The sequence below is a fragment of the Colletotrichum lupini genome, chromosome 3, assembly GCF_023278565.1.
Source record: "Colletotrichum lupini chromosome 3, complete sequence".
Classification (NCBI taxonomy): Eukaryota; Fungi; Ascomycota; class Sordariomycetes; order Glomerellales; family Glomerellaceae; genus Colletotrichum; species Colletotrichum lupini.
This window is the reverse complement of record NC_064676.1, coordinates 6,137,426-6,640,752: the sequence shown is the minus strand read 5'-3', so window position 1 is coordinate 6,640,752 and position 503,327 is coordinate 6,137,426. Positions and strand designations below refer to the sequence as shown.

Sequence of the window (503,327 nt, the reverse complement as noted above, 5' to 3'; positions counted from 1 at the left end):
ATCTCGTAGGGGGTTAGCCCCTTAAGATAGAGCTTATATTAGTATTTAATAAATATAGAATTTACCTAAGAGCCTTACTTAATACGGGAGCTAATAGGTACGGATTTATAAATAACTACGTAACCCCTTTACTATAGTAGTTCTGCGCGGCCCTATTTTATAAATTACTACGCCTAATCCCTACCGCCGGGTTTAATAGAGAGCAATTAGATAATACTAGCGTAATATAGACCGCTAACCTATATATTAATTAACGGGTCCTTTTAAAGGCACCCCTCCTTTAGCTTAATACGGGCTACTACGACCTAATCCTAGGGCGGAAGTAGTTTAAATACTACGGGGTAAACCCTAATATTCGCTACTAACGGTTAATATAGCCTAAGGACCTACTACTATAAGAAACGCCCTCTACTATCGTTAGGGATATCGAGGACTTATATACCCCAGAAGTTATTAACGTATAATACTAAATCGACGCTAACCGCTAGTAGGACTTATTTAAAATAGATATAACCCGCTATAACTAAAAGCTTTAATAATAGCGGGCAAAGGGCACGCTAATTAGGATATTACTACGCCCGCTAAAGATAATAGCCCGTTAGACATAGCGGTTAAATAAGGCTAAAGATATAAGGAAGATAGAACGCGCCCTTAACGGCACTACTATCGCCCCTATAAAGAGGGTTAGATAGTAAAAACTATACTTAGTAGCGTTATAAATAGATATTACCTTTATTAGCGCTCCCGTATTTAAAAAGAACCTAAGGCAGAACGACGTCGAAATAGGCTCTATATTACTCTATAAGCTAAACCGTATTATAGAGGATAAGAAAGAAGAGGCAGACTCCTTATACGACGACGACTAAGTTACTTACGACTTTATAGCGACTAACTTACTAAAGTACTTACGGCCCTAGACCGACGTTTTTAATAAAGCGGCTAGCGATATACTTATACCTTATAGGCTATATAACTATAAAATCGAGCTCTTAGATAGTAATAAAGAGAAGCTAACTTACTACTCTCTATATAAGTAGTCGGTACCGGAGCTAGAGGCTATAAGAGCCTATTTACTAAAGTACTTATAAAAGGGATTTATTAAGCTAAGTAATACTCCTTTTGCGTCGCTAACGCTATTTATAAAAAAGTACGATAGTAGTTTGCGCTTCTACGTTAACTTCTATAAGCTAAATAAGGTTATAAAAAAAGACTACTACTTATTACTACTTATTAACGAGACCCTCGCGCGGCTAAGTAGGGTAAAAGTATTTACTAAACTAGATATTAAGTAGGCCTTCTACTATATTCGCCTCGACCTAGCCTCCGAGGACTTAACGACGTTTAGAACCCGCTATAGAGTATATAAGTATAAGGTAGTACCCTTCGGGCTTTATAACGGGCCTATTACGTACTAACGATATATAAATAAAATACTAATAGAGTACCTAAACGACTTCTATACGGCGTATATAAATAATATCCTAATCTTCTTAAACAACCCCCTCTAGTACTAAGAGCACGTTACTAAAGTGCTAGACTACCTATAAAAAGTAGGCTTATAAGCGGATATTAAGAAGTATAAATTTAGTATTACTTTTATAAAGTACCTAAGCTTCGTAGTTTTTATAAAAAGTATATAGCTTAATAAGGAAAAAGTCTTTATAATTAGAAACTAGAAGCTACCTATATTACTTAAGGGCATCTAGTCTTTCCTCGGGTTCTATAACTTTTATAAGAGATTTATAAGGGATTACGGCCGCCTAGCTAGGCCCCTTACGAAACTAATAAGTAAAGGAGTTCTTTTTAACTTTAGCGCCGACTACGAGACGGCTTTTAAGGCTATAAAGCTAGCGCTAACGTTAGTACTAATCCTTTATTATTTTAAGCTAGAGCTATTAACGCGGCTAGAAACTAACGCTTTTAACTTAGTATGCGCTAGAGCGCTACTATAATAATAAGAGGATAACGGGTTATAGTACTTAATAGCCTTTTACTTAAAGACGATAAGTAGCATAGAGCTTAATTACGCTATTTATAATAAAGAAATATTAATAATAGTACTATACCTAGAGGAATAGCGCGCGGAGCTTATAAACTACGAGTATAAGTTCGACGTTATTATAAACTATTAGCTACTATTATTCTTTATAACTAAGCGCCTACTTAACTTATAATAAGCCCGCTAGGCTAGTACGCTAATAGACTTTAACTTTTAGATCTATTACTACCTAGGGAAGGAGAACGTGCTAACTAACGCCCTATTATAAAAAATAGAGGATATCCGTACTTAGTAAGTACTAAAAGAGGCTAATAAGACCTAAGTCCTCTTATCGCTAGGACTACTATCCTCTAATATCGTAGCAGAGCTACGGACGCTATTAAGTACCGTAGTTAGTTAACTATAGCTTATAATTAGCTCGCTCTTACTAAAAAACGAGCTTTAGGGGTATTTATTAATAAAGAAGATTCTAAAGCTTAATAGAGACCTTATTATAGCGTCCCTTGTGCTAATATAAGCGCTAGCGGCCGAAGGGCGCGAGCGCTAGTTTATTTAAAACGACGGATTATTAATAATAAATAGGAAGCTCGTAGTGCCTAAAGAAAAGAACCTTTATATTATAATTATCCGCAAGGTCTATGAGTAAAAGCTCCTCGCCTACTTAGGGCGTAATAAGGTTATAAAAATAATTAAGTAGTAATATTACTAGCCGGGCCTAACGGCGGATACTTACTAATACGTACGGAACTACTATACCTATTACTAATTATAGAAGCCGCGCGACAAGCCCCCGGGGGAGCTAAGGCCACTTCTAGTACCCGACTACCCGTAGTAATACATTTCTACCGACTTTATAACTATCCCTACTAATTAGAAAAGATTTAATAATATTTAGGTAGTAGTAGACTGCCTAGGTAAGAGGGCAATATCCGTTCCTTACTATAAAACTACTATAGCGAAAGATATAAGCTAAATATTTTACGAACGGGTACTACTTATCTTCGGCCTACTAAAGACTATTATATTAAACCGAGGCCCCCAATTTATCTCCGACTTCTAGGGGGAACTCTATAAGATCTACGGGGTTAAGTTATAGCTATTAACGGCCGACTACCCCTAGATAGACGGCTAGATAGAAGTACTAAACTAGTATATCCTATAGCGGTTAAGATTACTAATTAACTAATACTAAAATAACTAGAGCGATATACTACTCGCGGTCGACTTTACTTATATTACCTAGCTTAGTAAGACTATAGGGCTATTACTATACGAAATAGAATTTAGTTATTAGCCACGGCTCTTTTTTAACTAGTCTAAACGAACCCGCTAATTCGATTTTATAAAAAAAAAGCTAAACCGTACCGACGCGTAGCGTATAGCCTAGGGGATATACGAGGCCTAAGAGACCGCTAGGGGTAATATAAAGGTTATTTAGGTATAATATAAGAGGTATACTAACCGCTACTAGCACCCGGACGACCTAAAGCTAAGAGACCGGGTCTTTATTAATACTTCGTACTAAAAGTCCGCTAATATAAATAAATTATAATAGCCGTAGGCCGGGCTATAGACTATCGTTAGTACTAAATAGGGGGGTATATAGATTATAAAACTACTAGCGGGTAGCTAGGTATACTTAGTTTTCTACCTAAATAAGCTAAAAAAGGCTATTAACGACTTATTACCTAGGTAGAACTAAGACCTACCGTTACTAATTATTAATAACGACGGCGAACTAGAGTACGAGGTCTTAGAGGTTATTAAATTACGCTTATATAGGGGAAAACTATAGTATTAAGCGGATTAGAAAGGGTACGATACGGATCCGACTTAGTACGACGTAAAGAGCTTTAGATATATACCGGCGGCGCTCTAGGCGTTCTATTACTAGTACCTAACTACTAAGGGCCCGCTATAGAACCTAGACGTATAAATAAAAGCCGCCGCAGCTAGCGATTTATTATTACTAAGGGAGGATAATAATATAATAGTAGTAATTACGGCTATAGATTCGCTAGAATAAGGGGTAATTTAGAGGTTTATTTTTTTAGTGCTACGGACAGCGCCCTCTAGTATAGAGGGGGGGGTAATATTACGGTAGTAAGTACTAGGGCCCTATAGGCCCTATAGCTTAGCCTTAGGCTACGAGGCTAAGCTCCTAGTAGTTATATAACGAGCTAGACCGCTGGGCCCAAAGGGCTAGCCTGCTAGCTTCTGCCCACTGTTCTATTTTTTCCCTCTTTACGTTAAGTCTTTAGTTAATTAGGTCAATATAGCAGCGTTCCAACTTACCTCGAGTTCCCTTTCGTAATAATTATAAGTTAGTTAGAAAATCTTTTTAAAAACTTAGGTTTTTTAGGAGTTCTATTATTCCTTAGCTAACTAGCTTTTTTAAGCGTATTATAAAGTAATTTTTACTTATTTAATTTAATAATAGCGAGGACTTCTTTTATATAGCTCTTTAGTATTCGTATTAGTAACTTATTAGCGTTTTAGTTTATAAGTACTTATTTTAATTTTTAATACGCTATAGGGTGCTATAAGTATACGTAATTATAAGGGTATATAACGTTACCCTTATTATTTATATCGTTAACTAAGTTAGAGCGTTTAGTAAAAGTAGAATAAGCCCCTTTTTAACTTAAAGGTCGTTTAGTATATACGTCCTAGGTTATTAAGCTAAATATATACGTAATCTTTTTAAGGGTCCTCGTATACGTTCTAAAGGCTATTAATTTACTAAAGGTCTTATATATACGTTAGCCCTATATAAGGTTAAGTTTAAACTTAGTTATAATTAAGAAGTTAAATATAGCGATCTCTTTACTAATTTTTAAAATATTATACGTTTTAGCTCGGAGGTAAGTAAACTATTACTTTTTATATTAATATTAGGGGTTAATTCCGGTCCTCGCTTTATTAAAAGCTTATTAATATTCCTTTTAAACCGTATTTTTTATTACTAGTTCGGGGGGCGTAAATTCTTATTTTAAATATTTAACGATTTACTATATATTAAACTTAGCGCCGTTCTTAGTAGCTTTTTAAAATACGTATTTATATAGTATAGCGTTAATTAATTTTATTAACTATTAAGTAAGGACTTTAATATACGTATTAATAATATTATGTTTATAAACTATAAGTTACTTATATTTAGTATTAAGCTCTTATTATTTCTAAATACTCTTAAGTATATAGATCCTTTTTATAGGTATAGTATAGGGATAGATTTATTTATATAAAGTAGGTAGTATAGCTAGGTTTATAAAAGGAAACCTAGTTTAGTTCTATAGGTTATTTTGTTTGTTTATTTATTTATGCTATTTTATGCCGTAGTGTCTTTAAATAAGGTAAAAGGCGACTATATTGCGTTAAATTATAAAACCGTATGCCGTGCCCCGTAGAGCCTATATAATACCCTCTTATAAAATAGTATAATATATAATCTAAGATTAACCCTTCTACTTATACATAGCCCCCCGTAATATCTTATAACCTAAAGTAAACATACTTAATAAAGTTCGAGTATTATGCTAATAATATAATAAACTAACTAAGTAATATTTTATATATTTATAAAAAAACCGTCGTCGTACTATAGTAAGTATTATTGCCCGAGGCAAAGAGTCTAGCTCCTTTAGTAAATAAAAAAAGAGTAGTATAATATAAAGTATAAAGTAATAAGGTAAGGGGGGGGAGGTATATAATATATATTATAATATAAAGTAATATATTATATTATATAATAAGGTAAAGTATTAATATAGTATAAATAAAGAGTAATATTATTATTAGCGCTATTATAACTAAATATAAGCTTTATAAGGCCGACGGGGTATATAGCTTATTACGTATCCTAGTTAAACGAGCCGTATTAACGTACTCGCCCTATAAGATTAATATCCGCTAAGGGAGCTAACGGCCGTATTGATAAACTTATTATAATAGGGGGGTTTGGCTTAAAAGGGTCTATTTTAAATAATTAATTAAAATACGAACTATATAATACGTCCTATTGCGTCAGTTTATTAATATAAAGGTTAAGGGGGGTACCCTAATACCTCTATTATAACTATACTATTTAATAATAAATACGGGTCTAGTATTATTATAACTAATTCCGCGCGCACTAACCTAATTCTAATAAATATTAGTTTATTTTAAGTAAATATTAGTAAAGAACTAGGAGTTTTATAATAGTATAATATAAGTAAACTAGTTTTTACTAAGTTAACGCTAAATAAAGTTAGCTTAGGCGAACTATAGCGTGCCCCTACGTAAGACTAAATAATAATAATAAATATAGTTAAGTACTTTCTTTTTTTTATATAAGTAGTAGAGGTTAGTATTGTCGTAGTTATATAAGTAGTAATATATAATATAGTCCCTATAGCTAGACCTAGCTAAAAAGAGCTAATAAAACTAGTATTATATAAATAACTTTAGCTCGGGGCTCGCCGCGCTATTAATAAATAAAGCGAGGGCCCTATAAGAGTTTAGTTAATAATCTTTTTATTAGCGCCGGAGTATAATTAGCTATCTTTTTTAGGTATAATACTTAATATAAGTAGTAGTTAGGGGGCGTATAAGTAAGTTAGGGGGACTTATAATAATACCCATTTTAACTAACCGGTTTACTATTTCGTTCTCTATAATACCTTTATAGCTAGGTATTTAATAAGAGGTAACGGGGACTTTAGCGTTCTTAATAAGCTCCTCAAACTCGAGAATAGCTTATTAAAAAAATAAGGGGGGGGCACTATTTAAATACTTAATAACGGCCTAGTTATCTAAGTAAACTATAATAGCTATAATAAACTTATTCTTAAGCTTTAGCGCCGCATAAAGACTTATAATAGCCTTTTTTATTTTAATATTAAAGACCTTAGCCCGGGGGAGGTAGTAGTACTTAAAATAAATTAGTTATAATCTTTAATAAATAGTATATTTAAAGCCTATAGTTTTTAGAGTTATTTATAACCTATTTATATAAGTTATAATATATATAATAAAAAGACATTCGTACTATTTATAATAGCTTTATATCTCTTTTATTTTAATTACTTCTTAAGTATTATTAAAGTTACTTATAATTAAAAAGTCGCGGGGTAATAAGGCTAGTTATAGGGGACGTTTAACTTAACTAGCTACTTAAATAAGCGTAGTTAAGTAAGAGGGGTTTTTATAGTTATATAGTAGCTTATAATTATAGATCTTTTAGGCTAGGGGATAAGAGTAGTTTAGTATAAAGAGCTTAATAATATAGTAGTCTCTAAGGGAGTTTAAGAGAAGCTTTATTAATAAAATGCTCGCTTTGCGTAGTAGCGCTATAATTAATATAATCCGCTATACTAAAAAAGAGCTTTTTAAAGTAATATTAATAGGGGTCTAGAGGGTCTTAATAACTAACTTTAGCCCGTATTAAACTTCTGGTTAGGTATATATTTTAGAGTTAACTTTAATTTTAAAAGTAAGTTAGGTCGGGCCGGGGTACTATAGCTTAGTACTATATAGGGCCTTAAAAATAATAATAATATAAATCGCTTTGTATATAATAGCTAAGGGCGTATTATTAAAAACTTTATTAAAGCTTTTAATATAGCTAGCTATAAACTTAGTTTTACTTCGGTAGTTAGTAATATAGTTATAAAAAAGTAGCTTCTTATTAAAAATAATACCTAGCTACTTTATAATACCCTTCTTATAAGGTCTAATTTTCTTATTACCGTAGTAAATAGGGGGGGGGGTAATATTTTTAGCCCTTAGTAAGGTCTACCTCGTAAAATAAAGGACTTTAGTCTTTTTAGGATTAAACCGAATAGTATTATCCCTACCCTAAGTAATAGTATTATTTAGAATCTACTATACTTAGGAAGTAACCTTAATAAGGTCCCTCCTAACGCTTAGTATTATATAGTTATTAATATAGCTAAATCTAAAGGACTCCGGGCTAATTTAATAGATCTACTTAGTATATAATAAAAAGAGGATAAGTAAGATCGGTAACCCTTATAGTAAACTATAAAAGAGGGGGGATATAAGAGTTTAATATTTTTTATAATAAACCGAGGCTTAGCGCAACTAGTTAAAATACTATACCTAGGTAATAATATTTTTAAACTAACTTTATACCTAGAGCCGATTATATAGCTAGTTATATAGTATTAAGTTAAAGGCTCTTTTAATATTTATTATAATAATAATAATAACTAGCTTCTTATTAAAAATAGCCTATATATTATAAGCTATTACCCTAGTTATATTCGTAGCCGATCGTTTAGGTAGTGCCCCGGCTATTTATAAATTAAGTACGCCTTAGGTAATAATAATATAAAATATCCTCTTAGTTATAAAGCGCTCTAGCCCCTTCCCTAGGGTCGCTAGGAATAAGATCGGGCGCTAGCCTTTATAAATACGTATATCCCGGTTAGGCTTTAGTATTATTATTACCTTAGCGTCTTATTAAGCCTTAGGGTAATATTTAAATATAAAATAGGCCTAGTAAAAGTAATGGACATAGTTATTAATATATAGCTAATAAGCCTATAGTATTAAAACTATAATATTATCCGTACTAAGAGTAATATTTCCTATACTAAGTATTATATCGTCTATTTCGTATTAATAAATAATAAGATTTTAAAATAATAGTTATTAAGAATATATTATAAAGTTAAGATATACGTCGTCTTTTATAATTATACGCTCTAAGAGCTTTTTTTAAAAGAGTATCGCTTTTTTAGTAAGTTTAGTAATTATATTCTTACTATTTTATAAAAGAGGGGATTAAACTTAAAGCCTAGGCCGGTTCTAACTTATAATTCGGTATATATCTAAATCCTTTTTAATAGAAGAGACTATTCTAACCTATATAGCGGCCTTAGCCCTCTATATAGTATTATTATATTACTAATTAGCTATAGCTATAATAAGAAATTCGGGGTCGGTTACGTATACTATTTTAAAACGTTTATTAGGCTTAGTATATAATTCGTCCTATTACTTTATCCCCCTACCCCTTATATGATACGGGGTAAAAAAAGAAGTATAAATATACTAAAATACGTTATTAAAGCTCTCTGCGGCTAGATCGAGGTCTTATATAATATTATATATAGTATATCATACCTAGGTTAGCTCCCTAACCCTCTTTATAAACTATAGTATATTCTCTAGTTTAATCCTCTGCTTTTTTCTTTTTTAACTAATACGTATTACCTAAGCTAGCGGGAAGGGGGATAGTTATAATAAGGGTATTATAATCCGATTTAGTATATATATAGCTAATAATCTAAATCCGGGCTAGGGGGACGTTAAAAATAGCTAGGTTAAGTACGTTACTTACTTTATAAATAGGGACCTTTACGGGGTTTAGTATAATAAGGTAGTAGCTATTTATTTAGTTAGTAAAGTAATTCCTAGGGGTATATAAGGGGGTCCCTAGCTATTAATTAGTATAATAAGAGTTTAGATCTCTTATAATAAGTAGCTTCTGCGGGGGGGTCTAATAGTTAAGTATTATTAATATATACTTTTTATTAAGGGTATAGTAAACGTTAAAAATATAATACTTTAAGATACGTACTCTAAATAAGTCCTAATAAGAGAGCTTTATAATATTAAACGCCGCTAAGTACGGGAGGGTTTAGTAAATATATATAAAGACCTAGGGTTTATTAATAGTTATAGCCCAGTTCTAAACTAACGAGTATAAGGTAAAACTAAAATAAGATTTAGTAATATTTTATAGTTTATTTATACTATATTATAACTCTTATAATAATAAGATATCCGCTTATTTAAATTCGGTAGTAATAAGGGCGTAATTATACTTATAGCCGTTCTTTTATATATTAGCTTATAATATTTTAATTCTAATACGTATTAAATACGCTAGCTATAGGTAGTTATAGAGCGCCTACGCGAGGTGCTCTTATATTTATTTTTACTTTTTTTCTTCGGGGTAAGCTCCTCGTATTCTAAGCTATCCTTAGGGGGGAGTTTAGAGCCCTATTTTTTAAAAAGAGGGTAGTTATTACTTTTTAAAATAGAATTTATAATACTATTTAACTCTATAATAATTAAGTAGGTTTATTCTTATTTACTTAAGTAATTTTTAGTATTATACGTAGCTATATTAATAACTATAGACCCCTAAATAATATCCTTAGTAAGTCTTTTTACTTTAATATTTATAATCTTATTTTAAAGCTAGGTGCTTAGGGACTTTATAAAGTCTAACTTAAGGGTAGGGCTTAGGGAGAGGTCGAGCTTTATAACTTACGTATAGAGTTCTCTACTTATTTTATATAAGAATTTCTTTTCTTAAGAAGTTTAATAAATAATAATACCGTTTCTTTTTTAGAAATATATAAAGTAGCTCGCATAGTTACTTATATATAGCCCTTAATAATTTACATACTAAGGGACGATCGTAATATAGTCGCCGTTATATCTTAGCTTTTTATAATAATAATAATATTAAGTTTTAATATAATCTTTAAAACTATACTAATCTAAGTAGACTTAGTATTACTTAAGAAGGGGTCGGTAAGTAAGTAGCTAGGCTATTACTAATTTAAAAATATTAAAAAGCCTTTTTACTAATTTTAAAAAAGATATAATATAAGTTATATAGGGGCCGTTTGTTAGGCTAGAGGTTTAGTAATAAAGGGGGGTTATCCCCGTTATTACTTTAACCTTATTTTAAATATATATATTAAAATCGAGGGGTTACTTATTAAAGCCGGGGATTCGAGTCTTAACGTTTTTAATAATATAAGTAAACTAAATCTTAAATCCCTTAATAATAATTATATTAAAAAGTTTAAGTAGCTAAGTATAGTAACTAAGTATAGCTTATTATACTCTTAGGGTCTTCGGAATAAGTACGTAACTAATTAAAACCCTAGTTACTAAGCTAATATCTTCGCCCTTAAGCGAGTAGTTTTTAATAACTTTTTTATAAATAAACCGTACCTCTACTTAGTAATAGGGATTCTTAAAGTTAAAGTAAATAAAAATATAAGTATTAGGGGAGAGAAGTATATTTCTAGCTCCTTTTTATAAGTCGCTAATTATATTTAAAGCTCGAGCTATAAGCCCCTAGGGCTAGTAACTAATAGGATGCTAAGTATAATAACTAAAGCTCTAAAAGAGTATTTTAATAAAAGAGAGGCCCGTTATAATTTTATAATCTAGCTTATATTAAAAAGTTTTAATAAGTAATAGCTAAGGTTTTTTAAAAAAGGCCTTAAGCTTAGTAATATAATAACTTATAATAATAGCGTATTTAGAGTTTTTTAATAACTAAAAGGACTCTTAAATAGCTATAAAAGTAATATCCCTTATAAAATAGAGGCTAAAAAGACGGGTCCTAATCTCGCTAATAGTTATAGTCCTATTAAAACGCGCTCTATAATTAAGGGGGGGTTAGGTTATTATTATTAATCTAAGCTAAGTCGTAGTAATAAACGCGTCTAACCTAGGTCTCGTAATTAAAACCTTCGTAATCTTAGGGGTTATAAATATTACCTTAGTAAAGTCCGGAATGCGGCGTTTTTTAGTTAGGGACCGAAGTAACGTAAATTAGATAATCGTAATAAAGCTTAAGAGGGTACTAAAAGTATTTAAAAAGGATAATAGCCGTAGCGGTATATAATAGCCGTTACTTAAGCTAGTTATAGTTAGTATAAGAAAAAGGGGGTTAAAATAGGCCTTATTAAGGAGGTTAGTATAGTAAAGTAGCCCGTACTAATAGTGCGTGCTAAGAAAAAGTATATAGGAGGAAGGTTATTCTATAGGTTATTCGTACTTAAAGAAGTTAAAAAGTTCGTATTAGGAGTTATATTTAGAAGCTATTAGTAGAGGATTTCCTAGTTTTTTAGTCGTTCTTAAACGCTTTATAACGGGCTTAGTAAGCTTATAGTTCTTTTTTATTATAAGTTATAACTAATTATTTAAATTCTAAGGGCGAAGTAAGCGCTATAAAGGGGTCGAGGAATACGTTAGAATTTAGAGCGTTTAGGTTAACGTACTTCTAGACCCCGACGCCCTTATTTATAGTATAAAATATATTAAACTATTTAATTTAACTATTATAGCTAGTTAATTTAGCTTAGGTTAAAGTAGGTATAAGTAAGTTAGTTATTTTAAAAACATCGTAGGAATTGTGTTAATAAGTACGTTATTATAGTATAGGGTCTTAATTAAGAGCTAGGCTTATAATTATTATAAGTTATAGTACGTAGTAATAGGTATACGGAGTATAGTAAAAGTAGCTTAATTATTAAAATAGAAATAGATAAAAGGAAAAGGTTTATATATACGATATCTGAGATAGATACGTGATTTAGCACGTGACGGGCACTTTGTGAGGTGCGATTACTATCCCTATTACGTGATACAAACTGACTCGGTAAGCCCGACTATTTGGCCGGTGCTGACGCGGAGGAGGACTCGGAGGCAGAAGTCTACTATCGGTTTCAATGACGGGCAGAATTGAACACGAGAACCTTTGTGAGTTAATATGTTCTTATCCTTGGGATGTTCTTCCTATACTACATGAGATACAGGGAATTCATAGGTATTAGTTCTCAAAGCTGAGATTACCTCTGTTCTACCTGAGCCAAGTTTTGGCCCTTGCAATTGTGGAACAGATCAGCTGAAGGCTCCAGTAGAATCATCACATCGCCATCTAACCAGCGTCATGGACGGAAGTCAATCGCCGATCAACTCAATAGCGCTCCGCTATGCGATCATTCGCCGTCACCAGACTACAAATCCGAGATTATGTTGAAGTGCGAGATTCTCGGTCTCAACTTGTTTATCGTGTGTTTTGAGTCAGTCTTAACGCAATTCTATTGGGTGAGAGACTAACCCATACTTCTGCCCAGAGTTCATCAATCTTAGCACTATTGGAAGGCTTCACCCAGGTCACGCCAGTAACTTGATAGCTTGCGATCATGACTCAAGCCATATCAAGCGCGTTGTGCGGGATGATATCGTGGAACGTCGAAAATGAGACGAACACCCCAGGCTGACTTGCGGACATGACTCTACCATCTTGAGGTCGACAGAGCTAGGCACGGATATATCATCGCACTTTCCCACTCGATGGTGCATTCATGGTTGTTAACACTGTTTCATCAAGGTTCCCAGTGAGTCAACATCATCTCATAGCAACTTCCAGGAATCAGAGCGAAAGTCTTTCCATGGATCCCAAGGACATTCTCGTGAGGCTCGAAGGGTATCGTGCCTTGCTGCAGATTACCTTGATGCCGTGTTTTGATTCGGCTTTGACACACAAGTCTGAACGTAAGGTTCTCCATGGCCTATGACTCTGGGAGGCTTGACCTCAAGACCTCTTCAAGTTGTGACAAGGATTTTGACAAGGAAGATGACGAGTCAAGTCTTCCAGGCGACGGCATAGTTTGAATGAAGATGATGGAGAAAAGAAATCAACAGCGATGGAGGAGTTCTGCGATGCAAGTTCACAAGCGCCGTGGTTTGACACAGGCAAGGTGAGTCCGGGATGACATTTGATATCAGCGTTCTCGATATTAGGGTCTGTATGGTCTTGACTCGTTAGACCCAAAAAACCCTTAGCCTATTTATTGATGTGATTTGGCTGTAGCTTGTGAGTATTCCAGTCCCTACGACACCCCAGAAGCTTTTGGCTCACGATGATCGGCTCTATGCTTGCCACAGGCTATGGCATAACAAAAGGAATCTGGTGCGGCGTCATCGTTGAGTCTATGTCAGGCGACTGTTTACGATAGAACCATTAGATCTTATGATGGCATTATCTCATTAGAAACTCGTCCCTGGGCTTGTGGATAGTGGTTCGCTGAATTTGAACTGACCGGAAAGGAGGGGCCAAACCAAGCCGGAGCACCAAAGAGACCATAAATGTGATAGACACCGCTCCTAGTATCTTGACTATGCTATGTTCTTAAGCAGACCACCAATGTTGATTATTTAAGCAACAACACCGGCTTATTTGTCCCTCCACATTAGCACGCATCATACATCAGCACGCCTTGTTTTAGCCGGTTTCATATTTGCATTGAATATTACGGTGTTACAAGTTGAAAACAAAATGTTATTTCTTAATTTGTATTATTAAGGCTACTTCTGATAACTCCTGCTCAGTCCGAAGCTGTGTCTGTGTAATCGATTTGGGCGTTGGTTGATATTGTTGGTGCATTCTGGTTTGGTGGAGGGCGCCGGCCTTCTCATTGTGGGCAGACTTGAAACCTCGCATCGTGGATAAGGGCGATCAGAAGAAAGCCCGTAATCGCGTTGAGTCGATGACTCGGAACTTGTTGGTGCATCCGCCGCGCTTCTGCGAATGCAGCTTTGCTTGGTAGTGGTTCGACATTTCATATGTGTATGCGATGAATCCTGGTACGCCGCGGTGGATACGGCCGAGAGTACGCGTACTGATACCAAAAGACTTTCGAATATAGAGACCTTGGTCTCCTGAAGCTCCCAAACACTTAGGATTCTCCCTGTGTGATCTCACGTCTCTCGTACTCGGCCCTGGAGAATTTCCTGTCTATCTCCAGAAATGATGCCTCATCCGGACATCCCCTTGGCCGACTTCCAACATCCAGCGTTCCATGATGCCCCATACCCACCATAATCCCAAGCAAATTTCAAGGGCAAAGAATGCTTCTGAGATGGTGACGCGGGAGTCCTTGATGCATGTGGACATTGCCAACAGCATGAAGAAGATAAAGCTGATGATAAATAGACACGCGATGCCCCCCACGCAGAAGCTATCAGTCATACCGTCTCCGACGTCGCTTGTGATTCGTATGCTGTCCGGTAGCCACAGCGCGGTTTGGATTTGTTGAAGGCATCGTACGAAGCTTGTCTTGTAAGGTAAAAACAAGTACCTGAGTAGTTTACGGAGGGCGACATCGAAGATGTAGTAGAAGCCTCCGTTGACCCATGAGTCGGACTCGACGCTTAACATGATATAATCATCCAATTCAGCCATCCAAGCGTCGTCGGCCATCTTGAAGGACTTCTGAGTTTATCGGGGGGATTCCTCTACGAGCTCGACGAATCCAGGAGTATGACGTGTGATTTTGGGTTAAGATCAAAGACCGGGCGGGAATTCAGAAGAATGGTAGTGATGATGTGGGTGACTGAAGGGTCTGGTGAATGGTGACCAAGAGGACGGAGAGTCACACTTATCTTCCAGGCGTGTCTCTTAGGTATACGATGCTGCAGATGCATCGGAGATAAGAAATGTTAACTTCAAAGTTTGCTCAAAGCACTCCGGAACTCGAACTTAGGTCGTCCACTGAATCACTCACCTTTACGGACACCTTTGTGGTATGCTCGGAAGAACGGCCATCCGGCTGTGGATGGGTACATACCTAATGTCGAGTGAATCCTGACATTGGACTTGCCGGCTGCGGAAAGACGTAAGCCGTGAACAGGCAGCAGAGATAAGGCCGACGGGGTTGGTCCTGCTAGGATTGTTCTCATCACGGCAAGACACGGGTTGAGACTCCCCGATGTACTCCTGCTAGGCACTCATGGCATTCACAGCTTCTGAACGTGGAATTCCGTTGTGGTTCATGAAGTAAGAACGTCCGATGACAAGCAGGCACTTGATGGCAAGAGAGATAGGAGCGGATGGCTGTGTGAGGTTGCCTGCCCAAGCAAGTGTCAATGTGGACAGCTTGTGGAATGCAGTGCCAGAATCATAGATCAGCATCGAAATCAAGAAGCGGAAGGGAAACCAAAGACCACCATTATCGCATCAAGATAGTGGCAAAGGACGGACTCTGACAGAAATGCTAAGAGGATCTGGATTCTACGACCAGAAGCACGAAGGTACTCACACTATCTACGGCAACCCTAAGCTGTGTGACAGGGGGCCCCTTCACCACTGTCATTGTATGTTGGCCGATACAGGAGACACGGGGGGTCGGGCGGATGCATGGGCGTGGAGCAAATCCATCATCGTTGTCAATCCCATCTCCCAGATGCAAAAGCAGTTCTTGGTATGCCCTGTGAGGGATCATGGAAGCCATGATGCTCACATGCAAGAAGTTAGTCAAAGCCACTGTGGAGAGATACGAAGGGGGAAATACCTACAAAAGTTGTGTCGGGCTGTCCAAACCCATTGGTATATGTAAGAACAGCCCTTGAACCCCCGGAGCCCAACAAGATAGGCCACATTCATCCTGGAGGTATTGTAATACCAGGAGCTGAGGAGACAAAAAGGAGAGTCCCAGGAGTCCTAGAACTCGGAAAGATAGGCCACAGCATCCTGGAGGTATTGTAATACCAGGAGCTCAAAAGAGAAAAGGTCCAAAAATTGTCGGGAAAGACGAGATCTGATGACAAAAATTAAGCCGATAAGACTTACATCACGCGCTCGATTTCACGTCGGGTGACTGAGAGCAGTGCGTCCACCAATGCGATTGCAAGCAGCGCGATGAGGAAGACTGGGAGGTATATCGCAAACCGGAGTGTGACCTGGTCTTCGAGCCCCGAACTCTCCAACTCGTGTCCACTGGCATCCCGAAGGAAGGCGATCCCGGCCCGCGTGAATCCGGCAATCCGGTGGAGGGCCTCGCCACGAAGGCGGGCTAAGAGGTAAAGAAAAGCGCTGTGAAGGTAAGGATGCATCTCGAACGCTGTTGAGTAACGATCGTAATGGATTGATGCGGATGAAGAAGAAGAAAAGAAGAGATGAATGGAAATGGACGGTTGTGGGATTAAATGGATTGGTCGGAGCATCTGGCGTGATGCATCAAAGGGAAGAGCCTTTCCTATGCTGCTGCCTTTTCGATGAAATGAACAATCGAGGACAGGCAACGGAGGATAATTGAGCATGTAACGGCAAACGTCCCCTGCCGAGTTGGGAACATCGTGCCTCCTCAATGAGACTTTTAGCATCACTACGAGCATCGCAATTGCCCAATCTTCAATATATTCGTCGGTACATGTTCTTTCTGCAAGCCTTGGCCGTTGGCAAACTTCCCTCGGTCATGAAGACTATGATCGTGGCTTCTTCATTGCCCATCGCCATAGTCAATGAAGCCGCCTGCCACACGATGCGCTGATAAGGGGCAGTCTACATCACTGGACAAGAAGAGAGGGAGGGCTCGGTCTCAGCCAATCCTCCCGTTGAGAACTTCCTGCGTTACTGGGCGAACCACGAGAGGTCATTCCTGTAGGAACCGCAGTGTGCACCTCCCAAAAGCACTTGGTCTTTCATCTCCTTCCCACATCATTTATCATTTGCACTTGACGAGGGGACTTCCCGCACTCCTTCCAAAGCTCGCGAAAGGTTGAACCTTGTCTTCCCCCAATCGCTTCGTGACAAACCCGTCGACCAGGCAGGAAAGAGACTGGCAGACGACATGTCCAAACTTGACCTTCGAAGAAGGAGGGGACTTAGTCCAGGTATTCATCACCATTCAGAAGCTGGAAATTCTCTGTCACATTTGCCTTGTGGTTTTTTTCCCGTCACCGTCAAGTACGTCGGCTAAATGTCTACTCAACCGAGTACATGTAACGATGAAACAGCAATCACCCTACTACAAGGTGGTCTGATACAGGGTGGGATCCTGTAATCATGGGGTTGCGGGGAGTGGCGAGGGGTAGATGCTTGGTTTTTCCTATTCTATGTCGAATGGGAAGCATTCCGCTCCTTTTTGGCGATTGATGGTTGACATGGTGTTATGACGCGGTCTTTTGACCATTCATCTTGTGCATATTGGATAGCTTCCACAGTAAATAACAGAACATATTCTGCATTTGACTCTTCCTTTGCATCATGCATTGTATCAGACATGAAAGAATTATTCCTGGTTGGCCTAGCGATCAATTCATTGCCTTAGAACTACGCCTCCTCAACACTTATGCTACTGCGACAGTGATTTGAAGACTGCTTAGATCCTCCCGGCAGTTTTTTCGAAGGATGCGTACCCCAGAGATCTCAGGAAATCCTACTTGATTCGCTCAGGCACGACATTAACAAGTTGAGATAAAGTTCTGACGCCGCCATGTACTAACGAACCTTGATTAGGAGGTGCCAAATGACACCCCGTTTACTCCGGGTCTGCCCTAAAGTCACACCAGCATGGACGGAAGGATAAATGAAAGGGAGAATCAACTATGCCAAGTTCGATGCTTTCCTCGCGATGATGTGGGCTAAGACTTCAAGTGTGATTGGTGATATGTACATGAATAATCTAAAGGATGCTGCAGAATCTCATCTTACAACCCACCACTTCATCCTCACTTGTTCAACATCTCAGAGTCACAATCTCTGTGGACTCGTAACTTTGACGAGAGTGCAAGAGCTACGAGGCCTAGTAAGGCCACTGGAAAGTGGTAGAAATGTTCACAGACCAAGGCGCACCAGCAGACAACGAGTCCACGCGACGAAGCATGAACTCGCTGTGTCTGAACGCCACGCTAGGGGCATATTGAGGAACCATGTGGCCACTAATCTTGGCAGTGGAATGAGTGAAGCCGCGCTCAGTGTGAACGGATCCTTGGACATTAGCACCGGCCCAGCTCGGAACGTTTTCGTCGACGTTGTTGACTGTAGGGATGAGGAGGTCCTCTGAGGGCTGCTTCTGGAATCCCTGCTGGCCGTTCCACTTGATGTACTGAATAGCGAGGGTGGTGACATTGGGCTTGATAACGTAGTCCGCCAGACCAGAGCCGACGTGAACGTTGTTCGTGCGCTCCACGAGGGTTTGGAACTTCTCCTCGTGCTCAGTGCCGTTGTAGTTGTCATTGTAGTCGACGAAGACGGGGTCCTGGCACTCGCTCCATGTAGGGTAGTCCACAGGAACGTGGATCGCCTTCCTAACTTCGGGTCTGTTGAAGTACAAGGTGGTATTGGGAGGGCTGTACATGATGGATGGGAAACCCAGAACATCCCAGAGAACAGGGCAGGTATCAAGGATGTGGTATCCGTTGAAGCAAGGGTTGATGATTGTCGAGATCGCGTCAAAATGGGCAATAATATCGCACTCCTCCTTGACATTCGCTGCTGGCCAAGGACGCGCAGGAGGCGGGTACGCCAAGTGCTTGTTGAAGTACTCATCCAACTGACAGTTCTTGGCGTCTTGCTCGATCTGCTTGTCGGCACCGCTGGGAAGCGCGAAGACGTTCTTCCAGTAGCGATAAAATGACGGGAAAGCGGCGTGGTCGAAGTTCATCGCGTCATCGTAAGGCATGACTGGGTCGTAGTAGACCGCGCCCTTGACGTCGAAGTAGCTGGTGTCGTTCTTGTCGAGCATGGCGGCGCCGACATAAGGCACGTAGATACCGGCGTAACTTTCGCCGGCAATGTAGATCTTCTTGCCTTGCAGGTCGAAAGTGTTGACAAAGTTCTTCCAGAAGCTGACAAACTGGTCTGCGGTCTCGGCGTTGTCTGTGGCAGTGACATTGCCGCTGCTGAATCCTGTGCCGATGGGGTACTCGACCCTTCCAAGAAAGTGTTATTACCGTTCTCTTGTGCTCAAGCAGTTCAGGATTTCTCACCAAATCACGTTGGCTAGCTTATGCCAGGACCAAGCATTGGCGACAGGCTTGATGGTGCCATACTGCCACAAGAACGGGCCGTTCTCTTGAAGAAAGCCTGTCATTGAACATTTAGCAAATCATCCTGAAAGAGTTACAGGATTGGGCTTCACTGACCTTCCATGGAGGAGCATCCCGGGCCACCATTGAACCAGATAATGACATCGTCCTTGCCAGCAGGGTTCTCGGTGGGGAAGAACCAAAAGAAGTTCTTCTGCTGCTCACTCTCGGGCTTCGAAGCATCGACCGGAATGAGACCGGCGTAACTCTCGCCGACATCGAAGTCAACGTCCGGGATTCCGGTTCCGTCAACGTAGAAAGCTATGGCTTTGGTGTCAGAGAAGTACCCAGATTGAATAGCACAGAACATATCATACCACTGGTCTTGTTGTTGAAGTACTGCAAGGTGCTGCTGCGACGCATAATCGCCCGTGGTGGAGCTTGCACCTGAGTATGACCAGGAGCGACGCGACGGAGCGGACTCCGGTGCGACTTTGGCGGTGCGTAGGCGGAGATCAGCGGCAAGCTGAGCGCAGCTGTCAGGCCGGCGATGAGACTTGATGTGCGCATCTTGAGGGTATGTCGTTGTCTTTGCCAAGATGTCAAGCTCCAGAGCCTCAAAGTGACCCTGCAGAGCCAAGAAGAGGCCAAGAGATGCGGAGGAACATGGCATCGCTATTTACATGTCGGTAGGTAGGAGTCCAGCGGGTATGGAGGCAAGTCAGGCGCCGGCCAATTGGGACGGACAAATGATACGAGATTTGATCATATTACGGTGGGTAGCGACTTGCCCCAAGGAGGCATGTCGATTGCTATGGCGCGTTCCCATACTATAATTCTCTATTGCTCATTTCTGATCTTCACAGAACGCGCCGTCTCCCGTTAGCTACTGCATGAGGGATGGTTTGATTCATGTACAAATCAGGCAGGTCAATGGGATAATCTGGGGCAACCAACTGGTAAGAAGACAAAGTGCCGACATAGCCGGTGTCGGAGTGGAGAAAATTGAGATTGATGTCACCGTCTTGGGTGAAATTAGCAAAAGCTTGTTTTGTTACCCCACGGCCAGCCACGGACGTTGGACGGCTGTTCCGGTCGATGCACTGTCACTGTCAACGGCCGACTTACTTATCAAGTCTAGCGTCCAAGCAAAAAGTTTCTATGTAGTCCGATTCCAAAACAAAACCATCAGCTCTTCTTCACAACCAACAGCCGTCAGATCAACGTGATGGTCACAAGTTCAGCATGATCGAACCACGTTTGGTCAATGACCTGTCCGACCCCAAGCCTCTTGAACCGTCTATCTGATCCATCTCCGAGGTCTGGCTCTATTTCTGACAGAAACATCACGTTGGAGCCGTCAGGCTTTTCGTTGAATTCGTTGTTCGAAATCTCAGCGAGGTAGAATGGCTCAGCCGGCCACTCGTTCAAGTCAAAGACCATCCAACCACCAGGCGTCATATCTCTTCCAGAAAACAACTTGGTATTCTGCGTCACGAATCCGCCGTACGTGATGGATCCTTTGGGATAGAATTCCATGAAGTAGTAGTCATCCCCAGATCGAGTAGATGGATCTCCTTCTCTTCGTGCCTCCCACTTCTTCAACCGGACCGAGAACCTCCATGCGGACGCGGAGCCACTTGTCTTGACGCGATTCAGTTCACGAATACAACTTTTCGCCGCACGAGCTGGTGCGAGGAAAGATATAGCTCCAATGGTAGATGTCCAGGACCAATGGGGTTGGTCTTGAAGAGCGAGCGGACGAGTCAACGTCACTTTCGCGAACCAAAGCAGCTGAGTAAGTACGCAATGTGTATGAAACGCTTCGTGGAGCAGAAAGTCATCATGAAATACCCCGGAGGTGTATTCTTCGGCAATTCCTTTGCCAACCTCTGTAGCCAAGCCCAAGATTGCGACCGGCTTGTCCGACTCGTATGTTAGGCTTCTTGCAGCGTAGGTGGACACAAGATCGCACCAGTCTGCATAGAAACCTAAGATCTCTTCGTGATCTACTAACGAGTCGCTTTTTGGTTTTGCTTCCTTAGCTTGCCGATATCGCCTGGCGCTTTCAAAGAGCCTCTGCTCATCCCCCGATGTCTCATTTTCACCATCCTCGCATTTGAGCAAGGTGCGACACGCCCAGACCATTCGTGCTTTTGTAAAATGAATAACACGAGGGGATAGCATCCATTCTTGAGTAATCCATGCCCGACTCCCGAGCGGGGTTTCGCTGACCGTGGTATCCAGCGCGTCAGGAAACAGAGTTGCCGACATGTATTCTCCTTGATCCGGGTCTCCGTAGGGAAGACGGACGACTGGTTGCAATGGAGGACGCGGAACAAAGCAACCCTCGGAGCCGTCTCTGGCACCGGACGCGGCGACAGTTATTTCGGCATCTTTATAAATGCGCCCCATCTGAACTGACTCCTTGCGCCAGTCATCAGCGTCATCCTGCACGATGCATAGACTATCAATCCAAAGGTAACGTAAGCCGAGAAACCGTACAATCTTGATGGCATCTTGAAAGGTCCTGGGTAGACTGGCGAACTTGATGACGTTACAATGCTGAGCTAGGTTGTGGGATGTAGTGGTCAGGATTCTTTGCTTTCCCCAGCAATGGCTTAGAGCGGCATAGAAGGCATGGACTCCGTTGGTAACCAGGAGTTTCGGCTCCCCTGATCCATCAGCCGGGCCAACGTCAAGGACCCTAGTGGGCAGTGGTGGCATAATGTTTGAGCCACTCTTTGCCAAGGAAGTCTCTGGCCCAGTAAATGCCTCGTTGCAATCCTTGTGATTGGTTTTGCAAGTGTCGTACCAACGCTCTACCAGCCCGAATGCCTCACTTGAGCCGGAGTCCGTCAATAGCCTCGTCCCGATGACGTCTTGGTTGCGGGCAGGTGCGCTATCTGTGATATGAACATCTTAGCTTATCTTGGCAACTATGGACTTGTTTGTCTGTTGGAGCTCTTACTATGATCCGAGAATAGACTCATCTTGACTAGATCATAATCGTACTCAATGTCTGGGATATGCACATTGATCCCGAACAACATTGGAGGCTGCACACCGTCTCCAGGGGCGTCCTCTGCCGTATCCAAACCATCGCCGACACCAAACAAGTACAGAGGTTCAGGCTTCGTGTTCGTGCGAAGTTGTTCGTCCGACTTGGGAGTCCTGCAATCCTGGTCCATAGCCAGGCGTATGAGCCTGCAAAAGTCGCATACCTTGGCCAAGTGAATGAGGTCGTGTGCGCTATCGATATGGCGATATCCATCAGGCTGAGCCAAGGCTTGCGGGGTAATACCCTTGCAAGCGGAGCAGAGAGCCGCCATCGTTGAATTTGTCAAGGCCAGCCGGAAATTGAACAAGTCTCGTTGATGGAATTTGCAATACTCGAAGAAAATGACTGAGCTCTAAACGCTGTGTCTTTGCCATTGTCGTGGGGGTGCGGTGCGAGTGCTTGCGCGATATTCTGCAACCTCTACATGTATTACAATATCTCCCAACCAGTTGGTGCCAATGTTCTATGCATGTCATCTAAGTCAGCCAAGCTGGAACACTGTTGGCTTAATATCGCCAAACACGCGTCGTAAAGTGGAGCCACGATGGGGTCAGTCCCCCAGCCTCCTCATGCTCGTTGTGTGTTGAGACTCACATCCGGGCTTTTCGGTCCAGCGATGTTTATCAAAATACTACATATGCCTCATCTATCTCGTTCCTTTCAGTCGAATAATAGGATCGTTACAAAGTTCCGCATGTCGGATTTGCATCTTGCCGGCTTCGTATGAAATGGATGAGTCCGGGTGAAGAACCCAGAACGATTGGCGACTCATGGGTTGACGCAAAGATTATCGGCGAGAAGATGCAATACATCCGAACGCTTGAAGAAAAGTCTTGAATACGGGCAGAGAACGGTTTGAGTAGATTGTTATAAAGGATTATTGCGACTCTGCTGCTGGTTTTGGTGACATTGGACTCTTCTGCCTTCTTGCTCAAGCCGTTGAAAGTGCGATTGAAGATTAAACAGTCCGCGACAGCGGAGTCAACACCAACAATAGCAAAGCAAGATTCATCCCTAGCATTGAGTCAGCCAGCGTTGCCGTAAGTACAGTCAAATCAACCCTAGGCCTAGAATTCATTTGATAGGTCTTAATAGGTACTTTAGATATTGGGTAGCTTGATCAGTTGGAATGGATAATTACTTAGAATTGCGTAATCAAGGATAACTTTGACATCTATACTTATCCGAGAATGCATGATTGTCAAAGAGAAAAGAATAATAAAATAAATTAAAAGGATGGTTGTCTTTGTTACGTGGCTTATTTTGACAAAAGCTATGTGGAGTTACACTTGATCAATCTACCTTAGGCAAGTCAATGGATTCAACCCCGGTATGAGCTCAAATCGAACCCCTTGGATCTTCATGGACACGTCTGATTTGGTTGGCTTCATTAAGTCGTGTTGATGAAAGAGCGGAGGCTGACGGGGTCCTGCGTCTCAAACTTTGTCATCTACCAATATTATCTCCATGTCATTTTGTCGGATTGGAAGTCTAATTCGACTACGAATCGCGGGCAGGGCAAAAGCCAATTGGAATCTCAACTAGACTCCGATTAACCCTCCAATCGACGGCTGGAACCTTCATTTTCCATACTACGCAAGATCAGTTAATAGATAGCAATTGACCCTTCGTCAACCGCAGAGCCCAACGGTTCGAACCCACTACCCTGGGAAAGGGATACCAACACATCTGGTGTCTCGTCGTAGATGAAGCTCTGAGTTTCTTAGAATTAGTGGTATTGTCTTCGGTTTCAGCAGAATCCTCGGTTTTCTTCACTTTCTCAAAGTTCCTTGCCATGCTTGGCAAGACCAACCACAAGTCAAGTGGCCGCATCACATCTGCTGGCGTTTCCGAAAACAGAGAGTGATCCGCGCCCTTGCAGCAGCTGAGAGCGAGATATATTCTCTAAAACGGTGAGAATTAAACTTGTAAAATTACGAATGACCATTCTAAGCCTGAGTGACTTCGCTCATTCTGGCAGTGAATCCGATAGGAGACTCGTGTCGAGTTATGATCAGGCGAGAGTGTCTGATATTGGCATATTCAGCCAGCCACAGGTCGAAACATCAACCCAGAGCTCTTTTATTCCCACTGAATCTGACGGCTGTCGAGGTGATATTCAGCGTGGCGTTTTAGTTACTTTTGTGCATTGCAGGGTCTAACTATTGCCCCATCCTGGGACATACCGAGCCCACCAGCGGGCTGCTCCCGTCCGGTTAGTACCCCGCACCTTACACCCACACCCGATCTCAGGAACCCCCCAATAGGTCAACTTCGCATCTAGCTGGACCAACAATGGAGCGACTATTGGTAGTAAGCCTACCTGCGTGCTTATGACTGACTGAATTTGCAGAAGATAATTGATATCACATCAATCTCCGACATTACTTCATGTCCCATGGCCAAGCCGCACTTTGGGCACCAGCCTGACGCTCCGTATGATGGCATCAATGTGGAACAGAAGTTGCAACCATGTCATCCAGAGAGGCAGTCAAAGCGTTCATCCTTGCCTCAATCTGTGCAAAGATGCTGGAGAAGCCTAGAGATCGAGAGACTTAGTCCACGACCTGATTCTGTCCACACACGCCAGTGTTCACCATTCGTCACTCCATGCGGAACTCCTTGATTGATGGTAGTCGTCTATCGACATGAGTCTTTGTGTCATGAAATATCGACAAAAGTGACTAAGGCCCACTACTCTTTCCACTGTTCATCTGAAAAGGTTTAAATATATCCATCAATCGTCTCCGTCTTCAGCCTCCGAAGACGATAATCGGCTTTCCGTACACATTAAGCGGTGTGGCTTGATTATCGACGTTGTGGACTCATGTATATCTAATGCTGTTGGAAAGAGCGATCAGCGGCAACCAGGAGAGGGGATGTATGTTTCCTCAAGGCCGGCATTTTCTTGAAGATCAGCTGTCAGAAGTGAGGAATTCCTTTGGGTACTTGCAACATGAACCCCTCCTTCGGCTAAGGTAGGTACCTATGTGTCGATATCTCGGAAAGTCCATGGCTTGTGATTGAAGTGCAGCTATCCGTAGTTACGCAAGGTATCTCGGCACGCTCGGGTTGGAGGTACACCAACCACACTCCTCAACAAAGTGTCGGGCTGGGAAAGGGGGCGGATTGCTCACTTTCATCGGCGGGATGGGTGTTCACTATCGTTTCACACCGCTACCATTGCCAGAGAGGCATTGAAACAATCTGATGGAATGCGCATTTGGCGCTCTCCACCTGAAAGGGAAAGTTGCGACCGACTAGTACCGCTGCAGCTGTCGGGCGTTATTTGGAGTTCTCCCATGCGGGAGATGGAACATATGGAAATGATTAGCTGGTTACACTTCGTGGTCGGTCAGACAAGTCTGTCCTATCATATCGCTGTTCGCTTTGAAATGCTCAATTTCGATTAGCACGTTCAAATCAACCATCACCAAGCGTTGTTCTCGAACGATGTTGCTTGTTTGCCTTCAACATACAGGTTCCTTGGAAGAACTCAAGTTGCCAGGCAGAGGCGCACGAGAATCTCCCGATGAGTGTTCTTCCTGCGCGTCCATCCCCTCATCCGTCTCTCCGTGCCTCTAAGAGAACAAAGCTAAGAAAAAGAAACCCGGAGGGAAAGGTAACACACAGTCACACCATTGCAGCATACCCACATTGCTGTGTTATAACACCATGATCTTGATATGAACCTTGAGATCTTAGGACTATGAAATGACTTAGCCTGTCTCTTTGTTTGTTTGTTTGTTTGTACTATTTTACGCCGTGATGTCCTTAAGTAAGGCGAAAGGCGATTATATTATATTAAAATTATAAGACCGTATGCCGTGCCCCGTAGAGCTTATATGATACCCTTTTATAAAATAATATAATATATATTTTAAGATTGACCCTTTTACTTAAGTATAGCCCCCTGTGATATCTTATAACCTAGGGTGGATATACCTAGTAAGGTTTAAGCATTATGTTAGTAATATAATAGATTAACTAAGTAGTGTTTTATATATTTGTGAGAAGACTATTATTATACTATAGTAGGTATTACTACCCGAGGTAGAGAGTCTAGCTCTTTTAGTAAGTAGAGGGAGAGTAGTATAGTATAAAATAGTAAGGTAAGGGGGGGAGGTATATAATATATATCGTATTATAAAGTAATATAATATATTATATAGTGAGGTAAAGTGTTAATATAACGTAAATAAAGAGTAATACTACTATTAATACTATTATACGTAGACATAAGCTTGATAGGGCCGATGGGGTATATAGCCTATTACGTATTCTAATCGAACGAGCTATATTAATATGCTCGCCCTATAAGATTAATATTCGCTAAGGGAGCTAATAGCTATATTAATAAACTTATTATAGTAAAGGGGTTTAGCTTAAAAAGGTTTACTTTAAATAGTTAGTTAGGATACGAACTATATAATACGTCTTATTACGTCGGTTTATTAATATAAGGGCCAAGGGGGGCACCCTAAGACCTTTATTATAACCGTATTATTTAATAATAAATACGGGTCTAGTATTATTATAACTAATTCCGCGCGCGCTAATCTAATTTTAATAAATATTAGTTTATTTTAGGTAGATATTAGTAAAGAACCGGGAGCTTTATAATAGTATAATATAAATAGACTAGTTTTTATTAAGTTAATACTAAACGAAGTTAGTTTAGGCAAACTATAGCGTGCCCCTATACGAAATTAAATAATAATAATAAATATAATTAAGTACTTTTTTTTTTATATATAAGTAGCAGAGGTTAGTATTATCGTAATTATATAAGTAATAGTATATAACATAGTCCTTATAGCTAGACTTAGCTAAGAAGAGCTAATAGAGCTAGCGTTACGTAAGCGATTTTAATTCAGAGCTCGCTACGCTATTAATAAGTAAAGCAAGGGCCCTATAAAAGTCTAGTTAATAATCCTTTTACTAGCCCCGAAGTATAATTAGCTATCTCTTTTAAGTATAACGTTTAATATAAGTAGTAATTAGGGGGTATATAAGTAAGTTAGGGGGACTTATAGTAATACCCTTTTTAGCTAATTAGTTTACTATTTCGTTCTTCATAATACCCTTATAACTAGGCATCTAGTAAGAGGTAACGGGGACCCTAGCGTTCTTAATAAGCTCTTTAAACTTAAAAATAGTATATTAGGAGGATAAGGGGGGGGGTACTATTTAAGTACTTAATATCGGCCTAGTTATTTAAATAAACCGTAATAGTTATAGTAGACTTATTCCTAAGCTTTAGTACTATACAAAGACTTATAGTAGCCCTTTTTATTTTAATATTAAAGACCTCGGCCTAGGGGAGGTAGTAGTACTTAAAATAAATTAGTTATAGTTTTTAATAAATAGTATACCCAAAGCCCGTAGCTTTTAAAGTTATTTATAACCTATTTATATAGGCTATAATATATATAGTAAGGAGAGATTTATATTATTTATAATAGCTTTATATTTTTTTATTTTAGTTACTTCTTAGGTACTATTAGAGTTATTTATAATTAAGAAGTTATGGGGTAATAAGGCTAGTTACGGGGGACGTTTAACTTAACTAGCTACTTAAATAAGCGTAGTTAAGTAAGAGGGGTTTTTATAATTACGTAGTAGCTTATAATTATAAATCCTCTAAGCTAGGGGATAAGAGTAGTTTAATATAAAAAGCTTAATAGTATAGTAGTTTCTAAAGGAGTTTAAAAAAAGCTTTATTAATAGAGTGCTTATTTTACGTAGTAGCGTTATAACTAGTATAGTTTATTATACTAAGAGGGAGCCCTTTAAAGTAATATTAATAAGGGTCTAGAGGGTCTTAATAACCGACTTTAGCCCGTATTAGACTTCTAGTTAGGTATATATCTTAGAGTTAACCCTAACTTTAAAAGTAAGTCGGGTCGGGCCGGGGTATTATAGCTTAGCGCTATATAGGGCCTTAAGGATAATAATAGTATAAATTGCCTTGTGTATAGTAACGGGGGGTATATTATTAAAGACTTTATTAAGACTTTTAATATAGCTAGCTATAAACCTAGTTTTACTTTAATAATTAGCGATATAGTTATAAAAAAGTAGTTTTTTATTAAAGGTAATGCCTAGTTATTTTATAATACCCTTTTTATAAGGTTTAATTTTTTTATTACCGTAGCAGATAGGGGGGGGGGGCGATATCTCTAGCCCTCGGCGAGGTCTACTTTATAAAATAAAGGACTTTAGTCTTCTTAGGATTAAATTAAATAGTATTATCCTTACCCTAAGTAATAGTATTATTTAAAATCTACTATGCCCGGGAGGTGGCCTTAGTAAGGTCCCTTTTAATACTTAGTATTATATAATTATTAGTATAGCCGAATTTAGAGGACTCTAGGCTAATTTAATAGATCTACTTAGTATATAATAAAAAGAGGATAGGTAAAATTAATAACCCCTATAGTAAACTATAAAAAAGGGGGGATATAAGAGTCTAGTATCCTTTATAGCGGACCGAGGCTTAGTACGATTAATTAAAGTACTATACCTAGGTAATAATATTCTTAAGCTAACCCTGTGCCTAGAGCTAATTATATAGCCGGTTATATAGTACTAAGTCAAAGGCTTTTTTAATATTTATTATAACGATAATAATAACTAGCTTCTTATTAAAAGTAGCTTATATATTATAGGCTATTACTCTAGCTATATCCGTAGCTAATTACTTAAGTAGTGCCCCGGCTACTTATAAGTTAAATATACCTCGGGTAATAGTAATATAGGATATCCTCTTGGCTATAAGGCGCTCTAGCCCCTTCCCTAGGGTAACTAAGAATAAGATTAGGTACTAAGTTAAAGCACCCACTTTTGGGCACCCCCCCCTTTTGGGCACCCCTAAAAATCCCTCCCAGCCACTATATTAAAACCCTACCTATTATTTCAATTTAATATAATAATTATAAAAATCGTCTAAATGCATTCCTTTTTGGCACACTTACTAATTAATAAGTAATAGTATCGTATATTAAAAATAAGCTCTAATAGGCACTTAATACTATTAGAAACGGTCTCTCTATTAAAAGGGCCTCGATTGAGTTCGGGGTTCCTAGGATAACACTTTAGGGTCGAAGGAGAGGCTACTAGACGAGGGCGAGGGCATTTACAGAGCTTTAGAGGCTTCTTTTATAGTAAGAAGATTAGCTAGCCTAGTAGATTCGTATATAATATTACCTAAGTATTATACTAACTTATAAATAAGTTAGGGAATTCGCTAAGCGAGTTCTGAGGTCCTAGGGGGATAATAAACTACTTAGCAAGAGATAGATTAACGCTTTTATTAAAAAGAACTTATTAATAAGGGTTTAGAGAAGTTATTTAATCGATTCGCGCCGTATTAATAGAGCTACTACTAATATAATTAAATAATAGTTTAGATTACTTAATATACTAGAGATTAGCGGTATTAAATAGGCTAATAGGTATAATATAAATAAGACTAGTATAATAGAGGGTAAGGGAGCTAATGGGCTAGTCTTAGGTATAGTAGAGGCCATAGTAGTATAAAAAAAAGAGCCTAGTTCGCGTACCTAGGTAACGATTATTAAGTATATCTTTATTAATAGTAGAGCTATTAAACCACTAGTTATTTATAAGGGAAAGTTAGTTTAATAGTAATAGTTCCCTCTTTAACTTACCGCTTATAATAGTTAGAAGTTCATAGTAATAAATAATAGCTAGACGACCGACGAGACTGCCCTTTACTAGCTAAAGGAAGTGTTCTTATTATAAACTAAGACCCCCCCTATTAGGGGGCTCAGTAAGCTAAACTAGCCTCGATTATTAGTACTAGATAGGCATAGGAGTTATACGACAATAGAATTTATATAGGAGTATTATAGAAATAACGTCTACTTATTATTCTTACTACTATACGCTTCTTATATCCTCAAGCTATTAAATATAGCTATCTTTAGGCCTATTAAGTTTATATATAAAAAGGAGCTTAGTAAGGAGGATATAGTAAATAGTTTTACTATTATTAGAAAGCGGTACTTCTTAAGCTATTACTAGCTTACTCGTTTAGCTAGTCTAACGTTGTTAAATATACGAAGTAGGTAAAAAGTAACTAGACTATAGCTACTTAACATAGCTAAGTTACTTCTTAACTTAATAGTCCTATTTATATAAGTTATATTATCTAAAAGGGGTATAAAAGCTAGGTAAACGACTAGTAATACTAGTAGACTACTTAACTAGGCATTAGTAACCTTTATTATTAACTAATTAACTCTTAAGAAGGCTAGCGAGCTCTGCGATTACTTAAAACTATTTATAGAGCTTAGTCTAGACGATAGTACTCGACGACTACTATTCCGAAAGGTAAAAAAAGCTTTTAGGGAGCAGGCCTACTAATTAGCTATATCTTAGTACTAAGTTCGAGTTCTTAAGGCCAGGATTAAGCGCATAAGGCCTAGGAAAAAAAAGACTATATATCTAGACCTAAATACTAAGTTCGCGGATATTTAGAACGTATAGAAAGCTTAGGAGGACTCTAACGACCGTCTAGTTAGTCCTAATCGACTCGTAGGGGTTGAATTACTTAGGGAGAATTTTGATTATATTATTGTAGTAGTGGAAGGTAGTTAATTAATTAATTATAGTTAGTGTTAATGTTTGGATGCCATGTTTTGTTAGGGTGCCTAAAAGGGGGGGGTGCCCAAAAGTGGGTGCTTTGACTTAGCCCTTATAAGTATGCATATCCTAGTTAAGCTTCGGTATTATTATTACTTCAGCGTTTCGCTAGGCCTTAGGGTAGTACCTAAGTACGAGATAAGCTTAGTAAAAGTAGTAGACGTAGTTATTAATATACGGCTAGTAAGCCCGTAATATTAAAACCGTAATATTATCTATACTAGGGGTAGTATTTTTTATACTAAGTACTATATCGTTTACTTTACGTTAGTAAATAGTAAAATCTTAAAATAATAGCTAACGAGGGCGTATTATAGGGTCGAGATATACGTCGTCCTTTATAGTTATATACTCTAAGAGCTTTTTCTAAAGGAGTATTACCTTTTTAATAAGTTCGGTAACTATATTCTTATCGTCTTATAGAGGAGGGGATTAGACCTAATGTCGGATTAGAAGTCTAATTCGACCGCGGCATATAGCCGACTGCGCAGGGGCTAATTAGGGGCCCTATTTACGATTATCATAGCCAGCCTAACCTACGGTTAGAACCTCCTTTTTATACCTACGCAGATATTTATATAATTTAATTAATCTCTTCGTTAATTACGGTTCGAACTAACTACCCTATAATAGGGATATTAATACTAATTAGTAATTAAATTCTATTATTATAAATTAGTAAGGTATTTTATTATATAGAAGAGACGACCTCTTAATATTATACGGGATAGGAGATTTATATTAATTAACCTTATAGAAATAAACGAAAAAGGAGGCGATTTTCGAATACCGCACGGAATTAAGCAATTATAGCCCTTTATTACTTACGAGAGGTCGACGTTTATTATATTAAACTACGTTAATTAACGGAACCGCTTAAGCGACTAGCCTTTTGCCGTCGCCCCGAGTAGCTTTTTTATTAAACGACTTTTTTATAACTAGCCCGCAATTAGAAATTAACTAAGTAATAGAAGGGATTACTAATAAGCGATAATTACCTAACTATAATTAAGCTACGAAAAAGACTACTTAAAAGATATAAAATAGGGTACTAAGAGGCCGTAAAAAATAAGATCTCTAAGGTATCTAACCCTACCGCGTACGAGTAATAAGTAAGTATTTTTAGTAATTTCCTTAAAATATACGATTTTATAAAAAAGAGGGCTTAACTTTATTAACCGTACTTAACGGCCTATACGGTTCTTAATAGCTTATATAGCTCTTTTACGAGCCGCCTAGCGTCTACTTTCGACTATTCTTATAGAATACTACCCTAGAGGAAGTAGGTCGAGGAAGGAAGCTATTTAGAGATTATAGAGAGCACGAGGTTTAGGAGGCTAGAAGTATACGGGATAGTAGAAATTAATAACCGGTAAAGATCCTAAGACTAATTACTATATCTTCTTATAGTAATATAAACGTCTATTATTATTATTATAAAAAGGAACTGCTAAAACTTACCCTTTTATACTAAACGAAAAGGAGGATCTTAGTAAGTATAATAGTTAGCGATTTAAAAGGGTAGTAGTAATCATTAGAAATAATAAAAACGAGAGTAGTAGCGAGACGGCAAGAGGAAGCGGGAATTTCCTAAACCCTAATAAATTTATTAAGTAGCAAAAGCACGGATTTATTACGACTAGTACGTAAATTAAATATATCCCTATTAAAATTAAATACGCTAGTAATTACTAATACGGGCATAAGCTAGAGCACGACCCTTAGTAAGTTAGGGTAAAGAAGGAGAGGACGAAACCCGATCTTAGATAAAATCCTAATCTTTTATAAGTAAATAAATATTAACTTAGATTATTAGGGGACGTAAATATATAAAATCGTAGATTAGCCTAACGGCAAGTAAATTAACGTAGTATTAATCTATTTAACTAAGGTTTATAAGAAAAAGGGGCTATAGGGGTAACCCCTATTTTACGAGATTATAAATAACCTTAGTTATTAGCTAGACAAATAGTTTGCGAGTATAAGCCTAAGAATTATAAAAGTAGTTAATAGATTCCTCTATAGGCGAGGGGTATTACTAGCGTAATTATAATTATAAGAGCTATATGAAATACTAGTAGCGATAATTATAGAGGAGGAATTCGTACTATAGAACTAGGTATAGGTCGATAGAGCGTATAATCGCTTTAATAAATTTAAAAAAAAGGTAAACGACCTAGATTTCCTTCTTATAAGTACTAACGGAAATCTATCGTTATAAAAGGATATACCGGGGTAAAATATAGTACTAGAAGTACGATAATTAATAATTCTATTTATTTCGATCTATAACTCGTTACTGCTACTAATACGAAATTCGGCGCCGATTAGCTAATAAAAAAGGAGGTAAATAACTTAAAGTTATTAATAGTACGCAGCGACGCAGGGTTCGTATATAAATACTAAAAATCTAATAGTAAATACGAGGTAATTTATAGACCTTAAAAAGATCTTCTTAAAAAAGAAATTATACTCTAAGGGGAAGAATAAGGTCTTATAAAAAACCCTAACGATATTTTACGATTACTATAAAAAAGTCGGAATTAGGGAATATTAGTACTATTCGGTAATTAATATCGTACTCATAAATAAAGCCTCTAATTATTATTACGAAGCGGTACGTAATTTTAATTAAAACGACTTTCTTAGTATAATTAACGTAATCCGAAGCCGCTTCGAGACTTATAATAAGAACCTAGAGCTACTATCTAAGCTACGAGCGATTTCTTTCGTATTTATAGCTAGGATAATAGAAGGTAAATCGTAAGTAGAGATCTTTAAAGAGCTTATTAATCGAATCGATAAGCTAATAAAAACCTAGCTAAATAAGGGGATAAACGAGCGGAAAGTCGGATATCTCTATACCGTAGTCTAGCGTATACTAAAAATAAAAATCACCCTATACTAGGTACTTAAAAACTACGAGACGCTCTGCTCGAGGCTAAGATTTAGTTTTAATATTAAAATAAGAATGCCGCGCTAAACCTACCTCTAGATATATAACGGCCCTTATTAATAATATTAGGTCGATCGAACGTATAATAAAAAAGGGAAAGAGGCTAGATACGATAATCGCTAATAAAGAGGCCTAGATTTGTTAAATAGGTAGAGATTTAACTTATGGGTAGGGTAATAAAAGAGGTAATATTATATTTATAAAAAAGATAGATATTAGTTAAGTAACTACTCCGAAAAAGAGCGTACTAAATCGTACGAATAGTATAAAAAGTTAAGGGTAGTAGATATTAAAACTAGCCCTCGTCGGTTTAACTAATTCCTTATTATATATAAGGGCAGATCTGGGGGTACGGAACTTAGTAACGGTAGCTAAAGTAGTAGCTTAAAGTATTTACCCCTTATAAGAGATTCGGAAAATAAAGAAGATCTTACCCCCTATACTAACGAATTAGATTATAACGAAATTAACGATATTAACTACTCTTTTTTTACCCCGTTAGCCTCTAGAGGATATACGAGGCTAAATAAATAGAGGGTAGCAGAAGCTCTTAATAAGTAGGCTTTTATTTATAAATAGTAAAAGAAGGTCCCTTAGATAACGGATACGGAGGCGGCTAAAAGGGCGAATTTAATAGGGCCGAAGCCTATTTTCTTAACGATTAAAGAGAAGACGCTATCTCTCTTAATATTTAAAAAAAAGGAATATAGTACTAAGTAAATCTAGGGGCAGCCAGAGGGGTCTTTTTTATACTACTTAGATCTCTTAAATACTAAGCTCGTATAGGTATTTTATATAAGTAAAAGGTACGGCCTAGACGATTTTTATAAAATTATCCTAGATACTAAGGTATTATAATAATTAACTAAAGGAAAAAGGTAATTCTAAGTATTATAAAAGATCGCGCTAGTAACGCTTAATACGTTAATAATAGGTATTATAAAAATCAGTTTTGGCCTAGGTAAAGAAATCGTCGCCCTAGGTATAATAAAAGTAGAGATATACTTCGGAACGATAATTTTCTATATTTTACTTATTAATACCTCATTTCTCCTATATCTAAAAGATATAGATCGACTGGGCATTATATTTAATAATACGAGGAATAGAATCTTTAGTAATAAGTATTTCGAGATAGTTAAACGACGATAGGGGCATGCGTTTATAAAGGTTATTAACGATACGAAGTTAATTAATTACCTAACAAAAAGTGAGCTTAGAAAACTATACTAAAGATTCGGGTACTCGTCGGTTACGAGGCTATATAACCTCTTAAAATAATTAAGTAATAATAATATTAAAATAGGGGCGCTAGAGTAGTTAATAAAAGTATATTACTAATACTAAATAAATACACAGAGCCTACGCAAATTTAAGTTCAAATTGCGTAATAAGCTTAACTTCAACTAAAAAATAGTTATTAATATCTTCTACTTAAATAGTCGGCTAGTACTATATATAATCGACGTAGCTATATCTTTCTAAGTAGGGCAATTCCTCTGGGATTTATAAGTAAAGATAGTATAGGTAGCCCTATAAAAAAGCTAAATTAATATATACTAGGGACCGCTAGACAGCATTAGAACCGACGCTAGTACTAGTTTTAAGTTAGTAAAATTTAGGGATAATACGACGGCCTATAGTATATAGCTAAAAGTCGTACTTATTAAAGCGCACTATAATATTAAAAAAGTAAAAAGGGCACACTAATAGTTAAAAAGGGCGTTTAGAATTATTAAAAAAGAAAATCCGGATTTTACTAACGACGAATACCTCTAAATACTACTTAAATACTATAACGATACTATAGGGCCTAACGGACTTATATTAACGCTATTAGTATTTAGAGTATATTTAAGAACGACCTTAGCCTCGCTACCGTCGCTAAGCATAAGCTAACGAGCTTAAGTAATTAAAAAAATAATACGGGTACTGCGCGAAGTAAGCGTAAAAAAATAAGTTAACGAGGTAATTACTACGCGCAATAGGCCTAATATAGGGAATAATCTAAATATATTACTAAATTCGGATATACGAGTATAGCGCGAAATTACTTAATAATAAACTAGGCTATATAAGTTAATTTTTATTAACGAGCGCTCTTATATAGTCGTAAGAGATCGTAACTAGCTACTCGAAGTATTAATTATAATAGTTAGACCGTACTATATAAATCCTAACGAGGTGATTTCCAACTTATAAAAAAGAAAAGAGCTAGGGGAAACTATATAACCCGTAGTAGAGGCATAAGAAATCATCCTTAACAAAATCGTTATAGTAGTACTAATAAATAACGAGGAAGAGGAAATTGCTAAAAGGGTACTAATATTACTAATAAGACGTTATAAAAGACTACGACGGTAAGCCCTAACGTAGTAATTTATTACTAATAACGAAGTAATTAACACCTTTTATATAGTGAAAGAAAAAGCCGATTTCGAGCTAGCGGTTAAACTATACAAGGAAGGCGTAATTATAATTACTAAAAAGCCGTATAAGGGATTAGATCTTATTAAAATAGACACTCTTTATAATCGAGGGGTCTATTAATTTATTTCATACGACCTAGAAAAATATATAAACCTCTATATATTTAAATTATAAATAGTTCGTAAGATTAAAAGAAAAGGAACACCCTAGCTATATAAGAAGTCTAGATACGTAATCTAGGGGTATAGTAACGTTAAAAAAGCGACGCTACTTATATAATCGCTTACTATATAGCGCTATAGCTAACGATTAATAATAATACTAATAGCATCGCTATAAAAAAAGGGATACGAGATTTAGAGCCGTAATATTACCTAGGCCTATATTTAATTAGATATAGGGCTTATAAAGAAAATCCTAGCCTATTTACCGAAAGAAATGGCTAGTAAGTACTTAGAAAGCACGATTATTAAAGTGCTTAAGCTACTATATAGGCTCGCAGAATCGGGCACTTATTAGTAAGCTACTTACTACGATTTTTATATTAATTAATTATTAATAGTTACCTCTACGTACGACCCGTGCTTACTAGTTATAGAGCACGAAAGTAATTAATTTAGGATCGTTAGAATATAGACTAACGATATATTAGGCCTATCCGATATTAATTTTATAAAAAAGGAGGATAAGGAGCTCTAAAAAGCGGGCTTCGTAATAAAACTAAAAGAGGTCCTTATAATAAACACCCCCTTAGTATTTAATAGCGGGATTCTTATAATTAAAGGGGAAACCGTTATTTTTTAGTAAAAGGGGTAGGGCGAGAAGATTAATCTTATTAATCCGAATATAACTAATATTAAGAAGCGGTATAAGGCTAAGCTCGTGCGAGGGGTATATATTATGAGTATTTATTAGCCCGAGGTAACGTTTAATTACGCTAGGGTAGCGCAGGTTATAAATCTAACTAAATAGGACGTTAAAATACTTAATAAGCGGCTTAAATAGTAGTAAACGAATCTCGATCGAGGTCTTATTTACTACTTAATTAACTTTATAATTAGTAAGCTCTACGTCTTTATTAATAGGTTATTTATAAATAATAACGACTTTATTTCGTAATTAGAGTATATTATTATCCTAGCTAACGAGAGTATAAGCGAGAGCGAATTTATTATATATAGTAATATAATTTACTATTTATTAACTAAAAGTAAGTAGGTAATAAGAAGTATACTAGTGTTAGAGGTCTACGGTATAGTTAACGGCGTTAACTTCTCCTACGCGATTTTAATAATACTAAAAAAGATTACTAATCGAATTAGCCTTTTACCCATTCTAACGGTTATTTATATAAATTCCTACTCGCTATACGAATACCTTATTAAATTAGGAACGACGAAGGAAAAGAGGCTTATAATTAATATTATAGCCCTTAGGTAATTATATAAAAGGCGCGAGATACTCGAGATCCGTTATATTAATAATAAAAATAACCTTATAGACGCTTTTATAAAAGTAGTACTAAATAAGGGATTAGAGCAATTTATAAGTAGTAGAAAAGTTATCGTACGAATAGAGGGATAAGTTATATAAAAAGAGTAAAAAAAAGGGGGAAAAAGAGACGACTTAGTAGATAGGCCCGAGGTCGAATTATACTTCTAACTATAGCGGTTAAATTAATAAAAAAAAGAGAAAGTTAGTATCGGATTAGAAGTTTAATTTAACCGCGGCATATAGCCGACTGCGCAGGAGCTAATTAGGGGCCCTATTTATAATTATCGTAGCTAGCCTAACTTATAGTTAGAACCTCCTTTTTATACCTACGTAAATATTTATATAGTTTAATTAATCTCTTCGTTAACTACGGTTCGAACTAACTACCCTATAATAAGGATACTAATACCTAAGGCCTAGGCCGGTTCTAACTTATAATTCGGTATATATTTAAATCCTTTTTAATAGAGGAGATTATTCTAGCCTATATAGCGGCCTTGGCCCTTTATATAGTACTATTACGCTACTAATTAGCTATAGCTATAGTAGGAGATTGGGGGTCGGCTACGTATATTACTTTGAAGTATTTATTAGCCTTAGTATACGATTCGTCCTACTACTTCGTTCTCCTACTTCTTATATAATATAGGGTAGAGGAGGAAGTATAAGTATATTAAAGTATATTATTAAGGCTCTTTATAACTAGATCGAGGTTTTATATAATGTTATATATAGTATATATTACTTAGGTTAGCTCTCTAACCCTCTTTACGAACTATAATATATTTTTTAGTTTAATCCTCTACTTCTTTTCTTTTAGTTAATGCGTATTACTTAAGCTAGTAAGAAGGGGGATAGTTATAATAAGGGTATTATAATCCGATTTAGTATATATATAATTAGTAATCTAAGTCCGGGCTAGGGGGACGTTAAAAATAGCTAAGTCGAGTACGTTACCCGCTTTATAAATAGGGACCCTTACGGGGCTTAGTATAGTAAGGTAGTAGCCGTTTATTTAGTTAATAAGGTAGTTCCCGGGGGTATATAAGGGGGTCCCCGGCTACTAGTTAGTATAACGAGAGTTTAGATCCCCTATAATAAGTAATTTTTATAGGGGGGTCTAGTAGTTAAGTATTATTAATATATACTTCTTATTAAGGGCGCAGTAGACGTTAAGGATATAATACCCTAAAATACGTATTTTAAATAAGTCTTAATAAGGGAGCTCTATAATATTAAACGCTACTAGGTATAGGAGGGTCCGGTAGACGTATATAAGGACCCGGGGTTTATTAATAGTCGTATCTTAGCTCTAAACTAGCAAGTATAAGGCAAAGCTAGGGTAAGATTTAGTAATATTCTATAGTTTATTTATATTATATTATAGCTTTTATAATAATAGGATATTTACCTATTTAAATTCGGTAGTAATAAGGGCGTAGTTATACTTACGGCCGTTTTTTTATATATTAGCTTATAGTATTTTAATTTTAACACGTATTAAATATACTAGCTATAAGTAATTATAGAGCGCTTACGCGAGGCGCTCTTATATTTATTGTTACGAAGGTAACTTTGTTTACCTTATTATTCGCCTTATTATCAATATTACGTAAGCAAACTATATACCATATTAATCTACGATTTCTGTAGATTATTATAGGTATTGATTATGTAAGCAATACTGCTTATATAAGCTTACGTGAGCAATGGAAAGTACTGGAAGGTAACTGAATAATCTGGAATTTACTCGAGGCGGAATTACGTACTACGATTACGCATTCACTTACGTATACGCTTATTAATTATATCATAATTAATAAGCGATGGAATATTCTAGTAGGGGGTTTTTATGCCTATATGTAGGCGTGTATTTGCCTACCTAGACCTTTCGTTAAGCAAGCAACTTCTCATATAGTAATTCAACTATATTACTCTCTTTACTCCAAAAACCTCTTTTATATACGCTTATATCCCCTATATTCATATATTCTTGCTTCTATATGAATATTCACTTTTTATATTCTTTATAAGAATATCCCGCATTACCTCGTTAAAGCTATACGTGCTAGATTTATTCTTATTCTTTTTTTTTAGAGTAGGCTCTTCTTATTCTAAGCTATTTTTAGGGGGGAGTTTAGAGCCTTATTTCTTAGAGGGGGGGTAGTTACTACTTTTTAAAATAGAATCTATAGTACTATTTAATTTTATAATAATTAGGTAGGTTTATTCTCATCCGCTTAGGTAGTTTTTAATATTATACGTAACTATACTAATAACTATAGACCCCCGAATAATATCCTTAGCAAGTCTCTTTACTTTAATACTTATAATCTTATCCCGGAGCTAGGTACTTAGGGACTTTATAGGGTCTAACCTAGGGGTAGGGCTTAGGGAGAGGTTAAGCTTCGTAGCTTATATATAAAGTTCTTTACTTACTTTGCGTAGGAGTTTCTTTTATTAAGAAGTCTAGCGGATAATAGTACTATTTTTTTTCTAAGGGCGTATAAAATAGCTCGTATAATCGTTTATATATAGCCCTTAGTAGTTTATATACTAAGGGATGATTATAATATAGTTATTATTATATCTTAGCTTTTTATAGTAGTAGTAGCGTTAAGTTTTAGTATAGTATTTAGAGCTATACTAATTTAAATAGACCTAGTATTACTTAGGAAGGGGTTAGTAAGTAAGTAGCTAGGCTATTACTAATTTAAAAATATTAAAGGGCTTTTTTATTAGTTTTAAGAAGGATATAATATAAGTTATACGGGGGCCGTTTATTAAGCTAGAGGTCTAGTAGCAGAGGGGGGTTATCCCTATTACTACTCTAACCTCGTCCTAGATATACGTATTAGAGTCGAGGGGTTACCTATTAAGGCTAGGGATCTAAGTCTTAACGCTTTTAATAATATAAGTAAACTAAATCTCGGATTTTTTAATAATAATTATATTAAAAAGTTTAAGTAGCTAAGTATAGTAACTAAGTATAGCCTATTATGCTCTTAGGGTCTTTGGGGTAAGTGCGTAACTAGTTAGAACTTTAGTTACTAGGCTAATATTTTTACCTTTAAGCGAGTAGTTTTTAATAACTTTTTTATAAATAAACCGTACCTCTACTTAGCGGCGGGGATTTTTAAAGTTAAGGTAAATAAAAATATAGGTATTAGGGGAGGGAAGTGCGTTTTTAGCTCCCTTTTATAAGTTATTTATTATGCTTAAAGCTCGAGCTATAAGCCCTTAGGGCTAGTAATTAATAAGATATTAAGTATAGTAACTAGAGCTCTAAGAGAGTGCTCTAGTAAAAGAGAGGCCCGTTATGATTTTATAATTTAGCTTATACTAAGAGGTTCTAGCGGGCGGTAGTTAAGGTTTTTTAAAAAGAGCCTCGAGCTTAGTAATATAATAGCTTATAATAGTAGCGTATTTAGAGTTTTTTAATAGCCAGAAGGACTTTTAAATAGTTACGAGAGTAATATCCCTTATAAAATAGAGGCTAAATAAATAAGTTTTAATCTCGTTAATAATCGTAGTTTTATTAAAACGCGCTCTATAGTTAGGGGGGGGTTAGGTTATTATTATTAGTCTAAGCTAAGTCGTAGTAGTAGATATATTTAGCCTAGGTCTTATAATTAGAACTTTTATAATCTTAGGGGTTATAAACGTTACTTTAATAAAGTCCGGAATATAGCATTTTTTAATTAGGGACCGAAGTAGTATAGATTAGATAATCGTAATAAAGCCCGAGAGGGTATTAAAAGTATTTAAAAAGGGTAGTAACCGTAGTAGCATATAGTAGCCGTTACCTAAACTAGTTATAGTTAGCATAGGAGAAAAAGGGGGGTAGAATAGGCCTTGTTAAGGAGGTTAATGTGGTAGAGTGGCCCGTACTAATAGTGCGTGCTAAGAAAAAGTATGTAGCCTGTCTCTTTATAGCACTAGCTTTTAAGTACTTGGTACTTAATGTGCGTGTCCACCTGTTCGTGCCCCTCGACTTTGTGTCTTCCTAAGAACTCATATCTCTACCAGTCTACTTCTCGCCTAGTGCCTCCAAGTCCTCGGACAGAAGCACTGGAGAACAAACACCGTGCCATGGCGGAGAGATTGGATCAAGGCCGGAAGTCAGCACTGCTGATAGGCATCGACAAGTACGACAGCGATGCGATGCCTGACCTTCACGGTTCCCTCTCTGATGTGGCTATCACCGAAAAGTTCCTCAATGCCGTTGCCGGCATCTCCAACGTTACCAAGCTTACCTCCCCGCCGGATCCATCCAATGACCTGCTCCCAACCTTCGACAACGTCACCTTAGCATTCCAGACCCTCGCTGACAACGCTCAGCCCGGCGACTTCATTTATATTCACTATTCGGGCCACGGCACTCGTCGGCCCACCGTCCTCAAGGACCTTAAGCACGACACCACTGTCCTTGACGAGTGCCTGGTACTCGCTCGTAGCGACCGATTGCTCGATTACCTCCGTGACGTCGAGGTCGCCTTTCTGCTCAAGCAGATAGCCGACAAAGGCGCGACTGTTACCTTCGTGCTTGACTGTTGCCACTCCGGTGGAGCCACACGGGGGGGTGACGGAGACATTGGGGTGCGGGGGGTTGAAGATATCCCGGAAGGGAGCTTCTTCAATTCTAATCGAAATCCCATTCAGTCTGTGGAGGATCTGAGAGATGCCTGGCGCCCGCTCTCAAACGACGTTGAGAACGCCGGTCGTGGCGGCAGTGTGGAAGAGCACTGGATGACGTCGTCCAAGGGGATCAACTTCTTCGCTGCGTGCCAGCCGGACCAGAAAGCGCAGGAGGTGTCGTTCAAAACGCCGTTGAAGAAGGGGCTGTTCACTGATTGCCTCAACCGTGTCTTCAACGCCCTCGGAGGGGCAGATTGCCTACCCCAGCTCAGCTGCGATGTCGTGTTCAACCTCGCTGCAGCGCAACTAGAGAACCACGAGCAAAAGAAAAGGGCGGAAGAGCAGCAACCGGTATTTGGCGGCAAGGGAGACTGCCATATTTTTGGCATTGAGAGTGTGGTGCAACCCGCTGTGGTCATTACTAACGTTGAGGAATTGTTCAGCGGCAACCTCAAGGTGAAGCTGACAGCTGGCGTGGCCCACGGCGTCATCGTGGATGATATCTTCCGCATCTATCCCAAAGACAGACAGCTTGACAGCCTTGCTGACTACACCGCACCGTTGGCTACCTGCATCGTGACTGCTGTGGAGTATTTCACCTGCACAGCGCACACCGAAGCTAAGGGTACTGACCTCAAACAGAAGGAGGAGGTTCAACTCGGCTGCCAGGCTGTTAGTCAGCGCAGTATTTTGAAGGATCACATCCTGCAGCCTAGAAAGGTTTTGGTATCGGCTGCAGATGACAGTGCTGTGTCAGTGGCCCAGAAAGTCCGAGATTGCATCAGCCGGAGCAGCTTTGTCGATCTCGAAGACGACGGCGATTCCTTCTTCAAAGTGCTGGTGCAAAACGATGGCGGTTTCATCATCTCTTTCACCCCAAACCAAGCTGAAGCCAATGTCAAAGACAAAGGGAAGCCCGAAGATGTGCTCTCCCACTTAGTTCACCTAAGCATCTTCTACAACATTTTCAACCTCGCAGAAGACAACGCCGCGCATCAAGAACAAGACCTGACGGTTAGTAAACTCGGCTATCTCGATCAGGGCGTCAAGCCCCCTCCTCCGCGGCAGTTCAAACTGGGTGAAACCTCTCCCCTCCTCAAGGACCTCAAACTGTTCCCGATAGACTCAATCGACATTGTCACAGGCCAAGTTCTAGTTATTGAGGTGAGAAATACTTCGCTCGACAACGTATACGTCGAGATCCTGGACCTGGAGCCGTCGTGGCGGGTGTTACGGGCGTACCCAATGCCGAAGAGGAAGCCGATCATGACGACGCGAGGCCAGGGGACGCTCTTCTTCATCAAGATGTCGCTATCGGAGAGGGTGGACGGCGCTGTCCAGCCCGACACGTTCGACCGATTTGTCGTGATGACCACAACAGAGGGCCGCCTTAATTTCCGTAGAGATGTCCTCCCGGCGCTGAAGCTTGTTAGGCAGGAAGGACCTGGAATTGATAGCAACAAGCCGCGCGTATTAGAACCTGCTGATAGGAATGGTGGGAGGTCTGGGGATAGAGTTAAAGAGCCGCTATGGTATATATAAAAACTAGATATACGGGTGGTCACGGAGGAGTGAGTCTATTAAACGTAGCGATAAATCAATTACATTCATAATTCAGCTACTGTTACTGAGAGTAAGAATAGTTTAACTATTAGGCCTCGCCGGTTAGGCCTCGTCGGTTAAGGGATAGCTTAGGGGGGCATAAAGAGGGGGACTAAGTAATAAAGGAGTAGCTTAGGTATATATAGAGCGTTAGTAATATACCTCGAGGGAAGGGTAGATTTTAGTAATTCCTCTTTTAGACCCTAATAGTAGTTAGCCTCTATAAGCTTCTTCCTTATATTATATACTTATTAATAGTCTAAAATCTCTACTTATAAAGGGGACTAGGCCGGAAGCTTAAAATACTAATAAGAACGAGACGTAGTAAGAGAGCGTAGTCGGCGCTACGATAATAAAAAGAAAACGACTCTTTTTTATTAGACCCCTTAGAGTCGCCTCTTCCTTAATAAACGATATAAAAATAAAGCGTAGTAAAACTATTAACGTAGCGGCGACGTAAAAGGACCGTATTACTAAGAGTATTAACGAATTTCGAATAAAATAACGAACCTCTTACTTTTACTTACTAATACTTAAACCGAACGATAAGCGATAAGTTAGTAGAACTATAAGAATAAGAACGATAATTAGAGAAAAAAATCCTTATTATAACGTATAAAGAGCGCTTATATAGAAGACGAGCAGATTTAGAACGCCTACGGAGCTCCTTAGATAGCCCGGCCCCCGTACTAAGGGCTACGGTCTTAGCTATAATAACCTCGGACGTTAGCTTCGATATAAATAAAAACGTAAACCCCCGGACTAAGGATAGTTCGATAAATAAAGCTATACTTAAAGTACTACTTAAGTAATAATAAAATAACGAGTTCGTACTACCTAAGCCCCTATTTACTAGCTCCTTTTTAACTTAAATAAGTACTATAAGTAGAACGTTTATATTTAAACCGCTATCCCTCTCTAACTTATTATATACTAATAAATTAGTACGGGATCTATAGAGCTTCCTCTTTAATTATTACTATCGCTTTAACCTATAGGCTTAATAAATAAGAATAGACCGTAATAAAATAGTATATACGGTTAGCTACCTAAGTAGTAGCGTAAAAACCTCTTAGATATACTATATTTTCGATTACTAAAGGACCCCCGGTTTTATAATAGACTAGGTTATATAGAAGGAACTAGAGACCTTTTTATAAAATAACTTATTTAATCCCGCTAGCCGAGGAATAGTAGTAAGTATATAACTAGATAGTACCTCGTAAAATTAAAAAGAGAAAGTCGACGAGTTCGTTAGCCGTATTAATAAGCTCGAGATAGAATTAGAATATATCTTAATAAAAAAATAGAGGATCTCTATATTAATAAGTAAGCTACGGCCCGAACTATGCCTCGTAATAGTATTATAAATAGAACTTCTGCGGACTTACTTATAGTTAATATTATTAATAAGACGTATTAAATAATCCTCGCTATTAGTAGGGAGCTTACGAACGTCCCCTAGGCGATATTCTAACTTAAACTCGAACGAGCTAGCGGGAAGATACTAGGGCGCTAATAAGTTAAATATATAAGGAATACGCCGTAACTCGCTTAATAAGGATACTACGTATTATAATTATAAAGAGACTAGCTATATTATAAAAGATTACCCGCGACTGCGGGAGTAGTATTAGTAGTACTATAATTATAATAAAACCGGGTACCTCGCTAATAGCTACCCGAGCGTTATATACCGTAGATATAATTAAAAGGGGTATAAGGCCGCTAGCTATTAATTAGACCTCGTTCTAGCTAAGTAGCGCGGACTAATAACGAGCTCGAATACTATCCTAATAAGAAAAGTAACTAGCGATTAATAAGGGTAGCGCTTAGATATCCCGACCTATATATACCTAAACTACGTATAAGAGAAGCTAAGCGCCCTTATCGATTTGGGAATAAAAAGGAACGTAGTTAGTATCGGGCTACTTAATAACTTTAACGCTAATCTACGAATTTACCTATTACTATAGCTAATAAACGTCGAGGGTAAATAGATAGAGACGCTAAGAAGCTACTACTTACGGCTTCGAATTACTAATAGCGACTACGTAACGGAGACATAGCTATATTACTTCGTAATAGCTAATATTACGGTACTTATACTTATCCTTAGTTTCCCTTAACTAGAGGATATCGACTTACTAATTAGTTAGAAATAAAAGAAGTAGCGGTATCTAATTTATAAACGATATATCCGCTTAGACGCCCTAAAAAAGGGGCTACTAAACGACTTAGTTTTAGTAATACTCGTGCATATTATAATTAACCTAGCTATAAATAGTAACGTAATACTAGCGAGCATAGCCGAGGACTAGAAGCTATGTTACTAGGATTTTAACGACTTATTTTTAAAAAAAAAGGCTATTTTATTACTAAATAGAGCACTATACGACTACTATATCGAGCTAAACGACGCGGCGCCTATTCCCTAAGGACCTATTTACTTACTATTAAACTATAAGCTCGAGATCTTATACGACTATTTAATAAAAACAGAGGCTAAGGGCTAAATACGCCCCTTTATAAGCCTAGTAAGAGCACCTATCCTCTTTATACTTAAAAAAGGAAGAGAGCTACGACTTTACGTTAACTATAGAGCGATTAATAAGATTATATAAAAAGATAGAACGCTATTACCGCTAATTAGAGAGATACTAAATAGACTATCTAATACCTCTATCTTTATAAAACTAGACCTTAAGAACGCGTACTACTGTATACGTATAGCTAAGGGTAATAAGTAAAAGACGGCTTTTCGTATTAAATACGGGTAGTTTAAATACCTAGTCGTACCTTTCGGGCTAACTAACGCGCCCGCGACTTTCTAGGCGCATATTAATAATGTTCTAAGCGGCCTAGTCAATACCGTCTATATTATATACCTAGATAATATACTAATATATAGTAACGACTACGTAGCGTATAAAGAGCACGTACGTAGCGTACTATAGAGACTACGGTAATAAAACCTATATCTAAATAGTAGTAAATACGAGTTCTATATATCGTATATAGGATTCCTAGGGTATATCGTATCTAATAAAGGTATAGAAATAAAACCCGCGCGCACCGAAGTTATAATAAATTAGCCACTTCTAAAGAGTATTAAAAATATATAGACGTTCCTTAGATTTACGGGGTTCTACCGTAAATTTATTAATAACTACGCTAAGATAACGGCACTTCTAATAAACTTACTAAAAAAGGCAAAACCGGGATAATTAGAGCTACTAATACTAACCGTAGAGTTATTTAAAAAGTTACTAGTAGTATTTACTAACGCGCTAATATTACGATATTTTAACCCTACCCTACCTATACGGTTATAAATAAACGCTTCGGCTCGAGCTATCGGCTTAGTAATTATGTAATTATTTAAGGGTAATTAGTACCTAATTATTTATAGGTTAAGGAAATTAATAAATATAGAGAGCCGCTACGGTATAAGAGACGCAGAGCTACTAGCTATCGTAAACGTACTAAGGAACTAGTAATACTACCTCGCTTATAACCGAGATTAGGTCGTAGTATTTATAAATTATTTTAACTTATAGTTCCTAAATATAAAAAAGAGACTAAACGGGAGATAGCTACGCTAGCTAGACGAACTCGTAGCGTTTAATATCGAGATTAGGTTTAAGCTAGGTATAAAGAACTTAGCGGATAGACTATTACGAAGACTTAATTATAGTAAAAGTAGTAATAATAGTAGAGTAAAGGAGCTATTATTAAAAATAAAAAAAGACCTTTATAACGCTAAAAATATATAGGAGCCCTTTAGAGTCGTAATAATAAAGTATACGAGGACGAGCTATAGGAGCGGCTCCTAAGTAAAAAGGATAGTAAGTATTTTAGAAACAGAACTAGTAATAATATGAAGAAGTAAGCAAAAGAGGTTAGGAGCTCTAGCTCGAGGGAACTCCGAGGAGTACCTCGAGAGGCGTAACGGGGCTACGAGCCTAGGGCGTTAGAGTTATAGCGTAGTACTTAGAGAGCTATTTAAGCTTATTACTAAAACTATAAATTATAAACTACTCGTTTTATAAAACTCTAACGCGATAAGAGTACTTAAAATAGTATTTAGTAAAGAGGGGTTATTAATAATAGGTCGACTACGGGCCGCTTAATAAGAGGACGCTTTTATAAAGGATAAGTAATAGACTAAGAAGAACCGACGGCCTTGCTTAGCTAAGAAAAAGTAATAATAAAGCTAGGTATATAACTCTAGAGGGCTACTATACTACGGCGGCCGCGCCTACGTACCGCTATATAAGGAGCTAAAAAGGGAGGTTATCGAAATATATTATAATACGCCTACGGCGGGATATTATAGTATAAAGCGGACGATAGTATTACTAAAACGCTACTATTACTAAGATAGAATAAGTAGGGATATAAAAAGTTATATTAATACTTATATAATATACTAGCGGACGAAGCCTCGTTACTATAAGCTATATAGTTTACTATGCCCCCTACTTACCCCTATTAAGCTATAGTAAGAAATATTATTAGACTTTATTATAGGCTTATTTATATTAACTATACTAATTAGGAGGCGCCCCTACGACGCGGTACTCGTCGTAGTAAACCGATTTACGAAGTATAACGTCTATATTATTACGAGGACGACCCTTATAGCTTAGGGATTCGCAGACCTCCTATTCGCAAAGATCTTTACTAAGTTTAGAATACCTAAAGGGATCGTCTTTAATAGGGGGTCGTTATTTATAAATAAGTTTTAGACTTATCTCTACTACTTTTTAATAATAAAGAGGCGTCTTAGTACCGCGTTCTACTTATAAACGGACGGTTAGATAGAATAGTAAAACTAATACTTAGAGTAGTACTTTTGCTATTTCTATACCTAAGACTAATTAGATTAGGTATAGCGTCTTTACCTAGCTAAGTTTATATATAATAATACCTAGCACTTAGTAATCCGTAAAGCGCTTACTAAGGCCCTACTCGGGTTCTTATTTACGTACCCTATATCGATCTTAACGGGGACTTAAGACGGTATATAGAATATCTCGGCTAAGGAGCGTGCGGCCCGACTACGAGCTAATTAAAAAGCTTTATAACCCCTTATATAAAAAGCACGCGAGACGGATAAGTAATAAGCTAATAAAGCTAGGATAGATATATTATATAAAATAGGCGACTAAGTACTATTATTAAAAAAGAATATTAAGAAGTAGCGTCCTAGCTAGAAGTTAGCTAATAAGTATCTAGGCCTATTTAAAGTTAAATTAATAGTTAGAACGGTAGGGGTTACTTACTAACTAAACGTGCTAACGTAGTATAAAATATATAATATGTTCTATATATCCTTACTTAAGCCGTATCGATACTACGAAGAAGCCCCTTAGAAGCCCTTATTTATCGGGGATATAGATAGGGAGCTACTTTACGAAGTAAAAGATATTATATAATATAGAGGGCTAAAGAGGAGGCGATAATACCTAATCTAGTAAAAGGGATATAGTAGCGACGAAAATACGTAAGAGCTAGCTAGGTATATCGAAAACGTAGCGTTAATTAGTATATATAAAGAACGAGTTTTAATAAAGCGGCGCGCCCTAGCTCCTAAGGAGCCTAATAACGTAGCGAACTAGCTACTAATAATAAAAAAAAGGGGCTATATAGCTATAATTAAGTAGCGTAAACGCGCTAATTACTAACCGTTTTTTTAATTCTTACGACGCGCGGAAGGACCGCCCTTATTTATAAAAGGACCGCCCTTATGCGCAAAAGGGCCGCCCTAGCTATTATCCTAGGGGTCGTTATAAAAAAAATAATCTCCTTATTATTAGCGAATTTATAAATAATTAGCTACGAATACGGAGCGCAGGCGGGGCGACTATATATTAGCTAGAATATTATTAGAGCGGCGCACTTCGTTATAGATAGTATAAAGTAGTGCGATTATAATATTATTATAGGACGAAGATATAGCGCGGGAGGAGCTTATAGCTATTTTATTATCGTCGCTATTAATAACGGGGGTCGAGCGGGCCTCTTTACTAGCGCGCTTAAGCGCCCTTTGCGTATTATTAATAATAATTCGGTAGGTTTACTAAAGCTATAAAGTAATATTAGCAACCTAAGTAATAATAATAATAGAGCGATAACAGAGCGATAAACTTCTAAATTATAAACGTCGCTATTAGAGGCGAGTATAGTATTCTAAAGGGTTCGTACTATAGATTCTACGGACTTAGGGACTTAAGACGCTATTAATATAATACTCGGGAGAAGTAATAGAGTAGTAATAGCGCTAAGCGCTTACTATATTTTTATAAAAATAGTTCTATACGGCATATTTAATATAACGCACGCTAAATCCTAAAAAAGTATTAGATAAAGGAGCGAACTAGGGGCTATAAATTACCGACCTAGCTAATTATAATACTCGGCTTTTAAATCGAGCGCCTTGTGCATAACGTAAGCGGGGTAGGGGAGCGGGCGTACCTAGCCGACCCCGATCTTTTTAGCGTTTACTTTTTTTTTTTTTTTAATAAAAGTTTATAACGGTTAATATAAATAGTATATAAGTAGCGATATATATACGAGGTTAGGGTAAGTAAAGGGGATATTAAGCTTTTTAAGTAGACCGCTACTACGGCCGCTACTAAGTATACTTATAGCACTAACGACCGTTCTGCTACTAATAATAGCGACGCTACGATTAGGGGCTATAATTATATTAAAACGAGTTAATAATAATTATAGAACGACTTTAAAAAAGACTTACTTAGGCGCGGGGAGTATACGAGAATAGGGATCTAAGAAATATTCGTTAGCTATAATATTTATATAACGAGGGAGTAGCGTAGACGCTAATAAAAGTAAGAGACTATATATAAAAAAGATAATTATAAATAAAAAAAAGAAAAAAGGAATTTAGAATTATAATAGCTTAGAAGGGGGTTAATATTAGCGAATAAAAGTGGGGCGACGACTACCTAGGTACCGGTAGTTATAAGGACGGCCTATAAGTAGGAGCGACCTAGGTATAGAATTATAGGGCTATTATCCGGAGTAAGGGGTCTATACTCGGGCCGACGGGCGTTATTTATACCTACCCTTGTACTATATATTTAAGGACCTCTTAGGTAAGGGATTAACGTAGTATATATAAACTATAAGCGGGCTTTAGGACGAAGCCTAAGGGAGGGAGCACCCTATTAAGCCTCGTTAGTTAAGCCTCGTTAGTTAAGGGATAGCTTAGGAGGGTATAAAGAGGGGGACTAAGTAATAAAGGAGCAGCTTAGGTATATATAGAGCGCTAGTAATATACCTCGAGGGAAGGGCAGATTTTAGTAATTCCTCTTTTAGACCCTAATAGCAGTTGGCCTCTGTGAGCTTCTTCTCTATGTCGTACACTTATTAACATTAACCTAGCTTCTTTAATTAAGTAGTAGATAATATCAATGGACTAGTCTTAACGAGGTAGAACCTTGATCTCGGAACACGTTACGATAACTACTTCTAGTATTAGCCCAAATTATTTCAGCAACGCTATTGGTTATATGCCCCCCTAGGCTGGCTCGAATGGTGTCAAGATAATATTAGTACCCTTAGAGGAACAGAACTTAGGCTAAGGCATAAGGCATTAGATAGAATTCCGTCTAGTTTGGGATGGTTCACCGAACAATAAGGACTGGCATGACTGTTGAGATGTTTGTTGCTTGTGGACCTGGTCACGAAGTCTTGGCTGCGTGAGCGGGCCGCTGCCACTAGCACTAGCTATCTGTACACCCGACGATCAGAGGGTGCGAGGCATCTAATACATATGCCTTATTCAAACGACGGTTTTTGGTGGCGTACACGCTATTGAGTCTTGCATATCAAATACGGATAGATACTTCAGTAATTCAGGTAGCCGAGTACCTCAGGTATATCTAAGCACTTACGTAGTTAGCCGCTCGACGTGCGTTCTCTTTGTAACCCCGCGGCAAGAAGTTTCCCTGAAGACTCCTGCAGGAGACCAGCTCGCCACAAAACGTGACGGCACCTTATAGTCTGCATTGAGTGATCTATGTCTTGCAAGAGACCCGAGCTGAGATGCAAGAGATATGTCATTTAAATGAGACAAATCATACAAGACAGATGGGACTTATGTCGAGATGGTCTACTCTTAGATCATCGAATGCGGGGTGATCTGCCGTGTGAGGTGGACCGTATGTATGCAGTGATCAAGGTGGAAGGGAACTTCGAGGGGTGACGAGCTATTGTCCCTTGCGGGGTTTGTTTGCTTGTTTGTTGTTGAACATAGGTTTCACCCGTGAAGGGAAAGGACGCCAACTTCGCCGATCAGAATCTCAACGTTGCTGGTAGTTTCCCAGGCTTGGCGCCTGTTCGATGGTTCCGATACTATTTCCGAATGCATACAGGATGCTATGATGTCGTCGCCCAGGCGAACTTGATATATCTCGCTCAGCCTCCAGCCGCTCAGCACAACTACGAGCACGAAGTCAAACCTGCTCGGAACTCGAATTATTGACCTATATACACAACTTCAACTAGTTTCTGCGAGTACCTGACTCCAAAGCAACTTCATCAGATATCATCCACCATGCCAGCTAACGGAACACAACCCGGCAACATCGACGAGAACCAGGCCAAACATGCTCTCGTCAGCTCGTGGTTTCTCGGCCCGCGGGCTGAGAACCTCGACGTCCTGGAGAAGCTCTTCAGTCAGGCACTCTTGCGACAGAAAAAGACCCGGAACGAACTCGCGGGCGACATTGACAAGGATATCTTCATCACAGAGGACATGAAGAAATTAGATATTTACCAGCAAAGCATTCATAGGCTCAGCAAGAACTCGGCAGACTTGTCGGGCAAGCTGGCGAAGCATTCTGTCCCGTTCTGGTCGCCTCGGTACAATGCTCATATGAACATGGATACCACGCTGGCGAGCATCATTGGGTGTAAGTCAGCGTTCACACAGTTGAAATGCAGTTCCTAACGCTTGTGGCTCTAAGACATGTCGACCATGATTTACAACCCCAACAATGTCGCAACCGAGGCAAGCCCATACACAACCGGAGTCGAGAGACAGGTCGGCGAGGAACTTTCTGAGATGCTGGGATATAATCGTCAGGACGAGAACCCCGCTCCCTGGGGCCACATCACCTGCGTAAGTAGCTCCGCTCATAGATCCCGCCACTCACGTTCATGTCAAGGGACATTCATCATTTCTAACACGTTCTTTATGTTACTAGGATGGATCTGTAGCCAATCTTGAGGCCATTTGGGCAAGTATGGGTCCTCTACATCTCTTTACGCAAGAAACATGATCTAATCATCCTCTCTCTCCCTCCATGTAGCGCGAAACCTCAAGTTCTACCCAATTTCCCTCAAGCTCGCCATCGAGAAAGGTCCCCTCAACTTCCTCAGCGTCGTCGAGCCGGCATTCGAGGTCGAAACTTGCAACGCCGGCTCGAAGAAGTTCATGGAACTCAGTAACAAGGAGCTCTTAAACCTAACGCCATCCACGGTGCTCTCAATCCCCACATTACTGGGTAAGAAGTACTCCATCAGCCCGGGCTTCCTTCAGGACGCACTGAGGCCGTACCTGGTCCAGACGACGGGCAAGGATGAGTTGGAGCGCAAGTTGGAAATTAACCGAGGAAAGTACATGATTTGTGCGACAAAGCATTACTCCTGGCCCAAGGGCGGAGGTGGGTTACTCTATCATTTATCAACGTAGATAAGGCATCCGTGTCGCTCACAAGCTCCCAAACAGCCATCTCGGGCATTGGATCCGAAAACTTCGTCGACATTAACGTCGATAACGAGGCTCGGATGAACCCGAAAGACCTTAGGGCCAAACTCGACGAGTGCATCAGTAACAACACTCCCATCTTCGGCGTCGTGGCCATCATGGGCTCCACAGAGCACGGCGCGTGCGACCCACTCGCTGAGATCATCAAGATCCGTGACGAGTACCAAAAGAAAGAAGGTGTGTCATTCGCCGTCCACTGTGATGCCGCATGGGGTGGCTATTTTGCCTCACTGCTGTGGGAACGTGGCGGCCGCGGTCCGGGCGACATCCCGTACGTGCCGGCGATGCCCCTGAATCCATACACCAAGACACAGCTGGAGGCTTTAAAGCACGCGGATAGCATAACGATCGATCCGCACAAGTGAGTCTTCTGCCTACTGGGTGTGCCTTGTATGTTTCCTTGCCTTTTCTGATATCCACTATCGCAGATCGGGATACATCAACTATCCCGCCGGCGGACTCTGCTACCGAGATGGGCGGATGCGATATCTCCTGACTTGGACGAGTCCCATTGTGTTCCACTCCGACGACGACAAGGGCAGTATGGGCGTCTACGGTGTTGAGGGAAGCAAGCCTGGCGCATCAGCTGTCGCTACCTGGCTTACCCACCAGTCGCTGGGACTTGATCAGGAAGGCTATGGCAGACTGCTCGGCGAGGCCATTTTCTCGTGCACAAAGGTCGGTTCAACCCTCAATTCCCTGCTTCTAGGTATCCTTCTATGGGCTAACGTCAGTTTTCTCCAACAGCTCTATTGCCACTGGGTCACAATGACGCCGAAGCCTCAGGATCGGCCCGCTGACTCACTTATCGTTGTGCCTCTCATTCGTCTTCCTTCGGAGAGAACACCAGGCATCGGTGTTGAGGTCCAGAAAGACTACATCCGAAAGAATATCCTCGGCCGTGATAACAAGACACTTTTTGAGGACAAAAAGGCCTGGGATCTGCTGTGTGAGCTGGGAGGCGATCTCATGATCAATGCCTTTGCGACCAACTTCACGATTGACAATGAGGTGAATCAGGATGTGGTGAGTCAACTTCCCCCCACTCAGACAGGGGTTCACCCTCCCATGTTGCGTGTAGACGCTGATGGACTGTGGTCAACTAGGGCGAAGCCAACTACCTCAACCAATGGATCTTCTCTAAGCTCTCCGTGTCATCCGAGAAGGACGTGGTCAAAGAACGCCCGCTCTTCCTCACATCCTCCGAGTTTGGCGAGAAGGCGTATGGCAAGTGCCTAGAGACCTTCAAACTTCGCCTGGGTCTCAAAACAACCGACAAAGAAGGGAACGTCAAGCCCTCGCGAGGTAGCTTACGCTTCCTGATCAACGTGACCATGAGCCCATGGCCCACAAGCCCCGACTTCATGAGCCGTATGGTCGAGGAGTTCCGCAAGATTGCTGAGCGCGGCGTGAATCGCGTCATCATCCGCAATAAGCGGACTCCCGACTTCCACGGTTTCGTTGTGCAGGGGTTAGAGAAGCTCTACTTCACCCACATCGCCATGTTCAACATGGCCAACCATCGCAAGCAGCTCATTATTACGGCTGACCTCCCCGCGAACGTGCAGGCGCGGTACAAAGAGGAGCGCAGCAAGAGCCCTGGCCAGTTTTACACCATCGCCAACATGGAGAAAGAGATGCTCGAGAACCTACTCGATGGTCTGCTGAATCCCGATACAGCATCCAAGCTCAAGTTCAGACTGGACAAGGGAATCCCCGCGGGTAATACGCCGCCGTTGGAGGAGGGCTTCGCGCTGAGCAATGTGCGGGTGGTGGTTGATGAGTCAATGGCGTTCGCTGCGCTAGATGACGAGTACCCAGCCAAGATGCCCTTCTACCTCTACGGCAGCAAGAGTGAGGTCCACTTGGACCATGTTCTTAAGACGGCACCGAACGCGCAAATCAGCGCTGACCTGGTCAAGACAAATCTGACTGAGCATCTGACTGACGAGCAGCTCAAGCAGGGTGTGGTCATCGTGCTGGATGATGTGTTTGAAGCCAGCTTGCAGCCTTTGTAAGTGCCTCTTTCCCCTTAACGCAGCATCCTTTTATGAGAACATGACTAACAATAGACCCTCCTTCAAACCACACAGGCCGACAACAGTACAGGAGTCAGACAAACAGAAGCATGTCCTGAATCTTGAAGCCCCAGGCTTCTCCCTGAAAAAGGGGTTAGACCACAAGGCGTCTGCGTACAAGACGTACGAGGAGGCGAAGAGTGGAAAGGGTCAGTCCATTGCTACGGGAACTATTAGCATTGGCGACGCCGTCTTCGCTGACTGGGATGATGTCAACATGGACCCTGCTGCTGAGAATGACCATCAACACTAAGGTGATTCTCACCGCCACATGATCGGTTTGTGGCCTCCTTGGAAACCAGGACAAAGGAACGATATATGCGCGATCCCAGTCGTACCTGTATCATTCATGGTGTGTGGGCTCGTAATCTAGTCGTAGATACGTAGATCTTAAGTGGTCATTCATACTAGGGGAGTTGTCGATCCATGCTTCCGTCGTCAATTGTAACAAATCGAGCGACCCTGCAATTGTAAGAGTCGCTGGCTATGGGGAAGTTGTGACAGTGACTGGGGGTCTTTACGTCTTGATGGGTGTATGCCTTTCGGCCTATCTATAGTGGCAATTTCGAAACTGTAGACTTCAGCTTCTCGTCAGCCTTGGTAAACTGACGACAACTTTTAATTGCCTGAGGGTAGCACGATCAAGGTTAGAGAATATAGGAGTATTACACTCACATTCCTCAAAGGATGACGTCGCTGAACCTCAATTCCTGCATCGTTGACTCATGAGGGATACATCCTAAACCACTCTCAAGAGCCTCGCCTTTACGCTCAGACATGCCTCGTGAAAGTAAAGCACCACATGCAGTCTCACACCAGACTGTCGCTCTAGCCGACAATCATCATATTTGTGTCAATCCGATACAGGAATCCGCTACACCGTGTTTTTCTTGGCTTGCTTTGCTCGCTTCCTCTCAAATCATATGTCGTGGGTTTGGCAGATTGTGGAGCTTTCGGATGCTACAGTGAGACAATGCCCAACAGAAAGACCTGGTTGGGTACCTATCTTGCCACCAGCTAGCAAAGCATGTGAGGCCGCCTCTCTCAGCTGAAAACGTAAGTATTGCTTGCCTGCTCATTCGCCTAGCAAGCCTGAGATCGACATCGCATCGTGGTCTCTACGGCATAATCCTTTCCTTACCACGCCGAAACCACCTCGGTAGTCCACATCGAACGTTGAAACCCCTCAAAGAAGACCAAATCCAACAAAAGGCCATACAGACCAACACTTACAACCAAAAATGGGTAACCCAAGCCTAGCCCAAAGCTACCGCAGTGCCATGCGCCGTCACCGCTTCGGCTACGCGCTCTATGAGCCAGCCCCCTTCTCCCGCTTGCGACCGGGTATGCTGGGCTACCTCGATGACGAGTACCAGCGGTGGCACCCCATCCTCGACCTAGCCGACGCCGAGGCCGTTAAGGCCGCCGGGCTCGCCCCGCTGGGACACCTGCAGCGCAGCCCGCCCGACCCGCGCCGGTACGGGCCGCTGAAGGCAGACAAAGTCACTGAGACAAGTGTGGACCTAGAAGCGGGCGTGGGCGGGGCGGCCGTGGGTCTTCCAGTCGAGGTTGCTGGTGTTTTCAAGTACAGCACCGCGGGCAGCTTTGGGGCTGTGTTGCTCTGCGGGGACGAGATCGTGTCCGAAGGGTTTGACTTTCGCGATCCGTTTCTTGCGTGGCTTCAGATCCATGCCAAGGTGCTGTTTGCCAAGTATCCTGATGCGAAGAAACATGGTCTCTGTGCCGTGACCTGGACTTACTCGTCGGCTGATGTTGGAATTACCACATGGGATAGCTCCAAGGGCAGCGCCACGGTTGGGTGTGATGTCGGCGCTGCTGACGTTGCCAAGGTCGGTCCGAAGGTGTCGTGGGTTAGGGGCGCATCGAGCAGCGGCTGGTCAACTTGGAAGGACCAAAAACGCGTTGTCTTTTTTGCTGGCGTCAAGATCAAGACTGGGTTCTTTGGGTCTCTGCGGGAAGAGTCAGAGAAGAATTGGCGTGGCGGTGACGAGGCTTTCATTGTCGATGATGATGAAAATGGCACTTACACGGTTTCGGTTGAGCAATTTGGAGATGATTGGCATCGCATTAGCAGAGCTGGGGAGGGAGGCCATATTGCCCCTCAGGATTCTGATGATGGAGAGAAATTATACCCATAGGCTATGAGGTTTTGAGTACGGTTCATTGGACAAAGGGGTTTGTTCAGACACCAAAGTGAACAAATGGAACCCAAAGCGAATTCATGGACGGTTCCTCATCATCTACTCCGTCTCCTTTTCTAGACCCAGAACTCTGCGCAGTGCGGCCCCCATCATTACCGTCACCATTACTATCAACATTCTCTCTTCCTGGTATGGCCATTCCTTCTCCCTCGTCATCTGGAATTACAGCATTAATAGCACTATTGCTAAAGCCGCGGGTAGTTGCGCCAACCTGAACATCTCGTAGCTCCCTCAATGCTAAGTGAAGTCCTCGATGGACCGCTGCATCTGTCTTCCCCTCATTTCTAATTGTCTCATAAAACTTCCGAGCTACGTTGACGCAAAAGGGATCAGACACGGTCCATAGGGTACCTACAACGTGACGGAAGCCCGCGAGCTGGCATGCGTAGCCGAGATGGATCCCTTCATCAACCAACCCGAGCACCTCATTGGCCCCTGTGGAACAAGCAGAGAGATAGGCAAGAAATGGTGGCTTCTCTTGCAGCTTCTCGTTGCGGAGGTCTTCCACCGTCAGCGGGCTCTTCTCCCAGTCGCGGAGTAGGAGGGCACTCTGGGAGGGATCCGATGAGTTCGACGTGCCGTGACCCGCAAAGTGAAAGATATCGCATGTGCCGAGCTGTTCCAAAACATTTGCTTTGTCTTGGACGGGACGAATGGGCGTCGCATTCAAAGCTGGACAGAGTTTCTCCAGCATGGCGACTTCGAGCTCTGCGTACCGCAGTGGGGATCTATATGGTGTGCTCTTCATTGAAACCAACAGCGCGTTGATTGGCCCGGAATCATTCTGCGAAATCTTCTGGCGACGGCCGGCAAGCAGAGACTTTAGCGATGAGCTGTATGACGACATGACACAATCGAGAGCTGTTTCTCCAGAGTGCTTGTTGTGGTATCCAGCGGCATGCAGTGGTAAACTGTTGAGGGGGCCGACCGGTATCCACCAAATGTGCGGCCATGAATCTTCATCCAGAGGGAGAGGGCGGTCGAAACCAAGTGCGTTGAGGACTGGATACACTGCCGAGGACCATAGCCACTCTAATACCGAAGATAGCGAGTCGGGACGGCCCTTCAGTCCCTTGGCGTACGCCTGTATATCGTCGAGGCTCAAAAGGGGAAGCTTCATCAGCTTGATGCGTTGCTTTTCAACGATAAAAGCATCGCACCGGAACGAAGAGACATTTACCACAACAGCAGTATCCGGGTCTGCGGCTTCCATGAGCTGCTCAACGGTAGGCGGCATCAAGAATCTCTCAAAACCTTTCTCGCTGCGGATCTTGGTTAGAAGATTTTCAAGGTCCATCTCTGCTCGGCGGCGAGCTTGTGAACCCGACTCCAACGAGCCAGTCGTTGATAGTGCGGAATGACCGGAATCTAACATGCTGCGAAGACGGGAAAGATCATCTGCCCATTCTGAGTGTTCCTCTCGAAGAAATGGCAGATCAGTTCGGAGATCAAGAACAAGACCAGATATCACGCCTCTCCCGAGCTCCAGCTGCTGCAGAGCATACGAGGCCTCCTTCCCTGCATTCAAAGCGGCGGCGGCAGCGTTGGCGCCAAGACCAGCGAATCGCTTCAGCATTTGTTGCTTGTTGACATTCTGCATATGTCGGGGGCTCAAAGCATGGAGAAGACTGAGAGCACGGTCAAGGTCCGATGAGACTTCCGTCCAGTATTAGAGTAGCAACGATGGATCCGAGGAATCGTGAGTCTCCAGCTGTTCCTTGGCAACGTCAGCAGCCCGAACCGCAGCATCAATTCGAATCGTGAGCGGTGCAGCTCGAGACTCCCATGCTCGCTGAAAGGCCTCTCTAGAATTCTGCAGATCCGTGACGTCGCCAGTATGGTCAAATCGAGCATGCAACGCGTCCCCCAAGCCGAATTCCAGGTACACTCTCTCAGGAAGACATTCTGGTAGACCACCATGAATAACTTCTCTAATGATATTAATGGCCTCGTCCAAGTCGGCAGCTTCGCCATAGTGATCGTGCTTTTCCTTCAGCAGATTTGAAAGAACGTTCGCCACTGCCGCGCGCATCCCCATGTCATCGCCGTCAACCACCTGAGCCGCTTCTCTACTGAGGTCGATTGCCTGTTGAATGTCCTGTGGATGCTTTGAACCCATGCTGAACCGTATACCCAGGAACTGGCTGAGTCCCCTGAGCCAATTGGTCCGTTCTGGATGATTTGCACGCACCAGGCGCAGAGCTTGTCGCCCGCAGTCAACGGCATCGTCGAGATCGCTGAGGACACCGGTATATTGCGCTCGCTCAACAAGCCTGTTCGCCAAGTTAAACAACTGGACGGGTCTCTCAGTATCATCATTGCTTATCAACTGCAGCACACTCTTCGTGTATGAAATGCTTGCACTGAGATCGTCAACATCCCCTTGTTGCTCGTAACGGATACCCAGCAAGGTTGCCAGGTAGCTTGTACCAACCACATAGTCTATCTGACTCTTTGGAATCAGTGGCACAGTGGCAGTGAGAACGTCAACTGCACGATCCAGATCTTCAATGTTCGCTGTTTGCTCGAACCGCCTCCCCAGAATTCGTGCTAGAGTGTTGGAACCGATTGCCACACCAGGCACGTCCCCCTGTGATTTTGCTGTCTTTACAGCGGCCTCAGCCGTATTAAGAGCTCGCTCGGCGTCGTTTAGGTTGTGTGTGAGCTCGAACAGCTTACCACGCGAGATAGCAAGCCGACGCAAAACCAGGGCAGTGTAACGCGAGTCCTTGGGTATCCTCTCCGCCGCATCTTCACCCACGCTGATGGCCCGATTGATGTCTTGCTTATTTCTCGTGTAGTCGTACCGGTTTTGTAACATTTGGTTGAGGTTGGCTAAAGCTAACATCCGCTGCTCCGTTTCTGGGCGCGTAGCTGGAACATCTTCTTCGGCAAGTTGCACAGCCCTGTTCAGGTCGTTTACGTTTCCGTCGGATCCCGTCATGGAGAATCGTTGATAATATGCGTGGGAGAGGTCGCCCAATAAAGTCGCACGGAACGCATGCTTTTCTGGCACGACCGATAAAACCTGTTCGCTCCACTCGATAATCAGATTGATGTCTTGAGGCGATCCCGTGGAAACACTAGTGAGCTGTTCCAAAGCTCTCGTTGCAGCATTGATGGCTTTTGCAAGTGCTTGCTTCACACCAAGATCATCTGGATGTTGGGAGAGCACCTCCGCAGGCTGGCGGATGGCTTCGACAATCTCCGTAATGTTCTCCATCAGTTTTTGGTGGGTCTAGTTGACGACCAGACAAATGCAACGGCAGAAGCAATTCAGGGGAAGTCGGTGTAGGTGTTGGACACGATAAGATCAGATTTAACTGTACATCGAAAGAGCGTCGCTATGTTTGTACCAACGTTCAATACTAAGATTGGCAGCTTCAGAGGTCAACATCAGAATGTTATAACCGTACAACCCATGCTTTCAGCCAAACAAGAGCGGGGGCTATGTGGCGTTGTCTTGAACGCCATGGCAGTGAGGGAGCGCTCCCCTTGCGGCTGACCTCTCGAATGGTATGTGGCGTTCTTGTTGTCACTTTTGTTCAATGCCGTGGCGGCAAGGATGCTGCAGCCCTTGCGGCTGAACTCCTAAACCGTACATGGCGTGGAAAGCCGCAGGCGTGCTCTCGGTACACACATCAGCAGAGCAAACGTGGGGTGGGTGTGATAGTGAAGAGTTGATGGTCCTGCTACGTGAGTGGTATGGAACGTGAAGAATGGATAGAAGCCCAAGATTTCGCTAGAAGATGTACTACCTTAGGTAAATGGAAGAGTGGTCTAGTGGCCCACACCACCTTCTATATCCATATTATTTACAGAGTGCTTAGATCTCAACGCTTCCAAATAACACGAGATACTAGAGAAAATCCTTCCAAATTGTGTTATAGGCTACTATGCATTTGGGATGTCTTCAGGTATCACTGATTCGATCCAAGCAGATTCTCAAGTCTTGACGCTGGATGCTGAAGGGAAAATATCCTTGAGAGCTATTTGTAAGCGCACTGAGTGAATGACTAGCTGGTCTTTGGATTGCTTCTTTCAGATTCTCAGAGAAAGGGGTTCGGCAAATAATCACTAATCTCTCCATATAACTCGCACGACGCTCTAAATGACAAGTGGTTTATAAGCAAGTAACAACGGGTATCCTTGCTACGAGGAACTCCAGCTTGTATTTAAAGCAACAGGCTGCTAAGAAAGACTAGTTCATCCCAAGTCTCTCATCAGTCGATCAGTTCCTCGAGTCCTTGTCTCAAGCTCTCTGCCAGTCTCTCAAAACTCATAATGCATTCTTTTATCTTCTCTGGCCTGGCTTTGGCTGCTACTTTAGTACGGCCCGCATACTGCATAGACCTTCCCGACTACACCGGATTAAAGACAGCTCAAAATGGCAGCGTCTTGACGGTGACCTTTCACAATCCTTCGTCTCCTATCAACTTGTGGAACCTGGATACCCAAAACGATTTGACCGATTTGGTGTCTCGCCTCCAGGTCAATAACGAAACCAAGGTCGTTATCTTCAACAGCGATGTTCCTAGGTTTTTCATGGCGCATCTAGATCTCTCCCTGCCTGAGTTGGCAGATCGTAAGTGCATCCCAAAACTCCGATTGAAGTTGCTCTGGGTTTCATGATATAATAACTGACATCTTGAAGCTGCATTTGGCAAAGAATTTGGTACTCTCATCTACAACGTCTCCCAGTTGCACCAAGTCACCATCGGGGCTGTGGAAGGCCGCGCCCGCGGTGCCGGCAACGAGTTCCTCGTTTCTCTCGACATGCGCTTCGCCACAAAGGGCGAGAGCCTCTTCGGCCAACCCGAAGTCGGAAGCGGCTTGTTCCCCGGCGGTGGCGGCAGCCAATTCCTCCCGGGTCTCATCGGCAGAGGCCGCGCCATGGAGTATGTCCTGAGCTCCAACGACATCACTGCAGAGGACGCCGCGAACATCGGATGGATCAACAAGGCATTCGACACCTCCGATGAAATGTACGGCTACATCGACGAGCTCGCCCAGCGCTTCAGCTGGTTCCCTCTGTCAGCTCTCAGCGGCGGCAAGAAGACGATCAACAGGGCTTCGGCGCCGTCGCTTGAGCAGGTCATTGAGGATACCAAGGACTTCTTCCAGCAACAATTTGATCCGGAGGCGCAGGATATCGCGAGGAGGTCGGCATTGCTTTCTCGCAATGTCTCAGCCGTGGACTTGGAGCTGAACTTGCCTGAGACGATTGCCCGTCTTTACGCCTAAGGGGGTAAATCAGTTTGCACGGCCTGTGTTGTGAAAAACTTTTGGGACTTTGCCTACCTCAGTGTTGTTGATATCTCAGTTGCGGAAATTTCTTCATGTACCTTAGTTAAACTTTGGAAGATTGGAGTATTGGTACGTAGCTTATCAAAGTAAGCCGCTGCTTCGTCTCCATTCCCATCACCTTGAAGTAGTCCGTAAAGTTTTGTCACCATCTCATTCTCAACATCATCCCGTGCTAAGTTTGAATAAGATAACCTTAATACCAAGCCTCCATGATTTTATCTGTCGTGATTTCATACGTTGGATACCGAACGTCAGCCCATGAGTATTTCTAGGTTGGGATTATCGTGACTTTGCAGAATCCCAATAGAATTGCGTATCGGAACATGTGTCGCCATATTCACAACTCAAAGAAACCGTGCTCTGAGGGTTTAGGGGACAACCATTGAATTATTTTGGCCAATGGGTGCGCAGATATCGATTGGCTTGAACAGAGCTTTGTCCTGCTGTAATACGCGCGACCAACTCGGGCCCTACGACTAATACCTCCGACTCAGCTGCAGTCAGCGTCAGCTGAAAATGATTAGTGAACGCGTCACGTTGGGCTGATAGAATCGGACCAATGCAAGTTCCGCTTCCGCATTCGTGTATCGCCGGCTACGGGGCGCATGCCAAACCAAGATAAGTCGCAATTTCGCAAATACTTTTCATGCATTTTGAGATAACAAATCTTGGTCGATTGTATTAATTTATGGACTGCTGATCAGATTGGTCAGCGAGTTTTCAACTCGGCGCCGGCTTTCCAAGCTCTTCGAAAACCACAAGGCCGCAGCCATGAACGATGCAGCAAAGACAAAGTCTCCGAGACAAGGCGGGATGTGAACCAATCAGCTGGTATTTGCCGCGGCTTTGAAAGTTGACCAATTAGTATATTATGACCCATTAGCTCTGCTAACCGTCGCTGTTACCTAGAGATTTGTAGCATCACGTTGGCTTCTCAGACACCCCTTTACCTCGTTATACCCATTCGAAGCATCATCGAATCAACATACCCAAGTTAGACAGTGCCATATAACAACGCGCCCATTCTTTCCATTCACTACTCCATAAACTCGCCCCCATTGGTAACTTTAGCTCACGCCACGACGCTACCATGACGTTTTCCCCGGAGAAGGACATACCGGACCTGGCCGGCAAGGTCATCATCGTTACAGGTGGAAGCAGCGGTCTCGGCAAAGAAAGCGTTATTCAGCTGGCGAAGCATAACCCCGCAGCAATCTACCTCACAGCTAGGACAGAAGCCCGTGGTAATGCCGCCATCAAGGAGGTGGAGCAAGCCGTGCCGGCAGCCAAGAACAAGATCAAGTACCTCGAGCTAGATTTAGGTTCCTTCGCCTCGATCAAGAAGTCCACCGACGCCTTCCTCACCTCAGCCGAGCGTCTCGACATCTTGATGAACAACGCTGGTCTGATGGCTACACCACCAGGCCTGACAACAGATGGATACGAAGTTCAGTTTGGATCAAATTACATGGGTCCGGCTCTGTTCACTAAATTGCTGCTTCCGATCCTCAAAAAAACTGCCGAACAGTCAGGATCCGACGTCCGCGTCGTCAACTTGAGCTCAGAGCTGTTCAAACAAGCGCCCTCGGAGGGGATTCTCCTCTCAAAATGCAAGACCCCACTCGACGACATCTCCAGTCTGGCTCGCTATGGGCAGTCCAAGCTCGCAGACTACTACCGCACCCGCACGCTGAGCCAACTTTACCCCTCCATCAAGTTCGTTGCAGTCCACCCTGGAGTCGTCAACACCGGTATCTTTGACGACTTCAGAAAGAGAAGGCCCTGGGTCGGCGGAGTGATTAGTGTACTTGGGTCGATCTTCCTGACCGACGTCCACGCGGGTGCGCGAGCTCAGCTTTGGGCCAGCACGGCTGCGAGTGCCAGTGTCAAGAGCGGCGGCTTTTACAATCCGAAGTTCAAGGAGTATAAGGAGGCGAACTTATACGACGATAAAGCGGCCAAGGAGTTGTGGGATTGGACTGAGAAGGAGCTTGAGGGCCATTGATCCCGTTCCTCTGGACTTCTGAGTACAGGTTCCTTTGGAATGCTGGCCGGGCGATGGATTGCTTGAGAGATGGAAAGCAACTCATGTCACGTTTCTATCTCATCAATTACTTTGAAGCGAAGGGTAATGTTGATGTAATCTAAGAAGGGTCACAATTAACTACAGATCGACACAGCCATGATAATCTTGCATTCGCTTCCAAACGTTTTTCCAGAAAATGATATATCAATCTAATGGTCCTCTCTTTCCATTCCCGTTAAGATTATATTTGTGGGATTTTAATGTGGCCTTGCTTGATATGACCAGTTATTGTACAAATCGTGAAAAACATCACGTTCAACTCCAATATGTGTTTAATGCTACCATTAACCATCAATAACCTCGTTTCCCATCATCGAGATCTTGACGCCACTTTCTTGACACTCTTGCGTCCAGGCCGAGTGTGCCTTAAGCATTTCAGCCACGCGATGCTCAACTGTGGCGCACCGAGGCGCTGTAGAGCTACTTGTAATACGTAGATGAGTGGCTGGAGCAACCATGCGCCGCATGTTTGTGGCTGTGCCAAACTTTGGGGAGAATTGTTTCTCGGTTTCGGCCTCGGATGGGATAGTGTCTTCATATGCCCAAGCTACTTGTAACTTGACCAACGTACATTTCCCAAGGTAAGTAGTTTGGTAAGTAGTCATGACTTCCCAAGAGCTGCAATGAAACCGTCAAACCAAAGGCAACTTGCGAGCTGGGAATAATGTGGCGTACGCAGCCCCTCTTCTACCGCGAAGTACTTAGCGCTTCATCACAGCTAATTAGCGTGAGACTCGCCCATTCTTTTGAGACGTCAAACGGGAAGAAAAAGGGTCTGATCTCTGCATTGCTTGAGCTTCCCTCCGCATTGCCAGTGGACAGACAGCTTCATCCTTTGACGTCATCGCGAGCCTCATCTGACAGTCTGACATCAAGCTCTCAACGAACCAGCTCCTTGTGCCCCTCACCTCATCATCCCTTCTATCAGGTACTTGTGTTGTGTCTCATCGCTCTGTGAGCCTGCGAAACCGAATGGTGGCGCTAAGCAATAAGCACTGCCCCCAATGGTCTACTCAGCCGCAGGCAGCCAGCAGATCTCCAAAGTGTCGAGGTTCAAGCTGACGGTAGGAGCTTTGATTCGCATGAGCTTTCACATGCGTCTTACTTAAAACCAGTCGTCATCCCTCGTCTCCGCTGCATGAAGCGTTGTGAAGATTATTTTTTCTATCAACTCCCATTGCGATCTCACAATTTACGACAGAAAACGGGATAAGAAAACCCAGTAAAACCCCCACGAGAAAACACACGAAATAAGCACGATGGCTGCCCCAGCAGTTCATAGCCTGCCCCAAGCCGGAAACTCGGTCGGCATCTTCCCGCAATTGACGGCGCGCCAGAGCGAGACCCTCGTGCTCAAGGAAAAGATCCTTTCCATCACCGGCGACAGCTTCGACATCAAGCTCGCCAATGGCCAACCGATCCTCCGTGTGCAGGGCAAGGCGCTGTCAATCTCGGGCCGCAAGGCTGTCTATGATATGTCGGGGAATCACCTATTTGATATCGTCAAGGAGCACTTGCACCTCCACACGACATTTGCGGCGCAGGATCCCAAGGGCAACAAGATTATGGAGGTGAAGAATAGCTTTGCTCGTGAGTTTGCTACCCCTACCTACCTCCCTGGTGCTAGTCATAGCGGACAAGAGTACCCAGCTAACCATGTGGGTTGCACCAGTCATCGGCTCAAAAGCTACCGCGACGTTCGTTTCACCACAGACAGGCAAGACGGAATCGCTCGAGATGAAGGGCAATTGGCTGTCGACACAGGCCGATATTGTTGACACGAATACCGGCCAGGTGCTGGGGCGAATTGACAGAAACATGCTCCGGGCGCGCGACTTCTTCGGTGGCAAGCAGACGTACGCGCTCACGGTGGCACCGGGGGTCGATATGGCGCTCATGTGTGCCCTGTGCATCTGTCTGGACGAGAAGAAGAATGACAATAAGGGTTAACGGAGAGGCGTGGAGAGTGAAGCACTTTTCTTGTGACCTTGATGATTAATGCGTTTCTTTATATTCATTGCGATTGATACCTAAGGTACCTAGTTGAACTGAGTCTTACATTTCGGAATCCCAAGGACCTATTTCCCATGATCGCCATCATTGCAGCAAGAACATGTTACAGCTTCGATAGACCCTGGAAACGCGGGCAACGGCAGAGAAAGGACTTTCTATTATGTTCTCGTTCCTGCAAGTCAGTCCGATCCTTGGCTCGTCGTCTCGTGCTGCATTCATAACATTCATATGATGTTCCGGACCTCTTTCATCGGCTCGGTTCGGTCCGGGAATCAATTGACAACGTTTCACCGCGATGAAGTGCCGATAAAAGTGCTTCACACAGCCGGCATGCTGCCCCGAACAGCCTTCCCCGCGCATTTCCCCACAAACAAACACCTGGGTCCGGGGAACTTGCATCTAGCGCGCCTGATCGGGGTGTTTGTTGGCGAGCAACCCTAACCACAAGTTTCCTCTGTGGATATCGCGAGGGATGTTAACATTAAATGGTGATCGAAATGACACTAATAAGCACACGAGATGAAGACAAGGACTGCTCTGCTCGGCTACCGATGGCCCGAGCAGTCATGCTTCCAGTTGCGAGGGTGACGCGACGTAATCTGCTCGGTGTGGATCGTGCGAATATTCCAGACTACAAGATGGCGGCCACAAGCCGAGGAAATCAGGGCCGGGATGTTCGTCTCCGATGACTCTTTCGTTGTGAGAGGAAACTTTGCTGCTTTGCCTCTTCAAACTGTCGTTTAGATCTTTCCTGCCCATAGCACTGGGTTCCAGAAGCAGGAATGGCAGTCTCACGTTTGTTGCTGGCGCTCGCAGCCGGTGTCGTTGGTGTTGTCGCCAATGCGTCAAGCCTCAACTCGACCACGAGGTAAGACACAAAAGCTACCTTCTCCCACGCAAGGAGCCCACCCCTAATTTCAAGATTTCAATCAGAAGCTTCACGGCCAAAGGCATCGCTACCGGCACGGCAGCACAGCTCCAAACCTCCCCTTTCGCCCCGTTCACCCTAAGCCCGGAAATCCCGCTGGCCACCTTGGATTACGGAGCCGAGAGAGCGGGTTATCCGATCTTTGAAGTCTCCGCCCTCAGCGCCCCGGCCCAGATCGAGGTGAAGTACACTGAGCACTTTGACGGGCTCGACCATCCGTTCGGCGACGTAGTACACCTTCTCCAATCAGCTCAGCAACAGCTTCCGCGTCGAGACGTTCAACATCACGTCTGTCGGCCGAGTCCAATCCCCGCTCATTCAAGGAGGGCAGAAATGGCAATCCATCAGACTTTTGACGAATGGCACTGTCACTTTCTCGAGCGTGGGCTTCGAGGCGACGATCGATACTATCGAGCCAGAGAAACTTCCGGGGCAGTTTGAGAGTGACGATGAAATTCTGAACGAGGTCTGGAAGCTCGGTGCTCGGGCAGCCACGGCGGCCTGCTTTGACAAGGGTACGCAAACGACAATCTGGGAGGTCACTGAAGAGAACGGGGTGTTTGCGCGTAGCACCAGACCCTCGGTGACATACAAGGGCACAACGTGGAGCAACTACACTCTTGAGTTTGATACCAAGATCGCGAGGGGAGGCAGCTGGTGGGTAACGGTACGTTCGGACTCACGTAAGGTCCGGGGGAAAGCCAATGCTGATGAGATACACAGGGAGGAGTCATCGCCGGCAATGGATACACCATGCTCCTCACCGGCGAGCTTCCCGAGTCGAGCACCTTCGCGAACGTCAACAAGACTCTGACACCGCCCAACACTATTTCACTGGCATACGGTCCTGACTTTGTGAATCAGACAACACTAACAAGCTACTTGCTCGACGTCTTCGAGGTCCCGTTCACAGTGAAGGAGAACGAGTGGTACCGCATCAAAGCCTCCATGGCTCCCACCGGCCACCTAGCAGTCTCTATCAACGATACCCAGATCCTCAACATCTCGCGCTCCGACTACCCGTGGGCTCTCAGCTCCGGCACAGTCTCCTACACCGGGTCGCCTGACTTCAGCGGCTCCTTCGGCTTCGGGGCGTACCAAGACCAGGCAGCTTACTTCAAGAACGTGCACGTCTACGACACCGCTAACGGCTCCACGCTCTACTCAAACACCCTCACCGGCAACGCGGAAGACATCCTCGCCGAATACGGGACTCAAGCTAACAGTGAAGCCGCCTGCCTTGACGGTCCGAAGCGCGACCGCCTCATCTGGCTCGGCGACTTTTACCACACGGCACGCATCATCGCCGTCAGCACGTCAAAGACGGAGCAGGCTAGGGGGACCCTGCAGCTGCTACTTGATTCCCAAATCGCAAACGGGCAGATGAACATCTCACCTAATCTGGGCTACAACCTCTCCTCCGTCGCCGATGCGTTAGCGCCGGCGGGGAGCTTCGGGCTGCAGGATTACCAGCTCCTAGGCCTCATGGCCTTCAACGACCACGTGCGTCTGACGAACGACCTCGAGTGGGCAAGATCCACGTGGCCGCGATGGCAGGGGGTGCTCGACTGGCTTCTGCCACAGATCAACTCCACGACAGGGCTGTTGACTTTCGATGGAGGGTTCGCGTTTACGGGGCCCGCTGACGGGGGATCCGCGATCGGATGCGAGGCCGTTCAGACTCTCAACGGTGCTGCTGAAGTGGCTGATGCTCTCAATGATACGGCATCTGCTACGCGATACCGGGACGCGGCGACATCGCTTGCGACTGCGATCAACGAGCGTCTCTGGAACGAGGAGGCGGGCGCGTACGGTCTTTCGCCGGCTGATCTGGACGGCATTTCTGTGGCTGCAACGGCGTTCTGCATCACTTCAGGCGTGGCGAATGCAAGACGCGCATCGCGGTCTCTTGACGCTGTATCACGCCTGAAGCTGGGCCCGGGATACAAGGATACCTCGGCAGTGAGTTCCAACGACTCAAGCGTCAACATTTCACCCAACACCAATGGATTCTTGCTGGAAGCGCTGTTCGTCGGCAACGAGACGCAGGCAGCGAAAGAGTTGATGGAGAGTCTCTGGGGCGCCATGCTACCCGGCGACACGACCGCAGCGCAGAACAAGAGCGCGGTCGGCGCGAGCTGGGAGTACGTCAACGCTGCGACGCAACAGCCCGGCCTGGGACTGTTCACGAGCCTGAGTCATCCGTGGGGCGGCGCCGCGACGTATGTGCTAACGGAGTGGGCTGCGGGGCTGCGGGCTGCTGCGGGTGTTGACGGGTTTGGGTACAGGAACTGGGTGGTTTCGCCTGCGAGTGGTGTCGAGATGGGGCTGAAGAGGGCGAGCGCCAAGGTTGTCACTGCGTTTGAAGGTGAGTTGAGTGTTGAGTGGAGGGTGCGCGATGGTGATATTGGTGTTACTATTCGGGCACCAGTCGGCACGCAGGGACAGTTTGTTTACGGGAATGAGAGCATTGTGTTGCATGGGAGGTCTGAGTATCAGTTTACTGTCGACGCGTCGCTGGATAATGGTATTGTTTAAACTAGCTCAGCCTACTATTACTTAGCGCAGAAGGGTGATGGGTCAAAGAGACAAATAGAGATTAAGTGCTAAGGGCTTCTGTTACCCGCTTGTCTTGAAGTATATACATGTAGTCGTGCATCTGGTTTAGTGACTAGCCTAAAGTCGTGACGTCGTAGATAGTCGTCGAGGTTTGGACGATCAGTCACAATGTGGTTTCTGGTCAGACGCGTCTGCGTCGTTTGGTCATAACCGAGACACAGTCAGCGCTTGGTCGTTCTTATTGTGGATTCTCGCTTCGCAGTCGCATCAACCAGCCTCCACTCAGGCGATGGGTCAATGAGACCAATTAGAGGTTGTATAGTGTAGCGGTTATCACTCCAGATTTTGATCATATTCAAACTTCTGGTAACCCCGGTTCGAACCCGGGTACGACCTGACATATCAACACATTTCAAGGTGTTTCCGTTCTCTTTTGCATTTTTGCACCATCTGATGCATAAGATCAGCTTCAGTATGAAGCACCTGCTTGGGTAACGACTAGCAAGCACATTTAATGTAAGATAAAGATAGGCGTATGCTCTGTGTCATTATCGGTGACAATCACTGATAAATTATGCCTCCATCGTGAGCCGAGGCAACGGACTCAAATGCACAACATCATTTAGCTGCAGCACCTGAGTATAGTCATATCCGTCAGTTGAAAACTCAATGCTGATCATGAACCAGCAATTGGTCATACACATTTAGGGATAAAGCGAATAGTTCATCGGAACACCTTCTCTCTTAACATTACTCACCAGTAATCTATCAAAACATCGCAAGAACACTGAGATGGAGGCAAGTTCCGGAGACTCGTAGCCTGGTATTCCCAACACACTGCCGGCTACTTTCGGCACCAAATTCCGGCATCGGAGCTGCCAAACAGAGACCGTGCCCCGCCATTCCCCCTCAAACTCCGAACTCGAACCGCTCCACCTCCGCACTTCCCGGTCACATGACGCCGTGATTGATCTCTCCGTGTGAAGCTTTCCCCTCCCTAATTGCAATAATGTCAATGTCCGTCGGAATTCTGAGAAGCAGCTTAGTCCCCGCAGTTCGGAGACCCTTTGTTACTACTAGACTCGTCTCTTCGCCGTTCAATCGCTACCGCACAATGGCTACCAAGGAGTTCCTCTGCATCCTTCCCGACAAGCCCGATGCGCTTGCCCGGCGCTTGGAGGTCAGACCGTACGTGACCTAGTCCTTAGAACAGGTCTCTTATAATAGGCTGAGTGTAGTTCCGGGCCGATTGCTGACTTGTCTCAGTACGCATCTCGAGAATGCCCAGGGCCACAAGAGCAACGGAAAGATTGCTGTCGGTGGTATGTATCCAAGCTTGACACGCCATCCCTCCTTCGGTGTTCGTCGCGATTCTCGTGCTCATGAATATGATAGGCGCCATGTTTGAGAAGGAACACCCCGTCGAGGGCCAAACCCCCGGTTTCAAGGGCAGCGTGATGATCTACACCGTCAAGGACGCCGAGGAAGCCTGGGAACTCATCAGAGGCGATGTCTATGCCAAGAACGACGTCTGGGACCTCGAGAAGGCTCAGGTCATTCCGGTAAGTTGACGTCCTGCTCTTAAATTTAACTACCCGCAAATAGTTGTGAAGCATCAACCTGACATAGAATGTTCAATCTAGTTCAAGTCGGCTATTCGCGAGTCTTTGTAAACTATCAATGTCTGAGTATGCTAGCAAATCTGTAGTTCACGATGTTGGATCCAACGTATTCGGCCACCTAAATACACAAAAAGCCAATATGGGTGCCTCCAACGCCGTTTCTGTCACCAGCACAGCAGGCGTCTTCCTAGGTCGGTTGGTCAGGTCGATTAGGCTTGGTGGTGGAGTGGCTCGAGGTCAGTAATCAACTACGCCCACAGCCTACTCGACGACAGGGTTAGCGAGAGTACCAGAGTTCTACCCCTAGCATGAGCACCAAGAGATGTAGCCCCAACGGGGACGATGTCTTTCGTTCATTATGCCGAGAGCAATCCTCGAGTAGCGTATGATTGGGACAGAGACGAGATCATGAAAATAGACCACCAAAGAGCCGTTTGTTGCCATTGTCCTACCCCATTTGTCATTCAACTTTTGATTACCGTAAGTACGTCATTATCTTCTGTCACCATCCCCATCAACAGATTGTATCAAGTCCTCCACATCCAACCTCTCCGCCAAATCCAGTAACGCCTGCGGAGAAAGACCGCCCATCCCGCTTGTATCAAAGATATCCCACCCAGCCTCCTCCATCTGGTCCAAGAATGACCCATGCTCGTGCCCGTGCCCATGATGATGTTGAGAATGGTGATGCGCCGCACTCGTCGGCGGCGGCGTCGGCGGCTCCTCGCCCACAGGCGTCAGCGCAGACATGATGTGCTCCAACTGACTCAGCTCCAGCTTTCTCAGCGGCGCCACGAGACTCCGCTTTGAAATCATCTTGTCTAGCACGCACTTGATATTCTCACACCATGAATCGTCGTGCAGGAGAGAAGGGCTGATGACCCGGATGAGGTAGAGGAGGAAGGCGGAGGAGAATGCGTCTTCAAGCTGGAAGGGCAGAAAGGCTTCGAGGAGGTCTTCGTCGCCGAGCACGCGGAGGGTTCGGAGGACGGTTTGCGCCGAGTCGACGCAGGATTGGAGGAGGGATGCGACTGGTGGTGTTAGGGAGACTGTTTGTGGGTGTCGCGCGTGGCTGTCGGAGTGTTCGATGTGCATGTGGAGGGCGCACATGACCAGTGGTCGAGTTGTCAGGACGACGCACTTCTGGGATTAACGATGGCATTGGAAGAGTGCGTAGAGGTAAGGTACTTACGTGGTGATATGATAGGATGAGTCGCAGTGCCATTCTAGAAGCGCGGCTGACTGAGCCTTGGAAGTGAGTGTCGAGGAGTGCGGTAAGATCTCGTGATAACCTGGCCAGGTCTCGTAGGATAGATTGGGTATTGGGGACTAGTGAGCCATCAAACTCTTTGCCCACACCGTAAATAGCTAGTAACATCATGTCAGTAACCAAGAACTTCGGTGTACGTTGTCCTACGGCTGATGGAACTCACTTGTAAGAATACGAGCCATGAGCCGCGATAGCCGTACATGAAGGGTCATATTCAGTGCATCGAGGGAGTTGTCCATCTGTGAAGGGAGTTTCACAGTGATGTCTTCGTCCCGAATTGAGGTTGGCGCTCCCATCAAGGCCGAGAACTCTCTGTCTAGAGTGTATACCACCCAGAAGACAATGTTGCACCGTCTCGAGTACTCAATCCCGACAACCTCTTCAGGCATGTGTCTGTAGATGCCCTCAACAATGCCGATTCGTAATGCTTGTCCGATCTAGCATGTCATTAGTACACGACTCCTCTCGCAACCCCTAGTAATGAGAAAGCCAGAGCAGAGAGGGATCCAGGGTCTTACATGTTGATACGCAGCCAACCTCATATCCAAACACTGAAAATACAACGCAGCCAGAGCAAGCGCCTGGATAGCCGGAATCGCATCCGGATTCAGTCCTGATAGATCTGGCAGCAACGACATGGCCCTCGCAGCATATTGTACCCCCGGCGGTGCCGTATGTGAAATACTATTCACAACAAATGCCTTGCCGAACGCCAGAACTAAGAGGTATTGTGCATACCACAGCCTCGCCGAGCTAGCCTTACCCGCGGGGTCCTCGTATAACTCATGGAGGTTCTTGAGAAAGGATGGCTCGTCAATTACGTAGAAGACGGCGCCAAGGTAGAACTTGACCGTGTTGAAGAGGAAGAGGGCGTAGTCAAGCGGCGGGAGGTTGGAGACATCGGGAGTCTCAGTGGCACCTAATGGCGTCCACTGCATCCTGAAGGCGCCCTCGTGAGGGAGATGCCATGGATCAGGGGCTGCTTCTGGTAGGCGTTTGCCCAGGAGGGCCAGAACTCGTCGGCAGAATGACCATGATGATGTTGGGCCCATGTACCCTGTGGAGGTGTGAGTATTGGCTCAACTCACTCAGTACTAGGAGAAACAGCATGTGGCTTACAGTATCGTTCCCCGACCTTTGCAAAGGTGTAATCGTTGTCCACCAGCGGGTTTTGCCTGAACCCTGGGCCAAAGTCGCCGTGATCCTCCTGATTCGAACGAGCATCTCCTACCTCAGTATCCGGCTCGGATGCCGGAGGGCCTATCGGTTGTGGGCTGTCTACGACGTTGGCCGCGTCAATAAGACTTCTCTCGTCTGTGTGCACAAACCTGGCAACAAGAGACAAGCACAACTCACCATGGCTCGGGGTCTCCAACTGTCCGGCATTATCTTCACCCTGAGAAAGAGAAGTGTGATGCGACGTCGCATACGCATCCGCATCCGCATACCGACTCTGCACGTCCTCGACGTCGTCTCCGCGGCTCAGTGCCCTCGTCGAGCGGTCTGAGCCTGAATGCTCACTGTTCCGGTTCTGAAGTTCTCGGAGGTAACTGGAAAGTGGAGTCAGTTGTTGTTTCTCATTCCGACAACTGCCTGCACTGCACGCGCACGGGTTCCGACAACTCACCTTTCCGGCACCGATATCCTCTTATCCTCAACAGCAAAGATGCATCTATGCTTCTTTCGATCGCAACGCGTGCAAGGCTGAGAGCCGGAGCACTTGACCTTCATTACCCGACATCTTTCGCAACTTTTTGTTGCAAGTCTTAGAGTCAGCCTTCACTCTCTCCGAACATCGGAACGCCCGGGCCCGGGCTCTCCCTCAGCCCTTTCGCACAAGAAACGCACGCTTTTTGGCATTTTTTGGTCACTTTGTATTGTCCCTGGCTTAATTGCGGCATGATGGACGGTTCTCGTGGGGCCAATTCGATAATTTCATGTCTCTTGCCCTCTCTCGTTTGCTGGAATTTGGGTAGTCTTCGCCGTAACTTTGGGGCCCTTTGATATGTCGGAGCAGGGTTCCGATAAGTTTTATATGTGCGCGGCTTGACCTCTTTATTGGCACTGGCAAATTCGGGGCATACAGTCCGCTAGTGCGAGACCGCAGGTTGGCTTATCAGCCAGGTGTTGGGGTCGATGACTCGCCGTAGATAGCCGACACAGGAGGGTCTTTGCGGTCCTTGCGCCATTGTTATCTTTGGGATGCTTGTTCTTCTACCCCACAGCGTCTACGGATGTTCGTCCGTTCATTGTCTCCGGAGGCACCGGAGTCGGTATGGATGACGGAGAACGTAGCGTCTGCTGAGCTGCGCACTCTATCGCGGGGAAGATCGGCACGTGTTTGTCGGACGTCAAGGGATATGGAGAATTTGCCAGAAATCCGGGGTAGAACGATCACGAGACCATTTCACTTCGAGGGGTGGGCTTGCAAGGGAGAAGAGGCTTTGATGAAGTCATCGACCCAGCCCAAGCAGGTGGTCCAAGCCACCAGGTGAAGGCCAAACCTATTGGTATTTGCATCCCAATACACGAACAGATGAACATCGCGCTCTCATCTGGAAGCAGATCCTTATTGTATGGTGTATGCATCGGTATGAATCAGCATCCCAATGGAATCTGCAGATAGGGCCGCCGAAAGAACGAATGATGAGCCCTGCCTTTATCAGCGTTGTCGGCATGCAGTGAGCAGAGGAATCAAACCCCAGGAGTCTTCGCCGAAATGCCACCTTGGCATCGTGAGATAACCGTTGCGTAAGATCTTCAATGGCAAACAGCTAGGTTGTGTTTGAGAAGGAGGCTTGGAAAGTCACCGGTTCTGCCACGGGGTGGCCGAGTTGCGTAATGTCGGATGAGGTCTCCGACATTCCCCAACAAACGCCAAGGTGGAGATCGGACTCGCGTTCCGACTGTCTGTGAACCAATAGCGTCATTGTGTCTTATCACACCTCCAAGACGGCTTCTTGCCAGCACGCCATGGCTAGGCGAACCGCCGACATGGAGAACGAGGTTGTCGGGGTTTGAAACAAAGTGAACTCCGCGCTGTAGCCAGAATCTCTGTAATTAGAATTCAAGCAGACTTTGAAGCAATTGTGGTGACAATGAGATTTCCCTTGCTCGGGCGATTGATTACTCCAAGGTAAGTTAGTATTAATAGCAACGCGTATGGACCAAATGCTAAGTAAGCCGCCGCCTAGTAGACGGCGACTCACCCCGTGCATGTTACCCAGCCAAGGGTGGACAGCCCGAATGTCTTCGAGCAAATCAGATGACTCCAAAGGAGCTATTGTAGAGCGCCTCGGAAATTTCGAAGAGATACAATCCAAGCGCCCGGACTTTGACCACTCGAACGCCTCAATTGAGGTTACAAAATCCCCCAATCCAACGTGGTCTTACGGCCAGGGAGTCCGCACCCGGAAAAGCAACTCCGCATCCCACAAGGAAATTGACCCATACGCATCAGATCGATCAATGATCAATAACTACCGCCTTCTCGTTTCTGGAATCGCACCAAGGCCGGTTGGATTTCTCAGCACCTTGTCAAAGGATGGCAAGAAGAACCTTGCGCCTTTTAGCTATTTCCAAGTCATTGACCATGACCCACCCATGTTTATAGTCGGTTTCTCATCGAGACCCGGTGCTGTCAAAGACTCGTATAGGAATCTCAAGGAGACGGGCGAATGTGTCATTAACACAGTGTCGGAAGATATGATTGAGGCTGTCAACGCTACCTCCATCGACGCTCCGCATGGAGTCTCTGAGTGGGTTATCTCAGGGCTGCACGAGGGAGAGACTACAACGGTGCAGCCATCAAGAGTTCTGGAGTCAGTGTTTTCGATAGAGGCAAAAGTGGTAGACATCAAAGGATTCAGTGACCACGCGAAAGATGGAAAGAGTGTCGCCGGAATGGTTTTGCTTGAGGCGACGCGGTTTTGGGTCATGGAGGATGCTGCTGATCCTGACTTCAGTCATATTGAGCTCGAGAAGTTACGTCCCGTGGGCCAGCTGGGAGGAAAGTCGTATGGACGCATCACGTCAACGTTTGAGGTGCCTCGCAGGAGATGGCAGGATGAAGAACCGAAAAGCGAATTTCTTCAGAAAATAGACAGATCCACCACCAAATAGATATTTCCATTATTTGATAAAGGCATACAGATATTGACGTTATGGCCAAGGTAGATGGCGCCGCTGGTCTACAGTCTCCGGGCATTCGGTGTCGCGTGCATCAATTACGACAAATCTTTGAATATTATCAACTATGATCATCTCTGCCTGCCTACGTGTACCCCTTCTACCTAGACGACATTGACAATCACTAGCCCCAATCTATGAATGTGGAAAATCCTTTAGCTTGGCTAGGCTTATGGCGTGTGAATGATCGGTGGCTTGGAAACCCTATACAGCGATTTTACCTACCTGATTGGACGTCAGTCGAAGAAGTCTTACGATGGTAGGGATTTGTTGGCCAATCAAGTGATTTGGGGCTGGCGGTGCTGTTACATTTGACGCTGACCAGAGCCTTGATGGGTGGTAAGATGAGGCTCTTAAAGCGCAATATGTCACAAAAAGCGGGCCCACTCTATGTGGGCAGCATTAACCACATCTATATCTCGTAACACACCCCCCAGACGCCTAGAGCCGTCATCCGTACAATGGGCGTCTGTACTGCGCCTCAGCCCTGCAGATGGCAGCCTTAGCCCCATAGGTAGCAGACTAGTTAGAAAAACCTCTGCCCATACGGAGACTCGAACGGCCGCCTCTCGCTTTTTGGGTGCACGACCTGTAGATAATGCGGCACTTAACCATTGTGGCAATAGCGGATAGGAGCTGGGCTCATAACTGTCACGAAAAGCGGGCCCACTCTATGTGGGCCGCATTAACCACATCCATATCTCGTGACACAATACCACTAATAAGTACAGCCAGCTCAACGCTCAACGCTGTCCAAACCTGACGCCCCTTTCCCTCTCACTATCTTTGTTCGTCAAACACCAGGATCTACCAAGATGACCTCTGAAGTTACCTCAACAACTTCTATCATCGCAGAAGATGCGTGGAAGTCCCTCGTCGAGCGCAGTATCAACGAATGGAATTCGCCAAGTGGAAACATGCATGACTTCGCGATGGGATTTCTGCAGAATTACACAAGCCTAGACGATTTTCTACGCAGTCCACGGGAACTCCCGCTCTTTTGGTTCTTTCAAAGGAGAGAAGCCTTTCTTTCGCAACAGACATTCACGAAATGGAACAGAGATCGGCTTGAGGACTATGTTCTTCTTCCTGCCCTCAACAACTTCGTCATGCGATCAGAGTGTTTCTTCGTCAGTCACTTTTGGACCACGAGCAACGACCCGGATCCTGATGGCTCTTGTCTGCGTCTTCATCAGAAAGAGCTCGGGGTTCAGAGTTGGTCGCACATCTGGGTCGATTGGACCTGTCTGCCTCAGTACCCCCGGACCGAGAGTGAAGAGGAATACTTCCTGCGAGGGCTGGAAACAATGCCTGGAATCATTCGCAATTGCGGTTTCTCGTGGTTCTATCCCGGGTTTGAGCCGCGCCTTTGGATCCTGTATGAAATTGCAGAGTATACCCTGACCTGTGATGGGGGTATCGAGGAGTTTGAGGATAATCAGGAGTTCGTGAAGCACATTCAAGAAATGCAGGAAACTAGCGTTCCATCGGTGTTGCGCAAGTACGGATACAGGTGTAGCGACGAGCGAGACAAAGACTACTTGACGTCGTGTTTGGAGATTCTCGTTTACTTGATACGGTTCGGCATAGACATGGGCGAGGTCAGAAGACTAATGTCTAACGTCTTGTGGTTTTCTTTCACTCCAGATATAATGTACCAGAGTCACCTTGGACTTGTGCAAATTTGGAGGTTCGAAGGGGCGCTGGAATTTCAAGGCCAACGTTACGAGTTTACACCATTCCCCAAATGGGTAAGTTGTTCCCTGGTATCATCAAGTTAATCATCATCACTAATGAGCTTCTCACAGGGAGAGGGCAAATACTCCGCCAATGCAAAGCGGTTGGGAGATATGGAACCTTCCAGCTAGGTTTGCACGTGTAATAGTAGAGAAATGGAAGACTGGTGAAATGGAGGCAAGGGTGCGTGGTTTGGAAATATGAAGACATCGAACGGCCGAAGGTATGGAATTGAGCATGTGAACTTCTTGTAGTTTCTCCGTTTTTTTGAGCGTCTATTGTTGGGATATCTCTAAATCAAGTCATGATGAATCGCTGAAAACAAAAAGTACAAGGTCATGTCGGTTCAACCAAAGACCCGGCGTCTCAGCTCGCTCTTCAATGAGCCAAGCATGTGAGCGCTCTCCGCGACAGCTCCCTTATTCTCGACCGCCCTTCTGTGCAGGTATCCCATGCACTCTGAAACCGAACCCCACGGGAGATACTTGAACGGCTTGGGGATAGCATCTCTCTTCAACCCAGAGTCTGCCACACAGGTATCGTAGTTGTCCAGCAACTCACAGCTCAATTCATCCGCCATACCAAACAGCTGACCGCACTCAAGCTCAGTCGTTGCTTGGCCGTCTAGGATTCTGCGGCGGTGGGTAGAGATCGCTGTCGCAGAGCTGGCGGCGTTGTGGGTAGCGAGAAAGAGCGCGCTAGCAGGGAACTGGCACTCCTTGGCGTCTTGAGGGAGTCTCTGGCTGATGAACATGTCGGCGATGTCGTCAAAGTTCTTATCGGTATCTTCCTTGGTGTCGTGGATCAGGGATCGGACTTCGTTCTCGATGTATGCGCCGCGGACCAACTTGACTCCCAAGCTCCAGCCCTCCTTCGCGGCCAGGGAAATGTGACGCTCGGAATTAGCCTTGGAGCCCTTGAGATAGCCCTGAATAGTGTTGTAGATCAAAGGCTTGCTCTGGCGATTGTGCTTCCTCATGAGGTCGATAGTCCACTCGTCCAATTGGGGTTGAAGGGCTTGTTGCTCGGCATCGATCCAAAGACGAGATCCTTGCTTGTTGGTTTCCTCGCAGAGTTCGTCCAAAGCCTTGCTCAAAACTTCCGGGATGGGTGCTTTCGCCTTCAATGCATCTACAGAGATGGGACCAGCGCCAGTAATCCTAATGTTGTTAGTGGAGAAAGACGTGGAGGTATTCCAGGGCAACTTACTTGACAGCCAGGAAATCGCCCGGCGCCATCATATGGAGAGTTTCGAGGTTTCCCTTCTTCCATTGGTCGACCATCTGGTAAACCTCTGGTGCGTACTCTCCAGCTTTCGCTTCCGCCGCGGCCGCTTTCTTATCCAGAACGATTTCCTTTGCGTAGTTGAGAATGACACCCTGGTATCCCATCCGCTTCACTTCAGAAACAGTCTTTGAAACCTGAGGAATGTTCTCTCCAGCACAGAAATGGTCGTAGATAGTCCATCTCAATAGTCGGTTCAGCAATGGGTTCTTATCGGGGTTGAAAAGTGCGAGTTTTGTGTTAGCGATAAAGTGCAGTAGAGGTAGTGCTGGCTTCATGAGAAGTGGCGTTGACATGAATTGTGTGAGGAATAGTGACCGGACCAGGGCCTTTGTTGAAAGTCTAGATAAGGGTGATTTCTTCGGGGTCGGCGTGAAAGTCCGCGGTGCTGTTGGAGATAAGGTCTGTGTCTTGGCCGACGTGGTGCTGACATATCTCGCCGCTCCCTTCAGTCGAAGGGATCTGCAGAAAGGCATCGGCGCCTGCCTGCACGCAACGAGTCTTGCGTTCATCGTGATAGTTAGATAGGTAGACTTCGATATTTGGCTAAGACGAGACTTGACACACGTAGAGATGGTGGGAGGGTGCCTGGGTACTTCTATTTATCGATCACGAACGGCTACGGCCGGCATAAACTCTGAATCGCGACCGAGCCATGGCATCGTGGGAGGTATGTCTCCGAGCTAGCCACCCCCCGCCATCGGCGTTCCGATGGTGTGTCTTTGCGCACGCCCCGGAGAAGACTAATGGTTTGCGTGTGGTATTTGCGGCTCTTCTCCATCACGGAGCACGGCGGAGCCGCCTTTGCACTGGACCCTCACTTGGCAGGTGGATAAGACAAGCCCGCCACCGACGCAAAATCAAGACATCATTGGGCCTCGATGAGATCGAAATCTAACAAAAGCCCGTTATCGGAATGCTTTGAGTTTAGATCCATGAGATAAGAATGACCAAGTGACCAAAGTCGGGTGCTTAGACAATGAGGGGCGACCCCGGATGTAGCAGGTGTCGGTGCGTACGTCCCGACATGTCGGATCCAAAAAGTCGGAAGGGCTTATCTCGTCGGAAGCTCGTCCCGACAACACACTAACACGCTTGATCTGCCGTAGATCATCGACTCTATTCCACACACAAGACCCCCATCCTTGGCAGCACATTTTCTGGTTCTCTTTGTGATACATCCTCTGCAATAGTTCGAGGAAACATAAATGGCATCTAAAGTTGTGGGGGTAAGCTCTCAAGTGCGTGGGCGTACGACGATGTGTCTATGCCCGTTTCCTTTAATGCGAAGGGCTTTGTCTCTTGCTTGTGCGCCATGTAATTGGCCAACTCATCATCTCCATGGTCTTATCAGAAGCAGAGTATCTCGTGGACCTGTGTCCAACATGTTGAAGACGGGTTTGACTCTATCTTTGTCAGAGGCGCACGTGCCGCGCCCATGTTGCCAACTCATGAACGACTGAGATATACTTCAAAAGTGGATTGGGCTTTAAGACCATTGAGTCACTGCAATTCAATTCACGGTTCCGCTAGAAACCTTTAATGTAGAAGGTTGTATGGAGTAGTTGACTACGAAGTGGATCGGTGCTTTTAAGGAATGTGTGCAATAAGTCGGAACACCCCCATTCGGCCACCCCCCCCATTCGGCTACCCCAAAAATCCCTCCTAGCCCCCCCAATTAAAATCCTACCCTTAATTTATAAACTACTATAATAATTATAATTATTATTTAAACGAATTTCTTTTTAATATATATATTCTTTATTATATTATAATATTATACACCGAAAATAAAGTTATTTAAGCGCTCGAGGTAATTAAAAATAGTACTTTAATTAAAAAAGCCTCGATTAAGTTTAATATTTTAAAAAATATACTTCTGAATTATTAACGAGGTTAATAAGCTAATATAATCGCTTTTATTAACTAATAAAGGCTTCCCCTTTAATAAAAAAATAAGCTAGTTAAATAGGTTCGTATTTAGTATATTCTAAGAGTTATATTAATTTATAAATAAGTTAAAGAATTTACTAAGTAAGTTTTATAAACCTAAGGGGATAATTATCTTTTTAAAAAAAGATAAATAGATACTTTTTTAAAATAGAACTTATTTATTAAGGTTTAGAAAAGTCGTTTTATAAATTTAAAATATATTAATAAAATATTTATTAAAATAATTAGGCCCTAGTTCCGATTATTTAATATTTTAAAAATTAAAAATATTAAATAGGTTAATAAATATAATATAAATAAGACTAATATTTTTAAAGGTAAGGGATTTAATAAGCTAGTTTTAAGTATAGCTAAGACTAACGTAATATAAAAAAAAGAGCTTAAATTGCGGTTTTAAATTTTTATTATTAAGTATATCTTTATTAATAATAAAGTTATTAAACTATTACTAATTTGTAAGGGAAAGTTAGTTTAATAATAGTAGTTCTTTTTTAATTTTAAAGATTCCGATAGTTAGGAGTTTATAATAATAAATAATAAGTAAACTATAAACTAAACTACTTTTATATAGTTAAGGGTAGTTTTTTTATTATAAACTAAGCTTTTTTTAATTAAGAGACTTAACTTATAACTTAAGCCTTAATTATTAATTTTAAATAGGTATAGGAGTTATATAACGATAGAATTTATATAAGAGTATTATATTAATAACGTCTACTTATTATTCTTATTACTATATACTTTTTATATCCTTTAGCTATTAAATATAGCTATTTTTAGTCTTATTAAAACTTATTATAAAAAGGAGCTTAATAAGAAGGATATAGTAAATAATTTTATTATTATGAAAAAGCGGTATTTTTTAGCTTATTATATTATTACTTATTTATTTAGTTTAATAAGAAATAATATATAAAATAGTTAGAGAATAACTAACTTATAGCTACTTAATATTACTATATTTTTTAATAATTTTATAGTATTATTTAGCTTAGCTATATTATTAAACGATATTACTAATACTAAGTAAATAATTACTATTACTATTAAAGTCGTTAATTAGACTTTTATAGTATTTACTATTAATTAGTTAATTTTTAAAAAAGCTAGTAATTTTTATAAATAATTAAAGCTATTTATAAAGCTTAGGCCTAATTATAATACTCAACGTTTACTTTTTTATAAAGTTAAAAAAGCTTTTAATAAGAAGTCCTTTTTATTAGCCTTATTTTAATAATAAGTTCGAGTTTTAAAAGTTAGAGTTAAGTACATAGCTCTTAAAAAAAAGAAGAGTATTTAAATAGACTTAAATACTAAGTTCGTTAATATTAAGGATATAAAGAGGGCTTAGGAAGACGTTAATAAGTATTTAATTAGTCTTAATTAAACTATAGAGGTCGAATTACTTAATAAGGGTAGTAATTATATTATAGTAGTAGTAGAAGGTAGTTAATTAATTAATTATAGTTAGTAATAATATACCTAGACCTACTTTTAATAGGGTAGCCGAATGGGGGGGGTGGCCGAATGGGGGTGTTCTGACTTATTAATATCCCTATTATAGGGTAGTTAGTTCGAACCGTAGTTAATAAAGAGATTAATTAAACTATATAAATATCTACGTAATAAGTATAAAAAGGAGGTTTTAATTATAAATTAGGCTAGCTATAATAATCGTAAATAGGGCCCCTAATTAGCCCCTACGTAGTTAGCTATATACCGCAGTCGAATTAAACTTCTAATCCGATACTAACTTTCTCTTTTTTTTATTAATTTAACTACTACGGTTAGAAATATAATTCGACCTCGGGCCCGTTTACTAAGTCGTTTCCTTTTCCCCCTTTTCTCTACTCTTTTTATATAACTTATCCCTCTATTTATATAATAACTTTTTTATTACTTATAAATTACTTTAATCCCTTATTTAATATTACTTTTATAAAAGCGTCTACGAAGTTATTTTTATTATTAATCTAACGGATCTTAAGTATCTCGCGCCTTTCGTATAACTACCTAAGGGCTATAATATTAATTATAAGCCTCTTTTCTTTTATTATTCCTAATTTAACGAGGTATTTATATAGTAAATAAGAATCGGTATAAATAACCGTTAGAATAAATAAAAAGCTAATTCGATCGGTAATCTTCCTTAGTATTATTAAAATCGTATAAAAGAGGTTAATGCCGTTAACTATACTATAAACCTCTAATACTAATATACTTCTCGTTACCTACTTATTTTTAATTAATAAGTAATAGATTATATTATTATATATAATAAATTCGCTCTTACTTATACTCTCATTAACTAAGATAATAATATACTTTAATTATAAAATAAGGTCGTTATTATTCGTAAATAACTTATTAATAAAGATATAGAGCTTACTAATTATAAAATCGATCGGGTAATAAATAAGACCTCGATCGAAATTCGTTTATTACTATTTAAGCTGCTTATTAAGTACCTTAACGTCTCGTTTAGTTAAATCTATAGCTTATACTACCTTAGCGTAATTAAAAATTACCTCGGGCTAATAAATACTTATAATATATACCCCTCGCGCGAGCTTAGCTTTATATTACTTTTTAATATTAGTTATATTTAAATTAATAAAGTTAATTTTCTTGCCCTACCCCTTTTATTAAAAAACGATAGTTTCCTCTTTTATAATAAGAATTTTAGTATTAAATATTAAGGGGGTATTCGTTATAAGGACCTCTTTTAGCTTCGTTATAAAGCCCGCTTTTTAAAGCTCTTTATTCTTTCTTTTTATAAAATTAATATTAAATAGGCTTAATATATTATCGGTTTATATTCCGACGATCCTAAATTAATTATTTTTATACTCTAAGATTAATAAGCACGGGTCGTACGTAAATATAACTATTAATAATTAATTAATATAAAAATCGTAATAAGTAGCTTATTAATAAGTACCCGATTTTACGAGCCTATATAGTAGCTTAAGCACTTTAATAATCGTACTTTCTAAGTACTTACTAGCTATTTCTTTCGGTAAATAGGCTAAGATTTTCTTTATAAGCCCTATAGCTAATTAAGTATAGGCCTAGGTAATATTACGGCTCTAAATCTTATATCCCTTCTTTTATAATAATACTATTAATACTATTATTAATTATTAGTTATAGCGCTATATAATAAGTAATTATATAAATAGCGTCGCCTTTTTAATATTACCGTACCCCTAAATTATATATTTAAACTTCTTATATAGCTAGGGTATTCTTTTCTTTTTAATCTTACGAACTATTCGTAATTTAAATATACAGAGGTTTATATATTTTTCTAAGTTATATAAGATAAATTAATAAACCCCTCGATCGCAAAGAGTATTTATTTTAATAACATTTAATCCCTTATACGGCTTTTTAATAATTATAATTATACCTTTTTTACGTAGTTTAACTACTAGCTCGAAATCGGCTTTCTCTTTTATTATAAAAAAAGTATTAATTACTTCGTCGCTAATAATAAATTACTACGTTAGGGCTTACTATTATAGTCTTCCGCAACGTCTTATGAATAATATTAATACCCTTTTAGTAATTTCCTCTTCCTCGTCGTTTATTAATATTATTACGACGATTTTATTAAAAATAATTTCCTATACCTTTATTGCGGGTTATATAGTTTCCCCTAGCTCTTCTTTTTTTTATAAGTTAGAAATTACTTTATTAGGATCTATATAGTACGGTCTAACTATTATAATTAATACTTCGAGCAGCTAGTTACGATCTCTTATAACTATATAAGAGCGCTCGTTAATAAAAATTAACTTATATAACCTAGCCTACTATTAAGTAATTTTATACTATACTCGTATATCCGAATTTAGTAGTATATTTAAATTACCCCCTATATTAGGCCTATTATGCATAATAATTACCTCGTTAACTTACTTTCTTACGCTTACTTTACGTAGTACCCGTATTACTTTTTTAATTACTTAGGCTCGTTAGCTTATATTTAGCGACGGTAACGAGGCTAAGGTCGTTTTTAAATATACTCTAAATATTAATAATATTAATATAAGTCCGTTAGGCCCTATAATATCATTATAGTATTTAAGTACTATCTAGAGGTATTTATCGTTAGTAAAATCTAGATTTTCCTCTTTAATAATTCTAAACGCCCTTTTTAATTACTAATATACCCTTTTTACTTTTTTAATACTATAGTGCGCTTTAATAGGTACGACTTTTAGTTATATACCGTAAGTTATTATATTATCCCTAAATTTTACTAACTTAAAGCTAGTACTAGCGTCGGTTTTAATACTATCTAGCGGTCCATAGTATATATCGATCTAGCTTTTTTATAAAGCTACCTATACTATTTTTACTTATAAATCCCAGAGGAATTGCCCTACTTAAAAAGATATAGCTACGTCGATTATATATAATACTAACTAACTATTTAAATAGAAAATATTAACGACGATTTCTTAATTAAAGTTAAGCTTATTACGCAATTTAAACTTAAATTTACGTAGGCTCTGCGCATTTATTTAGTATTAGTAATATACTTTTATTAATTACTCTAGCGCCCCTATTTCAATATTATTATTACCTAATTACTTTAAGAGGTTATATAGCCTTATAACTAATAAGTACCTAAATCTTTAGTATAATCTTCTAAGCTTACTTTTTGTTAGGTAATTAATTAACTTCGTATTATTAGTAAGCTTTATAAACGTATACCCCTATTATTATTTAACTATCTCGAAGTACTTATTACTAAAGATTCTATTCTTTATATTATTAAATATAATACCTAGTTAATCTATATCTTTTAAATATAAAAGAAATAGGGTATTAATAGGTAAAATATAAAAAGTTATCGTTCCGAAATACGTCTCTACTTTTACTATACTTAGAGCAACGATTTCCTTACCTAAGCTAAAACTAATCCTTATAATACTTATTATTAATATATTAAGCGTTATTAGTACGATCTTTTATAGTACTTAGAATTACCTTTTTCTTTTAGTTAACTATTATAATACCCTAGTATTTAGGATAATTTTATAAAAATTATCTAAGCCGTACTTTTCGCTCGTATAAAATACTTATACGAGCTTAGTATTTAAGGGATCTAAGTAATATAAAAAGGACCCCTTTGGCTACCCTTAGATTTACTTAGTATTATATTCTTTTTTTTTAAATATTAAAAGAAATAGCGTCTTCTCCTTAATTATTAAAAAAATAGGCTTCGGCCTTATTAAATTCGCCCTTTTAGCCGCCTCTATATTTATTATTTAAGGGACCTTCCTTTACTATTTATAAATAAAAGCCTACTTATTAAGAGCTTTTACTACCCTCTATTCGTTTAGCCTCGTATATCCTTTAGAAGCTAACGGGATAAAAAAAAAGTAATTAATATTATTAATTTCGTTATAATTTAATTCGTTAGTATAGGAGGTAAGATCTTTTTTATTTTCTAAATCTCTTATAGGGGGTATATATTTTAAGCCGTTATTTTAATTACTATCGCTAGGTTCTATACCCCCAGATCTACCCTTATATATAATAAGGAATTAGTTAAACCGATAAGGGCTAGTTTTATTATTTACTACCCTCGACTTTTTATATTATTTATATAATTTAGTACGCTCTTCTTTAGAGTAGTTACTTAACTAATATTTATCCTTTTTATAAATATAATATTACCTCTTTTATTACCCTATTTATAAGTTAAATCTCTACTTATTTAACGAATCCAAGCCTCCTTATTAATAATTATTATATCTAGCCTCTTTCTTTTTCTTATTATACGTTTAATTAACTTAATATTACTAATAAGGGCCGTCGTATATTTAGAAGTAAGTTTAATATAATATTCTCGCTTTAATATTAAAACTAAATCTTAGCCTCGAGTAGAGCGTCTCGTAGTCTTTAAGTACTTAGTATAGGGTTATTTTTACCTTTAGTATACGCTAAACTACGGTATAAAAATATCTAACTTTCCGCTCGTTTATCCCCTTATTTAGCTAAGTTTTTATTAGTTTATTAATTCGATTAATAAGCTCTTTAAAAGTCTTTACTCGCAATTTACTTTTTATTATCCTAGTTATAAATATATAAAAAATCGCTCGTAGCTTAAATAAGAGCTTTAGGTTTTTATTATAAGTTTTAAAACAGCTTTAAATTACGTTAATTATATTAAGAAAGTCGTTTTAATCGAGATTACGTACCGCTTTATAATAATAATTAGAGGCTTTACTTACGAGTACGATATTAATTACTAAATAGTACTAGTATTCCCTAATTCCGACTTTTTTTATAATAATCGTAAAATATCGTTAGGGTTTTTTATAAGACCTTATACTTCTCTTTAAAATATAATTTCTTTTTTAAGAAGATCTTTTTAAAGTTTATAAATTACTTCGTATTTATTACTAAATTTTTGGTATTTATATACGATCCCTACGTTGCTACGTATTATTAATAACTTTAGGTCGTTTACCTCTTTTTTTATTAACTAATTAGTACCGAATTTTATATTAATAATAGTAACGAGTTATAAATTAAAATAAGCGGAATTATTAATTATCGTACTTCTAATACTATATTTTACCCCGGTATATCTTTTTATAATAATAGATTTCCGTTAGTAATTATAGGGAGGAAATCTAAGTCGTTTACTCTTTTTTTAAATTTATTAAAGTGATTATACGCTCTATTAACCTATACTTAGTTTTATAGTACGAATTCCTCTTTTATAATTATTACTATTAGTATTTTATATAGCTCTTATAATTATAATTACGTTAATAATACCCCTCGCCCGTAAAAGAATTTATTAATTACTTTTATAATTTTTGAGCTTACGCTCGTAAATTATTCGTTTAGTTAATAACTAAGGTCGTTTATAATTTTATAAAATAGGGGTTACCCCTATAGCCCCTTTTTTTTATAAACCTTAGTTAAATAGATTAATACTACGTTAATTTACTTATTATTAAGCTAATTTATAATTCTATATATCTACGTCCCTTAATAATCTAGGTTAATATTTACCTATTTATAAGGGATTAGGATTCTATTTAGGATCGGGTTTCGTCCTCTTTTTTTTTATTTTAACTTACTAAGGGTCGTACTTTAGTTAATACTCGTATTAGTAATTATTAGCGTATTTAATTTTAATAAGGATATATTTAATCCGCGCGCTAATTATAATAAATCCGTACTTTTATTATTTAACGAATTTATTAAGGTCTAGGAAATTCTCGCTTCTTTTTATTATCTCGCTACTACTCTCGTTTTTACTATTTTTAATAATTATTATTACTTTTCTAAAACGCTAGCTATCGTACTTACTAAGATCCTCCTTTTTATTTAATATAAAAGGGTAAGTTTTAGTAGTTCTTTTTTATAATAATAGCGGTAAACGTTTATATTATTATAAAAAGATATAGTAATTAGTCTTAGGATCTTTATTAGTTACCGATTTTTGTTATTCCGTATACTTTTAGCTTTTTAAGCCTCGTACTCTTTATAATTTCTAAATAGCTTCTTTTTTCGACCTACTTTTTTTAAGGTAGTATTTTATAAAAATAGTTAAAAATAAACGCCGGGCGGCTCGTAAAAGAGCTATATAAGTTATTAAGAACTATATAGGCCGTTAAGTATAGTTAACGAAGTTAAGCCCTCCTTTTTATAAAATTATAAATTTTAAAAACTTACTAAAAATACTTACTTATTACTCATACGTAATAGGGTTAAATACTTTAAAAATCTTATTTTTTATAGCCTCTTAGTACCCTATTTTATATTTTTTAAGTAGTTTTTTTCGTAGCTTAATTATAGTTAAGTAATTATTACTTACTAGCGATCCTTTTTATTATTTAGTTAATTTTTTAAAATTAATAATTTCGTACCGGGAGCTAATATAAAAAGAAGCCTTTTAGTAGCCTTTTAAAGGATTTTTTTCTTTTCCTTTTAGATCCTCGTTTTTTTAGCCTTTTTTTAGGCTAATAATAACTTTAATAAGAGGTTATAAAACTATTTTAGGGTAGCTACTTTCTTTTTAAGTTAATTTTTAAAATCCGTAATATTCTTAACTTAATATTATTAAGACTTCTAAATCCCCTCCTCCTTTATTAAACCGTCCCTTATATTATATTCTTATATAATACCTAGGGGGTAGTTAAGGGAGTTATAAAGAGGTTATTTAAATCGCGGGCTTAAAGTCGTATTTATAAGATTCTTATAATAATAAACTTTTCTATATATTATAAATCTCTTAGTTTAATAACTCCTATAAAGTTACTTTTATTACTAAGTAAAAATATTTACGTTTAGAAATCCCCTTTTTTAATTACGCAGTGCTTTTTTATATTATATTATTAAACTCGTTCGTGATACTAATTAATTAAGCGAGTAGTTATTACGTAAGTATTTCTTTTTACTAATTTAACTAGTTAATTTCTAATTACGGGCCGGCTATAGAAAAGTCGTTTAATAAAAAAGCTACTTAGGGTAATAATAAAAGGCTAATCGCTTAAGTAGTTTTATTAATTAACGTAGTTTAACGTAATAAACGTCGACCTCTCGTAAGTAATAAAAAGCTATGATTACTTAATTCCGTACGGCATTCGAGAATCGCCTCCTTTTTTATCTATTTTTATAAAATTAATTAATACGAATCTCTTATTCTATATAATATTAAAAAGTCGTCTTTTCTATATAATAAGATACCTTACCGATTTATAATAATAGAATTTAACTATTAATTAGTATTAGTATCCCTATTATAAGGTAGTTAATTCCAACCGTAGTTAATAAAAAAATTAATTAAATTATATAAATATTTACGTAGTAAGTATAAAAAGGAGGTTCTAACCGTAAGTTAGGCTAGCTACGATAATCGTAAATAGGGCCCCTAATTAGCCCCTGCGCAGTCGGCTATATGCCGCGGTCGAATTAGACTTCCAATCTAACATAACTTAACTATATGAACCTTACTACCTTACACTACATTTTCCACCATTTTGAGAGTTCAACCTTAAGAAGCAATTGTGAGCCGTACTGCATTCAAGGCAGGGCAGGGCATAAGTCGCCTTTGGAAGTCGCCTCATCGGTAGCTAAGACTTGCAGTATTTTCTTGCCACTGTATTGAATGAGAACATCCTTTCAGTGCCTACCCTCATTGCTAATCACCCTCAGATCAAAGACAGGAAAGTCTCCACAACCCCGGCCTTGCTGCTTTTATGTAATACATAGGAGAACCAGCATCTATACATCATACAAGTTATCCAGGCCCCTACAGCTTTGAGTGAATGAACAAATTCAATCATCTCGTCAGATTGGACGACAGGTCTGTCAAACCTGTTTTCCTCGCTTGAAGCAGCCCATAGTTGCAAGAAACTCCAGATCTGCATAGCTATGCCAAGTCGACTTGAGTATCCTGAAACCCTTGAGTCCAGAACATCGATTGACAATCAACCAATAATTTCAATGGCCGCTTAAGCCCTCGGCGAAACGCAGCGACAGTCTTTGAAGCATTGATGAAAGATCATGTTGATACAGAGGAATGATTCGGCCTCGCCAAAAGATTCTCTTTAGTAAGCCTTGGCTTGTGACAAACCAAACATAATTGACGCTGTTACACGGAATTGGACTTTTCCTATCACGAGCATGCTTCACCCCATGCTTCATCTTGGATCGAGCGACCTTCGAATTGACATTCAAGTCTCCTTGATGTTCTCAACCTCCCAAACCGCACCCTTACACTGCGGCTCCCTGAACCGGCCTTCTTCGCCGGCTGAACAGTGGTACAAGAAGCCGTACCCGTTACAGTTGACCAAGACTGTCGAATCGACCTTTCCAGCGCGAAGTACAAGCTGACTTTGCTTGTGGACGACGGATGTGCCAGAGTCTCCGCAGAAGTAGACGTTGTTTGCGTTGAGGTTGCAGTTTGAGATTCGCTTGTACCCGTTGTATTTGCCGTTAAAGGTTCCTTCTCCGCAACTTGCGAGGGTTTGGCCCGAAAGCAGGGCTACGGCCATGATAGAGATGGCCGAGAATTGCATCGTAGCTGTCTTTGATTGAGTTTGAGGATTTTTTCCGTCTTAAAGTATGGAAATGGTAACGTATGAGGCGTAGGTTCCTTGTTCTTACTTAGGGAGTTGTGATATTGCTTGGCGTTTATAGTAGTATTTGACGTTGCTTCAAAGAACTAGCTAGTATTTATATATCAACTCTATACACCGTACAGCTTCTAGCACAAATTCAGTAGCCGTAGTTGGCGGAAGTTTCGGCTAGGTACACCTCCTGAGACGGTTCCGTGGGTTCAGAATGACCAGTATGAAGGTTCAATCAGAAATTAGTCTATGAACTAGACTGAACTCTCTATGATTACCTTACTATGGGGCTCTGGCGATGCTTTTGCTAGACGCTCTCCTCTACACATCACTGGAGATAGGTTTGCCGCCGAGTCAGGTAAGCAGCGCACTGAGCGGGCTTGAGTAGGAGTCCGAGATTGAAATTCGGGAGTAATGCGGTTTCCGAAAGAGTCTATATATAAACTAATAATAACCCCCCCTAGTTAAAGTAAGAGTCCCGTATATAATAATAAGTACTTAGATATTAATAGATCCCGGCTAAATTTAATTAATTAGACTTCGGTTTTTTTTTTTTGGGGTACTCGGGTTAGAAATATTTTAAAAATAAATTATAGCTAATTAGGGTACTATTACTTAATTCAAGTCCGCTCTATAATAAATAATTCTAATTTATACTTTTTTTTTACCTTAACTAAGTCGTATCCCTTTTTTAAAACTTCTACCCTTTATTATAACTTTTATTAGAAATTTTTATTATAAAACTTATTATTATACTTAAAATTTATTAATAATTAATTAAAAATATTTTCGAATTAATTTTATAATACCTTCTTATTATTATAATAATAATAGTTTTAAGTTTTATATTAATAATAAGAGGGGCTAGCCTAAGAATCTCTTTATATTTAAAACTAATAATATAAATTTTATCTTTATTATTATAATTAAATACGCAATTTATTTATTTATTTTTATAATAATAAGGTTAAGTAATTTTATTATTAAGAGAACTTTATTATTATTATTTAGAGGCTAATAGCTTTTATTTTAATAGCTATTATTAGTTATTTCTTGGTATACTTAAAAAGTATTTTAAAAAGGGTTATCGTATTAACTTTACGATTTTTTATAAGGGATCCCTTTTTATTATTATTAACCTCGAGGTTACTTATAAGTTATTTCTTATTTTATATTAATATTTTTAGCTTTATTAATAATATTTTATAAAGTATTACGCTAAAAAAATATTATTTATAAAGGGCTAAAATATATCCTTAAATACCCCCCAAAAGCCTAAGGCTATTATAAATAATAAGGCATTATTTACTATCCTTTTTAAAAAGAATAGTACTATAAATAGAAATGTTTTTAAAATATTTTTAGTTTATAAAACTAATTATTTTTAATAGGACGTTACTTAGATAAAAGTAAACGTTAAGCTCGGCCCCGAGGAGAGTTATAAGGTTTATAAATCGTAAGACGTTATTAGCTATAATAAGTATAATTTATTTTTTAATTAATACTCTTTTTAATTAGATTTTATAGCTTACCCTCTCCCTAATATATACGAGCTAATTTATTTAATATTTCGTAAGTATTATTATTTTAAACTCGCGCTAAATAAGGATATTTTTAATAAGTTATTTTATTAATATTTATATATTATTATATTTAATATTAATTATTTTTAAAAAATTTTAAAACCCCCAAGTAAATAGGCCGGAATAATAAAGTAGTTAAGGGTAAGCTAGTTTAGCTTACCCCCGTTAATAATTTTAATAATAATAAAACGGATTTTTAAATAAACCCCGCTACTTCTACTTAGATTTTTATTAAGAATATAAATAAATAAAAAGTATAATTAAGGGTTAAAGGATAATAAGGAATAATTAGTCTAAGGAAGTTTATAAATAAAAAGTTTATTAGAATAGAAGTATTTTATTTACTTTTTTAAAGTAGTACTATATAAATTAAGAATACTATAGTATTATAAATAAATATTCGTAATAAATATATAAATAGAGGTTAAGGCTATAAATACTAAGTAAATAATATATTAATCGTAAATATTTCTTAAATAGTTCCTAAAAATTTCATAAAGATTTCCTAAAAGTTTCTTAAAAATTTCCTAAAAGTTTCTTAAACATTTCCTAAAGATTTTTTAAAAATTTCTTAAAAATTTCCTAAACGTTTTTTAGAATTTTTTTAAAGGTTTTCTAAAGATTTCCTTAATATATATTAAATATTTCCTAAATATTTCCTTGATATATTTTAAATATTTCCTTAATATATCTTAAATATTTCTTAAATATTTCTATTTTTCAAATTTTCTAATATTTATAAATATAAATTAATTCATAAATAATAAAATAATACATTATTAACTTATTTTAATATATTATAAGCTTATTATATATTTATATATTTAATATAATTTACTATTTATAATTATAATATTAATATTTTATAATAATATATACTCTTATTATTATAATAAATAATATAAATAAGACTATATATATATATATAATATAATTACTTAACTAAGTACTAAAAGTAATATAAGTACTAAAGTTCTAATATTTTTTAATAAAATAACGGGCCTACTATACTCTTAAAAATAAGTATATTATATAGAAATACTGAAGAACTAGGTATTAATTATTAAACCTTTTATAAAGCTTAGTCTAAGCTTTTTTAAAAATATACTTAGTTTTAATAAAAATAATAAGTTTTTATACTATAAAGACCTTATAATATATATAAAGGGGGGGCTTATTAACAAATATATTAATATAAGCCTTATTCTTATTACTTAGTATAATTATTATTTATATTAATAATTAATATTTCTTATTATTAAACTTACTATTATTATTATTATAACTATAGTTCTTAACTTATTTCTACTTAGCCTTAAGTATAATATTAAAGTTAATATAATAAATATAAAATTATTACTAAATATTTAAGAACTACTTATTTAGTATAGCCTTTATTTATTTATTATAATTTATAATAATAATAATAAAATAACGGACTAAGTATTAGTTTATAAATTAATAAATACTAATTAGAAAAAACTAAAAACCTTCTAGTTTCTCGTTATTAATAAGGCTAAATACGGTATTATAAATAAATTTAAAACAAGTTTATTTAATAATTAAAAAAAAAAAGAGCTTAAAGTAATTAATATTATAAGTATTATTAAAGCTAATTACCTTAAGGAATCGCTTTTATATTTAAAAATAGTGAAAAAAAATCTAAATAAGGCTAATAAAATAGTTTAGCTTATTATTTACTTATTTTACTATATATAAAATATCTTACTTATTGAATAGCTTAATTAATACTATAATTAATAAATATTTAATTAGTTTTTCTTAATTTTTACAAGCTTTAGTATTATAATATCTTACTAAATAAATAAAGACTTTAAAAACTATTCTTAAATAATAATATATATATTATAAGCTCGAATTTTAATTTATTAGCTTATAGTTTTAATAATATTTTTAACTACTTTAATAAGCTTATAATATAAAAAGTGCGTAAAGGGTTTAAAGTTAAGGCTATAATTATACTAATTATACTAAGGGTCTAAATAATAATATAATAGCTATTTATCCTCTTTTTAAGTTTTAGTAATAACTTATTATTTATAACCGTATTTATAAAACTTATATTATTAAATACTAATATTTAATATAAACCTAGGCTTATTAAACTAATTATATTAAGAAATATATTAAATAATTTAGCCTCGAGCTTTATATTTATTCCGTTTTATAATACTAAATTTATTAACGTTTATATAATTATTAACTTAATTAAAAAAGATATTATAAGTTTATTTTAAATTATTAAAAATTAATAAGTTTAAAATTTAAGTTATAAAAAAAGAAGAGGATTAGTTATTTAGAGTATAATAAAAAGCTATAGTTTAAAAAGACGTTTTATTTTAAATAAAAAATAGTTATAAGAGTAAATAAAATAATAAGTCAACTTAGGGACCCTATATTTATTATTATTAATAAATATATTCTTATTATCGAAGTAGTACTGTTATTAAGTATTAATTAGTTTAATAACCTATTTAATAAGCTAAAAAGTATTATTAAACTATTTTATTATAAAATAAAAAAGTTATTAAAACTATTTATTAAAAAGAAAGGGGTTATATTTTAAAAAAAATCGTAAGAGAGTAGTTTACTAAGTTTTTTTTATTTTCTTAGAGAAATAATACGTAAAATATAATATAAGCTTTATATTAAAGTAATCGTTTATAAAAGGTCGTATATTTTATAATATACTAACTAAGAGCTTAATAATAAGGTCGTATTACTTTTTAAAATTATTAATTTTATAAAATTAGTTAATATTAAGGCGGCTATTTTAAAAAGGGAAATAATAATAAGAGAATTAATATATCAGTATTATAAATTAATATATTAGCGTCGCTCTTATACCGGCGTTACTGTTTTACTTTTTAATTAGTTTAAAAAAAATATTAATATAGTTAGATTTTACTAGATACTTATAAAATATTTTAAGCTTTTATTTTTTTACTCTCTTTATACTTAGGTTATATTATTAAGCCTCGAAATCTAATTTATAGTATTTATTTATAATAGTTTTTATAATTAGAGTTAGAGACGTTTTTTAAAGCTAATTTTAAAATAATACCCTTATTAAAAAACTTCTCCCTTTATAAAAACGATTATTAATTGATTATAGCCTCTTATTATTATCTAGTTAATTATTATTATCTCCCTTTTTAAAAAGTAGCTACTTTAATATTAACTAATTTTATAAAATTAGTAATTTTAAAAAATAATATAATTTTGTTACTAAGCTCTTAATTAATATATTATAAAATACGTAACTTTTTATAAATAATTATTTTAATATAGAGCTTATATTATATTTTATTTACTATTTCTTTAAAGAAATAATAAAAACTTAGTAAACTACTTTTTTATAATTCTTTTTAAAATATAACCCCTCTTCTTTTAATAAATAATTTTAATAACTTTTTTTATTTTATAATAGAGTAGTTTAGTAATACTCTTTAACTTATTAAATAGGTTATTAAGACTAATTAATAATCAATAATAATACTACTCCGATAATAAGAATATATTTATTAATAATAATAAATATAGGGTCCCTAAGTTAACTTATTACTTTATTTATTTTTATAACTATTTTTTATTTAAAGCGAAGCGTTTTTTTAAACTATAGCCTCTTATTATATTTTAAATAACCGATCCTCTTTTTTTTATATAATTAAATCTTAAACTTACCGATTCTTAATAATTTAAATTAAACTTATAATACTTTTTTAACCGAGTTAATAATTTTATAAAAGCTAATAAATTTAGTATTATAAAATGGAATAAGTATAAAGCTCGAGGCTAAATTATTTAATATACTTTTTAATATAATCGTTTTAATAAGCCTAGGCTTATATAAAACGCTAGTATTTAATAATATAAGTTTTATAAATACGGTTATAAATAATAAGTTATTGTTAAAGCTTAAGAAAAAAATAAGTAGCTATTATATTATTATTTACACTTTTAATATAATTAATATAATTATAACCCTAATTTTAAAACCTTTACGTACTTTTTATATTATAAGCTTATTAAAATAGTTAAGGATATTATTAAAATTATAAACTAACGAGTTAAGATTCGGGCTCGTAATATACGTATTATTATTTAAAAATAGTTCTTAAAGTTTTTATTTATTTAATAAGATATTTATATTACTAGGGCTTATATAAACTAAGAGAAATTAGCTAAATACTCGCTAATTATAGTATTAATTAAGCTATTTAATAAATAAGATATTTTATATATAATAAAATAAATAAATAACGAGCTAAACCGCTTTATTAACTTTATTTAAACCTTTTTTTATTATTTTTAAATATAAAAGCTATTCCCTAAGGTAATTAACTTTAATAATATTTATAGTATTAATTACTTTAAGCTCCCTCTTTTTTAAGTTACTGAGTAGACTTATTTTAAATTGATTTATAATACTACGTTTAACTTTATTAATAATAAAAAATTAAAAAGTTCTTAGTTTTTTTTAAAAAGTATTTACTAATTTATAAACTAATACTTAGTCCGTTATTTTATTATTATTATTATAAATTATAATAAATAAAGGCTATACTAAATAAGTAGTTCTTAAATATTTAATAATAATTTTATATTTATTATATTAAGTTTAATATTATACTTAAAACTAAGGAAAAATAAGTTAAGGACCGTAGTTATAATAATAATAATAATAGGTTTAATAACGAGGAATATTAGTTATTAATATAAATAGTAACTATACTAAATAATAAAAATAAGGCTTATATTAACATATTTATTAATAAGCCCCCCCTTTATATATATTATAAAGTCTTTATAATATAAAAACTTATTATTTTTATTAAAACTAAGTATATTTTTAAAAAAGCTTAGACTAAGCTTTATAAAAAGTTTAATAATTAATACTTAATCTTTTAGTACTTTTACGTAATATACTTATTTTTAAGAGTAAAATAAGCCCGTTATTCTATTTAAAAATATTAGAACTTTAGTATTTATATTATTTTTAATACTAAGTTAAATAATAATAATATTAAAAGTTATTTTTTAAATAGTCTTAGTTACTTATATTAACTTATTAACGTTATATAAAATAAAATTAATAATTAAGAGCTACGCTTTTACTAAGCTTATATAAAAAACGAGGTATTTATAAATTAAGAATATATAAGTACTTATTTTAAATACCGAAGTAAATTTTAAATAATACTTTTTTTAAAATATCTTATTTTAATTAAAATATAAGGCCGGTTTATAAAAAAAGTAATATTATTTAATAAGAAGCCATTTTTAAAACTCTTTAGATTTTATAATCTAAATTATATTATTTTAATTAAGCTAAGTATTATTATATTATTATAAGATCTATTTTAAAATATTAAATTTAGCTATTTTTAATAAATAAGAAGTATACCCTTAGTAGCGTTTTTAAAAAACGTCTTTTTTAAATTTATATTACTAAATCCTTAACTTTAAGATTACTATATCTTTTTATAATAAGCTAAAGAATATAGTATAGCTTATTTTATTATAACTAGCCTTATTTAAAAAAGGCTAATTAGCTAGTTAAGTTTATATTATTTATAATAATTAAAATATAAGTAATAAAAAGTTAAGCTACTTACTTAGGAATAAAAATAAGTCGATATTAATTAGGTTTATAAAAAAAATAAGTTAGCTAAATTAAAATTAAATATGAAGCTTATCTTAGTAATAAATAAAGAGCTAGTTTAGTATTTTTAATAAGGGAGGGATAATAGGGAATTATATAAGTAAACGGTTAATATAGCTTAGTATTTAGAAAAAATATAGTTAATAAAAAGTAGTTTATAATAATAATAAATTATTATAATTATATTAAAAGAGGTAGTTAGGTAGACGTTATTATAATTTACTTTTTATATATTTTAAGTATATAATAAGAAAAAGCCTTACTTATTTAAAATTTATAAAAGCTTATATTATTAACTAATTTAAGATTTATAAATTTTAAATAAGTAATATAGTAATTCTAAACGAGTACGTAGGTTATAGTATTATTCTTATTTTTAAAAATTTAAATTAGAACTTAGGTTAGAGAGGATAATAAAAATAGTTATATTAATATAGTTACTCTTATTATTTTTATAGGGAAGTACTATTTTTTAAAACTAATTAAAAAATAAAATAATAATACTAATATAAGAGCGATATTAGTATATGAATTTATAATATTAGTATATTAATTCTTAATAATAATTAGTTAGATAACAATAATAGGCCGTAATTAATTAATGATCGTTTTTATAAAAGGGGAAGCTTTTTAATAAAAGTATTATTTTAAAATTAGTTTTAAAAAACGTTTTTAATTCTAATTATAAAAACTATTATAACTAAATACTATAAGTTAAATTTCGAGGCTTAATAATATAACTTAAATATGAAAAAATAAAAAATAAAGGCTTAGGATACTTTATAAGTATTTAATAAAATCTAATTATATTAATAATTCTTTTTAAACTAATTAAAAAGTAAAATAGCGATACTAATATAAGAGCGACGCTAATATATTAATTTATAATACTAATATATTAATTCCTTTTAATATATTAATATAAATAATAAGATAATAATTACGTTTTTATAATAATTTAAATAAAATATTATTTATTAAGCTATTATATATATAGGGATCGTTAATTTTATAAAACTAAGTAATATTAATATAGCTTTTATTTAAAATAATAAATAATAATATATCATTATTATTAGAGCGTTAGTATTTTATAGAATAGTTTTGATTATTTAAGTTATTAAATTAAGCTTAGTAATATAAGCTTAGTACGTAAGCTATTAAAAAATCTATTTTATAGTATATAAACTAGTATAGTTTTAAAATAAAAGAGGATATAAAACGTATTAAATTAATAATAGTTTCGTAATAAAGCTCTTTTAAAATATAATTATATAAAAATCTTTTTAAAAAGAGATAAGTATTTCAAAAAAAAGTAATAAAACCTAAGTATATTAATAATAAATTTTTAGACTTATTAGAAATAAAAAATATTATATATCCCTAAAAGCTATATATCCGTATTAATTCGTTATGCGTCCTTATTAATTCTTATTATAAATATAAAGAAATATATAAAGAGTCTCCTAATACTTAATAAAAAGAAGTATATAATATAAAATTTAGCTACTTATATAAGCTAATATTAAGAGGTTTTATATATATTAAAATAAGAATAACTCGCTTTTTAAATAAGTAATAAAAAGTTAGGAGTTATTTTAATTAGTAGTTAAGTATAAAGCGTAATATACTTAGCTTTTTTTAATACGTAATATATAATATAGCCTTAATAGATTACTTTATTAAAAGAATAATTTCTCTTATTATTAATATTTTAAAAAACCTATAAAACATTCTTATTTATAATTTAATAAAATATTATAAATATTAATTTATATTTTATATTAATATTATAAAAGAAATATTTCAAATTACTTAAATAAAAATGAAGTTAAAAAAGAAATAAATATAAAAGTATTTTAAGAGCTTTTATTTTATTAGCTTATTTCTTATTCCTATTTTTATTAATTAAGCGCTATTTTTATTTTTATTACCTTATTTAAGCGATTTTATTTTATAATAAACTTATATTTTTTATAAGCCTAGTTTATTAAAAACTCGCGCTTTTTACGTTCTTATTTAAACTTAAACTCCTATTCTTTTCGTTTTTTATTTTCTTAGATTTTATTAACCCTTACTTATTATTTTTTAAATATAAAATAATTTATACTTATTTACGTTTATAATTAAGTAGCTTATTTTTATAAATTATTATAAAGTACTAGGGAACTTAGGGGGTTTTAATTTTTATTTAGTAAAAAAGGTATTTTAAAAAATAAAATACTTATTTTATATTAAGACTAAGTATTATTAAAATTATTATAATTATTAAAACTAAAGTTATTAAAATTCTTATTTTAAAAACTACTTTATTAATTAGTAACTAAATCTGTATAAGTTCTTTATTAAGTACGAGATAATTCTTTAGTATTAGTTTATAAACTCTTAGCCCGATTTCTTACTTTTTTGTTTAGTTTAATAGTTAATAAGTATTTATTAAAGCGTATTTTAAATATATTTTAACGTTATATTAGATATTAAAAATAGCTTATAATATTAATATTTTAATATAATGTTATAATATGCTTATAACGCGTTATAAAATCCCGCGATATTAGATTTTAATTTTAGTTATAAACATTATTAAAGTTAGCTAATATTTATAATAGTTAATTATTAATACGTAGTTATTAATTATAATAAGTAGAGGGAGATACTAACTAATTTTAATATATAAAACTAAGTAAAGGATTTCGACTATATTTATATTATTAAGTATTAAAAGCTAGTTTTTTAAAAAAACTTTGGTTATTTTATTATAGAACCCGGTTATAATATATAGTTCTCGTTTATACTTTACTTAGTTAATATACTACGGAAAGTTTTTTATAAAATAATAAGTTATTATTAATTAAGCGAGGTATTAACGAGAAATATTTTAGAAATACTTTAAAAACGTTTTTTTTTAAAATGTTTTTAAAATGTTTTTACTATAAGCTATATATAGTAAGATATAATATTTATAATAAATTATATTATATAGCTCGTTATAGTTAGGTACTATTTAATATTTTAAGAGAGATATTAATATATTATAAATAAAGTTTATATTATAAGAATAATTTTTACTTAGGAGTTCTTTAATACTTTTTTTAAAATATACGTAATATAAGCGTATATAGTTTTAGACTTACGTAAGCTATATTTATTAAGGGTTAAACTTTTTAATAAGGTATTTACCTAAGCCCTTAATTACTATATTTATTTAATTTAAAGTAACTTTAAGAAGGCTGGTTCTATAAACGTATTTTTATTAGACCTAAACTTAATACTTTTACTTTAGAATATTAAATATAGCTCGAAATATATAGTAATATATATTTATAGTTTTAGTATTTATATAGACTTATATAAGAGGTAGAGCTTTATAAGTAATATATTAGTAATTTTAGAATAAAGGTTAAGAAATATTTTAAAAACATTTTTAGTATTATAATATACTTTTTTTATTATTCTAGCTATACTAGCCCTAGATAATTTCTTACTAACTTGTACCCTTTATATATTTATAGTTTATATTAATTATAAACGATTTTATATTATTAAACTTTTATTATTCCGCTTGCTTTTAAAAAAAGTAAATAACTATATAATTAGTATTAGATTAGTACGTATACTAAATATATTATATACTTATTATTATTTTAAAATAGCTATTTTTTTATATTTCTAAAGAAATTTACGTATATTTACTTATTTACTTTTCTTTTTTTATAATATAAGAGCTAAGGTCTAACTTTTGTTAGGAAATAAAAGAATCTATTATTTATAGATAATATATTATAAAAAATCTATTTTTATAAGGTTTTAATAAATATTTATAATTATTCGCCCCTTATTCTTAGTTAGGAATTCTTAGAGTTAAGGAGATTAAAAAAAGGCGTTTAGACTTATACTTAGTTTATTAATTCTCTAGAGAATTTAAAAAATATTTTAAATAATAGCTTTTAGAGTTTTATTTAGTAATAGTAGAGGATAGTTATATTTATTATAAAATACTAAAATAATAAATAGTATTATTTTAATATTTTTTAGAATAAAGTATTAATATTTAATAGAATACTTTATTATTTTAAGTTTAGGTAGTAGTTTAAAATAAGTTTTATTTAGTTAGTAATAACTTAGCCTTATCCCTCAATAAAATATTTAATAAGCTTATTATAAATAAGACGTTTTTAATAATTCGATATAAATATATAGTATTCTTAACCCCTTTTTTTTATAAACTACGTATCCGTTTTATTTATAGCTATTTTAATATATTATATATAATATTCTTAATTTAATAAAATTAAATAAAAGTAGTGATTTATAAGTCTTTATAAAGGATACGAATTTTAGTATACTAAGATCTAATACTAAAAACTAATAAGCTCTTATTAAGTCTTTTATAAGTTATTTATATTATCTTGTTAAGTAATTTTATATATATATTATATTATATCTTTTTTAGTTTAAAAAAGTATATCGTATTTTATTTTTAATATATAAAGCTTTTTTTAAATCTAGCGTATACGGTATAAATAGTACTTTATTTAAAAAAAAACGATTAAAAATATTTTCGAAACGTTTTTAAAACGTTTCTAAAATGGTTTTTAAATAACCGGACTTACTTAATAATCTTTTTTATAATATTAAATATCTTAACTCTGTTTCGTAATATATTATACTTTTTAATAAGGTTTTTTAAAATAATTATATAATAAAAGTTATTATAGGGTATATATAAATAGGCTTTATTACCTTAGTAAGTATAATAATATTACGTTATAGGTATATTTCCTAAAATAATACTAATTATTAAAAAATTAATAATACTTCGTTAAGTATTATATTAAATTTATTATTTTTTAATAATTCTTAATATTAAGAAATAGAAAATTAAATATACTATATCCTATAGCCGCTCAATTTCTTTTATAAATAAGGCTTTAGTTAAGATAATAAGCGTAACTTTATTATTAATAATTAAAAAAAACTTAGGTATACCGGCCGTATATTAAAGCTATTATATTATAATAATACCTTAGTTATTTTAAGTTTTAGTACGGATATTTAAGCTATTAAAAATAATAATATAATTATTAGAATTATTATTTATAACTTAAGTATTATATTGATATTTAGTATAAAAGTAAAATTTATATAATACTTACTTATTTAATTAATTCTTTATAAATAGGAGCTTAATATTTATAAAGATTAGGATATAAAGTAAATACGCTATCATAATCTAAATTTTTTTAGATATTTTATAATAAATTAAATTCGTTTTATTAAAATAAAAGTATTAAGATAATATTATTATTATATATAATAAATAAGTTTTATAAGAATAATTCTATAGAGTTAGTTATAATAAGCGAATTTTAATATAATTAAGAGGAGATATAATTAAGAAATATTTTTAAAATAATTTAGTAAAGCGTAAAGTAGTATATTCCCTTATTATATAAAACTCGTAATATTTAAACTAGTAGTAAAGCGATTATATAGTGAAATATTTTTAGCCCTTAATTAGTTAGAAATTTGCTTAGGGATCTATTAATAACTAAGTACTTACTATTATACACGGGACTCTTACCTTAACTAGGGGGGGTTATTATTAGTTTATTAAATTACTCTTTCCGAAAGGCTTGAGTACTTTGGTTCAAGGAGCTTGAGTCATAAAGCGATCTATGCGTTGTTGGCAATTTCGCCTGTGAGAGATGAAAAGTCAAAATACCACTCATGCGACTCGATGCTTCCAATTGAACGAGAAAGTCGACTTTCAATGAGGAACTGTTATGGCCAGAATAGCAAACGCAAGTGAAATGATGTGAGAGAAAGATGAATTTTTTGGTTGAAGCAGTCCAAGTTGATACATCACATCAACTATACCAAACTTCACAAGTTCGCGATGCCGGGGAGAATCAAGGGCTCTTCTTAGGACCTCTGTGGAATGACTCGAGTCCCTAGCTGATTCATCTCTAACAAAGTTTCAAAACCTGGCGCCTTCCTTCAACTTGCACCTCACTCATGTTTGCGACCAAAGTTGGGTAAGAAGGACCAGGTGAACAACAAGAATGCCAGCGCCCCGAGCAGTATCGGCGATAAGACTTGCACACCGTGGCGCTGAGCCTGAGCTCCGATTACAAATGGCAGGATAGCAGCGCCACTACCTCCAAGACCGATGGCGAAACCGATAGCACTGACGTGTAAGTGCCTCGGTAGTAGCTTCGTGATGGCTATCATCATGGTGGGGAACAGGGGTCCGAGGAAGAACCCCTGGAGCGATACGGTGATTGCGGAGACAAAGAATTCGGGAATAAGCCAGAACAAAAGCTGCAAACAAACGGCAGCGCCGAGGTATAGCTATCAAGGTTTCGACGTGGTTAGTTGATTCAAAGTGACATAGTTACGCGAGATTTGAACATAACTTGGGTCGGGTTATCAAACGTACCATGACTGCGAGCTTCTCGCCCACTCGAGGGGTTACGAGACCTAAGGCAACTCGACCCAGAGCCAGCCCAGCCCAGAAACCAGTGGCTGTCATACCGCTGGCAAATTCTTCTCCGTGGCGAACCTGCAACATGAATGTGACGATCCAACCGCCAAGAGACACCTCCAGTCCGACATAGCCAAGGGCGAATATTGCGCATAGCCAAGTAACCCGGGCCGAAGGGAGTTTGAACAATGTCTCGTGGACAATTGACTCTCGCGGCTCTGGACCCTTGGGATTCTCTTCACAGTATGCACCCCCAGTAGCGGACCAAAAGGCAGAGGGAGTCAAAACGAGCTCCACCATAGCCAGACCAGCCTTGTTGCGGAATGATTTTGTTAGTAAAACATTGAAAGACGTTCGTTGTGGAAACTTGACTCTCACCATGAAGTAGTAAAACGTGTGCCATGGAAGCTGAGCCTTGCTGATAATTACAGTTGCCGTCATTGGACTGAGGACAGCGCCGACACCATAACAAGCATGCATCAGACTGATGACATGGCTAGAGTCCGCCAGACTCCCGACCCAAGAGTTCCAAGCAGCGTCACCGATGCCATTGCCCAAGCCAGCCAACATGTAAATAAAAACTAACGCTGGATACGGTGGATGTAGGGAGATGGCAATGTACGATGCTAGGTGACAGAAAGAGCAGATAATTGCGATGCCTCTTTGTCCAACACTCTCATGTAGACTGTTGTTCAAAATGGCTGAGAGCGTGTGACCTATGAAAGGCGCAAGGAAGATCAGAGACGTGAAGGAGTACGGTAAGTCGTAATATTTTCCCAGCTTCGCATCACGGTCTTGTCAGATGGTATCGGTAGAATAAGTCTTTCACATAGCTTACATGAGGAATAATTGCCTGGTCGCACATGAAGCCTACGTTAGTAACCATGATCACGACATTGTCCTGTTTATTGTACCAACTTACACCATATGAGGCATCATTTGCTCCCATGACCAATAAACTCCAAAAGACAGCCAAGGTTCGGATAACATTCGAACGTGAGCTTTTCCATGTCTGCAAGGCTACGATTGCATCATCGGGTGGGAAAGCCGATCCAGTGCGTTCATGATGGACGAATTCTGACGGATGGCTAGACACACCCGGATGCCCGGGGTGTGAATGGAGCGAGAATGTTTCGCCATTTGATGTGCCATGCTCTCTATTGGTAGGTAGGAGAGGAAGCTGCCGTAACTCGATGCGTTGAACGTGGGTAGTCGGCGCCATCTGGTAAAATGGAAGCTTTAAGCTTGGCCTGGAGGTCTTTGCCTCAACGTGATAAGTCGGAGCCCTTTAATGAAAATGGACATGAGGTTTTTTGCGAGTTGGGGAGACTACACTCAGGAATAGTGCAGGATTTCCAGTAGCATGAGAGCTGGTCTGTCGTTGTCAGCCTCTTCCAAGCAGGTGTGGCTGGAAATGAGTGGTCCCTTCTGTCGGAGTTCCCAGAGAAGAAATGCGGCTATCAGGCATACTACTTCATGACATGGGCCACACACTCAGTACATATACTCACACAAGCTCTTTCCGAAGTAGCAGCACTGTAATTGACCCCTTGTGACATTAGATAACGTAATTACATGTCTACACAAGCAAGAAATCAAACGATGAGTATTCGAAGAAGGATTTGTAATCTTCCCAAAACCCTACTCGGCCATGATCATTACGAGTGTTCAAGAGGATTTGGCAGTGGCTCCGGCCACCCTCTAGTCCTCAAACAGCTACGAATACTTCTTGGATACTCTGGCACGTGTCTCGCCGTGCTTCTTGACACAAATTCATAGTCAAGAACCAAGCTAGTAGGTGTACATGTGTCTTCTATGTGGATCAAATGCTGAGCTCGGGAAACTGCGGAGCGCTAAGCCTCAGAGGCCTGGACATGTAGTCAGGAACCCCTTCCCAAATTAGGAAGTACTCCCCGCCGGACAGGAATTTGACTGCCTGGGTAATACTTGTATAGACATGTGCTTCGGGTCATGTAGTAGGGACTCTTACAGTATGGAAGCACAACTTACAACTACTTTGTCTGCACTCTGCTATTTCCGTTTTAGTTCCAAGAGAACTGTTGTAATTGGTCGAGTTTCAATGATCGAAGCAATTTCAGCAACATCCTTCGACCATATTCTCATCAAGAGGATAGTATAAAATTGAACATTGCAGTTGAGTGTTTACGGCTAAGGACTAGATCTCATATTTCGTTGAGAATACCTACACATGCAAGGATTTCGACAAGTCATTTAAGACTTTGTCCTGCAAATGTGCGCCGTAGACAGGCGGTACGTCCAGCCCGCTAAGTGATGCCACATCTTCGTCGATATCCGGACTCGTTGACCGAACGAACTTGTTATTCGCATCAATTGGGATCTGAGGTGATGCAAAGAGTACGACAGGCAGCGATGCACGGTACTGAGCTTTATTAACAAAGTCAGGATTCTCGTGCGCCATCAGACACTTACCTTATTTGCAAAAGGACTATTGTCTGAATCCTGAACAGTGACCTCGATCGAAAGAAGGTGGGTCATGCTGATATCGTGGGATTTCATATCTGGAGAACATTGTATCGGCTCTGCAGGAAGAGGAAGGCTCTGCGTCGTCTTGTAAAAGCGTTGCTCCAAATTCTCATGGTTGTTCATTGGCGTGTCCCACTCGGCAACATCCCTATCGCCAACGAAGGTTGTTTGCTGGCTTTTACCAGCCTTCACCTTGTGTGACTCCAAAAGTTGGCATTTTGCTTGAGAGATCCTTGTCCCTGCTTTCAGCGGCGCAAAGCGCATTTCGAGAGGAATAGCTGTGCCCAGGGCAATGGCGCGATGGCCGATGGAGATCGAATATCGCAACTTTTCTCCCCATGTACCTTCGACCGTCACAGGGTCCATCAACTCGAATGCGGAACTTGAAAGCGTCCTATTTATTCGTATCGCTTTGTATGCCTGAGGCGTTGCAGAAGAGGTGTTGCTTCGAATCGTCGTTGCCGTCAGTTGGTAGGTGATGCTGCACCGACTACACCCTTGAAAAGTTTCTGGTGTATCACCGTGTATAGAAAGTTTGAATGGCCACTCATGAGTAGTGGTATTAGAGGAACATGGGGGGAGGTCTCTATGACCATGGTCGGTGAGGAAGGGAGGCCATTCGTACTCGAAGACGCGGACCGTGGTTGAGCCTTCGCTCGATTTTGATCCTATGTCATGGTCTCTAAAGACAAAATCATCAGCCTCATGTCGTGTACTAAGTCTGAATACGCTACCTACCTGCGACGCAAGAAGCCGTCTAAACGTAGCCGGACGCCGACTGCAGGCTGTGTTGAAGGTAGACAAAGACTAAGGACTCCTCGAAGAGCTTGCTCATTTGCTTCATCTGCTGTCCCTCTCAAGAACACGTAATCTCGATCCATCCTGATATCCAGGAAAGCCAATCAGCCAAATGACCTCGATATATGCGGAAGACGCAAACGACCTTGCTTACAGAATTTTGAGGGACGCATCTTGGCTTTCAACGCCCGTTAGCCGTGACAAAAATGAAAGCATGGAAACTGATGTCTAGCTTCCGTTTCGGACTGTTGTGATCATCAATAGAAATCAGAAATTTCGGCTCGATTTCTCTCCGATAAGAATCGAAGGAGCAAGATACGCAGCCAGCAAAGGTGCGTGTCGCCTCATGATGCTCTTCAGCAATATAGACCGTATCATGATGGCACTCCGGCAGCAAAGAGCGGAATTGATTTCCGTCGGAAATGAGGTTAATCCAACGTCCTCAGCCTCGAAACGCAGCGAGTAGGTACTCAGCCAGGCAATGCACCGAGGTATGCTTTTGCTTTCAGCGAGTACCTTGCATTTTGCTGTAAGGCAAAGCCAAGCGGGGGAGTTTTTTCAGTCAAGATCGAAAGAGGGTGTTTGGGCGGTGGCAGCACTGGATAATCCCTGCGCAGAACAAGGTACATGATTGCGGCCGATCCCCAAAGAGGTAATAGAACCCACCGGCAAGCTAGGGATATGACTTTGCTAAGGTCCCTTGGGCCACAAGCTTCACATGTTCTTTGGCTCTAAAGGCATCATGCCATGGCTGACATAAGGTCAACTGTTGAGACGGAATACATTTGCCGCCAGTTTCCATTGAGTAATCAGGTCATCAGCTGGCAGCAAGAACCTTTCAATGCTCCTAGGACAGGATCTAGGGCCGCATCACATCTGCGTCTTCGAAGTAACAAACAAGTGGAGTTAATGCGGAGGTAGCGGAGTTTTCCGCTCGCCGGGTCAGCACCCGATCAACCGGCCTTGCCCCGTTCGGATCCCCGAATCCGGTTGATCCTCGGGAAAGTCACGATGCTGACCTGCCTCAAGATTTTTGGTGTTTGTGTGACTCTAGACGGAAAATTGATTCCTTTGACAAATCATGCCGTATGACTAACCACTGGCTGGCTGGTCTGATATGCCGACACATCAAATACGGCGATCACATTCCTCATTGGCGTTGGGACTAGGTATCTCGGGAGCTCGGCTAACAATTTCTAGCTCTCACCTAGTGAGACAATCATGCTACGCTGTCGGGGTTAGCTGCATTTCGACGTCACATGCTGTGACAATCTTCCCCCTCAGCGTGGACCTGGGACTGGAATCTGCTGCCGGTGGGAATTCATCTCCCTTCACCTCTTTCCGTCGTGTCGTCGCTGTGTTGATGATACCTTCTATCGACTGCCAGCGTGCTTTCCTTGAAAGCGTAGCGCATCCTGACCGTACGCCGAAGCAGACAATACTTAAGTTGATTATCCGCTGCGTCTATTGTTGCCATGAACTATCTCGAGTGATACTTGACCCGGAGCTGTTATCGTCGCATCATTGATCCCAACGGCACCATCCCTTATTGGGCCACCCCGATCCTGCAGTCGTCCAACTAAGCTTTGTCCTCTCCCTAGCCACCAACACGTCTCGATAAGACGACGCCGGATCCCATGGCATCAACTTCACTTTTATCTGCGTCTATCATCACCAATATGGCAGCCCTTCCAGCGTACGGGAACTATCATCACGTTCAGCTGGCGGAGGTTTTTGACTGTGCCCTCGATCAGAGGCTGGGCCGTCACCTTGCACCCACGCCAGCCCATCTCACGCGCGTCGTCTACGTACCGAACCACAAAGACATCACTACTCACTTGCCTCTCTACGATTACAATGAAAATTACGACAAGGCTGTAAAGAAAGAGCCTATCGGCAGCAGCAAGTACAAACTTGGCCTGGCAATGATGAGGCGACCGTTGGGAGATGGAACCGATGCGCAAGTTCGTTATCTGGTCAACTTCCAGAAGGGACTAGAGGGCGTCGCTGCAACGGTGGAGAGGAGAGTGCCGAGCCATGATGGCAAGATCGTTAGCTTGTGAGTTTCTTTCAGCGTCATCCTACCCAGTGAGTAAGAAAATACGGTTATTAACATTTTCGCAAGGCATATACCTGCCGATGACAATGGAAACTTTCGCGTTACACCGCACAGCATGGAGCAAGACCTGCAGCTAGCAGTCACCAGCTCGTTCCCCGTCCCAGACACAAAGATGCACGCAGCCGCAAACCCCGTGCGACACCCATGGTTCACGATTTCTCAGACGTCGCGAGACGGGAGCATAACTGTTCCCTCGAATTTGGAGTGGCAAGCACGCCCAACAGAAGATGGGCCTTTGCGCTATACTCTGGTCGACACTGAAGCAGAGTTGAGCGGCGGTGAGCCCGCGATTCATGCCATCTACCACCACGTCGGTATCGGCTTCGCTCTGCCCAACGACTATAGCGAGGGTATCTTGCTACTTTCGGAGGATCTCAACGGAGAGGCGGAGGCGCTGGCGATTGCCACCTTGCTCGGTGTCCTTCGGCAGACAAGGTCGATCAACCAGCCTCCTCCCAGGCCGAGAAAGAAGTCTTTGGTGAAGCGAGTTCTGGGCAAAATTTGAGCCTTTTGGGGAACAGAACAGACTTCGTGTCTTTGAGAGATATGAACTTGCGTGATCGATTCTGGAAACTTACCGGTCTAGTGCGTATTGGGCGTGGAAATTGAGGAAGATGTTGAGCGGCAGATACCCAGGGAATTTGTATTTTTGCTTCAGTCTCTTATTTCTATAGCTACTGTCAATTGGAAAAGGAATGCATATCAGGTCATCCAGACTGAAAAGCTCCGTGGGGCTCGTCCCACCCATTGTGGAAATCGTTAGTGCCTATCTCGGTTTTCTCGCCATCTTTTGTCAGAGCCTGCGTCTTTTGAACGCGAATTCAAGACAGATATCGGTAAACTCAGCACAAGTTTCTATTTAGTTTGCATTGACTTGATCTCAATCTTTTGACACCGTTCGGCACTTATGTTGATAGAAACTTGATGTACGCCTGAAGTCTTTACGACACTACAAGCATCTTGATGTCACCAAGCCCCAGGAAGGTTAAGCATGCATGTATTTCTGCACTTCAGAAAACTTAAGTACGCAAGGCATCAAAAACGTGGTTGCGGGCGATAATTTTAGAATCGGTCCCTTAGATTCTGTACCGCTAAGCTCCGACGTACTTACACGTATCTTACAACAGCAGTGACCAAGTTGGAAGTATGCCTTGTCTTGGCATAGTCCGAACTTCAAGGTTCTTTGTAGGCGCATGACTAGTTAGGCCGGACTTCGGCCGTGGTCGGTGGATAGGCACCACATGATACATGTACCTAAGACGATTCTTTACTATCAATTCATCGGCAAGCCGGGCCTCTACAGCCGTGTTTCCAGTGAACTGGCATTATATACTATTTGGTCCAAGAGGCCTGTCAACGATTATGCTTGCGGTCATATAAGAACATACATGCATCACTGTTAGGTGATATTGTTCTTCATGTTCAAATGTCAATAGTAACATCCTTTTCAATCAGACTTTATCACCTCACTCCGTCCATCGAACACCCATAAGCACACTCTTGAGAGTCATGGACTTACACGCAGCATCATGAAGCCCGAAAACTGTTTTACTGAACCGATGCCAGTGCGTTTGATCACACTCAACATCCGCTACGCCATCAAAAAGACGCTTTTGCCAAATGAGCAGCCATGGGAAGTCCGGTGCCCGAAGTTGACGTCTCAACTAAGATTCCACACTGCCGGCCTCACAAATGCCTTCATCTGCATCCAAGAGGCGCAGAACCAACAACTCCACGACTTAGAAGCGGAATTGGGCCCACGATGGGCCAGCATCGGTTGTGGTCGTGCTGATGGGGTGTCCGATGGAGAATTTTCGCCCGTGTTCTACCGGATTGATCACTGGACTGCAGAGCGAAGTGAGACGTACTGGCTCAGTCCCACACCAAAGAAGCCTTCAAACGCATGGGGCGCAACCATCAATCGCATTGTCACGGTTGGTCTGTTCAAGCGCAAGACCTCCGACGCTAGGATCGTTGTGATGAGCACGCACCTCGATCACAAGAGCCAAGAAGCCAGGCGCGAGAGTGCCAAAATGCTTCTTAAGATTGCTGAAGAGTGGCTCAAGAATGCATCAGAAGGCTCTGGGAAGGATGTGCCGGTTTTCCTAGGCGGGGACTTCAACAGCGGGCCGAAGGACGAGCCGCATCAGATTTTGACAGCCCAGCCTGGAGGCATGAGAGATATCTCGGACTTGGTCCCGGCTTATCAGCACTACGGGAATAAGATCACCCACACGACCTTTGGGGAGGCGGAATCGACTACGATTGACTATCTTTTTGTATTGAACCATAAGCACATCCGCTTTTGCAATTTCGCCGTTCTCTCAAACCGCTTCGATGACGGTGTTTATTACTCGGATCATCGCCCTGTGGTAGCCGATATGGAAATTCTGCGCTCGAAGGGCCAGTAAAAGCTTTTTTCACATCTACGTGTACCTAATCAATAGAGTCTTCTGACCTTTTGCTCCGTATTGGATCTGCCTAAGTAACTCTTAATATTCTTCGTCGCATAATAAACGGATAAACTAAATGATGAATACCTAGGCTCGCATCTTTATTAAATAAAAAATGACTTTGCTGAACTGCCAATTCCCCGCTTGAGGCCCGCGGCCGCCGAGGGTGGATCCAAAAGGCTAAAGTCGAATCCTCCTTCGGATTACGTTACCTACTGGCAAGGCATGAGAGTCTGGACGGAACGCAACCCCCATTTGTGCTATCGTCGGCCAACGCTTCTCTATTGGGTGAGAATCTTGCGGAAGTCATTCCTCGCATACGCCCAGTGGCAGCGTCGAAACTATTACGTCGGAGCTGATTCGCTGGCTGTATGAGGAAATGAAATACTGTCACGAGATATGGATATAGTTAATGCTGCCCATATTAAGTGGGCCCGCTTTTTGTAATAGTTATGAGCCTAGCTCTTAGTTAAGACCCTATACTACGATAACGTACTTATTAATACGATTCTTATAATCTTTTTAAAATAACCGACTTACTTATACTTATTTTAGCTTAAGCTAAATTAACTAGTTATAATAATTAGATTAAATAGTTTAATATATTTTATATTATAAATAAGGGCGTCGAGGTTTAGAAATATATTAACTTAGACGCTCTAAATTCTAACGTATTCTTTAACCCCTCTATAGTACTTATTTCGCCCTTAAAATTTGGATAATTAGTTATAATTTATGATAAAAAAGAACTATAAGCTTATTAAGCCCGTTATAAGGCGTTTAAAAATAACTAAAAAAAACTAAGAAATCCTTTATTAATAATTTCTAAATATAACTCTTAGTACGAACTTTTTAACTTTTTTAAATATAAGTAACTTATAAAACTAAGCTAGGTTTCTTTTTATAAAACTAGTTATATTATTTATTTTATATAAATAAATTTATTTTTATATTATACTTATAAAGAGGATCTATATACTTAAGAGTATTTAAAAATAATAAGAGCTCGACGTTAAATATAAATAATTTATAGCTTATAAATATAATATTATTAATATATATATTAAAATCCTCGCTTAGTAATTAATGAAATTAGTTAATACTATATTATATAAATACGTATTTTAAAAAACTACTAAGAACGGCGCTAAGTTTAGTATATAATAAATTATTAAATATTTAAAGTAAGAATTTATACCCCCCGAACTAGTAATAAGGAATATAGTTTAAGAAGAGTATTAATAAGCCCTTAATGAAGCGAGGACCGGAATTAACCCTTAACGCTAATATAAAGAGTAATAATTTACTTATTTTTAAGTTAAAACGTATAATATTTTAAAAATTAGTAAAGAAATCGCTATACTCGATTTCTTAGTTATGGTTAAGTTTAAACTTAACTTTATATAGGGCTAACGTATATATAAAACCTTTAGTAAATTAATAGCTTTTAAAACGTATACGAGGACCCTCGAGGAGATTATATATATATTTAGCTTAGTAATTTAAGACGTATATACTAAATAACTTTTAGGTTAAAAAGGGGCTTATTTTATTTTTATTAAACGCTCTAACTTAGTTAACGACGTAAATAATAAAGGTAACGTTATATATTTTTATAATTACGTATACCTATAGCGCCCTATAGTATATTAAAAATTAAAATAAGTACTTATAAGTTAAAACGCTAATAAGTTACTAATACGAATACTAAGGAGCTATATAAAAGAAGTCCTCGTTATTATTAAATTAAGTAAGTAGAAATTACTCTACGGTAAGCTTAAGAAAGCTAGTTAGCTAAGGAACGATAGAACCCTTAAAAAACCTAGGTTTTTAAAAAGATCCTCTAATTAACTTATAATAAGCTTATTAATAAACTAGGACGAGGGCTACGTAGTTATTATATTTATAAAAAGTTAGGACTTAAAAATAAACGTAATTTTTAGTACCCCTATAAATAGCGCTTACCCCCTTTTTTAGAGTATAATAATAAATAGCTATAAAGTAATATATTTAGTTAATAATAAGAGCCTACTTAAACCTAAGAGTTACGTATTATTAAGTAATAAAAACTATATTAAATTAAGAATTATTATATTACTTATTATTATACGCAGTTTTTATATTATAAAGGGCGTCTTAAATAGACTTAAGAAAAAGGGAACTTACGATTTAAAGCTTTAGAACGTTATTTATATTAAGGGATTTTATATTAATATAATTTTAAAAACTTTACTAAATAGAAGCACACTTTAATATTATAATTTAGATTATACTTTATAATAAGGAACGCTTTATAAAAGTATTATTAAAAAGTAGCTTATTTGAAAAAATAATCTAGTCTTTTTCGAATATAAGCTCCTCTAATCCTATTTTTCTTTTATAAACCTTAAGTATATTTTATAAAGCTTAGTTAGTATTATATTATTAATTAGTTATAGAAAATTCTATTACTTATATTAACGTACCCATAAGAGGTCTAATAGCGCGCTCTTTTAATACTTTAAAATAGGTTATTTTAAACTTAATACTTTTTATTAATTACTATATAAAACTCGAAGTATACGTATTAAACCTCTATTATAAATTAAGTATAAAGTATATGTATTATTTAAAGCTAAAATAGTAGTTTTAAAAGGACTACTCTTAAAAAGAGCTTTATAGCTATAGTACCGTATATATTAAAATCTCTTTTATTTTAAACTATTTCTTAATAAATAATAATATATACTTATAGCTTTTAATAAATATAATAAGTAGCTTAGGGGGTTCTTTTTAAGGACTAAAATAAAAAAAGAAGTACTTTTTATGTTATAGAGCCTCGAAGTAGTAATTCGTTATTAAAAAGGGATTCTAATTTACTTTTTTAAAAATAATAATAAAACCGCTCTCTTAATTATAAACGTTAAATATATATATAAAACGTAGTATAATAAGCTAGGAATTAAAATAGAACTTCTACCTCTATATATAAAAGAACTTATAAATAATACTAAAAAAGTAAGTTAATTCGTAATTACTAAAGCTCGTAAGATGCGCCTTTTTACGAACCTCCCTACGAATTTATAAAATAAAATAATATTAATAATAATCTTTATTTATAATATTACCTTATAGGAAGTTAATAAAGGAGATTTACTTATTATAATAAAAATTAATTAATAAAAATAGTATTAATACTAATAATAAACGGGTTACTAAGTACGGAATTCTAAACTAGTTATTCTATATCTTAATAGCCTCTATATATATAGCTATTAAGTAAACCTTTTTTATAAAGATTATAAAAGGGGTATATATTAAAAGGAGTTTAAAATACTTCCCTACGGGTATATAAAATACTTAGTTAGATATATATTAAAAATATATAATTTATATAAAGTCTAAGTGCCCGTACTTAAGTAAGTATTTATTATAAAGAATATTAAGTTTAATAAAGAAGTCTTTTATAATCCTATATACGAGGAGTAAACTATTATAAGCGAGTAAATAAATCTAATAATTTAAAAAATATAAGAACTCTTTAATACTAACGATAAGTTAGTTCGAGTACTTAGAAAAGTAAATCTAGATTTTAGAAATACTAATACTTAAAATAACTCTATAATTAAGAATAGTATTATTATTAAATTTTTAATTATTGAAAACGCTAAGTAATTAATAAACGTACTCTAGGGTATAATAAATAAGGCTAAAGAGGCTGATATAATTTTATTATTATTATTAACTCCTAAAATAACCCCTTTGTACGAGCTTAGGGGTAGGGGTAAAAAAAGGAATATAATAACTAAGTTATAAACGGCTTTACGTAGTCTATAGTCCTTTTTATAAGTACTTATATATATTATAAAAGTTCTCGAGCTTTTAATTCTTAACGGCTCTTAATAAAACGCTAAAGTACGTAATAAACGAGGTACTAATTATAAGAAAGTAATTCTTAACGCTAAAGTTAACGTTAATAAAGAACCTTTATAATAAACCTCTATTATTATATAAAAATAAAGCTTATAAAAACTGCTTTATTAAGTACTAAGTAAAGCTCTATTAGGTCCTAGACGTTTAAACCGGGCCCGCAGACCTTTATAACGCTTTAATAATAATATTTTTACGACGCTTTTATATTTAAATATAAGAAATAGTAATTATTATAACCGTTTTTAAAACTACTTTTTCTTTATTTTTATACTTAATTAGTAAAAAGCTATAGAGGAAAGTAATATAGGATATATAATACTTTATTAAGTAATAAAAAAAGTAGTTTATAAAACCTATTTAGGGCGCTCTAGAGGAGTTTAGAAATTATAACTTATTAAAGTTAACTTCTAAAGCTTATTAAAAAAGTTTAGTAATATTAAATATCTCTTATTATAACTATAAAAACTACTTAGGGATATTATAAATATAAAAATAAAAAAGCTAAGGGATATTAGTATATAAGAAAAGATTAACTATAATTTTAAATAAGGGATCCTATTTTTATTAAAATAAGTATATATTTATAAGTACGACGTTAATAACGAGGTTAGTAAAATAAAAGTACGTATATATATAAGGGAGGATATATAACTATTTAATCCCTTATAAAATACGTACGCTTCGACGCTTATTATAAAGGCTTTTAGGCTTATAATAGTAATAATTACTTAATTCGACCTTAAAATAGACTAATATAATACTATTAACGTATTTTTTAATACGCCTCTTAAAAGTAATAAACTAATAATTATTAAACTCTTAAAGGGATATAAAGTTATTAATAAAATAAGTAAGCTCTAACGCGCTCTATATAGCCTTTAAAACTTACTAATTCTTTAGTTTTAAATTTTTATTTTTATATTTCGTAATATAAATATAATATATAGCTACGAGGAGATTTATATTTACTAAATTATAAATAAGAAAATAATATTAATATTTTACGTTAACGACTTTATTATTTTATATTATTAAAATAACCAAAAGGTAGCTTAGGGGATCGTCGACGGTATAAAAAAATATATTAATTTTAAAAAAAATAGACTAATTAATTACTTCTTTAGAGTACGGATTTTATAAAACCGTACTACTTATAAAGTTTATTTTATTTATAACGTATATATTGAGCGAGTTACTAAGCGCTTCGACTTTATAAATTTATTATATTTAGCTACCCCTCTTTTTTAAAAAGAGTTTAAACTAAACGAGGGTAAGTAATAAAAGAGGAAATAAAGAGTTATTAAGAAAAGGTTAGGAGTATACTTTATATAGTTATTATAATTAAACTAAACGTCGCTTTTATTTATTTATAATTATTACGGTTCTTAATTGACCTAAGCGCAACTTATATTAAAGTAATTAATTATTATATTTAATATCTTTATATAACGAAATATCTTACGCTCTATTATAATAATATACTAAGTACGTAATTATTATTTTTAACTAAAAATACTAGCTTCGTAAATAACGAAGTAATACGATAATTATTTTAGGGATATATAATATTCTTTTTTAGCGGCCTAATTTAATAGAAATTAGTACGCTAAGTAACGGTTATAACGTTAACTACCGAAGCTAAGCTTTTTTATTTTAAAAAAACTATAAAAGAGATTATAGCTTTAAAGCGCCTTTTTAGGGATATTACCCTTAACTTAGGAAAGGTATAGTTAGTTAATTACGATAATTAGTAAATAATTCGACTCGTTATAAAAGAAAGAAAAAGAATTGCTAGTTAACGTCGCTATGTTAATATATAAAATATATAGTTAAAATAAGAGTATACTAGAAATAGCTTCGAGGTTACTTATATATTAATAAAAGATATACTAGTAAATAGACTTACTAAAAACCTTTTACGAGCTAAGTTCGAATATTTCCGTATACTTCTTAACCTCTATAATATATAAAAAGCTATTATAAATAGCTAAAATAGTTAAAAATAATTAATTTAGGCCACGCCCAAAAAAACTCAATACCTAAAGGTAAATAACAAACGGAACCCAGAGTGTGGCCCGCTTTATTATAAAAAGCGGGCCCACTTAATATGGGTAGTATTAACTACATCTATATCTCGTGACATACCCCCTAGACGCCTAGAGCCATCATCCGTATAATGGGCGTCTGCACTGCGCCTCAGCCCCGAAGGTAGCAGACTAGTTAGAAAAACCCTGCCTATACGGAGACTCGAACGGTCGCCTCTCGCTTTTTAGGTATACGACCTGTAGATAATGCGGCACTTAACTATTATAGCAATAGCGGATAGGAGCTAGGCTTATAATTATTATAAAAAGCGGGCCCACTCAATGTGGGTAGCATTAACCATATCCATATCTCGTGATAAATACTATAGGGGGCAGCGAGAACGTGGACTATACGTATATCACTATATATAACGACACCTAGGTCCAATGGTTTCGCTAGGCGATTGGTTTAAACGTCAAATGCCTGCAGTAAGGTAGCAATGAGAGAATATATTCTAGCATACCTATGCACCTTAGCAGCAGATCGAAATTAGAAAGACCTAGTTACGGCATTTGTGATACGCAATAGCTTCTCTTGCTTGCCATTGAGAAGTCACAGCAACCAAAGCGGTATCCGCTCCAGGAGTGCGCGGAGACCGCTTGAGTTGTGAAATTGAACATAAACTCAATAAAGAAGACGTGTTTAAAGTGTCACTTGGAATGTTAACCAAGCATTTTCGATCATACACCGAATTATTCCATCTTTCGGCTATCACAATTATGCTGGTGATTCTATTTCCGTTAATCCTGGGACAAGTGGCTTTGCAAACTCTTGCAGCCATTGTTGGACAAGCAAGCAGTTTCAATGTCACGACTGAAGTGGCTCAGAAATATGGTCGTGGCGAAGCTTGCCAGGAAGCAATCCAGACTGGCAACGAGGGCGATCTAGAGATTTTTGGAACCAACTTCGACTTTGACTTTACAAAACCGCTGCCAACTTCACAGGCTCTAGGCCCGGTGATGTGCTCAAGATTCAACCTGTCATCCCTGCCAACATCACCGTGCCCGCCGGTGTTGCCGTCTACAAGATTCAATACACCAGCGCCGACATCGACGGCTCCCCTGTACCCGTCACTGGCTTCGTCGCATTCCCATTTGCTAGGACACAGCAGCCCTTTAACCTGATCGCCTACGCACATGGAACCAGCGGTGTCTTCCGTGGCTGTGCTCCTTCGACGTCACCCAGCTTGTACGATTACCAAAGCTGGTCACCGCTCCTTATTGCAGGATACGCGGTTGTTGCTACCGACTATGCTGGCCTGGGAAATAACTACACGGCTCACGAATACGTAGCTAGCGCACCCAATGCCAATGACACATATTGGTCCGTTGTAGCTGCTCGTACAGCCTTCCCCGACATTCTTTCGCACGATTGGGCTTCGATTGGACACTCTCAGGGCGGCGGCGCGGTGTGGAAGCTGTCAGAGCACAAGCTCGTCCAAGATTCAGCCAGTGGATATCTGGGAGGTGTTGCCGTGGCGCCTGTTACCAAGGTATACGACGCGCTGGTTGCCATCGAATCGCTTCGCAATCTTACGCAGACCGGAGGAGACGATCACGACTTTCTGGCTTTGGGCGTCATTCCACCTGCTGTACTTGGCATCAGGGCAACGTTTCCTGATTACGACGCCCCCATCATTTCGGCCAAACTGAAAAACAGAATCGAGCTCGCAAAGATCGCACAGCTATGCAACGCCGCTATCTTGAGTCTCACAGTTGACCTTCGCTTCGACGCTCTTTCCAATCGCACTGCCGCATCCGAGACGCGCCTTAAAGAGTTCCAAGAGTTGAACGCCCCAGCTCAAGGTGGCCGCGCCTCAAAGCCGCTGCTTTTGATTTTGGGTGAGGATGATACCATCGTCTCAGAGGAATCCATTACCGCCTCGTTCGATGAGACCTGCGCCTACGGAAACCCTGTTCATATGAGCATCTACCCCGGCTTAGACCACTCTGCTGTCTTGACGGCAGCAACACCTGAGTGGCTGGCGTTCTTCCAGGACCGATTTGCCGGGAAACCTATCGGAGAGGGTTGCTCGAATGAGACCAAGGTTCCTTTTGACCAAGAACATGCCCAGCGGCCCCTAGATGGCTACTGATATCCCCTCCTGAGGCAAGCCCATTGCAAGTCGTTTTACTTTCGGACATTTGGAGCCTATGCCATTCGTCTTCTTGGCTCTCCTAGATTTCTTGGTTGACATTGTCAAGGTGTACTCTCATCACATCTGCAAGCTTTCTCTGCGGGTGCTCTATTCAGAACTATAGCATTGGCTATATTGATGAAGCCGCAAATGTACATAATGTCGCCTTCAATAAAATAGTTACTAAACACCAAAAGAATAATATCTCTGGTGAGAAACTAAGCGACAAAACATAAGTACATTGCAGGTGCTCATGAAGGTCGAATAACCAATATAAATCCCTTCGTCACACGTGATTTCATCTGCTTATTCTGATTCTTATCTCCAGGGTCATCCTTCTCCTACCATTCTTCAAGTCTTAGCACATAGGACGAGCGGAGTCCACCTTCATCGGCGGCAAGAGTCCGAGTTCTCCCAACTCCTGGAACGTCTCAAAGAGACTCTCAGTCGTGTCAACGAATCCAGTCCACCCAAACCGTTTCGCCTTGTTCATACAAGGGCTTCCAGCCCGAAGGTACGCATACTCAGACATGGAGAAAGCCTCAGGGTCCGCGAATGGGTCATTCGTAATCTTGCCTCCAGACTCCTTCATGATCTCGCGCCAAGCCACAGCATTCTCCTCCTCCTTTGCCCAGTCGGCAAGAGTGAAACGCGTCTTGGAAGAGAAAGGAGGGCCGTAGCCGAGGGGCGCCTTCTTCCCCGACTTTCCAGATATCTTTGTCTCAAGGCCAGACTCGTCGTCCGGTGGGGGCACCACCTTCTCAACACCGAACCAGCGAGCCAGCTCAGGGAAGAAGCGCTCCCACACCAGCGGGCCTCCGTCCTGGGCGTTGAAGTTCTCGTTGGCGCAGTCTTTGTTCAGGGCTGCCCACTCGGTCAGGTAGCCAGTCATTCGTGCCGAGCCGTGGTAGGTCTCATACTGCCACGCCTCCCAGTCTCCTCCAAAAATGAGAGGCTCACCCTTGCGTGCTTGCACGGCAGCGTAGATGCCGAACAGGTAGAACATGTTCATTCCCGCCTGTGACGAGCTTCCGATGATAGCGCAGGGCATGATGATGTTCCATGCTGTGCCATACTTTTGGCAGAAGGCTCTGAGCAAGTCCTCCTGTGGGTAGTAGAAGTTGGGCTGCAGGTGTCTTGGCTGGGGGTCAGACTCGAGAAGGGGGGTGCGTCCGCGACCAATGTGCACACCATGGCTCTTGCCGCCGGTCTGGAGAATGAAACGAGTTGGCTTGATGTCCGCCAACTCCAACGCCTCGAGGAAGTTCTTGAGGAGGGCAACGTTGCTTTCCACAAGACCATCGACATCAGTCCAGAGCTTATGGATGTAGGAGTAGTAGAAGATGTGATCAGCTCGCACGCCAGCCTCTTTCATGCTCTTGGCAATCGAAGCAGGCTCGTCGAGAAAGTCACAAGTAACAATCTCGATTCTGGACCGAGCATCGGCAGACAAGAGGTTCATCATCTCTTCCGGGGGAGGACGGCGAGAGAGACAGAAGATGGTCTTCCACCGCTTAGGGCTATCCAAGAGAGCCCGCATCGTGTTGAAACCGGAGATACCATTGGCACCGGTAATGATGGCAGTGAGACCTTCAACGGACTCGTCAAAGGTTGGGAGATTTCTGTAGATGCCAATTTGGCGGAGGGCTGAGAACGAGGGGCTCATGATGAAGACTTGTTGGCTGGGATGTAAGTGATGATGATTGTCAATGAAGATGAGAAAAGAAGATGCTTTAAGAGTGTGCTCAGACAAGACATGAAGGCGAGTTCTCACTCATCTATAAGTAGCAAATCCTTTCCTCTCCCTATCTGTCTCTACTCAACTAAGATCGACTCTATCAGTCTCATCTTTGCCTATCTCTGGTCTGTTTCTCTTTCCCGTATCAGGCCCCAGCATTGACACGGTGCGTCATATTGTTCACCCACACAAGGGGTTCTCACATTTCTCGGCGGCTTTCCGTCATAGACTAGGGAATATGCACGCCGTCACAGTGCGAAAAACTTCCGGATCGGACCCGGCCTCATATAATCGGGCTTGAGGCGAAATTGACCGATGTGGGACCCCTTGGACGCGGCCATAAATGGTCCACAGATGTCCGTTTCGGGCCAGTTGGAGCGCGGCCAAAGTGCAATTTTGGCGCCGGGCCAAGCGTCGACGCCATTCACGGCCCTCACAGTGCTATAGGACAATTATGTGGGGCGGCCCCTTTTCCATCCAGTCTTTGCTTGTCTTTGAATGGGAATGTCTGACCGAGTTGCTTTTTCCCGCTGGGGGTTACGCGGATTGCTGACCTGGCCCGAAGTCCGTCTTGGGTTTCCGAGTCATCAAACGCATGTGGTGTAACAGTGGAAGGGTTTTCATCCAGATTCAGGTAGAGTGGTGGTAGTGAAGTCGTCTCATTTGGCAAAGTGTGGTTACATTCCGTGTGAGCCGCCTCTTATCTCATCCTTCCGTGTTGATCTCCCGAGTTACGAGTAGTCAATTGTGATAGCAGATGCGCCGATGTTGAACGGAGATAAAGATAGTCATTTGAGGAGGTGATACGATAGTCTACTACATACGAATTTACCATATCCTCCTTAGCCTTTCCCATTCGTTGACGCAGGAGCACTCAGTAATTACAAAGGGCCTTGCTGCCTCCGTTGCCTCGACAGACAGGGCACTTCTGGCCGTGGGCAATAGGCTGAGAGTGTAACTCAAACTTCAGCTCATTCGGTATTCGAGCATCTAGACTGGCCTGCGCCAGCTCCCATAATGCATCACGTAGTCTCAACCCCAGAGACCTGTGATGTGGTAAGTGTGGGTGTCCACAGCAAAGACATCCTGATTCACACAGATGCGCATCAAACAGAACACGCCATTGGATCCAAGACCCCAGTAGCCGACCAGGTCCTTAACAACTTCTTCATCGCTTACGTTAAAGGGGTGCTAAAGTGTTAGTATCCCTATTACAGGGTAGTTAGTTCGAACCGTAGTTAACGAAGAGATTAATTGAACTATATAAATATCTGCGTAGTAAGTATAAAAAGGAGGTTCTAACCGTAAGTTAGGCTAGCTATAATAATCGTAAATAGGGCCCCTAATTAGCCCCTGCGTAGTTAGTTATATACCGCGGTCGACTTAGACTTCTAATCTAATACTAACTTTCTCTTTTTTTTATTAATTTAACTACTATAGTTAGAGGTATAATTCGACCTCGGGCCCGTTTACTAAGTCGTCTCCTTTTCCCCCTTTTCTTTACTCTTTTTATATAACCTATCTTTTTATTCGTATAGTAGCTTTTTTATTACTTACGAATTACTCTAATCCCTTATTTAGTACTACTTTTATAAAAGCGTCTACGAGGTTATTTTTATTATTAATTTAATAGATCTTAAGTATCTCGCGCCTTTTATATAATTACTTAAGGGTTATAATATCGATTATAAGCCTCTTTTCCTTCGTCGTTCTTAATTTAACGAGGTATTCGTATAGCGAGTAAGAATCGGTATAAATAACCGTTAGAATAAATAAAAAGCTAATTCGATTAATAATCTTCTTTAGTATCATTAAAATCGCATAAGAGAGGTTAACGCCGTTAATTATATTATAAACCTCTAATACTAGTATACTTCTTATTACTTACTTATTTTTAGTTAACGAGTAGTAGATTATATTACCGTATATAGTAAATTTACTTTTATTTATACTCTCGTTAGCTAGGATAATAATATACCCTAATTACGAAGTAAGGTCGTTATTATTTATAAATAACCTATTAATAAAGACGTAGAGCTTACTAGTCGTAAGGTCGATTAGGTAAGTCGACCTACCCCCTTTTGGCCACCCCCCCCCCCTTTTAGCCACCCCCCTTTTGGCCACCCCCCCTTTTGGCCACCCCCCCTTTTGGCCACCCCATTTCTCCATCCCAGCCACCGCATTAAAACCCTACCCACGATTTTTAAACCACTATAATAATTATAAAAATCGTCTAAATACAATTCTTTTTTATATACTTATTTATCGATATATAATAGTCTCGTATACTAAAAATAAAGTTATTTAGGCTCTTAAGGCTATTAGAAGAGGTCTCTTAGTTAATCGGGCCTCGATTAAGTTCGGAGTTCTAAGGTTAACTCTTTATAACCGTAGGAGAGGCTACTAGACGAGGGTAATAGTATTCATAGAACTCTAGAGGCTTCCTCTATAGTAAGAAGACTAGCTAGCCTAGTGGGTTCGTATTTAGTATAATCTAGGCATTATACTAACTTACGAATAGCTTATAAAATTCGCTAAGCGAGTTCTAAGATCCTAGGGGGATATAAATCCTTTTAAAAAGAGATAAATAGACGCTTTTTTAAGGAGGAACTTATTAATTAAGGTCTAGAGAAGTCGTACTATCGATTCAAGGCGTCTAAATAGGGCTATTACTAATATAATTAAGTTATAGTTTAGATTAGTTAATATACTAAAGATTAGTAATATTAAATAGGCTAATAGGTATAATATAAATAAGACTAGTATCCTAGAGGGTAAGGGATTTAATAGCCTAGTTTTGGGCAAGGTAGAGACTATAGTAATATAAAAAAAAGAGCCTAGTTCGCGTGCTTAGGTATCTATAATCGAGTATATCTCTATTAATAGTTGAGTTATTAAACTACTAGTTATATATAAAGGAAAGTCGGTATAATAGTAGTGGTTTCTACTTAAACTTAACCCTTATGCTAGTTAGGAGTTTATAGTAATAAATAATAGCTAGATAACCGATAAGACTGCCCTTAAGTAGTTAAAAATAGTATTCTTATTATAGACTAAGACCCCCCCCCTTGGGGGGCTTAGTATACTTAATAAGCCTCGACTATTAGTTCTAAATAGCTATAGGAGTTATATAATAATAGAATTTATATAGGAATGCTATAGAAATAACGTCTACTTGTTATTCTTACTACTATATACTTCCTATGTCCTCTAGCCGTTAGATATAGCTATCTTTAGACTTATTAAGTCTAAGTATAGGAAAGAGCTTAGTAAGGAGGATATAGTAGATAATTCTACTATCGTTAGAAAGCGGTACTTCTTAAGCTACTATTAGAAAGCTCGTTTAGCTAGTCTAACGTTATTAAATATACGAAGTAAGTAGAAAGTAACTGGACTATGTCCCCCTAACATAGCCAGACCACTTACTAATCTAATAGTCCTACCTAACCTAGTTATACTAACTAAAAAGACCGCAGATACTAAGTAAGTAACTAGTAATACTAGAAAAGCTATTAACTAGGTATTAGCAGCGTTTATTATTAACTAGTTAACACCTAGGAAGGCTAGCGAGCTCTGCGATTAGTTAAAGTTATTTATAGAGCTTAGTCTAGATTATAATACTTAACGACTATTATTTAAAAAGGTAAAAAGGGTATTTAGTAAGCAGGCCTACTATCTAGTAGTATTTTAGTACTATATTCGAGTTCTAAAAACTAAAGTTAACCGATTAAGGCCGTGGAAAAAGAAGAGTATACTAATAGACCTAAACACTAGGTTTGCGAATATCTAGGATATATAGAGAGCTTAGGAGGACTCTAGCGACCGTCTAGTTAGTCCTAGTCGACTCGTAGGGGTCGAATTACCTAGGGAGAATAATAACTATATTATTATAGTAATAGAAGATAGTTAATTAATTAAGTATAGTTAGTAGCGATGTTTTGATACTATGTTTTGATGGGGTGGCTAAAAGGGGGGGGTGGCCAAAAGGGGGTGGGTCGACTTAGTAAACGAGACCTCGATTAAGATTTATTTACTATTACTTAAGCTACTTATTAAATACCTCGACGTCTTATTTAGTTAGATCTATAGCCTACGCTACCCTAGCGTAGTTAAATATTACCTTAGGTTAATAAATACTTATAATATATACCCCTCGCGCGAGCTTAGTTTTATACCGCTTCTTAACGTTAGTTACGTTCGGATTAACGAAGTTAATTTTCTTACCCTACCCCTTTTATTAAAAAACGACGGTTTCTCCTTCGATTATAAAAGTCCTGCCGTTAAATACTAAGGGGGTATTTATTATAAAGACCTTTTTTAGCTTTATTATAAAGCCCGCTTTTTAGAGCTCCTTATCCTCCTTTTTTATAAAGTTAATATTAAATAGGCTTAATATATCGTTAGTCTATATTCTAACGATCCTAAATTAGTTACCTTCGTGCTCTATAACTAGTAAGTACGGGTCGTACGTAGAGGTAATTATTAATAGTTAATTAATATAAAAATCGTAGTATATAGCCTACTAATAGGTACCCGATTCTGCGAGCCTATATAGTAGCTTAAGTACTTTAATAATCGTACTTTCTAAGTACTTACTAGCCATTTCTTTCGGTAAATAGGCTAGGATTTTCTTTATAAGCCCTATGGCCGATTAGGTATAGGCCTAGGTAATATTACGGCTCTAAATCTCGTATCCCTTTTTTCGTAGTAATATTATTAATACTATTATTAATCGTTAGTTATAGCGCTATATAATAAGTAATTATATAAGTAGCGTCGCCTTTTTAACGTCGCCGTACCCCTAAATTATATATCTAAACTTCTCGTATAGCTAGGGTATTCTTTTCCCTTTAACTTTATGAACTATTCGTAATTTAAATATGCAGAGGTTTATATATTTTTCTAAGTCGTATAGGATAAATCGATAGACCCCTCGATTGCGAAGAGTGTCTACTTCGATAAGATCTAATCCTTTATACGGCTTTTTAATAGTTATAATTACGCCTTCCTTACGTAGTTTAACCGCTAGCTTAAAATCGGCTTTCTTTTTTACTATATAAAAGGTATTAATTACCTCGTTATTATTAATAAATTACTATATTAGGGCTTACTATCGTAGTCTTCTATAACGTCTCGCTAGTAGTATTAGTACCCTTTTAGTAATTTTCTCTTCCTCGTTATTTATTAGTACTATTACGACGATTTCGTTAAAGATAATTTCTTATGCCTTTACCGCGGGTTATATAATTTCCCCTAGCTCTTTTTCTTTTTATAAGTTAGAAATTACCTCGTTAGGATTTATATAATATAGTTTAACTATTATAATTAATATTTTAAGTAACTAGTTACGATCTCTCGCGACTATATAAGAACGCTCGTTAACAGAAATTAACTTATATAGCCTAGCCTACTATTAAGTAATTTCGTACTATACTTATATATCCGAATTTAGTAATATATCTAGATTATCCCCTATATCGGGCCTATTATATATAATAATTACCTCGTTAACTTATTTTTTTACGCTTACCTCGCGCAGTGCCCGTATTACTTTTTTAACTACTTAGGCTCGTTAGCTTACGCTTAGTAATAGTAATAAGGCTAAGGTCGTTCTTAAATATACTCTAAATACTAATAACGTTAGTATAAGTCCGTTAGGCCCTATAGTATCGTTATAGTATTTAAGTACTATTTAGAAGTATTCGTCGTTAGTAGAATCCGGATTTTCTTTTTTAATAATTCTAAACGCCCTTTTTAACTACTAGTATGCCCTTTCTACTTTTCTAATACTATAGTACGCTTTAACGGGTATAACTTTTAGCTATATACCGTAAGCCGTTATATTATCCCTAAATTTTACTAACTTAAAGCTAGTACTAGCGTCGGTTCTAATACCGTCTAGCGGTCCTTAGTATATATCGATCTAGCTTTTTCGCAAAGCTACTTATACTATTTTTATTTATAGATCCCGGAGGAATTACCCTACTTAGAAAGATATAGCTACGTCGATTATATATAGTACTAGCCGACTGTTTAAATAGAAAATATCGATAACGATTTCTTAGTTAAAGTTAAGCTTATTATGTAATTTAAATTTAAATCTGCGTGGGCTCTGCGCATTTATCTAATATTAATAATATACTTTCGTTAACTATTCTAGCGTCCCTATTTCGATATTATTATTACCTAATTACTTTAAGAGGTTATATAGCCTCGTAACCGACGGGTACCCAAATCTCTAGTATAATCTTCTAAGCTCACTTTCCGTTAAGTAATTAATCGACTTTATATTATTAGTAAGCTTTATAAACGTATACCCCTATCGTTATTTAACTATCTCGAAGTACTTATTACTAAAGATTCTGTTCCTCGTATTATCGAATATAATGCCTAGTCGATTTATATTTTTTAAATATAAGAGAAATAGGGTATTAACGGGTAAAATATAAAAAGTTATTATTCCGAAGTGCATCTCTATTTTTATTATACCTAGGGCGACGATTTCCTCGCTTAGGCCGAAACTAATTTTTATAATACTCGTTATTAACGTATTAAGCGTTATTAGTACGATTTTCTATAGCGCTTAGAATTACTCTTTTCCTCTAGTTAACTATTATAATACTTTAGTATTTAGGATAATCCTATAAAAATCGTTTAAGCCGTACCTTTTGCTCGCGTAAAATACTTATATAAGCTTAGTATTCGAAGGATCTAAGTAGTATAAAAAGGGCCCCTTTAGTTACTCTTAGATTTACTTAGTACTATGTTCCTTTTTTTTAAATATCGAGAGAGATAGCGTCTTCTCCTTAATCGTTAAGAGAATGGGCTTTGGCCTTATTAAATTCGCCCTTTTAGCTACTTCTATATCCGTTATTTAAGGGACCTTTCTTTACTATCCGTAAATAAAAGCCTGCTTATTAAAAGCTTTTATTACCCTCTATTCGTTTAGCTTTATATATCCTCTAGAGGCTAATAGGGTAAAAAAAGAGTAGTTAATATCGTTAATTTTATTATAATCTAATTTATTAGTATAGGGGGTAAGATCTTCTTTATTTTCCGAATCTCTTATAGGGGGTATATACTTTAGGCCGCTACTTTAATTACCGTCGCTAGGTTCCGTACCTCTAGATCTACCCTTATATATAATAAGGAATTAGTTAAACTAACGAGGGCTAGTTTTACTATCTACTACCCTCGACTTTTTATACTATTCGTATAATTTAATACGCTCTTTTTTAAAGTAGTTACTTAACTAATATCTATCCTTTTTATAAATATAGTATTACCTTTTTTATTACCTTGCTCATAAGTTAAATCTTTACTTACTTAACGAATCTAGGCCTCTTTATTAACGATTACTATATTTAGCCTCTTTTCCTTTTTTATTATACGTTTAATCGACTTAATATTATTAATAAGGGCCGTCGTATACTTAGAGGTAAGTTTAGCGTAGTATTCTCGCTTTAATATTAAAACTAGATCTTAGCCTCGAGTAGAGCGTCTCGTAGTCTTCGGGTACTTAGTATAGGGTTATTTTTATTTTTAATATACGCTAGACTATAGTATAGAGATATTTAACTTTTTACTTATTTATCCCCTTATTTAGCTAGGTTTTTACTAGCTTATCGATTCGATCGATAAGCTTTTTAAAGATCTCTACTCGCAATTTACCCTCTATTATCCTAGCTATAAATATAAAAGAAATCGCTCGTAGCTTAAATAGGAGCTCTAGGTTCTTATTATAAGTCTTAAAGCGGCTTTAGATTATATTAATTATACTAAGAAAGTCGTTTTAATCGAGATTACGTACCGCTTCGTAATAATAATTAGAGGCTTTATTTACGAGTACGATATTAATTACTAAATAGTACTAGTATTCCCTAATTCCGACCTTTTCGTAGTAATCGTAAAATATCGTTAGGGTCTTTTATAAGACCTTATACTTCCCCCTAGAGTATAATTTCTCTTTCGGGAAGATCTCTTTAAAGTCTGTAAATTATCTCGTATTTACTACTAGATTTTTAGTATTTATATACGATCCCTACGTCGTTACGTATTATTAATAACTTTAGGTCGTTTACTTCTTTTTTTATTAGCTAATCGGCGCCGAATTTCGCGTTAGTAGTAGTAACGAGTCATAAATCGAAATAAGCAAAATTATTAATTATTATACTTCTAGTACTATATTTTACCCTAGTATATCCTTTTATAACGATAGATTTCTATTAGTAATTATAGGGAGGAAATCTAGGTTATTTACCGTTTTTTTAAATTCGTTAAAGCGATTATACGCTCTATTGACTTATACTTAGTTTTATAATACGAATTCCTCTTTTATAATTATTATTATTAGTATTTCGTATAGCTCTTGCGATTATAATTGCGCTAGTAATACCCCTCGCCCGTAGAGGAATTTATTAATTATTTTTATAATTCCTAGGCTTACGCTCGCAAACTATTTATCTAGCTAGTAGTTAAGGTCGTTTATAATTTCGTAAAATAGGGGTTACCCTTATAGCCCCTTTTTTTTATAGATCTTAGTTAAATAGATTAATACTATATTAATTTACTCGCCGTTAGGCTAATCTATAATTCTATATATTTACGTCCCTTAATAATCCGGGTTAATATTTACCTATTTATAAAGGATTAGGATTTTATTTAGGATTAGGTTTTATCCTCTTCTTCTTTACCCTAACTCGCTAAGGGTCGTGCTCTAGCTTATATTTATATTAATAGTCGCTAGCGTATTTAATTTTAATAGGGATATATCTAATCCGCGCGCTAGTTATAATAAATCCGTACTTTTACTACTTAATAAATTTATTAAGGTTTAAGAGATTCCCGCTTCCTCTCGCCGTCTTATTACTACTCTCGTTTTTACTATTTTTAATAATTACTATTACCTTTTTAAATCGCTAGTTATCGTACTTACTAAGATCCTCTTTTTTGTTTAGTATAAAAAAGTAGGTTTTAATAGTTCTTTTTAATAATAGTAACGGTAAACGTTTATATTACTATAAGAAAATATAGTAATTAGTCTCGGGATTTTTATTAATTACCGATTTCTATTATCCCGTATATTTCTAGCTTCCTAAGCCTCGTGCTCTCTATAATTTTTAAATAGCTTCTTTTCTTAACCTACCTCTTCTAAGGTAATATTCTATAAAAATAGTTAAAAATAAACGCCGGGCGGCTTATAGAAGAGCTATATAGGCTATTAAAAACTATATAGGCCGTTAAGTACGGTTAACGAAATTAAGCCCTCTTTTTTATAAAATCGTAGATTTTAAAGACTTATTAAAAATACCTACTTATTACTCGTACGCGGTGGGGTTAGATACCTTAGAGATCTTATTTTTTATAACCTCTTGGTACCCTATTTTATATTTTTTAAGTAGTCTTTTTCGTAGCTTAATTATAGTTAAGTAATTATCGCTTAGGTATTTCTTTTTATTAATTTAACTAGTTAATTTTTAATTACGGGCCGGCTATAGAAAAGTCGTTTAATAGAAAAGCTATTTAGGGCAATAGTAAAAGGCTAGTTACTTAAGCAGTTCCGTTAATTAACGTATTTTAACGTAGTAAACGTTAACTTCTCGTGGGTAGTAAAGGGCTACGATTACTTAATTCCGTGCGGTATTTAAGAATTGCCCCCTTTTTCGTTTATTTCTATAAGGTTAATTAATATAAATCTCCTATTCCGTACGGTATTAGGAAGTCGTCTTTTTTACGTAGCGAGATACCTTACTAATCTACGATAGTAGAATTTAATTACTAATTAGTATTAGTATCCCTATTATAGGGTAGTTAGTTCGAACTGTAGTTAACGAAGAGATTAATTAAACTATATAAATATTTGCGTAGTAGGTATAAAAAGGAGGTTCTAACCGTAGGTTAGGCTGGCTACGATAATCGTAAATAGGGCCCCTAATTGGCCCCTGCGCAGTCGGCTATATGCCGCGGTCAAATTGGACTTCCAATCCGACATGAAGATCCCACTTGTCCAATAGCTGCATGAGAATCTTGGCCTCCTTGCTCTGCATCCCGCCGGGTCGCAGCGCCTCCACTAACCTCTCCATACTGCCCTCCACAATGTTCTCACAGTTGGACAGGGACCCGTACACATCTCCTTCATGTTCTTCATGACACGCTTGGCATTGTTCCAACTGATCGCCCGGCTGAGGGCAGCTATCACCAAAGCATCCATCACATATGGGCACTCTTGAGCTGGAACATCTGGATCTGCAGAGAGTTCCCGAATCACATCTCCATTAAGCCCTTCCGGGGTATACAAGCGACCTGACATTCGTAATGGGTCGGCTGGAGGAAGTTGGGGTATGGAGATGACTGGGCATATTAAAACCAGGCGGCAAACCTCTTTCCAGAGAGTTTTGGGGCTGAAGGCGGTGAGCCGACGAATTCATCGTCAGCAGGGTTTGCCTTGAAATCAACAATCCCGTTCTCGTTCTTCTCCTTCTTCTTCTTAGACTTTGGCGCGTTCTTATCAGTGACTTTCTTTGTGATTGATGAAGATTTCCGACGCGTCTTGCGCTTGATATTGGCTTCCAACTCGTCGGAAAGTGTGCAACCGGAGTCTTTGTGCGTTATCTTGGACGATATAGAGCTGGGGGTTCCTGTCTGGGTAGCTGATCGCGTGCGTGTTGTTGTTGGGATTAACAGTGATGCCCTGTTTATGGGACTGGTGTTAAAACTTGTTCTGGTCTAGGCGGGTCTCAGGAGAAGGTATGATCGTGCGAGACAGACCCCTACGCGCATCTGCGTGATATGACTGGGAAACAGTTCCAAATTTGCTGACCTTCTCATGCTAGGTCAGGTCTCCAACATGTCTCATTCATAAGTACTCACGGACAATTTTACAAGTGTTGTTGTCCGACACAGAAGCCATCTCTCTTAATGACGGCATTCGTAGTCCCTGTCGATCTAAGCGCAAGCCCCCCTAACCGTCCGATCGATCCACGCCACTCAAAGGCTAGTAGGGGATTTGCGCTCCAAATCACTAAAACCTAGTACCGGTACATCGTTGCATGCCCCAAAGGCCACCATTGTTGGAGTCATTAAGACAGCCAAATGTGAAAATGCTCCTCATCGAGCTTAACCTGAAAACGTACTCTGATTCTCGAGTTTCTACGGTCCCGAGCAATGTCTAATTTGGCAACGACGAGGCAGCCACCAATGGCCCAAATCCCAATCGAAGAATGGCCAAAAACACTAAAACGCTTATCAAAATCAGAAAAGAAGGAAACCTAAACACGAACCTTGTCATATCCTGTTCCTCTCTGAAGCACCACCAACTTGTCTCGTCCACAAGTCCTTGTATCTGTTACCTTGCGCTAACAATTCTTCGTGCGTACCACTTTCAACCACTCTACCCTCGTGTATGACCACAATCTTGTCCGAGTTGACAACCGTTGAGAGTCTGTGCGCAATAACAAACGTCGTCCTGCCACTCTTCAAAGTCTCCAAAGCATGCTGGATATTCGCCTCAGTCATCGTATCAACCGCACTCGTCGCCTCGTCGAGAATCAGAATGGGCGGATCCTTTAAAAATACCCGCGCAATGGCAAGTCTCTGGATTTCACCGCCGGAAAGTTTGACCCCCTGCTCGCCAACCTTGCTCTCGTAGCCGTCGGCGAAACTCAGGATCCGATCGTGGATCGCAGCAGCCCGACATGCCTCGAAAACGTCTTCGTCTGTCGCAGACGGCCGTGCGTAACGCAAGTTTTCCATGACGGATGCGTTAAACAGCAAGGGGTCCTGCGGAACAACCCCAAGGGCTTCGCGAAGCGATGTGAGAGTGACGTCGCGAATGTCTTGGCCGTCAATGGTGATGCGACCGCTTGTGACGTCGTAAAATCGCAGCAGCAATTTCATGATTGATGACTTTCCAGCGCCCGTCTCTCCGACCAAAGCGATAGTCTTTCCTGGTGCTGCTGACACGTCCAGCTGTTCAATCGTCTGTCTCCTCGGATCGTAGGCAAAGCCGACATTCTCAAATGCGACGTGGCCTTTGACGGGCGTGAGGTTCTTGGCGTTCTCCCTTTCGACGATGGTTGACTTGGTTTGTAGTAGATTGAGAAGACGTTCGGCATCCACCAAGTCTGACATCAAGTACCGATAATTGTGTGAGAGGAATTTGAGAGGCCAGACTAGATACTCCCAGTATGTTAAGAGCAACACAAAATCTCCGGGGGAAGCTCGGCCGTTAGTGATCTCGTACAGTACCAGGCATGCTAGCACGAAAAATGTCACTGGCACGGTCGCCTCCAGGAGAGCCTGAATGAAAGCATCGCCGACCCCATATCTACGGCTAGCGGCGAGTTGCGAGTCCACAGCCTGGCCGAAGCGGCGCTTCTCGAAATTGAACATGTTGAAATACGTGACGGTCTGCCATCCTTGAACAGCCTGATGCATGATTCTCGCTTCCTCTCTTTCAGCTTTGCTTGACGCCCTGCGATTCGCGAGGTTCATGTTCGAAGTGACGATCTCCAAGGTTGTGAAAGCCACAGAAGCCACAAGCATAGCCAGAGAGACGTAGGCGTTGAATTTCCAGTACAGGAACCAGAGTGCGATGAACATGTCCGCAACTGTCGGCAGTATGTCAATGACGGCGGTCTCGAGCAGATTGCTAAGAGCTCCACCCTGCTCAATGGCCTTCATGACTTCTGCAGAGTCTCTCTCGGCGTGGAACTCCATGGGAAGGTTCATGACGTGACTGAAGGCGGCATTGGTGATCTGCCTGTATGAAAACTGCTTGATGGGAATTTTGGCGAGTGCTTCAATCAAACCCAGACCTGACTCGCCGCTGATGAGACTTAAAAGCAACCATATGGCCAGTGCACCGTATGGTGCTTCTTTCGCCAGGATTTTGTCGGTGACGATGCCGAGTTGACGGGGGATCAGGATGATCATTGCTCTTCCACCTGCCATGCACAGAAGGCAGAGAACAATCGAAAGTTGAACTTTTCTGTCGTTTCTGGGAATCAGAAGCGGGACAAAAATTTTGAAGTCTTTCAAATATCCCAGCCATCCGCCCGTCTCTTCTAGTCTCTTGGCTCGCCGACGCTTGATGCTGGCGCTATCGTCGTCGTCTGTATCTTCGTCTTCGGAGCCATCACTGGCGATCTCGGTATCGGTATCATCCCTGAAGCGTTCGGTTCCATAGTCTGCAGGCCCTTCTTGTGCATGCGACCCCAGGAAAGGCTGACTTTCTGCTGAGCAGGCTCCGCTGCTACCGCCCCGATTGGTAGTGCTGGCCAAAGCAACCAAAACTAAACCGGCAATGACAAAGATCCGAGCTCCTTGGCAAACAAGACAAACAACGTCGGGGGTAGAAAATGATCGTCCACGAACATTGAGAACCAGCAGAGGAATCTCGAGCAAGAATGTTGCAGTGCAGGCGCTGAGCAAAAGTCGTGGCACATTCCCATTCGAACAAAGCGCTATCCACGCGAAAGTTGACAGCAAGACGTGGATAATGTGAGCTTGCTCCTTATTGAAAGCGTCGGGCTGAAAAATTGCAGCGACTAGATCAGAGACGTATGTAATAACGACGATGAGTTTCGCAATTTTCTCGGGTTTTGATCGGCGATGTTTGTAATCTTTCGTTGATGTGTGTTTCCTCTTGGCTTGGCCTGACTGAACTGAAGCCGAAAGGCCGATGAGCACGGCGCTCAGGGCACAGCCGTAGTGCAGGGCCTGCGAGGCTTGTGAAGGGGAGATCATCATGAAGGAGTCGATGAAGATGGGAGTGAAACTCAAACTAAACGTTGGCAACTCACTCTCTGTCTTAAGTAGTTGATGAGAAACATTTTTTTGTAGTCTACTCTTTACTTAAGGTTTCCCGGGGATAACTACGGCAGACTGCAAGAGGCACTCCGCTAAAACCGTTCTTTCTAATAGACCTACGGCTACCGTAAATTTTAGGCATTAATAGCGCGACTTTCTTATACGTATAAATAAATATTATAATAAATCCCGTATATTATTATAAGGAATTGCTTACGACTATAAGTAGTAGTAGTCACGTAAGGGCGGTTATGCCGCCTAGCGAAAGTAGAGTAGCTAGGGGGCATATCCTCCTTACTAATTTCTACTACTAATTAATTTCCCTTTCCTCTTAACTAACCTAATATTCCTTAAGTAAGGTAAGTAATCTACTTACGCCCCTATAGTTACTTATTAGCGATTATATTTCGCCTTATTATACTTTATACCCTTTTCTACTTCACTTTTATTATTATTACCTAATTATATACGTAATTATAAGTATAATATTCGCAATTTACTAATTAGAAATATTAATTAGGTATAATTAAGTAATTTTATGCGCAATTGCTAGTATAATTTTTACTAATTAGTAATTATGCTTTTTCTTAAGCTAATATACGCGCAATTATAAGTGCAATTACGCGTATATACCTATTTATAATTTAATTCTTTTTATTTACTTTTTTCTTTAGTATTAACTATTTATATATATATATTAATAATTTCGTATAGGATACTCCCTTTCCTAATAATCGCGTACGCTATATAATACTTATAATAAGCGCTTAATATAGCGTTCTAGCCCGTATTAAGGGTATATAGCTCCTAACGGTCCCCGTATACTAACTTACGTAGTACTTTAACGACTTTACGTTCTATAAAATAACCTCTTACTTCTTTATTAATACGTATACCTCTATATAATAGCTTTTTTATTATACAGATTCTTATATTATTTATAAGCTCTTTATCTTCTTTTTTAAAGACTTTTTATTAGATTTATAACCTTAGTATTATATAGGTTAGTATATATTACCCTATACTATTTAATATTACTATACTAACCTATATAATCTAGCCTTAGCATTAGATTAAGCTTAACCCTAAGATTACTAAGAATAGCCGTTATATACCCCCGGATATTACTATAACTCGTACTTAGGCTATTAATACTATTTAAACGACCGTATATAGCGACGCTAAGACTAGTACTAAGTTGTACGCCCGTTATAAGGCTAGTAAAGGTATTTTCGCTAATTACGTTACCTTTATAAATAAGGGCTACTCTAGTTATAACTATATATTTACTATATACGAGTATACGCTCGTTACGCCTCCTATTATTACTCGTATATTACCTTATACTACTTTATATCTATTTATAATTTACTAATAATTTATATTAGCTCGTAATACGCTTACTAAGGTCGTTAAGCGCGGTCGTAACTATAAAGGCCGTAATAAAGTCCGTATCGGCGCTCTATTTAAGTCTCTAGGTACTATCTCTACTATATACCTCTATATAATAGTAGAAGCCCTTAAATAGGTAGCTAAGTAGGCTAAAAATAATAAAAAGGGTATATATAATAGCGTATAGGATTATAAAGAGCGTTACTAATTTATATAAACTCTAAGTAAGGAGTAATTAATTCGATATTTTTATATAGTATAATATAGGAGTTTATATAGGTATATATTAAGATATAATACGGTTAAGCTTAATACCTAGGTAATAAGGCCCCTACGGAGTCGTAGAGTACTTATTAATTATAAACTAGAGTATATGCGCTTAGTTTAGCCCGTAAGAGGCCGTAACTAACTATATAAAAGCTCCCCCTAAAGTTTAACGTTTTTAATAAAATTATAGAACTTTTATTTATTGTATATTATTATTATATACTTTTCTATCCTTTTTAGCGTTATAGATCCCCGTAAGCGTTTATATTTCTATATATATACTTATAAGACCTTATAAGTAAAAAGATACCCCTATATATCACTATAATTATATATAAATATTTACCCCTTATTTAAAATTTCTTTCTTAGTTTCTTATTTTATATATTACTACTTTCTTAGAATAGTACGACTACGTATTAATCTTTTGCTATATTGAACGATAATTATTATAAAGTTAGAGAGTAATTAGACTTATAATATAATTATTATATATATCTTTATAATTTCTAATACTAGAATTATAAAGCGAACTTTTAAACGTTAACTTGCGAAATAGGACTTATAATAAGAAGAGCGTACGGTCTTTTCTAAGGATTTATTAATTCGTATTTAAAAATTATTCTTCTAATAATACTTAAATAATAAAGATATCCTTTTTTAACTCTAGTCTAAAGGATTTATAATTACGGCTATAGGATTATTAATACTTCGTTAATAAAATTAGCTTTAGTAACGATAAATACTAGAATAGCTCGTAATTATATAATAACAATTAGAAGAGTTCTTTTCTAATATACTAGAGGTTACTTACCGTGCTAAAGGGTACGGTAGAAAGTATCTTTATATATAGGTTCGCTAATAAGCTTATATTATTAACCGAGATAAACTATACTTTATATATTATAAAACTTTTTTATAATAAGTTTAAAATTAGTTAAGTAAGATAAGGTACTGTTATAAAGGGTTTACGACTCTTAGACTAAATTATATTTAGTTTTTAGATACGTATAATAAGCTTTTACTATTTAGATTTAAGATCTATACTAGTATTAATACTTATTTACGGTTTATTATATAGTTCTATATAGGGGTTTTTATCTATACGTCCCGGAATATACTTATATAATATCTTATTATTATTTAATAACGGGGATTTACGTTATTACGAGTTTATTTAGACCGAGGGAAAGAAACCGTTCTTATATCTAGTGTTTATTATTACTTTTTATAATACCGTTTAATAGTAGAAAGTCTAATTATATTCCGTAATTATTAGATCTTTAGTAAAAGTATTTATAACGTTAAGATTGAGAGTTAGTAGAATTGTCTTTATTAAAGTAGATTAGTATATTAGTAGGTAAGTAATATATATTTTAATATATATAAGTATACTTATATTTATAGGAATACTTCTAACTACTTAAGTTCTAAGGGTTATTCTATATAGATATACTCTCTAACTAGATTGTACTTCTATTTACGTATATGCTACTAATTCGTTTTAATTTTATTAACTTTATATAAATTTGGAACTCTTATTGAATTCGTTATTAAAAAGGTCGCCTTTACGTTATTTCTAATTAGCTATAGTAACTATATTATTAACCTACGTTACGAACTATATAAGACTTTATATAGCTAATTAACTAAGACTAAGTTTAATAACTATTAAACGCTATTTAGAATAGTAATAATCTAAACGCATATCTTCCTTAAGCTACTTTATAAATTTATACCTTAATTATTAAGGGCTCCCTAACTATATTAGCTAAAAATATAAAGTTTAGCGAGGCTAATTATTTTTATTTTAAAGCGTATTAATATCTTCGTATTTATCTAAAGTAGTATATATATAATAAGCTCTAACTAGAAGTTACTTTACTTAGTAAATTATAGGGCGGTATTATATAAGTTAAGTAGAGATTAGAAGACTTTAGAATTAATCTTAAAGTATTAAATAGCTTCGTAATTACGAGCAATACTAAGGACGAAAAGGAATTATAAATATAATTATAGTTTATTTTAAACTATTTACTAACGAGAATACTCGTTTCTATCTTTATAGTATACTAGGTTATTTACTATTATAAACTTTATTTTCTTATTAAACTACTATAATCTCGTCTTTTCTATCGTTTTTATCCTTTTTAACCTTTTTCTTAGCCTTTACCTCTTTCTTAACGATCTTTTTTTCTTACTTAACTAATAATTCCTCTTTAATCTTTATCGTTAGTTTAATACTAATACTTATTAAAAGCCGTATTTTTAGAATATTTTTATACGTTATTTTGCTTAAAGTTTTAGTTATAATTAGCTTTATATAACCTTTTCCCTTTTTTATTAGCTAAGGTTTAATAATTAGTAACTTAATTTTAGTTTAAAAAATAATAAAAAGTTAATAATTATCTTTTTTATATAAAATCGTAGCTTTAGAAAAGAATCTTTTTAAACTTATAGCTTCGTACGCTATTTTACGGTACTCTAAGATATCGTAAGGATTCTTTATATTAATTAGAAATACTATCTACTCCATTAAAAGAATTTGCTAGTTTATTATAAAATATAAAATAATAGATCGTATTATATTTTAATATAAAATAAACGTCGAGAAGCGATTAAACTAAACTTTCCTAATAAACCTTTTAATAACTTAGACGTTAGTATAAGTCGTTATTTAGAAACTATTAAGTTCGTTTTTAAAAAAGGATGCGTTATATAATATAATAGAGATATTAATTATTAGTAATTACTTTAGCTCCTTTTTCGTTTACTAAATACTTCGTTCCCGCTCCTTTAAGCCCGTAAAAAGAGATTTTATTAATATCGAGGCTTATATATTTATACGTTCTTATTATATAAAAAGGGTAGAGCTTATATAAGTATTATTATTAATCGGTCGTTTTAGAATAGCTTTATAAAGAGGTATTGTGAGGTCGATTAGTTCGGTAACGTCTTATATAGAGACTAGAAGTTATTATAGATTTATATTATAATATCTATAAGCGAGCTATTAGTGTTGGTATCCCTATTATAGGGTAGTTAGTTCGAACCGTAGTTAACGAAGAGATTAATTAAACTATATGAATATTTATGTAGTAGGTGTAAAAAAGAGGTTCTAACCGTAAGTTAGGCTAGCTATAATAATTATAAATAGGGCCCCTAATTAGCCCCTACGCAGTCGGCTATATGCCGCGGTTAAATTAGACTTCTAATTTAATATTAACTTTCTCTTTCTTTTATTAATTTAACTACTACGGTTAGAGGTATAATTCGACCTCGGGCCCGTTTACTATATTATCTCCTTTTCCCCTTTTTTTTTTACTCTTTTTATATAACTTATCCTTTTATTTATATAGTAACTTTTCCGCTACTTATAAATTACTCTAATTCTTTATTTAGTACTACTTTTATAGAAGCGTCTGCGAGGTTATTTTTATTATTAATCTAACGGATCTTAAGTATCTCGCGCTTTTTATATAATTACCTAAGGGCTATAATATCAATTATAAGCCTCTTTTCTTTCGTTATTCGTAATTTAATAAGGTATTTATATAACGAGTAGGAATCGGTATAAATAACCGTTAGAATAGGTAGAAAGCTAATTTAATTAGTAATCTTTTTTAGCGTTATTAAAATTGCGTAGGAGAGGTTAACGCCGTTAATTATATTATAAACCTCTAATGTTAATATATTTCTCGTTACTTATTTACTTTTAGTTAATAAGTAGTGGATTATATTACTATATATAGTAAATTCGCTCTTATTTATATTCTTATTAATTAGGATAATAATATACTTTAATTGCGAAGTGAGGTTGTTATTATTTATAAATAACCTATTAACGAAGACGTAGAGCTTATTAGTTATAAAGTCGATCGGGTAGTAAACGAGACCTCGATTAAGATTTGTTTATTACTACTTAAGCCGCTTATTAAGTACCTCGACGTCTCGTTTAGTTAGATTTATAGCCTATATTACTTTAATATAATTAAAAGTTGCCTCGGGTTAATAAATATTTATAATATATACCCCTCGTACGAGCTTAGCTTTATATTACTTCTTAACGTTAGTTACGTTCGGATTAATAAAGTCAATCTTCTTACCCTACCCCTTTTATTAAAAAATAACGGTTTCTTTTTTAATTATAAAAATCCCGCTATTAAATACTAGGGGGGTATTTATTATAAGGACCTCTTTTAGCTTTATTATAAAGCCCGCTTTCTAGAGCTCCTTATCCTCTTTTTTTATAAAGTTAATATTAAATATACTTAATATATCGTTAGTTTATATTTTAATAATTTTAAATTAGTTACTTTCGTGCTCTGCGATTAGTAAGTACGGGTCGTACGTAGAGGTAACTATTAATAGTTAATTAATATAAAAATCGTAGTAAGTAGCTTACTAATAAGTGCCCGATTCTACGAGCTTATATAGTAGCTTAAGTACTTTAATAATCGTACTTTCTAAGTACTTACTAGCTATTTCTTTTAGTAAATGGGCTAGGATTTTCCTTATAAGCCCTGTGGCCGATTAGGTATAGGCCTAGGTAATATTACGGCTCTAAATCTTATATCCCTTCTTCCGTAGCGATGCTATTAGTACTATTATTAATTATTAGCTATAGTGCTATATAGTAAGTAATTATATAAGTAACGTTACTTTTTCAACGTTACTATACCCCTAAATTACGTATCTAGACTTCTCGTACGGCTAGGGTGTTCTTTTTTCTTTAATTTTACGAACTATTTATAATTTAAATATATAGAGGTTTGTATATTTTTCTAAGTCGTATAGGATAAATTAATAGACCCCTCGATTACGAAGAGTATTTATTTTAATAAGATCTAATCCCTTATATAGCTTTTTAGTAGTTATAATTACGCCTTTTTTACATAGTTTAACTACTAGCTCGAAATCGGCTTTTTTTTTTTATATAAAAGGTATTAATTACCTCGTTATTAATAATGAATTGCTACGTGAGGGCTTGCCGTCGTAGTCTTTTACGACGTCTTATTAGTAGTATTAGTGCCCTTTTAGTAATTTCCTTTTCCTCGTTATTTATTAGTATTATTATAACGATTTTATTAAGGATGATTTTTTATACTTCTACCGCGGGTTATATAGTTTCCCCTAGCTCTTTTCTTTTTTATAGGTTAGAAATTACCTCGTTAGGATCTATATAGTACGGTCTAACTACTATAATTAATACTTCGAGTAGCTAGTTATGATCTTTTGCGACTATATAAGAGCGCTCGTTAACGGAAATTAATTTATATAGCCTAGCTTATTATTAAGTAATTTCGTATTATACTCGTATATCCGAATTTAATAGCATATTTAAATTACCCCTTATATTAAGCCTATTACGTATAGTAATTACTTTATTAACTTACTTTCTTATACTTACCTTGCGCAGTACCTATATTACTTTTTTAATTACTTAGGCTCGTTAGCTTATACTTAGTAATAATAATAAGGCTAAGGTCGTTCTTAAATATACTCTAAATATTAATAGCGTTAGTATAAGTCCGTTAGGCCCTATAGTATCGTTATAGTATTTAAGTACTATTTAGAGGTATTTATCATTAGTAGAATCCGGATTTTCTTTTTTAATAATTCTAAACGCCCTTTTTAATTACTAGTATGCCCTTTTTACTTTTTTAATACTATAATACGCTTTAATAGGTACGACTTTTAGTTATATACCGTAGGCTATTATATTATTTCTAAATTCTACTAACTTAAAGGTAGTATTAGCGTCGGTTTTAATACCGTCTAGCGGTCCCTAGTATATATCGATTTAGCTTTTTTATAGGGCTATTTATATTATTTTTATTTATAGATCCTAGAGGAATTGCCCTACTTAGAAAGATTTAGCTATATCGATTATATATAGTACTAGCCGACTATTTAAATAAAAGATATTAATAACGATTTTCTAATTAAAGTTAAGCTTATTATGTAATTTAAATTTAAATTTACGTAGGCTCTGCGCATTTATTTAGTATTAGTAATATACTTTTATTAACTACTCTAGCGCCCCTATTTTGATATTATTATTACTTAATTACTTTAAGAAGTTATATAGCCTCGTAACTAACGGGTGCCCGAATCTCCGGTATAGTCTTCTAAGCTCACTTTCTATTAAGTAATTAATTAACTTCGTATTATTAATAAGTTTTATAAACGTATACCCCTATTATCGTTCGATTATTTCGAAGTACTTATTACTAGAGATTTTATTCCTCGTGTTATTAAATATAATGCTTAGTCGATCTATATCTTTTAGATATAGGAGAAATGGGGTATTAATAAGTAAAATATAGAAAGTTATTATTCCGAAGTACGTCTTTATTTCTACTATACCTAGGGCAACGATTTCCTTACTTAGGCTAAAACTAATCTTTATAATACTTATTATTAACGTATTAAGCGTTATTAGCGCGATTTTTTATAGTGCCTAGAATTACCTTTTTCTTCTAGTTAATTATTACGATACTTTAGTATTTAGGATAATTTTATAGAAATTATCTAGGCCATACCTTTCGCTTATATAGAATACTTATATAAGCTTAGTATTTAAGGGATCTAAGTAGTATAAAAAGGACCCCTCTAGCTACCCCTAAATTTACTTAGTACTATATTCTTTTTTTTTAAATATTAAAAAAGATAGCGTTTTCTCTTTAATTATTAAAAAAATAGGCTTCGGCCTTATTAGATTTACCCTTTTAGCTACCTTTATATCCGTTATTTAAGGGACCTTCTCTTACTATTTATAAAACAAAGCCTACTTATTAAAAGCTTTTATTACTCTCTATTCGTTTAGCTTCGTATATCCTCTAGAGGCTAACGGGGTAAAAAAAGAGTAGTTAATATTATTAATTTCGTTATAATCTAATTCGTTAGTATAGGGGATATAATCTTTTTTATCTTCCGAATCTCTTATAAGGGGTATATATTTTAAACTACTACTTTAGTTACTATTACTAAGTTCCGTACCCCCGGATTTACCTTTATATATAACGAGGAATTAGTTAAACTAACGAGGGCTAGTTTTACTATTTACTACCCTCGACTTTTTATATTATTTATACGATTTAATACGCTCTTTTTTAGAGTAGTTATTTAATTAATATTTATCTTTTTTATAAATATAATATTACCTCTTTCGTTACCCTGCCCGTAAGTTAAATCTCTACTTATTTAACGAATTTGGGCCTCTTTACTAGCGATTGCTATATTTAGCCTCTTTCTTTTTTTATATATATTTAATTAACTTAATATTATTAATAAGGGCCGTCGTATGCCTAGAGGTAGGTTTAGTGCGGTATTTTCGTTTTAATATTAAAGCTAGATCTTAGCTTCGAGTAGAGCGTCTCGTAGTTTTCGGGTACTTAGTATAGGGTTATTTTTGTTTTTAATATACGCTAGACTATAGTATAGAGATATTTAACTTTCCGCTCGTTTATCCTCTTATTTAGCTAGGTTTTTATTAGTTTATTAATTTAGATAATAAGCTCTTTAAGGATCTCTATTCGTAATTTACTTTTTATTATCTTAGTTATAAATATAAAAGAAATCGCTCGTAGCTTAGATAGGAGTTCTAGGTTCTTATCATAGGTTTCGAAGCGGCTTTAAATTGCGTTAATTATACTTAGAAAGTCGTTTTAATTAAGATTATATACCGCTTCGTAGTAGTAATTAGAGGCTTTACTTACGAGTACGATATTAATTACTAAATAGTACTAGTACTCCCTAATTCTAACTTTTTTATAATAATTATAAAATATCGTTAGGGTTTTTTATAAGACCTTATACTTCCCCCTAGAGTATAATTACTTTTTTAAGAAGATCTTTTTAAGGTCTATATATTATTTCGTATTTATTACTAGACTTTTAGTATTTATATACGATCCCTGCGTCGCTACGTATTGTTAGTAACTTTAGGTTATTTACCTCTTTTTTTATTAGCCGATCGGTACCGAATTTCGTATTAATAGCGGTAACGAGTTATAGATCGAAATAGGTAGAATTATCGATTATCGTACTTTTAGTATTATATTTTACCCCGGTATATCTTTTTATAATAATAGATTTCCGTTAGTAATTATAGGGAGGAAATCTAAGTCGTTTACCCTTTTTTTAAATTTATTAAAGCGATTATACGCTTTATTAACCTATACTTAGTTTTATAATACGAATTCTTCTTTTATAATTATCGTTACTAGTATTTTATATAGCTCTTATAATTATAATTATGCTAATAATACCCCTCGCCCGTAAAGGAATTTATTAACTACTTTTATAATCCCTAAGCTTACGCTCGCGAACTATTTATTTAGCTAGTAACTAAGGTTATTTACGATCTTATAAAATAGGGGTTACCCCTATAGCCCTTTCTTTTTATAAACCTTAGTTAAATAGATTAATACTACGTTAATTTATTTACCGTTAGGCTAATTTGCGATTCTATATATTTACGTCCCCTAATAGTCCGGGTTAATATTTACTTATTTATAAAGGATTAGGATTTTATTTAGGATCGGGTTTTGTTCTCTTTTTCTTTACCCTAATTTACTAAGGGTTATGCTCTAGCTTATGCCTATATTAATAATCGCTAGCGTATTTCATTTTAATAAGGATATATTTAATCCGCGCGCTAATTATAATAAATCCGTACTTTTATTACCTAACGAATTTATCGGGGTCTAGGAGATTTTCGCTTCCTTTTACTATCTTACTATTACTCTCGTTTTTACTATTTTTAGTAATTATTACTACCTTTTTAGATCGCTAGCTATCGTACTTACTATAATCCTCTTTTTTATTTAGTATAAAAAGGTAGGTTTTTTTATAGTTCTTTTTTATAATAGTAATAATAAACGTTTATATTACTATAAGAAGATATAGTAATTAGTCTTAGGATCTTTATTAGTTACTAATTTCCGCTATCCCGTATACTTTTAGCCTCTTAAGCCACGTACTCTTTATAATTTCTAAATAGCTTCTTTTTTTAACCTACCTCCTCTTAAGTAGTATTCTATAAAAATAGTCGAAAGTAAATACCGGGCGGCTCGTAGAGGAGCTATATAAGCTATTAAGAACCGTATAGGCCGTTAAGTATAATTAACGAAGTTAAGCCCTCCTTTTTATAAAATCGTAGATTTTAAGGACTTATTAAAAATACTTATTTATTACTCGTATATAGTAGGGTTAGATACTTTAGAAATTTTATTTTTTATAGCCTCTTAGTACCCTATTTTATATTTTTTAAGTAGTTTTTTTCGTAGCTTAATTATAATTAAGTAATTATTACTTACTAACAATCTTTTTTATTATTTAGTTAATTTTTTAAAATTAGTAATTTCGCGCCGGGAGCTAATATAAAAAAAAGCTTTTTAGCGGCCCTCTAAAGGATTCTTTTTTTTTCTTTTTAGATCCTCGTTTTTTTAGCTTTTTTCTAGGCTAATAATAACTCTAACGGGAGGTCGTAGGACTATTTTAGGGTAGCCGCCTTTTTTTTAGGTTAATTTCCGAAATTCGTAATATTCTTAACTTAATACTATTAAGACCTCTAAATCCCCTCTTTTCTTATTAAACTATTCCTTATACTATATTCCTAAGTAATACCCGGGGGTAAGTTAAGGGAGCTATAAGGAGGTTATTTAGATTATAGGCTTAAGGTCGTACCTATAAGATCCTCGTAGTAATAGGCTTTTCTATATACCGTAGATCTCTTAGCTTAATAACTTTTATAAAGTTATTTTTATTACTAAATAAGAATATTTACGTTTAAAAATCCCTTTTTTTAATCGCGCAGTACTTTTTTATACCGTATTATTAAGCTTATTTATTATACTAATTAATTAGGTAGGTAGTCGTTATATAAGTATTTTTTTTTACTAATTTAATTAGTTAATTTTTAATTATAGGCTGGCTATTGAAAAGTTATTTAATAAAAAAGCTACTCGGGGCGATAATAAAAGGCTAGTTATTTAAATAGTTCTATTAATTAATATAGTTTAATATAATAAACGTTAACCTCTCGTAAGTAATAAAGGGCTACGATTACTTAATTCTATATAGTATTTAAGAATCGCCTCCTTTTTTATTTACTTTTATAAGGTTAATTAGTACAAATCTCTTATCCTGTGCGGTATTAAGAAGTCGTCTTTTTTACGTAATAAGATGCCTTACCGATTTATAATAATAGAATTTAATTACTAATTAGTATTAGTATTCTTATTATAGGGTAGTTAGTTCGAACCGTAGTTAACGAAGAGATTAATTGAACTATATAAATATTTACGTAGTAAGTATAAAAAGGAGGTTCTAACCGTAAGTTAGGCTAGTTATAATAATCGTAAATAGGACCCCTAATTAGCCCCTGCGCAGTTGGCTATATGCCGCGGTCGAATTAGACTTCTAATCTAATAATTAGTTTAATAACTTAAGTAAAGAGTGATTTTTACTTATAAACGGGTAAAAAGTAGTAATTACTTTTATAATAAAGTTATAAGGAGAAAAAAAACTTTTATATTAGGGTATAATATTACGTAATTTTATATACTACCGTACGGTTTAATGTATTACGAAATTAAAGTATTTTTTAAGCCGTAAATCTCTGTAACCCCTATTTATAGGTTACTATACTAGTCTAGACCCTATCCTGGGTAGTGGGGTGACTATAAAATACGATTTCTGCTTTGACATATGAAAAAAGTGTTTTGGCGGAGTGCCTCTTGCAGTCTGCCGTAATAACCGTGCTGTGTACCAAAAATCTGACGCTATGACATCTTACTCTGTGTAACACTGCCGTACCGGTAGATGCCTTGAGTTCATCGCCGCATCGGTAGCGCTGATAATTTTCCCCATAGACATTTACGATCTACCCGGAATGGGATTGTAGGCTTTGCTGAAGTGCCGTGGTCCAATCCACTTTTCTTCACCTTGAAACTAAGCCTCGGGCCGCGTCTGACTCATCTCTCCGGCCCAGTATGATTCACTTCTCATCATCGCGCAACGGAACATTCGGGCCCCGATACGTCGGAAATGTCGACGTTCAAGGTGCTCGTATAACGGTGGGCATTCTTGACTGCGGGACACAGAGCCACTGAGGCCAAAATAAACTACGACCACCGCGAGTTAGACTGGCATGACTAGGGGAAAAGGTCAACAAATCTTTATCCTCAATTCGCACAATGGTGGCTGAGGACCAGCAACGAGCTCAATTGCAACGTCGGGAATGACTCAGAGGTAAGTATCTTGCGAGATTCTCTACAGGTTGATGCTACAATTGGGCAGATTTTGAACGCCATGATGACTGCGATCTCATATGCTCGACAGGCCCAATTACGATAGAGTGGCAATATCCAAGACTCATACCATCCTTGTCTCTTACATTCAATGCTTCTTCTTTGGAGTACCAATCAACATCTTTCATTTACTGCCCAGATCAATTGCAGCCATCTGTTTCGTCGCAATGGAGACTGGCGCGGTACCCTTCGACATCTCAACTTCGGCCAATATCTTCGCCCTGGCCTGTCGCTCAATCCAGTCTTTTGCGCCATTGTAGGTACAATTATAGTCCATGAACTCAGCCGGATTCCTGTGATTATTAGCGACAGAATCACTTGCTTAATTCTAATAACTGACATCGTGATCTTGTTGTTGCCCTTGTCTGTCGCAGGCTTTCCGGACTCTCTACTGTAGCCTTGGATGAGTGTGGCCCTCTCGTACCGACAGTCGAATACTATCTGTTGAAATGTTAGCCACTGAGCCTCAACATCAATGGCTAATAGGCTTGTCACCTTTAGTCTCTCTGTAATCTGATATCTGGTCGGCTTTTCCTTGATATCTGAAAAGATGGCTCCTAGAGCCTCTGCATCCTCGATAGCCTGACTGGCCCCCTGTCCTTGAGTCGGAAGCATCGGATGCGCGGCATCACCGATAATAATTGCACGTTCGCAGTACCAAGTATCCAATGGGTCCTAAAAGAGTGTCAGATCTTTTACCCCAAATATTACGATTGGGCTCTAGCCTTACTAGGTCGCGTAGCTGCCACAATCCAACTTCTGTACAGTTCTTGAAAACAGCCTTGGCCCACTTTGGAAAAACGTCAAATGTTTCCCTGAGCTTATCGGGACTACCCTTGGTGGTCCACGACTTCCCTTCGGCATTTTCCTGCATTTGGTCTGTAATATTGAGTCAGCCACGACTTTACTTCGGCTTGAGGAATACGCTTTTTACCATCTGGTACTAGAGCTACAATGCTGTAGATTGCTCCGTTTCTCGCGGGGCCCATGATGATACGTCTATCATGGCCCATAATCATCGTGGTGAACGACTCCCTCGGATCTATCACGGATGTGAAATCTTTGTCTTGCTCTAACTCAGAGCTGTCAATCACTAGTCGGTATGCTGATTAAATCGATTTATCGTCAGCGTCGACGTTGGATACACGGTGTCTGTTTGATACAGTCGCCTGCTTACCGGAGAGTCCAGTTGGTATCGCGGGGGCTTCCTTTCCGATGATCGATTGTCGAAGAACGCTCTTGCTACGACAGGATTAGGAATACGACCCTCTGATTTCGCGGTAAACTTAACTTACATCCCATCAGCTCCAACAATGAGGTCTGCAGAAAGCACTTCCCCGGACTCGAGTGCGACGGTTCCGGCCTCTGGGTCGCATTTCCGGACTACGCAGCCAGTTCGGATCTCGACAGGATCCACGTTCCCTTCGTTTCGCGTTGCTGCAGATTTTAGAGCATCATGTAAATCGACACTTTGAAGTCAGCTTAGTAGTGAAATGGTTTTTGCCATCAGTGCTTACCGATGATAGATCATTCTCTCCTGCATCATTGTCAGTGATTCAGATCATGGCGTGTCAGAAGCAATGACGGTGCACCTACAGCGCCATAGCTCTTCTTCAAGTGAAAGGGAATCTCTGCATGTAGTTTTCCTTCTGTGTTGTAAATCCGAAACTGGAAAATACCTGTCAATTGACATCCGCATCAGGCTTCCGGCCTTGACCTTACAGCTTTGTCGGCCATAGACCCCGTCTTCGCAAGGCCTTCTTCGAGGTCCCATTGTTTCTCGACAATTCTACAAACGTCAGCTACCCTACGTGGAGGGGAACATCTCGCTTGATCTATGGTTCATGACTTACTTTGACGCATTTGGCTGGAGACTGAGAATTCCTGTTAGTCCACTTCGTCTCTAGAAGAGCATATGCCTCAAAGATGCACGGGGCGGACGATCTCACGATATTGTGGCGCCGATCTCTCGGTTGAGGCGACTCTGTTCCAGAACAATTATCTTTCGATTTGACCCTCTCAACGCAATCGCCTATGGCAGTTAGTCAGAGCGCAGTTTCGTCTGCTTCTACAATTGCTTACCGCGGACAATCCTGCGATGCCACCGCCAACCACGATGATGTTGAACAAGCTGCTTTCGTTTGAGGCAGACATCGCGACGAGGATTACTAATGACTCTGACACGAATGGAAGAAAAATGATGGACGTTAATAGTATGCAACCCTCAAGGCTTTGCATCGGCGCAGGGGATCAAGTACTGCGGCATTGGCATGTGCGAGATGAGCTGTGATCCGAAGCTAAGACCCTCTTCGGACAAGACCGCCAGTCACATTGGGGCTTTGCCTATCCCGAAGGCATAATCGCGAGTTCAGCCCATCCACTTTCCGATACCTAGCTGCCTTCGGATCCTTAACCCAGGTGAACTGGAAAAGAAGGCAGATGTGTCTGGGGTTGGGGGACGTATCTGCCCCAGTTGGCCAACTTTAGGGAGCCGAACCGAGCGGCGAACCGAACCGAGGGGCTCGATCGCAGTGCCCATCCGGAACGTGATCAGCACACCCGGCCCAGAACCTCGGAAATCTTTGCAGGGGTGCAAGACACAGCTCATGTTAGCTAGATTGTGATCGTGGTGGCAACGTCGTTTGAACAGGCAAAAGTCAAATAGACCTACAGCTTGCAACTTGTGATAGCACCAAAGACTAAAACAAATCATCCTTCAGCTTCGCTGCACTGACTCCAAGCCTTCCAAATTTGCCGATCTTTGACAATGGCTACTACGACTGTCTCAATTACGGAGCAGCCCAGCGCTGCAATCAAGACCGTCGAGGATGGCAGAATGAAGATGGATGGCCAGGACCCGTCCTACGGCGATTGGCGTGATGATCTTCTCAGAGACGGATTCGCCGTGATCAAGGCTGCTATCCCAAGAGAGCGCGCCGACGGCTATGCGGACAAGATGTACGGGCTTTTGGAGTCATTGTAAGTTCTATGTTGATCTTCTTGGTCTAGCTGCAGGAATCTGACTGGTTCTAGTGGCCTTGGCTATGATCGAAACGATCCATCGACCGTTCATCCCGACAAGCTGCCGGTCATCAATGAAAAGGGTATGCTGATGGCCTACGGGGCCTGCCACGAAGACTTTGTCTGGGATATCCGCAGTGAACCCGGCGTAGTTGGTGCATTTGAGAAGGTCTACGGCACTGAGGACCTCCTTGTCTCCTTCGATGTCATCAACTATGGCTTCGCGAATCGCACAAACCTTCCCGAGAACAAGCCCTGGCCCCACCAAGATCAAGACCCTGAGAAGCCTGGATTCCGCTGCCTTCAAGGCCTCGTCAACCTCCACCCCTGCGGCCCCGATGATGGTGGTCTCATCGTCTGTAAGGGCTCTCACAATCTGAGTGCACAGTTCCACAAAGACCTCAAAGACGAGCCGCGTATTCCAGCCTGGACCAAGGAGTGGTATGGCTTCACTGACCGCGGCATGGAATGGCTGAAGGAGCACGGCGGAGAGTGGATCAAGGTTTGCGCTGACCCTGGTGACTTGATTGTATGGGATTCGCGCACTGCGCACTACAATGTCCCCGTCAAGGGGAACATTGATCGAATGGCTGTGTACACTTGCTTCATGCCTGTCACAGATGCTACCCAAGAAGATCTTGTGCGTAAGAAAGCCGCATATGACTGTAAGTTCTTGATCCAGGGTGTATCTCAAAGAAAGAGATGGAGCTGACAATATGTTCCTCTACAGCTCGACTGGGCACCACCCATTGGCCCAACGCTCGTCACACGGGGTCCAACACTGCCACCCGAAATGGAAAGCCAGACCACATTGTTAGGGAGAGACCACTGAACGACAAGAAGTTGAGTGAGAGAGCTTTTAAGCTTACAGGCATCCCTTACATTCGGGTATGATTGTGCATGCTCAAGGTATTTGTTGGTTGATGGAAAGTGAAATACTCGGAGAAAGGGTCTAGGATGCTGTATTCTTACCTTCGTTGACATGCATAATGCCACAATCGTTGGTCTCCAAAGTTTCTCAACTGTGCCTCAAGGTGACGCCATTACTTACTACAACAGCTCCGCGTACCGACAATGTGTCCCGAATGACAACTGGAAGGTCATACCTGAGCTACTTCATGCATGTATCGATAGGCGCGACGTAGTCACTCTATAGGCCACTTGAACAATGCCGATATAGAACGGAGCAAAGAGCTTTGTTCCGGGACTATCACCCTCAAGAGAACTCAACACCTCGTATCCATGGACATACTTGTTTAGGGACATAATCTTCCCCTAGAGCAATATCTAGCGCCCAGGTGATGAGATAGGCAGTATTGTCTAGACATAATATTATCAAACTACACCGGAGCGAGAGCCAGCCATCCGAGTGCCATGGAGTATAGGATTTCGGTTCAAAGACCGAGTTCGCGATTTCGGTTGGCCAGCACTTGGGTCCCAGAAAAGTGTTGGTTTGAAGATACGGGTCAAATCAAGCCGGAAAATGTATACCGCTTCGATCTCGAAGGGAAACGATAGCTGAGCAGCATTCATAAACTCCGAACCGAAGATAACAACTACATAGACACAACGGCACGGATATTGAGCCGAAGACTCCAATTCCGGAGCGCCCTAGGTTGTCACATCCCTCGTTGTGGCTGAGGACTTCCCTGTTCGCGTAGGCTTCCCCGCACGAAGCTGAGCGATAGCACTCTGCCGAAGCAAAAGACCTAGTAAATGACCAAGCCGGGGCCCCTCTCCTGTACCCCAGACTGTCAAACCCCACACTGAATCTGGGGTTGAATCTGGGGATGCCGGATAGTCTGCCAAGGGTAGAAGAACACAGAAGCGAGAGAGTTGATACGAATCCGAGATTGACGAATGATACCACAGATGTTTGTCAGGGTGTCTATTTTGCAGAAATATGACCTGCCTCCCGTGGCATCAATCCAACTTTCACGACAACAATAGTTCCACAAACAACAGTTCTTCGTCCTTGATAGAGGACAGAGGACAGCAGTCTTTCAGTTCCGAACCAAAAAACCAAGTTCCGTTATTAACTATTCAAGACGATCGCTTCAACATGGGCGAGATAGACAACAAGATCACCGAGGAAAGGGTGGAGTCCGCCTCTGACTTCCCCCAGAAGCCTCAACTCGACGATGGCAGCTTCAAGGCAAATGTACAACTTGCCGACGGAGATGTTACCTATCTTATCCCAACTCCAAGTTCGGACCCACGCGGTGAGCCTGCGGATTATCAAAGTCTCCTCATAACCCAAGTGCTTCTTGCTAATCATTCGGCTCATCGACTCAGATCCACTCAACTTGAGCCCACTTCGAAAATGGGTTAGTCACTTCTCAAGAATCCGACACTGATATCTTGTGTAAAAGCGATGACTGACGTTGGGAATCCTTGAATAGATAATTCCGATGACTTGTGCGACCTTTGCCGCTGTTGGCCTCGTCCAAGTCTCCGGCCTTGGAGCTCTTCTCGGAGAGTTTATCCCTGAATATGCAGCCGAAGGCAGAGGATATGATGATATTTCCCATCTCATGACTTATCCCTCCTTGTTTATGGGACTCGGAAACCTCATTGGAATGCCTCTTGCACTTGCAGTAGGCCGCCGTCCGGTTTTCCTCGGGTCTTGTGCCTTGGCCGTCATAGGTTCCATCCTCTGCGGTGTTCAGAAAGGCTATACCTCTCACCTCGTTGCTCGTATGGTCCTTGGCCTGGCAGCCGGTCAGAGTGAAGCTCTCTGCCCGCTAATGGTACAAGAGGTTCACTTTCTTCACGAGCGTGCCCGGTGTCTCATGTGGTTCACGCTTTGGCAGTCAACTCTCAGCGCTGTCTACTCCCTTCTTACTTCCTACATAGCCGCTGGCATTGGGTCGTCTGGCTGGTACTTCCTGGGCTCAGGTTTTGCCGCCATCACTCTCATCTTTGCGGTCTTCATGGTACCTGAGACAAAGTATGACCGGCCGCTGGCAGCATACCAAGGCCAGACTGCCCAGGTCTCGCACTTTGTCACAACTGCTAGTCCTGGAGTCGACGACACCACTGGAGTGTATACGGAGATGCTAACCCGTAAGACTACCACGGAGCCCCGTCAGCTTGACTTCGTCAACTTCAAGCCTCGCACCTTCGCGTCTGACCTCCGTCTTTTCACCCAAAAGGTCGATTGGAAAGAAGGTTGGCAATGCTGCACTGGCATGGCTCTCGTTACTTTCTTTCCTGACATGATGTGGGCACTTCTGCTCAATGGCCTGACGATGTAAGACGCAGCCCTGGCAACGGCCAATACCCCATTCCATAAAGTTTCAGTGTACTGTCACTAACTTAATCTCCTTCCTAGCGGCGTCAACATCGCTCTTGGTACCACCTATGGCGGGATCCTGCAGAATGCCCCCTACAACTGGAAATCATCAGTCGTCAGTTTTGCCCTGACCGGTCAAATTGTCGTCGCATTCCTTGCCTTGCCACTTCTGGGTCGAGGATCAGACTGGGTCATTAAGTTCTTCGCCCGAAGGAACGGCGGTGTTCACAAAGCAGAATACCGACTGATCCCTCTCATCATTCCCGTTATTGTCGGTACACTCGCGGCCGTGATCTACGGCCAGGCAGCCGAGCACCCCGATAGATATCACTGGTTTGCCATTGTGTTTGCTCTTAATGCCTACTACTTCGGCTTTGTCGGAGCAAACCAAGTCGGCATCACCTATGCTCTCGACGCGTACCCGACGCGGTCTGGCCCGGTGCTGGTCATCATCTGCGCTATGCGCGGCGTCATCTCTTTCGGAACGAGCTATGGAGTGACACCTTTCATCGCCTCAATGGGATACGATGGTGCATTTGGTATTTATGGAGCTCTTACGGCAGGTATCGGCGCTGCTGGAATCTTTGTCTTCATCTGGGGCACCCAGATCAGAGAAATGGTCTCGAAGTGGTCCATTGCAAACACCACGACGACCCCTTCATACAATCATTAGTATGGCTAAACTCCTTCAGCTGGAAACTTCGGGTGGATGAAATAGTCCTGAAGTCCCCAGCAGTGGTGCCATGTTGTGTACCTTAGGCCTCAAGATGGCGGCAGGTTGGATGACAGTCAGGTGCTTATGTGTAATTTGGGAGTAATTGAAAGTAGACCTGATTAAATCATTCACCAAGGATGAGTGATATTTACCACAATTATTTGCCTCTCTCTGCTTGTCTATTTTCTTGACTGAACAAATCAAGGGTATGGAGGGAGAGAATCGTGCAGACTCGGATTAAACTTGGGACCATCCGAATCTCTCTTACTGACACTCGACGTCGTAACGTTTTCAGCAACTCAAAGCCACAAAAGTTTGACAGTGCTGTTACTTCGAACATTTTCACAGTATTGGGTTCTTTTGAAAAGTCGTACTTCGATGGCATTCAATGCTTTTACTTCATCGGAAGGTAAGAAGCCCTACTACGTAAGAACGAAGTGCTAGATGTGGGTCACTCGAACTTGAATGTGGGTTTCAGGATGGCTCTCGAAAGAAATCCAGAACTTCACGGGTCTCCATTATGACATCTGCTGTTCTGCTGCAATAACCCAGCGATAAGAAGACTATGACGGAATGGAAGGAAGGATAATGCGACTCTGATACTCTGGCCCACAGTGGATGAAATGCTTGCCCTTGTTCCTCTCATAATCCGGCCGCTCAGTAGAAAATGCCTTGTACTCAGCAATGGAGGGAAACTGACCGCCAATCTGCACCTGAACAGATTCACCCGCCTCATAGTCTACACCCATGGCCCAGATGCCGATCTCCAACTCCACAATGGTGCCAGGTGAGACCTTGTCTTCCCTGTCGTGGGGGTGGAAAGGGAATTGAGGGTGCATCGATCGCTCCGGATCAGTGTTTCGATGAGAGGCCCTCAGCTGACCGACCGAGCCGAGATTCAAATTTGTGCTACTCTGCTCCTTCTTAGGGATGTCATGAATGGACTTGACTGGTGCAGCCCAGAATGGGAAGCAGAGATGCATCATCGGGTTCCCGTTCTTATCGAGTTTTCTGATGTTGACAAAGACGTTCATGTCATCGTGTGAAGGACAAGACATGTACAAGACTGCCTTCGGAATGCCAATGAGTCGTGAGGGTTTGTCAAACGTGTATGTAAACTTGACAAGCGAATTGCCATCTTCGGAGTTGTAGGATACTGTTGAGGAGTTCGACGGAGCAGACTCGGACAGTTTCTCGTTATCGAGATAGAAGGTCTTGTATTCGGTGTTTGGTGGAGGGAAGTCTTCAAAAATGATGTCGCTTTCTGGCTCTCGGTCGCCGAACTTCAATGATGTCCACCGCACCTTGGGGGTCTTCTCCCAGTCGTTTTCGATGCCCTTGAGATATCTGTCAAAGAATTTCTGAAGCGATGATTAGCATGATGTCTGACAAAGAGCATTGGAAAGGACTGGGAGACTTACCGCCAAATCCTCGTTTGTTTCCGGCACACTGTACAGATCAAACCACTCCTGCCACGCGCTCCATCGTATCCATTTGTCGGAAGTATCCAGTTCCATAAAACCTCTGATGCTACCCATTGTGTGGATAGAACTAAAGTCTGACCCGGAGATGTAGGCCGGGATCTTAATTGCCTTCATGTTTGCACGCTTGTCCTCCCACCAGATATTTGAGAGGGAACTTCTGCGGTACATTTCCGCAAAGTCCTCTACACCTGAGTTGCCTTTGATGATGAGACTGGTGATAAGATCGAAGTTGCTCATGGAGAAAATGCCACCCCGGACGAACTGCTCGCGGAATAGATCACCACTCGCCTCCCATGGTGCAATGGCTTTGAGGGATGGAGGGTTCAGAGCAGCGACATGCCATTGAGCAATAGCAAGCGCAGAGTTGCCCGCCATACCAACGCTTCCGTTGCACCAGTCGAACTTTGCAATAGCCTCGATAACATCGTAAGCGTCCTCGGCATCCTGCAAACCCATAATTGGGACTTGACCGTCGCTGTTGCCAGCGCCTCTGCTATCGACGCTTATGATCGCGTACCCCTTGGGGCACCACCGCTGCGGATCGAGACCCTCAAACTTCTCCAGGCCGCTGAGGTCGCTCTTCTTCACGCAGCAGGACCATGGCGTCATCGGGAGCATGGTAAGTGCGCTGTACTTTTTGCCGTAGGGTGACCAGCCAACAATGGCGGGGATCTTCTCGGTGCTGTCCGCTGGGCGGTATACGTCAATGTAGAGTCTACACCCGTCTCTAACTTTGATCTCGACATCGTGATCGATTCGAATGTCGCTCTCAAGGGGCTTTGCATTGTAGCCGTTCCAACCTTTAGGCAGGACTTCGGCCCGACCTGGGGTGAAGCCTTGGTAGTTGTTGGTGCCGATCTCAGGCTTACCGATGGGCTTATACGCAATCTGGATGGGAAGAGGCATGGCTGAATCTGGCGACTTGACAATTGGGACTGAATAATTGAGATACGGTGAGGCAAAGGGGCATCACGAGTTCGTCATATCACTGAACATGCAAACAAAGTTCTTCTTATGGAACGCGTCTGATGATTCAATGGCTTTACCAGAACATCGCGTTGTCGCGAGGCTCAAGTTCCATAGTTTGAGTGCCTCGGTCTAATTCTGCCCGGAGCGGGCTTCCCCAGGCGGACATGCACGATTCTGTGGGGCGAGGAGTGCGCCGCACCAGATTCAGCCAAGATCGAGGAGTACGGTTATTCCGCACCCACATGAAGGCTATCCCGCACCCATACTAGGCCTACTCAAGCAAATAGTGGGCTGCACGTGACTGCACCGCCGCAGCAGCCACATTTGACCCGGAATTTCTATTATTCCGGCAGTTTCGAGAGGATTGGAAGGCGCACCTTCCACTGCCTGCTGCACCTTCCACTGCCTGCTGCACCTTCCACTTTGCCCTCTTTTATAATGCCGCCTATGCGCGCTTTTCGGAGTCAGAACCACGACTTCAGAAGCCAGTCTTTGCTCAGGGGAAATACTTCTCTAGAGCTCATATTTTGGTGCTCAAAAAGGTACTTATCCTGCTTCAAAAGTGACTGAAAAAGGAGGTGTTGGACAGAAAAGACGCGTCAAAATAGAAACAATGGGAAGGCGCGCGCTCAATGTGGCTGCTGCGGCGGTGCAGTCACGTGCAGCCCACTATTTGCTTGAGTAGGCCTAGTATGGGTGCGGGATAGCCTTCATGTGGGTGCGGAATAGCCGTACTCAGATCGAGGGGCAGCCGGCCCCGCCGTTGCTACGAAATTGCGGAGAAGAGGAGCCCAGAGAGCTGGTCCGAACCGAACCGAACCGAACCGAGGAGTCCGCGGCCACAATAGCTGTCTCATCAGCCAAGGGTCAAACGGATGACCGAACCGGGCCTAGGATGAAGCCCGAGGGAATGCACTCTCATACAGGAGAGATTGATTCAGGGACGTGATTGTGCGGGGAAGCCTGAATTGCGGTCTCAGGATAGCTTCACGAGTTCACGATTGAGATCTCTACTTGTTGGCAGGAAAGAGAGGAGACATAAAGTCAAAGAGAAGATGACAGGATAATCCAGATTCACTGCATCTTCTTCAATAGACCGGACTACGTGATTACACCTTCTTAAATTGTCATAGTAAACGCACTACCAATCTGACAGATTATTCACTCTTGAACATCAATCATGTCGGAGAGCCTCTTAACCCCGAAGTCAAACTACGGCGATTGGCGCGACTTCTTCTTCGAACATGGCTACGCCATCATTAAGAACGCTATTACTCCTGAACGAGCTGAGTATTACAAATCAAAGCAGGTCGAATGGCTCAAGTCTTTCAATCGTGGATTCGATCCGAAAAACGAAGATACGTGGACCTCTGAGCACCTCCCCGTCTCGTTCAAGGGTGGCATGTACGGGTCCTACTGCGCCCCACATGAGCGATTCGCGTGGGAAGCAAGAATGTGAGTGGCACCGGTCCATGGACTCGTGTTATGTGAGCTGAACTTTTGATAGGGAGCCTGGAGTGATGAACCCATTCATTCATATCTGGGAGACAGAGGAGTTGCTGGTCAGTTTTGACATGTTCAACATTACGCTTCCTCGCCAGAAGGACTTGAAGTGGTCTTCATGGCCCCACTGTGGTAAGTCTACCTGCAGACCACCCAATCACTTCGTTCTCTAAGAGAGGAATTCCAGACCAGGATCCCAAGAGGAAGGGCCTTCAGTGCATCCAAGGTCTTCTCAACTTCGCCCCTAATGGGGATGACGATGGCGGCCTCATCCTGATGGATGGCTCCGCCAAGCTCTACGATCAATTTTTCAAGGAGACAAGAGAAATGGCAAACCATGAAGACGCCCCACCTCCCGAAGCGAATTATCGTGACCTGTTTATTTTCAAGGAAGAGGATGTCAAGTGGTTCGAGGATCGTGGGTGTCGCCTCATCAAACCCAACCTTGAGCCAGGCGACCTGGTGCTCTGGGATTCACGGTATGTTTACATCTCTACAGCACCTGTTTCCAGTGTTGAGGAACCCTTCATGTTGACCGTGTCAAGATCGATGCATTACGCCAAACATCCCACGGGAACTCAAATCAGACACGCGCAGTACGTCTGCTTCACGCCCGTCAAATTCGCCGACCCACAGGCATTGAAGGAGAAAGCGGACATTTTCCGTTCATGGGGAGGTACCACGCACTGGCCGCACACAAACATCCATCCCCAAGGAAAGGCAAAGAGGGACGGGGTTCTTGACCCACAAGAGCGCGAGGAACCTCTGGAGAAGCCTATTGTGACGGACAGGCTGTTGCAATTGGCGGCGGTGAAGGCATATTGATAGTCCAGGCCTTAGCCTCATTTAAGAGAACATGCTATTCTATGATTTCGAATTTACGATTTCGTATGCAATTGGTTTGCTTTTCCAATAATTTTGCCAACTTAAGATCCTGCAAAGATTCCCACCATCTCCGTAGAACCAGATCTTTAACTCACCAACCGATAATTAAGCAAGTACTAAGTCAAGCGTCAATGATCTCTTCTGCACCGCAGTTTCGATGGCCGAATTTGACTTGCATGTCCAGACCAGAGAACTCCTGCTTCTTTCTCGATATTCATCGATTAGACAGCAGGCGTGAGGTCAGTAGTTTATAGATAGGTATGTGTGACTCTTGGCTTCTGGGTACGGCTTCATCGGCCAGTCGGATCGTAGCCCGCGTGAGGAAATAGCTTAAACTGGATTTTACATACCCACATCTTACTAACTGAAACGTAGTTTGAGGTATCCGCAGCTCTGGCAGCAATGAAGCAGAACTTGAGCTGGCATTACAAATGGCAGTGTATTGAGTGGTCTTTCTTCCCGAGGCACAATGCCGCAGTCCCCCGCCCCCGGATTCCCAACGCGGGGTTTCCCTTGACTGCGGTCTGAATTGGCACTAGTAGGTTCAGAACCGGCATGGGGAAGCGTCAAGTGCGCCCCACGCTCGGGTCAGACGCGCGTGGGGAAATGCAAGATAAACTAACCGGCACACGTATCCCTTTTCTTGTCGAATGCAACCCATCTGTTTTTTTCAAGTGACACAGGACCCTTTGTGAGGGGTCTCCAGTATATACCTTGCCGTTGAAGACCTCCGGGCCTCGACCGAGGAGAAGACTGGCTCTCCGTCCGGATCTCCCAACCGAAAACCTCTGCTCTTTCACCTTCCGTCAGCAGCCATGCCCGACTCCGTATCCAGCTCGGGCGAGCAGCCGCAAAGTTCCCAACCGAAGCGCATCCGACTGTCTCTGGCCTGCAATCAATGTCGCAAAAGAAAGGTCCGGTGCGATGCACAGACTCCAAAATGCCACAACTGCATCCTCCGCGGCGATGAATGCCAGACCACAAACCCCAGAAATCCGAACCAGCACGCCGTACGGAAATGGGCGGCCAAGAGCGCCATCACACAAAGTCAGGGCGGCGGCAGTGTGCAGGGGGTTTCCGAGACACCTCGAGATCCTCTTCGCGCCGTCTCTCCGCGCCCGCGGCAGTACCTATCGCCGGCGTACGATGACGGCTTCGAAGCCGAAGATGCGGCATTACGAAAGCTTTCATGGGTCGCGGAGGCATATCGTGCCAATGCGCGAGAAAATCACAGTCCTCATGAGCATGCGGATCTGAACCCCGACATGACGCTCAACACTGATGAGAGTCCACATCGGCTAAAGTTCATGGGTGGTAGTAGTGTACAGTCTCTGACGATGTTTGCCGATCTTTTCTTCCGCAAACGCGGTCTTCGGCCATTATCGCCCTACTTCCGATTCGGCATGCACCACGTTGAGGAGTTCCAATTGCCTTTATCGTTTCAACTCCCCCCTCTGCCTCCACTTCCCACCCTCGATGCCTACCTAGATGTTTACATGAAGAGGATTCACCCTCTTTTCCCTGTCTTTGACGAGCCGACTATCCGCTCGGAATTAGGAAGACTTACGACACTTCAAGACGCCGATGCGTCCGGATCACTACAAAATTCCATCGAGTCATCCCAAGTTCCACTCCTCGTCTCCATTTACTGCATTATTTGCATCGGTGCAGATGAAGAGACCGGAACGTTGGCCGAGATTGGGACTCACTACCTCACTGCCGCGTACAGCCTCTTAGCGCATGTGATATCCACGCCATACTTGGCTTCGGTACAAGCTCTACTACTCCTATCCATAGCACTGCGTGGTCGTAGCAAAGAGGGCCAAGGATGGCAGACTCTTGGGCAAGCTATCCGCATTGCCCATTCCATTGGCCTTCACCGACATGCTTCAACACGGCACTCCCGCAACCCGCCAGATACTGGAGATTCTGCAGCTTCGCCAGGCTACCAAGCGAACCGGAAACTGAACACTCAAGTTTGGTGGGTATGCTATACCCTCGAAAAGCTGATGGAGCTTGAGACCGGCCGTCCAAGTGCGATCCACGATTCGGACTGTGACCAAAAGTTGCCGGACCCAGTTCCAGTTCCAGCACCCTCGACATTATCGACATCGAGCCCTGAAGCCCAGGGTGATCGACATACTATTGACTACTTCCAACCTTGGGCGTCATTATCACGCATTATCAGCAGTATAAGCGCTCACATTTACCGGCGCTCCGGGCAATCCCAGACATCACGAATCCTTCTCGGTGACACGGTCCGTCTAGATACGGCACTAACGGAATGGGCCCAGTCGTTACCAACCGAGATACGCCCTCCAGGTCCTAATAGTGGAAATGCGGACCTGTGTGACACGGGACATCAGCACTTTGCCATTTTCCTCGCTATCCACTACCACCATGCCCTCATATCTCTCCACCGGGCCGCCTTGGTTTTCCCAGAGTCGATGTATCGAACACATATCAACACACAAGCAGACTCGGGGGCACTGTCATCCGTCGAACTCACAAGACTCAGACGAGGCGCAGAGATCTGCATTGGGTCGGCGAGAGCGATGGCCAGACTCATTGGCGAAATCGCAGACGACGCAACCCCTGCGCCGCGCGGCGGTAACGGCGGCATGTTCGCTCAGTCTCATCACAACCGATCAGAGTCCATGATTTTCACAATGACCCAGCCTCTCATGTCTGCAGTAGCTCTCGCTCTCCACATCCTCAAACAACCCAGCTCGCGGCTTGCCCGGTCCGACTTGGAGCTTCTGGGCATAGCAGCTCAGTATGCGGAGGAGCAGTACACAAAGGTCACACAGAACCCCCGGTTCATCCAAGCGTGCTCCGTTTTGCAATCCAACATGTCAGAGATCGTATCTGGTCATCGTCAGAACCGAGCTTCATTGAACACAACGACAACAGAACCCTGGCAGACTGCACAGACACCAGCGAGGGAGGTTGGCGAGGTCAATGTGGATCCAGATATTGACCTGATGGACCTTGAGCTTCCGGATTTGTCGGGTATGTTTACCGAGATCAGCAATACGGACTTGTTTGGGGGTGTTCGGCTGGAACATCTCTGGGGGATGCTAGGCACAGATGGGCATTTTCCGGATGGTACGGAACAGTGGCCACAGTCATGAGGTACATTGTGCTTGTACGGCCGGTGTAATTTGTCAATGCATTACGAGCTCTTGCAGCGATTAAGTTAACTCCATCAATGTTGTTTGAAGACCACAGACTCAAAAGTTCTTCCATCTTCGAAGTATGCATAACATCCCAATGCTTGTGTGATTATTCAAAACATGCACCGTGCGTTTTCCACTGAAATTTGCTGAACCTCGTGCTGGCAGCTTAGCTGTCGGCCATCACTGTAGTCGGGCGTCGGGAGGATGCGCCGAAGACAGATGTGGAAAATATGATAGAAATCAGGTGATAAATACGACTTGCAACATACCTAAGCTGGGGACTCAGTGTCAAGCCGTAAATACCAAAGCACCTCGTGCCTTATGACGTGAAAATCACTGCATTGAATGGAATCTCTCGTCGCGCTCGAGTTGGAAATTCCTCCAAATGTGTAGCAGTAGTATTGTACTCGATACTTCGCGAGCATTCCCTCATTGAGCGCTAATCAACCTTCCAGATAGTTGTCAAAGGTCCTCAGGCCGGGGCTTTTCTCATTAGAGTCGTCATTTTTGGACTCAAATGCAACATTTACTCCTTTCTGTCAACATCAGGCAACTCAGGACTCAAGCGAGGCATGCCCAGCAGGCATTGGCTGATCCTTCTGCATGCACAACGCAGACACAGCCAGCCAGGGCTTCTCGCTAGACAAATCCTTCAGTGCTTGGCTCAATAAGGTACGAATTTGATGCAATCGAATCCTTCGGAGCCTAATTCTCCATGCAAAGATTGGTGATCATAATCCTTCAGGCGCAACGGAGCAAACTGACTTTGGAGAAACTCCTCAGACTTTAGACTTCAACCATGACAACTCGTACTCCCAGAGGTTATAGGAGTCTGGGATGTGAATCAAGTTTTCAGCGGCCTGATTATGTCCTTAGGTACGGTACTTATCCTCAGTTCTTTCTAGATATTTGCTTTCGATCTTGGACACATTTATCACACATTAATGAGGTTTGAAAGAAACTAGACTCTTTCTAGGGACTCGTGAAAATGGCTGACACGGGCTGAAAACAATGTTGTGACATAATGCCTATTGAGTTCATGGGAAGCCCGTTTTTGCACTTTCCTATGCTGAGTTCTCGGATGCAGCTATCATATTATGCAACTTATCGTTGCAAGGACTTTTGATCTGCTAAGTATGACTGTATAGTGCCGCTCACGGCTATTTTGCCCGGATTCCCGTCAACGTAGCAAACGTATTGAATTAATTGATATGTGGGAGCTGCTGTGCTTCCATGCCACTGCGCTAGGAATCAAACGGATTTTGTGCCGAAACACCTTCCTGCTTTTGAAATGAGATCTTGGGTGGATGTGTTGTGGATAGTTTCGACTTGTGGTAAACTGATCCCGAGGATACGTGGACAGTCGGCTCCCTTGAAAAGCATAAATAAAGCCCTCCTTCACCCGCCTCTATCCCACGTTCTCATCACCAACAACCTCGAATTCGAAATCAGTCAGAGCAATTTAAGCAAACTTCACAAAATCCATTCTCAACTAGGTAAATATGTCACCGCTCAACTTCCATGAATCTCTGATAGCGACATGTATCATTGACGCCTACTGCCGTCACATTTAGATCTATCCAAAATCTTACAATGAAGCTCTCCGCCACCGTCGTCGGCCTCTTAGCCGCTCTCGCCATGGCAGCGCCAGCTTTTGAGACTGCTGAAGCTCTTGAGGCTCAGACAGAAGCTGTCGTCAATGAGCTGGTCAGTCGCCAGATCTGGTCTTGCACCTGCTCTAATCACAAGAACGTTTGCTGTGGCGCTACTTCTTGCTACACAGGCAAATGCTAGAGGCAAACCCAAAATTTCACTTTGAGGGCCGTGTGAGTGTTACCTGCGCCTCAATTGGTCTGTTATCTGGCAAGGAACCAGCTTAGAGAGGGTTTTGTCTCGGACGCGGGGATATTAGGTAGTGACAATAACTGAGAAAGAGATATTGCATACAGGGAGTCCATTTTTCGATCAGATGATGTGATCGTAAATGACACCTCAGCGAAATAATTACATGCATTCTCGCTCCCTTTAAAGGCATCCCAAAGCCCTCAATTGCCTAGTGAGTGACAAATGGGCTTCAAGATATAAACTTTTACGGTTACGTGCGTCTCAGTTTGAGACCAAATGACAACTTTTTCTGGGTTCTCCCTCTATTGGCTGACGAGTTTAATAAAACCTGTCCCTATTCAAGAACTTTACAGCTTCGATAACAAACCAAACTCGGACATGATTTCCCCAGCCCTGCTGTTTCACAAGTATATTTAAGTCAATCCAAAGCGGAAATATTGGCAATATAAGCTGACGTGATTTTCCAAATACTCCATGTTAGTTGAAATTGGCTTAGTGGTTGAGTTATCTATCTTGATTGATGGAAGCGCTTCATCTCAATCTGTCCGAAATGATACGATAGAGACTTTCACACAAATGTCTCGTTATTCAGTTCTTGCTTTATCACAGCACATCCAGCATTTAGCTTCATGATCTGGCAATACGAAAACAATTACTCACAATATAAATATCTAGTAATATCCCTGGTAACTGCCATCAAAGACTATCTTGGCGTCTAGATAGACCCAGACCTCGTTACCATTCTTGAGGTTAATTCAACTCTGGCCCTTGGTAGTAAGGAGATTGATCTTGATGGCGATGCCATTCTTGAGATTGCCAAAGATGTAGCCGAGGCCCATGCCAGTGAGGGTAAAACCTAGGCCGAATTCAAACGTATCGGTCTCTACGTAGCCGCTAAGCTGTGGAATTGGAGAATTTATTGGCCAGGTCAAAGAATGAGCCACGATTTACTGGAAAATGTTTCAATTGTACTCATAAGATACTGTATGTTTGTATCTCATGCAGTGAAAGGCTTGGAAGGGCAAATCTTGATCGAACCGAAGCTCCAATCAATTGAAAGGCGGCCCTGGTTATCTCCTGGAGTTAGGTTTCGATGAAGCTGAATTTGCTTGGCCTCCCAGACATTGTCTCCCTCTTGAGGATATGAGAGATTAATAAGTGCACCTGATCGGTTAGCCTGTAGTCACCGTTGTAGGGCTAAACTCGCCCTTTGGTGGATCATGGCGGAGGCAATATCTACTCACCAACGTGGTGCTCTGTCAAAATGATCAATGAAGTGGCCTCGGAGTAATCTTTATGTCAAGAAGAAAGGGTTTACCTGTCATTCAGGCCGGAGTTCTTAGTGATTTGAGCTGATTGCTTGTAATGTTAAGATGATTATTCGTCTTAAAAGATTGGAAACTTGGTGGCTTGGTATCCGGATCAGCCGGCTGCGAACGTTACGCCATCCAGCCCAGCTACAAAATTGAGCATCTAGTCTTTCAGTGAGGTATATGAGCCCCTGTTTCCTCACATTCTCTCGATTGTGCTTGAGAAAAAATGGTTTGGTGTCTCATACGTGATCGCCTCGCGAAACTCTTGGATCTTCGTTCACCTTCTCAGCCTTCACAACAGGAACCGATCGTCCGCCTTTTTGATGCCAAGCATTCTCTATTCCGCAAACCTTATTCAAGAAGTTTACCTGAAGCCAAACAACATCCCTTACCACCGTGAAACTTTAACACCCACTCTTCCCCCCGTGGAGACATTATGTACCTTGGAACAGACCCTCAACGCTGTATTACGGCTTGATCTTGCGAATACGACGACTATTCATATCCATTCGATAGCTGCCGTCGTTTTCCGTGACAGAGGATTTTCCTAGCGCTCAGGTATTGGGCCAGAGCCCCATTATGACATTTGTTTTTAGACGCATGTCCCGACTCTGCTGCCACGGATGATAGCATTATCTTAGACAGGATGGAAATACAGTATTGTTGTGCACAATTCTCATCGATTAGATGACTGACGTACTGGAAATCTTGGATGATCTCTTAGGCATTTACTCCTTCCTTGTCCAGCGGTGAGGTCGAAACGTGACAGGTGACAAATGCAGGGTTCTCACCATCGGCAGATCTGGTCGTGTGGCTTTAGTTTGTGGTGTGCTTCAGTTTGTGATTGACCGTTGAACGACAACAGCTTCTAGATAATACTCACAGGGTTGCGCAGTGACTGACGAAGAGTAAAGTGTCCGGGGTGGCTTACTAAAAGCGCCTGCGCGTTGATTCAGCCCATATGAGGCTGTGCATGTGTAGATCGTCTCTAGACTACGACAAGTCAAAGCAGACATAACCTCCGAGCATAGTCGATGATTATATTGCGTTTCATACTTACCGTTATCTCTGTGTATAAGATCGATGACTTACTGCCATTACACTGTGCTTGGAAGCTCTGTCTAGTTTACTAACTGAAGGTATTGAGGGTTAGGTAGATGGCCGCAGGAGTGGCAACCATCTCACACGGCGAGCATGCAACACGGCCAGCCCACACTTCAAAGGGGAATGTATGATTGGTTGGTTACTTTAGCACTTTGCTCCGTGGGTACTTAGGCATCCTTGGTGATTCTAAGCAATACCTAACACTACTACTATTTATAACCCTCGGGGAGTATACCTGTACATGTAAGCATGCAATCACAAGTATCCGATTGTACCTTGGTAACACCAAGACATCCTGAACGGGATGTGGGCGTCCTGCGGATGGCGTGGAGATTCTCTTTGCATTCTCAGTCCCCAATGATCCGATATTACGATTGATGCCATATGACCATCCGCTTTGACACAGCAAGCTTACTGTTGGGCTTCAAACACGACGTGCATTCAAGTCCATTCTATCTCGATTCTGTATCCCATAGAAGTACATCCTGATTGTTGGTGGAAGACAGATTGCCCACCGATATCCATGGTTCCATCGTTTCCGAGCCGATCAGAGCATTCGTTCACAAAGCCAATCATCATAGATGCATGAAAATGCAATAACGTTTTAGTCAGACAGCCAGCCAACAAATCAAGGGCTGCGTCCACCGCACAGCGAGCCCAGTAGGACTGGAAAATCCTTTATGCTGTGAAACCCATCATGAAGCTTTAAACAGAAGGTGGTATTGATACTGCTGGATGCCCCCCTCAGCCAACACTTGACCGAGGAAAAATGCCTCTTTGCAAAGTATAAGCAGCCACAATCATGTTCATTAGATGGAAAGGGCAGTGCGGTCAGAATTAGTGGTCACACTTTATCGTACTCAATCCGTCTCTTGATCCTTGTGGCGTCCATTGCTGATTCTCTATATAACATGAGACGACGCCTGTCACTCAAACATTCCACTACATCTTGTTTTAGTTCAGATTCTTGGTCTTCGGTATCCCGTACTCTTCTCAATCTATTATGCGGTGACTTTCGAACAGTATGCGACTATCCAGAAGCTGCGCATGGCCTCTAGCCTTGGGATTGTTCTTAGAACGGTTTCTTGGAATGGCCGCCCATAGCCAGAAGATCGACACCTGTCCGAGACTTCAGTTCGACTCCAAGGAATGCGCAAAAAATTCTGACCCTAAGGAGGCAATGCGCTGCATTGTCAAAGGAAGCTCAATAACAGAGCTTATAGATTGCGTCAGGATCGATCATCACTATGAGGAGAACCTCTGTCGCATCATCAATGATCGAATCCATGACGATTACTACCCAGAGGACGTCCTTGAAAAACTAAACCCGGAAGACCTTCAATGCATTGCGCCGCGAGAGGTTTTGATCACCGGAGTCTCGCCAAAAGTGTGCCCAGACTGCACCCTCAGAGGGATTTTCCAAGTTTGCCCTTTCAACGATCCGGATTATCATGTATGCATCTGTTTCCAGGGCTGGCCGAGTCGCGATCATTTTGAGGCTTGTGCACATTGTTTTAACCAAGATTCCATTGAAACCGATCTGAACGGCCTAGATTGCTCGATTCACAGGGTTAAGAGAGGGCTTTCTATGATAGAAGCGAGCACCAGGTCTCTGACATTCAAACACCGCACTCGGTGGTACACTTCAATCGCGGTACGAATCCAAAACAGAATTATCTCTACTATAACCTGGCTAATTACTTGGCTTTCTTTGAAATAGGTCCCTGGATCCTACTACGACATTTATATTACAGCAAGTGGCGAAGGCTTTTTCTTCGACAAAACTTGTCATGAAATGGGGACTCTACCACTTCAATATTTGGATTTCTTTCACCCAATGGAATCCAATGAGTTCACGAGGTGCTATATATCGCCTTGGTTTCCCTTAAAACATTGTCTGCGTTTGCCACTACCAAGTTCACCACGAAGTACGACAAAGAAAACCCATCAAACATACAAGGTAGCTTACAGAACCAAGACCACACATGCTACTACGGTATCGTCAACTCCGAAAGCGGCCGTGCCGCCAGCGCGAGCTACGTGGGAACCCGCCTGGTTACCGCTGGCAGACCCGATTGAATAATTATGATGGAATGCTGGCTATGACTGGATTGAATGTTCATTTCCGAAGATTTCACTCCTTAAGCCTAGCCCAGACGAGATATCTTTCTGATCGCAGACTTCATGTTACAGATCAGGTGTGCTGGTTGTATTGGTGCCTGCATGTACCAAGGTATGATGTTAGTCGGCTTGCCAGTCTCCTCATGTTGATTGCCAGTGCTCATAAGACCACTTGCACTGTTCTGGCGTTGAAAGCATATCAAGGCTCTCTCATTGGGCTGTATAAGTTGCGACGCGGGAAATGTTATTCCAATAGCTTAGTACTAAGAATCAATACACATAAGTGTGCAATGTCTCGATTGGATCTAGGAAACTCAATAAGCTGCACGATCTTTTGTGTGCCGTTACGTGCTGGTTCAATTCTTGCTCCTTCATTCCTAGTCGCGACATTCCGCGTACAGATACAAGACTGGGCTCTTGGCGGGAAAGTAAGGTGCCATGTCGCCATATAACCGAATGAAAACAAGCTTCTTTTTCGTGAGTTCAGTCACTTTGTGGGATACGGATGATACATCCGCATATCGTTGGCCAAGTATGATCACGATATGTGATAGCATTCCGATAAGTACGTCGGAGATTCGCGTGAATATATTTCGTGTATCGTGAGTTTGTAATCAAGGCCCATTGGCGGAACGAAATGCGAAGGAGGCAGTAGTCAGGCGACCAATAAGCACAGCACTGGTGAAGGGAACAGAGTTTTATTCACATGCCTCAAGAAAGAAAGCAAGCCTTCCCATAGCACGAGGAAAACCTATATTTCCAATGCCTTCATTCATGATAGCTCTGCGAAACCTGACATTGTGATCGTGAGTTACGAGAACCGCCATATACACACTAATAAAAGGAAAGAAATAACTGCCCTGAGTGTAGTGTAGTGGATCTGAGCTCCATATCATTAAGGAACCCGCGAATGACCTTATTGGCCGGGAACAATTTACCTAAGTAAGGAAAAACCTAACACTGCTGCTGCTACTATAAAGCAGATGAAAAGAGGTGGAAGAGGACGAACTAGAGACAGGGCATATGCTCCCAGGCCAGCGCCGTATCTGGGTGCCGGGGCCGCCTTCTTGTCGTCTTCTTTAAACCTAGCTAAAGCTTCTAAGAGATCTGGTTCTTTGTTCCAAGGCTCTTCTCGGGCCAAACTTGGCGGTGTGTGGCCATTGACATCTATTAGCTTGAGTAGTCCCATCCTATGTGGAGCATGTTTAAGAACAGCTTTCAACACCGCGAGTTTCTGTTCCGGGTCTCGCTTCGTACTGACAGCAACGTGCAACGCAGTGTGGCCTGATTTCTGGCGGCGCATCTTGAGCATACATTCTTTCTTATGTTCTTCTCCCTATAAAAGAATTTCAATAAGGTTCGTATTACTTTTCACGATGGCAACGGTGAGGGGGTATTCATAAGTACAGGGCGATCGCTCAGTCGGGTCGGCGCCCTCGGAGAGCAGTAATTCCACAAGTTCAAGCTACTCAAAATAACAAGCTTAAAATAGAACTATGGAGCAATTTCTTCCATTCTTGGGAAGAGGAAACGTCTTTCCACCACACAGCTTGATCAAGAATTTCGCAACATCGATATGACTACATTTAATCGCATTTCGGAGCGCGAGTTCGAGTTACCAATCCTGACTTGACTAATATGTCTGATCAACGGAAGGGATATTGGATTTTCTCGATCCTCCACACACCTTGCACTGCTCGATGTGTTACAGGACGAGTATAGTACATCCAAGGGTTACAAGCATCACCAAGATGCTGGGTTTCGCAACGTTGCCATCTAATGTACTTGTCGCTTCATCTCCTTGTAGTAGCAAGAACTCTTTTGCTCTGGTAGTTTTCAGGTGGGCGATCTGCCTTTCGACGATGTGATCGAGTTTAGACGCACGAGGAAGATCTGCTACGTTTATGCATTTCAGCATCGTGTCAGAAATATGTTTTGTCTCTAACAACGCTCCGGCTTCTCGTGCATGATGTAGCCAGAAGGCAGACGCATACTCCAACAAGCCGACATTATCTTCGTTAGAGAGGTCGTAAGATTCGAGAACACGGGTATAGATTTAGAAGAATGACAAGTGGCATTGCATATCCAAGGCCTGCGAAAGGTCGGGAAAGTAGTACTTGAGCCCCTTTTCTCTACGAAGAAACTCAATCACTAAGGTATGGATAAAGCGAGATACGTCAGTGGCGGGGAGGTACTACTGAATTAAAATTAGTACTTGGCTCTTAGACGGAACCAGAGCTTTGGTTTCGATCTTAGTAACTTCAATAAGGCCCATGGTTGATTGCCTTATTCGGTCTCTGAAAGCAGACCCACGTTCCTCGTTTTGCTTTCCCCACTTCATTTTCCACTCCCGGAATCCTGTGGAGTAGTTGTCTTTGATGAAGATCGAGGCAAGGTGTAATTCTTCGGAACTCAACGGCCTGGCCGCTATAAGGACTAATTTTAGAAAATTAAGGTCCTCATGGGCCGTACCATGTGAGAGTTGTTTAACAGACTGTTTATAGAAGTCTTCAAGCTTATCAGGAATTTTGTTAGCGAGGTCTCGATATTCCTCGGCTATTGACGTTAACTTGGCACAGAGAATTCGCTCTATAGCAAAATTTACCCAAAGAAAACCGTTTACACTCCGCAATATCAGATTCGAGGAAAGCTCGAGAACCTCGGTACTAGTCAGCATTAATTTGCACAGCCTATCGACCCGCTTTATTATATATCGGTTAACTACATCCCTCAATAGAGACTCGATCTCAATAGTCCGGCTCTTTGGCTCATATGCTCCATAGTCACTAGAATATCCACGGGAGAGGCATATACCGATATCGACACCTTTATCAAGGCACTCTGGTAGTAAGTTCGAAATAAAGGAGAGTACTTTTAATATCTCATTGTGCATGTGGCCATCGCCGGTCGCGGCGTGGTAGGGGTTATTTGCTAAACAATCTTCAAGGCTATTGATAAAGATTCGGAAACGAGTTAGACTATTAGGGCGAAGCTTGTTCTCTTTGATGATTTCTTTGATACTGTGGGTTAGATCGTACCCACTTCCAACAGTTGATTCGGTCATCCGAAGTAGGCGAGCGGCCAAGTTCGCCATAGCCCGACCTTCCGACGGAAATTCGCGAACGAGGCTGGCAAGCAAGGATAGATATAGCATGGTAGAATCCTGGCGCGCTCCCAGTGAACCATCGGCCCCGGCTGATATAGACTGGAATGAATGGTGGATTCGTATGGTGGGGTTATCACTGATCAGGGGGATATCAGTTGCTAGTTGTTTTATCAAGACAGACTTGCCCACTCCTAATTTGCCTCTGAGGATTAGCGTGGCTGCGGCCGGGTCTCGCTGATGCCTGCAGGAAGACTATTCTCGATAGGTATCGTTCTTTAAGATCTAATTCGCAGACTCACAGTCCTCGATCTCCGTTCCGATAGCACCGAGTTTTGGAAGGAGCCTCAAGCAAGCTAATCGCTCTGTCAGCCTCACTGTCGAGGTGTGTATTTTTGTTCAAGAAAGCTCTCTTACTGTCGAAAGTACTCTCACTTCTTTCCCCTGACCGGATTTCAGGGTTCTGGTTCAAGACTATTGATCAAAAAATTACTTAGAGTTCAATTTGGGTGGCAGCACCTAGTCTGCGTTGATGACGACTAACTCGTACCCTGTGTGACTGGACCAAAGTATGCATTGCCAGTGCCCGAAAACAGATTTTGTTTTTTTGACTTTGTCTCTCCCAATATTATCGCCTGAGCCATTATGGTACTGTGAGAAAGATGCATATTCCTCATCTGTAAGCGAGGGCTATACGCAGGACAGTTCTTTGATGGCTTCTTCGAGATACGCCACTTGGGCAGACGTTACCGCCTGCATAACACGATTCATCGCCAAAGTCTTCATATCTTTCATCATTCCCTTTGCCAAGTCTTCAGCCTTATTACCCTGACCCCAGCGTCGCACAACGGCCCGGTAGCGATCGATTCTGGACTAAGGCTCCCCAGGAGGGCCCATAGCGTTGAAAATCTCTCTCAATTTATCTGCTTTGACTTTGCAGTTCTTGACAACGCTTTCCAAAGCTTGGTATTCTTTCTCGTCCGCATTCTCAGGCATATGCTGTTTGGCGATTTGGAGAGTATCTTCAACGAGGGGGAGTCTGACTGCTATATCGTGAAAGGCTTGGGGTATGTTCTTCTCATCCTTGAGGCCGGAGTAAAGCTCTTGGATGGTCCAGATGACCGATATGACCCCTGTGACGAGCCCTGCAATCTCAACCCCTGACATTGTAGATTGAATGCCGAGGAAGTAATAATCGCTTGAGCGAGGTGACCTTTTTCTCTACGTTGAGTCCCGGAGGATTGGGGAGTGGTGTCGACAGTCAGCCCCTTTTCACTTTGGACATTGGCGGGGGGATTGCCAAAGCTTTCATTTTTATCCCTCGTCATTGAGAGCGGGGTCGTATACTGCCCAGAGTGGCGTCTACAATCTGAGCATTCCTCTGTTGGCTCCAACACGACACCACCTTATAGATTAGACACATACTCACCGGTCCCTTTCTGATCAAGTGATTAGTAGCTACAGCGTTATCTGAACACTTTGCTGGCGCCTGCAAGTCTGAGGCGTTGAGTTGACCTGTTGGCAGGCTAAATGTCCCAGTCCAGCCAACAGATTCCATAGGAACTCATATATGCCAGGGGCCTTGGGCCATTCGTGCCAACCTGTGAGTCCCCAGCTGCCGTGTTGCACTACAAGCAGAATTGATTGGATAACGCTCACCTCCTCCTTGACCAGATATTTCAGTCTCGAGCAGGCTACGGCTGGGCTGCAGATTGGTGGTGGCAGAGCTTACATGCAGTCAGACACATTATCAATGCATTTCAAAGAGATGTACTTCATTGGAGACAACATCTCCCTGAAAAGGAACTTTGCAACAAAGGATGCTTTTCTAGACTGCAGTCAGATCACGGCGGAACTTCACAGCCAATCCTGTTGTTGTGACTTACACCCTTCAAACTAAGGTACGTGCAAAGTACGTGCCAATGACGTGCTTTCGAATTTCAGAACACTTCAGCAAAGCATTTCTCAATTTCCCCCTTCTACAGAGGACTGGAATGACCCAGTGGCAGACAAAAAGCGTTGAGTGAATACATGTTCGCTGCCGAGTCGTCGAGGACGAAGTACCTTACTTTATGAAGAGGGCAAGCCACACAGCAAGTGATCGGGATGTGGGGGCGGGGCACAGCTCTCGTCGGCGGCACCGTCAAGGCTAAACGCTTGACTCAGAGGATACCCCATCACGTGCCCATCAATAGCAGTCATTTTCCCTAGATGTCACCTTCAGATGGCAAGCCACTGTGGCAAGCCACTGTGGCAGGCAATGTAGGGTGGTGCAGCTATGCAAGCATATAGCCAATGATGATGCGACTTGACGTCGACCCTTGGAAATTATCGGATTAGAAGTCCAATTCGACCGCGGCATACAGCCGACTGCGCAGGGGCCAATTAGGGGCCCTATTTACGATTATCGTAGCTAGCCCAACCTACGGTTAGAACCTCCTTTTTATACCTACTACGCAGATATTTATATAGTTCAATTAATCTCTTCGTTAACTACGGTTCGAACTAACTACCTTATAATAGGAATATTAATACTAATTAGTAATTAAATTCTATTATTATAAATCGGTAAGGTATCTCGCTATATAAAAAAGACGACCTCTTAATACTATACGGGATAAGAGATTTATACTAATTAACTTTATAAAAGTAGATAAAAAAAGAGGCGATTTTTAAATACCGCACGGAATTAAGTAATCATAGCCCTTTATTATTTATAAGAGGTCGACGTTTACTACGTTAAATTACGTTAATTAATAGAACTACTTAAGTAACTAGCCTTTTGCTATCGCCCCGAGCAGCTTTTTTATTAAACGATTTTTCTATAGCCGGCCCGTAATTAGAAATTAACTAGTTAAATTAGTAAAAATATAATATAAAAGAGTACCGTGCGATTAAAAAAAGGGATCTCTAAATATAAACATTCTTACTTAGTAGCGAAGGTAACCCTATAGGAGTTATTAAGCTAAGAGATCTATAGTATATAAGAAAGTCTATTATTATAAGGATCTTATAAGTACGACCTTAAGCCTACGATCTAGATAACCTCCTTATAGCTCCCTTAATTACCCCCCGGGTATTACTTAGGAATATAATATAAGAGACGGTTTAATAAGAGAGGAGGGGATTTAGAGGTCCTAACGGTATTAAGCTAAGAGTATTACGGATCTTAGAAATTAACTAAAAAAGCTATTTAGAGATTATAGAGAGTACGAGGCTTAGGAGGCTAGAAGTATACGGGATAGCGGAAATTAGTAATTAGTAAAGATCCCGAGACTAATCACTATATCTTCTTATAATAATATAAACGTCTATTATTACTATTATTAAAAAGAACTATTAAAACCTACCCTTTTTTACTAAATAAAAAAGAGGATCTTAGTAAGTACGATAGCTAGCGATTTAGAAGGGTAGTAATAATCGTTAGAAATAATAAAAATAAGAGCAGTAACGAGACGGCGAGAGGAAACGAGAATCTCCTAAACCTTAATAAATTCGTTAAGTAGTAAAAGCACGGATTTATTACGACCCGCGCGCGGATTAAATATATCCCTATTAAAATTAAATACGCTAGCGACCGCTAATATAAGTATAAACTAGAGCACGACCCTTAGTAAGTTAGGGTAAAAAAAGAGAGGATAAAACCTAATCCTAGATAGAATCCTAATCCCTTATAAATAGGTAAATATTAACTTAGATTATTAGAGGACGTAGATATATAAAATCGCGGATTAGCCTAACGGTAAGTAAATTAACGCGGTATTAATCTATTTAACTAAGGTCTATAAAAAAAAAGGGCTATAGGGGTAACCCCTATTTTACGAGATTATAAATAACCTTAGCTACTAGCTAGATAAATAGTTCGCGAGCGTAAGCCTAAGAATTATAAAAGTAGTTAATAAATTCCTCTACGGGCGAGGGGTATTACTAGCGTAATTATAATCGCAAGAGCCATATAAAATACTAATAGTAATAATTATAAAAGAGGAATTTATATTATAAAACTAGGCCTAGGTCGATAGAGCGTATAATTACTTTAACGAATTTAGAAAAAGGGTAAACGACCTAGATTTCCTCCTTATAATTACTAACGGAAATTTATTATTATAAAAGGATATACCGGGGCAAAATATAGTACTAAAAGTACGATAATCGATAATTTCGCCTATTTTAATTTATAACTCGTTACCGCTATTAACGCGAAATTCGGTACCGATCGGCTAATAAAAAAAGAGGTAAACGACCTAAAGTTACTAATAGTACGTAGCGACGTAAGGATCGCATATAAATACTAAAAATCTAGTAACAAATATAAGGCAATTTATAAACCTTAAAAAGATCTTCTTAAAAAAGAAACTATATTCTAAGGGGAAGTATAAGGTCTTATAAAAAACCCTAACGATATTTTATAATTATTATAAAAAAGTTAGAATTAGGGAATACTAGTACTATTCGGTAATTAATACCGTACTTATAAGTAAAGCCTCCGATTACTACTACGAAGCGGTACGTAATCTCGATCGAAACGACTTTTTTAGTATAATTAACGTAATTTAAAGCCGCTTCGAGACCTATAATAGGAACCTAAAGCTCCTATCTAAGCTACGAGCGATTTCTTTCGTATTTATAGCTAGGATAATAAAGGGTAAATTACGAGTAAAGATCCTTAAAGAGCTTATCGATCGAATCGATAAGCTAGCGAAAACCTAGCTAAATAGGAGAATAAACGAGCGAAAAGTCGGATATCTTTATACCGTAGTCTAGCGTATATTAAAAATAAAAATTACCTTATACTAAGTACTCGAAAACTACGAGACGCTCTGCTCGAGGCTAAGATCTAACTTTAATATTAAAGCGAGAATGCTGCGCTAAACCCACTTCTAGGCGTACGACGGCCCTTATTAATAATATTAAGTTAATTAAACGTATAATAAAAAAAGAAAAGAGGCTAAATACGGTAATCGCTAGTAAGGAGGCCTAGATTCGTTAAATAAGTAGAGATTTAACTTATAGGTAGGGTAATAAAAGAAGTAATACTATATTTATAAAAAGGATAGATATTAGTTAAGTAACTACTCTAAGGAAGAGCGTACTAAATCGTATAAATAATATAAAAAGTCGAGGGTAGTAGATAGTAAAACTAGCCTTCGTCGGTTTAACTAATTCCTCGTTATATATAAGGGCAGATCCGGGGGTATAGAACCTAGCGACGGTAGCTAAAGTAGTAGCCTAAAGCATATACCCCCTATAAGAAATTTAGAAAATAAGGAAGATCTTACCCCTTATACTAACGAATTAGATTATAATAAAATTAACGATATTAACTACTCTTTTTTTACCCCGTTAGCCTCTAGAGGATATACGAGGCTAAACGAACAGAGGGTAGTAAAAGCTCTTAATAAGTAAGCTTTTATTTACGGATAGTAAGGGAAGGTCCCTTAGATAACGGATACGGAGGTAGCTAAAAGGGCGAATTTAATAGGGCTAAAGCCTATTTTCTTAACGATTAAAGAGAAAACGCTATCTCTCTCGATATTTAAAAAAAAGGAATATAGTACTAAGTAAATCTAAAGGTAGCTAGAGGGGTCCTTTTTATACTACTTAGATCCCTCGAATAGTAAGCTTATATAAGTATTTTATATAAGCGAAAGGTACGGCCTAGATAAACTTTATAGGATTATCCTAGATACTAAGGGATTATAATAGTTAACTAAAAGAAAAGGGCAATTTTAAGTACTATAGAAGATCGCGCTAGTAATACTTAATACGTTAATAGCGGGTATTACGAAAATTAGTTTCGGCCTAAGTAAAGAAATCGTCGCCCTAGGTATAGTAAAAGTAGAGACGCACTTCGGAACGATAACTTTTTATATTTTACCTATTAATACCCCATTTCTCTTATATCTAAAAGATATAGATCGACTAGGTATTATATTTAATAATATAAAGAACAGAATCTCTAGTAGTAAGCACTTCGAAGTAGTCGAACGACGATAGGGGCATGCGTTTATAAAGCTTATTAATAACACAAAGTCGATTAATTACCTAACGGAAAGTAAGCTTAGAAGATTATACTAGAGATTCGGGCACCCGTTAGTTACGAGGCTATATAACCTCCTAAAGTAATTAAATAATAATAATATCGAAATAGGGGCGCTAGAGTAGTTAACGAAAGTATATTATTAATACTAAATAAATGCGCAGAGCCTACGCAAATTTAAGTTTAAATTACGTAATAAGCTTAACTTTAACTAAGAAATCGTCGTCGATATCTTCTACTTAAATAGTCGGCTAGTACTATATATAATCGACGTAGCTATATCTTTCTAAGTAGGGCAATTCCTCTGGGATCTATAAGCAAAGATAGTATAGGTAGCCTTATAAAAAAGCTAGATTAATATATACTAAGGACCGCTAGATAGTATTAGAACCGACGCTAGTACTAGCTTTAAATTAGTAAAATTTAGGGATAATACGACGGCCTACGGTATATAGCTAAAAGTCGTACCCGTTAAAGCGTATTATAGTATTAAAAAGGTAAAGAGGGTATACTAATAGTTAAAAAGGGCGTTTAGAATTATTAAAGAGGAAAATCCGGATTTTACTAACGACGAATGCCTCTAGATAGTACTTAAATACTATAACGATATTATAGGGCCTAACGGACTTATACTAACGTTATTAATATTTAGAGCATATTTAAGAACGACCTTAGCCTCGCTACCGTCGCTAAGTATAAGCTAACGAGCCCGAGTAGTTAAAAAAGTAATGCGGGCACTGCGCAAAGTAAGTATAAAAAAGTAAGTTAATAAAGTAATTACTACGCGCAATAGGCCCGATATAGGGGATAATCTAAATATACCACTAAATTCGGATATATAAGTATAGCGCGAAATTACCTAATAATAGGCTAGGTTATATAAGTTAATTTCCGTTAACGAGCGCTCTTATATAGTTACGAGAGATCGTAACTAGCTACTCAAAGTGTTAATTATAGTAATTAGACCGTACTATATAGATCCTAACGAGGTAATTTCTAACTTATAAAAAGAAAAAGAGCTAGGGGAAATTATATAACCCGCGGTAGAGGTATAGGAAATTATCCTTAATAAAATCGTCGTAGTAGTACTAATAAACGATAAGGAAAAGGAAATTGCTAAAAGGGCACTAATACTACTAGCGAGACGTCGCAAAAGACTATAATAATAAGCCCTAACGCGGCAATTTATTACTAATAACAAGGTAATTAATACCTTTTATATAGCAAAAGAGAAAGCCGATTTCGAGCTAGCGGTTAAACTACGTAAAGAAGGCGTAATTATAACTATTAAAAAGCCGTATAAGGGATTAGATCTTATTAAAGTAGACACTCTTCGCAATCGAGGGGTCTATCGATTTATCTTATACGACTTAGAAAAACATATAAACCTCTACATATTTAAATTACGAATAGTTCGTAAGATTAAAAAGAAAGGAACACCCTAGCCGTACGAGAAGTCTAGATACGTAATTTAGGAATACGGCGACGTTAAAAAGGCGACGCTACTTATATAATTACCTACTATATAGTACTATAGCTAACGATTAATAATAGTATTAATAGCATCGCTATAGAAAAAGGGATACGAGATTTAGAGCTATAATATTACCTAGGCCTATACCTAATCGGCCACAGGGCTTATAAGGAAAATCCTAGCCTATTTACCGAAAGAAATAGTTAGTAAGTACCTAGAAAGCACGATTATTAAAGTGCTTAAGCTACTATATAGGCTCGCAGAATCGGGCACCTATTAATAGGCCACTTACTACGATTTTTATATTAATTAACTATTAATAATTACCTTTACGTACGACCCGTACTTACTAGTTATAGAGTACGAAGGCGACTAATTTAGGATCGTTAGAATATAAACCGATAATATATTAGGCCTATTTAATATTAACTTTATAAAAAAGGAGGATAAGGAGCTTTAAAAAGCGGGCTTTATAATAAAGCTAAAAGAGGTCCTTATAATAAACACCCCCTTAGTATTTAATAGCGGGATTTTTATAATTAAAAAGGAAACTGTCGTTTTTTAATAAAAGGGGCAGGGCGAGAAGATTAACTTTATTAATCTAAACGTAACTAACGTTAAGAAGTAATATAAGGCTAAGCTTATATAAGGGGTATATATTACGAGTATTTATTAGCCCGAGGCGACTTTTAATTATATTAGGGTAGCGCAGGCTATAAATCTAACCGAACGAGACGTTAAGGTACTTAATAAATAGCTTAAGTAGTAATAGATAAATCTCGATCGAGGTCTCGTTTATTACCCGATCGACCTTACGACTAGTAAGCTCTACGTCTTTATTAATAGGTTATTTATAAATAATAATAACCTTACTTCGTAATTAGGGTATATTATTATCCTAGCTAACGAGAGTATAGGCGAGAGCGAATTTACTATATATAATAATATAATCTACTACTCGTTAACTAAAAGTAAGTAAGTAACGAGAAGTATATTAGCGTCGGAGGTTTATAATATAGTTAACGGCGTTAACCTCTCCTATGCAATTTTAATAACGCTAAGGAAGATTACTAATTAAATTAGCCTTTTATTTATTTTAATAGTTATTTATATAGATTCTTACTCGCTATACGAATACCTCGTTAAATTAGGAACGACGAAGGAAAAGAGGCTTATAATTAATATTATAGCCCTTAGGTAATCGTATAAAAGGTATAAAATACTTAAGATCCGTTAGATTAATAATAAAAATAACCTCGTAGACGCTTTTATAAAAGTAATATAAAATAAGGGATTAGAGTAATTTATAAGTAGTGGAAAAGTTATTATACGAATAAAGGGATAGGTTATATAAAAAGAGTAGAGAAAAGGGGGAAAAGGAGACGACTTAATAAACGGGCCTAAGGTCGAATTATACCTCTAACCGTAGTAATTAAATTAATAATAAAAAAAGAAAGTTAGTATTAAATTAGAAGTCTAATTCGACTGCGGTATATAGCCGACTACGTAGGGGCTAATTAGGAGCCCTATTTACGATTATCGTAGCTAGCCTAACTTACGGTTAGAACCTCCTTTTTATACTTACTACGTAGATATTTATATAGTTTAATTAATCTCTTTGTTAACTACGGTTCGAACTAACTACCCTGTAATAGGGATACTAACACTTATATTATAAACTCGCAGATCTCGGAAAACCTTTATATACGACCATACCTATTAGAAAACTCGGGATCCCGTCCGCTCTCCCTTAGATAAGCTAATGAGGGCCGGATTAGTAGTTGAGTCGGTGACGATCAGCGAATACCCGGTGTTGTATGTTTTTTTCTTGACGTTTGTGATGCTACACTTGTGGTGGGAGACGGTGGGTGACGAGAGCGGCGTTTTTGCGATCTATAGCGGCTTTGGTCTCCTTTTAACAGTTTATCGTATTATCATATTTATTTTCTTAAAAAACGTGCTGTAGTAATGATTAACCAAGACTATTAATCAAGATGAACTAAAGTATTGAGTAGTGATTTATCCGAACAAATACGCTAACTGGCTTTTAGAAGGGCTGCCGTTATCATGACATCCCCATAGGTTGACCAAATGCTCAGCGATATTAGCATACGTCTTTATCTTGCACTGCTGCTCCAACATCTGCAGACGACTAAATACGTATTCTCGGTGTTCCAAATCGGTTAATGCCGGGCCAACAAGGGCGATTGGCCAGAGAAGAGCTGTCCCATACGGTGAGCTCGGCGGGATGAGGCGTAAAATTTCCATGGCCCATCCGGGGAGGCTGCCCATGGCAGAAGAGGACTTGTCTGGCTGCTGCTGTCTTCTGTAGACCAGAGCTGCTACTCTGTAGAGCTCAGAAATCAGCTTCTCTTCGCTCCATGTGTTAATACACACGAAGGACTCGAGCTTTTGAAAGGTGGGGCCATATATCAAACTTGAGTCTAAGAGTAGTCGCAAGTCGGTTTGTTCGCTCTGACCGGAGAATTGAAGGGCCAGACTCGGTAGCCAATTGAGCGTTCCGTCCCAGGCAATAATATCGGCATCTGATACTAACATATCATTGGCGCCTATGCGAGCTATGATAGTGGGGAAATAAAAGCGATGCGATATTGAGGGTGATGATGGTCTCTCATGGTAGAATGTTGATAACGTCGTGGTTCGCAGTGACGTAGACCGTACAAGATCATTATATAGGAATGAATTGGAAAGAAAAAGCATCGCGTCGGTCTGATAGCCCGTCTTAGAAGTTTGCGTAAGTCTGTCCAAAATGTTGCTGAAGAGCTGGGACGGGAAGAGCTGAGCGAATAGCTGCAAGTGGCTTGTTCCGTTTTCTTTACCCTCTCCGTGGAGTTTCTCATAGAGCATAAGTAGAACGGATGTTGCCAGTAGCGGGATGATACCATCGTTTTCAACGATCTCCGTGGTTCGTGGGGTGATGACTGGAATCAAGGTATTCTGGCCTTGGCTGAATGCGTCTTCACGGGCCTCTGGGTTTGAGATGACTTTCTTGACGAGGTCGCTGCATCCTCTAATTGCCTTGGCTCTATACCGTAGCATGGGGGCACGCATTGTGAATTGTCCGTTCTCCCAGCTCTGAACACAACTGAGGGCAAGCATGGCATCGAGAACAGTTCGATGTCTCATCGCCAGTGGTATCAGAACTTTGAGAAAAGGGTTAGAGGCATCTTTGCAGGTTGGGTAAGTTGTCGAGAAGAACTTCGTATAGCGGTCCAGGATCTGCTTGTCCAGTGGGTCAAGATGGGACGACCAGTCAGACAAACTGGGATACAGTCGGAAGTCTTCAGCCGATACCGTATTGAGTGAACCAAGCGAAGGCGACGGCGTTGGCAAGAGCATGAGAGCATTGGACGGTGAGCTACCGGGAGTGGACACTGGTATCCCTCTGACTTTCTCAGATGTCGACTTCCTAGGTAAGGGACCTCTTCTTCTCATACCGTCTCTCCGCGCATCATCTTCCCATACAAGTCGAGTGCCCCTGTCACAGTCAAGACCCAGTCTTTGGCAATTCTCGCATACGGGGACTGCGCTATCGCACTTCTTTCGTCTAGGGTGTGTAAGTAAGCAAGCAAATCTGACGGGCTCAGACTTTACCTTCTTCTGCATGTCCAACAGCCATCTCTCGATCTTTTACTCGAAGACTCGAAGCTCATCTCTCTATAGAGGAGCGGCTCTTGGTGTGACCGTAGCACGACCTCGACTTTGACATCGGCAGGGCAGGCGGGGAAAAGCAACTTATCTTTGGGCCCAGTGGTTTGGTGTGGAGACATAAATATGGAGCTAATGCCCCAAGTGGAATAGCACAAAATGCCTCAGCTGAAGGGTCCTTTTATTTGCAAAGGCTTAAAAGCTCGAAGGTATTGCCTGCTAAAAACAACCAAAACAAATCATATCATCAGATTTCGCGTTATCACCGAACAATACAAGAGTATTTACTACAGTAAAGACTCGATATTCTACAAGATCATTACTACATCGGTTATATCTTCTAAAGATTGCATTTCATATCAAGGATAGGCTGCTAGCAGCAATACTAACTAAACTCAATAATCCATCAACCTTCTAGGCCTTGTTTCCAGACAGTCCCATCTCACTAGTGGTATCCTGAAGATACTTGATCATCTCCACACACCACTTGTTTATCTCCTCCGAACTCACTGTCTCAACTCTGCAGAGACCAGGCTTTCCCTCAGGATCCGACTCGGCAACGTTCTTCGCATACCTCTCCTGCAACTCGGCCAAAGCACTACGAGCACGATGAGCCATGACCTCCAATCGGTAGGTGGTCCACTGGTAGTATAGCTCGGTCAGATGAGACTTGTTTTTAACGTTGGCATTAGTCGTATCGTCGACAAGGAGCGGGTTCTTGGGGCGAAATGAGGTGACGACCGTGACGCGCTCGGGCATGTTTTCGACGGGAGCGGCGGTATGGGAGATGTAACGGCCCTGGAGAAGGACGGCGCAGCCCTGCAATTTGTAAACGTCAGGGTTGAAAGACATATTTCATCTATCGTTGATGCTTACCATTTGCGGCGCCTTCACCTTCACGGTGGTACCATCTCCCTTCATCAACTCAGTCTCGCCACCAGTCATATGACGAGCGTCCGAGAGCATAACAACGCAGACCCAAGGATGCGAGTCCTTGTGCCACTCAATAATAGGCCTTGATTGATCAGTGACAGCTCTGACCTGGCCCTTTTCGGCCTCAAAGTTCTTGATAGCCTCTTCAGTAGCTTCAGGAGGTACAACGGGTGTCTTCCGAACCGCATCGAGACCACCTGGTCCAAGCTGGACATTGGTGTGGCTGATCTCATAGTCCATGGCAGGAACGAGTTGGACACCAGCAACGTCGCTCACAATCTTGAGAACTTCGGGGGAATGCCATAGATCGTGGATGAAAGTGGAGTAACGCGGTGCCATGCCTCGAAGCTGGACAGATCCAGGGCGAGTGTGATGGAGGCAATTGTCCAGGATATCTTTGCTGAATAAGTCTTGGCGATAACGAAGAATGGCCTCCTGAGAGAGAAGCGGGAAAGGCTCGGTTGTTGCGATGGGGGACAGGACAGTCGGTTTTAGAGCAAGGTCCTTCATGGTGAGGACCTTGGAGGGAGGGGAATACGCCAAATGCTTAGCGGGGTTGAAGGGAGCAAAACTCGGTGTGTAAGTGTCATCCTTGACAGGTTTGAAGGCGTCCAGGCTGGGGACGCTTTCGACAGAGATGGGGGGAGCCATGGCGACCGTTTGGGGTCTCTCGGCAAAAGGTGAGAGAACAAAATTTAATCAAGATGCGACTGGGAAAGTTGTAGCTTGATAATGTTATCTTATCCGATGTTTGGTGGTTCCAGTAGATAGGTATATATAAATATATATATATATATATATATATATACATCCGTGCGACTAAACATAGACAGGAATTAGCAATTTTCATGTCCAGTAATAAAATACAGGGCCATTCCAATGTCCACTCTGACTCCTCTATTCCCTCAAAACATAGAGAAAGTGCGGGGAAAGCAAGCACGCACTATACCATAGCTGGGGTATTCAGAGCGCAATAAAAGAACAAGTCGGCAGTCATACCAGTCACGAATAGTAATATTCTACACTTGACCATGGAAAAAGTAATTCAGCCGCCCAAAGAGGAAATTAGATTCTCTCCGATCGGAGTGTGGAATGCGAAGGTTGCAGGTGACATATCCGCGTTATACCAAGTTTGGAGTATTTGAAGCGGGACAATCCGAATACCGAGTTGTTTACGCAATACTTCGGTTGCCGTTGCAGATAGCGCTACTTGGCGCCGACCCAACAGCCAGCCAGTTCCAAGGGATTAGACTACAGCACCGAGGCTGTCCAGGGTGACAAAGTCATTATCTCTTCCCTGACCGTGTTCCCTTTCCTGTTTGGGAAAAACATGGCGAAATTGGATTGATATCCATTCGAATCTAGGGCCTTGCCTTTATCGCCTTTACCCAGAATCTACCACGCGCACAGTCCCGATCTCCAACTTGACTTTGACCTATCAAATGAAGCTGTTGTCAAAACCTTGGACGGGCAAGATATATAGGCATGTCAAGACAAAGATCAGCCATACCATTATTCTCAATCTTCTCGATCATCTTTACCTCAGGCTATCTCGTTATTGTGTATCTCTCTTTCCGCTCACGGATTCACATCATTGCGATGGCGCCTGACAAGAAAGATGTTGAAGACACACCGCCCGTCGAGAAAACTGCCACCGGCATCTCCCACTCCAAGGGAGAAGTCGAGATGATTAGCGAAAACGTAATTGATATGCGAGGTATCGATTCCGGCGTCAGCGAAGTCTATCGACGAAAGGTCGCTGTTATGAACCAAGCTTTGGTAGACATCAGCATGGGCAGCTTCCAATGGAAGGTATTTGCCATGACTGGATTCGGATGGTTTGTGGATAATGTGAGTGTCAGATCCCACATGAGCTTACGACAAGACAGCTAACAGGTATTTAGTTCTGGATGCAGGCGATCACTATCATCAGTCCCCCCGTTCGAAACGAATTCCACGTAAAGCGCATTGCTTTTCTTACCCTCGCCAAATATGCCGGTCTCGTCGTTGGTTCCTCCGTCTGGCCCATGACAGCCGACATCATCGGCCGCCGCTTGGCTTTCAACATCACCCTGCTTATTTCCTCAGTCAGCGGCTTGATCGGGGCTGGAAGTCCCAACTTCGTAGCCCTTGCTATCTTCACTGCCTTCATTGGCATAGGTACCGGCGGCAACCAACCCGTCGATAGCGCTATCTTTCTGGAGTACATCCCTGCTACTCACCAGTACCTCCTTACAATGCAATCTGCTTTCTGGTCAGTTGGTCAGGCAGTAGCAGCTTTGGTTTCCTGGCCGCTCATCGCCAATTACTCATGCGATCCAAAGTCCGAGGCTGGCTGCACATACAGCAACAACTTGGGCTGGCGCTACACCTACTGGACTTTCGGTGGTATTACTCTCACCATGTTCCTTCTTCGACTCTTCTTTCGAGTATACGAGACTCCCAAGTTCCTTCTCAGCAGGGGTCTAGATCAGCAGGCTGTTGATACTATTCAGAAGATTGCCGCCAGAGATGGGAAGACCTCGTGGCTCACTGTGTCCCGCTTCGAGTCTATTGACGCTGAACTGAATGCTACCCGCACGGAGACTACTGCGCCAGACAATACCAACAAGGACATCATCAAGAGAAGTTTGCACAAGCTTTCACTTAGCAAAATTCGTGTCCTCTTCTCCAGCCCTCGTATGGCCCTTTCTACAACTTTGATGATCTTCCTCTGGTGTTCTATTGGGATGGCCTATCCGCTCTACAATTCGTTTATCCCTATCTATCTTGAGAACAAGGGCGTTACTTCAGGTGCCAAATCCACTAACGATGTGTACCGGAATTATGCCATTCAGGCTGTCTGCGGTATCCCAGCTTCGCTCCTTGGCAGTTTCACTGTCGACCTGAAGGGTATTGGCCGAAAGGGTACTGGAACGATCGCTTGCTTGTCAACTGGTGTCTTCCTGTTCCTGTTTACCCGCGCCACTACCCAGGCTGGTGTTCTAGGCTTTTCATGCGCTATTGCCTTCTTTCAGAATCTGGTATACGGACTCCTGTACTCTTACACTCCAGAACTCTTTCCTGCTCCAGTTCGTGGTACTGCCAATGGCTTAGTAGCCCTGTTCAACCGCCTGAGTGGTCTCATTGCTCCTATCATTGCGGCGTATGTTGGCATTGACAATGACTACCCCGTCTGGGTTTCGGCAGCCTTGTTTATTTTGGCTGGTCTAATCTTTTTAGTCCTGCCCTATGAGACCCGAGGTCGCGCTGCGGCTTAAAATTGGAGATTTTCTTGTTTTAGTACACAGCTCGTTTCTCGTAAACACTTGAATAAACTGGGGTATATATCACGGCTGACTGGTTATGGTAAGTATGATAATAAAAGTTAGAGCTCTAATATTAAAAAAATGGTATTAATAATTATAAATACATTATAAAGTGTCATGACTTAGTATGCATAACCAGAACTAACACGCGCCCTATAGGCCCCTGCGGTTATAATATTGTTAGTATCCTTATAATAGGGTAGTTAGTTCGAACCGTAGTTAACGAAGAGATTAATTAAACTATATAAATATCTGCGTAGTAAGTATAAAAAGGAGGTTCTAACCGTAGGTTAGGCTAGCTATAATAATCGTAAATAAGGCCCCTAATTAGCCCCTGTGTAGTTAGCTATATACCGCGGGCGAATTAGATTTCTAATTTAATACTAACTTTCTCTTTCTTTTATTAATTTAACTACTACGGTTAGAGGTATAATTTAACCTCGGGCCTATTTACTAAGTCGTCTCCTTTTCCCCCTTTTCTTTACTCTTTTTATATAACCTATCCCTCTATTTATATAGTAGCTTTTTTACTACTTACGAATTACTCTAATCCTTTATTTAGTACTACTTTTATAAAAGCGTTTACGAGGTTATTTTTATTATTAATCTAATAGATCTTAAGTATCTCGCGCCTTTTATACGATTACCTAAGGGCTATAATATTAATTATAAACCTCTTTTCCTTTATTATTCCTAATTTAACGAGGTATTTATATAGTAAGTAAGAATCGGTATAAATAACTATTAAAATAGGTAAAAGGCTAATTCGATTAGTAATCTTCCTTAGCGTTATTAAAATTGTATAAGAGAAGTTAATACTATTAATTATACTATAGACCTCTAACGCTAGTATACTTCTCGTTACTCGCTTATTTTTAGTTAATAAGTAGTGGATTATATTACCGTATATAGTAAATTCGCTCTTATTTATACTCTCGTTAGCTAGGATAATAATATACCCTAATTATAAAGTAAGGTCGTTATTATTCGTAAATAACCTATTAACGAAGACGTAGAGCTTATTAATTATAGGGTCGATTAGGTAGTAAACGAGACCTCGATTAAGATTTATTTATTACTATTTAAGCTGCTTATTAAGTACTTCGACGTTTCGTTTAGTTAGATCTATAGCTTGCGCTACTTTAGTATAGTTAAAAATTACTTTAAGCTAATAAATATTTATAATATATACCCCTCGCGCTAGCTTAGCTTTATACCGCTTCTTAACGTTAGTTATATTTAGATTAACGAAGTTAATCTTCTTACTCTACCCCTTTTATTAAAAAATAACAGTTTCCTTTTTAATTATAAAAATCCTATTATTAAATACTAAGGGGGTATTTATTATAAGGACCTCTTTTAGCTTCGCTACGAAGCCCGCTTTTTAGAGCTCCTTATCCTCCTTTTTTATAAAGTTAATATTAGATAGGCTTAATATATCGTTAGTTTATATTCTAACGATTTTAAATTAGTTACTTTTGTGCTCCGTAACTAGTAAGTACGGGTTATACGTAGAGGTAATTATTAATAGTTAATTAATATAAAAATTATAATAGGTAGTTTATTAATAGGTACCTAATTCTATAAGCCTATATAGTAGCTTAAGTACTTTAATAATCGTACTTTCTAGGTACTTACTAGTTATTTCTTTTAGTAAATAGGCTAGGATTTTCCTTATAAGCCCTATAGCCGATTAGGTATAAGCCTAGGTAATATTACGGCTCTAAATCTCGTATCCCTTTTTTTATAGCAATACTATTAGTACTATTATTAATCGTTAACTATAGCGCTATATAGTAAGCGATTATATAAGTAGCGTCGCTTTTTTAACGTTACTATACCCCTAAATTACGTATCTAGACTTTTCGTACGGCTAGGGTATTCTTTTCTTTTTAATCTTACGAACTATTCGTAATTTAAATATGCGGAGGTTTATATATTTTTCTAAGTTATATAAGATAAATTAATAGACCTTTCGATTACGAAGAGTATTTATTTTAATAAGATCTAATCCTTTATACGGCTTTTTAGTAGTTATAATTATACCTTTTTTATATAGTTTAACCACTAGCTCGAAATTAGCTTTTTTTATTATTATATAAAAGGTATTAATTACTTCGTTACTAATAATAAATTGCTACGTTAGGGCTTGCCGTTATAGTCTTTTATAACGTTTTGTTAGTAGTATTAGTACCCTTTTAGTAATTTCCTCTTCCGTATTATTTATTAGTACTACTATAACGATTTTATTAAGGATGATTTTTTATACCTCTATTACGGGTTATATAGTTTCCCTTAGCTCTTTCTTTTCTTATAGGTTAGAAATTACCTCGTTAGGATCTATATAGTACGGTCTAACTACCGTAATTAATATTTCGAGTAGCTAGTTACGATCTCTTACGACTATATAAGAGCGCTCGTTAATAAAAATTAACTTATATAGCCTAGCCTATTATTAAGTAATTTCGCGCTATACTCGTATATCCGAATTTAGTAGTATATTTAAATTATCCCTTATATCGGGCCTATTATGCGTAGTAATTACCTTATTAATTTGCTTTTTTATACTTATTTTGCGTAGTGCTTATATTACTTTTTTAATTACTTAAGCTCGTTAGCTTATACTTAGTAACGGTAGCAAAGCTAAGGTCGTTCTTAAATATGCTCTAAATACTAATAGCGTTAGTATAAGTCCGTTAGGCCCTATAATATTATTATAGTATTTAAGTACTATTTAGAGGTATTTATTATTAGTAGAATCCGGATTTTTCTTTTAATAATTTTAAACGCCCTTTTTAACTACTAGTATGCCTTCTCTATTTTTTTAATACTATAGTACGCTTTAATAAGTACGACTTTTAGTTATATATTATAGGCCGTCGTATTATCCCTAAACTTTACTAACTTAAAGCTAATATTAGCGTCGGTTCTAATACTATCTAGCGGTCCTTAGTATATATCGATTTAGCTTTTTTATAAGGCTACTTATACTATCTTTACTTATAGATCTTAAAAGAATTACCCTACTTAGAAACATATAGCTACGTTAATTATATATAGTACTAGCTGATTATTTAAGTAGAAGATATTAACGACGATTTTTTAATTAAAGTTAAGTTTATTACGTAATTTAAACTTAAATCTGCGTGGGCTCTGCGTATTTATTTAATATTAATAATATACTTTTATTAACTACTTTAGCGCCCCTATTTTAATATTATTATTACCTAATTATTTTAAGAGGTTATATAGCCTCGTAACTAACGGGTACCTAAATCTCTAGTATAGTCTTCTAAGCTTACTTTCCGTTAAGTAATTAATTAACTTCGTATTATTAATAAGCTTTATAAACGCATACCCCTATTATTGTTTAATTATTTTAAAGTACTTATTACTAAAAATTCTATTCTTTATATTATTAAATATAATACCTAGTTAATCTATGTTTTTTAAATATAAGAGAAATGGGGTATTAATAGGTAAAATATGGAAAGTTATTATTCCGAAGTACGTCTTTACTTTTACTATACTTAGGGCGAGGATTTCTTTACTTAAGCTAAAACTAATCCTTATAATATCTATTATTAACGTATTAAGCGTTACTAGCGCAATTTTTTATAGCGCTTAGAATTACCCTTTTTTTTTAATTAACTATTATGATACCTTAGTATTTAAGATGATCCTATAAAAGTCTTTTAGGCGGTACCTTTTGCTTATATAAAATACTTATACGAGCTTAGTATTCGAGGGATCTAAATAATATAAAAAGGGCCCCTCTGGCTACCTCTAGATTTGTTTAGTATTATATTCCTTTTTTTTAAATATTAAGAGAGATAGCGTCTTTTCCTTAATTATTAAGAGAATAGGCTTTAGCCCTATTAGATTTACCTTTTTAATTACCTCTATATCCGTTATCTAAGGGACCTTCCCTTACTATCCGTAAATAAAAGCCTACTTATTAAAAGCTTTTGCTACCCTCTATTTATTTAGTCTTATATATCTTCTAGAGGCTAACGGGGCAAAGAAAGAGTAGTTAATATTATTAATTTTATTATAATTTAATATATTAGTATAGGGGGTAAGATCTTTTTTATCTTCCGAATCTCTTATAGGGGGTATATACTTTAAGCTACTACTTTAGCTACTATTACTAAGTTCCGTACCCCCGGATCTACCTTTATATATAACGAGGAATTAGTTAAACTAACGAGGGCTAGTTTTACCGTTTACTACCCTCGACTTTTTATACTATTTATACGATTTAGTACGCTCTTTTTTAAAGTAGTTACTTAACTAATATTTATTATTAATATAAATATAGCATTGCCTCTTTTATTACCCTGCCCGTAAGTTAAATCTCTGCTTATTTAATAAATTTAGGCCTCTTTATTAGCGATTACCGTATTTAGCCTCTTTTTTTTTTTTTTTTTTAATTAACCTAATATTATTAATAAGGGCCGTCGTATACTTAGAGATAAGTTTAGCGCGGTATTTTTATTTTAATATTAAAACTAGATCTTAGCTTTAAATAGAGCGTCTCGTAGTTTTCGGGTGCTTAGTATAGGGTTATTTTTATTTTTAATATACGCTAAACTACGGTATAGAGATATCCGATTTTCTACTTATTTATCCCCTTATTTAGCTAGGTTTTCGCTAGCTTATTAATTTAATCAATAAGCTCTTTAAGGATCTTTACTTACGATTTACCCTTTATTATCCTAGTTATAAATACGAAAGAAATCGCTCGTAGCTTAGATAGGAGCTCTAGGTTCTTATTATAGGTCTCGAAGCGGCTTCGGATTATATTAATTATACTAAAAAAGTCGTTTTAATTAAGATTACGTACCGCTTCGTAATAATAATTAGAGGCTTTACCTATAAGTACGATATTAATTACCGAATAGTATGAGTATTCCCTAATTCCGACTTTTTTATAATAATCGTAAAATATTATTAGGGTTTCTTATAAGACCTTATACTTCCCTCTAAAGTATAATTTCTCTTTTAAGAAGATCTTTTTAAGGTTTATAAATTGCCTCGTATTTATTACTAGATTCTTAGTATTTATATACGATCCTTATATTACTGCGTATTATTAATAACTTTAGGTCGTTTACTTTTTTTTTTATTAGCCGATCGGTACCGAATTTTGCGTTAGTAATAGTAACGAGTCGTAGATTAAAATAGGCAGAATTATTAATTATTATACTTCTAGTACTATATTTTACCCCGGTATATCTTTTTATAACGATAGATTTCCGTTAGTAATTATAAGGAGGAAATCTAGGTCGTTTACCTTTTTTTAAAATTTATTAAAGCGATTATACGCTTTATTAACCTGTACTTAGTTCTATAGTACGAATTCCTCTTCTATAATTATTACTATTAGTATTTCGTATAGTTTTTATGATTATAATTGCGCTAGTAATACCCCTCGCCCGTAGAGGAATTTATTAATTACTTTTATAATTCTTAGGCTTGTGCTTACGAACTATTCGTCTAGCTAGTAGCTAAGGTTATTTATAATCTCGTAGAATAGGGGTTGCCCCTATAGCCCCTTTTTTTCGTAAACCTTAGTTAAATAGATTAATACTACGTTAATCTGCTCGCTATTAGGCTAATCTGCGATTTTATATATCTATATCCTTTAATAATCCGGGTTAATATTTACTTATTTATAAGGGATTAGGATTTTATTTAGGATCGGGCTTTGTCCTCTTCTTCTTTACCCTAACTTACTAAAGGTCGTACTCTAACTTATACTCGTATTAGTAGTTACTAACGTGTTTAATTTTAATAAAGATATATTTAATCCGCGCGCTAGTTATAATAAATCCGTACTTTCGCTACCTAACGAATTTATTAAGGTCTAGGAAATTCCCGCTTTTTTTTACTATCTCGCTACTACTCTCGTTTTTATTATTTTTAGTAATTACTATTACCTTTCTAAATCGCTAGCTATTATACTTACTAAGATCCTCTTTTTTATTTAGTATAAAAGGGTAGGTTTTAGTAGTTCTTTTTTATAATAATAGCGGTAGACGTTTATATTACTATAAGAAGATATAGTAATTAGTCTTAGGATCTTTACTAGTTACCGATTTCCGTTATTCCGTATATTTCTAACCTCTTAAGCCTCGTGCTCTTTATAATCTCTAAATAACTTCTTTCTTTAACCTACTTCTTTTAAAGCGGTATTCTATAAAAATAGTTAAAAATAAACGCCGGGCGGCTTATAAAAGAGCTATATAGGCTATTAAGAACCGTATAGGCCGTGAAGTATAGTTAACGAAGTTAAGCCCTCTTTTTTATAAAATCGTAGATTTTAAAGACTTATTAAAAATACCTACTTATTACTCGTACGCGGTAGGGTTAGATACTTTAGAGATCTTGTCTTTTGCGGCCTCTTAGTACCTTATTTTATATCTTTTAAGTAGTTTTTTATGTAGCTTAATTACGGTTAAGTAATTATTACTTAGGTATTTCCTTTTACTAATTTAACTAGTTAATTTCTGATTGCGGGCCGGCTATAGAAAAGTCGTTTAGTAAAAAAGCTACTCGGGGCAACGGCAAAAGGCTAGTTACTTAAGCAGTTCTATTAATTAACGTATTTTAACATAATAGACGTCGACTTCTCGTAAGTAATAAAGGGCTACGATTACTTAATTCCATACGGTATTTAAAAATCGCCCCCTTTTTTATCTACTTCCGTAAGGTTAATTAGTATAAATTTCTTATCCTATATAATATTAAGAGGTCGTCTTTTTTACGTAGTAAGATGCTTTACTAATCTATAATAATAGAATTTAACTACTAATTAGTATTAGTATTCTTATAATAAAGTAGTTAGTTCGAACCGTAGTTAATAAAGAGATTAATTAAACTATATAAATATTTACGTAGTTATTAGTATCCCTATTATAAGGTAGTTAGTTCGAACCGTAGTTAACGAAGAGATTAATTAAACTATATAAATATCTACGTAGTAAGTATAAAAAGGAGGCTCTAACCGTAGGTTAGGCTAGCTATGATAATCGTAAATAGGGCCCCTAATTGGCCCCTATATAGTCGGCTATATATTGCGGTCGAATTAGACTTCTAATTTAATACTAACTTTCTCTTTTTTTTATTAATTTAATTACTACGGTTAGAGGTATGATCCGACCTCGGGCCCGTTTATTAAGTCGTCTCTTTTTCTCCCTTTTTTTTACTCTTTTTATATAACCTATCCCTCTATTTATATAGTAACTTTTCCGCTACCCACGAATTATTCTAATCCCTTATTTAGTACTACTTTTATAAAAGCGTTTATAAGGTTATTTTTATTATTAACCTAACGGATCTTAAGTATCTCGCGCCTTTTGTACGATTACTTAAGGGTTATAATATTAATTATAAGCCTCTTTTCTTTCGTCGTTCCTAATTTAACGAGGTATTCGTATAGCGAGTAGGAATCGGTATAGATAACTATTAAAATAGGTAGAAGGCTAATTTAATTAGTAATCTTCTTTAGCGTCGTTAAAATCGCGTAAGAGAGGTTAACGCTATTAATTATACTATAGACCTCTAACGCTAGTATACTTCTCGTTACCCGCTTATTTTTAGTTAATAAGTAGTAGATTATATTACTATATATAGTAAATTCGCTCTCGCTTATACTCTTATTAGTTAGGATAATAATATACCCTAATTACGAAGTAAGGTTATTATTATTCGTAAATAACTTATTAACGAAGACGTAAAGCTTACTAATCGTAAGGTCGATTAGGTAGTAAACGAGACCTCGATCGAGATTCGTTTATTATTACTTAAGCCGCTTATTAAGTACTTCGACGTTTCGTTTAGTTAGATCTATAGCTTATACTACTTTAGCGTAGTTAAAAGTCGCCTCGGGTTAATAAATACTTATAATATATACCCCTCGCGCGAGCTTAGCTTTATACCGCTTTTTAATATTAATTATATTTAGATTAACGAGGTTAATCTTTTTACCCTACCCCTTTTATTAAAAAACGACGTTTTCCCCTTTAATTATAGAAATCCCGCCGTTAAATACTAAGGGGGTATTTATTATAAAGATCTCTTTTAGCTTTATTACGAAGCCCGCTTTCTAGAGCTCCTTATCCTCTTTCTTTATAAAGTTAATATTAAATAGGCCTAATATATCGTCGGTTTATATTCTAACGATCCTAAATTAGTCGCCTTCGTGCTCCGCGACTAATAAGTACGGGTTATATATAAAAGTAACTATTAATAATTAATTAATATAAAAATCGTAGTAAGTAGCTTATTAATAGGTGCCCGATTCTATGAGCCTATATAGTAGCTTAAGTACTTTAATAATCGTACCTTCTAGGTACTTACTAGCCATTTCCTTCGGTAAATAGGCTAGGATTTTCCTTATGAGCCCTGTGGCCGATTAAGTATAGGCTTAGGTAATATTACGGCTCTAAATCTCGTATCCCTTTTTCTATAGCGATGCTATTATTATTATTATTAATCGTTAGCTATAGCGCTATATAATAAGCGATTATATATGTAGTATCGCTTTTTTAACGTTACCGTACCCCTAAATTACGTATCTAGACTTTTCGTACGGCTAGGGTGTTCTTTTCCCTTTAATCTTACGAACTATTCGTAATTTAAATATAAAGAGGTTTATATATTTTTCTAAGTTATATAAGATAAATCGATAGACCCCTCGATTACGAAAAGTATTTACTTTAATAAAATCTAATCCCTTATACGGCTTTTTAATAGTTATAATTATGCTTTCTTTACGTAGTTTAACCGCTAGCTCGAAATCGGCTTTCTCTTTTACTATATAAAAGGTATTAATTACCTCGTTATTAGTAATAAATTGCCGCGTTAAGGCTTGCCGTCGTAGTCTTTTATAACGTCTCGCTAGTAATATTAGTACCCTTTTAGTAATTTTCTCTTCCTCGTCGTCTATTAGTACTACTACGACGATTTCGTTAAGGATAATTTCCTATGTCTCTACCGCGGGTTATATAGTTTCCCTTAGCTCTTTTTCTTTTTATAAGTTAGAAATTACTTCGTTAGGATCTATATAGTACGGTCTAACTACTATAATTAATACTTTAAGTAGCTAGTCGCGATCTCTTACGACTATATAAGAGCGCTCGTTAACGGAAATTAATTTATATAGCCTAGCCTATTATTAAGTAATTTCGCGCTATACTCGTATATTTAAATTTAGTAGCATATTTAGATTATCCCCTATATCGGGCCTATTGCGTATAGTAATTACCTTATTAACTTACTTTTTTATACTTACCTCGCGCAGTGCTCGTATTACTTTTTTAACTACTCGGGCTCGTTAGCTTATACTTAATAATAGTAGCGAGGCTAAGGTCGTTCTTAAATATGTTCTAAATACTAATAGCGTAAGTATAAGTCCGTTAGGCCCTATAGTGTCGTTATAGTATTTAAGTACTATTTAGAGGTATTCGTCGTTAGTAAAATCCGGATTTTCCTTTTTAATAATTCTAAACGCCCTTTTTAACTACTAGTATACCCTTTTTACTTTTTTAATACTATAGTGCGCTTTAATAGGTACGACCTTTAGCTATATACCGTAGGCCGTCGTATTATCCCTAAATTCTACCGACTTAAAGCTAGTACTAGCGTTAGTTCTAATACCGTCTAGCGGTCCCTAGTATATATCGATCTAGCTTTTTTATAGGGCTACTTATACTATCTTTACTTATAGATCCTAGAGGAATTACCCTACATAAAAAAATATAGCTACGTCGATTATATATAGTACTAGCCGACTATTTAAATAGAAAATATCGACGACTATTTCCTAGTTAAAGTTAAGCTTATTACGTAATTTAAACTTAAATTTGCATAGGCTCTGCGCATTTATTTAGTATTAATAATATACTTTCGTTAACTACTCTAGCGCCCCTATTTCGATATTATTATTACTTAATTACTTTAGGAGGTTATATAGCCTCGTAACTAACGGGTGCCTAAATCTCTAGTATAATTTTCTAAGCTTACTTTCCGTTAGGTAATTAATCGACTTTATATTATTAATAAGCTTTATAAACGCATACCCCTATTATTATTTAACTATCTCGAAGTACTTACCGCTAGAGATTCTGTTCTTCGTATTATCGAATATAATACCTAGTCGATCTATATCTTTTAGATATAGGAGAAATGGGGTATTAACGGGCAAAATATAGAAAGTTATCGTTCTAAAATATATTTTTACTTTTACTATACCTAGGGCGACGATTTCCTTACCTAGGCCAAAACTAATCTTTATAATACCCGCCGTTAACGTATTAAATATTATTAGTACGATCTTCTATAATACTTAGAATTACCCTTTTCTTTTAGTTAACTATTACGATACCTTAGTATTTAGGATAATCTTATAGAAATTATCTAAGCCGTACCTTTTACTCGTATAGAATGCTTATATAAGCTTAGTATTCGAGGGATTTAAGTAATATAAAAAGGACCCCTCTAGCTACCCTTAGATTTACTTAGTACTATGTTCTTTTTTTTTAAATATTAAGAGAGATAGCGTCTTTTTTTTAATTATTAAGAGAATAGGCTTTGGCCCTATTAGATTCGCCCTTTTAGCCGCCTCTATATCCGTCGTTTAAAAGACCTTCCCTTACTATTCGTAAATAAAAGCCTACTTATTAAGAGCTTTTATTACCTTTTATTCGTTTAGCCTCGTATATCCTCTAGAGGCTAATAGGGCGAAAAAAGAGTAGTTAATATCGTCGATTTTATTATAATCTAATTCGTTAGTATAGGGGGTAAGATCTTTTTTATTTTCTAAATCTCCTATGGGGGGTATATGCTTTAAGCTACTACTTTAGCTACCGTCGCTAGGTTCTATGCCCCCGGATCTACCCTTATATATAACGAGGAATTAGTTAAACCGACGAGGGCTAGTTTTACTATTTATTACCCTCGACTTTTTATATTATTCGTACGATTTAGTACGCTCTTCTTCGGAGTAGTTACTTAACTAATATTTATCTTTTTTATAAATATAGTATTACTTTTTTTATTATCCTATTTATAAGTTAAATCTCTACTTATTTAATAAGTCTAGGCCTCCTTATTAACGATTGCTATATCTAGCCTCTTTTTTTTTTTATTATACGTTTAATCGACCTAATATTATTAGTAAGGGCCGTCGTATACTTAGAGATAGGTTTAGCACGGTATTTTTATTTTAATATTAAAGCTAGATCTTAGCCTCGAATAAAGCGTCTCGTAGTTTTTAGGTACTTAGTATAGGGTGATTTTTATTTTTAATATATACTAAACTACGGTATAAAAATATTTAACTTTCCGCTCGTTTATTCCCTTATTTAGCTAGGTTTTTACTAGCTTATTAATTTAATTAATAAGCTCTTTAAGGATCTTTACTTACGATTTACCCTCTATTATCCTAGCTATAAATATAAAAGAAATCGCTTATAGCTTAGATAAGAGCTCTAGGTTCTTATTATAAGTCTTAAAGCGGCTTCGGATTGCGTTAATTATACTAAGAAAGTCGTTTCGATCGAGATTACGTACCGCTTCGTAGTAGTAATTAGAGGCTTTACTTATAAGTACGATATTAATTACTAAATAGTACTAGTATTCCCTAATTCCGACTTTTTTATAATAATCGTAAAATATCGTTAGGGTTTTCTATAAGACCTTATACTTCCCCCTAGAATATAATTTCTTTTTTAAGAAGATCTTTTTAAGGTTTATAAATTACTTCGTATTTATTACTAGATTTTTAGTATCTATATACGAACCCTACGTCGCTACGTATTATTAATAACTTTAGGTCGTTTATTTTCTTTTTTATTAACCGATCGGCGCCGAATTTCGTATTAGTAGTAGTAACGAGTTATAAATCAAAATAGGCAGAATTATCGATTATCGTACTTTTAGTATTATATTTTGCCCCGGTATATCCTTTTATAACGACAGATTTCTATTAGTAATTATAGGGAGGAAATCTAGGTCGTTTACCTTTTTTTTAAATTCGTTAAAGCGATTATACGCTCTATTAACCTGTGCCTAGTTTTATAATACGAATTCCTTTTTTATAATTATTACTATTAGTATTTCGTATAGCTCTTACGATTATAATTACGCTAATAATACCCCTCGCCCGTAGAGGAATTTATTAACTACTTTTGCGATTCTTAAGCTTATGCTCGCGAACTATTTATCTAGTTAGTAACTAAGGTCGTCTACGATCTCGTAAAATAAGGGTTACCCTTATAGCCCCTTTTTCTCGTAGACCTTAGTTAAATAGATTAATACCACGTCTATTTACTTACCGTTAGGCTAATTTATAATTCTATATATCCACGTCCCCTAATAGTCCGGGTTAATATTTACCTATTTATAAAGGATTAGGATTCTATTTAAGATCGGGTTTTGTCCTCTTCTTTTTTACCCTAATTTACTAAGGGTCGTACTCTAGCTTATACTTATATTAATAGTCGCTAGCGTATTTAATTTTAATAAGGATATATTTAATCCGCGCGCTAGTTATAGTAAATCCGTACTTTCGCTACTTAACGAATTTATCAGGGTCTAAGAGATTCCCGCTTCCTCTTACTATCTCGCTACTACTCTCGTTTTTATTATTTTTAGTAATTACTACTACCCTTTTAAATCGCTAGCTATTATACTTACTAAGATCCTCTTTTTTATTTAGTAAAAAAGGTTAGGTTTTAATAATTCTTTTTAATAATAGTAGCGGTAGACGTTTATATTACTATAAGAAGATATAGTAATTAGTCTCGGGATCTTTACTAATTACTAATTTCCGCTATCCCGTATACTTTTAGCTTCCTAAGCCTCGTACTCTTTATAATCTCTAAATAGCTTCTTTAGTTAATTTCTCGAAATTAGTAATCTCGTGCCGGGAGCTAGTATAAAAAAGAAGCCCTTTAGCGGCCCTCTAGAGGATTCTTTTTTTTTTTTCTTAGATCCTCGTCTTTTTAGCCTTTTTTTAGGCTAATAGTAACTCTAGTAGAAGGTCGTAGGACTATTTTAAGGTAGCTACTTTTTTCTTAGGTTAATCTCTAAGATCTATAATACTCTTAGCTCGATACTATTAGGACCTCTAAATCCCCTCCTCTTTTATTAAACCGTCCCCTATATTATATTCTTAAATAATACCCAGGGGGTAGTTAAGGGAGTTATAAGGAGGTCGTTTAGATTGCGGGCTTAAGGTCGTACTCATAAGGTCCTTATAATAATAGACTTTCCTATATATTATAAATCTCTTAGCTTAATAACTCTTATAAGGTTACTTTTATTACTAAATAAGACTATTTATATTTAAAAATCCCCTTTTTCGATCGCGCGGTGCTTTTTTATATTATATTTTTATTAATTTAATTAGTTAATTTCTAATCGCAGGCCGGCTATAGAAAAATCGTTTAGTAAAAAAGCTACTCGGGGCGATAGTAAAAGGCTAGTTACTTAAGCGGTTCTATTAATTAACGTAGTTTAATATAGTAAACGTCGACCTCTCGTAAGTAGTAAAGGGCTATAATTACTTAATTCCGTATAGTATTTAAGAATCGCCCCCTTTTTTATTTACTTCTATAAGGTTAATTAGTACGAATCTCTTATCTTATATAGTATTAAGAAGTCGTCTCTTTTATATAGTAAGATACTTTATTAATTTATAATAATAGAATTTAATTATTAATTAGTATTAATATCCCTATTATAGGGTAGTTAGTTCGAACCGTAGTTAACGAAGAGATTAATTAAACTATATAAATATCTGCGTAGTAAGTATAAAAAGGAGGTTCTAACCGTAGGTTGGGCTAGCTATAATAATCGTAAATAGGGCCCCTAATTGGCCCTTGCGCAGTCGGCTATATGCCGCGGTCGAATTAGACTTCTAATCTGATAGTAGTAGGTATAAAAAGGAGGTTCTAACCGTAAGTTAGGCTAGCTACGATAATCGTAAATAGGGCCCCTAATTAGCCCCTGCGCAGTCGGCTATATACTACGGTCGAATTAGACTTCTAATCTAATAAATATATTATAACGACTCATACCCTTTAGTCTTTATTAATATTATTAATATAAATCTTTTACTTAAAATTAGTCAGTAAATTTTAATTTACTCAAAGCTATTTATTAATAAAAAGTTGAAAAATAATGGTATTTTGAAAAGTGTAGTCAAAGACATTATTTTAGTTTTTCGAATGACGTACGAATTTGTATTATTATTATACTTAAGTAAGATCTAGCGGCCATTAGAAGAAGCGTAGGTGTTTAGAAAATGATGGGACTGTAGTGGTGCATGAGATCGCCGTATGAGGCAATAGACTCCAACAAAATAATGAGTTATGGGCTCCCTTAGCTCACACCCCGAAAATGTTCAAGAACGAGTCGGGGATTAATGATATAACCTGTCAATCAGATGTCATGGGTCTAAACTTGTGATAAGTCTTCAGCTTACCTCTATAAGGCCGGAGTTCTGCTACTTTTATATCCTCACCTACGGCGTTTCTTTTGTCACGAATCGAGTTCTTGAAGAGCACTTTTATCACATCACATCACTCCAATCTGTAAACCAAACCATTTCTCGCTAGCATGCTTGCTTATTCCAGAACAATTTCTGTCTTCTCCAGCCCTTTAAAGAAATCTCGTCGATACCCAAAGCCAATGCCTATTCTTTCAAAAGAACCTGTGTCCTTCTGATGGCGCAGCACAAGCATTCCATGTTCAGAGATGGCGAGACAGTGAACCTCCAATAACAGTCTCTCATTGACGTCCTTCGCGAGCCTGCAGTAGTCCAGTTCGGCGACAATCTCCTGCTTTCGCGCCTCATACACAACCAATTTGCCTGTGAGGCAATCGACAGCATGGACATCCTGGCCCGGGTTAGAACCAAAGCTGAACTTATTGACACCGTCCGCGCAGACACAAATATCGCCCCACTCTCGAAGCTGTGATCCGGGGCTCCAAAGATTTCGTAGGAGCCCTTGAACACGGACACGAACCAAATGCGCACCTTGAGCAACCGCTTCTGATGGCTCGACATTCAAACTTGAACCGTCGCCGAGTAACTCCACCTCAGTCGACATCTTAAATTTGTGCCACATACAAGCCCCCAGGCCAATAGGAAGACTCGCCCAAGACCAGCTTGGGGTTCCTGCCGTGCCTGGCCATCCTATGTCGGGCCCCGGTGGTCTTGAAACACGCCACAGAAGGTCCTGCGCAAATGTTGCCCGCCATAAACCTGCCATATACTCGTTGTTTCCAGAAACAGCAGTTAAATATCGCGTCGCTAGTCCCGCCAGCGCATCGAATCTATCTGCCGGGTTACTCAGGCTCCGCGCCGTATATGACTCTACAACTGAGTTCCATGCAAGCCAGAGCTCCTCTGGTTCCGATATACGGCACTCAGCAAGAAATTTGCGTACATGAATGGTAGAAGTATCTAGAGAGACAGAAGAAGATGTCTGCTCGGCATACTCGCCACGCCCACAAGCCCAGCTGAATCGCTGACCACCCCAGAAAAGCAGTCGCGGCGACAAATGCTCCTCCTGAAGCGTCCATGCCCGAAGGAATAACGGAGCTCTTGATCGGAGACCAGCAGGCGCCGTAGGTTTCACGGTAAGCCAGGAGGTGCCGACGCGGCATGGCTTGATTTGCTTTGACCACGCGAGACGCGGCGTTAGCAACGGCTGCGTGGCCTTAGCCGACATTGTCGCGCAAATTGTGACAGCGGCGTTACCATAGACTTCCTGCATACGGTGTATTTCCACCTTTTTATCTTGAACGTCATCCTGGATTATGCACAGCGAGTCAACCCAGAGGAAGCAGAGCTCAAGCTCGTTATCTGGGTCGCTCAATCGCCGGGTGATTTTGATAGCATCGCGTACTGTGCCTGGAAGATTTCCAGTGTCAAACGGTCGATATCGACTCTCCAAGTTGGCCCTCAGCGTTTTTCCCTGTTCGATTAGCTCGTTCTCGTCACCACTGAACGTGCCAGTGCCCCAGCAGTAGCTCAGTGCCGTATAACGAATGGCCTTGCCGTTCATCAAATTCTCGCTATCGACCAACTGCGCTCGTGAGTCAGAGAGGAGGTGAAGAAGCCGAGTGGGCATGCGGTCCGAATATGCGAGGTTGCCACAGTCAATGTGACACTTTTCACACACGCGAAGCCAATCTTTAATCTGCTGAAAGATTTTATCGTCCTCTGAATTCACCGAAAGCTTCATAGGAGGCTTCGGGTCCATCAGCGGTGCACAGCTGACCGTCGCCACCGGCATCTTGCTTTCTCCATCTTCGTTGACGTGTATCTTTATCGCAAAGCCACCATCCTCATCAACCAACTTCGCGCAAACCGACCCTGACGAACGCCCCAACACAGCAGCATGGTCGGCAGTGACGCCTTCGAGAAGCAGCGCCTGACGAAAGATACGGCAAGTGACGCAGAGCTGAGCACACCTGTCGAGAGAGGCATAGTTTTCGTGAAAAACAACAGCTTTGGGTGGAAGAATGTTATGGCGCCCGTGGAAATCGAAAAGAGCCCGAATTTGTTTGCAGCCACGGCACTTTTGCTGTATGTCCAGATCGCCGAAGTCCTCAATAGTAGAAAAGCCGTCGTCTTTCTTCCGTGCTCGGAACAACCACGACATCATCCTTTGCGAGGTAAAAGTAACTTGGAAAGGTCGGTTCCGATTATCAAATCATTTTCCCTTGGATATTTGGTAGATCACGCGTAGTGCTCCCTGTAGCAGACGCGTGGCTTTATTGGTCCGCGGCTTTGTCAGGCTGACTTTCTTGGCTCGACGAATCGCATATTGAGACCTGATTCAGCTGTAAGACATTCGAGGTCAGCCATTCCTTCGCTTATGTACGTCCGCGCGTTCTTTATTCACAATCAGGCTGTTGGTTTTCGGGGCATTCACTGCATCCATACTCCAAAGACGGCGATCTAGCCCCAAATGTCCCAATATTGTGGCGCGAGGGAACCCTCATTTTTTGACTCATCACCTTTGCATCCCAGACGTGAGGAAGTATTTAAAAAGATCTACATGTTTGAGCAGATTCTTTTAACGTGCGTTGCACCATGATGAGATAAGGATCCGACAGCGTCTCTCTTCAATTCAATTCTTAAACAAGCGAAGATGAAGATGAAGAAGCTTACTTTGTGTGGTAGGTACGTATCGATGATGTCGCGGAGCTAGATTATGATGCAACATTATACAATTCCCTTAACTATCGAGGCCTTTCAACACCCTTCTGGCTCTTCAACTATCAGTAAACGGTTCTACATCAGCAAGCTGCTCTCGGTCAAACAACTCGGCAGCCCGAGCCTCTGAGGCATCTGCGCAGATTTTCCAGATATCTACTACCATGACAGTGACCGCGACAAATCTACGTAAGTTGGTCAGCCTGTATTCAGATTATTGAGTAAGGGTCGGGTAGTTCTTCACGTACGAAGCCACCCCGGCTACAACGCCGGCCGCCTTTTCGGGGCCAGTCGATCCATACTTGTGAAATGATAGGGCAAAAGCCCAGTCCGCGGCGGCGAATCCCGCAGCAAATAAAGCGCTGATGAGGAGTGTGATGCGGCGGCTATTCAGGCGACTCTCTTCGGTCATCAAGGTGTTTGGCCGTTGAGATGAAAAGATTGCGGACAAAATGAGCGTGTTCACGAAGAGTGAAAAACAGCTCTAAAAGTGCTCCAATGGTCAGCATACGGTCCGAAAAGATTCTGAATGGTGAGCTTTGCGAGGGGAGGGACCGGGAAACTCAACGCACTAGAGCAGAGGATCCCCATGGAATTGCGGGCGATATCGGGTGATGAAACTCCAATGGCATTGATACAAAGGCCACGATGCCAGCCATCGTAAAAGCAAATTGGGTGAGGAGGTATACTCCGTGAACGGTGAACCAGTGAAGTCTGATCATTACGAAGGCTTCGGATAATAAATTAAGGCAGTGTCGTTAACGGCCAACTTTTTCGTATCAGACGTAGAAGAAGCTGAACTTCCCAAGCTCGTCTTCTCCAATAAGGTAGGTTGATCTTATGTATCTGACAGGAGGCCTCCATCGAAAGAGACATTTCTGAGCGTCTGCCTAACGCCACACGACTAAAATAGGACCCCAAACGCTTTCGTCTTCTCCTGAGACATTTTGTCGCCTTGCCGGCAGGTAGCATACTTTGTCTGTTACACCAACATTGTTCTTGAAAAACTTGAGAAAGCCACCAAAAATGAGGTGGGCGAAGCTGCTAAGCCACTGAACGAGGCAGCATTTTTTCGACGCCTGCGCCACAAGCTGTGCCCGACATAAGCACGCAAGGCGGGATGGCTGGCGGGGCTTAGTGATGGCAGAAGATAAGAGCTCCCGCAGAGGTAGACGGACCTGAACGACGCTTGGTTATGTATCTAAGCCAGGAGAAGCCTGTACTGATATAGATGTTTAATTTCTTTACCTTACTCGATTTACGCAATGGCAACGCACGCCTGATACCATAATGCCAAGAACAACTCTGAGTATCTTCTCTGTTTTGCTCAATGCGTTTTGAGATTTGCTGTCTTCATGGGCTACGTGGGTACCTTTCATTGGTTCGCCCAGAAGACACTGCTGCCTGAGTCATTATTGCATTTCCAGTGATGAGGAGACAGAAGAAAAACAGGAGGAGAAGATGGAAAACGCGTTCATCTATTAGTACTTCATCAGCAACTCCGCGTTCTCATGGTGAAGATCTGAACGCTGGTAGATTTATGCACTTTGCAATTGCTTGTAGAGTCTAATGAGCTTAGAGCCTCTCAAAACAGCATTCCAGTGCTAGTCCGAGACCAGTGCGTATCGGTCTTACCCATCCGAATTTCCAGTACCGCGATTTCGCATGGCTTGTCAATTCTGCGATGAAGAGAAGCGGGAGCGGCTGAGTACTGTGAAGTGGGGGAACCTCCGGCGGGGTATACGAAACGGCTGCTCTCGGTGCGTCTTCCTCGATCAATGTATCAGATTAGCTCCGATTGATACGCAGCAAGTCTATAAAATCAGCATTCACCAAGGCCATGCCTTCCGAGTCTATTGTATGGAGTCATACGAAGATACAAGGGTCGATATATTCACTACAGATGGTAAATCGCTCCACACTAAGCACTACGACCAGTGATTGTTAGCAGATGTAGGATATTGGGGAGATGGTCTACCATGCCATAATTTTCGTCTATGTTCACACGGCTGATCAATGATTTCATAGGCCAGGAAAAAAACCCGTTACACTCAAAAAGGATTGCTGCTCACCTTCCAGGAAACACAAGCTCCGAGGCAACCTTTCGAACAATCAAAGGTTGGCTTAATGAGTGTACCTATTTCAAGTCACAAGTGTTGTTATGAAAGTGACAAGCACGGGCATGATCAACGAGCTTCACCGAAGAGACTTCTCCAGATCAGCGAGAATCAAGTTATTCTGCGGGAGAACGTTGGGCAGCAGCGTTATGTATGCCTGAGCTATTGTTGGGGTGAAAGCGCCCAAATCACCAAAACCATCAAAGAGACAATCAAAGATCACCAGAGAAACATACCTTGGGATCAACTTAATGCAACATTCCAGGATGCAATCACGGTCTGTCGTCGTCTAGACGTCTCGTATTTGTGGATCGATTCATTGTGCATTTTGCAAGATTCCGTAGCAGATTGGACGGAACAGGCTGCGCAAATGGCCAATATTTATGCAAACGCATATCTCACAATCGCAGCAACAAATTCTAGCGACGCGTCTGGTGGTTGTTTCAGAAAACAAAGTGACAAGTACATGTCAAAACTCTCTCCAGGGTACAAAGATACATATGTTCGTCATGAACTTCCTGAGTTTCCACTTATGTCGAGGGAGCATCAAATAAGAGAAAGCCCAGACTGGCCACTTTTGAGTCGTGGATGGGCCTATCAGAAAATGCGACTTTCACGGCGGGTACTGCACTTCTGTGCCCAGGAAGTGTTATGGGTTTGCCGGGTTTCACAGAAAAGCGAGAGCATAGACAACGACCAAGATTTTACTTCCGAAGATGAATGGAGCGGGAGGGCATATCCCTATGTTCTATATAGTAAGTCGACCCACCCCCTTTTGGCCACCCTATTAAAACATAGTATTAAAATATCGCTACTAACTATACTTAATTAATTAACTATTTTCTATTATTATAATAATATAATTATTATTTTCCCTAAGTAATTCGACCTTTATAAGTTAACTAGGACTAATTAAATAATTATTAAAATCTTCTTAAGCTCTTTATATATCCTAAATATTTATAAACTTAGTATTTAAGTTTATTAATATACTTTTTTTTATAGCCTTAATTATTTAACTTTAGCTTTTAAAACTTAAATATAGTACTAAGATATTATTAAATAGTAGGCCTACTTATTAAATATTTTTTTATTTTTTTAAATAGTAATTATTAAGTATTATAGTCTAGGCTAAGCTTTATAAATAACTTTAATTAATTATAAAACCTACTAGCCTTTTTAAGTATTAACTAATTAATAATAAACGCTATTAATATTTAGTTAATAACTTTTTTAGTATTACTAATTACTTACTTAGTATTTATAGTCTTTTAATTAGTATAACTAGGTTAAGTAAGAGTATTAAATTAATAAGTAGTTTAGCTATATTAGGGGGATATAGTTTAGTTATTTTTTATTTATTTTATATATTTAATAATATTTAACTAGCTAAACGAGCTTTTTAGTAATAATTTAAGAAATACCGCTTTTTAATGATAGTAGAATTATTTATTATATCCTCTTTACTAAGCTCTTTTTTATATTTAAATTTAATAAGTTTAAAAATAGCTATATCTAACGGCTAGAGAATATAAGAAGTATATAGTAATAAGAATAGTAAATAAACGTTATTTCTAAAAATATTTTTATATAAATTCTATTATTATATAACTCTTATAGCTATTTAGAACTAATAGTTAAGGCTTATTAAGTATACTAAGCCCCCTAAAAAGGGGGGTCTTAGTCTATAATAAGAATATTATTTTTAACTACTTAAGGGTAGTTTTATTAATTATCTAGCTATTATTTATTATTATAAACTCCTAATTAGTATAAGGGTTAAGTTTAAATAGAAACTACTACTAGTATACCGACTTTTTTTTATATATAATTAGTAATTTAATAGCTCGATTATTAATAAAAATATACCTAATTATAAATACCTAAATACGTAAATTAAACTCTTTTTTTTATATTATTATAGTCTTTATTTTACTTAAAACTAGGCTATTAAATCCCTTACTCTTTAAGATATTAGTTTTATTTATACTATACTTATTAACCTATTTAATATTATTAATCTTTAATATATTAAATAATTTAAATTATAACTTAATTATATTAATAATAGCCCTATTTAAATACTTCGAATTAATAATACGACTTTTTTAAACCTTAATTAATAAGTTCTTTTTTAAAAAAGCGTTTATTCATCTCTTTTTAAAAGGATTTATATTCCCCTAAAATCTTGAAACTTACTTAATAAATTCTTTAAACTATTTATAAATCAATATAATACTTAGATTATACTAAATACGAACTTATTAAGTTAGTTAGTTTTTTTATTATAAAAAAAGCCTCTAGAGATCTATAAATATTATTACTCTTATTTAGTAACCTCTTTTATAGTTATAAAAAATTAACCTTAAAACTCCGAACTTAATTAAGGCCCGATTAACTAAGAGACCTTTTTTAATAGCCTTAAGAACCTAAATAACTTTATTTTTAGTATATAAAATTATTATATATTAATAAATAAGTATATAAAAAAGAATTATATTTAGATAATTTTTATAATTATTATAGTAGTTTAAAAATCGTAGGTAGGGTTTTAATGCAGTGGCTGGGATAGAGAAATGGGGTGGCCAAAAGGGGGTGGGTCGACTTATCCTTGAGAAAGACCCACAGTCTCTGTGGTATCGAACAGTAAATGAATACTCAAGGCTTCGACTCAGCAAGGAGCAGGACAAGATGGCTGCCCTATCTTGGCTGGCGAAACAAATGCAATCTCTACGGCCCCCCGAGGATCGATACCTGGTTGGCTTGTGGGAGAAGACTTTACTTTCTGATCTTCTCTGGACGCAGGGATGGAGCTACACGGCTCCAAACTCTCGAATCTCCCGCTATCCGTCCTGGTCCTGGGCCTCATCACCATACCAAGTCGAATGGTCAAGGGATCTCAACATACCACTGAAGTGTACGCAAGTCGAGGCAACTAAAGTTACCACCCGAGGTCCGAGTCACATGGCCGACTGCATAGAGGCGACAATCACATTGAAGGCTCCCCTTCTAGACGCAACCCCTTTGCTTACCGCTACTCAAGCTCATATTGCCGCATCCCGGGTTTCAGGCGATTACGAATCTTCTTCGCCATTTGGTCACTTGTATCCTGATCCGTACGACGCCTTTATCACAAATCTGGATCACTTATATGTCCATTATTACAGTTCGGACAGCGGTTCTTATATCACGGATATCACTCCCGCAGAAACTTCTGGCTGCTTCATTCTTCTAGCCACGAGCAACCGTTCCTTGCTCGACCTTAATGCTATCCATGTTCAGAAAGAACAAAGCAGCGATTGTTACAGACGAGTCGGTTTGGCTAGCTTAAGGCATCCAGCAGCAAGGAACAAATATCTAAAGAATGCTTCCACCGTAAGATGGCTGATAGAAGATCTACCGACACAAAGCATCACCTTAATCTAGGCAAAAGCGCGCTATTAGGAAAGTCTTAGGGCTACTAAGGTTTTAGATATTTACTCACTATTACGTAGCTACTCGTCATCAAATGTCTACATGTTGTTAGATATTTCCTTGTTCTTAATATCTGCTTGTAAGTAAATACAGGCTGTTCCAATACCGAGTGACAAGGAATGCATAACTTAATGCCTCATCAACGCTTTATCATTCAACTTTACCATTTATATCAAAGATTGGGAGGGGGGGGGGGGGGGGGGGGGAGAGGGTAAACGTTCTGTAACAGTTAAGCGATCATTGTTCGATAATATTCTTGCAGTCTCTATCCTGTATCACAGCCGATACTTATAATAACTCGAGGTTTAGAGCTATAGTCTGACCAAAAAAAGTCTCAAACAGGAATGAAACACCCATGAACGGAGCTTTGATTGAGGTCAAACCTAGACTCCCCTTCACCAATCTCTTCCTCTCCCTCTTCTTCCTCTTACTTCAACGACACCAGCCCAAAGAACCCGCCGCCATCTACCAGACTCAACCACATCGCCCTGAAGTTCGCTTCTCTCAACGACCTAGCCCATATGTACCACGTCGCCAAAGCGGGTGGGGTGGAACCGCACCTCTGCCTCAATCACGGGGTGACGGCGAGCTTGTCCTACAAACTATAAGGATCCAAAGGGGAACCAGATTGAGACCATGATGAAGAACTATGACAACCTCGAAGATGTATGGAAGCATATGAATTGCTTGGATCCATTAAATACATCAGGTGTTAGATTTGATCCGGAAGAATTGTTGCGACTTTAAGGTTACGAAGAATGTGGCACAGCCGAACAGGAGCAGGCGAGCTAGGGGCAGAAGACTAAACTCCAAAACTTCTAAGCGAGTCTCGAGGTCGACAGATTACTTTCAAGGATGAAAGAGAGCGCAAATTCTTCGTACAAGTATTACTATTTACTATGATTATGAAGAGCAGCAGCGCTGCCAGGGTACTTCCACGATTACTCTATCCACCGTGATATACAAGAGCACCAACTATGTATGCTGTGGAAGCAGTGTGTGCAGGCAGACTTAAGTGCTTGCGTCTATGTCCATGGTATAAGGCCGTTTCCATACGGGTAAAACCGTCAATGCTACCTCCGTCATCTCAATCGCGAAAAATCAAATGTCTTGACTCCATTTGTCCATGTATAATGCAAGCTTTTAATAACAAACACCTCTTCATCGTTTTCACGACCCTCGCATGCCTAGACACCGGTAGAATTTTACCAGTTGCAGAACATGAAGTAGTGGTTGATAAACAGGTTGTAGACGTTGATGATGATCAGTGGTAAGGGGTGGTACCAGGTGAAGCCAGTGACAAGGCGCCATGTGACGACACCGACCATGGCACCAGTGACAATGAGGGTCCAGATGATGCAAAGAAGGCGCATGTTGCGATACTTGTTGCTCTTGTGGGCCTTGGAGTCGCCAGAGGCAGCCCAGAGAAGCTCAATGTTGAAGAGACGATCCTTGATAGCGGTGAGGTAGGCGTAGCTCTGGACCGTCATGGCATGCTGCACGTTGAAGCCATATTTGGCCTTAGCCCAGCAACGCATGAGGATCACACCATATAGGATCGAAGGGATAGCAAAAGCCAGGTTCCAGAACTTGAACCATTCCGGGCGGATAGCAAGGAGAAGAGTGCCGGCAATAGGGGCAAGGAATATGTTGAGTGAAACTGCAGCGTAGTACAAGAAGCCTGCATTTGGTTAGATGGGCGAATGGTCGCTGTATCGCTGTGAAGTAGAAGTACAAACCTGACAGATAACAGATCTTTTGCATGAGGGTGAGATTCGAGACCCAGAAGTGGCCGTTTGTAAGAAGAGTCGTTGAACCACGAGCCCATCGCATCTGCTGGGAGAAGAAGGCGCGAGGAGAGTTGGGGCAAACACCGGTGGCGAGGCAGAGCGGGATGTACTTGACCTTCCAGCCGCGGTCAACCGCACCAAAACTGTGAAATATTAGTCAATGGTCTTGCAAGTTGGTTGAATCAAACTTACCCAGTGTGAACATCCTCGGAGAAGCCAATTTCGGCCGTTCCACCGACCTCGACAAGAGACTCACGACGGTAGAGAGCGTTGCTTCCAACGCAGATTGAGGCTCCCCATCTGTTACGATTGACCTGCACGACACGGTAGAACAATTCCTGAGTGGCACCCGCACCCTGCTCAACCCAAGTTTGGTCGTCAGTGACGCGGAAGTACTGAGGGCTCTGAACAAGGGCCGTCTTATCATCGCCCAAGTGCTCAACCATCAATTCCTTAACAAAGTCAGGGCGTGGGCAGAAGTCAGCATCAAAAATGGCAAAGAACTCTCCGCTGGTCTGTGCAAAGGTCCATCGCAGGTTGCCAGCCTTTCGGAGACGGGGCCGGTCATCGCGAACGGAGTAGTTGAAGCCATATTTCTCAGCGAGAAGTCGAACCGGTTCCGAGTTGCCGTCGTCCATGACGTGAACCTGGAGCTTGGACGTAGGCCAATCAATATTGACAATGTGCTTATATGTGTTTTCCAGAATTTCTATGGGCTCGGAACAGCAGGGGAGGTAGATATCGACAGTCGGGGCGTTGTCTTCGGTAATAGGGAAGCGCTCAACCAAATCCAAGTGAGCCTTGTAATCCCAGTCTCGTCCAATGATTCCGACGGCGTAGGAGATCAACAAGTAGATGCACATTGCTCCCGCGAAGACGCCATACCAGTAGAATGCCGGGGCAGAGAGCGCGAACAGCCACATTCCGGCGCCGAGCGAGAGGAAAGAGAAGACGCCAAAGATGTAGAGAAGCAGTCGGTTGGTGTGAACGTAGCTGAGCTTCTCGGTGTCGTTCGGGCATACGGGCAAGACCAAAGGCGGCTCTTCCTTGGGGCAGTAGGTTGCGCGGAAACGGCCGTAAAGTCTCTTGGGAAAAGACTCGCCTGATGAGGGTGGAAGTGCGGTCGTGTGCGTCTCCTTTGCCTTCTCGGGGTCAGAAATAATAGGCGGAACATGGCTAGCTTCAACGTCCGTCTCAGAAGAGGATTGGTGATGGCCCTTTTCATTATAGACCGGAACTTCTCTGCCCAGCGGCGAGGGCTCCTGGAACCTGTTAGTTGGGCTTGAAGAAACGGATGTTGAGCAACCTACGATATCGGGTCTGCTTAGACGGTGGTGAGAGGAGTCGGCCCAGCTCGATCTCTGACCTGATCTGTCTGTGGTGTCGTACGGATGTGTTTGCCCAACAGCGTTCTGAGATATGTCAGTCCCTTTTCCTTCAGGCCGGAAGCCATCGCCAGTGGCACTTCATGGAAACGTACCACAGTAAAAGTCGAGTCACTGGCGAGGGAGGGTGCCGCGCTCGAATCGTTGTCGGTGTCGAACGGGTTAGAACCGAACGGATTAGTCGGGGGCGTCAGGCTCGAGTCGGGAGAAGCTCCCCGTGTTGTGTAAGGAGGCGACATTGTGGTATCAGGTTCCCGTAAAGCGACACGAGCTACTTTCACACAAGATTACTATGTGTGTGTGGAGGAGATCGAGAGTCGGCTCGGGCTGGCAGTATAACGAGTGCGCGGAAGGGGTGGTGAGGCAAACGAAGATGGCTTCAAGTGTCGATGTACTCCCATTAGGTTCCTCGAAGTAGACGGCAGAGTCTCTCGGCACCGAACGCGGGTGAGTGTGTGACAAGAGCTCGAAGCTGGAAGAAAGAGAGAGCAGCGAAAGTCGTCAAAGCGAGTGACTGAAAATTGAAAGTAGACCAGCCTCGTGGAGTTGAACTAGCGAGCGGGCGAAGCGGCGAGAGTAGCGCGATGATGGCAGCGGAGGACTAGGAGCCAACGTCTAGCTTCTAGGTGCAACGAGCGGGACGGAGGGAGGAAAGGTTTTGTTCAAGGTAAGCCACACAGACGGCGGAATGACGGAGGAGAAGGTGTAGGGTTCCTTAGGAGAGGCGAGGTAAGGTGAGGTGGAGGGGAAGACAGGCAGTGACCGGGATCGGATGTGGTGAGAGCCCAAGGTGAAGCCGAGATAGGATGGGGCTGGTGAATGTAGCGGACCCAAACAGGCAGGTTCACCACAGCGTGGAGAGAGGAAGGTGCGGCTACCTTACGGCATGCGTATAGCCCAGACAGACACGCGAGCATACGAGAAACAGGAATAAACGACCTGGAGAAAAGGCAGAGGAAGACAAGGCGAGCCGTAGTAGCAGGCCACTTGAGGCCAAGCAGGAGTAAACACACCGTCTTGCTTCCTCCAGCAAGGATGTGAATACGGTATCACGGCCACAGAATGAGGCACGAATACGTACAGTATGGTGGTATTCCGTAGGTAAGTACCTCATTGCTAGGCTGGGCTGGGCTGCTCCGGGCTTGCTTCCAAGATGACCATGTTTATTCGTTGAATAATGTCCGGATCGTAGGTATCTTCTGCAAACTCGACAAGGACATTTCTCTGCCCCTGCCATGAATATCCCCGCGAGTGGCCAGCCCACCCGTGGCCAATGCGTGGGCAAGTGAAAAGGATCGTGGCAGGGATACAGCGACCATTGGACCGTTTGGCGGTTACAAGGGCTGGTTCACTGCGGGTATGTCTCTCATGTCTGCATGCGCTTAGCTGCCTGGTTACGGATTGTGTTGACTCCCGTCGCTTGCAAATCATGGCAATGGTCCGGTGGGAGAGATGTTGTGACATCACCGCTGGGAAAGAGTCAGAATACCTACTGGCCTTAGCAGGTGCCATTGTAGTTGGACCCAATATCTCAGATTAAGGCATGGCAGCGTAGCAGCGTGCTACGGCTAGCTCAAGGCTAATGACCGTAGGTTGCTGTCCATGGCCTAAATCTGCATAGAAGGTTGACAGTCGCCGCAGACTGCAGGTGAACCGCGAAGCCCTGGGGGAAATAACCTGGCTTCAGGATTTCCACATGGCTACGGAGTCAAGTACCGGTACAATAAGTCGTGTGGGGGTATGAAGGCAGGGGGCTGGGCCAAAGGGAATCAGCCAGGAAGAGAAGCTGGGCAAAAAGTGACAAACGGAGCGGAGAGAAATCATGACTTGGATCCAAGAGTCAGGAAAGCACGAAGAATAAGAAGAGCATGGCAAACATAATCTGATGCCACGCCGGAGTGGAGTGGGGCCGGTCGGAGTGGACTCCGTACATGATTGGGCAATGCAGCCTGTAAATGTCAATGAGGGAAACATTCGCCTGCCAGTTCAGAGAGCAAGATACCTTGCTCCGTACAGAGTACCCATGGAAGCAAAGAAGGCGTCAGATAATAGCCATGTCCCAGATGGCAGTTCCAGAGGAAGGATACAAAAGATCAAAGCAGGGCTGTGGGAAATAAGGTAGGTGTCCCGTGCCTGCCATCCATAGTATGGCAAACCGCAAAGCAGGTGGCAGGTGGGCAGGCAGGCGGGAGTCGCGGGAGAGACAGGGTGGGCAAGAAAGGAAAAGCCACCTGCATCATCAAACGTGGGCCTATTTCCCGGTTTGCCTGTTGCATTTGCGGCGTTTTGGACTAACAATTCAGGGCAGTTACTCGGAAAATTCTTGCAAGCGCAAACACCAGAGGGCAAGGCGAGGATGGGACGGGATGGATGGACATTGGAAAAAGCCCATGGGCCTGGGAAAGAGCCGCCAAGACGTTACCTACCTTATCGGCGAGTGCAACGGAACCATGAGCTGACTATCACAGTAGTGTACGTACCGGATCATGAACAGGGGTAGACCAGCAGGCGCTGCTAGCGTCAACCACATCACGGGCGCCAAGGCCCCAGAGGGAAAGTCGACTTGCGACTTGCTCTGGGAACTTGTGGGAAGAAGCCACGAACGGCACGAACTGCAGCCACCACAGCGCCTCATCGTGTCGGCCGCCTTCCGGATGAGCAGCTACTTCTTTCTATCTTCCTTCCCGCCTGTTGTGGCCTGTTTTGTTGCACCTGCCTGCATGTCGTGGTTCATATCTCTAAGGTTCGTATCTGAGGTGGACAAGGTAGGTACCTTGGGTAGATAGACCCCCACTTCTTGCTGTGTCGGGCACGATGTCGCTCCTGCTCTCACTTGTGCCTCCTTGCTCGCAAATTATGTATACTGCATACTCCGTACGTCGGATAAGAATCAATAAGAAACACCGCAGAGCGGAGATCGAAGATGAAGGAGCTACAACCACGGCAGGGAAAAGAGACAGGAGCAGGGTTGGCAGCTGTCGAGCAGGCTGTCCCTGTCAAAATGTGCGGACCTTTGATGGTCAGAGCATCAATCTGGACCGCCATTTGACAGCATCAACCGGGATGCCGATACCACACAGCGAACCATCCCGCACACATCTACGCACTATCGACTTGCATGCTTCAAAGTGCAGCAAGCTTTCCGGCCCTTTTCAAACCTGCAATCTGCTCAGTGCCGCCATCATCGAAAAAATTCTGATTCAACGTCTGCCAGGCTGCCAGCTAACCTCTCTGACCCGCCGCGCTACGCAGATAACCTTGGAACTCAAAAACACAAAGCGTTGAGCTAGCCCACGGTGGGAATGGGCCCACGATTGGCATTCACTGAATCACTGCTAACCACATTACCACGCTACTAGACCCGAGCCGGCGGCCGTTGCTATCAGATCGACCATCGGTAGTCGCCGGGCTGTCTGAAGCTCCATTCCTTCAGCTGTGCTGGGATCTGGGAACTTGCAATCCTGAAGAGAGACACCAGCCTTCTTTGTCTTCCTCGGCTTGTTCCAACTTTTCAACACCCCGTCTGTGGCTTGTGGGCTTCTCCAACGTCGCCCTACTGACGGACGACTAATGCCAACCAACAACGCATACCTACCTCTCTCAGATCTCTGATGGTCAAAACCGCCACGCTACTCGTATTGCCACTGCAGCACATGCAAACAACGCCAGCGACTTCTACCCATCATGCGCATCCTGTCTGACTGGCCCACCAATACCCTCTCCAGCCCCAAAGCCTTGGAGGCTCAATACCGCGCAATTGGGCCACCAGTTCGAGACCGTTTCTTCCTTCGCTTGCCCACTGATACCTGACTACATACGCATACGTTGCCCACGCCAATAAGCTAATAAGCGTAAACCTTGACAGCATCCACCTCAGAGGCTATTTCGACATCCTCATTCGCTGGCACGTGCTCTCTCGCGTGTTTGACGGATAGCTCACCGTTGTCTTTCTGCAGTGTTTCTTTCTTCTGCTCCTTGGCTCAGCAGTCTCCGTCGCCGCCGTTTACCTTTTGAATGAGCAGCGGCAATATCGGTCGCCGCCCGCCCGTCCCCTCTGCAGAGCATCGCTGACGAATCCTTGTCTTACATCGCGCTTGGCCTGAGCAACGATGACGCTTGCCAGGTATCTTTGCGGTCACAGAGTCTCGAGAAGAGCCTTTGACTATTGGCAATGGCTCGTACGAACACTGGCGATCGGGATCTTCTCAGAGAGGCGATGATCAAGCGCCTTCTATAGAAGATGTACCAGCGCCAACCGGACTCTCTCTACCCACATTGACGCTCCGGTTCCTGATCTGACTGGGGCATTCTTCAATAATTTCGCCTGTCGTTCTCGCTCTCGAGCCCTCGCATCCCGCCGTTCCATTGGAACAATGGGCCCCAAGACTCCTCCGCACCCCAGCTACCACGAATTCCATCGGATCCACCGTGCCACGCGGGCAATGAAAGTCTCGACTCACCTAGCAAAGTCACAGAACATATTGTTGACGATTCACACCCGCCACGTCGATCCGGTTCTCCAATACCGAGACATGGCGAGCCAAAGCCAGCTGAACGGCTGGGGCGACCTGGTTTACCCCGGTCTCGTGTCTATTGTCGCCCGCTGGAGCTTCCGCTATCGCAACATCATCCATAAGTCATTTTTCGCTTTCATCGAGATGGTTTATCTGAAGTCCTGAGCTGCATCCTATTCTGCGCTGAAGCACAGTACAAGGCACTTTTTTGCGGCGAAGCGAATAATCGCACGCTCACAGCGGCACATACCGGGGAGTGACAACTACCATGTTCCCAAAGTACCCTCAAAATGCTGGCTAAATATCCGTGATGAAGGGGTGAACAGTACGCAAAACCTGAACTGACATCCTCATCTCGGTTGCGATCCTGCAGCACATCATCGGCAAGAAGAAAGGAGTCAAACGAATATTCCGCGATCTCTAACTCCTCTCCGCCACCCATATCCAAACGTTGTCGTCGCCGTTTAAGCCGCCCGTTGTCTTGGCTACTTCGGCATGGCGGCACGCGCGCCAAGCCGCCAATACGAAAGAATGGCGCGCCAGATAAGCTCCTGGTCTTTTTTCCTTGGTTTTTCCTCACACCGTCAACATTGAAACGACAACACCAATTCTCCCGCCGCTTCTCGCCATGTGTGGATATCAGACTATTGTTCTGCGACTGTCCTACGGATCTTGCTGTCCCGGATTGAGGCCACTCTCCGAGGCGTGGATCTCGATGACGCAGCATCTTGGTACAATTTCCTTTCCTCTTCCCGTCGGATTGCATACGGAGTAGGTAGACCCAACCTGATTCCCCGTCACCAGTATGGTATTGGTCTCTTGGCCTGTGAGGCAAGCCGCCAGCCGCAAACCAACCAGTCCAGTCTCTTTCTTCTCCAATCCCGCTCCGCCCAACCCGCCCCTTTCCCTACCATCTCCGCCAAGACCGTGCACACCATCCCACCATCCCACCCTCCATCCATCATCCATGCCATGCCACATTGTCTCCATTAAAAAAAACATCCCGGCAACTGATCCTTTGCGAGCGCCGAGATGCATGCTGCCCACCACCAACTCATGGAAAACGAGATTGCCATACGCGTTCTCAGCATGGTTCGTCGAAAACGGTCTTCCGTCTGCAGGCTGGAGACTGGCAATAAACAACGCGAGGCCCAGAGTATCAATCGCTGGCTTACTGCATGCTAATGTCCCTACTGCTCACGCCTAATGCCCGCATCGGACCGCCATACACACGCTCTTGCTAACAAGCGGCAAGAAGTAGCCTTTTGACCGTATTACAACCGTCAGTGGCTGACACTGTCTCTGTCCAGCTTGAAAGAGGATGTTCAGCAGAGGCTGGGGCTTAGGATACGGACACTGGAGGCGAGGGAGGCAACGCCATTCGGATGATGACTGGAAAGTGCTATGTTTAGACTGTGCTCTCTTTCCGGCTTGGCTTTCTGGGAGGCCGCCATCTTCTCTGAATGGCCTGAATACTGGAAGGGTGCCTCTGTGTGTGCATATGTCTGTGACCAGCGATCTCGCATGAGAATGTGTCACCGTCCAGGCAAGGTACGCTCCTTCCGGTGACCCCTCCAATCGAGATTTCGGCGCGAGCTCCGGGATCTTTTAGAGCTTCGAGGCTAGCCTTGCTGTTGGTCACACGTAGCTGATGTGGATTTTCCGTAGAGTTAGGAATTATCCTCAAGAAGTAAGACAAAGTCTGGATGATATTAGCTCGGGGTTGCAGACAACGTCACAAAAACACACTTGTTCGAGGCGTGGAAAAAGTTCCCGTGCTCTCTCTATGCGATTATGTATTGATTAAGTACAATGTCTGTCGAGGTTCAAACAACCTCGAATTCACTGCTGTTTTGAACCCCGGATATCATCAACAAAGCAGTCAAATGCTGTACTCCAAGCCGTCATCCCGTTCCGCCTTTACGCGGACTTGTTTGTAGTAACAAAAGTGAAAAGCATGTGGATTTACATAGCCAAAGCCGAAATCGACAGTAGCAAAGCCGAAGCCAGACCCAACACCGAAAGCGAGCTTCTTCCGGCCGCGTTCTTATCGTCGCCACCACTGCCGCTGCTGGAACCGCTGTCGCCGTTGTCGAGGTCCATGCTAAAGTGAGCCGCGCTGAAGGTGATGTTCTCCGGTGAGTGCCATGCCTCGGAGCCGAACTCCACAAGGCCGAGCCACGAGTCGCTGTCAATCTCTCCAGAGTCCAGGACGAACTTGAGTAGCGGCGTGATATCCTCATCGAACTGGGTGACGTCGGAACCGTCGCGCGTGACCCAGGTAAAGACCTTTTGGTTGCGCTGGTTGGTATCGAACCAGAGGGAGCTGCAGAAGCACGTCAGCATCACCGTAATATGGTCCCCAATACGTGAAAAATCACGAGCGGGGGGAGTCTGGGAGAAATGCTTACAACTCTGTCGAGCCGAGTGTGATGTTGGTGAGGATGGAATCGCCCATCAGCGGGTACGGGTTTCCGACCTTGCCCAGCCAGATCATAATCTCCGCCTCCGAGTCAATGGGGTTGTACGTCTTGGTCTTGTTCTTGTCGACAAAGAAATCCCACGCGGCATTGGCGACGACGCCGCTGAGCTCGGCTTTGCTCTCCGCCCAGGTGGTGGCGGCAAAGTCGCGAGGGGGGTCATTCTCGGGGTTGCCTTTGCGCATGGTCCACTGCGTCGCCAGGCGCATCGTCTTGATGGCGCTCAGCTTGGTTGGCAGCCTTGTGGAGTTGAAGCGGACATGGGGGAATGAGTGGACGTTGTTCTTGTCATCTTCCCAGTTCCAGTTGGCATCGAAGGCCGGAATGGATTGGTCAACCTATGCGTAGCGAAGAGCATCGTGTTAGTCGATGTGGTCAGGCCATGAGGGCACAGGATTTCCGGGCATGGGAGGAGAAGGCTGATCAGAATGGCAGGTGGAAGAAAGTCGCGACGGAGTTCGTGATGATATGCAGGGTCGAGGCAGGCTGACGGGAGCGGGATGGTATGGTATGGGTAGGAGAGGGGCATGATAGGAGCAACGAGGTGTAGATAGACTCTCAAGCCCAGATACGACGGTTGGTCACGTCACACTACTTACCGATACGCACGAGGAGCCATTTCCAACAGGGTTCCAAGCATTTGACTGGACTGCAGAATTCTCGTATTAGCCTGATCCACGATAAAAGGCAAAACGAGTATGTTGTGCTGAATCTAGGTTGACGGCGTTTACATGGAAGTAGGTGTCGTCGAATGACCCGGAGTCAGACCTAGGAGTGTGATGGGGGATCCACGTACAGATGAATTGGGTATCTGAGCTCGTAAACTTGTTTGTCTTGCCGCAGATTGTCGTATCGTACGCGGCAGACGCGTGACGAACAGCCGTCAGGCCGGCGGCGAGAAGAACAGCGTTTCTCATTTTGTTTGCGCCGTAGATGTTGGGAGACGAATGGAAGGTTTGAAGGGGGGTTTTCACGTAAAATGTGAGATCTTTGTGTTAGTGGGCGTAAATGTGCTTTTTAAAGACCGTGATGAGCAAAAGAAGCACTTTCTTGATCGCGAGATAGCTCGACGGGAAGATGCAATGACGAAAGGAGAATAAAGGGTCGGAGTGCAGACCGGAGGACGATTGGAGCAGGCGATGAAGATGGCTGACGGGGTCCGACGGGATGAGCTACCTCACTGTCACAGTGTCACTCATTCAATGGACGGGACCGGGGAGGCAGGCGCAGGTTGGGGTCTTTGGGTGGAGCAGATGGAAGGAAGAGAAAAAAAGATGACGATGAGGACGGAGGAAAAAAAAGAGAGACATACTGCGAGAGAAGGAGGCTAGCCTACGGATACAGGTCTTTGGTGACATTCCTCACGTTCTGGGCCCAGCTCGCCTGCCCATCCAAGAGCTGAGAAAGTATTGGCAGGAGGGGCTGAAAAAGGACAGGAACCATAGCTTTGACCCTGCCCGCTTATCTCGCGTCGAATGACAGCGGCAGGACCTAACGAGTACATTGGTAGGTACAGGAAGGCGAGTGTGAGTCCAGGGTCGATGATTCGGTTGTGCTCTCCCGTATGATGTTGGCAATTCGCATTGGCATTGGCATTAGAATTGGCGGCAGTATCGAATTTGCTAGCTTTATTTGGCAGCTACCCGGTGTCCTTCCCCATTACATCACTTCACCTGAAGGTATGGAGTACCTCACCACGCTCACTCATTCACCTTGATTTTCCTCTCGTTAGCTTCGAGGTAGAGGTAGCTCTAGCCTCAGCTGGGCTGTCCGCTGGGCCCGGCGCATGTGGGCGAGCTAAAAAACAAGCATATGCACCGTCTCTTCCCGATCGGGAAAAAGGCGTTGGCCGGCCGCCCACGACCTGGTCGGGACGGCATCCGTGGCTGCGCCGAAGAGATAAGGTCCAATGTTGATGATGAGTGGTGCTTTGGATCGTGCCTGTGGGCTAGGAGATGTTTCTCGAAGCATGTAATGACGAGTGTGATTTACTGATCGAGTATGAGTTTGCAAGTGCATGAGTGAGTGAGTGTACTAGGTAAGTAAATAATCGAGTTTGAGTGAACCAGTAGGCATTCGTCTCACTGGCAGTAAACAGACGTAGTATTCCTCACACAAGCAGATAATATCCAGCTATCATTTGCCCAAATGAATAGTAAAAAGTGAAGTTGCTGCACAAATAGATATATAACAACTCACTGGCAATTGACAATTTCTTGCATCTCACATATGATCGAGTATACATAGTCAATAGAGAGGCACTGGCAAAACTCCGACAGGCTGGCATGACCCCACCTTGTGACATAGCCGACGACGAAACTGACACTCGACTCCGTGAGAGTCGTCGTGATGTTAGCCGGTCCTTGAGCCATCAACCTGGTTGGCAGCGAGCCTACCTATCCACAAGTGGAAGCAAACTTGCAAAGCGTCCCAATATCCAATTCGATGAGCTTCGAAGAGTATGAGGGGAGGTGTATATACCCTATTTCTGAGAGCTTCCTATGTACCTCGGTCAAGCGGCCGGGTAAGCGATACGAGATCAATACTACGAAGCTGCTCCATACCTATCCAAGTCGACACAAAGATAGGACAAGAGAGCTCCTACGCAACGGGAATGTCGTGTGGATGGTCGATTAGACTCACCTGAACCAGGCAGGCTCTGTCGTACATCCCACTGCTCAGGTCCTCGCGTGCAGTGTGAGTTGAGCGGGAGTCGCGTCCAACCTTCCCCCCAAACTCTCACATGTATGAGCTGGAGCCGAAGCTGTCATGAGGCAATCTTCAACTCGATGTGATGATGCCCTGCGCGCACTCGCACTTTCTTCAGGCAACACCCCAATTTCCCCAGAGCCGCAATGAGTTAAACTTAACCATAAATCGCAATGCGAAGCAGCCCCCAAACTCGCCCTCCACGCCTGCCGCGCCCTACAAGGGCCTACAGAGCCTAGAACATGCGTTAGTAAGCCGCCCGAGCAGTGAGAACGCTCCGCCCGAGTCATGTTGCAGTGCTTCTCCAACTGACGCCTACCGGGCTTCTCGGCCACCGTGTTAAGCCTCAGAGCAGCAATGGCTCGTAACCCGTAACATGCCCAAAACAGAATGGTGATGGGCGAGGGCATCCAGGGGTGAATACTAAAGGGATAGATCGTATCCCCCAGAATCTCGTATTTGCCCACCTCTCCAGTACATAATCGCTGCGTCGCCCCCCGTCTGCTTCCTGACTTCAGTCATCCTTCTTCGCACAGCAGAGATCTGACTGAATGACCATGTCGAAGCTCATAAAAATCCGATGTTTTGGGTGGTGACCTTTTGTCGGATTACGATGCCACAATACGTCGCCCACCACCACTATCAACACCGCGGCACCACTCGGCACCGACACAAAATACGCCAATAGCTTGGGTCCTTGGTGTCGATGCAAAAGTCCGACGAATCGATGACCTTCCAACCCCGGACTTCGACCCAGCGAAAGACAGAAAAACGGTGGCGGGATAAGGCCCCTGAATTCCGCCTCATCCGAAGGATCAAAGGCCGCACCATCACACCAAGGCCACCAAGAACACCAAGACCTGAATGTCTCCAGCGACTTGCAGCTTCTTCAAGACTGCAACGATTCTAATTCGCCTGCGAAAAGGCGATCCCGCGACAGGAAAGGGGAATACTCTGGGCAGAGTGCCGCCGTATCCGTTCGCCGACACACCAAGAGCCCTGATTACGGTCTTGGAGCATGCAGACGCAGTCCAGACTCGGGAAGGATTTCACAACCCGCGGGTAATGTGACAGGAACGGCTTGAGTACCGTAGAAACTCACGCCGTTCGAACTTGCGTTAGCCCGTGCCAACCCTGCTAGTGTCCCGTACCTAGCCCTTTTGGGAGGTCAATTTTCGTGATTATTCAGCGGCGCTATACCTAATACGGAAGGCGGTAAAGGGTCATTTTTTTATTTTCTATTCCTTCCTAATTACCCATTCGCCACTACCTACTACCTACTACTTACTACTACTTACTAACCGTACCTCTACCCACCTCTACTACCCCTATCTTTTTATAAATTATATTACTAAATCTACTACTAATTATACTATTAATTATATTGTTAATTATACTTTTACTATAGACCTTATAATACCCTTACGACGGGCCCTTACTAAAAAGAGCTCGAATACTATAAAAGAACTATTAATTATACCTCTAGTAGCTAAGCGCCGCGGGCTAGCTCTTACCCCTATTAAAAATTAGAAATATATATTATAAAGTAACTATTACGGCTAGCTAGTTATAGTAAGTATATTAGTAAAAGTTAAGGCTACGAGTACTAAGTAAATAGTATCGTAGTTATAAATAGCTTCTTTAAAGCTATGTTTATAAGTTATAAAATAAGTAAGGCTTTAGTAATTAATCGTAGTCTTATTAAAAAGGGTTCTTAGTAAAAATAGTTAAAAGTAATCGTAAGATCTAATATTAAGTTAATTATTAAAAAAGCTATAGAAGTCTATTTTAAAGCTTAGCTTAAGTTTATATTATAGATAAGTCCGCTTATAAATATATTTTTTATTAATAATTATTTTTATTTATTAAGTAATCGCTTAGTAAATATTAATAAGCGATTACTTAGAATAATTATAATAATTACTTTATTACGTAATTATTATTTCTTATTTATATATAACTTATTTATAGTTCTTTTATTTTATAAAAATTACTTTATATTCTTATATTTTTATATATATAGTATATTATAGCCGCTATAAGCCTACGGGGCGGGCCCTAGTCTTAGTTATATATATTAAGTCGTAATATTAAGTCTCTTTTTTAAAAGTCTTATCCCTATAAACTTATAAATAAGTCGTTATAACCTAAGTTAGGGCTTATTAAGTAATTTTTCTAAAAATACTAAGATATCTACTAGATCTTTAATATATCGTTAACTAAAACTTATTTTTAAAATTAAGGAGCGAGGATTTAAAATTATTATACTTTACTTATTTTATCGTTTATTAAAGTAAAAGTATAAGATACTAGAGGGTAAATTAAGGTATTATAAGTATATACGTCGTAGTCGTTCTTATAATGCGACTATTAGTATTATATATAATTATAAGTTTTTTTTTTTTTTTTTTAATATTTTTTTATATTAATCGTATTTATAATAAATTATCTTTTATTCAAAACTAATAAATTAAAACGCGAAGAGGAAGTAAAGGAGCTTTTTTTTTAAAAATAGGTAGAAGCTTTGCGTTATATATAAACTAAACCCTTTGGGGTCCGGTCCGCCTTATTAAGGGCTATCTTTGCCTTTACGGGTAAGCTGGTCTATTAGGGTTAATATTAAGTATCTTTATTACGTACTTTAATAAAACTTTATAACTAACTATAGCCGGCCGTAGCCGTTACTAACTATCGATACTAACTAAACTTAAGATATTAATAACCCCGCCGCCGTAGTATATTAATCGCTTTTTTAATAGCTAAATACTACCCCTTACTTTCTCCTTTTATTTTATTTAATAATAACCTCTCCTTATTAATATTCCTATTTAATACGCTCGCTTATGCTCTTTTTAAGCTCTTAATTATATTATTACGTCTAAGCTTATTTATATTACTTTATTATATTAAAAAGGCGCTAATAAGGGCGACGCTTATTATAATATATCTATCCGTTTTCTATAAGTTAATATTATTAATATAGTATTTATCAAGGCGGTCTCTTTATAGCTCGGGGTTATTTAATATAATACTTATAAGATTAAACTTCTAGTTATTAAGGAAGCCCTAAGGGTCAATAAGTTATTAATAATATCTTAGTATTTTAATAAAGTATATTTAAAGTAGATAGTTAAATAATAATAGCGATAGTAATAGTAATAGTAAGGGAAGCGTCTTCGACTTTAATGAAAGAAACGAGGTAACGAATATATATATATATACGAGTTAAAATTAAAAGTATTAGGGTAAATATCGTAAGGTCGGTATTATTCTTAATAATAATAACGAGGGTATCTCCGATATTATATTATTATAAGCTACTATTACTTAGAAAGGTAGCTAACTTAGCTAGGTACGCGGGCTTATAAAGTAATAATATTAAGTACTTATCGCCGTTTATAATCCGTAGTTATAAACTTTATAAGAAGGAAAGTTAAAAAGTTAGAAAATCTAAAAAAATAGTTTAGCGAGATAGTATAAGTATTTATTAATACTGTATATTAATACTATATAACTAATATCGAGAATCGCCCGAGTAGCTAATAAAGGTAAAATACTAAAATAAATATATAAGCTAAAATAGATTAGTTTTTATTAAAATTAAATCGTTTTAAAAAAAAAAATTTTTAGTATTTAAGAAGGGGAAAGCGATTCCTAATCCTCTTAATATTATTAACGAGGATAAATCGGCTACTACGTAAGAGGCGCAATTTAATAATACTTTTAGAATAATTAACTAAGATACTATAATAACTAGGAGTTCTAATTTTAATTTTAATTTAAGTATTTTAAAAAGAATTCCTAAGAGTTTTAGAGGTTTATAATAGGTTTTTATATATATTTTTTATATCTATAGTCTTTTTATTTAATAAGGAATTTTCGTATTTTATTCCTAATTTTATAATTAATAATTCGTTTCACTTCGTACTTTAATTAGTTTAGTTCAATAATAATATAATCGTTTATATATAAACTTTTTAATATAAGTTTAAGTAATAAAATATAAAAAACGGGATAGTATTATATTATATTTAATAGTTTTAATTCGTAATTAATTAATAAAACCTTCTTAATAATCTTCAAAAGTTTAAGTTTTTCATAGTTTAATTTATTATTTAGTTATTTCGTTTTAATATTATAATAAAAGAGGTAAGTACTATCCCCCTCTTTTAAAAATAGTCCTTTAATCTTTAATCTATTTACGTTCTTTTTTATATATTATTATATAAACTCGAGGTTTAGTAAGGCTTATTTATAGATCTTTTTAAATTTACTTACGTTTACTATAGCTTTTATAGTTTATAATCCTTATTAAATTTTTTTATACGCTATTAATTAAAATCTATAGTTAAGGTAAAACGGAGATTTTTTTATTTTTTTATTAACTATACTATTATATATGAACTAGGTTATTAATAAAAATACTACCTAATTATCTTAGTTATAGTTTATATAATAACCAAAGTATATCTCGAGGATCTAATTAATCCTTTCTATTTATCTATCGGTTTATAAATAGAATCATATTAATAATTTATAGTCTATACTAAGTTACGAAATTAGGGATTTTTAAAACTTCGAAATAAATAGCTTATTTCTATTAAAGATAATTTCTTTTAGTAAACTATAGTTTAAAAATATAACCTTAGTAAATACGTATATTAAGTCTTTTATAGTACTAAATTTTTTATAGGGAATAAAGTAGGTAAACTTAGTAAGTCGATCGATTATAACTAAGATATTATTATATTATATTTTAATAAATAGTTCTCTAAACTTTAGTAGTTTAATAATAAAGTCCTATATAATTAATTACTATGTTTTTATTAGTAGTTATAATAATTGTAGCTCGTTATAAAGTTTATATAGGCTATTTTTATTTTTTTTATAAGTTGCGCAGTTTTTAATTATTTTTATAATTTTAATATATATAATAAATTTATTATAGTACTAATAAATCCGTTTTTATATTTTAATAATTCCTTAATAACTATATACCGGTATATTATAAATTTCTATAATAAGCTTAGGGGTTATTCTTTTAGTTAGGCTAGTACTAATCTTTTTAGCTATTATAAAAAGCTTCGTAATTAATATAAGACTACTATTTTTCTCTTACTTAAAAATAACTTATATTTCTTTAGGGACTACGACTTTATAATTAAGTCTTTTATTAAGAGCGTCTACTCTATTATTTTCTAAACCTTTTTAATAAATGATTTAAAAATTAAATTTAAATAAGAATTCGCTCTATTTAACTTATCGTTTATTTAGGTTCTTATTTATCGTAAAGTTTATAAAGTTCTTATAGTTTATATAAATTATAACTTCGTACTTAGTTCTAAATAAGTATAGCCTCTATTTTTAAAATACTTTAATAATAGCTATTAGTTCCTTATTATAAATCTATTAATTTAATTTTACTCCGTAAAATGCTTTAGAATAAAAGTAATATAAATAAAGCTTTTTTTATTTATCTTATTATTTTAGGACCGCTTTTATAATAAAGTCTAAAGCGTCGGTTTTAATTTTAAAAGGTTTTTAGGGGTCTAGGATTATAATAATTAGTTTAAAAACGATTATATTTTTAATTTTAATAAATACTTCTTTATACTTAGGGTCCTAAACGAATAGAGTATCTTTTTATATTAAGTTATTAAGAGGTTTAATTATATTAATATAGTTTTTAAAAAATCGTTAATAAACATTAACGAATCCTAAGAATCCTTATACGTTTTTAACGTTTTATAATATAAGCTAGTCCTTAATTACTTCTATTTTTAATATTTATATATAAATTTATTTTAATATAATAATATATTTAAAAAAGTCTATTTTTTATATATAGAACTCGTATTTAGAGGGTTCGGTATATAGTTTAGTATTTTAGAGTTTTTTAAATATTATATAAATATATTTTTTATATATTTTAAGCCGGGGGAGAAGATAAGAATATTATTGATATAAATAATAATAAAAATATCGACGTACTCCCGGAGTACGTAGTTAACTATTATTTAAAAAGTTATTAGAGTATTAATAAGTTTAAAGGGCATAATAAAGTACTTAAAGAGTCCTTTATAAGTTTAGAATACCGTTTTCTATTTATCTCTTTTTTTAATCTAAATCTAATTAAATACTTTTTTAAAATTTATAATAATAAACTAATTAGCTTTATAAAATAGATTTCTAAACTTAGTAATAAATAAGGAAGGATAGTAATTCTTTTTTATAATTTTGTTAAGTTTTTTATAGTTAATAACTAATCTTCGTTTCTTTATTCTTTTTTTTAATACGAAAAATAAGGGTAATTTTATAAAAGAATTCGATAGTTAAATAAGTCCTTTCTTAAGTTTTTTATTAATATATTCGTTAAAATATTCTTATTCTTCTTAATCTATTAAATATATCGAAAAGAACCTAGGTTATATTCTTTTCTTAAATTTAGTTTTTATATCCCAGCTACTATATTCTAATAATCCTATTTCTTTAGGTTTTATAAATAGTTTTATATATATTTAGTACTCTTTAGGTATAATTTAAAGTTATTACGATCCCTAATCGTTAGTATTAGTTATAAACTTCTTAAAGCCTTTTACTATTTTAATAAAAACTATATATCGTATTTATTTTCGTTTTTTAGGAGTTCTTAGAAATCCGTTTAAACCTTTTTTTTTTTTAAGTCGTTTAATAACTAAGTTTTTTTAAAGGACCTAGTTAATAATCTAATTTATCTATAGGTTATGCTTTTATAACTATAAAATTCTTAAGATAACGTTAATATTTCTAATCTCTATAATATTATATTATAATTATTTTTATTAATTATTAATATATATTAAGAAGTATACGGTCTCTTAATTAATATATTTATAGTTATAATTAACTCGTTCTCTTTTTATTATGTATAATTAATATAAGTTATCCTTTTATACTTATAATAAATTAAGTTTATTTACTACTCTTAATAAGATATAGGTTTTTTATATATTATTATTAATAATAATATTTAATCCTCGTTTATAAATATTAAAATTAATTCGTAAGTATACGTCGTTACGTTATTTAGTTATATATAAGAACTTTTCTTTTATTTTTACCTCTCGTCGTTCTTTTATAATTAGCTTTTTTAATTTTTTATTATCTACTTCTTTAGACGTGTTTTTTACTTATGTTTTTTTTAATATTCTTTTTAGGCCTTAGCTTTTTTAATATAGTAAATCTAGTATTAGTTATGTTTATAATTTTCTTACTCTATATATTCGTTATTAAAGTACTTTATAAAGAAGTTAAGGTCTAGATTAAATATAGTTCTATTACTATTATTAAAACTTAGTAACGTCTAGCTAAGTAGTTAATCTTTTATATAAATATCTTTAATAATTTTATTATCGCGTCTTTATAAGTAAAAACGACTATCTTATTTAAATATAAAATATTAAAGGTATTTATTATCTAAGCATTTTACTTAGAACAATTCCTTATAAAAGGGGTTTTTAGGGTTAAATAGAGAGTAATTTTCGTCCGTATAAGGGGTTATCGTAATCTTCTTACGTTCTCTGGTTCTATAAAACTAAATAACTTAGTTATTTTTAAATAAATAAATATATTTATATTATAGTTTATTATTATCCTTTTTAGAACTAGTATTATTAACGCTAAGTAGTATTTTATAATCGATCTCTATTTAAGTACGTTATTAAGTAACGTTACGAAGTTTATCCGAATTATAAAGTAATTTTATTTTATTAAAATAAAAAGAACTAGTTCTTATTTTAATATCTTCTTCTTCGATCTTAAAGTCGATTCTTTCTTTATTAATAATTCTAAAGTTAAGAGTTAGTTTTTTAAATACTTCGATCTTATTTTTATATACGAGGTCTTTAAGCTATTTCTTAACTTTATAAATAAATCTTTTATTAGTATTTACTTATTATATTATATAAATAGACTTAGTTAGTATTTTATTTAAATTAAGTTCTTCTTAGAACTTAATAAGTTATTTTTAGTTTATATTATTTCGTTATGCTATATATATAAGGCTACTTATAATATCTTTTATATTAGGTCCTCTTTTTTTAAACTTAAGGAGCTACTCCTTTATATTAATTAAGAGTTTTTACTTAATTTATTTTTTAAAAAGGTTAAGCATATTCTTTATAATAAGGTCCGTTTTACCCTTCTTTTTTATATTCTTATAAATCTAAAAAAGTATAATAAGGTATTCGATATTATTCTTTTTAAAAATATAAAGTTAATAGGTAGATATCTCCTTTTTCCTTATTATTGTTACTAAGGTTTTAATAAGTAATAAGGTAGATTATTTATTATTCTTAAGTTATTTAAAGTACTATCCTATATTTTTTACTATCTTAATAAGTAAAGTAGTCGTTATTATAATAAGCTATTTATAAAAGTTATCCGTAAGGAATTTCCTTATTTATAATATTAGCTCGTTTTTTAAAATAGGTTAGTATTAAATACGCTTAGGTTATCGGCAGTCTCTAGCTATATATCCTAGCTTATTATAGTTATAGTATTTAAAGTCTTTTTTTTATTATAGTTCTTTGCGTTTTATAATACTAAAATCTATAGGTCCTCTATATTATTTATAAAACGTGCTTTATTATTATTAGTTTCTTAAGTTATTTTGGTAATTATTTAATAATTTACTATAGCTCTAATATTTTCTACCGGAGTTAGCTTAAGGGCGTTATATATCTCTTTTTTTTTTTATCGTTCGTATAGTCGGGTATTAATTCTAATAGCAGGTTCGACGTATTATAAGAAATTTATTAATATTTTTATTTTACTAAGTTTATCCTTAACTTTATTTTTTAATCCTTAGTAAAATAAAAAAATACGGGGTTTTTTAATAAAATCGAGTCGTATTATAAGTTTTTTAAACTTAGTAACGTAATACGAAGTAAACTTAGTTTATTAAAAGTTAGCTAGGTCTCTCTTAGCTTATCGTTTTTTATTAAAATCCTAGAATAGGGATTTAAGGGCGCTTTAAAATCCTACTATATTATTAAAAATATTTATAATTTCCTCTTTATAATATAATAAATAACTATTATTATTAAGGAATTTTTTTTAAAAGGGCTCGAACTACTCTAGGGCTCGTTTTTTAAAAAAGGTTATTGTATAAATAACTCGCTTAGCTTTACCTCGGAAATTAGTAATATAGAACGTTTAGTAAGTTCTAATTTAAATTAAGAACCCCTTAAAATATTTAATAGTTTTATTAAAAATAATAAGTACGTTAAGCTTAAGTTTTTTTTATTTATCTATAAGAGTTTTAATAATATTAATAATAGCTCGGAGGGTCCTAACTTCTTATTCTAAGTTATTTATTTCTTTTTTTTTAATTCTTAAGTTAGTTATAGCTTTATTAATTATATTTTTAAAAGTAGCGATATTTTCGTTATTTTTAGTTAGAGTTATAGCTATTTAAGTAGAGTTATTATTAAAAAGCTCTATAAGTTCTTTATTCTACTTACTACTCTTCTTAATAATATATCGTATTTTTTTATAATTTACTTTTTTAAGAACTACGTTATTATTAAAGTTGTAAATAATGTTAAGTATCTCGTCGTCCTTAGCCTTAGTTAGCTCGCTAACTAAGTTAATAAGTTTTTTAAAATTAAATAAAAAAGTACTTAAGGTCTTAAAAAATATCGTTATTCGTTTTATTACTTAATAAGTTTCGTAAGGTTAATTTACTAAATAGGAATAATTAAAGTATTATAGTTAGCTAGTTATAATAAGTATATTAATAAAAGTTAAGGCTACGAGTACTAAGTAAATAGTATCGTAGTTATAAATAGCTTCTTTAAAGCTATGTTTATAAGTTATAAAATAAGTAAGGCTTTAGTAATTAATCGTAGTCTTATTAAAAAGGGTTCTTAGTAAAAATAGTTAAAAGTAATCGTAAGATCTAATATTAAGTTAATTATTAAAAAAGCTATAGAAGTCTATTTTAAAGCTTAGCTTAAGTTTATATTATAGATAAGTCCGCTTATAAATATATTTTTTATTAATAATTATTTTTATTTATTAAATAATTACTTAGTAAATATTAATAAGCGATTACTTAGAATAATTATAATAATTACCTTATTACGTAATTACTACTTCTTATTTATATATAACTTATTTATAGTTCTTTTGTTCTATAAGAGTTACTTTATATTCCCGTATTTCTATATATATAATATACCGTAGCTATTATAAGCCTACGGGGCGGGCCCTAGTCTTAGTTATGTATATTAGGTCGTAATAGTAACCTAGTTAAGTACCACTATTATCATTATACTTACTAAACTAAAATCGATTTTTTAATATTTATAAAATATTATTACGTAAAGAAGCTTAATGAAGAAGTAATTAACTTACCGAGGCTACGCTAGGGCGAGACCGAGCTCTTAAGAATTTATAGACGTCCTATATATTAAAAAGCCGTAAATTAGTTTAAAGTCTTTTAAAGTACGGTTATTATTTAGTATTAAAACCGTAATTTTATTATTAATCGATCCTCTAACTACGCTTACTCCCTATAATAGCCTAAGCTTAAGATAGCTCTTTATACCTCTTTTCGCTAGTAGCGTAATAAGAAAAAGCTCGTTATTATTAGTTAGTTTAAAAAGAACGCTAAGCGGATTTTTACTTAGTAAAATCTAAGTAGTAAATATATATATATATATATATATATTTTTTTTTAGTTAGTTCCGCGGCTTTTAAAATCGTATAAGGATTACTTAACGTCGACTTACTAAATAAGTATTAAAACTACTTATAGAATATTATAAAGTTATTAATAGCTTTTTTTTTTTTTTAACGAGTTAATTAAATAGGCCTAGTTAAGGTAAAGCGGTTAAACCTCGGAGATTTACTTAGGAGTCTAACTTATTAATTTCTTAACTTGCGGATTCTTAACCTTAATAAGACCTTAGTTCTATTTAAGTACTTCGATAGCTATACGTATAACGATATTAAGGCTAAGATTATAGTTGATAAGAGTAACTATAGCGGCTAAAGTAAGCGGTAAGCTATATTTATACTTTATATACTTATTAATAGTATATAGCGGATTAAACTAAAGATTATTTTTTATAATAAGCCCGTAAAAGAAGGAGGTTAATTATAGAAAAAGGAGGGCTAATTATATACTAAAAGAGTAATAATTAAGTTTAATAAGACTACTTATAATAATAAGTACTTATTTAAATAGTAAATTAAAAAGGAATTAGTAATACTAATTAAGGGTAACGAGTACTTTTTAATAATAAACGTCGCTACTTTTTATAAAATAAATTCTATCTTTACGTAATTACGTTAGTATAATATTATGCCCTACTTTATTTTACTAAGTACTACTTCCCTCCTTTAACTTTTTAATACCGTAGTTAATAAGCCCTTTAAGTAGTAGTTTTTAAAAATAATTAACGCTTACGTACTTAATAAAGAAAAAAAAGTAGTTAATTAGTAAAAGGAGCTTAAGTAGGAGATTAGTATAAAAAAGATAATAATTACTTAGATAGTCGCTATAGTAGCTATGTAATTAGTTAATAAAAAGGGCTTAATAATTAGCTAGGCCTTTTTAGAGTATAGAATATTTATTTAGCCTAACGGTGACTAAGTTAATAAGATCCGGATTAAAGACGTACTAACTAAGGCTATTAATTATACTAAGTCAAAAGTATATAATATAAAAGCTTATATTAAATAAAAGACGCTATAAAAGGAGATTTTAGACTACGCTATTTAGAATAACGGGCTAGAGTATATTTTTATAATAAAGGACGTCCGTAATAGTATCAATAAGTAGTATATCGACTTAATAGTTTAACTACTTAGTAATTAGGCTATTAGAGGTTAGGGGCGGGCTAGAGGCTAGGGGCTACTTACGTACGGCTTTTAATTAACCTTTTTACCTATTTTTATTAATTCGATATAAAAAGCCTAAATCCGTTAAGTTTACTAAAATAATTATTAAATTAGATTAATTATAGGTCTAGCCTTAACGGCAAGCTCTTATTAGTCCGATTACCTAAGATGTTAGCTTATACTAAAATTACGTAGCGGCCGTATTTGCCTAAATTAGGTAGTATTATGGTTCTGCCAAACCGCTAGCAGGGTTGGCACGGGCTAACGCAAGTTCGAACGGCGATAGTATCTACGGTATTTCAATTAGCAAAGGCGCCTGACCAGGACGACTGGCGCTCTAGTTGAATCGGGATGGAAAATATCAGAAAAAAGTTGTTGGGGGGGCACAGGGCCAGAATGGTGAGAGACTGAACCGATCAACCGACAACGAGCACAGATTCGACGAGTCGACGACGACAGCGAGCCGCCATACCAGGCCTGATTGAGGGTAAATCCGCGAAAGGAAAGGAACGCCTTCTCTCCGGGCTCTCCAGTGCGACTCCGGAATGCCACGCCATAACCCAATCGACCCAAGTCGAGACACAAGGCTCCATCAGCCCTCAAGTTCTCCCTCGCCTTCTCGAATCCGAACCTCTGTGCCGTCCCACGATCCACCTTGCCGAGCCTGTAATCAACGAGTCGTCGTCAGCACCGACAGGGGATGATGCTGGACCTGGTGGAACCTGCGTCTCTCCGCTCTTGGTGCCAACTTGGCAGTCCGCTGCACTAATGTCCGGGGGCCAAGTGACTTTTGCCTGCCCAGACCAGCGTATTGAGCCAGTGCTACGGAGTACTTGTCCTGACTCCTGTTGTCATGCTAGTAACGGTGTGTCTCTCTCCCTTCCACCGCATGTTGCAGCTCACACCCATTCTTGTTTGATGTACCATAAGCTTCGCCTGCCCGCCATCAAGAGACGAACTTCTGTGGATTTGCTTCTCCATCATCTTCTTGGCGCCTCTGACCGCTTCGTCGTGAATCGTCCCCCGCGAGCTCGTCGGGTACTAGCGAGCCATCGCCAACACACATGACTGTTCGCAGGCATCGACGCCGAGGGTCGTAACCAGAGACATGAAGGAAATCTGCACTTACCAGGCACTGCAGAACGTACTGATCGACTTGACGGGGATCTCCTCGCAAGTACGGATAGGATGTTAATGTGTTCCTTGCATTTGGGAAGCCCACCCACACAGTTCGAACTTTGTACCCCCGATTGGGCGCGGACGTACGCACGTCAAGCTGGGGAATCGGTTTCATCTTGGTAGCTATCGTGGTACCTCTGTCTGAACCTTTTGAACAATGGCAGTCGGCGCCTGCGTACCCGGCCGCCGCTCATTCGCTGGCAGAAGCACATTGTGAGGTACAATAAAGCTTCTTGCAATTACCGTGCGAATGGGCTTCAGGCCTTTCCAGTGTAGAGTCTAGACTGACTCTCAATCTCTTTGTGGATTCAATTGTCTCTGTCGTCGTCACATTGTGGGACAAGAGCGAGAGTCTCGAGCCAACGGCAGGCTTCCTTTGAGGTGTGGTGGTCCCCCCCGCGGCAATTACTCTAGTGAAGTGGCTCGGCCACTGATGGGCAAGTGTCTCATCCGCCCGGTTGTGCCTGAAGATCACGACTCCAAGTCTGTTAGTCTCCCTTCTGCTCCAGGTCTGCATGGTGCATATTGCCGAGTTTTCTGGTGCACTCCTTGAGGTATGGCATTTTGGTCACGCCGCAATCATTTGCGCGAGACATTTGAGCTTAACGAGCCTCTGTTCACGGTTTGCCTCTCGAGATATCTGTCCCATGGCGATTATTGGATGGTTGCATATGCTCCCTGTTGATGTGCAGGCCCGAAGTTGTCTTTGACAGATGGTCATTGGAAGGAAACCGACCGGTTGAGAAGGTGAGGCAACAACCTTGAGAAACCGCTAAGATCTAGCAAGTCTCAGTCTCGGCGGTATTGTGTGGCCAGTCACCCGATGCGATTTTCCCGTAATGAAGGTCCCTCCATGAACCCCGTCCTCATCTCCTGAATTCCGCCACTCCGATGAAGGAGGAGAGCGGGAGTTAGGAGGAGGGGTGGAGAGGAGAAAGAAGGCAGAGGAAGATTCGCAAGTGGTGTCTCGGGCGGCTGTCAGCTTCGAATTCCATTCGGGCGCTGGGGCACCCCCTACAGGATACGAAAGCCTGCAGCTCGTCCATTACGTAGTATACCGTCCGTAAAGGCTGCACCGACGTGCTTGCACCAGAGAGTGACCTGAGTCGATGGTGGAAATAGTACAGGCGGAGGACGCAGAATGGCTGAGCGAGAGAGGCTCAGCACTCCCCCCATGGGAGCTGTGAAGCCGATTGATAGGGTCGGGGTGACCCCTCGGAGGGTTGTATGGGTAAAACGACAAAGCAAACGGGCGATGGCGATCAGCGAGTATGTCAAACCGATCCTAGTCTCCTACCTTAATTCTGAGGCGATGGAGATTCCCATGTTCATTGCGAAATGGGGCCACCATTGGGGGTATCTCTGTCGTCTTCCTTACCCGTCGCGTAGTAGAGTGGATGTGCGCTGTATCTAACGACGAGCAGCAAGCGTCCGCCGTCAGTTGGAGTCCAATTCTCCAGAGCGTTCCGCCAGCGCCAGGGGAGTTGTGGCAGATGACGATCGCTGATGGGAGGGTTTCTCCCTCTTTTCGAGCGCAAGGAGTACTGAGTCGGAATTGGTCAGTAATCTCCCGAATACATGTATTTCGAAAGACCTCGTCCATGATAGTCTGAAAGACAAGCGACGCGCCGGCTGGGCGGAAAGCAAGCACCTCGGATGGGCTTCTGATCGCGTATGTAGCAGAGCGCTCCCCGCTGACTCTGGATAGGCGGGTGGAGTCTGTTCATTAACCATGCGGGTTCGCAGAATGGTGAAATTCCAGGAACAAGTCTGTTAGGCGCACAAAGTGGAGTGATGAGCGCTGGCACTTCCCGACGGAGTCTTGAGAGGGACGTTGTGACCACCTGTTGCTCAGCATTTAACCAAACCGAACCAAGGGCAGTGGAAGCGCCGCGGCGGCAGCGCCAGTATGTATGTACATGCGAGCGCACGCCATCTCGGAGGTTGGCGGGAAGTGAAGCAGACGGGATGAGAAGAAGAAAGCAGCAGATATTGACATGGCAAAACCTGACCTGACAGAGTGGGGGTGAATCTGCTGGAGTCTTGGAGGCGCTTTAAGCTTGAAGGAGTTGCCTCCGACATGATCCAAAGATTCTAGACTTGTCTTGCCTGTCGTTGCCTGTCTTGCCGCACTTTCTTCTCTAATCTCTCCCTGCCCTGCTGCTTCTTTCCCGCATCTCGAAAACAAGATGGGACGTGGAAACTGCTCGGGTAGCAATGCACCGCAGTATCTACAAAAAGACATTACCAGCAAGAGCAGCTTCCATAATCGACAAGGCCCAGAAACTTCGGGCTGAGGTACCAGTTCGAGATGATGTCACAGACTGCAAGGCTCAATCAAAAGCTGACAGGCCTGCGGGCAAGTGAGGCTAAGACAAATTCAGGTCCCCTGCTGGCATGCCTGCCACGCTTGCCATGCCTGCCATGCGGTGCCGTGCTAGTGCAGCAGTTGGGACTTGGGACCCGGTAGTGAGTCTCTCCTCCTGTCGTTCCGTGCTCTTTTTGGCAGGGGTTTATCTGGGAGGGAAGGGAAGTGACTTCCTGAGTTTCCCGCAGTCCCAAGGGACAGAGAGGAATGGTAGGAACGGACGGTCAGCACGCGGACAATGACATGGCAATGACAGAGTGGTAGGAAAGTGCTACCTATCTTGACGTCTAGTCATTTGAGGCTTTCAGTTGAGAGAAGGGAAGAACAGACGGAACCCAAAGGCAAAAGAGCGGAAGGCATCCAGAGGACGTCACTACGTATCTCATCTGCCAAGCAACTACGGGGGCCCCTCCTGATGTATCCGTAACGGCCACTCAATTTCACCTTTTATCTGCGCTTGCGGCTTGCCTTAAGTCACTTTGCGAAGGGACGGCTATGCGTAGATACTTGTAACCCAATTTTCCGTGCTTCTCCAATCTCCAACTGTTCTCGAAGTTACAAGTATCCGTACGTACTGGAGTATCACTAAGATTTGTGAGGGCCCCCAGTGCTCCTCTCGGCTCACCATTTAGCCCCGATATTCCAGCCACTGAGGTACTTCATCTCACCACTAGAAACTAGTACCGATCCGATGTACCTCGCAACATTGAAGGGATACACAAGATGGAAAAAAGACCAAAAAAACGGCTCTTTGAAGCCAACCGTTTCGGCTCCCATTCCCTCTGTTCACTTCATCCCCGTTCGCTTTCCTGAGCATCTGTACGGTGCCTCCCGTGGGACCACGTAATGGAAGTCTTGTCATTAGTCAATATCAAGCATCGCAGCTCGCCAAAGCAACTTGCGCTGACATCGCAAAACCACTTTGCCAGCAAGCCTGCAGCTTTAAGAGCATCGGCACTGCAGAGATGCTACGCCAAAGGCTTGGAAATGGTCCATCAGCGAATGTTTCCTACCCATTAATAAGCCTCATCCATCAAGGCTTGAGACTGCAAAAGCAGAATCCCAAAGAACCAGAGACGGCTCAGACAGGGGAGCCTTCTGAATCGAGAGTTCAGGGACCGGGCCAAGACCTTCCCGTTGCTCGTCCTACACTTAGGCCGGCCACCCTCTACTTTCCAAAACGGAGGACACGCATCCCTTCCACGCCATCTCATTGTCCGTGATGCTGCCAGCCTGCAACTGTCCGGGGCATCCCGCCACGCCTGCAGCAGCCGCAAGTATCCGGGGTCTGCGTCTGAGTACAGAGGATGGTACAGCGTGGGTACGACGCCTTCTTGCAGAAAAGCAAACATGGCAATAGGAGCGCTCCGTGACGGACGACGTACCTTTCCATGCGCGGCTGGCTCTCTCTCCTCCCTGGCCAGGCCTGGGCTGCTATTTGATCAAGCTGTCTATTGCGTACGTACGGATGCACAGTACCTCACGTTGCAATAAAACTCCGTAGCTGCAACCTTCACCTGCACGACGAAGGAGTCTTGGGATTCGACACGGCTGCCGTACCGAATGCCAAGCTTCAAGCGGTGGAAACGTTGCCGTACGATAAGGCCAAGAAGTCTCCAAGGCGAAGAGTCAGCGACAGCGAACAACAGACTAACTCACTCCCTTGTGCGCCTCCGGCTGCATCTGGCTTCTGCTTTCTTTTCTGCTCCCATTGCCGCCGAAAATCGTCCAATATCTCACCCACAGGCTATCCGAACATTGACTTCACAAGGAAGGTAGTCAGGACACGTCAGGCTCACTAAGAGGCGAAAAGAGAATTCCGTGACAATACCCCGTGCGTACCGTTTAATACCTCTCAGACGGACCCAAGTACCTTGCCTTGCCTACACACGTCCATTCACTACGCTATTCTAGGAAAGCTAAGTGCCTGGTCCCGGTCCCGGTCTCGCTACTTTGTGCTCCTGCTCCAAGAGTCCTGGGTGTGTCCTCGTCTTTGGTACCTCCTGGTCCCTGTTCTTGCTCCTACTTTGTAGTATGCTTGCTGTCACGAATACCGGTACGGATAGGAAAGCGGCAGCGAAGCAGAGCAGAGGAGCAACAACGAAGGAGCAGCAACGGCAACCGGGATGGATGGGAAATCGCTGGTTCCCTCTGGCCATCTGCGAACAAGGATGCGATGCCCATGCCATGCCTATCTTTTTCTCTCTCCATGCCATGCTCCCATCCAATCCACATTGAGGTCCCGCATTGCCCATCTCCAAGACTCCATCCCATCCCATCCCATCCTATCCACGCACCACGTCCCATCCCATCCCATCACGCATCGTCCATCACCCATCCCCTATCCCGACTGTCCAGCTTCGTGGTCCACAGTCCACAGTCCACAGTCCACAGTCCACAACTCTCGGACGGCACCGTCGACGGAAAAGAAGGAGGGGAGTAACAAGAAAAAGAGCCAAGACCCTGGAGGTTATATCAAGAAAGAGCCCCTGTGCCCTACCTGCTGCATTTTCCCCCTTGAAATCGTCCGTTCAGCCATTACTGTGGTACTGTTACTGTATTCGTGCGCTTTGCCCTCACTTTCGTTGGAGATTGATGAAATTCCGGGTTTGAATAAACCTGCCGCTCGCTCCACGTCTGCCCAGCTTCTTTCACATTAAACTACACCAGATCACCCCCTCCTCCAAGAGCTCTTCCCACCTCACTTCACCTCACCTCCCTTACCTCTCTTCCCGATTCACCTGTCTGGGACACATCACTGAACTTCATCGGCCACTTCTTACAACGGGCGCCAATCCCATGTGAAGCCGGTTTGAGCGTTAGTGCACCTATCCAATCCCACTTCCGCTCCCACGTACGCCGTTCGTCCTACGTCTACGCCGTCACCCGCACCCACCTTTCCGATCCCGCCAATTTGTACTTGTTCGCTCCAAAAGTACGACTCGACTCGATTTGTCTCGCTGTTCATTCACCAGACAAACCGCAGAAAAAGGAAGCAGAAACTGACTTGCCAAGCAACGCAAGGGAATTCAGCTTTGGGCTTTTGAGAACCCCATTTTCGATTATCAGTCACTTCTCAGACCCATCAATTTACACAACTCGCGGCCGTCGTCCGATCCTAAGAGTGTCCACCATTCACCACCCCAAACTCCCAACCCGTGTGCCTTCAAAAGGGCCACACTCGTCACTCCGACTTGCCAGCAAGATCAACAACTACCACGACAACTTGTTTTTCGCTCGCTTTTCGCAAACTCAAGCCACGTTTCTCTAATCAAGAGTATCGACTGGATCAATTTTTGATTTCTCTCTTCGGAACCCGTCGACATCCCACCGGCCTTGCGTACCCTGCAAATACCCCAGGCCTTCATCACAGTGAACAAAAAGGGACGTCAACCCTTTTATCATTCGTCCATTATCGTTAGCTCTGTTCGTCAACAGAGCATTCAATCGATGGCTGCAAGCTTTGCTCGTACAACCCTCATCACCACAGACTCATCCTCAACCGTCGGCAGTATGGTTTCCGAATCACCGGCCCTCAGCGCAGGCCACTCAGATGCTGCTTCTGGCACCGGAACGCCGAACTCCTCCCCTCCCGCTTCTAGGCCTCGCAGCCCCGAGCTGAAGCATCACGAATCGCTGGATGCCTCAGATCTGGAACCCCTTGAGCCATTGAACGTCAAGAACGTTTGCTTCGTTGGCGCTGGTTTTGTTGGTAAGTGAAATCGTCGCGATGGCTATCGGCATCGAATTCTCCCCCGTGGCCGTGGCCATGACTCTTGTCCATCCTACATCCTTGTTCAGCCCATGTTTTACAAGGCTTGAACTGCTTTATTAGCTCCAGATTCGAATTAGCTGGCAGGCGTCACGAACTTAATATCGGTGGATGCTGTAAATGTCACTGATTACATCTGACGCAAGCACGGTCGTCAAAATTGGACTCATACAGACCTCGTATTCGATAGGATCCAAGATGGAGCTAACAAATCACTGCAGGTGGCCCTACTGCGGCTTTGATCGCCCTGCACAACCCCGACCTTACCGTGAACGTCGTGGACCTCAATGCCGACCGTATCGCCGCATGGAACTCTCCCCATCTCCCTATCCACGAGGCTGGACTTCCCAAGATCGTCCGCATCTCTCGTGATGGTACCAATGAGGCGACAGCCTTCCTCCCCTCAGTCAGCAACTCCGTGAAGATTGCTCCTCGCAAGCCCAACCTCACCTTCACAACCGACGTCCAGCGATGCATCGGCGAAGCAGACATTGTTCTCATTTGCGTCAACACGCCTACTAAGACCTACGGACTCGGTGCCGGCTACACTGCCGATCTGAGCGCTCTAGAAGGAGCGTCTGAGACTGTCGCCAAGTATGCAAAGGATGGTGCTGTCATTGTTGAGAAGAGCACAGTACCTACAGGTACTGCTCGCATGATTCGCGAAATTGTAAGTTCTTAAACCCAAGAATACATCAACCACAACATAGTCCGTCTTCATAGCAGGAATAGATCGAAACTAATACCCGAATAGATGGCCCAGTACCAGCCCGACGCCGAATTCGAGATTGTCTCGAACCCCGAGTTCCTTGCCGAGGGAACCGCAGTGCGCGACCTTATGCACCCCGACCGCATTCTGATCGGCAGCTCTACCACTCCTGCTGGCATTCGGGCTGCCAACGCCCTCAAGAGCGTTTACGCCGCCTGGGTTCCCGAGCAGAAAATTTTGACCGTCAACACTTGGTCCAGCGAGTTGACCAAGCTGGTAGCCAACGCAATGCTTGCTCAGCGTATCAGCAGCATCAACAGCATCAGTGCTCTCTGCGAGGAGCTCGGTGCCGACGTGCAGGAGATTAGCCAGGGTATCGGCGCGGACACTCGCTTGGGCAAGAAGTTCCTCCACGCAGGTGTTGGATTCGGTGGTTCTTGCTTCGAGAAGGATATCCTCAACCTGGCCTACATGGCCCGTACTCTCCACTTGGACACCGTCGCCGACTACTGGATGGGTGTCCTTGATATCAACAAGTACCAGCGTGAGCGTTTTGCCCAGAAGGTTCACCGCGCTCTCAACGGCAACCTGCGCCGCAAGAAGGTGGCCATCCTCGGATTTGCCTTCAAGGAGAACACCAACGATACCCGCAACAGTATTGCTGTGCACATCATCACTGAGCTGGCTCACGAGATGCCCAACGAAATCGCAATCTTCGACCCTGGCTGTGACCCTGTCGAGGTGATGGAGGAGGTTCGTCAGTCTATTCCAGACGAGCGTGTCGTTGAGCGTGTCAAGGTCCACACCAACTGGAGAGACACCGTCCACGGCTCGAGTGCGATCTGTATTCTTACCCCCTGGTACCATTTCCGGTACCCGAAGCAGGCCCAGACTACTGCTCGTCGCTCGTCTGTCTGGAGCAGCCCCGAGGCGTCCCGCGAAGAGGCCAAGGCTTTCATCAAGGATACTCTGTCCGAGATGGACATTGTCGAACTTGAGAAATTTGTTTCTCGCACCAGCACCAACACGCCGACGGATCCATTGAAGCGCATGAAGGCCGAGGCTGAGTGTCAGGAAGGCTGCAAGGGTTGCAACTTCGATGCCGCCAACGAAGACTTGGGCGACCCGGTGGACTGGGAGTGGGCAGCGTCGGTCATGAAGCGCCCTCGTCTTGTGCTCGATGGGCGTAACGTCGTCTCCGTTCCCGACCTTGAGAAGCTTGGGTTCCAGGTCCAGGGCATCGGTAAGGGACTGGTCATCTAAGATGGCGTGCCCAGAAATAATGACGAGTCAAAGAAAGTGGTAGATGAGCAAGACTACATGAGGCTTTGCATTTCGTTCGGATATACAACGACGAAAAGGTACATTGGACGAGAAACCCTCAAAACTGCACAGTAAGGCGTTCCGGTGGGCAAAGGCAATGGGCGGCGTATCGTTTTTTTATGCCCGAGGATCATGATTTTTTTTGAACCTCTGGGTTTTTTTCGCTTTCACTTCCACATTGTTGGAGGACAACTTTGGGTCTAGCCAACTTTGTAATTCTGACCTTTTGACTGTCCTAGAGGCAGAGGTGGGAAGCTATCGCTGATAATGGGATCAAATATACCCATGAGTTACACAATTCGCAAAACGACAACTCTGCGTTGATATGTGACATGGCTACCAACAATATCCGAGACCCTTGCGGATGTCCAAACAAATTTACTGAACTTGAGCCTCACATCTTGGACCTAACACTATCCGTAGAACTGGAAGGTATGCCTGCAACATAAACAATGTCCCGGTCCCGACTCGGCACAATCTCCGCCGAATAGCACCACCCATTTGGCTTACCGCGGGGGGCCACAGGTGCTTGCGCGTCCCCAGGCGGGCTCGATCCACCGTTTTTAAACTAATCAAACGGTAAAGGTGAAATTGGGTGGTTCCGAGTGACAATCGGGGAATCGGGGAAGAAATTGATCATTCGCTCCCCGGGGGTCCTGGTCCAATTTACCTGGTGCCTCGGTGGGGGCGATGGACTGGGGTTGTTCATTTGTTCTTTGTTCCTCCGCTATAACTTTATTCGAATTAACGAGCCCCTCGGCCCCTCCCCCTCGGGTATTCCACTGGGATAACGGTTTAGATTTTGAGCGTGACGGTTGTGAGACCATAATGACCCTTGGAGTACTCCTTACGGAGGACGAATGCAGATATAGGAGGAATTTCGCCCAGATTGACGAGATTGTGTTGTGGGTTTGGGTAATATGTTCGTTGGGGGGATATCCGCTCATAGCTTGATGATTGACTCGCATACGCGGGGCTTTTTACGCGGTACGAATTGGTAGGCTCTACGAATTGCCAGACCCGATCTTCCGTTTTACTCTCAATCGTCATTTGACCGTATTGACCGGGAGGGCAGCCGAGAGAGAAAGACCTGCAAATTGCAATATGCGCTCAATGAATCTGTGGATGACGATCTTGCGACATTCCCGTCGGCGGCTCTTCCGGAGACGTTTGTGATAGATTACCTTGCAACTTCTTTCCCCCCAGCGATATGCCACAGCCCCCAGCCAGCCGGGTGGATAAGATGGGCGTTCCGCTGGGACCGTGTAGCGCGTCCCCCCCAATTGGCGGGATCTACCAGGCGTTGAAAGCACCGAACTTTGGAGCGTTGTTATCAATCAATGTTTCACACGGCTACTTTACGCCCAGGCTTGCCTTTGCGCTACGGATACGCTACGGATACTTTCTATCAAACGTTGACCCTCTACCCGGTGGGAGACCAGAGATCGCAATATGGTGTTTAGATGTTTGGGGGTCCAAGTACCTTGGGCTCCCGTTTTTTTTTTTTTTCTTTCTGTGACGCGATGGTCGCTTTGTAGACGGGAGGATGCGGCTCATTGAGTGACGGGTTGATTGCCGGTGGCGTGGTTGACCGTTTGGCGCCATCAACGGACCGAGAAAAGCTTGGCTCTCTGCCTGCAGATTTGCCCCTGAGTTTGGTGCGTCGTGGTGTAACGACAGCCCACCCTTTGGAACGAGGCATTGATGCTGTGATGGAGTAAAATCTGACCATTTGGTGGGCTTTCTTTCTGGGATTGTATGAGGGACTACCGAGCAAGTGCCGATGTGGATTGTTTGGAGAGACCCAAACCTTTGAGAGTTGAGATTCTAGTTTAGTAACGAGTCGGTGGTACAATCCTTTACCGTTCAATACCTTCGTTCTATTTCTACTATTACTATTCACTGCTATCGCCACTGCTACTCTTGCTGCCACTATTTCTGGCATCACTATTCTTACCGTTGCCATCCATACTATTACTGTTTCTGTTGCTACTACCCTTGCTGCTGCTGTTGCTGCTATCATCACTATTCCTGCTTTCCGTTCCTCAATTATTTCGTATGGGATACACTCTAGAAAGCGCCTAGTAATTGCCAAACTCATAGTTGCTATACGAAGGCGGCTGGTTCTGTTGAACGGCACCTTTATCCTACTTTCTCACCCATTTGAGTGGTCCGTTCGTCCATGCATCCATGGCGGGAAGGACGCGTTGGCGGAGCGGGGGACCGTAGGAACGAGAGGCCTAGACTTTTGCCCCGTTGACATAACGGTTCCACAACGGGAGTTCTAGACTGGGCCGTTTCTTAACTTGGGAGAGTTTCTTCCGTACAGAGTACATATGAATACTCCATATGAAATGCAAGCTCCCAGCAATATCCGTTTTTTCATACGCGCGCGCGCGGTAGCGGGCCTTCCGGCCGGGAGGGGGGGTTTCTGGTGGTGGCGCAGGAGGCGGGGCCGGATCGGACGGCGCGGCGGGCTTTTAAGGGGGTTTTTGGTTCTCGGACGATGGATCTCCCTTCTCCGCCTCCGGACGCGTATGTCTTTCCGGCTGTCCGGCACGGCTAGACCTGAATTGTAAGAGGTATGCCAGACGGTCAGATGTCTGACGCGGATCGCTCGAAAGCACCCATGGATGCGGGGGCATCAAGGTAGGCACATCCGGCTGGCTGAATGTTTACAAGATCTGTGTTGGCATGTGTTTGTTCAGGGCGATGTTCTTTCAACTTGTGTGCCTGTGCTTGGTGGCAGGAATCCAGTCATTTTGAGTTTGCGAGGAATGAGACAGGTATATGCATTTCAGATGATTGCGATGATCGTTCAGAAGTTGTGCTTCGTTGTTTCTAATACTGGCAGCTTAAGATTGATCATTAATGGTGGTAACCTGTCAAGAATATCATAATAGGGAAGTGCACAATGTCCGCAAAACCGAGAACCCCAGATCCCAATCTGTTTCGAGCGAACACTTGTTGACATCTCACCAAGCGACAGAAGGCTCGAAGAAAGTTCACTACTCGTGGATGCTAAGAGACTTGACAGTGACAGCGCCACCTCGGGCAAGTGTGGCATAGTTAAAGACGCCATACCGATACCCCATGAAGTGGAGGATGCCACGGTCAATCTCCTCGTGTGGCTCACCGAGAGGCTCAAAGTTGACACCATCAGTGCTGTAAGAAAACCGTCCTTCCTGGTTAGAGAACGAGTTGACGCCAACCTCGAGGCGCAACGAAACTATAGCACCACTCACCTCCACACTCGCAATCTCGTCGCCCTTGTTGACAGTATGCCATCCATCATCCGGAATCATCAGAATGTTGTTCACCATCGCTACCCTTGTGCTGTTTCCACTCTTGATGATCCCAATCCAAGCGGCAGCGTAGCGGAAGAGGACAACACCCGCCCGATCGCCATCCGCCATCCGCGAGTAATCGAGTTCCACAGTGAGAGTAGACTGGGGCCCAAGGATACGATGCGTGAGTGTATTCCGAGCGCGGAAGAAGTCGTTCGTGACAGTCGCCGTATGGAGCTCGAGGCCGTTGTTGATAGCCCATGCCGAGTTATCTGGATTATGGTTCCATTGATATTGAGGACCGAGTGTTTCGAACTTGTCTGTGCCGGTGATGGGCTTGACTGGGTGCTCTGGGAGAGGGTAGGGATAGGAGCTCGACCACTGCCCATCCACAAAATCCACGTGAGGCCAACCGTCGTCGTCCCAGTGGACGGGTGCGAGGACGGGAATGCGGCCTCCTGGGTACGCTTCGAGGTGCGCGATGTAATGCCACTTGTCGTCGGGCGTGCTAGCGAGAGCGCCTTGGTGCGGGTTGCCCGCGCCTGGAACTGGATTTCCATTGCTTTGCAGTACCCATCTCCACTCATAGGGTCCGAACGGTCCAGTTGTAGACTTGAGCACGATTTGGTCCGGGACTGGCTTGACGATCCAGAGGTACCAGGCGCCGTTCCTCTTGTAGAAACGGGATCCTTCGATGTAGCCGAGCTCCTCTGTCGAATTGAAGACGATCTCGTTTCTGACAACACGTAGGCCATCATCGCTCAACTGAGCAACTGAGATGTTGGTGTTGCCGTGCGCTACGTACATCGTATCGTCGTCGTCTATGAGCATGCCTGCGTCGTAGAGATAGATATCGATGACGGAGCTCTGTGTCCAGGGGCCTTCCACGGCGGGCGCGGTGTAGACATAAGTCTTCCAGTCGCCCACGATGCATCCTCCCCAGTAGAACGTGTCGGTGCTCTTGCGGTAGTTGAAGTAGGATGCAAAGATTCCCTGATTGTAGCGCTGCCCAGGGCCGGAGACGAGATCAAAGCCCTCTGTGTTGCCAAATTCCAGACTTGGTACCGAGTGGGAGAGGTATTCCCAGTTGACGAGGTCGTAAGAGCGTAGGATGACTGCTCCGGGTGAGAATTGAAAGGTTGAGGCGGAATAGTAGTATGCGTCGCCGTGGCGGATTAGGTCGATGTCTGGGAGATCTTGCCAGATGATCGGGTTGGTGAAGTTGATCTGGGCTGCAGCCCAGGCCAAGTACTGGAGGAAGACGAAGTAGACGAGCATAATGACACAAGACATAGACTGTTCTTTGCAAGAACGTCTGATTTGCCGTGTATTCTTCAGCTCAATTGATCGTTTATATGCGAGATAATCATGGGGACACTCTTATGATAACCTTTTAATCGGATGTCAATCTGTGGCTGAATCCTGAGGGAACTCCAGATCTGCACCACCTCGTTTACCGCCATGATGAAATTCCCTCGACCCGGAAGATACATTATTCGCAAGAAAATGCAGACATGTTACCATCACAAAGGCTTCTCTCAGGCCTAGACGGCAGAATGCGAACCTCCGGTGGGCCAACCGGTGGGATCTCCGGTGGAGGGACTGCCTCTCCTTCATCGCCTATATGTGATTTACGAATCAACGAAAATCAAGATACCTTGAGAGTATCGCATCGTTACACTGAGCGGTTAAACACCGTGGCTGGACTGTAGGCCATCATTGTGGTCGCCTGATTGGGTGTAGCCCTGGTTCAGAAGTCGGCCTCGTCGGAGTTGTGGGATTGATGAATCCTCGCGTCTGATGCGGCATCTTGGGGCTTGCCGGAGACTTTGTGATTGACGAGATTGTCGAACTCAGAGTCAACGGCCTGCCTCTTTCCCACGACTTTACGTGTTCATCGCTCTGGATCTTATCCCTTTTTTGCGCTTGAGCAACCCTGCCAGCCATTCGAAATCAGGGTACAATTTGTGGCCGGGACTTTTTTTTTTTGTTGGTTCGACTCCCACCGGAAACTCAGCGCCCACGTACAATTTTGCAGCCGACCCAAGCCTCACCTATCATGCTTGGGCAATTTACTGGATCAAAAGGATATATCACTAAGAAGCTACTAGCCTCCGAATTTTATAATGGCATGATGGAACGCCATGGCAATTATCCTCTTTCCTTCACGGTCTATTACTAACTTTATCACATAATAAGGATAGTAATTATATCTCACGAAGTGCCCATCACGTGCTAAATTACGTATTTATCTTAGATATCGTATATATAGACCTTTTCTTTATATCTATTTTTATTTTAATAATTAAGCTACTTTTATTATACTTTATATACTTATTATTACGTACTATAACTCGTAATAATTATAAGCCTAGCTCTTAGTTAAGACCTTATATTATAATAACGTACTTATTAATATAATTCTTATAATTTCTTTAAAATAATTAACTTATTTATACTTATTTTAATTTAAGCTAAATTAACTAATTATAATAGTTAAATTAAATAGTTTAACGTATTTTATATTATAAATAAGGGCGTCGGGGTTTAAAAGTACGTTAACTTAGACGCTCTAAATTTTAATATATTCTTTAACCCCTTTATAATACTTATTTTACTTTTTAAATTTAAATAATTAGTTACGACTTATAATAAAAAAGAACTATAAGCTTATTAAGCTCGTTATAAAATGTTCGAGCCCCTAGACGGAGCAATCTGCCGGGGCCGTACCGTGTATTACGTATTAGGGAAAACTAAGTATATTACGCTCTATACTTAATTACTAATTAAAACAGCTCCCAACCTTCCCCCGCTTCTAGCCGTTTAGAGGGCGAGCTATACCTACTCTAATATATATAAAACCTCCTAGTACTAGCCCGTGTAAATAACTAGATCTTATATTATATACTCCTTTTTATTAAGGGTTAGGGGGCCCCTTATATATTCCTTTATATTTATAATATAGCCCGTATTAAAGGGATTTTTAGCTCCATAAAATATAATTTCTAAACTAGCGTTAATATATTAAATCTTAATATTTATACCGGCCTAGCTATTTATAGCGTTTATATTATTACTTAACTAAATTCCGTATTATTAAAAAGTACTTTATTAATCCTCGGGTATACTTATATTAGTTATAATAGCTATAGCGTCGAGCTAGCTAAAGAGGGTACCTAGCCCGAGAGGGGTAGACTTATTAATAGGTATTTTTAGAGTTCTAACTTACTAATTACTAACTATATACTAAGAAAGTAGGTTCTCATCAAAGTAGTATTTTAACTAGCTAACCTCTTAACTAGTTATCTAACTAGCTATCTAAGTAGTAGTTTATATACTAATAAGTTTATTTAGTAAATTTATTTAATAAATTTATTTAGTTTAAATAGAGCTTTAGGCAATATTCAAAGCGATGAGGATAAAAAAAATCTTTACGAGCTCTAGTACGAGTAATAAATATTAGCCTATTTAGCCCTTTTTTAAAAAACCTCTACGTCGCTATTAAAGTTTAGAACCTCTATAATTAAGGGCCGCCTCTAACTATTACGGCCGACTATTATAACTAACTATTATAGCCGACCTCTACTATCGACCTTTTTAGCCGGCGCTATTACGTAAGTATATTACTTAGCTTATTATTAATAAGTAGTAGGGCAGCTTACTTATCCTAAATTATATAGCGGTTTTTATATTAAAATTACTATATTACGTTAAGCGCGTACTTAGGGTATATTGCGTATATTATATAGTTAAAAAGTATACCGTATTATATAATTTCCCTTAAAAGCGTAATCCCGTTAAGGTCGATCTTTTATACCTATAAAGCCGGAAAAAAACCACTATATAAAATGTTCAAGAACGATTAAAAAAACTAAAAAATCCTTTATTAATAGTTTCTAAATATAATTCTTAGTACGAACTTTTTAACTTCTTTAAATATAAGTAACTTATAAAACTAAGCTAGGTTTCTTTTTATAAAACTAGCTATACTACTTATTTTATATAAATAAATCTATTTTTATACTATACTTATAAAGAGGATCTATATACTTAAGAATATTTAAAACTAATAAGAGCTCGATACTAAATATAAACAACTTATAGTTTATAAATATAATATTATTAATATATATATTAAAGTTCTTATTTAATAATTAATAAAATTAGTTAATACTATATTATACGAATACGTATTTTAAAAAGCTATTAAAAACGGCGCTAAGTTTAATATATAGTAAATTATTAAATATTTAAAATAGAAATTTGCGCCCCCCGAACTAGTAATAAGAAATACGGTTCGAGAGGAATATTAATAAGCCCTTAATAAAATAAGGATTAGAATTAACCCCTAATATTAATATAAAGAGTAGTAATTTACTTATTTCCGAGCTAAAATATATAATATTTTAAAAATTAGTAAAGAGATCGCCGTACTTAACTTCTTAATTATAATTAAATTTAAACTTAACTTTATATAAAATTAACGTATATATAAAACCTTTAGTAAATCGATAGCTTTTAAAATATATATAAGGACCTTTAAAGAGATTACGTATATATTTAGCTTAGTAATTTAAGACGTATATACTAAACGATTTTTAAATTAAAGAGGGGCTTACTTTATTTTTATTAAATACTCTAACTTAGTTAATAATATAAATAATAAGGGTAACGTTATATACTCTTATAATTATATATATTTATAACGCCCTACGGCGTATTAAAAATTAAAATAAATACTTATAAACCGAAATATTAATAAATTACTAATATAAATACTAAGGAGCTATATAAAAAAAGTCCTCGCTATTATTAAATTAAATAAATAAAAATTACTTTATAATAAGCTTAAAAAAGCTAGTTAGCTAAAGAATAATAAAACCCTAAGAAACCTAAGTTTTTAAAAAAAATTTCTAACTAACTTATAATAAGCTTATTAATAAACTAAAACGAGGGCTACGTAGTTATTATATTTATAAAAAGTTAGGACTTAGAAATAAACGTAATTCTTAATACCCTTATAAGTAGCACTTACCCCCTTTCTTAAAATACGGTAATAAATAGCTATAGAATAATATATTTAGTTAATAATAAGAGCCTATTTAAACTTAAGAGTTACGTACTATTAGGTAATAAAGACTATATTAAATTAAAAACTATTATATTATTTATTATTATACGTAGTACTTATATTATAAAGGGCGTTTTAAATAGACTTAAAAAAAAAAGAACTTACGATTTAAAACTTTAAAACGTCGTTTATATTAAGGGATTTTATATTAATATAGTTTTAAAAACTTTATTAAATAGAAGCGTATTTTAATATTATAGTTTAGATCATATTTTATAATAAAGAACGCTTTATAAAAGTACTATAAAAAAGTAGCTTATTTAAAAAAATAATCTAGTTTTTTTTAAATATAAGCTCTTTTAATCTTATCCTTTTTTTATAAACTTTAAGTATATTTTATAAAGCTTAGTTAGTATTATATTATTAATTAGTTATAAAAAGTTCCGTTACTTATATTAACGTACTTATAAAAAGTCTAATAATACGCTCTTTTAGTATTTTAAAATAAGTTATTTTAAACTTAATATTCTTTATTAATTATTATATAAGACTCGAGGTATATATATTAAACCTTTATTATAAGTTAAGTACGAAGTATATATATTATTTAATATTAAAATAGTAGTTTTAAGAGGACTATTCTTAAGAAAAGCCTCACGGCTATAGTACTATATATACTAAGATCTTTTTTATTTTAAACTTTCTCTTAGTAAATAATAATATATACTTATAGTTTTTAATAAATATAATAAGTAACTTAGGGAGTTCTTTTTAGAGACTAAAATAGAAAAAGAAGTACTTTTTATATTATAGAACCTCGAGGTAGCGATTTATTATTAAAAAGGGACTCTAATCTACTTTTTTAAAAATAATAATAAAACTACTTTCTTAATTATAAACGTTAAATACGTATATAAAACGTAATATAACGAGCCAGGAATTAGAATAGAACTTCTACCTCTATATATAAAAAAACCCGTAAATAATATTAAAAAAGTGAGTTAATTTATAATTACTAAAGCTTATAAAATACGCCTTTTTATAAACCTCTTTATAAATTTATAAAACGAAATAGTACTAGCGGTAATTTCTATTTATAATATTACTTTATAAAAAGCTAATAAAAGAAATTTACTTATTGTAATAAAAATTAATTAGTAAAAGTAGTATTAACGCTAATAATAAATAGGTTATTAAGTACGGGATTTTAAACCGGTTACCCCATATCTTAATAGCCTTTATATATATAATTATTAAGTATACCCTTTTTATAAAGATCGTAAGAGGGGTATACGTTGAAAAGAGTTTAAAATACTTCCCTATAAGTATATAAAATACCTAATTAAATATATATTAAAAACGTATAACTTATATAAAGTCTAAGTACCCGCGCTTAAGTAAGTATTTATTATAAAAAATATTAAGTTTAATAAAAAAGTTTTTTATAATCCTATATATAAAGAACAAGCTATTATAAGTAAATAAGTAAATTTAATAATTTAAAAAATATAAGAACTTTTTAATATTAATAATAAGTTAGTTTGAGTACTTAAAGAAGTAGATTTAGATTTTAAAAATACTAATACTTAAGATAATTTTATAGTTAAGGATAGTATTATTATTAAATTTTTAATTATTTAAAATACTAAGTAATTAATAAACGTACTTTAGGGTGCGGTTAATAAGGTTAAAAAGGCTAATATAGTTTTATTATTATTATTAACCCCTAAGATAACCCCCTTATACGAGCTTAGGGGTAGGGGTAAAAAAGGGATATAATAACTAGGTTATAAATAGCTCTATATAATTTATAATTTTTTTTATAAGTACTTATATATATTATAAAGGTTTTTAAGCTTTTAATTCCTAATAGCTCTTAATAAAATACTAAAATATATAATAAACGAGGTACTAATTATAAAGAAATAATTCTTAATATTAAAGTCGACGTTAATAAGAAACCTTTATAATAAACTTTTATTATTATATAAGAATAGAGATTATAAGAACTACTTTATTAAGTACTAAATAAAGCTTTATTAAGTCCTAAATATTTAAACTAGGCCCATAAACCTCTATAACGCTTTAATAATAGTATTTTTATAATACTTTTATATTTAAATATAAGAGATAGTAATTATTATAACTATTTCTAAGACTACTTTTTATTTTTATTTTTATACTTAATTAGTAAAAAACTATAAAGGAAAGTAATATAGGATATATAATATTTTATTAAATAATAAAAAGAGTAGTTTATAAGAGTTACTTAGAGCGCTCTAAAAGAGTTTAAAAACTATAACTTATTAAAATTAACTTCTAGAGCTTATTAAAGAAGTTTAGTAATATTAAATATCTCTTATTATAATTATAAAAGCTATTTAAAAATATTATAAATATAAAAATAAAAAAGCTAAAGGATATTAGTATATAAAAAGAGGTTAATTATAATTTTAAATAAGGGATTTTATTTTTATTAAAATAAGTATATATTTATGAATACGACGTTAATAACGAGGTTAGTAAAATAAAAGTACGTATATATATAAGGGGGGATATATAACTACTTAACCCCTTATAAAATACGTACGTTTTAACGCTTATTATAAAAGCCTTTAGGCTTATAATAATAATAACTACTTAATTCGATTTTAAAATAAACTAATATAATATTATTAACGCATTCCTTAACGCGCTTTTTAAAAATAAAAAGTTACTAATTATTAAACTCTTAGAGAGATATAAAGTTATTAATAAAATAAATAAGCTTTAATACGCTCTATATAGCCTCTAAAACTTATTAATTCATTAGTTCTAAACTTTTATTTTTATATTTCATAATATAAATATAATATATAGCTACGAGGAGATCTATATTTATTAAATTATAAATAAGAAGGTAATATTAGTATTTTATATTGATAACTTTATTATTCTATATTATTAAAATAACTAAAAAGCGGCTTAGGGGATCGTTAATAATATAAAAAGATATATTAATTTTAAAAAGAATAGACCAATTAATTACTTCCTCGGAATACGGATTTTATAAAACCGTACTACTCGTAAGGTTTACTTTATTTATAATATATATATTAAGTAAATTACTAAGCGCTTTAACTTTATAGATTTATTATATTTAGGTACCCCTTTTTTTTTAAAAAGAGTTTAAACTAAACGAGGGGTAAGTAATAAAAAAAGAAATAAAAAGTTATTAAAAAAAGGTTAGGAATATACTTTATATAGTTATTATAATTAAACTAGACGTTACTTTTATTTATTTATAATTATTACGGTTCCTAACTAACCTAAGCGCAACTTATATTAAAATAATTAACTACTATATCTAATATTTTTATATAATAAGATATCTTACGCTTTATTATAATAATATACTAAGTATATAATTATTATTTTTAGCTAGAGATACTAGCTTCGTAAATAATAAGGTAATATAATAATTATTTTAAGAATATATAATATTCCTTTTTAATAGCTTAATTTAATAGAAATTAGTATACTAAGTAATAGTTACGATATTAATTACCGAAGCTAAGCTTTTTTATTTTAAAGAAATTATAAAAGAGACTATAGTTCTAAAGCGCTTTTTTAAAAATATTACCCTTAACTTAAGAGAAGTATAGTTAGTTAATTATAATAATTAGTAAATAATTTAACTTATTATAAGGAAAAGAGAAAGAATAGCTACTCGACTTTATTATATTAATATATAGAATATATAGCTAATATAAAAGCATACTAGAGGTAGCTTTGAGGTTATTTATATATTAATAAAAAATATATTAATAAATAGACTTATTAAAAACCTTTTATAAACTAAGTTCGAATATTTTCGTATACTTTTTAACCTTTATAATACGTAAAAAGCTATTATAAATAGCTAAAATAGTTAAAAATAATTAATTTAAGCTATACTTAGAAAAACTTAATACTTAAAAGTAAATAATAAACAGAACTTAAAGTGCGGCCCGGAGGCTTAAAATAAATAAAATAAAAACCTTTTATAGTTTAAAGACCCGAACTTTTAAAATAACCTTATTTTATAAAGTATATATATATAAAAATAAGACCTGGGCTTATATTTACTATTTCAATTTTTAGTTTATAAAGTATATAATTACTAAGAGTATAGTATTATTAAAAAAGAGGGTTAGTATATACGTTAAGAAATACGCTTTATATACTTCGAAATTTACGAAGTTAAGAATAATAGGGGTAACGAGGGGCATAAGAGCTAGAATAACTATTAAATTAATAACTTAGGGTATAAAAACGGGTAGTATAATAAAAAGTTAGTTATAAATAATTATAATAAATATAAAAAAGGACTAGGGGTGCGTAAGGAAGAAGTCCTTTATATAAAAGCCGATATAGTTTTTATATATTTTTTAATTATTATATATTTAATAAACGATATAATAGAGCTTAGTAATATCTTATTAAAACTATAGTTAAAAATGCGCTTTTTAATAATAAAAAAGGATAATATATTTATAAAAAAGGGAGCGCTATTTATAATAGTTTTAATAAGGGCTTAGGTTATTAATTATAAAATAATTAAGATATTAATATACTTTTTAACTTAATCGTTATTAAAATAGCGCGCATACTAGCTACGACTTTTTATAAAATAATAACTACTATTCTTAGGGTTAGTAAACTAGAGGGCTATTTTAAAATAAAATAAGTACTAAACCTCCCGTTTTTTAAGAACTTTTTTTTTAAGCTTTTTAAGGACTAAATATACGTTAAATAGGCTTGAAATAGTAAAGTGAACTATACTTATTATAGGGAGTATTTTTACTTTTTAGCGTTCTTTTTTATTTCTTATTACTTTTTTAAAAAGAGCTAGCCTTATATTTTTTAAATTTTAAAATAATATTAAATATAAACTTTTAAAATAATAATATATAATATACCCTTTTTAAAAGGCTTATTATTTAAATTAGTTTTATTTTTATTTTTAAGCTCTAAAAAGAGAATAAGTAAAAGCTTATTAAAGCTCTTATTATTATTATTTATTTTATTATTACTTTTATTACGATTATTAAAAGGAGCCTCGAACTTAATAAAGTTCTTAACGTTTTAATTAATAACTTCGATATCTTTTTAATTAGAAAAAAAGAGCTTAGTAACCGGGCTTTAATAAATAAATAAGAGGTTATAGGGGGAGTAATAACTTAGAGGGGCTCGTTGATATTATTACTTATTTAAACTCTTAATAAATTATATAATATATATATAAGAAATATTATAAAAAATTATATAAAACTTATTATTATTTTTAGATATATTAGATATTTATATTTAAAATAAAATTAGTAAACGATTTAATAGTATAAGCGCGCGTACGTAATAAATAGGGGTACTTATAATAATTACGAGAAGTTAAAAAAAGAATTAATAGCTAAGTAATACTATAAGAATTTAGATATACGTAAAGTAGCTAAGTAGCCTTATTGTTAATAATTTATATACTAAAAATAATAAAATACGTACTATTTTAGGTTAGGATTCTATTTATTTTAAATAAAAGGATATATTTATAATAAACGTAATTTTAAAAACGTATATTTCTTATACTTATTTTTTCTTTATTTATATTTAACTAAATTAGGCTTTTATAAGGGTATTTAGAAATTCTATTTTAAGTATATATTACGACTTAATATATATAACTAAGACTAGGGCCCGCCCCGTAGGCTTATAATAGCTATAGTATATTATATATATAAGAGTATAGGAATATAAAATAACTTTTATAAAATAGAAGAACTATAAATAAGTTATATATAAATAAGAAGTAGTAATTATATAATAAAATAATTACTATAATTACCCTAAGTAAGCGTTTATTAATATTTACTAAGTAATTACTTAATAAATAAAAGTAATTACTAATAAAGGATATATTTATAAGCGGATTTATATATAATATAAACTTAAGCCGGGCTTAAAAATAAACTTTTTATAGCTTTTTTAATAATTAACTTAGTATTAGATCTTATAATCGTTTTTAGCTATTTTTACTAAGAACCCTTTTTAATAAAACTATAATTAATTATTAAAGCCTTATTTACTTTATAATTTATAAATATAGCTTTAGAAAAGCTATTTATAACTATAATACTATTTATTTAGTATTCGTAGCCTTAATTTTTATTAATATACTTATTATAACTAGCTAATTATAATATTTTAATTACTCCTATTTAATAAGTTTATTTTATAAAAAACTAATTAAATAGTATAAATATATTAAGTATTAATAATAATAATATAGCATAGCTTATTAAAGTAATTATACTTATTATTTAATAACTATATAATATAATATTTAAACTTAAAAATAAGAATAAGTAGTTTTATACTTAGTTTATAATACCCTAACCTCTCCTAATACTTAGAACTAAATACCCTAAACTAGAACTTTATAACGGGTCCCCGGATATTCTTTAAAAATTCTTTATTTAAACTAGGGCCTATTTATATTACTATAAAACGTCTTTTATTACTAAAGCTAATAAGGTTTATTATATAGTTTTATTCTTTAAAACAAATACTCTTATTTAGTTCGAACTTTTTATAAAAGATTACTTCGAGAATAAATATAATATTTAGGACGAAAATACTGAGAAAATCTTTAACGATTATAATAAGTTTAAAAAAAGACTTAAAGAAACTTTTAGTAACTTTAATAAAGAACGAATTACTAAATAAAGGCTTATAACCTTTATATAAAAAGGATTAGTTAATAAGTATATATTAGAATTTAGGTAGATTATCTTTAAACTTAGTTAGGGTAATAACGCGTTTATAATAGCTTTTTATTATAGCTTAAAAAAAGAAGTTAAGGATAACCTTTTTTATAAAAAATAGTTAAATAAACTTTATAATTATATTAATATAATAATTAAGATTAATAATTAACTTTACGAACGACGCTTTAAATGAAAAAGATAGAATACTTAAAATAACCGAACTAAACTTAATAGTAAACGTAAGTATAAATTAATAATTATTATAATAGGATATTATAGTAAACTAATAGACCTTAGCGTTACTAAAAGGGAATAACTTTATTAAAAAAAGGATTTTAAATACTATAACTACGATAAATTAGGATATATAGCTAGAGACTACTAATAACCTAAGCGTATTTAATACTAACCTATTTTAAAAAAGCGAGCTAATATTATAAATAAAGAAGTCCTTTATAAATAACTTTTATAAATAGCTTATTATAATAATAACTACCTTACTTACTAAGGTAGTAAGGAATAAATAGGATAGTACTTAAAGTAACCTAAGAATAATAGATAATTAAGATATAGTATTACTTTATTTTTAGTTAAAACCCTAGTAATAATAATAAAAAAAGAAGGGATACTTACTTACTAACCTTATACTCTTAAAGAAAATAATATCGAATATATTATAATACTCTCTTAAACTTATAAGAATATAGAGGAAAAGGCTAAAATAAACTCCGTTATAAAAAATATACTTTACTTTTTTAAAGGACGAATTAAGTAAAAACTCTTAGTTAGTATAAGGGAGTAACTTTTTAAATTTAAAAAAAGAGGACCCGATATAAAAGAAATTATAAGTAGCTTTATTTATATAGCGCAACGAAACTATATAAACTAAAAATAACTTACTAAGTTTAAAAAACTAGATTTAAATAGAACCCTAACTAAGTTTATTTATATAATACGACGGGTAGATACTAATAAAAAATTTATTTATAAAGTTGAAAAATAACTTAAAAGCCTTGTATATAAAAATAAAATCGAAGTATTTGAGAGACTAATTCTTAATTTTAGAATTATAAATAAAAAAAGAATCGACTTTAGAATTAAAAAAGAAAATATTAAAATAAGAACTAGTTTTTTTTATTTTAATAAAATAGAATTACTTTATAATTCGGACGAACCTCGTAACGTTATTTAATAACGTATTTAGATAGAGATTAATTATAAAGTATTACTTAGCGTTAATAATACTAGCTCTAAAAAGGATAATAATAAACTACAATATAAATATATTTATTTATTTAAAGATAACTAAACTATTTAGTTCTATAGAACTAAAAAACGTAACAATATTATAATAACCCCCTATATAAATAAAAATTACTCTCTACTTAACCCTAAAAACCCCTTTTATAAGGAATTATTTTAAATAAAGTATTTAAATAATAAATACCTTTAGTACTTTATATATAAATAAGATAGTCGCTTTTATTTATAGAAATGCGATAATAAGCTTATTAAAAATATCTATATAGAAAACTAATTACCTAGCTAAACGTCATTAAGTTTTTATAATAATAATAAAGTAATATTTAGCCTAGACCCTAGCCTTTTTATAAAGTACTTTAATAATAAGTATATAGAATAAGAAGATTATAAACACGATTAATACTAAGTCTATTATATTAAAAAAGCTAAAGCTTAAAGAGAATAATAAGAACTATATAAGTAAAGCGCTTAGTAAAAAAAGCGTATAATAAAAAGTTAAAAAAGCTAATTATAAAAGAATAACAAAAAGTAAAAATAAAAAAGAAGTTCTTATATATAACTAAATAACGTAATAATATATATTTATAAATTAATTTTAATATTTACGGACGAGGATTAAATATTATTATTAATAATAATATATAAAAAACCTATATCTTATTAAGAATAATAAATAAACTTAATCTATTATAAGTATAAAAAGATAATTATATCGATTATAAATAGTAAAAAGAGAACGAGTTAATTATAATTATAAATATATTAATTAAGAAACCGTATACCTTTTAATATATATTAATAACTAATAAGAATAACTATAGTATAATATTATAAAAATCGGAAATATCGACGTTATTTTAAAAATCTTATAATTATAAAAGTATAACTTACAGATAGATTAAATTACTAACTAAGTCCTCTAAGAAAATCTAGTTACTAAATAACTTAAAAAGAAGGGTTTAAACGGATTTTTAAGAACTCTTAAAAAACGAGAATAAATATAATATATAGCTTTTATTAAAATAATAAAAAGCTTTAAGAAGTTTATAACTAGTACTAATAATTAGGGATCGTAATAACTCTAAACTATACTTAGAAAATACTAAATATATATAAAACTATTTATAAAACTCAAAAGAATAAGATTATTAAAATATAATAACTAGGATATAAAAATTAAATTTAAAAAAGGAACGTAACTTAAGTTCTTTTTAATATACTTAATAAATTAAAAAGAATAAGAATATTTTAACGAATATATTAATAAAAAACTTAAAAAAGGACTTATTTAACTATTAAATTTCTTTATAGGATTACTTTTATTTTTTATATTAAAAAAAGGAGTAAAGAAATAAAAATTAGTTATTAACTATAAAGAACTTAACGAAATTATAAAAAAGAATTACTATTTTTTATTATTTATTACTAAGCTTAGAGATTTATTTATAAAGCTAATTAGTTTATTATTATAGATCTTAAAAAAGTATTTAATTAGATTCGGATTAAGGAGATAAATAAAAAACGGTATTCTAAACTTATAGAGGACTTTTTAAGTACCTCGTTATACCCTTTAAACTTACTAACGCTTTAATAACTTTTTAAATAATAGTTAACTACGTACTCTAAGAGTATATTAATATCTTTATTATTATTTATATTAATAATATTCTTATCTTTTCTTCCGACCTTAAGATATATAAAAAGTATATTTATATAGTATTTTAAAAGTTCTAAAACGCTAAGCTATATACCGAACTTTCTAAATATAAGTTCTATATATAAAGAGTAAACTTCTTTAAATATACTTTTATATTAAGATAAATTTATATATAAATATTAAAAATAAAAGTAGTTAGGGACTAGCTTATATTATAAAACGTTAAGGACGTATAAAGATTCTTAAAATTTATTAATCTTTATTAACGATTCTTTAAAAATTATATTAATATAGTTAGACCTCTTAATAACTTAATATAAAAGGATACTCTATTTATTTAGGATCCTAAGTATAAAAAAGTATTTATTAAAATTAAGAATATAGTCGTTTTTAAACTAATTATTATAATCCCGGACCCCTAAAAACTTTTTAAAGTTGAGACTAATATTTTAAATTTTATTATAAAAGTAGTCCTAAGATAATAAGATAAATAAAAAAAGCTTTATTTATATTACTTTTACTCTAAGGTATTTTACGGAGTAGAATTAAATTAATAAATTTATAATAAAAAACTAATAACTATTATCGAAGTATTTTAAAAATAAAGGCTATAGTTATTTAGAACTAAATACGAAGTTATTTATTTTAATATTCTGCTTTTACTAGCTGCTCGGGCGATTCTCGATGTCGTTTATACGGTATTAATATATAGTATTAATAAATACTCCCACTGTCTCGATAGACTAAATACGAAGTTATAGTTTATATAAACTATAAGAACTTTATAAACTTTATAATAAATAAGAACCTAAATAAATAATAAATTAAATAAAGCGAATTCCTATTTAAATTTAACTTCTAAATTATTTATTAAAAAGGTTTAGAAAATAGTAAAGTAGACGCTCTTAGTAAAAGACCTAACTATAAAGTCGTAATCCCTAAAAAAATATAAGTTATTTTTAAATAAAAAAAAGATAATAGCTTTATATTAATTACGAAGCTCTTTATAATAGTTAGAAGGATTAGTACTAGCTTAATTAAAAAAATAACCCCTAAGCTTATTATAAAAATTTATAATACGCTAGTATATAGTTATTAAGGAATTATTAAAACGTAAAAACGGATTTATTAGTATTATAATAAATCTACTATATATACTAAAATTATAAAAATAATTAAGGACTACGTAACTTATAAAAAAAGTAAAAATAACTTATATAAGCCCTATAGTAAGCTATAATTACTATAACTACTAACGGAAATATAGTAATTAATTATATAGGACTTTATTATTAAATTACTAAAGTCTAGAGAACTATTTATTAAAATATAGCATAATAATATTTTAATTATAGTTAACTAATTTACTAAGTTTACGTATTTTATCCTTTATAAAGAATTAAGTATTATAAAAGACCTAGTATATATATTTACTAAGACTATACTTTTAAACTACGGTTTACTAAAAGAAATTATTTTAAATAAAGATAAGCTATTTATTTCAAAATTTTAGAAATCTCTAATTTCGTAACTTAGTATAATATATATAATAAGCGAGCTACTTAGATAAGCGAGCTACCTTCCTAATCGCAACTATATCACATTCGTAACTAAAAAATAGTACTTAGAAAAGTAATTTAATTAAAACTATTTAGTATTCTCTTTTTTAGATATTTTTTTAGTAATTTAATATATTTACGTATTATAACCGGTATTTCTATAGATATTATATTATCGTTAACCCGTTTTAGTCCTTAATTAACGATTACTATTTCGATACGTTTCCTTTTCGATTTAGGTTATTACCTCTCTTTATAACTAAAGGTCTTCTTTATTAGCTATTATAAAACTTCTTTTTTATTTAAGACGTGTTTTTTTAGCCCTCTTATATTAGCTAAGTAGGTTATTCTCTTTTTAAAGGATCTAATACTCCGATTTTAATAAGGTAATTTAGTATATAAATCCTCGCGCCCCTTTTAATAAATACTTAATAGCTTTAATAATCGAAGTTAGGGAGCTATTTTAATAACGAGTAATTCGAGTTTTAATAAGTTATAATTATAATAATACTTTTATTAAGTTATTTAGTATTTAAAAAGTCTAGGCTAGTAATATTATTAAAAGGGATCTTAGAAGTATTGGAGTATATAACTTTATATTAAGCTTAGATAATATACTTTTTATATTTAAAAGCATAAGCCCGGCTCTTTTAAATCCTCTTTAAATATTTTTTTTCGTAATTACTTATATAAATACTTTATAAAACGTAGGGAAGAAGTCCTTTTTTATAATATAAATATTACCCCGTTATATTTCTTTTTAATTTCTTAGTTATATACCGTTTTTAAAGGCCTAAAATATTTAATATTTAAGGGCTATAGTAAATAAGACGAATAAGCCGGTATATAAAGGGTAACGATATTATTCTTTTTACAATATAATTTAAAATCCGTAAAGTAATAACTTTCGTATCTATTAACGATAAGGAGGTAATATTGACTTTTTATATATAGTTTTATATACCCTTTAAAGTATTTTATTTAATTTAGGCCTTTCTTATTTATTATTTAGCCGTTTTTAAACGTTACGATAACCTAATTACGTAATAAACCGGATTCTATATATTAAGTAAAGAGGTAATATTTATTTATAATAATAATATATAGCGGGACGCTATAGCCCGACGAGCTAATAGCTTAAATAATTATAACCTATTTACGATTACTAAGCTATATTATTTTCGTATTTAAACGCCATTTTATACTTATAACGACTATTTTAAATATAATTTAGCTTATTATAAAGCTAGTCTTATTAAAGTTATAAATATCGGACTTTACGATATTATATTTTATAATTATATTCGCTATGAGGTAAAACTACGTATTTATTATATTTAGGTCTTCGTATTAGGCCCTCTTATAATTATATTTATAAAAAAATCGTATTTAGAGCTATAGTTAGCGCTTAATAAAGTTAAAAGCTTAGCGCTTCTTAACGGGGAGCGCGTTATAATTAGCGAGTAATTAATTAACTATATTTTTTATATTATTAATATGGGGAGGAAACGATTAGGAATCTAAATTAAGAATATACTTAACTAGCTTCTCTTTTTTAAGTATAGTTAATTTTTATAAGTTTAATATAATATCTTATTATATAAGTATGCTTTTTAAACGGGTACTTAAGGTCCTAGGAGGGACTAAGTAAATCTTAGTTACTACTTAAATACTTAGTTTTAAGGTTTTTTTAATAGCTTAGATCGCTAAGTTTAATTAAGTTTTTTTAGTTTATAATATTATAGTTATATTATAGCGTTACGTAAGGTAGAAAGTAGAAAATAAAATAGTTATAGTTAGGTAAGTAGCTCGCTTATCTAAGCAGCTCGCTTATTATATACGTTAGACTATAAATTATTAATATTATTTTATTTATAAACTAATAAATAAATAAAAAGGATTAATTAGATCCTTAAAATATACTTTCGTTATTATATAAACTATAACTAGGATAATTAGGTAGTACTTTTATTAATAACTATAATGGATTCGGGATGCGGCCGGCGACAGGACGCCGATGACTCAGCGACCGGTGCACGGATCGCATTACGAAAGAACTTTCTAGGAAGCAGAGCCCTTACGAAGGACTCTACAAGCTTTAGTCTTATAATACACCCATACCTATATTATAGCCTCGCTAGTTAAGTGCTCATAGCCTAATCTCTTACAATAACTTAGTTCGTATATAATAATATAGTTAGTAAAAGTATAAGAAAATCCCCGTTCTATTTTAATTACGGATTTTAATTAATAATATATAAAGAAGTATAATAAAGACTATAAGCTATAAAAGCTATAATAAACGTAAGTAAACTTAAAGAGGTCTATAAATAAGCTTTATTAAACCTCGAGTTTATATAATAGTATATAAAAAAGAACGTAAATAAATTAAAAATTAGAGGACTATTTTTAAAAAAGGGGAATAGTACCTATTTCTTTTATTATAATATTAAAACGAAATAACTAAGCGATAAATTAGACTATAAAAAACTTAGACTTTTTAAAATTATTAAAAAAGTCTTATCAATTAATTACGAATTAAGGCTATTAAATATAATACGATACTATCCTATTTTTTATATTTTATTACTTAAACCTATATTAAGAGGTTTATATATAGAAGATTATATTATTATTAAACTAAACTAATTAAAATACGAAATTAAATAAATTATTAACTATAGAATAAAAAATAATAAAAAGGAGTATTTTATTAAATAGAGAAACTATAGATATAAAAGAAATATATAAAAACTTATTACGAACCTCTAGAACTTTTAAAGATTCTTTTTAAAATACTAAAATTAAAATTAAAATTAGAACTCTTAGTTATTATAGTATCCTAATTAATTATTTTAAAAATACTATTAAATTGCGCCTCTCGCGTAATAGCCGATTTATTTTTATTAATAATATTAAGAGGATTAGGAATCGCTTTCCCCCTCTTAAATACTATCTTTTTTTTTGAGCATGCGACCAGACGAAATGTTCCCTGAAAAGTATCACTGGACCATCTTTTCCATCCCACCTGGCGGGACCTGGCAGAAACACTCGTCCGGTACTGTCATCACTATCTACGAGGACACGGGTTCCAACATTGAGGACTGGCAAGCCCGGGCAGAGAGCTTCGAGGACATGAAGAAGCGTGCCTCCAGGAAGCTTGATGTCGCAGCCTTCTACGACCAGCTGAAGTCTATCGGCATGGACTACGGGCCCTTGTTCACCAATGTCGTTGACGCCACCATACTGCCGGGTGAGCAAACAGGTCTTGCGACTGTGTCCATCCCGGACACCAAGTCTACGATGCCACAGGGCGTCGAATTCCCGCACCATATCCACCCGGCAACGCTCGACGCAATCTTTCACCTCATCTTCATCGCCCTTTTTGAAGGATATCCCATGGACGAAGCATCCATTCCGGTGACGGTCGAAACCATCTTTATCGCGACGGACCAGCCTTCTGGTGCGGGATCCAAGTACGTCGGGTTCTCAAAGGCGAGGAAGACCAACTCTAGAGAGGCGTGTGGCGATATCATCATCTCGGATGAGAGCTGGTCGGGACCCAAGATCGTCATGCGGAACATGGTGGTCCGTCAGGTATCATCCACTGATGATAAGTCTCAGAGCTCATCGTCGCCCTTCTCTCAAACACCAAAGAGGGTCGGCCGACTTGAGTGGAAGGAAGACGTCGATGCGCTTGCGGGCAAGGTAGCATCACAGGCCCTCTGTGCAGGTGGATGTCAGGACCGTTTCACCGGTCTGAGCAACCCTGACTTGGCTGCGTACTTGGAACTTCTTACCTATAAAGAAGCAGATCTGAGGCTTCTTGTCCTTCATGCCGAGGAGAACCATGAACTGCAATCTTTGGCAACCATCTTCGCACCGCAAGAGGAGCGAGGCCTTCGCGCCGCCGACATCAAGTTTGCTGCGCCGTCTCAAGAGCTTGCAAGGCAATTGCATTCCCAGCTTGCAGCGATGCAATTTCCGCTGCCCAATAGTTCCGATCTTATATACGTGCCATCAACTGCAGCCCTAGCAGAGGATTCGTCCAATCAACTTGTTGAGGACCTGGGTATGTTTGACATCGTCATCGGGGACAGTCGACAGTTACTCGATGGTGATGGGGACATCGGGCTGTCTCACATCAAGTCCCTTCTACATCCCGGTGGTCGAGTCGCTTTAGTTGGAGACAAGGTGTCTGCCGCCGACAATCTAAGTGGCGCCGGCTTCGCCCCGGTTGATATCGACTTCAAAAACGCAATCGTTTCCTCAACAAAGGTCCAGAAGAAGCTGGACATTTCGGAGATCAACCTGATTGTCCGGCTCTCGCCTTCGACGGCAGCTTTGAGAGTCCAGGAGGTCTTGAAACGGAAATTGGAGAGCTCAGGGGTCGCGGTCAAGAGCTGCCTCCTCTCCGAGGCCGCCACTTCTGGATCTGAGATCTTTATCTCCCTTCTGGAGTTCGATGAGCCTTGGACAATCAATCTAACTGCCCAAGACCTGGACGAGTTCCGATCCTTGGTTTTCGGCGCCAAGTACCTTCTATGGCTGACGAACGGCGGCATCGCCGACAGAAGTGAGGCGTCACTGGCCTTCTCCCCTACCACCGGCTTGCTGCGCACTATTCGAACCGAGGTGCCGCAAATCGTGCTCCCACATCTAGATCTCTCTATGACTTCGGAGCTCGGCCCTGAAGAACAGACAAACTTGGCATTGGAGGTGTTGAGCCTTAGCAGGAAAGACCTATACAAAGGGAAGAATAACGAGATGGAGTTTCTCGAGTCTGGAGGCAGGCTTCTGATTCCTCGGGCCGTGGCAGACTTGCCCTCTGACCATGAACTGGCGTTGCGTTCTGGTCAGCTGAAGTCGGTTCCACGCGGATTGTGGGCGGCTGGCGAGCCTGGGGACTCAACTCCTTTGAAGTTTGACGTCGCTGGGTCCGGTGTCTGGATCGCGGACACAACCCAGAGTAAACCTCTCAACAACGAGGGGATTGAGATCCAGACCAGCCACATATGCATCAACGGCTCTGACCTTACTCGATCATCAGGCCAATTTGGTACCACAATGGCGACGGAGGCTCTGGGACGTGTGGTCCGTCTTGGTTCCGAGGTCCCGAACCTCAAAATTGGTGATGAAGTCGTAGTCCTGGTTGATGAAAGCGCATTCAAGACACATATCAGACAGCACTTCAGCCTGGTCCAGAAGATTCCGGATGATGTCAAGTCTGAGCTCGCCGTTTCTCTACCGTTGAGCTTCATGACGGCCTACCACGCCATCGTTGAAGTTGGTCGTCTTGCAGCAGGCGAGACCGTCCTGATCCACGCCGTGCATGATGCCGTTGGACTTGCTGCCCTTCAGATTGCGACACAGCTAGGTGCGGCAGCGGTGTATATCACAGCCAATAACGATGAGACGGCATCGGAGCTATTGACCGAGTACAACATTCCCCAGAGCCATATCATCCGAGCAGAGGACGGTGACACCGTCTCAACGACCGCCATGAAGCTAACTTCCGGGCACGGCGTCGACATTGTCATCAGCGCTGCGTCGGGCACATCATTGTACTCAGCCACGAAGACGGTTGCTTCCTGGGGCCGGTTCGTACGCATCGGCACCGATAGGGCTCGTCCCCAGGACATTAGCGCCGCTGTATTCGAGCGCAACGCCTCCATCTCGTCTGTCGATGTCAGACAGCTCCCCCATGAGAGGCGCGCCCGGCTGCTCGCGATGGCGTTCGGATTCTTGCGGTCCGGACTTGTGAAAGAACGGTCTCTTGTGACTAGTGTACGCGCCGTGAAAGACCTGAGCGACATCTTATCCTCAGCTACCGTCGAGCAGGGCAACATTGTCATCGAGCTTGGGGAAAAAGCCGTGGTGCCGGTTTTACCGCGACCGCCGGCTCCGCCCCAATTGGATGCCGACGCAAGTTACCTCATCTCCGGTGGCCTAGGTGCTCTCGGCCTAACTATCGCGAAGAACATGGCTCTTCATGGCGCTCGGCACTTGGTCCTTCTATCGCGGTCTGGCGTCGTGAACGCTAGGCAAGAAGACGCCATCCAGGACATCCGCGATCTCGGCTGCGAGGTTGACACTCCCAAATGCGACGTCACAATACACTCAGAAGTTGAAGATGCGATCCGAAGATGTGAAACGAGCGGACGAAGGCTTCGAGGCGTGATACAATGCGCCATGGTCCTTCAAGACTCCATCTTGCAGAATATGACCATCGAGAAATGGAACACCGCGACGCGTCCTAAGATTGTGGGGACGTGGAATCTCCACTCCACGGTGCCCACAGACCTCGACTTCTTCATTCTTCTGTCCTCCATGTCCGGCATCATCGGTAACAGCGGACAGGCAAATTACTGCGCGGGCAACGCGTACGAGGATGCCATCGCGCTTCACCGTCGGTCCCTGGGGCTAGCGGCGACGACGTTGAACGTTGGGCTGGTGACGGACGCGAGCCATTTCAATGCGACGTCTACGGCCGACGATTACCTCAGAAAATATGGCCACTGGGAGTCGGCGAGGGTGACGGACGACGAGATGCAGGCCGTCATCGAAGCCGTCCTCCGCCAGAGTGCCAGGGATCTGCCGGAGCAGCTCCTCGTCGGCATCACGGACGATGTGAAACGCGACGGTCGCGCAGCATGGCCCCAAGACCGCAAGTTCGAGCACCGCATCGCGCGAACTGGGTCGTCTGCCGCTAGTGCAGACCCTAACGGCGCGAACGCGGAGAGACTCGGAGACGGGTTGAGCCGGGCAAAGACGTTGAAAGAGGCTGTTGTGGTGGTTCTCGGCGCTCTCAAGGCGAACCTTGCGGCGGCCATGACAGCCAGTCCAGACGACATCGATGAGGAGAGGCCGCTGTATAGCTTTGGTGTCGATTCGCTCAAGGCGGTCGAGGTGCGCAATTGGATCTTCAAGGAGCTACGATGCGACGTGTCTGTTTTTGATATTCTGAGCCCGAGCCCGCTCGCTAAGTTGGGGCCGAGGATCGTGGCTAGGAGCGCGCTAACGCCACCCGAGATTGCAAGTCAGGCGTTAGCGGAGGCATAATCCATGTAAGTAGGGGCTGTCAAAAGAATGGGGCAATGTTATCATGATTTTTTGTCTTTTGTTCAAGTAGGGTTCTGATAGGGAGTAAGGTCTTTGTTCCAATTGATAAATGCACTGATATATCTCACCACTATAGGGCAAGCAACTATCGAGCTACAATACAATGGATTGCTCTGTATCTCAGAGAAGAGCGATAGGATTGAATTTATATTTACTCTGTGATCCTAGTTCGAAGAGACCTTCTAAAAATCGTTTTGGATGAATAGAATAGATAGATTTTGGCAGTGCGCCGGCGTTAATTATCCCGTAAGGTCAGGTGACCAGCGAATAGGTTTCAACTAATACAACATGGTATGATATTGAAAAGCAGGGAAGTTCGTTCTATATGCATACTAATATATCTGTAATTGTGTAGACTTTTCCCCATATCTTGTATGTTGCCGACTAATTCTCGAGGGGCGGGGGCGGGGGCGCAGACGTTAGACGGCAACTTCAGAAAGAAAAACGCTTCTATCAATGTTCGCTGTATAAGATCAACAATACAATTACAAGTTGGACTTTTGCTTTGATCATCACAATCACCACTTGATCGACATCTTCCCTCGCAGGCGCTCAACCCGCTCCATGACTCCTCTTAACATTCCGAGAGTCGCGCTGCACTGCATCTCTTTCATATGTCCTCCGGTAGTATTTTGGAGGTCTGTTAACATCCCAACCAGTATCCTCAAGCGGTGGCAAACAAGCCGCTTCAGAAACGTCAACTTCAAGTCTTCGTCTAAGACCTCGTAGTCGCCTATCCGCAACTCTGTCGTATGTATCAATGACTGTTTGCGAGAGGGCGCCGCCATCGTCGCCCCCGGCGCTGGTATGTAAAGCTTTCCCAGTCCGACTCCGCTCGCGGAGGGCTGGCTGCGGTAGGTGCTCTGATACGTCACGCCGATATTGCCATCCCCGGCGGTATTCTTGTTCGGAGCACTTGACCCTCCTCGGATTGAGCTTTGATGATCTACGACAGCCACATTGGGCTTGACTTTCTCGATGAAGCAATCTAATAGCCGGGTCGCCTGGTCCATGATGATGGAAAGTAGTAATAAGCTGCTGTCGTTTGCTAGGCAATGTGGGCAGTTAAGGAGTCCCTTTGTGAGCGCCTGCATGTTCCGGTCAATTTGTAGAATCGTGTCGAGATTCGGGGTGACCGAGGAGTTGGTGAGGCTATTGAGACCAGCAAGCTGTTGGCTGAGACAGCGGTAACAGTCGTTGCTGCACATAAGAGAGGATGAGGTTAATGCCGATGTGGGAACAGGGGGAGCTTGTGTGTGAAAGTGCATTGGTGTTTCTTCTGGGCCAAATATGTCGGACACAGCTGCCACCGCCGCAGCCGCGCTACTTTCAGACAAATTTATGGTAGAAGTCGAAGGGCGTTTAGTCGTGCCAGTCAGAGCTTCACTTCCAAACTGCTCGTGTTGGTCCACTGGGGTGTTGTAATGACTTGGTTCGGTAGTCCAGTTCTGGAGATCCTCAAACGTCGTCTCGGTCAAACTGATGGCGGCGAGGGGCTCCAAAGACGCCGGGTCAGTCGTGAACAGTGTGTCCATCACCACGTCAAACTGATGATTGCTGTCTATCACTGGCTGATGCAAGGCGCTAGGGATCACTATCGTGCTAGCCCTGTCATCGTTAACTCCGGTCATGGCGTCGAGGAAGGCATCTGTGAAGGGCGAAATTGTCTCGTGGAAAGCTGGGGTTGGAACTTTCTGCAAAGGGAGAGACGCTGCTGGTCCACCATGGCTTTGTCCCATATTCGCAACCTCGCCTTCGTGATCTTCATCTTGGCCGCCTCCTCTCGCACCTGCGACACCCGAAGATGTTACTGCTGACGTTTGCGGAGGCGGCGGCGGTTGCCGTTGCTGACGGGGTTGCTGCTGCTGTTGTTGAGTCGAGTCCTCTAGCTGATTGGAGGAATGCTTGCGAGGCCGGCCGAGCCGGCGGATCGGAGAGTATACGCACGGGAGACTGAGTCGGGCACACCGTCGACACGCCGGCTTTTCCTGAGAGCACTTGAGCTTCGTATCCTGACAGCGGTCACAAGAGTTGCGGAGCCTAAATTGCCTGTTCGGGTGGTTCCCCGCCTGGTCTCGGCTTCCCTGGCCCTCTGTGACAGGGGCTGGACTAGCTTCCCCAGGCTGTATTTCGGTATTGCTCATGTCGTATACGAGGTTATTAAGGTAATATGTATCTTCGACTGGTTGAAGTTGCCCGTTTCCACCCTTTGTTGGATGGTTCGGCATCCGTCCCAACCATAGGAAGGCGAGCTAAAACTCGTCACCCAAATATGAGGCAGACAAGATTTGGCACCTTCACTTTTATATCTGCTCATCATCCCACAGGCATTCACTAGAATACTAGGCAGCCTGACTCCTTCGTCTGCAGAGATGTGGCGCTGTGTAAGCGCTTTACTTGATGGAGGTACATCTTCTGGGCTTATGTCTGTTGATAGCGTGGTTCCTCCGTGGGCGCACATCACGCCGTGGACGCGCACCTTACGGAGTAGTCAGTCCAATTAGATGCAAGAGATCCAGCTTGTTCCACTTAAAGGATTTGCTCGTTGACCGAGATACAAGTCCGGCTTCCCGTCTCTCACACTCACAAAAGTCTCCCTCATAGTTTTCCTAAAGAATGTGCACTTTCGGATTCTCATCCTAAGACGACAATGACTTGACGGAGATAACCTAACCGGCATTACCCCGCGTATGGTCAAGAAATTCTCAAGTAGGTTGAGGGCTCCAGTCCGCCCCCCTGTCCGACCCTTTGACATCCAGCATGAAGACACCAGACCCCTGTCAATTCATGTACATGTAGGCACAATCCCACAATGCAACTCACAACTCTGGTGATACAACCCGAACTTGAAAACCATGAACGAAATGTTCGACGCAAGAAAACGCGCAGCCATGGAAGCAGCAAGCAAGGTTCGATTGAATGCTTTGGACATGACATAGGGCGTGGGGGGTGGCTTTACGTCTGTCAGATCTAGCCTACATGATTCGGCTTGGCCGCGCCCGCCACGGGCGAGTTGATAAGTACTTTGGTCCAATCGGCCCATTACGCCGCGGTATCGCATAGAATACATGTAATATGCCCATCAGCCACTGACTCAAAAAAGGCAGTTGTCAAACAACCATGACAGGCCCGGGTGGTTGATCGGGTCTTTTTCCACTGTCACGGATCGACGGATCACAAGTTCTTCCTTCTAAGACTACATCAATAGGCCCTCTTGTGAACAGAGTTTTGTTAGCAGAGTCAAGACTGAATTACACGCTTAGCTAGAGAGATCCAAGAGAGACAACATACATCTTCAGAATGGTGGCAAACAAGTCATTGATCTTCAAGAAGGTCCACGAGACACCCACGGTAGCGGGACAGGATATCGCTGTGGAGAGCAGAGACTTTGATCTTGACCAGGTAAGTATGCACGCACGCAAAGGATATCAGTCGTCTGTCATTGACAGCTTGGCCATTGGAGTACAATTATGGCGTTTTGCTAACACGTTGATTTAGGAATTGCTGGGGGGTTCCATCTTGGTACAAGTTCTGTATGTCTCATTCGACCCGTACATGAAGGGTCGCATGGTTGAGAAGCCGGTCATGGGCCCTTACAAGCTCAATGAGCCCATCCCGAACACAGCCCTCGCCAAAGTCCTTCAATCCAAAAACGAAGGATTCCCGCAAGGCGCCATAGTCAGGGGGGAATTCCCAATCAGCCAGTACGCCGTCGCCACCGCCGAGGACTTGCAAGCTGGATGGGCCCATCTGATCGAGAACCCTCTCAACTTACCGCTCGACACATTCCTTGCTGCCCTGGGGATGCCCGGACTCGCCGCCTACGCCTCTCTCTACGAGATAGGCAAGCCCAAAAAAGGCGAGACCTTATACGTCTCCGCTGCAGCCGGCGCCGTGGGCCATGTAGTTGGGCAAATCGCCAAGCGCGAAGGTCTACACGTCATTGGCTCCGTTGGCGCCGACGAAAAGGTCGACTATCTCGTCCGTGAGCTCGGCTTCGACGCTGTCTTCAACTACAAGAAGGAGACAGTCGACGAGGGCCTCGCCCGTCTTGCACCTGACGGGATCGACATCTTTTACGACAACGTCGGCGGTGAGACGCTAGATGCGGTTCTACTGAAGATGAACACGTATGGACGAATCATCGCCTGCGGAGCCATCAGTCAGTACTCGCGTGTCCAAGGCCCTTACACGGGCTATGGAGTTACCAATATCTTCAACATCACCGTGAAGCGAGTCACCATGGCTGGGTACATCGTGACTGACCCCAACATTGGTCCCAAGTATGGCGCGGAGCATATGCAGAACGTTTCAAAGTGGATTCATGATGGTAGCTTCACGTCGAAGTCGACTGTCGTGGACGGCGTGGATCAAGCAGCCGATGGATTTGTGGGCCTGTTTTATGGCAAGAACATTGGAAAGGCTGTTCTCAAGATCTAGAATACTGCCCTATGAAATCAAATACAATTTGTGATTCTACTTGATTGTGACACAAGCTTCTGCTATGTTTTCAAAATGCTGTCGCGAGGAGCCCTAGTAATGCATTTGCAACGCACGGTCTGGGACAGGTTCCTTGTGCTCATTCAGCTACAAATGAACGAAAGAAAGAATAAGAGAGCCTGCAATTGAGATGAGGTCAAGGGGCCTATCGAGACAAGGATTCAGAAATGGGCGGTCGGGATAGCCCGTTTGACTTCACTCTATGGCGGCAGGGACTTTCTCGATTCGTCTAGGTGCGGTGGGAGTTCCAAGCCGCCGAATCCTTCAAATTCATCCTTCTGACTAGATAGCTGCCATCCCACCATTCAAAGTGCAAACCTTAAAGACACCCAAAAAGCCCCCGAAGAGGTAAGCATTTAAGTATCCGAAACTCCCAAGCACCCAGAATAATTGTTCAGTGGCAATCAGCAGCCAATAGATGATCTGTATAATCCAACATGCCGTGCCGAATCCTTTGCCTCCATGGCATGGGCATCAACAGCCAGATATTTGCCTCGCAGACAGGTGAGTCATTTTCATGCTGTCTTATCTCGCGCTATCAGCACTACTGACTCAACTCACAGAATCCTTTCGGAGTTTGCTGCCATCGGACTACGACTTCACATTTGTCGATGGTCCGACCACTTGTAAGCCAGAGGCGGATATAGCCAAGGTGTATCCGGGCCCGTACCTTTGCTGGTATAGAACGCCGACTACTGAGTCGGTGACCGCGGCCCACCGTCACGTCAAGTCCATCATGGCTGAAAAGGGCCCTTTTGATGGAATCATGGGGTTCAGCCAGGTAAGTTTCACCGGGAGCAGTCCATCCTTCTCATATCGGGCTCGGGGTCTAACAAACTTGACCGTAAGGGCGCTGCAGTCGCGGTGTCGATGATCTTGCGCCACCAGCTTGAAACCCCGTCAACACCACCCCTCTTCAAGTTTGCCATTCTCATCGGCTCCCCTTTACCCTTCTCACACAGCCTGATGTATGGGATTGACACGCGGGATTACTTTGGCGTCTCTTGCAATGTGGACTGTAGCATCCTTGCTCGGTACAATCGTCCTAATAAGGTCCCTACGTATCTTATTACCCCAGACAGGTACCTCAAAGATGACGACGATGAGGACTTCCACAGAACCGAAGAGGCATGTCAACAGCCGACCGCAGCCATGTTCTACCAAATGTTCCATTCAACATCGGATGAAGTCAGAATGGACATTCCTACTGTTCACATATTTGGCCGGCGTGATCCGTGGTACCTTCATAGTAAAGATGTGCTAGAGCTGGCTTGTGCTGAACGGGCTTCGGTGTTGGAGCATTGTTATGGCCATGAAGTTCCGCGACACTTGAGTGAAGAAATTTGCGATTTGATTGAGTCGGCGGTTGCCTTAGTGGAGGTTTAGTGAAAGAAATTTGAACTATTTCTAAATCTACCTACTCTAGACTTAGAGTGTCGAGTCTCGCAGCGATCCTTGATCACTCATTGAAATCCAGAGGAAACATATGTAACTACCTTATTTAATGTACACCATTGTAACGACATGATAATCCGAATGTTTTACTCATGTGTGAAACAAGATGATTGTCATTGAACCTATGATAAGAAATCTGTATTTACTCGTTTACTTAGTACCGTCAATTGGTCTCGCCATTGCTCGTTCCGTGCGCAACACCCACATACTCATCTACCTTTCCAGCCAAAACATTCTTGATAAAGTCCACCTGCATCTTAACCAGGTCTGGGAACTCTGGACCGCTGAGTACATTAAGATGTCCTTTGCCAACAGATACGTGCGCCTTTTTCGGGCCTGGAAACGTGCCGAACAGATCAAATTGCTGATCTGGGGGCGAGATCTGATCCAGCTCGGGAATGACCATGAGAACGGGCGTTTGGTACATGTACTTCATTATACCATGGGGCTGCCACATAATGAGCTTGTAGTACGACTGGAGCGTCGTTCTGTTCTCGTGGCGACTGGCGCCGTACTTTTTGGCGTTGACCATGTAATCAAACTCCTCCTTGTCGGCGCCAATACCCAGGCCGGCGGGGTTGACGCCGTCCTCGGTCAGCACAGGCAAAAAGACTGGCGGGTTGCCGGCGGCGCGGGACTCGCGGTCGGCCATGCTGCGTGCGAGAACGCGGGGGAACTTTTGCGGCGTGAGTTCAAAGTCCAGCAGTGGGCAGATGGAGACGACCATGCGTGCGCGCTTGTCGAGGGCGCCAGCACAGAGTGCGACGCAGCCGGCAAAGGACTGGCCCCAGAAGAAGATCTGCTCCGGATCGACTTCGGGGAGGCCGCGGAGGTAGGTCAGCGCATCTGAGTAATCTGAGACCTGCTTCATCGGGTCGATCTCGTTCCGGGGCTGACCATCGCTGAGGCCTAGGCTGCGTGGGTCGTAAATGAGTGCTGAAATTCCGGCGAGCTGGAACTGTTCGGCCACCTCTGGCACGAACATCTCCTTCACGCAGTTGAACTAGACGGGGGCTGAATGTCAACCTGGGGAAAGCCTTCAAAAAACGAGCAGAGAATTTCATCATGAGATCCTTACCCCGGGCGTAATGATGGCTGCAGGACCACGGCCAGGAGCGGGATAGAAGCAGCCCCTAAGGGTCAGCCCGTCCACGGTTTGGAATTCCACGTCGCGGAAGAAGGTACTCATTATTGCAGTTGAGACGCAGGATTCGACGGAAGAGAACTTGTTTGGTAGGGCTATCTAGTGACCGAGATGGCAAAATTCACGCATTGCAAGCGCATTAGGCGTTCCTTATCAGACAGTTGACCTTGTAATGGGCGAGTTCAATGCAACAACTGAAAGGTCTACGGCGTAGGATAAACTGCCCGAAGTCTTCCACTTGCACCGGCCACTTTCAAGACCAACAGTGTTGATACCCAGCTCAAGAACCGGCTCACCCAATCAGCATGTCAGATTATTCCCTGTCAGAATATCCCCGAGTTGTGGGCATGCCATAGCAAGGCTGATGATTAGTGGCGTGCTATGAGCGGATGGGAGACCCTACCAACTGATGATGAGTGTTTGCCACGATGACCAAACATGGAAACCATCCGAGGCACTCCCGAACTCCATAAAATGTCAAAATACATGTAAGTCATCGGCGAATGTTTTTTTGAAACCATTATCGGAAGCACTGGTATCACTTTGGAACGGCCAGGACACTCTCAAGGCCCTCTCTTGTTCAAAGAGAAGTTCGTGGCGTGGCTCTATTACCTTCTTTCTCGTTCCTGCTTCTTCGAGATTCAGTACATACCGACTAATTGTCCGCTTTGAATAACCAAGGAACCAGGATCTCACGACCATTGCCTATAGACTGTCGATGTTATCTACCTTACTAAAAGGCTTCTCTACCCTATTCCCTCTTCAAACAGCTAGGCCTAGCCCAGACCTAGACAACTGCAGTCAAGATGACGATCAACGACGGGAGAAACGGTGCGTACACGATTCCGAACAACAACTATCCGAGCAACGGTACCAACGGCGCCACTTACACCGATGGAACCAACGGGATCAACGATACCAACGGCTATAATGGCAGCAGCGTAAACGGCCCCACCAATGGCCCACCTCAAGCCCATGAGCCGATCGCCGTCATCGGCATGGGATGCCGTCTGCCGGGCGAAGTCGACAACCCGCACGCACTGACGCAGCTCCTGAAGCGCGGAGGTGTCGCCTGTAACGAGCCGCCCGAATCTCGCTTCAGCTTGGACGGCCACCATGACGGATCCAAGAAGCCCAAAACGATGAGGTCTCCGGGCGGCATGTTCCTAGAGAACATTGACCCACGTGAGTTCGACGCCGGCTTCTTCCAGGTTCCCCGGCTCGATGCCATCGCAATGGACCCGCAGCAGAGACAGCTCCTCGAGGTCGTATACGAGTGTCTGGAGAATTCAGGTGTGACGTTGCAAGAGCTGCAAGGGGCCCAGGTTGGGTGCTTCGTCGGATCATACGCCGTCGGTACGTTCTTTTCTCGTCTGATTTCGTTCAGGCCAGATCTTTGCCCTGGGTGCTATTATGGGATGAACCTTGGCTTACAGCAACACAAAATTTGCAGACTACGCCGACATGCAGGCCCGCGATCCCGAAGACCGCGCTCCTTCTGTCACAATTGGCGTTGGTCGGGCTATTCTAAGCAATAGAATCAGTCATTTTCTGAACATCAAGGGTCCCAGGTAAGCGCATCGATCCGTCTTACCCGGCGGATCCCCACGGATCCTGCAGCCACATCTGACACCTGTCTCGGTAGTATGACAATAGATACAGCCTGTTCGGGCAGCCTGGTAGCTCTTGATGTGGCATGTCGCTATCTACGTACCCGGGAGATGGACGGAGCAATTGTCGCCGGCTGCAACTTGTACCTGAGGTGAGCACTAGAGCGAGTTTCCCTTCTCGGCCGTCGTCTTTTTAATCAGGAAACACTGTCTGACTCTGGAGGGGTGAGTCTAGCCCGGAACACAACATGGATGTTGGCCCAATGAAGGGAGCCTCGAGTTTATCTGGAAAATGCCACACCTTTGACGTCAAGGCGGACGGTTACATCAAGGGTGAGGCAGTCAATGCCGTAATGGTGAAACGCCTCTCGGACGCCCTCCGTGACGGTGACCCTATTCGCGCCGTGATACTCGGCACCGCTACTAATAGTGACGGCAACACTCCCGGTATCGCCAGCCCCAGCTCAGAGGCACAAGCGGCGGCCATCCGTTCGGCTTATGCTAACGCTGGAATCACGAATTTTAACGAAACCACGTATCTCGAGTGCCATGGCACTGGCACACAGGCAGGCGATCCGACCGAGGTCAGTGGTATCGCCTCAGTGTTTGCGCCGTCGCGTAGTCCCGATCAGCCCTTGATAATCGGCTCCGTGAGTTCATCCTCTCCACTGCAGGTAAAATGACACAAGTTGACCACAACTAACACCTACCTAGATCAAGAGCAATATTGGTCACTCTGAGCCGGCAGCAGGCATCTCAGGCCTGATCAAGACCATCCTGTCTCTCGAGACTGGCACCATTTTCGGCAACCCTACCTTCGTGACTCCCAACCCCAAGATCGACCTTAAGGGCCAGAAGGTGTTTGCAACACGCACTAGCATCCCCTGGCCGACAGGGGCACGCAAGCGGGCGTCTGTAAATTCGTTCGGATATGGCGGTTCCAACGCTCACGTCGTCCTCGAGTCTGCAGATCAATATCTACAGAATAACCAGACCTCCTCCCACGTCTCTTCACACCTCGCTGAAGATGCGGATCTCTTCGGTGACGACAATGATGCTTCCTCCACGGCACCAGTCGCAAAGAAGCCCCAGCTGCTTGTCTTCTCGGCCAATAACGAGTTTTCGCTCCGCGGCTACGTGAAGCTGCTGCGCAAGCACCTTTTGAACCCGAGTGTCAAAGCCGACTTGCGAGACCTGTCTTTCACACTCTCGAGCAAGCGCAGCGCGCACTTCAATCGAGTATTCTTGCTAGCGGATAAGGCGGTGATAGCCGAAGACTCTCTCGTCCTGGGGAAGAAGAGCCCGGAAGCTCCAAAGATCGGCTTTGTTTTCACCGGCCAGGGCGCTCAATGGTCGCAGATGGGAAAGGCCCTTGTCGATGCCTTCCCTACCGCCAGAGACTTGCTGAAGCATCTGGATACTGTCCTCAAGACCGCTCTTGTCCCTCCAACGTGGTCTTTGCTCGGTATTTGCTCCTCATCCCTGACGCATTCTTGATCCTAATTACTCACATCAATGCAGATGAACTGGTAGAGCCGCGCAGTCCTGGTCTCCTTCGCCAGCCCGAGTTTTCCCAGCCACTCTGCACAGCGCTTCAGCTCGCCATCCTGAGCGTGCTGGAAGTCTGGGGCATCGCTCCGCACAGCGTGGTCGGTCACTCATCGGGCGAAATCGCTGCTGCATATGCTGCGGGCTATCTGTCCAAGGAAGACGCGATTAAGGTCGCTTACTACCGCGGCCTAGCTGCCAAGCAGCTCGCCAACGTCGTAGATGGCACCAAGAACGTAGGCATGCTCGCGGTCGGGCTGGGCGCTGAAGCCGTAATGCCCTTCTTGGAACCCTACGCTGGCCTAGTGCACATTGCCTGCTTTAACAGCCCCAGCAGCGTCACCTTGTCTGGCAAGGTGGACAAGCTCGAGGAGGTCATGGTCTCCCTTGTAGCAGAATCGCATTTTGCCCGCCTGCTGCAGGTGAACCTGGCATACCACTCGCCTTTCATGCTGGAAGTGAGCAGTCTATACGAGGCTCTGCTTCGCCAGGACTTTGGCGCGTGCAAGAAAGACAGGAAACATGACAACGTCCGGATGTTCTCATCCGTGTCTGGCAAAGAGATGCGCTACGCTGCTGATGCGGCGTACTGGAAGAGCAATATGAGCTCTGCGGTACGATTTGAACAAGCTACCAAGACCATGCTCGCGAATGACAACCGTCCGGACTTTCTCATCGAGATCGGCCCTAGCGGTGCGCTTTCAGGTCCTGTGGCCCAGGTGAAAAAGGCTGTCCTCGGAGATGGCGCCGAAGTCCAGTATATTGCGGCCTGGTCTCGTGGCCCCGCCGCGCTCAAGTCGCTCTACGAGGTGGCCGGCAAGCTCTTCATCAGCGGCGGAGAGGTCAACTTAGCCAACGTGAACAAGACTGAGACTTGGAAACCGAGAACCATTATCGACCTGCCCAACTACTCATGGGACCACTCTACGCAGTACTGGTACGAAAGCGACGCTAGCAAGGACTGGCGATACCGTCTTTTCCCGCACCATGACCTCCTGGGCAGCAAGATCCTGGGTACTTCCTGGCAGGCGCCGTCTTTCAAGAAGTCTCTCAAGCTGGCAGACCTGCCTTGGCTTCGGGACCACAAGATGGGCCCGGAGATTGTCTTCCCCGCGGCTGGCTTCATCGCCATGGCTATGGAGGCTATCCGCCAGAACACCGAAGCGCTGCGTACTTTGGAGACTAAGGTTCTCCCTACAGCATACCATTACAAGCTTCGAGACGTCAACTTCATCCGCGCCCTTGTGCTGGACGACTCAGACGAAGCTACCAAGGTCATGCTCGCACTTCACCCGCGCACGGGAGCCAAAGATTCCTGGTACGAATTCAAAATCAGCTCTCAGGTAGGGGACGCCTGGCTCGAGAACTGCCGTGGCCTAGTCAGAATCCAGGAGAGCACCACCGAAAATTTGACTGCAGCCGAGGGCACTGTCAAGCCGTTGGTTGACCCCGTCCCCGGCGCTCTATGGTACAAGGCCATGCACGATACAGGCTACAACTTTGGTCCGGTTTTCCAGAAACATCTTGAGATCGAGTCCATCGCCGGTTCGCGCGAGTCTCGGTCTCTCGTGGATCTGAGTCCTCCCGCCTCGGAGCACCCGCAGTCGTGGTATCCGATGCACCCCGCCGCCATTGATGGATCATTCCAGTCTTGTGCCCCTTCTCTGTGGGCCGGTGATAGGCCCGGGATCAGTGCCGTATTGGTCCCTGCCATCATTGATGAGCTGACCATTTTCCCAGTGGAGAGCGTTTCTGGAAAAGGTATCTCCACGACGTGCTCTGAGTACGTAGGCCTTGGCCTGCCCGAAAGTACCAAGAGTTACAAGTCCAACGCAGTCGTTCTTGACTCTGAGACTGGAGATTTGCGTTTCAAGCTCACTGGCCTAAGATATCACCAACTGGATACACAGGAGGATCCATACTCGTCACACACGTACAGTCGCATCTCATGGAAGCCAGATGTGACGTTCCTTACTGGAGACACCGTGGCGGCCATCGCCGCAGCAGAAGATCCCCTCAACGAATTCATCGACTTGACTGCTCACAAGTTCCCGAGTCTCAGTGTGCTTGAGGCCAGCATGATACCCTCCGAGGCCGGTAGTGTATGGTTTGAGGGTAGCAAAGCCGACCCTGTGGTGAGGTCTGCTTGTCGCAGCTTCCAGTTCTCTTCTCACGATGCTTCTGCTGTCGTGAACGCTGAGGAGACGTATGGCAGCAAGTCAGGTGTGGCCTACGCCGTCCTCGACGTTGCAGCTGACCCGGAAAAATTGCAGACCCCTGACAAAACCTTTGATCTTGTCATTATCAGAGCGGCTGATGGGTCATCGGAGTCGCAAGAGAATGTGGTACGGAACGCACGCACGCTGGTATCGGACGGCGGCCACGTCGTAATCCAGTCCATCGGAGCTGACGTGCCGGAAATCTCGTCATCCTCTGGTTTCTGTTCATCTTTCAGCATCCCTTCTGGCGATGGCAACACTATTCACATTCTCGTCGCTGCTTCAGAGGCCGTGTCCAAAAAGCAAGGCATTGAGCTTATACACTTCTCTGACCCAACAGACGTGACCGCACAAGTTGTCTCAGATCTATCAAAGTTCGGATGGCAGATCACGGATACCGAACATACCCAAGACGACCACAGAACTATTCTGGTACTAAGTGATCTCTCCGCCCCTGTCCTGCCGACTATTACAGAAGCCCAGTGGCAGCTTCTCAAGAACACGTTGGTATCAGGCAACCAAGTATTGTGGGTGACCTCGGGCTCTCAGCTGAACGTCACAAGCCCCGACAGGGCCATGATCCACGGTCTGGGTCGTACAGTTCGCCACGAGGATCCTTCCATCAGTATCACAACGTTGGATGTCGAGTCAGCCACGGGTCCGAAGACCGTCTCTGCCATAAATGACATCCTTGAGCACCTCGGCAGGGCTGTTCATCGGAGACAAACGACGGGTATTGAAAACGCGTTTGTCGAGCGCCAGGGAGTCATTCATATCAGCAGAGTGCAGCCCAATGAGGCTGTTAACGTTGTTGAGAAAGCCTTGGCCCACGGCGCTGAACTCGTTGAGGGTGAGCTACATGGATTTAACACGACCGTTCGTCTGCAGTGCGAGCGTGTCGGCACAATTGATTCTCTCCAGTACACCGAGGTCGCCGCTACAGAGCTGCCTGTCCCCGACGGCAGCGTGGAAGTTGAACTGTTCGCCGCTGGGCTAAACTTCAAGGATGTCGCCGTCACAATGGGCATTGTTCCGGAGAACCAACACCTCCTCGGCCTCGAAGGTGCGGGCGAGATCCGTCGGGCTGGCAAAAACGCTGCGAACATATACAAGCCAGGAGACCGGGTGCTTGTCTTCAAGAAGGGAGCATTTGGAAACAGGGTCATCGCCTCTGTTGAGCGAACGCACCACATCCCCAAATGGATGTCTTTCGAGGAGGCCTCAACTCTGGCCAGTGTGTATCTCACTGCGCTTTACAGCATTTTCGATCTTGCCAACACACAGGCCGGGCACAAAGTGCTTATCCATTCCGCATCCGGTGGTCTTGGAATCGCCTCGATCCAGATTTGTAAATTCATTGGCGCAGAGATCTACGCGACCGTCGGCACTGATGAGAAGGTGGACTTCTTGGTAGACAGCTTTGGCATCCCCAGAGAGAACATCTTCAACTCAAGAACCACTGCCTTTGCTGCTCAGCTCAAGGCCGCCACAAAAGGACACGGCGTCGATGTCATTCTCAACTCTCTCACCGGCGATATGTTGGACGAGTCGTGGCGCTGCATCGCTGATGGCGGCACCATGGTCGAGCTGGGGAAGAGGGATATGCTTGATCGCAATTACCTCTCCATGTGAGTCTCATTCATTTTATCTCCTTACGTGAGGCCGACAACTGACACCATCTTAGGGAGCCGTTTGGCCGCAACGCTTCATACCGCTGCTTTGATATGTCCCACGAGCACGTATCGGACACCGTCATTGCCAGGCTCATGCGCCAGATGATGAGCCTCATTAGCCAGCGCGCCATCAAGCCCATTGCTCCCATGACTACTTTTCCCTTCGAGGATGTGGCTGGTGCTTTCCGTTACATGCGTGCGGCTAAGCACATGGGCAAGATCGTTCTCTCCGCCAAAGACAAGGCTGACAAGCCGACTGTGATGGTCCGCCCCGCGATACGCAGGTTCGATCTGCCCCAGACTACTTCCATCCTCATCGTCGGTGGCTTGAAAGGTCTTTGCGGATCTCTGGCCGTCTACTTGGCCCAAAAGGGCGCCAAGCACCTCGTCATCCTCGCACGTGGTGGTTACGATGATGAGCGGTCACAGGCTGTGTTGAAGAACATTCATGCCCAAGGTGCCAAGGTCGATCTGGTCAGGGGCGATGTCTCAGTTTTGGAAGACGTTCGAAAAGCTTTCAAATCCTCCAGCGTTCCCGTCAGTGGCGTCATTCAGGGCGCCATGGTCCTGAGAGACAAAATCTTCACCTCCATGACGACCCAGGAGTACCATGGCGCCGTGGCCTGCAAAGTCCCCGGAACTTGGAACCTTCATAACGTCGCTCAGGAGGAGGGCCTCGATCTCTCCTTCTTCACTATGCTTTCCTCGGTCTCTGGTGTTGTTGGCCAAAAGGGTCAGGCAAACTACGCAGCCGCTAATGCCTTCCTCGATGCCTTTGCCGTATACCGCCAAGGTCTCGGGCTGTCCGCTGTTTCGGTCGATTTGGGTGCCATCGACGACGTTGGCTACATGCATGAGCACAATGACCTTCGCGTGGCTCTGGATCGGGACGCCTGGACTCCCATTAATGAGAACCTGTTCCGCCAAATTGTCCGCGTTTCAATCCAGCAGCAGCAAAGAACATCTTCGACGGGCAACTCCACTCAACTTATTACCTCCATCGCCGTGCCGCAGCCGGACTCCTCGAACCTTCTTGTTGACGCTCGCTTCGTCAGCCTGGCTTTCGGCACCGGCGAGGCCACGTCTGGTGGGGATGGCAAGGACGACAAATCGCGCGCGGTGCAGGCGCTAATGCTGTTACTACAATCCAGTGCAGACTCCTCGGTGGTATTGAAGGCCGCTGTGGACGTCGTTAACACGCAATTCCAGGCCACCCTCCGCTTGTCGGAACCAATGGAACCTGCCAAGCCACTCAGTAGTTATGGTTTGGACTCTTTGTCTGCCGTAGAGCTGCGAAATTGGGTCAGGCTGGATCTCGGAGTTGAATTGACAACGCTGGAGATCACGAGCGCCACGTCACTAACAGCGCTGTGTGAGAAGATTGTTTCCAAGATGAAGAAGAAGGAATGAAGACTTTCTTGCGTTTTAGACTCTGTGTTTCATTTTTTTATTCTCTGATATCATCTCCTTCAGGGTTTCTTTGCGGTCTTAACTCATATTAGCTATTACAACGGTTTGCTTGAAAATCATTCCAACATTATGTTCACACATTGTAGTGATGTCGCAAATGAAACACAACGAATATCACCTCACAACATTAGCCCTTAGAACGTTCCGAAATGTTTTGAACAGACAAAACGGAGGTGAAAATAAGGGTCTAGTGGCCTTCAGAGTGCCTAGCACTACACATTCACTTGCTTATCTAGAATCTTAAGTCGCAATGCACCTTGTTTAGATGCTGTCCGTGTTAAGCGTCCAAGCAATTCCGATCCATGTCCTAGATCATTAAGACACCATTTCTGCGTGACGAAGAGTTTACACAGAATTGATCCATTGAAGCTTGTAAGTTTCCGTGAGAAAAATATTGTTATAGAGCTCGGTAACGACAGATTTACAGCATTTTGCCCAAAACATTCCCAACATCTTCAGTCTTTTCCACCGGCAATCAGTCACTGATACATATCGTCTTTAACCAGAGCCCGCACTCCGAGAGTATGCGGCTTAGGACGCGGTACAAATCGGTCCATGTGCAAATCCATCGCATCCCGCTCAGTCTCATAGAGTTCCATCTTGAACCTACGGAACAGCGTCGCAATGCCCGTGTACAGCTCTGCCCACGCAAGTTGCATGCCCACGCAGGAGCGTGTTCCGCGACCAAAGGCGACCATGTAGCGCGAGAGTTTCTTCCCATCAGGAGCCTTTGGGTCGCCCAGCCAGCGCTCTGGCCGGAAGGTCATGTTGTCTGGGAAAATAGCCTCGTCGTGGGACACGGCGTAGTTGTCCATGCTCACGGTGGCGCCGACGGGGATGAGCCACTCGCCGTAACGGAGAGGCTCGTCCTCGAGCGTGCGAGGGAGTCGCTGAGACGTTCCATATGCGAATCGAAGGGCTTTAGGATGATTTTGGTCAGCAGATTTCACCTGTAATCAGCTATGTCGAGAAACTGCACTCACCTTCATTGATACAGGCTGAGAGATATGGTAATTGAGAGAGCGCATCCCAGTCGGGAGGGGTTCTGGGATCCACAATAGCTTCTTTGAGCTCGGCCTGGAGCTTTTCTAGCACTGGGGGGTTCGCCAGGACATGGAATGTGCACAGACTGAGGGCCCGCATCGTCGTCTCGATACCAGCGCCGGTCACGCTGATTGCCTCTTGCTGGAGACGGCCGATCGTCTTCTCTGAGGCTGGGAGGTCTGACTCGAGGATGACGCCAAAAATGGTCTTGGATTGCCCCTTTTCCTCTGCCGGCTTGTTTAAGAGGATGCGGATCTGGTTTGTCATTTCCTAGTCGAGCGTGTAACACATCAGCAAAACGTCATATATGATCCGAAAGTCAGCTCGTTCGGTATCTCTGGTCTGGGCTACTACTAACGTTGTTAAAGTCTAGCACAGTTCCCATTTGAGGAGACATTGCCTTAACCCACGACAGCGGGAGCATCTTGAAAAGATTTGTCACGAGGGGAAACTGCGTGATATAGTGAACAGGCTCCAGAAGATCAACCATGGCATCTGTGTAGCTCGCGTGGAAGTCCGGAGCGTCAAGAAAATTATGCGGCTTGTCGAAAGCGTAGTCGTTGATGATATCCGACGTCCAGCATCCCCACATTTGATCGATACGTAACACTTTCTCTTTGCCCAGGTATTCCCGCCTGAGGCGATCTGTGAGGCGATGCATCATTCGCTGGATATTGGGCTGGTGCTCAGCGATCCTGCGATGGGAGAAAAAGGGGTTCAAAGCCGCCCGCCGCTGGCGGTGTCTGGAGTGGTTAACGGTAGAGAAAGCCGACTCTGGGCTGTTGAAACGGTGAGCGAGGGTGGTCAGCTTGCTGGAGTGCCTAGAAGACGAGTAAAGCACGTCATAGAAGCTAGAATCTTGGATGTGCAGCTCCCATGGGTTAATTCGGATGATTGGGCCTTTGAAAACCAGTTAGCAACACGTTGAGATCTCGAATCAGGCAGTTGCCGAGTCAAAGTCCACACACCATATTCCTCATGCAACTTAGCATAATGCCAGATAAACTGGCCGCCATCGCCGCTGAAGAGCTCATAGTAGGCCTCGTACCACTGCGTTAAAGCAGCCAGCTTCGGCCCTGGAAACTTGGCAAGCGGGCTAAAGTACAGACGATAGATACCCAGAGAGAGCAGATACACGGTGGAACATACCAGCCCTGTCATGCCATAGAAAACGGCAGATGAGCGAGTCTCGGGCGTAGATATGGAATCCATCATATTTGGTGGTCTCTGAGGTGCTTGGAAATGATTGTGCGGCTACGACGGGGCAAATGTCGGCTGTTGATAGGACCGGCGGGAGGGCAGGAAAGGAAAGTGACGACCAAACAAATTTTGACGAGATCAAACTCAAAGCCTGGTTATTTTGAGGTAATCTTCTTCCAAAATTCACGTCTTGGTTGAGTTCGCTCTGGCCGATGTTCAGTGGGAAGTCTTTTTTTGTTGCTGGTCAGGTAGCCAGCATGGGCGTCAGCATCGGGCCACACGGATTTCATCTACGCAGGTCGGGGCTTTTTTTTCTTTTGTAAGTCGAAGTAATCTTCCATAGTGTTGTTTCCATCAGTAACACCGGGGAATAACGAGCTCGGCCAAATCCTAGCGACTGCGGAATTTTGTTGGGCGCTTCTTGTCCTGGTTCTATTCCGCGATAATACTGCTCTATTTCAAGTGAAGCAAAGAAATTCTGGAGCAGAAAACCGCATAGTTGGCTTTCAATGCTCATTTATGTTAGCAATGAGATTTCGATCACAAGTTTCCGGGCCAGCCTCAATCGTGGGGCTGGCAATTACAGCCGCCTTGTTTCTGACAAGAAATTCTGCCAGCTGGGCCCGCCCGTTCTGCACATGTACTGACGGCGATAGCTGTTGGCCATCCGAGTTGCAATGGCAGGACCTTAACGCCTCTGTGGGCGGTCGTCTCATTGCTCCAGTTCCTCCAGCGTCTGTCTGCCACGCCCCGAACTATGACGAGGCCGAGTGCGCCGCTATTCGCAAGGACTGGGTTTGGCCAGAGATTCAGTGAGCTTTGACACCCCATTGATTCCTTGCTCGGGTCATACAGTCTGACAGGTAATTGCAGCGAATCTTGGCCAGGCGGCATCCAGAGCCCCTACTGGCAGAACTCCAGCTGCGATCCATTCACTCCTGCTGATACCCCTTGTACGCTGGGACATAGTGTTTCCTACGCTATCAACGTAACAAATGCAGAAGACGTCGTGCAAGGTCTTTCATTCGCACGTAGGCACTCCCTACGGCTGGCCATCAAGAACACGGGACATGAGTGCGTAACAAGCCACATCTAAAGCGAAGTTCCTTTGGCATAAGGTATCGAGACAATCACTGACATACGTTTGCAAGTTACATGGGAAAGTCCGCCGCCAAAGGGGGCCTTGCCCTATGGACAAGTAGCCTCCGTTCGATAGAAGTGCTGGATTTTGCAAGCGAAACATACACCGGTCCCGCTATCCGAATGGGCGCCGGCGTACGTGGGCTGGAAGCCTACACGGCTGCCGCCAACAAAGGCCTTCGCGTGGTTGGAGGCTTTTGCCCGACGGTAGGCGTCGCCGGCGGTTATACCCAAGGCGGAGGCCACGGTCCGTTGAGCTCACAGTATGGGCTCGGAGCCGACCAGGTCCTTGAGTGGGAAGTCATCACGCCTTCCGGAGAACATCTGGTGGCGACACCTCTGCAGCACTCAGATCTGTACTGGGCCTTGAGCGGAGGCGGACCTGGCACCTACGCAGTCGTGATCTCGCTAACCGTGAGAGCATACCCTGACGGCTACATCGGAGGTGCGACTCTGGCATTCTCTACCGCCGGTGTGGCGAAAGATGACTTCTGGAATTTTTTCAAAAGCTGGCAAGACCTCCTCCCTAGCCTCACTACCGCCGGTGGGACAGCTGGATACGCCGTCACCAAGGACGCCTTCTTCATCGCACCTATTACCCTCCCTGGGTGGACCAAGCAACAGGTCTCCGGAATGATAAGCCCGCTGGTCGACCGACTCGATCAGCTAGACGTACAGTACACGCTCGAAGTGACATCGGAACCCACATTCTTGGAGCATTACAGCAAGCACGGTGGACCTCTGCCCCGAGGCCCTTACACGATTCACCACCTCTTTGGCGGAAGGATGATCCCGCGCTCCAATGTCGAGGAAAACAGCACCGCTCTTGTCGGGGCCTTTCGCAACATTCTTGAAGACACGGATGCTTTTCTGGGATTTGTTGCTCTGGATGTAAAGCAGGTGCCTGGACGGAAACCCGTTGCGGACAATGCCGTCCTCCCGGCCTGGCGAGACACCCTGATCACGGTACTTGCACAGTCGACGTGGAACTTCAGTGCGCTTAGAGCGGACGGCCAACGTCGTGCCGACGAGATCACCGACGTCGTTGTGCCAAGACTGAGGGAACTTACGCTTGGTTCCGGGACTTATATGAACGAGGGCGATTTCCAGCTCAAAACTTGGAAAGAGGATTTCTATGGGGCAAACTACCCGCGGCTGCAGGCCATCAAGTCTAAATACGACCCCGAAGGTCTTCTCTTTGGGCCTACTGGAGTATCTAGCGATGCATGGTCGATCGATGAACATGGCAGGCTCTGTAAAGGATGGGGTGACGGACTCAGGTCATTTGGCCTTGGGCGGGTCGCCATCTTGAGGGCCCGGGCTATGCTAATATCTCGGGCGAGACAGGCACAAGAGCTTGCACGCGGGTACTTTGGAATTTCTTCAACGATACTTCCCAGTCAGTAAAAGAAATTGTTTTTTCACGGGTTTTGTCTCCAGGAAGAGTAGCCAGTTGACTTGTTTGTGGTAGCGGGCCATTTCGCCTAGAATAGGAGCGAGCTTATGTGCAATGCGGCGGCATTCGGGGACTAAAAAATGAGCCGCAGCGCCTACGCGCGACAGATGAAAACCACCCGAGGACTTAGGTACACGGCATCTGTACCAGACCGTGCAGCAGTTAAAACAGCCTAAATTGAACAATTCGCTTTGCTAGTCATGGGCATCGTCTTACTTCGCCCACAAGTAAGCTCGATACGGCACAATGACGGTGTCCCCGGAATCCAGCGCCCGGGCCTCCGGCTCCGCCCCGTTCTCCACTGCGGTACCGAGTGCCCCACCTATCCCGGCCAAGACTCGGCCCCAAAGAAACACCAAGCTTGCTGGTAGACCCGGGTTATTGTCGCAGCCCAATAACGAGATACAGACAGTCTATGACATCGTGCACTGGGCGGCAGAGACATATGGAGACAAGCCTGCTTTGGGTGCACGAGCAAGTGAAGCCGAAAACTTAAATGCAAGAAACAGATTGCCAGGAGATTCTCTGGTTGGTGGCGTGCCCTGCCGTAATCACATATGACAAGGCGGCTAAAAGTGCATCAATAGTACACTTACATATCATACCAAGATTATTGTACTGTGGTTCATGATGTAGGATCTGGTTTACGGGCGGTCGGTCTCCAGAAAACTGATAAGATTCTCGTCTATGCAGCAACAAGGCAAGTTTCCCCTGCAGACTCTTGTTGAATTACCAAAATTGACGAATACCGTGAAGCCCACAATGGTTATCAATCGCTCATGGTGCATCTTCACAGTCCATGGTTTTCGTGACAGCCTACGAAGCTCTCGGCCTTGCTGGCCTCGAGCATTCTCTGGAGTCCACAGGCGCCAAAGCCATCTTCGTGGATCACCATCTCTGTCAAAAGGTGACTTCTGCAATGACAAACAGATCTCTTCCACGAGTTGAGGCCATAGTCTATAACGACCAGCCAAGTGGTACAATTGATGCAGGTGCTGAGTGGATCAAAGGCTTGTTCGAACTCAAGAAGACACAACCAGGGCTTCAAATACTCAGCTTCAGCCAGCTATGCCAGGTTGGCCGGAGCAAGATGAGTGAGCCTGTTCCACCTGACAGGGAGGATCTTTGCGCCATCTACTACACTTCTGGTTCTACAGGAATACCGAAAGGAGTTCCGGTGAAACACAAGGCCGTTGTAGCGGCAGGTAAGTCACCCCCTGATTCGCCATGATACTTGATCTTCTTCCCCTTAGAATGCCATGAACGCTTATCTAATCAGCCAACAGTCACAGGTCTTGACTCCGTGATCGGCGACTATCTCTCGTCTTCCGATTCTTTCCTCGCATACTTACCATTAGCTCATGTTCTTGAATTCGCCTTCGAAAATAGCTGTCTCTACTGGGGTGTGAAAATGGGCTACGGTGGTGCACGTACGCTCTTCGACCGTAGCACTCCATCCGGCACTCTCGAAGTGGGAGACATAAATGCCTTCCAACCCACCTTTATGATCGGTGTTCCTGCTATCTGGGAAAGGATTAAAAAGGCGATTTTGTCCAACGTGGAAAATTCAAGCTTTATTGACAGACTTGCTTTCTGGTCGAGGGTCAAAGCAAGAGAAGTATGGGCCGCAGCCGGATTGGCCGGGACATGCGGGTTCAATGGGATATTATCGTCCGCCGCCAGTGAGGTGGTTGGGCCCCTGCTGCGGTTCGCCATGTCAGGCGGCGGGCCCGTAGCGGAAAGCACGCAGAACTTCTTGACCATGGCAATGGCTCCTTTGGTTAACGGATATGGCTTAACCGAGACAATGGCGTAAGTTCAAGGACTCGATAGTCTGAGTTCAAAGCTGAACCGAAGCTGATGTCTTGATAACCTCCAGCATGGGTGGTCTGATGGATCCCGGCCAATGGCGACCAGGATCTATGAGCATCCCGGCCAGTATAGAAATGAAACTGGTTGACTGCCCTGATGCAGGCTACCTCACCAGTAACACTCCATCACAGGGGGAGATCTGGATACGGGGCGATAGTGTTATGGAAGGGTACTATGACAACGACGATGAGTCCAAGAGTGCAGTCGCGCCTGGCGATTGGATCCGCACTGGCGACATTGGGCAGTGGGAACCCACATGCAGCGGCGACGACTTTCATTTCAGAATCATTGACCGGAAGAAGAACCTCGTCAAGACACTCAACGGAGAGTACATCGCGCTTGAAAAGGTATGACGCCGATCTGCATGATGCATCGTTAAGTTGCCCGTGGAAGGTGTGTACACTGACCACAACTCACTCATTCCAGCTAGAGTCTATCTACCGCTCTGCAAAGCTAGTGGCTAACATCTGCATCCACGCATCGCCTCACCGCGCAAAGCCAACGGCTATAGTCGTTCCTTCACCGCCAGCCTTGAAGGACCTAGCTAAGAGACATGGTTTAGATACCCCCTGCGAAACATCAGCGCTTATACGACATCCATTTGTCGTGCATGGCGCCCTTCTGCAATTGCAACAGATTGCTCAGGAGGCCGGACTTGCCTCGATTGAGGTGGTAGAGGCTGTTGTGCTTGTTGACGATTCAGAGTGGACTCCTCAAAATGTTAGTGCCATCATTCAGAACTGAGTCATGACATCAAGTAATTCGAGACTAATATTGACCCCAGGGCTTGACAACAGCGGTTGGGAAGCTTAACAGACGAGGGATCGTGACTCGCTATCAAGGACTACTTGATCGCGTCCATGGTCAACACTAATGGGCGTTCCCCAGTCGGCAACACTTAAGGCGAAAGCATCACATCTTCCATCTAAGTAGTACAGTCTTATTTCTCTTGAGAGCAAGAATTTGTTATTTATAACGCTATCTTGGATTTAATGGTAGCTGGGACTCTGAGACTGGCTGCTAATCGAATCTTTGTGGCTCTTCCTTAGATCCTATCCTAGTCATATAACAGGGCTCGCGATGCAATTGGGTCCTTCGATTGGCAATGTGTATTTAATGCCGTAATCAACCGTTGGCCTGGGAGATCTTTCCTCCGAACCCTGAGAAACGGCCGTAATGGCACCCTATCCGTGCGCAAGTGATTCTTCTGCTATAGCTGCTGTGCTAATCACTATCACTATTGCTATATTATTATAGAGTCACTGTAGGGGTATCGACGTATATAAAGAGAACGGTTATTTATTAAAAATAGGAAATAAGTATAAAGCTCGTTTTAATATAAAAAGTACGAGCGAAGTAGGCTTTAGTAATTATATAACTAAGGTTATATAACGTATAATAAGGCTATAAATAATTAAAACTATTATAATATACCCCCCTAAACGAATATATATTTAAAAAAAAGCATATTTAACTACTTGTATTATTATAAAAAGGTTTACTAAAAGTAGAAAACTAAATATTAATATATAAAAGTTTATTTATAAAAGGAATTATAAAGTAAATCGGTTTATATATAGAGTTATAAATAAGGAATAAATTAGTTATAAATTAATTTTTATATTCGTTATTATAAGTAATCTTAAAGTTATATTATTAATAAAAAGTATAACTAAGGGACGGACTCTTATTAATTAAATAATTAATTTATAGGTTAAAAGTAATAAATATATAAATTTCTTACCCCCCGACGGAGTAATCCGCCGGGGCCGTACCGTATATTACGTATTAAAGAAAACTAGGTATATTACGCTCTATACTTAACTACTAATTAAAATAGCTCCTAACCTTCCCCCGTAATCCTCTAAGTTTTAGCTATTTAAAGAGCGAGCTATATTTATTTTAATATATATAAGACCTCTTAGTATTAGCCCGTATAAGTAGCTAGATCCCGTATTATATACTCCTTTTTATTAAAAGTTAAAGGGCCCCTTATATATTCCCTTATATTTATAATATAGCTTATATTAAAAGGATTTTTAGCTTTATAAAATATAATTTCTAAGCTAGTATTAATATACTAAATCTTAACGTTTATATTAGCCCGGCTATTTATAGTATTTATATAATTACTTAGCTAAATTCTATATTATTAAAAAGTACTTTATTAATTTTTAAGCGTACTTATGTTAGTTATAATAGCTATAGTATTAAGCTAGCCGAGGGCGCCTAGCCTAAGAGGGGTAGACTTATTAATAAGTATTTTTAGGTTCTTATTAAGGTAGTATTTTAATTAACTAACTTCTTAACTAGTTATTTAACTAGCTATCTAAGTAGTAGTTTATATATTAATAAGTTTATTTAGTAAATTTATTTAGTAAATTTATTTAGTAAATTTATTTAGTAAATTTATTTAGTTTAAATAAAGATTAGCTTTAAGTAATATTAAAAGCGATAAAAATAAAAAGAATGTTTATAAGCTCTAGTATAATAAAAGAGTAGTAAATATTGGCCTATTTAGCCCTTTTTTAAAAAACTTCTAAGTTATTATTAAAGTTTAAAACTTCTATAATTAAGGGCCGCTTTTAACTATTATAGCTAACTATCATAGCTAACTATTATAGCCGACCTCTATTATTAATCTTTCTAACCGGTACTACCGTAAGGCAGCTTACCTATCCCGAATTATATAGTAGTTTTTATATTAAAATTATTATATTATATTAAGTACGTACTTAGGGTATATTATATATATTATATAATTAAAAAGTGTACCGTATCGTATAATTTCCTTTAAAAGCGTAATCCCGTTAAGGTCGATCTTTTGCGCCTATAAAGCTAGAAAGAAAAACCACTATATATAAATTTCTTATTACTACCTATAGTACCGACTTTTTTTCCCTTTTTAACTTATACTTATATTACTATTATACGTATATACTCTTACTTTTCGCTTCCGTACTCGCGTTCTTATACGTATATATTATTAAAAAAGGATTTTTATTAATAATATTATTTTTATTTAAATATTATTAAAACGATTAGTTAAAAACTACGCTCGTATTATTATAATATAAGAGGTTAAGAAGTATAAGCTTAAAACTACGGCTTTAAAAAAGAGTAATAGCTCTTTTAGCCCCCCCTATAAGCCCGAAATAAATAAATAATATTCCCTCGTTTTATATTTTAGTTATGTAGTGGTTTTTTTCCGGCTTTATAAGCGTAAAAAATCGACCTTAATAGGATTACGTTTTTAAAAGAAATTATATAATATAGTACACTTTTTAATTATATAATACGCATAATATACCCTAAGCACGCGCTTAACGTAATATAGTAATTTTAATATAAAAACCGCCATATAATTCGGGATAAGTAAGCTGCCCTCTTTAGTAATAGCGCTAGTTAAAAAGGTTAATAATAAAGGTCGGTTATAATAATTAGCTATAATAGTCGGCCGTAATAATTAGAGGCGGCCCTTAACCGCAGAGGTTTTAAACTTTAATAATAATATAGAGGTTTTTAAAAAAAGGGCTAAATAGGCTAATATTTATAGAGCTCGTAAAGATTCTTTTTATCCTTATCGTTTTTAATATTACCTAAAGCTACTTTTTATTTAAACTAAATAAATGTATCAAACAAATCTACTAAATAAACTTATTAATATATAAACTACTACCTAAATAGTTTACTTTTAGTATATAGTTAGTAATTAGTAAGTTAGAACTTTAAAAATACTTATTAATAAGTTTACCCCTCTTAGGCTAGGCGCCCTTAGCTAGCTCGACGCTATAGCTGTTATAATTAACGTAAGTATACCTAAAGATTAATAAAGTACTTTTTAATAATACGGAATTTAGCTAAGTAATAATATAAACGTTATAAATAGCTAGGCTAATATAGACGTTAAGATTTAGTATATTAATATTAGCTTAGAAATTATACTTTATAAAACTAGAAATCCCTTTAATATAGGCTATATTATAAATATAAGGGAATATATAAAGGGCCCCCTAACCCTTAATAAAAAAGAGTATATAATACGGGATCTAGCTACTTATATAAGCTAATATTAAGAGGTTTTATATATATTAAAATAGGTATAGCTTACCCTCTAGACGGCTAGAAGCGGGGAAAGGTTAGGAGCTATTAATATAAAAAAGATAATAGTTAAGTCGGTTAATTTTAATTAGTAGTTAGGTATAGAGCGCAATATACCTAGTTTTCCTTAATACGTAATATATAATACGGCCCCAGTAGATTGCTCCGTCGGGGGGATTATATTTTAATTATAATACGGCTTTTATTTATTTAATATTAATTTAATTAATTTTATTTAATAAGTAGTAGCTTTATAACTAAACGAGTTATTTAAAAAAGTAATAAAAATAAAGAGGGTTTATAGCCCCCTCCCTCGCTCTTTTTTAGAAATTAAGAAAATATTCTTATTTTTTAAGAAAATAATATAAATAAAGAGGGTTTATAGCCCCCTCCCTTACCTCTTTTTAGAGGGTATAAAATAATTAACTATATATATAATACTTTTTTAATTATTATTATTTATAAAACTAATTCTTAATAATAGACCCTCTTAGTACTATTTTTAATATTAAAGTTTAATACGAGTTAATACTTTTACCTCCCCTATTTAATTATAAATACTTTAAGTATATTAAAAGCGCCCTTAATAACTATTTAAATAGTACGTACTTTTTAAGTTTATATATTAATAATAAATATTAACGTTACTAAACCTATAAGAAGTTAGATTATATTCCTATTCTTAAGGGGTATATATAGTTCTTAAGTATAAAGTTCTTATATTTTAAATAAGAAGTAATAAAAAAGTTAGTAATAGTTATAGTTACTAATATAAAACTACCTATATCCTATAAAATAGGTTTTAAATTATTTTTGTTTTATTTATTATTTATAATCCGATATATAAACCTTAATTTATATAATAATAACGTTACGTAAGGCCCTTAAGTATAACGGTTTTTTAAATAAAAAAAAGAATAAAGGGGTTTATATAAACGAGGCTTTAATAAGAGAGGCGTTTATAAATACTCTTTTTATATTAAAAGCGTTATTAAAAAAACTTATTAAGGACGTAATAATATTAACTATTTTATTTATAAAAATAAATAATATTTAAATTAAAATTAATACTCTTATTAATTTATTTGTTTTAGTATTCTGCCTTTGCTAGCTACTCGGGCGATTCTCGATATCGGTTATACGGTATTAATACACGGTATTAGTGGATACTCACACTGTCTCGCTAGACTATTTTTTTAGATTTTCTAACTTTTTAACTTTCCCTCTTACAAAGTTCATAACTACGGATCATGGACGGCCTCTTATTAATTTATATATCCCTTTAGGTATATAGCCTATATTAAAGTCTTTTTTAAATAAATACGCACTTACTTTTTTAAATAAATAGCCTCTTTTTAAATAACTTAATAGGGTTATTAAAGCGACTTTATACTTTTTAATTATAAACTACGTTTTTTAATTAAAAACTAGGCCCCCCGGGCCGTTTTATTACTTTTTAAACGTTCTTTTATTTAATATAATTATTTCTTATATATTTCTTATATTTAAAAATAGTATAAAGTACTCGAACTTTACTTTAAAAAAGTTCTTTATAAAACTATTAATTAGTATTTTATTTATTAATATATAAACTACTTAAAATAAGCCTTTTAAATACTCTTATTATAACTATATATTCTAAATATTAATATAATATAGGTAAGTTAAAATATATTCCCCTTTTTTTATTACGAATTTAATTATTTAATAATTATTATAATATACTTTTTATATATTACTAAGTTTAAATAAAATATTTTTAAAAAAGTATTTAAAAATAAGTATTTTTTTAGTTATATATTCTAAGCTTAATAATTTAGCCTCCGTAATTAACGTAGTTATTATATTTTAACGAGCTACTTTTTACTAAACGAGGTTATTAAAAAAAGAGATTATAAAACCCTATAAAAATCTTCGGGTCTCTTTATTATTTATAAATAAAGCGTCGTTTATAATTAATAATACCTAGTTACTCCCCGAGATCCCGAAGTATATTACTAAGTATTATATATAAAAAAAGTATTATATAACCTAATTTATAATAAAATAATATTAATAAAATAGGTTTATTAAGAACTAAGAGAGTAGAGCGTATATAAAAATAACGTTAAGCTAAATTATAATTATTATATATAATATCAATCTAACTTTTTTTAAAAAAACTTAGTTTTATTTAAGAATATAATCCCTAAGTTTTTTTTAATTAGGATTATTAATAATAGGGCTATAAAAATAATAAAGTTAGTAAAATCGAACTTCTTAACTATTTTTTTAAAATACTAATTATAAGCTAAGTAAATATTTTTATTTAGTTAATTATAAACGACCCTTATCTTAAGGTATTACGAAACTAGTCCCTAGTTTTTTATTTCGTATTTTTTTTTAAATCCCTTAGTTACTTAATTAGCCTCGTAAACGTAGTTTTTATAATAAAAAATAAGGATATTATTTATATAAAAAAGGACTAGGACCCTTTTAATAAAATCTTAGAATAAGTACGGGTCCTCGTTTATAAATAAAAAACTTAAACTTTGAAAAATTAATACTAGCTTTTTATATTATAATAATAAAGCGTTATAAGTATTATATAGGGCCCGCTCGAGTTTAATATATATTCCTAGTTTATAAAAGATATTTAAAAGCTCGTAAATAATAAGGGGGTTACCTAGCTTTTTAATTATATTTAAAAAAGTATTTATAATATTATATTAATAAATTTCTAAATTAAATTAAGTAATAATAGCTATAATTATTCTAAATATCCTGATAAGTAGTATTATGATATAAGTCTTTTTTAAGGAGTATTATTTTTAAAAATCCTCTTTAATATAAATTCTCGTTTTATAATAATCGAGGTAATTATTACTATTTAGCTTATAATTAAATACCTATTCAAAGGGTATCGACTTAAAAATAACTAACGCCCTATTAACTACTTTCTAAGTATTTATTTTTTTTAATTTCTAAATTTCTAACCGTATTACTTTTACGAATTAACTTCTTAGAAGTTCTAATATTTTAAGAACATCCTTCTACTTCTTTAAAAAAGTAATTAATTAATCTATATAGATTTAGTTAAATTAGACTATAATTACTAAAACGTACTTTATTTTACTAGTTATAATATAAATATAGTAATATAACGTCTAATACCCCTAGGTTATTTTCTTAACCGCTTTTTATTAATTAAGTATATACGTATTAAAAAAGGAGTCCTAGTCTTTTTTTATTTAAATATAAAAAGAGTACTACTTAAGTTATTCTCGTTAACTTAGGTTTTAAATAAATACTTTTAGTAATTAGTTTTTTAACCTTTAGCTTTATTTAATATACTCTTTCTCTTCTTAACTATATATATTAACTATATTAAAGTTATTAACTAAGTTATTTACAATTTTTACTTTTTAATATAAGCTTACTTATTAAAGGGGTTTATTAGGGTCTAATTAAATAAAAAAATCCTTTTTATAAAAGCTTTAAAAAATCTCTATTTCTATTTATATATAGTGGTTTTTTTCTAGCTTTATAGGCGCAAAAGATCGACCTTAACGGGATTACGCTTTTAAAAGAAATTATATAATACGGTATACTTTTTAATTATATAATATGCGCAATGTGCCCTAAGTACGTACTTAACGTAATAAAGTAATTTTAATATAAAAACTATTATATAATTTAGGATAAGTAAGCTGCTCTTTACGTAGTGGCGCCGGCCGGAAAGGTTAATAATAGAGGTCGGCTATAATAATTAGTTATAATAGTTAGTTATAATAGTTAGAAGCGGCCTTTTTTAACTATAGAGGTTCTGAACTTTAATAGCGACGTAGAGGTTTTTAAAAAAAGGGCTAAATAGGCTAATATTTATTACTCGTACTAAAGCTTATAAAGATTTTTTTTATCCTTATCGCTTTTAATATTACCTAAAGCTGCTCTCTATTTAAACTAAATAGATTTACTAAATAAATTTACTAAATAAACCTATTAATATATAAACTACTACTCTCTTAATATATAATTAGTAATTAGTAAGTTAGAACTAAAAATGCCCGTTAATAAGTCTACCCCTCTCGGGCTAGGCGCCCTTAGTTAGCTCGATACTATAGCTATCGTAGCTAACGTAAGTACGCCCGAGGATTAATAAAGTACTTTTTAATAATACGGAATTCGGCTAAATAATAATATAAATACTATAAATAGCCGGGCTAGTATAAACGTTAAGATTTAGTATATCGACGCTAGCTTAGAAATTATACTTTATAGAGCTAGAAATCCCTTTAATACGGGTTATATTATAAATATAAGGGAATATATAAGGGGCCCCTTAACCCTTAATAAAAAGGAGTATATAATACGGGATTTAGTTACTTATGCGGGCTAGTACTAAAAGGTCTTATATACGTTAAAATGAGTATAGCTCGCCCTCTAAACGGGCGGGGAAAGGTCGGGAGTTTTAATTAGTAATTAAGTATAGAGCGTAATATACTTAGTTTTCCTTAATACGTAATATATAGTATGGCCCCGGCGGATTACTTTATTAGAGGGATTTCTATTTATATATATATTATATCTTTAATCCTCTTAATAAAAAAATTAACTTTTTTTATAGCTTTATTTATAACCTTAGTTAACTAAGTAAGGTTCGTATTTAACTCCGGAGTTTTAAAATTTAAAGTTAGTTTAAGAATAAATAACTATTCGCTTTATTTATTTAAAAATAAACTAGGCTTTTTTATAGCCTTATTCGCTTTTTATAAAATAAGTAACGTATATAATAAGCGAGCTACTTAAATAAGCGAGCTACTTACCTAATTATAACTATATTATATTTGTAATTAAAAAGTAGTACTTAGAAAAGTAATTTAATTAAAACTATTTAGTATCCTCTTTTTTAGAAATTTTTTTAACGATTTAATATATTTACGTATTATAATTAGTATTTTCGTAGATATTATATCGTTATTAACCCGTTTTAGTCCTTAGCTAATAACTACTACTTTAATACGTTTCTTTTTTAATTTAGGTTATTACCTCTTTTTATAACTAAAGGTCTTCTCTGTTAGCTATTATAAGACTTCTTTTTTATTTAAAACGTATTTTCTTAGCTTTCTTATATTAGTTAAGTAAGTGATTCTCTTTTTAAAAGATCTAATACTCCGATTTTAATAAAGTAATTTAGTATATAAATCCTCGCGCCCCCTTTAATAAATACTTAATAATTTTAATAATCGAAGTTAAGGAGCTATTTTAATAACGGGTAATTCGATTTTTAATAAGTTATAACTATAATAATACTTTTATTAAGTTATTTAGTATTTAAAAAGTCTAAGCCGGTAGTATTATTAAGAAGGATCTTAAAAGCGTTAGAGTATATAACTTTATATTAAGCTTAGATAGTATACTTTTTATATTTCAAAGTATAAGCCTAGCTTTTTTAAATCCTCCTTAGATATTCTTTTTTATAATCGCTTACGTAAATACCCTATAAAACGTAGAAAAGAAGTCCTTTTTTATAATATAGGTATTACTCTATCGTATTTTTTTTTTAATTTTTTAGTTATATGCCGTTTTTAAAAGCTTGAAATATTTAATATTTAAGGGCTATAATAAATAAGATAAATAAGCTAGTATATAAAGGGTAACGATATTATTCTTTTTATAATATAATTTAAAATCCGTAGAATAATAACTTTTATATCTATCGATAATAAGGAGGCAATATTAACCTTTTATATATAGTTTTATATACCTTTTAAAATATTTTATTTTATTTAGGCCTTTCTTATTTATTATCTAGCTATTTTTAAACGTTATAATAACCTAATTATATAGTAAACCGGATTTTATATACTAAATAAAGAGGTAATATTTACCTATAATAATAATATATAATAAGACGCTATAACTTAACGAGCTAATAGCCTAAATAATTATAACCTATTTACGATTACTAAGCTATATTATTTTCGTATTTAAACGCCTTTTTATATTTATAACGACTATCCTAAATATAATCTAGCTTATTATAAAGCTAGTCTTATTAAAGTTATAAATATTAGACTTTATAATACTATATTTTACGATTATATTCGCTACGAAGTAAAACTACGCGTTTATTATATCTAGGTCTTTATATTAGGCCCTTTTATAGTTATATTTATAAAAAAATCGCGTTCGGAGCTATAGTTAGTGCTTAATAAAGTTAGAAGCTTAGCGCTTTTTAACGGGGGGTACGTTACGGTTAGCGAGTAATTAATTAGCTATATTTTTTATATTATTAATACGGGAAGGAAATAATTAAGAATTTAGGTTAAGAATATACTTAACTAGCTTTTTTCTTTAAATATAGTTAATCTTTGCGAGTTTAATATAATATTTTATTATATAAGTATACTTTTTAAACGGGTACTTAAGGTCCTAGGAGGGACTAAGTAGATCTTAATTATTACTTAAATACTTAGTTTTAGGGTTTTTTTAATAACTTAGATCGCTAAGTTTAACTAAGTTTTTTTAGTTTATAATATTATAATTATATTATAACGTTACGTAAAATAGAAAGTAAAAGATAAGATAGTTATAGTTAGATAAGTAGCTCGCTTATTTAGGTAGCTCGCTTATTATGTACGTTATAAGTAATAATAATTACTTTTTATTATTAATTAATACGGCCTCTTTCTTATTTATAATTCTAAGTAATTAAAGCTTAGGTTTAATTATTATAAATAGTTATTAAATCTTATTTACTACAGCCCTTAACTTAAGTAAATAAATTATAGTTTTAGTATTATTTTTTAAATAAAAAGCTATTTTATTAAACGTTATATTTTAATTAATAATAATTTTTAAAAACGAAGAGATTTAGATTTTATATAAGTTATAAGTATTTAATATATAACTTATAAAGTACTCGATATATCCTTTTTATTTTATTTTAAAGCGTCTTTTATTAATTCTTTTTTTACAGTCCTTTTTAAAAAGGTATACTTTATAGCTATATATATACGTCTACTCTTCATAAAAATATAGATTATAAATAAGCTTTAGTATATTTATTAATTATTACTACTTAAAATAATAAGTAAACTAAACTTCTTTAGCTTAAATTAATAATAGCTAATTAATACGTTACCTAAGGCTAATATTATATAAATAGGCTATGGCTAATATAGCTTTTATTTAAAGTTCGTTTAATAAGCTAGTTACTAATATTATACTAATTACTTTATTAATAATTTCTTAGTTAACTCGTTCCCCTTTTTTATTTAGTTTTTTTATATATAAAAGAGTAATTTCTAAGTTTATTCTAAGCTTACGTACTTATATTTAAAAACGAGTTTTATTATTAATTATAATTATTATACGTTCTACGTCTTATTAAATTTTATAAATAGTTACGCCCTTTTATATATGTATTTATTATTTAAAAAAGTATAAGACCCTAAATATTATATTATAAATATTTATAACTTATAAAAAAACAAAGATCCTATTTAAATATTCGTTTTTAATTAGTATTAGCTATTTATTTTATTTATAAATTAATAAGTAATTAAAGAGGTCCTATAAAATTTTATAATAAGGTCTGGTTACTTTTTATTTTAAAGTACGTTATAAAATAACCTATTTTATATAAGTATTTATATAGTATTAATATTCTAAACGGCTTAGTCCTTTAATCCTTACTCCCTAAGTAGTTAAAACGAGCTTCTCGAGTATTACTAGCGCAAAATATTTAAATTTAAAGTACTAGAGCTAGGCTATATTTAATTTATTATTTTTTAATTAGTATAAAAAACGTAAGTACTAAGTACTACGTATTAAAATTATATTAATAAGTAAAGACTAATTTTTAAGTAAAAAATAGGACGAATAGGGCTTATATTCTAAAAAAAACTAAATTAACCTTTTTTTTAAGCTATTCAATAATAACGTTTTTAAATTTATTACTAAACCAAAGAGTATAGTTAAAACCCGAGTACTAAAAATTAGTTTTTTAGAAATAAGCTTTTAATATAACGTTTATATAAAAGTTCTTAATAAAACCGATATTATAAAAAGTAAAGTACTCTATTTTAAGCCCCTTTAGTCCTATAAAAATATTACGTATAATCCTCGTTCCTATTACGGCTAGCTAGTCGTAATAAGTATATTAGCAAAAGTTAAAGCTACGAGTACTAAGTAAATAGTATTATAATTATAAATAGCTTCCCTAAAACTATATTTATAAGTTATAAGGTAGGTAAGGCTTCGGTAATTAATCATAGTCTTATTAAAAAAGGTTCTTAATAAAAATAGCTAAAAACGATTGTAAGATTTAATATTAAGTTAATTACTAAAAAAGCTATAGAAGTTTATCCTAGAGCCCGGCTTAAGTCTATACTATATATAAATCCGTTTATAAATATATTTTCTATTAGTAATTACTCTTATTCGTTAGGTAATCGCTTAGTAAATATTAATAAGCGATTACTTAGAGTAATTATAATAATTACTGTTACGAAGGTAACTTTGTTTACCTTATTATTCGCCTTATTATCAATATTACGTAAGCAAACTATATACCATATTAATCTACGATTTCTGTAGATTATTATGGGTATTGATTATGTAAGCAATACTGCTTATATAAGCTTACGTGAGCAATGGAAAGTACTGGAAGGTAACTGAATAATCTGGAATTTACTCGAGGCGGAATTACGTACTACGATTACGCATTCACTTACGTATACGCTTATTAATTATATCATAATTAATAAGCAATGGAATATTCTAGTAGGAGGTTTTTATACCTATATATAGGCGTGTATTTGCCTACCTAGACCTTTCGTTAAGCAAGCAACTTCTTATATAGTAATTTAACTATATTACTCTCTTTACTACAAAAACCTCTTTTATATACGCTTATTTCCCCTATATTCATATATTCTTGCTTCTATATGAATATTCACTTTTCATATTCTGTATAAGAATATCCCGCATTACCTCGTTAAAGCTATACGTGCTAGAATTACCTTATTACGTAATTATTACTTCTTATTTATACGTAACTTATTTATAGTTCTTCCGTTCTATAAGAGTTACTTTATATTCCTATACTCTTATATATATAGTATATTATAGCTACCGTAAGCCTGCGGGGCGGGCCCTGGTCTTAGTTATATATATTGGGTCGTAATAGTTCCCTTAATAATAATAAAATAAAAGGCCGTTTTAAAATCTATATTCTCTAAGCTATTATTTTATTAAATAGAATCTAATTTTAAAAATAATGAGTTATTAACGAGGTAAATAATATTATAGTTATTTATAATTATATTTTTGAAAAAGAAGTATAAGCTAATAAAAAAAATAAAAGAAATAATAAGATTATTATTCTTATTCCCCTCCGTACTTAGCTTAGGGAATAGATTAATATTAATAATTATAACTACAATATTTAAAAAGTAAGTTTTTTTAAAGTTTTTTTATTACTTAGCTTATTAGTTTTAGTTATTTTTCTAAAATAACCTTAGTTAATATTATTTTATTTAAAAAGGGGTTTTATATAAATCTAGCCCTTTTAAGCGAAATTAGTATAAAAATTGGTATACTTTTCTTAGTTTAAATAAGAAATTATTTTTTAAGCTTCGTTATTATTTAACTAAATATATTCCAACTTCGTCTTACTTATTAAAATAAGCTCTACTTTTATATAGTTTATTAATTTTTAATAATAGGTCCCCTTATAAAAGTAATTAATAAATAAATTAAAAATTACTTTATTTTACTTAGGGGAATCTAAGTAACTTATTAATATTATAAATATTATAGGGGTTTATTTATAACTCTTATTATATACTACTTTTTTATATAAAAAGTCGTTAAAAATCTTAATATAATACTCTATATGAGGGATCGCTTCCCCTTTTTATTTTAATTTAACAATCTTAATAAGCTCTTAGTTAAACTAGTTTAGAGAAAAATAACGTATAGTTATATAAAAAAAAGGTTTTTAAAATAAAAGTACTTTAGATTTTAAATAACTTAAGCTACTTAGCTTAATAATAAGCTAAGAAAAAGTTTTTAATTTAAGTTAATAAGCTAACGCTAGAGTTCGCCCTATTTATAACCGTATTAAATTCCTTTTTTATAATTATAAATAAACTAAAGTTACTTAGTACGTACTTTTATTTAAAAACCCGGATTATAATATAAAGGGAGTAGTTTAAAAAATTAATAAGCTTCTTTTTTATATTTTTTAAAATTTCTTAAGTAATTATAAAAAAATTTAATAATTTATTAATTCGTATAATCTTTTTTTTTATAAATAAGAAATCGTTTTAAATACGGTTTACTAAATAAAAGAGGCATATTTTTTAATAAAACGTACTTAATTTATTATTATAACCTTTAGTTTTATTAAAGTAATTAGTTATTTAATTTAATTATCTTTGTTTAAGAGTTTAATTATAGCCTCGCTTCTTAACTATTTAATTTATTATTAAGTAAACTCTTTAAATCTTTATTAATATTTAATTAAGGCCGTTTTATATACTTAATCTTAAGTAGTATTTTATATTTTAATATACTCCTTAATTAAAAAAAATAAACTTAATAAAAAGTAACGGATTTAATAAAGAAATAAGGTTATTTAAGTTTAATAAGTTCTAAACGTTTTTTAACCGGGCCTTAATTCGTAAAACGAGGTATTATTTAGGCTAGTTTTACTAATAATTAAGCTTTTACTTAGGAGTATTAGTAATCTTTTTAAAAAATATTAGTTTATTTAGAAATAAGATTAATAAACGTAATAAGGGTTAAATAATATTATAAAAAAGAATATAATAAACCGTAGTCCTTAGGAAATAACTTTTTAATAAAAGTATAGGGGTTTAAATTAGAGCTAAGTTTATAATTATTATAGAGTTATTATAAAAGTATTAATATATATAAAAAGAATAGTTATTTATTAAAAATAAGAAATAAATATAAAGCTTATTTTAATATAGAGGGTACGAGCGAAGTAGGCTTTAGTAATTATATAACTGAGGTTACGTAACGTGCGGTAAGGCTATGGATAGTTAAAGCTATTACGATATATATTATTAGTACTTTTATCTTAATTGCTATTAATATTATAGGTGTTCGGACGAGAGTGGATTAGCTGACTACAGAGTAGCGTTCGCGGACTTTACCCACTATAATTCTTAGTTTCCTATCTAAGTTGATTGGTTGATGAATTTGATATGCGGCTACTGAGGAATCTAGACTAGCCTCAGAGGCGTCTTTGAGCTCTTGAACCCGTACTGGTAGTTATGTTATTATGACAAGAGCTTGTGTTTAACCCCATTGCTTTCTAGCCGCGTAGATTCCACTCCTGCGGCAGGGGCCAAGAGACCTCTCTCGCGGAGTACCAAGCGAAGCACTGAATTACTAATGTACGTATTAGATAACTTACGGGAGTAGTAGTCAGATGGAGCACAGAGGATTGATACAAGATTGTGCATATAAATGCTAGGTATCGCGAGTTGGAATATTTAGGGACGTATCTATTACTAGGTCAGGATGCGAACGCATTGGTTTTGCCCCTGACAGGACTGATGGACGTAAAACAATATGACAACGACAAACCTCTGAGTGTGGAGTTTAATCAAGTTTGCTTATTCATTAAGTATGTTTGTTTTTCAAGGCTGAGATTTCCTACCAAATGCTGGAGAGGAACGTGTGTTCACTCATTCCAGAAGCTCTTGCACTTAGCTTTGCTCCTAAACCATCTCTCTATTATCACTCCTCGTTGGCCGTGGAAATCCCGTCATTAGCTCCTGTGGGACCAACCCACCGGATAGGTTGGAGATGCTGTCGGCGGTTCCTTACTATGATTCTCTTGGTCTTTCACATTTTCCTTCGGCGCATTCCTCTTCTTGTTAGCAGACTGAAACCACCAATACGCTGCCAAGGGGATCACAGCGATTATTTCAGTCACAACTGAATTACGAGAAGTCAGTAAGTACTTGAGCTTGCCATCGAGAGAGAAAAGGATGATTGTTGGAGTCCTACCAGATGCTACAAATACCTACCTGGCGCCAGGTTCATGCCACGTTGTCACGTCTATCATCAGGGAAATCGCGACTCGGGATCGCCAAGAAGACGCACACGGAGGAGATTGGTGTCTGAAAATGTCAGGCCGGCACTGATCAAGATTCCTTTGCAGACTCACGGTGCAGGCGGCCAAGATGCCGCAATGTACCCTATTAGTCGAATCTGTGGGTCATTTGAAACATGTCTCTAGTCTTCTACCTCTAACTTCCTGCATCGAAAGAAAAATCCCGCATTTCTGGTTTCTCGCTTAGCCAGCTGGAGCGTCAGTGACTGATATCATTGACGCTTCCACGGCCTTGAAAAAGCCCAACTGAGAGTAAGCTGGCCCAGTCAAAAAGCACTTTGCGGAACTTGTAAGATTTGCGATGAGTAATGACACATTCAGCTGAAAAGTCAAGGCTTTGGCGATGCCAAAATCGGTGGGTTGAGGGGTGCGTTCGTAGAGCGTAGACTCGAAAACATGTGCAGTAATATCAGGACTCTCCACCGCCGAAGTGATACTGACTTCGAGAATGTTATTCCCCCGCTTTCGTGCGCCAAGGCTTTGCAATTGCTTCTGAACTTGAAGTGCTGTAAGAAACCCTGGTGGGAGGTCATTGCCATGTACCACATCGGCCTCGTATTCTGCGACCAGCCCGAATCCCAGCTGTAGGCTATGTTGATCCCGCCAGCCCCTCCTGGACTCACTTGGAGACATCCCTGCTGCCAGGCGCTTTGCTGTATCCGAGCCCAGCAGGCAGCGCACTTGACTTAGCTGTTCTTCTCTTGAACGGTACTGCAATGTAATGCCAAAAATGGTCTGAAAATCGACTGGTGATACGGGAAGACAGCCGGCTAGTATCAAGCATGCTTGAGATAGAGTCGCTTCTAGCAGTTGAAGGCAAAATGCTTGAGAAGGAGGATTCGACCTCGTAGTCGATATATGTGGCATGTCCAGAGCCTCAAGATGTTCTACATTAGGTTGCGCTCTCATGCCCTCTGCAGGGGTACCATCGACTTCACCGCCGCTATTGTTTTTGGAAGGACTCAAGCGGTCGGGCGCGCCGGCGTTCTGCCTCAAATTGCTGTGTTGACTCAACGAGGCCGACGTAGAACAAATAGGTCTTTCATGGATATCGGTAGACCGCGTGGTCCCAGAGTTTGGGTTCCCATCGTCGTTGTCGTCGTCGGTATCAGTGATGGGCTGCACCATTGTCTTCAACTGCATCGCTGAGTCTTGAAAGAGGGCAAGAAGGTCCTCCTGCTTTTTTAGTACACCCTTGTTTCCGATGACCTCGTCGAAGAGGTCAATGAAGAGGAGCGTCATGTTCTCTACCACGTTCTCCAACCTCTCGATTCGCTCCTTCTGTGCTACATCTGCAGCTTGTCGACGCTTTCGAAATACTTGTTGTGCCTCGCGGTTCCTTTCTCTCCGGATCTTGAACTGGTCAGTCGTCCATTCCAGTACGCTTGGAATATAATGGAGAGGTGCAGCGGCAGATGCAGAGATTTACGAGCAGAAACTAGGTAGTGGCTATACTGACCTTCCGCATGTCATCGCCGTTAGCGTCGTCAGACATTGGCGATTTCCGGCCTCGTCTCTTCGAAACTACTTTGGCTCTTCGATCGCCCATGATTGTTGAAAATTGCATGCCCGGTGCCCCCGAGAATGTCAAGTTGGAATAATGTGGTGTTCGGTGTCGAGATCCAGTCAAGTACAGAAAGGATGCTGTCACTATTCAAGATCGTGGACGGGGACACATATGCTCTATCGACGTTCTTTTGGGGACCCTTTGTGATCCACTCTCCAACATAACATGCTGTACGAACAGCACGCGTGAGTTGGGACTTTATGGGGGAAGCGTCATTCCTCTCGCTGCCGAGGGTGTTGAGGGGGCCTGATTACTATTCATTTAATTTCGAACTGCCTCCAGACAATTTTCTGTGGCGCGCCAAACCAATCGTAGGGCGCGAGTCTAGACTGAGTACAACAGAAAGGTTGCCAACAAAAGATTAGTAATCTTTGAATCTAAGCTGTCTGTTCCTTGAGTGTAATTGAAACCTTGCGAAATTTGCAAGGAGGATGTTCTTGTCTCATATGTACATATCATGTAGCCTAAAGGACACTATGCTGCCCAAAAAGACAAATTCGGGATATGACACGCATACCCGTGTCACGACTTATCGCGAGCCGATCTGAAAGACAATCTGAGCTCCGTGAGATCGATATGAGATTATGGTACCACCACACTGATTCAATCGTTCAACTCCGAAATAATCGTCGTGTTGCCCTTGCCGCCGCGGCCGTTTGCGGCCGGGCTAAAGTACATGTCGATAGGCCCAGATCCCTTCAAGGGGATCCCAAGGATGGTCTGCTCTATCTCAAAATCTGTGATGACAATTAACTTCAAGCCATCTCGTGCCGCCTCTTAGTATAATAGACGTACTCTGCAGACCAAGAACCGAGATAAGCGTGTTGTTTAAGGTCGGATCTTCCGCGGTATAGGTAGCCAACTCTGTCTGAGGGTCATAGATCCATACTGAGTGGCTGATCACGCCTGGAGTCTTGGAATGCTCAGCATAGAGATCTCCGCGTCGGTTGCCTTGAGCGCCTGCTGCAAGGTTGAATTCGATGTACCAGGATCCGTAATCGCATGACGTCGCAACTACCAGCTGAGGAATGACGGGGACCAACAGCAATAGACTCTTGAAAGAGACCATTTTCAAGTACGGCAGTTGGCTTTCCAATAGATGTATCACTTGAATGTGGATTTTTGCAATTTGCAATCAGCAAAACGATTTCAATGAACTTTAATTGGACCTCAAGTGAAAGTTTCACGAACCGGAAACGAGACGGTTTTTATACCTCAGAATACCTAGTCAGCGTGGATGGTTCCTTAGGACCTATCAATAAATAATAATACGATGTTACACGTTGCTTTTTCAGCCGATGGATGGCTTCGTATTCCTAGGCGAGGCCACACAACACCTGCATCAATAGCTTGGCCAATCGCCTCTACATTGCAGCAATTCGCGCCTCAGTGTAACATCAAACCTGAGAATGGCAGAATTATATGCATCAGAAGCTATGAAAAACACATGCTGCATACTTTATACCTTGTCTAATAAGGTACTACCTGTGACAAATGGAATCGATGGTCTTAAGCACTGTATTGGCTGTCCCGAATGCCAAGAACATCCCAGTGGGACTTTAGTGTTGCGTGCATTATGTGAGGCACTATTACGCGGTTGAGCCAGCAAGGTATGAGAGGATTCCATATCCCACCGGGTGCCGAACGACGTCAACACATCGGTGCCCGGTTTTTTCCAATACTCATTCCGTTCTGATTCTTTTAATCAGATGCATAATTGAGATCTCGGACAATTAACACAGAGAAAAGACGAAAAATATGGGATTCGGTACTACCCCATGTGGTAACGTACTGACGCCATTCAGCTCCCGATGGGATAGGAGCGCCATAAGCCTCAATACGAGGTTTGTCGGATTGGAAGTCCAATTCGACCGCGGCATACAGCCGACTGCGCAGGGGCTAATTAGGGGCCCTATTTACGATTATCGTAGCTAGCCTAACCTACGGTTAGAACCTCCTTTTTATACCTACTATATAGATATTTATATAATTTAATTAATCTCTTTATTAACTACGGTTCGAACTAACTACTTTATAATAAGGATACTAATACTAATTAGTAGTTAAACTTTACTATTATAAATTAGTAAAGTATCTCGCTATATAAAAAAGACGACCTCTTAATACCGCACGGGATAGGAGATTCGTATTAATTAACCTTACGGAAGTAGATAAAAAAAGAGGTAATTCTTAAATACCGTACGGAATTAAGTAATCGTAGCCCTTTATTACTTATAAGAGGTCGATGTTTATTATATTAAACTACGTTAATTAATAGAACTACTTAAGTAACTAGCCTTTTACTATCGCCCTAAGTAGCTTTTTTACTAAACGACTTTTTTATAGCCGGCCCGTAATTAGAAATTAACTAGTTAAATTAATAAAAGTACGGTATAAAAGAGTACTACGCGATTAAAAAAGGGGATCTCTAAATATAAATATTCTTATTTAGTAGCGAAGGTAACCCTATGGGAGTTATTAAGCTAAGAGATTTATAATATATAGGAAAGTCTATTATTACGAGGATTTTATAAGTACGACTTTAAGCCCGCGATCTAAATAACCTCCTCGTAGCTCCCTTAACTACCCCCCGGGTATTACTTAAGAATATAATATAAGGGACGGTTTAATAAGGGAGGAGGGGATTTAGAAGTCTTAATAATATCGAGCTAAGAGTATTATAGATCTTAAAGATTAACTTAAGAAGAAGGCGGCTATTCTAAAGTAGTCCTACGACCTCCCGCTAGAGTTATTATTAGCTTAAAAAAAGGCTAAAAAAACGAGGATCTAAGGAGGAAAAAAAAGAATCCTTTAAAAGGCCGCTAAAGGGCTTCTTTTTTATACTAGCTCCCGGCGCGAGATTACTAATTTTAAGAAATTAACTAAGGAAGCTATTTAGAGATTATAAAGAGCACGAGGCTTAAGAGGCTAGAAGTATACGGAATAGCGGAAATTAGTAATTAGTAAAGATCCCGAGACTAATTACTATATCTTCTTATAGTAATATAAACGTCTACCGCTATTATTATTAAAAAGAACTACTAAAACCTACTTTTTTTTATTAAATAAAAAGGAGGATCTTAGTAAGTATAATAGCTAGCGATTTAAAAGGGTAATAGTAATTACTAAAAATAATAAAAACGAGAGTAGTAACGAGACGGTAAGAGGAAGTGGGAATCTCTTAGACCCTAATAAATTCGTTAAGTAGCGAAAGTACGGATTTATTATAACCCGCGCGCGGATTAGATATATCCTTATTAAAATTAAATACGCTAGCGACCGCTAATATAGGTATAAGCTAGAGTACGACCCTTAGTAAGTTAGGGTAAAGAAAAAGAGGACGAAACCCGATCTTAAATAGAATCCTAATTCCTTATAAGTAAGTAAATATTAACCCGGATTATTAGGGGACGTGGATATATAAAATCGTAAATTAGCCTAACGGCGAGCAAATTAACGTAGTATTAATTTATTTAACTAAGGTTTATAAAAAAAAGGGGCTATAGGGGTAACCCCTATTTTATAAGATCGTAAACGACCTTAGCTACTAGCTAGATAAATAGTTCGCGAGCACAAGCCTAGGAATTATAAAAGTAATTAATAAATTCTTTTATAAGCGAGGGGTATTATTAGCGTAATTATAATCGCGAGAGCTATACGAAATACTAATAGTAATAATTATAGAGGAGGAATTCGTACTATAGAACTAAGTATAGGTCGATAGAGCGTATAATCGCTTTAACGAATTTAAAAAAAGGGTAAACGACCTAGATTTCCTCCCTATAATTACTAATAGAAATCTATTATTATAAAAGGATATACCGGGGTAAAATATAGTGTTAAAAGTACGATAATTAACAATTCTACTTATTTCGATCTATAACTCGTTACTACTACTAATACGAAATTCGGTACCGATCGGCTAATAAAAAAAGAGGTAAACGACCCGAAGTTATTAATAGTACGTAGTGACGCAGGGTTCGTATATAGATATTAAAAATCTAGCGGCGAATACGAGGTAATTTATAAACCTTAAAAAGATCTTTCCAAAAGAGAAATTATACTCTGGGGGGAAGTATAAGGTCTTATAAAAAACCCTAACGATATTTTATAATTATTACGAAAAAGTTAGAATTAGGGAGTACTAGTACTATTCGGTAATTAATATCGTACTCGTAAATAAAGCCTCTAATTACTATTACGAAGCGGTACGTAATCTCGATTAAAACGACTTTTTTAGTATAATTAACGCAATCCGAAGCCGCTTTAAGACCTACGATAGGAACCTAGAGCTCCTATCTAAGTTACGAGCGATTTTTTTTATATTTATAGCTAGGATAATAGAGGGTAAATTGCGAGTAAAGATCCTTAAAGAGCTTATTAATTAAATCGATAAATTAGCAAAAACCTAGCTAAATAAGGGGATAAACGAGCGGAAAGTCGGATATCTTTATACCGTAGTTTAGCGTATACTAAAAGTAAAAATTACCCTATACTAAGTACCTAAAGATTACGAAACGCTCTACTCGAGGCTAAGATTTAGTTTTAATATTAAGGTAAGAATGCCGCGCTAAACCTATCTCTAAGTATACGACGGCCCTTATTAATAGTATTAGGTTAATCGAACGTATAATAAGAAGGGAAAAGAGGCTAGATACGGCAATCGCTAGTAAAGAGGCCTAGATTCGTTAAATAAGTAGAGATTTAACTTATAAGTAGGGTAATAGAAAAAGCAATACTATATTTATAAAAAGGATAGATATTAGTTAAGTAATTACTCCGAAAAAGAGCGTACTAAATCGTACGAATAATATAAAAAGTCGAGGGTAGTAGATAGTAAAACTAGCCCTCGTCGGTTTAACTAATTCCTCGTTATATATAAGGGCAGATCTGGGGGTACGGAACTTAGTAACGGTAGCTAAAGTAGCGGCTTAAAGTATATACCTCCTATAAGAGATTCGGAAAATAAGGAAGATCTTACCCCCTATACTAACGAATTAGATTATAACGAAATTAATAATATTAACTACTCTTTTTTTACCCCGTTAGCCTCTAGAGGATATACGAGGCTAAACAAATAGAGGGTAGCGAAAGCTCTTAATAAATAGGCTTTTATTTATAAATAGTAAAAAAAGGTCCCTTAGATAACGGATATAGAGGCGGCCAAAAGGGCGAATCTAATAAGGCTAAAGCCTATTCTTTTAATAATTAAAGAGAAGACGCTATTTCTCTTAATATTTAAAAAAAAGGAATATAGTACCGAGCAAATCTAGGGGTGACTAGAGGGGTCCTTTTTATACTACTTAGATCCCTTAAATACTAAGCTTATATAAGCATTTTACGCGAGCAAAAGGTACGGCCTAGACGATTTCTATAGGATTATCCTAAATACTAGGGTATTATAATAATTAACTAAAAGAAAAGGGCAATTCTAAGCGCTATAAAAGATCGCGCTAGTAATACTTAATACGTTAACGGTAGGTATTATGAGGATTAGTTTTGGCCTAGGTAAAGAAATTATTACCCTAGGTATAGTAGAAGTAAAGATATACTTCGGAACGATAACTTTCTATATTTTACTTATTAATACCCCATTTCTCTTATATCTAAAAAATATAAATCGACTAGGTATTATATTCGATAATACAAGGAATAGAATCTCTAGCGGTAAGTATTTTGAGATAGTCGAACGATAATAGGGGTATACGTTTATAAAGCTTACTAACGATACGAAGTTAATTAATTACCTAACAGAAAGTGAGCTTAGAAAACTATACCAGAGATTTAGGTACCCGTCGGTTACGAAGCTATATAACCTTTTAAAGTAATTAAGTAATAATAATATCGAAATAGGGGCGCTAGAGTAGTTAACGAAAGTATATTATTAATACTAAATAAATGCGCAGAGCCTACGTAAATTTAAGTTTAAACTACGTAATAAGCTTAACTTTAACTAGGAAATAGTCGTTAATATCTTTTACTTAAATAGTCGGCTAGTACTATATATAATCGACGTAGCTATATCTTTCTAAGTAGGGTAATTCCTCTAGGATTTATAAGTAAAAATAGTATAGGCAGCCCTACGAAAAAGCTAGATTAATATATACTAAGGACCGCTAGACGGTATTAGAACCGACGCTAGTACTAGCTTTAAGTTAATAGAATTTAGGGATAATACGACGGCCTACGGTATATAGCTAAAGGTCGTACCTATTAAAGCGCACTATAGTATTAAAAAGGTAGAAAGGGTATACTAGTAGTTAAAAAGGACGTTTAGAATTATTAAAAAGGAAAATCCGGATTCTACTAACGACGAATACCTCTAGATAGTATTTAAATACTATAACGATATTATAGGGCCTAACGGACTTATACTAACGCTATTAGTATTTAGAGTATATTTAAGAACGACCTTAGCCTCGTTACTATTACTAGGTATAAGCTAACGAGCCCGAGTAATTAAAAAAGTAATATAGGTACTGCGCGAGGTAAGTATAAAAAAGTAAGTTAACGAAGTAATTACTACGCGCAATAGGCCTAATATAGGGGATAATCTAAATATACTACTAAATTCGGATATACGAGTATAGTACGAAATTACTTAATAATAGACTAGGCTATATAAGTTAATTTCCGTTAACGAGCGCTCTTATATAGTCGCGAGAGATCGTAACTAGCTACTCGAAGTATTAATTATAATAGTTAGACCGTATTATATAGATCTTAACGAGGTGATTTCTAACTTATAAGAAGAAGAAGAGCTAAGGGAAATTATATAACCCGCGGTAGAGGTATAAGAAATTATCCTTAATAAAATCGTCGTAGTAATACTAATAGACGACGAGGAAGAGGAAATTACTAAAAGGGTACTAATACTACTAGCGAGACGTTATAAAAGACTACGATAGCAAGCCCTAACGTAGCAATTTATTATTAGTAACGAAGTAATTAATACCTTTTATATAGTAAAAGAGAAAGCCGATTTCGAGCTAGCGGTTAAACTACGCAAAGAAGGCGTAATTATAACTACTAAAAAGCCGTATAAGGGATTAGATCTTATTAAAGTAAATACTCTTCGCGATCGAGGGGTCTATTAATTTATCTTATACGACCTAAAAAAATATATAAACCTCTATATATTTAAATTATAAATAGTTCGTAAGATTAAAGGGAAAAGAATACCCTAGCTGTACGAGAAGTCTAGATACGTAATTTAGGGGTACGGCGACGTTAAAAAAGCGACGCTACTTATATAATCGCCCACTATATAGCGCTATAGTTAATAATTAATAATAGTACTAATAGCATTCCTATAGAAAAAGGGATACGAGATTTAGAGCCGTAATATTACCTAGGCCTATACCTAATTAGCCATAGGGCTCATAAAGAAAATCCTAGCCTATTTACTAAAAGAAATAGCTAGTAAGTACTTAGAAAGTACGATTATTAAAGTACTTAAGCTACTATATAAGCTCGTAGAATCGGGTACTTATTAGTAAGCTACTTATTACGATTTTTATATTAATTAATTATTAATAGTTACCTCTACGTACGACCCGTACTTATTAGTTACGGAGTACGAAGGTAACTAATTTAGGATCGTTAGAATATAGACCGACGATATATTAGGCCTATTTAATATTAACTTTATAAAGAAGGAGGATAAGGAGCTTTAAAAAGCGGGCTTCGTAGCGAAGCTAAAAGAGGTCCTTATAATAAATACCCCCTTAGTATTTAACGGTAAGAGTCTTATAATTAAAAAAGAAACCGTTATTTTTTAATAAAAGGGGTAGAGCGAAAAGATTAACCTCGTCGATCTGAACGTAATTAATATTAAGAAGTAGTATAAAGCTAAGCTTATATAAGGGGTATATATTATAAGTATTTATTAGCCTAAGGCGATTTTTAATTACGCTAGGGTAGCATAGGCTATAGATCTAACTAAATAAGATATCGAGGTACTTAATAAGCGGCTTAAGTAGTAATAAACGAATCTCGATCGAGGTCTCGTTTACTACTTAATCGACCTTACGACTAGTAAGCTCTATGTCTTTATTAATAGGTTATTTACGAATAATAACGACCTTACTTCGTAATTAGGGTATATTATTATCCTAGCTAACGAGAGTATAAGTAAGAGCGAATTTATTATATATAGTAATATAATCTATTATTCGTTAACTAAAAGTAAGCGGGTAATAAGAAGTATACTAGCGTTAGAGGTTTATAATATAGTTAACGGCGTTAACCTCTCTTATACGATTTTAATAACGCTAAGGAAGATTACCGATCGAATTAGCCTTCTACCTATTTTAATAGTTATTTATACCGATTCCTACTTGCTATATAAATACCTCGTTAAATTAGGAATAATAAAAGAAAAGAGGCTTATAATCGATATTATAGCCCTTAGGTAATCGTACGAAAGGCGCGAGATACTCGAGATCCGTTAGATTAATAATAAAAATAACCTCGTAGACGCTTTTATAAAAGTAGTACTAAATAAGGGATTAGAGTAATTCGTAAGTAGCGGAAAAGTCACTATACAAATAAAGGGATAGGTTATACGAAAAAAGTAAAGAAAAGGGGGAAAAGGAGACGACTTAGTAAACGGGCCCGAGGTCGAATTATACCTCTAACCGTAGCGGTTAAATCGATAAAAAAAAAAGAAAGTTAGTATTAGATTAGAAATCTAATTCGACCGCGGTATATAGCCGACTACGTAGGGGCTAATTAGGGGCCCTATTTATAATTATTATAGCTAGCTTAACCTACGGTTAGAACCTCCTTTTTATACTTACTACGTAGATATTTATATATTTTAATTAATCTCTTCGTTAACTACGGTTCGAACCAACTACCCTGTAATAAGGATACTAACAAGGTTCCAATTCTAGGTCGAAGACCGCCGTCTCGTGACGAATGGCATTGTTTTCCGCCACACCAGGAACATAGCTTATGTGGTTTCAGTACATGATCTGATAGAGAGTTTGAACGTTCGGGGACTTGACTCAACCCTGATTGGAAATGTACACGAGAAAGAACACACATAAATGTTCAGTCATCATCGGTCCCCTCAACTAGATATGGACCGAAGCATATATCGAGAAAGACGGAGGTTATGAGAATCCTGAAGTAGTTTCCTACGCAGAAAGAGTATCAACAGGTCGTTGGCTTCTGTTCTTCTGCGTTGTTGCTCCTAACCTCCGACTCCGTTCCCAGCTATTCTTCTCATCAGCTGAGGCCCGTAGGACTGCCTTTCTGACACCGTCGCCAGTCTTGGTCAGACAATGACGCATAATGCGTCGATAGCCAAGATTTCCCGAGCTATTATGCGCTGTAATTCAGCCAAGCTGAAAGAATGTCCATCAGGGTGCCTAGAACTGTGAATGATATGAGTGCAGCTGATGAGAAGAGGGGCGCCCAGTACCGAACAGTGAGCAGCCACACGAATCTGTACCACAACAAAACTCCGGGTGGCTTGAAGAAAAGAATCAACGCAGTGATCAGTTTCACGAACGACGGCGCCTTCCATATATTAGATGGCATGATCAGTTATTTTGCACACTTTCGCTCCTATAATACGAAGGCAATCAAGTTATTGAGGTAAGGAGAATTGAGTACTTGCCAGGCTCATCAGACTGCCGCAGAGGCTGGGTGAACGATAATGTCAGTAGGCTTCTCACTGGAATCAAAGCTACCAACCTACCTACTTCCAAACGAAGCCAAAAGCACCAGCCCATGCGTCCCCTACTCCGGCAAGGTCGCGTGCGATGTTAAGGCCGACGAACGTTCGCATGAGGCCGTTGATCATGTTTCATAGCACCCACTACGCTCCTGAGTACAAGAGCTGCTTTCATGGTCCAAAGTAGATCTTGCTCGGCCACCAGCAAATACAAAGGCTCCTTGCGTAAGTCTGCCTGGTCAGTCATACAGGCCGTTTTGGCAGGCTCGAATAAGCTAGACAGTCAGACCTATCATTGAAGATCAGATTCTCATGATAAAGTAAGCAGTGTCGACAAGCGTTGAAGTCTTTAGAGGAGCAAAGGAGAGACACATGCTACATATGATAGGACTTTAGGACGATTCGAGTCAGTCGACCAAGCCTATGTCCTTATAAATATATAGATATTTGACGAAATCCTCAGTTTTCCTCAAGCAAAGTTTTTACTTCGACCTGGGATTAGTCATCAAGGCAAATATATGTTTAGGCTTACAGATCGACGGTGTTGTGCGCTGAGCAATGCGTACGAAGATTACGGTTTCACTGTCCGAGATCACGTAATTCTTCCGAGAATTAATAGTCAGCGAACGTCGACCACTGAATTCGCTCAACTACTTAATCACCTAGTGTTAAGCTTCAACTTTTACCTATTAGAGCAATCGACTTCCTCTTTCTAAGCTTTTGGAGACATCGTTGCTTTGAGAATCTCTATCATATCATCTTCTGCCCCTGAGCTGCAACCTATCATCAGACGCTTATCCAGGGTCAGCAAAGATGTCGGTCTCGGTGGCCTCAGGATCAACCCAATCGGGCTTCATTGTGAATGAAGGCGTACGGATACACTTCTACGCGACTGGACAAGGCCCCCTAATGGTTCTTCTCCACGGCTTTCCCGACAACTCAAAGACTTGGGCCCATCAGGTGGCTGAATTCTCGAAGACACATACAGTCGTGTGCCCCACTCTTCGCGGCTACCCACCTAGCGACATTCCCACCGTCGAGCAAGACGCCTACTGTTGGATTACGAGGCAGAAAAGGGGCCCTATTAGGTAGTTAGGTAGGGGTGGTAGGTAGGCAGTCTGGGCCCGTGCAGACGGACCCTTCCACCTACCTATACCCACTGAGGGACCGCGGGCTCTGCCCACGATCTTCCCCTCCTACACACACGCAATAGACCTATACTGACCTATTGACCTAGTCGCGACCAAAAGGTCTGACCTGCCTACGTGTATACCAACACCTACTCTTTGCAAACTGTGGTCGGAGATATTTTGGCCATCCTTGATCACTTCAACGCCGCCCAGGCAATCGTCGGCGGCCACGACTTTGGCGGCGGGGCTATTCAATTACTGGCACTTCACCACCCTGAGCGCGTCTCCGGGCTCATAATTATGAATTCTCCCATCCTTCCTCGCTTTCACGAGCTCATTCAGTTTGATAAAGACCAACAAGCCCAGTCTGCCTATACTATTCATCACATTCAGTACCAAAAAGGGGACGACAAGAACTTAGGCGCCGCGCTCGAGGGTATCAAGGATGACGAGCAGCGTCGCGAGATGCATGATTATCTCTCCGAGTCACCAATGGAAGGCATGTACGCCTACTACAAATACAACTACCCGGGCCCACCATACGGCCAGCATGTGGACACTTCTAGCATGTTATATCAGGTGCCCACGCTCATCATCTGGGGCTTCGCAGACACCTACTTTTCAACGAAGTTTTTGGATGGGATTCCAAGGTTTTTTGTGAATAGCGTCCGTCTCGTCACGTTTCCCGGTGCCGGCCATTGGGTATTCCGGGAACAGCCTGCTAAGGTTAACCAAGAAATTCGGTCTTGGTTACAGGTCCTGGCCAATATGTCGGGGTAAGATTTCTGGGGATCAGCAATATTCAGGAGATGGAATTTCTAGAAATCCTTCATTTCCTTTTCTCGTCCTTGACGGTGAAGGAAGCCAAGGGGTCAATTTTTAGACGTGACCATGTCGTTTCTGGACATAACCTACATAAAGACTACACTTTGCCACAAAGCTTTCAAAGCTGTCTTGGGGTCATGGCCTGAGGTGACAGAGGTTGACCACCCCACGTCGTGTATCTCAGTGAACAAGCCTGAGAGCAGCAAACCTCTCGTTCTCTCACGGAAGCAACATTTCATCCTAATTTTCAATTCTATCAGGCTGTGGTATTGCACAACTTACAAAAGTCTGATGCGAACCAGTCCAAATGTTTGTGAGTGCTTGCAGCAGCTTCGGAAAATTCAGGAGGTGGCAACTGGTATCACTGGCGGTGGCTAGACTTGTGATGTGCTTTTCCGTAACGTCGCCGGATGAAGTGGTGTGGCCCGGCTTCGAGGCCAAGTCAGTGGATTTGCGGTTCCAAATGATCGGCAATTAGCATATACCTTCTAGCTTTTGTGTAATTGATGCACATCCTAAGTCAGTATGAAAATGTCCTGTTTGAATGTCTTGAGCTTAGCGGGCGCTGATCCCACCCTCGCACGATTCTGGCATCGAGGTTACCTCAAGCCAGCCAGATGAACAAAAAAGCTTTTTGACCAGGCATTTGCCACCTTATGTTCGTTCTTTCCCGAGTAGGTCTCAGGACTTTGTCGAGAATAGACGGTGGCAGATTAGTTCGAGTATGCCTCTTCCTACCTACGATCTCGTGATCCTATTTCTCGAACAAGCACAACCAGCATTTGGCTGACGCTGATGCCCTCGGACTTTTGATGCCTCCTCAGCAGTGATGGCGTATACTCGCGGTCCCTTCTTCTCGAAGATAAGCTATTGCGAAATATGTGAAAGTTTGCTGAGGGGCAAAAGTATCTGCTACAGAGACGCAGAGGTCTCACGGATCTGTGATCATGCGGGTTGGTATGCTGGGTCTCTTCCTGCTGTAACCCAATCTCAGTAGTCGGTGAACAGGGGTCACACGATACACCCTGGAACATGGTCCATGTAGCACTACTTCTAATAGCATCAATACGGGGCCGATGTTCAATGTATGCCTGCAAGTTTGGAGATCCGGAGAAACGCGGAAATAGACACGGATGTATGAGATTACGAGAGCTGCAGTGTGCTGAGGCGGCTATTGTCACTTCAGCACTCAATCAGCATCACTCTGTTGAATACAGAAGATTGAGGGGCCAATGCTCGTGGGTCAGCCGTCTGCATGGCAACTCCAAGTAAAGCTATTCCGAGCGCACGGCGAGCTGCGGGAACTCAGATGACTGAAACTCTGGATGAACACCATGGTCAGGGCCACAGATGGGTGCGTTCCCATTCGTTCCCGGATCCCAATTGCTGCGGCGTTGTGGGGTTTTCCGATGGAACCAAAAACGTTGGAATAACTCCATCTGCTGATTGCCTGGCCAGCGTCTTGAAGCTGATAGTTGACGGCCAATATCCTCATACGACGAAATTGATGTTTGTGAACCATATCCGTGCTTCTCGTGGCTTTTCCGCCTATGGCTTTTCCGTGATGACCTTGGCATATTGGGAGAGGCGCATGGGGGTGCTATGGAAAACATGTCTTTCGACGCCATCAACGCCAAGCTTTTGTGAGTTGGGTGGCAGGGACCAACAGGGGACCACGATGGCGGGCGCGTTATCGCGCGCAGATTGTGGTGAGTACCGACCTTCAGTCATAGAACCCTGGTAATTGTGATGACTGGAAGGTAAGCCCTTAACGTTTTCGACTTCCTCGTCGATGAACAGTTCTCTGACAGCGTTGAACGACATCTGTGTACAATGATTCAGAATCTAGGGAGAGCAACATGGTCGTGAAGCGTAGAGAGGCATCCGGGGCCGTGTGAATCAACATTGGCTTTTGACCTTGGCTCTACGGCAGCCCAGAAGCCTGAGAGGTAGGCCAAGGTGCTAATCAACTTTAGTCCCCGTCCGCCGAGACTTGAAAGGGGCGCCTTCAGACTAAATATGCGAGTCCTGGTTCGGGATGTGAACAACTCTTCAAGAGTCTTGGCCTGTTTTCCTTTCCCCGCACTCCGCACTTCGCACTTCGCGGAAAAGCCGTCGTGCCCCATTTACCCCATGGGGGACGCAAATGGTTTCTCCACCGATTATGCTCATCTGGCTCCGCGCTTGTTGACCCGAGGAGATGGCTGCGAACGGCTCGCCGGTCGAACGAAGGTTGTAATTAAGAGCTGGGGTTTGAAAGTATTTATCTGTGCTTCTTCGGACCTTGATCCATCGTCGTGTCTTCAACTCGTGGACTTAGAGGACCGCCAGCCTTCACTTTCAAACCTTGAAGCAGGATCGCCGGCCGGAAATTTGTCCAACCTCGAATTATCTCCCCAACTGCTCCGCACTGCTTCTTCAGCGACTTTTCTCTTCCCTCTTTGAGAGCGGGTGCATTTCCAACGACGAAGACAACAATGGCGCACAACGCACATGGCGAGAGGCCCATCTCTTCGCAGGAGAAGGTTGCCGTCAATCAGATGGAACACGTCTTGACTGCCGACGACCCTGCTCTCATGAAGCAGCCCGTGATTGAGAAGGTAGACAAGTTCGGTGCCCACACAAAGACAGACCCGAAGGAGATCGCCCTAGTGAAGAAGATTGACTGGTACATTCTGGTATGCCACAAACATCACCCGTTCCTCTCTAAGACGGCACAAGTCTAACGGAAGATCAACAGCCTATTCTATGGTTGATGTACTTCCTCAACTTCCTCGACAGGAATGCGATGATTAACGGCAAACTCGATGATTTGGACGAGGACCTAGGCCTTAAAGGCAATCAGTACAATACCTGCGTTTCCATCCTTTTCGTCGGATACCTTGTCGGCCAAGTCCCTTCCAACATGGTTCTCAACCGGGTTCGTCCCTCGTATTACATGGCTGGTAAGTCGCTCAATATACAACGAGCAGAACAATTACTTACTGGAGCAACCTCAAGGTTTCATGATGGCTTGGTCTGTTGTCAGTCTATTGACCTACAAGTGCCATGACTTCGGGACGATGCTGGGTTGCCGTTTTCTGCTCGGAATTACCGAAGCACCGGTAAGAGACCACTTGAATCCTCGATATGAAGCTGCTTCCTAACATCAAAGGACAGTTCTACCCCGGTGCTCTTTACGTGCTTAGCATGTTTTATACCAGGAAGGAGGTCTCAGCCCGCATGGCTATCTTCTACACCGGCAACATGGCCGCAAGTGCATTCTCTGGGCTCATTGCAGCTCCCATTTTCTCAGGAATGCGAGGCGTAAGGGGTCTCGCTGGATGGCAGTGGTGAGCCTCTTTTTGCTCATTCAATTCCTTTTTCACAACAACGGAAGTCGTTCTTAGGAGAATAGTACTTAGTCTGACCTTTTCTAATGTAGGCTCTTCATCATCCAAGGAGCCGTTTCCATCCTCGTCGCCTTTTTCGCCTTCTTCCTCTTGCCCGACAGCCCCCTTCAGACCCGCTGGCTCACCGAGGAGGAGCGGCAGCTCGCACACACCCGAATCTACAACGATACCACAGACCGCCGCGAGGGTACCAGCGTCTGGACGGGTCTTCGAGAGGCCTGCACTGATTGGCGGACGTGGGTCTTCTGTCTTATGGACAACCTCCATCTCTCAGCGAACGGATTCAAGAACTTTTTGCCTGTATGTGCCTCATTTCTCCAAAATGCCTAGTACTTTTTGCGAACCTCAGACTGATATTCGACACGCAGACTGTTGTCAAGACGCTTGGTTACAGCACCACCGTCAGTCTCGTGCTGACCTGCCCGCCCTACGTCTTCTCCGCCTTCTTCTCCGTTCTGGTCCCTTGGTCATCTGGAAAGTACAACGAGCGCACGTGGCACATTACTATCAGCAAGCTCATCGTTTGCATTGGTTTTGTCATGGGCGTTTCATCTCTCAACGTGGGAGTTCGTTACACAGGTAAGAAGCCCTGGATTCTTCCCCTGACACCAATACTCCACTGTCGATGCTAATGCTATTCGATAGGTATCATGCTGTTTGTTGGAGCCACATATGGTGTAAGTTGATATTGGCTCAGTCCTTCCTACACATGGAACTAAACGAGACACAGGTGAACAATTTGATTCTCGGGTGGACCTCATCCACTCTTGGTCAAACCGACGAAAAGAAGGCGGTTGCCATCGCCATGGCCAATACCCTCGGCAACGCAGCTAGCATCTACACTCCCTATCTCTGGCCAGACACTGATAAGCCTCGGTTCTTGACTGCAATGATTGCTAGCATCGGGTTCTCTATCGGAGTTGTCATTTGCGCTTGGGGAATGAAGTTGGCTTTGATGCGCACCAACCGCAAGAAGAGAGAGGCTGATCCCAACGCCTCTAACTTCTACGTCTACTGAGTAGAGAGACAAGATAAAGCGGATCTGGAGAGATGGAGGCAAACTTTTTGGAAAGACGTGAAGTCAGAAGTAATTACTATTACTACGGGGAACACCCAAGCCTATCGACCTAGAGATGTAGCAAGTTTCATAATCTCAATATCTCATCAGGCTGGCATGCAACTGCTGCCGAAATATGCATGCGACGGCCAGTGCCATTAATACAGCTCAGCGAGTTACAGATCAAGTGACCAAAACTCATGAAGAGGGTGCCGCAGTTCCCAGCGCTCCCAACGTAACTGTAGAACACGGCGCATCGTACGCGCTGGGCTTGACAAACTGTGGCTCAGGATTGTTCTCAAGTGCCAGTAGTATCAGCGACTCCTCCTTCTGATCAAACTTCGGCCACCCGAGGACCGAACTCAACCCATCCGCCGGATCATTGGCAAAGGCCGCCCATGCGCTCTGCATGAGTACAGTTGTTTCCTTCTGCGGATCGGACGGCGGATTTTAGTATCCCTATTACAGGGTAGTTAGTTCGAACCGTAGTTAACGAAGAGATCAATTAAACTATATAAATATTTATATAATAAGTATAAAAAGGAGGTTCTAACCGTAGGTTAGGCTAGCTACGATAATTATAAATAGGGCCCCTAATTAGCCCCTACGTAATTAGCTATATATTACGGTCGAATTAGATTTCTAATCTAATACTAACTTTCTCTTTTTTTTATTAATTTAACTATTATGATTAAAAGTATAATTCGACCTTAGGCCCGTTTACTAAGTCGTCTCCTTTTCCCCCTTTTTTTTACTCTTTTTATATAACCTATCCTTTTATTTATATAATAACTTTTTTACTACTTACGAATTACTCTAATCCCTTATTTAGTACTACTTTTATAAAAGTGTTTACGAGGTTATTTTTATTATTAATTTAATAGATCTCGAGTATTTCGCGCCTTTTATATAATTACTTAAGGGCTATAATATTAATTATAAACCTCTTTTCCTTCGTTATTCCTAATTTAACGAGGTATTTATATAGTAAATAAAAATCGGTATAAATAACTATTAAAATAAGTAAAAAGCTAATTTAATTAGTAATCTTCTTTAGCGTCGTTAAAATTATATAAAAGAGGTTAACGCTATTAACTATATTATAAACCTCTAATACTAATATACTTCTTATTACCCGCTTATTTTTAATTAACGAATAATAAATTATATTACTATATATAATAAATTCGCTCTCGCTTATACTCTCGTTAACTAGGATAATAATATACCCTAATTATAAAATAAGGTCGTTATTATTTATAAATAACCTATTAACGAAGACGTAGAGCTTACTAATTATAAGGTTAATTAAGTAGTAAACGAGACCTCGATCGAGATTTATTTTTTATTACTTAAGCTACTTATTAAGTACCTTAACGTCTCGTTTAGTTAGATCTATAGCTTATACTATTTTAATATAATTAAAAGTCGCTTTAAGTTAATAAATACTTATAATATATACCCCTCGCGCGAGCTTAGCCTTATATTATTTTTTAATATTAATTATATTTAGATTAACGAGGTTAATCTTCTCGCCCTACCCCTTTTATTAAAAAACGACGGTTTCTTTTTTAATTATAAAAATCCCGTTATTAAATACTAAGGGGGTATTTATTATAAGGACCTCTTTTAGCTTCGTTACGAAGCCCGCTTTTTAAAGCTCTTTATCCTCTTTTTTTATAAAGTTAATATCGAATAAGCCTAATATATCGTTAGTCTATATTCTAATAATTTTAAATTAATTACTTTCGTACTCTATAACTAATAAGTACGGGTCGTATATAAAAGTAACTATTAATAATTAATTAATATAAAAATCGTAATAAGTAGCTTACTAATAAGTGCCCGATTTTACGAGCCTATATAGTAGCTTAAGCACTTTAATAATCGTACTTTTTAAGTACTTATTAGCTATTTCTTTTAGTAAATAGGCTAGGATTTTCCTTATAAGCCCTATAACCGATTAAGTATAGGCTTAGGTAATATTACGGCTCTAAATCTTATATCCCTTCTTTTATAATAATACTATTAGTATTATTATTAATTATTAATTATAGCGCTATATAATAAGCGATTATATAAGTAGCGTTGCCTTTTTAATATTACCGTACCCCTAAATTATATATTTAAACTTCTCGTATAGCTAAAGTATTCTTTTCCCTTTAATTTTACGAACTATTCGTAATTTAAATATGCGGAGGTTTATATATTTTTCTAAGTTATATAAAATAAATTAATAGACCCCTTAATTATAAAGAATATTTATTTTAATAAGATCTAATTCCTTATATAGCTTTTTAGTAGTTATAATTACGCTTTCTTTACGTAGTTTAACTATTAGCTCGAAATTGGCTTTCTTTTTTACTATATAAAAAGTATTAATTACCTCGTTACTAGTAATAAATTACTGCGTTAGGGCTTACCGTCGTAGTCTTCTACGACGTTTTACTAATAGTATTAATACCTTTTTAATAATTTCCTCTTCCTCGTCGTTTATTAATACTACTATAACGATTTTATTAAAAATAATTTCTTATACCTCTACTACGGGTTATATAGTTTCCCTTAGCTTTTTTTTTTTTATAAGTTAGAAATTACCTCGTTAGGATCTATATAGTACGGTCTAATTACTATAATTAATATTTTAAGTAACTAATTACGATCTCTCGTAACTATATAAGAGCGCTTATTAACAAAAATTAACTTATATAGCCTAGCCTATTATTAAGTAATTTCGTACTATACTCGTATATCCGAATTTAGTAATATATTTAGATTACCCCCTATGTCGGGCTTATTATATATAGTAATTACTTTATTAACTTATTTTTTTATACTTACCTCGCGCAGTGCCCGTATTACTTTTTTAACTACTTAGGCTTATTAACTTATACTTAGTAACGGTAGCGAGGCTAAAGTCGTTCTTAAATATGCTCTAAATACTAATAACGTTAATATAAGTCCGTTAGGCCCTATAATATTATTATAGTATTTAAGTACTATTTAGAGGCATTCGTTATTAGTAGAATCCGGATTTTCCTTTTTAATAATTCTAAACGCCCTTTTTAATTACTAATATGCCCTTTTTACCTTTTTAATACTATAGTATGCTTTAATAAGTACGACTTTTAGTTATATACTATAGGCCGTTATATTATCCCTAAATTTTACTAACTTAAAGCTAGTACTAATATCGGTTCTAATACCGTCTAGCGGTCCCTAGTATATATTAATCTAGCTTTTTTATAAAGCTACCTATACTATTTTTACTTATAGATCCTAGAGGAATTGCCCTATTTAGAAAGATATAGCTACGTCGATTATATATAGTACTAGTTAACTATTTAAATAGACAATATCGATAACGATTTCTTAGTTAAAGTTAAGCTTATTACGTAATTTAAACTTAAATTTACGTAGGCTCTGCGCATTTATTTAGTATTAATAATATACTTTTATTAACTACTTTAGCGCCCCTATTTTAATATTATTATTACTTAATTATTTTAAAAGGTTATATAGCCTCGTAACTAATAAGTACCCGAATCTCTAGTAAAGTCTTCTAAACTCACTTTCCGTTAGGTAATTAATTAACTTCGTATTATTAATAAGCTTTATAAACGCATACCCCTATTATTATTTAATTATTTTAAAATACTTATTACTAAAAATTCTATTCCTCGTATTATTAAGTATAATACCTAGTTAATCTATGTTTTTTAAATATAGGAGAAATAGGGTATTAATAAGTAAAATATAAAAAGTTATTGTTCCGAAGTACGTCTTTACTTTTACTATACTTAGGGTAACGATTTCTTTACTTAGGCTAAAACTAATCCTTATAATACTTATTATTAATATATTAAACGTTATTAATACGATCTTTTATAATACTTAGAAATTACCCTTTTTCTCTAGTTAATTATTATAATACCTTAGTATTTAGGATAATTTTATAAAAGTTATTTAAGCCGTACCTTTTACTTGTATAAAATACCTATATAAGCTTAGTATTCGAGGGATTTAAGTAGTATAAAAAGGACCCCTCTAGCTACCCCTAGATTTACTTAGTACTATATTCTTTCTTTTTAAATATTAAGAAAAATAGCGTCTTCTCCTTAATCGTTAAGAGAATAGGCTTCGGCCTTATTAAATTTACCCTTTTAACTACCTCTATATTTATTATTTAAGGGACCTTCCCTTACTATCCGTAAATAAAAGCTTACTTATTAAGAGCTTTTATTACCTTTTATTTATTTAGTCTTATATATCCTCTAGAGGCTAATAGGGTAAAAAAAGAGTAGTTAATATCGTTAATTTTGTTATAATCTAATTTATTAATATAAGAGGTAAGATCTTCTTTATCTTCCGAATTTCTTATAGGGGGTATATACTTTAGGCCGCTACTTTAGTTATTATTATTAAGTTCCGTACCCCTAGATTTACTTTTATATATAATAAAGAATTAATTAAACTAATAAGGGCTAGTTTTACTATCTATTACCCTCGACTTTCTATACTATTTATATAATTTAGTACGCTCTTTTTTAAAGTAGTTATTTAACTAATATCTATCTTTTTTATAAATATAATATTACTTTTTTTATTACCCTACCCATAAGTTAGATCTCTACTTATTTAACGAATCTAGGCCTCTTTATTAGTAATTACTATATCTAGCCTCTTTTCCTTTTTTATTATATATTTAATCGACCTAATATTATTAATAAGGGCCGTTATATACTTAAAAATAAGTTTAGCGCAGTATTCTCGCTTTAATATTAAAACTAAATCTTAGCCTCGAGTAGAGCGTCTCGTAATCTTTAGGTACTTAGTATAGGGTTATTTTTACTTCTAATATACGCTAAATTATAGTATAAAAATATCTAACTTTCCGCTTATTTATCCCCTTATTTAGCTAGGTTTTTATTAGCTTATTAATTTAATTAATAAGCTCTTTAAGGATCTCTACTCGTAATTTACCCTCTATTATCCTAGTTATAAATATAAAAAAAATCGCTCGTAGCTTAAATAAGAGCTCTAGGTTCTTATTATAAGTCTTAAAGCGGCTTCGGATTACGTTAATTATATTAAAAAAGTCGTTTTAATCAAAATTACGCACCGCTTCGTAATAATAATTAGAGGCTTTATTTATAAATACGATATTAATTACTAAATAGTACTAATATTCCTTAATTCTGACTTTTTTATAATAATTGTAAAACATCGTTAGGGTTTTTTATAAGACCTTATACTTCCCCCTAGAATATAATTTCTTTTTTAAAAAGATCTTTTTAAGGTTTATAAATTACTTCGTATTTATTACTAGATTTTCGGTATTTATATATAATCCCTACGTCGCTACGTATTATTAATAACTTTAGGTCGTTTACCTCTTTTTTTATTAACTAATCGGCGCCGAATTTCGTATTAATAATAATAATAAGTTATAAATCGAAATAAATAGAATTATTAATTATCGTACTTCTAATACTATATTTTACCCCGGTATATCTTTTTATAATAATAGATTTCTATTAGTAATTATAAAAAGGAAATCTAGGTCGTTTACCCTTTTTTTAAATTTATTAAAGTAATTATATACTCTATTAACTTATACTTAGTTCTATAGTACAAATTCCTCCTTTATAATTATTATTATTAGTATTTTATATAACTATTATAATTATAATTACGTTAGTAATACCCCTCGCTTATAAAGGAATTTATTAACTACTTTTATAATTCTTAAGCTTATGCTTACGAACTATTCGTTTAGTTAGTAACTAAGGTCGTTTATAATCTTATAAAATAGGGGTTACCCTTATAGCCCCTTTTTTTTATAAACCTTAGTTGAATAAATTAATACCGCGTTAATTTACTTATTATTAAGCTAATTTATAATTCTATATATTTACGTCCCCTAATAATCCGGGTTAATATTTATTTATTTATAAAGGATTAAGATTTTATTTAAAATCGGGTTTCGTTCTCTTTTTTTTTACCCTAACTTACTAAGGGTCGTACTCTAGCTTATACTTATATTAGTAATTACTAACGTATTTAATTTTAATAAGGATATATTTAATCTGCGCGCTAGTTATAATAAATCCGTACTTTTATTACTTAATAAATTTATTAAGGTCTAAGAGATTCCCGCTTCCTCTCGCTATCTCGCTATTACTCTCGTTTTTACTATTTTTAATAATTATTACTACCCTTCTAAATCGCTAGTTATTATACTTACTAAGATCCTCTTTTTTATTTAATATAAAAAAGTAAGTTTTAGTAGTTCCTTTTTATACTAATAGTAATAAACGTTTATATTATTATAAAAAGATATAGTAATTAGTCTTAAGATTTCTATTAATTATTAATTTCTATTATCCCGTATATTTCTAGCCTCCTAAGCCTCGTATTTTTTATAATTTTTAAATAGCTTCTTTCCTTAACCTACCTCCTTTAGAATAATATTCTATAAGAATAGTTAAAAATAAATACTAAGTAGCTCGTAAAAGAGCTATATAAGTTATTAAGAACTATATAAGCCGTTAAGTATAGTTAATAAAGTTAAGCCCTCTTTTTTATAAGATTATAAATTTTAAAAACTTATTAAAAATACCTACTTATCGCTCGTACGTAGTAGGGTTAAATACTTTAAAAATCTTATTTTTTATAGCCTCTTAATACCCTATTTTATATCTTTTAAATAGTTTTTTTTATAATTTAATTACGGTTAGGTAATTATTACTTATTAGCGATCTTTTTTATTATTTAATTAATTTTTTAAAATTAATAATCTCGCGCCGGGAGCTAGTATAAAAAGAAGCCTTTTAGTAGCCTTCTAAAGAATTCTTTTTTTTTTCCCTTAAATCCTCGTTTTTTTAGCCTTTTCTTAAGCTAATAATAACTTTAGTAAGAGGTTATAAGACTACTTTAGAGTAGCTACTTTCTTCTTAAATTAATTTCTAAAATCCGTAATATTCTTAACTTAATATTATTAAGACCTTTAAATCCCCTCTTCTTTTATTAAACCGTCCCTTATATTATATTTTTAAATAAAACCTAGGGGGTAGTTAAGGGAGCTATGAAGAGGTTATTTAAATCGTAAGCTTAAGGTCGTACTTATAAAATTCTTATAATAATAGACTTTTTTATATATTATAAATCTCTTAACTTAATAACTCCTATAGGGTTATTTTTATTATTAAATAAGAATATTTACGTTTAAAAATTCCCTTTTTTAATCGCGCGGTACTTTTTTATATTATATTATTAAGCTTATTCGTTGCGCTAATTAATTAAGTAAGTAGTCGTTATATAAGTATTTTTTTTATTAATTTAATTAGTTAATTTCTAATTACGGGCTAGTTATAGAAAAGTCGTTTAGTAAAAAAGCTACTCGGGGTAACGGTAAAAGGCTAGTTACTTAAGTAGTTTTATTAATTAACGTAGTTTAATATAGTAAACGTTAACTTCTTATAAGTAATAAAGGGCTATAATTACTTAATTCCGTACGGTATTCGAGAATCGCTTCCTTTTTTATCTATTTTTATAAAGTTAATTAGTATAAATCTCCTATCTTATACGGTATTAAGAAGTCGTTTTTTTTATATAATAAAATACCTTACTAATTTATAATAATAGAATTTAATTACTAATTAATATTAATATCCCTATTATAAAGTAGTTAGTTCGAACCGTAGTTAATAAAGAGATTAATTAAACTATATAAATATTTACGTAGTAAGTATAAAAAGGAGGTTCTAACCGTAGGTTAGGCTAGCTACGATAATTATAAATAGGGCCCCTAATTGGCCCCTGCGCAGTCGGCTGTATACCGCGGTCGAATTGGACTTCCAATCCAACAGCGGAATTCCACTCACGTCCCCTGAGGCGCCGAAGATTATGTGCAATTCGACGCCATGGTACGCGCCACTTATCGGGAAGAGTCTTGTGTTATCCCAATCTCCGAAGTAGCGGTAGACCCACGCAGGGACTTTGTTATCTGAAAGGGCCTGGCCCTGGTGAGAGTTCGGACAGGTGAAGGATTCCAGCAGAAATGATTCGACTTGCGCCTGTGTCGGGATCACGCCGTTGCCGTACGCCGGAATTCTGTAGTATCCATCTTCGTTGTGGTTGTTCCCAAAGAGAATCGGCTATGATTTGAGGATTAGCTGCTGGCTTAGGGAGTTTGACTAAAAAGACAAGACGATAGACAAGAAGTGCTCACCAGCTTGGCAAATTGGGCAGATTGTGTCAATGAGACGTAGTCAGGAAAGACTATTTTGTTGTCCACCGAAGGATAGAACGGTGGAATACCGCGAAGAACGCTGCTGGATGACGCCGGCCTGATGGCAGCAGCTGCAGCTTTGATATCCTCCCATTTCCGACTTCGCATGCATGCCATAGTATCAGTAGTATTGGTGCAATTCACAGCCGCGACCACGGTGTTCCAGTTTCGCACAGTCACATTTGGGCTGTTGAGCGGGAAGCTGAAGGCATTGCCAGACGGTGCAATGAGGCCGTTTACGATGGGATCTTTGATGTAGGCATATGACCAGTAGTCCACGGCGACACCGCCTGAGGACTGGCCCGCGATAGTGATTTTTTCTGGATCACCGCCGAAGCCGGCAATGTTATCGCGGACCCATTCTACGGCCGCGCGTTGGTCCCTCAAGCCGAGATTCTGAGGCTGACCCGGGGCACCTGGGAACCCGAAGATGTTGATGCGGTAGTTGACTGTGACTACGACAACATCTTGGGCATCTGCAAAGTACTTGCCATTGTAGAAAGGACTGTTGGTGTTGCCAATGGCAAAACCTGGGGGATCCTGTTAGTGACACGCAAGACTCGAAGCATTACAGATCTCTGTCACTTACGTCCACCGTAAAAGAAGACAATGACTGGCTTGGTAGCGGTGAGAGCTTTGGCTGTTGGCTTTGTCCAGATGTTCAATGTCAAGCAGTCCTCGCTTTGGGGCGTCCCGGCAGCAGAAGCGAAATATCCAATGATACGCTGCGCTTGGGCTGTCATGTTCGGGTAGTCAACTTGGCGAGAGGGCGAAAGTGGGCAGTCGAAGCCGAAGTGAGATGCTTCAAACGACTCATTGCCTCTGAACCTCTCCGGTTGAGCGAATCGCAGGTCGCCGACTGGAGGTTTCGCATAGGGAATCCCGAGAAACTCGAGAACATCGGAGCTGTTCGACGCCGGGTGACCGGTAATCAGTCCGTTCGAGGTGGACACGGTGTGCAAGTCTGTAGCATTGCATCTGACTGTTGATGATGCAGTTGCATAACTGTCGCTCAATGCCAGGATGGCCAGGCTCGTTACCGCCAACAGAGAACGCATCTTTGTGGAATGCTAAAGGAAAAAGCGAACTAAGAGCGGGATGACACGAGGCATCATCGTTTTCTGGTCTTTATGCTGACGGATCTACATCTCGCTTACTGAGGTTCTCTGCCCCTGTATCTTCCATAGATGATGGCGGCCGCTGGCGGTCCTCCGCAGGCTAATGCAGCTTCCCCATGCCGCTTGTCCACGCCGCTAATCTTACCACGGAAGCCATTCCCGTGGCTAGCTTCATTGCGCCGATCGTATCGAACGGTGTTACCCACCAATATGCACAAACTTGTTGTGTCATTGACTGAGTTGCAGTGGCCAAGATCAAGGGTTCGATGCCCAAAGTACCTTACTCATGAGAGAAGCTTGCCAACGTCTCTGGGCCTCCGAGTGAGTCTGTCGTTGGAAATGCATGGAAATTCGGCAGATCAATGTCAGGAAAGACATGTCATGAGAAGATTCCCACGGCTCGAAATGCAATTGAACTTGAGGCTTCATCGCCATTGCCGTAGAAGGGAGTTTATCAGCCATGTAAACTTAGACCCCACATGTAGCGACAAAGTACCAGCCTTGCACTAAGTATTTCTCTTCAAGTCAACCAATGTGCAATGCCAACATGCAAGATGAATTGCAGAAAACTGAATTGAGAGATAATAGTTCATTTCCGGTATAAGACGGACACCTTTAATGTTCCGAAATACCTCAAGCACTAGACCCAAAACCCAATACTACGCCTTGAGACCCATCTGGCTCGTGTCATAGCCGTTGGCTTCAAGATACTTCTTGAAACGAACGTCTTCGTCTTCCAAATGCTTCGGAGCCTAGTGAACTGTTAGATGGATCCAGCAGAAGAGATGAAATTAAAGACCAAAGGCAACTTACGTTGGGAATCAGGAACCACACACAAAGAGTACCCACGACCGAAATGCCACTACCGATGAGGAAGATCGCCTGCTGTCCCTTCAACTTCTCATCAAAGCTCGCAAGCGCCGCACTCAACGCAGTCGTGCCAATAGCAGCCCCTGCCTTGCCTACGGCGGCAGCAAATCCGAGGAAGTGACCTCTAAGCGGTGTAGGGAAGGACTCGCTCGAGACCAAAAAGTTGCAGTCTCCAGGGCCAACAGACAAGAAGGTCTGGAAGAGACCGTACAAGGTGACGAAGAGCGGGAATACGTTATTGAGCTGAATCATGCTGCCGCCAATGGCGAATCTGAAGACGCAGACGATGGCCCAACCCAGGGCGTAAGTCTGACGGCGACCAATGCGGTCCATCAGTAGCGCGCCGATGAAGGCACCGGGAAGGGCAAATGCATTAATTAGGGCGGACCAGCCGATTGACTGGATCATTGTCTGCTGGGAGGAGAAGCCGGAGACAAGAGTTGGTGCAAGAAGGTTGAAGGGGTATACAACGGCGTCGTAGAGGAACCATGCGCTGCAGCATCCAAGGAGTGGTTTCCAGTAGAACTTGATGGCGAGACGATACGGAATGTTGCGCTGAATGGCGTGCTTCTGGTACTGCTGTGAATCGACGAGCCGTAGGCGGAAGAAGAAGATCGCCAAAGGAAGCTGAGAAGATGGTCAGTTTACTCTCATATTACTTGGAAGGTTAGCACCCGTCGAGCTGGGTTGACTGACGAAAATTCCAATTCCAAAGCAAATGCGCCAAATTCCGTCACTTGCTTGACCATTATACGCAGCAATGACAATCAAAGAGACGATACTAGATCCGACGAAACCAGAGATGATTGCGGCGTTTGTGGAAACTGCGACGAGCATTCCGCGTCTCCTGCGCATGGCCTCTGTGCTGTCGGCACACTCCAGAGCCTGCGAGGTGCAGACTGTGTACTCTCCTCCTGCATTGCTGTCAGTCTTCAACCTCCCGTTACGGCCAGCTAAAGTCGCTTACCAGCACCGACACCCGCAACACCGCGGCCGATTACCATCATCCAGAACATTCCCTCAATGGAGGCTCCATGGGCAGCAGTAGCAATGACGATACCCTAGCTGGCTATCAGTAACAGCTCTCGATGAGATAAATCTCCTTTGACCGATCATATCGAAGGTGTCGACGTACCAAAACCAAGAAGAGAGTAGTCAGAATGATTCCAACTCGCCGACCAAACTTGTCAATGCAAAGACCGAAGATGAGCATGCCAAAGATGTCGCCAATCAGAATGGAATTAGAAAGCCTTGTCTTAACGGCATTCGTCATCTGTTTCGGATAACTGATGACATTTGTCCGTCAAACGTTGTCTTCATCAAGAAATTTGTTGCTCATATGGCAGACTCACAGCTTAGCCAGAACGGTGTTCATGTATCCGATGATCTGAATGTTGTAGCCATCGGAAAACAAGGCGACACCTTGGACCAGCACGTCGAGCTTCCCAGCGGTTCTGGCAGGAGGAGTAGGCTCTTGAGATGACGCAATGTCACTCTCGGACGATACCATGACTCCGACATCCTTCTTGGTTGCATGATCAATCGTGTCGAATACCGAGGCTGACGTGGACTCCATGTTGGATGACTTTGTGGTCGACGATGACTTAGAAGTATGCTGCAACCAAAGCACCGAGCGCGGTTTGCCTGGTTATAAATACCGCGAATGCATGATGTACGCTGATTCTGAGTGCCTCGCAGACTACCACGTGGAATCCTTGTTTCGAACCAAATTCTTGGGACGCGTATGGGTCAAGAAGCCATCCACTCGAAAAATCAAGCTATTGCATTCCTTCGTCTAGGCTCTCCTTCGTATAAAAGCATTTTGCCGAACTATCGGCATTAAGAAGGAAGAAAGCAGTTGCCTCAACCATTCATTACGTTGTCTCAACCACGTGCTCCGGCATGAACACCGCAGTCGAGATCGGGGCCGAAGGCTAAGTTAACCGGAAGATGTCCGAGATGCGGGAGCCGCCGGGTGCACACTGGAGGAATAAGTTGTAGTCGCCTCACCTTATTCAGGCTATATTTTCTAGATCCATTACCAACTACGTTGCTGACGCTGTAAGAACAAGCTTTGATTAGTGTGTGAAGTTTGTGCTCGGAGCTTGGCCGTTATATTTTGCTCCCGGTGGATCTCCGCCTTCGGGTGAGAAAACTTGTCATCCCACGGGCCTCGGACACCCACGTGGTGAAATGCGATCGTCTAAGACGTCCATCGGAGTGGGGTCCCGACGCCGCGGCCCACCGGTATGCTCCCGGAGGCGACTCTGCTCATCCGGGAAGTGATAAGGAACATTTCTCAGTTGAGAAGATGCACTTGGCTCGGGATGACGGCCTGACAGAGTCCATAACGAGGTTGATTGTTCCCGGCCATGAGTGACGGCACTGGCATTGCACGTGTGTTGATAATTGGAAGTACGCGACGTGGTGATGGGGAGAGTGTTCATCCTTCAAATCCACTTCGAGTACCATGGCCGTGGTTCCGGGTCCATAGATTGAATAGGCAGAAAGTCTAATCTTGAGCGCCCTTTCTTGGACGTTCGCCTTTGTCAACGTCTGGGGTCGATTTGTCAACTCAAACTCGGTGTATGGTCTCGTGAGTTTGACAGGCTTGGAATACGCCTCATCTCGAGTCTCGTCAACCTAGCAAATTCACAACTCTATCAGAGCGAAGACTTCGACATGGTTCTCACTCGTGTCTTAGACGCCATTACGGCAGTGGCAGCTCTCAGCCTTAGGTTGTTGGCAATCCTGTTCACAAGATTCGTGAGTCTTGACATGTGTCATATCTTCCCTTGCCCCTTATGAATCGATAAACCGTATTCTAACAAGCAAATAGCATCCACTTGGAAAGAGATATCTCAATCGAATCTATGGGAGTTGCGCGTTGTATGCAGTCTCTCTAGTTGCTAGGCTCCTGTTGCCCAATTCGCGGCGGGCCTCTAGGCAACACCACCCATGGCTGCTTCTACTCTTGGGTTGGGTTGACCGGTCATCGCCGGTTACATCCTTGGTCACAGTCATGTTGAATATCCTGTCACTTGGGTCCGTATGGGACTTCATCTACAGAGGAAGCGTACTCCACCAGAGTCACGATCTCTCCTTCTCTCGGATGGGCTACATGGATGGAGGTACGGCGCGGATCGTTGTAAGAGCGCCAGCTCTCCATACAAACTACGTCAAGATCAGTTGGGCGCCTTCGGAGGGAGATGACCAGGTTACCAAGTCGCAGACAATCGTCATCGCTGATTCCAATGATCATACCGGGACGTTTTTGCTTGAAGGGCTGAAGCCAGACACGCCGTACACCTACACCACAAATGCCAGCCATGCCGGATCTTTCAGGACTGCAGCCCTCTCGCCAAAGCGATGGAGTCTCATCTCCACAAGCTGCATCAAGCCTTTCTACCCTTACAACCCCTTGGATCATGGCTTGCGCATCAAAGGACTGGAGTACTTGGACCGGCATGTCTCGGCGAACCAGCCAGACATGATGCTCTTCCTGGGCGACTTCATCTACATCGACCTGCCAGTGGCCCTCGGCTGGACTCCAGAGCACTACACCACAGCATACCGTCAAGTCTATGCCTCGCCCAGCTGGTCACCCGCGCTTCGATCTGTGCCGTGGCTGCACGTCTATGACGACCATGAGATCATCAACGACTGGGCGGCGAACGAGACAGGTCTCTATCAGTCCGCCATGAAGCCATATTGGTCTTATCAAGGGCACGCGAACCCTCCCTCGCAGTATGGCGTCGGCAAAACGCACTACACCTTCCGCCGGGGCGACGTTTCGTTTTTCGTCCTAGACACGCGGCGCTATCGATCGGCTGAAAACATGGCGGACGGGCCTGAGAAGACGATGCTTGGCGCGGCACAGCTAGCGGACCTGCGAAAGTGGCTTGAAACAGAAAAGTCGTGGAAAGTCGTTGTCAGCAGCGTCCCGTTCACGCGAAATTGGAGGGGCCCCGATTCGGCCGATAGCTGGTCGGGATATCTGTGGGAGAGAGACATGATCTTGGAGATGATGAGACAAACGGACGGAGCTATCATCTTGAGTGGAGTAAGCTGGTCTCTGTTTGATCGACCCTGCCAAAGATTTCAATAGTTTGCTTGAGCTAATTTTTTGCTTCTTTTTGACTAGGACAGGCATGAGCACGCGACGACGATCTTTCCGCCCACTAGCGACAAGGGTGGTAAGTCTGTGATTGAATTTTCCACTTCGCCCTTGAACCAGTTCTATGAACCCTTCGATCGGTTCCATAGACAGATTGAGGACACAGACGTCTCGGTGTATTCGCACCCGTGGGGAAATTCAAAGTTTGGTCGGGTGTCGTTTGACACGTCGGAGGAGGGCCGATGGACGGTAGACTATGAGCTTATCGTTGACGGGCGTCAAGTGTGGAACTACACATGGGAGTTCACCAGGTGATCGACTGCCTCATTACCGAGCCCGTGGAGTCGAAGGATCGTCAAAATGTGCACGCGCAGAGAAGTAGGGGTTTGGCTTGAAAAGTTTGCATTCATCGTGGCTTCAACCCGTTAAGCCGGCGCTCCTCGCTTTGCCTTGGAATATCCTTGCCAACCGAAAGTCCTTCCGATCCCTTGGTCTTGCTCTCGTCCTCGAAATGTTTTCCATACCCGTCAAAAAGAATCCTTCAAACGCCCACTTCCTATCTCAGTCTCCGCCTAAACTCCTCATCGCTGTACCCTAGGTCGCATGTCTGAAAGCATGCGTAGAATTGAAGTTGAAAGTCGATCGTGGTGTAAGGCCCTCAAAGATTGGGGGCCAAAGCCGCGGGGTAGAAAGTGACCCGTCTCGGACCCGTATCCGACAATTGAAGACGGGGCGACGTTAATTGCGCGTGTTTGGGTGCGTGCAAATGGAAGCGCCGATTCTTTAGACAATAGGCTGCAGAACATCGCCTTCGGCGGCAACAGCGGGCACGTCCCTCTCAATGTTGCCGTGAACACCGGCTCTGGCGTTGAGGTTGTACTCGTGACGAATGATGTTGTTCATCGGGGTGATGGCAGCCTGCGTAGCTCCGAAGAGGGCCGCGGCGATGATGTAAGCGATGGATGTCTTCATCTTGTCTGTGAAATATTGCGACGAGTTCTTCTCGTTCTCGCGGTCTTTTGAAAAGGAATGAATGTGTATGTTTGTCGAGATCAACTCGAAGGCGAGGCGGGACAGCTCAACCGAACACTCTCGTCGATGTCGTAGGGACTGAAGGACACGAACACAGGAACTCGAAACACTTTGACGATGGCCGGATGAGGGGGTGCCCGAGGCTTATTAAAAAGGCCCGGCACGGCACGGCACACCAACAGCCACGGATTGACGTGACTGTATGAGTGTTCTGTGTCTGTACTCTGTAAGATTGTGACAGTCTTAATCAATCATCAAACCTTGACTGTCTTGAAGTGGAGCCAATGAGCATGAGAGATTCGGATCTTCGGACGGTCATTGCAGGAAGGTGTGAGCGGGATCAGCTAGACTGACTCGCTTAAGGAAGCTCGCCATGCACAGAGAGATTTGCAAAAGAGACATGGAAACAGCCCTACAGTAAATGTTTGCTTGGCCTCTAGCTGTGCCTCTTTGGCCCTGCCTCCCTTCCTATCATCAATGATGTGCCTATCTCCCACGGGAGTCTACGGTGTTGTAACCCTTGGCTCTTTGCACGCTGCCCAGGGATGGCGTGACTTTGCTTATTTAACTCAAGATTGGGCCTAACTGTTTCAAGTATACGCAGATACGCACGGCGCAGGAGCATGGATCGCCCGCTTGGCTCGGTGATGTGACACAGTGTTGTAACCCATCTGTTTCCCCCCTCCAAAATCACGGCATCGAGGTAAGTTGCATGAGAGGCCCTTGAAGAAACTACTTTACTCGGATCGCCCGAAGAATGACATCGATATGTCCGAATCTTCAGTCGTTCTCGTTCCTGATCTTCGCCGGGAGACACCGGACGGCCCACGGGATCCCGAGTGGGAGCACGCCGGGCGGGCCTTTATTCCCGAAGTCAATTACGGATACAGAACTTCCATCATCCATCCATCTATCCACCTGGCATCAGCTCCGTATTCGTACCAGAAGAAACAAACCTCGGCAGTTCTCCACGTTTTGCCTCTGTACAACTTGCGACTGGTTGTAGTCTGATGCGTGGCTCAATCTGGCAGACACATGTTTAATTGTGCTGTCCCGGAAAAGCAAACATGAGCGATGGCCCGCACCCAGAACCCGCAACTCCGTCCCTACCCTCCCTCACGTCAAGTTCCAGAACATATCGACGCCGTCATCCGCCCTGCATCTACATGTCAGCCGCCACATTTGAACCACACGAGTTCGTCCAGCCGCGCTCGTCATTGGAGACTGAGTATTACTGATATTATCGGATCTCATCGTGTTCGTGATATCTGTAACTGGACACGTTCAACATCGCTATCGCAATCGCAATCGTCACGCGATAGATACGCGAGGCTCGCCTGTTCGGCCTTTATGATATCCCTATTTTCCCCTCCTGCCAGTAGAGATTTAGTGTTCAGTTGTTGCTGAGTCGACCTGTCAGCCAGTGACTCGAGTTCATGCTAATATCTTCTAGACATTATGCATAACTCGGAGTGAGCCAAATGCGGAAGTCTACGAAATCTAGATCTTATACCACCTTCACAAACGCCTTCTAGAATACCAGTAGCCTTTAGACTCCAGTCTACACGAAGAGCTTGCCAGCTTGTTAAATTTGCCGATCACGTATGTTGGGCAGATACTAGAGAGCTTGTGATCGGTTGAAGATGGGACGGTGAGGTTGCATTTAATCATCTTGTCCTCCGTGGAGCTCTTGATGGCTTCAGGGTGCAAAGCATCCCAATCCATTCTCTATTGAATCGTAATACACACACGTTCAGAACGAACTCCAACATGAGTAGCCAGACCGGACACAATGGCCACGCCGATAACCAGTACCTAGCCATGGTCGGCGATGTCCAAGCCGAGCTGACGCGCCTTCAAGTCCAGCATCGTTGGATCCAGATGTGCCTCAAAGATAAGATCGTTTTCGCGCCAGTGGATACCACGAATGGCGGGCTCAGGATTCTCGACATGGGCTGCGCCGACGGTATCTCAATCTTCGACTGCACTGTGAAATGGGACCTCTAACACGCGATATCACAGGAACACTACTACGGGACCTGCAGAAACAGGTTCCACCATCCGCGCACATGGTCGGCGCCGATGTTTCAACCATTTTCCTGCCCACGTCAGCTCAGGGCAACATCCGCTACGTAACCCACGACGTTTGCGATCCACCGGCCGGGGATCTAAAGGGCCAGTTCGATCTGACCCACGTTCGCAATGTTCTCCACAGCGCCCACCGGTCCGGCATTGAGCAGGCCATCGCAAACCTCGCCGGTAAGTCATCGGTTGTTGAACTCGTTGGTTCGGGCTGCTGTTTGATGGGTTGCGCGTGTTCTAGTCTAACTGATGCAAGATACGTTGGCCCCAGGAGGCTGGTTGCAGATTATGGAGCTGGACATCAGTCCAGACCAGCCAAACCAACCCCAGTCACTGAAGGATCTCATTCACATCATTGGGACCATGTTTGAGAAGCAGGGAATGGATCGTAAATACGCGTCCAAAATTCCACAGGCAATGAAGATGGCCGGTCTTCAAAACGTCAAGGTTGAGCGAGTGGAGTGTGGGATTGGTAAAGTGCATGGCGACGAGGCCGCCGTCAAATCTTCCATCGAGCCCTGCATGCACACCATTCCGCTTGTCGCCAGGAACGCCCAAAGTGAGTTGACTAGAAGCAAGCTGTCTTTGCCGTAAGCCAACCCTCACTAACCAAATGTAGTGTTGGTTCCTGATATGGATCCGGTAATCTATACCAACCTGGAGGAGAGATACACAAAGGAGATGACTGAGCAGGGCGGCATTTTCCCAGCGAACGTCTTCATGGCTCAGAAGTCCGTTGCGTGAGTTGTAAATGTATGGAAAGGAATTCTTGGAAATTTGGTTAGTCGACCTATGAGTCTTTGTATCACGTCATTATTTACACGCTTTGTGGCGTCTGTCATGTGTAGTTTTGAGACGCAAGCTAGTATTATCTATGAAAATGAGATGTCGTGTTATAAAGAAGACTGATGGGCTATCCTGTTCGCTCTTGCGTATGGTTAAATTCGGAACTCATGGCATCCCGTGCACCGCTGTAATCGAGAAGGGCATATTCGATCTCAAATGATCTTAGCAGAAGTCTCAATTTATCCATTCTCAATGACTTTCTTAGATGAGATCTAAGTCCATACCATCAGCTTAATCCTCTCTAGTTTTACCATCTCATCTCAACAAGTAGTCGCATTCTCCTAGCAGGCCGTAGGAGGAGCGAACTCGTAGCAAGTTGAGCCACTGCAACACCACGCCCAGCCATCACGGCAAACAGTCTCAGAAGGCTGACATCCCGCGGCTTGGCGAGCACCGATGGCCTCAGGAGCGGCGAGAGCAGCTGATGCCACAGCTACGAGAAGAGCAAGGCTGATCTTCACCATATTGACCGTTGAGCTTTCTCATCTGTTAGCGACAGACGAGGGGGAAAGTTGACGGCGACCTGGAAGCCACACTTACAAGATTGTGTATGGCACAGAATCTGGAGAAAGTGCAGCAAGCGGAAGCCAAGGCTGGGCTAACAAAATTTCCGCAGGAGGGTTTGTGAGGGTGAGTGAAATACTAGGGGCTGGGTTGAAGACTAGTACCTTTGTTGATGAAAGAATGATAAAGTGAAAACTCTAAGTGCATAGATACTTATAAGATGTTGCAATTTGAGCCTGGGTCTTGGTCTTACCCGAAGCTTGTCTGATCAAGGAAGGTGCGCTTGAAGGATTGCAGGATTATGCTTGGCACAACCACAGCTTGGTCTCCAACGTATAAGATGCAGTCATTGATGAATCCTGCAAGCCATATCAGTTCTAGGTAGAAAAGGCCAAGGCTGCATAGGATTGTTGTAGCTGTTACAGGAAGGACCTCGGACTAAGCTCGCTTCCAGGCGCACGAAGGTTCAGTTCAAGCTATAGGCAATGATGTAAGAATTTCCGAGGGCGGTGCCCATCCGATGTCAATTGCTCATAACAGCTGTACTTTTGAAAGGCTCGAAGATGAGAGGAATTTAGAAGAGAGTCACTTTTCGACTACATCAGTGAATCGCAATTTTACAATGGTACTTGATCAATGATTTGAATGAGACATGATGACAACCATGCCTCGTAACATCCTAGCAATACGAAGCACAAGAACCGAGTGAAGATAATCGGTCAAACAGAAGGCATGCTGTCGCTTTTACCTGTCCTGATATGTCCCAAGCAACCATACTTCAGTCTTGCTTAGGTTCCTTGACGATTTTTGCATGGTGCCCCGTCTGCGTGTTTGCACCGCTCTTCGAGTGCTCTTTCCTCTCCTCGTATTGCTGCTCTGCCATCTGCTGCTTGGCCTCAGCCTTGCTGGAAGGGTCCTCTGTTCATCGTCACTATTCGGCCCCGGCCACGAAGGATATGGCAGAAATTTGACATACTAAAGGTGTCGGCTTGAGGCTGGTATTGAGGCATGTTGGAGAAGGAACGTCCTTTTTGAAGAATGAAGTTGACGAGTTGAGATGTGTGTAGAGGATTCTGGTTTTGTGTATGGAAAGAGTATTTCGAGAGCTTGAAGTCAAGAGCTAGGACAAAAGTGACTCTTGATTGTGAGGTATTGATAACAGTATATGTATCTCAACTATATTGATGATACATATGATTCGTCTTTTGATTTCCACAGCTACCATCGAATATGATGTTACCATTATGTGCATTGCGTAAATCGAGCGTCACAATCGCGGCGTGTATAATGTGCCTCCAGTGACGTCAAGCACTGGGTCAAAATGTGGAAATTTGCAAGAGCGGCTGTTGCACCACAGCATCCAAGTTGCCAATGATAGTTCGGGCGGGTTTCACTGATGAGATTGCGGGTCACACCTCCATCGAGCCGGAGAAGAGTCTCCTAACGTCCAGCACGACTGAAGCGGGCATTAGCTGCATTGGAAATGATACACGACTTCATCGCGTAGTCGAGTAGTACAAAGCCATTATGTCACGCTTTTTGGGTTGTAACCGGAGGTATTTCGCCGCGCCGAATTGCGACGGAGGTTCGTAACCAAAGCTTATACGTTAATGCTGGTGCTCTTCTCGATATTTCTGATTAACATCTACCCACATCACTGGCAAGTGTCGTGGTTGGTGCCCCGCGAAGTTAGGATGAGGAGTCGGAGCTATCCTGCCCTTGAACACACGATGACACGGTACAAGAAGGGATTAAAACCCATGTTACAGTTTCATGGGCCTTTCCGATTGATTAGCGTAAGCTTTCTCAAGTCTAGGCATGAGGGCGAATGGATCCTGCGCAGTTCCTCAGAAGTGGCTGTCCAGGGGAAACCTCGGCAATTACGCCCGATTATACAAAGTAGATGGTGTTCTTTTCTATGCACGCTTGCTGATGCAGGTTTCCAGATGAGACTCTATATAACGCCCCCGGAAAAGTGTGATGTAAACGGTAACGAGAAGAAAAAGGAAAGAGAGACAAGATGAACGTCTGGCGAATGTGCCCTTATTATCTGTAATCCTCAATGATCATATCCAGCACCGCGCTGCCATGGACTGTGCATAGACGGTTAGTAAGGGTGGCAAGAGACTGATTTCAGCAAAGGACAACTCACCTATTGTTGTTTTGGGATCGAAACTCGTGGATACTGCGTGCAGATCCATTCCCAAACGGACTCGGCGGGGGGAAGTCGCTCGCTGGTGACCGCGGCGGGGCAGGACTTTGAGATCGTAATGAGCGGTCGGCGGGGAACATGGGCACCGACGGGCTCACGGCTGGCCTGGAGCCCGGCGAGGGCAGATATGACATTTCGTGGGTATCGCCTCTGCTGTTGAGGTTCGACGTGGACGTGGACACGTGCAGGCTCATGCCGCTCTCGGTAGCCTTCTCTTCGCCGTAGCGCAGCGACTCGCGGCGGTACGGGTTCACCTTGTCGTCCTCATCCAGGTCGAGAAGCGACTTGCCCTCGGTGCGGTCGCCCTTTGCAAGGATGGAGGGGTCGTTGAGCTGCGTGGGGCCGGTGCCGGTCGGTTGGCCCTTTACGCGCCAGAAGACGAGGATGCTGGAGATAAGGACCATGAGAAGGAGGACAAAGGCAAAGATGACGTTGACGATGAAGAGGATTACGCCGACGACACCGACGACGATGCCGGGGGTGTCGAATACGTTTGTGAAGATGAGGAGGAAGACGGAGTTGATGAAGTTGATGGCGTAGATTGAGATGTTGAAGGAGTTTGTGCTCTTGTCCATGAATGGCTTGAGGACGCTGACGGCGATCAGGGCGGCGGCCTCGATAACGATGAGGGCGATGGCCTGGGCGACGCCGGCCTTTTGACCGAACGCGATGACGGCGGACTTCAGGAAGATGTAGGCGATGAACGGGATGATGAAGTAGTACGCAGAGGCGCGGTACTGGACATAGAGAAAGCCCCATTTGTTAATGATCTGGGGGTTCGAGAAAAGAACGTGCGCGGGGTTCTGGTGGGTGAGAATCGACTGCTTGGCAATGAGGATAACCTTCCACGATGCCCAGATGAGGGTGAAGAGGGTGCCGAGGAAGAAGAAGACGGCCAGGACTACGAGGGCGGCCGAGTCGATCTGGGTGAACTCCCACAGGCACAGGACGGCGATCTGCGGGAAGCCGATGAGGTTGAGGCGGAATAGGACGCCCTTGAGGGTAGTCTTCCAGTCGCGACGGAACTCGACGAAGCGGTCCTTCTTGGACCATCCCTGCTTCACCGCGATCTCGGTACCGTATCGGAACGCGGCGATAATGAGGACGGTAAAGATGATGAAGAAACAGTACACGATGAGGCCGGTGAGGAACAGGTTCGTCGATTCGATCTTTGCCTTGAAAGCCACGCGCTGGATGCCGTAGACGACGTAGGAGCCGTTGTCCTGGAGGATGTTCGCACGCTTCGCGATGGCGTTGATGCCGCGCTTGACGGGACCGATGCTGTTGACAATGTCGAGCGAGCGCTTCGAGACCTGCACCGAGATACCGCTCAACGAATCGAATAGTCGTGCCGCCTCACCGCCCGTTGAGCGCTGGTACCACGTACAGAGGGTCTGCATCCAGCCCAACCTGACGACACCCATTGACCACTGGAAGTTCTGCGTCCACGCCTGTACGATGGGCGGCATATCGACGCCTGAAAGACCGACAAAGGCCTGAGCCTGAAAGTATCCGAACAGAGAGAGGGCGTTCGCGGCGAGATGGGCGGCGGCATCGGTATGGCCCATGGCGGAGATGATGCCGGCGGACCCGAGACCGAGGCCGGCGATGACGGCGGTGGCCCATTTGACGCCCACGAGATCGACGGTTTTACCGTTGGAGAAGTCTGCCTCGACGCAGGCGACGGTCGTGTTCGTCTCGGTGAGGTTGACGATGGCGCGGATGGTGGCGTCGAGGTCGGGGATGGTGTAGGCGATACCGGGCACCTGGTCGAGCTTGTCGCCGATTTCAAACGAGAACTCCATGTCGATCTTGCCGGGCTTCATCGGGCAGAGGCCCTGGAGGTCCATGGTGCACGGGTCTATCGTCATCTTCAGGTAGTCGTAGCCGTAGATGCGCAGCGCGACGTCGAAGACAGCCTTGCCTTCCACCGAGACGACGGCGGCAATGTTTGCCATGACGGAGCCATTGTTGGCGGAGACGACGACGTTGAACAAGCTGGCGGAGAAGTCGGATTTCTTTTGGCAGTTGTTGAGAGACGAGGACTGGAGGATGCGGTCGGCGTATGCGGAGGAGGGGAGGAGGGCGGCGAGGAGGGTGTATATGAGAAAAGGAGCGACTTGGGTGAGCTTCATGATTATTGCTTTATGTTTAGTTGTAACGAATGTGTGGTGTTTGTAATGTTATTGCCCTTCAAAGGTGTCTGGTCGCAGGCATCGTCAGCTTGCGATTGGGAGCACTCTACGATGGCGACGTTTGAAGCTTCAAGCTTTCTTTCTTCCTCGCGTGTCCCCTCGGTATGTGCGTGTGCGAGAGTGTGTCCCTACTCACGATACTTGGACGCGGTGCAGAATCATCCGATGAGCTCGAAAGGGTCCAATTAAGGTTCCACGGTTGTCCCCTGAAAGAGTGGAAGGGGGCAACTGGGCAAGGTGGGGAGGGGGGAAGAAGAGGCGAAGCGAGTGAGAGGATTCTTCCCCTTCAACGTCGAATAGCTCCTCGTTGTCTATACTGGAACTTGGACGTCAAATTGTTTAAAGGAAAGACAGAAAACAGCGTTGCATGATCGAAAGAGACTCGGACGGGGGGGACAGGGCACACGGTCGCTCTTCTACGGATAGATTAGACGAGAGAGAGACCCGATAGATTGGCGACGAGAGTCAGAGAGGTACGAAAAAAAGGGTGGTTTGTTGCCAAGCTTCAATTTCCCGTTCGGTTTGTGCACATCCTCGATCCGTCAGTGACATTGCCGCTCCCTTATTCGTGTCCCCCTCGTTGCACTTTGTACATAATCGGCATAGCTGGGGAGGCGAAGCAAGCTTGGTTGTGGGCCTGAACAGTTCAAGCCAAGCTCGAGCTTTTGCTCGTACGGAAACAATCGACAGACCCGAGAATCTGTAGCGGCAGCAGAATGTCTTTCCCTAGGGTTCTGGTCCATGTTCCAGCGCCTCCAACGACTCTTTCAACGGCGGCTGGAATAGGAGTCAGTCAGAATCCAGGGGCTATCTACAGCCTAAAAGTTAGCACCGCACCTGGAGGAGAACTCAGAAGCGGCGAGACTGCAAAATCACTGGCCAGTGATAGCTTGGCGGCTCTTCCACCTGAAGATGATGTGAGATGGGAATGCCCACGGCGATCACGCATCCAATCCCATCACATTCCAGCCGCCGTACCTGCGTATGGGATACGGGGCTCATGGGCCGCCATGGCACCAAGAACGGCCCAAGCCGGCCGTTTCTGACCAGCCAATGCCGGTACCTCTCTCCCCCCTTGTCAAGCTGAGGAGGGATGGCACTCTGGGAGAGGGGAACAAACCGTGAGTCCGTGACAACTCTGGCAGCCCTGACAGCTTTGGCAGCTCTTTGGCGGCTCTAGCAGCGTTGGTCCGCGCCGGCCGCGTTCCAATGAAGGGTCGTTTTCGTTTCCTTGCACTGCCCCCAAAAGTGATATTCGGTTGCCTAAAGACTGGCATGACAGCCCATGACTAGGTGACTGACCCTCTGTCTTTCGTCTTTTTTGTGCGGCGAACCTACGGCCCAGAGACGGAAGACCCTCCTTTGAAACGAGACGAGACCCAATTGAACCCACTGCGAGCGCCCGGCTTGGACAAATCAGTCTTGGGTTGGGCGGCACGCACGGCGGCTATACGAGTATTCTCAATGCCTCCTCTGCCCTATTGTCCCCCTTTCATGTTCTCACAGATACAGCATGCTCTAGCCTCTCAAAGACATACATAGAAAACTCGAGGGGTCTGAATCGGGGCAGAATGTGCGGCCCCGCTCTCAAGCATAACTCTATGCATAGCTCAGGGGTAGCGGTAGCCCCGTGAAAAAAAGCAGAATGCACGGCTGCTATCTGCACAGTAATCACCATCTAGCGATTCAATACTACCACCATACGGCAATGTCGAGCCGAGATTGGCTCCGGTCTTTTCCCAACCCGACGAACAGGGCCCATACGAGCAGGGCCGGGTTGTGGGCAATGAATGCCACGGCGGCAGCCTCTAGAGCCTGGCCCAGATACCGGTCGTTGTTAGTGCAGAATAGCGTGGCCAACAGACCAACACTAATGCTGTGATGTTGGTCGAGAATCTTATTGAGTCTCAATTGATTCGGAACTCCATTCTGTAGGTGCTGAGAAGAGAGGTAATCATTTCGCAATTGCATTGTTCTTTCCTACACATAAACTATACTACATACAGTACATAACATCACATCCGTACAATTGGGAGATGCATCTTACATAAACCCACGCAGTCTCTCAAACCCGCTTAGGCCGGGAACCGAAACTCGGTGATGGGTACAGCTTTGGAGTCGCAGACGCGACGAGACTGCGATACTCGTACTGAGAATGAGATTACAACAAGAGAACCTCTGAATCTCCCTTGTTGCAATCTCACGCAAGGGGTTGAGGCTGTGAAGCTCACAGCCCCAAGACGAGAATGGTTTTCTGGAGATGAGTAAAGTGCCACGAGAATTGGCAGCTTGGCAACACTTTGGCAACACCATACTGTAACTTTGTAGGCCTCCTTTCAACGACTGGAATTTTGCCGCAACGGGCGACTCTTACTTCTTTCTCACTCATCTCATCATGCCCAGTTGTGAGAAATGGCTATTACACATACTGGGAATGAAACGAAACAGCCGAATCTTCATAGACTCGCAGCTTCTGCATCGCCTAGGACAGCATGTAGTCAAGAGCTATTCTGTACGTGCATGGTCTTCGAGTTAGGGTCGCATGAAGAGCGGCATAGAGCCTATTAAGACCGATATTCCGAAAACAAAATGAGCGACAAGAATCTCGAGTAGTACGTACGGTGTAAAACGAGACATCTCACATTGCTCACCCAACCTTCGTCACTTGCTGTTGAGATCTCTCAAATCCAGGTCCAAAATACCAGGGGTAGTTGATCGCCAAGAATGGGGTAGTCGTCAGCTCTCAAGATTGTCACCCAGCGGATACCACTGCGCCATGCCCCGGGAAACTCACAGCATCCGACTCCATCAGCATCTCAGGGCTGGACTTCAGCCTGGCGAGAGAATTGAGGAATCTTAAAGTCTGGATCTACTTCGATATTGGTCACTCCATCATGGAAAACACGGCATGCGCAAGAGCCACAGAAACCCGCCGCCGTCTCCAATTCTTTCGTCGATCAAGCTCGAATCTCCCTCGTGGGTCAAATTAGACAGGAAATCTCTCGATCGACCTGTAACCAAGATTACGAGGCTGTGCTGGCTGTCTCAGCTACGATCCACGCGGCAGCGACCATGTCACAGGTCTCACGAAGGCAGACGCAATAATAGTGCAGAATGCCAATAGATGACAGCCAGGATCAAGTTCCTCTGGTATAGCAGCTTGCCAGCTCCTCATGTCGGCGTCGATCTCAACATCGTCGTTCATTCAGAATGGGCCCTCAACTCCCCTCATTGTCGCCCTATTTCACAGTGATTGCATCGCCATCGGCCCTCGTCAATTGAAAACAGCCAGAATTATAGTGAAGCCGCGTGTAAAGGCAAAAAGCTCCGTAAGCTCCGTGTCGCCGTGTCAGCCAGCAGTATCTTTAGCAAAGCGCCGATACCATGCACGCTTCCGATTCGGGCTGCCCATGGCCCGTTGATTGGGCTAAATCGGGGGCCGACATCGCCGCTCTGCGCAAACTCACCGTCGCCATATGCCGAAAACGTGAAAACTAATCATTCGAAGTGGGGGAACTTGTCCCCCCCGCGACCACTGCCGCCTCTATCATCCAGAGCAGGTTATTAGACGTCACCATAGGATAATCTCACAAGACAGACACAGCCTTGTCCAAGCTCCGCACAACTGCTCATACAGTCTGAAGACGATCAGCCACAGGCCCTTCCCCCCCGCTCCGCTCCCATCATTCAACGCCACACTCTCTACGAAGGCATTACCAGGCTGCTCATCAAGAGACACAATGACCCTGGGCCCTCAATGCTGGCGGTGCCGCAAAAAGCGCCTCCGATGCGACTCCTCCCTCCCCGCCTGCCGTAAATGCATCATCGCACGCACAGAATGTCCAGGCTACGGCGACAAGCGACCCATCGCCTTCCGGGATCCCCTCGTCCTAACGCAAAAGGGCGTCGTCGTCCGGGTCCGGGATCGGGAGCCGGACGCGGAGGGCCAAAGCCGCGACAGTGGCAGTGACCGTAGCCGAGGAAAGACACGGAGTAGCAGCAGCGCCAGCCCACCGGCGTCGGTGCTTGGCATCGTGTGCCGATCGCCGAGAACGGCCGGAACCGTGATGGAGTTGAGGATAGCGGCTGATGCCATGGAATATTGTGGGTAAGACCCCACCCCACACGACGGATCACCCCCTACGACAGATCACCCAATTCGGCCAGATTCAGCCAAAACCGCTATTCCATATATATATAAATAATTGAAAAATAAATATTTTAAAAATACACAAGCTATAAAAAAATATAATTAGTATAGAAAAATATTTAGAAAAAATCATTTTATATTATATTATATAATAATATTAGATTTAAAATATGCTTCTAAATGTTAGTGTTTACTAGTAATTTCTATATAAATACTAACATTATACTTTATTATATAACTCTTTTATTTATTAGAAAAAATAAAATTTAAAGTTAATTATTTTTAAAAGATTTAAATTGAACTTATATAAATAGTTTTTCATTAGTAATATAAGTATTATTATATAGAAATATTAAGTTATATTATAATAAGTAGTATTTATAAAAACTTGAATTTCCTAAGCTTATGTAATTAGTATAATGCCAAAATAGTATATTTAAGCTTAGAAAAATATTTGGAAAATTATGGTCTTTTAAAATACTTAGCTTTATTTATTTTTTATAAAGTTAGAAATCGTATTTTTATATAGTAAAAAATGTTATATTTCATTTGATAATATCTTAATAATCATAATAGATTATAATTTATAAAATTTATCTTAGTAAGAAAACTATATATTATATATCTAAAAGTATTTTTTATATATCTTTAATATTATAAAATGAAGTAGGTAGAATTAGTGGTTTTTGACTGAATTGTACCGAATTGGGTGATCTGTCGTAGGGGGTGATCCGTCGTGTGGGGTGGGGTCTTAACAGCTTCCCCGTGTGGTTTACGTTCACACAAATTGTGAACCTCACTTTCACTCACTCCGAAAACCTCACTCACTCATACATTACCACTCACTCACTCATTTCTGTTTTCAGTGCTTCAATCTCACTCCCACATCTTCATTCTCATCTTCATTGCTCAATCAATCAACCAACTAACTAATTACTTATTCATAGATAATCACCACGTAGCACCTGACCTAGTCCCCTACTCAACCTCAACATCACCATATCAAATCTCCCCCCACCAAATAGCCTCACTCGCCTCCTACCTCCGCAACACATACATCTCTATCGCAGCCCTCCACAGATACATCAGCGGACAGCCGTCATCATCTTCATCATCATCATCATCATCATTGACTTCAACTTCATCATCAAGTATTCTATTCAAACTATCAACCGACAATAAGACCCTCGCCACCTCCACATCCCGCCCTCCTATCAGGCAACATGCACCCCGGCCAGGCGATACATCCGAACTATCCAGACTCATGGCAGCAGGTGACTTCAAAAGCGTCCACTTCGCATCCCAAGTAGCCTCCCTGCAAGCCTTAGGCCAAGAACTCTGCGCATATCACCAGCCTCAAGGGAACAGCTCACCAAACACGGCCGAAGATCCAGGGCCCAGCATCCTCCTCGGCATCATGGTGATGCTCACATCTCAGGTAACCCCCACACGCTCTCTATCTCTCTTTCTCATCCTCATCCTTCCACCATCCACCCAACATATAACAAAACACTAAAACCTCCCCAAGATCCAATTCTCTGCCTACGCCCCGTGGCAATCCCACATCACCGGCGCATGGAGCATAATCCTCACCCACGGCCCCTTCGCGGCCGTCGCCAACTCAGACCCAGAACTCTGCCGCCTACTCCAGCAATTCGCAATCTTTGACATCTTCGGCACGTCCACCCACGGAGCCATCAACGCCACCACCCACTCATCGTCCGTCGCAGGCACGATCCTCGCAAGACAAGAATCCTACGAAGCAATCTTCCAAGACTCTGAAACCGACGCCGGCAATCCGTGGAGGCTGGTCCCCAACGACCTGGCCAAGATCCTGATCCGCATCAACGGGCTACGGGCACGGAGGGCACTATACCCAGAGACGGCGAAGCAACTCCCAGAAGGTCTATCTGCTGTGCTAGAGTATCTCGGCACCTCACCGCCCGAGAAATGGGCCGCAGAGATCTCGGCGACTGCACAGGTCTCGCTGGCACCAACCAGACTGAGCGAGGATCAGGAAACAAAAGACGCCTGGGTCGCACTGATGACGACGTATCACGCCGCCTTATACGCCATCAACAGCCTCGCCGGCCTCGGAACCGCACCGAGATCGAGCACCCTCTGGCCAGAAGAAGCCTCATCCCATCTCGCAAGAAGAGAGTCAACAGCATATAGCGCACTCGTCGCGAGCCTCCGCGTCCTCTTCACCCAAAGAGCCCAGCGACATCCCTCACAAGCTACCAACAACGAAACACCATCAAATCCCATCGCAACCAGCGCGGGGTTGTTACACAAATTCGTCATCTGGCCAATGGTCATCGGTGGAATCCAATCCACCCTCATCTACAACGACCAAGAAACCACAACCTTCATGTGCTCGGGTATGCAAGCGGTCGGTGAAGAGCTGGGCACGGTAAGCATGATAGACGGTGCTCGCCTCGTCGAGAAGCTGCAGCGGGAGGCAAAGCACGGTCGTAAGTTTTCGTCATGGGACGAGCTGTTTGAGGGGGCACCCTTGTTCTTGATGTGATTATACTTCGTACCATCTTCCTCAAGAAAAAACCCAAGGGTCACCCCAAGAATCGAATCGCGGGATCCGGTCGGGAGCTTGGGGACCATCCACTGATCCACCCCGCAAAAAGGGAATTTGGGATTTCAGAGCAATACCGGGTCAGACAGCCAAGCGTCGCCGATGTGTCCGGGGCGATCGTCCGAATTCTCTGCATGCCTTCGAGTTGCAGCCGTTCGAGCCGCGGCCGATCACTGCCGGTACCACCAGGAATCTGAGACACGGAACGGCATCCAGCGTTTGCAATCTCTCACCAAATTCCTGCGTTCATCAAACATGGCCTTCTGATTTAGCAATCCGCGAACATCACAAAATAGGGGCACTGAGACAAGAGTGTTTGAAGTAGTCATATAATCCATTGGATATGTACAGGAGAAAAGGTGCGTGCACGACGCCGGTAAGCTGAAGGGTATCTGTCCCGAACAGCAGTCAAGATTACAAGTCGGTGTAGTGTGTCCAGACAAGCAAGGACCAGCGCCGGTGCGATTCTCACACAGCGTCTGGTCATGTTGGGGGCAACAGGTGCAGATATGCAATTGGCGTGTCGGCCAATGCAAACCTCCCAGCAACAAAAAAAAAAAAGAACCAGAGCAGGCCCCCCCAATGCTCATGCAAGTGCGCCGCTAAGAGACGTGACGGAAGATGGTCGTAAAGTGCAATATGCCATTTGCTTTTGAGCAAAACCTCGTCGTCGTCGAACCTCGAAGACTCGCCCCGAGGGTAATCATGTTGCCGTCGTGAGATTGCCGCCCTGATCTATGTATAGTTCGTTTCAGAACTGTTTTTTCTTTGCTTTTCTTCTTTGATCGATTCAAGTAGCGTAGGCCAGACGCTTCTACCGCTGGATCTCGCTGACGCTGACGCGGCTTGACCTCCAGTCATTCGTGGGAGTCTGCTTTGAGGATCCGAAGCCGGGCATGGAGGCGAAGCGGCTCAGTCGCTTCTTGCTGGGTTCGGTCTGCGTCGGGGCGACAGTGGGCGAAGCAGGCTCGGCGTGGTGGAGGGCATTCACTCGTGGGGATGAGGACTCCTTGCTGCTAGTCGTGCCGGCGGACGAGGAGCCGGTGGAGGTGGGAGTCTGGTAGACGTACTCGCCGTCGACGTAAACTGCGTTGGAGACGAAAGTCGAGCGGCGATGGCGGCGACGAGTGTAGCGCTGCTCCAGGCGGAAGAGCTCAATCTTCTGCTGGATACGTTCAAGGATACCGGGAGCCATTGTGACGGTTATTCGAGCGAAGACGTTAGGTATAGGTATGGAAAGCTTGTTGTGTTGAGGTTGCTGGAGAGATTGATCTTGCTCAAAGTTGATGGCGGGACGAGGCAAACTCAATTGACTCGACTTGGGATGAGATGGTTGTGCAAGTACAGATGACGGGTTGTAATGTATTACGGGAGGACAATGTCTGTGAACGGTGGCAGACGCACGTCGTAATGTAGGGGCGCAACAGATCAGACGAAAAGCTTATCGGTCGCAGTAGGAATGGATGGAATGGAGGTCGCAATCTCGTGACACAGATGTCTCTGATGGCTCGGATGTGTTGTAATCCCCCCTTTCTGCCGGCTGGCGTTTGCGGTAAGATGTCTGTCGTATTTGGAGGACTGCCTGGCAGCAAGTGTCTGATTGTGGTGCCGTGATCGGGTGCTTTGGCTGTTGGATTTGTTCTTTTTCTAATTCAGCACTCTGTGGCTGATAGTAGCTTGGTGTCTGTGACCTCTGTTGGGAGTCGGTGCGGGAGCGAGGGCAGGAGAGGTAGTCAAAACGCCGGGCTTCGAGACCTCTGGTGTGGTTTTGGTGTATTAAGTTAAGTTGAATTGGAACGAGTGGACTGGGTGGGAGAGTGTGTGTGCGAATGAGAGAGATGTTGTATCCGGTCTGGAGTGGTTGGGTTGGGTTGGTTGGGATGGATAGAAAAAGATTGGAAGAATGGCGGCGGCGGCGGCTTGGCCCAAGGTGGTAAAGTGAGTTGAAGGAGAGGTACCTTTAGGTCGGGCCGGAGGGTGAGGTGTGGTCGGGTGTGAGGTGCGTGAGGTGTGTGCCGTGTGGTGTGGTGGTGGTGGTGGTGGTGGTGGTGGTGGTGGTGGAAAGGGAAGAGAACGACAAGGTGCAAGGGAAAGGATTGGATGGCCGCGAAGGGAACTGCCAGACTGAAAGGGAAGGGGGGGATACTGAGGTACTTCGTGAGGTACTTCAAAAGGAGGGGAAAGAACGACTCGTGCAGGGAAAGAGCCGTCTACGAATCACAGATTCGGCAGATGGGAAAAGGTCGGTCCAGATACGGTTGCAGCTGCAGGAAGAGAACCTGGATAATGTTGTTACGGGTTGTTGGAAGGCACGGAAGACGAGAGGGAAAGAAGGAGAGGAGACGGGGTGTGGTGTGTGTCAACTTGCAGTGGGAAGGAGCAGGCGCAGGAAGCTGCGGTTGGCAGGTGTAGCAAGAGCCAAGAGGAGGAGTTCTTTCCTTTGGAGCGATGGGGACTGGAGGGAGTGGGGCGCGTCGCTCGGGCTTCTGGAACTTGCCTTGGAGTCTGGGACGGTACATCAGGTAAGGTACCTACCTAAGTACGAACACAGACGGGGTGGATTCCGTGGGAGGGAGTATTGTCCTGAAGCACTGGGCTGAACACTTTGGACCAATCCAAGAAAGTTTGCACAATTGACAATTGGAGCCGCAGGTGCAGCATTGGGTGGTATGGTGCACTGCAGACAGGTGCAGGTCTGGGATATGCATATCGAATGTCACACTCAGCGTCGCGCCTGGATGCATCCAACGCTCGCTCCCAAGCTTCTTAAGAACTCTTTCAGCCACTGAGAAGCGCTGGAAAGATGGGAAACGATGGAAAAGAGACGGGTCCTCCGATAGACTGGTTCATGCCTCGTTTCTTCCCTGCCAGTTCCTGCCCATCGTTTCCTCTTCCATCAATAGCGTGGGATTGGTATCCACACCTCCTGGGTCCACCTCATCTCTACATGGATCCACTCTCCACGCAATCGCAGCCAACGATATGGCGCCAGCCGGGACACCTTCCCTGTCCCGCCATGTGCTCTCCTGCCCTTTCCCACTTGCTCTTTCCCAAGCTTCATGGCTCCCCGGACGTTGCTTCTCGTTCTTGGTGTCTGCTCCGAGTTTCGTTCCTCTTCCGGTGGAGTTTTCTTGCACTTGCGACCATTGTTCCCAGCTTTCCCAACTTTGGCTCGCGCAACTTTCACTTTGTTGGTTTCTTCAGCTCCGCCGTCGTTTCTTTGTCGTGAATTTTCTCGCCGTTTGCCTCGTGTCGACCAGGCCGTTTCAATCCGTCTGTATGTCACGTTTTTCCTTCTCCCTCTCGGCCACAACCGTCAGCCTCCCACGACCGGTCCTTTACTAAGGACACGAACCACGCGTTGACGGTGGAGGCTTAGACAATTAACTCCCGGGTCTCCGTCTGCTTTCTTTTGGATGGTTCGTCCGTCTCGGCCCGTTGTCGAATAATCCACCGCTGGTCGGAAAACTCCAGAGTCGAGATTCGAGACGGGCCTTCGAAGCTCGACCTCACCACTTGAACGCTGCTCCCAAACGGTGACCCGCTGTGTCGATCCGGCCTGGAATGCTCCACGATGCCGTTAGTGATGCACCAGATGTTCCGTCCGGGTATTGTGTCCTGCCTCCCGCGCCTTGCTTGCGTGCTCGCTGACTTTAACCAAAATCCAGACTGCACACCATCTCAGTCTCCCAACCACGTCTCGGGGTCCCAGAAACGACGAATACAGATAAGGCACCGAACCATCACCAACTTGACACCGAAAACCGTCGACCATGATACCATCAACCTCGTGTCTGCCCCTCCCGCCCCTTCCCTTCGCCACCCATTTCCCCTGAACCTTCGCATTCGGCGTTACATCGCCCCATGAGCAATCGGTGGGACCAACACCCAGGGGTTCGTCCGCTTCGATCCCCGCCCTCCGAGTCAATCACCCCGGCGAAAACCTCGCCCTTTAGCGATATTGCAACTGCGCCGTCGGGTCAACCAATGTCGTCAGTGCACTGCAACCTATCAGGCTTCAGCAAGCTCCTCTGTCCATCCCAGCTGACCGGATGACGGAATTTGGCGATGACTTCAAGACAGGCCTCATGAGCTACGTCTAATGAACTTCACGTGATTCGAACTTATCTCGAGGACAGTACGCTGACAGTCATAAGTATGGCTTGTTGAAGTGCGAAGCTATGTAGCACCTCCCTCGCCAGCCTAGAGCCGCCTTGCTCGGGATGATATCACCTCGTACAATTACTCAACCTCCATATCACCGTCATCCGTCTCCATCTCAGCCATTGAAGCCTCATAAAGATCGTCTTCTAGCTCGGGACAACGCACTCGCAAGCACTCCAGAATATCGACGTACCCCCCAGAACCATCGTTGCCGTTTGCCTCTTGCAAGATATGCTCCAGTGCAGAAAACCCAAAGGGCTCCAAAGGCCGCCGTAACGCCGTGATATCCACACCCGGGCAGCCGATCAAGGCTTCCATCGCCTCCATGTTCCCGTTCGTCACAGCATCAACCAGTGGTGTTGATCCGTCGTTGGCCGTCACGTCAAGTTCAATTGAGGGGAGGTCCAAGACAGCGTTCAATGTTTCTCGGTCACCATGCCGGGCAATAATATGCAATGCCGTCTCACCGTCTTCGTTCTGCACATTGAGCTGATGCTCGGGTGCTCGAGAAAGGAGAAACCGCAATAGACCGTGTCGTTTGCGAGACGCCGCAACATGAAGCGCTGTCTGCCGTACCTGACGATCCACGAGGAAGTCGACGCCGGGGTACATTGCCAAGAATCTAGCTGTAGCATCATCTTCGGCCCGCGCTATCGCGAGATACAACGCAGTATGCCCAGCTTCTGACGTCTCACGATTCACGTACTCCTCATTCTCCTCCGCTCCGTCAAAATGCGCCTTGAGAATAGCTTCCGCCACGTTCACTTGCCCGCGAAGGGCAGCGACGTGCAAGGGCAGCATTCCGTTCCGGTCCCGCGTCTCCTCCGCCGGCCGGATCTCTGGGTGGCAGCGCAACTCCGCGTAGCACGACTCGCATCCCACCGAGGCTGCGAAATGAAAAAGGGAGAACCGTCTCCTGAATATTCGGTGCCACGGTTTGGCGCCTCCCGGCTCGAGAAGCTGATGCACAATGTCCGGCCTGCGGTCCAAGATAGCGGCGTGGACGAGAGTCAGCCCTTGACTGTCCTTGAGGTCCGGTCCGACGTGGTCGGTGAGGAAGGCAAGCTCCTTCAGGGACCAGCTGCTGGATTTGGGCGGGATGAGGGCGAGATCCCGTGCGACTATGGGGTACTTCGCGCCCTCTTTCACCAGAATGTCGTGAGCCCAGATCTTGGCGTATGGCTGCGAGTCTGAGTAGAGATCGCCCGGAGCGAAGAGGAGACACCCAACAACCGCATGGGGGACCAACTTCTCCCATTCTGGGCCGAAGCCCTGTTCAACGTAAGACCAGTCGTAGAGATCAAATTTCTTCAAAAGTATCGGAAGCCTCGAAGAAAGTGTGGTGGATAATGAGACTATCGCTTTCAACGTAATGGTCTCCGACGTGCTTGACCTGGACCGAAACATCAGGTCTGAGATCTGTTCGCGTATGAGTAGTTTATGGGTTTCGACAGGGCCATCAATAAGCGGACGCTTCGGCAAATTGCTGTGTAGCTCACTGAGAGTATTCTCAAACAACATCCTCTCCGCGAAACACGTAGTCTTGCCGTGACCGAGTCTCGTCTTGATGGCGATCGATATCCTGTCTTTGAGAAGTGGTAAGGTCTGATGGAGGCCCGAGACGTAGGGTACATCGAGCTGTGCCTGAGTCCCAGGTCCATTGCTTTGGCAGGGAGTCTTTTGGAAATCGAGAATATCTAGCAAGGAGGTTCTTTGGTGATGATGGACTTCGTATACGCTGTTCAGAAGCTGGACTGCGGTAAGTATATCCATACTGTCTCATATGATTAGCCTCTACTCAAGAAAGAAGCTGACATGGGCCTTACAGATCTTCGCAGTTCCAAAAAGTGCTAGAGCCACCATGATCTTGGCCGTGGGATCCCCGGTCGCTCGGGATACTCATCATGCTTCCAGGCTCTTCTTCGCCTGGAGCCCGTCTTCGTGTCCTTTTCTTGACTTCGCCAGGTGAACACTCTAGGCCTTTCGACAAACAGCGATCGCACTTTTGCGGCCATGTTCGAGGTTGAGGAAGGCACTTCGCAGCTCGCTTGTCAGCAATTTTCTGACCGAAGCCATAAGCGCTCTGCCGTACAGGCGGGGCAAGGTAAGCGCTTGGAAGAGGACCGAGATACCTTCAATTTGTGTTGTCTGCAAAGCTGGCACTTTTCACTGTCCAGTTTCCTTGGTGGTTTCTTTCGTTTGTTGGACTCTTCTTGAATGTCGCTCACATCTTGCGACGTTTGCAAGCTGAAGGGCAAAGGCGCAGGAGGTGGTCCAACCGGCGATCCGATGTTGGGAGCCGGGTTGACCGCCATTGAAACTCTAGTGAAGATCGATCTTTGACCGCCCGTCAAGCTAGAAAACAAGTCTGTTCTAGTTGAAGGTCAAGTAGCTTGGGACAACGGACTGGGCTTACACTTATTCACGATGATACTCGTAAGGCTGTCATGCAGACCGGGGTTGGCCATCGCACTTGTAAGTGCGACACACTCCTTCATGCACGGGAGCGGGACAGTAGTGGGGTTGACGAATGGCATTGCCGTCGCACTTTCACCGCACTTATCGCACTTATGTCGCACTCCAAATCGGTCTGGATGCGTATGATCATCGCACTCTGCTCACCCCATCCCATCCATGCTAGATCCCTGTCAGCCTTTTGTGAGGCTCAACTTTGGGCACAAGAATCGAGAGTGCGGGGTTGATGAAGAAACCCGGCAAGGTGATTCGAGGTTTTGCTATCCCTCGCAAGCCAAGTGACTGTATATTGTCTACGTAGACAACACGCGTCTGTATCCTGAAGTATGGAGATACTATTCCGCCTATACTTCGAATTGTGTGACCTATCAAATGGTAAAGTTTCTATCGACTTCTTCCATGTAGCTGCGGATCACTAGGTAGACCAATATACACTACACCTCTCCATCCTCTCGACTGGCTTGTTGCTCCTCAGGAAACGCAGGCTCAGGCCTCGATCCATACGGTATGATTCTCACCATATGCCTCCTCTCTCCCTCCCTGAAATCCGGCACCGCGCTATGCGCAACGCTCCTCTGATCCCACACAACAACCGACCCAGCCTCCCACCTCACCCGACAACTGAAATCCAAACTCTTGACGTGATTATGCAGAAACCCCAACAGCGCATCCGACTCCTCGGGCAAAAACCCCTCTACCCGCCTCGCAATCGTCGGATTCACGAATAAACTCGGCTCGCCCGTTACAGGGTGCCGGATCACCAGCGGATGTGTCGTCGATACGGCCTCGCGGAGAGCGCGCTCCGTGCCCACGCGCGCAACTTCACCTACGGAAGCGGAGGTGTGGAATAACCGCAGGCCGCGGAGGGTGGCGCGGTAGGCTGGGGAGAGGGCCGCGTAGGCTGCTGTTAGGGATGTGAAGGCCGTGTCGCCGCCGCCTGAGGCGGGCGTTTCAAGGACCCAGAAGAAGGTCGTTGAGGGGGTGTTTGGGGTGAAGGTTTGGTCTATGTGCCAGAGGTCGTAGGTTGTGCGGGGACCGAGGAGGGTGCGGAGGTTGCCTCTGCGATGAGTGTGAGTGATGAGTGCATGTTGCTATATGTCTATATGAGATGTGACGCGAGGGTAGGGGATCTTACGCTTTCTCGTCTGCGTAGACGACGTGGAATTCAGGACCTGTGCCTTCTGGGTATCCCATCGTGGGGTGCTGGGAAGAAGGGCAAGCAGATCAGCAAATGCGTTCAAGCTATAGGGGGCTTGTCAATCGTACCTTGTGTAGAGGGCCATAGTGCCTCACGATCTCCTTTTGCCTCTCAAACCCAATGTCTGCAAAGTCTTGATCTCTCTAGAAAGACCGGTGTTATTATCCACTCACCTGGCGATGGCGTGACCATCATCACTCTCTATCCGCGATGGAAGACCTACAAAAACCAAAACACCCCTCTCAGCCGCTAGCAGCGCGACCTCATCCAGACCGGCCTTGGAGAGCTGGCTAAGCTGGATACCCCGGACTTCGGCGCCGACGCGGGGTGTGATGTTCTCCACTTTGGCGCCGCCGCCGTCCCGGAAGATGGAGGAGGCGGAGGAGGCGGATCGCGCGGCTTTGGCTCGGACACCGGGTTCTTCGGCTTCAAAGTACGGCACGTCGATTGTCGGCTGGAAGCCGTCGGGCCTGGTGGGGAGGTAGGCTGGGTACAATGGTTCGGTCGACATGGTGGCTGGACTTGAATACGTGCAGCGAATGATAGTGGGAATGGCGAAGCACGCAATCTTTTGCCATAGAATCTGCCGGTCGCCTGCGGTCGATGTATGTATATAGCCCTTCTCAAATGTCGACGAGACTCAATTAGGTATTATCGCGTCAGGTCCTGTCTCACTCGATCGGCATCATCCCGACAAACGTGCTTGCGGTTTACAATCACCGCGAGGTGAACAGTCGAATCGCAGACGCAGGATAGGCTCTCATCTTACCATTCGGCGGGACACCGACGCGTCACGGCATAAGCCGGTGAAATGGCGACATTTTACGTTGTATCCCTGCCCGCCGGCGGACGCTTCCCCGGAGCTGGGATAGCCCATGGAACGCTACGACTCGGCAACGAGAAACAGAGTTTTGGCTAACGGTTCATCTGAATTTCTGCCAAAAAAGCAGCTGATCCGTCCCAACTCTTTTGTTATTTTCCCCGATTCTGTTCCTTCGTTTTCCCCATTTCATCATGAAAGATGGTGATGTTGCCATCTGACCCTTTGCCCAGTATTATCGAAGGACTCTCTTGAGCGTCGGTGTGTCCCGACGTCTTGTCGGCATCTGTCCGCTTCAGGGAATAGTTTTGGTATACGGCAATGGCGAATGTCGATTGAATGATCGAGTTCAAATACGACCCTGAAAGCCACTGCTTAAACACCTGCATGGCCATCGAAAGCCTGCCCGAGGAAACATTCTAGACCTGAACGTCATCCATCCGAGCTACACCACGAGGCACCACCAACAATGACAAAGACCGAGCCCGAACCGGCCTCGGCGGAAGCCAGCCCAAACCTCACGACGCCCTCGATCCCATGCCTAGCCAAGATTCACCCCTACTTTGAAGACGCAGAACACGTCCTAGTCCTCAAACTCGACATCCTCCTCCTGACATGGGCCTTCATCGCCGGCCTCATGAAGGACATGGACCAGTCCGCAACAACAGCAGCCTACGTCTCAGGCATGCAAGAAGCCCTCTCCCTCTACGGCAACGAACTCGTCGAGTTCACAACCTACTTCTCCATCGGCTACGCCCTCTTCATCGTCCCCTCCCAACTCATCCAAACCCGCGTCCGCCCGTCCCTCTGGCTTCCGTTCTGCGAAGTCGTATGGGGCGCCATCACCCTCGCGACCTTTGCCGCCAAGAACGCCCGGACCGTGTTTGTCCTGCGCTTCTTCCTGGGCGTGTTTGAGGCGACGTCGTGGCCGGGTATCGTGAACCTCATCTTCAACTGGTACACCCCCTCCGAACTCGGTAAACGCCTCGCCATCTTTGGCGTGAGCAGCCAGGCGGGGAGCATGTTCCTCGGCATCCTCCAGGCCGCGCTCTACAAGAACCTCAACGGCGCGCACGGTCTCGAGGGTTGGCAGTGGCTCTTTGTTGTCTCGGGTATCATGACCATTGTCTGGGGTCTCTACGGGTTCCTCGTCATCCCCGACGCGCCGACCACAACCCGCGCCCTCTGGCTCACCGCGGACGAACGCGTGCTCGCTGCTTCGCGCATGAGGAAGTCAGGGACGACGACACAGGAGGTTATCAAGGGCAAGGCCCTCTGGTCTCGCGTGCGAAAACTCTTCACCTCGCCTATTACGTACCTCTTCCTCGCGGCATACCTGCAGTTCGCCTGGTCTCAACGCGCAAACTCGTATTTCTTGCTCTACCTCAAGGGTCTCAAGGCCGCGGACGGCACGACGGCGCTGTACTCGGTATACACGGTTAACCTGATCCCGCTCGGCGGCTACGCAATCTCCATCGTGGCGAATATATCTCTCAACGCGCTGAGCGATTGGAAGGACTGGCGGTGGCAAGTCGCTATCGGCGCGGCGCTGCTTCAGCTCGTTGCTACCTCTGTCCTGGCGGCCTGGCCCGGTGGAGGGGGTACGATCATGACATTCTACTTCTTGACGTATGCGACTGCGGCGTGGGGGTACGCGCTGCTCGCTTGGCTTGCGATCATCTTGCGCAAGGAGCCTGAGGCGAGGTCGGTGATTGTTGGCCTCGCGGTGACGCTTGTGTATGTTGGGCATGCTACTATCCCGCTGCGGGCGTGGAGGACGGCGGACTCGCCGAGGTATCCTATCGGTTTCCCGCTGGCGGCTGCGTTTAGTGTTGGGAGTATCGCTTCGATCCTCGGGATGTTGTGGTATGTCCGCAAGTATCCCGATATTCTTGACTTTGGTCTCAATTGGAAGTCGTTGAGGGAAGCTGGGGATAGTGTTGCTTCGTTGGAGAAGGTGGATGTCCAGAGTGACGATGGGCAGGAAAGCCAGAAGAAGTCTGCCACAGAGGCGACAAAGGCTCTGTGAAGTTACGCAGAAATCTCAACTCATTCTTTTGTTATTTCACATTATTACTCCTACGCTATCTGGTGATGAACTCCCATCCATTGAGAGCCTCTCATCGTGTGTTACGAAACCGCTTCGTGCGTTGTCAGTCGACGGCGGGACTGATTCGACTCCAGCTCCACATCCAGACCAGCCCCCGAAGCTTGAGTGAAGACACCATCTCGCACCACGAAACGTTGAGACTTGGAGGCCTTTGCTAAACGTCCAACATCGCCATCAGTAGCAACCTTCGCGTCGTGAAGCAAGTCTGCCAGCTCGGGGCTTTCGGAGATCTGCGCTACAGTATGCCACGCATTCTCAGGCAAGCTGTATCGCGTAGACCTGAACAGGACCGCAGCCGCAGCAAATGAGGCCAGGAAGACAAGAATTATCCCTACGACGGCTAGATAACCCCTGAATCGCCATGGTACCGAAGTCAGCTCAAACGTGACCACATCCGCAGTGTCCATCCCAGGTACAGCAGTATTGGGAGAAAAGGCGCTGAGAAAGTCATAGTAGACAAGTCGGGCAAGGGTGAAGTAAACAGCCTGCATCGCGCGAGCCGGCGATCCCGTCTCGTCAATGGTATCGCCAAAAAGACGCTCGTAGATCACATCGCTGGTGCCGTCCTGGGAGTCGAGATTGGGAGCGCAATTGTGACAGAAGGCGATGGGCATGGAGGGCATTCGGGCGTAGGTGACGCGGTCGAAGAACCATTCCAGGCTGCGGTCGGCGGCATACTGTTGCCACTCAGAGCCATCGCGAGCGTCGGCCACGGCCGAAACTAGGCTGTCTTTGCTGATAGTCAGGACTTGGCGGTCTTCGTGGGATAGAGATGGAGCGTCTTTGACGGCGCCGAGTTGTTTGCGGACTGCACTCGTGTCGTAGACCTCTTGCTCTGCATCCCACTCGTAGGTTGGCTCTGTCCTGTTGCTTGAGCTGGTTGCGGAGACATTAAGATACTGAATCGAGTCCGGGTAGCTGTTAGGAAGAACTTGTTAGATAATACAGCATAGAAGAACCTGATGGAACAGCTCAAGCTCTGGGTGATTCAAGTACTCACTTAGAGAAATGTGCACACATCGTCATGTTGAAGTCGATATACTGATCTTTCCCGATGGTATCAGAATCAACAAGTCTCATATGCAGAGACTCCCTCGTCCACGGGCCCGAGCCAGTCGAACTCAGCACCTTGACTGTCGACTTCAAGCTATCAGAGCTCATGTTTCCCTGGATCCTTCCCGCATCCCACACAATCCTCATCGTCGTCATCCTCGTGGTATTCCGAAGTGACCAGTCAAAGGACGTCCAGTTCAGCGTCTCATACGCGCAAATCTGCCAGTCGTATCGATTGCCCATGTACCCCGTCACAGGACAACTAAAATTGAAGTTCATCTCATCCGTCCACGTCAGCCCCGCCGCAGCCGCCGCGTCCACGGTGGGATCGAGCCGTATCGATCCGCAAATGTCGACGCCGTCTGTGCCGTTGCACGGGCGAACGTTCCTGAGCTGCGGCCTCATGCAGATGAACCGCGTGTCTAGGACTCTGGCCATGCCTTGGAACTCGAGGAGCGACTCGCGCTCTTGCTGCGATGCCACGGGGAGGAATGCTCTGACTGTTGGGCCGGTGTCATCCAGTCCTTCTCCTTCTGCTGCCGTGCCTGTGTACTCTGCAAATGTTTCCGTAAGTCGCGGTCGTTGGATCCAGTAGTTGTGCGCGTACCCGGAGACAGCTTCAGGCGGCCTGCCGCTCGAGAGGTTCCCTGAGATGAAGGTATACGCATTGGACACCGAATCAGGAAAAGTGACAACCCGGCGCGATTCGAGATCCGCTACAAGAAGAGTAGATGTGAACTGCGCAGCAATCGTCGTGATAGCCAAGAGCGCCAGAACCAGGCGGACTAGTGGCTGTAGCGATGAGCTCGTGAGCGCGAGGAGACTCAGGGATAGCGGTCCGTCACTAGAGAAGCGCGCGACGGAAACTTGGGCTATGTCTTGGAGGTATACGCCCCTCCGCTCGATCGCGATCGACGCAAGCATGGCCGTGGCCGCGGTGGCCAGTATGCCTATGGCAGTTCGGATGACGACGGCGGATAGAGTTATGCTCAGTTGGAGCCGGTTCGGGGCGAGGACCCATTTCCGCCAGCAGACGTCTTGGTGGGGTGCCCACCATAGCCATGAGATAAAGGCGACGGCGCCTGCGAGGAAGAGCAACGAGGCGACGAGACTGAATTTGAGGAAGAGACTTAGGCGCTTGGGTGTCTGCTTGGACTTCTTCTTCGGCTTGAGGCTTGCGACGCCATGGTCTGGTACAACAGGGCGAATCTGGCTGGGCTGTTGGCTCTTGTTGTAGTTGAGTGGTGACTGGTCTGCTGCGTCGCGGTCTAGTGGCTGGTACATCGTCGGCTCTGGGATACAGATCGCAAGTTGGTATGCTGGACTGCGCTCAGTCTCATCGCCAACAACTTCTTTCACATTAGATGTTCGCTTCGATGTCGTGATTTAAGATTACTCTAGTCGCCACACAAACGAAATGTGCTCTGCAGGATTAGATTTTCCATGGCTCTGTCAGCCAACTCTGTGGAGGTCTCCAATGAGGGAATCAAAGTGTCACGAGTTATGGCACGCAGCAATGGGCATACGGAGTGTGGTAAAAGTGGCTTAACTATCAAAGTGGAAATAGACAAAAGGAAAAGGTCTATATACACGATATCTGAGATAGACACGTGATTCAGCACGTGACGGGCACTTTGTGAGGTGCGATTACTATCCCTGTTACGTGACACAAAGTGAGGCTGCGTGCTTATTTCTATCCACTGAGCAACGTAGCCGAGCCCCAATATACGGCCACTAGGCAGCGAATTCTCGCAGGGTTACCGGGAGAAGGCGATGATTGACGTGTAAATACAGGGAGTTGCCACCATTCAGAGGCTCTGAAATTGCGGCCCTCCGACTTTCTCAAGCACCCAGGACCTGGTATGCATGCGCGACATCACTATGGCGAACATTTCCTGACGCTAATGAGAACTGCCCGACAAAATGTGCGGCCTACATCACTTTGGCGTGACATGAAACTCGACCACACGTATCACCTCAGCCATTAGAAAGGCCGCAAATGGGCGGTTCGTTGCACGGGTGAATGAAGCTTTTTGCCATCTTCTCTGCCATTTGCAGGTATGTTCATAACAACTGGCAAATCGTTGGTAACAGAACACTGAGATTAGGAACAGAGCCCAGGGTTTCCTCTTCACAACATGGGTTCTCTACCTCGAATTCAATCTCAAAAGATACACAAAACCAAAAGCCCCTAAGATAAACTGGAACTCCCTAAGCCGCAAATCTTTCGATCCACTCAGCGTTCGCAACTTACTAGTCTCACAATACGTGTACGGAACATGACCGCAACTTTCCAGCACGTTTCTCGCTAAGCCAAGTCACCTAGAATGATTGGACCTTCAGTGATTATAGCATGACGAAACCCAAAGATTCCAACCAGCAAAACTTTGCCTGGAGTTTGAAAAGCATTATAGCATACAGAAACTAGCGATTATCATCGCTTGTATAATAATCTGTTCAATAGGATCATAATCGGGCATTTTTGACTGAATAGACTACTTTGGTAGGAAGGCCACAGTCAGTGAGTTGATGTCGAGTGCACGCCTTGCTAATCGGGTAACCCTCTGATAGCGCAGCCTACAAAGATACAGCGTAGACACTAACATCCCGATGAACCCCACGCCAGCCGAGCGAAGGGAGAATGTCTTGCTTCCAGACCGCTCATCCAACTTATCACCCGGAGCTCACCACAATTCGAGGGCGAGGCAACTAAGGAATTACAGTTGGATCTCATCTAATGTTGCTGTGCTGTAGACATGGCAACGGAAAAGATCACGTTGCCGGCAGATCTGGGCTTCAAGTCTCTACTTATGTTCGACGACTTGGTTTCTCAGGGCAAGCTATTCTACAGCGAATCTAAAAGCGAGATTGTCTCCCACAACGGCTTTGAGGTACGAGGCAGCCTGTAACTCTACCCCGAAGGTAACCAGTCTCCAAAGAGGCTTCTGACTAGACTTAACCAGTTCGAGTTCCGCATCAGTCCAGCCTTGAAAAGAAAGCCATACTTGGAGCGAGATGACCCTAAGCGCACGGCGGACAAGGGCCCGTTCCTCAACCCAGATCCCGACTTCATCGTTGCTCAAGTAGGATCTCATCATGCACTGAAGCTCAATCTGTGCTGTGTGTATCGGCCGGCATTTGTCCTATATACCCGACTCTTTGAACCTCAGACGCAAGACCTCAACATGGTTGATGTTGAGGCTGCTCGGGCTGTGACAGATGCACTCAAGCCAACTCTGGGGCCCCAATTGATGATCTACAATTGCGGCGTCGACGCCGGATCATCTCAGGGCCATAAGCATATGCAGATTTTTCCTCAGCCGACTCACTTTTCGCTGTATCCTCAGAAGGCGACGTCTGAAACCGGTAAGATATCACTGATCCTAGTCGTTTCTCACAAGAAGTATTGAATTTCAATTCGTATGTAGAGGCGGACGCTGACAGAATGTTCGATGCAGAGATCAATTCAGAAATTCCTGGGGTTCCCAACCTACATTTCGTGTTGCGGTTACCCCAAGCAGCAACCCCTGAACAGGCCTACCATAGTCTCCAAAGACTAGTCTCTGCAACAAGGAAAGTTCAGACATCTGATAGGGAAGTTTGCGACTACAATGTCGTCATGGCTGAACATTGGATATGCGTGGTGCCGCGTCGACTTGTAGGGAGAAACAGCGTAGGGGCGAATGGAGCTGGCATGATAGGTCTGGTATGGCTTCGAGACCAGGCAGAGAGAGACGGCTGGGACTCTTTTGGTCTTACGGAACATCTTGTTCGACTTGGGTTACCAAAGACATGAAAGCTAAAGACTGGACAGTTCGAAGTAACTTAGTAAGGTGGTCTTGGGGTTCACGGAGTCGGGCAACAACGTGACAAGGGCTGCCTTATGCGGCACACGGCATAAGACAGGGCAACAGCTGTCACAAGTCCGGTCATGTCATTCGCGGTTCACTTTGATAGGATTGTTCACTGAAGTAGGACGGAGAAGTCATGGGTTGACAGTTCAAGTGTACAGGTAGATTGTGGCATTTGGACGACAACATCAATCCCTGAGGATCATAAATGTAAGCGTGTGTGTGACTCATGCACTTTCTGCAGTATGATGCCAGGCGACCGAGAGCGGTTGGTGCAGAACATCGGTACATGTAGGCCGACGATAGAGGCTCGCTTTCCCGGGACCTGCTTGAGGCAAGATCATGATTCATTCAAGGAAAGGGGAGAACAAGAGACGTCGCCACCTTGGAACAGGAAGAACTCAGCCTCCAAATCGCCAGCGTGACGCGACAGGCCGAGAGACATCATTTGATAAGATAGTGCTGACGCATTCAACAAACAGTCGCAGTTGTGCATCTAAGACATGGTCAACACTTGGAAGGAAGCAGCAGAGTAGCTGAAAAGACAAAAAAGAAACCAAGAGGTCGAGTATTGTAGAAATGTGTATGGGGTACTCGCTCTTGGCATGCATTCAGCTCTTGGCTCACACGGCCGGAAGCAAGTACGTTCACAACCTTGGCTGGGTATTTGTATGCGTGACTGCCAGGCCATGGTCGGGATATTTCTTCTACTACGACACGACAAAAAGGTACTTTAGTATTCTCTAGATGGGATGAGAAAGTGGTGACTCCCTCAACGGGGCTACGACATGTTGATGGCATGTTCAGTATTGAGCTGCAGATAGGGCCTCGAAACCCCAGATGAGAGACCATAACAAATAGGGGCGGAACTCATGAGCCTCAGCGTGGAAGCCCGACTCAGTCTCTTTACCCCGCAGATGCATACCACATATGTGGTTGAAGATAGGCGACGATAGGCATAGAAGAGATTTTGGTTCGGCTTCGGTGTGAGCGCGCCGACAATGTGGTATCGGACTGGGGTCGCCGTTTCCACTTCCCCGCGGTGGGCTTCTTATCTCGGACACCTTTGCCGTGAGGGGCCTGACTCCGAGCAGCGCGGGAGAGCGGCCCTCGATCCGACGTCGGAGCTGAATGCGACTTGGCTTCCAGAACTCAAAATCGACATCATTCCGCCATAGTCCTCTGACTGTGAACTCTTGTTCGCAATAAACCGAAAAGGGTAAAAGCCAAGATGCCTGACCTGCAAGACTCAATATTGATCATTGGCGCTGGCACCTTTGGCCTGTCAGCGGCGTATCACTTCACCCGTGCCGGGTACAAGTCCATCACGATTCTCGAGAAAGGAACATCCGTTCCCTCGTCTCTCTCGGCGGGCAACGACGTCAACAAAATTGTCCGCGCAGAATATGAAGACCCCTTCTATACTGAGCTGGCCTTGCAGGCCATGTCGGAATGGGCCGACAACGAACTATTCGCGCCGCACTACCACCAGACGGGGTACCTCTTAGCCAACTCAGCAGCAGCGCCGGAAAAGACGAAAAAGACCCTAGCTAAATCTCTTGAGAGTATCCGGGTGCATCCAGCTTGGGCTGGTAGGATCAACCCGATCAAGAACAGAGAAGATATCGCCAAATCTGCGCCGGCACTGGACGGGCCCATGCAAGGATGGGAAGGGTATTTCAATCAGTTCGCGGGTTATGCGCATGCCGCGAATGCGCTCAAGGCAGTCTATGAATACATCAAAGCCCAGGGAGTCGAGATCCACACTGGGGAGAATGTTGCGAGCCTCACGTATGACGGGGACAAATGCATTGGCGCCCGCACGACTTCAGGCAAAGACTTCAAGGCAGCGACCACGATTCTTATGGTCGGGGCTTCGCTCGGAAACGTGCTCCCTTCCGTCGGCCGTCAAGTCACGGCAAAGGCATGGAGTGTCTTGCACATACAACTCCAGCCGGAGGAAGCAGCGCGCTTGAAGGGAATACCGGTCACACACGCTCGGGACTTGGGTTTCTTCTTTGAGCCAGAACCCGGCACGGGCATCCTCAAGCTTTCCCCAAGTGGTGGAGGCTACACCAATTACTCGACGACGACAGGCCTGTCCACGCCTCCCGAGAAGAACGACTTCGTGCCCGAGGTTGACGTGCGTCGAATTCGAAAGCTGCCCCAGGAGACCCTTCCGGGCCTGGCTGATAGGCCTTTTGTCGACCAGCACATCTGCTGGTGTGCCGATACGGCGGACTCGGACTATGTCATCGATGCTGTGCCTGGGAAGAAAGGCCTGTATCTGGCGACAGGCGACTCGGGCCACGGCTTCAAGATGCTTCCGGTGGTTGGACAATGGATCAAGGACTTGGTAGAGAAAGGAAAGCAAGATATCGTTCGGTGGAAGTGGAAGGAAGGCAGTGATGCTGGTCAGAATGTGAGCTGGCGTGCGGGTGAGGTAGTGGACCTGAAGGATATTTAGTAGCCTTCGATTAAAGAAACAAATCCTTATTTCAATATTTGATGAGAATTCTTTATTTGAATTCTCAATGATTTTCATTTATCAGCGTTCTTCACGGACCTAGATCATCCCTTCAGAGCGGTCTCAGTCCGTGTTAGACCCATCTGAAGACGCAAAGGTGTTGACGTCAGCGCTACATAATCGACATGACCGCCACATTTTCCGAACGTCAGACTACGAATAACACGTGGTTATGATCATAGAAGAAACGAGTGAGAGAGCCCAGGCTGTCTTTGTCGGCGAGTTGAGCGCGTCATGACCATGGGGTGTGTCCTGAGAGTAAGCTTTTATCAAATGTTTATAAGTGAATGTGCCCGGGCGATGAGTTCTCTCTAGCCCATACAAGGAGCTTCATCAATGTCGAGATTTGCTATCAGAACACAACTTTTCGCAACAGCCTGTTCACTATCCCCCAGAAGCTTTCATCGTACATTGCATACTACCACTAAGATGTCTTCAGACTCCGGACACATCAACTTTCCCGGCAAAACCTCTGCCACCCCAGGAGAAGAGTTCGAAGTCCGCCAGACCTCGACCACTGAGGAATACCACCCCAACCCATCCAAGTCAATTTCCCTCTCTCCAGCGCGTCAGCGCTTGATTGACGACATCATCGCGCTATACTCAATGGAGCCCACAGTTGAGCGCGTGAAGCGGTACACGGCTGACTGCGTGTACGACGACCAATTTGTCTACGCCAACGACCGATACAAGATGGCAGGGCAGTGGTTTGCTTTGCCCAAGCTCTTCAAAGCGAGCGTGAACGAGAGGTATGAGATTGTCAAGAACGATCGAGACCTGATCCAGTTCAGGAATGAGCAAAGCTGGACTTTCAAGCTCATCCCAAAGACTGCGACAATTAATGCGCTTGTCAGCCTGAGCCTGGATCCCGGCACCGTCGACAGCGACTTCATTCAGGTCAAGTACCACAAGGACCAGGCCAATGACAAGGACTACAGCCATGAGTAAGCTCACCACGAACATGGGGACCGCCCATCATCAGGCTAATCACATATCCTAGGGGCTTTGGGTTCTCGTTCAAGAAGTGGCAAGCGGACAATGTCATCAAGGTCATGGATAGTAAGGAGGTTGAAGCTTTCGCTGCGGATAAGGATGCCAGCAAAAACAAGGTGAAGAAATATGGCACTGGCAAGACTGAAGGGGATGCACCTATAAAAGATCTCTGAGCCAAAATTTGGTTTGATGAAAGAACATATATGGACGTGACCTTATTTCACCATCATTTAGCCCGAGAAGTTGGTGCAGAAAGAAGTGCTCCTTCATTGCATGGAATATCGGAATGATATCACCTATAACATCGCATCTGATAGAAAGTCTTTCGGTCGCCTTGCCATGGAAAAATTGAACTGCGCCGTCCAGCAATGATCCGCTGAGGTAATACCTGAGACGTCAAATCTTCTTCCTCGTAAGCCTCCCGCGTCATTACCAGCGCCAGATACTCTGGTCTTGCAGTAAATGACAACACATTAGGACATATCTTATCAAGTACACATGAAAAAGGATTTCCATGCATCTGGAGATGAGCTGCACGTTTGGTGCTGCCTAAGGAACTGTCTTGAGTGAAGAGCCGGTGAATAAACAAAGGGTTAAATTGGGACGAAATTAGAACGCGCAGCTCGTTATTAAGCTTAGGATAGCTGCTTCGCCTCCCCGCCGCACAGCTAAATTCTGTAGCCTGTTCTAATCGAGCGCTACCACGAACAGTGGGTGGGCTCGGAGCAGGGATCATTGGCCAAGCCTTAGAAGGATTTCCTCTCCGTCAACATGCAGTCTACAGTCTCCAGGTCGGAATCAACTTTCTCTTCAATGACTGAAAGTAACGGCAACTAATTTCAATGTTCGCCATGAACTACTTCCACGATGCGCTACGGTTCGTGTATTTGTTGGGTTGGGCATCTTGCCCGGCGAGTTTCCCCAGGTAGTGCTGGCAGAGGACGTTACTGCAAATTTAGTGTTAAAGTTCACTGGCGAATATCTACTGACTTGGTTCGGGATGGACTGTCAGGAACTTTACAAGTACTTTACCTATCGTGACCATGGCACCAAACATGGTTGAGAGACACCGACCAGTCTGCAAGACTAGAAGCAGATTGACTGAAAAGTACTACGTGGAACGGGAGGATAAAAAAGCAAACAGTTAAACATAGACCGCCCAAATCCCACAGCCCTACTTGGCAGCTCCAACCAACGACTAAATGCTGACAACACTCCTCCGGACGAACAGACTCCCGCCCCTCCCCACCATGTTTCGCTGTTTGTTTCCCAGAAGGGACCCAAGAGACTGGCACGCCTACCGTGCACCGCCGACGTCAGCCCTGGGACCGTCAGCACAAACATGCAGCTGCCATCCCAAGACTGCAATATTCTGGACTCGTGGCCAGGTTGTTGAGATTGCTGGTCAGCAGCATGAGGCCAGATTCAGTAACGAGGCAACAACTAAGCTGACATTTTGCATCCATCGGGACAATGAGTGATGTCTTGTTGTAGCCTATGTTGGTTTGATTCCAAAGCCATCAGCAGAAGGATGCTGTGCCCCATATCGTAGGAATTACCAACCTATACCCCAGATGTGTGCTTGTTGGATTGAATGAGGCTGACGCTCATCTGCGGCCACTTGATGAAGTACACAAGATTGAAATCCTTTTGTGTCGCGATCATGTTATATAATAGCCTCATCGAACGCCTCTTCATTTCTCTTTCCTCTCATCATCACACACATCACAGCATCAACAAGCAACGAGTTCGCTTTCCGGTTTTCATCTTTCCTATTTCTCTTTTCCTTGTCTCATTTGTCAGCTCGGATATCCTGTCTGTCATTCCAACAGCAAAAAAATACATAAAGTAGTCAAGATGTACACCTCCACCATTCTCTCTTCCATCCTCTTCTCCGCCGCTGCTCTGGCCGCGCCGACCACCAACCCGAACCACCCCTCCTCCTCCGCCACCATCTCCACCCAAACCGACAACAGCTCCATTGACAATGTCCTTCCCCCCATCGTCCCCGTCAACACCCGTGCCGGCAACGCAGACCTCATCACAAAGCTGATGACCGCACCCACCCAGCAAGAGCGCGTCCGCCTCCTCAACCAACCCGGCGACTTCGTCTTCGACTTCAACGACTCCGGCGCCCCCGAGGGCTCCGAGTCCCGTGGCAAGGGCGGCTTCTCCACCTCCGCCACGGCAAAGACCTTCCCGGCCCTCATCGGCAACGGCGCCGCCATGACCCTCGGCTTCCTCGGCCCCTGCGGCATGAACACGGCCCACGTCCACAACCGCGCCACCGAGCTCAACGTGATCGTCAAGGGCCGCCTTGTCACCAACTTTGTCGTCGAGAACGGCCTCGACCCCATCGCCAACACCATGGAGACGTACCAAATGTCCGTCTTCCCCCAGGGCGCGATCCACCAGGAGTTCAACCCCGACTGCGAGGATGCCGTCTTCGTTGCCGGCTTCAACAACGTCGACCCCGGTGTCGAGCAGGTTGCTCAGGCTTTCTTCAACCTCCGCCCGGATGTCGTCTCTGCTACCCTCGGCGGCGTGCAGACGATTGACGGTGCCGATCTTGAGAGCTTCCGTAAGCACATCCCTGCCAACATTGCTCTCGGCATCGACGCCTGCTTGAACAAGTGCGGCATCAAGCGCAACGCGAAGCGCGACCTCAACGAGATCTTTGGCACGCCCCAGAACTAGACTCGTGACGATTGATGGACTGTAATTGGGATGGCAATTGTGAATATGCATTGTTGTATGGAGCATGACAGGTAGTCAGCATTTCAGCGTAGGCATTGAAGTTCATTTGGGGGGGGGGGGGGGGGGTGGGGGGCATAGCGTGGGTTGCATAGCCAAGGACATTGGCTCACTGGCGTTTAGATTTTGGGTATCAAATATTTTGCTTTAGTCGCTGTCAATACATTCTTCTGCTCATCTTGTTTTTTTGCTTCACCTCACTGAACAATGTGGCTAGATAATATAAAAGCTGCTGAGTTGTCGAGCCGCTTCATTCGGGTACGATTGTGCAGTGCAGCCCACATAGGTACCCAAGAAATAGTCACAGATGATTTGGAGAACGCCATCCTCATGAGTCCTAAATGCTGTCGGAAAAGTAGACCCCTTCACCTTAGCCAACGAGCTCTTGGATATTGCGAACTTGAGTTACATCAGCACGCCTCAGAGTCGTAGTGTCAGAGTTGCATCGCATCGGGCGAAATGCCAACCTCGCGTTGGACGTGCGAGGATCACCAATACAACTCAAGCTTCCTTCGCGGGCTGTCCATAGCGCTGCAGACCGCCCCGCGACCCCACGTAAGGCTGGATGGAAACCAGGGGAAAACAATGCGATGCCGCGCACATTTGCCGATAGTTTCGCCGCTAGAGAGATGATCTCTCAGCCTAGAGTCTTAGGTGCGGAGGTCAGGTGGCTTGTGTGTATAAACGAGAGACACTTTCTCAGCTCGCTGGAGTATAAAAAAGCAAGCTGGCAGATGTGAACTTTGACTCAAAGAGCGCCCGACGCAACCCAACTTTGTACCACACCTTTTCTCAATCACCGTCAAATTTCAATCATGACACAAGAGTTCGACTTCATAGTCGTCGGTGGTAAGTTTAATGTTCCTGGAGACAAGGTTGCCGTGAGGGGTCACGCCTCTTCATCCTCGGATATCACAACGAACCCCTCACGAGAGGAGAAACCGCACTAACAACAACAAACGACGATCAGGCGGCACAGCGGGGTGCCTTCTCGCCTCCCGCCTCGCAAACACGGCATCGAAGCCCAGTGTTGCGTTGTTAGAAGGTGGCGGTGACATCAGCAAACCCGAGTATAGGCGTACGGCTGAAAGATTCAGCACCATTGCACAGCCGGGTCTTGACTACGGCTATGCCTCGACGCCGCAGGAGCATGCGAAAAATCGCGAGGTGCCGCAGGCTCGTGGCAAGGGTCTAGGAGGGTCGAGTGCTACCAACTTCCAGGTTTGGTCACTTGGCGCGCGCGCGGAGTTCGATGCCTGGGCTGCGGCTGCAGGTGATGATGCTTGGGGATTTGAATCCGTCATTGAGAGGGTTAGGAAGGTAAGTCGAAACCAGTTTTGAAGAGAGATCTCACCTTATCTTGGTCTCGAGCTGACTTCGAAAAGCTGGAAAACCTCCACCTTGATGATCTTTCGAAGGAGTGGGCTGAATATGTGAAGCCCGATCCGAAGTATCACGGTTTCTCTGGGTAACAAGTCACTTTTCATTGCAGTGATCCACTTTTCTGACATTAATCAGGCCCATCGACGTCTCCATCGGACACGTGGAACGAGAAACAAAGTCCTTTATCGACGCTGGAGTTGATCTCGGGGTGGGTTGATTGACAAGCCAGACGACAATGGGTGAGGCAGTGGACAGTGATGCTGACCCCGTGATAGCACAAGCGCAACCTTGACCCCAACGATGGTGACCCAATTGGTTTCTCGCTGAACTCGACAACTAGTCTGAATGGTGTCCGAGTAACCGGTGCATCTGCATTTCTCGAGAAGATTGTTCCAGCAAATTTGACCGTTCTGACCGAGAGTCGTGTGGTCAAAATCATCTTTCAGAAGGATCGTGCTGTGGGTGTTCTGAAGGAAGATGGTTCGCAGGGTAAGCTTACCCAAAAGCCCAGTTGATACCTGGTGATTCACTGACCCTGGAACTTCAGTTCGAGCGAAGAACGAAGTCATTCTATCAGCCGGTGCCCTTGACAGTCCCCGTCTACTGCTACTTTCAGGTATCAGACCTCAAGCAGACCTGGGTGCCCTCGGAATCCCCGTAGTCAAGAACCTCAATGGTGTGGGGAAGTCCTTTACAGACCACCCCATGATTGTGACTTGCTTTCAGATGAAGTCCGGCTTCACTGATAGGGTGGGGCTCTCTGACCCAAGCAAGTACGAGGAGGCCGTGAAGCAACTCGCAGAAAGTGGGAACGGACCGCTTTTGGGACATTTCTCGTCTGTTCCGCATGCTTTCCTCAAGAATGATCGGGCTTATGAGTCGCCTGAATTCAAGAAACTCCCCGCTGATGTGAAAGGCTATCTGCTCGAGGAAGGTGTCCCTAGCTATGAGCTTGTCGTAAGTTGTACTAGGGCTGAAAAGCATGACCCTCAACTAACGTCAACCTACAGATTGGACCTTTGATTCCTCCTGATCATGTCTTCGAAAAGTCTAGCGACGGGTTCTTTTCGGTATTCGTTGCAAACATGAACTCTGTCTCTCGAGGAACAATCAAATTGGCTTCAGCCGACCCCGCGGACCCCCCTCTGATTGACCCGAAGTATCTCAGCAACCCTTTCGATTTGGTAAACCTGCGAGAAGCGCTAAGAGAAGGACTCAATCTCCTCAAGACCAGCACGATGAAAGACCATTTCGTCAGGCCGATATTTGCACCAAAGTCGGAGAGCGACAAGGATATTGATGTGAGTTAGAAGCTTATCTCAGCAATTAGGGGTAGTTGCAATTTTCTAAGTATAGCGCTGACTGAGCTTCCAGGACTTCATCCAAGAGAACGTGGCGGGACTATGGCATCCATCTTGCAGCGTGAAGATGGGTAAGAGCGAGCGAGATGGCAGCTGTGTCAACGGAGACCTTCGAGTTCACGGCTTGAACGGCTTGCGGGTTGCGGATTTAAGTGTGACAACTATACTGCCCAGGTACGTTTCTCATCTTCTTTAAAGTGATACAAGATAGTTGCTGATAAAAGTTCAACAGTGGTCGTAAGTTTGCTACAAGCTCACCTTTTACGTCGCGTTCGATAGCTTCGTGTATTTCATTGCTGACAAGTGCTTCTAGATCCTCAGATCGTCGCCTATGTTATTGGGCAACTGGCCGCAGAAAAAATTGCGCGAGACTACGGGTTGGATACCAAGAGGAAAGAGAAGATCTAATAGTTAGTCAAGGATGTACGAGTACATTAAATGAGAAAACTTTTCTTCGTAAATCCATTCCAGCATTCTACCTTCAAATAAGATATCTGAAACCCTTTCCAATGAGTTGCGCCTGCCCAGCAGCCTCAGCTTCTTGCTCCCTCATCTCCAACTTCTTGTTCTCTCTCTTCAGAACAAAGTGCAACACAGTGGCAGCAACAATCGCCATCAATGCCATCGCAGCATTCACACTGAAAGCTAAGACGAACCTTGGTGTCGCGTTGTTGGGGTACAAGTAAGATCCGTAGATGCCTGAGAGCGTAGAAAACGCGTTGTTAAACGCCACCGCAGCGGCGCGCTTCGCCGTAGGTCGATAGATCGTGTTAGCAGTCCAGACCATGGACATATTAAAGCCAGTATAGATCCCAGGAAGCATGATCATGGCGCCAAAGTATCGGGGCCCAATGCCTGTCGCGGCGCTGGAGATGATGAATCCGACGAGCGAGCAAGCCAGCGGGGCGACGGTGTGCCAGTACCTCTCGTTCATACGGTCGGCGTTCCAAGATACTGCCGCGCAAACGATGCATGCCAGGAGGTAAGGCGGCGAAGTAAGAAGCAGCGTTGTGATGCGATCCTTTCCGAGACTCGCAACGACGGTGGGGAAGAAGCTATTAATCGAAATCGAGGACGCGGCGCCGTAGACAAGTACGACAAGAATCCAGTTGATTGGATCAACCATGATCATCTTGAAGCCGTCAAAGATGGGCTGCGATGATGAGCTCGTCCAATCCTCCTCGCCCGCGGCGTCGACTTCCATGCGCCACATGGCCAGCTGTCGTTCTTGGTCTGTCAGCCACTTGGTATTGGCTGGGAAGTCTGGCAGCACGAAGAACGCGCCGAGGGCAATAGCGACGGTAAGCGATCCCTCGATGATGAAGAGCCAACGCCAGGCTAGCAGGCCGCGGGCGCCGTCCATGCCGTTCGTGATGCCGGCTGCGATTAGACCCGAGAAAGCCCCCGAAAGCATGGAGCCGCTGTAGAATAGTCCGGTACGGACGCCAAGTTCTTTACGAATGTACCATGAGCTGAGAGTTGCGAGGCAGCCTAATATCACACGTTCGTTAGGATTTTCTTTCTCTGCAGTATTTTTATACGGACAAGGTACCAATCTTTACTCACCTGGATAAAAGGCTGCTTCAACAAACCCAAGAAAGAATCGAGTTGCCACCAGTCCGCCAAAGCTATGTGTTGCGCCGCTGCAGGCACATAACACGCCCTGGTAGTTTGCATGATCATCAGCATGATGCTCTGTTGAAGGATGGTTACACAAACCGAGATCCGAATGAAGAAATTCCAGCAACCGGTGCTGTAAGTGATGCGTCACGTTACACGCACGCTATGCGGCCATGGGTTCGCCAACCAACGCGGCAGTGAGATCTAACCGGTCGATCCCGAACGCGACGAAGAAAGAAGAAACTTCGAATCAGACTTACCCAAACGCACATGCATCCCGTCAAATAGATCGCAGGACGTCCTATCTTGTTCAGGAACATGTTTGAAGGTACCTGCATCAGGATGTACCCCACAAAAAGAATCGAAACACAAGTCTAGGGTAATTGCCGAATTAGCTACAAGCCTCTGGGCTTGAAGGTCATCAGTTGTTTGAGCTTCAGCTTACCTGAAATTCGTTGCCAGTCAGACCCAAGTCTTTTTCCAAACCGCCCAGCCTTGCCGAGCCGATGGCATTTCTATGACATTATTAGTCTAAAAGTCAAGTTATCCGGCGCACGCAGCTTGCTGACCTGTCGAGGTAATTCATGATATAGATCAGAATCATTGTAGGCAGCATCCGCAAGTCAACCTTCCTGATCAACTTCTTCTCAAGACTCTTCAATTCTTCTTGTGACAAGTCTCTGAGAAGCTCCGGCAACTCTCTTTCAGGCCATATCGTCGTCTGCCCCTCGGAACTGGACTTGCTGTCCGATGTCAAGTCCATCGCTGCTTTCTGCAAGTCAGAAGGTTTCACTTCCTTGGTTTCGGTCTACATCTTTGTCGATGCCCCTCAGTGGAAACTCCAGGGGTATGATGAGAATAAATGGGTACAGGAGTAGCGTTTCTTCAAACTCCCGTCATAGAGAACAGACACAAGTGGAACGGATATATACCTGCGCTCCTCGGTCTCAGGAAGCCGTCGGTTTCTGAAGAAGGAGGTCTGTATTGGTACACAATTGACCTATTGACTAAGGTAGTCGAATGATCGGATCTCTGGCAGGTTTAGTCCGGGTCACCCCTCTAATCGTGATAACGGGTTATCGGTATCTTCTTGTCAAGATAAGTGCCCGTTTTGACAAGGACGAGGGTGCCTTCAGAAAAACAGGCTAAATGCGACCGTCTCCGCTCAATGTCAAGCTGTCAGTCGTCTGAACAGCATCGACCTTGTAACGGCTGTTAATGCAAGGATGCCGTAGTTTTGAAGCTAAGGACTATGGACGGAAGTTTAAGAGTCGCAGATTGCGGGAGAGAGACGAAGAAGCAATTGGGACAAGAAAACTATCACTTTATCATTCGGCCGCTATAGCTGAGAAGCCGAAGGCGTATTGTGATGTGGTTGTCGCACAAGACTCCAAGTGTGACGCGGTGCCAATCGTCCCCTCTTTATCTTCCCCTTTGTGTCTCCTGAGCCCTCCCCAGCCTTGTTAACCATTGATTCCCTGCTTGGCTCGGCGATGGACTCGGCCCCACGAACCCGACTGATAGGCGTACACGCACAAACCAACATTCTCGTCATTTCGTCGCGGAGGCGGATCTCGAGACCGATGGCTCACGGCATTGTCGTCCGTTGAATCTGCAGTAGAATCGAGGGGTGGCGCACTTGGCACGAATTGGCAGGCATCAGTTGGCAAGGGATCTAGGTTGCTACGCGGTCACTGTGGCGATTTGATTGGGAATGTTTAGTTGGCCCCGTCCCACCGATATGGTTCCCGGGGAAGCACGGATGTTCTGCCCAAGGCTGCGCCGCATGCGTGCGGCCGTAGGAAACGTCTTCGGCATCTTGGTCGGTGGTCTTTGCATCACCGGCCGAACTTGACTCTCCTCCTTGGTTATAAGAGTCCGAAAGGTGGTTTCAAGGTAGAAAAGGTAGCAGTTCGAGGGTAGACGAAACACTAAAGACCAAATTATCGCATACCCGACGTCGTCCGTTCCGGAAACTCTCAGAATACCCTCATCTTCAATATGGCCAAGCCATCCATCCTCATCGTAGGCGGAGGTGTCTTTGGTACCTCCACAGCCTACCACCTCTCACAAAGAGGATATGAAAGCGTCACGGTGCTTGATCGCTTCGACGCACCCTCCAAAGACTCTGCGGCCACCGACCTGAACAAGGTCGTACGGGCCGACTACCCTAACCCGTTATACGCGAAGCTAGGCATGGAGAGCATGCAGGAGTGGAAGGACCCCAAATCCATCTTCGCAGGGATGTATCGCGAGAGCGGCTGGGTCATGGCGGGCCACGGCCTGACGCGGGGATGGCTCAATAGCGCCATGGAGACAGCCAAGAAGGCGGGTCGCGAGGGGGTGCGGTTCATGACGGCCGGGGAGATGAAAACGAGGTGGCCCGCTCTGACGGGGGAGTTCCCGGACTGGACCAACCTGTGGAGTCCTGCGGCTGGCTGGGTAAGTTTCCATTTTGCCAAACGATATCACTTACAGGACGACAACGTAGTAAAGTGACGACAAACTGACTACGATCGGGAAAATAGGTGCCGTCCGGACAAGCTCTGTTAAGAATGGCAAACGCCGCCAAGTTACAGGGGGTCAAATACATATGTGGAGAATCCGGTCATGCTAAGAAGCTCGTGTTAGACGGCAACGGGAAGTGCGAGGGTGTCTTGGCCGCAGACGGGACACTGCACGTGGCGGACATAGTTGTGTTGTCCACTGGTGCCAATACTGCGACCCTAGTTGATGCGAAGAGAGAAGTGGTGGCACAAACATCAGTCATCTGTGTGATGAAGCTGGAGCCGCACGAGATCGAAAGGTACAAGGATATGCCAATCATCGATGACTTCGAGCAGGGTACGTAGGCAGTTTATCTTGGAAGAGTGACATGGCGCATTCAAACTAACCGAGGTATCTAGGCATCATCTTTCCACCAGATGAGAATGGCTTGATCAAGCTATGCAGTTGCAGATGTCTCACAAATTATCGCAACAGATATGTTCCAGGGGCTTCTATCCTCCACTCGTTAGGCGATTATCCAGACGACGGATGCCCTAAGGAAGTCGAAGATGAAATGCGTACGTTTGTTAGAGAGATGATCCCAGAGCTGGCTGACCGGCCGTTCATCTCTTCCAAAATGTGCTGGTATGTATTGAGACATCATCCTTGAGATCTTGTCGGCTTTTCCATTTCTTCCGAATCCTCCATGCTAACTCGAAATTCAGGGACGGTCTAGCCGGTGATCTCAACTTCAGAATCTGCCCTTACCCCGAAATTCAGAACTTGTTCGTCGCGACGATTGGATCAAATCACGGATTCAAGTTCCTCCCAATCATTGGCAAGTACGTCGCCGACATGCTCGAGGGGAAATTGGGTAAGGAATGGCAGGATCTGTGGGCTTGGAAATTTGGAAAGGTTCCTGATGATTTTCAAGATCCTCACCCATGGCCGCTCCGCGATATCTCAGACTTATCAGGCTGGAAAGGCCGGAATGCGGCTGGTGATGGCAAACTCCCCTGGACATGGAGTCGCCTCTAGACTAATATCTGGTTTAATGCCAATTTTTAATGAGACATGCATACTTGATAGATTGGGGATGGATTATTCACGCAGAGCTCCTTGACACTTGCTTGTGTCTTCTCGGAAATAAAGGGTCTGAACGTGATGCAGTCCCCCTTATTCCCATTTGCAACGCAGGATTCGTAGTCCAGCTTTGAATACTTACCAACATCCAGTAGAGCCTGGTCCTGGCAGCCAACACCGATAGCAATTCGCCAGTTGACACATCCCAGTTCTGCGCCATTACACATGACAGCTAGCAGGGGCCGATGCATGCCGCCCCGCCGCTATCATTCTGTACGACCCAGCAAACATACCGCAGTACTTCCAACTACTTAAAACGGGTTGGAGGATTTTCGTTATCAGTAAAAACCTCCGCACGTCGATATCAGTCCGCGTGGTCGACGTGGGTCCCTCCTCTTTACCCCGTATTGCCCATCGTCTTGGACCTTCCCACCTCCGATACCGCCGGCAAACGACATCAGGCAAAGGAGCATGTCGATCCAACCAGTCTTTTCGAGTTGAATCCAGTCTCTTATGGAGCACAAATGTCCCTTTGCCGTTGTGATTTTTAGACCAATTGAGACATCGTGAACTTAGTTGTGATGATGACTAGAACGCCAAGAGGTCGAAGCGCAGTAGCCTGCAAGGCCTGTCATACGCAAAAGCTCAAGTGCAATGGCGGTACGTTGCTGTAATCAGTTGCGAACTTCTTTCTTGTGCTAATTGAGATGCCCATAAGGAGCACCATGCGAGCGATGTCAAACCCGAGGGAGGCCCTGCGTTTACCCCGTAAGAGAGAAATACATCACGGTCCCTCAAAGTTATTTGCGGAGACTCGAGAGACAGCCAGCAGTGGCGCAAAGATCGGGAGATCCGATCTCATCGCCAGAGTCGGTCCGTACGGATCCAAACGACTTTGCGACACCGCTCTCGCCCAAATCTAGTCAGATTATCAAGGAAGAGGAACTGGAAGATTGTAGTGCAGAGTTCTTCGTGAAGAGGCTCCGACAACTTTCGTGGACAGCAGCATCCGGTGATCCTACCAGCAAACAGACTAGGGAGTCTACCGGCACAAATGCCGAGAGCTACACATATTCTCGGCTGAAGTTCGATTTTCTACGTAAGTCGATTGCTCACAACAACCAACAAGACGTTTGCTTATGCGATGCACAGAATCTGAAGTCTCGTTCCGACTTCCGCCCCGACCATATGCATTCCACCTACTCCAGGCCTTTGATGAAGGCTTCAGTGAATATCACTGGTTCCTCCGTAAGAGGTTCCGGGAAAGGATCCTTTTGACCTACTCGGACCCGCAGTCGCAATCTCACGATCGCAACTGGTTGTGCAGGGTTTCAGTTGTCTTGGCCCTCGCTGAGAGCTGGAATCGATCTCGAATGTCCTCAGCTGTCCACATGGAAATTGCAGGGAAGCATCCGACCAGTCCACCGCAAAGAGGAGCTGCTGTTCCATTTACTTTGCCTCCAGATTCTCAGTCAACGTCGCAAACACTGCCGCCACCTCCGGGGTCCGAATTCTTCGAACAAGGGTTGATGCTTCTCAAGATGTCTGCGGAAGAGCCTGTGCCAGAAGATGTAGAGGCACTTTGCTTGATTGTGAGTACTTATGCCTATCAACCAATGCCAAACCACTGACAACATGTCTTGGCGTTTTACTGCTACTCACTCAACCGACGTAAAACGGCTTACTCGTACGCCAGCCAAAGTGTTGCGCTGGCCAAACTCTTGCATCTTCACAAGCCACATCCTCTGCCCAAGGCCCTAGACCAGCAACGCAAAGTGCGCGTTATGAACGAGCACAGGAAGAGGCTCTGGTGGACATCCTACTGCATGGACAGAATGATATCAACGGAGCTTGGCGTCGCTGCCGCCGTGGCTTGTGTGCCAGAAGGCATGCAACTCCCGTCATCGGCCGGACTAGACGCTGAAGACCTCGAGGAGTTTTCTGATCCGGGGCTTCTGACAATGCAAACTCAGCTCTGCGAGATCAAGCGGAATGTTGTAAGAACGGCGGCTCAACACGTTGATGTTGATGACGAACGTCGACTAGAGATTATTAAGCCATGTCTCGACACTTTGCAGGAGTGGAGATCAAGTCTGCCGCAGCAAGTAGCTTTCACCTTCGAGGAGAGCCTGCCTACGAGATTGATGGAAGCACCTCACGGTAGAATCCTTGCATCCACCTACATGCGATATCACCAGGTGAGCTCGCGTTCCATTCCTTCCCGGATCAATCGCCGACTTCTTTTCTAACAATAATCCAGTGCTTCATCTTACTGTTGAGGCCACTTTACCTTCAAAAGCTTTCTTCAATCGTTCAAAAGCGACGATCAAACAACCCACCGAGTTTCACCGGGACCGACACACCAATAGATACCGATGACCCGATGAGAGCCGTCAAGATACAGTGTCTTCAAGCCGCACGGAACAATTGCAAGATCCTCCTCGGGCTCTGGAATTACGATAAGATTGGTAAGCATTTGCATCATTGTGATGCCCCTGAATTAGAAGGAAGGAGCTAACGATTGTCTGCCCAGCGAAATTCGGATACTGGGAATCTCTACACTTATTCTCCGGTCTTGCAATCCTCGCACTCGCCCGAGTCTCCATCGAGGAAGGTCAAGATTTTAACCCCAACAGCGAAGACGATGTAGCACTCTACACGCGGACACGAGCACTACTCAGAGAAATGGCTCGCGTCGGCAACCCCGCGGCCAAAGATCACGATGTCTTGCTCTCAGATGTTGAGGCAATGGTGAAGAGAATCTCACGAGAGGAAAAGACAACACCGCGGCAATCTAGTGTTGAGGAGACTGACGGTAATGTGGAAATGGAGACTGATCTGAGTTTCTCGGATTTCATGTTCTCTGATGGAAATGCTGACCAACAGATCTGGAGTGATAAGGACTGGGAAAGTATCTTGAGCACATATACGCAAGGCATTTGACTAGATCAGTCAAAGTTGAATCACGAGCTCACTTTGATGACATGGGAATGCGAGATCTATTTTGCAAACGCCGCAGGAGGGAGAGTCACGGCGTAGGGGCATGAGATTTCATGAATCCTAAAGGAAGAGGAGTGCGCGGCTTGCAACGAATTTTATGGATTAAAGTTCTAGAACAGTTCTGTCTGTGTGCAACTATTGTTTTTATGTTGTATCCGCGTCTCACCCTCTATTGACCTGCATTCAGGTTGAGCGAGAGAGACAAGGATCGGCAGTTAGGGAATATGATGGAAGAGACAAGACATAGAATGAAAAGCATGACCAGCGGCAGGATAACAAAAGAAACTTGAGAACAATTTCTCTGAACATGGTGTTTGAGCACAACCTGGCTGGCCTTGAACTAAATATTAGGTATGAAACGAATGTAGCTTGTTCGCAGAGCAACGAATCCATGATGTAACTGTCGCAACGAGCTCTTTGCAGCAAAATCCATCTCGCATGAAAGGTGGACCTCATTGATTGCATTCCACTCAAGGTAAATATGCCGTGTTGACAGGGGAATTTAGCCTATGAGAGGCGACTTCGCTTGGGGGGGGGGTCCTACAGGTCTGTACACTGAACAGCGGCTACTCCTCCGTTTCTTGGACAGAGCAGTGTCCCATCCGCCATCACCACACAACGGTGCGCCTCGTCGGCCGTCGCCCAATCTCCTGGCAAAAAGTAGTATCTCTGGATATCTGCAGCCTCCAACGGGGTTGACGTAGGTGAGAAATGCGGAAGCCGCCACGTGCAGACCCATCTCTCAACGTCGAGGAATATGAGTTTATGACGCGGCATCAGCGACAACGGTTCCCTAATCCGAGATGCGATGCGTGTAGGAAGAGCGACGCATGCGAAGGAAGAGGAGTCACAAAATACTGGTTCTTCCCCGCTTTTGCCGTTTTCATCTCGGTATTTTATCCGCAGTTCGTTTACATCGAAAAGGAAGTACCTGTGCCTAAGTCGGTTCGACACAGTGGTGCTTAACAACTGAAGAAGAATGCGTGATGATCCGGCCTGCGCGAGGAGCCTTCCCACTGTGTAATGTTCATCTTCATCACCCTGGCCTTCTGTGGGAGAGACTGGGGAGATGCATGGCCCAACAAGATGTGGTTGCGAATAACGCTGTTCCCCAACTTGACGCATGGTAGACCACTGGAAGACTTGAACCTTACTGGGTCCGAAGGCAAGCAGGTACTCTGGTTTGGTTGGGTGATTGATCCATTTGCACTGCTCCATGTTTTTCGGAAGTTCAGCCTCGGTCCAATGCTGGGTCTCGAGATCGACGGAAAGGAGCATGGAGGGCGTGCGCGCGCATAACTTCTGGCCTGCTGTTTGAAACAACAAACCTGTGGCCCTGCCTTTCTGAGGTGCAAGGATGACGTTGAGCTCCGAATCAGCCTTCCAAGCTTGGCGATCATCGACGCCTTGGGAAACAGTTTTGATCCAAAGCCTTCGAGCTCGATTAGCCAGTGCGATCCGACGACCATCATCACTCCATGCCATGTGGGTGACAGACATTCGGCTACTCAACCTTTCCATCCGGAGAATTGTGCCGTTGCCGTTTTCACAGAGGTCTACCAGGCCGTTGTCTGTTCCGAAACAATAGAGAGCGCCTTGCGGTTGCGATGAGAGAATGTTCAGGCTATTGACTCGGGCTGACTGGTGCTCCGGGAGGAGTGACATCTTGGCAAGACTTTCCGTCTCACCAGTCGCATCACTGTTGTGATCTGGGACTTCAGAGCTGTCTGAAAGACGAATCAATGTGTTTGGTTCCCACACGTTGCCATAAGGCCCGCGCATATCGTAAAGCCGCCGGGAATCTGAACTGAAAGCCAGATCATTAACGAAGTCTTGCGAAGATAGCTGATATAGCAGCGAGAAATCGGCTGTGGCGAAAATCTTGATTGTGCCTCGGGGGTCGCCAGTTGCTATGAGGGATCCATCCCGAGACACAACCATCTTGTTGGCACCGGTGCCTACCATCAGCCTCGTCTCCTCTTCGAAGGGATCCCACTTGAACATCAGACCGATTTGAGTCAAGCCGAGAACTTCACCACTATAAGGATGCCATCTTAGATGATACACCTCTCCCACAGTCTTTCTCTTGCTTGATATGTTTGCTTCATCCGCGGGGATGTGACATTGACGTAGCATTTTTGGTGGATCGAGTTCCCATGCAGCAACAGGATGTGCGCGATAACCAAAGACGACCATGGTCCCATCTGGACTGAGCGCCGAACAGTTGGGAAAACTGTGGATAGTTCCCTCAAATCTTTGTTCTGTGATTTCGGAATGTATGGTCCATCGGGGATCTGTGGGGCTGTGAACAGAGAGTCTCCGAATGCACCGGTCTTCATTCGCAACTAATACAGTCTGGTCGTCCTCGATGAAGCGAAGAGAGTGGGGTCGAGGGCGGTCCATCGGGTTTTTTGCAACCTGGAGGCAGTTTCCTGTCATAAGGTTCCACACTCTGGTAGTCAGATACCCGTAGGTAACGAGCAAATCCCCCAAGGAGTTGGCTTGCATGGAGAGCACTCGTTCCGGATGAGAGAATCTTCGTTGCTCTTCAAATGTGACAGCATCGTAGATCAGTACATGACTTGACGTATGAATGGTCGCTAGAACAACAATGAAACTACCCGCAGCAAGCACTGCGGATGCTGATGCACCTTGCTCAAAAGACAGACGTGTGAGACAGTCATCCCATGCGGAGCTCAAGGACCCGGAGATCTGAAGTGAGTGACCCTCTTTGCTTCCAAACTGTTCGTATATAGCCGAATCTTGGGGACAGAATGGTGGGATGAGCTTGTCAATAGCATCGGGCGATTGCCGGAGGTTGCTGCCAAATTTTCCAACGATCTTCACCAGGTCGGTGGCCCAACCCTCAACAAGACGGACAGTCTGGCGATGGATAAGTGATTCATCAACTGCAGTCGATCTTCGTAGGCCAACCACCATATCGGTTAAGTAACGCGATGCCGTGACTAAAAGCCTCATCTCGTTGATCCTGACGGCCAAGTAAATCCATGTCAATATCGACGGGCTGTTCAAAAACTTCATGGTAGTGGCAAGGACCTCGGTGGAGCCGTGAACAGATGCTCGTGATAGATGAATGAACCAGAACCTGATGGCGTAATCCAAGAATGCGGGTGGTCGTTTCCGGTTGAACTGACTTCGTATCGTCGGATCACTAAGTTGGGCCATGCATCTGCCAAAGATAGTACTATCAGCAGAGCAAGTATCAACTGCCACTGGGGAGAGGGCCTTCTTCCGTGTCAGGTATTGCCGAGCTGTTTCATGAATCATTGCAACGCAATCTTCCCGGTCTATGGTCACGAAACCACCACAGAGATCTACGATGGTTCTAGACTTCTCGATCAATCCGTCTTTTCGCAAGGCTGCACAAAGCTCGTCCAATGTGAGCGGCCTTTGTGTGCAAGTTGCCCAGTTCAGGATAGCTTCTCCCAGTCGTTGCCCCTCAACACTCGGCTTTGACTTAACAGACTGAGCCATCCGATCATACAGTGCTTCCATTCCTGAAGATAGGTCTTCCAATGCGTTTTGGACATCCAGCTTTGTGTGGCAGTCGTTGATCTTCTGCACTGCCAAATGAACCCAGAGGAAATTACCACCCGCTCGTTCCAGAAGCTGGGCCGTCACCTCTTCGCGATACATATCGTCGCCGGCCACGTCCATCTCCTGTTCGATGTAGACACGGAAGTCTTGGATTGAGCCTTCAAGACTTATTGCGTCGGATCTAACCTGGCGGGACATTTTCGAGAAGGCCGTTGCGATATCGGGTGTCTTGCGACTGATAACCAAGACCCGAAGGGGGACGGCAGCGAGCGATAGCTCGGACAAAAGTCGGATGACGGAGCCGGGACTGTCAGCTTCATCCAAGCCATCCAGCACGAAGTAAATGGGATGGTCCAGACGCAAGCTGAGAAGGCTTTGCTTGAACAACCATAGCCACAGAGTGCGATAATCGGCAGACTTGAAGTCCACTCCAGCCGTCTCAAGCACTCGAAGCTTCGCCGCGTAAGATGGGTTTGAGGTTGCTAACTGATAAGCCAATGACCGCAGTATTGCGCTGATAGTACGCTTTTTCTGGTCTGTGAATCGGATAAAGAAATAGTAGCAAACGAAGCCGGACTGAGTGAGGTGGTTGATCATAAAAGACGAAAGTACCGATTTCCCACTTCCTGCATTGCCGTTGATCCACAGAACGCAAAGTTTGCGGCTGTTATCATGGGCCCAATCTTGAAATGGGTTGGTGTCCAGAATCCACGAGCATGTTCCAAATACCAGGCGATCTCCGAAAAAGTTTAAGTCGTCTTGCGGTCGCGTTGTGACAGAAAGCAATTCTTCAAAGCGGTTATCGAAAGATGGCGGGGCTGGAGGTTCCAGTTCCAGCATTGGTGTCGATGCACTCCCGATTTGGGGTTCAGTGATCCACGGAAATCTGTTCTGCTCCAGGCGAGAAACGCCACTCTTTTTTGAGTCCTCTATGAGGGTGATGAGGGCATTGCGAACGGTAATGTAGCGTGGATCAGTCAGACTCTCGTACTTGCATAGCTCGCTATGGTTTGCGTCTAGAGGCTTTGATATCTCACCCGGATATCCTAGGACAGAAGAATCCTTATCCAAAATCATCTAAGCCGACTGAGTCAATGTGAAAGGCTCTTGATAATCCGTATGTGACCTGACGTGTGCAACGTACCATTTGACTCAATTTGGACACCGGCGTTGGGCGAGTCTCGTAGAAAGATACGATCTGCAACTTTCGGGCCGCATGTCGGAAGTTCTCGTTCACCTTTTCCAAGGTCGAAGAGCCCGCCACCAGTTCCGTAATGAACTGTCTCGAGCTAGCGCCGAAAGACACTTGAAGGACCTTATGTAAGAGACTAGCTAGGTTGGTCCCTCGATGCGGTGTAGACATGAAGACGATAGATGATATCCGTTCGATGATGTGCTCGAAAATCGGGTCGTTCTGGCCCTGAAGGTATGCCTAAGGTAGATTGATAAAACGGAGCGTGTTAGTTCATCTCGTGCATGGATGGGAGACATGAAGAAAATCCAATGTGGGAAGACGTGAGGACGCTTCCATACCTCTTTGACAACCAGCCCGCCCATTGAATGCACCACGAAAATGATAGGGCACTACTCGGCATAATCAGTACCGAAGGATGAAAGATATCAACCAATAAGGGCCCGGTATGATGGATATTGCAAAACGCATCACTAACCTCTCCAATCCCAAGATCCTCCAAGTTCTCTCCTACTTCATCTTTCGCATATTTCATATCATACAGCAAGTCTTTGGCAAAGTCCAATATTGACATCATAGTCTTGCCCTCCCCAACCCCAAAGTTCGCATTGTATCCAAAGGTAAGCAGCCGAGCATCGCGAATCACTGGCTCGGAGGGGAGGAAGTTCTTCGGCCAGCAGTTATCGGGGTTGTGATCCTTCGACCAGCTTTTTCGACTTCCTCCTCCGAGCCCATGGACAAATATGATGTCAGCTATTGGCCTTCCAACAGGCCGGTGGATGACCTTGAGCCCCACTGGATCCTGGTCTACGCGCGGCGTCGGACTTGTCGTGAGTGATGCTGGCACGGAGAACGAGCTGCCTCGTGATGGAGTCGTGGAAGCCTGAGACTCAACATTTTCCAAGGGCGCAAAAGTGCCGTGAGAATCAGGTGTTGGAACGTCACGCCGATTGCGGTCTCGCTGCTTGCGAAACCCCAACTTTTTGAGCTGCGAGACAAAGAAGGTCAGCAAACGGTCTGGTGACTCCAACGAGTGCCTTGTCAATTGGAACGTACAAGAACACGTTCGAGTAACAGTGTCCCGCAAATATCGAAATATCAACAGCAAAAACGAGATATACACACCATGTTGTCTTGGATCCCTCGTCAAATGCTATGGTGCGCTGTTGCTAAGGTTATGCAATCTAGAAAACACAAAAGTAGAATGGTAAGAAGAAGAGGAACGGTTCCGTTCGAACTCACGTTACGTCCTAAGCCGCCTCGCAAGGGTCGCTCCATGTGTTATCTTCTGGCTTCATGGGAGAAATCAGGCTCCACGCCGTGTTTTCATCGGCGGCCTCGGAAGACAAACTTGCTTACAGTACTTTACATGTACCTATTACCTATATTACCTAGAGCCTTGCCTATTATGCAAGACGCGGATTTTGTGTCCCGACCGGGAAATGGCAGGGTGCTGTGTCGACGAAACCACACACTCCGCTTGAATGCCCAGACAATTTAGCGCGGAGCTCGAGCGTTGGTTATGTGCCCGGCGTTGGTGTGATTGTGTGACCTTCTATTCTGAGCGTGTTTGGCCGCCACAATCCACATTTAGAGATAACTGCTGCCAATCAATATAATTATCGGAACACTATCCCGGCAGCCTGCTTCAATATTGATGCTTGCATGAGGATGATCTGGAAGGGGGGGAGGCTGGGCACATGGCACGTAAGATACTTTGTGACTGGAAGCTCAACAGAAACAGATCCCAGAGTCACTTCTGTGACGGAGGCTTCTTGCAATAAATGAGTCCACACCTTGACCATTTCGTTGTTGGTTTAAATCAGTCGGTTGTCGTAGCATTTTCTCAGTTGACTGGTTGTGAACTGAGTTTTCGATGTGCATATTGTCTGCCTTTGTTCCAACTCCGAGAGTTAACACGAGGCAGCATGGAGACATCTGCGGCGCTTCCTGGCGGACCTCACACAGACAGCAAGAACAGCGTCATTAAACATAATAACCACAATGACATCAATTTCGCCAACAACAACAACATCGTTTCTGCCGGCCTGGTTGACAAGTCAAACAATGACCTGATATCTCATCTGTTGATCCAGGAGATGAGGGTTCGTCAGAATGGTGTTTTTCCGATGGATGAGGCAATTTCTGACGGTACGTCTGCTAAATGATCAATGACCCTCACCCTGAGCCTTGCACTCTGTTTCTGAGGTCTAACTTCCTGCAGCTCTGCCAGACGGGTTCGAGTTCGTCTCAGTGGTGTATTTTGGGTACAGTGCTTGGACCATTACTGGCAAGCTAATTGCTCGCTCTTCAAACGTCGGCTCGGTCTTTTTCGTCAAGATAGCATACGGAGAAACCGGCAGAGTCATGCTTTTGGGCGAATTCGAGTCATCTAAGATTATCTACGAGCTTATGCCAGACTTCATACCGCAGCCTTTTGGGTACGGGAAGTATAAGAAAGCAGACACGCCCACTTACTTCTACATGTCTCAGTTCGTTGACCTCGACGTCACAACGGCACAAGATCCCTCGATGTTCTGCGAGCGCCTGGCCGAACTTCATCTTGGGAGTCAACGCCTTGCAGACAAATTTGGCTTCCACGTCACTACATGCGATGGTGATCGCGCGCACATCGTCGAGTGGGAATCAGACTGGGCCGTGTTCTACCGGAAGATGTTCCTTCATACGCTTAGCTTAGACATCAAACGGAACGGCTCATGGCCCGAGTATGAGCTTGCCGGACATCAGGTAGCTTGGAAGGTTATCCCACTGCTTCTTGAGGGCCTCACATGGAACGGTAATCCGATCAAACCCAGCCTGATTCATGGCGACCTGTGGGAGGGAAACACAGGCATTAGCAACGAGACGAATCTACCGATGATGTTCGACGCCGGATCTTACTTTGCACACAACGAGATGGAGCTAGGCCACTGGGTCTGTGAATTTTCAGCAACGTTTGGTGCCCAGGCATATATGGACCAATACGTTGAGTCCTTCGGGATGGCGGAGCCCGCTGAGGAGTTTGACGATCGAATCCGGCTGTATAGCCTCAAAGGGGGCATAAACTACTCTGCCGGCCATCCTGGCAGCAGACTAAGAAAATCGTGAGTCTCGGTGGATCTATCATTCTCAGATCATAAGTCTCCCACTAATATGCCGTAGGGCTTACAATAGCATGTGCTACCTCTGCGAAAAATACGCTCCAATCGACGGCATTGATGCCTACGACGAAACGATCGACCCAATAAAGACAGGGGCCAAGATTGTGTCCCACGAGGAGATAAACTGAGGATATGAGCAGTGTCGGGTGTCTATACTGCAAACCGGTCTGCCGTTTGTTTCGATCGTGTCAGGAGCAGCTCGGAGACGACGAGCCCGGTATCAACATCCATATCAGCAGTGGCGTCTAGACGGCGTGTAAGTCATTAGTTCCGAACTCACCGAAGATACACACTCCGGAATGGCAACAGTGAATCGTGTCTTTCAATGTCTAATTCCATCGTGAATAGTTTGATTTCCCCGTTATTACGGATTTGTCTTAACCTCTTGAAGACGCAAGCACATCAACCCCGAGTGATTTTGTTTCCGATCTCTACTTTCCAAGCTTTCAACCCACCGTACAGTGAAAACATTCTGCATGGCTGTGGGTTTGTAGACGGCTTGTAGACCGTAAGATCCATAGTCCCGGACGCTGATGACCGCGTGAGTTACTCTTCTTGCTCCTGGTGCCGTCCCTGGTCCATGGTAGTGGTGTCCGGTGACTATTTTGGATGTCTACTACCAGAGAGAAACTCTTTACGCCCACGACCTTCCTGCGACCAGAGAATAGGGGTCTCAGGACCCATATGTGATTAGGCGGTGTCAAGACGCGTCAACATGGGCGGAACAACGTTCCGTCTTTGCGCAGGTGGGCGCCATGTAGGCAAATATTGTCCACGTAGCTCACGCCATGTCTTGGTGTAAACAGCAGTCCCGGGTACAGGAACCGTGACCACAAAGCGGGGTACCAATCTTGGCGACGTTGGATTTAGGTTGTAAATAGCCGACCGGAACTTCGTGCTAGGTATTGACCTCCACAACCCTGAGATCTCGAGATTGATCTCAAAATAATAATGTTTGGTAGATGCCCCAATAGTCTGCTCATTTGATGTACAATCTTCTGGATTTCTTAAGACCATCTTGCTCCTTTATTGGAGGTACGGTGGCGCACAAGAATCACGCTACTTCAATCGCATGAGTTTATGAAAGTACCAGACCGTAGAGCATAGTACATGGAAACCCATCAAATTCCTTGTAGGTGCGTATCAAGTACTGAGTACTTTCTTAGTACTCGTGCATGTCGTGCGACCAATTGGGGCCGAGAGGAGTCGGCGCGACTTGATTTGGGCACACAGCCTGCCTTCGCCTGTCACATTTTCGATCCAACTTGGTTTGCTTGGGGGCTTCTGTAAAGCGTTACCTCATACGCTCAACTTATTGTCTCTCTTTCAACCTGATATGTCAAACCTGTCAAGCACAAAAACTCGTAAGGAAGAGCAACTTGCTTGCCCTCAATTGACACGGTTTGCGGTCCCAACAGGTCGCGCATCTGGATGAATTTCGACGGTTTACTAGAGTACAATTGATTTGTCACGGAAACTCGCAATGCTTTCCTCAAGTTCCTCTCATCAACAATCTCCTGGCATGGACTCTCGACCCCTCACCGCCATACCTACGCCTCTAGCAGTTGCCATCGCCGACCGGGAGAAGCTGGGCCAGAATGAGGCCATACACGTAGCTCAGGAAGCCTCTCGCGACCAGAAATACTCCGTGTTTTCTCAAGTGATGCGCAAATACCTTACCTACCTTCTCGGCCTCATTCTGACCCTGTCCACGCTCACAGCAACCATCTACTTCCCTCTGATACCTATGCTTAGCGCTGAGCTGGGTGTGTCGATTCAGGCCATCAACTTGACAGTCACTGTTTACGTTGTAGTTCAGGCCGTGTCCCCTGCCTTTTTCGCTTCACTTGCCGACGCCGTTGGCCGTCGACCGGTGCTTCTCGGACTGATCGCCCTTTATACAGTTGCAACTCTTGGCCTTATTCTATCATTCACTTTCAGCACGGGACGGAATGGCTACAATGCACTGGTAGCATTACGAGCTTTACAGAGTCTGGGTGGCTCGACCATGCCTCCCCTAGCTTACGGCCTCACATATGATATAGTCCCTGTTGCAGAGCGAGGCAGTATGCTTGGACCGATGCTAGCATTCTGCAACGGCATTTCGGCTGTAGGCCCCATGATTGGGGGTGGAATCGCGCTGGGAACTGGAGGTGTCCTTTGGGTGTGGGTAGCCCTCCTGGTGGTAGCTGCCGTGTGCCTGCTGCTGACAGGATTCACATTGCCGGAGACGGCGAGGAATGTCGTAGGAAATGGGAGCCTCCCAGCGTCCGGCGTATGGCGGACTTGGGTATCTTTACCCAAGGCGTTCAAAGACGGAGAGGATCGTGGATCGGATACACCCCAATCCCAAGCTCAAGCTAGCCAAGACTATTTGAGTCAGAAGCCAGTACTGGAATGGCAACCTCTACAGGCCTTGGACTCCTTTCGTATTATTTTCTATCCGGAAGCCGCGGCGGTGCTTTGGATGATCGCCTCCTCCTACTCAGTCTATTACACTTTCCAGGTAGCCATTCCGGTTGTCTTCTCGGAGGTCTACGAGTATAACGAACTACAGATCGGCATAGTGCTGCTCCCTGGCCTTGCTGGCATGACACTCGGTGGAATTCTAGCTGGCAAGCTTCTGGATAGAAACTTTGCCACCATCGCGCGGAAGTTGAACCTGGATATCAGCTCCAAAACTGCGCATGCCAGCTCCCATTTTCCTCTGGAAGTGGCCAGATACCGGGGGTGTGAATGGTTTCTCCTTTTCATGACCGCCTGCGTAGTGGGCTACGGGTGGGCTGTGAAATTACATGTCCATGCCGCGGTGCCAATTGTGCTTCAGTTCTTCATCTGCGCTGCATCTACGCTACTAAGCCATACTGCAAGTACTTTGCTTGTCGACACTTTTGCAGAAAGGCCGAGCACGACGTATGCGTCGGCACAGATTGCTCGGTGCGGTCTCAGTGCCCTATCTTCCGCACTATTGCAGCCTCTGGTTGAAGCGATTGGTAGAGGGTGGTATTTCACCATATTCATATTATTCATCAGCATTAGTGGCTTACTATCTATGGTAGTGAGTCGTACCAAGGGTGTCGGCTGGCGACAACGAAGGCGTGAACACATCAGAGCAAACGATAGTCTTTAGTTAGATGGTCGGAGTATACTGAGGCCATAACGTCTGAGATTGACAGTTTGGGAGTGTTCGATCATTGGCTGGATGGTCAGGAACAGAAGCTAATCCAGAAAGCCTCGGAGCAAAACGCAGACTTGATCCAGTTTCTCTCCAAGCTCGATAGACTACCGGAGGCCTTAGCATCAAGAATGAAACATGTGTTCAGAGCCTGGGATACATATGGGAGGAAATGTCCAGCACGGGTCTTGCGCCAGAGACTCTCCGAATCGTTCAGCTGGAACGCACCACAAAAAGATTCGCCTATGTATTGTGTTGCGGGAAACCAGCTGTTGATGATATGTCCGGCCACTGAACTGATTCTTGGAAAGAGCCGAGAGATCTTTGTGGTCAAGGACTATGAATGTGCCACAATGAGGGTAATACGAGAGTTCTTGAGCAGGCTTTGGGACTGGTTTACGTTCTGAAGTTGGAAATAACGGTAGTTATTGCACGATGAACGACTCTTCTGAGTATTTACTACAACTCGCGATCAGCTGCAAGTTGCTTGCACTGCCTTGGTGTATATGTCGATTTTTCAACTGCCAAATTTGCATTTGCTGGATGTGTTGTCCAGAACTCAGGTCGAAGAAGTACCGCAAGGCGCGAACATTTTGTCCACGTCTCTAGATTTTCTCGTGCTTCGCAAAAACCCAGCCTTATTTTTTTTTTCTCCAAAAGCTGCATGTCGTATTCCTCCTTCTGTTCCAGCAGGGTAGGAGAATGTGACACGAGCCTCAACCTCCGTTGCTGATGTCACCTTACGGCTGCCCACTTCTTTGGGTCATGCGCAATTCTCCATTTTGGTAATTATTCGCCGTGACGTCGTCCCTACGTTGGGCCGTCGATTTCGTATCAGTCCCTAGTCGTTGTCGACAATCTGGGGGCCAAAGTATATACGCTTCGACGCTGAGAAGTTGAGAGGGAGCACCTAATATTATACCAAGCCTTTCCCTCTGTGGCACTCGAGGCTTGCTCCAACGACCCCTGAATGGGGCGAGACCGAGACCGAGAGCGAAGCTTGCAGCACTTGTGGATACCGCTAAGTAAGGACAGAACCTTAAAATACCAAACACAGCCAATATCTAATCGTTTCCCTTCGAGAAACGGCAATTGTCACTGAAGATGACTCGCTAGTGCGGTTTGGTCATCCCCAATACGTGTATGACCTGGGGCTGTGATACACGTATCGGTGCAAGATCTCCACCACGGACAGAACCATTCATGATTAAACAGTTGCAAAAAATATGGATCGGATCTTCGGGGAACGACAAACGGAACCACAAAGTCCACAGGGCTGAAGGCTTGATTGACGTGCTGCCAATGCCGGTTGGCCGTTGGCGACCCCCCTCCACCCCCTTGGGCCCCTTCTTCTCCGGTGATTCCAGACCATGTTAACCACTCTTTGTTCCCCTCCCCTCCTTTTCGCATTCTTACACATCAATCCAACATCTATTCCACCCCTCGGACTCGCAAAAGAGAGAAAGAAGGCGTCCAAGGCGATCCAAACACACCTTCACAAGGCGTCCTACGCCATCATTGTTCGCCGCCCACACAATGGCGAAGCTCCCGAGCAGCCAGGTCCGTCGGGTCGACTCTGACAGCTCATCAATAAGTTGGTAAGTCAACATACATCGTATCCAATACGCGCTCTCTCACCTATTGCACTCTACCGAAAAGAAAGTGGGAAGCGAGAGTGACAGGGCGGTCAAAACCAACAACCCAATTCTCGATAACCCCCATCCCGCATCATGCAGCAAACTAACGAAAATCCTTCCTGTCCAGGGGCCTTGACTACCTCCAAGAAGAGAAAATCGCGCCTCTCACCTGGATCGAGTCACCTGTCTCCTCAGCTGATGAAGACACGGGCGAGATCCGCCTCTTTGTCCGGCACAATGCAAACACCATTGAACTCTTCTCCGACCTCTTCTTTGTCGCCAACCTCGAGACATTTACGCAGACGCACAGTATCACCGACTTGTCCAGTTTAGCCGCCTATCTGGGTTTCTTCTCCATCATCTGGTTCACTTGGTTCCAGATCACGTTGCACGATGTTCGCTTCTCCATCGACTCGGGGTACGAGCGAATGTGCAAGATCCTGCAGTTCTGCCTATTTGTCGGATTCGCTCTCGTTGGGTCATCATTCAGTCCCGGTACGAAAGAGCACAACAATGCGGTATGTCTACTTTCAACTTTTACTGTATCTCCGTCTTGAAAACGGAGCCGGAAGCCTCGGAAATCATGATACAGTACCCTAACTGACAACGATGCAATGTAGAACTTCCAACTCTTGTGTAACATCCTCTTCGCTACCCGCCTGCTGCTCGTAGCCCAGTACTCCGTCGCCCTCCACTTTGTCCGCAAGAAGACAAAGGCCTTGAACTGGCCGCTGTCTCTTACCATTGTCCTCTTCATCTTCTCCGGTGGGGCCTTTTACTCCATGACGCCGGCCTTCTCGCCCGAGTCCGGCAACGGCCTGGGTATCTACTACGTCTGGTATATCATCCTTGTGATCGAGGTCGCCATCACCCTCGGCTTATCATCCATCTGGAGGAACCTCAGCTTCAAGCACACCCACTTGACGGAGAGAATGGGCCTCTTCACCCTGGTCATCATTGGTGAAGGTGCCATTGGTGCCACAAAGGTCGTCGGCGTCCTGATGGGTGACACCGGCCTCCGGCTCGACGCATGCCTTGTCGTCGGTTGCATCGTTTTTATTCTGGTATGTCACTCGTCCATACCATGCTCCAACCATAGATCAACTGACTCAACCATCCCTAGATGTTCAACTGGATGCTCTACTTCGACAACCCCCCCGAATGCAAATTCGGCACCGTCCGCCAACAAATCTGGGCCGTCCTCCACTTCCCCTTCCACCTCGGCATGATCGGCGTCGTCGAAGGCTCCCAACAAATCGCCCTCGCCTGGCAGGTACTCAGCTACTTCAGCGACTTCTTCTCCTCCGTCCGCAACGCCTGCGTAAACGAGCACCAAGACGGTCAAGCCCTCACAACTTCCATCGCCACGGCATTTGAGAAGCTCAACATGCCAAACAGCGCCGAAATCCGCAACCTCATCCCCTTTGTCTACCAAGAAATCTACAAAATCGGTAACACGACCGACATTTGCGCGCCGGCCAACATCACCGGCACAGACTCGCTCTTCGTGCCCCCCGGCTTCGAACGCCTCACCAAGAGCGTCCTCGGCGTCTTATTCGAGTCCTACAACGGCGTCACATCAGACGGCGACGAGGACCCCGGCGAGATTGCGCACCCGGCCTACTCGACCGTCTACATCTACTACTGGTCATCGTTCCTCTTCGTCGTCGCCTTCTTCGCCGTCTTCATCCTCATCACCAGACACAAAGACCGCCCGCTCAACATCTTTGACAAAGCCGCCGTCGCGACGCGCGGTGTCGCCGCCCTCTTCGCCGTCGGCATCGCCTCGGGCGCCGGGTCCGAGAAGTTCATCTTCGCCTACCTCGGGAGCGGCGCAACACTGCCTACCGTGGCGGCTCTCCTCTTAGTAATTCTGGCCGTGGACCGCTTCACGAAGCATCTCAGCGCTAAGACCCTGCGGCGAAATTTGACCGAGGGTTCCGAGTTCTGGGAGAGGGGTTTGGCGGAGAGACAGCTTATAGAGTCTTCGTTAGCGGGGAAGTCTTGATGCCTGGCATTCCTACAGTCGGAGCTTCCTGAAAAGTTGATCGATGGCTTCTGCGTGAAGAAACTTACAACCGCCATATATTTCATATAACAGTTTGTACATCATAACGGCCTTCAGTGTGAGGAAAGCGGGGAATTGGGAGGTTAGAACGGGGTTATGGTCACAGCTCGACAAGTTTTCTTTGTATCAAAATCATGTCCAGGGTTCAAGGACAGCACAGGGCATAGAGTCCACACGCTATGAGGCGTTTTCAGGGCTGGCACCTGTAAATCTAATTGCTTTAATGACTCCCCTCGAGGAGCGCGAATTCTACTTCCTTCTCATGTGGCCCGATTTCTGCGTTGATGGACATTGTCTTGCTGTCTGCCAGTCGTCTCGAGCGGTATCTCCTCTACTTGGGCTGGTTGATCTAATAAGCCCGGGGTTCCTCTATCGACGCCGAGAACAGCCGCCTTTCTCTCATCGCTCAGATGGTGCTCTGATACGAAGAGGTTGAGCACCAACGCCAGGCCCGAAAATGCGACGTACTGGGTGTTTTTATTAGCAAATGTACGCAAACTAAACGGTGGTTCCTCAAGGATATTTCACATAGCAATTTTTCGACGTTGAGATCTTACTTACCATGATCCAGACTGTCTTGAGCGCTCTGAAATACGCTTGGCGCACAGGAACCTGCTGCTCAGCCGCAAGCAGAGCGATGTCCTCAACATGAGCTGACGCATTCTCTCCATCAAACTGACCAGCGAGCTCGCCACCGATCATCTCGACCAAATACAGGTTCTCAGCTTTCATCTGGTTCTGGAAGACAACCCCACCAACAACCACAGAAATGGCCGTCGCAATAGACCTGAGGAAACCCATTGTAGCCACCACAGCAGCCGTATCACGCACCGTAGTCGCAGCCTGCGCCGCCAGCACCGGCGCTTCAATGTTCAGCCCCACGCCGACGCCGGTGAGGATCTGGAAAGTGAACAGCTTCGCCAGGTTCTTGTCGAACTCGAGGTTGATGAGTAGACCTGTGCCGAGAATCAGCAGCACCTGCGCCGCGTACATGAGCACTCGATACCGTCCCGTCCGCTGGATGAAAACCCCAGCAAACGCTGCAGACAACGAGCAAGAGACGATCAGCGGTAGCATATACAACCCCGACGTCAACGCATTCGCGCCCAGCACGGCTTGGGAGTAAAGCGGCAGGTAGTACGTGATACCGATAAAGACGTACGCGTTGAAGGCGAAGACGCTGTACGCTGCCGCTTTCGACCAGCTTGAGAGAAGCCGAAGGGGTAGAACAGGGTTAGCGGCAAATTTCCACTCGTTCACGAGGAATATGCCAATGACGACGGTGCCGAAGACGATGAGGCAGATTACGGTGGCGGAGGACCATGGGTGTACGACGTCGCCGAAGTCGAGGGCAAGGAGAATCATGAGAGCTCCGCTCATACAGAGGGCGCTTCCCGTCCAGTCTATGGCTTTGAGGCCTGCCAATACTGGTGTGTTGGGTGAAGGGAGGTCCAGGAAGAAGACGAGGACTATGAAGACAACGCCACCAATTGGCACTTGAACATGGTCAGTTTTCCGTTGGGTGTTCTAGTTCGCGTGGGGCTACTTACGATTAATCCAGAAACACCATCGCCAGCTAACAAGAGGAGTAGATGGGTCAGTCGAAGTCAATAATTATATCTTACCGAGGGAGTACTTACTCCAATCGCGTAGTAAACACACCCCCAAGGACCGGCCCAACCGCACTCCCAACAGCCCAAATAACAGACGTAACAGCAAGATACAACCCTCGATCCCTCAACGAGAACAAGTCGCAGATGATGGTATTCACCATCACCCCCATCCCCGACGCACCGACACCCTGCACCGCGCGCCCCGCAATCAGCGCATCCATGTGCGGCGCCAGCGCGCACAGCAGGCTCCCCGCCAGGAAGATGGTCAGGGCGAGCAGTATAATAGGTTTCCGACCCCAGAGGTCTGCGACGGAGCCCCAGACGGGTGTGACGGCCGTGAAGCCGAGGATGAATGCGGAGCCGACCCAGATGTAGCCGGCAATGGAGTCGAGGGAGGCGACGATGTTGGGGACGGCGGTGGTGACGATTGTCATGTCGAGGGCGGAGAGGGTTGCTGAGAGGCAGAGGGATGTCATTGTGAGGGTTATGCTTGTTCCTGAGAGCTTTGGGATGGCGGTGGCGGGGTTGGAGGGGAGAGGCAGATCGGGATCGGGGGCATTGCTGAGATGCTCATCTTGGACTGATGGAGTGCGGATGGTAGAGATGGGGGGCTCCTGGAATTGCGGTGGTGAGGGGATTTGATGGCGATTCTCGTTGGGAGGGCCTCGTCGCGACGGTGTTGCGCTTCCGAGCTTGCCGCTTCCCTCATCCACAGGATAGACAACTGCTAGGCCCGAAGATATGCTGGCCATGTTGGCGCTGCTATAATCTAAGGAATAGTGTTATGAGGGAGGAAAAAACAAAGTCAGTCTTCTGTGGATGCTATGTTCTACGAGATGAATCAACGATTGCGTTTGTAGGTTCGAAGGAGTGGCGTGAGGATGTCAAATAAAGTCGGTGGCCGGAATATCAGCCCGACCGGCGCAATTAGTCAGTAAGAATCCAATTGAGAAGCCTCAAGTGATGAATAAAGGCGAGTAGGATGGCCCAAGACACTATAATCCTTGGCGGAGGATGCTGACATTGTTGGGGAAATGAAAGCTGGCGCGCTTTGGTTGGGGATTGCACTTGACCGTCCAACGTCTGCCTAATCTTCCTAGAGGCAGGATGGCATTTACTTCCAGATGAGAGGTATTCACGTTGTCAGTGCCTTGACACTTTCAAATGGAGGCCATGGACTGCATCTAAGTACGATCTCAGTATGCCATTATAGCCAAGGTCATTTGCAAACTACAAGCTGGACGACTCAGACAACAGCGTGGACCCTCAATTCCAGATTGCCTCGCGGAAGAAAACTCGTTTCTAGTGGGGTTAATCAATTGATCCTTCGAAGATAGTCATTGTCCTCAAAGCGAACAGCCGAGACGGTCTCCCTCGTCCGACCCCTTGAGCCCCGGCTTTTCCCCCCGCCCCGTTCCCCGCCCCGGCCGGCCGGATCTCGGCACAGCCCATCGGCCAATCAAGCCGAAAACGGGCGGGGGCTCCATCCGGGCCTTTCCCGGATCTGACTGCTTGCAGATTAGTCCAACATGAGGCACCTTAGTCCTGCATGCAAAGGGATCCGTTAACTCGGGCGCTATCTTTAAAGTGCTGCCTACGAGATTCTGATTGTGTCACTACCTTGATAATACTGGATGCCTAGCGATTTGTGGTGTTTTGAATTTGCATTCCACTGCAAATTCGTCCAATCTCTGGTCAACATCACAACGGCACCGGTGGTCTGCCGAAGGCATCCACGAACACTTTCTCTGTCAGATCTTTCTTGAATCCAACAGTCCCATCTTTCAAGATAGCTAACCGGCAAACGACCCGCCTACCCCTCGCATATCATCCCTGCACCAACAAGATCGCAAAAGTTGAAACCAACGAGTGAGTGATTCCCCGCCAAACCAGCAAAACCGCTGCCTAAACGCCACAGACTCAAAAGATCACGATATCCCGCTCTTGGCATCAAATTCCTACACTTCAAGCTTCGACAACTCCCTCGACCTCCACTCCCAATTCAACCCTACTCCCAGCTCACTTCATCACCACCATGGCCCCCTCCCCTCCCCGCAACCCCCCACAACCACCCCCCACCTTCACAACCTCCCCCTCCCAAATCCTAACCACAATCACCACCCTCATCTCAAAGCACCGCGCAGCCCAATCCTCCATCCCATCAACAATCTCAACCCGCGACGCAACCTACGCAAACACCCTCCTCCCGCTAGCCCACGCCGAAAACGCCCTCTACTCCGCATCCTCCCTCCTCCTCTTCCACAACGCAGTCTCCCCAGACCAAGAGACCCGCTCCGCCTCCTCCCAAGCTCGGTCCCTCCTCCGCGACGCAGAACTCGAAGGCGCCAACAACGAAGCGCTCTTCAAGCTCGTCGACGCAGTCTACAACGACGCCGCGGAAACGCGCTACCTAAACCCGGAAGCCAGGAACTATCTCCACAAGAAACATGGCGAATTCGTCAAGAACGGCCTGCGTATCCCCGCTGGATCAGAACGGGACCGCTTCCGCACAATCCGCGCCGAAATCGTGTCCCTCACGGCTGAATTCGCAAAGAACCTTGCCGAGGCGGATGTCTCGGTATGGTTCACCCCGAAGGAACTAGACGGCTTTCCGCCCGACGCGCTCGCGCGTCTCGAAGAAGGGGACGACGAAAGCCCCGAGACGGCAGGGAAACTCCGGATCAAAATCCCCCTTCACCTCTCTCACCTCCTCCGCACCGCCCACCGGCCCAACACACGCCGCCGCGCCCGGTTGGCATACGACACCCGCTGCCGCGAAAACATCGCCATCTTCCGGCGCGTCGTCCTCCTACGCCACGAGGCTGCCCGTTTGCTGGGGTACCCCGATCACGCGACCCTCAGCACGGAAGAAAAGATGGCTGGGTCCCCGGCTCACGTCACGTCCTTCCTCTCCTCTCTCCGAGAGAAGTTAGTCCAGGGCGGACAAGTGGAAAAGGAACACCTCCTGAAGCTGAAGAGGCATGATGTCGAGGAGGAGAGGGGCGAGATTTATGATGGGAAATTGTATACGTGGGACACGGCGTACTACACGAATCAGTTGCTTAAGGAGGGGTATGCAGTTGACCAGGAGCGTATTTCAGAGTACTTCCCGTTAGAGCAAACTGTGGAGGGCATGCTGGGTATCTTTAAGAGGTTGTTTGGGATGGAGTTTTTCGAAATTGCTGGCAGAGAGGCGAGGGATGCCTTGTCGAGCACAGGGAAGGGGAAGGATATCGTCTGGCATGAAGATGTGCGGCTATTCTCCGCGTGGGACTCTGCTGATGAAGGGGGCGGGCTTCTGGGGTATCTCTACCTTGACCTCTATCATCGAGATGGGAAATACGGGAACCCTGCCAACTTCAGTCTCGTACCCGTAAGTCCTCTCCTTTCCCCACCCCACAGAGATCATCACATTTCTCTCTCTTTCTCTACTACATCTACCCAAGGCTAACGATCTCCCAGGGCTTCACAAACCCGGACCAAACCCGCACATACCCCTCCACAGCCCTCCTCTGCTCCTTCCCCCCTCCCTCCTCTCCATCCTCCCCAACCCTCCTCCGCCACGCCGACGTCGTAACCCTCTTCCACGAACTAGGCCACGCAATCCACGACCTCGTCTCCCGCACCTCCTTCGCGCGCTTCCACGGGCCCATGGGCACCGTAGTCGACTTCGGCGAGGCGCCGTCTCAAATGCTCGAGAATTGGTGCTGGAGCGCGGAGCAGCTACGCGGGCTGGGCCGACATTACTCGTATCTATCTAAGGAGTGTCTGCTGGACTGGCAGGAGAAGCAGGTTATCAGGGGAGTGCAAGGAGAAGCAGAGGAGGGATCGACCCAGCCGCCGGAACGAATCCCAGAGTCCGTCGTTGAGGGCCTCGTTGCCGCGAAGCACGTCGGTCAGGGGCTGGGAACGCTGCAGCAGCTTTTTATTAGCGTTTTCGATATGGCTGTGCATCAGTTGCCCGCGTCGACCATCACGCGGGAGGATCCAACTGCCAGCGCTGCCGCCGGTGCCGTCGAGGGAGAAGCCGCCGTGGACTTTACGACGCTATGGAACAGCCTCCGACGGGAGATCGTCCCGACGGACGATCCGCCTCTTCTGCCAGGCGACGATGCCAACTGGGGACACGGGTATACTAACATCGGACACCTGATGGACGAGTACGATGCCGGGTTCTACGGGTACTTTTTGTGAGTCTACACTTTCTCTTCCCCCTCTTTTCCCGGTCTTGGGAGACTTCCTCCCGTTGGCTTAGGTGGCCATGAAAGAAAGTCTTCACTAACCGAACTTGTGTTTGCGACGAACAGCTCAAAAGTCTACGCGCAAGATATTTTCTCAACCATTTTCGAGGCGGACCCCATGAGCGGGGAAGCAGGGCGCAAGTATAGGTACGGCGTGCTGGAGAAGGGGGGCGGCCAGCCCGAGATGACGACCTTGTTGGAGTTTCTTGGTCGTGAGGTCCGTATGGAGCCATTTTATGAAGAATTGGGGTTGTCGGCGTAGATTTGCCCATTCTCATCCGAGGAAGTGATGGTTCTATCATATTGCGAACATTGTAGGTCGTTGCTAGGAAACCATTACTATATACCGGCGACAAGAGCACAAGAAAGCAAATAATTGGAAACTACGTTGTGGCCTTCCGATACTCCGAATGTGCCACAGTGTTGGCGCCGAAGAACTAAGCACTTCAATAACCCAAAAATAGGATCGACCCAGAATTGCGACTCCTCAGAGTGCCTTATCTGGACAGGATTCGCTGGCGATTCCAATTCCATTTCCAGGGACTGTTTCCTGTCTGGGATGACATACGAAGCCTAAGTTTCTCTCCCAGTATAGTCACACGTTTTCCGGAGCCGGTGCGGGGCACCCCACCCTCGCCGAAGCGGTCCCGCGTCATCTTCGGCATCGGAACACTATCGGACTTGATGCCATCCTCTTCACAAATCACGTAAACCACGTTGACTAATGCCGATGGATCAACAGGACGAAGCCAGTGTCACTGCTAGCAATACATAGCAGCGGTACAGCTAGGGCGAGACCATTTGATTCGTCCTCGTTGGGCAGTGTAGGTCCCAGTGACTGTGGTGTTGGAATATGCCGATGAACGCAAGCTTCACATCCGAACCCCCTCCGGATCTCGCGTCCAGTCAAATGGTGTTACTGCACAGTGATGCTTTTATCTTGCTTTCCCCGCATGCAAGTCGCAATGGCGCGAGCCAAAGGATGAATGGCTTCAGTAATCGCCATATCACGTCGATTGACGCGATTGACTCTTAGAATACCAGACTCGGTTCATACCATATTAAAGCAGGCCCAATGAACCAGCCATGACACGCGACAGATTGAAAATTTGATGGAACTTGTCTATTTGATTACCCAGAAGCAAGAAAGAAAAAAGAACCATCACTTACAATGTCTACAACCACTACAACCGAAACTCACGCTGAGACTGCACCCGTCAAGCTGACCTTGGCATACGATGATAAGATCCACGATCAGGTATGGCATTAATACATCACTTGATTTGTATCAAGGTAACAAGATTGACAATGACATTAGTACAAATACGCCCAATACTTGCCGGTATACGACGAAAAGACATCCTTTCCCCCGCTACAGCCATTCGAGTTCAACGACCGCGGTCTCGTAGCGAACAAGGAGAAGCTAAATCTCCTTCCGAGGGACAACAAAGAGATCAAGGCCACGAAGCTGACACCAGTCATTGGCACCGAGATTCGAGGCTTGCAACTATCTCAGCTGAACGACAGACAGAGAGACGAGCTTGCACTTCTCATCGCGGAGCGCGGCGTCGTCGTGTTCCGAGACCAAGACTTCAAGGACATCAGCATCGAGAAGCAAAAGAAATTCGGGAAATACTTTGGTCCTCTCCACATCCACGTTCGTGGCCATCTCACTCTGCCATTTCGGCAAAGAGTTTGCTGACAAGTTTCCAGCCCGTCGGCGCGCATGTCAAGGACCATCTCGAGCTGCACAACATCTACCTGGGTCCGGACAATGAGTATCGCAACCGGAGCAAGAGCAACAAACTCTCGACCATCGGGTACCTCTCAGACGTGTCGTATGAGCACCAATCACCGGGCCTCACGATCCTTACACTTCTCTCTGTACCTGAGACGGGCGGCGACACGGCGTGGGTTTCTCAGACGGCGGCGTATACGCGATTGTCGAGGCCGATACAAGCTCTTCTCGAGGGGTTAAGAGCAGAACACAGCGGCTTTCCCCAAGCTGACAACGGTCGTCGAGACGGCAAATTTGTGCGGAGGGAGCCGGTCAAGTCGGAGCATCCCATTGTTCGGATTCATCCCGTATGTAATGTCGCCATAAATTGTAGCTCGCGATTAAGTCCGTTCCACTAATGTCTTCCATGTCGCAGGCAACTGGCCAAAAGGCGCTGTTCATCAATCCAGGCTTCACAAAGAGGATTGTCGGCCTTCGAGATGAGGAACCAGATGCGCTGCTGAAACTCCTGTTCAAGGTTTGTGATACCAGCATTCGGGTTTCAGTTCCCTATTGACAAAAAGAAACAGCATATCAACAACGGCCAGGACTTCCAAGTCCGCGTCAAGTGGGAAGAGGGAACTGTCGCTCTCTGGGATAACAGAGTGACGGCGCACACTGCCATCTCGGACTACAACGTCCACAACCCACAGGAAGGGCTGCGACACGGCTTTCGGATCACCACTTTGGCTGATAAGCCGACGGGGGTCAATGGCTTACAGTCCACGTGGTAGGTCGCATAACAGCATTCGGTCCGTTCAGCTTTGATCACGTAACGCTTGGGTCTGCAATTTGGACGCGTCTGAAGGTGCCGATGTGCTATGTCGGCGACATTGAAATTTTATCGGGGATCGTCGGGACTGGTCGGGACCGCAGGGAGAGCCATGGGAGCTCGGAAGCTGAAACGGGAAGAATGATTATTGCGGGAGGAAGCACGGCGGGCCCAGCGTTCCCGCGACCATAACCAAGGACGCCCTGGCAGTTCAGTGACAGAGTAACGCCTGGGGGGTTTACGGAGAAGCCGGAGCCGTGCAGACCATCGTGAGGTGCAATAATAGATCCGTATAATAGGTGCGCATAGCAATGCAGAGAGATACCGCAGTGCGACCGAGAAAAGTGGACGGCGCCGATTATCAAAAAAATGTGTGTATCGCTGTAACAGTTGGATGGATCGTAATGGAGATGAACTGGCGCAACTGAATGGCGAATGTTGGGGCTAGGCACGTGGCTGATCCGAAAATCAGTCACTTAGGGCGGAGGGATCGTCCCCTGATTGTCGAGTTTTGATTCCCAGTCGAGATCCAGTTTTTTCTCGTACAGGCTGGAAAGCTGTTTGTTCTCTGGAAAGAAGTGACGCGTGATAACAGTGGAGATTAGGTGTCGTCGATATGTCGCGAACTTAACAGTGCTGGGAAGTATGTTCCGTGGTGGTTCTGGTGAGTGCGTGACTGACGAAAATAACTGTGGAGACGAATAAGCCGAGGCACGATACTTTTCTTCTTAGGAATCGCCGAACCCCATGAGAGCCTCATGACCTCGTCTTACGACCCCTCTTACGATACCGGAGAAATCAAAGAAAAGTCGAGACTCGGAAAGGTGTCCGGGGGAAGACGGGGCTCGATGGTGATGTGGTTGGCCGTTGGGGGCGACGGCGTCGTGGCGGAGGCCGAAACAATGGGGACGGTGCGAGGCCCCTTTGATTCGCATCTCGTTCCCCGGAAGGGGCCCCAAATGATCCATTGAAGAGAGAAAAGAACACCACAGATCTGGGAGCCCCGAGGGGAAGATGGCGTAGGTTGCGTGGTTCGGGTGGGTGGGATGGAGGATGGGGAGAATTGGCGTCGGTTCTCCCTCGGACGGCGACCGACAGACCGGTTAGACCTGTAGAATAAGGCAAGAGACTCTGAGTTTTCTGGAGCTGGGGATAGAAAAGAGAGACCGTGACACGCTGCGCACGCAGCAGAAAGGGCAAAAGACTGGAGATTTCTGGAGAATATTTGGGGCTTTGCTGGAGACTCTGGAGACATCTGGAGGTTGAGGGGAGAAAAGGGCCGAAAGAGAGCAACGACGGCTCTAAAGAACGGAAAGCCGGAGATGGGCCGTGAAGGTGTCACGGCGATATCTTTTTCCAACATCTCTGGATTCCTTCCATTCTTTTTTCCTCTTTCCGTGTGTTTTGAATAACGACGTCATCTGATGTTTGGTGTTGGCGGGGCTGAATTGAATTGATACGTATTACTGGTTTTCATGAGGAAGGAACTTAGGAGGATGTGAGGCAGGGGTTGGGGATTGAGGCAAGTGCTGTGGTTCAATCAAGATTTCTTGGGCCCCCGTTCGGCAGAGCTTGTTTGGCTGTGTCTCTCATCATCCAAGACAGTTACCGAGACTTGAGGAAGCGGCTCTCCTGCCCTTCCATGGCTTCCATTTGTGCCTTCACTTGGCGAGCAGTAATTACGCAGTAAACCATTTCGGGTTCGAGTTGCCAGGGAAAGAAGGGCCAAAGGGACCATGTGCATTCGGCAAGAAGGGAGCGATCGGGACCTGCCTTGAGAACCTGCCTGGGATGACTGGCCCCTTGGCACGAGATCCGATCCACCCGGTCGGGAAGCAGCTTGGCGATGATTGGCAACGCGACTGCATTTCGTGTCGTCCCGCTTGTCATCGTGCCTTCTCACTGGTGCGCAGTTGGCAGTGACGTGGGCAGCAATTCCGGCAGCGCCTGCCGTCCCTCTGCCGCGGCAGCATTCCGTCGTCTGTCCAGGGACTCACCTAATGTATCTTTCCACACAAGATTCGCTGGCCGGATACATTCCGTATCATATCACGATGGCCTCATTTCATCGCCCCTCTTTCTACTTGTGTACTGTGTACCTCAATTGGATGAGAAGGAACATTCGGACAGAAGAGAAGAGTCGCGTGTATTGCGTGTTGTGAGTTGCTCACCTCACCACGACATTTCACCAAGCTCCATATCAAAGAAGTCTGTCGTTAACCATATGTTCATCCGCAGTTTATCAAACACAAAGTTGCTCACTTCTCAAATCCCAAGTCCGCAATCCGAATATGCCGTGAAAGAATCTCCAGAGAACTTGACCACCTGCTCGTGTAGTGTACCCCGGCCCCGGTTCCTCCGGCACACCCTGCACCCTTCTCTTAGTGTACCGGTACCTATACTTGTACAAAAACGGCTTTCTGTGGTACCGCGCACCAAGTTAATGCGCAAAAGATACTTTGCACTGTAAAACGGCCTTGAGCGGATCCGGCATCTTTACATCATCTCACGCCCCCCTGGGCTTCCCACAAAACGCACCTCGTCCACCAACGTCATCCAGCCGTTGCTCAATCTCACGATTTTCTTCCACGCCGTGCCAGGGAACAATCGACAGACCATGTTATCCCCGGCCAACGCTGTAACTTTCTTTGCCTGGTCTGTTTCCACAATTCCCAAGAATCCCATGATTCTCATCCCCAGAGCTGCATTGGTAATCTGGTGTAATACACTGACACTACACAGAAGTATTGGACCAGGCCTCCATAGTTCGCGCCCACACACCCAATGAGATCCACCAAATCTGCATCTTCGTCCCCTCGGCTTCCTTCTCGTCTCTGAGGTCTCTTCTCTTTGCCTGACACTAGAAAAAGATGGGGAACGGGCCGATTCCTTCAACCTGGAGACCCCGGGCCCCGGACGGCAACACCTCGGTGGCATACGGTGGCACCGCCGTCCATCCCAAGTCATCGGGCACTCTCTCTGGAGTGTGGTCTCCCTCGCACATTGACTGACTCCAAGGCCTCGGTCCTCTCTTGACGTCACGCCCCTAGCCGACTGAGACTGGACGCCCCCAACTCTGCCCACCCATTCAGCAGCATAAGCGTACTGCGCTTGCGAGCGGCTCTCAATCCTCGTCTCGTCTGTCGATCGACGAAACATTCATATAATACTGCCCGCCATGTCCTCCTCACACACGCTCCTTTCTGTCTCGGACGAACCATCATTGGCACATCTCTTCATCATCTTCACCTAACATCACTACCCACAACACCACACAAATCGTCGCCCAACATGGGGTTCTCGACGATTGAGTTCGACAAGTACAATCCTGCCTCTGAGAAGGCAAGCGATGCCCGTCAGGATCTCGCCCATCTCGACTACTCCCCGCTGAAGCGTATTTCGGGGCGATCATGGGCCATGGGTATCCTCATCTCCATGGGTGGCATGGTCTTTGGCTATGACACGGGTCAGATCTCCGGATTCCTGGAGATGCCCGACTTCCTCGACCGGTTCGGCGAGCACAAGGCCGACGGCTCCATCAAGTTCAGCAACGTCCGCTCCGGTCTGATCGTCGGTCTCCTCTCCATCGGTACCCTCATCGGTGCCTTGTGCGCCGCCCCCATCGCCGACAAGTTTGGTCGCCGGTACTCCATTTCTTTCTGGTGCCTCATCACTTCCATCGGTTTCGTCATCCAAATTGCCGCTGAAAGAGCATGGGAACAAATCATGGTTGGTCGCTTGGTCGCTGGCTTCGGTGTCGGTGCTCTCAGTCTCATTGTTCCCATGTTCCAGGCCGAGACCGCACCGCCATGGATTCGCGGTGCTCTCGTTTGTGCCTACCAGCTTTTTATCACTCTCGGCATTTTCCTCGCCGCGTGCTTGTAAGTGCACAGCCAACGCAGCATTCCTAAGAGAGACAACTAACAGAGATATAGCAACTATGGCACTGTCACGCATCTCGAAAACAGTTCAGGCTCTTGGCGCATCGTCATTGGTCTTGGTTGGCTCTGGACCATCATCCTCGGCGTTGGCATTCTTGCCTTCCCCGAAACTCCCCGTTATGACTACCGCATGGGCAACATTGAGCGTGCCAAGAACACCCTTTGCCGAGTTTACGGCGCTCCCGAGAACCACTACAGCATCCACATCCAACTCGAGGAGATTGGGAGCAAGCTTCGGGCCGAATCGCAGATCAAGGGCAATGCCGTCCAAGAGTTCTCTGGCATGTTCAAGGCCCCGAAAATGGCCCAGCGTATTGCCTTGGGTTGTGGACTGCAAATGCTCCAGCAACTCACCGGTGCCAATTACTTCTTTTACTACGGTGAGTCCTCTTATCCCATGTCGTTTCCCTAAATTATGGAGCCTAATTTGCCTCCAGGAACCACCATCTTTTCGTCTGTCAACATTAACTCCTTCATCACCCAGATCATCCTGAATGCTATCAACTTTGGAACCACCTTTATCGGTCTTTACATTGTTGAACACTATGGCAGACGCAAGTCGCTTATGGTTGGCTCCGGCTGGATGTTTATCTGCTTCTTGATCTTTGCCTCCGTCGGTCACTTCAGCTTGGATCGCGAGAACCCTCAAAATACTGTCGGCCCCGGCATCGTGCTCATCGTTTTCGCTTCTCTCTTCATTCTGGGTTTTGCTACCACCTGGGGACCTATGGTAAGTCACCAAGCGTCCGCACCATTCTCTCCTCAATCGTGTGCTAAATTCTTCAAGATCTGGACCATCCAAGCCGAACTCTTCCCCTCGAGATACCGCGCCAAGGCCATGTCCCTCTCCACCGCCAGCAACTGGATCTGGAACTTCTTCATCGGCTTCTTCTCCCCCTTCATTACTGGCGCCATTGACTTCCGATACGGTTACGTCTTTGCCGGATGCAACCTGGTTGCTGGCTTCATTGTCTACTTCTTCGTCATCGAGGGTCAGGGACGCACTTTGGAGGAAATTGACACCATGTACTTGGAGGGCGTCAAGCCGTGGAAGAGCACCCAATGGGTACCTCCCTCTGCTGAGGAGATGCACCGCATCCGCCAGAAGGCTGGAACAGACCTTGATGCCAGCGTCAGCGACGGTGGCGTGCAGAGTGAGAAGGGAGAAGGCCTGCAGCCCAAGAGCGCAGTCGACGGGACCTCTCACCAGGAGAGAGTCTAATGTGTGGAGGAATATGATTCCCAACCAAGTCGATCATGATACAGCTACAACATGGTTGGCGAACATGAGGGGTCGTCGGATCTAATCTTTACATCTAATGAATTTGCATGACACGGCGTTGAGGCATCGGAAGCGAAGAATACCGCCCACATTATGTTATTTACTGCAATATACCAGAATCAATTCAATATAACCAAGAACATCTTGATTGCATGTCCCAAATTCTAACGTGACTTTCATAGTCCAATGATAACGCCTCACCGCCAAGCATTGCAAATGCCCATCACACACTATGGCTCGTTCACACGGCAAACTGAACCCGCTTCCAACGTCACCATGCTCCAAACATTTGAATCCTTCCGGACTGGCATCCTCCCCCGCGACAAATCCTACCTGCGGGGTCTGATGCACACCCAACCAGTGCCCGTCATTGGAGCCAACACACCAAACCACACACCACACACACCTGTCGAGCGAGATCCGACCGAACGGCTCTTTATCACGGATCGACAATAGAACATGCATGTATGCTGTGGAGATGAATCATGGATATTTCATAAACTACTCCAAGTCACCGCCGCAATCTGATTTTCTTCGTACTGCGTACACGGCGTCTGGGACATCTCGATCAGAGTTTCGACGTCACGCAGCGGGAGAATCTCGATCGCCTCTACCCTCTCTGACTCCAACTTCACCCTCCCGCAAGACCTACCTGGCGGTACGCAAGGCACGCGCAACCGCAACGAGGGACGCGGCGCAACATCCGGTTTGAAGTAGAGGGTAATTGCGAACTAAAAACCCCCCGACCCCAAAGTATCCAATTCGGAACTGCCTATTCGCAAGGAAAGCAAGACTTTAGCGCCCCCGGACAGGGACCGACGATCCGCGGGGTTGAGGAACGCACACCGCTTTACCGTCCCTCGATACCACTCACTCACCGACACGGTCAAGCACAGCCGCATATGAAAGTTTCCACATCGCAGCAATCGGCAGGCTGACGTCTCTCTTGAAGAAAGAAACTATAAAAACGGACCCGACTCATTCGACTCGAATTAATAAACCCGTATAAGGCAGGGAAGAGTCCTATCATTGCGTAATGTGGAAAAGAAAGGGAGGGAGCAAACGGGCTCCTCCTCCTCCGGAAGACGGCCAAGGCTCCACATCCGCTTCCGCATCCGGAATCGCCGCAACCCCGGGATCCGCTCTACACGCCGCCTCGGCCCCTCCCTTGTCCCACAGTACCGCGCTCTCCGATCCGGATCTTTCCGTCCCAGCCGGCATCGCCATGGGTATCAATCTTGCCCTCCCGCCTGAAACCCCGATTCCATCATCCTTCCCGACCCAAGACGCATGTCTAGCGCATCTTCGCCTCTTAACAGCCTTCAACCGCCTCAAGACGGAAACAGGGTACCGCGATGGTCTGTGGGATATTTGGGATGGGCGGGCCGGTACCACCATTACTCCCATGAAACACACCGAAACACGGAATTGCGATGGTGACAGCAGCGGCACGAAGAGCGAAGAACACAACCACAAGACCACCAAGAGAGCACCAATGGATCCGGACACTGGAATCAAACCTGAACTCGACCTGGATATCTTGATCAGACTCCGCGAAAAGAGGTGGGCAATCTACCTCAGCCGCGCGGTAGACCGCTACGCAGCATGGTGGCGGAGTTTCGGCCCAGACATGCTCCTCGAGAGCGACATGCTAGTCATCGGGTCCAAACCTAGTCAGTCGTTATCCTCGTCTAATGGAGGAGATCCAGCCGAGTGTCAAAGCAAGGGCCAAGACGAAGCCGAGCATGAGACTGGGGAGAGCAGACAGCATCGGAGCCGGGCCCGGTATGAAGGGTTCCCCGAGTCGAAGCCGATGGTTTGGCGCGAGGAGATGCTGCCACCTCTAGATGTGCTACTCGTCTGGCACGCGCATATGCTCAACCCGAGACTCTACCTTGAGGTCAATAGATCCCCTTGTCGCTATCGCAACCATCGTCCAAATACTGACATGCTCAAAGGACTGCCTCCGCTACGGTCACAGCTCCCTCTGGGCAGCAGGAATCCCCTGGTCCATTGTCAACGCTGCCATCATCAGCCAAAGTTTTGAATACGTCGTCTCGGACGCGTGCAAAGCACATTGGGAAGCGGACACGAACCTCGCCTGGTACAACGAAGACGATCCTGACGCCAAAGATGTACCGTGCCCTGCGTGTTCTACCTTGGCTTCCATCCCGTGGACGACGTGTGGAGTGTCGCGGGGCGATTCAAGTGCAAAGTGAGTTCTGTTCCTTTCAGCAGTCCACTCCAGACTTTTCTACCTAGTAGCTCTAGCATCCCGCTATTATGGATGCCAGATATCTGACAATACTTCCCAAGACAACTCGACATCGTAGGCCAAGGCCTCGCCGACGGGCGACTAGCCCACGCCTGCCCCTCGTGCGGACTCATGATGACCCACGAATCTCTCCGGGCAGCAAAACTTCGCGACGACATCCAGGCTTCGATACAATCCAACCACGCCATGCCGGGAACAACCCTCGACCTCGATACAGGTCTACCCAACCCTTTACAATACGGCTCAGACGATATGTCAGGGGAATGCCCAGACCGGCTCTTCCCCGCCCGCCTGGCCCGTCGCGGGCTCTCGGAACACATCCTCGAGATGTTCAAGCCCAGGAACAAAACTGCCCCGAGCATTATGGCCGCGCGAGATGCCATGGAAGAGAGCTTTACAGGTAAATTTGCAGATCCCAAGAACTTACGTGAGGTGATGAGCCGGCCCGGCCAAGAAAATGTGACGGCCTTCCGTCTGAGTCTAGACGCAAAACGGCAGACGAGAAAGATGATGTCGCGTTACTGGGAGAACTCGTCGCCTTTCTCCATTGACCTCGTAGGATGTGTGATGCGCCAAGCAACCTTTACTGAAAAGATGTGCAAAGTGAGGGCTTCCTCTCTTCACATACTGAGCTGGCCAGGTGACTGATCTTGGCAGCTCAACTGGTTGCACTATCCTACAGCGCGGGATATCATGGGAAAACTTTTAGAAAAGTACGCCCGATTCGTCGAGATCATCGCTATTGCCTCGTCCACAGAGGACAAAGTTGCCGTCCCGACACTTGACGTCGACCTCGCGTGGCACACGCACCAGCTCTCTCCCCAGTCCTATTTTGTCTTCACACTCGCAAAGACGGGGGCCTTTGTAGATCACAATGACAAAGTTGACGAGGATCGACTAAGCACAGCCTTTGAGTGGACAAGTAAGACATACCAGGAAAAGTACGGCGAGATCTACTCGGAGTGCAAATGCTGGTACTGCGAAAGTGAGTGTCCCTATCAGTACCACCACCCCAGAGCACTGTCATCTTGATCTCTCCAGCCCCAGGGGGAAGTCGTGATATCGCATGTTCTCGCTGCTCGGCGCACTCCGATGGTGATAGCTACAATGAAATTGGCCGTGATTACTGACTGCAGATGTGTTATCTGTAGCCGTCAGGGTGATGGCCTTGCCCACGACCAAGATGTTCGGAATAGGCAAGGAGGAAAAGCGTAAGGCATCTTGCAACCACTACACTTCCCCGCGCCCCCATGTGTGCCTGTGTTACTTTTAGAATCAGCCACACTTACTCACCAAACCCCTGCTGAGCGTACATGTACCTTAGTTCTCGAAGCATGGCATGCAGCCTCCAAGGCCAACAATATGCCCATGCCGCCAGCCGCCGAGTCTGCGCATATCTCGTCGCATCCGGCGGTGCACACCAACGAGACGACAGCGCAGCGGACAGCGACACGTCCATTGCGTTCTGGGTTCAGGAATAGACTGGAAGAAGCGCATTCCAAGGCGCGCAAGAGGGCAAGCGAGACTTTCAAGGTGGACTCTGGCAAGCGCATGGGACCTCGCGGTGAAGATAAGACGTCATTCTGGGGGAAAGATATCGCCGTGGACGGACCTTGGGCATCGGTCGTGGCCGCCGTGACGACGAGCACCCTGTATCCCGCTGGGCCAGGCTTCGTGAACATGGGCCCCGGAGCTGTAGGCAGCTGCGCAACGGGAACGTGTGGAGGAGCTACTGGCTGCGGCTCCGAGCTGCTGGGCATGTGCTCGGCAGGGTGTGTCGGGGTGAGTGGTCCTTCTTCGTTTGGTCAAGCTTATTACGTTCCGCGGGATATCTCCCTCCCCTGCAATCTTCTTATCGCTGCCGAGGCTTGAAGTTGCCCTGAATCTTGACTGATATCCAAGTGACGGCGACAGAGTGCCTGGTTTGGCGGAAAGGCCGGATGTACAGGTATGGGTGAAGGCGGATTTGACTTCTGAGAGACAATCAAACAGTCAGGTTGTCGATAAGACACAGAGGCTAGGCGGAGGATAGCAGTCGGCCGAGATATTCTCCATGATAAAGAATGGCGTGTGTGTGAAGTTGCAACTCGGTGCCGCTTAAGCTTATTCAGATGCAAGGTCCGATCGGAGGTCGGGATGTGGGCTCTTTTGCGTCTTGCCATCCTGGGGAGGTCCGCCTCGCACGAGTAATGGGATTCTGAGAACGCCAGCCTATGGGGACGGGCAACGCTACTTCGAGGTATGGCGGGAAACTATGTTTAATGGCCAAGCAGCGAATCCGAGCCCATGTTGTACACCGCTTTGGGATGACGATCGCTATCAGCGCTTGCGCAGGCCTGCTTGGCTGTCGTAAATGTAGTCCAACCAGCGGTCGAGATGGCTTCTCCAGGTTTGCGGCGTTGCGGTGTCGAGTGGTGATCCGGATCTACCCTCCCGTCGACCTGCCTCTATTCGTCTGGCGTGAGACATTAGGCTTCGTTGTTTATGTGCTGCACGTCTGCGAGCCTGCAGCCCGTGGGTTGCCTCGTTTCGATTCTCGAGACCCTGAGAGGTTGCTATCACGAGCGTCACCTCCAAGGGCAGGCTTCCTCATGAAGTCTTGACCACGCATCATCGGCAGCTGGCCCCCAAACAGGAAGGTTCGTGAAAGACCCCGTGCGCTATTGTTGAAGGAGCCGGGACATGGAGGGGTTGACGTGCAGCGGACAGGACCAAGATGGAAGACAGATTGACAGAACGACCAGGATTTCGCAGCCAAGCCATGTCGCTTTTCGCAGGTGATTGACAGGGACCGATAAGATAACGTGCCGGTGCCGGGAGACGTGAGTGGCTGGTCCTCGACTCTCGTGAGCTTGGCGTTAAGGTTGGGAAACTTGGGATGGACCAGGCTTAAGGTTGACGAGAGAGCGGGAGCCGTAGCGCGCCGTGCATCGGCACTCAGAGACCGGGAAGTTGACCAAACGTTTAGATTACCCCGCCAATAACACGAGAGATAAAGGCACACGGAGCTGTCAGCTCGCCCACAGAACCCTGTGGTCCCCCCTGCGAAAGCCCTATGAGACGGTCGCTTTGGGTCGTACTGTGGCCGGACAGAGTGCCCCTTTTCAGAACAGCGCGCCGTTTCATCGACTCAATGCCGCACCGTCGGCGGGTTCCTGGAGGGTCAGGCTGGAGATTAAGACATCAGGTAGACAATCGTGGGGTCGGACGACGTGGTGACTGGCTCGACGGAGCTGCAAACGACATGAAGGTGGGGTTCGACGTTGTACAAGCGAGGGAAACGCAGACTTGGGAACTCTCGCGACCCGCCGACGAGGAAGTCCTTTTGACGACAAACGAGATAAACCGCAAGGACGTCGACGGAAGATATAAATCACGGCAGATCTCCCGCTCTCAGGTTGTTGTTTCTGCTTCATCGTCAGTGCCAAGCCACCCGTTCACCACATCACTCCAGCCTCCATCCCAGTCCTGTCTTCTCACCCGGTCTCATCCATCCGCCCTTTCGCCACCGTCACCATGAAGGTCACTGCTGCTTTGTTCATGATCGCCGGCGCGGCCGTCGCCTCTCCCGTCCCGGCCCCGAACCCCGTCGCCGAGCCCCTGCCGATGCCCACTCCCGTAAGTCCGAATTTTGTTGTGACTGGCCGTTGCCGAAGCCGTTTCTGACATTTTGCATACAGCTTGGCATCCCCACCGCCGCCTCGGCCAAGACCCAGCTCGCTGCTCTGACCGTTGCCGCCTGGACCAACACCGGCACCTACGACCGTGACCTGTTCCCCACCTGGGACACCATCTCCGGCACCTGCAACACCCGCGAGACTGTGCTCCAGCGTGATGGCACCAACGTCGTTGTCAACTCTGCCTGCTCCGCGACCAGCGGTACCTGGAAGAGCCCTTACGACGGTGCCACCTGGACCGCCGCTAGCGATGTTGACATTGACCACATGGTTCCCTTGAAGAACGCTTGGATCGTAAGTCTGCTCTGTGCGCAATGTTAGAATTAAAGGTGCATGCTAACATGGGACGACAGTCTGGTGCCGCATCGTGGACCACTGCCAAGCGTGAGTCGTTTGCCAACGATCTCACCCGCCCCCAGCTGTGGGCTGTCACGGATGAGGTCAACCAGTCCAAGAGCGACAAGAGCCCCGACTCGTGGAAGCCCCCTCTGACCAGCTTCTACTGCACCTACGCCCGCTCCTGGGTTGCGGTCAAGAGCTACTGGGCCCTCACCGTCACCTCTGCCGAGAAGACTGCCCTCACCTCCATGCTCAACACCTGCTAAGCGGAGCAACTTTGGGATGATGTTGACAAGAGCGTTCGAATTTCTTTAGCGTGTCGTATCCAAGTGTTTCTGTTTCGGATCTGATGATCGTCAGCGACTAGGACATGATTGGGTGTTTTGTCTATACAATTTTCACTTCTTACCATTCCAAATTTTCTTCCCAAGGGGACCGCATGGATTCGAGACCGTCGGGAGGGCATGGACACACAGAGACGCAGAGGATGTGCTGGTGGATGGTCGAGGGACAGGTCCGCTTGGCGCCAATTACGAGACGACTTATGATGGATTGACCAGATTGATGCAAGGGGCGACGGGACAAGTCCATTGTTGCAGAATGTGTTTTCTCAGGCCGTGCAAAGGGGGACAAAAGATGCAGGCTGCGCCGTGTTAGTTAGTCTTTAGTCCCGCTAAGACGGAACATCCAAAAGAAATGCAAAAAGCAGATTAAAAACAATGAATAAGGATGGCCCAGAGAAGCCAAGTGAAGCGTCTTTAGAGACTTTGATGCAATCGGTCGTTGTTCTACTCACTGGACGCCTGTAGCATATGCGCAGGTAAATTTGATGGTACTCGAACGGACGCATCCTATTCCCAAGATACGAGACGGCCAACCATCTTGGCGCCTCGGCTGGCGTACCTGAGATGCAGGGCTGTGTGGCTGCTTGCAAATGTGGCTAGTCGACTGGAAATTAAAGTGGCCTCGCTTGCTTGCGCTCAAGATTGCCGAGAGTGCCTGTGTGCGTGGGTAAAGATCATCTTCAGACTTCCATGTCGGTTTAAGCGTAAGACATCGTTGACGGGGGAAAGATATTGAGCGAGGGCTGGGAATGGGACATTGTGGATGTTGTAGGGGGTGATGGACGTCTGCGGTCGAGTGGCGACGGCGTCATGGGCGCGCCGCTGGCTGGTCGAAGCTGTCAGGAGACGAACCGGTGATGTGGTTTGCGAGGAATGAAGAGGTTGGGAGACTTTAGAGTTGAGCTGGAGAGGAAACAACATGACAAGGGCTGTGGGAGACGGAAACGGCGTCCATCTGATGATTCAAACACGAGATGGGCAGGAACCCCAGCTGGATGCAGAGGGTTTGGCGTGGCAGCAACGGCGCGACCGGACACGAGCTGGACGGCAAGAACGCGGTACGTACTCCGTATCCGTCTCGACTCTGGGCAGGTTCACTGACTGAGGGAGGGAAGGTGCAGGTGCAAAGATGGGAAAGAGGGAGGAAGCTGAGGTAATCGATGTTAAAGTCCCCGCTTGCGGCAGCCACTGAGGGTCCCTGAAGCCAAACCAGCTGGCTGGGGAGAAGACGAGGGTGCACACCACTGCATGTATCTCTCCACGCACCTTTCGCAGCCAAGGTACTTGGACCCTGCATTAGCTCATCACTAGGAAGGTCTCCAGCCTCCCATCTGTTGCACTCTTTCCCGCTAAATGGCCAATAGGTGAGGAAGGTGGTGCGCCTGGCAAGCGCGGATTCGTTCAAGCGAAAGGGAAGGCGCCCAGAAATAAAAGCAGACTAAGCAGCGATTCTTCGTGTCATCTCACGCTTACTGGCCCTAATGCAGCAGGAAAGAAACACAGCCTCTCTCGTCTCTGTCTTGGTTGTGAAGTACCTTACTCAACTGTAATTCTGAGGCCCAGTGGTCTTACTTCTCCCAATGACTGAGGTGAGATGGGAGTGTCTCTCTCCTCGGTGCCCGGCTTCACCGTTGCCCGCCTGCTTTCATCTCTGCTCGTGTTCATCCTCGCCCACTTACACTTACACTGACACCCCACATCAGGGTACTTTGTACATTCGTGATTCACTTTCTTCACTTTCGGTCGCCCAGAACCCGCCAGCCTCCTGTTTACTGTTTCCCAAGCGGCGGCTTCGACCTAAACTTAGAGACACAGCGTCCGGTGCCGTCCTTTCACCATTTTCTGTTTCCTTGGCCTCCCACCTGCCCAGTGCACTAGTTCCTTGCTTCCATCCCTCTAGCCTTTCCTTAATTTCTATATTTGGGACATCTTCCTCGGATCACCGTCCGTGGTTGTTTACTCCTCTCGTGTTACCTCAACCTCACCTTACTTCTCAACGTCGATATCTACCCTTGCTCCCGCTCCCTTTCTGCAGCAAGTTTGACTTCAACGACAATCACTCACAGTCTCACCCTCGCCATCGCCCTCCTCCCCCTCACATCTCTTCCATAATCACAACTCAAGATGATGCGCTACGCAGCCTTGACTCTGGCCGCTGCTGGCCTGGCTTCTGCCCAGACCTTTTCCGCTTGCAACCCCGTCAAGGGCGACGGTATGTTCCCCTCACTTACACCAAAAGTGAATGGCGATTCTAACACAATCTTCAGCATGCCCTGCCAACACCGCTTTCGGCGGCGAAGCCAGCTATGACTTCCGCACATCCAAGAACATGAACGACCTCGAGTCATTCTTCATCGTCGACGGCGGCATCAAGTACAACCCCAAAGTCCTGTCATTCTCCGCCGACACGGGCTGCGAGATGACCATCTTCGAGGAGAGCAACGCTCCGACCCTCACCTCAAAGAACTACCTCTTCTTCGGCAAGGTCGAAGTTGAACTGCAGGCCGCCCCCGGTCGCGGCATCGTCACTAGCATTGTCCTGCAGTCTGACGCCCTGGACGAGATCGATTGGGAGTTTGTTGGTGCTGACCAAACCCACGTTCAAACCAACTTCTACGCCCTTGGTGTCAACGACTACACCCGCGCTCGCTACTACGAGGTCCCCTTCAACCCAATGACCAGCTTCCACACCTACACCATTGAGTGGACCAAGGAGTCCATCATCTTCTCCATTGACGGAAAGGTCTACCGCACCGCCACCCCTGCCGAGGGCAACTACCCGCAAACTCCCATGCAGCTGAAGCTCGGAACCTGGGTCGGTGGAAAGGGCACTGCCCAGGGCACCATCGACTGGGCTGGTGGTCTCGCTCAGTGGGATCAGGCTCCCTTCGCCGGTCACTACCGCTCCCTCAAGGTTTGGGACTATGCTGGTGGTGACAAGGCTGGTGCCAAGCAGTACGAGTACTCCAAGGGCTCCGACGGCAAGTGGCAGAGTATCCAGATCATCGGCGCCGGCGAGAAGAGCGGCAGCCCTGGCAGTGTCGGCAACGTCGCCAGCCCCAAGCCGGAAAAGTCCAGCGACAAGGACGACAAGAACAAGGCCCAGCAGTCCGATGCCCCGACACAGAGTGCTAAGAACACTACCACCGTCATTCAGACTCCCACCACCAGCGCCCCGGTCGCGTCCTTGACTGTCGCCGCCAACACCACGACCACGCATGCTAATGGCACGTCATCGACCCTGACGAGACTGGTCTCCACCTCTGGATCCCCCACCGGATCTGTCAACGCTCAGACGACTCTCCCTTCCACAACTAGCGGCACTCCCGCTCGAACGAGCGCTCCGGCGCCTGCTGCCGCGTCCACTTTGCAGAGCAGCTTCTTCGTTGCGGGTGTCGCGGCTTTGTTCGCTGCCATGATGCTGTAATTGGATCGCCATCGCGATCGGTCAGCTTTGCCTGCCTCTTCCATATGTGCATATGTTTCGGAAGACGGGCGTGTATGTATGTAATTATGTATAATGAAAAGGGACAGGGGCGTATTGGCATCGGAAGCCAGGCTTGCTTATAGATTGCTCTACTAATAATACCACGTTGACTACAATCTTGTCCATTCAGTTTTCTGTACTTCGTAGTGATGTACGGAGAAAAAGCCTTGGCGGACGTCGGCTACCTACATGTTTCTATGTTGAATAACGTTACACAGCTGCCCGTCACTCACATAACCTTTTTCACCTATGCCCAAGCCCGGGCAGCATCAAGAAAAGCCTCTTGTAGACTAACGGAGGTCCACGTGGACATATTCTGGGGAATCGAATTTGAGCCATGGATGGGTGAAGCTTAAATTCTACACGTCTCGAGCTTCGAACCCCTTTGGACTCGTTTCTATGTCTAGGACTCTTAATCCCCCTCCCCACTCGAAGACGGGACGGCAGAGATGGAAATTGATTGGGTCTTCTTACACCTTGCCATTTCAAACCTAGATAGATTGTGGACTGGAGCACCTTGCCGGAACCGAAAGTGGGTTGTCTGAGGCTATCGCGGAGTAGGTTCTAGGTAGGTAAGTACCCAACCTGGATGGGAGGTTTGATCCATGAACGTGCTGTGATTTGATGCCGTCCAAATCCAGGACTTTTCTTTTTGGTATCATGGCTGGCGGACATGTGTACGGCTGGGCTGGACTAAGCTTCGTCTAGAGAAACTTTGTAAAACTGACTATGTTGCATGATAGACGTGGGTTCACGATCCTGCTCGAGGGAACCAAATTTTGAAGAGCCGTTCAGGTTGTTTGAACAGCCTCCTGTCTCCGCTCTTTTTCCGTGAAAAGAATTTAAGCGTTTATGGACCTTGGTTAAGCAGTTGCTCTGTATTCATTTTTCTCTTTGGCGATAGCGGAAAGATTTGCTACTTAAACATATTGACGACCTAGTTGGGTCGATAGCAAGTCAGATATCACATCGATTCTTCCTCCTTCCTCATCTCCTTCCCTTGCCTTGATCTTTCTTATTCATAAGCGAATACCACAAGTATCACCTATTCTTTCCAAGACAATGGAGAACCGCATTACACGTCCCGCCGCCGAGGGCGAGATCATATATCCACAGCCACGATCATACGTCTCCAGTGGCTGGGAGTACCAGCAACCAGGCCATCACGAGGATGGCCGATATGAGGAAGACAAACCTAAGGAAGAAGATACCGTCCTCGTAGCTCGAGGCCGATCCCCGCCGCCGGTCCATATCAACGAGGCAACAGGCCCCAGGACCTTGTTCTTCCCAGAAGCGACATCAGCCTCGCACCACAGACACGAGAGCGCCCTCGCCAGCGACGGAATCCACCTCCCCCGCCTCCGTCCCGGCCTAGCACCCGTCCTCAAATGGGACTCCCTCCACCCGTCAGAGCGAGCTCCGTTGCGAGCCCGTGATCTCCTCCACGTAGTCGACTACAACTTTGGCCCTCCCTGGGCACGCCGTCGGATCGACGAGCACACCCCGTTCGCGCACGACGTCAACCTGCGGTATTCGCAGGCCCAGAATTACTTTCGCGAGCAAGAGGCTCGATGTCCCTTGATACCATTGCCCAAACGTCGTGCCGACGACTCATTCCCCAACCTCGTCCAGGACGAGCACCACCACGTCGGGAATCCATCTTCACGGCCGGGGCTGGCGTATCACGGTCCTCTCGTTCCGGCGCGGGAGGCGGAGTATGGCGGGTCGCCGGCTCCTCGCCCTGTGCTCCAGCCTCGTTTGAACATCGACAACCTTGCGGTTCGGCCTGAGACGCATTCCTATCGCTTGCCACCCGTTTTTGAGCATGAGCCTGGAGAGATCTGGGAGCTGCGGGAGGTTCAAGAGGTTCAAGAACAATCCCAGCAGACTTATACTGGGCTCTTGAACACTCCCATCTAAGCCGCTTGAAGGTCTTGTCAAGGTTAAAACGCTCCCTTTCTTGATTGAACTTGCAACCGATGGGTGCGTTTTTGCTTCGGATAATTAGCTGCATGTTCGTCGGGCCAGTAGGAGGATTTGCTGTATGGAAACGGAGTAATGGTTGGATCCAGGTTATTCGCAAGTCTTCTTGCCATTCGTCCTTGGGCTGGTTCTATGGATGAGGTCAATTAGCTCTTGAGGCGATCAACTTCTCAAGTTCTGTATATGTACAAATCAGAACTTCCCAGTGACTGCTCGATTTCCTGCGTTGTACTCGTTATGTAGTGACAACCATCTTCACCTACTCAGCAGACCCTTCAACTTCTCCAGCGCATCCCTCTTCACCTCGTCCACAGGCGGCTGCACATCGACGCCAACGACGTCCGGCTCGTCCGCCTGCGGCGGGTCCAAGCTCTGGAATTGGCTGTGCACCAGGTTGGATCCAGCAAAGTGGCCATGCCTATTCTTGACACGCTCGAAGAGCACCTCTTCGGGCGCGTGCAGTGTGACAAAATGGACAAACATGTCCTTCTCCGGGTGCGACGCACCGCGTAGGACGTCACGATAGGCGCGCTTGAGAGCGGAACAGGTGACGATGACACCCTGGTGGTCCCGCTCCAGTTCCTTAAGGGCCTCGTCACGGAGGGCGTCGAGCCAGCCCCAGCGGTCGTCGTCGGTGAGAGCTTCGCCTCTGTGCATCTTTTCTACGTTCTCCTTTGGGTGGTACTGTCGAGCAGGCCGGAAATATGTGTCAGTGTCAGTGCGCTTGTTGGCAGACATAGAGTTGGCGGTTCATCTGAGGGAGGATGGAGGGAGGAGGGGCACAGACGTCGTCGCCTTCGATAAAGGTCATGCGTAGCGAACCTGTCAGATACTTTGCTATCGTCGTCTTGCCAGTGCCCGTAGGTCCCGTCAGAAAGACGATGTGCTGTTTCGGCCGCGACAGTGGTGGTGCAAAAGACAATGGAGTGGATGGCGTTCGGATGATGTCATGCGAAATCTAATTACCTATCGAGGCAAGTACGGAGCATCTAAGTGAGGTCGGGTAGGAAGGCACCGGATAAGTGTAGAGCAACTGCCTTACCTAAGCTAAACCAGGGAGAAGCGGAAGGACGAGGAGACTATTGGAAGGCAAGGACTGGGACGCAGCTTTCTTCTCCTCTTCTCCCATCTACAGGACCAGCCGAACAAGCATCAGACATTCCAGAACGATATGACTACTTACGACGAGACAGAAACAGCCACAGAACCAACACTTGGACGGCCGTTGACGAAGCTTGCCAATGTCGAGATCAAGAAGAAGAGCCAATCACTCTCTACGACCGCCCCGTTTGGATGCGGTGCTTCTGGCCGTGGGTAGCGGCACGGGTAACGGCATGGAAGATCCCATCAACCATCAGACTTTTGTGACGAGACTTTGGACACCTTGCGTCAAACTCGGTCCAATCCAAGACACCCAATCAAGATCACCTTATTTCGGGGCTCATCCGTCCCTTCCGCAACTTTGAGCCGCACAATGGATGGCTTCTCGGAGAAGCGACACAACAACATCGATGCAAGGCTCGCAAAGCGCCAGCCGCCGCCAGACAGTGCTGGCTGGACACAGAAGCGCAGCCTTTATATACGAGATGGCATCGCGTAATGTGCAACAACAGGTCTATTAGTCTAGTTGGTTAGGACGTCGGATTCTGATTCTCAGAACCTTCCGTAGGCCCAGGTTCGAATCCTGGATGGACCTCATCTCTTTTGCCAGTTCTCAGAAATATCTCAACCGACAACAGATTCCTCTTTTTACATCATATGTTTCCAATCCTCCACGTTGGATTCCATCCGAGCGAGACCTGCTTCGTTGACTCGTTCCAACAATTCGCTTGCACCTGCGGTCCGAGACGCAAATGACGGATTTTCGGCCTGCATGCCGCGGGATCATGACAAGCGACCACGCACTGACGGGTTCTCGACTTGTGAAACGAGCACTTCATCCCCGAACATGAGAGGAACATCATTCTCTCTCTCGTTCTCTCTCTCTCTCCCACTCTTATTCGCAACTCAATAGCTGGCATTGGTCAATTGAACCATGGGCGACACTTCGTCTATTGAGGATCTACTTATCGAGGGTCCGTCTATCCGTATCGCACGTCACCAGCGCCCTCACGGAACCAGTCGTCTGCCTCCAGCGCCTCCTCTGGGCTTGCATAGCTAATGATTGTGCTCTTGGTCGTCGTGTAGGCCTGGTATGCATCGATACCGTTCTCGCTGCCAACACCGCTCGCGCTCGTTGCGCCACCCCACGGACTGCTGGGATCGTTTCGATGGTGCGTATTCACCCACACGATGCCTGCGTCGATTTCTTCAGACACTCGAAACGCTTGCGCCACGTCCCGCGTCCAGATGCCCGCTCCTAACCCGAATTCACTGTCGTTGGCGAGTGCGATGGCCTCTGATTCCGTCTTGAACGGCGCCACTACAACCACCGGCCCAAACGCTTCCTCCCGCCAGATGCGCGACTTGAGGATGTCGCCTTCGGCACGAGACACCAGCACTGTCGGTTCAAAGTAGTATCCCTTGGCAAAGTCGATTCCATCCAGGCTGCTGGTTCCAGACATGCGACGACCGCCCGTAAAGGCTGCGCCTTCTGCAGCAAGCGCTTCATTCACAAGCGCCTCTACGTTTGACAATTGCTTCGCCGACACCAGTGGGCCCATCATGGATTCCTGATTGCTCGGTGAGCCCATCCGCCGGACAATGGATTCGGCCTTGGCTTTCAGCTTCTCCAACACTGACTGCATGATCCCTTCCTGGACGAGAATTCTGGTACTGGCGACGCATGTTTGTCCGCTAGCAATGAAGGACCCGAATGCGATGCCATTGACTGCAACATCCACATCGGCCTGTTCGAAGACGATCAGCGGCGCTTTACCTCCCAGTTCCGCCGTGTACCGCGCCAGATTGCCGCCGACAATCGAGCCAATGGCTCTCCCAGCCACAGTGCCGCCAGTGACGTCGACTTTGCGAACAAGCCGATGTTCGACGAGGGCCTTGCCAGTTGTTGCGCCGTATCCAGGAAGCACGTGGAACACTCCGTCGGGCACACCAGCTTTCTGTAAGATCTTGCCCAACAGCAGCGTCGTGAGCGGTGTCAGTTCACTCGGCTTCACCACAACGCTATTTCCCGCTGCAAGGGCGGGCGCTATCTTCTTGACAGCAACCAGGAGCGGGTGGTTGAAAGGCGTGATCTGCACCACAACACCCAGCGGCACACGGTCAATCCAGTTGTGCAGCTTGCCCACAGTTGGCAGTACCGCACGCTCTTCAGTGCGCAGCAGGGCGGCATAGTATTTAAACCACTTGACCAACGTGGGCACTTGGGCACGCATTTCGCGTATCGCGCGTCCGGTTTGGCGCACCTCGAGAGGAATCAGCGAGGGCAACTCTGCGGTGAGCAGCTCAGCCGTCTTGTCGAGAACATCGGCGCGAACATGACGGGGCGCTCTAGACCACGTTCCGGCCTTGAAGGTTTCGTGCGCCAGACGAATCGTTTCTTCAACGTCTTCCAGGGACGCTGCGTGACAGCTGCACGCATTCGGACGCCAGTCAGTCTCACCCGTGTGGGAAATAATTGCGGACGGGGCATCGAAGTTGAGGCTGAGGGCTGAGAACTTACTTGGCAAAGATCTCACCTGTCGCGGGGTCTTCGACCGGGATCCTGTTGGCGTGTGAGAGTCGAGCATCAGCACAAGTGTGAGTATGAGCATAAGCATGAGCATGAGCATGAGCATGAGCTCGAGCACAGATAAGCGCCCTGCAGCCCCTCGCGCGGGGTACTGGGAAGCTTCGAAAGGTGAAGAAAGGGAAGAAAAGGTCACGAACTGCTCTGCATGACCAGGCTTCTCCTGGCCTCCCACCCAGAGGTTGTATGGCTGTCCTGTCATCTTGTCTCTTGTGTGGCTGTCACTCAGAGTTTCGTCGGTTCAAAAAGCCACCTCGCAACGAAAGGTCGCCCGCGGCGTGCCATTTACCTTTTATTGGAGTGGTAAGCAATCCATCTGCCTTTAGTTCCAACTGCGGGGAACTATGCGGGATGCATCGATAGCCAACTCCGGCCGGCTCCGTGCTACTATGCTCCACTGTGGGCATCCATCCTCGGCCGCGATAACAGAGTCTCTCTATTCACCTTACTTTCCGGGGTTGGTTCACTTTGTCAACCTATTTCGTAACACGCGATGCAAACCACAGACAGGGATCCCCATCAAAATGCAAGATCATAACAAGCTTAGAGGCTAGGGCCAACAGTTTCGCTAGCTTTGGTCTCCCCCGCCAAGCAGAGAACGGATGGGGTAATAGTTGACATAGCCCAGCCTTGAAGGTGGAACGGCTGCAAGTGTTATACTTCAAGGGGGCACGATCTCGCTCGGCTTCTGTACGAAACGCACACACTCTCTCGACAAAGCCTGTTTCTCGGTGCTGCAGCATCTGCACAACGCAATGAACCATTTGACCAACGGTCTGCTCAGACCCTGCTTCAAACCTACGGGAAACCTCCGTACACATGCAGAGACGCCTTGGAAGCTGCTGCCATGGACTTGGGCTTAAAAATTCCGGCCAAGACGGATGGCATCTCTTATGCCATATAAGCCGGTGTCCTACAACTTGGCTCGCAGGCCTGTGACGCCAGTCATCTGGATTTCTGTTCAACGTTTGGATTGATTCGCCTTTGCCTGGTCTTGTCTTGGTCTGCGGCTGGAAGTCTTGTCAGAGCTCTCGGCAGCCAACAACGACACCGCTCATCTTCTTCCTTCTCTAATCATCATGGATTACATGCGTTCTTTCGTCGGCCGTAAGCCCAAGCGTACCCAGCTGCCAACGGTAGCTACGGACGACGTCTACCCGGTTCACTTCTTTGACGATACGAAGCCTTTTCGTGAGATGCTTCTGAACTGGACGCTTCGCTTCGACGATGTCCTCGACGCAGAGAAGCTCAATCTTTCTCTTTCTCGTTTGATCGAGATTGGCGACTGGAGAAAGCTTGGTGGTCGCATGAGGATGAGAGTAAGTGTCCCCTTGTGTGTAGAATTCGGCACTTGAACAACGCTCTGGAAAGGGGTCTTGCTAACCCGAGCAATCATCAAGCCCGACAACCAACTTGAGCTTCATGTCCCGAAGCAGTTCACACCTGCTCGCCCTGCCATTCGATTTTCCCACGATGTGCACGACTTCAGCATCAAGGAGCACAACATTGCCAAGCACCTCCCCACTACCACCTCCACCCCGTCAATCCAGCCTGGTGTCATCAACTTCTATAACCTTGGCGCTCGTCAAGACGCTCCCAAGACGCTCGAAGACCTCATGTGCTCCGATGAGCCTCAGATTGCTCTCCATGTCGTCTCCTTCAACGATGCAACCCTTGTCGGTCTCCTTTTTTCACACGTCATGTTTGGCGCCGCGGGTATGCAAGCCTTGGTGCAGGCCTGGTCGCAAGTCCTTGCCGGTCGCGAGGCAGAAGTCCCTGTTATACACGGTGCTCACAAGGACATTCTCGACGACGTTGGCGTGGACACTGATCCTGAAAAGGAGGCATACTTGCTTGACCGGCGACAGCTCAAGGGTTTCCGCCACTTCAGGTTCAGCTTACGGTTCCTCTGGGATATGTATCGTCGTCCGGAAATCGAGTCCAAAGTCCTCTGCCTGCCGGCCGACTTTGTCGCCGGCCTTCGCGCTCGCGCCATGGCAGACCTGCACGCCATGGACGAGAAGGGGCTAGGAACTGAAGAGGCGCCTTTCGTCAGTGAAGGTGACGTGCTCACGGCATGGTGGACCCGCCTTGTCTGCCTCGCTCGTGGATCCAACCGACCTGTTACTGTTCTCAACGCTGTGGATATCACTGGCCGTCTCAAGTCTGTCTTCGCCCCCGGAAAGCTGTACGTTCAGAACTTTGCCCTCGGAACCTGGACCCTCCTTAGCTCTGCCGAAGTCCTCAAAGCTCCCCTCGGATACGTCGCTCGCTGCTTCCGCCACGATATTCAGACTCAAACCACGCCTTCTCAGATCATGGCTTTCATGCGCCGTCTCCGTGCTGGAGGCCGGTGCAGTTCTCAGCCGATCTACGGAAATCCAAACAGTATGCTCATCATTTTTACCAACTGGGCGCGTTGCAAGTTCTTTGACTGCATCGACTTTTCTCCTGCTGTGATACCGCGCATTTCTGAACCGGTCACGGTCAACGGCGATATTCAAACCAATGGACACACTACTGGCAACGACCCAGAAAAGACCGCCGCCAATGCCACCGTCACGGAAGTGCTCAACCGCCCTCCTCCCGGAAAGATCGCTTATCACCACTCTCTGGCCCGAACGCGCAGCATCCTTTCTCGCAATGTGTTCACCATTCTCGGTAAGGATCTCCAGGGCAACTACTGGATCTCAGCCCTCGGACACCCCGAATGCTGGGACAAGCTCGAGAAGGAGGTGTCCATGTCGTCCGTGGACGCGCTGAGAAACCTCAACCCCCCATCTGCGAACTAGACACCCATCATTCACGTGCCAATTTCCATGACACGCGGGCCTTGTCTTTGCAGACGGGAATCACAGCATGAATCAGTCACTCATTGAGATTCCCAACCCCCTCATGTCAGAATCTATTGTTTAAGCAATTTCGCCAATCCTTAGCCCGCAGCTTCGCAGGTGGAGAGAATGAGAATGAGAGAGTAATGGACCCAGGATAAACTGATTCCCAGGAGTTTTCGGGGCATCTAGCTAGCTAGTCACGTTTTTTTCTTATGCCGGTCACGTCTGGAATTTTGGTCTGCAATCCTTCCTTTGAGAGGGTTCTGCTTTTTCCGATGTTGCTCTTTCGATGATGATGAATGGTGTGTGGATGTAGATGTATTGTACGATATCCCAATTGTACTGCTATGAATAACTAAACACGAACTCATGAACTATTATTGTCGCCATGTATCAATGCTCATCTTGACTCTGTCACTCACGTGCATGTCCGCAATCCCCCCTCCCCTCCCCTCCTCTCGATCTGAGGGAACATGCTAGCAGGCATTAAACATCGGAGAGATGTCATCACAGCCCCCAAGATAGGTACATCCCGCGTCCCTCGGCATTCGGGGCGTTTTGACATATCGCTCTATTGCCAAAGTAGCGAATTGGAGTCAACCCTTTCCACCGTCATCGCCTACCATGATGATTTACCCAGACGTGCCCTATTTTGCCTGCCGGCGGGATACCACGCGATGCAAATGCAGCATGCGAGACGGACGAAACGGGGACGCCACGGCCACCAAGGCTTTTGCTTCTCAACGTTTCCGGCGCCTCCGACGTCGGACATTGACTTTCTTATGCAACCCTCACAACAGAAAAGATCGTTTTAAAGGTATGCGTACGTCTGTGGGTTCTTTCATGTTACTACGGGATAATGCTATCTGGACATAAATGCTGTGAAACTGTTCACTGCTATGAACTTGTCCAATGGGGGTGCTATGACATGCGAGAAACACTGAGTGCGAGTCTACGCTGGTATCGAAAGGAAGGACTCTAAACAGAAGAGAGAAAAATCAAAAAAAAAAAATGCGCAAACGCAAAAGGTATCGTAATGGTTATGCAGCAAAAGGGAAAGGAAAAGCCAAACGCCGTGCTTGCAATGTCGCAAATTCAACTCCATGCTTCTCACTCCCACTGTCGTCACCGATGCCAACTGTCTCAAACCTTGGCCTCGTCTTCATCCATGAAAAACTTAACAACCTGCTTGAGATCAAAAAGGCTGACGCCGCGGCGCGGGTAGCAGAGGTACACCTGCTCGCCCAAGACTCCAAACTTGTCTCTGAACTCGGCCTTCTTGCCGAGACCCAGACTCTTGACAATGCCGGCATAGGTCTTGCTGAGGAACTTAGCCCTGACACCGTGCAGGTGCTCGCCGGGAATGAACTTCTCGCTGACTCCGGCACCAAAGGTGACAGGGCCGGAGATGGACGAGAGCGCGTGCTCGACAAGGACTTCGATCGTTCCGTTGGGGGCGTCGGGGAAGTCGAGCGCCCACTTGACCTGCCATCCGTAACGGGGCGCCAGCTGCGCGAGAACGACCATGCATAGAACCTTGCCGTCCTTTTCGGCGGCGAAGTAGCGGCGATGAGCTTGGTCGATCCAGGGACGGATCTCAGTGAGATGGACTTGAGTCTTTCCCTTGCGCTTCTCCTTCCAAGCCTCGATGGACTGATCGGCACGCCTCATAAAATCTTCGTCAGGCTTGAGCTCATGGACCTTGATGCCTTCTTTCTTGACGCGGCGAGCGGCGCGGCCGTCGGGTGTGGTGTGCTGATCGGCGTCGGCCCGCTGCTCTACGGTGCAGCTCATGGTTCGCCAGCCGATGCGGCGCCCCAGGATTTCCTGAACTTTGTTGGAAACCAACATCCACACGGGCGTCAACTTGAGCTCGTCTTTGACGAACTCAATGAAAGCTGGGATAACCTCTTCGTATTGACCACGGTCGCAGAGAGGGTCTCCTGTAACCATGGCAAACTTGCCCCGCTTGACATAACCGACCGCGGCACCGCTGCTGTGTCGCCAGAGCTCGAATCGTTCGTCAAGCCATGAAGTGTTGCTGGCATCGCCGTAGTTGGCAATGAGGTCTTCTAGTGGTGGAATCTCCTTGCCCGCCCAAGCCTTGGTGGTGTCGGCATTCGGGTGTGGCAGAGCATACGACCGCTGGGGCAATGACTTCGGGTCGCGATAAAAGAGAGTGCCATATCGTACATCTCCTAGGTTCAGCAGGAGGAACACAACGCGATCCAAACCGAGGCCGGCACCACCATGAGGGGGAGCGCCAAGGTCGAACGCTTCCAAGTATTCGGCCATCTCGTCCTCCGAAATACCCTTGTCGGCCATATTCTTGCGCAGCTCCGTGGGATCGTTGATGCGTTGGCCTCCAGTGCAAATCTCCTGCCCGCGGATGAAGATATCAAAGGAATTAGTCCAGAATGGGTCGCCTGCCTTGTGTGTGTAGAATGGGCGGGCATTGGCGGGGAACTTGTCGAGGATGTAGTAGTCTGTTCCGTACTTCTGCTTGACCAGTTCGCCCAGCCGAATCTCATCCGGCGTAGACAGATCTTCTTCGGCCACATCACGGCCATCATCACGAAGCATCTGCAATCCTTCGGGGAACGGGATGATGGGGGTTTCGTCCAACCATACGAGGTCTTCGCTGGGGAACCGCTCACGAATGATCTTCAGCTCAGGCATCGCCTGAACGGCTGTGAAGATGTTCTTCAGCACTTGGTCAATGACTCTGATGAGCTCGTGATAATGCTTGTGGATCTTCATCTCGATGTCGAGTCCGGTATACTCGGTCAGATGGCGATGCGTGTTTGAGTTTTCGGCTCGGAAAACAGGACCGACCTAGATGTGTAAGTACATGTCAATAATACGGCCAGGGTCGCATCACTTACTTCGTACACCTTGCCGAAGTCTGCAGAGATGGCCATCTGCTTTGCCAACTGAGGGCTCTGCGCCAAGAATGCGCGCCGTCCAAAGTAGTTCAGTTTGAACACCTCGGCGCCGCTCTCGGTGGCTGCTGGCTGTAATTTAGGAGTTTGAATCTCGATGAAGCCACCGTTGTCCAGTGTTTCGCGAAACTTGCGTGTGATCATGGCCCTCACGCGGAAGAGTGCTTGGTTGCTGGGGTGTCGCAAATCGAGAATGCGGTTGTTCAACCTGAAGTTCATGCTCTCTGGTGGTTGGTAGTTTGTGAAAGGAGGAGCCTTGGCTGGGTTGAGGAGATGGATGGAGTAGACATCTACTTCAATGTGGTGGTGGTGTGCAGACTTTACTTCCTGGACGGGCTTCTTCAAAGTGCCAGATACCTGAACGATGGATTCGGGATGCAGCCTCTGAACCCATTTTACCATGTTTGGCGTCGTGTGTGCCAATACGCCTTGAATCGTGTCGGTTTGATCGCGGAAGAGAATGAAGTCTAGGTGTTTCGAGATGTTCCGCTGGGTGTGGATCCTCGCTCGGAAGGTCACCTTGGTGTTGATATCGAGCTTGACTGCCTCGCCGATGGTTGTGAGCTCAGTCGGGTAGTCTGACTCGTCGCCTTCGCCGTACCGTGCGCGAGTTTCTTCATCCTCGGCACTGCGAGCTTGTTCGTACTCGATCCTACGGCGCTCTTCCAGTTCGCGCTTCTCTTCCTCTTGGCGAAGAAGCTTTTCGCCCCTTTGTTGGCGCCTCAGCTCACCGCTCCGTGCTGGGCTCCGTCCGGTACTCGACTTGCTCGACTTGCTTGATTGACTAGTAGAACTCGATGCCCGAGTCTTCTCGAATAGAGTCGTTTTGGTCTGGGTCGGTGTCGGGGAGGGTGATGTCTTGGTAGAGAATGAGAACCTCTGAGCTATGCGGGAGAGCGTGCTGGACGACCGCCGTGGAACTTCGTGTTCCGTCATGGTGTTTGCTCTGTCGTCCTCGAGGCGAAGTTTGAATGAGATGGTGTCTATGTGCGAGTAGCTTCACTTGCAGGTGTGAGTAACAACAAGACTTGCTGTTTCGGTCAAGGCAGATGGAGTCGTTTGGCCTAGATAGCTTATACTGGAGACAGGAAGGAGACGTCAGGGTAGCTAGAGCGCGGGAAGCAAGGTATAAGACAATGCAGACGGGAAGCGGAAGGGCGGAGGTTTGCGAGGGTGTGAACGTGACCGGGACTAGCCTACGGGAGTGAACGAAAAGAAGAAAGAGAGAAGAGATTGATAATGACACAACCGCAGTCGGACTCCGTCATGGTTCATCGCGGCCGTCGAGCGTTCAAGCTCCGCATTGGCACGAGGTCGGTTCTCGTGTGTACTTGATAGACTTTGTGCGACGTGTACCTGGTACTTGGCAGAGGCAATGAGCAGGGAGGCCGAGCCTCGGGAGATGCGCGGAGCTGCCCTACGACTTGGCTTGGCTCCTATAAGGTAAGGTAGGGTAGAGACCGGCCGCGCAATAGGTGACCCAAGACGCTTACACGGCATCGTGGCAGGGCGTGGATGATGCAGATCAAGTGACATTGCGTCCGGGCTGCCAAGCAGGGGGAACATACTACGACTAGAAAGGCTTCACTCTGTACTCTGTACTCGATGAGAGGCCATGGTTTCGAGTACCGCTTGGTACCTTAGGTGCTTGCCTTTGATGCTGACCTCCACTTGGAGACCGTAGACGGTCGAGGGAGAAAGTAGACTACGGGTGAGCAGGGGGGGTCTACGAACAGAAGGAGAGAGAAAGAAAAGTTTGCCGAAAACATGACGCCTGACGCTGCAAGTACAGGTGCGAGTGGAAGTGCAGGTAAGGTGGGGATACAAGGCCATCGATCTCATCGCAATGCATCGCATCGGACAAGAGCGGCCCAAGAGCGGCCGTGGGTCGAGACTGAGTGGAATCGTCCCGTCTCTTTCCATTCTCTGGAGCTCCAATCCCCGTCGAAGTTTACTCTCTTTCCTCGAGGAAGCTTCGGCCTTGTGGTGTCAGCGGGACGTCATTGGCTGTGGGGCCACAGGATGCCTACGATACGTATTGTTTGTCTTCTGAGGCTGGAAGGTGCAGAGTACCGGATACCTTACCTAATGAATTAAAGGCAGGTCGAGGAAGGGAGCTTGGGGAAAAGGAAAGAGCATTTGGTTGCAAATGGCATAGAAGCCGGCAGAGTCACGGACATCGGCTCCGAAATTCTGCGCGGCTGACACACGCCTTCCATATCTCACCTTATGGTAGTAGGTACCCACGCACCCTAAGGTAGATGTTATGGTCACTCGTGGACCGTTTGCTCCGGGGATCGTCCCAGAAGCAGGTCCGCTCCTTCCCGTCTACAAGGGTGCTTGGCTGCTTGTCGGGGTCACCATGGCAATATCGACTCATAGAAGCAGTGCCGGACCAGGATGTAAAACATTGTCTGCTGCGTAAAAGATGGTCCCATTGGTCAGGCTTCTAGCATCATCTAGAAACAAGACAGGTAGACAAAAGGTAATAGGGATTCAGTTGTAGTATACTGTGTACATAGAATAGGGTGAGTTGGCTCCGGCATCCCGGAAACGACGGCCCCACACCCACACCAAAATGGCCTACAAACGGCCCAAAAATGACGTCAAATTGCCTCGGCACACCTCCCTAGTGAAAGTCGCCGCCTCACTAGCCACCGTGGCAGTCCCTCCCTCCCGTCCTTCATTCAACCTCACCTTGACCTCACCTCACACACACTTGTGCCGCAAGCGCAGCTGCCATTTACTCGTTTCTGGTGGTGTCATATTCATCATGACATCCCATCTCGATGCCCTCCTTCCCTGCCTTGAAATTTCACACCAAGCCTGCCGCCTCGGCTGATATTATTGCTTTGTGATTGTTTGCTTTCGTCTCAGGTTTGCATGTCTTCCAAACCCCCTAAACACGCGTACAGAGACACTGCCTTGATATTCGCCCCGTCCGACCGAACATGCTCCATCACCACGACGTCAAACTCAGCCACAGCTACCTATCGATCTTTACCTGAGCCACACCGGACACATCTACACAGTACATACATACCTTACTACGTATCCGTACATTACATCAGTCACACCAAGCCAAGCCAGGCAAGGCAAGGCACCGCTGCCAAGAAAACCCTCCCTCAACGTTAACGACACCTGATGCTTTTCCTCCAACCCGCCCGGGATCCTTAGCTTCCCGCCAGCGGAACACCTTTGCCGTTCATTTGCAGCCTCTAGCCCTCTACAGACCACAGCCTTTGCTCAACGACGTATCCCGAAGATTCCTTGCGCACCCTTGATTTGTCACATTCTCTCCCATCCTCCCATCTCTTCCGTCCCTCTTTCTCATCCCCTCGACCTATTATCAATCGAACCCGTTCCGACACACCCGGTATACCACTGTTTACCTGACCCTCTCACCGCTCGCAACCTTTGAGACATTCGATTCATTGTCCGTCTGAATGCCCGATCGCCCCTCGTTGTTGCCTGCCAGCCTTACCAATACCCACTAGCTTAATCCTCCTGACTCCCGCACGCGCTCCGCGCAGTCCGCGTTCCCGATGCTACAGAGCAAGCTTACTCGCACCATTTCCAACATCTCCAACGTCTCCAAAGAGAGTAGAGCCAGTAGGAAAGAACGAAAAGCTGAGAGTAAGGCCGCGAGCAAGGCCAATAGCGTCGCCAGTAGCATAGCCGGCGCTTCCGACGATGAGTACGATAATCCACTCGAGAATATCGCGCGATGGCGCTTGACGGCCAATGCCGTTGCCCTACGCTCGGGGGCCGCTTTTGCCTTCGGCCTGCAGAACCTGTCCGCTCCCGTCCCACCGGCTGCGAATAGAGTCATCTGGCTAGATTCTACCCTCTCAGAGTGGGCCGGCAAGGAGAAGATCAGGGTCGATGTTTATCTTCCTCCCACCAACTCCTCCAGTAAACCCACCGGCAAGATCCCTGCGGTAATCAACTTCCACGGCGGGGGCTTCATCCTCGGACAGGGCACTGATGATGCCCGCTGGGCTGGCGCCGTAGCCACGGCCCTCAATGCCGTCGTCTTCTCCGTGAGCTACCGCCTGGCCCCGGGGTACCCTTTCCCCACACCGGTGGAGGACTCCGCCGACTCTATTCTTCAGATCGTCGCACGTGCCGAAGAATTCCGCATCGACATAAACAAGGTCGTGTTGTCGGGTTTCTCGGCTGGAGGCACACTGGCCCTTGCCAGTTGGAACATTCTCCAGGACCCTGATCGGTGGGGATACAAACTTAAACTACCTGTTCCCGACATCTCCGGCATAGTCTTGTTCTACCCGCTCTTGGATTGGACCATGACTAGGCCCCAGAAGCGCAAGACATGTGGAAAGCCAGAAATGACTCTTCCCAAGGGCATGACTGACCTTTTCGATGCGTCGTACATATATCCCCCGAGGCCAAGGTCCGAACGTGGTGATCCGCGCCTCTCGCCTGGTCTCATGACAGATGAGATGATAGATCGCCTGCCACCAGTGCACCTGTGCATGTGCGAGCATGACATGTTGTTATTGGAGGGACAGGCCTTTGCGGAAAGAGTAAGATCCCGCGGACGCCGGGTCAGCACACGTGTTGTCGAGGCTGAGAAGCACGCCTGGGACAAACCTCCACCGTTCGCGCCCAAGGAAACGGTCATGGTTGAGTACAAAGAAGCCATAACAGCCATTGAAGAATGGTTTGATAATACAGGGATGACGTGGAAGCTAGAGTGAGGGTTAAATTTCTGACCTCGTGGGTGCTAGAGAGATACCTAAGAACTGTATATTGATTTCCAGGCGATTTGAGCGAAATAGTGTCACGAGATATGGATGTGGTTAATGCTGCCCACATTGAGTGGGCCCGCTTTTTGTGACAGTTATGAGCCCAGCTCTTAGTTAAGACCCCATACCACGATAACGCACTTATCAACACGATTCCTACGATCTCTTCAAGATGACCGACTCACTCGTACCCACTTTGGCCTAAGCTAAATTAACTAGCTACGATAGTTAGATTAAATAGTTTAACGCACTTCGTGTTATAAGTGAGGGCGTCGGGGTCTAGAAGTACGTCGACTTAGACGCTCCAGATTCTAACGCATTCCTCGACCCCTCTATGGCGCTCACTTTGCCCTCAGAATTCGGACGATTAGTCGTAACCCGTAATAAGGAAGAACTACGAGCTTACTAAGCCCGTTATGAGGCGTTCGAGAACGACTAAAGAAACTAGGAAATCCTCCGCCAGCAGCTTCCAGACACAACTCCCAGTACGAACCTTTCGACTTCCTCGAGCACGAGCAACCCACAGAACCAAGCCGGGTTTCCTTTTACGAAGCCACTTTTACCACACTCCGTATGCCCATTGCTGCGTGCCATAACTCGTGACAGTTATGAGCCCAGCTCCTATCCGCTATTGCCACAATGGTTAAGTACCGCATTATCTACAGGTCGTGCACCCCAAAAGCGAGAGGCGACCGTTCGAGTCTCCGTATAGGCATGGTTTTTCTAGCTAGCCTGCCACCTGCGGGGCTGAGGCGCAGTATAGATACTAGGTTTTCTGACTAGTCTGCCACCTGTAGGGCTGAGGCTGCTATCTGCAGGGCTGAGGCGCAGTACAGACGTCCATTGTACGGATGACGGCTCTAGGCGTCTGGGGGGTGTGTCACGAGATATGGATGTGGTTAATGCTGCCCACATTGAGTGGGCCCGCTTTTTGTGACAAATAGAAACCTAATTATGAACATCGACTGAGGAGTCTTCAGGGCATCCGTACAGAGCTGTGCCCCATTACATTCATGAGTAGGAACAAATTGAATGCATGTCTTACTGTTCCTAGCGACTTTTTCAGAGAGATAAAACAAGATGACGTGCGAAGAGGGCAGTGAAGTTCTAGGTGACGTTGGAAAAATAACCTTTTAAGCCACCTTGCCAAGATGTTTGATTCGTGGAATGCCAAGCCCAACGTCACGCGTACGCTGCTGGATCTACCCATTTGACTTTACACCTCAAGTCTAGGATGCTTGTGGCTCTTCTGATTAGCTAGGGCATTTTTTTAGACAGGCAATGCAGCGCCCCGTGTCGATCATCGCGGCTTGCGACGCTTTCTTATGTTGACTTTAGAGGTTACCTTGATCAACATATCAAAGTAGATTCGGATCGAGAGCTGATTGATCCCATAGTAGATACCAAGGAAATATTATGAAGGTGGCTCGGTGAGTCTTTGGCGACAACGTTGATTTCTTGATGATAGATCCTAGATTATTCTTTCTCTCGCCAGCCGCGCCCTAGATATATGCATAGATTCGTTTGCGGAAGATGGCGATTTCAGACTGGAAGGCTCATCACTAGAAACCACCCCACGACCAACTGCTTGTCGTAGATATGGGTTATTCAGAGGCCTCGATAATTCATTCTATCTTTACTAGAACACAAATAGACCCATTGAGTCGGGAATGAGGAAACATAGAGAGCACAGACGCATGACCTATGAATTTCTTCCGTCTACAATATTCTCAGCTGCAAGGTAATAAAAACTAGTGACCTGGTCTTTCTAGTAATATACGATCTTAAGACATGAATGGGACATAAACGCATACGGCCCAAGGTTGGGAAATTTGTGGCAAGACATCAGGAATTACGTTACAATCTTACCTGTGACTTAGTCTGTAGAACCAAATTCGAGGCGCTCCACAACGAAATGATTCATATACTTTCATCTGTACCAGAAACGCACGGAAGTTGCGAGATACTCGCCCCCAAGCGACGATTTCCATTCAAACTCTGACAGTCGTCAATAAAACGTCCCGAACAAAGAAGCCATTGACAGATCAGGCCTCAGTTCGTCAAATGTGGTAGGTCGTTACGCAGGATACAGCTCAGAAAGTCATTGACAGGCATGTTGCCTTTGGGAGATATTATTACTTGATAATATGATGTTGTGTCTTTTGTAACCTTGACTCGATCGTTTCGAGATAACAGGACGAATGAGACGCCACAATCTCATTTGACCTGCGACATTCCGTTTCGCGGAGGCGGCAGCTTCCTCCGATGACGCAGTTGCCCCGCCCTTCTTTGAAAGTGCTGGAAACAAGTAGACGTGACGGCTGGAGAAGTCCTCGGAATAGTCATAAGACGGAATAGAAGTTCTCTTTACCTCCCCTTGTAGCACAAGATGAAAAAACTCGGTTACAATATCTACGGTGATTGGGGTCATATCGTCCCTGTTGAAATTCTCTCCTCGCGAGTCTGTTGGAATTAAAGCGAATGCTCAACCATCGGTCCGTCTTCTGCCCTTCTGTCTTCGTTCTTGTATTATCTTTTACCGCAAGGCGCGTTTGCCCGCCCACCTTGGCGGAGAGGGGTAAAAGGCATCGCTGGGTCGATGATGCGGCGGACGTGGGTTGCGTATGCAGTTCCAAAACTTCCGAGCGGTCGGGCTACGGCGATGGCAGAAGCGGTAGCGATCGATTGGTGAGGAGTTCTATCTAGATCCTTGGAGTAATGCAAGCCCGGGGATACTCTAGACCGAATGGAGACACTTTTCCTGCATCCGTACGGCTGGGCATCATCCTGCTTGCACCAACAAGTGGGACATGAAAACGAGATCCCTGTCCGTTAGATGCTCCAAGCCAGTTCAATTTTCCTTCAAAAGCGGAAGCAAACCATTTGGGTCGATTGGCTCGTTTCTCTTGTTCACTTACTTTGTCTCTTCACAACGGGTGACATCCATCTCAGCCGCGACACAGGCCCAGTTTGTGTGACTGAGACACAAGAGATGGCTGGTTCACCTTCACCTCAACCTACGACTCCTCTGGCCAATGTGGCTGGCGTCGATGCAGCTGTTCAAACTGTTGCATCTCCCCCAACCGCGGCCTCTTCACCAGCAGTCACATCTGAGCCGGTTGCGACGTCTAGAGTGACTGTCTCGTCGGGGCCAGCCGATACGTCCGAAGCGACCGTCTCGTCAGAGACAGCCGAGACAGCTGAACCAACCGCAACGTCCGAGCCGGTTGCAACACCCACGCCAACAAGTCCTTTGGCAGTCCAAAACTCGCCACCAGGGACAGCAGCAACACCAACAGCCAATACCCCCGGCCTTATCGAAGCGAGTGATGATGGAGCTAGCGTCTGTTTATTTACCTTTCCCGGGACAAAACAACAGTGAACTAATGGCTTTCCTAGACTGACGGGTCTACCATCGATGAAAGGATGTATGTGCCACTTCCCATCCTGGGTGCTGTTCAAAGCTAATAAAGATTCACACAGAACAAACTACTCCGCGTCCCTAACTTCGAGCGTTGTCGACTACCCGGTCGAATATGGAAGAAGATATCACGCTTTCCGACCAGGATGTGAGTGTGTTTTCGGTGCATCACTCTTTACTGCTTGGTCTAATTCACATGGTGTCTTTAGCCTACTCCTTCCCAAACGATGAGGTTTGTTAAAAATGCAGAAACCAATTTTGAAGCTTAAAAGACTCTAAAAGCCATGCAGCGCGAAATGGAACGCTTGGACATAGCCCACGCACTCATGGTCAGATCAATTGGCAACAGGCTATTTTTGGCACCCCTCAGGGCGGAAACTCTTCATCGAGTCTTGGATATTGGGACAGGCACTGGAATTTGTAAGAAGAAGAAAACAACAATGGACCCCGTCGCTCTTTGATAAAAGAAGATGCTGACCTGGAATCAATGTAGGGTCGGTGGAAATGGGCGACATTTTCGAAAACGCGGAGGTTAGTGTCTTCAAGCGGGTCGAACCGCGAAGTGATGCTGAGTGACCAAACAGATTATCGGAAACGACTTAAGTCCCATTCAGCCTGGATGGTAAGAAATGTCCGAATCTGCGTGGAAGAAACTTATTGACTTGGCAAGGGTCCCGGCGAACGTAAGGTTCGAAATTGACGATGTCGAGAGCCCTTGGATCAACGAGCATAAATACGACTACATCTTTTGTCGATACATGATCATCTCAATTCAAGACTGGCCTAGGCTTATCAGAAACATGTATGAGTAAGTAGCCCGAGATGTGGTGCAGTGTCTGCAATTCTTCTTAGTTGCCTTACACCTACTAATCATGAAACGCTTTAGCAACGTCAACCCAGGCGGATGGGTCGAATTCCAGGATATGGACGGGCTCTACTACTCAGACGACGGCACCTACACAGAAGACCACGCCACGCGCCAGTGGAACAGGCAGTACATTGACGCCTGCGAGGCCATGGGCCGCACCGCCCGCCCGGGCCCCCAACTCGAAGGCTGGGTCCGGGACGCCGGGTTCCAAAACATCACGCACCAGCGGTTCAAGGTCCCCATCGGACCCTGGGCTAAGGACGAGTACTACGCCGACGTCGGCATGTTGAACCTGGTTCAGCTGCTCGAAGGTCTAGAGGGCTTCACGCTGAAGATCTTTTGCGGGTTTTTAGGACAGACCAAGGAGGAAGTCATGGTGTTGCTCGCAAGAGTTCGCAAAGAGTTGAAGGAGGGCGCTTGCCATGCCATTTTTGATCAGTACGTTGATTTCTTTTTATTTTTCCCTTTTCCATTTTGTGAGTTCAAACCGGTATTGAGGCTAACATGTCTGATAGCCACGTTGTTTACGCTCAGAAGCCCTTCGAAGAAGAGGGAAACAATGGAGGAGTGCCGCCGCCGGTATGACAGAAATTATGGAAAAGCTTCGGTTGATGGAAGACAGACGTAGTTGCAATTAAAGGATTACAGACTACCGCAATCAATATTCAAGACCTGTCAAGTCATCCAATTCTATTTAAAGTGCAAGATGGCCTCATGCATCAATCGAGTGCCCGGTTTCTCCATAAAGATGGGCGGTTATCAACTTATCTTCCTCAGTAAATTATATCAGGTGACCCCAGCCTGTCAGAGAGAGTATGACCCCATCTCTACCGAGGTTCGACTACAAATGGGGTTCTTGCGGCTTTATGGAACGTGTCTGGCACAGGAACATAATACCGCCAACTTTCCTGTTTCCTGCGTGACGTCTCATTTCATGATTCTGGAACAACCTTTCCTCGACCTGGCGCAGATTCAAATTTAGCTTGCCACTTGTCCTGCTGCTTAAACATAGCAACACACTGCAACGCGCTCGGAGAACCAAAATCAGGATCGGCGCCGCCCTCGAGTAGAACCTATTTGCGAACATGTCAGAACACCATGACTTAGGCGAGAACCGGGAAATGAGAAGGCCGCCACCCCCGGGCATCTCGTTATCGGCGGACTTTCAGTAGGGCAAAGCGGCGAAATAACATTGGAACGAACCTCGATAACTTTATCCTCTTGCTTAAACACCGCCCCAGCAAGCGGGCTCTGCCCCCGATCGTTCAGCCGATTCGCATCGGCCCCGTGCTGGATGAGCAACTTCACCAGGTCCGCGTGTCCGTGATACGCGGCTAGCATGAGCTAGACATTCCAAGAAACAAACCACCAATTAGCAAAACGTTCTAAACACAATCAGACTAAGGCGTTTCTCTCTTTCTTTCTTTCTACTTTTCTCCGTCTTCTTCTTCTTCTTTTCTTCTTCAGAGGACGGGCAAATCATAAAGCACATACCAACGTATCACCCTTCTCGTTCGTCATATTCGCCGGCAACCCAGCCGGCAACGCCTGCTGGAAGATGGCGAGATCCCCTTTCCGCGCGGCGTCGTACATTCGTCCCGCGAGGGCGATTGCTTCGGGCGGTAGGGAGTTGGCGCTTTGCGAAGAATCCATGATTTTGAAAATTCCGAGTCCTGAGGAATATGTGTGTGTGTTGCCTGGAGAGCAAGTGTATCAGTTTCGCCGTGTGTTGACATGTGAAAGGACTGCAAGTCTTCGCTGCGGGGGGCCTATTAGCTTGAACAGAGACTCAGCTTACCCTTGAGAAACTCTAAGATGGACTTTGGTTGAATTATCCTCGAAACCGCGGGGAGGCTCTCAGATGATAAATCGGGTTGGCAATTCAGATACAAGAAACCTAGTGTAGGTAAGGTAGTTGAAGATCGGAGAGCTGTGAGTTGGAGGTTGACAAGATGGTGGGGTAAAAAATACCGAATGCCGAGTGGATGGATGACGTGAAAGAATAGCAAGCAGTGCATTCATTCCCGGGAGCCCCACGCACGCCCCCAGCGGGGATAGCGGAATATGCTGATGGTGGGAACGTGTCAACCAATTGGACGGAACTCATTTGACATGGGATGAACTCCAGGAGGTGAACGTCGATTCAATGATCATTGTGAAGCTAATGAGACAAGTAGATAGTGAGATGATATCACTCCATAGGCACTTTAAATTTGTTGACATGGGCAACAGGAGATTAAGTGAGGAGCCGTTCAAACCCTACGCAATGGCGGTCTCTTCAAGTAGAAATTCTTGGCTCCCCAATTCACGGACACATACATCAGACCAGGGCGAAGAGAACCATCTTCAAAACCAAAGTTGTTTCCCCGTTATATTTTTTTCTCATCCTTCTGCTCCGTATTACTATTTACACCTCATTAATCAGAGACGAGCCAATTCCTCCCAATGCGAGCAAGGCCGATTTGTGCCGTGACGTGTTTGCAAACTCCCTCGCTCAGCGAGACCGCCGGACCTCCGTGTCATGATGAAACCCCTCCCTATCTAATATAAAGGCAAGGCACATCTCCCACCAGACGGAATGAGAGAAACACCCGAAGCCACTGTGAAGTAAGAGAGGGAAAAAAAAGCCCCTTCCCCGCGGCTCCCTACCGTCGAACGGTAGACAACCACGTGGGAGCGGGCTCGTTGACAAAAATCTGGGTATCAAACTATGTTTGTACAAATAAAAAGAAGTGAAGAAGAAAAGACAAAACAAAAGATGATGTGTGTGCCAAAACCAACACCCAAAAGACGCCCACCCAAACTCAAACTCCTAGAGTCCAATGTGGTCATATCGTCGTGGGCTCGGCTCTCTGCGCGCGCGTGAACTGCTCATGTTTTCCCTGCCAAACACCCCCGTCTTCGTTCTCCGTAGCATAGTGTATGCACCAAGTCCATCTAAGTCCTGATTGGCGTGTCTCGTTCGACGTCGAATTCAATCTCTCCCTCATCCAACTCTCCCCTCGCGGCTCTGCGAGCCAAATCTCTCTCTCCGTAAATTTCAGTCTTGCGCGTTTCAGCCTGTTGCAAGCAGTCGACATATGTCCTGAACTTGACAATCTCCCGTAGTAGGTAGGCACTCTTGCGCTCCCAGTTGGCCATGGCGCGAACGGCGTTGTTGCCGCGGGGTGTGAAGGCGAGCAACATCGGGCTACGAAGCTGGTTGTGCGTCTGAAGGTCATCTTCGATGCCCTTGACGTAGGCAAGGAGACTATCGAGCTGCTCCTCTTCTGGTAGGTTACTGGGCCGCATGCTCTGTGTTGGTGGCGCCCACTCGGCGACGTGGATCCTGTCACCAGGCAACTTGTTGCCGCGGCTGGCTGAGCTATAAGGGCCTCCGGAGCCGTGGTCGAGGGAAGCAGCTGAGCGGAAGCTCGACATACTAGGTCTAGGGTTTCCGGCGGCGCTGCTTCCGGGCCTTGAGTTAGAGCGCTGGCGCCCAGTTGCCGGTCCCACGGTTTGTTCGTTGATAGCCGTTACCAGTGCGTTGTTAATGATGGCGTCGCTCCAGCCATACTCGATATTACTGATACCGCCGACTAGAGGGTGTGTGCTTAAGCGCGCGCTCCAGTAGTTGGCTGTAGTGACGAATTCTTTGCTAATCTCGGGGGTTCCGACTTGGAATAGGTGAACAGCGCCCGTGGGCAAGCTGAGGGCCCAAACGTGAGGGCGAGCTCTCGAGTAACCAGGCGGTGGCAGAGTAGATGCTAGAGTCTGTCGGAGGCTGAAGGTGCCTAGGTTAGTGGCATTTTCCTGCCAGTTGCCGCCTCCCACAATGGCCGGACCCTTGGTTGCATTGCGACCGCGGCCCTTGCGTCCCGTCTTGTTAGTGCCGAAGGAAAAGATACTCATTTGGCCTCTTTGAATGACGGCAAAAACCTCGTTCCAGTGCCGGTCCTTGGCCTTCTTCTCAATGCCGTCAAGATGGTGCTTATGGATGACCATGCCTTCCTTTACCCACGGAGGACCGGCGAGCTCGAGCGATTCGTCGTCGAGGAGTTGCGCGGGTTTGAGTTCGTCGCTCATGATGGACGGCTCCTTCCCGAGACAGGATTCATCGTCACGGATGACGGCCTGGCTAAGGGCGTTGGCAAATCCGATGGACTGTTGATAGTCGCCTCCACGGAATGACGAGCTGAGCGAATCCACAGACATCGATGTTTGCGTTCGGCCCAGCGAGAGCTTACTCCACGTTGCCGATGATATTGTAGGGCTCCAAATGGAATTTCCGTCCTCGAAGCTCGTTCGCGACGAAGAGAAGCCCGGATTGCCCATACGAGGTCGTGACCTGCTCTTCGAATTCCATCTGGAAGAATTGGCACGGCCATTTTCAGCTATGCGCCCACGCATAGATGCCTGACTCTCAGACGGGGCCTTACTCAGAACGCTAGGCGTTCGCTTCAGCATACCAATAACAGAGAGACCGCTCTGGGTGTTGGGCGCCAGATTCTTGGACGGATCGGCACCGAAGAGAGGCAATCGTTCGTCGCGGATCGAGGCGTAAATGTCTTTGAGGACAACTTCGACCTGGCTTTCCCAGGCTCGCATCGAACCGTCGAACGGTGACTTGACCAAGGGCCCGCATTCGTCGTGGCAGTGGTCTCCGGACCCGTCTCCCTCGTTTCTCGGCGGCGGTCGAAACGACAGTCGGCGCGAAACGAACCGCTCTTCGATCGACGGTCTGGAATCGTCGCCTCCAAGAGCGCTATTGGATTTACCCGGTAAAATGGTCGGCCGCTCAAACGCATCAGGGGCCGCCTCAATCACCGCCTGAGTGATGGTAGTCATGGTGTTCTTGACGAACTGACTCCGCGTCATCTTGTGCTCGATGTCAGCCAGGTGCAAATCAGTGTTGAGCAGCATGATTGAGTAGCAGATTGTGTGAATGACGTCTGTATAATGTTAGTTTATGTTCTTGATGATTTGGAGGCAACAGTAGCAACATACCGGATGCCTTGAACCCGTGGTTGGTGTTGCAATCACACCAACGCTTGGAAAAGGCAACCAAGATACGATCAACCTGCTGTGTCTCTGCTCTAAAGACAAGGCGCTCGCAGATCAAGCGGAGACTCTGGAGAATGCTCTTGTCGGCAAAGTCATACAGATCCATGTACGCTTGCAAAGTCCTCTGCCGGACGGGGCCTTCTTCACCCATCCATGCAGCGGCCTTCTCCTTCTGGATGAAGTCCTCGTTACCATCGTAGATCTTTTGGGCCTTTTTGCGGTCGTCTTCTGTTGGGTCTCCAACGATGAAGTCGGGCTCATCCAGAGGCTTGGTGCTCATAGCCTCAAATGTGCCAAGGACCTTGGGGCTATTCTCTGTGGTTTCGACTCGGACACTAGGGGTGCCGCTCATGGCAGACTTGTACTCGGTGGTAGTGGACCCTGAAGCTCGGCTGGCAGACCTAGTACCCTCCATTGGCAAGATTAGTGTTGATTTATTGCCTTCATCATCCGAGTCTGCTGGAGCGACCGCGAGTCTGTTGTTCTTCCTGCCTCTAATGGTATCATCCTTTCGGTCTGAGGTCCCCTTCCGGGACGGGCAGGGTTCTTTGCTTGTCTTGCCAGACTTGTGGCTCCTATCTTTCTTTGTCTTGCCTCGCTTCGACTCAGTGTCTGCCTCATTGTCACTGCCATCGATATCGAGGAAGGAGTTGTTTCGCTTTTCGGACGATATGGGAGGTTCCGGGGGCGGTCTTGTGGGCGTATCGGTCCGGCGCTCATGCTCTGGATGATAATCATCGTCATCATCACGAGATCCTGAGCGGACTTCTCTTATCCGTGCATTGGGACTCGGGTCGTACTCGGGGGAGAAGGATCGTGGTTGTTCTTCGGCCCTCTCACCGTTTGAAGCTGGAGCGGGATCGGAGGTCATTTCGGAGTAGGCAGGTTGCACGGGAGCAGATTGGGGTGTCAAGAGCGTATTTGGCGTCACCGGGCTGCCTTTAAGGTACGGGTTCATAACCCTGCGCAGACTGCTGATTGGGCTGGGCTCTGGTTTCGCAGAAAGCTTGTCTTTGGTGATGGGCAACTGGATCGGGGCCACCAGAGGGGGCATTGGCGGTTCGAGAGTGGCAGCAACTGGCACAGGAGGGACCTCATCGGCGGACACAGACTTCTTTCTGCGACGAAAGAAGGAGCTCGGTTTCTTTTGCAGCACGTGATGATGAGAATGGGACGAAGATGTATCCCTCGAGGGCGGGGCGGGGGCGGATGGCTTCATCTGGTTGGCAACGTGTAGAGATCGGTTCCCGGACCTCTGATCAACAGAATCCACAGATGTTGACGACGTTATGCCTGTGGAATTTTGCGTCTCGGGCGGGTTGTTGGAGGCATTGCTTCTAGACGAGCCGAAGACTCGCCTGAAAAACCCCGGTTTTTCTTTTGTTTGCTGCGACGGTGCTTGTGTCGGAATTGTAGCTGCGTGCACGGGCTCTTTTGTCTTGCCGTAGCCCACGTGTGGCGCGGGTGCCGACTCAGACTCGAATGCCGTGACGGGTGCGGTTGCTGGCGACGATGTTGGCGCAGCTGAAGATACCGGGACAGGTGAAGGCATTGGGGGCACTTCTTCTCGTGGAGTGCTGGACTTGTTGTTGTTGCTGTCTGCTCGGCGGGATGTCGACGTGCTTTTAGCGGACCGACTCGACCGTTTGCGTTCGAGGACAATGGGCGGTGGTTCGGCTGGCTCCACAGCCACAGTCGATGGTGCATGTGCGGCTGCGGACGTGGATGCGGCCATGGGCGGTTGTGGAATGGTCGCGGCAGGGGGGGTCACGGGCGGCATCATGCGTCGGGGCCCGCCAGGCACCGTAGGCGTCGGCGCGGCATCGTAGTCGTCGGTGAAAAAGGTGTTGGAGAATTCAATGTGCCATGGAGCTCCGTTCGCTTGAGCTTGATGTTGTGTGGCCTGCAGGGCTGGTGGGCGGTGACCATAGTCGAAGCTCGAGGATCTGCCACCGAAGCCGGAAGCCCACCTGGTGCTACTGAGAACTTGAGCATAGCCGGCATCAATGCTGTTGGAGCTGCTACTCTTTGTGCTTCCCTTCCCACCTCGAGAGTGCATGTGGCGTTGGGAGTTGGCAGTGCTTCGCAGCGGTTCCCGCATACTGCTGATGCGGTGCAGACCAGGTTGGAAGTTGGAACTACTGTTGCTCCTCCTACCCCGTGAGGATATCCTGCTCGCATCGTCGGCGTCAAAGTCGGAGCTATAGGAGTATGTGTGTCCAGGGCGGCCACCTCGCACTGATCTAGAGAAACCGTCACCGTCGGTATCGTATTGGTACTGCTGAGAAGGCTCGTCATGCATGTTTGGCGGGCTACTGCCAAAGGGGCCACCGACTGGGCCACCCATGGAGAATTGGTCGAGAGACATGAGCATATTCGCCATGAGGGAGTCGCGTGTAACGTTTCGCGGGGACAATGAAAGATCGTGGGAGTCGCGGGGGCGTGATTGGTCGGGATTATCGTTTTCTTTATTCGAGGACATGTCGAAGCTGTCGGGCGAATCGGGAGTGTCTACCAAGAAAGAGTCGTCGGCATGGCGAGAGAGAGCAGGGCCTCGTAGTGCCCGAGAACTGTTGGATTTGCCCTTGGCGACGGATGAGGACGAAGTAGGCGGCGGTGGCCTGTTCCTGTTACTCGACGGTGGTGTTTGAGGGACTGGCGGCGCAATTGTAGGTTCTCCTCTTGACGCGACAACGGCGGCGGGCCTGTTCGAGTAGGCGGCGGGCGGAGGAGAGGTGTTGATGTTGAGGTCGGGACGGCGACGACTGGAACGTCTCGGGGTGTCGGCGTACATGATGAAGGAGGGGGGGACGAAAGGGTATCGTGGGGGTCGAAAAGGGTTTTCAAGTCATTTCCAGATCCAATCCGATCAAGCGCAAGCGCAAGGCGCATATGCAGTAAGGTGCCGTAGTAGTCGCCAGTAGTAGCAGCAAGCAGGCCGGCGCCAAATAGATGCCAAGGTGCGGCCGCTGAACAAGAGTCGGGACGCGCCCCAATATTGTGCAACGCGGTTGATCCAATGCGACGCCAGTAGGTCAAGCGATCCAATCCGACGGCGATGGCAGCGCCGTAAGAATCAGTCGATGTCTGCCGGCGGGCTCACAGGATTCAGAGCCTGGAGTGAGGTCCTTGAAGTTTGAACAGCAGGCGGCGGGCAGGCTTGAACAGGCAGACTGACGGTCAAAGTGGGCTTCTCAGGCGTCGCAATGTCCACAAGGCCGGGTTCGAACTTTGGTGTCGCGGGTCGGCTTTGTCTCCCGGGGTGAACGAGTCCCAACCGAGTAATGAGTGGCCGAAATGAAGACTCGAGCGAGTCCCGTTTTGGACCCTTTCTTTGGGTCTTTTGGGGGGTGGTGTCAGGTGTTAGCGGACGACGTTGCAGCAATGTTTCTTTTCTGAAGTGGGCAGCTGTTCAGGTTGCTTTTTTCTCTGGTGGTGCTTTTGCCGTTTTCCCCCGTTTGGCATGGGCGGGTGGGCATTCAAGGGCCAAGAGTGCCACGAGGAGCGGGAAATGTGCGCGGGAAGGTTTGATTATGTATTAGTATCCGTCGTTGGTAGCGTGTATTCGTACTAGTAGTGGTAGTATTGAGACCGGGTATTCAGTAGGCGAATGTTGGGGGGTAAGAGTGACGGGCCTTGAAAGTTGGTACGATGCTCCGAAAGAGGCGATGGATGCTACCCTCAATCTTCCCCTGACCTAGGACTTGCTAGGCCCCGGATGGATGGTGGTGATCGGCCGTCGACGGGCGAGGGGTGGAGGACGAGAGCGAGGACGTGGACGTGGACGTGGACGTGGACGTGGACGAGGGTGAGGGTGTGGTGTATGAAGTGGTTCAGTTATGTCTTGTGCTAGCGACGAGAAAACGGCGACGGTGCGACTGCTAGCTTGGGAGGTATCCGCAGATGCGCGCAACACAGGTCGAGGTTGTGTTGGTAGTGGGCGAGCGCAGGGTTAAGAAGTATTAGTAGTTCGAATTGGATCGTCAGAGTATGGACTGCGTGGTAGACATGGATATAGCTGGAAGTATTCTGTATGCGGAGACTGGAGTGTACCAAGTCCAAGTGGAAGTGGTATGCGAAGCGTGGTGTATCCGTACGGAGTATGCGTATGGCAAGGTTGGATGGGGTGCGGTAAGGGACGGTAGATGCAGGTGTGCATTCGTCACAGTTCGGATGTTTTGCGGTGCCAGGGCACTAGGGGGTGGGTGGTCGGGTGCTTGGTTGCTTGAAGCACAAGCAGTTAGAGAAGGGAGGCGGCGAGACAGGTGAATGGATGATGGATGATGGATGGGTTTGTTGACTTTTGGCTTACTTAGCTAAGGTACGGGAGAAAGTCTTGCAAGGTATCTGGGAGGTCTGATTTGTTGGCTTGGTAATAAGGTGTTGTTGATGAACAACAAGCCACGAAACACACGTGGGAAAAGTGCAAAGAAGGAAAGGAAGCAGAAGGGAAGAGGAGGAATGGCCACAAGCAATTCACTACCTTGGATACGTAGCAAGGTACAGGTTAAAGATAGGTACCTGCCAACACCAGCTCCGAGGCGAGGTAATTAAGGTACCACCACGAAGGTACGGCGTAATTAGGGTCAAGCAAGGCATGACAAGGAATCTCGTTGATGGGCAGCCTATCCGTACACTAGAAGAAAGACCGGGCAGGGGCTGGGTCATCCATACTTGACAGTCACAGAACACAGATGGGGATGAGATCCGGGACTGCTACGAATAGGAACCTGGTCAATAAAGCTAGAAAATGAACAGCGGACAATATCTCAGGCAAGTATTACTGTGGTCCTTCCGACGGGACATGGATGGAACTTGAGACCTTGGTCTTTTTTGGGCCGGTATCAACGTTGAAGGTCTGCAGAATCTCGGATTATGGTATCCGTAAAGGGGTCCATATTCTATCAGGTAATTAGACGTAGCGTCCGTGTTGCTGCTGATGGTGCTACATGTATTGATTCTCTCTTGTGTATCTCTGTGCGGACCTGCATGTTGGCAGGCAGGACATTCTAATTACACAGCGCATGCGACACGACATGAACCAAGGTGCCTTGGTATGTACTCCCAACTCCCTACTCCGGATGGATGCAGAGTACGGGAGCACGGAGTTTCTGTGAGAGAGAGGATGCAAGTGATACGGGACTTTGGATGCGCCGGCCCATGGACGTTCATGTTGGCGTCTCTTCTCGGTCGGTTTTGCGGAGCGTCCCTGTCCCTGTCAAAAAAAGTCGGGCCCAGGCAAGAGAAACACCAGACGAGACGATAACAACAAGAATATCAATATGCAAGGGAAAGAGCAATAGGGAGCACGGACGCCAATATTCCACATCATCATATCCGATGCTGAATAAGGGCGAAGACGACGACAACGACGACCATATATCCGTCTGACTTTGCCTTATTAGTCGATGTACGGAGTACGTACGGGCAAGTATTGCTTACTACCTAGGCAAGGTAGGTAAGGTGGTCGATGCCCCGTATGGTTGACGAAGCAGGTTGAAGAAACATCCAACGGATGCAGAAATACCAAAAGAAACACCAAGATACCAGACGAAGGAAAAGTTCCTTCCATGTATTTTTGAGGGCATCCATCCATCCCATGGTCCTCCGCACCTGCCACGTCCACCAGTGCCTTCTTTCCTCCACTATCCCAAATTTCGAGCTGCACTTGCCTCATCCACCACATTACAAGTACGTATCCGCAACTGTAAGAAACGAGGAAAGAGCCAACGCATGAGAGCTTCCTCGCAAGGCGCGGTACCTAGAAAATCCACAGAAAAAGTCGAGAAATGTCACGGGCCTTGCGACATGTGGTCAGGGATCGTCAGGACGCACCTTCCATGTCATTTCTCGCCGTTGCCCTTGGCTGCTGCTGGGGAACATGAGGAAAGCACACAGCCATAACTGGCCCGAATGGGTAAAGTAAAGAGTCCAGGTCCGCTGCAACTGCAGGGTTTCTCCTTTTTCACTGCTTTTCCCATTTTCCTTTGCCCCCAGTTGGCAGTGAACCCCTCCTTTCTTCTTTTGTTTTTGGTAGTATTGTTTTATTGCCTTTTTTTCTCCATGTTCTGTCACTCTCTTTTGACTGTCTACGGAGTAATCTATCACTCTGCTTTCCCGGCTTACCGACACTTGTGACCAACTATACTCACTCACCTTCGTCATCTTGACCGCCCGCAAAGAACAAAGAAATAACCGCTTCATCTCAATCCCTCTCTGCAGAGCACGTCCTGTTCTCTCCAACCGCCCTCAATCCCACCAATCATTGCCCATCCTCATTTCCAGAACGCCATTGGGCTCTTTCGAAGACAACCGCTTCGCTTCGCGTTCGCGCCATGGATGATGGAAACCGAGCCAGATGAGCAATGCAAAAGAAACAATCTGCCACAATCATCATCGATATGAACCTGCTGCCGTTGACCCTTACACAATACCTAGACTGGGAGAGCCTACCTACACCATGGCAGTGTAGGATTTGGACGCCGTCGTGGCACCCCAAAACATGGCCGGCCTGCGAGACACGAGACAACACCACCACAAGCGCCAGACACCTTGACACCGCGACCGACGGCAGGCTTGCCGCCCTTGACTAGCCTCCTTTTCTGACGGGCACCACCCTGCACTATCCCCTCCAATCCTTCCTTACATTCTTCCACCACAAAGACCAGAAGTGTCCAGAAAGAAACGGGACAAGAGGAGACAGGGCTGCAGGGGTAATGCAAGATGCATCCATCCCACCATTGCTCTTGTCCCAAAGGAGAAGCCAATCCTAAGGGGATCCCAGACACTACCGTCGGCCTTCGTGAAGCCGTCGCCAGGGGCTGATGGCTGATGGCTTGGTCAACCGTCAATTGGGTGCAAGACACGGTACGGAGTCCTTCACAGTCCTACAGATCCATCGCTGGCTGGCTGGCATTGCTCATGGCGGATGCTCATTACCGATACGACTTCAATATCCTGCGGGACCGACAATGTTTATCTATCAAAACCAACATCCACGGATACCGCCTGTGTCTCTACCAATTCGTCGTTCTTGGGGCCGTCCGTTCCTTGACGACAATCTCACCTCACGATGCGGATACTTTGACACCTCCGCGTTCCGAGAAGGAAAGCTGTCCATCCTAGACCAGGAAAAGCAGTGACCATCACAAGCTGGATGGTGGATCAACTAGACCAACAACGCACACACGCACACACACATTTCAACGTCAGAACCAAACGCGATTGCAACTTTCGCCATTACAAAGACGACTATCCGGTAATCCGCCAGCTTCCCTTCCACAACGAACATGCCATATCCCATTCGTCGAATCGTCTTATCGTGGCTATTATTGTCGCGAGCTTGACATTTGCCTTTCTTCCCGCCCACACATACGCTATCTCGGCCGCCCTCGATCCAATCGCGTCCATTCTCACGCCGCGAATACGCCCACTCATTTGCGCCCACTTGAAAGCACATGCAGATACCCATGGACTTCCCCTGAATCGATGCAGACACCAACTTTTAGCATCCAGAGGCCCGTGCCATACGCTGGATTGCGCCACCTTTTCCGCCACCTCGTGCCCATCGCTTATTCGCTTGCTTCGACACCCTCCTGCCAGTGGTTAACATCACTACACAGTAAAGCCTCTCCCCTCCCGAGTCCCAAGCTCCCACACCTGACGGCCTGCGAGCGGAGCGAGTGTCCATCGTGGGATTACAGGACGGCGGGATGGAACATAGTCTGTGTGTCTAGGTCTCGCGGGCCTGCTATGCGAGGGGCCGTCGAGCACCACGAGGCTTATGACATTGACAGTCCCTTCCCCCTCGCTACCAAGTCATCTACGGTGTTTGCGCCCTTCTTTGGAAAAGATGTTCATGTCAGAATCACGATTCCAGGAGCCCCGGGCAACCAGGACCCTCATGTTCCACTCGAGCAATGCGACAGATCATCGCGACAGTGGCACTCATTGCCATTTCTCTCTAAAAATTCGACTATGAGACCAGGCAGTGAGGCACTCTCTCATCTTAGAGATCTGCTTGGCCCCCAAGTGCCGACGTCTTATTAGCGATGGTAATTAATTGTCCGTGTTTGGACCTGCAGGTCTGTGACACCACCAGCCCTTTTGACGGCGGAGTCGTCACCGACGCGTTGCTGACGACCTGGCTCAGTAATGGAGGTCTCGCGCTCTACCAATCGCTTCGCCCAAGAACCATTGGATTTCCAGAAACTTTGCACTACAACAGACGCTGCAACACACCGCCTTCGTACGGGCGTCATTGACTTAGTGTACTGTACAAGTAGGCAAGGAGTTCGACGGGAGAAGGTGTCCCGGCCACCACCATCACCAGTCCACCACACCACCGCAAGCTGCATCCCCCCGCGTGATCGCTGGTCACTTCCAATGACATTCCAACGGCTTTGCTTACAATCTATGCATTTGCGGAACACGACCTTCTCCCTGCTTCACTGGCCAACAGTTCCCCCTTCGAGTAAGGGCGGGCTCGGCCCCCATTCCCACTCGCATCCAAGCCCGCCTTCTAGCGACTCAATCTCCAACACTGGCGGCCCCCATCCTGATTGATGTTCGCGCTAAACTGACAAAACCTAAAACACACCGACAGAGCTTCCATGTCATTAGTTTCCTTGCCGTCGTGCCAGTCGGCGTTCGTCAACAAGACCCTCACGACCCTTCTTCACCTCCGACGTCAAGTCAACGTGTCAAAGCGCAACCTGTTCGCACTCCGCAAGTCCACGGCCTGCCTGCATGACGAACATTCTTCGGCGGATCGCTTAAACGTCTCCAGCTTTTGCCCCTTCGCCGCGAACCGGCATTGCGACGGGGCGTGGGTGCCTCCAAGGCCCCTTTCTTGGCGTGTCAACCCTTCGCGTCAAGGAACGAAGATTTCGGTCAATCAGCCAATCTTTTCAAGCCAATTGGGGTTACACGATGGCCACAGGCCGAGAATACCTAGCGCGTGGTTTCGTAAGACTAGAGCAGCTTTCTAAAGTCTGACAACTCGGCTCACTCTTCAAAAGCAGTCGTTCCCATCTTACAGCTCCGGGATCAGGATCCTCTTGAAGATGAGCCGGCTCCGTCGATCAGTAGATCACCAATCCCTCTCCATAATCGGCCGATAATGTCAAATCTTGCATTGCGTTTGAAGCGAGCTGCAATTCTCCAGATCATCTCGGCGAGCCACCTCTCCGTGTCCCTCGAAACAACGTCGCCTGCTGTCAGCGCCGTGTATTCGGTCCTCGCACGTCCGCGGCGGCCCCCCACTGCAAGGACCATCCCAAGTTCGGTCCCAAGTCGGCGACAGGACTTACTCTCCTTCAATCTTTGCCCATTGCGTAGGTTGGATTTACCCGCCGTTGCATTGTCGGTCCCCAAATCCGCAGGTGGGTAATACGTCCAGTGTTAGTTTCTGTAGTTTAGTACGCTAGATCACTTCATGTCACTGTCGTTCGAGTGAGGTACTGTTTCAGGAACGAACACACTATCTCTTTGCTTCATTCTTACTCGCTCTTGTTCATTCGACGAATGACGAAGTCACCGAGCTCGAAGATGGATTCCGCACGAGCGACATGATCATCGCCGGCACGTGGAAACCTTGGCCGAGCTTGGCTTAGGCTGCAAATCTTACGTGGATGATACCACACTGATATGCCAGTGCATACGGACACGACGGAAGCTCGTGTCGCAACGCAATCGAGTGGTTGGATTGCCATAGTGGTACTCTGGATCTCCGAGCCATCAGGATAGGCAGCATCGTGGCTGGCGGTCCTACTTGGTCAGACGCTCAGGCTTCGTCTCGAAGGCTCTTATTTCCGTCTTCGAGACGACGGTTGCTCTGTGGACGGGTGCATGCACTGGTGACTCTCCAGATGATGGTTGACACAGCATATCATATATGTAGGCGTTGAATTGAGTCCCGGAGCAATGGGCACTGGCAATAGCAACCAAGTAATTGTCTGTAACGACCAATGCATATGTACTGATGTGTGTCTAGAGCCTGAACTTGAGTTGGCAGTGCGCGTCTTTCCATCTCAGCCCCTCTACGCAGTCCAGATCACGTTTTTCCAAGTCTGCCTTTGAAGCCTCGCGAATCCAATAGTTGAGAAGTCTCTCACCCCGGCCGTCACTATTTCTTATAATACTGCGTCATATCATGGGCAAGCCCCAGTATACCCTATACAAGTTGGCATATCAGATCATCACTCCGCCAAAAGCTAGCCAGGATAGAATAAGGGTGAGAAAGAACAAACGAGCATACCAGTTGGAATGTGACGGCAGCCTCGTCAGTCTTGTCCGCCTCACGCATGGCGACAATCCCTGGGTCATTGGCCTCGACCTCGTCCGGGTCCGAGGCCATCCTCTTGAGGTTCGCCTCGGAGACCGGGTTCGTGAACTGGTTGAACTTTTCTCGTCGGTAGCGGTCGTACTTGTCGAGTATGTCGTCGTCGGCTCGGCCGTCGTGGATGCCTGCTAGACAGTCGAAGAGGTCGCCTACGTCGACGATGCCACCCGTGAGGCCCATGCCGCCGCTGTGGAGGCCGAGGGCCGAGAGGTTAGATGGGTGCCAGGCAGGATTTTCCTTTCTCTCTTTCTTCGTCTTTCCCCTTTGTCTTCCACCTGGGTCATGGGTACGAAGGGCACTTACAACGGGTTACACAGGTGCGCAGCATCCCCAGCCAAGATGAACCTCCCCACGCGCATCCGCGGCGCGAGACGCTGGTGTACCTTGTAGGGGCTAAAGTTGACGATCCGGTAGTCGTTGGCTTTTGGGTTCCCGGGCAGCATGGTTTCGTATTTCGCGGGCTGGCGGGCACGGTACTCGTCGTGGCTGAGGCCGGGGACCTCGCCGTAGCTGACGCGCCAGAGGCCGTCGTCTTGGATCTTGGCAGCCATGAAGTAGTCCGTTGGGTGGATGACAAAGTTGGAGTCTTTCCAGCCGTACTTTTCAAAGTCGTAGTAGACCTTTTGTTTCTATGTGTTTAGCATCCTATTCGCTTCTGGGGCTGTTTGCCTTTCTGCCGCTGGCCTCTCTGTGAGGAAGGAAATGGGAGTTTCTACTCACGTTTGTGGCAATAATTTGCAAGTCCCACGTATACCCAGGAAACTCGTCCCCAAACAGCCGTCTCCGGATAATGCTATTCGCACCATCACACCCAACAACATAATCAGCCTCCAGCTCCTCGGCCCCCTCCTCCGTCTTCACAACAACCACCGCCTTCCCCCGGCCCTCCTCCTCCCGGATCCCCTCAACCTCACACCCCCACCTCACCTCCGCCGCCGGCTCCTTTCCGAGATCCTCCAGCGCCATCTTACACAGCGCGTTCAGCGGCAGACACGAGATCCGGTCCGGGTTCTCCGCGCCGAGCCTGCTGTTCTCGATCTTGGCGAGGACGGTGCCGTCTGGTTTGCGCCAGCGGGCGCCGCCTACTTCGATGCCGTGCTGCCTTACGCGGGCGAGGAGGTTCGCGCGGGAGAGGACGCGGTTGGCGGGGGCGGCGTAGTGGGTTGCGCGGGGCTGGGTGTCGAGGGAGGCGGATTTGTCGAGGAGGAGGACGGGGATGGAGTGGCGGGCGAGGAGGAGGGAGAGGAGGAGGCCTGTTGGGCCTGTGCCTATTACTATTACCTGGGGTCGGAGGGTTAGTTGAAGTGTAGGGTAGAGAGGAAGGGTTGGATATGGGGGATTTGCGGTGTGATGGTGTTGGTTTTACCTTTTTGATACCATCATGGTGGTCTTGAGATGTCATGTTTGATGAGTTGGATGTGGAGGAGAGGGTCTGATTTGGCAGATGCTTTGGCAAAGGCTCCTTGGAGAGAAACACTATTCACGGCTTTGGTATACGAAACTTGATCTGTTACTGCTCGTCATGAATGGGATGTTTGGCGATGAATTATAATCGTTATTGTTATTCGAGTTTTCTCGAATGAATCTCATGTCACATAAAGTCAGTCTGGTGGAGGCAACCAAGTCTTTCCTTGTACTTGACGTCAATAACCCCTTCTGGCCCTCTTCATTGAGAGTCTTCAGCAAGAGAACGGGTTATGTGGGATGCCCACGGACGTATGACTTTGTGGGGTAACGAAGTGGGATGATATCCGGGGGCGGGTAGTGTTGATTAGTCGCGGGGGAGGGGGAGGGGCTGTGAGTAGCTTGGAGGTCTAGAACGAATCGAGATGAACAGAGACTGAGCTTTCTCTGCAATGAAAGAGCAATTTGTGTTCCGTTGGGAGGTTATGCGAGATGTCTATCCTTTTACTTCGCCAAACCTCCCCACACACTCCTGTCCGGAAGTGCGGGAGGACGGTGCGTGGACCAAGTTTTTCAAGGCCTGTTCTAGCTGGATCATGGAAAATTCAGTTTCGAGCTGACTTTGATATACTCTTATGATATGTTCGAGCTGCTCTTCGTCTGCCTTCTCCCAACAAGACCTTGTATCCGGCGTCGATCTCCACCTCATACCTACGCTCATGATCGCCACAATGGACCTCTCCGAGATAGATCTCTCCCACCCACCCCTCAAAGACCTAACAATATCCAACATCACAGAAAACGTCCACGCCATCAACTCCAAATGCGCCGACATCCGCACGCGCCTTCTCCTAGACAAGCTCGTCACCCACCTCCACGACTTTGCCCGCGAGACAAACCTCACCACCGCAGAATGGGAGACCGCCGTCGCCTTCCTCACAGACGTCGGCAAGACCTGCACCTCCGTCCGGCAGGAATTCGTCCTCCTCTCCGACGTGCTCGGCCTCTCCCTCCTCGTCGACTCGCTGGACCACCCGAAACCGCCCGGGGTCGGGGCGACGGAGGGTACCGTCCTCGGCCCGTTTCACACCCACGAGGCGAGGGACGTCCCGCACGGGGAGATGATTTCGAGGGATGGGGATGGGGAGCCGATGCTTGTTGTGGGGACGGTTAGGGACACGCGAGGGGTGCCGATTCCGGGGGTTAAGGTTGATGTGTGGGAGACGGATTCAAAGGGGTTTTATGATGTTCAGTATGACGGGTACGAGAACCCCGACGGACGGGCGGTTGTCAGGAGCGATGAGGGGGGAGGGTTCTTTTTTCGGGCGATCGTGCCGGTGCCGTATCCTATTCCGGGAGATGGACCTGTTGGGAGGTTATTGGCGACGTTGGGGAGGCACCGGTACCGGCCTAGTCACTTTCATTTCATGTTCGATAAGCCTGGATATGACCGTCTCATCACGTAAGTTCTCTTTGGCATTTTGGCAGGTTCACTCTGATACTGGGGTTTCTTTCTGACGCGGACACAGAGCTTTGTATCTTCGTGGAGATCCGTTTGAGAGGTCGGATGCGGTCTTTGGAGTCAAGGAGTCGCTGATTGTGAACTTGAAGACTGTCTCGGATGTTGATGGGATGGCTGAGAAGTACGGTGTGAAGCCGTCGACGCGGCTTTTGACGTATGATTTTGTGTTGGTTTCGGAAGAGGAGGTCAAGGTCTTGAGGGAGTCTAAAGCAAGGCAGCAATTTGTTAAAGACGAGTGACATAGATGATATTGGTAAACGGGAACCCCATTTTGAATTTGAGATCGTAGTAGTACAAGTAAACCCGAAAACTTCGACTACATTGAGGTATCATATCGCCAGACCAAATCTAGCACTTTACTAGTGAAAGATTGAGAGAGACTCGGCTTGGTTGAAGCCTTTTCAATGACTCTTTTCCAAAGTACAAGTTCAGGTTGGCTGGACCTTAAGATAGGCACTTTGCCGTAAGTCTTTTTGTTGAGGAGCACGACTTACTGGCCATGTATGTGCATACACCCCAGTGTTTCATCTGCAGATTCTAATCACAACAAAAATCTGGTGATTAAAAACTGTTAGAAAGCAATGTCATCGAATCTAGTGCATACGCACACAATTTATTTTCTCCAAAATAGTTTCTTTTGAAGATCGGTTTCAACTTTTCTGAGTCTTGCCATACCATAGGTTGACTGACATACGGCGGCCGTGCCCCCGGCATCAACATCAGTGCCAGCGACAACTAAACTCGCTTCGGTGGACCAACGATTCAATGCTGTAGATCCCGTCGCCTATGGCCAAGAACTTATAGTGCAACACAAAGGATCTGCAATGTGATTCAAAATGTGACCGCAATGCTCGGCAACGTCCAAGTCCGTCGCCAATATCGGGAGTCATCAACCCCCTGACAAGAAAGTGGAGTAGCATCTCAGTGGTGGAGATATCCCACACCACATCCCACATTGCCTAATTGGGATGTGTTAGTTCACGTTTCAATTCCTCAACCCACCGTGCTATGCACAGCAGCGGGAAATTGATGACTTCATCCTATACTACTAAGTGGAGAGGACTTGAGTGGACGCAGTTATCGAAAGTGTCAGGCATAAAGTGTAGTCGTGCCGATACGATAAGACAAGAATGAAGAGAACCCACGATAGCAAAGAAGTAATTAGTCCAAAGCGTAATCCTCACACCAGTCAACAACTCTTTGAACCTTAAGATGGCGTCCAACTCTCAGATTCAGAAAGCAACACAACCTTGGTGGGATGACGGAAGCGAGAAGCACTTCGTGCCCCTGGCCCCCGCCGTTCCTATAGACCCGGGCGTCAATACCTGGTCCCGCTTCGGTCCAACCTTTGAAGCCTACGAATACTCGGGCTGGATCGACGAGAGCGTCTCCTGGAAGACGGACTGCTATATTGGCGACTGGTCGCCGCTGCTCAAAGCTCGCGTCACCGGCCCGGAAGCGCAAGCCTTTTTCGAACACATCTCGACCAACCGCTGGCCCAACTTCAAGCCTGGACAAGCGAAGCATGCCATCTTCTGTCAAGATAATGGGTCCGTCGTTGGCGAGGGTCTGGTTTTGATGCTCGGAAAGGATGATTTCCTGTTCACTAGTGGTCCCGGGACGGTTTGGCTTGTGTACCAATTCCAACAGGGCAGAAAGAAGTTTGATGCCACTCTGCAACTGGTCACTGATGACTGGTTCCTTCTTCAAATTCAAGGTCCTCGGAGTGTCCAGCTGCTGAATGAGGTGACGGACAAGGGTGTCCGGGATATCAAGTTTATGCATTACAAGGAGCTCTCGATCGATGGAAGCAAGTTCCTTTGTCTGAGGCAAGGTGTATCCGGCGAACTCGGTTTCGAGCTTTGGGGGTCGACGAAGGATGCCAAAAAGATTTACGGTTCTATCGTAGACGCTGGCAAGAAGCACAATATCCGGCAACTGGGTGCTCGCGCAAAGATGGTGAATCACGTAAGTAAATTTTGCCCTATGCTCCCCATCAACAACTTCTCTTGACACGTGCCTTCTAGGTTGAAGCGGCGTTTGCGACTCCGGCCGCAGACTTCATTCCGGCTGTACACGCGCCCGCAGACGACCAGGAACTTCTCCAGTTCCGACAATTCGCGCGAGACATCGGCTTCGACTTTGACCACTATCTCTCCAAGGCCAGCGGTAGTCACGGCGCAGACCCTATTTCCTACCACTTCACGCCATTCGACCTGAACTGGGGCTGGCTCATCAACTTTGACCACGACTTCATCGGGCGCGACGCCCTTCTCAAGCTCAAGGACAGCCCGCCGAACCAGCTGGTGACGCTGGTTTGGAACGCGGAAGATGTGACTGACGTTTTTGCGTCCCTCTTTCGGCCGGAGCCCTTTGAGTATATGGAAATGCCTCGCAACCTGCTTGGCAATGTTGTTGGCAGTACTGTTCTGCGCGAAGGCAAGACGATCGGGTGTGCTGTTTCTCGGTGCTACAGCTACTGGTTCAAGGAGATGGTGTCACTGGGGATTGTTGCCAAGGAGCATGCTGCTCCAGGGACAGTTGTTGAGGTGAAATGGGGATCTGAAGGATCTCCCGTGAAAATCATCAAGGCGGTAAGTACAGACACCATGTATTTTCTCGCGGCTTGAGTATATTAAGCTAATATGAGATACAGACAGTGCAGGTTGCGCCGTACAAGGAGGACAAGAGACGACACTCAATTCAGAAGTAGGTGTGCATACATAAGGATCACTGGTTCAGCTGGTCAAGAAGGGCATCAAATGTTCGCATGGTGGATCTCTAGCTATATCTCCATATAGAATCATCTCATTATCCTCGCTGTGGCAATGAAAGATGAGCCCTTAGGAAAATTCACGTAAAGCAGAAATTTGTATCGACTCCTCTCATTGACATACGACGTCAAATCCCCCCTGTCTAATACATAGTCATCGACCTACATAGATCATGCGCATGACTTACTCGGACAATTACCCCGCGCGTCATTAGCCTGCAGCGGCCCGCCCGCCGGCCCCGGTTTGTGGAGGCACCAAGGATCGGACACGGAGGCTTAAACAGTCCGTCCTTTCGTCACCGGCACTTTGACCTTCAAAATCTTACTCGACGCATTTGGTGGACAATCGAGCCAACGTCACGCAGAAGCGAACCCCTCCAGTTCATCGACCGCGTATCTCGGCTATGGCGTTCCCAACGGCTCCTGGAATGTCTGTCATCTCTTTCCGCAAAGAGGCAGGAGTTCAGCACCGATGTCGGATCTGTCCAAAGACGTTCAAGCGGAGCGAGCATCGCAATCGCCATGAGCGAGGCCGTTGGGTTGACCTCTCTGAAAAGTCTGGAGTTTCGGCTAAAGACAAGTAGATTCACAAGAGAAGCCGTTTTCTTGCCGCATATGCAGCCGACGCTTCGCTCGCAAGTGAGTTTGTCTGGGCTGGGATCTCAAACAACACTTCTGTCACGTAACAGGGATAGTAATCGCACCTTACAAAGTGCCCGTCACGTGCTAAATCACGTGTCTATCTTAGATATCGTATATATAGACCTTCTCCTTTTGTCTATTTCTACTTTAATAGTTAAGCTACTTTTACTATACTCCGTATACCTATTACTACGTACTATAACTCGTAATAGTTATAAGCCTAGCTCTTAGTTAAGACCCTATACTATAATAACGCACTTATTAATACGATTCCTACGATCTTTTTAAAATAATTAACTTACTCGTACCTACTTTAGCCTAAGCTAAACTAACTAGCTATAATAGTTAAATTAAATAGTTTAACGTACTTTATACTATAAGTAAAGGCATCGGGGTTTAGAAATACGTTAACTTAAACGCTCTAGATTCTAACGCATTCCTCGACCCCTCTATAGCACTTACTTTGCCCTTAGAATTCGGATAATTAGTCGCGACCTATAATAAAAAAGAACTACGAGCCTACTAAGCCCGTTATAAAGCGTTCGAGAACGACTAAAAAAACTAAGAAATCCTTTATTAATAGTTTCTAAATATAACTCCTAGTATAAACCTTTCGACTTCCTTAAGCACGAGTAACTTATAGAACTAAGCCGGGTTTCTTTTTATAAAGCTAGCTATACTACTTATTTTACGTAAATAAATCTATCCTTATACCGTATTTATAAAGAGGATCTATATACTTAAGAGTATTTAGAAATAATAAGAGCTCGACGCTAAATATAAATAACTTATAGCTTACGAACGTAATATTATTAATACGTATATTAAAGTCCTCGCTTAGTAGTTAGTAAAATTAGTTAACGCTATACTATACGAATACGTATTTTAAAAAGCTATTAAGAACGGCGCTAAGTTTAGTATATAGCGAATCGTTAAATATCTAAAATAAGAATTTACGCCCCCCGAACTAGTAGTAAGGAATGCGGTTCGAGAGGAATATTAATAAGCCCTTAATAAAACGAAGACTAGAATTAACCCCTAACGCTAGTATAAGGAGTAATAGTCCGCTTACCTCTAAGCTAAAACGTACGATATTTTAGAAATTAGTAAAAAGATCGCTATACTTAACTTTTTAGTTATAGTTAAGTCTAGACTTAACCCTATATAGGGCTAACGTATATATAAGACCTTTAGTAAATTAATAGCCTTCGGAACGCACACGAGGACCCTCGAGGAGATTACGTATATATTTAGCTTAGTAACTTAGGACGTATATACTAAACGACCTTTAGGTTAAAGAGGGGCTTATTTTACTTTTACTAAACGCTCTAACTTAGTTAACGACGTAAATAATAAGGGTAATGTTATATACCCTTATAATTACGTATACCCGTAGCGCCCTACGGCATATTAAAAATTAGAATAGGTACTTATAGGCCGAAATACTAATAGGTTATTAATACGAATACTAAGGAGCTATATAGAGAAAGTCCTTGCTATTACTAAATTAAATAAGTAGAAATTACTCTACGGTAAGCTTAAGAAAGCTAGTTAGCTAAGGAACGATAGAACCCCTAAGAAACCTAGGTTTCCGAAAGGATCCTCTAACTAACCTATAGCGAGCTTATTAATAAACTAGGACGAGGGCTACGTAGTTGCTATACTTATAAAAAGTTAGGACTTAGAAATAAACGTAATTTTTAATACCCCTATAGGTAGCGCTTACCCCCTTTCCTAGAGCACGGTAATAGATAGCTATAGAGCAATATATTTAATTAATAATAAGAGCCTACTTAAACCCGAGAGTTACGTACTATTGGGTAATAAAGACTACGTTAAATTAAGAACTACTATACTACTTATTACCGCACGCGGCACTCGTATTATAAAGGGCGTCCTAGACGGACCTAAGGGAAAGGGAACTTATAATCTAAAGCTCTAGAACGTTACTTACGTCGAGGGATTCTATATTAATATAATCTTAGAGACTTTACTAAATAAAAGCGCACTCTAGTACTACGGTCTAGATTATACTTTATAATAGGGAACGCTTTATAAGAGCACTATTAAAAAATAGCTTATTTAAAAAAATAATCTAGTCTTTTTCAAATATAAGCTCCTCTAATCCTATCCTTTTTCCACAAACCTTAAGCGTATCCTATAGAGCCTAGTTAGTATTATATTACTAATTAGCTATAAAAAATTCCGTTACTTATATTAACGTACCCATAAGAGGTCTAATAGCGCGCTCCTCTAGTACCTTAGAATAGGTTATCTCGGACCTAATACTCTTCGTCGATTACTATATAAGACTCGAGGTATACGTATTAAACCTCTATTATAAGTTAAGTATAAAGTATATATATTATCTAAAGCTAAGATAGTAGTTTTAAAAGGACTACCCTCGAAAAGAGCCTTACGGCTATAGTACTATATATACTAAGATCTCTTCTACTTCGAACTATTTCTTAGTAAACGATAATATATACTCATAACTTCTAACGAATATAATAGGTAGCTTAGGGGGTTCCCTTTAAGAACAAAAATAGAGGAGGAAGTGCTTTTCGTACTATAGAGCCTCGAGGTAGTAATTCGTTATTAAAAAGAGACTCTAATCTACTTCTTTAAAAATAATAATAAGACCGCTCTCTTAATTATAAACGTTAGACGTATATATAAAACGTAGTATAGTAAGCTAGGAATCGGAATAGAACTTCTACCTCTATATATAAAGGAACCTATAGGTAACGCTAAAAGAGTAGGTTAACTCGTAATTACTAAAGCTCGTAAGATACGCCTTTTTATAAACCTCTTTACGAATTTATAAAACGAAATAGTACTAGTGGCAATCTTTATCTATAATATTACCCCACGGGAGGCTAATAAAGGAGATTTGCCTATTATAATAGAAATTAACTAGTAGAAGCGGTATTAACGCTAGTAATAAATAAGTTACTAAGTGCGGGATTCTAAACCGGTTACCCCGTATCTCGGTAGCCTCTATATATATAGCTACTAAGTATACCCTCTTTATAAGGATCGTAAGAGGGGTATATATTAAAAAGAGTTTAAAGTGCTTCCCTACGGGTATATAAGATACTTAGTTAGATATATATTAGAAACGTATAACCTATATAAGGTCTAGGTACCCGCGCTCGAGTAGGTATTTATTACGAGGAATATTAGGTTTAACAAAGAAGTCTTTTATAATCCCGTATACGAGGAATAAGCTATCGTAGGTAAGTAAGCAAATCTAGTAATCTAAGAAATATAAGAACTCTTTAATACTAACGATAAGTTAATTCGAGTACTCGGGGAAGTAGATCTGGACTTCGGAAATACTAGTACTTAAAATAAATATATAGTCGAGGATAGTATTATTATTAGATTTTTAATTATTTAGGACGCTAAGTAACTAATAGACGTACTCTAGGGTGCGGTAAATAAGGCTAAAAAGGCTAATATAGTCTTATTATTATTATTAACCCTTAAAATAACCCCCTTGCGCGAGCTCGGAGGTAGGAGTAAAGAAGGGGATATAGTAACCGGGTTATAAACGGCTCTGCGTAGTTTATAGTCCTCTTTATAAACGCTTATATATATTACGAAGGTTCTTAAGCCTTTAATTCTTAATAACTCTTAGTAAAACGCTAGAGCACGCGGTAAACGAGGTACTAATTATAAAAAAGCAATTCCTAATATTAAAGTCGACGTTAGTAAGGAACCCTTATAATAAACCTCTATTATTATATAAGAACAGAGCTTATAAGAACCGCCTTATTAAGTACTAAGTAAAGCTCTATTAGGTCCTAGATATTTAAACCGGGCCCGTAGACCTTTATAACGCTTCGATAATAATATCTTTACGACGCTCTTATATTCGAATATAAGAAATAGCGATTACTATAACCGTTTCTAAGACTACTTTTTCTCTACTTTTATACCTAATTAATAAAAAGCTATAGAGGAAAGTAGTATAGGATATATAATACTTTATTAAGTAGTAAAAGGAGCAGTTTATAAGACCTACTTAGAGCGCTCTAGAGGAGTTTAAAAACCACGACTTATTAAAGTTAACTTCTAGAGCCTATTAAAGAAGTTTAGCGATATTAAATATCTCCTACCGTAACTATAGAAGTTACTTAGGGATGCTATAGATATAGAAATAAAAAAGCTAAGGGATATTAGTATATAAGAAGAGGTTAACCGTAACCCTAAATAAGGGATCCTATTTTTATTAAAGTAGGTATATATTTATAAGCACGACGTTAATAACGAGGTTAGCGAGGTAAAAGTACGTATATATATAAGGGGAGATATATAACTACTTAACCCCTTATAAAATACGTACGCTTCGACGCTCGCTATAAAGGCCTTTAGGCTTATAATAATAATAGCTACCTAATTCGACCTTAAGGTAGACTAGTATAATACTATTAACGCATTCCTTAACGCGCCTCTTAAGAGCGAGAAGCTAGTAATTATTAAACTCCTAGAGGGATATAAGGTCACTAATAAAGTAAATAAACTCTAACGCGCTCTATATAGCCTCCGAGACTTACTAATTCTCTAGTTCTAAACTTTTATTTCTATACTCCGTGGTATAAATATAATATATAGTTACGAGGAGATCTATATTTACTAAACCGTAAATAGGAAGGTAATACTAGTATTTTACGTCGATAACTTTATTATTTTATATTATTAAGACGACTAAAAGGCGGCTTAGGGGATCGTCGATAGTATAAAAGAATATATTAACCTTAAGGAGAATAGACCGATTAATTACTTCCTCGGAGTGCGGATTTTATAAGACCGTACTACTCGTAAGGTTTACCTTATTTATAACGTATATATTAAGCGAGTTACTAAGCGCTTCGACTTTATAAATTCACTATATCTAGCTACCCCTCTTCTTTAGGAAGAGTTTAAACTAAACGAGGGGTAGGTAATAAAAGAGGAAATAAAGAGCTACTAAGAAAAGGTCGGGAGTATGCTTTATATAGCTATTATAATTAAACTAAACGTCGCCTTTACTTACTCGTAATTATTACGGTTCCTAACTAATCTAAGTATAACCTATATTAAAGTAATTAACTACTATATCCGATATCTTTATATAATAAGATATCTTGCGCTCTATTATGGTAGTATACCGAGTACGTAATTATTACTTCTAGCTAGAGATACTAGTTTCGTAAATAACGAAGTAATACGACGATTATTTTAGGGATATATAATGTTCCTTTTTAGTAGCCTAATTTAATAAAAATTAGTATGCTAAGTAACGGTTATAACGTTAACTACCGAAGCTAAGCTTCTTTACTTTAAGGAAACTGTAAAAGAGACCATAGCTCTAAAGCGCCTTTTTAAGGATATTACCCTTAACTTAGGAGAAGTATAGTTAGTTAACTACGATAATTAGTAAACGATTCGACTCGTCGTAGGGGAAGGAGAAAAAATAGCTACTTAACTTTGCTATATTAATATATAAAATATATAGCTAAGATAAGAGCATACTAGAGGTAGCTTCGAGGTTACTTATATATTAATAAAAGATATATTAATAAATAGACTTACTAAAAACTTTTTACGAGCTAAGTTCGAACATTTTTATATACTTTTTAACCTCTACGATGCGCGAGAAGCTATTATAAATAGCTAAAATAGTTAAAAATAATTAATTTGGGCCACGCTTAGAAAAACTTAATACTTAAAAGTAGATAATAAATAGAACTTAGAGTGCGGCCCGGAGGCCTAAAATAAATAAAATAACCTTGCCCTATAGGGTATATATATATAGAAATAAGACCTGGGCTTATATTTATTATTTAAACTCTTAGTTTACGAAGTACGCGATTACTAAGAGTATAGCGTTATTAAAGAAAAGGGTTAGTATGCGCGCTAAGAAACGTATTTTATATATTTTAAAGTTTACGAAGCTAAGAGTAGTAAGGGTAGTAAGGGGTATAAGAGCTAGAATAACCGTTAAGTTAATAACTTAGGGTATAAAAGTGGGCGGCGTAATAAGAAGTTAGTTATAAACGATTATAATAAGTACGAGAGAGGACTAGGGGCGCGCGTTAAGGAAGTCCTCTATATAAAAGCCGATATAGTTCTTATATATCCTCCGGTTATTATATATCTAGCGAATAATACTACGGAGCTTAGTAATATCCTACTAAAACTATAGTTAAAAGTGCGCTTCTTAATAATAAAAAAGGATAATATATTTATAAAAAAAGGAGCGCTACTTATAATAGCCTCGGTAAGGGCCCAGGCTATTAGCTATAAAACGACTAGTATATTAATATACCCTTTAGCCAAACGGCCGTTAAAATAGCGCGCATACTAGCTACTACTTTTTATAAAATAACGACTACTATCCTTAGTATTAATATACCGGAGGGCTACCTTAAAATAGGGTAAGTACTAGATCTCCCGTTCCTTAGGAGCCTCTCCCTTAAGCTTCTTAAGGACTAAGTATACGTTAAATAGGCCTAGAATAGTAAAGAGAACTATACTTATTACGGGGGGTACTTTAACTTCTTAGCGTTCTCTTTTACTTTTTATTACCTTTTTAAAAAGAGCTAGCCTTGTGTTTTTTAAACCTTAAAATAATATTAAATATAAACTCTTAAGATAATAAGTATACGATATACCCTTTTTAGAGAGCTTATTATCCGAACTAGTCTTATCCTTACTCTTAGACTCCGAGGGGGGGATAAGTAAAAGCTTATTAGAGCTCTTATTATTACTATTTACTTTATTATTACCCTTATTATAGCCGCTAAAGAGAGCCTCGAACTTAATAAAGTCCTTAGCGTTTTAATTAATAACCTTAATATCCTCCTAGTTAGGGAGAGAGAGCTTAGTAGCCGGGCCTTAGTAAATAAGTAAGAGGTTATAAAGGGGGGTAACGACTTAAAAAGGCTCGTTAATATTATTACCTATCTAAACTCTTAGTAAACTATATAATACGTATATAAGAGGTATTATAAAAATTGCGCGAAACTTATTATTATTTCTAAATATATTAGATATTTATATTTAAAATAAAATTAGTAAACGATTTAATAGCGTAGGCGCGCGCGCGTAATAAACGGGGGTACTTATAATAACTACGAGAGGTTAAAAAAAAGAAGAAAAATAATAGCTAAGTAACGCCGCGAGAATTTAAATATACGTAAAGCGGCTAAGTAGCCTCGCCCTTAGTAATTTATATACTAGAAGTAGTAAAATACGCGCTATTCCGGGTTAGGATTCTATTTATTTTAAATAAAAGGATATATTTATAATAAACGCGGCTTAAAAGACGCGTATCCCTTATGCTTAATTTTCCTTTATTTATATTTAACTAAATTAGGCCTTTATAAGGGTATTTAGAGATTCTATCTTAAGTATAATAGCTCCTTAGCGGTAGTAATTAGGGGGTATATTACGTAATAAGGATAGTAATCGTACCTTATAAAGTGCCTATTACGTGCTAAATCACGTGTCTATCTTAGATATCGTGTATATAGACCTTCTCCTTTTGTCTATTTCTACTTTGATAGTTAAGCCACTTTTACTACACTCCGTATGCCCATTGCTGCGTGCCATAACTCGTGACAACTTCACTACTGACAATTTTTTACTAGTGATCTGGTTACTCGCCATAAAAAGACTTTCCACCGAGACCAGTCACAACCCGGTGCAATCTCTACTTCAGAGAAGTCGTCCTCAAGAAATGCCCAAGTTGATGAAACAACATCTATGGCAACTCCAAATGAACAGAATCAAAGTTTGCAGGGCCACACAGGACCATCAAATCAGATGTCATCTGAAGGCAGACTACCTTCGGTAAATGTCGACAGGCCAGATGTATTAGGGGACAATCCTCACTTTGGTTATGACATCATGCCCGAAGTCGAGAATTTTGACTTCAGCGATATTTCGCTCGAGTTCTTCGATCCATTCTTAGGTAGAACCTTTGATCATTTCGCCTTTCCAGTACTCGAGGATGTTTCCGAGCAGCTCCAGCCACCAGTATCAGGCTTGCCTCAAAGCAAACCCTCAGCCAACCAAAGCAATTCTTCGGATAGGGCAGAAGAAATTCCAACGCTATCGCAAGGACATACAATAAACCAAGGCGCACTGAAGCCTCGACGAAGGTGGTCACCACGGATACTCAAGTCGACGACGGCGAAGAATCACAAAGTCGTTTTCACAGAAGAGATGAGAGCTCACTGCTTGGCTGATATAGAGTTACACCTCACCAAAGCTCAGCTTGGGGACTTTCAATTACCACCCGTTACATGCTTGCAGCAATACTTCAACTCCTACGTGGATGCCTTCCACATACACTTTCCCTTCCTGCACCTGCAGACTCTGGAATTAGAGAAGGTTCCTAGTCCACTAGTCCTAGGAATATGCGCCATAGGTGCCCTCCACAGACTTCAGAGAAAGATGGCCTCATCGCTCTATCTTACAGCCGAACGTGTCCTCGCGAGCATAGACTTTGAGCGACTCCAGGCTATCCCAGAACTATTGGATGACTGGGCGAGACCTCGAGACTCACCACCACCAGACCAGGGGCCGCTGGTACTGGCCCAGACGCGGTTCATTCTCGTCTTCTTCGCATCTTTCAGCAGTGAGCCGCGGTTGATACGTCAGGCTCTCGTCGGCTGTGGCCATCTATCAGCAGTGCGTGTGCAGATTTCGAGATATTCCTTCCACGCGCTTACAGATCATCTCAGGATTTTCGGTCAAGAATGGCCCGCGCAAAGCCTGGTTCAATGAAGTTGAACCTCTCTCAGTGGCATTCTTGGGTCGAACATGAGTCGATAAAGCGGTGAGAGCACCTATTCTTGTCGAAGACTTCGCCGCTGGCTGACATCATCAAGTCTCATGTGCTGCTGTATGGTTCTCGGTAATCTTCTCGTCATAGCCTACGGTATCGTGCCAGGCTTCGCAGCGCTAGAGGAGTGCAACATTGAGATGCCCGCTGAAGATGAACTATGGGATGCCATGAGTGCTTCTGAATGGAGGTCGTCTCTGCAAAGACGACTGCCTTCTTCGCCCCTAGGTCTTCGTCAAGCAACAGCTTGGATATTTGGTAACAGCGCACAGGAAGAAAGACTAGACGCAAGCTGGACGTGGTCACCGTTCGCAGCGTCAATCGTGATGCACCAAGTTGCCATCGTCGTTTGGTTCTTCGCCCACGGGAAAGAGGCTTGCTACGGAACGACACAAAGCTATCGAGAAAGCCACCAGTCTGACGCCAAGAGAATAGAGGCTGCTCTATCGAGGTGCAGAGATCTGCTAACCGAGACACGCGATGGCAACGACGGCACATGGACTGAAGCTGACGGTCCATTGTTGTTTAACGCATTTGCCGTTTTGCGTGTTTCGTACGGCCGAGCGTTCATCAACTTCCAGTCGTTAGATCGCTCGCTACTCTTTCAGGAGAGTAGCCAGGATATGTTAATCATCTTGCAACGCTACTTTGACGCTGCTCAAGAGCGGGATGGTTACATGACCATGGCTGTCGACTGTGCTCTGGAAGGCTTTGCGATACCCATTCGAGCCGGAGTCTTGCTCACGCAAAAGACGGCGGCGTTGAAGTGGAGTGTTGAACATGCTTTGGCGGGATGGGATGCCGGTATGTCCTGATGCTTTCGTAAAGTTTTCGCCATGACGAAGACGTTTTTGTACTGACCTTGTCAGCCCTTCTAGTAACGAAGTGGGTTCATACGGTCGAATGTCTGCAGTCTACGAGTGGAAAGACTACGCCAGAAGAAACAAAGGTCCTCGATAACGTTCGGTATCTTCTCAGCCAGATTGACGTTGATCGTTCTCCATCTTGTTCTCTCGCTGCGGATCTTGCTCGTGTCTGGGCTGGACTCTATGACGATACTTGGGTTTGGGGTGGTGAGTATTACTCGAATCTATCCTTCACTTCCTATTGCTGAAATCCAATCAATAGTCGCACCACGTATGAGCTGGGTTCTCAGCGAGCTTGCCAAGTTGTATGAGCAGGACGCTTATGGTATCTAGAGGCAGAAATCAACTTAATGTAGTTCCCCGTCTTCTGTTCGGCAGTGGTGCTGTTATGTTGTACTTAAGTACTTGCCTTATGCTACCGTGTCAAGAATATAAAGCGTAAAGAAAACTCAGAAATTATTCTCGGTAATAAATCACGCTTCTGACTAGTACTGTTTCCATCTCGTAGCAACGTCTCCATCTTTATATAATAATTCACAAGCAGACACATCACGGGGCGTATCTTATGCACGGCATTTTTGCGTAAGATAAACCAAGATAACACAATGGTCGGCAGGAAAACAAGGAGGGCTCTCAGGCAGGCCCATTCAGCTATCTTTCTTCTCATTCCGGTTGCCTGTCCTGCGGTTCCTTGAGAATATCGAAGTTCCATCTGCCCCAGTCAAAAAAGCCCCCTCCATCCCACATTGCCTAATTAGGCAACAAAACCATCCCGCCCCAACAACAAACGCCGTAACGGTCACACGAACCCGAGCTAAGACATGCCACCGACATGGCACGAATACTGTTCTCATTATGGCAAGCTACAAAGGGCCGGTAGCTCAAGTTCAAGGGATATGGCAGCTCTTAACTGACGTACACTGTGAGAACCATCAAGAGCATTGCCAGCTCAAGACCCCACCTTGAATCCCACCACCGGTGTGACTCTCCGTGCTCGCATGTATGTACGGACTACGGAGTCTTGAAGTGCGATGAGAGCAGAGTTTTCCTTGTTACAGGGAGACATACATGGCAGTGCCAAGTTCAGATGATATATACGACGAACTTATTGGACCATGGCGGTCAAAACCTCTGACAGCAGACATCGAGTACGCGGCGGATGCCCAAGGTACTCCACTCGATGACATACAGCCCGGCCTTTAACACGGAGATCTTTGCCCCTGATAAAGACAGTAGTAGGTCCAGGGACGGGCCGACCTCTGCACCTCAAGTAACAATCGGGATGTCGCGGTGTGATAGGACTCCGATCAATGTTGTATAAATAACCCTAAAGCAATCATTTTCCCGAACTCGCTTACCAACTACCGACCGATTTGGAGGACAACTTGACTTCAATACCAAACCCACTACGTTGAACATCAACATGTCGCTATCCTGGAGCAGCTGGCTCGCCACACTAGAGCCGCAACAGTCAGCTCTCGGCCTGCTCTTTGTCGTCCTCTCCTTGACACTCGCTTATGTCTCCATACCAGGACGCCACGACCACCTCCCTTACATCAACCGGCCCCCAAAGTGGGATTTCCTTGGCCAGAAGACCAAACAACACTTCGTCAGCAATGCCCGAAGCCTGATGGCCAATGCTCGGGAGGCCTTCAAAGGCAAGCCCTACCGAATGTTCACCGACTTGGGGGATCTCATTGTTATTCCGGCGCACCACGCCGATGAGATGCGCAATGAGCGATCTCTGGACTTCCTCGAAGCCTTTGTCGATAATTTTCACCCCAACATTCCCGGATTCGAGGGATTTACTTTCGATGGCCGAAAGGACCAGTTGCTTCACAAGACGATCAACAAGAAGATTACCAAGATGCTCAGTATGTCTCGTACACCTTGTCGGAGGTGCATTCGCTTACCAATTCCTTGTCAAGATGAGATCACTGCACCACTGTCGCTGGAAGCTGACTTTGCTACGCGCCTGATTCTCGGAACTTCGACAGGTAAGCCACTTTATGGTATGGAAAAAGGCTTAGCTAAAGGAAGTAGGTTGGCGTGAGATTCCGCTTCAAGAAGCGCTTCTCAACCTTGTCGCTCGTCTATCTTCCCGTGTGTTTCTTGGCGATGAACTCTGTCGAAACGATGCATGGATCAAAATCACTGGCTCTTATAGCATCAACACTTTCTCAAGCGCAGAAGTCCTTCGACAGTACCCTCATTATCTTCGCCACATCGCCTGCTATTTTATTCCGCAATGCCGACTACTCAGAGAACAAGTTGCAGAGGCACGACGCGTTCTTAACCCGGTACTGGAAAAGCGAGAATGGGAGAAGAAGACAGCCTTGGCCGAGGGGAGAACTGAGCCTTCGTACAAAGACGCGATTCAATGGGTCATGGAAGAAGCTCAGGGCAGTACTTTTGACCCAGTAGGAGCCCAACTTGGTCTCTCTGTTGTGGCTATTCATACCACTACTGACCTCGCAACGGAAACGATGCTTCGACTAATGGTCAGACCACAGTTGATGGAGGATGTTCGTGCTGAGATTGTGGCGGTCCTCCGGAAGGAGGGCTGGACCAAGTCTGCTTTGTTCAACATGAAGCTGCTTGACAGTGTCATCAAGGAGGCGCAGAGACTTAAGCCGACAACGTCTGGTAAGTGACTTTGAACTCCTTTCAGGTGTCTGAGCAACATCGACTGATTGTTCCCTAGCGACGATGAATCGGAAAGCCACTAGTCAAGTCAAGCTTCCTGGTGGATTGGTCCTTGAGAAGGGAGACCGCTGCATGGCAGACCTCGGCTCGATGGTGGACCCCAACGTATATCCAGATCCTCTCGAGTTTGACGGGTATCGATTCTTCCGGATGCGTGGAGACCCCAAGATGGATAGCAAGGCTCATCTGGTGAGCACATCAGTGTCCCATATGGGATTCGGCCATGGCCTACACGCGTGTCCTGGGAGATTTTTTGCCTCTAACGAGGTCAAGGTTCTCTTGTGTCACTTGCTGCACAAATACGACTGGAAGCTTGACAGTGGATTCGAGCATACGATTCATGAATTCGGTCTTTCCTTATCGTCGGGTAGCACAAAGGCTTTTGTCGCGAGGCGACAGAACGTGGAGATTGACATTGACGCGTGGTAAAGTGAGGAGGTTTTGCTCGGGATCCGGGGAAAAGGTCGATCATGAACAGAGAGAGTGTGGGCAGGCACTTGATAAAGTACTAAGTAGTAAAGGATACGGCGCAACTACGTGTATGGCATCATTTTCTGTAAATTCATGAGGAAGTCACCACAGCGACTCAGTTGTTGCACTATTCCTGGATCTTGTCCCTGCCGCCGGGGTCGATGTACGTGATAAGGGAGCCATCGTCGCTGCGTCATCCCATGTGGTAACAGGGATTGACCCTGCCGGCCGTCTAGGCAAGGGAATCGAGTCAAGAGCTATCCCAACGTCCTCCTTCTGGCTTTTGCCCATATCACCCCACCGATTCAATATCTCACCTATCCCACGCAGGAGATAAGGTCGCTTAGACCGCTTGCTTGCGTCACTGTCCGGTCAATGAATCTGTATCGGGGGCTTCCATCGGAAGTCCTCCGGGACTTCCTAAGGGCCTCCCGGAACCGGCTTCGCATGAAGCCATTGTCAGTTTGGATAATGACGGCCCGGCGGGAGGCTTGGCTCCAGCGTTTAAATATCGTCTCATAGCCGTCTCTATCCTATCGTGAACGACGAGTCTGCTCTCAGCTTCTCATTCACAGCCAAGTCCTGTCTGTCCAACTCAGACGTCCACTCCTTAAAGCCATGCTGCAACGACTTGCCATCCCCGCCTCGGCAGTGGGCATCTGCCATGTAACAACTCAGATCGTCACCGGCGCCACTCTTTTCGTCGGAGACTCGACGTGGCGCGCTCGAGGCCATCCCGTATCTGGGAAGTTTCCATGCGAGTGATGTCGTGTTGAACTTCTTTGGTACGCTGCCGGCGAACAATTCGCGCCATATGATGGGTACCCTGATTGCGTTCGTCAACAACCTGGATCCCAACAAGCACAACATGAGCGATGTGCCTGCTTGGCCGTAATATGAGTTAACCAGTCGGTCAACAATCCTGTGGACAGCGCTTATACCCAAACAAACAAATCAAATATGAGGTTCATATTTGATTGTTTGGCTGATTTCTCGCGCCATATTTGATTGTTTGATAAATTTGACAAATATTCGATTGATTTGACTGATAAGTTATCATAGAGTGAAGCTGAATATTAGACGAGTAAATGGTATAGTTAGTGGAAGCGGCGCCGTAGGCGACGAATTTTTTGGGGCGGCTCCACTTTAATTCCGGAGGTCCGGTGTTCGAATCCGGGTCCGGGCGGCCCCTTTTTTCCGTATTTTCTCGGTATATTATTGGTATATTCGGGTCCACCCTTAGATTCTAGATTTGATCAAATATATCAAATATACGGGCTAGAATATTTGATTGTTTGACTCGCTGAAATTCCTATATTTGACTGTTTGTTTGACTTATTTGTTTGATTGATTTGAATGGGTATGTGCGCTGCCTGTGGAGCGAGGCCGGCGCAGAGATTGTGGCTGATTACTAACGCGATGAGGCGATCACGTACCTGAATGAAATTGGGGAATCCTTGCGGATCTAAGTCTGCAGCCGGGAAATGATGCGATATATTATTTTGAATCGTGTCACATTTATGCCTGTATACATCTTATAATTCATGAAGGACTTCAATGAGAGCCGACTTCAGCGCAGTAAGCTCTCGAACCAGAGCAAGCATTTTTCGCAGCCTGTGATCCGCTAGAATTTGTTGTCCATTTGCAGAACGTTTCGTTCTTAGTTGGGTTCACCCTCAAAACAGGATCTTCATCACTGATCACAAAAGGAACGCATCATGTTTTCAACTTATTCTTTGTTAACTATTAGCATGCTTGTACTTCTATGTACATTCATCTACGTATTACTACAGAGTGAGCCAGTCTTTTAACTGCAAGCTTCGTCCGCACCCTTAGGCGCCTCCTCGGTCTGCACCCCTCTCAAGAACTCTCCGATTCTCGTAGCCACAGCTTGTGCGCTCTCGGTCCAGCCAATAATGGCGCCCATCAGCAGCGTATCGTGAACAGCATTCTCCTCATACGATACTGTGACGCTGCTCTCGGCCTCCTGCATCTGCCGGCACCACGCAGTACCGTCCGTCTCAAGGATCTCAGCTTCACCCATCGACACGAACATAGGCACCTTGGTTCCCCAGGCGTTGCCAAGAGGCGTCACATACGGCATGTCCTCATCAGAAACGCCGGCCGAGTACACTTTTGCGCCCCAGCGCAAGAACGAGACGGGAAGGTAGTCGGTGCTCCAGTGCTCATGCTGCTTGTACACCGAATCCGGACCCAAGCTGGCCAAGGGGTTGACCCAGGGGGCGATGAGCACCGCGCAGCTAGGGATGGCAATTCCGAGGTCCGGTCCGTAGGTATCGAGGTATCGCAGCAGGGCGATCACAAGGTTGCCGCCCGCACTGTCGCCGCAAAGCACGATACGGTTGGGCGGGATATTGAGGGTCCGAGTCAGGTGAAGGTAACTGGTCAGGACGTCTTGCAACGCAGCGGGAAACGGGTTCGCGGCGGCCTCGGAACCGCTGCCGTAGCCTGACAACCGGTATTGAGGCGCAAAGACAGCGCCGGCGCCGGCCTTTTCGATGAGCGTGTTTGCTATGAAGCCGCAATATCCCGTGCGGCCGTCACCCAGCACAAAGGCACCGCCGTGAATTTGCAGAACCACGTTGCCTTCGAAGCCCTTCTCGACGTCCGGCTTGGCCGGGAACCAAGTGCCCCCCACGGTGGTGGGCTTCACATCAGAGTTCGAGGCCAGAGGACCGAGGTAGAGATCTGAAGGGAAGGGGTCGGCGGTCTGGAAGCGGTCCCCCTCCTTTCCTGGCTTGAGGGTATGAGTCTCGGTGATGCCTACGTTTGAGTAGAGATCAACGATGCTTCGCGTCAAGCGCGCCATGAGGGCCTGTTTGAAGCCCCATTTCGGGTGAGGACGGCAGGAGGGAATAAGCGCCTTGATGGCCCATATCGGCAAGCAGGGAAAGAGAATGAAGAGGGCGCCGAAGATCTGATAGAAGATGCGTAGAGGTTGATAGGAGAGAATAGGGAAACTTCGCCCCTGAGTGCCGGCCATCGTGAGTGATCGCTGTGTAACTGCGACGTAAAGAGGTGAGTATCTTGGTAGAAAGTTACAGAGTTACAGAGATTTCGAGTGAGTATATGAAAGCCGCGGTACAACTATGTCGATCGATCACCAGGGTCATAAAGGGGAAGCAGTCAGCAGAAGCCCATCAGACGGTTGCGATATACTGACGAGAGGATAACTGCGCTTAATACTTGCTGTAACAGATCGTCAATGATACAGTTCAGGCATAGTTCGTCTTCCCTTTTCCCATTCGAGAAAGCAATTTGCTGGGGGCAGCAAAAACCCATGAAAACTCTGCATGTTTTTCTGTTTCCGCGAACCACGATTTCTTCAGAGTTCGGGACTAGAGTCCGGCATCCAGGGGTGAGGCTCGACATTTCTAAGGAGTATTCCGTCCGACCTGGACCTGGTTGACAGGTCGAATTTCTTCAACGCGGCTCCGCTCAGATCCAATTCTCGATGCAAAATCAATCTCAATCATACTGCGCCAGACATGAAGCCCGCGATTCGATACCTCTTGATAGGGTAATATTTGGTGATGGTGGACTCTTGAGGGGCCTTGGCGAGTCATGTCCTTCGTTCCAGTGTGGTGTTGGAGTGGACAGTTGAATGGAGTCTAGTAGCACGGAGAGTGGGCGTCACCTGACTCGCAATTCCAAGTGACAAGCGAATCTCTGCACCGGCAAGCAGGTCTCTTCGAGGCCAGCAGCTAGGAGGGTAGTATGCGCGGCATTGGCCCGTATGCGACTTTGCAAACCTACAACGGGCAATTCTCTCGCAGTCTTGTCCCTCGAGCGTGCGAAGGCACCACTCTGAGGGCACAGGCATTACGACATGTTTCCAAAGTTTGACCATTCTAGACTGATGCTAGACTGATGTCTATCAACGGGGCGCGCGGCGAGGGGCGCGCCCGGCATCCCAAGGATCGAGACCGGACTTTGGTTCTGCCCCCCATGGGCCACTAAAGGAGCTTTCATCGTGCATAAACAATACCGTCCACCGATTCCCGCGATATTCGTCACCTTCCTGCTCTGGTCATTACATTTGATAATTGTTGGTTGGGTTTGTTGGCGAATCTGCTCTGTTTGACCGGATACACGACTCAGGTCAGACCAGGGACGCTTCATGTTTAAATAGGAAAATGGCTTCGACGACGACATCGACGAGCAGCAACGATCCGCATACGGACACGGCAATCATCGCCATCAATGTTGTTCTTGCGGTGATAGCCACCATCACCTGTATCGGACGATTCTGGGCACGAAAGCTCACGGGTTTGGGATGGGGTCTCGACGACTGGCTGGCGTTGGTCAGTCTGATCATCAACCATGCCTTTTGTGCCACGACTATCGAGGCAACGGTCCACGGCGGCTTGGGACGAAGCATCGTTGATGTGATGGCTGAAGACCCAAATCAGCTGATCACGTTCTTGAAGGTTTGATGCAGTTCTTCCTCCCTATAGCACTCCGTCAAGCCGTGGAAACCTAACCCTTACTGCAGTGCGTTGTCGTCGCCGAGTTCTGCTACGGCTTTTCCTCGCCATTGATCAAGTTGTCTCTGCTGGCCTTCTACTGGCGCGTCTTCCCCACGCCGTTCATGCAAAAGGGCATCTACGCGCTCTCCGCAGCATGCTTGGGTTGGCTCATCGCCATCTTGATCACCAACTGCTTGCAATGCCGCCCACTTGCATACACGTGGGAACAAACGACGAACCCAGGCGCGGGTACCTGCATCGATCTGATTCTCTACTTCGTTGGCAACTCAATCGCCAACAGTCTAATCGACATCCTCACGCTTGTGCTTCCGATCCGCGAGACCTTGAAGCTACAGGTTAGCTCGAGCAAGAGAGTCGGCATCTGCTGCGTTTTCGCACTAGGGAGTCTGTGAGTAGAACTCGAAAAAAAATTTGAACACGCGTCTGTGGGCACAACCTAACAAAGTGAGACAGTGTGGTGGTTGCTAGTCTGGTGCGGTTCGGCTCGTTAGCCTCCCTTTACTCAATAGGCGTAACAGACATGACACGTACGTAAACACCCGCATCTTCTTCAACCACGAAACATTTGGCGCTAATTCGCTCAACTATTAGAACAATACGCTCTTATGTGGACCGCCACCGTCGTGGAGATCTACATCGCCATCATCGGCGCTTGCGCCGTCACTCTCGTTCCGGTTTACCGCAGGATCCGTTACGGCACGTCGTGGTCGACCCGGGACCAGAAGTCCAACCAGGTCTCGGGCGGGCCTGTAACCTTCGGAGGTACTGGCGGCAACTCGCGCCCCGGCGTCTCTCACAACTTCAAGCGCTCCGCGAACCACGAGCGTCTGACTATCGGTAATGATTCCGAAGAGTATCTGCACCACGGTAGCAACATAAAGTACTCCGTCTCCGGGGCTACCAGAACCAGCGACAAGCGTGACGTTCTTGGTAAGGACTTGCCCATGGACACCATCGTCGTCCAGAGGGATGTCACGTGGGAAGAAGAGCGAAAGGAGAGGCAGCATATTTAGGTGTTATAAGATACCATATAATTTGTTATATTTCTACTAATGGTGGCCTTTTCTTTTTGTCTTTAAACGCTGAATACGATACCGTTAGAGGGAATTAGAACTTAGAAGATACCTTAGTTACTTAGATTATACAATAGAACTCGCCTATAAAATAAGGGCGAGGATATTCTGCCAGCAGCTGCCGCTATTCTGCCCCTAAGTATAGCTACGGCCGCCACATAACCGCCGGTCTCGGGTATATACGTAAGCTAGGCTCTGCGTAGTTAGTATTCAAATAGGCTAGGCTAATTAGAGGCTAGTAATTAACTTAAATTATTTTAATAAAAAGTACGGTAATCGATACGTTAGCCTAAGTTAACGTATTAATATAAAAGATTAGGCTATAAGCACTTAACTAGCGAGGCTATAATATAAATATAAGTATATTATAAGACTAAAGCTTATAGAGTCCTTTATAAAGGTTCTACTTCTTAAAAAGTTCTTTTATAATACGATCTATATACTAATTACTAAGTTATCGGTATCTTATTACTAATTATATCCTAAATCTATTATAATTACTCCCCCCTTACGTAACTTTAGTCCTTAAAGTTATTACGTAATATCTTTTTTTAATATTAATAATAAAGCTATTAACGTCGTTATTTATAATAAATTCCGTAAAGCGTTAATAATATCCTTTTTTACTTAAGAATAAGGTATTACTCTTATCTCTTTATTTAATAAATACTTTATTATTATTATTTAATAATAGCGCGCCGACTAGTTACTAAGTTAGTAATATATATTTATAATAAAGTATTTTAATTATCGTAATATATAAGAACCTACCTAACCTCGCGGTTATTATTATTATTAAGCTATTAAGTATAATAAAAGATTTTTCCCCCGTTACTAGTCGCGTATTTACTTTTTCTTCTCTCTTTCTATTTAGTAACCGTTCTATAAATTCTTTTTTATATAATTATACTTTTTTTTTTATAATATTCTAATTTTATATCGTTTTTTAATTACGACTCTCTTACTATATTATTACTAAGTATTTATTAAAATATTTATTATTTTGCGTATTTAAAATATACTTAATATAGAATATAATCCTAAAAAGGGCTTCCGTAGTCTCTGTAGTCGTACTCCTTATATATACTACTTAGCTAGCTTATATTATAATATTAACGAGCTCGTTTATATTACTAACGCTTACGTTACTAAGTATATTATTTATTAAATTAATAAAAAAAAGGTATTCTGCTATAAGTCGTTAAGTCCTTGCTAATCCGTTATTAAAATATTAATTAACGATATTTCTTAAGTTCTTAAGGAGCTATATAGCGCTACTTAGTTTATTTAGAATACCCTTATAAAGTTCTATAATACTAAGGAGTAAAGTAGCTTTAATTTTTATAAACATAGCCGCGTTTTTTATATTTTTAGCTATATTATTAGTATATAAAAAAAGGTTATTACTTATATTACTAACCCGTTAATAAGTAATAAAATAAAAAAGGTCTATTTTAAATAAGCTACTCTCTAAGAGCTTATTACTAATTACGAGTATTTAAACTTATTAATTTTAATTATAGTAAGTCGTTAATAATCGTTTAGTAAATTTTCTTTTTATTAACTTAGATTTTTCTTCTTAGGCTAGTATTTTTAATATTAATAATAAGACTAAAATTATCTCCTACCTTAGTTATTTCTAGTTAGCTTATTTTTATAATAATAGCCGTATAACTGCTTTATAAAATAACCTCGACGCTCTAGCTTAGTACTATAAAAAGACTCTTAAGGGCGTTATTATTATATATATCTAAGAGTTTTTTATTTTCCCTATTTTTTATAAACGCGTTATTAAGTTCTTAGTAAATAAAGTACTTATTTATATTATTATTATATATAATACTACTCTTATTTCTTATAGTCCTAAGACTCGGACTCTTATTAAAAAGCGTATTCTTATTACTAACTATATTCTTAATAATAATAACGAGCGGGATAACTTTAGGTTTAAGTTTAATAAGTCCTAATACGAGGATATTAAATTTAAAAAGCTTAGTAATAACTTAAAAAATTCTCTTTTTTAGTATTATAATAAGTACCACTACTTTAATATTAATAACTTACTAACCCCTACCCGTAATGCTCTCTTTAGTATAAATAAGGGTACCCTAGCCCTTAGTTATATTACTCTAAATTTTAATAAAGCTAATATTATGCTCCTCTCGCTCTAAATAAAGGCTTTATAATAGCTTAATAAAGCTATTATTTATACTAAAGTTAAAGCTATAAGTCGTAATAAGTAGTTCGATATTAATAAGTCTTTTACGAATATTAATATTACTAAGGTCCCTTAGCTTAACCAGGACTATAAGAGCATTATTTTAAATAACGTCCCCCGTCCCTAACTTATTACTAATAATAATAACGTTATATTCCCTACTTTACTTCCTATTTTATTTCTTATTATAGCTCCTATTATATTTCTTATTATAGCTCTTATTATACTTCTTATTATAGCTCCCGTTATACTTCCCGTTATACTTCTTATTATAGCTCCCGTTATACTTCTTATTATAGCTTTTAATAATAACTAAATAATAAACGCTTTATAAACTATTATTATTAATATATATAATACTCTGCGTAACTTTAACCGCCTCCCTTTTATTTATTATAATATTAATAAAGTTAACGGCCTTATTCTAAGTAATTAGCTAAGTATACGTACGAAGCCTCCCCGCTTCTTACTTACCGAGCGGATTATTATTACTAACTATTAAGCTTTAGAAATATATACTAAAGCCGCTATTACTATTACTAATATTATATAAGTTACTCCTTTTACGTAATTAAATCTTAGCAATCTCTTAGTAACGTATTATTAAGGGTTATAATACTATATCTTTTTTTTAAGAATTACGCTAAGCTAAATAAAAAGGGTTCTATAATATATTATTAATTAACTTATTTTTAGTAACTTTTTATTACGAACTTAACGTTTATTATTCTATCTTATATATACCCTTTTTTTATAGTATTTAAATTTATTAACTACTTCTATTACCCTTTTAAAATACTTAATAAGCTCTTACGTATTATACTTAATAAGCTACTTAGCTTATTTAATAAAATATTATAAGTTTCCTCCCTTACTTTATATTATAACGATTTTTTTAACTTCCTAAACGTCTTACTCGTCTTTTAACTCCAAGAAATTTATTATTTAGTTACTAACCGTTTAGTAATTTCTTTATAACTTAAACTAGGAAACTAAAAAATATTATATATTCTCTAATATTATTTTAGTACATATACTTAGTAAGCCTATTTCCCTACCCTTTTAGCTATCGCTATTTTAATATATCTCGGCGCTAATTTATTATTTTTAAATCGTATATTCTTTATTAATAAGCCGACGACTTCTTTACGATTAAACTTTTTTAGAGTATATTTTCTATTATAATAAGCTACTTAGCTTTTAAAAGCTTATACTTACGCTTATATAGCCTAGGCCCTAATCTCCCTAATTTTTTAGACCCTTTTTTAAACCCCCTAAACTATAGCTTTATAATTAAGTATATATTTAACGTACTTAAAATAATAGCTATATAGTACTATATATAGGGATATTTTTATAATAGAGTATTAGTTATTATTATATATAAACTTAGCCTTTTTTAGCTATGCTACTTACTTATTTAACGAGCCCTTAGTATAAATCCTTAAATACTTTTTTAATATTTAATAAGTTCGCTCCGTTTAGCTATCTGTTTATAAATAATACGTAATAAATAGTTAGTAACGTATTACTTATTCCTTAATAAACTCTTCTTAAAATACGCTTATAAAGAGCTTATTTCTATTTATAATAATACTTTTAAGTATACCGAACTTATATTTAACCTCTTAATATAAAATACTTACTATTTATATTACGTTAAGTATCTTAACAGTAAATAAGAACTTTACGAACTTTATTATATAATAAATAATAACTAAAATATTATTATACTCTGCGCCGTTATTACGAGCGCTTAGTAATAGCCCTATAATAAAGTTTATAAATATTTCTTAAAATAGATATAAAAGTAATAATAGTAATTATAGTTACTTATACGGCTTATATCTTAAGGTTATAACTCTTAAATAATACTTATAGTTCTTAACGTATTCTTAAATATTTCGTTAAATATCTTTTTAATAAAACTTTTTTTAAATTAGCTCGAGAGTTTTCGTAGCTCCTATATAACCTACTCTATAATCGTCGTAATATTAATAAAAGATCTCTATTTAAAGAGACTTTATTTAAAGAATAATAAGTCTTTTTTTAAAAAATAGTATACTCTATTTATTAAGTAAATATACTTTTAACTCGCTAGCCGTAGTACGAACTCTTATTAATTATAATATATAGAACTCGTTTTTAGCTTATAATCTTTTAATAAGCTCCTTAATTTCTAATAAAAAACGAGAAGCGAATACCGTTTTACCTTTTATAAGCTTTTTTATAACGGGGTATAGAATATACTATTTTAATATAATAACCCTAGCTCTATTTAACTCCTCTTTATTCTTATTAAACTATTAACGAGCGTTCGTTAATAACTCTTTTACTTTTTTACCTCGAGTTATTATAATAATAACTATTATTATTTTATTAATACGCTTTATAATACGCTATTAATATAGGAAAGAGGATTCCCCATCCCTAGAGCTAGCTAATATTTAACTAAGATTATAAAGGGAGGCCTTAACTACTTAAATATATACCTTAGTAATATTATTTTATCTTTTTAAACTAATTATTTTTTATTAAATATTAGGTAATAATTCGCTAATAAGACATAGTTTTTAAGCTAGCGTAAAGAGGACGTTTTTATAAAATACTTCCCCCTCTATATAATCTAGCTTTTTAAATAAACCGTCCGCTAGGTTTGTTTTCCCTAGCTAGTATTCTAAATTAAAATTAAATATTAATAATTTATATACCTATTTTATAAGCTTTTTTTAAAAGTCCCGCGCTAGTACGCTAATTACTCCTTTAAGTACTTAGTAATCCGTTAAAACTATAATTTTTTATAAAAAGCTTTAAAAGTAATAAGCTTAGTACTCTAGCCTTTTTATTATAATAAGTAGTTCTTATTAACTTATAGCCTATTACTACTCTATATTTATAAGCTTCTATAACTAATAAATAACGGGTCGCTATTTTCTATTAGCCTATTATAATAAAATTACTATAATAGCTTTAATTAAAACGTCGGTTTTTACTTATATAATATATTATAAATTCTAATACGTAAGTACAGTTACTAAAATAAAAGCAACCTTTAGCTAATTAAATACCTCGTTTACTTCTTTAGTTTATTAAAAGTCCTTTATTTACCCCTTTTCTATTTTTAATAATATTATTATTAGTATAATAATACCCGAGTATTTAGTAATAAACTTCCGATAGAAGTTATAGAACCCTAAGAATACTTAGATATCCCTAATAAACTCTAGTACTTTTTAATTAATAATCGTTCGCACTCGTAATAAGTTAATTTCAATTCTTTTTAGTATAATAATATAACCTAAAAACTCGACCCTTTTTTAATAAAACGAGTATTTTAATAATTTAGTAAAAAGTCTATATAAACGTAAACGTTAAAGGACCTTCTTAATATCCTCTATATACTACTCCTTTATTATTAAATAAATTATTAAATCGTTTATATATATTATATAATAAGTATTTAATAAGTTAGCGAGCGCTTAGTAAATATATACTTAGAACGTTACGAGTACGTTTATTAGCCCAAAAAATATAAGAATATACTTAAAATAACCGTATTAACTCCGGAACGCTATTTTCTATTAGTCTTTTTTTTTAATTTAAATATAGTAGTAAGTATCCTTAATATCTATTTTTAAAATCTATTTTGCTCCGTAAAGCCTATTTAAGAGCTCGCTAATAAGTAATAATAAGTATTAATTCTTTATAATTACTTTATTTAGCCCGTAGTAGTTTACGTAAAGGCGTAGCGTGCCGTCCTTTTTTAGTATAAAGAGGATCGGTACCCTAGCCTTATTAACTAAAAATATAATATAACCGTTCGCTAAGTTCTTAATAATATACGCACAAAGCTTATTAAGTTATTTTTTATTTAATAAATAAATAGGACTATATAGTAGTTTAATATTTAAAACTAAGTTAATAAAATATTCTACCCCGCTATATAACTACGGTCCCTTTACTAACTACTTATTAAACGTCTTTATTTTTAATTAAAGTTCTAATAATAGACCCCCTCGTAGTTTAATCTCCGTTACCCCTATAATACTTCTTATAATAATAATATATAATATATATACCCTCTCGTAATTCTTAATAATATTACGAGCTATTACCTCTAGTTTAGTAACTAAAATAGGCTCGTACGATTATATATTCGTTACTATATTAATATAAATACCCTCCTAGCTTATTAATAGTTATAATAATAAGAGGTCTACTATTCCTTTATCTTTATTAACTATAGTAAATAGTTACTAAATCTTCCTTAGTTACTTATAGTAGTTAATAAAAAAGAACGTTAATTAATAAGCTTTCCCCTAGCTTATAGCTTTATTTTAAAAATCCCTTAACGAGGGAGCTATAATAATAACCGGGGTTAACCCTAAGTAAGTTACGAGCCTAGTACTAATAATATTTATCTTAAAGTATATATTTATATTAACTTTTACTAGCCTTTTAGTAATACTTTATAAAATTATTATCCTACTTTTTATAATTATTCTTATTAGTACCCTCTTAATACTTAGTATAAGCATATTAAGTATATTACTTATACTTACTTATTTTTTAATAAGTTAACCTTTATAACTCTCGGCTTAGTAATAACCCGTTAAATAGTTATTAACGTTAGCTTTAATTAGGGATATATTAGCTTATCGTCGCCCCTACCTCCCGATTTATTCTTTTAATACTTATTAAATATATAGCCTATTTTATTATATATAAAGTACTTAATATTACTATTACGACGCTTCTATAATAGCTCAGTACGAGCACTCTTATTATATAGCTTTTATAATATTATTCTTAGCGAGTCCTTAGAGCCTAGCCCCTTAGAGCTCTCTCTACTCTTTTTTTTTATAAAAAGGGGATATTTAATACGGTTATTTTAATAATAAATATAGCCTCTTCTTACCGTCCTTTTATAACTAGTCGCCGCTCTTTTACTAATTTAATAACTATAATTTATTAGCTTCGTAAGCTATATTACGTACTCTCTTAATTAAAACCCTATAACGAATTAAATCGTCCTATAGCTAAAATAGTAATTTAAAAAAAAACTAATATACCTCTATTTTTAAATTCTTTATATTTTCTATACTTAAGTTATAATAAATTACTAACTACTTAGTAAAGAACTAAGTAAGGGTTTAGCCCTCTTTTAACCTCTTCGTCCTTAGCTCTTTATAATATTCCCGTTCTTAAGTCTTAAGGTTTACGTATTATTAATAAATAAATATTAAGAAGTCGCTTTAAAAAAGGGGATCCTAAAAGCTCTTTTTATAATTATATTATTACGTTTATAATAATAAGGATATCTTAAATAGGGCCTATTTAATATATTATTCTATAATGCTTTTTATATAAAGCTTATTACTTACCTCTATAATAATAATCTAGTTTATTACCTAAGTACTTATAAACTCTTTTTTAATTAGTTTATAGTTATAAAAAAGAGGTTTTTTATATTCTTATCGACCTAGATACGTTACTAGCCGCTTAGTAAGTTATTAAATAAGCTCCTCGTATTAATACCGTTCTTAGTTTCGATCTTTAATTATTATTTTTATTATTTTATAAAAATAGGTTATTATTAGGCCTATAGGGTTTATTAAACTAGCTATTTTAGTACTACCCGCGCCTTTATATACACCTTAACCTCGTATATTTAATAATTAGTTATTAATAAACGCCCCGTTTATAACGAATAAGGTCTTCGGGGTATTAATAAAGTAACTAGCTTATAAAAGTAATTTACCCCGATTATCTTCTTTATTTAGCTCTTTTATAAATATTAATATTTAGGTAGGACTTACCCTATAATAAGCTCGTTTTCCTAAATAGAATAGGGTTAAGTAGTTAACTCTAAATAGCTATAGCTCGTTAATATTAATAGTTTTTTATTAATAGCTAAGTATCGTTTTGTTAACGTTCCGTTCGTTTTTATAATTTATTATTACTTATACTAATTACTCTGTAAAAGTAAAAGCTTTAGAATTATAAAAAATTAGGCTATAAATACTTAACTAGCGAGGCTATAATATAGGTATAGGTATATTATAAAACTAAAGCTTATAAAGTCCTTTATAAGGGCTTTACTTCTTAAAAAGTTCTTTTATAATATAATCTATATACTAGTTATTAAGTTATTAGCGTCCTATTGCCGGCTATATCCTAAATCTATTATAATTAGCCTAAGTTAATAAATTAGCCTAAGTTAACGAATTAACCTAAGTTAACGAATTAACCTAAGTTAACGATTCTATTAAATTAGCCTAATTAGCTTAATTAGCTTAATTATCTAGCTACTTAGCTACCTAGCTACCTAATTAACTTATTTAAAAGGCTAATAACGATTTACTAATAGTAGTTTATTAATAAAGTCGAGGATTTATAATACTTATTTAAGTAGGTTAACTTTACGAGGTATTATTATTTTTAATTATAATTACTAAGCTAGCCTTAAGTAAAGTAGAGAAGCGCTAGTTATAAAGTAAGTAGTCGTACTCTACGTAGTTATATTTATTATAATTAATAGTATATTAATAAATACAGGGATCGTTAATTTTATAATTATTCCCTTTTTATAGTATATTAATATTAAGAATAGCTTTAATTAACGGCGGTGGTAGCGGTAGCGGTAGTAATAATAAGGTTAATAAAGTAGTAGTTAGAGGTAAGTATAGTAGGTAGGTAGGTAGGTAGGTAGCTGGGCTCCGGGCTCGGAGGCAGCGGAGGTCAAGCCACAGCCTGGGGGCAGAATAGCGGGAGCTGCTGGCAGGATATCCTCGCCCTAGAATAATCATATTCGACCCATCTCGAGCAGCTTCAAGTTTGCTCACATAACAACAAGTCATGTGTCCTCGCACTTTGTCTTGCTCCGCCAGCCCTCATGTGGTGGGACTACTCCGTACACTCACCACCATCCACAAGCAGGATAACGTTTTGACTGTGTCAGATTGGGCATCTTTTTCCCATTCGAGCATGAACACGTGGAGAAAGTTTCAAACCCATGGCCAGAGTCACGTCCGTGCCCTTGAGAGAGTTTTGTTTGGCATCCACCAACGGAGGCCTGTTGCTCTCGATTTCAATATCGGCGGCATCCCGGTGCCGCGTGGTCCACCCTCGTAGAATGACAGCCAGGGGTCAACTTGATGCCCTGCGATGTTGAGACTCATACAAGGGGTTTGCAGAGGGCATCGACATTACGTTGATTGCCGATGCACAGTTA

General features: G+C 42.8%; 127 protein-coding genes and 2 non-coding genes across 129 annotated transcripts, besides 2 other annotated features; 73 read left to right on the top strand and 56 right to left on the bottom strand.

Moving 5' to 3' along the window:
- Nucleotides 1–13,797: 13,797 nt before the first annotated feature.
- Nucleotides 13,798–15,029, bottom strand: CLUP02_06728 (uncharacterized protein; the record flags this gene model as incomplete). Its single annotated transcript, XM_049285725.1, has 4 exons — nucleotides 13,798–13,950; nucleotides 14,139–14,255; nucleotides 14,322–14,517; nucleotides 14,617–15,029. The coding sequence occupies 4 exons, from the start codon at nucleotides 15,027–15,029 to the stop codon at nucleotides 13,798–13,800; spliced, it is 879 nt and encodes a 292-aa protein (XP_049142868.1).
- Nucleotides 15,030–16,393: 1,364 nt separating this feature from the next.
- On the bottom strand, nucleotides 16,394–16,660 carry CLUP02_06727 (uncharacterized protein; the record flags this gene model as incomplete). The annotated part of the gene is made up of 1 exon (XM_049285724.1): nucleotides 16,394–16,660. One exon carries the CDS (start codon nucleotides 16,658–16,660, stop codon nucleotides 16,394–16,396), a length of 267 nt encoding a protein of 88 aa, XP_049142867.1.
- A 1,691-nt stretch (nucleotides 16,661–18,351) lies between these two features.
- On the bottom strand, nucleotides 18,352–22,908 carry CLUP02_06726 (uncharacterized protein; the record flags this gene model as incomplete). The annotated part of the gene is made up of 8 exons (XM_049285723.1): nucleotides 18,352–19,480; nucleotides 19,538–19,634; nucleotides 19,694–19,897; nucleotides 19,954–20,102; nucleotides 20,495–20,600; nucleotides 20,705–20,735; nucleotides 20,849–22,482; nucleotides 22,548–22,908. The coding sequence occupies 8 exons, from the start codon at nucleotides 22,906–22,908 to the stop codon at nucleotides 18,352–18,354; spliced, it is 3,711 nt and encodes a 1,236-aa protein (XP_049142866.1).
- A 19,371-nt stretch (nucleotides 22,909–42,279) lies between these two features.
- On the top strand, nucleotides 42,280–44,367 carry CLUP02_06725 (uncharacterized protein; the record flags this gene model as incomplete). The annotated part of the gene is made up of 1 exon (XM_049285722.1): nucleotides 42,280–44,367. One exon carries the CDS (start codon nucleotides 42,280–42,282, stop codon nucleotides 44,365–44,367), a length of 2,088 nt encoding a protein of 695 aa, XP_049142865.1.
- Nucleotides 44,368–53,014: 8,647 nt separating this feature from the next.
- On the top strand, nucleotides 53,015–56,560 carry CLUP02_06724 (uncharacterized protein; the record flags this gene model as incomplete). Its single annotated transcript, XM_049285721.1, has 8 exons — nucleotides 53,015–53,372; nucleotides 53,427–53,581; nucleotides 53,667–53,703; nucleotides 53,772–54,125; nucleotides 54,191–54,590; nucleotides 54,658–55,255; nucleotides 55,336–56,243; nucleotides 56,323–56,560. 8 exons carry the CDS (start codon nucleotides 53,015–53,017, stop codon nucleotides 56,558–56,560), a joined length of 3,048 nt encoding a protein of 1,015 aa, XP_049142864.1.
- A 988-nt stretch (nucleotides 56,561–57,548) lies between these two features.
- Nucleotides 57,549–58,466, top strand: CLUP02_06723 (uncharacterized protein; the record flags this gene model as incomplete). Its single annotated transcript, XM_049285720.1, has 1 exon — nucleotides 57,549–58,466. One exon carries the CDS (start codon nucleotides 57,549–57,551, stop codon nucleotides 58,464–58,466), a length of 918 nt encoding a protein of 305 aa, XP_049142863.1.
- A 43-nt stretch (nucleotides 58,467–58,509) lies between these two features.
- CLUP02_06722 (uncharacterized protein) lies at nucleotides 58,510–62,619 on the bottom strand (the record flags this gene model as incomplete). Its single annotated transcript, XM_049285719.1, has 7 exons — nucleotides 58,510–60,157; nucleotides 60,212–61,767; nucleotides 61,946–61,977; nucleotides 62,036–62,120; nucleotides 62,185–62,221; nucleotides 62,425–62,452; nucleotides 62,535–62,619. 7 exons carry the CDS (start codon nucleotides 62,617–62,619, stop codon nucleotides 58,510–58,512), a joined length of 3,471 nt encoding a protein of 1,156 aa, XP_049142862.1.
- A 194-nt stretch (nucleotides 62,620–62,813) lies between these two features.
- On the top strand, nucleotides 62,814–63,773 carry CLUP02_06721 (uncharacterized protein; the record flags this gene model as incomplete). The annotated part of the gene is made up of 2 exons (XM_049285718.1): nucleotides 62,814–63,114; nucleotides 63,184–63,773. 2 exons carry the CDS (start codon nucleotides 62,814–62,816, stop codon nucleotides 63,771–63,773), a joined length of 891 nt encoding a protein of 296 aa, XP_049142861.1.
- A 1,153-nt stretch (nucleotides 63,774–64,926) lies between these two features.
- On the top strand, nucleotides 64,927–65,841 carry CLUP02_06720 (uncharacterized protein; the record flags this gene model as incomplete). Its single annotated transcript, XM_049285717.1, has 1 exon — nucleotides 64,927–65,841. One exon carries the CDS (start codon nucleotides 64,927–64,929, stop codon nucleotides 65,839–65,841), a length of 915 nt encoding a protein of 304 aa, XP_049142860.1.
- Nucleotides 65,842–67,181: 1,340 nt separating this feature from the next.
- CLUP02_06719 (uncharacterized protein) lies at nucleotides 67,182–67,872 on the top strand (the record flags this gene model as incomplete). The annotated part of the gene is made up of 2 exons (XM_049285716.1): nucleotides 67,182–67,512; nucleotides 67,595–67,872. 2 exons carry the CDS (start codon nucleotides 67,182–67,184, stop codon nucleotides 67,870–67,872), a joined length of 609 nt encoding a protein of 202 aa, XP_049142859.1.
- Nucleotides 67,873–68,717: 845 nt separating this feature from the next.
- On the top strand, nucleotides 68,718–71,401 carry CLUP02_06718 (RhaA is able to hydrolyze alpha-1; the record flags this gene model as incomplete). Its single annotated transcript, XM_049285715.1, has 4 exons — nucleotides 68,718–68,803; nucleotides 68,869–69,043; nucleotides 69,114–69,530; nucleotides 69,587–71,401. 4 exons carry the CDS (start codon nucleotides 68,718–68,720, stop codon nucleotides 71,399–71,401), a joined length of 2,493 nt encoding a protein of 830 aa, XP_049142858.1.
- Nucleotides 71,402–71,734: 333 nt separating this feature from the next.
- CLUP02_tRNA094 lies at nucleotides 71,735–71,818 on the top strand. The gene has a single exon. It is a non-coding gene; the product is annotated as a tRNA-Gln (tRNA).
- A 718-nt stretch (nucleotides 71,819–72,536) lies between these two features.
- Nucleotides 72,537–73,095, top strand: CLUP02_06717 (uncharacterized protein; the record flags this gene model as incomplete). Its single annotated transcript, XM_049285714.1, has 4 exons — nucleotides 72,537–72,610; nucleotides 72,689–72,744; nucleotides 72,818–72,984; nucleotides 73,066–73,095. 4 exons carry the CDS (start codon nucleotides 72,537–72,539, stop codon nucleotides 73,093–73,095), a joined length of 327 nt encoding a protein of 108 aa, XP_049142857.1.
- Nucleotides 73,096–73,400: 305 nt separating this feature from the next.
- Nucleotides 73,401–76,215, bottom strand: CLUP02_06716 (fungal specific transcription factor domain-containing protein; the record flags this gene model as incomplete). Its single annotated transcript, XM_049285713.1, has 9 exons — nucleotides 73,401–73,492; nucleotides 73,551–74,187; nucleotides 74,237–74,412; nucleotides 74,478–74,751; nucleotides 74,833–75,371; nucleotides 75,434–75,628; nucleotides 75,671–75,864; nucleotides 75,942–76,064; nucleotides 76,163–76,215. 9 exons carry the CDS (start codon nucleotides 76,213–76,215, stop codon nucleotides 73,401–73,403), a joined length of 2,283 nt encoding a protein of 760 aa, XP_049142856.1.
- Nucleotides 76,216–76,319: 104 nt separating this feature from the next.
- CLUP02_06715 (uncharacterized protein) lies at nucleotides 76,320–77,335 on the top strand (the record flags this gene model as incomplete). Its single annotated transcript, XM_049285712.1, has 6 exons — nucleotides 76,320–76,351; nucleotides 76,469–76,610; nucleotides 76,704–76,888; nucleotides 76,941–77,049; nucleotides 77,093–77,196; nucleotides 77,239–77,335. The coding sequence occupies 6 exons, from the start codon at nucleotides 76,320–76,322 to the stop codon at nucleotides 77,333–77,335; spliced, it is 669 nt and encodes a 222-aa protein (XP_049142855.1).
- A 225-nt stretch (nucleotides 77,336–77,560) lies between these two features.
- Nucleotides 77,561–80,370, top strand: CLUP02_06714 (uncharacterized protein; the record flags this gene model as incomplete). Its single annotated transcript, XM_049285711.1, has 3 exons — nucleotides 77,561–78,358; nucleotides 79,234–80,253; nucleotides 80,311–80,370. 3 exons carry the CDS (start codon nucleotides 77,561–77,563, stop codon nucleotides 80,368–80,370), a joined length of 1,878 nt encoding a protein of 625 aa, XP_049142854.1.
- A 215-nt stretch (nucleotides 80,371–80,585) lies between these two features.
- CLUP02_06713 (proline dehydrogenase) lies at nucleotides 80,586–82,035 on the bottom strand (the record flags this gene model as incomplete). The annotated part of the gene is made up of 2 exons (XM_049285710.1): nucleotides 80,586–81,399; nucleotides 81,449–82,035. The coding sequence occupies 2 exons, from the start codon at nucleotides 82,033–82,035 to the stop codon at nucleotides 80,586–80,588; spliced, it is 1,401 nt and encodes a 466-aa protein (XP_049142853.1).
- A 6,243-nt stretch (nucleotides 82,036–88,278) lies between these two features.
- CLUP02_06712 (uncharacterized protein) lies at nucleotides 88,279–88,437 on the bottom strand (the record flags this gene model as incomplete). Its single annotated transcript, XM_049285709.1, has 1 exon — nucleotides 88,279–88,437. A coding segment is annotated over one exon (159 nt), but the record flags the coding sequence as incomplete, so codon positions are not given.
- A 4,752-nt stretch (nucleotides 88,438–93,189) lies between these two features.
- On the bottom strand, nucleotides 93,190–93,534 carry CLUP02_06711 (uncharacterized protein; the record flags this gene model as incomplete). Its single annotated transcript, XM_049285708.1, has 1 exon — nucleotides 93,190–93,534. The coding sequence occupies one exon, from the start codon at nucleotides 93,532–93,534 to the stop codon at nucleotides 93,190–93,192; it is 345 nt and encodes a 114-aa protein (XP_049142851.1).
- Nucleotides 93,535–106,530: 12,996 nt separating this feature from the next.
- Nucleotides 106,531–111,273, bottom strand: CLUP02_06710 (uncharacterized protein; the record flags this gene model as incomplete). Its single annotated transcript, XM_049285707.1, has 17 exons — nucleotides 106,531–106,635; nucleotides 106,724–106,808; nucleotides 106,871–107,208; nucleotides 107,297–108,121; nucleotides 108,180–108,627; nucleotides 108,677–108,798; nucleotides 108,853–108,877; nucleotides 108,943–108,985; nucleotides 109,068–109,132; nucleotides 109,216–109,287; nucleotides 109,369–109,398; nucleotides 109,549–109,742; nucleotides 109,793–110,528; nucleotides 110,585–110,728; nucleotides 110,799–110,872; nucleotides 110,964–111,085; nucleotides 111,132–111,273. The coding sequence occupies 17 exons, from the start codon at nucleotides 111,271–111,273 to the stop codon at nucleotides 106,531–106,533; spliced, it is 3,570 nt and encodes a 1,189-aa protein (XP_049142850.1).
- Nucleotides 111,274–112,281: 1,008 nt separating this feature from the next.
- Nucleotides 112,282–113,268, top strand: CLUP02_06709 (uncharacterized protein; the record flags this gene model as incomplete). Its single annotated transcript, XM_049285706.1, has 2 exons — nucleotides 112,282–112,703; nucleotides 112,770–113,268. 2 exons carry the CDS (start codon nucleotides 112,282–112,284, stop codon nucleotides 113,266–113,268), a joined length of 921 nt encoding a protein of 306 aa, XP_049142849.1.
- Nucleotides 113,269–114,322: 1,054 nt separating this feature from the next.
- Nucleotides 114,323–115,174, top strand: CLUP02_06708 (endonuclease/Exonuclease/phosphatase; the record flags this gene model as incomplete). The annotated part of the gene is made up of 1 exon (XM_049285705.1): nucleotides 114,323–115,174. One exon carries the CDS (start codon nucleotides 114,323–114,325, stop codon nucleotides 115,172–115,174), a length of 852 nt encoding a protein of 283 aa, XP_049142848.1.
- Nucleotides 115,175–121,211: 6,037 nt separating this feature from the next.
- Nucleotides 121,212–121,370, bottom strand: CLUP02_06707 (uncharacterized protein; the record flags this gene model as incomplete). The annotated part of the gene is made up of 1 exon (XM_049285704.1): nucleotides 121,212–121,370. A coding segment is annotated over one exon (159 nt), but the record flags the coding sequence as incomplete, so codon positions are not given.
- A 502-nt stretch (nucleotides 121,371–121,872) lies between these two features.
- On the top strand, nucleotides 121,873–123,308 carry CLUP02_06706 (uncharacterized protein; the record flags this gene model as incomplete). The annotated part of the gene is made up of 2 exons (XM_049285703.1): nucleotides 121,873–122,050; nucleotides 122,158–123,308. The coding sequence occupies 2 exons, from the start codon at nucleotides 121,873–121,875 to the stop codon at nucleotides 123,306–123,308; spliced, it is 1,329 nt and encodes a 442-aa protein (XP_049142846.1).
- Nucleotides 123,309–123,708: 400 nt separating this feature from the next.
- Nucleotides 123,709–125,016, bottom strand: CLUP02_06705 (NAD dependent epimerase/dehydratase; the record flags this gene model as incomplete). The annotated part of the gene is made up of 1 exon (XM_049285702.1): nucleotides 123,709–125,016. The coding sequence occupies one exon, from the start codon at nucleotides 125,014–125,016 to the stop codon at nucleotides 123,709–123,711; it is 1,308 nt and encodes a 435-aa protein (XP_049142845.1).
- A 10,025-nt stretch (nucleotides 125,017–135,041) lies between these two features.
- Nucleotides 135,042–135,997, bottom strand: CLUP02_06704 (base excision DNA repair protein; the record flags this gene model as incomplete). Its single annotated transcript, XM_049285701.1, has 6 exons — nucleotides 135,042–135,241; nucleotides 135,312–135,327; nucleotides 135,384–135,411; nucleotides 135,467–135,813; nucleotides 135,856–135,902; nucleotides 135,958–135,997. The coding sequence occupies 6 exons, from the start codon at nucleotides 135,995–135,997 to the stop codon at nucleotides 135,042–135,044; spliced, it is 678 nt and encodes a 225-aa protein (XP_049142844.1).
- Nucleotides 135,998–136,166: 169 nt separating this feature from the next.
- CLUP02_06703 (ABC transporter) lies at nucleotides 136,167–138,834 on the bottom strand (the record flags this gene model as incomplete). The annotated part of the gene is made up of 2 exons (XM_049285700.1): nucleotides 136,167–136,320; nucleotides 136,418–138,834. 2 exons carry the CDS (start codon nucleotides 138,832–138,834, stop codon nucleotides 136,167–136,169), a joined length of 2,571 nt encoding a protein of 856 aa, XP_049142843.1.
- Nucleotides 138,835–146,758: 7,924 nt separating this feature from the next.
- On the bottom strand, nucleotides 146,759–146,995 carry CLUP02_06702 (uncharacterized protein; the record flags this gene model as incomplete). The annotated part of the gene is made up of 1 exon (XM_049285699.1): nucleotides 146,759–146,995. A coding segment is annotated over one exon (237 nt), but the record flags the coding sequence as incomplete, so codon positions are not given.
- A 5,003-nt stretch (nucleotides 146,996–151,998) lies between these two features.
- CLUP02_06701 (uncharacterized protein) lies at nucleotides 151,999–154,112 on the bottom strand (the record flags this gene model as incomplete). The annotated part of the gene is made up of 12 exons (XM_049285698.1): nucleotides 151,999–152,167; nucleotides 152,215–152,549; nucleotides 152,605–152,753; nucleotides 152,809–152,916; nucleotides 153,052–153,116; nucleotides 153,170–153,343; nucleotides 153,392–153,411; nucleotides 153,471–153,542; nucleotides 153,597–153,663; nucleotides 153,728–153,748; nucleotides 153,824–153,906; nucleotides 153,957–154,112. 12 exons carry the CDS (start codon nucleotides 154,110–154,112, stop codon nucleotides 151,999–152,001), a joined length of 1,419 nt encoding a protein of 472 aa, XP_049142841.1.
- Nucleotides 154,113–154,641: 529 nt separating this feature from the next.
- On the top strand, nucleotides 154,642–155,789 carry CLUP02_06700 (phytanoyl-CoA dioxygenase; the record flags this gene model as incomplete). Its single annotated transcript, XM_049285697.1, has 3 exons — nucleotides 154,642–154,853; nucleotides 154,908–155,560; nucleotides 155,626–155,789. The coding sequence occupies 3 exons, from the start codon at nucleotides 154,642–154,644 to the stop codon at nucleotides 155,787–155,789; spliced, it is 1,029 nt and encodes a 342-aa protein (XP_049142840.1).
- A 1,168-nt stretch (nucleotides 155,790–156,957) lies between these two features.
- On the top strand, nucleotides 156,958–158,863 carry CLUP02_06699 (major facilitator superfamily transporter; the record flags this gene model as incomplete). Its single annotated transcript, XM_049285696.1, has 4 exons — nucleotides 156,958–157,117; nucleotides 157,191–157,222; nucleotides 157,298–158,148; nucleotides 158,230–158,863. The coding sequence occupies 4 exons, from the start codon at nucleotides 156,958–156,960 to the stop codon at nucleotides 158,861–158,863; spliced, it is 1,677 nt and encodes a 558-aa protein (XP_049142839.1).
- A 605-nt stretch (nucleotides 158,864–159,468) lies between these two features.
- On the bottom strand, nucleotides 159,469–161,295 carry CLUP02_06698 (X-Pro dipeptidyl-peptidase C-terminal non-catalytic domain-containing protein; the record flags this gene model as incomplete). The annotated part of the gene is made up of 2 exons (XM_049285695.1): nucleotides 159,469–160,266; nucleotides 160,327–161,295. The coding sequence occupies 2 exons, from the start codon at nucleotides 161,293–161,295 to the stop codon at nucleotides 159,469–159,471; spliced, it is 1,767 nt and encodes a 588-aa protein (XP_049142838.1).
- Nucleotides 161,296–162,538: 1,243 nt separating this feature from the next.
- On the top strand, nucleotides 162,539–163,686 carry CLUP02_06697 (uncharacterized protein; the record flags this gene model as incomplete). The annotated part of the gene is made up of 3 exons (XM_049285694.1): nucleotides 162,539–162,813; nucleotides 162,866–162,993; nucleotides 163,049–163,686. The coding sequence occupies 3 exons, from the start codon at nucleotides 162,539–162,541 to the stop codon at nucleotides 163,684–163,686; spliced, it is 1,041 nt and encodes a 346-aa protein (XP_049142837.1).
- Nucleotides 163,687–164,561: 875 nt separating this feature from the next.
- Nucleotides 164,562–166,880, top strand: CLUP02_06696 (fungal specific transcription factor domain-containing protein; the record flags this gene model as incomplete). The annotated part of the gene is made up of 1 exon (XM_049285693.1): nucleotides 164,562–166,880. One exon carries the CDS (start codon nucleotides 164,562–164,564, stop codon nucleotides 166,878–166,880), a length of 2,319 nt encoding a protein of 772 aa, XP_049142836.1.
- A 1,069-nt stretch (nucleotides 166,881–167,949) lies between these two features.
- Nucleotides 167,950–168,805, top strand: CLUP02_06695 (uncharacterized protein; the record flags this gene model as incomplete). Its single annotated transcript, XM_049285692.1, has 5 exons — nucleotides 167,950–167,998; nucleotides 168,074–168,110; nucleotides 168,174–168,429; nucleotides 168,462–168,649; nucleotides 168,709–168,805. 5 exons carry the CDS (start codon nucleotides 167,950–167,952, stop codon nucleotides 168,803–168,805), a joined length of 627 nt encoding a protein of 208 aa, XP_049142835.1.
- Nucleotides 168,806–169,525: 720 nt separating this feature from the next.
- CLUP02_06694 (uncharacterized protein) lies at nucleotides 169,526–169,771 on the bottom strand (the record flags this gene model as incomplete). The annotated part of the gene is made up of 2 exons (XM_049285691.1): nucleotides 169,526–169,664; nucleotides 169,743–169,771. 2 exons carry the CDS (start codon nucleotides 169,769–169,771, stop codon nucleotides 169,526–169,528), a joined length of 168 nt encoding a protein of 55 aa, XP_049142834.1.
- Nucleotides 169,772–182,174: 12,403 nt separating this feature from the next.
- Nucleotides 182,175–182,408, top strand: CLUP02_06693 (uncharacterized protein; the record flags this gene model as incomplete). The annotated part of the gene is made up of 1 exon (XM_049285690.1): nucleotides 182,175–182,408. A coding segment is annotated over one exon (234 nt), but the record flags the coding sequence as incomplete, so codon positions are not given.
- A 5,600-nt stretch (nucleotides 182,409–188,008) lies between these two features.
- On the bottom strand, nucleotides 188,009–189,178 carry CLUP02_06692 (uncharacterized protein; the record flags this gene model as incomplete). Its single annotated transcript, XM_049285689.1, has 2 exons — nucleotides 188,009–188,413; nucleotides 188,471–189,178. 2 exons carry the CDS (start codon nucleotides 189,176–189,178, stop codon nucleotides 188,009–188,011), a joined length of 1,113 nt encoding a protein of 370 aa, XP_049142832.1.
- A 948-nt stretch (nucleotides 189,179–190,126) lies between these two features.
- On the top strand, nucleotides 190,127–191,787 carry CLUP02_06691 (MFS transporter, metabolite:H+ symporter; the record flags this gene model as incomplete). The annotated part of the gene is made up of 2 exons (XM_049285688.1): nucleotides 190,127–190,378; nucleotides 190,432–191,787. 2 exons carry the CDS (start codon nucleotides 190,127–190,129, stop codon nucleotides 191,785–191,787), a joined length of 1,608 nt encoding a protein of 535 aa, XP_049142831.1.
- Nucleotides 191,788–195,270: 3,483 nt separating this feature from the next.
- CLUP02_06690 (uncharacterized protein) lies at nucleotides 195,271–195,435 on the bottom strand (the record flags this gene model as incomplete). Its single annotated transcript, XM_049285687.1, has 1 exon — nucleotides 195,271–195,435. A coding segment is annotated over one exon (165 nt), but the record flags the coding sequence as incomplete, so codon positions are not given.
- A 6,493-nt stretch (nucleotides 195,436–201,928) lies between these two features.
- Nucleotides 201,929–202,156, bottom strand: CLUP02_06689 (uncharacterized protein; the record flags this gene model as incomplete). The annotated part of the gene is made up of 1 exon (XM_049285686.1): nucleotides 201,929–202,156. A coding segment is annotated over one exon (228 nt), but the record flags the coding sequence as incomplete, so codon positions are not given.
- A 4,315-nt stretch (nucleotides 202,157–206,471) lies between these two features.
- On the bottom strand, nucleotides 206,472–209,486 carry CLUP02_06688 (uncharacterized protein; the record flags this gene model as incomplete). The annotated part of the gene is made up of 5 exons (XM_049285685.1): nucleotides 206,472–208,326; nucleotides 208,673–208,698; nucleotides 209,030–209,065; nucleotides 209,157–209,259; nucleotides 209,323–209,486. The coding sequence occupies 5 exons, from the start codon at nucleotides 209,484–209,486 to the stop codon at nucleotides 206,472–206,474; spliced, it is 2,184 nt and encodes a 727-aa protein (XP_049142828.1).
- Nucleotides 209,487–211,561: 2,075 nt separating this feature from the next.
- On the top strand, nucleotides 211,562–211,911 carry CLUP02_06687 (uncharacterized protein; the record flags this gene model as incomplete). Its single annotated transcript, XM_049285684.1, has 2 exons — nucleotides 211,562–211,646; nucleotides 211,715–211,911. The coding sequence occupies 2 exons, from the start codon at nucleotides 211,562–211,564 to the stop codon at nucleotides 211,909–211,911; spliced, it is 282 nt and encodes a 93-aa protein (XP_049142827.1).
- Nucleotides 211,912–213,882: 1,971 nt separating this feature from the next.
- CLUP02_06686 (uncharacterized protein) lies at nucleotides 213,883–214,617 on the top strand (the record flags this gene model as incomplete). Its single annotated transcript, XM_049285683.1, has 1 exon — nucleotides 213,883–214,617. One exon carries the CDS (start codon nucleotides 213,883–213,885, stop codon nucleotides 214,615–214,617), a length of 735 nt encoding a protein of 244 aa, XP_049142826.1.
- A 403-nt stretch (nucleotides 214,618–215,020) lies between these two features.
- On the top strand, nucleotides 215,021–215,457 carry CLUP02_06685 (uncharacterized protein; the record flags this gene model as incomplete). The annotated part of the gene is made up of 3 exons (XM_049285682.1): nucleotides 215,021–215,188; nucleotides 215,275–215,331; nucleotides 215,443–215,457. 3 exons carry the CDS (start codon nucleotides 215,021–215,023, stop codon nucleotides 215,455–215,457), a joined length of 240 nt encoding a protein of 79 aa, XP_049142825.1.
- A 413-nt stretch (nucleotides 215,458–215,870) lies between these two features.
- Nucleotides 215,871–218,728, bottom strand: CLUP02_06684 (glycosyltransferase family 2; the record flags this gene model as incomplete). Its single annotated transcript, XM_049285681.1, has 6 exons — nucleotides 215,871–216,346; nucleotides 216,405–216,598; nucleotides 216,648–217,867; nucleotides 217,936–218,111; nucleotides 218,236–218,312; nucleotides 218,724–218,728. 6 exons carry the CDS (start codon nucleotides 218,726–218,728, stop codon nucleotides 215,871–215,873), a joined length of 2,148 nt encoding a protein of 715 aa, XP_049142824.1.
- A 1,598-nt stretch (nucleotides 218,729–220,326) lies between these two features.
- CLUP02_06683 (uncharacterized protein) lies at nucleotides 220,327–221,257 on the top strand (the record flags this gene model as incomplete). The annotated part of the gene is made up of 2 exons (XM_049285680.1): nucleotides 220,327–220,583; nucleotides 221,200–221,257. 2 exons carry the CDS (start codon nucleotides 220,327–220,329, stop codon nucleotides 221,255–221,257), a joined length of 315 nt encoding a protein of 104 aa, XP_049142823.1.
- Nucleotides 221,258–221,522: 265 nt separating this feature from the next.
- On the bottom strand, nucleotides 221,523–221,708 carry CLUP02_06682 (uncharacterized protein; the record flags this gene model as incomplete). Its single annotated transcript, XM_049285679.1, has 1 exon — nucleotides 221,523–221,708. The coding sequence occupies one exon, from the start codon at nucleotides 221,706–221,708 to the stop codon at nucleotides 221,523–221,525; it is 186 nt and encodes a 61-aa protein (XP_049142822.1).
- A 505-nt stretch (nucleotides 221,709–222,213) lies between these two features.
- Nucleotides 222,214–222,519, top strand: CLUP02_06681 (uncharacterized protein; the record flags this gene model as incomplete). Its single annotated transcript, XM_049285678.1, has 1 exon — nucleotides 222,214–222,519. The coding sequence occupies one exon, from the start codon at nucleotides 222,214–222,216 to the stop codon at nucleotides 222,517–222,519; it is 306 nt and encodes a 101-aa protein (XP_049142821.1).
- Nucleotides 222,520–224,319: 1,800 nt separating this feature from the next.
- CLUP02_06680 (uncharacterized protein) lies at nucleotides 224,320–226,418 on the bottom strand (the record flags this gene model as incomplete). Its single annotated transcript, XM_049285677.1, has 5 exons — nucleotides 224,320–224,680; nucleotides 224,766–225,172; nucleotides 225,434–225,483; nucleotides 225,631–225,822; nucleotides 226,349–226,418. 5 exons carry the CDS (start codon nucleotides 226,416–226,418, stop codon nucleotides 224,320–224,322), a joined length of 1,080 nt encoding a protein of 359 aa, XP_049142820.1.
- A 1,017-nt stretch (nucleotides 226,419–227,435) lies between these two features.
- Nucleotides 227,436–227,504: a sequence feature (Short protein (CLUP02_06679, UQC81193.1) was converted to a misc_feature.).
- Nucleotides 227,505–233,707: 6,203 nt separating this feature from the next.
- CLUP02_06678 (uncharacterized protein) lies at nucleotides 233,708–233,866 on the bottom strand (the record flags this gene model as incomplete). Its single annotated transcript, XM_049285676.1, has 1 exon — nucleotides 233,708–233,866. A coding segment is annotated over one exon (159 nt), but the record flags the coding sequence as incomplete, so codon positions are not given.
- Nucleotides 233,867–241,896: 8,030 nt separating this feature from the next.
- Nucleotides 241,897–241,962: a sequence feature (Short protein (CLUP02_06677, UQC81191.1) was converted to a misc_feature.).
- Nucleotides 241,963–244,189: 2,227 nt separating this feature from the next.
- Nucleotides 244,190–244,372, bottom strand: CLUP02_06676 (uncharacterized protein; the record flags this gene model as incomplete). Its single annotated transcript, XM_049285675.1, has 1 exon — nucleotides 244,190–244,372. The coding sequence occupies one exon, from the start codon at nucleotides 244,370–244,372 to the stop codon at nucleotides 244,190–244,192; it is 183 nt and encodes a 60-aa protein (XP_049142818.1).
- A 733-nt stretch (nucleotides 244,373–245,105) lies between these two features.
- CLUP02_06675 (uncharacterized protein) lies at nucleotides 245,106–245,639 on the top strand (the record flags this gene model as incomplete). The annotated part of the gene is made up of 1 exon (XM_049285674.1): nucleotides 245,106–245,639. One exon carries the CDS (start codon nucleotides 245,106–245,108, stop codon nucleotides 245,637–245,639), a length of 534 nt encoding a protein of 177 aa, XP_049142817.1.
- A 790-nt stretch (nucleotides 245,640–246,429) lies between these two features.
- CLUP02_06674 (nucleotide sugar dehydrogenase) lies at nucleotides 246,430–248,723 on the top strand (the record flags this gene model as incomplete). The annotated part of the gene is made up of 3 exons (XM_049285673.1): nucleotides 246,430–246,691; nucleotides 246,973–247,421; nucleotides 247,506–248,723. 3 exons carry the CDS (start codon nucleotides 246,430–246,432, stop codon nucleotides 248,721–248,723), a joined length of 1,929 nt encoding a protein of 642 aa, XP_049142816.1.
- Nucleotides 248,724–249,611: 888 nt separating this feature from the next.
- On the top strand, nucleotides 249,612–251,071 carry CLUP02_06673 (uncharacterized protein; the record flags this gene model as incomplete). Its single annotated transcript, XM_049285672.1, has 5 exons — nucleotides 249,612–249,688; nucleotides 249,802–249,951; nucleotides 249,990–250,248; nucleotides 250,322–250,500; nucleotides 250,615–251,071. The coding sequence occupies 5 exons, from the start codon at nucleotides 249,612–249,614 to the stop codon at nucleotides 251,069–251,071; spliced, it is 1,122 nt and encodes a 373-aa protein (XP_049142815.1).
- A 720-nt stretch (nucleotides 251,072–251,791) lies between these two features.
- Nucleotides 251,792–253,348, bottom strand: CLUP02_06672 (glycosyl hydrolase family 43; the record flags this gene model as incomplete). The annotated part of the gene is made up of 1 exon (XM_049285671.1): nucleotides 251,792–253,348. The coding sequence occupies one exon, from the start codon at nucleotides 253,346–253,348 to the stop codon at nucleotides 251,792–251,794; it is 1,557 nt and encodes a 518-aa protein (XP_049142814.1).
- A 14,864-nt stretch (nucleotides 253,349–268,212) lies between these two features.
- On the top strand, nucleotides 268,213–268,356 carry CLUP02_06671 (uncharacterized protein; the record flags this gene model as incomplete). The annotated part of the gene is made up of 1 exon (XM_049285670.1): nucleotides 268,213–268,356. A coding segment is annotated over one exon (144 nt), but the record flags the coding sequence as incomplete, so codon positions are not given.
- Nucleotides 268,357–270,868: 2,512 nt separating this feature from the next.
- On the top strand, nucleotides 270,869–271,051 carry CLUP02_06670 (uncharacterized protein; the record flags this gene model as incomplete). The annotated part of the gene is made up of 1 exon (XM_049285669.1): nucleotides 270,869–271,051. A coding segment is annotated over one exon (183 nt), but the record flags the coding sequence as incomplete, so codon positions are not given.
- Nucleotides 271,052–271,372: 321 nt separating this feature from the next.
- CLUP02_06669 (PKSN polyketide synthase for alternapyrone biosynthesis protein) lies at nucleotides 271,373–275,464 on the top strand (the record flags this gene model as incomplete). The annotated part of the gene is made up of 1 exon (XM_049285668.1): nucleotides 271,373–275,464. One exon carries the CDS (start codon nucleotides 271,373–271,375, stop codon nucleotides 275,462–275,464), a length of 4,092 nt encoding a protein of 1,363 aa, XP_049142811.1.
- Nucleotides 275,465–276,042: 578 nt separating this feature from the next.
- On the bottom strand, nucleotides 276,043–277,668 carry CLUP02_06668 (uncharacterized protein; the record flags this gene model as incomplete). Its single annotated transcript, XM_049285667.1, has 1 exon — nucleotides 276,043–277,668. The coding sequence occupies one exon, from the start codon at nucleotides 277,666–277,668 to the stop codon at nucleotides 276,043–276,045; it is 1,626 nt and encodes a 541-aa protein (XP_049142810.1).
- A 1,156-nt stretch (nucleotides 277,669–278,824) lies between these two features.
- Nucleotides 278,825–281,483, top strand: CLUP02_06667 (menadione-induced gene-4; the record flags this gene model as incomplete). The annotated part of the gene is made up of 10 exons (XM_049285666.1): nucleotides 278,825–278,926; nucleotides 279,023–279,949; nucleotides 280,021–280,092; nucleotides 280,160–280,257; nucleotides 280,336–280,372; nucleotides 280,443–280,528; nucleotides 280,588–280,650; nucleotides 280,709–280,805; nucleotides 280,874–281,398; nucleotides 281,457–281,483. The coding sequence occupies 10 exons, from the start codon at nucleotides 278,825–278,827 to the stop codon at nucleotides 281,481–281,483; spliced, it is 2,034 nt and encodes a 677-aa protein (XP_049142809.1).
- A 159-nt stretch (nucleotides 281,484–281,642) lies between these two features.
- Nucleotides 281,643–282,668, bottom strand: CLUP02_06666 (DltD domain-containing protein; the record flags this gene model as incomplete). Its single annotated transcript, XM_049285665.1, has 2 exons — nucleotides 281,643–282,482; nucleotides 282,558–282,668. 2 exons carry the CDS (start codon nucleotides 282,666–282,668, stop codon nucleotides 281,643–281,645), a joined length of 951 nt encoding a protein of 316 aa, XP_049142808.1.
- Nucleotides 282,669–283,429: 761 nt separating this feature from the next.
- Nucleotides 283,430–291,083, top strand: CLUP02_06665 (beta-ketoacyl synthase domain-containing protein; the record flags this gene model as incomplete). The annotated part of the gene is made up of 7 exons (XM_049285664.1): nucleotides 283,430–283,979; nucleotides 284,077–284,194; nucleotides 284,269–284,385; nucleotides 284,457–284,883; nucleotides 284,948–285,698; nucleotides 285,755–289,628; nucleotides 289,685–291,083. 7 exons carry the CDS (start codon nucleotides 283,430–283,432, stop codon nucleotides 291,081–291,083), a joined length of 7,236 nt encoding a protein of 2,411 aa, XP_049142807.1.
- A 539-nt stretch (nucleotides 291,084–291,622) lies between these two features.
- On the bottom strand, nucleotides 291,623–293,402 carry CLUP02_06664 (cytochrome P450; the record flags this gene model as incomplete). Its single annotated transcript, XM_049285663.1, has 4 exons — nucleotides 291,623–292,062; nucleotides 292,127–292,457; nucleotides 292,546–293,087; nucleotides 293,156–293,402. The coding sequence occupies 4 exons, from the start codon at nucleotides 293,400–293,402 to the stop codon at nucleotides 291,623–291,625; spliced, it is 1,560 nt and encodes a 519-aa protein (XP_049142806.1).
- A 504-nt stretch (nucleotides 293,403–293,906) lies between these two features.
- CLUP02_06663 (isoamyl alcohol oxidase) lies at nucleotides 293,907–298,599 on the top strand (the record flags this gene model as incomplete). The annotated part of the gene is made up of 11 exons (XM_049285662.1): nucleotides 293,907–294,199; nucleotides 294,261–294,461; nucleotides 294,539–295,926; nucleotides 296,182–296,296; nucleotides 296,355–296,449; nucleotides 296,493–296,569; nucleotides 296,620–296,733; nucleotides 296,780–297,188; nucleotides 297,270–297,795; nucleotides 297,863–298,202; nucleotides 298,282–298,599. The coding sequence occupies 11 exons, from the start codon at nucleotides 293,907–293,909 to the stop codon at nucleotides 298,597–298,599; spliced, it is 3,876 nt and encodes a 1,291-aa protein (XP_049142805.1).
- Nucleotides 298,600–314,278: 15,679 nt separating this feature from the next.
- Nucleotides 314,279–317,237, bottom strand: CLUP02_06662 (uncharacterized protein; the record flags this gene model as incomplete). The annotated part of the gene is made up of 9 exons (XM_049285661.1): nucleotides 314,279–315,454; nucleotides 315,555–315,745; nucleotides 315,801–315,886; nucleotides 315,947–315,991; nucleotides 316,189–316,218; nucleotides 316,279–316,399; nucleotides 316,458–316,769; nucleotides 317,031–317,096; nucleotides 317,180–317,237. The coding sequence occupies 9 exons, from the start codon at nucleotides 317,235–317,237 to the stop codon at nucleotides 314,279–314,281; spliced, it is 2,085 nt and encodes a 694-aa protein (XP_049142804.1).
- Nucleotides 317,238–326,160: 8,923 nt separating this feature from the next.
- Nucleotides 326,161–327,257, top strand: CLUP02_06661 (uncharacterized protein; the record flags this gene model as incomplete). The annotated part of the gene is made up of 2 exons (XM_049285660.1): nucleotides 326,161–326,401; nucleotides 326,653–327,257. The coding sequence occupies 2 exons, from the start codon at nucleotides 326,161–326,163 to the stop codon at nucleotides 327,255–327,257; spliced, it is 846 nt and encodes a 281-aa protein (XP_049142803.1).
- A 2,522-nt stretch (nucleotides 327,258–329,779) lies between these two features.
- CLUP02_06660 (MFS transporter) lies at nucleotides 329,780–331,712 on the top strand (the record flags this gene model as incomplete). Its single annotated transcript, XM_049285659.1, has 8 exons — nucleotides 329,780–329,980; nucleotides 330,043–330,247; nucleotides 330,303–330,406; nucleotides 330,462–330,634; nucleotides 330,727–330,994; nucleotides 331,063–331,273; nucleotides 331,340–331,371; nucleotides 331,425–331,712. 8 exons carry the CDS (start codon nucleotides 329,780–329,782, stop codon nucleotides 331,710–331,712), a joined length of 1,482 nt encoding a protein of 493 aa, XP_049142802.1.
- Nucleotides 331,713–331,949: 237 nt separating this feature from the next.
- Nucleotides 331,950–332,162, bottom strand: CLUP02_06659 (carboxylesterase; the record flags this gene model as incomplete). Its single annotated transcript, XM_049285658.1, has 1 exon — nucleotides 331,950–332,162. One exon carries the CDS (start codon nucleotides 332,160–332,162, stop codon nucleotides 331,950–331,952), a length of 213 nt encoding a protein of 70 aa, XP_049142801.1.
- A 7,355-nt stretch (nucleotides 332,163–339,517) lies between these two features.
- CLUP02_06658 (carboxylesterase) lies at nucleotides 339,518–341,229 on the bottom strand (the record flags this gene model as incomplete). The annotated part of the gene is made up of 4 exons (XM_049285657.1): nucleotides 339,518–339,910; nucleotides 339,985–340,574; nucleotides 340,634–341,008; nucleotides 341,202–341,229. The coding sequence occupies 4 exons, from the start codon at nucleotides 341,227–341,229 to the stop codon at nucleotides 339,518–339,520; spliced, it is 1,386 nt and encodes a 461-aa protein (XP_049142800.1).
- A 592-nt stretch (nucleotides 341,230–341,821) lies between these two features.
- Nucleotides 341,822–343,608, bottom strand: CLUP02_06657 (uncharacterized protein; the record flags this gene model as incomplete). Its single annotated transcript, XM_049285656.1, has 6 exons — nucleotides 341,822–341,914; nucleotides 341,976–342,659; nucleotides 342,729–342,946; nucleotides 343,000–343,093; nucleotides 343,168–343,318; nucleotides 343,385–343,608. The coding sequence occupies 6 exons, from the start codon at nucleotides 343,606–343,608 to the stop codon at nucleotides 341,822–341,824; spliced, it is 1,464 nt and encodes a 487-aa protein (XP_049142799.1).
- Nucleotides 343,609–344,714: 1,106 nt separating this feature from the next.
- Nucleotides 344,715–346,464, top strand: CLUP02_06656 (PhoD-like phosphatase; the record flags this gene model as incomplete). The annotated part of the gene is made up of 3 exons (XM_049285655.1): nucleotides 344,715–344,798; nucleotides 344,872–346,095; nucleotides 346,177–346,464. The coding sequence occupies 3 exons, from the start codon at nucleotides 344,715–344,717 to the stop codon at nucleotides 346,462–346,464; spliced, it is 1,596 nt and encodes a 531-aa protein (XP_049142798.1).
- A 468-nt stretch (nucleotides 346,465–346,932) lies between these two features.
- CLUP02_06655 (uncharacterized protein) lies at nucleotides 346,933–347,500 on the bottom strand (the record flags this gene model as incomplete). Its single annotated transcript, XM_049285654.1, has 3 exons — nucleotides 346,933–347,259; nucleotides 347,358–347,379; nucleotides 347,442–347,500. The coding sequence occupies 3 exons, from the start codon at nucleotides 347,498–347,500 to the stop codon at nucleotides 346,933–346,935; spliced, it is 408 nt and encodes a 135-aa protein (XP_049142797.1).
- A 1,451-nt stretch (nucleotides 347,501–348,951) lies between these two features.
- CLUP02_06654 (methyltransferase) lies at nucleotides 348,952–350,007 on the top strand (the record flags this gene model as incomplete). The annotated part of the gene is made up of 4 exons (XM_049285653.1): nucleotides 348,952–349,170; nucleotides 349,227–349,440; nucleotides 349,520–349,822; nucleotides 349,883–350,007. 4 exons carry the CDS (start codon nucleotides 348,952–348,954, stop codon nucleotides 350,005–350,007), a joined length of 861 nt encoding a protein of 286 aa, XP_049142796.1.
- A 169-nt stretch (nucleotides 350,008–350,176) lies between these two features.
- CLUP02_06653 (uncharacterized protein) lies at nucleotides 350,177–352,375 on the bottom strand (the record flags this gene model as incomplete). Its single annotated transcript, XM_049285652.1, has 11 exons — nucleotides 350,177–350,321; nucleotides 350,375–350,433; nucleotides 350,466–350,586; nucleotides 350,650–350,751; nucleotides 350,867–351,051; nucleotides 351,416–351,531; nucleotides 351,590–351,750; nucleotides 351,885–351,956; nucleotides 352,029–352,069; nucleotides 352,220–352,258; nucleotides 352,343–352,375. 11 exons carry the CDS (start codon nucleotides 352,373–352,375, stop codon nucleotides 350,177–350,179), a joined length of 1,074 nt encoding a protein of 357 aa, XP_049142795.1.
- Nucleotides 352,376–352,672: 297 nt separating this feature from the next.
- Nucleotides 352,673–354,960, bottom strand: CLUP02_06652 (transient receptor potential ion channel; the record flags this gene model as incomplete). Its single annotated transcript, XM_049285651.1, has 2 exons — nucleotides 352,673–352,706; nucleotides 352,766–354,960. The coding sequence occupies 2 exons, from the start codon at nucleotides 354,958–354,960 to the stop codon at nucleotides 352,673–352,675; spliced, it is 2,229 nt and encodes a 742-aa protein (XP_049142794.1).
- A 106-nt stretch (nucleotides 354,961–355,066) lies between these two features.
- CLUP02_06651 (uncharacterized protein) lies at nucleotides 355,067–356,991 on the bottom strand (the record flags this gene model as incomplete). Its single annotated transcript, XM_049285650.1, has 10 exons — nucleotides 355,067–355,118; nucleotides 355,157–355,331; nucleotides 355,551–355,657; nucleotides 355,713–355,797; nucleotides 355,858–355,926; nucleotides 355,999–356,062; nucleotides 356,121–356,283; nucleotides 356,359–356,441; nucleotides 356,525–356,680; nucleotides 356,725–356,991. The coding sequence occupies 10 exons, from the start codon at nucleotides 356,989–356,991 to the stop codon at nucleotides 355,067–355,069; spliced, it is 1,221 nt and encodes a 406-aa protein (XP_049142793.1).
- Nucleotides 356,992–360,434: 3,443 nt separating this feature from the next.
- CLUP02_06650 (uncharacterized protein) lies at nucleotides 360,435–361,700 on the top strand (the record flags this gene model as incomplete). The annotated part of the gene is made up of 2 exons (XM_049285649.1): nucleotides 360,435–360,608; nucleotides 360,699–361,700. 2 exons carry the CDS (start codon nucleotides 360,435–360,437, stop codon nucleotides 361,698–361,700), a joined length of 1,176 nt encoding a protein of 391 aa, XP_049142792.1.
- An 874-nt stretch (nucleotides 361,701–362,574) lies between these two features.
- CLUP02_06649 (uncharacterized protein) lies at nucleotides 362,575–362,955 on the bottom strand (the record flags this gene model as incomplete). The annotated part of the gene is made up of 1 exon (XM_049285648.1): nucleotides 362,575–362,955. The coding sequence occupies one exon, from the start codon at nucleotides 362,953–362,955 to the stop codon at nucleotides 362,575–362,577; it is 381 nt and encodes a 126-aa protein (XP_049142791.1).
- Nucleotides 362,956–365,334: 2,379 nt separating this feature from the next.
- On the top strand, nucleotides 365,335–365,863 carry CLUP02_06648 (uncharacterized protein; the record flags this gene model as incomplete). The annotated part of the gene is made up of 4 exons (XM_049285647.1): nucleotides 365,335–365,373; nucleotides 365,446–365,611; nucleotides 365,653–365,752; nucleotides 365,776–365,863. 4 exons carry the CDS (start codon nucleotides 365,335–365,337, stop codon nucleotides 365,861–365,863), a joined length of 393 nt encoding a protein of 130 aa, XP_049142790.1.
- A 139-nt stretch (nucleotides 365,864–366,002) lies between these two features.
- On the bottom strand, nucleotides 366,003–370,812 carry CLUP02_06647 (uncharacterized protein; the record flags this gene model as incomplete). The annotated part of the gene is made up of 13 exons (XM_049285646.1): nucleotides 366,003–367,698; nucleotides 367,751–367,850; nucleotides 367,928–368,056; nucleotides 368,095–368,292; nucleotides 368,341–368,541; nucleotides 368,604–368,743; nucleotides 368,838–369,458; nucleotides 369,535–369,602; nucleotides 369,666–369,705; nucleotides 369,771–370,216; nucleotides 370,273–370,299; nucleotides 370,367–370,460; nucleotides 370,640–370,812. 13 exons carry the CDS (start codon nucleotides 370,810–370,812, stop codon nucleotides 366,003–366,005), a joined length of 3,933 nt encoding a protein of 1,310 aa, XP_049142789.1.
- Nucleotides 370,813–370,886: 74 nt separating this feature from the next.
- CLUP02_06646 (uncharacterized protein) lies at nucleotides 370,887–372,446 on the top strand (the record flags this gene model as incomplete). The annotated part of the gene is made up of 1 exon (XM_049285645.1): nucleotides 370,887–372,446. The coding sequence occupies one exon, from the start codon at nucleotides 370,887–370,889 to the stop codon at nucleotides 372,444–372,446; it is 1,560 nt and encodes a 519-aa protein (XP_049142788.1).
- A 101-nt stretch (nucleotides 372,447–372,547) lies between these two features.
- On the bottom strand, nucleotides 372,548–374,963 carry CLUP02_06645 (uncharacterized protein; the record flags this gene model as incomplete). Its single annotated transcript, XM_049285644.1, has 2 exons — nucleotides 372,548–373,445; nucleotides 373,528–374,963. Coding segments are annotated over 2 exons (2,334 nt in total), but the record flags the coding sequence as incomplete, so codon positions are not given.
- A 1,373-nt stretch (nucleotides 374,964–376,336) lies between these two features.
- On the top strand, nucleotides 376,337–377,376 carry CLUP02_06644 (uncharacterized protein; the record flags this gene model as incomplete). The annotated part of the gene is made up of 3 exons (XM_049285643.1): nucleotides 376,337–376,471; nucleotides 376,544–376,946; nucleotides 377,039–377,376. 3 exons carry the CDS (start codon nucleotides 376,337–376,339, stop codon nucleotides 377,374–377,376), a joined length of 876 nt encoding a protein of 291 aa, XP_049142786.1.
- Nucleotides 377,377–378,662: 1,286 nt separating this feature from the next.
- On the top strand, nucleotides 378,663–379,898 carry CLUP02_06643 (FAD dependent oxidoreductase; the record flags this gene model as incomplete). The annotated part of the gene is made up of 1 exon (XM_049285642.1): nucleotides 378,663–379,898. One exon carries the CDS (start codon nucleotides 378,663–378,665, stop codon nucleotides 379,896–379,898), a length of 1,236 nt encoding a protein of 411 aa, XP_049142785.1.
- Nucleotides 379,899–380,294: 396 nt separating this feature from the next.
- On the top strand, nucleotides 380,295–381,124 carry CLUP02_06642 (uncharacterized protein; the record flags this gene model as incomplete). The annotated part of the gene is made up of 2 exons (XM_049285641.1): nucleotides 380,295–380,902; nucleotides 380,959–381,124. The coding sequence occupies 2 exons, from the start codon at nucleotides 380,295–380,297 to the stop codon at nucleotides 381,122–381,124; spliced, it is 774 nt and encodes a 257-aa protein (XP_049142784.1).
- A 119-nt stretch (nucleotides 381,125–381,243) lies between these two features.
- Nucleotides 381,244–381,471, bottom strand: CLUP02_06641 (uncharacterized protein; the record flags this gene model as incomplete). Its single annotated transcript, XM_049285640.1, has 1 exon — nucleotides 381,244–381,471. One exon carries the CDS (start codon nucleotides 381,469–381,471, stop codon nucleotides 381,244–381,246), a length of 228 nt encoding a protein of 75 aa, XP_049142783.1.
- A 1,337-nt stretch (nucleotides 381,472–382,808) lies between these two features.
- On the top strand, nucleotides 382,809–383,648 carry CLUP02_06640 (spherulin-1A; the record flags this gene model as incomplete). Its single annotated transcript, XM_049285639.1, has 1 exon — nucleotides 382,809–383,648. The coding sequence occupies one exon, from the start codon at nucleotides 382,809–382,811 to the stop codon at nucleotides 383,646–383,648; it is 840 nt and encodes a 279-aa protein (XP_049142782.1).
- Nucleotides 383,649–384,520: 872 nt separating this feature from the next.
- Nucleotides 384,521–386,857, top strand: CLUP02_06639 (GMC oxidoreductase; the record flags this gene model as incomplete). The annotated part of the gene is made up of 10 exons (XM_049285638.1): nucleotides 384,521–384,554; nucleotides 384,676–385,025; nucleotides 385,091–385,173; nucleotides 385,224–385,296; nucleotides 385,364–385,577; nucleotides 385,636–386,045; nucleotides 386,099–386,389; nucleotides 386,463–386,623; nucleotides 386,682–386,719; nucleotides 386,763–386,857. The coding sequence occupies 10 exons, from the start codon at nucleotides 384,521–384,523 to the stop codon at nucleotides 386,855–386,857; spliced, it is 1,749 nt and encodes a 582-aa protein (XP_049142781.1).
- Nucleotides 386,858–386,930: 73 nt separating this feature from the next.
- CLUP02_06638 (TNA1 is necessary for nicotinic acid import intothe cell) lies at nucleotides 386,931–388,832 on the bottom strand (the record flags this gene model as incomplete). The annotated part of the gene is made up of 4 exons (XM_049285637.1): nucleotides 386,931–387,940; nucleotides 388,016–388,232; nucleotides 388,515–388,584; nucleotides 388,639–388,832. 4 exons carry the CDS (start codon nucleotides 388,830–388,832, stop codon nucleotides 386,931–386,933), a joined length of 1,491 nt encoding a protein of 496 aa, XP_049142780.1.
- A 1,238-nt stretch (nucleotides 388,833–390,070) lies between these two features.
- On the top strand, nucleotides 390,071–394,582 carry CLUP02_06637 (uncharacterized protein; the record flags this gene model as incomplete). Its single annotated transcript, XM_049285636.1, has 11 exons — nucleotides 390,071–390,511; nucleotides 390,598–390,913; nucleotides 391,063–391,201; nucleotides 391,282–391,430; nucleotides 391,879–392,021; nucleotides 392,232–392,299; nucleotides 392,452–392,738; nucleotides 392,792–393,231; nucleotides 393,376–393,837; nucleotides 393,900–394,107; nucleotides 394,173–394,582. The coding sequence occupies 11 exons, from the start codon at nucleotides 390,071–390,073 to the stop codon at nucleotides 394,580–394,582; spliced, it is 3,063 nt and encodes a 1,020-aa protein (XP_049142779.1).
- A 597-nt stretch (nucleotides 394,583–395,179) lies between these two features.
- Nucleotides 395,180–400,667, bottom strand: CLUP02_06636 (NACHT and WD domain-containing protein; the record flags this gene model as incomplete). Its single annotated transcript, XM_049285635.1, has 6 exons — nucleotides 395,180–399,274; nucleotides 399,342–399,629; nucleotides 399,731–399,781; nucleotides 399,868–400,426; nucleotides 400,515–400,558; nucleotides 400,632–400,667. 6 exons carry the CDS (start codon nucleotides 400,665–400,667, stop codon nucleotides 395,180–395,182), a joined length of 5,073 nt encoding a protein of 1,690 aa, XP_049142778.1.
- Nucleotides 400,668–401,317: 650 nt separating this feature from the next.
- On the top strand, nucleotides 401,318–402,799 carry CLUP02_06635 (uncharacterized protein; the record flags this gene model as incomplete). Its single annotated transcript, XM_049285634.1, has 4 exons — nucleotides 401,318–401,540; nucleotides 401,614–402,493; nucleotides 402,552–402,654; nucleotides 402,743–402,799. The coding sequence occupies 4 exons, from the start codon at nucleotides 401,318–401,320 to the stop codon at nucleotides 402,797–402,799; spliced, it is 1,263 nt and encodes a 420-aa protein (XP_049142777.1).
- Nucleotides 402,800–404,072: 1,273 nt separating this feature from the next.
- Nucleotides 404,073–405,535, top strand: CLUP02_06634 (uncharacterized protein; the record flags this gene model as incomplete). Its single annotated transcript, XM_049285633.1, has 2 exons — nucleotides 404,073–405,280; nucleotides 405,448–405,535. The coding sequence occupies 2 exons, from the start codon at nucleotides 404,073–404,075 to the stop codon at nucleotides 405,533–405,535; spliced, it is 1,296 nt and encodes a 431-aa protein (XP_049142776.1).
- Nucleotides 405,536–407,261: 1,726 nt separating this feature from the next.
- On the top strand, nucleotides 407,262–409,370 carry CLUP02_06633 (uncharacterized protein; the record flags this gene model as incomplete). The annotated part of the gene is made up of 4 exons (XM_049285632.1): nucleotides 407,262–407,323; nucleotides 407,490–407,880; nucleotides 407,983–408,426; nucleotides 408,486–409,370. The coding sequence occupies 4 exons, from the start codon at nucleotides 407,262–407,264 to the stop codon at nucleotides 409,368–409,370; spliced, it is 1,782 nt and encodes a 593-aa protein (XP_049142775.1).
- A 320-nt stretch (nucleotides 409,371–409,690) lies between these two features.
- On the bottom strand, nucleotides 409,691–411,795 carry CLUP02_06632 (plays a role in the entry into G0; the record flags this gene model as incomplete). The annotated part of the gene is made up of 4 exons (XM_049285631.1): nucleotides 409,691–409,897; nucleotides 409,992–410,926; nucleotides 410,981–411,006; nucleotides 411,071–411,795. The coding sequence occupies 4 exons, from the start codon at nucleotides 411,793–411,795 to the stop codon at nucleotides 409,691–409,693; spliced, it is 1,893 nt and encodes a 630-aa protein (XP_049142774.1).
- Nucleotides 411,796–413,078: 1,283 nt separating this feature from the next.
- Nucleotides 413,079–415,546, top strand: CLUP02_06631 (metallopeptidase MepB; the record flags this gene model as incomplete). Its single annotated transcript, XM_049285630.1, has 3 exons — nucleotides 413,079–414,416; nucleotides 414,506–415,233; nucleotides 415,351–415,546. The coding sequence occupies 3 exons, from the start codon at nucleotides 413,079–413,081 to the stop codon at nucleotides 415,544–415,546; spliced, it is 2,262 nt and encodes a 753-aa protein (XP_049142773.1).
- Nucleotides 415,547–416,455: 909 nt separating this feature from the next.
- On the top strand, nucleotides 416,456–417,795 carry CLUP02_06630 (TfdA family Taurine catabolism dioxygenase TauD; the record flags this gene model as incomplete). Its single annotated transcript, XM_049285629.1, has 5 exons — nucleotides 416,456–416,542; nucleotides 416,603–416,941; nucleotides 416,998–417,369; nucleotides 417,438–417,539; nucleotides 417,592–417,795. The coding sequence occupies 5 exons, from the start codon at nucleotides 416,456–416,458 to the stop codon at nucleotides 417,793–417,795; spliced, it is 1,104 nt and encodes a 367-aa protein (XP_049142772.1).
- Nucleotides 417,796–420,329: 2,534 nt separating this feature from the next.
- CLUP02_06629 (uncharacterized protein) lies at nucleotides 420,330–420,992 on the bottom strand (the record flags this gene model as incomplete). Its single annotated transcript, XM_049285628.1, has 1 exon — nucleotides 420,330–420,992. The coding sequence occupies one exon, from the start codon at nucleotides 420,990–420,992 to the stop codon at nucleotides 420,330–420,332; it is 663 nt and encodes a 220-aa protein (XP_049142771.1).
- Nucleotides 420,993–421,124: 132 nt separating this feature from the next.
- On the top strand, nucleotides 421,125–422,996 carry CLUP02_06628 (uncharacterized protein; the record flags this gene model as incomplete). The annotated part of the gene is made up of 4 exons (XM_049285627.1): nucleotides 421,125–421,714; nucleotides 421,769–422,154; nucleotides 422,212–422,504; nucleotides 422,562–422,996. The coding sequence occupies 4 exons, from the start codon at nucleotides 421,125–421,127 to the stop codon at nucleotides 422,994–422,996; spliced, it is 1,704 nt and encodes a 567-aa protein (XP_049142770.1).
- Nucleotides 422,997–424,092: 1,096 nt separating this feature from the next.
- CLUP02_06627 (uncharacterized protein) lies at nucleotides 424,093–427,308 on the top strand (the record flags this gene model as incomplete). The annotated part of the gene is made up of 7 exons (XM_049285626.1): nucleotides 424,093–424,956; nucleotides 425,015–425,271; nucleotides 425,373–425,934; nucleotides 425,989–426,316; nucleotides 426,483–426,542; nucleotides 426,656–427,113; nucleotides 427,246–427,308. 7 exons carry the CDS (start codon nucleotides 424,093–424,095, stop codon nucleotides 427,306–427,308), a joined length of 2,592 nt encoding a protein of 863 aa, XP_049142769.1.
- A 1,267-nt stretch (nucleotides 427,309–428,575) lies between these two features.
- On the top strand, nucleotides 428,576–429,613 carry CLUP02_06626 (uncharacterized protein; the record flags this gene model as incomplete). Its single annotated transcript, XM_049285625.1, has 4 exons — nucleotides 428,576–428,686; nucleotides 428,761–428,949; nucleotides 429,012–429,302; nucleotides 429,362–429,613. The coding sequence occupies 4 exons, from the start codon at nucleotides 428,576–428,578 to the stop codon at nucleotides 429,611–429,613; spliced, it is 843 nt and encodes a 280-aa protein (XP_049142768.1).
- Nucleotides 429,614–431,815: 2,202 nt separating this feature from the next.
- Nucleotides 431,816–433,118, top strand: CLUP02_06625 (glycosyl hydrolase family 16; the record flags this gene model as incomplete). The annotated part of the gene is made up of 2 exons (XM_049285624.1): nucleotides 431,816–431,903; nucleotides 431,959–433,118. The coding sequence occupies 2 exons, from the start codon at nucleotides 431,816–431,818 to the stop codon at nucleotides 433,116–433,118; spliced, it is 1,248 nt and encodes a 415-aa protein (XP_049142767.1).
- A 1,122-nt stretch (nucleotides 433,119–434,240) lies between these two features.
- CLUP02_06624 (uncharacterized protein) lies at nucleotides 434,241–435,098 on the top strand (the record flags this gene model as incomplete). Its single annotated transcript, XM_049285623.1, has 1 exon — nucleotides 434,241–435,098. The coding sequence occupies one exon, from the start codon at nucleotides 434,241–434,243 to the stop codon at nucleotides 435,096–435,098; it is 858 nt and encodes a 285-aa protein (XP_049142766.1).
- A 318-nt stretch (nucleotides 435,099–435,416) lies between these two features.
- On the bottom strand, nucleotides 435,417–435,899 carry CLUP02_06623 (thermoresistant glucokinase family carbohydrate kinase; the record flags this gene model as incomplete). The annotated part of the gene is made up of 1 exon (XM_049285622.1): nucleotides 435,417–435,899. One exon carries the CDS (start codon nucleotides 435,897–435,899, stop codon nucleotides 435,417–435,419), a length of 483 nt encoding a protein of 160 aa, XP_049142765.1.
- Nucleotides 435,900–435,925: 26 nt separating this feature from the next.
- Nucleotides 435,926–436,972, top strand: CLUP02_06622 (uncharacterized protein; the record flags this gene model as incomplete). Its single annotated transcript, XM_049285621.1, has 4 exons — nucleotides 435,926–436,107; nucleotides 436,218–436,471; nucleotides 436,534–436,708; nucleotides 436,831–436,972. 4 exons carry the CDS (start codon nucleotides 435,926–435,928, stop codon nucleotides 436,970–436,972), a joined length of 753 nt encoding a protein of 250 aa, XP_049142764.1.
- On the top strand, nucleotides 436,774–436,857 carry CLUP02_tRNA095. The gene has a single exon. It is a non-coding gene; the product is annotated as a tRNA-Gln (tRNA).
- A 270-nt stretch (nucleotides 436,973–437,242) lies between the features above and the next one.
- Nucleotides 437,243–439,051, bottom strand: CLUP02_06621 (aldehyde dehydrogenase; the record flags this gene model as incomplete). The annotated part of the gene is made up of 1 exon (XM_049285620.1): nucleotides 437,243–439,051. One exon carries the CDS (start codon nucleotides 439,049–439,051, stop codon nucleotides 437,243–437,245), a length of 1,809 nt encoding a protein of 602 aa, XP_049142763.1.
- Nucleotides 439,052–439,171: 120 nt separating this feature from the next.
- On the bottom strand, nucleotides 439,172–439,698 carry CLUP02_06620 (uncharacterized protein; the record flags this gene model as incomplete). Its single annotated transcript, XM_049285619.1, has 4 exons — nucleotides 439,172–439,285; nucleotides 439,411–439,494; nucleotides 439,553–439,583; nucleotides 439,652–439,698. The coding sequence occupies 4 exons, from the start codon at nucleotides 439,696–439,698 to the stop codon at nucleotides 439,172–439,174; spliced, it is 276 nt and encodes a 91-aa protein (XP_049142762.1).
- Nucleotides 439,699–439,928: 230 nt separating this feature from the next.
- On the top strand, nucleotides 439,929–441,641 carry CLUP02_06619 (uncharacterized protein; the record flags this gene model as incomplete). The annotated part of the gene is made up of 2 exons (XM_049285618.1): nucleotides 439,929–440,168; nucleotides 440,250–441,641. 2 exons carry the CDS (start codon nucleotides 439,929–439,931, stop codon nucleotides 441,639–441,641), a joined length of 1,632 nt encoding a protein of 543 aa, XP_049142761.1.
- A 1,185-nt stretch (nucleotides 441,642–442,826) lies between these two features.
- On the bottom strand, nucleotides 442,827–445,561 carry CLUP02_06618 (aspartyl-tRNA synthetase; the record flags this gene model as incomplete). The annotated part of the gene is made up of 2 exons (XM_049285617.1): nucleotides 442,827–444,518; nucleotides 444,569–445,561. 2 exons carry the CDS (start codon nucleotides 445,559–445,561, stop codon nucleotides 442,827–442,829), a joined length of 2,685 nt encoding a protein of 894 aa, XP_049142760.1.
- Nucleotides 445,562–447,203: 1,642 nt separating this feature from the next.
- CLUP02_06617 (uncharacterized protein) lies at nucleotides 447,204–447,467 on the top strand (the record flags this gene model as incomplete). Its single annotated transcript, XM_049285616.1, has 2 exons — nucleotides 447,204–447,284; nucleotides 447,357–447,467. 2 exons carry the CDS (start codon nucleotides 447,204–447,206, stop codon nucleotides 447,465–447,467), a joined length of 192 nt encoding a protein of 63 aa, XP_049142759.1.
- A 109-nt stretch (nucleotides 447,468–447,576) lies between these two features.
- Nucleotides 447,577–449,346, top strand: CLUP02_06616 (uncharacterized protein; the record flags this gene model as incomplete). Its single annotated transcript, XM_049285615.1, has 2 exons — nucleotides 447,577–447,594; nucleotides 448,123–449,346. The coding sequence occupies 2 exons, from the start codon at nucleotides 447,577–447,579 to the stop codon at nucleotides 449,344–449,346; spliced, it is 1,242 nt and encodes a 413-aa protein (XP_049142758.1).
- Nucleotides 449,347–450,108: 762 nt separating this feature from the next.
- CLUP02_06615 (uncharacterized protein) lies at nucleotides 450,109–450,331 on the top strand (the record flags this gene model as incomplete). Its single annotated transcript, XM_049285614.1, has 2 exons — nucleotides 450,109–450,139; nucleotides 450,213–450,331. 2 exons carry the CDS (start codon nucleotides 450,109–450,111, stop codon nucleotides 450,329–450,331), a joined length of 150 nt encoding a protein of 49 aa, XP_049142757.1.
- A 1,123-nt stretch (nucleotides 450,332–451,454) lies between these two features.
- On the bottom strand, nucleotides 451,455–452,206 carry CLUP02_06614 (uncharacterized protein; the record flags this gene model as incomplete). The annotated part of the gene is made up of 4 exons (XM_049285613.1): nucleotides 451,455–451,486; nucleotides 451,564–451,848; nucleotides 451,959–452,131; nucleotides 452,196–452,206. The coding sequence occupies 4 exons, from the start codon at nucleotides 452,204–452,206 to the stop codon at nucleotides 451,455–451,457; spliced, it is 501 nt and encodes a 166-aa protein (XP_049142756.1).
- On the top strand, nucleotides 452,057–454,268 carry CLUP02_06613 (methyltransferase domain-containing protein; the record flags this gene model as incomplete). The annotated part of the gene is made up of 11 exons (XM_049285612.1): nucleotides 452,057–452,082; nucleotides 452,347–452,737; nucleotides 452,794–452,822; nucleotides 452,878–452,963; nucleotides 453,025–453,047; nucleotides 453,106–453,235; nucleotides 453,309–453,346; nucleotides 453,400–453,437; nucleotides 453,486–453,623; nucleotides 453,702–454,121; nucleotides 454,199–454,268. 11 exons carry the CDS (start codon nucleotides 452,057–452,059, stop codon nucleotides 454,266–454,268), a joined length of 1,389 nt encoding a protein of 462 aa, XP_049142755.1.
- Nucleotides 454,269–454,615: 347 nt separating this feature from the next.
- CLUP02_06612 (uncharacterized protein) lies at nucleotides 454,616–455,336 on the bottom strand (the record flags this gene model as incomplete). Its single annotated transcript, XM_049285611.1, has 3 exons — nucleotides 454,616–454,756; nucleotides 454,821–455,027; nucleotides 455,178–455,336. The coding sequence occupies 3 exons, from the start codon at nucleotides 455,334–455,336 to the stop codon at nucleotides 454,616–454,618; spliced, it is 507 nt and encodes a 168-aa protein (XP_049142754.1).
- A 1,284-nt stretch (nucleotides 455,337–456,620) lies between these two features.
- CLUP02_06611 (Sec7 domain-containing protein) lies at nucleotides 456,621–461,520 on the bottom strand (the record flags this gene model as incomplete). The annotated part of the gene is made up of 2 exons (XM_049285610.1): nucleotides 456,621–458,614; nucleotides 458,670–461,520. The coding sequence occupies 2 exons, from the start codon at nucleotides 461,518–461,520 to the stop codon at nucleotides 456,621–456,623; spliced, it is 4,845 nt and encodes a 1,614-aa protein (XP_049142753.1).
- A 2,805-nt stretch (nucleotides 461,521–464,325) lies between these two features.
- CLUP02_06610 (uncharacterized protein) lies at nucleotides 464,326–464,463 on the top strand (the record flags this gene model as incomplete). The annotated part of the gene is made up of 1 exon (XM_049285609.1): nucleotides 464,326–464,463. The coding sequence occupies one exon, from the start codon at nucleotides 464,326–464,328 to the stop codon at nucleotides 464,461–464,463; it is 138 nt and encodes a 45-aa protein (XP_049142752.1).
- A 1,514-nt stretch (nucleotides 464,464–465,977) lies between these two features.
- On the bottom strand, nucleotides 465,978–466,163 carry CLUP02_06609 (uncharacterized protein; the record flags this gene model as incomplete). The annotated part of the gene is made up of 1 exon (XM_049285608.1): nucleotides 465,978–466,163. One exon carries the CDS (start codon nucleotides 466,161–466,163, stop codon nucleotides 465,978–465,980), a length of 186 nt encoding a protein of 61 aa, XP_049142751.1.
- Nucleotides 466,164–467,338: 1,175 nt separating this feature from the next.
- Nucleotides 467,339–468,117, top strand: CLUP02_06608 (uncharacterized protein; the record flags this gene model as incomplete). Its single annotated transcript, XM_049285607.1, has 2 exons — nucleotides 467,339–467,693; nucleotides 467,750–468,117. 2 exons carry the CDS (start codon nucleotides 467,339–467,341, stop codon nucleotides 468,115–468,117), a joined length of 723 nt encoding a protein of 240 aa, XP_049142750.1.
- A 377-nt stretch (nucleotides 468,118–468,494) lies between these two features.
- Nucleotides 468,495–470,470, bottom strand: CLUP02_06607 (FAD binding domain-containing protein; the record flags this gene model as incomplete). The annotated part of the gene is made up of 6 exons (XM_049285606.1): nucleotides 468,495–468,705; nucleotides 468,854–468,900; nucleotides 468,985–469,255; nucleotides 469,372–469,697; nucleotides 469,789–470,349; nucleotides 470,435–470,470. 6 exons carry the CDS (start codon nucleotides 470,468–470,470, stop codon nucleotides 468,495–468,497), a joined length of 1,452 nt encoding a protein of 483 aa, XP_049142749.1.
- Nucleotides 470,471–471,191: 721 nt separating this feature from the next.
- CLUP02_06606 (uncharacterized protein) lies at nucleotides 471,192–472,233 on the top strand (the record flags this gene model as incomplete). The annotated part of the gene is made up of 2 exons (XM_049285605.1): nucleotides 471,192–471,934; nucleotides 472,002–472,233. 2 exons carry the CDS (start codon nucleotides 471,192–471,194, stop codon nucleotides 472,231–472,233), a joined length of 975 nt encoding a protein of 324 aa, XP_049142748.1.
- Nucleotides 472,234–473,002: 769 nt separating this feature from the next.
- On the top strand, nucleotides 473,003–474,707 carry CLUP02_06605 (FAD dependent oxidoreductase; the record flags this gene model as incomplete). Its single annotated transcript, XM_049285604.1, has 4 exons — nucleotides 473,003–473,080; nucleotides 473,207–473,962; nucleotides 474,022–474,588; nucleotides 474,651–474,707. 4 exons carry the CDS (start codon nucleotides 473,003–473,005, stop codon nucleotides 474,705–474,707), a joined length of 1,458 nt encoding a protein of 485 aa, XP_049142747.1.
- Nucleotides 474,708–482,990: 8,283 nt separating this feature from the next.
- CLUP02_06604 (uncharacterized protein) lies at nucleotides 482,991–485,447 on the top strand (the record flags this gene model as incomplete). The annotated part of the gene is made up of 6 exons (XM_049285603.1): nucleotides 482,991–483,016; nucleotides 483,050–484,094; nucleotides 484,148–484,242; nucleotides 484,295–485,052; nucleotides 485,118–485,321; nucleotides 485,377–485,447. 6 exons carry the CDS (start codon nucleotides 482,991–482,993, stop codon nucleotides 485,445–485,447), a joined length of 2,199 nt encoding a protein of 732 aa, XP_049142746.1.
- A 991-nt stretch (nucleotides 485,448–486,438) lies between these two features.
- CLUP02_06603 (ent-kaurene oxidase) lies at nucleotides 486,439–488,249 on the top strand (the record flags this gene model as incomplete). The annotated part of the gene is made up of 5 exons (XM_049285602.1): nucleotides 486,439–486,988; nucleotides 487,043–487,111; nucleotides 487,282–487,414; nucleotides 487,621–487,760; nucleotides 487,819–488,249. Coding segments are annotated over 5 exons (1,323 nt in total), but the record flags the coding sequence as incomplete, so codon positions are not given.
- A 1,143-nt stretch (nucleotides 488,250–489,392) lies between these two features.
- CLUP02_06602 (uncharacterized protein) lies at nucleotides 489,393–489,590 on the top strand (the record flags this gene model as incomplete). Its single annotated transcript, XM_049285601.1, has 1 exon — nucleotides 489,393–489,590. A coding segment is annotated over one exon (198 nt), but the record flags the coding sequence as incomplete, so codon positions are not given.
- Nucleotides 489,591–490,098: 508 nt separating this feature from the next.
- On the bottom strand, nucleotides 490,099–491,295 carry CLUP02_06601 (alpha/beta hydrolase fold-3 domain-containing protein; the record flags this gene model as incomplete). Its single annotated transcript, XM_049285600.1, has 1 exon — nucleotides 490,099–491,295. One exon carries the CDS (start codon nucleotides 491,293–491,295, stop codon nucleotides 490,099–490,101), a length of 1,197 nt encoding a protein of 398 aa, XP_049142743.1.
- An 887-nt stretch (nucleotides 491,296–492,182) lies between these two features.
- On the top strand, nucleotides 492,183–493,815 carry CLUP02_06600 (uncharacterized protein; the record flags this gene model as incomplete). The annotated part of the gene is made up of 5 exons (XM_049285599.1): nucleotides 492,183–492,248; nucleotides 492,419–492,742; nucleotides 492,808–493,190; nucleotides 493,256–493,329; nucleotides 493,394–493,815. 5 exons carry the CDS (start codon nucleotides 492,183–492,185, stop codon nucleotides 493,813–493,815), a joined length of 1,269 nt encoding a protein of 422 aa, XP_049142742.1.
- Between the last annotated feature and the right edge of the window lie 9,512 nt (nucleotides 493,816–503,327).